We start from the raw sequence: 520398 nt of genomic DNA, 5'->3' as shown, positions 1-520398 counted from the left end.
TTTATTTTATTATTATTAGCCATATGGTGTGAGGTAGAGGCTTATTCTGCACCAGCCAAAACAAATTCCCAAGTTACCCTGAGAGAGAGAGAGAAAGGAATCACGAAGAAAGAGAAGAATGATATCCAGCTCAGGACCCTGGGTGTGCCAAACCCATTTGTAGATGAAGAAGCAACAGAACCATCAGTTTTAACCTGCAAGTGCTTATGGTGCACCTCAAAAATGTTTATTTGTGCAAAAATTCTTTGATTCATGGTTAAGAATTTAAACTTTCTTTACTTTACAAAATATACAAATTTGTATAGTTTTACGATATGAGTTACCGAAGTAAAATTTTATGGTTTTTGCAGAGTAATTGCACGAGTGTTTTCATGCAATTACTCTGAGGTGCAGAGCAGCGTTTTTGAAGTTTTGTTTTGTGGTCATGTTATACACAATGGATATTAATGTAAAAAAAAAAAAATATATATATATATTTTTTTTTTTTTTAATATTTATATGCATAATTTCGAAATACTTTTTTGCATGCTGAATAGTGTGCAAAATTTGAAATAAACATTAAAATAGAAATGATTAATAGTATCTAATATATAAAAGATGTTACCATAACATGTGGGTTGCACTTTCAGAATCAGTTCAGAACCTGAAAAAAAAAAATTAAAAATGTTTATATAAACATATGCCTGAAATTAGCATTAATAGAGGCATATGATGTGAGAAAGCAAGCTTATGCAGCATCAGCCAAAAACAAAAAAAAACTCCCATTTCACTCCTACATTCGTTCGAAATGCCTGTCCAGCTGAGCCTTAAATTTATTTAGGCTATCAACTTCCATAACAAGGGATGGAAGTCTGTTCCACCAACCAACTACCCACTAGCTAAAGGCAAATTTCCGCACATCTATCCTATATCTGTTTTTCCTCAATTTGAATTTATGCCCTCTCAGGTGATTATTCTGAGCAAGAGGAAGAATCCCATCAACATTTAGCATACTCAAACCATTCAAGGCTTTATACACCTCTATCAGATCACCTCGCCGGTGCCTAGTCTCCAGACACTAATTTGCAAAACTTAAGCCTTTCTTTGTAAGAGCAACCCTTTATTCCATTCACTAATCTTGTTGCCCTTCTCTGTACTTGTTCCAGCAGCTCTATTTCCTTCTTGAAATGAGGCCTCCAGACCTGTATACAGTACCCAAGGTGTGGCCTGACCATTGCCTTATACAAGAGAATAATCACCTCCTTATCCCTGCTAGAAAAATTCTTGTATATCATTGACGAGACACCATGAGCTACTCTTGCAACCCATCTGCACTGCTCAGAAAACTTCATATCTGCCTGCACAATTACCCCCAGGTCCTTTTCATTCTCTACCACTGTCAGTGTAGTACCACAGAGTTAATACGTTGCTCTGGGGTTACTGTTTCCCATATGTAGTACATTACATTTGTCAATGTTAAACTTCATTTGCCACCTCTCAGCACATCTGCTCAACCTTTCCAGATCCTGTTGCAGCAGAATAGCATCAGTAGTGTTCTTAACAACCCTGCCAACCTTTGTATCATCTGCAAACTTGGACATTAAGCTTGATATACCATCATCAATATCACTTATAAATACTGAAAACAACAATGGACCCAACACTGAACCCTGAGGGACTACACTAATAACATTAGTCCACAATGAGCAGTGTCCATTGATTACCACTCTCTGTCTCCTCCCCCTCAACCATCTCTTTATCCATAGCAGCAATTTGTTTCCAATGCCACACTGCTCCAATTTGTGTAGCAGTCTTCCAGTGCAACAGTATCTAAAGCCTTTCTAAAATCCAAATATATAATATCAAAGTTATTCCTTGCATCCAGTTCTTTTGTGACTGCATCATAGTATCCAATCAAATTGGTCAGGCAAGACTTTCCCTAAACAAAACCATGCTGTGTCCGAGCTATAACTGAAGTCTTGTCTAGATGATCCTGTAGTGCTTCTTTAACCAGTGCCTCCATTAATTTTCCTGGAACAGAAGTTCAAATCACAGGTCTATAACTACTTGAGTCAGCCTTTGATCCTCCTTTGTGAATTGGGGTCACATTTGCACATCTCCAGTCTATGGGTACCTCCCCTGAGTCCAAAGAAGTTCTCATAATTATGGCTAAGGGTTTGCTTACTTCCTTTGCTGCCTCCTTTAATATCACTGGATAGATCCCATCCACCCCCAGGTGCCTTTTTTATGTCTATCCTCAACAATTTCCTCTCAGTTATTACAAAATCATCTAGCTCACTCTCAGAGTTTACTTCACCTCTGGCATTCCCCTTCCTGAATAACTCCTCATGTGTGAATGTAGATGCAAAATACTTGTTTAGTTTGTTAGCCACCGGAGCAGGATCCTCAACTGTTGAACCATCAATATCCAGTGGACCAATCTGATTCATCCCTTTCCTTCTAGAGTTTACATAGGTAAAGAACTCTTTTCTGTTTTTCTTTGCATCGTTTGCCAAGGCTTTCTCATAATCTGCCTTTGCCTGCCTAATCTTCTTTGTGACTTGGTTACAGTCCAGCTTATATCTATCATAGGCTTCCATGTCACCCATTAATTTATATGTATCCCGTGCATTTTTATTCTCTGCCATATGTCTCATTAGTTCATCTGACATCCATTTAGGCCTAAACCTTGAACAATATTTCTTCGTCGGTATGTAAAGCCTAGTAGCTTCCAAGATAAGTTCTTTGAATGCTTCACATTTTGAATTTGCTGTTAGTAACATCATCAGTTGGTCCCACTGTACAGAATTTAAATACTGTCTCAGACCATCGTAGTCGCCTCTACGAAAGCAAAAACCCTTCCCTTTACCCCTGATGGTAGTTACCTCTTTGAGTAAATCCCATTTCAGCACACTGTGATCACTGCCACCTAGTGGTTCCTTTATCTGCAGATTCTTAATGCATGAAGAATCACTACTGATAATCAGATCAAGAGTATTACACCCTCTAATTGCCTCCCAAACATGCTGATGTTGAAAACAATCATCCAATAAAAATTACTTTGTTTCCAAGTTAGCCATTTTCATTCCAGATTTTATTCAGTAAAAACATTTGTTGGACTCTGGGTAGGCAAACCACATTACTATAGAATAGGCAATAGGTACAAAAGTTGGACTATTCTGGTGCATATCGTCTGTACATGGAAAGGTTTCCAACTTGTCGTCTGCCATGTGAGTCATTTCAGAGAATATAGGAGCATCCTAGAAATAGAGGATCATTCACAAGAAGATGGTGGTAGACCAATCAATATCAGAACTGTCAAGCTGGAGAAGGTGAAAACAGAATAATGAGGAGGATAAATATTGGATCTGCTTCATAACGCACCAATAATTTTGTGGATGTCTTGCACCAGCTACATACATTTTTGATTTGCTGTCAGACGTGGTGGAACCTACCTTGCAGAAACTTTTGATAAACCCAGTTCCCTTTCAAAACGTTTTGCACCCGTGAATATGAAATGCCTATAGCTTATACTATTTTTAACGATTGTTAACTGGTGGTGTGCCATCACTTTATTCAGGAACTACACAAATGTTTTCTTGGAAATTAGCCATAGTTGGTTGTCCAATGAGTGTACCCCACCTCCCATTTGAGTTCTGCTGCCCATTTTTAGTCCGTAACTATCCCATGCTTTTTCTTTTGTTCAATTAAACTCTTAACCTCTTTCGTCATCCATTTAGCATTATTCTTTTGTACAACTTCACTGGAATAAATGCATTGGTAGCTTCCAGGTTAAATACCTTGAATACTTCTCAAAGTGAACTCATATCCAGCAACTTATAGTGGTCTCTCCAGTTATTAGAGCCCAAGGAATACCTCAATTCATTACAGTCCCCTCTCTTGAAATTGAAGCCTTTCCCTTTACTGCAGAAATTCTTTTGGACACTACTCACTTTATGGCTGGGTGCAACTACCCACCATTTGTTCTATCCTTGACTTGGTGAGAACCAAGTCAAGAATAGTAGTAGAGATGCTTGTACTTTCCTTATTTCTTGGAATAATAAGAAATAAGTCATCCAGGTAGTGCCAAAATCTCTTTCCACATGGCATACTTGCTCATCCATGATTTCCAATCTATAAGAGGTACAGTGAAACTGCCCGTAATAAGGCAATCATTCAAGTTACCTATATTGATTTTTGGATTTTTGCCGTACTCCTCAGTCATTTGGTCTGTAACCTATATTGACTATCATTGTCCATTTATTGCATGTCCTTTATCTTAATTTGATATGACTCTGAATACAGTCTGATCCCCTTCAGAGAGCTCTTGATAAGAAACAAGACCCCTCCCAAACATGCTATACTCACCACAATATATTTCTTCATTCCCCTATCTCTGGATGGCACCATGTTTCTGTTATCCCTATTGATATAAAATTGAATAATCAATGGTGTTATTTCCAACCTGTGATCAAGAAGGTTTGTTGAAAACCCTAGTCAGCTTAAGGAAGGAAAATTGTTTTAATTTCAATTTATTTCATCGCCGTATTTTAATTTATTTTATCGCCATGATTAATTCTTTCATTTTAGTTAATTTTGACACAATGTTTTCTGTTCTGTCACTCAGTTTCGTGGGGGTGGTTTGATGTGTTTTGGGATTGGGTTGGGGTCCGATCCAAGGGTGTGTCGAATCATTCATGGGAGTGTAAGAATTCATTAAAATTATTTTATCCATTTACATTTGGAGAGCGTCATCCTAAAGTTATTCTACGGACCAGATAGAGGTAATCTCTTTTATTCTTTTAAAAATGTTATCCTTATTATATCAGCATTGACTGACTTAATAACTCAAATTCATTTAACTGATTTGCAATGCTTCTGGCATTACTACTAGGAATATTGTAAATAAATTAAATGACTACATTAAATAAATACATATTAAATTTTGTATCTTTTGGCATTTTACAACTTACATAATGCATCCCTTATAGTTGCTTAAACAATTTTTCTGGTAGTATGTGACTGCTGGTGGTTTTTTTCTGAACACGTTTCAATGCTTCTTTCACATAAAGTAATTATAGTGCACAAGTACACACATAGGGAGAGTGTGCAGGTGTGATACCAGCCTATATCACTAACTCGCATCTATTAAACTATTTAGTTTGTGTATTCTCATACCTTTTGTGGGAGAAAACACAGACTAATAGTTTAACAGATTTTCTAGTTCTCCTAACCCTTAACATAAACCAAGTGAAACAATTATGAAAGTGATATCATTTGCATAATTGTTTCACTCGGTTTTATAAATTGACAAAACATCTCCTTTCGCTCATAGTTATTTGTTGATGGTTTGGGATGGAGCTCCATGACTTCAATTCTGGATTTGTCAGATCATTAATATTTCTCTGGGTGCAAGAATTCATTTAAATTAGTTTTATATTCATATTAAATTTGGAGAGTGGTGCTTGAAAGCAGACAACATAGAGATAAATTTCTCTAATTTTATTACTAATTGACATGGAACGTAGAACTTATTTAGCCCTGCATCTGTCTATTACTTATTTACTTTCTGCATAATATATTTCACCTGACAAGAGAGTCACCAATAGCTACTTCCTCTGAGACCAGCACCTTTAGTAATCCTACCATGCTGCTGTTTTGAAATCGGAAAATGAGTTCCTGATTCTAAAACAGTCGCAATGGGGAATTAAACATGCTAACTAAAACAGGTACCATATACTGAAGAGGTCAAAGTATTGACGGGCTAAAGACTTTATTTTATTTTATTTATTTATTTTATTATTTTTTTTTTGTTAAGCTGTACCGGCTACCCAGCTCAGCACTAGTATATTCCAGTGTTGAGCTGGGTAGCTGATACAGCTTAACAAAAAAAATAAATAAATAAAATAAAAAAATAAAGGAAGTGTTAAGCTGTACCGGCTACCCAGCTCAGCACTAGTATATTCCAGTGTTGAGCTGGGTAGCTGATACAGCTTAACAAAAAAAATAAATAAATAAAATAAAAAAATAAAGGAAGTCTTTAGCCCATCAATACTCTGACCTCTTCAGTATATGGTACACATTTTATTATTATTAATAGCCATATGGTGCAAGGAAGCCTGGGGCTTATGCTGCACCAGGAAAAAAAAAGTTACCCTGAGAGAGAGTCAAAAGTAGAAGGGAATCACCAAGAAAGAGAAAAATGATGATATCCAGCTCGGGACCCTGGGTGTGCCAAGCCCATACTCACCAGATGTGAGTCCCCGGGGTTAATTAGTTAGCATGTTTAATCTCCCATTGTGACTGTTTTAGAATCAGGAACTCATTTTCCGATTTCAAAACAGCAGCATGAGGGGGAGGAACACTATTGCTAAGTAGAAAGCAAGAGGAGGGGCTAGGCCTGTTAATCGCTGCTGCTGGCAACAATCAATCAAAAGGGGTACCAGATTGTAAATATTAACCAAAAAAAAAAAAAAAATTACTTGCTCTACACTGAAAAGATGCACAACTTTCTTTATTTCTGGAAAAGTTTTTAGTTTTTTCAATCCTGCTTAGAACATACATATTTAACATTTTATTAATGGACTGAAATGTGTCATTGTGCATGTTATTTTCAATGAAACAAAACATAATTCTGCTGAGAAAAAGAAATGGATAAAACATAAACGTGAAACTATCATTCTTAACTATTTTAGTTTTCGAAACTGTTAATAAAAACTTATACAGCCTGTTTCTTCTCAGTCCAATGTATTATTGTATGGTTTCAATAATTCCAGGAAAGAGGGTTGCAGAAGCCTCAAAAAGCATGCTATAACATATGGCCAATTCCGTCTAAAAATGTTTTTATAGAAAGGGTGCAAGAATATTTGCTGATGCTATTGAGGCAGTGTTAGGTGGGTCAGAAAACTGCTAGCTTGGGGGGAGACAAGGACTAATAGATTAACAGTAGCCACTGGCAGAGGTGAAAGTGATTCTTGCACTGCTTCTATTGGAATGAGCAGAAGCCTGGAAAACAAGATGCAGGATGCAGGATATTTCAGAGACTGCTTGGAGTCATTGTGGTACAAGTAAACACACATGGGTTGTGTTAGGGTAGCTAAGAAAAAGAACAGGCGCATGTATATTGCGTGTACACCAATGCTAGGAGTTTGGTAAATAAATTTGATGAATTTGAGGTATTGCTCAAAGCATCAAAGGCAGATATTGTTGGGATATCAGAGACGTGATGTCACACAGATATAAGGAATGCAGAACTGGAATTTGGGGAGTACAATGTCTACAGAAAGGATAGGAAGGGAAGAGGGGTTATGCTATTAGTTAAGAAACACATAAAATCCAAGGAAGTGAAGCCAGTCGACATCGCTGGACAGTGCAGTGTCGAGTCAGTTTGGTGTGACATAAGCTTTTTTTTTTTTTTTTTTGTAGTTGTTGGCGCGTCGGCTTCTGTGGCCATAATGGACCTCCCAAGGTTTTTGCAGTACTTTGATTCGAACACGCGACCTTTGGGTTGCCAGGCAGGCACTTGACCCACCCAGCTAACCCGGTCGGTGTGACATAAGCATTGGGAGATCAAAATTGAGAATAGGAGTGTGCTATAGGCTTAATGACTTTGATGAGTATAATAAGAAACTGTACAGGGAAATAGAGTGGGCCAGTAAATCAGAGTCTTATAATGGGGGATTTTAATTTTCCAGATATTGACTGGAATTTGTGGGTTGGTCACTCACACACTAGCAAGGTTTTGTGGATTTATTGGATGATTGTTTTCTACATCAGCATGTTCGGGAGGCAACTAGAGGGAGTAATACTCTTGATTTGATTATCAGTAGTGATTCTTCATGCATTAAGAATCTGCAGATAGAGGAACCACTAGGTGGCAATGTGCTGAAGTGGGATTTACTCAAAGAGGTAACTACCATCAGGGGTAAAGGGAAGGGTTATTGCTTTCGTAAAGGTGACTACGATGGTCTGAGACAGTATTTAAATTCTATAGAGTGGGACCAACTGATGATGTTACCAACAGCAAATTCAAAATGGGAAGCATTCAAAGAACTTATCTTGGAAGCTACTAGGCTTTACATACCAACTAAGAAATATTGTTCAAAGTTTAGGCCTAAATGGATGTCAGATGAACTAATGAGACATATGGCAGAGAAGAAAAATGCATGGGATACATAAATTAACACGTTTCTGTGTCACGTGTTAATTTATATGCATGGGATACATATAAATTAACATGTGACACAGAAACCTATGATAGATATAAGTTGATCTGTAACCAAGTTACAAAGGAGGTTAGGCAGGCGAAGGCAGATTACAAGAAATCTTTGGCAAGGGATGCAAAGAAAAACAGCACAGAGTTCTTTACTTATGTAAACTCTAGAAGGAAGGGGATGAATCAGATTGGTCCACTTGATATCGATGGTTCAACTGTTGATGATCCTGCTCAAGTAGCTAACAAACTAAATTAATATTTTGCATCGAAATTCACACATGAGGAGTTATTCAGCAAGGGGAATGCCAGAGGTGTATTCAACTCTGGCAGTAAGCTAGATAATCTTGTAATAACTGAGAGTAAAGTGGAGGACAAATTGTTGAAGATAAACACAAGAAAGGCATGTGGGGTAGATGGGATCCATCCAGTTATATTAAAGGAGGCAGCAAAGGAAGTAAGCAAATCCTTAGCCATAATTAAGAGAGCTTCCTTGGACTCAGGGGAGGTACCCATGGACTGGAGATGTGCAAATGTGACCCCAATTAACAAAGGAGGATCAAAGGCTGACACAAGTAATTATAGACCTGTGAGTTTAACTTCTGTTCCAGGAAAATTAATGGAGGCACTGCAGGATCATCTAGACAAGACTTCAGTTATAGCTCGGGCACAGCATGGTTTTGTTAAGGGGAAGTCTTGCCTGACCAATTTGATTGGATACTATGATGCAGTCACAAAAGAACTTGATGCAGGGAATAACTTTGATATTATATACTTGGATCTTAGAAAAGCTTTTATTATAATTATTATTAGCCATATGGTGCAAGGAAGCCTGAGGCTTATGCTGTACCAGCCAAAAAATTTCTGAACTACCCCAAGAGAGAGAGAGAAAGGAATAAAAGGGAATCACCAAGGAAGAGAAGAATGATGACATCCAGCTTTTGATACTGTTGCACATGGAAGACTGCTGCACAAATTGGAGCAGTGTGGCATTGGAGGCAAATTGCTGCTATGGATAAAGGGGTGGAGAAGACAGAGAGTGGTAATCAATGGATACTGCTCATCGTGGACTAATATTATTAGTGGAGTCCCTCAGGGTTCAGTGTTGGGTCCATTATTGTTTTCTGTATTTATAAATAATATTGATGATGGTACATCAAGCTTAATGTCCACGTGTGCAGACGATACAAAGGTTGGCAGGGTTGTCAAGGACACTACTGATGCTATGCTGCTGCTGCAACAGGATCTGGAAAGGTTGAGCAGATGGGCTGAGAGGTAGCAAACGAAGTTTAACATTGACAAATGTAAAGTACTACATATGGGAAACAGCAACCCCAGAGCAACGTATGAACTCTGTGGTACGTTGACTGACAGTGACAGAGAATGAAAAGGACCGGGTAATTGTGCAGGCAGATATGAAGTTCTCTGAGCAGTGCAGATGGGCTGCAAGAGTAGCTCATGGTGTCTTATCAATGATATACAGGAATTTTTCTAGCAGGGATAAGGAGGTGATTATTTCCTTGTATAAGGCAATGGTCAGGCCACACCTTGAGTACTGTATGCAGGTCTGGAGGCCTCATTTCAAGAAGGATGTAGAGCTGCTGGAACGAGTACAAAGAATGGCAACAAGATTAGTGAATGGAACAAAGGGTTGCTCTTACGAAGAAAGGCTTAAGTTTTGCAAATTACAGTGTCTGGAGACTAGGCACTGGCGAGGTGATCTGATAGAGGTGTAATAATCACCTGCGAGGGCATAAATTCAAATTGAGGAAAGACAGATGTAGGATAGATGTGCGGAAATTTGCCTTTAGCCAGCGGGAAGTTGGTTGGTGGAACAGACTTCCATCCCTTGTTGTGGAAGTTGATAGCCTAAATAAATTTAAGGCTCAGCTGGACAGGTATTTCGAATGAACGGAGGGGTGAAGTGGAAGTTTTTTTTTTTTTTTTTTTGGCTGATGCTGTATAAACTTGCTTTCTTGCATCATATGCCTCTACTAATGCTAATGCTATATTACAACTTCAATTTCAACTTAACATTTTACTGCAATCTAAGTAGAGTAGCTTTTCTGTTTTCCACTATTCAGTTTATTTTCGAAATATTCGAGTATACTATACAGGGTTGCACATTTAAAATGTAACCTATATAAAAAATCCTATCTAGCAGTTAAAATAATGCATATTTAAAAATTTTAAATGACTTATTAATTTTGTATAAATTAATTGCAGTAAGTGTGGGAAATACACTTTGTGCATATACATACATTCTTCTGCTTGTTTATTATATTTCATGCCACTTCCCAACTGTCACAAGATCTGTGTTTTGGATACCAACTTCAATATTCTGTTTAGTTTCTTCAATTGATTGTGGATGATTGATACACACTTTTTCTTTTAATATTCTCCACAAAACATAATCCAGAGGTGACAAGTTGAGGGAGTATGATGGCCATAATATTTTTGAAATAATGCACTGAGCAAAATATCTTCCAACAGATTTATAGTCAAACTGTCCATATGGCAGGTGGCACCATCTTGTTGGAACCAACAATATCTTTCATCTTCTTCCATCAAAGAATAAAATGTCAGCAATTTCCTGGTATCATTCAGTATTTGCTGTTTCATTGAAAAACATTGCCCCCAAAACTATGCTTTTGCAACATAGGCTACCATTTTTACTGCAAACAATAGCAAAGAATTCTGGCTATTGTTCTTTGCCCTGTTAGCTGAGGCCACCAGAAGTCAGAGTAAAAATTTTATTAACCTGATAATATTGTTAACCAACATTTTTTTTCTGGTAAAGTACATTTTTTAATGCACCTTTCCTGAATTACAAAAATGACTTCAAAATATTGCTACCACATTAGATTTTTGAAAGATTTTTTTTACTTTATATTTAAAGCCAAATTTTATTATTAGTTTTATTATTATTAGGAATCGCAAAATGATGCAACAAAGCATGCTATTATAGCATCCATAAAAAAAAATTACTCATCTCATCTTCCCTCTAATAATATGTCTAATTTTTCCTGAAATTTATTCAAATATACTTACTTCCAAAAACACCAGATGGCAGTTTATTCCAACAATCAATTATTCTCTGGCTGAAAGCAAATTTGTACACTTCTGTCCTGCAGCCATCCTTTTTCAATTTAAGTTTTATGCCCTTCAATCAGGTCTTCTTGAGTGTGTAGTTTCCAAGAGCTGCAATTTGCAGAACCGGAAGTCTTTTGTGGTAAGAGTATCCCATTGTGTTCTTGACTAAGCTGGTTTCTTTTCTCAGCACCAATTCCAAGAGATCCATATTTTTAAAATGAGCCTTCCAGACCCATATGCAGTATTAAAGATACAGCCTAACTGTTGCTTTATACAATGGGATAATCACCTTGTTGTCCTGTTAGCAAAGTTCATGTATATCATTGACAGAACCACATATGCTGCAAAATAACACAAACTACATTAGATTCTATATGTGAAATGAATGATTTGTATTTAATATATAAATCAAAGCCAATAGTTTCTTTGTGCTTCTGTAATTCATTGTGCGTAAACAAAATATTAGAATTAGTAAATGATGCAAAAAAACAGGCTTATACAAAATCAGCCAAAAAAAAAAATTTACTACATCACCTGTAATCCCCTTTAATAGTTTGTCTAGTTCTTCCTTGAATTTATTCAGATTATCACTTAAACAACATGAGATGGAAGTCTGTTCCAATAATCAATGCCTACTGGTTGAAGGCAAACTTACAACTGTCTTCCTTCAGTTTGAATTTATGCCCTCTCATGAAGGATGAGAGGGCTCAATGCTGAAGGATGCCATCAGCATTGAGCTTACTCAATTTATTCAAAGCATTGAACACCTTGATCAGATCTCCTCACAGGTGTGTAGTCGCTAGATTCTAAAATTTGCAAAACTGAAGCCTTTCTTGGTAAGAGTACCCTCCTTTTGTTCTCCCTAATCTCATTGCTCTTCTCTACACCTGTTCCAAAAGATCCACATCCTAAAATGAGGTTTTCAAACCTGCATGCAGTACTCAGGATGTAGCCTAATTATCTTATCTTTGGTGGCAAAATTCCTGTATATAATTGACAAAACCCCCATGAATGTCCTGATTACTGTACCTCGCATTTGTCAATGTTAAACTTCAATTTCCACTTCTTAGTCCATCTGAATTTTTCTAGATTTTGGTCACTGATTATTGTCGTTAACCACTCTACTAGCCTTCGTATCATCTGCAATCTGATATGCATTCAATACCATTAATAAATATAGAAAACAGCACTGGGCTAGCTAGCACCAAACCTTGGGAAACTCCACTAAAGCAGTCCAAGAGGAGCAGTGCACATTGGTACACTCTGTGTCTTCTCCCACTCAACCATCCTTTTACCCCTAGCAGTAACCAGCCCCTAATGATATATAGGAATTTTTCTAGCAGGGATAAGGAGGTGATTATTCCCTTTTATAAGGCAATGGTCAGGCCACATCTAGAGTACTGTATACAGGTCTGGAGGTCTCATTTCAAGAAGGATGTAGAGATGCTGGAACGAGTATAGAGAAGGGCAACAAGATTGGTGAATGGAACAAAGGGGTGCTCTTACGAAGAAAGGCTTAAGTTTTGCAAATTACAGTGTCTGGAGACTAGGCACCAGCGAGATGATCTGATAGAGGTGTATAAAGCCTTGAATGGTTTGAGCATGCTCAATGCTGATGGGATTCTTCCTCTTGCTCAGAATAATCACCTGAGAGGGCATAAATTCAAATTGAGGAAAGACAGATGTAGGTTAGACGTGAGGAAATTTGCCTTTAGCCAGCGGGTGGTTGGTTGGTGGAACAGACTTCCATCCCTTGTCGTGGAGGTTGATAGCCTGAATAAGTTTAAGGCTCAGCTGGACAGGTATTTCGAACGAACAGAGGGGTGAAGTGGAAGTGGTTATTTTTTATTTATTTATTATCATTTTTTTAATTATTTTTTTTTTTTTTGGCTGATGCTGCATAAGCTTGCTTTCTTGCATCAAATGCCTCTATTAATGCTAATGCCATACTGCTCCTATTTCTGCAGCAGTGTTTTATGTGGAACAGTTTAAAAAATTTTCTGAAATCTTAGTATATGATAAAATTATTTTTTGCATCCAGTTCCTTTGTTACTGTCACAATATCCAATCGATGAGACATGATCAAGCTTAACAAATTCATGGTGTGACTGCAGTATGACTGCATTCCTGGCTAGATAGTCCTGTATTTCTTCTTTAATAGGCTAGATAGTCCTGTATTTCTTCTAGTTACTCCATTATTTAACCTGGAACAGAAGCAAAACCAACAAATCTGTAATTATTCATGTCACCCTTTGACCACCCCCTCTTTGTAAACTGTCAATACATTTGCACATCTCCAGTCCACAGAGACCTCCTCTGAATTGAAGGTTGCTCTCATAAATTTAGCTAAAGATCTGCTTATCTCTTTTGCTGCCTCACTTAATATAACTGGATAGACCCCAGGCACCTTTTTATACATTTAGTTTCAATTTCTCTTCCACCTTCCTCTCAATTATTACAAAATTATTTAGCTCCCTATTAGAATTTGATTCTCTCTTGGCATCGCCATCCTTAAAAATTCCCTGTTGTGTGACTGCAGATGCAAAATATCTATTCAGGTTGTTAGCAAACAGAATCATTTAAACCATTTATACCTAGTATAGCAATGTGACTCATCCTCTTCCTTCTAGGTCTACATAAGTAAAGATTTCTTTGCCATAGTCTTCTTGTAATCTCCTTTGGCTTGCCTAACCTCCTTTAACTTGATTGCAGAGTAGTTTATATCATTTGTAATCTTCTGGATCACTTGATAATTTTTATGTATTCCATGTATTTTATTTTTGTGCTACACGTCTCATCAGTTTATTGGACATCCATTTAAGTCTAAGCATTGAACAGTTATATAAAGACTAATAGCTTCTACAAATACTACCCTGAATGCTCCCCATTTAGAATTCACCGTTGGTACCATCATTAGTTGGTCCCACCAAATAGATTTTAAAACTGTCATATTTTAAACAAATAGCAATATGCTTATCCCTTTGGAGCAGTGCTTTCTATTTGAAGTGCACAGTGCAATACCAAGGTAACTTGTGGTGAAATGCTTCAAATGAAGCATGAAAATTTGGTGACAATCTGACTTTCCTTATCAAGTAATGCTAAAATATCCAAGCATACTTCCATTTACCTATAGGGATAACATGAAATCCCCCCACCAAAAAAAAAGAGGAGCAGAGGGGGAGAAAGAAATGGGCAAATTTTTCAAGAGGACCCAAAAGTAAAATTTCATGAAAATGTATCTTCTGGGAGTCAAGTTGTATATGTGAATGGATGGACGTGGTGAAGAATAAGTGCATTACATATTTGCCGACTGTTCCTAAAAAATCACTACTGCAACACACAATTATAGTACAGTAGGACTGCTTATTAGAATCAGCCATTTTATGGAAATATTTCTTAAAAAGATTCAAATTATCAATGAGCACCATATTTTCATCACTTACTGGAATCAAATTTTTCAGTTATAAGTACTATACTTAATTTTAATGTTGGGGCTTTCAGAGAGAGAGAGAGAGAGAGAGGCAATAAAAAAACACTGACATGTATCATATGGGCAAATTTCCAAAAGTAAACCTCTACCTGCCTGAGGGGAAAACTGGCTGTATTTGTCAGTGTGTATATTAAATTATAGAGTAAAATTTTTAAATGTGCATGGTATTCTTTTTTTACACTATGAATTAACAATTAGAAAATTTAGAATTTTTGAAATTGCTAACACCTTAACACACACAAAGCACAAAGATCTATTTTCTACACATTTGCCAACCATGGATTTCAGATAATGTGATTTTATATTTGTACACAAATTTTAAATTCCACACTTTTTTTTTTTTTCTTATGTATATGCATTTCAACTCAATCTTTTTAAACAAAAGATCATAAAAATTATTGTTCCTACTTTCAGTAGGTCATGGGGGAAAATCCACTGGACAGTGTAGAGGGAGAGGATTTCTTTACGCTCTACTCCAGTGGTTACCAAACTGCTGTTACTTTAGTCGTGCTTGGAGCTAAAAGATGATGTACTTGTAGAACACCTAAAGAGCAATTGCAACTGAGCTCAACAGGTTTTTTTTTTTTTTTTCCTACTGTTGCAACATACTTGAAGAAGGCCACTATACATAACAGTTTGGAACACACCCTAGTCGACCCTTTCAATTATACATTTGAGAGTAGGACATGTATGTTATTGCAATGTGGACACATTTTTGCTTTTCTATAGATTTTTGCGTTTAGACTACAAAATACATCCGGGGGAAAAACATTTATGTTTTACAAAAATACATCCGGGGGGAAAAACATTTATGTTTTTCCACCCGGATGTATTTTGTAGTCTAAAACATAAAAATATTTATGTTTTACCCCTGGTATTTTATGGTCTAAAACATAAAAACATTTATGTTTTACCCCTGGTATTTTATAGGAAAGTATGTATATCTTGTTTCGTTACCTTGTTCTCATCTTTTTTTACTTAGCGTATTGTCAACCACATCACTGTTTATGTATTATATAACTGGAAAACAAAGCTGTTTTTTTTTCACACATTTTATTGACATATTTATTGCATTTCTGCTAATTTTCTATGGAACTTTAGTAGTCTTGTCAACTGTAATACTTTTCACAAACATATCTCCTCCAGTTAGTGAAAGATTCCTGTATACATGAACTGACAACTTGCATTTTACTAAAATGATTTTAGTTAAGAGAAACCTGAATATTTAAACCTAACGGTAGTTAGGTTTAAATATTCAGGTTAAAACATTGAATGTGCAACAATCAAACTATTTCCAATAGGTCTTCTATAAAAAAAAATATATATATATATAAACAAAAGTAGGGGATATATCTAACCTCCCAAGAATAAATATGCCCATAATAGGCCTTGTTCTAATATAAATATTATTATTATTATTATTATTATTAATAGCCATATGGTGCAAGGAAGCCCGAGGCTTATACTGCACCAGCAAAAATATTCCCGAGTTACCCTGAAAGAGAGAGAGAGAAGTAGAAAGGAATCACCAAGAAAGAGAAGAATGATGATATCCAGCTCAGGACCCTGGGTGTGCCAAGCCCATACTCACCAGGTGTGAGCCCCTGAGGTAAAATATATTACTATTAATAAAAAAGTACAATATTCTACCACAATGCACACTGATGACAATAACCAGTCCCACGAATATGGGATTGCTTACTGTCAGCCTCCCTTGTATACTCATTGTACTGTGTTGTTTACAAAAAATTATCGCACACATTGGCAGGTGTGGATCTAACAGTACAGTTATATAATTTCATTCTCTTTTGTAAAATTAGAATTCTGTAATTACCTGTTTCATCTATTATTGCATCACATTTTTCAGAAAAATGAAATTAAGATAAAACTGAAAAATAAATAGGATTTATTTTTCAGTTTCATTATATTGCTTATTTATATTAATTATTTTCTGGTACATAATGCACTAATACAGAACATTAAAAAATTATATTGAATGTATTTTCTTTACACAGGTATAATTTCCAAAGAATGATATTAAAATGGTTTATGGACCAGGGACACTACTAAATATAGCAGAATCATAATGGAATATAGGTAAGTAGAATGTGACAAAGAGAGAGGGAACAAGCTAACAAAACTGCAAGTACCCACAGATCTTTCTGTAGTATCACCTTCCAGTTTTGTTAGCTTGTTCTCTCTCTCTACATCACATTCTGCTTACCTATACAGGGTGTTTCAAAAGTGATGGCCAATAATTTAAAGGTGAACTGTACAGACTACAATATGCAAAAAAAGCCTAGTAAACATGGGTCCTTAAGTGAATCGTTTTTGAGGTATTGCACATTTCTAGTTGGGATCCACCACTGAAAAGGTGAACTGTATAGAGTTGGGATCCACCACTGACTTGTTTGTTTAGGTTAGATTATGCTCATTCTCTCCGTTTCCCCTCTCTCAATGCTCTGAAACATAGCAGGCATACTAGTACTTGTCAAAGGATAGTCAACATAGAAAGAGGTTACAGCAACAAAGAGTATGTGAACATGCACTTCATGTATGGTAAAGCCAATGGCAGTGCACTCGAGACTGCACATTTCTACCAAGAAGCATTTCCCCGCCGAAGGCAGCCCAACTGACGCACATTCATCAGGGTACATCAACGCCTTAGAAAACATGGGCACTTCACACATGGAGTACGAGCAGGTAGGCCCAGAAGCATAATACCTGATGTTGAGGAAAGGGTGTTAGAACATCTGAAAAATCCTGTGGTGTTGAAATTAAAAATGTATTATTTTATGTTTAATAAACCACCCTTAGCAAAGGATTCACAGCTTTTTGCTACACTAGTGCTCCCATAGTCAGTGGCGGATCTTAACAGAAAATGTGCGTTATCTCAAAAACGGTTCATTTGCAGCCCAATGTTCACTGCGACTTTTTTGCTTATTTTAGTTTTTTTCACCTTTAAATTATTGACCATCATTTCTGAAACACCCTGTATGTATAGGGTGATTCAGGAGGAATAGTAAATATTTTGGGAGGTTATAGTATCGATTATTCTGAGTAAAAAATTTCATGTAAATGTGTCCAATTCTCAATGGATACGAAGATACAGCTGTTTGAAATTGGCACGCACAAAGCCATTATGAGAGGTATTAAAGAACAATAAATAATTTGTTTGTATTTATTGACTTTTTGATTGATATAAAAATTGTCTCTTGTATTCACCTTTTCTTTGTATACTGAGCTTTTTATCCATCCCCACAAACAAAAATCTATTGGAGTGAGGTCTGGAGGCCAATGAACAGGACCACCGTGGCTGATCCATCATTCAGGGAAAGTTTGATTTAGATATTGTATCACCAGATGGGTATAATGTGCAGGAGCTCCATCATGCTGAAAATACATACCAATCCTTGTAGCCAAGGGAACATCCTCCAATAGTAGTAGAAGTTCGTTTTGCAGAAATTCTAGTTAAATGGGCCCTTTAAGACAATTTTATAACACAACAGGCCCAATCAACTGACTGTCGATGATACAGCACCACACATTTACAGAGAAGCAATGTTGAAAATTTGTTTATACAGTGGCATGTCTGACCACCTATGAGAGTTACGGGTATTGTTGACTGTCACAGGTGAAAGTAGCTTCATCACTGAGCAGTATTAATGGAATTAATCAGCTATTAGCATTTATCCACCAACAAAATTCCAATTGTTGGGCATTGTCTCCTGGTCCTGGTTGAAGGTGTTGCACCCACTGTATGTGAAATGGATACAAGCCGTGCTCACATAATGTTCATCATACCCATCTGTGGAACATTGAAGTAGAAATTTTTCATGTGTTAATGACTACGTTCTACTGACTGAAGAATGTATTCTATTTCATCCACATTTTGTTCAGCTGCACACGTTCAAAAGAAATATTAGTGCTGGGAACTGTACCAGTCTCATGCAGTTTGGTTTAAACCCTCTTGAATCCGGTATTTGCAGTTAAGAAACCGTCAGCGGTATTCTCTACAAGCAGCAGTAGCACTTCCACCACCAAAACTGTAGACAAACACCATATTGGCATGTGAAGATGTGTGGCATCCTTAATAACACTTCTAATGCCAAAAAGCGTCAGGTTATAACTAATTCTTGGTCACATCTGATTCAGTGAGCTGTGTGTGCCAGTTTCAAACAGCTGTATCTCTGTATCCACCAAGAATTGGATGCATGTTTATATGAACTTTTTTACTCAGAATAATCGATACTATAACCCAGTGGTCTTCCAAGTGGGGTGCACGAGATGGGGTGTGAAAGATAATCCACAATAAATAAATATTTATTAATTATGAAAACTTTAGTTTTTTGAAATGTAATTAAAAATAAAAATTATTATAAGTGTTTTTTTTAATACTTCAGTATGTGGATTTGTTTGATCGCGTGGCTTTATTTGATCATGCATGTTCAAGTACATGCATTTTGTACTTGAAGTTAAATTTAATTTTGTTTTGTATTTTTTTATTTGTGATCTTTTAAAATTATATGTGATTTTAGATATAATGCCTTCAATGTAAATGATAAATAAATTTAAAAAATATATATCAAACTTATATACTTAATTTTTTATTCCAGGGTGTGCACTAGTCCTTTTAAGTAAAATAAGGGTGTGCAACCAAAAAAGTTTGGAGACCACTGCTATAACCTCCCAAAATATTTACTATTCCTCCTGAATCACCCTGTATATACAGAGGGTCCTCGATATATATCATTTTGCATACATCGTACGCATTCACACTTATGTCATTTGAACAAAAACGTACATGTATATTTCCTTTGAACCTTCTCTTTCACCTTCTGTATTTAAATTCATAATTATATACTGTATATAAAATGTAAAAATATATATACAGGATGTATCAAAACATAAGTACAATAATAAGTATGCATTAAATATTTAATACAATAAAATAAATTTTACAAAACTGTATATCCATTACTATACTATACAGTACTGTAAATTATAATTTGAGAGAATATATAATGAAATAAAAATGTAAATAATAAATAGTAAATTATAGAAAATAAATAGAACTTTCTAGAACAATGTGCAGTAGGTCTGTAATGTCACATGGCACCATTTGTGCACCCACAATGTCCAGTTCCACATTGTTTTGTGAGTAAAGAGGTGCTGTGAATATATATTCAAAAATATTTCACTAATCCTTCATCATGAATGGAAAATATCCTAGTGCAGTGAAAAAGCAATATAATGTGACTTTAGATGTTAAAATAGAGGTGATTAAGCAAAGTAGAAGTGGTGAATGAGCTGTTGATATTGCTCGGTGTCTTGACTTACCACCAACAACAGTGCGTACGACTATCAAAAATGCAGGGGAGATAATGAGCAAAGCACAGTATATAACACTCTACAATTAAAATTACCAGACAGAGGAGTAGCATTATGGAAAAAATGGAGAAGTTGCTTTCAACGTGGCTTGAAGGTTTGCACAAGCAAAATGCTCCAGTAAGTTTTGCTCTTATTTATGAGAGGGCCCTCAGCCTTTATGATTTTGTTAAAAGTGAGGGAGAGTGTTCATCTTCAGCAAGTGAAACTTTTAGTGAGAGTCATGGCTGGCTTCTTAGGGTTCAATCCTGTTATGGATTTAAAAATGTGAGACTGCAAACACTGAAGGTGCATCTGCACAGACTTTGTCTAGGATTGTAGAGGAAGAAGCAGCTCTAGACAAGTTTTTAATATGGATGAAACTGGCCTCTACTGGAAGAGAATGCCATCCAAAACATACATTTCAATCCATGAAAAAAGTGCTCCAGGGTTTAAGTCGTCCAAAGACTGCTTAACACTTTTGCTTGGGGTAAATGCAAATGGAGGAAAGAAGCTTAAGCTACTACTCATGTATCACAGTGAGAATCCTAGGGCCATGAAAAATTATGCAAAATCTCGCCTCCCTGTGATCTGGAAATCCCAGCGAAAGACTTGGATTACAAGGAAAATCTTCCATGACTGGTTTACAGAAAGTCTTGTTCTTGAACTAAAACTTTATTGCCAACACAAAAATTTGTCATTTAAGATTCTTCTGTTGTTGGATAATGCTCCAGCCCATGGCATCAACTCTGAAGCTTTGTGTCCAAACATCAAAGTTGTGTGTTATGCCACCACGAACTACTTCACTCATTCACCCTATGGACCAAGATGTCATAGCAAATTTTAAAGCTTATTATTTAAGAACATTTAGAAAGCTAATCCACGAGACTGATGGTGAAGGCAAACCAATTGTTCAGGAGTTTTGGAAGAGCTTTAACATCAGGGATGCAGCGTACATTACTGGTGAGGCATGGAATGAAGTGACAGTTAGGTGTATGAACAGTGTTTGGAAGAACATTTATCCTGAAGCTGTGCATGACTTCACTGGTTTTAAAACTTCTAAAGAAGTTCATGGGGAGCTGGTATCTTTGGCAAGGCAAGTTTTTGATAATGTTGAGGAGGAGGATGTTAAAGAACTGATTGAGTCACACTCACAGCCCTTAACTAATGAAGAATGGCTGAACTGAATAGGCAAGCATTTGATGAAGAGAGACCATGGAAGATGAAGACACAGGCCCAACAGATGTTGTTGTTTGGTTTTTAGGAGCATTAGCAACTAAGGCCATATTGCTCCGGGATATGCGGTGGTTATTCCCTGACCTTTCCGCATCCTCCGTATTTGGTGGTGACGGGCTCGAACCCCGGTCTACTCAAGAAGCATGTGCTACGCACTGCTGCTCCTTCCCACCTGGCTACGGAGGCGCCAGGCCCAACAGAAGAAAACAGCTTAACAACAAAGAATCTTAGACATATTTTTAACCTTGCTAATGAATCAACCCCCATTCTAATGAGTTGTGATCACCTGCCTGATCGTTCTGCTAAGGTAACATGACTCATAAATGATAGTTTGTCTTGCTATCGCAAGATTTATGATGGAAAGATTCATGGTGGCAAGTAGATGAAGCTAGACTCCTTCTTCAAGAAAAAAGTTGGAGAACCTCAAAGCTAGTCACAGAAGCAGCAGGAACTTTGGCTACAGTTGCAGCAACTTCAAGTGCTGAGGAAGAGCAATTGTAATAGGAAGAATAATAAAAAAAAAATTATTTTTATGTTTTATTAATAACACTGGTTTAAAGTGTATCTGGGTTTGAGTAAAAGTATGTGGCAGTTATTTATGCCACATACATGCATGTTTACTAATTACTAAACTGAAGTCCGTTTGTTTCTATCACGTAAAGATTTTTCACAATTCATTAACAAAATATTACCTAGGTATTATACGCAAATGTGTACATAACTATAGTTTCAGCAATGGTTTACAAGTTTTATACCCCTATATTCGTAATCAGCATCAAATATTTGCCTCAAATACAACAGATTGTGCATGTTTAACCTGTAACTACACACACTGCAAGGTAGCCGACCTCGACCTAGGAAGGTAGATGGTCCCCCACCCTGCTCTTCCGGCCCATCTGTGATTCCCAGAATTTTATTTTCCGAGTGGAGTGTGGGAGACTCCTGTGTGTAGTTACGGGTTAAACTTGTCTGAGCACGCACTCACTTGTTTGTACAGTCCACTCAACCACAGAGCCTATATAAGTGAAACATCCCTTATGCGGTCACAGTACTCCTGTAAAAACCATTGTGAGCTCTCATTATGTGTTAGTTTTCTTTTAGTATAGCAGCCAGAAAGTGTATAAACAGTCCCAACATATTTTGTTACATGTATGGTTGTTTTGTTCCTGTAAAACAGAGGCGAAATATTACCGATTTTGTAAAAAAAAAGATTGTATTATGCTTACTTTGACATAAAACTAGGTGACCAGGATAAATCGTGGGCACCACCAAGTATGCCATACACATGTTGAACATCTTAGAAAATAGAGTCAAGGAAAAAAGGTGTGCTTGCCATTTGCTATTCCTATGGTATGGCATGAGCCAGTAAGCCATGATGAATGTTACTTTTGTGTATGTGACGTTAAAGGTTACAATTCAAAAAATAAAAAGGACATCAAATATCCAGATCTACCGTCAGCCATAAGACTGGTTCCACATGGACCTGATCTGCCTGTAAAACTTCCACCAGAAACTCTGGAGTCCACATCTTCTTCCACTGAAGAAGCTAAAGAGGTTAGTGAAGAGGAATGTTATCAATCAGAAAATATTTTAGCACCACAGCAATTCACGCAAGTCGAACTAAACGATTTAGTAAGGGACTTAGGTTTTCCAAAGTATGCTGCTGAAATTCTGGAATCCAGACTGCAAGCGAAGAACTTACTTGCTCCAGGTACATCATTTTCCTGGTACAGAAATTGTGAAAGGGAGTTTATACAGTATTTTTCATAAGAAGGTCCTCTTGTATATTGCAGTGATATCACTGGTTTAATAAGTGCCTTAGGAGCTCCATCATATGTTCCTAGTGAATGGAGACTATTTATAGACTCTACTAAGACTAGTTTAAAAGGTGTTCTCTTGTATAATGGAGATAAGTACATATCTGTGCCAGTTGCTCATTCAGTCCACTTAAAAGAAACTTATGACAATCTAAAGTTGCTTCTGGAGAAAATTAAATATCAAGATCATGAATGGCAACTATGTGTAGACTTAAGTGTTATGTATGTTGTTGGGGCAACAGGGTGAGTACACTAAAATGCCATGCTTTATTTGTAAATGGTATAGCAGAGCTAAAGCGCTGCGTTGGACAAAGAAGCAATGGCCTCAGAGGCACAATCTTACACCGGGGTCAAAAAATATTGTGCACGAAAGTTTTGGTGAAGCCAGATAAAATACTTTTACCTCCACTGCATATCATGTTAGGCATAATGAAGCAATTTGTTAAAGCACTGAATAAGGATGGCAACTGCTTTAAGTACCTTTGCGGTAACTTTCCTGGTTTATCTGATGCAAAACTTAAGGAGGGTATCGTCATTGGTCCCCAAATTAGAAAATTGGTTTTAGATGGTCAGTTTGAAACTACTATGACTGACATTGAAAGGGAAGTCTGGATTGCTTTTAAAAGAGTAATTGAAAACTTTCTAGGAAATCATAAATCACAGGATTATGAGAAAATTGTTCAAAATATGCTCGAAAAGCTTTGCAATTGAGGTTGCAATATGAGCATCAAAATTCACTTTTTGCATGCCCATCTTGATTTTTTCCCCAAAAATTTTGCAGATGAACGAAGAACAAGGGGAGAGATTCCATCAGGACATAAAGGAAATGGAGCAGAGGTACCAGGGAAAGTTGGAATACAAGCATGATGGCCGACTACTGCTGGTGTTTAAAAAGAGAGAAACCTGGCACTGTACATAAAAGAAAAATGATTAAACGTTCTTTTCAAACAAAGAGACGAAGGTCTGATTAATGAAAGTTTCAGAATTTTGATTAATACTTGTTAGTATTTACGTATTTTTTGATATATGAAAATGTAATCCTATCAATTTGTCATTACTAAATACAATAAAGTTATATACGTTTGTAAAAAACAATACTTTATTTCTTAAATTGTGATGTATCTGGATGTGATAGAAAAAAAATCTAAGCCATATTTGAAATCACAGCAACATATTTCGGCAGTAGGACCTATTGAAATTCAAACCCCAGTGAACAAACTTAAATTTGTAAACTAGTGTAATTTCATAGTGTATTCTCTAATTATTATTAAGTATTACTGTATTACAGTTTAGTATTTCCTATTCATATCCTATACACTTCCATGATAAATTCGAATTTTTTAGTTGATCTGGAACATATCTCCCACATAATACATTAGTTCAGTGAGAAATCGAAGTCCGATATATGTTGCTTCGTTATAAGTTGTGCTTTTTAGGAACATAACTACAATGCATATTGAGGACCCCCTGTATATGTTAACATCTTTTTTCCATGTAAATTTGTCTTAAGTAGATGTGCACTATCTTTTTTTATTAGTGCCATTCATTTTTTTATGCAGATGAACTCTATCATTAAAATTTTTGATAAATGCCCCAGAGTGTAGACAATTTTCACCCAACCTTAAACGATGGTGGTGGCAGGGGAAATTAAAAATTCTGAGTAGATGTCTAAGGTATTCACAGAATGACCAGCAAAAGTTTCAGCACCTACTACATGGTTTACAGTACAAATATTCTAGTTCTGAAAATGCTGTATTCCACTAATATTTTATCACTTTTACAAATGTCAACCAGCTGTATAACACATTTTTACACAGCAGAAAAACAAAGTTGTAACAAAACTATTTACAGAATGTTCTTTGAGTAACTTTAGTTTTTTCACTCTCAGGGTCCTGAGCTGGATATCATCATCATTATTCTTCTCTTTCTTGGTGATTCCCTTCTACTTCTACTTCTCTCTCTCTCTCTCTCTCAGGGTAACTCGGGAATATTTTTTTTTTTGGCTAGTGCAGCATAAGTGCTAGTTTTTTTGCACCATATAGCTAATAATAATAACAAATGCCAGATATTATTGGGCTATCATTCATTTGCTGGGGTTATTATTCACTGTCATGTTTCCTCAACCTATGAGATTGTTTCATAACAAAATACTGTCAACAGTTGTCTGTACCAAGAATCCACTGATCTGTACCCTTGTCCAAATTTGAGCCGGTGCTTGGAAAGTTACAGACCATGATAAATGTAAAATAGTGAATTTGCAGTTCAATCTCACAAGTGCTAGATTAAAAATATAAAATATTAGTCACCAAACTGGATTTTTTTTAGTTTCAGCAATTACTTCATGCTTGGATTTGCTGAGCCCTTGATCAGATCAGAGCATTAACAATATTTGATTCACAATAAGCGCTATTTATCAGAATACAATTAAGGTAGCCTGTTGCAATTGTGTTATAAGATTTCATTATATATTAGCCCATGAGGCCAACACAACACTGCCCCTTTGTAGTGTTTTTAACATATTTAATGCTCTGTAAAGGAGTCTCATCATTATAAATGGTATAAGTCTAATACTATTAATATTTAAGCCACAAGCCTAGATGGGACAGGTGTTCAGCTCAATTATTTTTTCAAAAATGAGCTAACAAATGTTCCCATAAGAGGACTTATTTTTTTTAAAAATAATAAGTCCTCTTATAGGCAAAACAAAACAAGGAAAATAAATCTTTTCAAAGTCGCTCATTTCTCAAATTGTAAGGTTATATAATTAATTTATAGCAATAGCTTAATTATGAAAAAATAGACATTACTTTCAGTTCTAACTATAAAAATCTTCTGCCAATTGTAAAGTTACTGTTACATTATAAATAAGCAATACCTCAATAAAAAGAGAAGTATAATGATACTTATTTAAAATGTTATACCTCTCTTCCCAATGACAATGTAAGTGCTATTGGCCTCCACTTTTTCCCTTTTCATTTTGCTTATCTAAATAAATAGACATTAGTCCTCTTCTAAAAATATTTACCATTTATAGATATGCTACAAGCATTCGTTAGCTCATTTTTGAAATTCATTTTCACACTTTTTGTGGAAGCTCTGATCTTGTGAGTTAAATTGTCAGTGGGTTGTCAGGTGTAGCACTGAAGGAGTATCTTGTCTTCCATCAAGAAAGACAAGATACTCCAAGGTAAGATTATTCATCATAGTCTTACTTTTAGTGCTGCTTATTTGTAGTGTAGAGCTAAAACAACTTGTAGCAGTAGTCTTAATTTAAGATATCAATGCATCATGAAGGGACTTTCGTCTTTTCATTCATTATGTTTTATTCGTTTCATTCTTTATATGTTTCAGATTCATGTTTTACTTAAAAAAATGGACATGAATCCTTTTATAAAAATAATCATTCAGTGGGATACTGAAAATATCCAAACTGACATTACCAATAAATAATAAGAAACTATATAAACTGTACAAGTTATACAAAATAATATTAACTATATTTGCTTTAAATCATATTTAATAGTAATCCACAATAATAAAAAAGCATATATGTGTATCAGCAGCCAACCGGGCTAGCGGGGTGGGTAAAGTGCCTGCTTGGCAACCCAAAGATTGTGAGTTCGATTCCCGCCTCGGGCTTGGATCAAAGTACTGCAAAAACTTTGGGAGGTGCATTATGGCCACACAAGCCTATGCGCCAACAACTACCAAAAAAAATATATATGTATCAGCACCATATTATACAGCAAGAGTCAGAACTATGAAACCTAGAGTTTGTAATATATAAAACTTTATATTACAAGCACACTAGGGGCATGAATGCATTAATTCTTTGAGTTATTAATTTTTATGAGTTATAAGAATTTTTAATTTCTAATTTGACTGACATATGTCTCAGGTAAGATGAAACTGATTATGTATTTAATTTCATTAAGTCTATAAATATTTCATTTCTATAAGTTGAAGAAACCTTTAAATCCATTCATCAGAAAATTTGCGAGTTACATTTACTACATTAAATAACGTAAATGTTATAAAGAGAGAGAGGTTACTTATGAGATGGATTTAAGAATAATTTCGACATAGTTTATTTGAACTTGCAAAGCATTTGACTTGGTCCCCATGAAAATAAATCCATGAGAGGTTACTGTATAAGGATCTAAGATGGATTGCAGGATGGCTGCAGGCAGATGTTTGTGATTAATGGATATTGTTCAAATTAGTGTAACGTCAGGAGTGGAGTCGGTCCCTCAATGATCGGTTCTTGGACTACTGTTGTTTCTCATTTTCATAAATGACATTGATGAAGTGATAGAAGGCATGGTGTCAAAATTTGCAAACAACATAAAAGATTAGAAGAGTTGTTAATGATCAGTGCCAAGCAGAGATCCCTCAGGAGGTGAACAGACTTCAAAAATGGTCAGAGAAGTGGCAGCTATGTTTCAATGCTGCTAAATGCTTGGGAAATAGCAAAACACAAATAAATTATAAACTTGGTGGGGTTGAATTAAAAACAGTGGAGGAGGAGGAGAGGGATCTGGGAGTTACAATACGGGCAGATATGAAGTTTTCTGAACAGTGCAAACAAGCAGCCAGAAAAGCCCATTGTGTCCTATTGATGATTTACGAACACTATTCTTTAGAGATAAGGAGGTCACAAAAAGACCTCTGGGAGGGATTAATAAAATGAATGAAGGTGGAATCCTCACTGTTCTAAAGAATGCTGAATGATCATGAGTGGAAAAATTGCCTGTCCCACCCTGGATTGACTGCTGGGCAGATGGCCCATTTATGCCCCCTGCCCATCCAAGCAGACACCATGCCATGGCTACTTAGCTGGCGTGGTGTGGGATGTAGAAACTGGCCAGTGTAGGGATCTCTTTCCTTATGATACTTCACTCCTACCACCTGGAATGGTTGTTCTCTCACCCCCCCCCTTTTGCCTGGGGGGATAACCTCACTGCCATCTGTCAATTCCCACCTCCAGGACAGGATGGGCATCCGGTCCTGAAGTTGGGGGGGGGGGTCCCTCTGTTATTGTTATTTGTTTTTTTTTTTTTTTTTTAAGGAGCATTAGCAACTAAGGCCATATTGCTCTGGGATATGCGGTGGTCATTCCCTGACCTTTCCGCATCCTCCGTATTTGGTGGTGACGAGCTCGAACCCCGGTCTAAATCAAGAAGCATGTGTTATGCACTACTGCTCCTTCCCACCTGGCTACGGAGGCGCCCCCCCTCTGTTATGCCACCCCTTCAAGCAGGCCTTCACTACTGTCCCTCTTTTTCTCTACCACTTTAAAACCCTCCCACTTCCTATCTCTCCACTACTATCTTCTAATTTTAACTTTTTTTACTGGGCTTTCCCTATTTGCACCCTTGGCTACCACAGCGTTCACATTACCCGTGAGGGCAACAAGTTGCCCTCACGGGTAGTTGAGGCTGATAGTTTCAATAAATTGAAAAGGTCAACTGGACACTTACCTGTGTGAAGAGGGAAGCACATATTTTGTGTTTTCTTGTCTACTTATTTTTTTATTTTTTTTTTTTTTGCTAGTGCAGCAAAAGTACACAGGGGAAAAAAATACAAAGCATTTACCCTAATTTAAAAATATAGTTGCACAAGAGATTAGGTAGTATTCGTTAGCATCAGTAGCATAGCATAAAGGCCAATTGATGCAATGAAGCAGGCTCATCAGAAAAAATCTCCTGATTTCATCAAGGCAACTGTCCACTCCTGTCTTAAATTTACTTAAAAGATTATGCAGTAAGTAAAAAAAAAAAGAAAGAAAAAAAAAACACAACTCTGGTTTAATATAAGGAGTAAGAATTCCCTCATAAATTTTCTACTTTACGGCCCAAATCTGTTAATGTATTAACAGATTTGGGCCCTAAATTAGAATGGCATATGTTGTTTTTTTTATTTTATTTTATTAAAGCATGCTGGAGAATGTGAAACTTCCTTAATCTGAAGTTCATATTTTTCAATTAATGAAGTTTTGCTGTACTCATGTATTTTAATACTGTTTAGTCCAAAAGCAATCTAAATGGTTACAAATGATCATTACTGATTTTGTAATAACTTTTTCACTTTTGAACTAATAATCAATGGAAGTCTGATTAAACCAATAATTAATGTTAATTATGTTGTTGAATCCAATGGCCATGAGATATACAAGTGTATTCCATGGCCACTGTATTCAATAAAATATTATATTTATTAAAGCAATTAAAGAAACTTCAGAGAAAATATTTTATTATAATCCATTATGAAAGAAAACAAGCAAGCAGGAATATGATGACTGAACTGATGCTCATAAACTAGTACTTAAGCAAGCAATTGAAAAAATAATAATAAAATAAAAAACAATAATGATCTAGATATATTACACACATAGATCTTTAAGCTTTTTTTTTTTTCCCCCTTTCTTTTCAGTAATAGTATGGCTACAAATATAAACTTTATCCAAAACAATATATACAGGCAATTATAACTTCCTCCATAATTTTTGTGAAGCATTCCACTCATACATTTTAAATGATAAAAAACTGTTTAAGCACTAATGTGATATAAGTAGAACACACTGTTGTTGTATACAGGTTTAAAAAAAAAAAATCACTTTTAAAATGCAGTTCCAAAGTTGGAATTTTAGCATACCACATTTTATGATTGCCATTTTGAGGACTTCTTGAGTAGAAAGTTAATTACAATGTAAGTATATGATGTTAATAGTTGTGTGTAACATGGTACGAAGGAAAATTAAACAGCAAAGGAAGTTATTAATTGCAGTGTGTGAAGTTGATAACAAGATAACAATCTTGTTATCAACATAAGATAACTTGCCAAAAAAAAAAATTTGCCAGTTTTCTTTTTACAAAGAAATTTAAAACACAGTAAATCAGCACAGTACTATCGGTATGTATGATAATCATAGCATATAATTATTGAACAGACTATAGGTAATTCAACACTCTACTGAAGAAACCCCCAAAGATAGGAGTCTAACTTGAAGTATTCTAAAATTCCAACCCCTGTAAACTTCAAAAAAATTTTATGAAATGTTTCCATTTTATGCAGCAACTTGTATTTTAATAGTGATGTCAGTTGACTATTTTTCCTGTGAACCTTTATGAAACATGATATATCATAAACAATACAATATTCTAAACTGTCATGTACAATAGCAATTATATTTTACAATATATATGGAAAAAGCAAATGAAAACTATGCAGGAACAACTTCCCAAAGACTAGCTAAAGTGAAACCATCTTTTAATTTTTCTATTGCCAGGCCAAGTTCTTCAGAATATACAGGCTCTCTGTCCTTGCTATGGTTGTCATCTGCAAAATATGCCTAAAAAAGTAAAAATTTTTGGTTAATTATTACTAATTAATACACAGAAAACACATTTTTATTGGTACAAATGTGCAAGATATATACTAAGTGTTTAAAAGGTATATGCAAAATGCAATTGAGATTATAGCATGTGACAGCTGAAAATTGAGTTCTTGAAAATGGATACGTTTTTGGAAAATTTCAGTGTTTTTTTTTTTTTTTACTTATTTACTAAATTGCATACTGTTCAGTTTGAATGAAATTTAAATGGTTCCTAATGATCATTACTGATCTTATAAGAATTTAACTTTTGAATTAATAATCACTGGAAATGATTAGGACAATTAATATTATTTAATAAATAGATTTAATTTCCTAATCATATACATTAGCTAATTTTTTTGAATTTAACTAAGATTTAATAAGCTACAACTTAATATTCAAAGAAATTAAAGAGGGACCAATCAATGCTCGAGACCACACTCATGAATCACACGATACAATGAAATCCTTTACGGCAGAATGCACTTGTTCTGCAGAAAGTAGCTATGATGTTGTCAGAGAAAAGAGACATATTGTAAAAAGAATAGGTGAAACAGGACAAGAGTATGCATGCTAGAGAAAAAAGTTGACGACATACAGCAGCCATAATCCTTTAAAGGCAGAAAAGTTGATACTGTTGTACACATTGGTACTAATAGCATTAGGAGTAGATCAAGCATCTTACTTAACAAGCACAGGGCAATGTTAAGAAGAAGTTGTGAGTTAGGATTAAATTTGAAATTGGCTGCAATTCTGCCCAGACATGATATGAGGGAATACATGACAAGAGTCTTTTCAATCAATTTTGCCCAGGAGAGAGATTGCGCACGGTTCATGGGGTAGAAATTTTCTCAACACAATCTGCACTTGTAAATAGGAGAAACTGTTGTTTTCAGAGGGAAGGCGGATACACTTAAACAGAAGGGTTGCAAGCATATTTGTTGATGCCATTAAGGCAGTGCTAGGTGGGTCATGAAAGTGCTAGCTTAGGGAGGGAGATATACAAACTAATAAATTAACAGCAGTTGCAAGCAGATGTGAAAGTGATTCTTGCATTGCATCTACTGGGACATACAGTAGCTTGGAAAGAAAGGTGTTCACAGTTAGAAAGCCTTCTGGAGGGTCATGGAAAATGAAAATATATAGTGTATTTTTTGTTCCATATTAGAGAGACTAACAGTAAAAACTGGTGCATGTATACTTATGTGTATACCAATGCTAGGAATATAGTAAACAAATCTGATGAATTTGAAGTATGGGTTAATTAACCAAACGAGGACAGTGAAGTGACAGGATATCAGAGACATGCCATTCAGACATAATGGATACATAATCTGTATATGGTGAGTACAATGTATACAGAAAGGGCAAATAGAACAGGAGGTAAGGAGGAGTTATGCTCTTATTGCAGTGCACCCAATCAACAAGGGTGAACAGTGCAGTGCTGAGTCTTGAATGACCAATTATAGGCTAAATGACCATGATGAATGTATAAACAAATATACAGATAATAGTGGGCCAGTAAATGAGAATGCCTTATAAAGTGGATTTTAACTTTCTAGATAATGACTGGATACATGTTAGAGGCAACAATAGAAAGCAATACTCTTGTTCTGATTATCAGCAGTGATTCTTCATGCATTAAGAATCTGCAGAAAAAAGAACCAGGTTGCAGTGATTACAGGGCATTGATTGGGATTTACTTAAAAGTGTAATTACAAGCAAGGGTAAAGGAATGGAATTGCACTTTCATAAAGGTGACTAAAATGGTCTCAGACAGTTTTTCAATCTATCCAATGTGACAAACTGATGATATTACCAACAATGAATTCTAAATGGGAAGTAGTCAAGATAACAACTGTAAAAGCTAGCAGGCTTTTAAAACCAACTAAGAGATACTGCTTAGATCTAAATGGATGTCCACTGAACTGAGAAGACTTGTGGTAGAGAAGAAAAATACATGGAATGCATATAAATTATCAGGTGATACAGAAGCTTACAGCAAATATAAACTACTCTACAATCAAGTCACAAAGAATGCTAAGGCAGATTACAAGAAAACTGTGGAATGCAAAAAAAAAAAAAAAAAGGAAAGGAACGAATCACATTAGTCCACTAGATATGAATGTGGTGGTCCAGCTCAGATATGAAAATGGTGATAATCAGGATGATCCTGCTCAGCTTGCTGACTAACTGGATAGATATTTTGCATCCATATTCATGCATGAGGAATTTTTTAGGGATAGGGATGCCAGAAATATGACATATTCTAATGGAGAACTAAATGATTTTGTGATAACAACGTAAGGCAGCTAGGGTGGATGGGATATATCCATTCGGCAAAGGTAAAGAAAGTCTCCACGAGAAGCACACAAAAGTTCAATTCAATTTACCAGTAAAAGTACATTGCCGTAAAGGCATTTGTATTGTTGCTCGCTCGGTAAACAGACGGTGGGTGTTATTGGTCAGGAGTAGAAATTGAATCCCATGGGAGATTGAAACCCTCCCAAAGTGGAGGGGGTAACCTGACCTTTTTTCTTTAGAATCACTGGTGCACTAGTGGATAAATTGTTTATTAAGAAAAAAAAATAAAGGCAAAGGAAGCCCACACAAGAAGCACAGCAATTTTCGAAAAAGTTTACCGGTGAAACTATGTTACGAACATTTTTTTTACGATGCCAGAACTTCAATGACTCTGTTTGTGATTCAATTAGTGATTCTAAAGAAAAAAGGTTATGTTATCCCCCCTCCACACTTCTGGAGGGTTTCAAGCTCCCATGGGATTCAACTTCTACTCCAGACCGATAACACCCACCGTCTGTTTACCGAGCGAGCAACAATACAAATGCCATTACAGCAAAGTACTTTTACCAGTAAATTTCATCGAACTGCGTGCTGCTTCTCATGCAGGCTTTCTTTACCTTAGCTATCCATTCTATTAAGAAAGGCAGCAGAAAAGTAAGCAAACCTTTGCCATAATTATGAGAGCATTCTGGGATTCAGAGGAGGTCCCGATGAACTGGAGATATGCTAGTGGAGTTACAGATCTGTAAGCTTGACTTGTGTTCCAGGGAAAATGGAGTGATTGGTTGAAGAAGTAATATAGGACAATCTAGACAGGAGTGCAGTAATACTTCAGTCACAAAATTGGTTCATTTAGAGATCTTGTCTGACCAATTTGACTGAATATTATGACATAGTAGCTGAAACTGGATGCAAAACTAATTTTGAAATTACATACGTGAATTTCAGGAAATATTTTTGATACTGTTGCACATAAAAGACTTGTACATACTGGAGCAGTGTGGCATTAAGAGCAAGTTACTGCTATGGATACATGGACGGTTCAGTGGGAGAAGATAAAGTGGTTATCATGGGATTTGCTCTTCTTGAAGTAATATTTATTGGAGTTTCCCAGGGTTCAGTGCTGTGTCCACTGCTATTTTCAATATTTACTAGTGATATTCATGAATTCATATCAGGCTTAATGTGCAAGTTCACAGATGATACAAATTTTGACAGGGCAGCTAATGAGTAATCAGGTATGTTTCTGCAACAAAATCTAGAAAAATTAGAAAGATAAGCAATAGCAACTGAAGTTATAGCAGCAATCCCACAATAACATATGAACTGTGTAATACCATACTCAGGGTAGTGGAGACTGGAAAAGACTTAAAGCTAACTGTGCAGGCAGGCATGAAGTTCTTTGAACAGTGCTGACAGGTTGCTAACACAGCTCATGGAGTTTTGTAAATGGCATACAGAAATTTTTCCAGCAGGGAGAGGAGGTAATTATCCTATTGTATAAGACACTGGTTATGCCACATCTTGAGTACTGCATATAGTTCTGGAAGCCTCATTTTAGAAAATGATGTGGAGCTGCTGGAATGGGTGCAGAGAAGGGCAATGAGATTAGTGGGTACAAAAGGGTATTCTTATCAAGTAAAGCTTCAGTTCTGCAAATTGCAGCATCCAGAAACAAAGTATCTGCAAGAAGATCTGATTGAGTTGTTTAAGGCTTTGAATGGATTGAGTAAGCCAAATGCTGATAACATCTTTCCTTTGAAAGTGATGTTGTTTCCATAGAGTTATTCAGTGATATCCTGATAGACAAGACAATGCCTTTGGGCAACTGTGCTATTTTTTAGGCCTTTCACTTAATTCTGTTATTTTCAGCTTTACTGTAAACTAAGCAAACATGTTCTCACAGATTGCTGCTACAAAAGTTAAGCACACTTTGTTTTATATTTAATTATTATATAAAAAGATTTCTTGTCTAGATTATTATTTATCTATCTAACTATTTATTTAATTGACAAAACATATGCACATGCATTAAGTTGAATTTTTGAGTTTTAACAGCTTATAAACTTTAAAGTGGAAGTGAGTAATATTTTTATGTTTATATTTTGTGTACGTTTTTTCATTTTTCCACCAAAATTAATAAAGTTGTGTTGAAAATAACAAGTATGAAAAACACATTTTTAAATTTTTCATTAAAAATTTAAAAAATATATTTAAGAAGTATTGCGATTCAGTAGGAAAAGGTCATTCGTTGTTAATTCTGCAAGCAGAATTAAAAAAAAAAAAAACTGGTTAAGTCCCACACCACTATCTGTTACAGTCGAGGCCATACCACTGCCACTTAAGAAAAATTTGATTTCAAAATGAATGTGGTAATCCTTTACATGCATTCTCTCTCATCTCTTCCATCTCTAAGCATTCATTCAGCAATAATAATATTATTATTAGCTATATGGTGCAAGGAAGTCTGAGGCTTATGCTGCACCAGCCAAACAACAAAAAAAAAAAATTCCCGAGTTACCTCACCAAGAAAGAGAAGAATGATGATATCCAGCTCAGGATCCTGGGTGTGCCAAACCCATGCCCACCAGATGTGAGTTACTGGTTTAGTTTTACAGCAATGGCTTCATTTTCCAGTATTATGTACAGATATGCACCTCGTTCATGATTGTGATGCTGGAGGAAATTCAGTTGAAGTAAAGTGATTATATCACAAAAACTTGCACAACAGAAGATTGCTAAATTGTTGAATATGTGTTGCTATCAATAGCCATTTAAGGGAAAGCCTTTCTAGACAATGGTGATGAAATCCTTGATATGATATAAGATCTATAGACAAGTACCCAACAAACTGGTCCTGCTCAAAGGGTTCCCCCACACCTTGGTTTGTCACATTTTTCAAAGACAGCAGTTGTACCTCCCTTGCATCTGCAGAAAGTGCATTCACTGATCCCAGCAGTCTACCCTCAAATGACTACTCCATCATCATTGCCCAGGAACTCTTGGTTTTGCTAGTCATATACTATCTACTGATCCATTCAGCTTTGCATAGAATGGAATTATTAACTCCTACAACTTACACAAGTGGGTAGAAGAAAATCGGCATGCTGTAATGGTAAGAGACCTCATCAAAGTTTCTTGCAACGACCGACTAACTAGTTAAAATAGATTTATTAAAATAAAAATGATATATACATAAGATAAAACAGAAATAAAATAAGATAAAAGAGTTAAAATACATAGTAGCTTTCGAAGCGAAAGCTACTATGTATTCTTCATCAGCTAGTCTGTGAATGGTGTACTTCAGTGTATATTGATGGTTACAATAGCACAAGTCAGCTGGGCATGATCATGTATCATGAGTCTGGTGTCGGTAAAGCAGAATTACGTACACGTGATGATCGCACTGCAATACAGTACAGTACAGTACATTCTATAATAGGGTGTGAGTGTACTCCCCTCGTCTGATTCATAGTACTATTATTTGTGGCTTTAATACTTCAAGCTATGAGCGCTGGCAGTAATCATGTGAATATTCGATGATTTCAATATCCTGTTGGGGATCAAGATTGTGCCGCTCAACCCAATAATATTCGGCAACTGCGGAGCGTTCAAAATTAGCGGTCCACAGAGCCATCTCGTGCTCAGAAACCCGATCTTTCAATCTTCTACCAGACTCACCTACATAACACTCCCAACAATCCGGATACATAATACGGTATACGGAACCACTCCATAGGAAAGGAGGAACAGGTGTTTTCACCTTAGAAATAATGTAATTTCCTCCCCGGAATAGGTAAATTCAAGGAATAGGTAAGTTCAAGAAAATCTGACTCTCAAGTTCCTCCATGGCAATATTGGCCACGATAGGACTAACATTCTCCTATCACGCTCTGGTGTCGTTATGTTGATGATATTTTTGCAATTGGACCCCAGGGATCAGAATCTGGGCTGCTGCAATATCTCAATTCCCTGTCGCCTGTCATTCAGTTTACGATTGAACTAGAGGGGTTGATGATACCCTTCCTTTTTTGGATGTGTTAGTCCAACGCGTGGATTCGCGTTTAGTAACTTCGGTTTTTAGGAAGCCAATGTGTGCAGGCCAATTTACCAATTATGGCTCTGCGCACTCTCCTGGTCATTTACGTAGTACTGCTCGTACTTTATTCTCCCACTCTTGGATGCACTCTAGTTCGACTGGTGACAGGCAATTGGAGATTTCTAAAGTTAGGGCGGAGTGCTTTCAAACTGTGGTTATCCACCTCATGTTCTAGATAGATGTGAGCTTCAGGCTCACGAATTTGTTACAAAATCTAATCCACCTTACGTCAATCAATTTATCTCTACCGCTTACATCCCCTATTATCCGGGCATATTGGAATGTCTTGTCCAGATTTTGTCTCTCCATCATATACGATGTGTGCAACTTCCGGGGAGGAAATTACAATCTATTATTTCTAAGGTGAAAACACCCGTTCCTCCTTTCCTACAGAGTGGTTCCATGTACCGTATTACATGTCCAGATTGTGGGGGGTGTTATGTAGGCGAGTCTAGTAGAAGATTGAAAGATTGAGTTTCCTGAGCATGAGGTGGCTCTGCAAACCACTAATTTTGAATGCTCTGCAGTTGCTGAACATTATTGGTTGAGCAGCACAATCTTGATCCCCAACGGGATATTGAAACCGTTGACTATTCATGTGATTACTGCCAGTGCTCATGGCTTGAAGCACTACACATAGCCACAAATAATAGTACTATGAATCGGATGAGGGGAGTACACTTACACCCTATTATAGAATGTACTGTATTGCAGTGCGAGGAGCGCTGGCGATTATCATGTTACGTAATTCTGCTTTACCGACACCAGACTCGTGATACACGATTATGCCCAGCTGACTTGTGCTATTGTAACCATTAATATATACTGATGTACACCATTCAGAGACTAGCTGATGAAGAGGCATTTCACTTCGAAAGCTACTATGTATTTTAATGCTTTTATTATATATATTTTAGCCCTTTTATCTTATTGTATTTTAAAGCTTTTATCTTATTTTATTTCTGTTTTATCTTATGTATATATCATTTTTATTTTAATAAATTTATTTTAACCAGTTAGTCGGTCATTGCAAGAAACTTAGATGATATAATGCACAAGGCCTGTTTTCTAAGGTAAGAGACCTGTCAAGAGTCTCTTACCATTACCATGTTGTAAGGGTAAGAGACTAATAATTTAATAACACCACAAATTCTTCCACCCAGACTAACTGGCCAAGCTTATAAACACCAGAAGATATTTTTACCAGACTGCCTGAAGATTTTCCTCTCTGCACAAGATTCAATATGGGGGGTTCATGCACGATGACCCTCCTACCCATTCGGCAATAATATTTGAAAACTACTTGAGTACAATTTTTTTATATTTAGGAAGATAGTATGAATCAGAGCTGTACTACCCAATATGTTCTACGTTGATAATAATATTAGTAAAATAATAAGAGGAGTTTACCTCAATATAGTACGTAGAACACTTCAGTGATACCCTCCAGAAATTAAAACGAAAAAAACCGACAACTTATCGGTACATTAGAGTAAAATATAAATAATTAAATAATCAATTTAACACAATTCAAATCAATTTAAAACAATTAAAAATAAAAATTACCGAATTGGGTTAAACCTGATACTTAAATAGAGATTATTTGTCTTCGCACATGCGCGTAAAGGTCCACGCAACGGAGATCAAATATGGCCGCCAAACATTAACAGAATTCTCGTGTAATTTAATTTCAATGGTTTCTGCAATTAATAGTCGCGTTACATTGAACGTTAAGTATTTTGACCTTGTTAAATAAAAAAGTATGTTTTTTGTTGATGGCATGAAAGGCTAATTCTGACGCTGTTGAACGAGAAGCACGAACTGAGGCTTCATGTTGATTTACACGAATATTAAGAGAATATCGGGTCGAACCTTCCTGTCAAGGTTTCATTCCTGTGATCACGACATATGGTCGAAAAGCGTTGTCAGCTTCAGGAAGGAAAATCATTTTGAATATTTTCGTTAGATTCTTTTAATTGCGTTAATTTGATTTTTAATTGATTTGAATTGTGTTAAATTGATTATTTAATTACTTATATTTTACTCTAATGTACCGGTAAGTTGTCGATTTTTTCGTTTTTTCCGTTTTAATTTCTGGAGGGTATCATACGGAAGTGTTCTACGTACTATATTGAAGTAAACTCCTCTTATTATTTTACTAATATATTTAGGAAGGTAGATGGAGGAAGAGTAACTGATCTTTAACTGGTGATTAATGCACAAAAGATCTTTCACAGGTGGGTCCTGTTAGATCACATGCCACCAAGAAAGCCACAATATCAGAGAGATTCATGCTTCTGTTCTCTTGATCTTGGGTTAAGGAAGGAGTCAACTTCAAATGATTGTTGCAAATCATTTTCATGTGCAATAACTGAAATAAAATGTTTTTGGACACGTAAACACGTGTCCAAAAACATTTTATTTTTTACCTTTATTTTTTCTCTCTCTTTTTATTGAACCTAGAATCCATTCCAGAATTTTCTGCACATACTTTTGAAATAAACATCCTGTATAATTAAAAATATTATTTTCATCAATATTGCAATCTGTGAGAGGTTTAGGGGATATAATTACAATTTGGACCACAGCATCTCATTCATTAGTCAAAAGGCTCTAAGTTCTTTTTTTTATAATACTGGGGAATGAAATGGATAAATGCTAAAGTAGGTCAGCAATTTTCTGTTTCTAAAATTGTTTGTTTTAAATGAACTTGCAATTATACTTTTTTTATGCATAAAACTGAATGTATGAAATTGATTTTATTAGTTAAAATGTTAAATAAGCAAACTAATTATGTTCATTCTGATAGATGGAGAGTTCCAACTGCTTCAGTAAAAACTATTTCAAGAATATCATTATTCTAAATTACTGAAATATCCCTTACTGAATTCACTTTCATAACTTCTTTTTCTAATACTTCTATTCAGCTATCTAGTTTCTTTAATTTAGGCAATCTAATAGCCAAAAAAAGCAATATTTTAATAACCTAAAATTGCAAATTCTGTATTATAATTTCAAAAGTTGTCAAGCATGTAAAATGTATTAAAACTCTTCTATTAGCGTAGTTAAGGTAACCCTCATGAATATTCTGAGAATTCACAGAACTAGTCCTGAAACCAAACACAAGCTGGCCAGGTTGTTTCTATCTAGGGTTCTATGTCCATGGTTTGCTCGATATTTATTCCTGCCTATATTAAGCTGTTTATTTCTGTAAATTCTTTTTGTCAAAATATCGTGTAGGGATACAAATACAGTAATACCCCGAAGTTACGTGATAGGTGGGTCCGACGAAAATCGCTTAAGTCGGGGTACAACTTTGCATATAAATACATATAAATTTTGTTTAATTGGGACCAAGGACTAACAAAAACACTAGTTTAAAAGAAAAATATTTAATAAAATTGCAGTTATTTATACATATTAATACAAATTATGTATTAAAAAAATAAATGAGTTAACGTAAAAAAGTTATGTCGACGTCGATGGCTTCATAAAATCTAACAAATTCGTCTGACAACACAGCGCCTTCTTTTTTTCACGCAGAATTTCTTCGTAGTAAGCTAATAATTTTTTATTCCTTGCTTTGTAGCTATAACGCGTTCTTCGTTGGAGTCTGTTTTCTAAAATTTTTAAGCCCTTTTCAATTGCGCTGAGACCTTCTGTCAAGCTTGCAATTATCATGTGCTTTTCTGGTGGAACTGGGTCTGAAGTGTTGGATAATTCATTGACGTTTTGCTCACGCATCTCTATGAGCTCATTCATCGTCAGCTCCTCACTATGTGAATCCAACAGCCCATTGACATCATCACCATTGACTTCCAAATCTAATTGCCTGGCAAAATTAACAACTTCTTCTATCACATGAACGACATGATCAGTTTCTAGCGTTGTTTTCGTCTCGTTTTTGAAAAAAAATGGACAAAGTTTCTTCCAGACACCATTCAATGTTTTTTTTGTGAATTTCATCCCAAGATTCTTCAATGATTCTTACGGCATCTAAAACATTGAATTGTTTACAGTCTTTAACAGATATCTCACTCTTTTGTCTCATAGCTTCATTCAGAGGTGCAAACGAACACCTCGTGTAGTAGGCCTTGAATGTTTTGATGACTCCCTGGTCCATCAGTTGAAGCAAGCTGGTTGTGTTTGGAGGCAAAAACACAACTTTCACACGTCGGTCGAAATTAATTAGGGTGACCGGGTGCATTGTTAATAAGAAGGATCAATTTAAATGGAATCTGTTTAGACTTGCAATAGCGTTCGACTTCAGGTGTGAAGTGGTGACCAAACCAGTCCTCAAAAACGGAAGCTTTATGATTTGACTTCAAAATCACTGGTAAGCTAATTTTAGATATATTTTTTAAAACTCTTGGGTTTTCAGAGCAATAAATTAAGACAGTTTTTAACTTGCAGTCACCAGCTGCATTCCCACCGACCATCACTGTCAATCGGTCTTTGGAAACCTTAAAGCCTGGAAAGTTTTTTTATTCGGGAAAACGATGTAATTTCGGACAAAAGTTGAGCACGAATTCGAACGCACACATATAAATATATGACAGTTGGAATGCAAATTCTTGTATATGTGTGCAGCTCATGCAGCAGCAAAGTTGAATTTTGTTCATCTTTCGCTCTCACTCTCCGCCGTCACACCGTATATCGATAGCATGTGAAAAATGACCTTGAAGATAGTGGGCAGCAGTGTTGCCAAACGAAAAAATCAAGAACCGCGTAACTCAGAGTTCGCGTAAGTCAGGGTAGCGTAAGTCGGGGTATTACTTTATTCGTCCTCTTTTATCGCTCTATCTGTAAATGACATATCATACTTACAACCATAAAGATCAACTTCACAATCAGATAGCTGAATAGTTTGCTGAATGTTCTTTTGCAAATGTTTAAGGCTATGATTTTATTTGCATACACTGAATTTTTCCAAAAGTGCAAAAGGTAGGCATCTGGAAAATTAAAGTCTAGAGATCAAGCTGACCATAACCCTGCTCAAATAAAGTATCCAGGAAATTTTGATTATTGGTATGCCATAGCTATAATCAGTCCTATGTTATTTGTGAAATTGCTGAAACTTATATACAGTGGGGCCTCGTACGACAAATGCCCCATACAACGAACTTTTTGTACCACAAACCCGGGTTCGTGGGCCCGGGTTTTAACCTCTTCCCTTATTATTTTTCCCTATTTTCCTGTCAAAAAAATACTAATTTTTTAAATAACTATTTTTATTGCTTTTATGCCGTGTAATATATGGTGCTTGATTATGGAACAAATTGATTATGGAACAAATTGAAGTATTCAATGAGATATTTAATGTTGTATATTCCTAGAATTATTATCCCAATCAGAACTGCAATATTCTTCAGTCTTTATCCATAATTAATTCTTGAAAACGAAACAGTCAACCTCGTGCAGCACAGTGCTCAGGAAAGAACACCAGGTGACAACAATATGCAAGGTATCAGCAGGCGTCATCTGACACTTGTCTCAGATAAAAATATTCCAAGAAACATGTCCACTGGCGAATGGTCACAAGAGCCATATTGTGATGAATGCACTACTTTACCATGTGCCGACGGCTTCACTCGTGTGACCCTTCGCTGCTTCTGACGGCTTCACTCGTGTGACCCTTCGCTGCTTCTGACGGCTTCACTCGTGTGACCCTTCGCTGCTTCTGACAGCTTCACTCGTGTGACCCTTCGCTGCTTCGGACGGCTTCACTCTGGTAAGTATTGAAAGAACACAAATTTGTACACAACCACGAGATATCTTGGGATAATAATTTATGACTTAAAATGCTAACCCGAGTTAACTTGGGATAATCAGGGAAGTGGTTAATACAAACACAACACACATTCTGTTTTATTCATCATGTCTTTCTTTTGTTTAAGGAAAGTTCCTTTTGAAAAGAGTTTAAAAAAGATTTTGAAAAGATTCAAAAAATGGGTCCTAAGAAAAGTGTCAGCCCAAGAAAATACCCAAGAAAGACATCATTGCCAAGCATGAAAAAGGAGCTAGGGTAGTTGGTCTGGCAACTGAATATGGAGTAAACAAATCCACCATTGGAACCATCTTGAAGAACAAGGAGACCATCAAGAATGTTGAGGTTGCAAAGGGAGTGACCAGATTAAGTACCCTAAGAAACCCCATCATTGACCATCCACCAAAGGCAAATGGCAGGAAATACCATAAGCAAAGAAGTTAGCTGTCTGAAAGCCAAGCACATCTATGCTGACCTGAAGGAAAAAACTCCAGGGCCAAACTCTGAAGAATCTGAATTTAAGGCAAGCAGGGGGTGGTTTGAGAAGTTTAAGGGGAGGACTGGCATTCACAGTGTCATAAGCCATGGGGAGGCAGCAAGATAAAGAAGCCACTGATAAATTTGCCAAGAAATTTCAGAAGCTCATGAAAGATGAAGGATATCTACCACAACAGGTCTTCAACTGTGATGAAACTGGGCTTTCTGGAAAAAAATGCCCAGTAAAACCTACATCACAAAGGAAAAACAAGCTCTGCCAGGCCATAAGTCTATGAAGGCCAGGCTGACCCTCCTCTTTGCTGCCAATGCTAGTGGAGACCTGAAGATCAAGCCTCTCTTGGTGTATCATTCTGAAACACCAAGAGCATTTAAGAAGCACTCAACTGTCAAAGTTAAACTTGGAGTCTACTGGAAATGTAATCCAAAAGCTTGGGTTACTAAGCTTCTTTTGAAGGACTGGGTGCTTGAAGTCTTTGCACCTACAGTGAAGAAATACCTGGAGGAAAAGAACTTGCCACTGAAGGCTGTCCTCCCCATGGATAATGCACCTGGCCACCCGCTTGATTTAGAAGATGCCCTGGAAATGGAGTTCAGCTTCCTGAAGATTGTTTTCTTACCTCCCAACACTACACCTCTAATTCAGCCAATGGACCAGAATGTCATAGCACACTTCAAGAAGCTCTACACCAAAGCACTTTTCACCAGGTGCTTTGAAGTTTGCCATGCTTCCAGCTTCATGACATTGGGGAAATTTTGGAAGGAAGAATTTAACATTGTGCATGCCATTAGACTCATAGATAAAGCTTGGCATGAAGTGTCAGTCAGTAACCAAAACTCTGCCTGGAGAAACCTGTGGCCAGCCTGTGTTCAAGGAGAAGAACCTGATAATGGAGCCCAAGTCATGAAGGACATTGTGGCAGCAGCTAAGGACCTGGACTTGGAAGTGGAATAAGATGTGGAGGAGTTAATAGAGGAGCATGAAGTGCAGCTGACCATGGAAGAACTGAAGGAGCTGCATAAACATCAGGTTGGGGAAATGGAAAAAAATGTTTCCTCAGAGGAGGAGGAGAAAGAGGAAAACATCACCAAAGGTCCAATGCCTTCAGCTACTATCAAGGAGATTCTTCAGGACTGGAAGAAGCTTCACAACAGGGTGTTGGACCTCTACAATGACATAGTGCTTCACTACTTCAGGAGCCTCCTTAAAAAGAGAGAAAAGCAATCAACACTGGATAGATTCTTCAATGCTAAAAAGCAGAAACAGGCAGAAGAACTTGAAGCTTTTGAACATGAAGAAGAATAAATAGTGTATGTAAACGGTGGCCTTTTTTTTTTTTTTTTTGTGGAAGGCCCGGTACCAATTAATTTATTTCCTATAGGATACTATGGGAAATCGTGTTTTGTACAATGAACTTTTCATACCACGAATCGGTTCGTGGAATGAATTAAGTTCGTAGTATGAGGCCCCACTGTATAGTATATCAGGATTAGTTATTAACCACCCATGAATATTCTGCACATTTACATAATCAAATAACTTGTCCAGTTTGTCACTATCTTGTCTATGTCCATAATTTGCTTCTGCCTATATTACTTAATTGTTTAAACCAGTTTTGCTAACCTTTTTTTTTTTTGCAAATGAACCTGTATTAAAAACTTTCAAACAGGAGGTGCAGACTGTATAGAGCTTAAAAGCAGATAAAGATTTGCTGTAAATTTTAGTGCCACAGTAAGTAACACGTACATGGGCATTAGCTAAAAGTTAACATAAGATACACACAGATAGTGTTTGTACTGGGCTACATAAGGCAGGCAGTCCAATACCCAAGGATAGTGAGAGTGGACAATTTAATGAGATAATGGACAAACATTTGAGTGTGGTATGACAGTTAGCATCACACATGTCAGTACACTACCACTCTTCTGGAGGTGTTCATACACAACAGTGTCTCAAGTGTGCTGAATGGTCTAACAACCAGAAAACATCCAACCAACGGCAGTCTTGTGGCTGGAGACAGTTTGCTGATGTAAGAGGCTGACAGAAGGAGGTGGCATGAAAAAGAGATATCTAGGCATTCACAAAGTGTTGAATGGCCTCGATGGGCTCTGTTCTTGTTAGATAAAAACAAGAAGCTACATATGAAATGGCCACAGGCACCAAACCTGGGAAGTGGAAAAAGTTTGTCTGGTGTAATGAATCTCAATTTCAGTTACTCCAAGCTGACAGCAGACCCAGAGTAGGGTAACAGTGGCATGGATTACTGGGACACACATTGTGCAAGGTATCAACACTGCAGGCTAATGGTGTGAGGAGTGCTTTTGTGGCATACATAAATCTCACAATACCAGTGGATTAACATCTGAATGCCACAACCTACATTGAACATTGTTGCCAACCAGTTGCATCCCTTCATACTTACATTTTATTTAGCTGGAATATTAGCCATGAAAATAACCATAAATTATCCTACTGGTTATTTCCAGTAGGATTGTGATAGATTATTGGGAACCTATAAATTTCCAATCATGCATTATTTGAAAATGCATAGATCGCTGGGAATGATTTTAAAAGTATGAGGGTCAGTATGAAAGTACTATACTTCATTGGCCTGTTTAGATGAGGTGGAATAATCTGTTTGTGGCAGGGATATGCCACCATCTGATCTGAGAGAGAACTGCAGGACGTAATCTAAGTCTGCATGAGCCAGTATCCCTATGGAATGTTTATAACACCTCATGGAGTCCACTTCCTGACTACACAAAGCTGTTTCATGGGCTAAAGGTTTTAGGTTACTAAGTTATGCTTTTTCCTTTAGCTAATAATCACCTAGAAACAAGAGCCATTCAGTGTATATAAAATAATGTCTATAATATTAGACAAAGTAGTGCTGCTTACATTTGTTAAACACTGGATTGTAAATGACTGTTATAGTCATTTACATTTACAGTCAGAATTTATAATGTTGTATTATTTTATTTTAAAAAAAGTATATATATAACAAGTTTATAAGACAGAGGTTTTGACCTGTGAAAGTTTTGGAACTCAAATTTATCCACAGAATTATTCAGTGATTCATGAACACATCCCACAACATAATACAGAATATGCACAGATTCCAGGTCAATTTCTATTCTATCTGTTAAAGTAAAAACTACTGCTAAAAACAGGAGTATTATCATTCAAAGGGAAGCCTAGAGTTGTCCAGATTTATGTTCATATATAAATAAAACACAAAAGCTTAAATACAAAACAGCAAAGCATAGCCATCTGCAAAATAGATTACAAAAAATATTAGTGGTAATAATATATTTTTGGAGCTTGACCACAATCTAACCTGAAGACATCTGGATAATTGACTCAACACATGCAGTATTAAGAAAAGTGGAGAAGACTGTTTTACATAAAGTAAAACTACTTTAGTTATTAGCAGAGACATGGGACTATCAATCAATCTCAAAACTAGCAAAACCATTGTCAGTTAAATTTCAAAAGAAATCAAATATAGGAGTGGTACACACAAAAAAAGCAGTTTGCAGCTCTCTTGAAATATACCTAAAAAATCATCCTCTACTGAATGTACAAAGTAATGAATGATTACAATATGCTCTAAAGTTCTCCCACAGGTACTCATACAAGCACTTCAAAAATCCCATAAGAGAGTATATAACAGACACATAGTACCCAAAAATGCACACCTCAAAAACATTAAGTCAAGAACTGAGGATGATATGACGGTGGATATAACACTACATTTAGTACTACTGTTATATAATAGCAGTTACAATAAAACATTTTGTAATGGTTATTACTTTCAAAAAAGTAACAGCTACTTACAACAAAGGTGTCATATTGCTCTTGAGAATTAATAATCTCTACATCTTCTTCAACAGGTTCTACAATAAAATCTTCTTGTTGTTGTTGATTAACCTGTATTCCCTATAAAAAAAAATCAATACTTTATATGGAACGAAAAATATTAAATGGCAACCATTATCACAGAAATTTTAGTTTATTTTCCTATTTATTTATTTTTTTTCTTATCAAAAGGGAGGTAAAGGGTTTAACTGAGTAAAAGAGAAAAGTGTGGGATAATTACAGACTATCATGAGATACTGACTTACATGAGTATCATAAGTGCATATGTAACAAAACCACTGATAAGATGGCAAGTGAAAGCCCAGTATAAGGCAATGGTCAGGCTACATCTTGAGTACTGTATACAAGTCTGGAGGCCTCATTTTAGGAAGGATGTAAAGCTGATGGAGTGAGTGCAGAGAAGGGCAACAACGTTAGTGAATGGAAGAAAGGATTGATCTTACGAAAAAAGGCTTAAGTTTTGCAAATTACAGTGTCTGGAGACTAGGCACCTTCGAGGTGATCTGATTGAGGTGTATAAAGCCTTGAATGGTTTGAGCATGCTCAATGCTGATGGGATTCTTCCTCTTGCTCAGAATAATCACCTGAGAGGGCATAAATTCAAATTGAGGAAAAACAGTTTTAGGAAAAATGAGGAAAGACAGTTGTAGTAGGAAAGACAGTTTGGTCCTTGAGGTGGTCACAGACATTCTCTCAGATATGCCAGACAAGCTGTACTTGCTACCTGGGAGTCTAAAACGCTGATGGAACTGATATTCAGGTGACACTCAAGTCAAGTGGACCCAATTTCGGCGAAGTCCGGACGGTCTGTACCAGCCAAATCCTCTTCTTGCACCTTCACGATGGTGGGACTATTAGTAATCCTGGGTATAACCTCCATGCACAAGAACATGGTGGGTGACCATCCAGGTGAGAACCAATGTAAGCAGGGATCGAGGTATGGCGCCCACACTACATGGAGGAATGCTACCCCTCTATGTTACCAGGCAGTACTAGGTCGTAGATGACTCTCATCAACCGGTGCAATACCACCATTTTGCTTATTGGAAGCTTGAAGTGGTGGAACCCATGTTTAGTCTCTAGAACTAAGTTCGGGTCAACCCTTCCCCATCTCTTCCATCATGCAGTATGATTGATGACTTTTGAGGACATGATGAACATAGTGGCAAATCCAATATTCCTTACATTTTGAGGGTACAGCTCTAAAACGGTGTTCACAGGCCGGCCGCTAGTACACCGGACCGACCCTATAGGTAACTCTCTAGGAGGCTTCCGGATCAGCTAGTGTATAATCTTGCTACCTCTACTTTGCCAGATAGTGACTGGAGGGGGTCCGAGTAGTGTGTATGCAGGGGGGGGGGGCATTTTCGAGGCCATATCATGTCAAGGATCTGGGTATATTCTTACCATCTGTACGCCATATCCAATAATTTCATTTCTTCATACAGCATGTCCCACCCACTTTTTCTTACTATTGAATACACCATGAATTGTTAAACTAAAAGAACAAGCTTATCTGCGAAAAGATCTAAGCCTCCCAAACACTTCCTAATTCATTTCACAAATATATGTGGTCTCAATTCTAATCTCAACGTTGTCCATTTCCACTTGCAGTCTGCCAAACCCCATGTACTTTTTTTGACCAAATCTCAGTTATCGGTTGATTCAACTACTGCTCATCTCAGTTGCCCAGATTATTTGCTGTATGATTCCTTTCACCTCAAAGGTGGTACTTGTGCATATGACAGTTCTGATATTCCCTGTCAGAGATTTGGCAATTTGGAATCTCCTCTCTTTGATCTTCTCTGGCTTAAAATCTCTCTACCTCATTTTGTCAAATTCATCTGTTGTCTCTACCGTTCTCCCAATTCCACTAATCATTTGGAGCTCTTTAATTTCCTCTCTTTGCAATTTACTTTCTCCAGTCCAACTTTCCTAATAGTGAGGTAATTTTAATGTTCACAACTCCAGCTGGCTTCTATTTTCTAGTCACACTGATCCAGCTGGTCGAGATGCTGAAGCTTTTGCAATTACTAATGACCTTGCACAGATTGTTCATTTATCTACAAGAATACCGGACAATCCAAATCAAACAGCCAACATGCCGCCACAAACAACCCTTCTAAGTAACGATCGAAGTGAGAGGTTCTTTAGGCACTTCAGATCACAACTTGGTGATTGTCTCTACTCCAATGGAGCCTTTATCTCATGGCTATTCCCAACCTAGTGTTGTTTGGCATTACAAGAATGCAAAATGGGATGACCTGCAAGATTTCTTTTCTTTGGTCAGATTACTGTTTCAAAACTTCTGAGGTCAATGTTTGCTCAGATCGTGTCAGTGAAATTATTCTTGCAGGAATGGAATCCTTTATCCCACACTCCACTTTAAAATCTCGTCCTTTATCTAATCCTTGGTTTCCCAATAAATGTGCTAAGGCTGTTCATGATAAGAACATTGCGCATCATAATTGGCTTGTTTCTAATTCTTCAGTTTCATTTTCTGCCTACACCAAAGCTCGCAACAATTGTAAAGCAGTTATTAATCATTCCAAACTAGAGTTTGAACAGGCTAAGAGTAGAAAACTTGCTTCTTGCCCTAATGGTAGTCCGGCATTCTGGTCTCTTGCCAAAGCTATTGGCCGCAACTTTTTCCCATCTCTGCTCCCACCTCTGTCCAAACCAGATGGTTCTGTTGTCACTTCAGCAAAGGATAAAGCTGACCTGCTAGCATCCCATTTTTCTTCCAACTCATGTATTAATGATATTGGTAAAACACCTCCCACTATTCCCAACATGCTCCATTCAATGCCTCCTGTGGTCTTCAGTCAAAAGGATGTCAGGTTTTTGATAAATCTTGATGCTAAGAAAGCTCCAGGTCCCGATGGTATTTCTCCCGTTGTTCTGAAAACCTGCACTACTGAACTTACTCCTGTTCTTTGCAGCTTTTTTACACTTTCTTATTCTAAAGGTGTTTTTCCTTCTGCTTGGAAATTTGCTCATATCCAGCCAGTTCCTAAAAAGGGGGACAAATCCCTCCCATCCAATTATCGTCCCTTTGCAATTACTTCTACACTTTCTAAAGTAATGGAGAAATCAATTAACCGCTAACTCTTAAACTACCTAGAAACCTTCCGCGTGATCAACGATCGCCAGTATGGATTCTGTCAGTGTTGATCCACTGGTAATATTCTGGCTTATGTTACCCATTTATGGACTAATTCAATGGAAAGGTTCGGTGAAACACAAGTAGTTGGTCTTGAAATCTCAAAGGCTTTCGATCGTGTTTGGCATAAAGGTCTTCTAAACAAGCTTCCATCTTATGGTTTGCCAACTGTTTTTTGTAATTGGTTATCAAGTTTTCTCTCTGATCGCTCACGGAGGGTGATGGTAGATGGCTCTCTGTCTTCTAACTTCTCCACTAATACCGGTGTCCCCCAAGGTTCAGTTCTTTCCCCCACTCTTTTCCCCTTGCATATTAATGATCTTCTTCCATTGACTGGAAATCCTATCTATAGTTCTGCCGATAATAGCACATTGCGTTCCACTTTCCATTTTGAGAAACCTTGCCCTGCTCAATCAGCTTCAACTTCTCGAAAATCTGCTACCAATTCCTTAAATGCTGATCTTCAGGTAATTCTCCAGTGGGGCAAAGACAACTTAGTTGATTTCAATCCTTCTAAAACTCAGTTGATTTCAATCCTTTTAAAACTTGTCTTATATCTCACAAAAAGGATTCTTCTGCTCCTATGCTTGTCTTTGGTGACACTCCGATTTCTAGGCAAAATGATATATCTTTTAGGGATTACCCTGACTTCTAATCTCTCATGGCACAAGCACATTACAAATATTGCTTCCTCTGCATCTAAAAAACTTTTTCTCTTTCGCTCTCAGTGTTACTTTTCTTCCAAACAGCTGCTCACTCTGTATAAATCGCAAATCCGCCCTATCATGGAATATTGTTCCCACATATGGGGTGGGCCCCCAAAACCTCTCTCAGTCTTCTTGATTCCATTCAGAAGAGGGCAGTTAGGTTAATTAATGATTCATCTCTAACAGAGTCTCTCCATTCGCTGTCTCATGGACGTACTGTTTCTGCTGCATGCCTTTTCTACAGATACTTCCCCGGGCACTGTTCTTCTGAATTGGCTTCTATAATTCCCTCTCTCTCTTTCAAAACAGTCCGAACACGTGCAGCCACCACCCAACATCCATTTACTGTCCAACTTTTCATCTTACTCGTTTATTCATTCAACTGCCATTTTCTGGAACAACCTTCCTTCATACGTATTTCCCGAAAATTTCAGTCTACAGAAGTTCAAATACAATGTCAACAAATATCTTCTTTTGTCTTCTCAACTTCCAATCCAAGCACCATACTAAGTACTATAGGTTCTAATACCTCTCGTGTTTGGGGTTTAGATAAAAAAAAATAAAAGGATAGATGTGCAGACATTTGCCTTTAGCCATCGGGTGGTTGATTGCTGGAACAAAACTTTCATCTGTCGTTGTAGAAGAAGAAGAAGGTGAAATGAGAAGGGAGTGTGTTTTTTTTTGGCTGATGCTATATAAGCTTGCTTTCTTGCATCATGTGCCCTTGCTAATGCTAACTAATGAAAATTCACAAGCGACTTCAGTGAACTTCATCTGTCCAATGGAAGAGCAGTTCAACATATCACAGACACAGCCGAAGTCCCAAAACTTGACCGAGAGTGACTTCCTTTCAAATGATGAAAGTTCTGTATATATTGTCTTTTTTCTAATAAAAAATAATTATATATACAGAGTGATTCAAAATTCATGTAAACCAAAATATTAGTAATTAAAATTTATTAATTCTTGTACCATAGATTATGCAATCAAGTATTATAATAACTATAATGAAAATAAGTAGCTAATAATGAAACTGTTGATTTATTTGGTACTGGTGAATCAAGATTTTTTCTCTAAATTCGACTTTGAACAAAACTATTGTTCAACTATTAAACACATGTTCAGATATGGAATTAGTCACGATGGTTTCATCACTTACAGATCAGTATGGATGAGTTAGTGTAACTTAACAACCACTGTTCTGTATTGCAGAGGTTGTACCACATTGTCACTGATGAGAGAAATTAGCTCTTTCATTTTTGTGGTGCAAATTTTGAATCATCCTGCATATTTTTTAAATTGAACTTATATTATTTTTGTGTGTCAGAAAAACTCACATAAAAGTTGACTGTTACAAAGTGGGGAATAATACAAATTGTACTTACTCTCTCTTCAATATAATAGGCCACACCATATACAGGATTTGCACTGTGTACTTGGAAAAGGCTAGATATCTCTTTATACACCTCTTGAAGTCTTTCTAATGGATCAATCTTAAATCCAAGTATATAGCCCCCACTCTGTAAATAAAACTGATGTATGTAAAAACAGGTCCTAACTTATTTCATGGGATTTATTTAAAAATTAAGTATACTGAGTTAAATTCCATATATATCTCAATTTAACATAATTTTCAGATTGGAAAGGCTGGAAACTTATCTGCAGTGAAATTCTCATATGAGTAACCTTACGAGTGATATTAGTAATTTTAGGTTGGCTCATGAATAATATTTCTAAAATGAGCATGAGCCTAGGCTTATGCTACCACTGGAGGGAACAGGATATTCCCAAAACAGCAAGGAAGAAAAATACAACACAGAGAAGAATTTATTATGTACTTATTTCAATACCTATGCTGAAATATAAATCCAACTCCTTTACTAAAATCATATGCTTTATATTTATTTGTATTTCATTTAAATATTTATATGTATGTGCATTTTATTAAATTAAATACACATAAATACACTTATTTGAATTCTTCGCTTTATTTCTATTTAAAATATAATCTATATCATTTAGAGATATACAGGTAAATTTTCTTTTCACACTTAAAGATAACCAAGAGAATTTACTTGAATTGTAACTATAATCTGTTAACAGCATACTTGTTTGTGTGCCCACTTTGGCATATATGTAGATGAACTGTTCTGTGTGGCAGCAACAATACTAATCTCTTGGTTTTCAACTTTAAAATTTTTTTTTTCTATATTCTATTTTATCTCTGTATTTATTTACAGAGACAAAACAGAACAAAAGCAATTTAAATGACAAAAAAAGAAGAATAGCAGGGAAAAAAAAAAAAAATATATATATATATGCATTGGGAATATCAATAATATAGTATAGTACAATGATATTTTAGGGCCTTATGAACACTTAAAGCTTACTGGTTACCAAATTAATATTTAAATGTAAGTACACTCAAGTTTGAACCTGAAATAGTTCTCACCTGGAGTCATTATGAAGAAAGGCAAAATGATCTTTTGGGAAGTGATAGTTTATCTCTGGAGTTCAATATTAAGAAAAGTCCAAGAAATTTACCCAAAACCATAGCCTTTTTTTTAGCTTGAAAATAATGTAATGGCTTTTCATCCAGAAAACCATCATTAATGAATTAGAATAAGATGGCACATCAATAGGAAATATTTACCACATACATATTTCCTATTTATGGGCCAGTGTTTCACATAACTGTGATCACTTATGTATCTTAAAAAAAAAAAAAAAAAACCCACTGAGAATACACCCAATGTAAATAGAATAGAATATCTTATATAGCAGCATTTCCCAAAGGGTCTGCAAAATGGTGGTCGACCACACACATATATAGCCCAGGAAATTTATCCCGCAGATTTAACCATAGAACGCACCAACCTAGATAGCAACCTACAAGCTTGCTATCTCAACAGCGAAATCACCATCACCAATGACAATGTTTACACTCAACATTATGATAAGAGAGACCATTTTAGCTTCCCAGCTATAAAGCTTATCAACTGGGAGAGCAATTTGGCTAAGCATATCCATGGCAACACTATTAGAAATCAGACAAACAGGTTAATACACATCTGCAATAATCTAAATAACATAACGGAAGCAATAAAAAACTGATAGATATTCTCATCAAGAATAATATACCTGCCAATTACAGAAGACACCATATTAAAGCGGCCATACTTGCGAACCTCAACCTACACCACCCCAATGCCAATCCCAATACACTTATTGAAAATACACTGAACCAGTTTAGAACTATAACACCAATAAATGGCCCATAGCCCATCTTTACCTGTTTGTCTAAAAACCAGTGTCCATCACCAAACTAAGATAATGACTTCCCAATTTTGATTGGGAAGTCATTATCTTAGTTCCCAAAACAGACAATCTAATAAATGGTAATTTATCACTTGTATCAAACTTCCAACAAGAGAATAATCGTGCCTAAGGTATATTAAACACATAACGTTTATATCCCTTCATTTAAATACAAATACAATATAAAACCTAGAGACACAGGGTGAAAATTCACATTGAAGGAGGCTGTAAATATGTATATAGCTATCCCCCCCGGACATACATGGGTGGTTATGCCTTAGAAAAGCTATACCGGCCCTTGTCCAGGGATAGCATTTCCTATATATTTACATTAACATACTTCTTGTATTTAATCATACTAACACTTATTGTACTTATATAAATGAAATGATGTGTTAATACATGTTCCTTCTGCCATCAGAGGCAACCCCCACCTCCCCACTAACTCAAATATAAACCTTCTCAAGGCTATCAGAACATTTGCATTGACATAGGGCATATTGCCTACAGCAATTTCACCATCATGCCATAGTCAATGAAAAGCGCGGCTGCACAGTATCATTTAATCAACACATAAAACAACCAGAAGGTGGGAATTGATCCCTTTTCAGTCTGACCACCATAGAACAAGAAGGAAGTAAGAACCCATTCTCATTTAATCTGATACATGCCCGTTGGGCTTTGTGTCGCCTATTCTAGTTTGCTGATTCTGACACTATTTTTACAAAATTTAAATTCAACACAAATTTTACAAAATTTAAATTAAACACATTATCTTTTCTCATTTATTAGCACTTCCCATTTAATTTCTAATTTCTATTAATTTCAATACAATCACCTAGAAATTAAAAATCAGGCAAAACTGGAATGGGGACAACAGAAACGGGTAGGTATGAGACATTGTTTTAGTCTGGCTATCGGTCTGCTTAAAGCCCCCGAAGAAGTAGCAGACTGATAACCAAGTGAGAGAATGTTATTTACAATTTTCATTGTTTATTATCATTTTACAATTTCATTGTTTATTATCATTTTTACAATTTTATTGTTTATTATCATTTTTATTGTTATTTTCATTGTTCATCATCATTTTATTTTTATTTCCATTAATATAATTTTATATAGGCCTTCCAGGCTAAAGCTAGTTTACTTTTACTAACCGGCACCTCCGTAGCCAGGTGGGAAGGAGCAGCAGTGCGTAGCACACACTTCTTGATTAGACCGAGGTTCGAACCCGTCACCACCAAATGCGGACGATGCGGAAAGGTCAGGGAATGACCACCGCATATCCCGGAGCAATATGGCCTTAGTTGCTAATGCTCCTAAAAACCAAAATAACATAACATAACATAACTTTTACTAACTTGTTAGTTTGGTCCTTATACACCTAATTCCCTACAGATAGATACCATTAAATAAAATTGACTAATATATATATATATATATCTGCAAATTAGTCTGCAAACTTTGTTTGATTTTTGAAAGGGCCTGTAGATAACAGTAGTTTGGGAACCACTGTTATAGAGTTTTAAAATATCTATTAGAGTGATGAATGTGAATTTTAATACTCCTTCAGTACAGCTGTGGCTTTATATTTCAAGAGGTATGGACATAAAAATGAAAAATTAGTACTCTCACAGTTGGTGTATGCAGTACGGTAGAATTTCCCAAATTTGGCAATCCATTATCCAGCACCACTCATTTTCTGGCTATTTTTAGGAAGATGAGCGAATCCAGACTGGAAGTGATGGTGCATGGTAATTGTGCCTCAGAACCATAAAAGTTCAAAGACATTTGCTAGAAGATCATGAGACTGTTTACTCTATTCAGGAACAAGATTAGAAACTCAATGATAGAAATGGATTACTCAGAGTTTCATGCCATTAACATGAAGTATTAGACTTATGTAATTCATTCAGCAAACACTAAAAAAACCTTTTATACTGCAGAGTTTGCAAACAATATTGACATAAAAACTTGCAATAACTTGTATTTGTCTATATGTTACACAAAATAAAATTAAGTGAACAAAGGACTGTGATACTTCAAAACACAAACACAAATTATTTACTGTGAAAAAAGGACTTGCAATAACTTGACAATAACTTGCAGTACAGGAATATACAAGGTGGTCTGGTAAGAAACTCCCTATTTTTAAATTAGTGATTGATAACTTCCTTATTTTTTAACCAATTGTGATGAACCCAACATTAAACGATTCATTGTTCCTTGGTTTAGAAAGTTAATGTTAAAATCTTTTATAGGTGAATCATGCCTCCAATTCTGAGTGGCCAAGACAGAGAACACTATGAGATTTGAGATCTGCCTATAAGAGTTCAAAGGTGGAGGGCTGAACTCTGAATTCATGCAATACTGGACAAAAAAAACAATAAAAAACTGCCATCAGAAGTCAAGGACAACAGGCTATGTCACCAATAAGAAGAGAAGAGGAAGACCATCAACCTTACAGACTCCAAGTAATGTTGTGACAGTGACTCAAGAAGCTCACAGAAATCAGTGCATGAGGGAGCTCATGAAGGTGGACTCTCTCATGCAGTTGCAACTATCTTCGGGAAAGAACTGTCTTTCAAACCATGGATGCCACATTACATTCAGCAATTTTTTTTTTTGAAGACTGCAATAGAAGGAATGGAATTTTTGCCAAAATTATGTAAAGTGGAACAAATTATGGCTAGAGCTGTTTGATAACGCCGTTTGGAGTGATGAGGTTGTGTTTCACGGTGGCAGTTTTGTTACTCAACATAACTGTGATTATTGGGCAGCAGAAAATCTAAATGTGTTGAAAAGCCATGGGATAATCTAAAGGTAACAGTCTGGTATGGTATCATTCACAGGCATTAGACCTTTCATTCTGTGAGACCCAATGAATACCAAAAGATACCTCAAAACATTGTAAAATCATGTGTGGCCAGTAATTCACAGTGGTACAACACTGAAATTATGTAGGGAGTAATGCGGCCGAGTTTGAACAGTAGCATCTGGTTTTTCTTTTTTCCGTTTTGTTTATTATCTTTACCTAAATAATAATTTAGATTACTGGGGTCTTTTACTATTACTGCTTCTTGCATTTTGTTACAATTGAATCTCATTAATTTCCTGATCACTAGCAGAAGCATAGTGTTTGATAATAACAGCATAAAGTTTGAAGAGTAGGGAAGATGCCCTCAAAGGAATTAAAATGGGGAAGGGGGACATCAAGCTCTCAGCTTGCACAACTCAACACCAGGGCTTACACTTATGTATCAGACAACATAGCGGCAATTCCCACGGCAGAATGCATTGGTCTCACAGGAAGTAGTTATTGTTGATGACTCTATTGTCAGAGAAACTGGAAATATGTTGTCGGACAGATAGGTGGAATAGGACCAAGGTATGTCTGCCAGGGACAAAAGTAGATGTTGTAGAGCAGATATCATCTTTAAGGGACACAAAAAGTGATGTTGTAGATTTTGGCACTAATGATATTAACAGTAAAAGATCTGAATTTAACAAGTACAGGATACTGTTGGGAAAAAGTTGAGAGTTAGGATTCAATTTGAAAGTGTCTGCAATTCTGCACAGGCATGATAGGAGAGAGTACATGTTGAGAGACCTGTCAATCAGTTTGGCCCTGGAGAGATTATGCAAGGCTCATGGGGTACAATTTTTTCCAGCGTTATCTGTGCTTGTTAACAGGAGGGAATGCTTCTACAGGGATGGGATAAACTTAAATAGAAAGGATGCAAGAATCAAGGCAGTGATAGGTGTGCGGAAAACTGCTAGCTTTGGGGGATACATAGATTAATAGATTAACTAGAGCCACAGGCAGAGGTAAAAGTGATCCTTGCACTGCTTCTATTGGAACGTGTAGCTGCCTGGAAAGCAAAATGTTGGGGATTTCGACCCCTGATGTAGGTCATCACGGAAAAAGAAAAAAATACATGGGCATGTTAGGTTAACTAAGAGTAAGAACAGGTGCAGGATGATGTGACTTACATGTACACTAATGCTAGGAGCTGTAAATAAATTTTATGAATTTGAGGTACTGATTAAATCATCAAATGCAAACACTGTAGGGACAGTAGTGACATGGTGTCACCTAAACATAAGTGATGCTGAATGTGAATATGGGGAGTACAATGCATACAGGAAGAAGAGACTGAACAGGAGGAGTGGAGGAGTTATGCTCTTAGTTAAGAAGCATATTAAATCTTAAGGCAGTGCATCAAGTCAATGTGGTTGAACAGTGCAATGTTGACAGTTTGGCGTGGTATAAAGCAATGGGAAAGCAAAATTGAGAATAGGAGTGTGTTATAGGACTAATGACTGTGAAAGTATACCAAACAGCTATACAGAGAAAAAGAATGGGTCACTAAATCAGTGTCTTATAATGGGGGATTTTAACTTACCAGATGTGATTTGTGTGTTTGTCACTCAAACACTAGCAAGGCTTCTGTAGATTTACTGGATGACTGCTTTCTACAGCAGCCTGTTACAGAGGCAATAAGAAAAAGGAATTCTCTTGATTTGGTTATCAGCAGTGATTCTTCATGCAGTAAGAATCTGCAGATAAAGGACACACACACTGGGTTTCAGTAATCACAACATACTAATGCGGAATTTAAAGATATAACTACTGTCAAGGATAAAGGGAAAGGCTTTTGTAAGGGTGACTACAGTGTTCTCAAACAGTTTTTAAATTCTATGCAGTGAGACCAACTGATGATATTACCAACAGCAAATTCTAAATGGGAAGCATTCAGAGAAGTAATAATAGCAACTACTAGGCTTCCTACTAATGAAGAAATACTGTTCAAGGCTTAGATCTAAATGGATGTCAGACAAACTATTTAGACATGTGGAAGAGAAAAAAATGCATGGGATGCATATAAATTATCATATGATATAGAAGCCTATGGTATATATAAATTAGTCTGTACTCAAGCCACAAAGGAAGTTAGGCAGGCTAAGGCAGCTTATGATAAGGAGGTGATTATCCCCTTGTATCCAGGTATAGGACATCAGTACCAAAATATGAGAAACTGCATAAAAAACAAAAGACAAGAATCTGAAAAAATAATTAAGCATTAGACATTAACAACCTGAAATACATAGATAGCCATATAATTATATTTATAATTATTTATTATTAATTATACCATACATAATAATTATATATTATTAATTATACAGTAAACCCTCGATTTAACGGATCCTGATATAACAGATTTAATGGATCGGACAAATAATAATAATACAGTAATGTACATATTAATCTCGACCATATTATTTTTTTTTAGGTTATACAAAACTTTGTGTTATTATTAATTAAAAATTAATAATAATTACCTATTTCTATTATTGTTTTGATAATTACCGACTTTTACTTTTATAATCAAATTCAGGAAATTGTTTTTTATTCTTTCTGAAAACATGTTCAAATAGCTGTTTTCCCAGATTGCAGATAAGAGCAGGCGGTGACTTGCAAGCTGAATGTGACTCGGAACACTAAACTGCAGGTCTATCAACTCACTTTGTTTTAGTCTCAGTCTGCCTCAAACTATCAATCGGTTGTATACAGTGTTTCTGTGATTTCTGAATTGATCGCAAAATTATTTATTAAATAATTTTGCAATCCTTACAATTTAAATGGCATCAAGTGATAGAGGAGTTAAAAGAAACTGTGTGAACTTAAATGTGGCACAGAAATTAGAGCTAATTGAGAAATTAGAACAAGGCATCTCAGTAGCACGTGTTTGTGAAATTTACAGCATAAAAAAAAAAAACAGTTTTTGATATCTGTAAATCAAAGGCCAAATTGCAACATTTTTCTTTAAAATAGTGTTGATAGCTCTAAATGCGGGTTCTACAGAGGGGAGTAGAAAACACATGAAAGTTGCGCAAGATAAAAAAACTTATTATTATATTACATATGCTTTATTATAATTTAATAATTTTATATTGTACAGTACTGTATATTGTATTAAAGCTTTTTTTTTTACATTAAGAACAAAAAAAGGGCCCCCCCCCACGTTACATTCGATTTAGCAGACTTTCGGCATTAACAGACATCCCTTCTCCCTTATTATTCTGTTAAATCGAGGGTTTACTGTATTAATAATATTAATATGTTATTTATTATTAATCAGAATTATATTTATATAATTTTCCAAATTATAACTACCACAAGAGGACCTCTTCTTTCGTGATTCTTCCAGAGTTTCCCAACCAATCAGGAGTGAGCTCATCTGCTCTCATGATTTTTAAGTTATAACTACCACCAGTCCCCTCATATACATGTATGGCAATTAAAAATGAAGTGTGACTTTGAAAAGCATGGTTCACCTCTGCTTCTGGAGTTTCAATACTGATATCTTATCTGGAATGCATTTCAGAATAGATAATATCTTTTTAATAGTTTCCTGGTTTTCTTTATTCTTTTGTTTTTATTCTAATCTTTTCAAAAGGAGAACTTATTTATACAATTACACTGGTCGACAAAAAAAAAAATAATAATAAATAAAAAATTCCACTCCATGTTAAAATTTAGGGTGATTCTTGTAGATTTGACATTGCTGAATTAAAATACGGCAACTATATTACTGTTAACACCCAGCAATTTTAAGGGAGAAGGTATTAAAGTTAAAGTTTCTAGTAAAAAAGATTTCATATATTTCAAGAAAGTGATACATGCGGTATTAAATATTGACCAATGGTCTATTAACCTTATTCTATTTACAAGAATGTTTATCTGATAACAAAACACTCATTTTGTCATTTTTTCCCTTTTATAATAGTCCATTGGTGTCTCCCATATGCGATTCCAACAGCAATCTTCCAACATATTTGGACTCCATTTTCCCATTTCAGAAATATCTTGGTGAAACCTTTCATCATGTTCATTGGAGACTGCTTCCAAGTTTTCAGGGGAAAAGTCAAAATGGGAATGTAGGAAATGAAGCTTTAATGACAGGTCTTGGTTTTTGGTCATTAACCTATGATATTTGAAAACTGATGGTGATAAGAACTTTTTAAGCACATATCTGAGCTTCTGAACATATTTCCTATGAGAATCTGTTGAAATTATCTCAGGAAGGAAATTAATGCTGACCAGTGTTATCAGAAATAAGTTACTTAAAGGAGCTTTGTTGTTTGATCTTAATTAATAATAAGTGCAAACTGAAGCTTGAGATCCAATCAAATTTCATTAGTTTACCACGTGTATGAAGTCTTTCTGAACTCTAAAATGTCTAAAGAAGGAACTTACACTTTCACTGCTTTCTACAACTAGGGCCATTCCAAATTTAGATTCCCGCATTTTCAAGTTTACCTAAAAAGTCAACAAAAGAATAGGAATATTAGTTTTTTTTAATCAGCTGGCCAGTAACTGTTATTCAATTTACATTATTGGCCAAGACTAACACATTAAGAAAATAAAGGAACAAAGGATGCTATTTTAACAGGAAATGAGATCGTACCATCTCATTTCCTGTCAATATCATTAACTATGTATAACTGTAATGAACCAATGTATATAACGTAAAATAATGAACCAATGTATACTCCCCACCATGACTTAGGGAAGTGAAACTTGGGCACTCACCAAAAGAATGGAAGAGAAGCTGAGAACTACACAGCAAAGAATGGAATGAATTATATTGGGAATCAGACTGTTAGATAAGAATAGAAACACATGGATTAGGCAGCAAACTCAAGTAAAGGACATTCTTATCAAAACTAAAGAACTAAAATGGTCTTGGGCAGGACATCTAGCTCGAAGATATGATGACAGATGGACTAAGAAAATAACAGGATGGTACCCAAGAGGAGCTAGAAGAAAACCTGGAAGACAAAGGCGGAGATGGATAGATGAAATTCATGAGTTTGTGGGTAGTAAATGGATGGCCAGTGCTCAAAACAGAAGGAACTGGAAAGTTGCTGGAGAGGCCTTCATCCTGCTTGTTTTGTTTTGTTTGTTATTTGGTTTTTAGGAGCATTTGCAACTAAGGCCATATTGCTCCAGGATATGCGGTGGTCATTCCCTGACCTTTCTGCATCCTCCGTATTTGGTGGTGACGGGCTCGAACCCCGGTCTAATCAAGAAGCGTGTGCTACGCACTGCTGCTCCTTCCCACCTGGCTACGGAGGCGCTCCCTTCATCCTGCAGTGGATTGAAAATGGATGATGATGATGTATGATTGTAATACATTACAAGGGACTGGTATTGAGTCCCTTACTGTTTTTAATATTTATTAATGAAACTTATGTAAGTACTTCAAGTTTGATGTCCAAGTTTGCTAATGATACAAAGGCAGGCACAGTAGTTAATGACCGTAATCAAATATCCTACTTCAAGATCTAGATAAACTAAGCAGATGGCTGAAAAGTGTCAACTGAGATTTAACATTAATAAATGCAAGGTACTCAATGGGGGTAGCAATAATCCCAGTAGGTCTTTTTCCTAGCCCATTTGGGTAAGGAACAGGCTGCCAGAGCAGCCCATGGGGTTTCAGTGATATACAGTAACTTTACCAGCAGGGACAAAGAGCTGATTATCCCATTCTATAATGCAATGGTTGGGCAACATCTGGAATACTGCATACAGGTTTGGAAACCACATTTTAGGAAGAATACAGCTCTTTTGGAAAGGGTGTAGAGAAGGGCAACAACATAAGCTAGGGCACAAAGGGATGTTCTTACAAAGATCGAGTTCTCTAAAATCCCAAATGACACACACACACACGACAAACTTAAATTGAAACAGGCTGGTTGTAGATGTACAGAAATTTGCATTCAACGAAGCAAATAATAGGTCAGATAGGAGAGGCAGTGAAGATATCCAGCATATATCAAAATGCATATAGCAAACAACCAAGTTTTAACTTCCAGGGCAGATTAGTTTTTTGTGTTGGAAAACCTAGCATTAATGTGATTCTTTCTTATCAGTTTTGCTATAGCATTTCTTATCCCTGACAACATTAATCATACAGGATGATTAATGTTATCAAGCGTCTTCAAAAAGTAAAAGCAGTTAATATAATTTTATATAAGTAAAAGCAATCAAGGTTTATATATCATATTGTATAGGGCTGTTTAAAGGCTGTTTAAAAAGTAAAGGCAAAAGATGTTTTGTAAAAAGACTAATTAAAGACATTTAAAAAGCACATTATGCACAACTTTTAAATGTAGTCACCTATCATATTCAGGCATTTGTCCCACTATGCCGCGAGTGCTGCCTGTCTGTTGTAAAATCCAGGGATATTCTCATTCAGCCAGATTTCAATACATCATTTAACTTCATCAGCATTTGCTCTGGGGGTATGCGGTGGTCATTCCCTGACCTTTCCGCATCCTCCATATTTGGTGGTGACAGGCTCAAACCCCGGTCTAATCAAGAAGTGTGCGGTACGCACTGCTGCTCCTTCCCACCTGGCTACGGAGGCGCCTATGGAAGTCAGGAGAATTGGAAGTTGGAACTATGTAGTAAATGGAAAAGCACCCTCAGTCCGTAACATAGTAATTACTGTCATGTGAAGAGAGCAGTGTAGCCTTGCTTTATTTTGCCTTGTTTGAATTGATGACATCAAAAACAGCCTTGTTTCTTGGATATACCTTTTGGACCACACACTGATTGAGATCACTGATGAATTTTTTAAAAATTACTGGCTTGCCGAATCAGATAACTGCAAGCAATTTGTCTGTGTTTCAAGTAGGGCCACCATTTTTGCTTAGTCATCTAATGTCAACAAAGTTTTACAGAATTCTCTTAAAAAGAAAAAAGCAAGATCACCATTTATTATTGCAGAATGGCTCAATTTCCCCACTAAAACTGTTACCTTTCAAGAAGCTCTCTAATGAAAACGCAAAACTTATTTTTATAACCTGTATGTAATTTAATACTGCACAGCTTCACTAACAAAAGCAAAGGTAGTTATAACTTCAGGGCTATTGTAGAAAAAAAGAACATTATTATACTCCAAAACTAATATTATTATTATTAGCCATATGGTGCAAGGAAGTCTAAGCTTATGCTGCAACCGCCAAAAAAAATTTCCGAGTTACCCTGAGAGAGGTTATTGTTTGTTATTTGGTTTTTAGGAGCATTAGCAACTAAGGCCATATTGCTCCGTGAATATGCAGTGGTCATTCCTGACCTTTCCGCATCCTCCGTATTTGGTGGTGATGGGCTCGAACCCTGGTCTAATCAAGAAGCGTGTGCTACGCACTGCTGTTCCTTCCCACCTGGCTACGGAGGCGCCTCCCCTGAGAGAGGAATCACAATGAAGAGAAAAATGATGATATCCAGCTCAGAACTCTGGGTGTGCCAAGTCCATACTCACCAGATGTGAGCAACAATTAGAGTTATACTTGGAAAACAGATTCTGCTATCTATCAGATAACAGAATCACACAAGATACTTCAACAATGAAATAAAAAAAAATAATAATAAATTATAAAATAAAAAAACAAACAAAACAAAATTACAGTTGCCCCCCTTTATTTTATTTATTGTAGATATGAGACTGCCTTAAGTGGGTGTGAAGGTGCATCCCCTTGAACAGGGAGTCATGCATTTGCTACATCACTTTAGTTTGCTTTTTATTTTAATATAATCTGATGAGGTATCTTAGTACCAGAAAGTAGAATCATGCTTTTTCAAGTGTAACTAATTGTGCATTAATATACTGTGGTACAACAGTATTATTTTTTCTACAATAGTCTTGAATACTACATAAACTAAAGTAAATGGTAGAACATAAAATGCTCTACCATATTGATATATTTTATCTGTTTTATCATATAATTAGCAACAGAATACTTACAATTTGGATATACGGTATGCTAATATTGAACAATTCATTCATGTTGGCATGCCACACAATGCGTACATTAGTAATGAAAAAGGTTCCCAAGTTACCCTGAAATAAATGCACACATTCATTTTTTCATCCAACTTAATTAATTAAAAAAGAAAAAAAAAAGAGCTGCTACATATAACTGAATAACAAGACCAATTAACTGCATATAATTAACATAAATTTATTAAATTTTGAGACAAACACTTTATTGAATCTTTATATTTATTTAAAGAATCTTTATTAAAATTACCCTCCACAGCTATAAGGCCAGGGGTAAAACGTCAATTACTTGCTCATCAGATGGAGGTGTGAATTTTCAAATTTACTTTTGTTTTTCGAAATTACATTTTAATCCAAGGAGTCTCGAACTACAGAAGCTAATATGAGGGGGCATGTTCATTCCAACTAGACTAAAGAGATTTGATGTTTACCGATGTTTCTATGCAATTGTTAACAATGTTGTTTTGTAGTCCTCTTTCAATTGATGTAATGGCACAGCAAATGTCAATGTTTCTCATTATGAAATTTGCTTTCCCCACTTTACTGGCTCAATCATTGTGCTTTTATCTATTTGTATCTTATATAAACAATCTGAAAAACTAAATCTATGTTTATATTCAATTGTTTTTTGTCCTCTTCAAGTCCAAGTGCCTCATTGGCACAAATGTCAGAATTTCCATGCACGAAATTTGTTTTCCCAGTGTGCTGGCTTAACTATTGTACTGCCATTCATTTATACATCATATAAATAATTTGAAAAACAAAATCAGTTTATATTCAATTGTTAATGGCAGGCAGTGTTTTCTTTTCCCCTCCTCAGGTCCGATGTGAAAACCGGTGTTGGTGTCTCCAATTATAAATTTCATTTTCCCACAGTGCTGCCATCCATTTATACTTATTTGGAAAATTAAATGCACAGGGCATAATCCTTATGGGTTTTGATAATTAACTATACAGTATCGGTGTAAATACATCATAGTTAACCCATATATTTGAACTACGTATGTAGCGTAGAGGGCATCGTTTTAAATAAATAAATAAATATTTATTTCAAATAAATAAATAAATTAAAAAAAATAAATTAATTAATTAAAAAAATAATAAGTAAATAAATAAATAAACTTCAAATAAATAATGCTTCTCTACTAGAGAAGCGTTATTTATTTGAAGTAATGCGATAGTAGCTATCTCATTGTGAAGGCAACCACATTATGAGATACAATTAAAACGATGCCCTCTACGCTACCATACGTAGTTCAAATATATGGGTTAACTATGGTGTATTTACACCGATACTATATAATTTATACTTATATAAGCGATCTGAAAAACTAGGATGATATTTTATTTAATTATTAATGGCAAGCAGCACTGTGTTTTAAGTGTAGCAGTCATAAAGTAACTTATTCTGTTAGCATACAGTATTTAGACATGGCATCAAGATTTCATAAAAGCCTTTCTGATGGTGACATTGAGAAATTATTACACCTTTCTGAAGAAATTGAGAGAGAATAAGACTTTTACATATAAAATAATTTCTGATTGTTCCATATGGTGTGACTGGATTTTTGTTTCACTAAATGAACTAAAGGAGTTTTTTGGTATTACGAGGACCAGTATAAAAGTAATACAACCTAATTTTTTGCTTTCAAATGTGGCCAGAGATCATTTTGCATGTCATTGAGTGATCACTAGAGGTCTCTAGTTTCACCATACTGAGTGGCGCTCTGATCAGTCTCGTGAATGCAGCACATGGATAGTTCAAAATGGTGGTTGTTACAGATATACGTATCAAGCAAAGAGTGATGATTGATTTTCTTACCAAGGAAGAAGTGACGCCTATCAAAATCCATATGCGTCTCAAAAATGTTTATGGTTACAATACTGTAGATGTACAGTTAGATGTTGAGTAAGACACTTTAAGAGTGAGGAAAGTGACATTGCTGACAAGCCCCGAAGTGGCCAATAACGTTAGTGACAACAGACAACAAGAGTCGGATCAACACACTGATCAAAGAGGAACGCCGTATCACAACACATGAATTGTGTGTGTTGTAGGTATAGAGAAACTTGCTGTGATAACCATCATAAAGGAACTAGGCTATATCAAGGTTTGCACCTGGTGGGTCCTGAAAATGATGACACATAAGCACAAAGAAGGGTTTCTTTCACACGTAGTCACAGGTGATGAAACCTGGGTCCATCATTATAAAACAAACAGACAGTCGATGGAGTGGCACCATCTAAATTCACCATGCAAAATGAAGTTAAAAAGAAAGCCTTCTGTCAGTAAAGTCATGGCAACAGTGTTTCGGGACAAAGATGGGGTCTTGCTTGTAGTCTTCTTGGAGCATGGCACCAAAATCAACCTCAGATTGATATGTGGAAACGTTGAAAAAGTTGAAAGCCTGCATCCATAGAGGTTGATTGGACAAAAAAATCCCTAATGAGGTTCTTCTCCACAACAACAACACATGACTCCACACCAGTCTGCATATGATGGAGGCAATTGAAAAACTGTTATTCCTCACCTCTCTCATAGCCCGGATCCTGCACCTTCCAACTATCACCTCTTCGGCCCGCTGAAGGATGCACTCTGTGGAACCCATTTTGCGGACAACTACCAGCTCAAGAAGTGTTCACAAAGCCCTCCAGAGCAAGAGTAAGGACTTTTACAGGATTGGAATACAGCCTCTGACTCAGAGATGGCAGAAGTGAATAGAGAATGATGGTAACTTTGTGGAAAAATAATAGTGTGTTTATTAATGATTGAGGATTAATTGATGTAAAAGGCATAGTTGTAGATATTAATGATTGAGGATTAATTGATGTAAAAGGCATAGTTGTAGAAATTAAATTTTCAGAGGAAAAAAAATAGGAGGCATCACTTTTGTATTGCTCCTTGTATTATCAACATGGGACTAAATGAGAAAACTGAAACCAAGAAATCTTGGTCTGAACAATGGACACACAAAATTAAATTTTTCAAAAATTGTATTTATCAAGTAGAGATTTCTGCAGATATTTTGGATATTGCATCTCTGCTCTTCCAAAAAAAAAAAAAAAGGACAAACAAAAAGAATTCAAAAGTGGTTTTGATGATGACTACTGAAGCCATCATGGGTAGCACAGTTGATAAAATGGTGGAAAAGGTCTGAGTTCCAATCCTGTCGATGATGGGAGGAATTTTTATGAGTCTTTTTCACAGCATTCCTGAGTTAGTTGGGCTCAGGCAAAGGTACCATGGTTTTTTTTCCTCCTGGAAACTCGGGTTTTTCATCCGGCAAAACAGAAAATCAACCTCAGGACATGCACAATTTTTAGACAATATATGCAGAGCAACGTGGCTTTAGTCGCTGATGTTCCAAAAAAAAAAAATAAAAAAAGATATAATTACTGAAGATGTTCAAGAATTGTTAGTAAAAAAAGAGGCTGGCGAAGCGGATTTGGTGGAAATAACATTGGAGGTTGAACCAAATCAATTCAGAAGATTGATAGTGCAGATGAAAATTCTAAACTTCCAAATTTTACACTAAAAAGCATACAGGAAGGCATAAAGTTAGCTGAGCAATTAGAATCTTATTTTTTGAATGCAGAGTCTTGAATGAAAGGAGCCCAAAGTTCAAAAGGGAGCTTCAAAAATACTTAGTTCCATACGATGAAATTCACAAAGATTTATCAAGCAAAAGCAAACAAAACCAGATTATTGATTTTTTTTTTAAAGAGAGCAGAAGATACACAAAATCTAGAATGGTGTATTTTTGTTAGTTTTATTAATAGTGTATTTTTGTTAATTTGTTAACATGATAGTGTATTTTTGTTAATTTGTTAACATGATAGTGTATTTTTGTTAACTTTTGGAACATAACTCCCCTTTTTGTACTTTTTTTTAGTCCCAGTTTCGCATAACATGACATTTTATAGAAACCTAACTACCTTGTTATACGAGGGTTACCTGTACTTAAATACAGAAAAATACACACTGATGGGTTTTACTGAGAATGGAGAGTGATTCCCCCCCCCCAACAAACAATGGCAACTTTAGGATAAGAAACAAGTCAGATTAGCATTAGAAGGGCATATTATGCAAGAAAGCAAGCGTATATAGCATTAGCCAAAAAAAAAAAAAAAAAAAAAAAAAAAAACATGCCCTTTCCATTTCATCCATCTATTCACTCCAAATGTTTGTCTAATTTTGCCTTGAACTTATTTAAGTTGTGTACCTCCACTACGACAGATGGAATTTTGTTCCAACTATCAACCACCCGCTGGCTAACGGCAGATTTCTGCACATCTATTCTACAATTGTATTCTAAATTTGAATTTATGCCCCCTCAAGTGAGTAATCAGCAAAAGATAGAATCCCATTAGCGCTGAGCTTGCTGTTGTTTGTTATTTGGTTTTTATGAACATTAGCAACTAAGGCCATATTGCTCCGGGAATATGCGGTGGTCATTCCCTGACCTTTCCGCATCCTCCGTATTTGGTGGTGATGGGCTCGAACCCCGGTCTAATCAAGAAGCGTGTGCTATGCGCTGCTGCTCCTTCCCACCTGGCTACAGAGGCGCGCCACTGAGCTTGCTCAATCCATATACACCTCAATTAGAGACTGCAGGTGCCTAGTCTCCAGAAGCTGCAATTTGCAGAACTTAAGTCTTTCTTGGTAACACCAACTTTTTGTTCCACTCACCAATCTCGTTACCCTTCTCTGTACTCATTCCAGAAGCGCTACATCCTTCCTAAAATGAGGCCTACAGACCGGTATACAGTACTCAAGGTGTGGCCTGACCATTGCCTTATACAAGAGGACAACCATCCCCATATCCCTGCTAGGAAAATTCCTGCATATCAATGACAAGATACCATGAGCTGTTCAGAAGAAAACTTCATATCTGACAGCACAATTACCCCTAGATCCTTTTCATTCTCCACTACCCTGAGTGTAGCACCATCCAGTTGATACGTTACTCTGGGGTTACTGCAACTTATATGCAGTACTTTATATTTGTCAATGTTAAACTTCATTTGCCACCTCTCAGCCCATCTGCTTAACTTTTACAGATCCTGTTGCAGTAGCATACTGTCATTAACAACTCTGCCAATCTTCATATCATCTGCAAACTTAGACATTAACCCTGATTTACCTTCATCAATATCATTGATAAATACTGAAAACAACAATGGGTCCAACATCAAACCTTTGGGTCTCCACAAAGTGGAGTGTCCATTGATAACCACTCTGTCTTCTCCCACTCAACCATCCTCTTATCCACTGTATCAACTTCCCTTAATGCCATACGGCTCCAATTTGTACAGTAGCCTTCCACGTGCCACAGTATCAAAAGCTTTCCTAAAATCCAAGTATATGATATCAAAATTATTTTTTGCATCCAGTTGCTTTGTAACCACATTATAGTATCCAATCAAATTTGTCAGACAAGACTTCCCCTTAACAAACCCATGTTGTGTCTGAACTATAACTGCAGTCTTGTCTAGATGATCCTGCATCGCTTCCTTAACCAGCGACTCCATTATTTTCCCTGGAACAGAAGTCAAACTAACAGGTCTGTAATTACTTGTGTCACCCTTTGTTCCCCTTTGTGAATTGGGGACACAATTCTGAGTACAGCCACTCTCCGACTCATGTAAGGGTTGCGTTCAGCGGAACTCTACGTAAGTTGGAATTTCCCTAAATGCTTATGCAGCACTTGCAAATTTGATGGAAGCAAAAAAGAAATGTTCAATGAACATGTAAATAGAATTATTTTTCAATTTTTTTATCTCATGTGCAGGAAAAATTACAGAATTGTACAAAATTACAAAATTATAAAATTACAAAAAGAGAAGAGACAGGCTTAACGTCAGCAAGTTTTACCTTTCGAGCATCATTGTCAGAATTAACTCTCCAGCTGACAAGCATGCCGCTGCAGAAGTTGATGGCTGTGGAGATTTAGAAGGGATTTTTTCAAACACATCACAAAATTTCTCTGCAGCTGCAGAATCGGCACTGGCGACATCACCGCATACTTTAATGTTTTGGAAACCAGCTCGATGTTTGAACCTATTAAACCACCCGTTGCTTTCATGAACTTGGCTTGGGGTTCGCCGTACTTATCCTTAATATCTTCATAAATACTTCTTGCTTTTGCTTGAATAGCCACGGGTCTTAGGGGAATTTTCTTATTGCTTATGAATCTGATTTTCCATCTATATTATTAATAGCTTTTCCATCTTCGATATAGTACCTGAACGCTGTTTTGTGATCACTGTTGATCTTAAATGTGTTGATCCTTGAACATGTTCTTTTATACGCGCACTGTCCCTTAAAATAGTATACACTGTTGAAGCAGCAAGACCTAATTCCATGCAATAGATGACAAACTTTGTCCTGCTTCGTACTTCTTAAATTAATCATCTTCATTTCTAAATCAAGTTTCTTTCGTTTCCTAGCACTGCCAGCACTTGCACTTTCCTTTGGTCCCTTTCCCTTCACCACGCTGTAATAAGTAATAATAGATTGCACTAACAGAAAAGCCCTATAAACAGGACAGTGCAAATTGTTTTTATTGTTTTATGGTAGTGACCTCCAGAAATGCGTTTTAGAAAAATATCACAAAGGCGTTCAAAATTGATTCTTATAATGGAACATATGATAATAATGAAAGTGTAGCGCAATTTACATTATAAAAATGACCTTTCAGAGAGATAAATAGCTTAGTTATATAGCAAAAATTTAATTTCCAATGTCTTGGAATGAATTACCAAAAAAAAAAAAAAAAAAGACGTGTTGTTGCGTTCACATTACGATATTTTCAAGCTACTTCCATTTGTTCTTCCTAGGGGATGCAAAATATGTTTCCACGATTTTTTTTAAGTTTGCACCGGCCAGCAAAAACTTACATAAAGTCAAAAATCCGTAAGTCAAGTATTATGTAAGCCGGGGAGTGGCTGTATCCCCAAAACAGTATTATACTGTCTTGAACATCAGTGGGTTGAAATGGCAACCAGGAATGAAACTTTACTCAGCTATTTTTGGATAGCATTAATACAATACATGCTTGCCTGTTTCATTAAAAATATGGTATTCTATTAAAAAAGCCAAAAGTAACATATAGAGCCATAATAAAGAACCAGAGAAATGTTTTCTATGACTGTTCAATTAGTCATCAGGCAAACTTTGTTCTGTAGGTTTTTCCTTTTCAGCAATGCAATGCATACAATACAGCTCAGGGATGATATGTGCCTTCAATTTAGAAAGTAATAAAGGTTTAACATAAAGATATTAAAAACTAATATCAATAAACATTTATTTCTGCTCCTTTTGTTTCCAGAAAAAAAAAAAGTACAATTATGATTCAAAAATATCACAATATTTTTTTTTTTTTTTTTTGATAAGTGACTAATTTTATTTTAAATTTGTGGATTTTTTTTTTTTTTAAATTCTGATTTGACAATACAGAGTAAACCCTCGCTATTTGCGGGGGGTTACGTTCTTGAGAAATGCCGCGAATACCGAAAACGCAAATACTGAGTTATGGCTCCCATAGTAATAAAGGGGTTCCATTCCAAAGTATGAAATATATAAGAAAAACTAGTCTAAAATTTTGTCTATGTATGTATTATATGTACCGTCATAATATGACTATGTACATAGACAGCACAGTGAAATGCAAGCATATGACATCAAAATGAAAATAAGAAACAATTTAATATTAAATGTAATATTTATTAGAAATTTCAAACAAATCTTTCAAACCAGAGTCTTTGCTAGCTAAAAAACTTATCCCGCCAGTGCTATCACCAGTTTCTCTAAAGTGCTGATAAAGGTGTTTTGCCTTTTCATGAATAATGAGTGAACTTAACGGAATTTTATTTTGAGTTCAGTCTTCTAATCCACAGATTTAAAGCCTTTTCCATTTTTTCTAATTTAACATCACGAGTTACAGAGCAAATTTTTGAAGCAATTAGCGCATTTTCACAGACACTACGGCGGATTTTTTCTTCCGATTTTTTGATTGATCATACCGTTGACTCATTGATTTTATAATGTTTTGCCACTGAGGAGACACTTTCACCATTAGAAATTTTGTTTAATAACTCAATTTTATTCGCTAATGTCATCGCCTTCTTTGATCATTTCACATTTCCCTTGTTATTCGTAGCCATATTTTTGTACGGGTTAGAAAGAACTTGTCCACAATAAGTCACTTTCTTCCGTTAACACACTCGAAAAAGTATGTTTTACACTGCAAAACGGTATATTTATCACTTCTGTAAGCATATCAATTTATAAATTGATAAATTTATTCAATTTATAAGCATATAAATTAAAAGAAAACGACGAAACCTTCCATGACAAGCACATAACACATACTGAACAAGGATTAGCGAGAAACATCCACACTCACGATTTTGTCACCCCTCACCCCACACCCACTGAGCGCTGTTTTGACCGGGAAAGATAATTTTAGCCATGCCCACATTTTTTTATGGCGGAAAATGTTTACGATGCTTTAAAAATCACATTTTTTTTAGGTTTCATTTTATATTAAATCAGCAACCGCGAATACAGATATACTGCAAATAGCAGGGGTTTACTGTACTAATATCTCAATCTTTCTTAATGGATTGCAATACTTATCATGTGGAACTTTTTACTTATTTTTAATAAAAAATTAAATACTTAAAAATGCTATATTTTTTACATCTTTTATTTACAAATAAACAAAGAACAGGAAAATAAAACAAAAAATAAATTTCACAAAAATTATAAGAAAACAAATCCAAAAGAATCGCTTAATAATTATCATAACTTATGGAGAGACAAAAATTCTAGCACACAAATGTTACAATATATCACCTCTATAAAGCAAAACTGAGTGTTTCTGGAAGAAATGCACACTCGATTTCTTCTGGAAACACAATTGGAATTACCGTATTTCCCCATGTATAAGATGCACCTTAATTTTGGGGACCAAAATTTGAAAAAAAATGTATTACATAAAGTTATTGAACTCAAGTTTTATTCATCATAAAATTCATACAACTCCTCATCACTGTCAAAACTCCCATCCATTAGCTTGTCCTCATCTGTGTCTGATGACGAATCACGTCCTCAGTTCCACCTATGGCATTTGAAGTGCCACACTTCTTAAATGCCTTGACAACGATCTCAATCTTGATATTATCCCAGGATCTTTTCACCCAGGTACAAACTTTCCTATAGTTGGTTTCTTCACTCTTTCTGCTGGTGTCAAATTGTCTCCAGAAGACTTCATCCATTGGTTCCATTCGTCTCTCATGGCAGCTTTGAAGGGTTTGTTAATGCTGACATCAAGTGGTTGGAGCTGGGATGTCAAGCCTCCAGGTATGATGGCAAGTTTTGTTTTTTGCTCTGCAGCAATCTTCTTTGTGTTTTTTGTTATGTGTGCCCTGAACTGATCAAGCACCAATAGGGCAGGTTTGCGTAAGAGCCCACCTGGTCTCCTGCTCCAAACTTTCTCAAACCAGATCTTCATCCCATCCTGATAGATCCAACCCTTGTCATGAATGTGGACAATCACTCCTCGAGGAACGTCTTCTTTTGCGTTTGAAAATCAGCATAGGAGGCTGCTTGGTTCTGTCGGCACAACAAGCTAGAACAACTGTATAATGGCGCTTTTCATGTTCACTTGTCTTCACAGTTACAGTTCTCACCCCCTTCTTATCAACAGTTCTGTTACTTGGGACATCAAATTGAAGGGGGACTTCATCCATATTTGCAATCTGTCCCAACTCAAACTGATGTGTCTTCCGACATTGAATGACAAAACAATGAAATTCAAGGACCTTCTGCTCATAGCTTTCAGGCATCTTTTGGGCAAGTCTGGTGCATGTACATATGCATAGTCCATTCAGTTTCATGAACCTGAAGCACCAATTGTGTCCTCCTTCGAAATCAGTAACTTCTTTTTCATCAGCAATTCTTCTTGCCTCATGCTGAAACATCTTTGTGGACACAGGAATTCCAATTGCCCTTTGCTCTTCAATCCATATCTTCAATTCCCTCTCTAAATTAGGCCATTTTGCTGACTTGCCTCTCGTGGCCTTCTTCTGCCGTGGCGTTTTCAGTAGGGTTTCTTCTTCCCGTAGCCAGTCTCAGATTGTTTTCTCAGTTGGAGGAGGACCAAACTTACGTTCAGCAGCACGATTTCCATTCACTTTTGCAAACTGGATCACTTTTAACTTGAATTCAGCACTGTACGAAAATCTTTTCTGAGCCATTTCTGGGCAGAACGTGGCAAAACGTAACCTAATATACCGGTAACAAGTGCGAAACAATGAGCTCAAAGACAACAAGCGCGAAAAAGCGGGAAATGCAAGTAAAAAAAAAATATACAACCACTGTATAAGACGCACCCAGTTTTTAGACCCCAAATTTTTCGAAAAAGTGTGTGTCTTATATATGGGGAAATACGGTATATAAGCTTTCAAAAAAAACACCCCCACTGCCAAAACCCAGTAAATAAACTTATATGGTAAGGTGATTCACCCTTCACGATACAATTCCCATAGTATATCAGAAACATTATCCAAAATCACTGTTTGCGATCTAGTAGATTCTTTAAAATGTCTTACCAAACACTACTTGAAAGGGCCTGAAATTCCTGCCATTTTTTAGATAAAATGTGAGAAACCTTTAGAATTTGTCATTTTAAGCTTATTTAATACTTCACTGATAGAAGGAATTTAACTTTTACTATTAACATGTTTGAAAGCAGCATTCACCTGTCCCATTTACAAAAAAAAAACTCAACTGCAATAGAAAACTGTCATCCTATAGTTCTTTTAAATTCTTTAGCCAAATTATTTGATTCTATAATATTGCAAATGTACAGCATGATTTTAGACCTGGAGGTTTGGTGGTAACAAACCTGTGTTCCTCTTGACACGTTACCACTGCTGTCGATAGGGGAGAACAGATTGATGCTATTCGCACTGATCTGTCTAGGGCTTTTGATTCTGTAAATCACAGGCAACTCTCGTTAAAACTGCGCACTTATGGTATCTGGGACCCTCTACAGAGCTGGATAAAAACATTTATCATCACATGAATACAGAGTAATAATTTCTGGACAAAATCTTATCCATTTACATTCAATAATGAATGTTCCTCAAGGATCTAGTCTTGGCCCTCTACTTTTCAGCATTTATGGAAACAATGTACTAACTTTACTGAATCCATCATGATCAGTCATTTTAGGCTATGCAATAATTAATTTTACAATATCATCACCAGTACAGCAAACAAACTTACAGGAAAATTTAAACTCCTTTAAACAATAGGCCGACACAAATTACTTGAACATTAGTACTAGTAAATGTTTCATGATTTCCTATGCTGACTCTCGCAAAAACCTTCTCACATATGATTATACAATAAACTCCACTCCTCTACAAAGAAAATCAGAAATAAGAGAGCCAGGAATTATACTTTTGTCAAATTGCAAATTTAAAAGTAATATTAATAAATATCTAGAAAAGGTTATCAGATTTTAGGCCTTATTAAATGTTTTTTATACAGTCTAAAATCACATCACTTACTCAAACAATTTTTCTTGATGGGAACAAAATTTGAGAGTGGCAAACTGTGCCCAGTTATTATCTAGGCAAACCAGAATATCTAGGCAAACCAGAATAGGCACAAACTTGGCCAATTGCTATGTGCATGAGCCAACTGTGCAGTTGCTATGTAATGCAGCTTGGTTTGGTCTTAAATTCTGCAGCTCAGCTAGAAATAGCAAGCAGTACAGTTGTTCGTGAAAAACTTTGATCACTCTTTATTGAACAGCCTTCGTATATACCACAGTAAACCAAAAACATTAGTTTTACCTATTTATAAAATTCATATCTACTTTTTTTCCCCTACTTAGTGAGTTTTATTTTTGCACATATTCACTGATATAAAAACAAAAAAAACAACATAATGATTACCTGATCACTTGAGAGGTTCCACACTCCATTGACCTTGTTATATATCTGCTCTTGTGGAAGGACCTTCAGTTGTTTGTTTTGAACAACAGCTCCTCTCAGTTTCAACTCCCTGTACAATTTGCTGGAGTTGTATGCTCTGTTTAAGATCATGTATTTTTACTATAAGTGCATATAATCTCTACTTCATATTAAATTCTTTTTACTAAATCTGCATAATTAATACAAGGGTAGTCTGAAAAGTAAGGTAACTCAAGTGTTTAATCTTCTTCTAATGAAGGTAAACATTCCTTCATTAGAAGACTTTTAATCATATCATTATGAAATCACATGACAATTGAGGTACAAGTATGTGGTTCTGAAACCTGCAAAGAGATGGTGCTGCTCTTTGCTGTTTATGTACGGAAAGTAAAGCAAACTAACACTGCAACTAGAAATAAAGTCCAGTGTGGAAATGTACTTAGTAATTCAATTTATGCTTATAAAAGGAACTACATCAAATGAAATTCATCAAGGATTTGTGTCTGTCTTGGAGAGAATTAAATCTCACAAGAACAAGTCTTTTTATGGTGAAAGGAATTCTAGAAAGGGAACATGAACATTTCTGATGAGTAAAGAAGTAGCAGACCTTCAATAGTCAAACAGATGTCAACATCAGGAGCACTAAGCAGTGTGTTTTGTCAAACAGGCATATGAAAATTTGAACAACTGAGCAGGTTTGTTTGCCCAAGTCAAATGTGAATGAAATTACCAAACAGTATGAATTTTGTAAAATATGTGCATGATGGGTGACCGACATGAAATATGGTGGGGAAACTGCAGTTGTTGAATTTTTACAAAAATTATGGCAATTATGATGTTAATAAGCAAGGTGACTATGCTGAAAAACATTCCTTCATTGTCATGTAATTTCATATTGGTATGATTAAACGTCTTGTCACAAACATCTGTGTTACCTTACTTTTTTGGCCAGCCCACATACAAATAAAAAAATAAAAAAAATAAAAAATTGCCAAGGACAATTGGTGCTAATGAGTAAAATATTCAAAGGATAAAAAAAAAAAAAAGTGCAAACCACTTCAATCAGATCACCTGCGAGGTGATCTGACTGAGGTGTTTAAGGCTTTCAGTGGATTGAGCAAGCTCAATGCTGATGGGATGCTTCCTCTTGCTCAGACAATGCCCATTGGGGGGGAACAAATTCAAACTGAGGAAGGACAGTTGTAGAACAGATGTGCAGAAGTTGACAACTTAAATAAATTCAAGGAAGAACCAGATAAACTATTAGAGGGAATGGATAGGTGAAATGGTAATTTTTTCTTTCTTTTTTTTTGGCCACTGCTGTATAAGCTTGCTTTCTTGCATCATTTAACACTATAATGCAAAAGTTAATGCTAATAATCAATCCTCTTGCATAATGGTCACACAGATTTTATAGTAGTATAGTAGAGTAAATTTAAACTCCTAATTAGGAAAACTAATGCTGACAAAACAGAGTTACCAGTAATGTTGTGTAACCGAAATTGAGGATGATGAGTTTCACTATGGTGTGTAATGTATTCGGGAAGGATAGGGAAGACAGAAAGATCATGCTTCTAATCAAAAGCAGCCTGAGCATGACAAAAGACTTATCAGATTCAGAAATTACACATGTAAGCAAAGAATCCCCAAATAACTAATTCCCAAAAAATTGTCAAATAATTGAAGTTCTTATTTTTAAGTCAGTTCCCATATCCCAAGGGGTTTTGTGGCTTTCAAAAAAGTTTTTTTTTTTTTTTTTGATCTGAGTGAATAAACAGTGAAAACATACCGATATGTTTGTGGCCATACTTTCCAATTCTAACATAATCAATGATGCACACTGAAAGTCACAATCATATTGAAGGAATCTGTAATTCTCACTGACATCACTCAAGTAAATTTTTTTATTTTAATTTTTATAGAGCATTCTGTGCATCAAAATGCTTGATTATCATTTTTGCTTTAAATTTTTTTTTTTAAATCCAGAAACTGGCAGGCCCAGTTTGTAACAAACAAGGCTGTACAGTACCTGACAGGAGGCCAACTCTGTTTCTTGTTTTAGAATTCTGCTTGAAGTACTCTAATGTTTGTTCATTTACAAACTGATTGCAATACAATAGTAAATGCAAGTTTTTATTTTTTGAAAAATTGCAAAATTTAAACGTATGTTTTTTTTTACACACTATTACCCAAAACAATCTTTTATTAGTCCTGCAGGGAAAAAAAAACATTAGTGATACAAATAGTGATGAAATATAAACATAAAATTAATAGTCACTTCCATTTTCCATGGCAGAAAACATTTAAGGGGTGAAAATTCACAATTATTCATGTGCACGTATTAATTTTTGTCCAATAAATAGCAAAATAAAGAGATAAATAATAATCATAATCAAAACAAGAAATCAAATAAAATCGAAACATTTTTTTTTTTACTTTCCTTTATACTACGAAAGAAAAAAAAATTCAAAGGTTTATTGGTTAATTAATGGTTGATACACAACAGTTATTTTCAGAAAGGACCAGTCAGGTTCTGCATGACCAGAACCAAGTTAATTCTTCATTTATGGATAAATTAACTCCATCCTTACATGTATTCATTACATTATTATGTAACTTGACAATTTTCATATGTACACAATCATTAATTACCACAGTAAACTAATTAAAAGCTTCTTTACTATCCTTTTTCCTGAAGAGGTGAATGTTTTCTGCTTGCTGTCAGGTTTCCCTTGAAATGGCTGCTGTGAATGTTACATATTCTGGATTAATTACTGATGAAGAGAATTTCTAAACTAGCCATTTGGGTAATGGCATGCATTAGAAGTAAACAGCAATATAATTCTTCTTAGGAAGAAGTATGCTGACAGAAATGCAGCAATCAATACTGTGATTACTACATGACTACAAGGGTAATTCAAAAAATAAGTTACACTTGACCATTGTAGCCCAAGAGACATTTATTGAGGGATGTAACATTATGCAATAGAAACTACATACCTTGCACTACTTTTCCACATATTCACAGAATTAGTGTAAACACTTCTCAGAACGTGTGGAAAAGTAGGATTCCCGGATGATAGAAATTTACTCTTTGGTCATTCAGCCATTGTTGAACTGCTGTTTGCAAATCGTTGCCCCCCCCCCCCCCTAGATGTTCTTTCAGCTTGCCGAAGATGTGATAGTCACAAGGCGAAAGATCAGGACTGTACGGTAGATGTTGCCATACCTCCCATCCAAAACTTTGGAGCAAGTGTGGTGTTGTGCATGCAGTTGTGTCTCGTGGTGTTGTCCTGAATGAGAACACCTTTTCTTAACTTTCCAGGACTCTTTTTTTTCATGGCTGTTTGCAAAGACCATAATGTTTGGCAGTATGAGGCAGCATTAATTGTTGTGCTTTTTGCCATAAATTCTGTGGAAACAACTCCTTCACAGTCAAAAAACACAGTGAGCATGACTTTTCCTGCTGATGGTGCAACTTTGAATTTCTTCCGCACAGGCAATGATGTGTATCTCCATTCCATAGATGCTCCTTCGTTTCTGGGATGAAATGGTACACCCACCTTTCATCACCAGTGATGATGCGGCGTAAGAAGTCATGGTCTTCCACAGAATAATGTTGAAGGAAGGCTAGAGAAGACAAAAATACGTTGACCTTTCTGTTCGTCTGTTGGTGAATGAGGAACCCATCATGCACACAATTTGCAATAGTCAAGGTGTTCACGGATGATGGAACGAACACTGCCTATCGAAATATCCAACTCCTTTGCCATTTCTGCGACTGTCAGTCTTTGATTATTACGAATCATTTCATCAACCTGCATCACGTTCTCTGCAGTGGTTGACAGTGATGGCCTTCCTTTTCAATCAGCATCCGTCAATTCTGTGCGATCACTTTCAAACTGCTGGCACCACTTCATTATGGCTGGACGCAACATTGCATTTTCCCCAATACACCGTCGTTATTTCACAATGAATCTTGGAACAATTCAGATGTTTCGCCCACAAAAATTGTACTGTTCCACATACTGAGAACTTGGAGTAACATTCTAGCTGAATAAACACTTGCTCCTAAACAACTGTTACCGCTACGTCAATGAAACTCACCTACCGGGAGTGCACGGTATGAACTCCATTCCATGCAGGTGCCACATTTGTTGTGCAATTATACCAAGCGATGCCGGCAGCTGTAACTTATTTTTTGAATGCCCTTCGTACATTTCCATTAACATAATCTTGTATTAATTCATTAACCATAACTCCATTATTTTCCCAGGAATGGAAGTAAAGTTTACAGGTATGTAATTACTCACTTCTTTGCCCTTTTAACTTCCCTTGTGGAAAGGACATTTTTCATCCAAAATATGTAGGGACCTCCCCTGAATCCAAGGATGCTCTCATAATGGGCAGTTGTATTAAAGAAAAGCAAATATTAACTTTGGATAATAAGAATAATAATAATGTTGTCCAAAGACTTCATTGTGGACACTCTTTAAATTGCATTGCTAAAAGTATTTATATAACTGTAGTAGTAGTACTCATTTAAAGTTTGGGCTTTGTTTTTGTATGTCAAAAAATAGTTCGTAATTAGGTTATCTGCAAAAGTTGCAGTATCATTTACTGTGATTTATGTTCATTGATTAAAAATTTTTCGAAGTCATCAAGTGTATTAAAAATAATTGGAGATGTCCTTCCTGTAAAACAGCTAACAATGGAAGTTCGAATTTACAGTCTCCTTCTAGTCAACATAAGCTAAACTGTCAGAATACCCCAACAAATGCTGATCTCTAACAATCTTTCATCTCCTTCTGTCAATTTATTACCATCTCCGAAGCCCTCACATCATACAAGGAAGTCAAGCTTAGATGCCACCACACAAACTGAGGACATTTTTTCCCCGTTCCCCTTGACTACAATACCCCGAACAAAGATATCTCATTTGTTACCCTAGAACAAATGTTGGGAAAACAATTTAGAGAGAATGATGATATTAAACAGCATCTTTTCCAAATAGAAGATCAACAATGCAAATTCTAGCACATGCTTCTTGACCTAAGGCAATGGTTGAGAGCCCTCCAATACCTCGTCCTTCTTATGTTTATCAGGTTGCTGCAGATCCAGTCCTCAGTCCAGATGCTGAAGAATTTGTTCCAGAAAGAACAACAGTGCCATCTATCAAATCTAGTTCTATCTCTCATTCTCTCTGAGGGCAGAATCACGTATCCTCGCAACGTATTGTTGACACAAGCATGCAACTGATACCCACCACAATTAGAAATCAACAGAAACCTGGCAGTAGGTATGCACTGTAAAAATTATCCATATGATCTTAATCCTGAAGTGCCTACCCATAATAGCTTGTCTTCAAACTCAAGTTTCAAGGTTCCCTGCAGAAGAAACAAATATAGTAGCATAATAGGAACAAAAAATACACAGTCTTGTATTAAAATTAGAAATAGACCGATGTTTAGAAGTAATAATATTTTTGTTAGCAGATTAGATCCCAATACTACCTCCCAGCAGATGGAACAGCTACTATTGGAGCTGGAAATTCCGGGTAGTGCTTTCAAGATAAAAACCAAACATCCGACTTATGCATCCTTCAGAATTGAGCTAAAGGCTTGTGACCTTCAAACGTATCTAAATCCTGATATCTGGCCGAATGGTCTCCTCGTCATGCCATTTTATGGAACTGTTCTAGGTTCTGTCAACAACTCCAGTGAGAAGTTAACGTCTAATTCTCAATCTCTCGAACTGTCTGTGTAGCTAGAGAATACCAGTCCAGGTTCGCATCATAGTCCATCATTTATCCTTCCTCCTAATACTTGCAAACATCCTTCTAACACCTATGTTAATCTCAGAATTTTTCTTCAGAATGTAAGCGTAAAAAATAAACTGTCTACGCCTATAGCACTTTTGGTTAAAGAAACTCAGGACATATGTTTAGTTGAAACACGGATGCAGGAGCCTCTTCAGGATGTTTTTCTACTGCCGAAAAATCTCAACTACACTCCATACATGACATCTAGGATTAATCGAAGAGGTGGAAGGTCAGCAATTATTTTAAAATCCAACATTAAAGTTATTAACACCTACAACTCCTGTTCCTACAACTTTGAAGGAATTTCTCTTCTGATCCAAGTTAAAGTTTCACTACTTCAAATATATAATATTTATATTCTGCCTGGACCTACTGATGATATTATTAACAAAGTAATAACCTGGATCATCACTGTTCATAAGTCTCAATCTAACATAATTATAATGGGCGACTTTAATCTCCCCCTGCCCAAATATAATTTACAAATGAAGTTGCAGTCCGACTCCTTATTAGTTCTAGAAGCTAAAAATATCAACATCCCTGCTACAAGAGGTAATCAAGCTCTTGATCTTGTTTACTCTAATCTTCAACTTCAAGAAAAACGTAATAGCAACATTACATTTAGATCTGATCACAAAAGTATAGAACTGCAAGCAGCAATTTGCTGTGGGAATCCTTGCCCCCCCCCTTTAGAAATCACTAAAAGAATATCATCAATTAAATTCCTTCAGAAAGAAAAGTTTTTGCAGCTCTTAAAATACTATCCATGGGATTCTCTTAAAAATATACCTATTCAGGATGCCACATTTCTACTAATAAAATGGTTAAATCAATTAAAAACAGAGTCGGCATCCAAACTTGTAAGACTTTCTTTTCAATCCAAACCGTGGTTCAAATCTCATCTAAAACCATACTTTAAAAGGAAACAAAAATGCCACAGGCAGTGGAAGAAGTACAGCACTTCATCAACATACATAAAGTATAAAAAGAGCAGAGCATTATTTCAGCCCAAAAAAAATTCAGGCATACAAAAATTATTTAATGTTCAGGCTCAAGCATAATAAAAAGGCACTTTCTTCAAAAACAAGAGCTACCTTGCAGCATGACCAGACTTTAGAATGGATAAAATTCAATATGGAAACACGCAATTTTGATATCTGCAATGAAGATGTGCAAAACAGATTTAAAGAATTCAATTCTTATAAACACGCAAATAGCGTGCAACATGAAATGCTTCCTAGTCAAGTCCTGCTAATCAAACAACTTGTAAACAAGAATACAGTTCAGAAAATTATTAACCAATTACGAATTGATAGTAGTGAAGGCCCTGACAGCATCCCTAGTTTTATTATTAAAATGTCCAGTGCATTCATCATTGATTCTTTAGTTCACATCATTTCCAGGTGCATTTGCCAGCCATTCCTTCCAAGACTATGGAAGACTTTTAGAATTACCCCGATTCCAAAACAGGCTAGTAGTAATAACCATTTAAGCTATCGTCCAATTGTTGTATTGTCAATAATCGCTAAAATTATTGATAAGATCATGCTGCCATATCTTCAGGATGCGATCTTTGCTAATGCACCTGTCAACATGCATTTTGGTCCTACAGGGCGCTCCACAACAACAAGCCTAGCTGACACCATTGTGCACATCCAAACTACATTTCAGGATAAAGCACAATGCAATGTCTTTTACTTAGACATCAAAGGTGCTTTCGACAACATTGATCCCAAGAAAGCCATTAAAATACTGAAAAATCATTTCCTCATTGACACAATGGTTATATCCTATCTTCCCCACTAATACTGATAATATTCTCATCACAACAGGCATTCCTCAAGGAGGTGTTCTCTCCAGTGTTATATTTTCAGCATCTCTACAACCACTTCTACAAGAAAATCCAAATCTGCTGGCTTATGCTGATGATTTAAAGTTGTTTATTATTTCCAAATCCTCTGATGACATTTCCAAGGTTAGCCACGATGCGAATTTACAGATGTGCAGAATCATCAAGTATCTGAAGAATCTCAATCTGACTATAAATACAAACAAATCTGCTCAAATAACTTATTCCTTACAGAAACAACCAAACCACATAGAAATTAAAATTGCAAATGTTTCAATTCCTAACGTATATGCTCACAAAGACCTTTGAGTTGTTTTTGACAAAAATCTTTCATTTAATTCTCACTACGTATATGTTGCTAAAAAAATTCAAAAATCAAAATGGCTGATCAAGCAAGAAACAGCGGCGATTCAAGATAGAAAAACAGTCATAAACCATGTTCAGAGATGCATTTTTCCCATTCTGTCTTATGCCTCCGAAATCTCGTCTGGCACTCCTCAAGTTACCGTAAAAAAATTCCTTGCCCTAGAGTATTGGGTTCTTAGATGGCTGAACAGTAAACTACGTTTTCCCCATACAATATCCAGGCAACAGCTTTATAAAAACTTAAAAACAAAGCCTCTGCTACAGATGATCAACGAGTCTGGAGTCATGCTTCTTGCAAAGTTAATTACTTCTGCAACCAATTCACCAAACCTAGCCAACATAATAGCTCCCACCAACAAAGAAAACTCAAGAAACCAACAACAATTCAAATCCAAACTCTCCAGACTAAAACAAATGGACAGAATGTTTCCCAATGCATCCCTTCACCTCATAAATTATCACAACATTGATTGTAAGAGGTTGCTCAACTCTGAAGCCTACAGGAGTCTCATTTCCAAATAAATTGTGAGAAATACAAACAGCTGCCTGCCTGCAACCCAGTAACTACATCCGAGAACCAAATGTGATGTTCTGTAATATATATTTTTGATCATTATAATTCATATTCGTTGTTAATGTATATATAGAATATACTATGTATTTTTTTATATACAGGGTGTTTCAGTTAAACGTTTCACAACTTCTAAGAGGGGTAGGGTACATTCTGACAACACAAAATCATATAGCAATGTGGGGTCGGAAATGCTTTCCTGAAGCGGTGTTGTACACAGAAGCACCATAAAGAAAAGAGACCGTAAGTGAGAAATCGTTTTAATAATACATGAAAAGAAGCAAAAAGGTACATGGATTAAAGTAAGTGTTCGAAGTTTCTTCCACGGGCTACAATGCACGCCTCACATCTCCGACGCATGGACATCCGAACATTCTGGAATATTCCAGGCGAATTTCGAATTTCTTCGGCAGCTACTGCGATTCTTGCAACCAGCTCCTCAGCATTGTCAACAGGGGTGTCATAAACTAGCGATTTCATATGACCCCAGAAATAAAAATCAAGACATGATAGGTCGGGTGACCGAGCAGGCCAACGCACGGGACCACCACGTCCGATCCACTGTTGACCAAATGTGACATCCAGGTAGTTACGAACATCTCCGCTATAATGGGCAGGGGCTCCATCATGTTGGAACCACATTGTCTGTTGCGTCGATGCAGAAATCTGTTCATCTCTCAAAAGTTGTGGCAATACTTGCTGCAGAAAGATCAAGTAGATAGGTCCGGTTAGACGACACGGTAACAGGTAAGGTCCGATGAGGTGATCTCCCATAATACCGGCCCATACATTGACCGAAAATCGAATCTGTGCTGCACGACGTCGTATTGCATGCGGTTCTCGACCGCCCAGATATGGTCGTTATGCGTGTTGAAAATTCCTTCCCTTGTGAAGGATGCCTCATCGGAAAACAACACTTCAGCAGGAAAAAGGGGATTTGTAGCACATTTTCCAAGGTACCACTGTGCGAAAGCAATACGAGGTGCATAATCCTCCGGTTGCTGTGTCTGAACACGCTGCCTGGAGTATTCCAGAATGTTCGGATGTCCATGCGTCGGAGATGTGAGGCGTGCATTGTAGCCCGTGGAAGAAACTTCGAACACTTACTTTAATCCATGTACCTTTTGCTTCTTTTCATGTATTATTAAAACGATTTCTCACTTACGGTCTCTTTTCTTTATGGTGCTTCTGTGTACAACACCGCTTCAGGAAAGCATTTCCGACCCCACATTGCTATATGATTTCGAGTTGTCAGGATGTACCCTACCCCTCTTAGAAGTTCTGAAACGTTTAACTGAAACACCCTGTATATATTTGTTTCCTTTGTACTGAATTTATGCCCCTAGCCTAGTGCTGTGATGGGCTTGCTATAGTTGCAATAAATGAATATTTATTTATTTATAATAACAGCCAAAAATTTGCATACTTCCCTTGTTGCTTCTTTCAATGTAAATGGATAGATTCTATCAGCCAGAGATGCCTTCAATATTTCCCTTTTACTTTTCTCTCAGTTAGAATTAGATAAACTTCTGTTATCTCCATAGTTTTAACATAAGCAATGAAGTATTTTCTAGTTTTCTCTGCATTCTTAGCCAGAGACTTCTCATAATTCACCATCTAACACTACTCACTACCTTACAGTGTTCCTCTCATAGTATGCAGTGAGAATTACATAAAGTACCTAGTGGATGTACAAAAATAGACCCTGGCATGGCTCCACATGCCAAAAATGGAAACCAGGTGACTGCATATTCTGCACATCATCTGGACTAAGAGGTCAGTCACACAATATGAACAAAAAACATCAGCACAGTGATGTATATGTACACTAAGGTACATATACATCACTATGCTGACTGGCTTTATCTGGGCAATATCTTCACACTGTGCTTGGCAGAGTGGACATGGACATGTAACCCCAACACCTTGCATCCTATCCCTGTAAAAATGGTCTTTTCTGTTAATAAGTATGGACTATGCTGGGAAAAATTCTACCCAATGAGCCTTGCTCAACCCTGCTGGGCTAAGTTGACTGACAAAGCTCTAACCACATACTCTCTCCTACCATGTCTGGGACAACTGCAGATACTTTCAAATTAAATCCTCAGATCTATTATTAATATCATTAATACCAAACTGTACAACATTACCTTCTGCACTCTTAAAAAATGATTGTTGCTTTACAGCAGCATTAACTTTTGTTTCTGACAGATATAATCTAATCCTATTCCACCTATCCTTTTACATAATATATTTCCTGTTTCCCAAAACTAGCTACTTCCTGTGGGACCAGTGCTTTCAGCCATTGAGGATGTCATTGTGTTATCTGATGCATGAGTGTAGGCTATAGCATTGAGCTGGGTGAATGAGTGCATGACGGGATCCTTATTTTAATTCCTTTAAAGGCATCAACCCTATTCTTCAAGCTCTCATGTTGGCTTATCAGAAAGCTGAATTTGCTTCAAATTCCCTTCTACTCTTTGCATCAAATAGACATCTTTGGCTACATTACATCCCTCTGCAGATAATCAGCAAACCAGCGACATACTGTATAAAATCCCGACTTATAAAAGAAATGCCATCAGCAATTCTCCTGGGAGCCAAAGCATTCTTAGTAGTTGGATTGCTTTTTTTTTCTTTTTTTTTTTTATAAATACCAAATACAAAAGGAATAAGAACCTATAGAACCTAGTACCATGTATAGGTTGAAGTTTGAAAAGATGAAAGAAGATACTTGTTGACATTAGACGAATTTCTGTAAATTGTAATTTTTGGCAAATAAGTGTGAAGGGAGGTTGTTCCAGAAAACAGAAGTTGAAGGGATAAATAAGGAAGAAGAAAAGTTGGTTCTGTGCGTTTGAAGTTGGACAATAAAAAAATGTTGACTGATTGCAACACATATTCAGACTGGTTTGGAAGAGAGCAGGAATTATAGAAGTCAATTCAGAACAGTGCCCATGGAAATATCTATAGAGAAGGCAACCAGCAGAAACAGAAAGTCTCTATAAGTCTATGAGATGAGTTAGTTTAATGGCCCATCTCTATAAGAGATGGACCATTAACCTAACTGAGCTATTTTGAATGGAGTCTAGAAGCCTAAGAGAATTTATGGGGGCACCAGATGGCAGAACAATATTCCATGGTAGGGTGGATTTCAGATTTGTACAGAGCGAGTAACTGTTTAGAAGAAAAGTAATGCTGAGAGCAAAAAAGAAAACTCAGTTTTTTTAGGTGCAGAGGTAACAATATTTGTGATGTGCTTATGCCAAGAGAGAGAGATTAGTCAGGGTAATCCCTAAGAAGAGGTATGTGATCTTGTCTAGCAATCCAAGTGTCACTGAAAATAAGCACAGGAGCAGAAGAATCCTTTTTGCAAGATATAAGACAGAGCTTTGTTTTAGGATTGAAATTAACTAAGTTATCTTTGTCCCAACAGAGAATTACCTGGAGATCAGCATTTAAGGAACTGGGGGATATTCGAGAAGTTGAAGCTGTCTGTGCAAGGAAAGTTTCACAAACTAGAAGGCAGAGTGCATTGTGCTATCATCAGCAAAAATATGGATAGTATTTCCAGTCAATGGAAGAATGTCATTTTTGCTTTGCTACTCTAGTTTGAAACATGATTTTAGTTTAAATTTAATTTAAAAATAGTACATGAAACTAAAAGATATGGCATGATAACAATACACTATTCCAAGGTTATATGTACTATGCTATTTTAAGTTATGTAATGGACTATGATTGATTGATTGATTGATTGATTTGGTAGTTATTGGCGCATCGGCTTCTGTGGCCATATTGCACCTCCCAAGGTTTTTGCAGTACTTTGATCCAAGCCCGAGGCGGGAATCGAACCCGCGACCTTTGGGTTGCCGGGTAGGTACTTTACCCACTCGGCTAGCCCGGTCGGCTGTAATGGACTATGTGATACAATTAAGCTATAAAATCACATTTGTATGATTATAAATTTATAGCTTATAAACTTAATAAAAACACTTCTAATATTAATTATGCTCCTACAGAATTACATATAAGAATAGCATTTACATAAATTCAATGAACAATGGTGGCAGAATTCTCTCCTACTTTGACTTTCATTCTTTAAGCAATTACAAAAGATAAGAAAGAATTTTGCCTATTATATCAGATAAACACAAATAATAACCAAACTACTAATTTAAAATAGATAGACAACAAAACTGATAATTTTTAGGAAATAAAACTTTACTTGGCATCTTTCAAAATTTGATCCCACTTTTTGCTTATGCATGCAGGTTATAACATGGAAATTCATTATTTTATCAGAATACCTGAGTATGTTTAGCTGTAAGGAAAGAATCACTGAAAAAATTTAGTCTACCAAATCACAAAGAAAATGTTACCTAGCAAGAAACCTCTATATCTTACTTATGCACTCCAATCAGGGATGTCATAAGCCTTGAACTTGGTATCTAAATTAAAAAGGAGATTGTTGGACTATGTATAGACATTTATTTCTATTTATCAGATATTTTATAAAGAAAAATTTCAGGTTGTCTTGTAAAAAGAAAATAAAAATACACAAAAAAAAAAAAAAATATATATTAAAATATATTCACAGACAGTGGCTGATAACTGATAGCTATAAATTCACGTGCAGTATATACATACAGGGTGATTCACTACCAGTGCGACAAACTTGCAGGAGGTGTAAGGGACACAAAGACAAATTGGAATCAAATAGCATTGCAGGGTCCAAAATGCCTTCGTCATGCGGGTCACATGAACAAAGAAGCAAAGAAAAAGAACAGAAACAGCAACTCGTTAGTGTAACAGAAATCATTTTAATGACAAGTTTTGCATTGGCAAAAAGCCATGCTACAGAAAGTGTTCGAAAGTTCAACCAGAAACAGTCACACAGGCTTCACAGCGCCGCCGCATGGAATCCCTAACGTTCTGGAAGATTCCTGGCGTGTCTCGAATCTCCCCGGCAGCTACAGAGATGCGATGCGAACGACGAGGTCTTCAACTGAATCAGCGGGGGTCTCGTACACCAATGTCTTCATTTGATCCCAGCAGAAGAAGTCCAGGCATGATAGGTCCGGCGATCTAGCAGGCCAATGAACCGGACCACCATGACCTATCCAATGCTGTCCAAATGTAACGTTTAGGTGTTGGCGGACGTCATTGATGTAATGTGGGGGAGCCCCATCATGCTGGAACCACATTGAGCGGCACAACGACTGAGGAACATGTGCTTCTTCAATAAGTTCGGGCAGGACGCTGTAGAAAGATCAAGTATGCCCTACCGTGGGGGCAGAAGGTACGGTCCAATGAGGTGGTCTCCAACAATGCCAGCCCAAACACTGACAGAGAAACGGCATTTAGTTGCACGTGTTCGTGTACCATGGGGGTTCTCCAAAGCCCACAAACGGGTGTTATGTTGATTGAAGGTTCCCTCTCTTGTGAAACTTGCCTCATCCGTGAACAATACGGACGCAGCAAATGCACTGTCTGCCGCACTCTGTTGAAGAAACCAAGTAGCAAAAGGAGTGGATAATCCGCAGGCTCCAATGATTGGCCGCGTTGCAGATGGTGTGAACTCATTTGGTTTGTTGACAGTATCCTCCATACAGTGGATTGGGAAATACCCAATCGTTGGCCTATCGCTTGAGTACTCGTACTCTGATTGCCTTCTGCAAGATGTAGGACATTCTCCTCATTGTCTGGCGTCCTCGTCGTTCGCTCTCGATTCATGGTACCTCTCGTGAAACAATCAGTCTCACGTAACCTTCTGTGCACACATGCGAAAATCGTATGATGAGGAGCACGCCTGTGCGGGAAACATTTCTGGTACAAGCGCAGAGCGGCACACCTGTTACAGTCCGCAGCTCCATACGTGAAGTGCGTGTCGGCCAGTTCAACGTTTGAATACTCGTCCATCCTACTGCCTCGGGAAACGGTTCGCAAATGCTGACTTTCAGTGGGATCGCTGTTCACGCAACCTCCCATTCAACGTCCTCTACCGCATGACAAAGGCATTTCGGACCCTGCAATGCTATGTAATTCCGATTCGTCTTTGTGCCCCCTACACCTCTTGCAAGTTTGTCGCACTGGTAGTGAATCACCCTGTATGTGTGTGTATCATACATTAATCTGTTAAACTTAAATACTACACAGTATTTGATCAACATAACAAGACACACACCATACATATAGAAGGTATTTTAGTGATACATTGCATAACTTGAGATGATTTAGGAAGCAAGCAAATTTAGAGGAAAAAATTCCCTTTGAAGCTATGTTTTAGAGATAATACTGCTTAAAGTTTTACGATAGCACTTCCTATTTGTTGGAGTTGATCATATAAATTGTAGAGAAATAAAGATATTTGTAAATACTTGGAAAAAAAATTTAACATGAAGGTGATTATGTGACTGAATAGTAGTAGTGGCATGTGATGCAAGAAAGCAAGTGTATGAGTTTATGCAGCATCAGCCAAAAAAAAAAAACATCACACCATTCCCTCCAAATGTCTGTCCAGTTCCTCCTTAAATTTATTTAACCTATCAACTTCCACAACAACAGATGGAAGTTAGTTCCAGCAATTAACCACCCACTAGCTAAAGGCAAATTTCCGCACATCTATTCTACATCTGTCTTTTCTTAATTTGAATTTATGCCCCTTTAGGTTCGTAATATGAACAAGTGGAAGGATCCCATCAGAATTCAGTGTGCTCAACCCATTCATAGTTATAAAAAATTCTTTAATGCTTATGAGAGCTTCCTTGGACTCAGGGGAGGTACCCATTGACTGGAGATGTGCAAATGTGACCCCAATTCACAAAGGGGGATCAAAGGCTGACACAAGTAATTATAGACCTGTGAGTTTAACTTCTGTTCCCGGAAAATTAATGGAGGCACTGGTGAAAGAAGCACTGCAGGATCATCTAGACAAGACTTCAGTTATAGCTAGGACACAGCATGGTTTTGTTAAGGGGAAGTCTTGCCTGACCAATTTGATTGGATACTATGATGCAGTCACAAAAGAACTGGATGCAGGGAATAACTTTGATATTATATACTTGGATCTTAGAAAGGCTTTTGATACTGTTGCACATGGAAGACTGCTGCACAAATTGGAGCAGTGTGGCATTGGAGGCAAGTTGCTGCTATGGATAAAGGGGTGGTTGAGGGGGAGAAGACAGAGAGTGGTAATCAATGGACACTGCTCATCGTGGACTAATGTTATTAGTGGAGTCCCTCAGGGTTCAGTATTGGGGCCTTTATTGTTTTCTGTATTTATAAATGATATTGATGATGGTATATCAGGCTTAATGTCCAAGTTTGCAGACGATACGAAGGTTGGCAGGGTTGTCAAGGACACTACTGACACTATGCTGCTGCAACAGGATTTGGAAAGGTTGAGCAGATGGGCTTCGAGGTGGCAAATGAAGTTTAACATTGACAAATGTAAAGTACTACATATGGGAAACAGCAACCCCAGAGCAACGTATCAACTCTGTGGTACTACACTGACAGTGGTAGAGAATGAAAGGGACCTGGGGGTGGTGGTGCAGGCAGATATGAAGTTCTCTGAGCAGTGCAGACGAGCTGCAAGAGTAGCTCATGGTGTATTGTCAATGATATATAGGAATTTTTCTAGCAGGGATAAGGAGGTGATTATTCCCTTGTATAAGGCAATGGTCAGGCCACACCTAGAGTACTGTATACAGGCCTGGAGGCCTCATTTCAGGAAGGATGTAGAGCTGCTGGAACGAGTACAGAGAAGGGCAACTAGATTGGTGAATGGGACAAAGGGGTTCTCTTACGAAGAAAGGCTTAAGTTTTGCAAATTACAGTGTCTGGAAACTAGGCACCAGCGGGGTGATCTGATAGAGGTGTACAAAGCCTTGAATGGTTTGAGCATGCTCAATGCTGATGGGATTCTTCCTCTAGCTCAGAAAAATCACCTGAGAGGGCATAAATTCAAATTGAGGAAAGACAGATGTAGGATAGATGTGCGGAAATTTGCCTTTAGCCAGCGGGTGGTTGGTGGATGGAACAGACTTCCATCCCTTGTCGTGGAAGTTGATAGCCTAAATAAGTTTAAGGCTCAGCTGGACAGGTATTTCGAACGAACAGAGGGGTGAAGTGGAAGTGGTTATTTTTATTTATTTATGTTACTTTTTTTTTTTTTTTTTTTGGCTGATGCTGCATAAGCTTGCTTTCTTGCATCAAATGCCTCTACTAATGCTAATGCTAATGCTTTAAGTTTTTTTGGTATTAAATGCTGTAATTTTAATGCACATAAGGAATGATATTGCAAATAAGGAACTCTACACCATAATATAACAATATAATTAAGAATGTTCAAAGTAGCATCACTGAGTCTCAAAATATGCTCTGCAAATTTCAGAGCATGCTTTTAGGCTTAATCTTTCCTCTTCCATTCATTTTTACAGAGAATGGGCAGAAATTTTTCCTTGACACACTACTGGCTACAAATCATGTTATTGTTATTTGGTTTTTAGGAGCATTAGCAACTAAGGCCATATTGCTCCGGGATATACGGTGGTCATTCCATGACCTTTCCGCATTCTCCATATTTGGTGGTGACGGGCTCGAACCCCGGTCTAATCAAGAAGCGTGTGCTACGCACTGCTGCTCCTTCCCACCTGGCTACGGAGGCGCCTACAAATCATGTAGAGATCCTGTCCTGTATACTCATAATAAATATAAATTTTTATTGTGAAGAAGCTAGCTATGTACTGACAGACATTGCACTTAATGGAATTGGATTGCCATGAAGTTCAGCAGCAGCAGCTTTGAATGGAACCCATTAACTGGTCTTATGTTGGAATTTCTTCATATAAACTTTCTGCTTCATACACCGCAATACATAAAAATTCAATAGACTGTTGTTGTTGTTGGTTTTAAGTTACAACAGCAATTAAAACATATTGCATCACTCTGTGTTTTGATTGTACAAGTGTGTTCATAAGTGGTGCTGCCCAAAATCCTGACAGCCAGATTCCCGACAGCAGAAAATCCTGACATACCGATTGTATTTAAAAAAACAAAGTCAGAGTCTATATCTCAGAAACTGTTTTTGCAATAAAAAATGTTTTTTGTGTAATCAGAATGGCCACTAAAATCATTACAATTTTATTTGAACACATTGCATGTACACTGCAGTTATGCAAATAGTATATGATAATGTTAATGTTTTATGTCATATTAATGAATAAACAACACATATATATATACTAACAGTATAAAATCAGTTCACAAAAACCAGATTACTGACAGTATTCACAGTTTAATAATATCAAAATCACAAATTAAAATTTGCAAAAATTCATATAAATTATAATCAGACATTTAAGTGATATAATAATCTTAATAATAATATGTAAATAATCTTAATAATAATACGAGGGTGGTTCGGTTCAATAAAGAATCGCCCTGACCTAGCTGTAGAGGTGCTAGCCTGTTGATTCTTGGCACAGGTTTTAGTTCTCTACATAGCTACCGTGCTTGTTTGTTTGTTATTTGGTTTTTAGGAGCATTAGCAACTAAGGCCACATTGCTCCGGGGATATGCGGTGGTCATTCCCTGACCTTTCCGCATCCTCCGTATTTGGTGGGCACGGGCTCAAACCCTGGTCTAATCAAGAAGCGTGTGCTTCGTACTGCTGCTCCTGCCCACCCGGCTACAGAGGCACCTAGCCACCGTGCAGATTTACACAATTTTCCCATCGATGGATGAGGCTACGGATACTATTTTTGTAGAAGTGGTGATGTTGGTCTTTGAACCATGACTCTGTTACAGAAATGAGTGTCTCATCGTCAGGGAAGTGAGTTCCTCCCCCCCCCCAAGAAATGATTTGAGGGAAGGAAACAAGGAGAAGTCCAATAGTGCAAGATCGGGTGAGTAGGCTGGATGGGGCAGTATTTCATATCCACAAGTGGCCGCTTCTATTGTTGCATTCTCACACCTTTGGACAGCAGGCCGCACCTACATGTTTTGATTTTCTCCTGTAATTTTGTGAGTAAGTTGGCATAATAGGCACCTATAATTGTTCTACCTTTTGGCAGGTAATCAGTCATTATTACGCCTTTCTCATCCCAAAACACTGTCAGCAAGACCTTTCCTGATGATGCTTGGACCCTTGCTTTTTTTTTTTTTTTGGGGGGGGGGGGGGACCGTGATGTCGCCATTCCGTGGACTGATTTTTACTTTCAGGGTCGAAATGGTGAATCCAACTTTCATCCTGAGTGATTAGACGAGAGAAAAAGTCTCATTTTTTTGGCACAAGGCTAACTCTTATGATTTCTGTTGTCAATCAGCCTTCTGGAAACCAGTCAATAATTGGGGAATCCATCTTACACTCAATTTCCGTAAATGGAATTTGGTCATGAAGGACTGTTTCAACATAGCTCACACTCATGTTCACCTCCTGGGACAATTCACGCACAGATATCCAGCGTCTCCCATGATTAACGACTCCACTTTTCTGATTGTGCTGTCATCAATGGCTGAATGGGGACGACCTGGAATGGGCTCAGATTCTACCGATGTCCGACCACACCTAAACTGTCTATGCCAGTGCTTCACAATGCCATAGGATGGGGCTTCATCCTTATATACAGCAGTCATCTCCTTGTGGATTTCTTTAAGAGATTTCCCCTTCAAGAACAGATACCGGATTACAGCTCTGGCTTTGTCCATGATGCTATTTCGTCACACGTTCAGCTCTGTAAGAGAAAAACAAATAATCTTAAGTATTATAATAATAAGAAGAAAATGGGATATTTTTTTCCTGTTACCCCTTTCAAAATATCCTGCTGGCACCCATGGTCATGCCTAATGTACCTGTCAAAAAATTCATGAGAGTGCAGCTAATAACAAATGCCTGTATAATTATAGTTTTAGTTATGCTAATGATAACTATGAAGCAGCTTCCAAAATACATTATTCTAAATTTTCATATTCCGAAAGTATTCTTATTTCAAGTTTTTATCCGTAGCATTTCAATGCTATACTTATAATTATTGCTCAAACACCCTATACAAATACCAAAATTCGACTTGAAAAATTACCAATTAAATGCAATATAATGAAGTAAAATTAATACATCATTTTTATTTCCTGATCGTATTTTAAAACTGTTTGTTTCTGAAGAAAACATGATCTTCAAATTGAGAGAGGTATTTGTCGTTAAAATTTTTCTTATTTTTTATATTCTTTCTACAAAATTAATCCAATTTAATCTAATCCAGGCCATCGTAGCCTAGTGGTCAGGCGTGCGGGTGCCTAAGTACACGTGCCTTGAGTGACCGGGGTTCAAGCCTGTGACTACTGAATACGGTGCTGTTTCTTGTATTCAATCTATCATGCAAACTCCTCTGACCCTTTGGTCATCCCGGAGTATAAACGGAAAATTTATATTTTAATAAGGTAAATTTTTACTTACTAAAAAACTAATAAATACATAGAATTATATTTTTTTATAATATAGTAGATACTGTCGGGATTATGGTCATTGGGATTTTGAGCCAGACCCATTCACGAGAAGAACCCTATTCCCTCAGCCTGAAATCTGCTAAATATAGCCCTGATCGAAGAGGCCTATAAAAATTCCTTTACCCTACAGGGACTTGAACCCATATCTCTCCAAAGGCATAACTGGCTAAACCACTATATTGTCATGGAAGACTCGACAGCTGTGATACCTGTCCTGTAAATACTCATAATAAAGGGCAGTTCTCCTAAGAATCAGGATTATGTCATGTGTGTGTTACTTGTGCTCTTCTAGCAGGACATGATACAATCATAGGGGATACCTTTGTGTGTGTTCATTGCAAAGAGGATGAAGTGGTTAAGCACAACCTCAGCATCCAAATGAGATTATGTGATGGCTTGAAGAATAGGGCTGATGCCCTCGAAGGATTAAAAGAGAGGGGGGACCCCCATCAAGCACTCAGCTATCCAGCCCATGCTCACATCACACAACACAAAGACATCCTCTGCAGCAGAGATCCCTGGTGCCATAGAAGTTGGTGAATAATTTGTCAGGGAAGTGAGACAGATACTGTACAAAAAGGATAGTTGGAAAAGGACCAGGGTACATCTCCAAGGGATTAAAGTATATGACACTGTAGAGCAGCTATCATCTTCTAAGGGCATAAAAGGTGATATTATTGTACATGTTGGTACTAAATGCCATTAAGAGATCTGAGAATTAAATTAACAAGTACAGAGCAATGTTGAGAAAAAATCCACACTCCTACCCAGACATAACAGGAGGGAGTACACGATGAGAGCCATGTCAATCAATTCTGCTAAGAAGAGACCATGCAAGACTCATGGACTAGAATTTTTCTCAATGTGGTCTACTTGTTAACAGGAGAGAGAACATTTCTATAGGGAGGGGATAAATAGAAGGGATGCAAGAATATTTGCCGATGCTTTCAAGACAGTGTTAGGTGGGTTGGAAAACTGTTAGCCAGGGGAATACACCGACTAATAGATTAACAGTAGCTGCAGGATACTCTTAGTATATATATAATGGCAGACAAAAAAACTGCCGCCTCCGTAGCCAGGTGGACAGGAGCAGTAGTGCGTAGCATACGCTTCTTGATTAGACCGGGGTTCAAGCCCGTGATCCACCAAATACAGAGGATGCGGAAAGGTCGGGGAATGACCACCGCATATCCCCGGAGCAATATGGCCTTAGTTGCTAATGCTCTGAAAAACCAAATAATAACAATAACAAAAAAAACTGCAACACTTGGTGAATTTTGCAAATAATATATTTTGCCCTGCATTATAGGTTACAGAAATGTTCGAAATGCATTTGTCAGATATCTCTGTGAATGAAATCCAATAAAAAGATTCCACCTGATATACCTAATTGCCATAAATATCTTCCCAAAGGGTAAAATGCATAATTAATGGAAATATGAGAAATCACACAAATGGCAAACATGACAACCAAACATACATTTTATTGCATTTATGTGTAAAAACTGAAATGACAAGTTAACGTAATAGTATTATGTACTGTAAATCAGCAAAATACATCCTCAATATTTTGTTATTCCTCCTCGATCTGCAATTACAGACTTGCAACGATCTGGCATAGAGTTAATCAACTTCTAGATATATGGTTGTCCAATTTCATGGTACCACACCCTTACAATGCTCTCCTGCAGCTGAATCTTACTTGTTGGCTTCTTCTGAGCAATTTTAGACGACAGACATTATGTACTAGCAATTTTCAACAGAGTTCAAATCTGACTGTTGCCGGGCCAGTCCAACACTGTAATGCCAGCATTTCTGAAGTATGACTGCACCTTAAGGGAGAAAAAAAAAGGGAAAATATCAGTGTAAGTATGTTTAAAGCCTTGTGAGATAAGAAGACAAACTCATTAAATTTAAATAGCATAAAACTTACCAATTTTGCTGTGTGGCAAGGTGCTGAGTCCTGTTGAAAAATGCAGTTTTGGACGTCTGTGCGACGATCCCTAATAACAGGTTTCACACACTCTTCCATGATAGCAGTGTAGGTTTCTACATTCACTGTTCTATTAATAAACTTAATTTACCCCACCCCTTTGCTTGTTATGCATCTCCAGACCATCTGACTGGCAGGAAACTTTACAGTCAGTGTTATGCAGTCAGGATAGCATATGCCTCCGATTTTCGTCTTCCAACATATCGCTTCCCATCCGAGCCATGCAGGTTGAATTTTGATTTGTCAGAAAAGCTGGTCTCCCATTGCTCTTTTTTGTGGACAAAACTTCTTTTGTCCACAAAAAAGATAGGCATGCAGACCACATTCCAAAAGCCATCTTTGGATAGTTTGTGCACTTGTTTCAACACCAGAGGCCATCTCAAAGTCCAGTTTTAGATCAGGAGCACTAGCATGGTGATTATGAAGGCATAGCCATTTCAAATATCGATCTTGGGAAGATGTAGTCACTCTCTTACAGCCTGATCCAGGTCTTCTCTTCACATTACCGGTTTCACGCTCAGTCACTAACGTTGATTTGGTAGAGTAAGTAGCGGGTGCAAGCATAAAACTTTATATCATTCATAACTTTGGTTCTAGCTGTTAGATTTTAAAATGACTGATTTTCGTCAAAGATGTTTTCACAAAAAATATCTTTTGTGTGTACACGTGTTTTTTTTTTGCTGATACTTTATAAGCTTGCTTACTTGCATCATATGCCACTAATAATAATAATAAAAAAAAAATAATTTATTTTATCAGAATCCCACAATGAAGAAATGCATGAACAATAAAGTTGCATTTTTAACCATTGAGGATTTATAATAAGCAATTACAGACATCGCATTCTGAACACTATACAATCTTAATTACTATAAAAAAAAAACAACACTTTCTTAAATGTTTGCCATCAGCGTAATACTCAGTACCATATCAATCAACTTGTGTGATGTGCATTACATCTTTGTGTTTTGCACTAGTCTTTAATAATGATTAATAAGGAGGGCAGTGCTTTGGCTGTTTTTAGACTTCTAACTCAATTGGCAACTAAAGCTATGGGAGAACTACAAAGGGTTAGATAAGTTGCTATCCACAGATTTATTTTCTTTGAAAATAAATCTTTGTTGCTTTCTAAATCAATGAAAGGTTTATCCTCAGGTCATACATTCATGCAGCAATAGAAATGAAAACTCCCAAATCAAAGTCTGTTTGATGGATAACTAGCAATTGTGGAAATTTTTAATTAAAAAACTGCATGTGTACCTTTTACACAAGAAATATGCTTTATGTGAAAATATCTTTGATGAAAATCAGAACCGTTTTAAAATTGAACAGCTAGAAACGAAGTCATGAACGATGTAACATTTGATGCTCACACTCACTACTTACTCTACCAAATCAATGTTAGTAACATTAGTGTCATACTTCAGTCCAAAATATTTAGTGAACGATGTAAAGTTTTATGCACACGTATGCTACTTACTGTACCGAATCAACATTTGGAAGAGGTTAGGGAAATCCAAGCCAATAGCCTAATTACCCATTTGTTGAATAGTATGATTGTAACAATACAAGTATTTGTATTGTTGAAATCTGTATTTTCGTGACATTGCATTGTCAGATGCCACTTTAGATGTTTTCACATTAATAATTTTTTAAGCAGTGACTGAATGCCACACTGCTATAGCCATTGTGTTCAACAATGCCGAAGTCAAATGAAGAGAGTTGTTAAGAGTATCAAGCAAGCCAACCTAACAAAATAAAGATGGAAGTGGCAATGAGCGAGCAAAAAAAACAGACTATCAAGATTGCATAAAATACAAACAGAAAATCAAGTGCTGGATTTAGCAGTGCCTTCAACCAGCAATGCTGCTGCTCCATCTAATAATGTACCCTAAGTGAGTATTGATTATGTACAATGGAATATTTCTCCAATTGCAGAGCAGATGACTTTAAATGATCAAGCTCCTTTTCCTTTCTTACCAACTATTTACATAAGAATGTGCATTAAGAGTTTGAAAGGATATTTATGAAAAATGATCTGTTCTGTATGCTATATTTGCAATGTCTATGGTTTGAAAACGACACAGAGAAATTAGCTGCTAAAGATGCATCAGTGATATGGACTGCATTTCCCAATGTTGATGTCGACGGGATCATTGTGTGTAATTGCTGAAGAGGATCACTTAAGAACAACAACATTCCAGAGCTATCTAAGTCAAATGGCTTTGTCTACCCAGAAATTCCATCGCATTTACTGAAGTTGGATTTAGTGTCTGAGAGGCTTATTTCTCCTCACTTACCATTCGTGCAAATAAGGCGCCTGAGACACACATACGAACAATACGGAATTCTGGGCCAAGTGATCAATGTGCCTGTTTCAGTCAACACAATGGTCCATCGCTTGCCAAGGGAGATTGGTTTGGTTTTTTTTTTTAAGGAGTATTAGCAACTAAGGCTGTATTGCTCCAGGAATATGCGGTGGTCGTTCCCTGACCTTTCCGCATCCTCCGTATTTGGTGGTGACGGGCTCGAACCCCAGTCTAGTCAAGAAGCATGTGCTACGCACTGCTGCTCCTTCCTACCTGGCTATGGAGGTGCTGCCGAGGGAGATTAACCGAAACAGGCACATTGATCACTTGGCGAGAATCCTGTATTGTCCTTATGTGTCTCAGGTGCCTTATTTGTGCATATAAAATGCAAGAAAACACACGAGTCCAACTACGTGATCGGATTAGCAAGAAAGTGAGTGGTTAAAGTGTGGCTTCAATATTTGATTGATACACCTCTCTATTGATTGTATCAAATCACAATCGATCATTCTTTGATGACAGTCACATGGAAATTAATTTGGCTAAAGATGACATAAGTGAAGCAGTTCCGATTGAGGAAAGTCTCATCACCCAACAGCAAACGTTGTGGAGTGGCGATAAATATCTTGGAATTGCCCCAGGAGAAACTAACATATCACAGAGCTTACTGTTTGATGAGCATGCAGAGGAACTGTTCTTTCCCAGCATTTATCTTGGACAATTCAGAATGTTCAGAGAGAATTTATGCGCGACTTCGTTCATGATGGCAATGAACAAGCTCAGACAAATTCTGACCGACCTGGCATTACTCCATATCATCTCCTTTACATATCAATTTGATAGTATGAAGCAGAGCTATATAATGCTTAATACGTTCTTTCGTTTTAATTTCTGGAGAGTATCAACGTGGAAGTGTTCTACATATCATATTGAGGTAAACTTCTCTTATTCTTTTACAAATATTTACCTAGCAATGAAAATAATGAGGTTGAGAATAGGAGGCTCTTTGATGGTGGCGTTCAAATACATAGGTAAAGATACAAAACTGATCCACGAGTAAGTTCAATCCAAAGAATACATTAACAGCTGTATCAAAAACAATTTGCCCTCCCTAAGGACAATTCCAAACTACCTACTACTGGGCTCAACATAAGTGCAATCTATTTGCCATGATTAGACAGCTTGGTAAACCTACAATGTTCTTGACTTTGAGTGCCAATGAAATCGGTTGGCCATGCTTGCTTCAAAGTGATGCTAGTGAACAAATATGCTGTAATGTACGATATACTTCAAGAAGATTGTGGATGTAATTATGAACATATTGCAGTTGAAACGTTATAGTCTGTTTGGTCAACTGTTTCAAGCACATAGAATCTCAACATGACGACAGTCCACACGCACACATTTTACTGTGGCTAAATAATGCACCCAAAGATCCTTTAGGTGAGAACAAAGAAGACGCCATCACAGCAATTGACAAGTTATGTCTGTCTCAGCTAGTGAGGCTTAGGGAACATCAAGCTCACAAACATACATTCACGTGTTACAAAAAAATAACGCCGGTTAAACAACAGACGTGTCAATTTGAAGCACCATTCATGCTCGGTAATTGTCGCGTGAATGGTGCTTCAAATCAACAAAATCGTGCCTCCACATGATTTTGCGACGTGGAATTGACATGTCGCAAAATTGTCATCGACATTTCTTTTGTCCCTTTGGAATTCACTATTCTGTAACACATCATTTTCATGTCGCAAATGTTCATTTCTGGTTTGTCGATCAAATCGAAAAACCAGAAATGACGCCATTTCTGTGTTGCAAAATTGTGACAAACTGGTTTTACTTCAGTCCGAAATTTATTAGGCACCGCCAAAGATGTTTTCACATCAAAAAGTGTTTTAAAACCACACTCATTACTTTTTCCTTTTTTACTGTACACAGCATAGCTGTTTGACATACAACTTAAAAAATAAATCTGATAAACTACAGACTTTCTATCTATAGGTCTGCAGACTTTCTATTTCAAATTCATTTGTCAGAGCACAATATTTATTAAATAAATTTATTTAATAAATTAACTAAATAAATCTAGGTTTGGTGGTCAACTGACCTTTGCAAATTTTGCAAAAGTCAGTTGGCCACCAAACATAGATCCATAATGGAATAATGAGCACTACCAGCTGAGTTTTCAGTAGCATTAAGTTAAATGCTATTTAATTTATATATAATCATATTCAGAGGTTGAATTTATCAGTCTAATTGTTCTATCTGGAGAATGAGTTTTGTACCAAATTAAAATGAATCAGTTTTGTGAGGGGTGGGAATCAAACTTTAATTTTCAGTTTCTGGGATCCCTTCAGTTTTCTGGATGCCAAATAGGAAGTTTAATACCTGTATATGTTTTGAAAGTCATTTAAATAATGTGTCTGTTAATGTAAGAATTGCTCATTAGTGACTTGCTTTCCATCTCTTATCTCGTTTGCAACTGATACTGCAAGGATACTGCACAGTTTTAATAGATGGCAGCATTTGTCTAATTTGAGCCAGAAATTGAAGAAATACTCTGAATTCAGATCTATACATTGATGAAACTGGATCAAGGTATAACTATAAATGGAGAATATTAGTGCATCAAGAAAAAAAAAATTGTAATCAAAAGTTTATCATCATTTTTAATACTGATTTAACTTATAACAATTTCATCCTAAAGTTGGATAACAATATAAGAATAAATTAATATTTCAAAGTGTTAAGTACAGTTTTCATTTTTACAAAACTTCATAATTCCATGAATGAACTCACTCCACAGAGCCAACCCCTGAGGCCAAACATGTTTAGTGAACTTATTTGAAAGGTTTAATTATGCGGAAAATACTATAATACAGGAATTTAAATAGTAAAAAATACAATGCACCCTTCAGACAATATAATGACACCAACAAAAATTTAAATATCTTATCTAATATTTCAACAGCATAAATGTGTTAATAAAGCTTCACTGTATATGCTTACATCCATGCTCTCTCAAAATTATCATTTAAAGATACTTGTAAGGTTCCCCTGGTCCAGGCAAAGCAGTTCAACAAACGTTGCTGCATTTATATTTGATTTTATTTTGTTCATAGTAATTTCCAACTCTAGGTTAATTAAGGATGAGAAAGACAAGACATACATTTAAAAGAACAGAGTATTATATAAGGTGTGGTTAATAAATAATGAGACTGTTGCAATAAAATAATGAAATATTTTGTACCTTACAAGTTATCCCGTCAAAATAATTATCTTGGAATCTCGCCAGAGAATCCATATGATTCTCTGGCAAGTAGGTGCTTGTTCATACACAGGGATTTGTTTTATTTTTGGCCAGAAACTGGTGAATAGAGCCCATCATATGCTGGACCATTGTCTTGATGGAGCATCCAACCATCTTTCTACAATTCAGATCTCTTCCTTTGTATTTTTTCACACAGCCTTGTCAGAACTTCAATGTAATATGTTTGATTGATAGTCTGATTTGGTGGGATGTATTCAGCCATAATATTCCTTTAATAGCGAAGAAAACAAGAAGCATGGTTTTCATTTTGTTTTTGGCATTCTTGATTTTTTTTTTTTTTGTTCTGGGGAATCGTTTTGTCTTCCATTTTACTGACTGTCTTTTAGTTTCCGGGGTCATACTGGAACAGCCAACTTTTATTGCCAGTACTTAGAAAGTTTAGATCTTCAGTTTTTTTTTCAAAAAAACATTTTTACAAACACTTTTCTCATACTTAAATTTTCAGTTAAAATTTGTCTGTTTCTTTGTCCATATTGAGTTCTGATGCAACCATTCTAATTCTTACAAGATGATCAATTCTAATCAATGTCCTTACTTTGTCCACATTTTTATTAGTTTTCATGGATACCAGATGGCTGGGTTGTTCACTGTCTTCCACATTCTTTCTTCCTTCTAAAAATCTTTTAAGCCATTCAAACACTAGCTCGATATAATATCTTCCCCATAAACTTGATGCAACAGCACATAACTTTCAGCTGGTGTTTACTTTTCTATATAGTTTTGTTAAGAATTTGAGGTTGATTTGTTGTTAAAAATTCTTTTGTCTGTCATTTTTCTGGTAATGAAAACCTGCCTAACTGCAAAGTTCAATCACTTTGCAGTTAGGCAGGTTTTCATTACTTTTTCAATTGGTGAAATGTGAATTGGTAGACGACTAGGGAAAGGGTCAAATGCTGCACCTTTTTTCACAGCTGCCTCTTGGTGCATAGTGGCTGCACGTGCAGTCTCATTATTTAGTACCCACACCTTGTATATATTTTTTATAGACTGATAACATATAAATGCATCAGAACAATTAGAGAACATTGACAAAAAATCTTACGCTACAGATATTTACTAATTATTCCTTTCTTGTTTCAACAGTTGTACTAAAGTGTAGAACGGACCATTTTCCCTTGGCAGCCTTCAAATACATCAAATAACAGAACTTATTTTCATACATATTGTCTATCTGAGACATGGGACATTTCCTCTTTGTATTTCTGTTTCTTTGTGCATATAATGTATTTTTTTCTTTGTGCATAAACAAATTACACCTTTTGTTTTCAAATACAGGAAAAAGTTAAGTCATCATGAACATTGCATACAAGCAAAAGTTACTATACATACAATAAACCTAGCAATTATAACTGTATGTAATTCAAATCACTTCTCTTCATTTCACATTAACAACTGATTCTGTAAATTCTTACTAGTTTACGTATGTGTCTCTGATGCAAGTGATTTTGATACTCAGTGTTGTGTAACATAACTTATGTCCAAGATAACATAGTGGCAATTTCAGTTCATTACACCACTCAGCATTTAAATGAGGCAAAAAGAACAAATTATGCTCTAACAGAGATACTCACAAATAAAACATGTAAGTACATTTTATTTTAATAAGTAATCTTATTTTAGCCATATTCTAAATTGGTTTTGGTTTTACATCATTGATACCACTTATGAAAATACAACAGCAAGTTAGGTCCAAACTAAAAATACAGTTTTAAAAACAAAACATAATAGTACAACTTCTATTTAGAGAGTAATTAAAGGAAATAAATGTTTAAGTGACAGACTTGCATACTTATAATGCAATACAGTATAAAATACAATGGAAGAAAGAGGGAGATGAAGCTTAAATTAACTTACGAGGTTTGTAAATATGAATTCAAATCGAGTATTATTGTTCTTAGTCAAAATATACAAAGCCTCTGTTGTACCTCGTAATTTCTAAAAAACAAACAAAAATTAGGTATATTTTTATAACGGTATTAATAACACCAAAGTAAGATCATACAATACATTAACTTTGAAATCTTGATACAAATTTTTGAAGTAAAAATGTAAATATTTTGAAGTAAAAAAGGTAAAAATGTGAACAGCAGAAACAAATTTTTTCACCCCTAATATACAAGGCGAATCACATAAAATTAATAGGCAGTTTTCTCAAAATTAAGAGCTAGGTTTGTTTGGCTTACCAGACGATTTTAGAAAAAAATTGTCCGGTAAACTCTAAAAACTAGAAATGTTCTTTTGTATTGTGAGGTATAGAGTGCTATTTAAAAATTTTAACTAAAACAATGGGTAAACAATTACATGTTCTAAAAGCATTCATCAAATTGAGCATTTTTTTTTTTTTTTTTCCTTATCTCAAGCTACAACTGAATTTGTATTCAGAATTAGGACCACAGCTCTTCCAACTGAGCTACTCATTGAGAACTATCTCTATCACTGCAGAGTTATGGCACTAAAGATTTGAATTAAGCTAAAATAAAAAGTTCAAAAATGCAAAAGTGAATTAATCTTCCTCAATGAAAAAAAATGGTCAAAACGATGACCATTGCCTTCTAAAGTATTTGTTGATAATTTCATAGTACATTTAGTGAATGGTAGCTGATATTTTGCATACTAATGGATCATATATATTCAACCCCTCTAACAGACCCTGTTGAAGTGCTGGTAACAAGTGCAGTTGACAGGATATGATTTTTAAAAGAAGTCAGAGAAGTCAAGAAACAAGTTCAGTAGCCATCAAACAGATTCCCCACCTCATACAATTCTTTTATTAGGAGACAGCACTTTGGTTAACATACAGAAAACGTATGGTTAATTATATACTGAGGTATATTTTTAATTAGTATTAGCCATATAGTGTAAAGAAGACTTTTGCTGAACTGGGCAAACAAAATAAATAAATAAAATAAAAAAATAAATATAAATAAATAAAAGTTAAAATTACACCTCTATTCATCTTACTATCCCTTCTCATAGCTTTGGAGAACCCAATCAGGTCTCCCCTTTAAGGTGAACAGAACATGTTGAGAAAAATTCCCAGTTGTTAAGTCTTACAGCCCACAATTAAAAGTCTTTCCTCACATGGGTGTCTTTTAACAGATTTCACTAAGCAGGATGCCAATATCTGGACCTTTTTTCAAGAAACAATGTCTTTTTTTTTTTTTTTTTTTTTTTTTTTTTTTAGGTGTGGGTCCTCCATACTTGGATACAGTATTCCAGCGTGATGCTGCCATCATTGTAAGTTGGTCAGAAAGGTATGTAAAGATAATTCACCATTGATGTCAATTAGACAGTAAGGAACGGGGTCCTTTGCATGGTTGGCTGAGTGGCACTGGTTATTTTTTGAATGATCTGAAAATAATGCATACCATGGCTGGATTTAAAATTCACCAATCAACTACATTTCTAAATGCATAAAACCATCACTGCTGCTTATAATTAGACTTGAATTCTATTTTGTAAATCAACATTGTGTTAATCGTGGCTAAAACCTTTATCATTAAAATGTTTAAATGACTATTGGGAATATTTTAAAAAATAGAGGTTAAACAATGCTACTTTTCCTTTAATTGATAAACTTCACATACTTTTTTTTTTTTTTTTTAACAAATTACATGTACAGGTAACACAATGATTAAAATATTTGCTAATTAATATAATTTATAATGATTTGATTATTAATGTACATCAATAATCTTGAATTCTTCTAACAAATTCTTTGCAGATTATAATTTATATTATAATACTTAAAATGAACAAATAGGTTTAATAATAACTTTCACTTTGGCATTCTGCTTAAATAAATAAAATAAAAAGTGGCAATTATGTTTTAATGCAGCAAAATTGCTGCATAGCTGCTACTTTCCTGACCAACCAAACCTTACTTGCCTTTGGGCTCTCTCAAGTTTTTCTAATAAACAATCTGTAATTTCAATACTGCTAATTTCATACTGTTTAGCCTCACCCACATAGCCCCCCCCTCACTATGAAGGATCTTTCATCAATAAAGATAAATATGAAGTAACTGTTCAATTCAACAGCAGCTGGGTTATCTCAGCCATTTTCAAATACATTATTTAGTTAGTCTCAGTCTCTCTCTCTCTCTCACAGATGGAATTGTACATATGCATTCATGGCTTCTGTGACTATTGTTTCAGAGATATTTCATAGTTCTAATGTATTAACCCTCCCTCTGCAATTTGCTCAGATGCTAGAGGCCAGGTAATATCTTAAAATGGCACAGTCCCCTTTCCTTAAATTAAATCTCATGCCTTTATCTTTAACAACTGCAACTTCTTTCTTCATTTGCCAACTAATGACTGTGTGATCATTTCCTGCTACAGACCCCAAGATGACATCTGGTTCATGGATAACGATCAAGTCATTCTATATTCATACCCCTAGTATTTTCTTTAACATGCTGATGCAAATAAGTCACCTAGTTTATTTAAAAATCTCTTGTTCAAATAGTGAGTTTCCTTCCCACTTGCTCCAATCAATAAGTGTTAAAAAATAAGCAATAAATAAATAAAAAATCAGTAACTAAATAATAAAAAAAATAGCTTTTTCAAACTGAAATTTCTCATAATAAGAACACTTTCTCAACCATTCCATTCTGCATGTAGAAGCTCTCAACATACTCTTCATGATCTTCTGGTTGGTAGCAAACTCCCACTCTCATTTTATTATTGCATCCATCTACTTAACACCACAGATTCTATGCTGGTACACAAAGTTCTGCATCTGGCAAAGCTTCAAGTCATGCTCGACCTGTTCTTGATAGGCATTCCCCTTCCCCCTCCTTCTATTTTGTCTATCCTTCTAAATACATTGCACATACTATGGTGAAACTCAACAACCCCTATATCTGGTGACATCACATTTAATTAGCACTATTACATCAGCTTTAGTTTTGTTGTTTGTTATGTTATTTGGTTTTTAGGAGCATTAGCAACTAAGGCCATAATGCTCCGGTGATATGCAGTGGTCATTCCCTGACCTTTCTGCATCCTCCGTATTTGGTGGTCACGGACTCGAACCCCGGTCTAATCAAGAAGCGTGTGCTACGCACTGCTGCTCCTGCCCACCTGGCTATGGAGGCGCCAGCTTTAGTTCTACCAACCAGGAAGCTGAATTCACTTACTTTACTGATGATACTCCTGACATTAGTATTACCATTAGTAGATGCATATGGTGCAAGAATGCAAGCTTATACAACATCAGACAAAAAAAACAAAAAAAAAAACACCACACTTTCCATTTCACCTATCCATTCCCTCCAAAAGTCTGTGTAGTTCTTCATTGAATTTTTTTAAGCTATCAACTTCCAAAACAGATGGAAATTTATTCTAACAATCAACCACTTTCCAGCTAGAGGCAAATTTCTGTACATCTATTCTGCAATCACCTTTCCTCAATTTCAATTTATCTCCCCTCAAGTGCATAATCCAAGTGAGAGGAATAATCCTATTAGTACTGAGCTTGCTCAAACCATTCAAAGCCTTAAACATTTCAATCTTATCACCTTGCAAGTGACTAATCTCCAGATGCTGCAATTTGCAGAACTGAAGCAATTCTTGGTAAGAACACCTTCCTTTCCCCCCCCCACCAATTTAATTGCCCTTCTCTGTACTCATTCCAGCAGCTCTACATCCTTCCTAAAATGAAACCCTAGACCTGCATGCAGTATTCAGGATGTGGCCTGACCACTGCCTTATAAAAAAGGATAATCACTTCCTCATCCCTGCTAGCAAAATTCTGTACAGTAATACCTCACTTAATGAAGCAGATGTGTTCCAGTACTTTAGTTCATTATAAGAAACTTCATTATCAGAGGTAGAAATACCACAGCAAGAATATGGATATGTTCCTATACTTAAAAGACGTACAAATTGTTCAAAATAAATTTATTTGAAATGAGAAAATACATATTATATTATAAAATATTAAAGAAACCTCACAAGAGTGAAGTAAAACAGTAAACTTAAAATCTATTATGAAAAATAACACAAAACAAGACTAGTGTTCACTTGATGACTTTTTCAAAAATGCATCTAGGGTCGATTGTCTTGCTTTTTTCTTACGATCGCGTAGCATCTCGCTATAACAAGTTAAAGCATTTAAAATGGATCTCTTCACAATGCAGCTTCGTTGAAAATTGGGATCATTTTCTGATAAGACATCTAAGGCGCGAGTCACTTCATTTAAACAATTAGACAAGGTCTCTGTTGTTAATAGCCTCTCTGGGGGAACCTCTTCTTCGTTTTCTGAACTGTTTACTTGTTGCTCCATTAACTCTTGGAGTTCCTAATTTGTTAATGTCTCACCATGGCTACTTAATAAATCCTGAACATCAGCTACACTGACTTCTGCAAAGACTATTGCATATGTCATTCGAATAACTGCTGTGCTAATTACAGGAATTTCACATTCTTTCTACTTCATCACGTTCTGTAACAACATTGGGCAGTATTTGGGGCCAAACACCATTAAGACATTGATCTGTCACTTCATCCCAGGCTTCTTTGATATTGCCAATTGCTTTCATAATGTAATTTTTACAGAAATAATTGATCAACTTTTGTTTCATCATTAGCCTCAATCAGTTGACTAAAAGTGCGTCTCAGATAGTAGGCTTTAAAGGCTGCTACAACGCCCTGTTCCATTGGTTGTAGCAGCAAAGTTGTGTTTTTGGGAAGAAACAGCACTTCGGGAATGCATGTTTGAAGTAAGCCAAGATTTGGAGGATGACCTGGTGCATTGTCCAGTAGCAAAAGTGGCTTGGGTTTGAAATTATTTCGTTCACAATAATTGGACAGTAGGACAAAAATAGTCGACAAACCAATCAGTAAATGAGTCCACTGTCACCCAAGCCTTTCTATTCGATTTCCAAATTACTGGCAAATTAGTTTTGGAGAATCGTTTCATAACTCAAGGCATTTCAGAATGGTAAACAATGCATTTGTTTTAGCTTCATATCCCTAGATGCATTTGCACCCAACAACAGTGTTAATTGGTCCTTGGCTGCTTTACCCGGAAGCTATTTTCTCATCTCGGGAGATTAAAGTTTTGGAAGGCAAGCATTTTGAGAATAGCTTGCTTTCATCCACATTGAATACCAAATTCTGCAGGATATTCTGCTGCTGCCTGGATGTCGGCACTTGCAGGGTCGCCCGTCAGTTTAACACTATGAATTCTTGTTTTTTTGAATTTCTTAAACCTACCGCGAGAAGCCACAAAATTCTCAGTGGTTTCCTCAGCTTCCTGGGTCTTTAAATGGTTAATAAGTTTAATGCTTTGTGTTGAATTATCACCTGGGCGACTGGCATATGATACTGTGTCATATCATCTACCCAAAAAACATTTTTTCCATGTTTTCTATAATGCTACTATGTGTATGTGTTTATTTACATGCGGTAATATCACTACAATTTAGCACAGAATACTTAACTTTATCAGCTTGATTTAAAATTGTTTTTAAAGTCGATTGTGCTAACTCCATGATTGCACTACATGGCATTTCTTTTCTCCAGCTTCTATCCTCCTTATAATCTGCATTTTGGTCTCTAAAGACATTGTTTTACATTTTTGTAACATACTGGGAAATTATTATTTAATTATATATTTAATAAAATATATTAAAACCACAGTAGGTATGCATGATATCAATGACAATTAATCACTGTTCCGTGTATCATGAAGTGAGTTCTACATACATCAAAAATCCCTACTACAAAATTTCGCATGTGCCACATGGCATTTTTTGCAAACTCTTCGTTATAAAAGCTTCATTACCAGATGATTCATTAACAGAGGTATTACTGTATATCATTGACAAAAACCCGATGAGCTGCCTTGGCCGCCTGTCTGTCTCAGAGAACTTCATCTGACTACACAATTACCGCCAGGTATTTTTCATTCTCCACTATCATGAGTCTAGTACCACACAGAACATTACTCAGGGGTTACAGCTACCCATATACAGTACTTTGCATTTGTCAATGTTAAACTTCAGTTGCCACTTCTAGGCCAATCTGCCTAACTTCTCTAGTAGCATATTGTCATTACTGTAATTAACAACCCTGCCAACCTTTGTATCATCTGCAAACTTGGACATTAAGACTGATATACCTTTGTCAGTATCACTGATAAATATAGAAAACAGCAATGGCCTCAACACCGAACCTTGGGGGACTACACTAATAACATTAGTCCACGAAGAGCAGTGTCCATTGATTACCACTCTGTCTTCTCCCACTAAACCATCCCTTTATCCACAGCAGCAACTTGCCCTTAATGCCATACTGCTCCAATTTGCACAGTAGTCTTTTACACGCAACAGTATCAAAAGCTTTCCTAAAATCCATGTATATGATATCAAAATTATTTTTTGCAATATTTCTTTTCTAGCCACATCATAGTATCCAGTCAAATTGGTCAGACAAGATATTCCCTTAACAAACCCATGCTGCACCTGAACTATAACTGTAGTCTTGTCTAAACGATCCTGCATTACTTCTTTAAACAGTGACTCCATTATTTTCCCCAGAACAGAAGTTAAACTAACAGGTCTGTAATTACTCATATCACCCTTTGCCCGCCTTTGTGAATTGAGAATACATTTTCACTTCTCCATTGGGTGCAGATCTCCCCTGAATCCAAGAATACTCTCATAATTATGGCTTAGGATTTACTTACTTCCTTTGCTGCTTGCCTTAATATAATTAGATAGATCCCATCCACCCAAGGTGCCTTTCTTTTGTTTGACTTCGACAATTTGTCTTCCACTTATCCCCCTCAGTTGTTGTAAAATCATTTAATCTCTTTTAGAGTTTGCTAAACTTCTGTCCTCTATGTTTCTAGAGAATTCCTTACATGTGAATGTAGATGCAAAATACTATTCAGTTTGTCAGCTACCTGAGCAGGATCATCAACACTCAAACCACCGATGTCAAGTGGACTAATCTGATCCATCCCCTTCCTCCTAGAGTTTACATAAGTAAAGAAGTCTTTGCTGTTTTTCTTTGCATCTTTTGCCAAAGATTCCTTGTAATCTGCCTTTTCCTGACCTCCTTTGTAACTTAATTACTGACTAGCTTATATCTACCATAGGCTTCTGTGTCTCCTGATAATTTATATGCATCCCATGCATTTCTTCTCTGCCACAAGTCTAATTCATGTGACATCCATTTAGGCCTAAACCTTGAACAGTATTTCTTAGTTGGCATGAAAAGCCTAGTAGTTTCCAAGATTAATTCCTTGAATGCTTCCCATTTAGAATTTGCTGCTGGTAACATTAGTTGGTACCACTGTATAGAATTTAAAAACTGTCTGAGACCACTGTAGTCACCTCTACGAAAGCAAAAAACCCTTCCCTTTACCCCTGATGGCAGTCACACCTTTGAGTAAATCCCACATCAGTATGCTGTGATCACTGCCACCTAGTGGTTCCTTTATCTGTAAATTCTTAATGCATGAATAATCATTGCTGATAATCAGATAAAGAGTATTAACTCCCTCTGGCTGCCTCTCAAATGTGCTGCTATAGAAAACAATCATCCAATAAATCCATAAAAGCATTGCTATTGTGCGAGTGACCAAACTACAAGTTCCATTCAATATCTGGGAAGTTAAAATTTCCCAATATAAGAATTCTGATTTACTGGTCCACTAGGCACTGATTTACTGGTCTCTATGCAGTTGTTCGCTGTACTCATCAGAGCCATTAGGCCTATAACACACTCCTACCCTCACTTTTGCTTTCCCAGTGCTTACGTTACACTAAACTGACTGCACTGGCCACCCATGTTATCTGGATTCACTGCCCTTAGATTTTGTGTTTCTTAACTAACAGCATAACCTTTCCTCCCTTCCTATCCTGTCTGTCCTTTCTGCATCCCCCCCACTTGGACTGCAATGGAGAAAACCCATAGGGACCATTCTTGCTTGCTGATATCATGCATCGTCATTTTGAGGCACAGTGTGGGAACTGCTGACACTGGCCACAGCTGGTCTGGCCAGTGATAAATCATGGTTTCATTTGTGTTTCCACAGAGCAGATCCCCCCCCCCACCGCATTAAGGACTCACCCAATGACTTTCTTCCCCATCACACACCAACTTTTTGCTTAGTGTATCCTACTACCACAAACCTTTTACTTTTCCTTAACAGCTCCACCCCACTCCGTGTGAGAATGGGCTCATCCACAGGGGTGCCCCTATATCCCTTCAACTTCCTATTTCTAGGTAATGGCCTTCCTATTATCCACCTTAATCTCCATCTGTTCCATCCCTCTTCACTCTCTCTCTCTCTCTCTCTCTCTCTCTCTCTCTCTCTCTCTCTCTCTCCCCTTTCACATTTTCCTCTTCTAGTGTTTCCCCCCCCCTAGGGTTTCCCCTGGCAAACTCAAGTGCAGTCCAGGGTTTGCCCCTGCCAGAGAACGTTCTTACCTGTACTACTCCCAGCTGCCTCCCCAAGGCAAAGGTGGGCAACGTGGGGCCCCTGGCTAAATGCCAGAGGAATAACAGGCCAACACAACCCAACACTATATCTGGCATTTACAGAGATTGTAGCATCACAATGTAAATGGTTTATAGGTGAAACCAAGTTCCATTTGACAACACAATCAATATCCTTTCTGTACACACTGTACTCCCCATATTCAAATTCTGCATTCCTTATATCCATGTGATACCATGTCTCTGATGTCCCAACAATGTCTACATTTAATTTCTTGACCAGCACTTCATATTCATCAAATTTATTTACTGTGCTCCTAGCATTGATCTATGTGCAAGTATAAATACACCTGTTCTTACTCTTAGTTACCCTAACACAGTCCAAGTATTTACTTGTTCCATGATGACTCCCAGCAGTCCTTGAAATCGCTGTCACCTTGCTTAACAGATTGCTGCTCATTCCAATAGAAGCAGTGCAAGAATCACTTTTACCTCTGCCAGTGGCTGATCTATTAGTCTGTGAATCCTCCAAGCTAGCAGTTTTCCGACCCACCCAACACTTCATTGATAGCATCATGAAATATTCTTGCACCCTTTCTATTTCAGTGTATCCCATTCCTCTAGAAGCACTCTCTTGTTAACAAGCACAGACCATGTTGAGAAAAATTCTACCCTATGAGCCTTGTACAATCTCTTCAGGGCCAAACTGATTGACAAGGCTCTTATCATATACTCTCTCCTATCATGTCTGGGTAGAAGTGCAAACACTTTCAAATTTAACCCTAACTCAACTTTTTTTCAACAGTGACCTGTACTTGCTAAGTAAGGCCCATTAAAAGATATCTGCTCTACAACATCAACTTTTTCCCCCGGCAGGCAAACTCTGGCCCTATTCCACCTATCCATTTTGCACAACATATTTTCTGTTTCCCTCAAAATAGTGTCACCGACAACAATTAGCTCCTGTGGGACCAGTGCATTCTGCCTTGGGGTTGTTGCTGTGATGCCTAATGATTAAGTGCAAGCTCTGGTGCTGATGTGGGAAGCTGAGAGCTTGAGAGGCCCCCCAATTAAAATCCTTTGAGGGCATCCACCCTGTTCTTCAAGCTCTCATAAAGGCCCATAACAATGCTGAGTTTGTGAATGATATCCTAACACTCCTTACATTGAGCACACATGCACACGCACACAAATAGTCATTCTCCTTGGCAATATCATGTCCCATTCCTGATAGCACTGCAAACGTCAAACAAGCAGTACATTTCATAAGGCTGTGAGTCAGAGGACAGCTGCCCTTCAGTTCTATCCCAAGCCACAACACTTTCACTACCTTGAACCTTTTGCTTTTCTGCTCTGGTCTGATGCATTATTTCTGTTCAAATTCAATATAATTAAAAATATTTTCTAAACTTATATCCTAATAAAGTAATAATGCTATTCAATGGTTATGTTATGAAGTTTACATTATTGAACAAATATTCATATTGTAATGTTGAGTTTATGGTATATGTATTTTGCATCTCCTACCAAGTTTAAGTTATATGTATTACACTATACCATTACATTTGTAAATTCTAAGTAGTTATAATAACAGATAATAGACATAATTAGTTTACTATTATATCAGGATAGTTAACAGTTTACTATCCTGACATGACACACCCTGTGAAGTTATTTAATCTTGCAGCTTTCTATTCACTTGAAGCAGCACTACCCTTGGTATATATCTTGCTAATATCAGCTGTTGCAGCAAAAAAGCAAGAATTTCTGAGATGGTGCAAGTGTTACTATGCCCATGTCATCAGATAAACACATATATCGGTATTACCTCTATTCACCCCTCCCACCAAATAGCAATTTCCCTGAATCTTTATAACATATTCTCGATGATATTGGCAAAAACCCCTGCACCACATTTATTCAAATGTGTTTCGTCTCTACAAAATAAGCTCCTTCAACCTACAAGTGTGGGCCAAGCTGATAAAAATTTTACCACAAAAGCCTCGTAGAGGACCTTAAGTTTTGAGTTAATTCATAAAGCTTTCAGCATATAATCCCTTCTATAGTGCCTGGGCAGAATTGCAAACACAAACATTTTACCATGTGGCATTCAGCAAGATCCTATATTTATCCCACAAATTGTCAGTTCACGTGTATTTAATATTATTAGTACCCACATGAATATTAATGTCCCAGAATCTGATATCAATTGTTGCTCATGGCAGCAGGCACCCTGGTTTCTACAGTGATAGGCCCACTTATACAAATACCCATCTGAACAATGGAATCTGATAACGAAATCATCTTTAACCAGAGCAGTACGCCCTTGATTATTCTGCTTGGGTCAACTCAGGGGTGTTATTAACTGGGATTGACTAGCTTCTTGTAAAAATAGCAGTTGAGCCCTCTGGTTGTTGGCCAAAGCTATTAGCTACAACTTCTGCCCATCTATATTTCCACTTCTGTTACAACCTGATGGTACTAGTGCATCCTTACCTAAAGATAAAACTTGCTTATCACCATCCTACTTTTCTTTCAATTGTTATATCACTGATCTTGGTAAATTAACTCCTTCCATACTAAGCACATTCAACTCAATATCCCCCATAATCTTCTGACAGATATTTGTAAAAATTGACTATTTGGATGGCATTTTTCCACTTGTTCTCAAAAACCTGTGCTTCTGTTCATATCCAGCTGCTTCCTTAAAAGGGTAACAAATCTCTCCCTTTCAATCATCATTCCATTCTACTCTTTCCAAAGTAATGGAGAAATCTAGTCTGATTTCTCTGATCTTGCAAGGATTAATTTAGCAAAATGTCAACTTCTTATGAGTAACTGAAAGTATCTTAAGCACAAATCTTAAGTGAAAACAGAAAATGTTAATCTTAAGTACACTTAAGATTTTCTGTGTAACACTTTCACTGCTGGCTTTACTGATGATATTTTTGACCTAGGATTGAAAAACCACAATGAGTCAATTTTTGGCAGAAATATTTTTAGGCTTTCTTCTCAATATGACTGAATTTAGTCAGTCTCTGGCAATGGTTGCCTGACAAAAATATCCACTTTTTCCTTCTGTCAAATTAGATGTTCTAAAAGTAGAGTGGTTTTCCCTCTGAGTGGATTAAAAATCCAATGCCACGCATTTGCATAATGAAGCAGTGAATGTGTTAACATGGCATGATCAAACACCCATTCTCAAGCAAAATGGATGGAAATGTGATGAAAATTAATTAATTTGTTCATGAAAGCAGATGTCTCACCATTTCACTTATAACTTTAGGAAGAGAGAAAATTTGTTTCTGAGCTCGGCCACAATAGGTGATAAAACATGAGTTTAAATGAGTTTTTAGTATAAATCCAAAATTAATACACCCAAAGATGGCCAGACATGTTTGCTTGAATGTCAAGGAATCATGCACCACAAACTCATCACACAGGGATAAACCATAAATCAGCTTTTCTATAAGTATGTTGTTCTGTGCTATCTACAGGAAATGTTCTGAGAAATGGTGCACTGGAGATTTATTTCTCCAACAATGATGCAGTTGATCGATAGGCTTTGATTGTGGAAGAATTTCTGGCCAAAAGAAAAACTGGCTGTTGTTCCTTATCTTTAGTATTAACCCAGATCTAGCACCACATTGACTTTTCTAAAACTGAAGTTTTCAGCGAAAGGCAGAAGATTTTATATCAGTGCAATCTGAGAATGACTGTACACTGCACCTTCAAACTTTAAAAATGAGAACTTAAATAAATGCTACCAAGGATGGGAGAATACTGGACTCACTGTTTCTGGCTATATGGGAACTTCTTTTAAGGTGAAAAAAAATAGAACAACTGCTAAATGTAGCTATTATAAAGAAAAACATGGTCTGGAAACTTTCTGATCACACTTGTTACAAGAGCAGTTATCTCTGAGACATGTAAGTAATCAGATCACTCTGATTACTTAACAGTGTTATTATTAGTATTAAATGGTAGAATGATGTCAGGAAGTAAAACTTAGGTGGAATCTGCCATAAAAAATAGCCTACTCCCGCTTCCTAACATTATTTACCACATTATTTTAGATCATGGAAATATATCACAAAATTTAAACCTGCTCAACCCTTTAAGGCTTTAAACACCAATCAGATTCCTAGTGTCTGGTTTCAAGACTGCTGGCCAAGCAGTACTTGAAACATGTATAGACACATGAAATGGCATTATTCACTGCTTTTGTTTTGTATATGATGATGATATGTATGCTGTAATTAAAATTTTGGCTAAATATGTGTATATATAAATTTACCTTTCCTATAATCACAAATAAAACAAGAAATACATATTATTCAAAAATAATAAAATATATTTTTGTTTGTTTTGTAAGGAAAATGTCAATCAGCTTCTACCAAAGAATATGAATATTAGTCACTCAATGAACATAAAAATTACCTCCCGGACTAATCGTATAGAGGAGATCTCAACTAGACATCAAACTCACCACATTATGTGAATATATCCATATCCTCCAGAAAAACAGATGTTTTCATTTTTAATAAGTGAACCATGGTCCTTATTTAGGCTGATAAGTCTATCTGGCATTTTCGTCTACAATAATATAGCAATTAAAAGCTAGTATTGCATTCCTTATATGTCAAGGAAACTTGTTAATATTTTACTGTTGCAAAATCAATCATAAGCAGTGTCACTCAAAAACTAATGCAAGAAATTTTAATAACACAAACATCAGAAAATACTTACTGAATTAACAGTTCTAGTAGACATAGCTGTAACACAATTGAAACCAATTGCTGGAAAAAAAAAAAACGCAATTACAAATAATGGTACTAATTCAGTAAATATTTATTATTGACTAGGCCAAGTTCTGAATTTTCTCATTCATTCATACATACAGGGCACCCACATGTTTTTGAATAAGAATCTAGGTAAAAATGGACCACTTTCTGTTGAAAAAAAGAATCCCCCGCCCCACACAAAATACAGAATCCCTATGGGTGATTAAACAAAATTCTACTTTCTTAGCTTCATACCAAAAATATGACAGCATCAAAGGTGACAACAATTTATGTGAAAGCTGAATTTTGCCTGAATGGGATATGGTCATGACTTTTATACTAGAACTGCCAACTAACAAAAATACCTGAAACTCATGTTGCCAGTCATTTTGACCACTGTGCATAAAATAGACTTAAGTTTTTTAAGACTTAATAGAATTTTTTTTTTTTTTTTTTTTTTAAAGTGTTTTCAACATTTTATATTGTTGTTTGTTTGTTATTTGGTTTTTAGGAGCATTAGCAACGAAGGCCATATTGCTCCGGGGATATGCGGTGGTCATTCCCTGACCTTTCCGCATCCTCCGTATTTTGTGGTCACGGGCTCGAACCCCGGTCTAATCAAAGAGGTAGAGAATGGTAGAGACAATGGATGAATCTGACACAATGAGGTAGAGAGATTTTAAGCCAGAGAAGATCGAAAAGAGGAGATTCCAAATTACCAAGTCTTTGACAGGGAATATCAGAATGGACAATGCACAAATACCACCTTTGAGGCAAAAGGAATCATACAGCTAATGAGCAGTAGTTGAATCAACTGATACTGAAATTCGGTCAGAAAAAGTAAATGGGGTTTGGCAGACTGCAAGTGGAAATGGACATTGTTGAGATTAGAATTGAGACCACGTATATTTGTGAAATAAATTAGGAAGTGTTTGGGAGGTTTAGATCTATTTGCAGATAAGCTTGCTCTATTAGTTTGACAATTCATGGTGTATTCAATAGTAAGAAAAAGTGGACATGCAGTATGAAGTAATGAAATTTTTGGATATGGCGTTCACATGGTAAGAATATACCCAGATCCTTGACATGACATAGCCTAGCCTAGCCTCGAAAATGCCCCCTGCATACACACTACTCGGACTCTCTCCAGCCATTATCTGGCAGAGTTGAAGTAGCAAGATTATACACTAGCTGATCCGGAAGCCTCCTAGAGAGTTACCAATAGGTTCGGTTCGGTGTACTAACTAGCGGCCGGCCTGCGAACACCGTTTTAGAACTGTACCCTCGAAATGTAAGGAATATTGGATCTCGCCATGATGTTCATCATAACCTCAAAAGTCATCAATCGTACTGCATGATGGAAGAGATGACCAAAACTTAGCTCTGGAGACTAAACATGGGTTTCACCACTTCAAGCCTCCAATAAGCAAAGTGGTGGTATTGCACCAGTTGATGAGTCATCTACCACCTAGTACTGCCTGGTAACACAGAGGGGCGGCATTCCTCTATGTGGTGTGAGTCACCTTAACCCCTGTTTATGTTGGTTCACACCTGGGTGGTCACCCACCATGTACTTGTGCATGGAGGTTATACCCAGGATTACTAACAGTGCCACCATCATGAAGGTGCAAGCAGAGGATTTGGCTGTCACAGACAGTTCGGACTTTGCCGAAATTGGGTCCACTTGACTTGTAGAACAATTAGTTAATTTTATCAAAATTTTACAGTTAAATTGACTGCTTTGGCAGTTTTAGGTATAGAACTAAATAAAAAGAAAAACATGTGGAAAATTATTTGCAAATGTGCATGCTGTAAATTAATTGAAAATTAGGAAATGTCATGGATTCATAATTCTGTAGTTAAAAGGGCTGCAAAACAGGAACAATTTAAAATAGGCAAACAGTCAATTGACCATTGCAATTATTCTAGTGCTACAAATACAAAGCAGTTTAGTTACATACAGAAAATATACAACAAATAATTCTAATTCTTTACAAATATGGCTTTAAAAAGCAGTAATGCAATAGTTCTGCATATAGTAATTACACTATATTTATTTAGAAAAGAAGCACCAAACTGCATTTATTTTCTTCCTCTTGCTCAGATTAAGCACCTGAGGAGACAAAAATTCAAATTTAGGAAAGACAGTTGTAGAATAGATGTGTGGAAATTTGACTTTAGCCAGCAGGTGGTTGATTGCTGGAACAAATTTCCAGGTGGGAGGTGATCGTTTATGATACAGTTTTAAATTTCGTTAACAAATGTAAAATTATTTTCCATCCTTCCCAATATCAAAATTAAGAGATGCAACATGTCTTTAATATCAGCAATGTCATTAAGTAAAATCAAATTTAGAAGCATTTTTGTCTAGCTGATTTATGAAGTTTTCATCAATACCCTAAATTTCACAAATATTACATAGTTCTACATGACTAACTAATGTTTTCAAACTTATTATCTGGACAAATAACATCAACTACATCAAACTAAACATTATCATCAGTGAATAGTTTACATTTCTTAGCCAGTTTATACTAAATACTAGAGTTTTTCAATAACAAATCCTTGAACAAGAATCTGCAGATTCTAATCACTTTGAACACATTGAGCTGCTTCTTTGGTTGATTTTTTTTGCTTTAAATTTTCAATGTAAGTTGGAATATTTCAAAGCCTACTTACAAAAAACGCTTTTTTAACATAACATAGATTGTTTTAAAAACAATGTTTTCTAATTTTGCATATCTCATGATGGCTATACAATTTTACTCTGTGTATAAATACGAGGGATGCTCCAAAAATAAAATAGCATCAGGTAAAAATTTACACATTACTGCTCATATTCTGCTAGTTTCAACACTGCACACCAGGTAGCAGGGCTGTAGTAGTCTGAAATGGGAAGTGACATTGATGTGCATACAAAGCGGCACTATGATTATTAAGAATATGCATTTATGGCATAAACTGCAGTACACAAATCAGGCTTCTGCCAACTCATATATGCTAATGTTAGTATTAGAATGACTAAATAATACAAGGAAGCAAACTATGTATCTTCAGAAATTAATAAATAAAATAAAATAACTCAACTTTTTCCATTGCTAAAAAGTGACAACCTTCATAAGAAATTACCATGGTAGGCAATTCATTCCGTGATCTAGAAAATTCTGAGAAATATTTCTGTTTCTCAGGGAATTTTCTTTTACCAGTGAGACTATATATACTTTATTCGTTTTATTGATTACCTTCAGGACCATAAGGAGGGTGGGGGATTCTCCCCTTCCCAAGATGTGCAATTTCCAAGTTTTTCAGTACACACTTTCCTTCAAGCCATTCTTCACACAGACATGTATTAGTACTCCACCAATCTAATAGCACTTTTCTAAACTCTCTCCAGACGCTCTCATTTTTTAGGTGGTCTCCAGATCTAAATATAGTATAACAAATGTGGTCTCATCATCACTAGTGGCATATGATATGATGTACGCTTATACGGCATCAGCAAAAAAAAAAAAAAAAAACCCAACCTGTTCTCATTTCACTTATCCATTCCCTCCAAAAGTTTATCTAGTTCTACCTTGAATTTATTTAACCTATCAACTTCCACAAAAACAGATAGAAATTTGTTCAGGCAATCAACCACTCGCTGGCTAAATGCAATTTCCGCACTTCTATCCTGCAACCATCTTGCTCAAACCATTCAGAACCTTAAACACTTCAATCAGATCACCTCACAGGTGCCTAGTAATCTAAACCTCTCAAAAATTCATACAAATATACATGATGCCCATTTCACATTCACATTCTGCCAAGCCCCACTTACTTTTTCTGACAGAATCCCAATCATCAATTTCTTCAACCACTGCACATCTCAGCTGCCTTAATATTCATTCCATGAATCCTTTTGCTTCAAAGATGGTACTTGAACATATGTCAGATATCCTTGTTTGAGAACTTCCCAATCTAGAATTGTCCCATTTTGACCTCCTCTCACTTAATCTCTTTATCCTATTTAATCAAAGTAATCTCTTAGGTTAAGAAAATTCAATTACCTTCAATCCTTCTAAAACTCAGTTCTATCGTATCTCTCACAAAAGCTGCTCATCATTGATGATACTCACCATTTCTAGACAAGATACAATGATCATACAATACAATACATGACATACAATGATCACCAATCTTATACTAAGGCCAATAATATATTTTTTTCCTAATTGCAAAGGTTTTATAGGATACCACATGTCTTCCTATACAGCTGTGTACACTGCATGGTAATTTCCATTTACTTACAATACCTTACTTTACCTTTGGAATATTAAAACTTTAGTTGCCATTTGTCAGACCATATCTAGAAGTAATGCAAGCCAATTCGAAGCAACATGACCTGGTTCTTGTAATTAATCACCCATCCTATCTTCAAATCATCAGCAAACTTTGATGGCTGCACCAGTACTCTCTTGTCAAAATCAATAAGAAAGAGTAGAGGCTTTGTTCTTATTATCCAACAGAGTGTCAGATAAAGTAGTACACCATTTAACTATTTCTGACAATTTATCACAAAAAAAAAAAAGAAAAAAAAAAGAAGCTATATGGTATATAAAGTTTACCACATGCTTGCCCATGGAATTTTTTTTTTTTTTTTTGGTGCCTCCAGCAGAAAATTAAACAATGCATCTTTAACCAATAGCATGCACACACACACACACAGTGTGTGTGTACAAGAAATAAAACAAACAAAAGCTAAAACAGGAAATTAACTGATCTGAAAAGTGCCACAAACTCATTAGTGTAAGTTTAAATTATTTTGGCAAGTACACTCTTTTGGGAAATGAAAACTTGCTTGCCTGGTATGGGTATTTTATGCTTAACAGGCAGGACTAAATCAATAATGCAAATTTTATATTTTACTATTAAATATAGAAAAATATAAAGTTACAATTTAACATTAAGGAAAAATAGCCACAATAAAAAAAAAAAAAAAAATCCTAATGGTGAAAATTGTTTATAAATATGAGGGCTGTTCCAAAACCAATACCTCTGAATCTTTTTCCTGTTTGTGTGATATACAGAAAATATAATAGTGTCAGATTACTGCTCATATTCTGTTAGTTTCAACATGGCATGCCAGGTGGCAGGGCTATAGTAATCTGTGAAAATGGGAAGTGACATTGATGTTTGTACAAAGTAGCACTGTGTTACTGAATTCCTGAATGCAGAGAATGTTGCACCGCCCATTGAAATTCATTGACATCTCAGGAATTTTTATGGAAACATGACAACTGATGTGAACAGGTGTATCAGTGATGGTGGTATTGGTTTAATTAAATTATCATGCTATAATATTATTTGCACCACAGTAAGAATGAGTGGAAAATAAGGAGGGGAGCAGATAAACTGATTAAATGAAGGTCAATGCATTGAGATCTAGGAAATGCATGCAAGAGTGGGAATAGACTTTAATGCATTGAGCATGCCAGGAGGGTTCTACAAATGTTAATACCAATTTGCCAGGAGTATAGAGGACAGGTTGTGCTGATATTCTGAAGCAGGATGAAACCATAATGATGATTTTCTTGATAAGCATTGTCATCCAAAACGAGACCTGGGTACACCACTATACATGGTAATAAAGATTCACTTAAAAAAAAGAAATTCAAAGCTTAACCATCCTTTGGAAAAATCATTTGTTCTTTTTTGGGACAAGAAAGGGTGCTACCATTGCAGATTTCCTGGAACAGGGACAACTCTGCTTGCTATGTGAAGACACTGAAATAAGCTGAAGACATGAAATGCAAGCACGAAATCAGAGAAGAATAAAAATTTCTCCTTCAGCACAATTACAGACTCCACACTTACCTCTTGACAAGGGGAACCATTTCAGAATTTGGGTGGACTGTTCTGCCACATCCTTTTGCCATCAGACTTTGACCTGTTTGGCCTTATGAAAGCTTTTGTGAGAAACACCTTGCTGGTCACTCTGGATTCTCTTGCAGGCTGAACAACTTTTAAGCAACATGGATGCAAGCTCTGGTTCAGTGGTGGAGAATGTGTAAAAACAAATGTAATCACTTGAGTTAGATAACAGTTTAAATTGTCACATCTGCAGTGCACAACCCAACCATTTGTATAGTTTGACATCTTTCTCTCTCTTATTAATCTTACCCTTGTTATCTCAGGAAAAACCTTTAAAATCTTCTGAACACTTGTATTCGTATAAAAAAGAGCATTTTTATTATCCCTCTCTCGGACAGATGATTATTCCACTGACAGTAGTTTCTGCTGAATGCCTTCACTCCATGTATTCTCCCAAAATTACAATTTTCAGAAATTCAAAATTCCACATCAAACAGAATTATAGAATTTTACATGAAATATTACTTATACAAAATGAAAACATCTGTAATACTCACAGAGGCTTACGCGTGGTCTTGCATAAGACTGCCAAATTATTCTCAGATTTGTAGCATAGAGTTTTCCTAGAACAGAAATTAGGTTTTTTTAGATATTGGCTTATCATAATATATATAATCATATATTTCAGTACATCAATGCAAAATCTGTATACAGAAAAAGGAAATTACTTATCATAAAATGCTTGATAAGCAATTTCTAGTTTACTAATAGATAGAAGGTTGGTTGGTTGTTATTATAGTTTTGGATGTATCAGAAACTTTGGCCATTTTGCACTATATATAATGTCCACAAACTGCATGCATTCTGCAGTCAATTTACTGTTTGCTGAAAAACTAGTTTCCCAAGAGAAGAAAACCACTACCCTTTCCTGAGCTGGTTTACCGATAGATAAAAATGTAGTCTAATGTGTATGCATTTGCCATGGCAGAAAATCAGTATGCTGCTATTAAATTTTCCATGATATTTCAAGTTACAGGAAGCCTACAAAGAATCTGTGTTGCTCAATAGTACAGCTAGATGGTGGTTTAAACTATTTAAAGACTGATGCAAGTCAAAAACAAAGACTAGTGGTGGTGGTGGTGTTCAAGCACCTACAGTAACTGATCAAAACTTCAATTTCATTGCTGCTACACTGTTAAAGATTGCCATTGACTCTGAAGAGCCTTGCTGATATCAAGATCATGACTTTGGGTACTATTCATATTGTAGTAGACAACAAATCACACAAAAGAGCCATGTATATTCATAATGTGTCACAAAATTGCTGATGCCAAGAAAAATATGTGGGCATTGTAAAGATTATAATAGATAGGACATAAAATTATTATCTAGTCAGCAAACAGCAAAGTTCCATTTGTTAGTTTCCAATACCAAAGAAAGTAAAGGTGTGTACCACATTCTTTATACACATGACACCTTTTCCCGACATTAAAAAAAAAAAAAAAAAAGAGAGATTATTTATCTCTTCAGAATAGTGATAAAATAGTGGAGAAAGTTTGTTGGTCATGACAAGGAATGGATTCTGGAGAATGGCAACAATATTTGGGTATGTGCATTATATTAAATGGGAACTATTTCAAAAAATAGCCATCAACATTAGGACAGACACTAAGGTAAATAAATAATTTTAAAAAATTGTGATCATTCTTTTTTAACATCTCTCAGAAAATCTTAGCTTTCAAATCTGTGACTTTGTAACTCTTCATTCCTTGTATGGGTTTGGTATTAGAAATTTTCTATTTTTGCATTATTTATAGTTGCAAAAATGCATTATTTATACGGACACATGCAAATAGACTAAAAACTGAATTGCAAATAATAACTGGACTGGTTTCCCCTCACTGGTACAGGTGGCAAAACTATCTTGAGTGCAAAACTATCAAAACATCTCTCTTAAATGGACTAATACATGTATGTCCTTAGCAAATATGTTTATTTTCTGCTATATCACAATGACCATACTATATATATTTTTTAATAGCTTTTTTTTTTAAAACACTCCAAAAAAAAAAAAAAAAAACCTTGAAAATAATCTAAAATTTCAGTTATAAAGTAGTTTGTTGGTCATTCTTATTATGTAATTATAGCCTTACCTTTATCTCCACTGTTTCCTTTTGTGTCTTCTACGGCATCTAATTTGTCTATTATCCTTTCACCTGGACGGAGTGCTATTTCTCTGTAAGAAGTCACATTATTTGCATAAGCATGGTTATCTCATTCAATTAAGGCTTATTACATTATACAGCAAAACAAAAATATCCAAAGATAATTAAGCAGGGTATCAAATTTTGCTGAAATTTAATGCACAGTACCAGCCTGAAGTTTAATTTTGGTGTATGCAAGATGGAGTTTTAGAAAGCTGTTGGCTTTAAAAATATCGGATGTCAACATATTACCATCTAAGTGCCCCCTCCCCCCCATATGTTTGTGGTGCCTCTATGTGCTGCACTCTCAGCATATTACTTTGAGCACATGCTGCTAATGCACTTTAAATATGATAATCAATTGCCCTAAAAATTACAAATGAATATACTTTCTCTTATATTTTCTTCTAAAAGTACTTAAACAATTCAATGATTATTTCATAACTAAAATTTCTTGAATTTTTTTTCTTTTTTACTTTCTGAGCAATGTAATATGAGGACTGTTCAAAAAATGATTTTTATAAAATAGCTAACATGTATCCAGTGTTGCTATCAACCATTTCAAAGTACTTTCCTATAAATTAAACACACTTATTCCAATATCGCTTCCATAACAGGCTGTAAGCCATACTTGAACAAAATCGCTCAATGATTTTAAATTTACTTCAGCAACTCTGATAGCAGCATCAGGTCTCAAAGCATGTCCACAGAGCTTCCTCTTCATTGTTGGAAACAGTTACTCTAGGAATTTTTGGTACATTAACTACTCAGGTCATAGTGTAAGTTCATATGGTAATTAAATTTATATGGTTTGCCATGTGTTGTCTGTACAGGTGTGTGTATGTGTGTACTCAACAAGCTGATTTGAATACATCATTATCAAAAGCTTCTTACATCTTAACTTTCCATTATACTTAATTTTTTTTCAATCTTATGAAAAACTTAGAGCTCCATATCGTTGTGTTTACATCCATAAAGAATTTATTCGATGTCTGAATGTTATTCACATTTTTGGTACACTACCTAATATGATCAATATAGCATAGCTGCCAACCTTTGCCTTTCAAAAAGCAGGTGGTTTCATAATTTTTATCAGAAAAGAAGCAGGAGAAAATCAGATTTTTTTTTTTTTTTTTTCAAACCAAACTTTGTACTTGATAAAACATACTTGGATAAATATACTTTACCAGTATAGTAGGCATTCAAACATTATTGCAAGTAGGATTCTTCTGTCTGTGGATTTCTCTTTGGATTGTCCATTACACACCACCAACTGATTAATGCTGCTTCAAGACAGAAAGTTGTGGGCTTTTCCCTCTTCAGAAATGCTGAATCAAAGTTTTGCATATAATGGCCCTGTTGTCTAGACTTAGCAGTCAAGAGCATTTCCAAAGTTTCAACAGAAAGAGAAGATCTGAAGTGAGTTTTGTTTTTTTCTCCTGGCTGAATATCCTCTCACACTCAGCACTGCCATGAGGAATTCATAAAATGCAAAGAAACACTTGACATAATTTGTTATATTTCAAGTTTCTGCTAGCGCTTCCCAAACCAATTACCACTGTACATAAATTCCTGCTTTCATAATAGCTTCTAGTAAGTTCTCACACTAAAACAAACAGAACACCAATAGTGTAAACAGCTGATAGAGCAGGGGTTGCCAACCTTTATATTATCAAGTGCATATTGGAATTTCTGAACCTCATTGCAGGCCGATGAGTAAAAAGCACTCAAGTGTTACTTTTTACTTGGTCCTGGTCACCTCATTTTAATGGGGTTTTGAGGGCCCTTGAGATAAAAGAAAAAAAATGTATTATTTTTTCAACAGTATATGTGTTTGTAATTCAAGCAATATTTTGAAATTCATATATTACAAAAAAGTTATTCATAAATAATTTTACCATGAGTTAAATAATAATTTAACTTATGGTAAAAACTTAACTCCATAATCTGCACAAACTAAACTTTAATAACAGCAAGCAGAAAACCCTTAACCCACATGTTTTTTTTTTCCCCCCTCCCATTTTCTGATTCTTCTTATGAAGTTAAAACTAATGCCTGTGAAATGAATAATAAACATGTCTTACTAACTGAGACACAGAAGATGGGATTGGGATTTTACTCGCAATAACCTCCAAAATACAAACAAAAGGAAGCAGCATCAATGTCTCTTGTCTAAGTTACCAAAAAACTGAGGAGTTACCAGGATTGCCAATATGAATTCCTATCCCCATTTTTATCCCACTTCCAGCAATCTTATCTTACTGTACAGACAAACACATTGTTGCAACCAAGGTCACACAATTTTTTTCGGTTGTGCACACAATGCAGCAGATAGTTGTACAGAGGTGTGCCTTCAGCCAACGAATAGTTAATTGTTAGAACAAACTCCCATCTACTGTTGTGGAAGTGGGCAGTTGGAATAAATTCAGTGAACTGGTGATGTGGGTGTTTTTTTTTTTTTTGTTTTTTTTGACTGATGCTTTATAAGCTTGCTTTGTTGAATCATATGCCACTAATAATAATAAACTAAGACAAAGAAAATAATAATAAACAAATGACAAAGACATCACAAACCCGACAAAGTACAGAAAATCACCTGTCTCCCAACAATACACAGGATAGTGAATAGCTGAATAACTAAGATATCAAACCATTTGGAGAGCCAGAACATCATAACAAGCAACAGAAGGCATGCAGGCAGATAAGCAGGGGATGCAAAGAGCAAATGACAATTGATGTTGCAGTTACAGAGCAAGCCCATAAAAAGCACTACCTGTATATGGCCTACCTCGACTACCACAAGGACTTTGACTCTATGCTCCATAGCTCGCTGATAAAGACACTAAAGATCTACAAAGTCAACCCTATACTAACACGCTTCCTAGAAGCAACCATGGCAAAATGTAGGACAACCATCAAGGTCAAGAACATCATGACCAGACCAATACCAATCAGAAGAGGAATTTTCCAGGGAGATGCCCTGAGCCCACTACGGTTCTGTCTAGCACTCAATCCACTGTCCACCTTGCTCAATAACAGCAAGTACAGTCAGTCCTCATATAGCACGATAGATGTGTTCCTAGAAACTCTCGTGCAATGCAAAATCGTGCAATATAAACAACAGGCCCTATGGGAAAAATAGGGTTAGGTGCCGACCACCCAAGATTGAACACACATTTGTAACCAAAACATTACCAAACACAATAAATAATCTTAATACAATACATATTTTATTATGACTATTACGTAATAAAATATTGCTAATGCTTTTGCTTCTATCGTAAGCAAACTTGTTTTTTTTTGTTTGATTTTCTATCCAAACAGATGACAGCCGTTCCATGTCTTCCAATTCTTTGTCTCTTAATCTAATGGATTTTAACTACACTTTGAGTTATTCCTGCTATGAAAGTTTTTATTTTCTCTGCATTCTTTGTAATTCTCGGCGTTGCCTCATTTAGGCCTGTGGCACGTGCAATATCACATGGTCTTTCATTTTGCTCAAAGTGTTTCACAATTTCATATTTTTTTCTCTATCGACAGAGGCGGACTGGCCATAAGCCTTATCAGAGAAACCCCAGTGGGCCCGGGGTGATTTTGGCCATAAACGAAGTGTGAGGCCACTACAAATTTTCCCGGGTAAGAATTTTTGACCCAGTCCGCCTCTGTTTATCGATATTGCTTTTTTTTCTCTCTGAATCTGTAGTGTCTTCACCAGGACGCTTCCTTTTCACACCTCTTAAGTATTTTACTCATTTTTAGGGAATAAAACACAATTACAAAATGAGGAGGCACGCTTGATTCACATAAAGCTGTGCGCGTGTAGCAGCTGAATAAACAACACCGTAAAGGCAGAGACAACTCTATTAACACCTCACATTTTACTAAAGCACATTTCTGGGGGTTACTACCATAAAACAATAAAAACAATTTCCAGTTGCGTTCCTGAAAGTGGAATCTTGTTATAAATTGGTAGTAAACTCGATCTACTTGCATTTGTGATAATACTGATAGCTGGAATTTTACGTTATTATGGTGAAATGCATTTTCCCTTCACTGATATAAAAAAACAAATACATTTTCACAATCTTCTCTTCATTCCTATCGTGTTGCGTTCAGTTGGGGTGATTCCACGTCCGACTGCCATTTCTTGTAAACAAAAAGGCGAATCGTGCATAAGCAAATTTGGTTCGTGTTATATATGATATCGTTCCCCTATTTATAAATCGTGTATGATCGAATTAGTGTGTAGTGTAAACACGTGTTATACGAGGACTGACTGTACAGGTACACCATAAAGGAAGGGAGGAACAACCCTCTCTCACCTAACGTACCTGAAGGACATCAAACTATGCCACAACTGAGAATCAATTCCAACGTCTACTCCAGATCATCGAAGAGTTCAGCACTGAAATCAAGGTGAAATTTGGCCTAGATAAATGTGAGAGACCCACAAATTGCATCAAGGACATCCAGTAGTATAAAACTACCAGCTGAAGACTGGTGAAAAGATTGAAGCCATGACAGAGGGGGAGAGAGACAAATATCTGGCGATGATGCAGGCCTATCAGTTAGAACATAAGGAGATCAAAGCCCAAATGACACTGAGAAATAACAGAGGCTCAGAAGCCTGCTAAAATCAAAGCTGAATGACAGGAACATGGTAACAGCCATAAACACCTACAGAGTCCCAGTACTAACGTACTCCTTCAGAATCATAGGTTGGACCAACACTGAGCTGGAGAAGATTATGAGATTGACCAGGATAATAAATGGCCAAGAGCCGCCAATACTAGAAGTCCACCATCAAAAGGCTGACCATAGCCTGTAAAGAAGGAGAGAGGGAGTGGATTGACTGACCTCACTGAACAAGAGAAAGCAATGAAGAACTTGTGTGATTATTTCCACGAAAACAGTGCTAATCTATCAAGCATAAGAAAGATAGAGAAATGGCATACAACACTCAACCTCAACAAGGAGACAGAAGAAACAAAGATGGGTGAAGAACACTCTTCATGGCAGACACTACTATAATGACTTCCATTCAAGACTACATAGATGCCGACCAGGCTAGCCGGGTGGGTAAAGCGCCTGCCTGGCAACCCAAAGGTCACGGGTTTGAATCCCGCCTCGGGCTTGGATCAGAGAAAAATGCAAAAACTTTGGGAGGTGCAATATGGCCACAGAAGCCGATGCACCAACTACATAGATAAGATGGCTTCCAATGCTTGGCTCACAAATGGAAGACTCTTCCCCAAGAACGAAGGATTCATGCTTGCCATCCGAGACCAGGTAATCAACACTAGGAACTACGCGAAACGCTAAGGACCCCCGAATAATGAATGATACATGTGGACGATGCCACCTAGCTCTGGAAACAATCCAGCACATCGCAGGATGCAGGGTGATCACCCAGACAGATTACACTTACTGATATGACCAGGTGGCTAGCATAATACATCAGAAGCTAGTGCAAAAATACCAGCTGATCAAAGAAAGTTTACCATATTACAAGTATAAGCCTTAAACTGTACTAGAGATCTCTATTCACAGACTATACTGAGACCATGCCATAATGAGGACAAAGCAATCCTGCACAACAGACAAGACATAACCCTGATCAACAAGAAGGAAATGGCTACCAATCTGATCGACATAGTGGTGTCCAACACCAGCAACCTCCAGAAAACATATGAGGAAAAGATCAGGAAGTAATTAGACCTAAGACAGGAAGTCAAAAATATGTGGCATATGGAACTAATGATTATCCTGACCAAACGTGTCAACTGCCAGCATGGTGCCAAAGAGCTTCCATAAGAAACTAGCAAACAATAGACCTGCCAGCAAGCACTTAAATGGAACTCCAGAAAGCCACAATCCCAAACATCTGTAGGATAGTAAAAGAGTTTTTCTATCAATGGTAACAGTAACTGGACACAACCAACCACCCCATGCACTTGGTACCAATACTCGTCACAGGGCAGAAAAAAAAAAGGAGAAAAACTTTAATAATAATACCAAGTGCCTGCCAAAACACCACCCAAAGTCATCAGTCAAGAGACTGACCATAACTCGGAAAGAAGGAGCTTGCTGGACCTCATCAAGAAACAGAAGAAAGCGATTGAGAACCTGAAGGATTACTTTCGGAAAAACAGAGCTACTCTACCAGGCCATAAGGAGATACACAAGTGGTATAATCCACTCAACCTAAGCAAGGAGTCCCCTGCCACCCTGATGGAAGAAATTAAGATAAAAAGATGGGCAAAGAAGGCACTCCATGACAGACATTACAATGACTTCCAACAAGACCACATAGATAAAATGGCTTCCAATGCATGACCCATAAGAGGGATCCTCTTCCGCGAGACTAAATGATTCATGCTCGCCATCCAAGACAAGGTAATCAACACCAGAAAGTAAATACATTGCCAAGGAACCTGGATGACAAATGACACATATTGGCAATTCCACATGGCTTCAGAAACAATTCAACCAATTACTGCAGGACAGTCACCCAGATAGAGTACACTCATAGACCTGAACAGGCCATCAGGATAATACATCAGAAGCTAGTGAGTTTATACCAATCGATCAAAGAAAGTACCATTTTACAAGTATTAACCTCGGGCTTTACTAAAAAGCCCGAACCATGTGCTGTTCTGAACCACAATATAATAACAGACAAGGCAATCATGCACAACAGACCAGATATAAACCTCATTGGCAAGAAGAAAAAGGCTACTTATCTGATCGACATAGCAGTGCTCAACACTGGCAACATCCAGAAAACCTATGAGGAAAATATAAGGAAGTATAAGCGATGTGGCATAGGGAACAAGTTAACAACCATCCAGATCACCACGTCAACCTCCAGCATGGCCAAATACCCTACACATGAGCATAGCTGCAATAAGTCTTCCAGAGAACACCTACAAGAAACTCAAGAAAGTAGCAACCCTGAACACCTGACAGAGAGTTTCTTGACCAACAGTAATAGCCAGATATAACAACCACCCTTTGCACTTGGGTATTGGTACCCATCGCAGGGTGGAACCCCTCCCCACATCAGGGAGTTTGTTTGTTTGTTTGTTTGTTTTATGGCGCATTAGCATCTAAGGCTATAATGCGCCAAGTCAACCCCATCAGGGAGAAATAATAACATAATAATAATCTATTGCTTCACCTATTTTTCAATTTCCAACAATACTGAAAAGTTGTCTATAAAAAATTTCACGTATGAAAATCGAGTGCCAACTAATAAAATTTCTACTACCTTCGCATTTATAAGAACACGAGTTTTCAGTAGGAACTTTTGTACCATGTAGTTACATGCAGAAATAAAATAATTTCCTCACTGAACAAAATCTTCTCCTCTTGTTTTAGGCCCTCCATGACCTTGGTAGTAGAAATGCCAATAACTAAGTCAAATTCACCCTTCTAGTTTAGTCTGCTATGGTAACCAACTTCCAAATTGGAAGTATTAGTATTAGCAAAATGATGCAAGGAAGCAAGCTTGTTCAGAATCACTCAAAAGAAAAAAAAAAAAAAAAAAAAAAAAATTAAATAATAAATAAATGAAATAAACTGAAATTTCATCCACTTCATCTGCACATTCCTGCTATCTGCTAGTCCTACTTTAAAATTTATTCACACCACCCACTTCCACAACACTAGATGGGTGTCTATTACAATAACCATTTACTCTTGGCTGAAGGGAAATTTTTGCATATCTATTCTGTAACTATCCTTTCTCAATTTCAATTGTCTCCTTGTGTGTGCACATGATTGCATCTCAGAAAAAGTAAAGCTACCAGCACTGTTCTCTTAAATACGTCAACTAAGTCACCAAGCAAGTGTCCAGTTTCAAGGTGCCACAATTTACAAAATCCCAGTCTTTCTTGGTAAGAATATCCTTTTGTGCCCAAACTAACCTTGTTGCTCCTCAATGCACCTGTTCCAACATATTTTTTTCCTAAAATGAGGCTTCCAAACTTGCATGCTGTAATCTAGATGTAGCCCAACTAATGTTTTATATAACAGAAAAATCACTTCTTTTTCCCTGCTGGAAACATTGACAGAACCTCATGAGCTGTTCTGTTTGCCTGCACCATTAGATAACTTCGTGTCATACTGTATAATTAATGACTATGTATAATTGTACACAGGTAGTTTTAATTATCTGTGCATAATTTGTGTAGAATTTAAGGCTAAAAAGCCTAAGCAAAAAGAGTTTGCTGTCATAAGGTTAGTGCATTAGCATCATTTCTACACAAAGTAAACCAATTTAAGTTGTATATAGTGGCATCATTATATAACATCTCATATTGTGAATTCCTTCACGAGTTGTCTATCTTATTATACCTCAAACAACTAATGCTTCCCCAGTAGAGAAGACTACTGTTACTTATTCTCAGTGGACACCACCACCCAGTTGGCCATTTTGAGGATATTTGGCTCCTCATTCACAATGAGATGTTATGTAATGATGCAATTATATAACTTCAGTTGGTTTACTGTATATAGTAATGATGCTAAATGTGCTAACTTACGTGACAGTAAACTCTTTCTACAGTCGGGGCTTTTTTAGCCCTAAATTTTACATACACATATTTTGTACTATACACCACTTGGCACCTCTCATATTGTGAACTTAATTCACAACTCTGCTGTCAACTATTATATTATCAGGGTACCTACCCACTCACTGATGGGAGGACCAAATAGCCCCAAAATGGCCATCTCAGTGGTGCCCACTGAGAATAAGTCACAATAGTCTTCTCTACTGGAGAAGCATTACTTATTTGAGTATAATGAGATAGGAAACTCGTAAAGGAATTCATAATATGAGATGTTATGTAATGATGCTAATGCACTAACTTATATGACTGTACATAATTATAACTACTTATTGCGTAATTACAATTAAGGAGTTTTGTAAACTGAGTTTATTGAAATATTGAAACCTCTGTAAATTTCTGTTTATACTGAGAGAGAGAGAGAGAGAGAGAGAGAGAGAGAGAGAGAGAGAGAGAGAGAGAGAGAGAGAGAGAGAGAGAGAGAGAGAGAGCAAGAAACAGTACTGTATTTGGCAGTAATGGGCTTGAACTAGTCACTCATAGCACATGTACTCATGCAGCCTTGCACCTGACCAGGCGGCTTCCGTAGCCAGGTGGGAAGGAGCAGCAGTGCGTAGCACACGCTTCTTGATTAGACCGGGTTTCGAGCCTGTCACCACCAAATACGGAGTTTGCGGAAAGGTCAGGGAATGACCACCGCATATCCCCGGAGCAATATGGCCTTAGTTGCTAATGCTCCTAAAAACCAAAATAACAACATAACAACAGCACCTGACCATTCCATTATGGTGGCTTCTAAAACCTCTCTAAAGCATACCACTTGTCAGAAGAAACTGTACACTATAGAGATCAGTGAATTTCCAATAATTTAAAAAAAACAAAATTCACTTTAACTAGTAGTTTACTCATAGATTGTACATTTGTTTCAATTTGCTAACTTTTAGTAAATAACGTATTATTAAATTTTAATAAAATAACACAACTTATAGTAGTAGTAGCAGTGGAAAGTGATGCACAATGAAGAAAGCTTATACAGCATCACCAAATAAACACACACCCCTCACATTACTTGCCCATCCCCTCTAATAATTTGTCTAGTTCTACCTTAAGTTTATTCAAACTACCCAATTCCACACCAGATTGAAATTTGTTACAATCAACTACCTGCAGACTAAAGACAAATTTCCGCTAAATGTTGATGGCATTTAGTTAGCTAAATGCCATCAACATTTAGCTAACTAAACCCATTCAAAGCTTTAAACACCACAATCAGAGCTCCTCACAGGTGCTTAGTTTCCAGATGCTGCAATTTGCAGAACTGGTCTTTCTTAATAAGAATACCCTTTTGTTCCCTTTGCTATTCTGAATGTTCTTCCCTGTACCCGTTCCAACAGATCCATAGCTTTCTTAAAATGCGGCTTCCATACCTGTATGCAGTACTCAAAATGTGGCCTAACCATTGCCTTATACAGCTGAATAATTAACTCCTTATCCCAACTGGAAAAATTCCTGTATATTACTGAAAAAACTCCATGCGTTGTCCTAACAGTCTATCCACACTGCTCAGAGAACTTTGCATCTGAATGCACAACTATACTCAAGCCTTTTTCTTTCTCTGTTTTTTCTGAGTGTGGTACCATACAGCTGGTATTAACTTCCATGTTATAATGATATATTACAAGGAAAAATTTTAGTAGTAAATCTTAAATATAAGTTATTAGAGTATAATACAATAAGAGGGAAAAAAAGTAGGTGTACCTTTTTTTTTTTGCATAATTGAAGTAATGGCAATAGTCTAGCTATATAAAACAGCATAATAAAAAGAAAAGGTAGAAACCTTGTGTTGGTTTATTTAAGATAGAACCATCACCATTAAGGTTATAAACACAGAAAATAGGAAAATGGCTGAATTAAAAAAAAATTAATTTCTGATTTGGTCAGTCGCAGACACTGAAGCTTCTATTACAGATACGATGTTTGAATTCATTTAAAATGCGAGTCAATTGACATTAGCATTAGCAGAGGCATATGATGCAAGAAAGCAAGCTTATGCAGCATCAGCCAAAAAAAAAAAAAAAAACCGCTTCCACTTCACCCCTCCATTCGTTCGAAATACCTGTCCCGCTAAGCCTTAAATTTATTTAGGCTATCAACTTCCACAACAAGGGATGGAAGTCTGTTCCACCAACCAACCACCCGCTGGCTAAAGGCAAATTTCCGAACGTCTATCCTACATCTGTCTTTCCTCAATTTGAATTTATGCCATCTCAGGTGATTATTCTGAGCAAGAGGAAGTATCCCATCAGCATTGAGCATGCTAAAACCATTCAAGGCTTTATACACCTCTATCAGATCACCTCGCTGGTGCCTAGTCTCCAGACACTGTAATTTGCAAAACTTAAGCCTTTCTTCGTAAGAGCACCCCTTTGTTCCATTCACTAATCTTGTTGCCCTTCTCTGTACTCGTTCCAGCAGCTCTACATCCTTCTTGAAATGAGACCCCCAGACCTGTATACAAGGTGTGGCCTGACAACCATTGCCTTATACAAGGGAATAATCACCTCCTTATCCCTGGTAGAAAAATTCCTGTATATCACTGACAAGACACCGTGAGCTACTCTTCCAGCCCGTCTGCACTGCTCGGAGAACTTCATATCTGCCTGCACAATTATCCCCAGGTCCTTTTCATTCTCTACCACTGTCAGTATAATACCACAGAGTTGATACGTTGCTCTGGGGTTGCTTCCCATATGTAGTACTTTACATTCGTCAATGTTAAACTTCATTTGCCACCTCTCAGCCCATCTGCTCAACCTTTCCAGATCCTTGACAACCCTGCCAACCTTTGTATCATCTGCAAACTTGGACATTAAACTTGATTTACTATCATCAATATCATTTATAAATACAGAAAACAATAATGGACCCAACACTGAACCCTGAGGGACTCCACTAATAACACTAGTCATCGATGAGCAGTGTCCATTGATTACCATTCTGTCTTCTCCCCCTCAACCACCCCTTTATCTATAGCAGCAACTTGCCTCCAATGCCACACTGCTCCAATTTGTGCAGCAGTCTTCCATGTGCAACAGTATCAAAAGCCTTTCTAAGATCCAAGTATATAATATCAAAGTTATTCCCTGCATCCAGTTCTTTTGTGACTGCATTATAGAATCCAATCAAATTGGTCAGGCAGGACTTCCCCTTAACAAAACCGTGCTATGTCCGAGCTATAACTGAAGTCTTGTCTAGATGATCCTGCAGTGCTTCTTTAACCAGTGCCTCCATTAATTTTCCTGGAACAGAAGTTAAACTCACAGGTCTATAATTACTTGTGTCGGCCTTTAATCCTCCTTTGTGAATTGGGGTCAACATTTGACTTCCTTGGCTGCCTCCTCTAATATAACTGGATAGATCCCATCCACACCAGGTGCCTTTCTTGTATTTATCTTCAACAATTTCTCCTCCACTTTACTCTCAGTTATTACAAGATGCTCTAGCTTACTGCCAGAGTTGAATACACCTCTGGCATTCCCCTCGCTGAATAACTCCTCATGTGTGAATGTCGATGCAAAATATTCATTTAGTTTGTTAGCTACCTGAGCAGGATCATCAACAGTTGACCCATCGATATCAAATGGACCAATGTGATTCATCCCCTTCCTTCTAGAGTTTACATAAGAAAAGAACTTTGCTGTTTTTCTTTGCATCCCTTGCCAAAGATTTCTCATAATCTGCCTTTGCGTGCCTAACCTCCTTTGTAACTTGGTTACAGATCAACTTCTATCTATCATAGGCTTCTGTGTCATGTATTAATTTATACGTATCCCATGCATTTTTCTTCTCTAGTATATGTCTCATTAGTTCATCTGACATCCATTTAGGCCTAAACTTTGAACAATATTTCTTAGTTGGTATGTAAAGCCTAGTAGCTTCCAAGATAAGTTCTTTGAATGCTTCCCATTTTGAATTTGCTGTTGGTAGCATCTTCAGTTGGGCCCACTGTATAGAATTTAAATACTGTCTCAGACCATCGTGGTCACCTTTACGAAAGCAATAACCTTTCCCTTTACCCCTAATGGTAGTTACCTCTGAGTAAGTCCCACTTCAGCACACTGTCATCACTGCCACCTAGTGGTTCCTTTAAGTGCAGATTCTTAATGCATGAAGAATCACTACTGATAATCAACTCAAGAGTATTACTCCCTCTAGTTGCCTCCTGAACATGCTGATGTAGAAAACAATCATCCAATAAATCCACAAAAGCCTTGCTAGTGTGTGAGTGACCAACCCACAAATTCCAGTCAATATCTGGAAAATTAAAATCCCCCATTATAAGACTCTCTGATGTACTGGCCCACTCTATTTCTCTGTACAGTTTCTTATTATACTTATCAGTCATTAGGCCTATAGCACACTCCTACTCTCAATTTCTATCTCCCAATGCTAATGTCACACCAAACTGATTCTATACTGCACTGTCCAGCGATGTCGACTGGCTTCACTTCCTTGAATTTTATGTGTTTCTTAACTAATAGCATAACCCCCTCTCCCTTCCTATCCTGTCTATTCTTTCTGTAGACGTTGTACTCCCCAAATTCCAGTTCTGCATTCCTTATCTGTGTGACACCACGTCTCTGATGTCCCAACAATATCCGCCTTTGATCCTTTGAGCAATACTTCAAATTCATTTACCAAAATCTATGTACTCTGCTTTTCCTATAACAGCTATTTAGCTATAAGTAATAGATAAAAATTTCTGATGTGCACTTGGTTGTTATTAATTTCTGGAGATATTTTTTCAACCATGTTTTGCATCATCTGGTTTTCAATTTAACATTAGTAAAGGCACATTATTATTATTATCCTTATGGTGCAAGGATGCCAGAGGCTTTTGCTGCACCAGCCAAAAAAAAATTTGAGTTACCCCCGACAGGCAGAGAGAAATAGAAGGGAATCACCAAGAAAGAGAAGAATGATGATATCTGCTTAGGACCCTGGATGTGCCAAGCCCATACTCACCAGATGAGAGCCCCTGGGCCATGATGAAAGAAAGCATCAGCCAAAAAAAAAAAACACATATCTAATTTTACCCATCCACTAGCTCCAAATGTTTGTCTAGTTCTGCCTTGAATCTATTTAAGCTATCAACATTTATAACAACAGATGGAAGTTTGTTCCAGCAATCAACCACACTAGCTAAAGGCAAACTTCTGCACATCTATCCTGCAACTGGCTTTCCTAAATTTGAATTTATGCCCTCTTAGATGGTTATTCTGAGCAACAGGAAGAATCCCATTACCATTGAGCATGCTCAAACCATTCAAGGCTTTATACACCTCAATCACATCACCTCACAGGTGCCTAGTCTCCAGACACTTTAATTTGCAAAACTTAAGCCTTTCTTCATAAGACCAACCCTTTCTTCCATTCCATAATATTGTTGCCCTTCTCTGCACTTGCTCCATCAGCTTTACATCCTTCCTAAAATGAGGCCTTCAGACCTGTATACAGTACTCAAGGTGTAGCCTGACCATTGCCTTATACAAGGGAATAATCACCTACTTATCCCTACTAGAAAAATTCCTGTATATCATTGACAAGATACCATGAGCTACTCTTGCAGATCATCTGTAATGCTCAGAAAACTTCATATCTGCCTGCACAATTATCCCCAGATCCACTGTCAGTGGTACCACACAATTGGTACGTTACTCTGCAGTTAATGCTTCCCATATGCAGTACTTTAGATTTGTCGATGATAAACTTCAGTTGTCACCTCTCAGCCCATCTGTTCAACTTTTCTAGATCCTGTTGCAGCAGCGTACTGTCATTAACAACCCTGCCAACCTTCATATTATCGGCAAACTTGGACATTAAGCCTGATATACCATCATCAATATCATTAATAAATAGAGAAAACAACAATGGACCCAACACTGAACCCTGAGGGACTCCACTAATAACATTAGTGCACAAAGAACAGTGTCCATTGATTACCACTCTTTGTCTTCTCCCACTCAACCATCCCTTATCCATAGCAGCAATTTGCCTCCAATGCCACACTGCTCCAATTTGTGGAGCAGTCTTCCATGTGCAACAGTATCAAAAGACTTTCTAAGATCCAAATATACGATATCAAAGTTATTCTTTGCATCCAGTTCCTTTGTGACCACATCATAGTATCCAATAAAATTGGTCAGACAAGACTTCCCCTTAACAAAACCATGCTGTGCCCAAGCTATAGCTGAAGTCTTGTCTAGATGATCTTGCAGTGCTTCTTTAACAAGTGCCTCCATTAATTTCCCTGGAACAGAAGTTAAACTAACAGGTCTGTAATTACTTGTGTCGCCCTTTGTTCCTCCTTTGTGAATTGGGGTCACATTTGCACATCTCCAGTCCATGGGTACCCTGAGTCCAAAGAAGCTCTCATAATTATGGTAAGGGTTTGCTTACTTCCTTTGCTGGCTCCTTTAATATAACTGGATAGATCCCATTCACCCCAGGTGCCTTTGTTATGTTTATCTTCAACAATTTCTCCACTTTGCTTTCAGTTATTACAAAATCATCTACCTCACTGCCAGAGTTTAATTCACCTCTCGCATTGCCCTCCCTGAATAACTCCTCATGGGTGAATGTAGATGCAAAATACTCATTTAGTTTGTTAGCTATTGAGCAGGATCATCAACAGTTGAACCATCGATATCCAGTGGACCAATCTGATTCATCTCCTTCCTTCTAGAGTTTACATAAGTAAAGAAATCTTTGCCATTTTTCTTTGCATCCTTTGCCTGCATAACCTTCTTTGTGACTTGGTTACAGACCAGCTTATATCTATCATAGGCCTCCGTGTCACCCAGTGGTGGGATTCAAATAATTTAACAACCGGTTCGCTGCCCTAATGACCATTCTAGGTATAAAAAAACTATATATCGAAAGGTAATTTATTATTTCATGCAATTAATACTTAAATAAGAACAATAAAAAAGGTCCACAAAACTAGATTATGTTATAAGAAAGAGTTTTAAAATATTAATGAAAAAATATGAAATAATACCTGACAAAAAACAATGAAAATGTTATTGCTTCTTGACTGGCGTCCTCACTTGCAATTTCGCTTTTATCCGAGCTTCATCGGCTGAGTGATTTATCCTTAACCATCTTTTGACTGTAGGAGTAGGATCCCATTCCTTTAGAGGTAGGCCAATTAGACTAATAGTCATTGTGTTTGATTTATTAGAAACAGTTAGGTGACTTCTCTTCTCTGAACATATTATGTTCATCTTTGAAAATTTTCTTTCCGCTTCTGCTGAACTTACAGTAAATGTTCTGACAATATTTTTAGCTCTTTGAACACTTTCAGGAATTGCATAATTCTGGGAATTTTTTAAAACGTTTTCGAAGAAATCTCAATAATCATTAAAATCAATTTGGTAATTAAAAATGTCAATAAATACGAGCAATTGTTCTTCAGCTGCTTTCCACGGAACCAGTACTTCTTCAATATTCCAGTAATCTGTCTCCAAAAAATTGAGAAATTGTAATTTATTCCTATCTTGAAATTGGCTACAATTTGCTTTTAAATGTTCACAATCCATTAATCTTTTTTTCAAATTCGTTACGATGTTTTCTAAAAGTCTTTCCTGACAAATCGATGATTTTATACAAATTTTATATTTTTGAAGGTTTCTGAAGTAATTAATTCATCAGCTTTTTTTTCGAATGGACCCTTTTCCTTTCCGAGCATTTGAAATGCTTTAATAGATCTTATCACAAGTTTTTCAGCCTTTAGTATGCCTATGGTTCTTGCTTGCAGTGCATTTGAAAGAAGAGAAATTTCGTTTAAAATATCAATCATCAATGCCAAATCAGTTATAAAATATATATTTTCAAGACGGGCAGCCATACCTAAGTACTTTTTTATTTGAATAAAAATAGTGATGTAGCGCTGGATAAGCGCGCCACAGCTAGGGTTGACCTTAAACTACAGGCAGCCCATCTTGGTCCCAAAACTCTACTAATCTTTATAATTTAAATTCCGGATATTTTGGAAAGTTCAATTTGGTTCTTATTGGATTGATGAAAAATAGTATATATCTTATCAATAAATATTTTAAAATGATTTACTTGCTTTATTTCCTTTATCGAATCATCTAAAACAAGATGGAGGCGATGATTTAAACAGTGCCATATTATTATGTTTGGAAACTCTTTTGCAATCCTAGTGCTCACTCCAGATTTTCTCTCAAGCATAATGCTGGCACCATCGGAGCAAAATCCTATTAAATTTTTTTCTAAGTAGTTCTTAGTAAGCCCAACATCATTTAAACTTTCCATAACTGAAGAACATATTGTCTCTGCATCTTGTTTTTCCAATTCAACTAGTTCAACGAAAATTGTTGGTGATGTAACTGAATCCTCAACTTTTAAGAAAAGTATAATAACTGGTTTGCAGGATATCGTTGAAGCTTCGTCAATAATCAAACATATTTTCAGATTATTTTCAATAATTTTATTAAATATTTCTTTTTTAATTTCCTTTGCAATGAAATCAACTACTTTCACAGCAGTTTTACGAGAATGTGTTCCTATTCCCATATCTAATCCATTTTTAATTTGCACTTCTATCTCATTTTCTATGTCTGAAAACGGTTACATCTTTTTGCCAGCCTGTAAACTGTATTAAACACTCTACAAATAGCACTTAAATATTTTTCACTCATCGTATCTATTACTTTTGTTACTGATTCCTGCTCGCATTGTTTTAAGTTCGTTTTACAAATGTTATGAGCTTTTGATGAAAAATGTTCTTTCACATTTTTTCCTTAGAGAAGCCTGGTGTACCTCTTTATTTTTCCCTGATGCCATTCTTTTCCATTCTTTTGACACATGAACACTTTTCTCTTTTATAAAGTCATATTTTGCACAATACTCGCAACCTAACTTTTTGTTAAAAATTACCAGTCCATCATATTTTTCTTTAAAATTGTTATATTGTTGCACTGTCCAGCATTCGGGAAGATTATTTTCAATTTTGGAGTTGTTGTTTTTTTATTTCAATAATTGACGTGCCGCTTTCTTCAAGTTGGAGTGGTTGTGCTTGTGACTGTTCTGTACCATCCAAGGCCAATTCTGATTTTGGTTTCTTATTGTCTATATTTCTCTTGGTTCGTTGTGTCCTAGCTTCCTATTGTTTTTATTGATCGGGGAACACCAACACACTCATAATATCTCGTGTGAATTTAGGGTAACACAAAGCTGAAACAAATAACAGTGTGTCATCCCCCCTGGTTGTTTGGCACTTTTTCTCCCTACGTTATATATTCGTTTACTTAAGTTACAAACGCGAGGGAATAAAAATGTAGTATTTCATCAAAGGTATGATGAGTTTTATGAAATGAATAAATAAATATTACAAGCATAGTTCCATCTAATTTTTTTCACCTATGGACGGAATGAACATTACTACGGGCACTTGGAATACGCTGTTGCGTAGATGAACGTTAAAGAAGAGTAAGGAATGTAAATTTGATTTCCACATTGGGTGGCTGCCCAGGCGCCCATCTTAGAGAGAACCCTGATCACAAGTGCAATTTTAACAACCAGTTCGCCGAACTCAAAAAAAAAAAAAAATTAGATATCGGTTCTACCGAACCGGTGCGAACCGGCTGAATCCCACCACTGGTGTCACCCATTAATTTATATGTATCCCATGCATTTTTCTTCTCTGCCACATGTTTCATTAGTTCATTTGACATCCATTTAGGCCTAAACCTTTAACAATATTTCTTAGTTGGTATAAAAGGCTAGTAGTTTCCAAGATTAATTCTTTGAATGCTATTTTGAATTTGCTGTTGGCAACATCATCAGGTGGTCCCACTGTATAGAATTTAAATACTGTTTCAGACCTCCACAGTCGCCTTTACGAAAGCAAAAACCCTTCCCTTTACCCAGATGGTAGTTACCTCTTTGAGTAAATCCAACTTTAGCATACTGTGATCACTGCCACTTAGTGGTTCCTTTATTTGCAGATTCTTGATGCACGAAGAATCACTACTGATAATCACATCAAGAGTATTACTCCCTCTAGTTGCCTCCTGAACATGCAGCTGTAGAAAACAATCATCCAATAAATCCACAAAAGCCTTGCTAGTGTGTGAGTGACGAACCCACAAATTCCAGTCAATATCTGAGAAATTAAAATACCCCATTATAAGACTGATTTACTGGCCCACTATTTATCTGTACAGTTGTTTATTATACTCAGTCATTAGGCCTATAAACATTCCTACTCTCAATTTTGATTTCCCAGTGCTTATGTCACACCAAACTGACTCGACACTGCACACTGTCCAGCCATGTCGATTGGCTGTACTTCCTTGGATTTTATGCGTTTCTTAACTAATAGCATAACCCCTCCTACTTTCCTATCCTGTCTATTCTTCCTGTACACATACTCCCCAAATTCCATTTCTGCATTCCTTATCAAGGCATTCTCTGGTAGTAAAATATGTACTATGTGATTTGAGAAAATAAACCATATCAGCCTCCTCAACATTATCCAACATAGCCTTTTTTGCAGTCTCTACTGTTTCTTTGTATATATATCTTGCACTTACAAACATACCATAGTTTCCTGCAAGCTCTAGTTATATTTAAGATCTTAACTTGCTTCCACACTGCTCCTTTCATGAGCATTTTGGAATCATTCTAAAAGAAATTACTGAAGGGAAACCACTAAATGAACTAAGAAAGCACAGGTTAAGTAAAAATAGCATAGAAAGTACCTCTACTAAATGAAACTTCAGTTTGTTAGTAAATGTCACAACAATGGTTTTATTTTTTATCAGCTTGTAGAGATGCTATTTGCTGGTGCTCTTAATATTTCTAGAAATGGCGGCTCCGTAGCCAGGAGCAGCAGTGCGTGCACACGCTTCTTGATTAGACTAGGGTTCGAGCCCATAACCACCAAATACGGTGGATGCGGAAAGGTCAGTGGAATAACCACCATATATCTCCGGAGAAATATGGCCTTAGTTGCTAATGCTCCTAAAAAAAACCAAATAACAAACAACATAACATTTCTAGAAATTATTTTTAAGATGTCGTTATAACAAAGTGAGGGATATCACAAATCAAATACTGGTGGAAGTTACAAAAGTGTCATTATAATGAAATGTCATTAACTCTGTATTGGTCACACAAAAATGTGAAATTCCTTTCTGCCTGTGAAAATTTGAAAAATCAGTAGAAAACAATTAAAAATTGTTAATTTTTTTATGTAAGCTATAATTTAAATATTTTATGAACAACTGAAAATTCATGTTCTATATTAAAAACATTTTTAATTCATTTTTGAAAATTAAAAAAAAAAAAAAAAAAAAACTCACTTTAGACCTGTCAGGGAGTAAGTGCAAATTTAAAAATTGCACCCTTAAACCTATGCTTTGGTTCAAGGAGCATGCTTCACCAACAGCAGCACTCACTGTATGAAATGTTTGTTTGTTATTTGGTTTTTAGGAGTATTAGCAGCTAAGGCCATATTGCTCCGGGGATATGTGGTGGTCATTCCCTGACCTTTTCACATCCTCCATATTTGGTGGGAAAGGGGGGTCGAACCCCAGTCTAATCATGAAGCGTGTGCTATGCACTACTGTTCCGGCCCACCTGGCTACGGAGGTGCCTGTATGAAATGTGACATGAATGTAAACAGTATAATTCCAGTTGAAGCAACAATGTCATTAAGCTAGAGAGTGTTACCAATTGGAGGAAAACAAGTGGTAGTAAAGCAAAATCACTATCGATATTTATACATGACATGTAGCACATACATATAATTAACTTTAGCTCTCAATTTTTACTAATTTTTCATAGTTATGCAATAATTAACAAACATTTCTAGAAATTTCTGCAACCAATTAAAAAAAACAAAAAAAAAAAAAAAAAAAAAACATTTTCAACAATAGGTGCTAGTTGTTTCAGCTGTGTGGACAGAGTAGAAGCAGCCCAAATTGCCATTAGTTGCATAGGGTTGAATCAACCTCAATGACAAATATGGGGTTAAGTGAAATGTTATTAAAACAAGGTATATCTGTACTAATTAATATAAATCCATAGACCGGACCATGGAAGCGATACATCCAGACTGCCACCTTCCAAGAGTAGCAAAATGAATACACTGTTGGGTTTGAGATCTCTCATATACTTGGAGTGTGAGAGGTGGGGGAATGGATAGAGTATTATTGGGTTCTCTTCGTGTAGAGGAAAGGAAAAGGCACTTTAATGTCTGTATCTAGGTGCCAAAAGTCATGAATGGCTCTGCTAAATACCTCCTGCTCTATTAGAATATTTGATGATAATAAACACATTCCCTAATTCCCTTCCCCTTTTCTCCCCTTCAAGGAAACTTCCCTTTCATAGCTCTTTTTCTGAAAATTATGTAGTGTGAAATGGCTTTTGTATCTATGATTGTTTGGGAAGGTGGAAGTAGTGCCACAGCACATCATCTACTTTGATCATATTACTGCACAGGGCTCACATCTGGTGAGTATGGGCATGGCACACCCAAATCCAATCAGCACTGAGATTGTTAAATCCATTCAAAGTTCTAAACATCTAACATCTAGCAGGTGCCTAGTTTCCAGATACTGCAATTTGCAGAAGTGAAGCCTTTCTTGGTAAGAGCACCCATTTGTTCCCTTCACTAATCACATTGTCCTTCTCTGTACTTGTTCCAGCAGCTCTACACACTTCCTAAAATGAGGCCTCCAAACCTCTATGCACTACTCAAGATTTGCCCTCACCATTGCTTATAAAATTGGATAATCACCTCCTTAACATTGCTAACAAAATTCCTGAATATCAGTGACAAAATCCCATGAGCTGGTCTTGGCAGATTGGTTGCACTGCTCAGCGGTTACACATTTCAAGACAATAACGAAATATGGAAGGAAAAAAGTTTTGTAGTAATAAATTCATAATAAGTAAAAATATCATTGTGCGAAGTCTAATTAGCATTAGTTGAGGCATACAATGCAAGATAACAAGCTTCATCAGCATACAAGGCATACAATGCAAGACAACAAGCAAGACAACATGCAGCATCAGCCAAAAAAACCCCTCCCATTTCACCCATCCATTCACTCCAAATGCTTGTCTAGTTTAGCCTTAAATTTATTTAAGCTATCAACTTCAACAACAAAAGATGGAAGTCTGTTCAAGAAATCAACTACCCGCTGGCTAAAGGCAAATTTCCACACAACTATTCTACAACTATTCTATATTCAGGTTCGTAATCTGAGCAAGAGGAAGAATCCCATCAGCATCGAGCTTGCTCAATCTGTTCAAGGCCTTATACACCTCAACCAGATCATCTGGCAGGTGCTGTCTCCAGGCGCTGCAATTTGCAGAACTTGCACCTTTCTTCGTAAGAGCACCCCTTTGTTCCCCTCACAAATTTTGTTGCCCTTCTTTGTACTCATTCTAGCAACTCTACATCCTTCCTAAAATGAAGCCTCCAGACTTGTACACAGTACTCACGGTGTGGCCTGACTAATTGCTCTGTACAAGGGCAATTAGTGACCTCCTTGTCCCTGCTAGCAAAATTCCTATATATTATTGACAAGATTCCATGACTTGCTCTGACAGCCCATCTGCACTGCTCAGCAAACTTCATCTAACTGCAGTGGCATATCCAGGTATCACTGTAAGGGGATGGGAGGGCAAGGAGACCAGGCTTCTGAGTTTTTTTTTTTTAGAATGCCTCCTGCATTCTTTTCCTTTAATTTTAAATTTTTGGTTAAGGAGGCATATGCCCCTCTGCCCACCCCAGTCCAACTGCACAATTACATGGGACCAGGTCTTTCTCATTCTCCACTTCTTAGTGTAGTACCACACAGTTGGTATATTTCTCTTGGGTTACTGCTACCCACATACAGTACTTTGCATTTGTCAATGTTAAACTTTCAGTTGCCCCTTCTCAGCCCATTTGCCCAACTTATCTAGATCCTGTTGCACTAGCATACTGTCATTAACAACCATGCCGACCTTTATATCATCTGCAAACTTGGACATTAAGCCTGATATACCTTCATCAATATCACTGATGAATACAATGGGCCCAGCATGTCATTGACACTGCTCTTCGTGGACTAATAATATTAATCCAAAAAGAGCAGTGTCCATTGATTACCACCTCTCTGTCATCTCCCACTCAACCATCCCTTTATTCATTGTAGCAACTTGCCTTTAATGCCATACCACTCCAATTTGCACAGCAGTATTACATGTGCAACAGTATCAAAAGCTTTCCTGAAATCCAAGTCTATGATATCAAAATAATTTTTTGCATCCAGTACCTTTGTCACCACATCATAGTATCCAATCAAACTCTAAAAGTTTTTGCTCCACTCTGATCCAAGCCCGAGGTGGGATTCCAACCCACGACCTTTGGGTTGCCAGGCAGGTAATTTACCCACCCGGCTAGCCCGGTCGGCACCCATGCTGTGTCTTAACTATTACTGCAATCTTGTCTAGCTGATCCTGCAAATCTTCTGGCTTTTAGCCGTGAAGGGTATTGTGTACGGAATGTGCGTTTTGTATGCAATAAAGAGTTCTTCTTCTTCTTTAATCAGTGACTCCATTATTTTCCAGGAACACAAATTAAACTAACAAGTCTAATTAATGTCACCTTTTGAACCCCCTTTGTGAATTGGGGATACATTTTCACATCTCCAGTCCATGGGAACCTCCCGTGTCCAAGGAAGATCTCATAATTATGGCTAAGGGTTTGCTTATTTCCTTTGGTGCCTCCTTTAATATAACTGGATGGATCCCATCCATCCCAGGTGCCTTTCTCCTCTACCTCTACTTTGCTCTAAGTTATTACAAGGGCTGACGTAGCCGAGTGGTCAGGAGCGAGAGTACATAGCATATGTTCCTTGAGTGGACTGGGGTTCAAGCCTGTGACTACTAAATACGATAATAATTTGTATTGACGATTTATTGTAAACTCTACTAACTTGGTTGTTGTGCCGGAGTATAAAACAGAGAAAAAAAATCACTTAGCTCCCTGTTAGATTTTGATAAACTTCTGGCGTTCTCCTCATGTGTGAATGTAGATGCAAAATATACTCATTTTGCATCTACATTCAACTGAAACATTGTAAAGCAACTGTAACAATGCCAGTCCTGTTCATATTCCGTACAATTAGGTTCATGTTTTTCAGTCCCTATAACTTGCTCTGAAGAAATAATTTCCAGTATATTTCTAATAGGTATGTAACATTCAGATACTATATTTACTATATTATTTCATTGTTTATAAAATATAAATTTACTAACACATCCCACTAAAATAAAAGAAGCAAAGTATTATTTTATTATTTATATATTAGTAAAATAATAAGAGGAGTATACCTCAATTATTTATATATAAAAGCATCAGGTATGGGATATAGAACTTACTGAGGAGATATGTCAAATCTTATATCCCTATCCTGCCAAAATGTCTCATTTTTGGCTTTGTTAGCCATTATTTTTTTTTTAACAACGTCAACAGAACGGCGACAGTAACAAAAGTACTTATCTCACTCACTCCAGCACCATAACTTCAATCACAGAGTAGTAGCATACTATTATCTACTACTGTGACTTCAATAACAGCACAGTTTGAAATGCGTTGCCTGGTAGCGTGGTCGCTAACTGATCACAACGCCGATTCCCTATTCCGATTGGAGTATTCCCCAGAATTTAATTTAATTTTAACGTGATATCCACGTTAGGAAAAAACGAAGTTTTAAAACCAGGTCTCGGAATGGATTGGAGCACTTAGGAACCCCATTCTGGTGCGTCATTTTATTATTATTTTTTTTTTTATTTCGACCGCTGTTTAACTGTACTCAATAATATCTCAATTACGACTTAGAAAAATAAATTTTGGCACCTCAGTTTCGATTTACAAGCACTAAGCTCAATCTCACGAACTTTTTGCTCAACTTCAGTAACTCTACAAGATGTGGCCTTCTGAAAGCAACATACGTACTCGTAAATGAGAATGAAAAGCTTTCAATGATTGCATATTTAATATACGCTATATGCAGGCAGAAGAGGGTCAAAGGGATGGGGCACATTGAGCTAACTTTAGAGGCTGAATCCCCATCCCATTCACATAAACTGAAAAAGGTTTTTCAGTTTGAAGATAAACAATTTTTGATACTTTTACTGGTAATTCTCCAGAGAACGGTACAAAATGGCGTCGAGAAGTAGAGGGGGGGAAAGCAGTGACTCAGGTTCGTAACTCCGCCCACTCAGTGATTTTCCCCCTCTTCTTCTCGACGACTGCACGTGGTGGATATCACGTAACATAACAGTACGTCGGAGCTGAAAAATAACAAAATTAAGGCCAAAACGGCAATTTTTTGGGAGCAGCAAGCAACAGAAATGCAATTTATTCGGGGAAGAGAAAATGTCACGTAACATAACATCTCAGAGTTAAAATAAAGAAAAATTAACATGAAAACAGCAATTTTTTTTTTCAAAACAAGAAACAAAAAGTAATACCACGTAAAGCCAACGACCGGTTTTTGCTTAAATCCCTCCCGAAGTCGCTTAAAAACTTAACCTTTTTTTCACCAAACACAAATGAAAGTCAATTAAACACATTACCCCTCAATTTTTTTTTTCCAACGACCGGTTTTTGCTTGAATCCCTACCGAAGTCGCGTAAAAACTAACATTTTTTCACTAAATACAAATGAAAGTCGACTAACAAGTGCAATTAACAATAAAATTCCTCTTTGTATATGCACGTGGCAAGCCAATAGATTTTTTTTTTTTTTAAAGAACGTAAAAACTGACACAATACTAGGTTAATGAGATGGGAAAAGAAAACTCACCTTATCAGTCCTGGCATGCGGGCTCGCAACAGCAAAAAACAACGAAACAGTTTACCTGAAAGATGGAACAGGATACACGACAAACTCAGGACGACACGAACCACATGGCAAGCTAACAGCCTTGGCTCACCTTTTCTTCTTTCTCACTGTGCAGGATAGATAACCACACTCCCATTTTTTTTTTTTTTTTTTTTTTCTTATTCTCTCTCTGCTGGTACCCCGACTTACACTTCCTCTTCACTGTGGGATTAAAATTATTTATTTATTCTGTAATTATTATTTTTTTTTTCATTTACTTAGCTTCATTTTGTTTACTCGCGCTCTGTTCTGACACCTGGGATTTGGCTGTCATTGGTGCCAGACAGCTCTCTCTTTCTGTTTTTTTTTAATCACAGGGAATGTATTTATTTATTTTATTATTTTTATTTTTATTTTTATTTATTTAATATATTTTATTTTTCACCACGGGGAATTATTATAATTATTTATTTATTCATTATTATTTTTTTTAGTTATTATTATTATTATTTTATTTATTTTTTTTTCCCTCGCTGGAGTGGGCCCCCAGAGAAATCTGGCTCACCTTTTGGCAACATCAGGTGGTTCAGAGTCTCGTATCCAGACAGTACGTGCTCCATTGGGACTGGCCCACCTTCCCGTGGTGTGGACGAGTACCCAGAATCATCTGTCCAGGTGACTGATGCTTCCGGATAGTCAAGAGGCCAGAATAGAACAACAGAACACACACAAACCTACGTCACACACATCTGGCCCGTTTGTAGTGATACTGTTCTTCACAGAGATACGAGGCGGAGATGAACTCAAGTTCTAGGAGCCGCCCTTTACAAAAACACATGTCCACATAACCCAATATTAATTTTTTTAGCATTAGCAAGGGCACATGATGCAAGAAAGCAAGCTTATATAGCAAGCTCAAACCATTCAAGGCTTTAGATCACCTCGCAGGTGCCTAGCCTCCAGATACTGTAATTTGCAAAGTTTAAGCCTTTCTTCGTAAGAGTAACCCTTTGTTCCATTCACTAATCGTGTTGCCCTTCTCTGTACCTGTTCCAACAGCTCTACATCCTTCTTAAAATGAGGCCTCCAGACCTGTATACAGTACTCAAGATGTTAAAGGAAAAATATGAACAATTTATGAATATTTGCAAGTTTCACTTTTCTTTAACTCAGGACGACACGAGGTACCACGTAGCAAGCGAATATAAACAGCAAACCCAGCAAGCAAATACGACTAACAAACGATACGAATTTGCATTTATCGCTGCAATGGCGTCGTGTCACGTGACGACCGCCTGAAACAAAGAGGGGGGGATGCAGTGAGAGTGCGGAGTCACAACTTATCAATCACTGCTTTCCCCCGCTTCTCACAGCCATTTAGAAGGATGGGTGTACCGTTAACTGGATTTCAGCGCTTTTACTATTTATTCAATTCAATGCGTTTTATTAAAATCTTAAAATAAAAATATAATTTATTAGTTTAAATTTAAATAAACAAGTAGCATTAATTACTACACATTCATTAAATTTTCTGCTTCAAAGGTTAACTTTTTGGACCTTAACAGCTGTCAATCTTTCGATCATTTCATCCAGGTCTAAATCCTTGGTGACGGCATGTTCAACTGATAAGATTGCCAGCCCATCCAACCGAGCTTGTTTCGTTATGAAAGCTTAAGTGGATTTTGATTAACTTCATATTTTATAAAGCTTCCTTCAGAACTGGCTACTGATACCGGAAATTCTCGACAACAAGAAAAGATCTGCTAATAACGCCATCAAATTGTATGAACCCATGGAATGCAAGATTTTAGCGAGAATAACTTTCTTCGAAACGGTTTCACATATATTTTAATTCTTCGTACAAATCGACAAAGGAGATGACTTTCTGATCACTACCACACAAAGAATTTCTAAATCTACATTGGACCAGATCATCACGCTTTATAATCAACCCACACTTATCTTTCAATAACTTCCACAGATATAATAAAATAAGCTCAGATTGTTCAAACACTTGCGTGAAGGTATTTTACTCACTTTTCAGCACAGGTTTGACACAATAAACTCAAAAATAAACTGAGCTCACACTGATAAACACTGCTGATGCAGCTCTCAAGGTCAAGGAACAAACGACTGAAGGCAGTGTTGCCAACATGTGAAGATATAGTTTATAAATTTTCCGCATTTATTCCTAACTTAATACACTGCTCGATAAAATTAACAGAACAAAATGATTTTCGTTGATATTTTATCCTGAACAGTGCCAACGAAGGCGAACATTTGATATCATAGGCATCCTGGCATGCAAATTCCGAGTATCCAACGGGAATCGATCTACCACATTACAGAGCCGCACATTATGCAAATTATTTATGCCTCTAAAAACACGGGTTGCAACCACATCACTTCATTCCCGCTTTTTGGCTTGCTCAGCAGGATAGCCACATCTCCAGTATTCAGGATGGCAAGTCATCGTCGTTTAGATGATTCTTTGAGATGGCTGGCTGTTGGGCAACTGAAGCCGAGCAGTCGCAGGTGGAGGTGGCAAGTTGGCTTAACGTGCCACCTCCTTGTCAGGCAGTGCCGTCTCGGTACAATGGAAGCAGTTTCAGGAGACTGGAACCATTACAAGAAGAGCTGACCAAGGTCGCCCGAGGGCTACATCAACCAAAACAGGCCACTATCTGGATCTAACAAGACGGAACCTACGATGTCCTGTCATCAAATGTCTATTGAGGTTGCTGCGGTCACAGATGAAAACATTTCCAGCCGGACTGTGTTAAGAAGGCTCAATTCAAATGGACTCGGTGCAAGGAAGCAGCGGTATGTTATTAACCTCTCACCGCCACAGAGCTCGTTGTAACCAGTGCCATGAACATGCGACTTAGAGTCCTGGCAAATGGGGTACAATTCTGGTCTCTTATGAGTCCCGTTTTAGCCTAAAACAGATTATAACGTCATTTCATTTGGAGACAACGAGGAATGCAGTACCATCCCTCCAACATCAGAGAATGGGACACTTATGGTGGAAGCGGTGTTCTCGTGTTGGGCGGAATAATGATCAACGGCCGCAACCCTCTTTACTTTTTTTCATAGGGACACCGCGAACAAATCCTCGAACCCTAAGTGTGACTTTTTAGGGGTGCGATTAGCCCAGATTTTCTTTTCATTCACGGCGACAACGCATGGCACATAGAGCTCAAGTGATGGAAGAACATCTTGAAACTGAACATATCCAATGACTGCCTAACTCCTCGGTCACTTGGTAAGCAAAGTCTGCGCTAGTGGAAGAATTCCAGTAGCGCAGACTTTGCTGCCATAGAATCTCATAGTATTTGCCATAGAATCTCATAGCTACACTTATATCGTGCGTGGTTCACCCTGGCAGGTCTGTTTAGCCGTTGGGGGGGGGGGATCATATGCCGTACTGATGTCATGTGATCATATTTTCTAGCAATTTGTATAGACTTCTGTAATGTGACCATTTTGGCAATTCTTATACAGCCCCCTATAAATTTCCCTTATACCAGTCCGAAGTTTCTTGCTGTCTTCTCATTTCATTGTTATTCTATGGTACACCACCATACCAAATTTTGTTCTGCTACATCGCAAGCTGCACGAGTCACACCGCGTTTTCTCATGTTCTGCTAATTTTGATGAGCAGTGTCTACTCAAATATTACACCTCGTGAAATAACTTAAGTGATTTGTGAAAAAAGTACATGATGGAGAAAAAATAACATTTTTGAAATCAGCGTAAGAAAACTGTTATTAGTTGATAACAGCTATTAGTTTTCAAACATCGAAAACCATGCAGAGTGGTGATTTTAATCAACGCTAAGTGATTACGAATGAACAGCATCAGTTTGTGTGACAAACTAACAGTAACTACAGTGGACATAGGGAAAAAAATCCAAGTCAGTCAGATGTTTATAAAACACATTAAAAAAAAAAATATATATATATATATATATATATATATATATATATATATATAGAATGGCAATGGTCACAAAAGCTTTTTGGAAATTGTTTTTCTGAACGATAAACTAGATTTCCAAAAGAAAAGCCATTCCACTACTCGCCCGAGACCAACGACCTCAGCCATGCTCTGAAATTAGCCTGCATCATTGAACAGATTCAAATCGCTGTGCTAGAGCATAGACAGAAATAAATTTTACTAATTGACTATAACTCAAGACCATTTAAGTGATTTACTAATTTCCATTTCATTCAACATTGTTACTTCTGAGGACATCAAATAAATCCAAGAGATTTTGCTGAAGTAAAGTACAGAAAAAATATATACTCTATACAGTACTGTGCAATTTCGAATATACAGCACGCTGACTCATATCTACTGAAAAATAGAGACGGCTTGAGTTCAATTGAATAATCTATATTTATCCCCAGTGAACCTTATATTAGATATATATATTTTGTTTCTGTGGTAGCATAATAAAATGTCAAACAGGAGATTGACCCTTTGAGCTTGTAATGTCAGTTATTATACAGGACTTTCAACAATAACAGAATTTTAGCTCTCGTGGGTAGCACAGTTGTTGAATTACCGTCATCCCCGGACCGATGGAAAAGACATGAGTTCGGATCTCGTCGATGACGTGAGGAAATTTTTTGGGCCTTTTTTTACAACGTTGCTGAGTTAGTTGGCCTCAGGCGAGGGTTGCATAATTTATTTTCCCGGAAAATCAGATTTTTCAACCAGCAAACAAATGTTGTAGGATTACAGGAGCATCAGTGACTAAGGCCATATTTCTTCTTCTATATTGTCTGTAAATTGCGTGTGTATTGAGGTAAATTGCGTGTGTATTTTCTGTTTGCTGGCCCCTCGTGGGTAGTACAGTTAGTAGAATCGTCATCCTCTCCACACCGGGAGGAAAAGACCTGAGTTCGAGTACGGTCGATGGCGACAGGAATTTTTACTGGTATTTTTCACAACATGGCTGAGTTATCGGTCTCAGGGGAGGGTAGCATGGCTTTTTCTCCAGGAAACTCGAGTTTTTCGTCCAGCAAACAGAAAATCGAACACAGAACACACGCAATTTACGCAATCTTTTTTTTTGTGGGACTCTCTTAGATGCCTAGGCTACCCCAGGATTCAACCTGCCAGAGCTTTCTTCTACTAATACTTCACAAAACACACACCCTGGCATTATGCAGAGTATTGTATTCTACACAGAGTAAAAACGCGGAGTTGGGGGAGACCCCCGGTGCCGCCAGACAAAAAAAAAAAAAAAAACAATATGTCACTGTGATCGACATCTAATCAGGAAATGACCTATGTAATTATTTACCTGTGCATTTGTAGTTCGCAGCATTTTCAAGGTCGAACAAATATCACTATGTAATTATTTCCTACGTTTACATAGGTCACTTAGAAAAGGCCTTTTGCTTCGGGTTTCATAATGCACGAGGAACATTGTTGCATCCGAAAGAGCAAGACTAAAATATTTCACTGAAATATTTACAAAGTATACAAATATTTACAAAATACTAAACTTCAGTATTTACAACCACTGTATACAATATTAATTAATATACAAAAAACGTTAAAATGGAACATCAAATGTTAGACTGGGAAGCACGTGCACGTTATGGAGGCAGTTGTCAATAATTAATTGCATTTGTAGTGACATAACTGCCTCGCCCTCTTCTCCCATTGGCTCGAATAAATATCACTAGGAGGAAAACTTTTTTATTGTATAGAGAGATATGTAATAATTTAGGGCAGGAAGCCTGAAGATACGGAAAATATATATGACTATTCTACAGTAGCACATAGCATCATTTTTGTACTTAGATATACAGATCTACATATAAAATAAATTTTCTGTTTATACTCCGGGACGCCTAAATAGTCAGAGGAGTTAACAAGATAGACAATACAAGAAACAGCACCGTATTCAGCCGTCACAGGTTTGAACCCCGGTTACTCAAGGTAAGTGTACTTATGCACCCGTGCGCCTGACCACTAGGCTACGGCGGCTGTGAATCACTTTACGAGTTGCTCTGCTCTTAGACTTCAAATAAATAACACCTTTTCAAAGAGAAGTATATTGTTACTTATTCTTAGTGTGGTGCTATCACCGAGACGTTCATTCATATAAGTTTCTCTCGTTAAGGGGGAGAAGGGGTCAAACCCAGGCCATTTCCACACGGTGTGGAAAAGACGAAATCTGTATATCTGTAATAATACTACGCTGATGTTTCATTTAGAGTTTGATCATATTACTTCCCATATTACTAAACCACAAAGCATTTGTGCAGAGAACTTCTGATAATTTCTCTCCATCAGATGAACTCAAACAAATCACTGCTTCAAAGAGCACTTTAGCATTAGCATTAGCATTAGTAGAGGCATTTGATGCAAGAAAGTAAGCTTATGCAGCATCAGCCAAAAAAAAAAAAAAAACCACTTCCACTTCACCCCTCTGTTCGTTCAAAATACCTGTCCAGCTGAGCCTTAAACTTATTTAGGCTATCAACCTCCACGACAAGGGATGGAAGTCTGTTCCACCAACCAACCACCCGCTGGCTAAAGGCAAATTTCCGCACGTCTATCCTACATCTGTCTTTCCTCAATTTGAATTTATGCCCTCTCAGGTGATTATTATGAGCTAGAGGAAGAATCCCATCAGCATTGAGCATGCTCAAACCATTCAAGGCTTTATACACCTCTATCAGATCACCTCGCTGGTGCCTAGTCTCCAGACTCTGTAATTTGCAAAACTTAAGCCTTTCTTCGTAAGAGCACCCCTTTGTTCCATTCACTAATCTTGTTGCCCTTCTCTATACTCGTTCCAGCAGCTCTACATCCTTCTTGAAATGAGGCCTCCACACCTGTATACAGTACTCTAGGTGTGGCCTGACCATTGCCTTATACAAGGGAATAATCACCTCCTTATCCCTGCTGGAAAAATTCCTGTATATCATTGACAATACTCCATGAGCTGCTTTTGCAGCCCGTCTGCACTGCTCAGAGAACTTCATATCTGCCTGCACAACCACCCCCAAGTCCCTTTCATTCTCTGCCACTGTCAGTGTAGTACCACAGAGTTGATAGGTTGCTCTGGGGTTGCTGTTTCCCATGTGTAGTACTTTACATTTGTCAATGTTAAACTTCATTTGCCACCTCCCAGCCCACCTGCTCAACCTTTCCAGATCCTGTTGCAGCAGCATAGCGTCAGTAGTGTCCTTGACAACCCTGCCAACCTTTGTATCGTCTGCAAACTTGGACATTAAGCTTGACTTGATATACCATCATCAATATCATTTATAAATACAGAAAACAATAATGGATCCAACACTGAGCCCTGAGGGACTCCACTAATAACATTAGTCCACGATGAGCAGTGTCCATTGATTACCACTCTCTGTCTTCTCCCCCTCAACCACCCCTTTATCCATAGCAGCAATTTGCCTCCAATGCCACACTGCTCCAATTTGTGCAGCAGTCTTCCATGTGCAACAGTATCAAAAGCCTTTCTAAGATCCAATTATATAATATCAAAGCTATTCCCTGCATCCAGTTCTTTTGTGACTGCATCATAGTATCCAATCAAATTGGTCAGGCAAGACTTCCCCTTAACAAAACCATGCTGTGTCCGAGCTATAAATCTGTATATCTGTAATAATACTACGCTGATGTTTCATTTAGAGTTTGATCATATTACTTCCCATATTACTAAACCACAAAACATTTGTGCAGAGAACTTCTGATAATTTCTCTCCATCAGATGAACTCAAACAAATCACTGCTTCAAAGAGCACTTCCATTGAGATCGGCTGTTTTTCTACAACCTATCACTCAAATAAAGGCTACAGGTACTAACATCACACAACACACACACACAATGTAGGTTCATTTACCCCCTCCAACGGGGAGCAATGGAAACACGAGCTTTGTTGCTCATTGTAACATACATTCCCTTGCTATATCAAACAATGCAATACAAGAAATGGTGCAATTCGAACGTCTTTGTTATATTCGCATCCTAGAGAAATCCTAACAATTTTGTTGGTAATTTCCTGCTCCTCAACCTCATCCTCACTACTTCGAAAATTTAAGTAGATATTTTAGTTAAGGGAAGCTTGAAACTGAAATTAGAAAGCTAGATATTTTAAGACAACCTTATCATATAAAATATTGAGCAAAGGATTTACATAATTCAAAAGAGCTTTCAGTAGATACACTTCATATCGCTATGGTTGGCAGGAAAAATTACTTAGTTTTTTTGCAGTCTTAAAGACAGTAATCAAAGTACTATTGCCATACCTATATGGCAGAGCTACTGCTATACCTATATGGCAATACTGGTTGCTATCTCGGTGTGGAAGAAGAGTGATCTGATCGGCTGCTAGAGCATGTTAACTCTGGTAACTCACTGTCATCTATGCAGAGCAATTGTTGAGCTATGTCTGGTGATTTAATTCATCAAACACGCTGCATATATGCGCGAAAAATGTGATAATACCGTGAAAGTTTCTGCGAATCATGATTCTGCATGTACGACATGTTTTGCATTCAATAATAATGCAAAACTAACATTAAAAACTAATTAAAAGTTCAGGTCAGTTACAGCAGTTGATTGAATTCAAGTTCCTACACTCACCCCCCCCCCCCCACAATGATCGTTTTATGCTTTAACAGGACCTAGAAAAACTAATCGGATAGGCTGAAAATTGACATTGAAGTACATCATTCAAGCTGCAGTTCTTGAAAAATTCAAGGTATACGACATTTGGGTAACACTAATCCTGCAATGACTTGCTATTTGGTAGCGAAAATTCAAGATAGTTGAAAATGAAAAAGACGTAGTGGATAATTGTAGTACGAAAGCTCTCCGAGCAGTAAAGACAAACTGCTTGGACAGCTCATAGGAGTCTGTCAATGACATACAAGAAGTTTCCTAGCTGTTTGTTTGTTATAGGATTTTAGTCGCATCAGAGATCATCATCATCTTCAGCCATTGTCAATCACCTGCAGGATGAATGCCTCCTCAACACGTTCACAGCAACTGTGGTCTTGTGCTTTCTGTTGTCAGGGTACACCAGCAAATTCCACAATTTCATCGATTCATCTCATCTTTGGTCTTTTTTTTAGGCGTTTAGAGTCAAGCGGCATCCATTCCAAAATTCGTTTCGCCAATCGCCAGAGCTTATTGATATGCGACCTGCCCATTTCTATTTTAAGCGCTTTGCTCTTTCAATAATATCACAAACTTTGGTTTCTTGGCGAATCCATGCACATGTTTTTCGGTCTCTTTTGGTTATGTACAAAATTCGGCACTCCATACTTCTCCGTGTGACCCTGTCTTTGTAAAGCTTTAGCATTCAATGCCCATGCTTCACAACCATATGTTAGGATAGGAAGGATATACTGATCATAGTGTTTAGGGTAAGGCGCCACCTGTGGTCTCCCACAACTGCACGGCTATACTGATCAAAAAACGTTTCCTTTGAGACAGAGTGGCAAGTTTGTCTTAAAGACTATATTAAGCTTTCCAAATGTTTGCCATCCAAATTTTATGCGCCGTTCAATTTCCATCTGTTAAAATTTCTTGTCAAAGGTAAACATACCTTTCCACTTCTTTTAGTTCTTGTCCATCGACCATAATTTTCTTTGGTCTGGTAAATTTATTGTACATAATCTGTTATTTTTTTTATTATTATTATTTTTTTGATATTCGTTTTCAAACCGTAATTCTTACTTTCAAGCTGCAGTTCCTGAAATTTGAATCAATGTTTTGCTGCAATTTTTCCAGATCATTGGCAAAGAGAATGATAAAAAATTATCCGCACTGTTTGTCCAGGTTAGGGGTAAGGCACACATGGATGGAACACATATCACTCCTCCATGCTGATATGCCCAACCGAATTTTTACAAGCCGGCTGGCCAGGCCTGGCGCCCTTGGTTTAATTTTGGTGTTGTCTTCACCCAACGTCAATCGTATCACGGGCTTGAACCCCCCGGTCCACTCAAAGAGCGCATGGCACTGCACTCTCGCTCCTGACCACTCGGCTACGTCGTAGCCCCGGCAAAGAGAATGATATCATTTGCAAATCGTAAGTGATTCAAGTAATCTCCATTTATCTTGAGTCCTTTATTATCCCAATTTAGCTTGCAAATTATTTCTTCTAAACAGGCTGCTGTTGTTGGGTTTTAGGAGCATCGTCCACTAAGGTCATGTTGCTCCATGTATATTGTTGATTTTTTCTGGACGAAAAACCCGAGTTTCAAAGAGGGAAAACTATGCTACCCTCGCCTGAGACCGACTAACTCAGTCACATTGTGAAAAATACCCATAAAATTCCTCGTGTCATCGACAGGTTTCGAACTCAGGTCTTTTCCACTCGGTGAGGGAAGGACGGTGATCTTACCAACTGTGCTACCCACGAGTCTTCTAAACAGGCAGAAAATATTTTCGGAGAGATTATATCTCCTCGTCGGGCGCCTTTTGCTATGTTGATCTCAGCTTTATGATTGTTGATCTGTATTGATGCAGTCGCATTTGATATATTAATTGAAGAATATTGGAGTGAGCCCTGTCTACATCTTGGTTGATTATTGCTTGTTTTGTGACTGAGTCGAATGATTTTTCACAGTCGATGAAGGCTATACATAATGGAAGGTTTTATTCATTGCGTCGCTCTATAACTTGCCGCGCACTGTTTGGATGTGGCCCATTATACTAAAGCCGCTTCCGAAACCTGCTTGTCCTTCGGATTGTGCCGGATCAAGTATTGTGCCTATTCTTCTTGAAAGTAACTTTGTGAAAATCTTGCAGACAACTGGGAATTTAAGCTTATTGGTCAATACTTTTTTAAATCTGCCTCGTCACCATTTTTTGTGCAGCAGAATGGCTTCTTCATTTTTTCATGCTACCGATACTTTGTTAAGTAAACGGCATTTTGGAAATAGCTTGGCTAGAGCTTTACAAACTGGCTGGAATCCAGCTTTCAACATTTCAACAGTGACTTTATCGGATTCTACTGCTTTACTGTTTTTCATTGATTTTATAGCATCTTCTACTTCTGCTACCAAAATTTCTGGTACAGCTTCGGCATCTGGTGTTGGATCCAGTTGTTGTACATTATCCTTATAAAGATTTGAATAAAATTCTTCAACTCGCTTAAGTATTTGTTTTTGGCTTCTTGTTGCCGTGCCAACCTCAAGCTTTAACGCTGACATTTGACACTTGCGTGTAACCATTTTTTTTTTTTTTTTTTTGCTTTCTTTAGCCCTTTCTGACGAGATCAAGTCTTTAGTTGATCTTGTCAGAAAAACACTAAAATAATTGATTTTCTTTTAGTGTTTTTCTGAAAATATCCAGGTTGAACTTACGTGTTTCTTCTTTTATGAACTTTCTTATAACCTTGCACATTTCTACATATTCTAACATGTTTTGTATGTTACCACTTTGTTTCATTTCACGTCGATTTTTCAACATTGCAATTGTTTGTTTTGATATTCTGGTTGGTTTGTCTCGTTTTAAAGTAACTGCAAGGGCATAGGCAGTGTCTATGCCCTTGCAATAGTCTCAATGACTTTGTCACTATCGGCTGTGTCAGCAAGGCCTTGCAACACGCGAAAAAGATTGGACAGTTCTAGTTCCAAGTTTTGACGATTTTTCAAGTTGGTCAGCGTCGATCTTCTTTACCTTAATTAACTAGATCAATTTCTTTCGTTCTTTCTTGCAATCAATTTTGATTTTTGTTCTCAGTAACGATGATCACTTTCAACATTAAAATGATTCAAGACTGAGCAGTCAGTGAATATCGTTTTATTGTTTATCAGTATGAAGTCAATTTCACTAGTATTTCCAAGAGAGCTCTTCCATTTGCTTTCCCCAGATCTTTCCTCATTTTCGTCGAGCCTTTTTCTTGAAGAATAAGTTCATGATGAACAAATTTTGTTCCTCCGCAAATTCAATTAGTAGACTGTCTCTATCATCTCTTTTTTCTAGTTCCATATGGCCGACAGATCTTTCCCCATTTTGGATCTTACCAATTCTCGCATTGAAATCGCCAATTACAATTTTATAGTGGTAGTCTTCCTGTTTGTTAAGGTTATTTTGTTACTTTTTTTTTTTTTTTTTTTTTTTTAGGAGCATTAGCAACTAAGGCTATATTGCTCCAGGGATATGCGGTGGTCATTCCCTGTTCTTTAAAGCGTGTGCTATACACTACTGCTGCTCCTGCCCACCGTTTGTAAAGGTGCAATACATCTTCATAAAATTCTTCAACTTTATCATCACTCTGGCTACTTGTAGGCCTTTGCTTGAATAAGGCATAAGCTTGAATAATTTAAAGAGAATGGCGACTGTTAACCTAATAGCACGGAAAGCAAGTCCTTCGGTAATACGTTCTTCTTTTATGGTAGAATCTGTTAGTCTTTTGGTGATCAGGAACCCAATTCCATCACACCGCCCATTATTTGTTCCTTACAGACAATGTCCATCTGTTTGACCAAATCTTCACCTTTTCTTCGAATTTTCACAAAAACCGCTGATGTCCCAATTGATATTTTTCAGCCCTTGTAATAGTTCTAGGCGTGAGTTTGGTCTGTACTCATAGACCGAATGTTAAGCGTCCCAATGTCTAAAGGCAGTCTGATCCAGCCCAGTGATTCTTGGCATCCTCTGCCATTGAGTTGGTCTTCACATGCAGTAGGTAGTAGCTCTCAGGCTTCCGGGGAATCAGAGACCATATTGCGCTGTATATATTATGCCTGTAAATTGCGTATGTGTTATGGTCGATTTGCTGTTTTCTGGGAAAAAAACCCAACTTTCCGGAAGGCAAAACCATGCTACCCTTGCCTGAGCCCGATTAACTCAGCCACGTTGTGAAAAAGACCCAGAAAAATACCTCACTTCATTGACGGGATTCGAATTCAGGTCTTTCCCACCCGGTGTGGGGAAAGACCTGAGTTCGAATCCACGAACGCGCGAAGGCACTTTTCTAGCCGAGATAAAGAAGTGACTGTTGCACTGTATAAAGAAATGGTTGGGTCACATCCAGGGCTGTAGTCAGTATACTGCCTGGAAAAGATCATCTCACCTGAAAAAATCTGCAACTACCCTAACACCAAAATATAGTGGCACACTGTTTGGGTGGGGGGTGTCTCCAGTGGTTTCCCACATCTGCACTCTTTACTCTGTATGGTGATGCAGTACTCTGTAAAAGCCAGAGGTGTGAGTTGTGTGTTGTTTTGTGAAGTGTAGTGTTAGGATGTGTTGCACATCTGGCTTTTCACCGCGGGCCCCCTGATTGGGTCCACACGTTGCCCGCCACTAACCTCTGGGAGGTAGCCAGGCAGTCCCAAATCTTTGGCAGGTCCTGCCGCCTAATCGCCTCAGCTTTCAGCAGCAAGGACCTATATATAAAAAAAAAGCTAGAGGAAAAGGGGTTTAGAGTGAAGAAAGGGGGGGCGATAGAAGTATGGAGATGATAGTGAAGATATCCTCAAGAACGATGGAGTGATCTCTATCAGGCAGAAAATGGGGGGAGGGGAAGTGGGTTTGAAGTAACTGGGCAAGGGAGCCCAGCTGATCACCGATAGGCACATTGTCATGTTATCTTAGGAGTCCAGTCGTGTGAGGGGACAAACAGAAGAGTTTATCCAGATGCCGAATTCGCTTCTAGAGTTTGAATAGTCGAGTTGATCTGTGAGAGTAAACCTTATTCCTACAGTTTTACAGGTCCAGTGCTACCTCGTCCAGTTATTGTCGATTTTTGTTTAGATGCTGGGGCCCCTGTTATTGTTGCTGGAAAGTTGAGTAGGCCAAATTCCTTCAGTTTTGCATTTGTTATGCTGCCTCGTTCAGTTATTGTCGATTTTGGTTTAGGTGCTGGAGTCCCTGTTGTTGTTGCTGGGCGATATAAAGAAATAAATTTTCTGTTTATACTTCGGGAAGATTACACGGTCAGAGGTCACAAGATACAGAGAATACGAGAAACAGCACCGTATTTAGTAGTCACGGGCTTGAACTGCGCTTGAACTGCGCCTTGCGAAGAGGTCTTTCGCGAAGCGTGTGAAGGCCAGGTATTCTTTCGGTGATCAAGACGTTGCGGAAATCCTCATAGAGCCGATAGTCGTAGGTGCTGTCAACTCTCAAGTCCGCCGCACCAAAATATATTGGCAACTCACCACTGTATCGCCTAAGCCAGAGGTGGGCAACCTTTATAAATGGCGTGCCAAATAAAATGTCTATGAGGTACACGCGGGCCAAATTTTTTTTAGCTTTCCACGACTTTTAGGATTATTAAAATTATGTATAATAAAAAAATTGTCATAAATAGTTTTATGTTATTTATTGTAATAGTTATACATACACATACATATAATTAATTTTAATAATTAGACAAACGAAATACAAATTCAAGATAAAATTACAAAAATATAATTATAGTAACAAAATACAAATACAATTCCAGTAACAAAAACTGCTACTACTGTTAATTGCTACTATATAAAATGTAGTAGCAATTAACCTACAGAATTCGGGCCGGAAGTGATGGACCCTGCCAAATTAGGACCTAAACAACTGTGCAATATATCTGGACACAAATTGCGCCTGGATACATAAGGATTAGAATGATATAAAACACAGTGTTTCCTTATGCTTTGAAATAATTCAGAAATCAAGGTTGGGGGGGTGCGGAAACAAATATTTTTGACTCCGCGCGCAACATTTAACACTTTCCGTTATTATTATTAATGTGTTGAAAGTGATAAGAAACAAAATATATATTCAGTAGTGACGGTACCATAAGTCCTGCATACAGAAGTCAATCACAGTTTTTTTTTTTTTTTTTTTTATTCTTTGCAAATCGTAGTTTAAATCTGGTGGATGTTGTGTGGCAGATAAGGAGTGTTAATTACACAGTACATTAAGTACACTCGGAGTAAAGTGCTTTCAAATGAAGATAAGAAGAAACTGATAATAAGGAGAAAGAAGTGTGCTGATGCAGTAATAACCTTTCATGAACTGCGATGCAGAATTAACCGTGCTTAAATCGCTTCGTTCTTGTTCAAGATCATTAGTCTGCTATACAGATGAGCACACTTTTTCCATACAAAGGGATTTAAGGGTTCTATCAAAAAAAAAAAGAATAAAAAAGGGCATAATAGAAATCTTTGAGTAGGCGAGGAAATGAAGCGAACAAGATACAGGGCAGTAAGCAGCTTAAATAATAAAAACGTTAAAATGATTAATTATTTTAGGAGATTATTAGTAATTTAAAAAAAAAATTTTGTTTTACTCTTGTATGCTTGGATGATTTGCCACTGCAAAAATTTAAAAAGAAATGGAAAAATAATAACGAAAGCACAAAATACTGTGACGTTCATATGTACCTTGCTCGTTACTTGCCCCTTCCCTCAAGCACGGCTACTTACTTGCAGTTTACTATGGACAAAAAAAAAAAAAAAAACATGAGCAACAATTAAGATAATTCTTCAAAATAAATGAGGTTCTTTCATACTTTGACTCATATATAGAATGTTAAAGACAGTTAAATTGGATGATTATTCTTTACCGACGTATAAGCGTGCGCGCGCGCGTGTGTGTGTGTTGTATGTGTGTTCACACATATCCTTTATTTTTTGTAACATGGCAAAATAAAACAAACTTTATCTAAGCAAAGACAGTATATATGGAAGAGAGAACAAAACTGTTAAATTAAATACTTCTAACCATAAATAATGCACACGGAGAGCCTCTCTCTCTCTCTAAGAGTATTCTATTCTATTCTTCGCTCCTGTTCTATCCCCCCCTTTCCCCCTGTGGTTATCGCTTCTGACAATGCTCCCGAGTTGTAAAAAAAAAAAAAAAGTTGAGTTCGAAAAGGTTTGAGTTAATCGGTTTCGGCCGGATTTTCCCCTGGAAACTTGGGTTTTCGTCTAGCAAAACAGTAAAGCGACTTACGAATGCATGCAATTACATATAATGTCTCATAGTCTTAGTTTATTTGTCGCTTAACACACACATCACAAAAGTTACAAATGTGTTGGGTGGCAGATCTGTGAACGTGCAGGCCGAGGAAGCATGTCCCGCTCACGGAGGTACTGTCGCTATATGAGAACTGTATATGAGCGGACGCTGTCTTGCTGGAAAATCTAGCAGCACTACTCCCCTTCCTCCAAAGCATGACTCTCATTTGAGGGTTGGAATTAAACGTAGAAAGGGCACAAATGCACTGGTCTTAGAATGATTCCAACATAACGTCTTGCCCTCAACGTGCCATCCATAACGACCAGAGGTGAATGGCTATTGTTCCTGATGGCTAGATTCGCCTGTGGTTGTCGTTCACTGTAGACACGTGCTAAATGTGTCCGCTTGATTGTAAATGGCGGTAGTTTCCAAGTTTGGGAATCCCTACGTTTGAAGACGGCCTCCGTAGCCGAGTGGGCAGGAGCGGGAGTGCAGTAGCACACGCTCTTTGAGTAGACCGGGGTTCAAGCCCCTGACTGCTGAATACGGTCGATCTGCCAACCCGCACTGGACCAGCGTGGCAGATTATGGTCCATTTCCCTCAACATGAATTGTTGAGGAGGCTTCCATCCTGCAGTGGGTTGATAATGGCTGCACTTTACTTTTTTTTTTTTTTACGTTTGAAGACTGCACTTGCTGTATACAGCGTCTTTCATCCAACCAAGTCAAAAATAGTCGATTGTTACTGAGTGTTTTCTGATTGAAATATGGATTTGCAAGGCCTCCTAGATGATACAAGGTAAGTTTAGTGAGGTAAGTACTGTTATTTATTTATTTATTTATTCAGGTGTTACTGAGACATTGTTGTTGTAGTAGGGTTTTAGGAGCATCAACGACTAAGGTTGCATTGCTCCGTGTGTTTATTATCTGTAAATTGCATGTGTTCTGTGGTCGATTTTCTGTTTTCTAGATGAAAAACCAGTTTCCGGGAGAAAAACCATGCTACCCTCGCCTGAGACCGACTAACTTATCCACGTTGTGAAAGAAGCCCATAAAAATTCCTCCCACCATCGACGGGACTAGGACTCAGGTCTTTTCCACCCGGTGTAGGGAGGATGGCGATCCTACCAACTGTGCTACCCACGATGGCTGTTACTATCTGGGCTTTCCCAGCCTTTAAGGGGCAATAATGGTACCGTAATTTTTCAGCGCCATTGTTGCTTTATGCGGATTACCTGTTTTGTTGCAGGCGTTCATTGTCATGAACGCCTGCACCTTTAGGCCTGACTTCAGTATAGAAGTTGATGTAGTAAAATATTAAGATTGAAAATTTTGGTTGTCAGGAATACAAATCTTACTCTCATTTTGCTATGTTTGATGGCCCCTCCGTAGCCAGGTGGGCAGGAGCAGCAGTGCGTAACACACGCTTCTTGATTAGACCGGGGTTCGAGCCCGTGACACCAAATACGGAGGATGCAGAAAGGTCAGGGAATGACTACTGCATATCCCCGGAGAAATATGGCCTTAGTTGCTAATGCTCCTAAAAACCAAATAACAAACAAACAAACAACAAGCTATATTTGATAGCGTTATATATACAGTAATGATATTTCGGCTGGAAATAGGATCCCACTACCTTGCAAGTAAACATCAAGGAAAGTAGCTATTTTGTTAAAGAGGTATATGCTGAATTAATTCAGCCAACCCTTGAATCTTTCAAGGGTTGGCTTAAATCTCTCAACCTACTAAGACAAAAACGCAGAAGGGCAGGATATAAACACCCAAAATACAGAAAAGTGATCTCAGATTGTGAGTGAAGCTAAGACGCTGCAACCATCGATACGCTTGACTAGAACTATAACAGATAATGATGTTCCCACTTCATCTGATGATGAAAGTAAACCAGGACCTGCTGCTACTAAGACTAAGGGAAAGCACCTATGATTGCCTTCTCTTTTAGGGAAGAAGGCAATCATAGGTGCTTTCCTTTGTTGCAATCAAACAGCCTTTGTTGGCCGTTTGAAGGCAGTCAAACAGCCAACAAAGAGAAGCAGTAAAAATCAGAGAGAATCCAATGGTGTCTGAGATAGGGCTGAAAGTTGACAGACCCAAAACTAGAGGGCCTAACATTATCATATTTGATTTAGACAGACAAAACCAAGAAAGAAATACTAACAGAGGTAAAAGCTAAAACTTTCAAGAATTTATGACAGTGGATGAACTAGAAGATGAGTTCCAACTGAAATGTGACACCAGAACAAGAACTAAGTAAAGTTGCAAATGGATTGTGGAATTATCCACAAGAATATGGCAAATCATTTCCAAACAACAGAGAATTTACATTGGATGGGGGTAGGCTTAAGTACAGGGAGCACTTCCCAGTACCTGAATGCTACAGGTGCCTGAGGTTGGGGCATACCTCTGAGACCTGTTCTAAAAAGAGCAAACCTGTGGTCATTGCGCCGTTAAGGCCACGACTACAAAGAATGTAGAAAAAAGCAGGAGGCAATTGTTCAAACAGCAAAACTGCTGGGCTTTCCTACAACCACTCTGTTAGAGACCCAACATGTCCTATTTTAATCAGAATAGTTACCAGGCATTGAATTCCTACAGCTCAATGCCCAGAGAGCTCGTGCAGTTGCAGACCAACTCAAATTATAAAACTAAACGACTCAATCAGCAGGAGAAAAGAAGAGAAATGACCAGGCCACGATCTCCTAGAACCTGAAATGATAAAAAAAAAAAAAAAAAACCTTAGCTAACAGTCACCACTTGCTTCAGGTATATGACAACTTGCCCGAGTTCGAATCCCGTTGATGAGGCCAGGAACTTTAATGGGCTTTTTTCACTCTGTGGATGAGTTAGTCGGTCACAAGCGTTGATAGCAAGGTTTTGTCCCCCAGAAACTGTTTTTTTTTACGGGTTTACGTAAGAAATTACTGGGTGATCCTATTATAATAGTTTGGCTTTGTCTAAACAATGGAGTATTTCTTAGCTCATGGAAATTAGCTGATCTCAGATTAATTCTCAAGAATCCGGAAAACCTCCCAACGGACCGAAATCATAGAGAACAATAGCCTTGTTGCCAGTACAAGTATGGAAAAGTATTTGGAAAGGCACTTTCCAATACTTTGGACAGTGCCTTTCCAAAGTATTGAAAAGACTGATATTCTTCCGCTTAGAAACATACAAACAGTCGGACAAGCAGTTTGGATTCGGACCTGGATGTTCTACTGAGGATTCAATGAATAAATTAATGACAGCAGCGCAAACCGTACAAGAAAATTAAATGCTGCTGGCTCTTTCAATCGATTTTGCTGATGTCTTTGATATCTTATGGTGGCCCAACATTCTCAGGAGAGTACGCCATGCTGGAGTTCCACAGAATTTATACAACTGTATTAAGGATTAGCTCAATAATAGGAAAATTGCATGACAAAAAAAAAAAATAATAATAAATAAATAAAAGATATTAGGATCACCCGTAAATGATTACATCTCGAACATCTAAAGTTCCTGGCGTCATCAACGGGATTCGAATCCGGGCCTTTTCCAAGCGGTGTGGGTGACGATACCACTGTGCTACACGCGCAGACAAATTGCAGTGACAACCACATATCAATGCATACAAAGTAATGTAACCAAGGATGCCCGCAGGGTTCAGATCACAGGTTAAAATAGCATAGTTTATCCCTCTGGAAACTTCTTTTTTGTCCAGAAAAAGAGGAAGACCGACCAGGGAATACACCAATTTACAGACATGCTTGTAGATGAAGTAATATAATTTTTTGACTTGCTGTAGATCCCCACAATATGAAGCTTTTTCTAGCAAACATAGTTTGATAATACCGTATATGTGCAGTATTAGCAAAATACTGCAAAATAAGAAAAATTATACATTCGTATTACTTCTTTTTTTAAAGCTATTTAAATTCAAAAATGCTTCTTAGCCATAAACAATTAAGGCGAAAAAGTAGAAAAGGGCATAATGACCGAGGCACGGGTGGTGCGATGGCGTCGTGGGCACAATTCCAGCAAGCACTGCTGGAATTGTGCCCACGCAAAGTAACAGAATCCGTCGGACAGATTTTAGTCAAGAAATGTTTGTAGTATTCCAATCCTCTTATTCACCAAATCTTGTTCCATGTGACTTATTCTTGCTTCCCAAGATGAAATGGGAGCTGAAAGGAAGAAGATTTTAGGATATCTTGAAGATTTAGCAAAAATTACAGAAGATACTTGATAGTACGTAAAAGAAGAATTTCAGATATGCTTATGATGGCGGAGTAGCTGGGCTCAGCGTAGTATTCCCACGTTATGCAAAAACAGGCAGTTAAATGCTACCATTCTTTTTAAATACACTGTAAATTTTCGGTAACATATGATGCAATTAGTATTAATGTTATTATTAACAGTAGGTTATCCGTATTCTTATTTATTCTGAATATTTGTCATTCCAGTTTTTTTTTTTTTTTTTTTTTGCACGGTGGTACGTCCAGATTTCATTTATTTATTATTCTATGGTAGGGCTGCCTGTTTTTCTGGATGAAAACCCAGCTTTTTTTTTTGGAGTGGAAAAGCCACACAGACTTCACCCGAGATCACTCAACTAGTCCATGGTGTGAAAAGGCACATGAAAGCTCTTCTTGTAGTAAAGTCATATAGTCTTTTAGAATTCAAAATTCAGTTTGACACAGCCTGTTTTTTAGCACACAAAAGTTCCGTTATTTTTGATAGTTTCTAAAATGATATACAGTTGTTTCCAGTGGTGTAAGTATACAGTTAATTTTCCTGTATGTATTATTTCTCGTATAATTATTTGCTTTTAATTGGATCTATTCGAGAATAATAATAAGTTTGCTGATGATAATATATTTTTGCTTATAGCAGTACATGATAATGATAATAAATTCTCACTTTAAGTTGGAAAATCAGCTCACAACAGAAATAAGGATAGTATGGACTCTGAGAAGAGTATATAGATAGTCAACTATTCAGCAACATTTGAAAATCTTTAGGTTATTGTTTGATCTACATAATAGATCCCCTCCTACTTAACTTCAATAGGATTCTCGCGTCTGCAACTATACCTTAAATCTGGAAGCAATATATCGCAAAGCCCATACCAAAAAACAATGGGAGGAGGAAATCCAATAAGAAATGCAGATCAATCTCCATAGAATGCAATATACTAAACATCTTTGAGAAAGCCATCCTCAGACACATATATGAGCATTTTGGCCACAGACTCAGCTATCTACACTCCGCTATAAAGAACAGATCAATAACTACAAACCTCCTCGAGACTTTCTGTAGGATCCAAAATTCCCTTAACAATATAAGTACAAATGGGTATAGTTTTCCTCGATATCAAAGCAGCATAGGACAGACTTCCCATAAATTCTCTACTTATAAACTTCCAAAACTACTTCAGAATTACAGATCCCATACTCGATATTTTCAGACAGCAACTCACTGGAAGACAAATCCTTGTGATGAATAATAACAATAGATTCAAGTAGACCACAAACAGAAGCGTACCTTAAGGGGGTGTTCTGTCTGATCCGTTTTTGCGGCAGCCTTCGACCTCTTCATGTCGCTGCACAAAAACTTTATTTCGCATACAGACGACCTCACGATGTTCTCCTCACAAGAGAGCCAAGACACTGTACATATCTCACAGGCTGAAACACGCCAGATTTCGGACCTAATAGCTTACCTCAAAGCTACTGGCTTAGAATTAAATCCCAGCAAGTCCATCAAGATCACTTTTTCAAACAAAAAGAATAAAAATACATCACAGTCTTCCTAGATGGCCTCCCTATCAACAGAATTACGGATCACACAGATTTAGGAATCAGTTGGGATGAACAACTCCTTCTCGCAGCACTTCGTCAACAACAAGAAAAAACCTTTGCGGCCATCTTGAGAGCAAAGCAAGAACTTACTGGACTTTACCGTCCTAGCCTCAATATGTCTAGAGGTGTGTTTCCCGGTTGCATTCTACACATCTGTTATTTGGCACTCTGCATCGTCTACTCGACTCAAGAGCTTCCTTAGCATAGAACACTGGATATTAAGGTGACTAAACAGGACACTCAGTAAACCTTTCACAATCTCAAGAAGCATCCTATACACCAGCTTTACTGGACCCCTGGACATTCTAGATGCACCAAACCTTTCGGAAATTATTTATCTTCCTCGTAGTTAATGGATAGCACACCGAAGTGAGGCGATGCTTCTGCGCTACAACTATGAAAAGCTCAGAAGCCTACAACAAATGTTTTCGTCTAATGTTTCCAGTAAATCTAGTGAACCGGCTGGCATAGATATAGAGCATCTGTGTGACAATAAAATTTACATTTTATAAGAAATGCATTTTTCACCAAACTTACCGGCTGATGGGATCCAGCTGATGAAGGACCTCTCGGCAGCTTCATGTGCCACAGCTCCAGAAATATTCTTTTTTTTTTTTTTTTTTTTTTAATATTTATTGTACATCTTGTACTATTATGTTATTTTTGTATTTATATTGTACTGTACTTATTTATTGCATACAGTTCACTCTGCTGTGTACCTGTTATTCAGATTTGTACTCATTTTATCCACCCCACTAGCATATACTGCCGTACTGGGGTCAAATGTATACTTCAAATAGAGTAAGTAAATAGTGTCTGTGATTTTACTATTTCTTCTAGACCAGTTAAAAAAAAAACAGTTCAACAGCTGGTGTGTCTGTGTTATTTTCTCACTGTTCAACTCCGAATTTAATTACTAACCTTTCTTCCTCTTCTTCATTTATTCTACTCTTCCAGGCTTCGGAACAAAGTTCTTTGTTATGTATTTTCTGAAAAATACAAAAAAAAAAAAAAAAAAAAACTCAATCTAATTTCTTTCTGCTTTCCGACTCTCAATCAATCCATAGATTTCAACAACCTTTCGTGCTTGTATACTATTAAACAGAATTATCCATTTCATAAGTTCAAGGAATATTGCCCCATCCATGTTGCATTTCTATTGTTCTTTCTCTACATTTTTCTTTTTTCAGAATGTATTAGTTTCTAAAGGAAAGTTTTATACAGGCAGTTTTAAAGCCTTCCATGCTAACGCCAAACAATATCAGACTTTTACTTATGGATCAGTTGCATTTCAAAAGTAAAACCATAAAAATTGTTTCATGCCGATGCAAAACACAACACGTAAGCGAACACTTTATCTCACCGGCTGAAAGATATGGTTCAGGTTCAATAGATGCAAGTTAATCCGGAAGAGTCGCTTTTTCCAGGATACAGTATGCCGCATTTGTCAATTACATGAATACAGGCAAATGTATTGTGTCTGGTGCATGCCCGAGTTGTGACGTCACAGGTTCTTCGATACTGTAACATCTGGTGTCGTCGTTTCGTACGCTATTGATTTATCCAGTGCCACAAGGTGGAGAGATGCAGGGGGATGACAAGAAAACGTGGATGTCTTTGGGTTGAATTTGCTGATTCTTCTGTTTTCAGAAAAACGAGAAGGCCACAGCTTTGTTATAAGCATCCAACTTTTGCGCTTTTTTAATCAAATTATAGTTTTTGCCGTTTTCTTCTTACTCTGTGATATATGTTCACACACACAGCTATTAGAAATAATATCATTCCAAATGTTTATTTCATATTACAGGAAGTTATAAATAGCGATGCATTTACTATACAGTAAAAGAAAGCTTCACTATAAGAAAAGAAATGGCTCTAAATGTGAAGGAAATATCTAGTTGAATAACTGCATCCCAAAAATTATCATATAAAATAAAATAAAGTGAAGCTGAAATGTCGAAAAATGTGATTGATTGGCTCTCCTAAGTCAAATTCCCAAGAAACAGTATATATAAAAGAAACTGTTGTCGAGCTATTCCTTTTCTTTTGAACCTTTCCAACATTTTCAAATTGCGTGAGATTAGCATGTATGTGTGCGTGTCTGTGTGTTGCTTTTAGAGCAAGACATTGGAACTGAACGAAGGTGTAATAAAAATAAGGTGGTGGTAAAAATAAAAACAACTAGTGAGAAAATATTGCTTACCAATGCTTGGAGATGTATACTACCATATCGTGATATTGCTGTTTTCTCTCGTACTTTGTAGTTTATTATCCTTGGAGTTCTCTGCACTAATTGTTGCCGAAAATTGAGTGGTTATTGCCTTCTACCCTCTCATAAACGTCTAACGTGCCTGTAGACACAAAAAGTTGGGAACCACGAGTCTGCGGCATAGAAGACTGTACACTGGTGTACAGTATACTGTATGCGAATAGTCTTCTATATTTTACAGTATAAAAGCTGTAGTCAGGAGCAGCCTGCCAAATCTTTCCAGAATAGGTCTGATAACAGGATTCAATAAGGAATTCAGAAACGTCGCTAGTCATTAATTAGTTCAATTGTATGGGAGTTTTAACTTGGTTTTTTACACAGTCAAATTCCCTTAACCACAAATTTATACAGTTACAACAAATCATGTGTTTTAATTGGTGTTATTCATATTTAATTAATTAATTATGACGAACAACGACGTTTACGTCCTTCTCTCGACGCATTTTGTAATTTACTTAAATATCTAAATGTACGATAGGAAGGGGTTGTCAAAAATTTACCTTTTAAGAAACACAGGACAATGAATAGCTTAGCTTGTCATTTATTATTCGTTTAGAGAGGTTCCGAGTATGTATTCCACCAAAAACAGGAGGAATTCTTAAATACTTCTTCAAATGGGGTTAGCCGATCTCAGAGAGAGAGAGAGTAAGTAGAGGTGTACAGACAACCTACGCATGATAAATATCACAAGAAGAATCAAATGAATTCGGTGCATTATATGAACAAACGCTCCAGGAAATTCTGCTACAAAGAACCTTATTTTTGAAATTGGTAAAACGGCTAACATAAGCGAATTATCATTGCCTCCTTATATAAAGGATCTCTGTAACAATTATTTATTCGAAAACGAGTATTAAGAGTATGCGTCTTAAAGTAATTGGAATAAGCAAACAGCTTGCGAAAATCAGAAAAGAATTTACTTTTCATTCATAAGATTATTTTCAATAAGTTAATTTTTCTCACAGCATTAACAAAAGAAAAAGTATTCTTATCTGCAATATAATCAAAAATTCATACAAAAAGATAATAAAATTATGGGGAATGTTTTTTATGTAAAAATTCCAAATTTGAATTTCTTTGTGGGATACAGAACTTCCCAGAGGAAGGCCAAGGCCTGACGTAGCTAAGTGGTAAACTCGGGAATGCAGCAGTACACCTGTTTCAGTTGACCATGGTTCGAATAAAAAAAAATAAAAAAAATAAAAAACAGTATAAAAAGAAACAATGGAGTATCCAGGTCGTAAGTGGGGGAGAGGGGACTTGGCGACCAGGCTTTTGAGTTGTTTTTTAGAATGCCTTCTGCGTTCTTTTTCTTTACTTTCAAACTTTTGGTTAAGGGGAGGATATATGGCCCCTCTGCCCATGTCAAGAAGATTAGCCTGAGAATAATAGGCAGCCTGGCTACCTCCTTGCGGTGTGTGCGGGCAACGTGGGGTCCCCCCCTTCAAGGGCCCCTGCGGCCAAATGCCAGGACACCCAACAGAATACTACGTATTCAACATAGAACACTTTTCTGGCATTTACAGTAGTTCTGTATTTCTTCACAGAGTACATATGATGCAGATGTGGGAAACCACAGGCGGCACCTGACCTTAATACTATTCACACTATGCCCCCTCTGCCCACTCCTAAAAAGAAATAACACCTGGCGATTTTGCTGCTCGTTGAGAATTAAGCAGAATAGGCAATCTTCACTCTCCATCACTAAATCATCACACATAAAGTTTCTGTGGTGGTCCATCTTTAGTAGAAATGATGCTAAATGCACCGCTGACCACAAAGGAGAGAATTACACCCGGTGCATATTTGTCAGGAATAACTTCGTGACGCGTGACCCAAATTCTCGTGAACGCTGCGCTGTGACTTATTGATTGTTAGGGGCAGTTCAGAGCAATGCACAGCTTTGTCGTCAGCTTGCTACATTGGCAGGCCATGAATGCGGTCCACAGCGCGTGACGATACAGTAAAATCCTTTGGCACGCGACATTACTTATGCTTTTTCATTACATACCTTTGCGCCACCTTTAGAGCATATTTAGAACCTACTAATATTTACAACAAATACTAATCTTGTATTAAGAATCACAAATCTCAAGAATTTACATATTTTCCAATGTTCTTTTGTTCAAGAAAATTTATGCTCTACTTTTAAGCAAACAATATGGAGCTCCCAAATTATTGTTGGATATTGTTTTTTTTTTATTATTATTTTAATTAAAAATAATATATATGTAAGAGTGAAACTAATTACAGTGTATATTTAACAAAACACAATACATTTTCATATTTCTAAAACTCTTTTTAAAAATGAAAGACAGCTTACCGGAAGGAATAAAAAATTAAATTAAAAAAATAAGTAAACAATTAATATTATAAGGAATAAATAAACCAATGCAACTAGATGTGGGTGTCGGTTACAAAGACAATTCTGTTAGAAGTGGCATATTGAGTAATAGAGAGATATTATATTTTGAATGTTTTTTGAAGGCACATGGAAGTTTACTTTATGAAGAACTTCAGGGGATTCATATACTCCTAATAATAGGTTTTGCCAGAAGTTTAATGTCAGCTATTGTCCTTCTGATGCAGTGAAGGTTCAGACTAAAGCAGTTGCAGAGTTGCGGGTAGTAAATCGTGTGGTTGAGCAGTTGGTTCCTAAAGGTTAGACAGCGAACATAGTGAAGTTTATAGAGCGATTGTGAATTTTATAGAGTACCCTTTTATAAACCAAGAAGCCTCGGTGACAGTTAGTGGCGACACTTGTTTGGAGAGCGTGGGAGACAGAAGGAATTCTTCAACCTCTCACGCTCGATTGAAGAGGTCTTTAAAACATCTTCAATCAAGGCTGCAGTTATCCGATGTTAGCCAGAAGGAAAAGGGTTATTCCCCGTGAGTCATTCCGGGATTTTTTGGCAGCGAAACACGTGCAAATCAGTCCATGAAGCCAACTTGAAAAGACAAAATATTTATTTCTATATTATGTATATGGTAATGTACTAATATAATTAGACACCCTACTAATCGGCCACCAGAATTATTTTTAAAAACGTACATCAAAATTACAGAGCCAAGGAAAAATTGATAAGCGCAACAACATATGATTTTTGCCTCCGAAATTACTACACACTTATAACAAGATATATTACAAAGACAACCAAATATAAACATACAAGAAATTGTCAAAGTAGCATTATTTCAGAGTATCACACTTTTCCCAAAATGATTGAGCCACATAACAGACCAGGTAAGAAGAAGAAGAAGATAAAACAGTGATTAGAAGAAGATAAAACAGTAATATCCAATAAAAGCACAATAAATACTCTGTTTTTAGATTCAATGCATTTCTGACGTTGATTACATGTAATCACTCTATTCATGAGAAATGGCCCTTTTCAGCGTGTTCACATTGCTGAACGGTTACTGAACTCGACGAACTTAAAACTCCGCGAAGGACTGTGGGAACTGGGTCTTTCTTTTATCTTATTTAATTATTTAACTATATAAATATATCTTTCTAATACCCCTATTTACTTTGGAACCACTATGGTAGTTGTTATTAAGTTTCAATTTAAACAATTGGAATCCTCACTTCCAAGGCCCACACGCTATCTGACTGCAATAATATCCTTTCTCAGAAGATTCTGGGCAATGAAGATTTTCTTATTTTCTCCATTCCAGGATAAGCTTCAGTGGTTTTCTATAGGGCTGTGTGTATTTCTCTTGAATGATGAGACGTTTTCATTATCAACATAACAAAGTTTTATTGCAACTGTTAAAAATCAAATGAGAAATACAAAGTACTAAATTTACAAGAATACACAATCATCCAATTCTTTCTCCTCCACAGTAATACGTATTTATAACCTCTCATGTACTCTCTACTTTCCCATACAAATATAATTATCTTATACTAGCAGTACCCCTTGCGAAAATTTTGCAATTGGTAGCAGAGTTTTATTATTATTATTATGTTGTTCTTTTTTTCTCGGAACAAAGCATAGGATTGTGCGAACGTGCAAATTGTTAATCAGTTAAATAGTTAAAGTGCAAATTGTTAATCAGAAAAAAATGCTTTATCAACTTAGGCAACTGTTTGTTTAACGGTTAACATCTTCCTGCGACTCAATCTATGAAGTGAAAGTTTAACTATTCTCGTTTGTAGTACAAAACTGGCCCGTTATGTAAAATAAAGCTATTCAGAATTTTTTAAAATTTAACATCTTTCTGCGCACCTAGGAAGAAATATCTTCAATTTGAGACCACTTCCATGCCCGATCGGTTAAGGCTATCGTTCACACTGACTGTCGAAAGAAAACGGCTTCCGTATTAAATATATAGATATTTTTCTATCCCTTTATCAACATACGTATGACTATAAGGGTATATTGTATTCCCCTTTTACTAACCTCTCAATATTGATTCACTATCAAACACATATATATATATATATATTTACATAATTCCATTTCCACTCTCCTTTAGTACATATAAACTCCTAAATAGGGCATATAGCCTTCTTTGGCCCACAGATCTCTCAGTGGTTTATAAACAAATTGATTGCTCCACTCAGAACACTTACTTTCTTTATTAATGACAATAACATCTAATTCATAACTCCACATATGCTTCTATATCGCAGATAGATAACTCACTCTTTCTCTCTTCCTATCTACCACTGTTTCCTTTCTACAGTGTGTATAATAAAGTAAACAGCTCGACCTATCAGTCCTATCTACTGCCCATCAGTTTAACAGAATCAAAATTCCAGAGGACTTACTTTTGATTCCCACTGCCTCAATAGGGGTTCCCAGTTCCTGATCTCCTTCAGCGGTCGTCTCCTTTACTGGCCTCCACATAACACCGGCTTGGTCTTCATGCTCATAATGTAGCAATCACAAAGGGGCTCGACGCTACGTGTAGCTTCTGCTTCTTGCACATTTGGACGATTCTTGATGCTCCTCGTTGTTTCATACTCCTCTACGCATTCTTTTACCCACCAAGACCTTCTTAAATCTCCCATAAACTAATTCCACTTTCCACACTCCTTTTCCAAAACTACCGCAGTTTACATAACTTTTATCTCTTCGCCCTTTAAACACCTTCAATTCTGACCCTCCGGACTTGACCAGGACTTTTTTTTTTTTCAACCTTCTCAATTTTTTTTCCACGTCCCTCTCTCCTCGAGTCTCCTCTCTTTGTTCCAATTGTCCTCCTTTTTCTCGACCAATCCGTCCTCTTTTCTCTTCCAGTATATTCATTCTAATTCGCTCTATTCTCTCTTTTTGTCCTGGAAACATTATGGTTGGTTGGGCTCCTCTATCCATAGCGGCGAACACTTAGTTGTTCAGAAGGTTTTAGAACAACTTCTGCTAACGATCTTTGTCCTCTTACCTCTTTCGTTACGCTTTACAGAAGTAACCGCATCTGAAATTTTTAGAAGCGCACTTTGGGGTCGGCCTCTTTATTCCTTACCTAAAAATTCTATTCCTGGCCTGTACTAGAGTTCCAGACTTTTCTTCTTTGAAGCTCTAGTATTTGGTTGCTGGAGAATGTCTTTTGGCGTCCATTACTTACCGATCTTCCACTCTCTACAAGCAATGACCGCACTACATCTCTTAAGCCCTTACGTTGTCGGTCGCTTTAATTACTGCCCCCAGTCTTATTCTGCCATTACCTGAGTACAGTGGCCGCTCAATTTCGGGTAAACCACCCTGTCTTCCACAGTTACCCTTCTATTGTTTATATTTTCTCCTGTGCCGGTTCCCCACTACAAATGAAGATATACAGAGTGTCTTTCGATATGCTCTCTCTTCGCCCAAACACAGTTTTATAGAATTTATTCACAAACAAAAATATTTAAATTCCGACAGAAAATAATTAAAATTAAAACTTGTAAGATAGGTATCTTACAGAATATGGGGTTTAAGCCACACTAGCAAGATGGTCATCACACAAACCAACACTACGCACAAACTGGGCGTCTGGAATAAACAAATACATTTAACCGGCCTTGGCATCTTGCCTCATCACAGGTGACTCAGCGGCAAATGGGAACGACCCCGGGGTTGGTCCGCACAAACCTTAACACATTATTTATATTTATTATTTATTTAAGCTTGAAATACGGGGCTACAAATGGAAGTGATGAGGGACCCAGCAATGCTTTCAATTTTTTTTTTTTACATTAATAGATGCCATCATGCTGACATGAAATATTATTTTGCTAAATCTATGATTTAGCAAAACGCAGCACTAAACTCTTAAATGCATGGGAACAATCCTCAAAATATTGTGCCATTTTGGTTTCACAGTAATTACAACATCTGCTGTCCCTCCTTATGTGTGTGTGGGTAAAGCTCTGGATTTGAGTCCCGTCTAAACGTAGGATCATTTATGGGCTTTTTACCTACCATGGCTGAGCGAGTAGGTCTCGAATCAAGTTGCCTGATTTCTGATAACCGAAACTCGCGTTTTTCATCGCACAAAATGGCAGAAGACAGGCAATTTACAGACACAGGAGTAAAAATTACAAATCATTAGAGCGAATATGAATATATAAACTAACTAAAATAACAGATATTCCGTTCTTGTTTTAGAACATGCTAAGCAAATAGAGGTTTACATAAGACTAAACATTTTTTCTTAAATTTTAAATATAATGGGTTTCACTTCCCTAAAAAAAAGTACACTCTACTTGAAAAAATGTATCAAAATTTTTGAGTCCAAACCACGAGAAGCATCCCCGCACCATAATCCGAGCTCCTCCGAACCCTATAGTGGGCACAATGCACTGCAGTAGATGATGATCTCAAGTATGCTCCTCAGTCATACTCAACCTGGTGATGTGAAGACCGTGTAACGCGCCTCGTGGCTTCATAGTATCTATTTCCACTATTTCCAAGTTCAAGGACGACGGGCCAGTCACCACTGCAAACGAAGTCTGGAGTTAACTGGTCTGATGTGACTTGTAAGGCAGTTCTGCCTTGAAAACCCATGTCATGCAGCTCCGTGGGTGAATTTACAGACACTCCTGCAGAATTCTAGAGTTCCCACATATGGATGATTTAGGTTCGCTTTCTCCGCTTTCTTCAGAGATATTCCTTATCAGTCAGCGGTTTCAGTTTACGTCATCACCCACGTACACTTAGATCGCTTCTAATCTTCCATCTAGTCACTGAATCTGCTACAACTGTCCTTACGAGGCTGAAATCTGCGGCTATTACAAGCAATGACAAATTACTGATATGGCATCCGGCAATAAAGGTTCTTCGAAAGTGCAGAAAAGCATTGCTACGACTCATTCCGCTTGTTTGTGATGTTCCTGCTACTAACCCTCCAAAACCTTTAAACCTGTTATAGCATATCTTTATACACACATTGATGTACCCTGATTACCAGGGTAGTGTACATTATTTGTAATAAAGTCCACCACTCTTTAAACTTATTTTAACTGTGTTGTATTCTTATCGTCAGATGGTGGATATACACCCAAAAGTACAGCAGACGTGAAAAAGTGAAGACTGTTCAGAGAATTTGGCATTTCTCCTAGATCAGATTTGAAGTTGGAGAAATACCAAATTGTAGCTAAGGGCACTTTAAAATAAAACATTTTAAGAAGTTTCAGAAAATGATAGATTACCGCCTCAAGTTAAAAAAAAGCATTTTTATTTAAGCAACTTTGCTATCTTAGCCCATTATGAAACAAGGGAGGATGTAGCAGTAACGAATGGCCTGTTCCTTAAAGTAAATTACTGAACAGGTATTCTGTTACTTCGCTCGGAGTAAAGACCATTGCTGGGTTTGGGCCGTGAGCTGCGGCATCTTCTACATCCTGCAATAGTTAAGCTTTATTGGTCAAGCATTGGTATTTTACTTAGTATAAACTTACAAGCAGGCATAAAGCATCTTAATGATACAAAATGAGAGAGGTATTTTCGGTAAATTGTAAAGTTTCAAACAAAGAGCGATCTTTATTTTCAAATGTTTTCTCGGGATTGAAGTCTTCATTACGTTTCGATTCGTGTAGAAATACTTTAGGGTATTGATATAGCTAAACGAACTGAAATTATTCTAAAATTGAACTTTATCAAGGTGAAATGTGAGTTTAATTATTTCTGCAGAGAAATTCCCATAAGATTAATCCCATAAATAAGCCCTTGAGCGACTAGTTTCATCACTGAAGTCTGGCAACCTAATCAAAACAAAGCAAGTCGGGAAAAGATCAACAGGTGATGCACATCAATGATATATTAGGGACTACAGGACCATATATACAGTAGTATATTTTTTTCCTGTAGTTTCAGTGCAAATGTCACTCTCAACTGTCTTCTGTCACACATTTTGTTGAGGCATATTCATAGAACAGTCTAGTTGCAGATTTTGCAACCATTTTAACAGTGCATGAGTTTTTAGGCAGGGTTTTTTCTGCAAGATTTTTCTTTAAGTGCTTCATGTACATGTATATACCTTTGTGTATTGCCCACCACAGAACTAGTATATACTCTATATATTTGGATATTCATTGATCTGTAGCATACTTTAGTGTCACGTTTTAACTATAATCTGTCAGTGACACACGTTTTTAGGTTACTCCATAACCTTATCAAGCCCCTGGCCACCTGGCTGTGGAGGGCACATATTGTATAATTGCTATATATGACGATCTATGTAACGTGGTTACCATTTACGCAATATGTGTAGTACAATAAAGATTTCTTCTCATATGCTTACTGTGATGTAACGTAGGATGTTGTTACAAAGGCCCTTATATATAGGCAAAACAGCAAATGAATTTCAAATTTATGATTCTGTTTACCTATTAATTCTATTAGAAATCATAAACTGAACAATAATAGGTAGAGGCAAGCTTTCTAAAGAGGAGCCAAATTCTAATTCATAGAGTTTTGCATTCTAAAATGAAATGCAGCTCGTGGGGCAAAGATGCGAATTTGTGGTATCTTTGCTCACTCCACCACTAGTATATACAGTACAGCCGACATGTACTGTTGTTACTGTTATTTTGCTTTTGATTTGAAATTAGGCAACCAAGGCCACGAGGAGTAACATAATTATGTCTATAAACTATATGGAGAGTGTGGTTGATTTCTACGATGAAAACCCCGCATTCCCAGGAGGGAAAAAAATATGCAGCCCACGCCCAACCAATTCGGCTGTGGTGTAAAAGAAGCTCATAAACGTTCCTATCGACCAAATGGAACTCGGACCAAAGTTTTTCCGTACTTTGCGAGAGGACAGCGATTGTAACCATGTGCAACTCGTGAGAATGAGGGCTTGTTTGTGAAAGTTGTTTGGCTCTTGGAGAGATCAAACTTCTTGTTAAACGTCTAAATTATCTAACAATAATTTAGTAATTTTTAATCTAATAATCTAACGGCTAAGGAAAATTTGTTATAAATTTTCAATTCACAATAAATTATATGAATAACTTAAATAATTTTAGCTGAATACGTGCTGCTTATCTGAATAAGTCAAACTTGACACATAGTAATATATATAAAATACTATCTTTATTTTGCTTTCTATAATTCAAATGAATAAAGGCAAAATGATAGTTCACAACCTTAGAGACGAGGGATTTAACAGAAAGGTTTTATAATCAAGACGTGGAATTTAATCAAAAGATACTTTAAGCATTAAATTGCATTCAGCGTATAAATTATAAAGTGCTATAATTACGAGTTGAATAGATAAAAGTAAGATACAAAATTTCCATTTTACAGTTTTTATAAAAACACGATTTTCACAGTACGCCAAGAAACATCTGGATGGAATAACATGCCGATCTTTGAGGCAGTTTTAGAACTCTGTCGTACCAAACTATATGAATCTCTATAACATGTAGCATTTGGCAGAAAAGTTATTCTGGGAAGAGTCTGAGGCTAGCTTGTGGTCCACCGCGCTGAATCACTTTTCAACCCTGGATTAAAGTGGAAACAGATCCAAGATTCGATCTGCAATTTGACAGCTGTAAGTTGCCCATGTGATGAAATTTTGAAGATTAAATTCTTGTACTTCCAAGAGACGTAACATGGGATGTACCTAAGTAGGTATGAATTTATCACTAAGCTTTAGCTACTTCAGTCTCTATTTAAGAATTGACGCTGCTCGTAAGGCATGCACAGAATGCAAAGGTCGTCGAAGTTTAGGGAGTAAATTACATCTATCAGAAATTCAGTGGTTACAGTACACATTGATCTGGAAGAAAAAATTAATAAAGCTCGAGAGGTGCTTAGGTATTCACAGATTGTAGGTCTGTGTAGACGACTGTCACTTCTTGTTAATCCGGAAGATTAACACTCTAAAGTCGAATGACTTTAGAGTGAATTAGGTCATCGCCAGTAAATCGTTAACCGCTATATTTTGTTAACTGTTATCCGTTATATTTTGAATAAACGCATTAACGGAAGTGTATTTTGAAAAATATGTTTAATGAGCTTGGATTTTAATATAAGGAATTAGCATAGAAACACTGTTGTATATGAAGTTTCTTGTGAGAAAATGTTGTGAGAATCTTGTGAGAATTTCTGTTGAAAATCTTGTGAGATACTTATTGAATCTGTGTATAATTTTTTATCTGAAAGAATTTTCAGCTTTTTTGTGTTTTTAAAGAATACAAGATTTGTAAATATTTCATTCTCCTATTTCTGTAGGCAGTGATGGTGAAAATATGTTTGATACTGGTTAAATTTAATTTGTTGACAAGAATTAATGCGAATTACTCCTTAACAGTTTTTATATTATGTACACTTTATGTTTATTTATTTTTTAAAAATGCATGACCGTACACTATAATAAATAGATAAATAAATAAATTTTGTTTATAATCCCAGACGATTACATAAGATCAGAGGAGTTCACAAGATAGAAAGAATACAATCGCATTATACAGTATTTAGTAGTCACATGAGCTTGACGCACGGAGACCCTCGTGCTTGACCACTCGGCTATGGAGGCCTTTATTGAGCATCACTGCTTGCAAAGACTAGACATGTTCAATGTTAAGTAAGCAAATTAAACTTATATTTGTATTTATTTTACCATAAACACAGCCTACCTCTAACTTCGTAAATTATGATTTACTTTTCTTTGGTTAACTCGGTTAATTATTATGCTGTTAACATTTGTTCCAATAAGAAAAAGTCTGATTTAAAAGTCTGAATTCAGTTATTAAATTCGCTAACACGTTTGATTAAACTCATGCTGGGGAATTAAATTTGTTGTAATTTGAAAAAAAAAAGAAAAAAGAGAGTTGAAAAATAAATCTAATTGCAGATAACAGAGAAGCAATTAAATGAGATATTGAGTAGCATATACCGGTCCTGGCTGTTCAGATCTTAAGCCAATCTAAAAAATAGATTTCTTAATTTAAGACATCGGATTTAAGACTTTAAATAAATATGGGACTATACATCCGTAAGTGGTGATCGATAATAATGCTGTATTTTACATATAGGACTAATTATTCTGTGCCTGAATTGTATGGTTCAGAAAGTTTTTAAAATAATTATAACACAAGATAATATCTAATGGAATTATAGTTCCCGATATGTACATGGAATCGTAGTTCTATTTATTTAATTATTTGTTTTCTTGCATTCTTAACATTTTTTTCCTAAGAGAAGATAGAGGAAATTAATGCACTTTTTGTCATATATTCAATACATTGCTATTTTGTAAAAAATGAGAATCGTTGACAAAAATAGTTTGTGTTTACTAACAAAAGTGTATTGCATTTTATTATTATTATTATTATTTTGTAAATAAACAGTTGCTTTGTCATTTCCGCTGTCTGTCATGTTTCATTTGGATTTTCATTCTTGAAGTCACTACGTACCTTTTCGCGGTCGTTTTAGTATTTAAAGCATTTTTCTGTTTTGCACCATTCCAGCCCATGTTATGACTGCACGGTGACCTTCTGGCCTTCCGCCTAGAGAAGACGGTGTCATCGCCATCTCAGAGGATCAATACAGCCGACACCGGGTGACAGGAAGTGATTGATGATTCAGATCTCATCTTTGTTTCCGCTTCTCTGCTGCGCGCGACTAGACCATTTAAATCGGCGCTTGATTAAAGACATCACTTGAGAACGCTGACAGGGACTGTGAAAATGGGACTTTGCTAGCGTTACCGTCGAATATTTCAGATTGAAGTTCTAGCTCCCTTCTTCATGTTTTGGATACGAAACAATTGTAATAAATATAAACAGTAGCATTTCGGGAACCAAATATGAAGAAATTGCTGTTTTTTTTTTTTCTTTTGCACATCATTTTTTCTAAACTATGTTTTCATTTTTTCTAAACTACGTGCAACGAATACAATTAAGGCACATATTAGGTACAAAGGCACAAAACGTATAAGATACAAAGAAGATGCATTTTTTTTTCTGAAGCGCCATTTTTACCAATGCTGCAGTAGAAAAAGTGGATAGTAATACAGATGTCATTACACCAAGCGGGAATAGTGTGTGTTTTTATTCCCATCGAGGCAGCCGAGTTTATCGGTTTTGGCAGAGAGGTTGCATGACACCAACTCCACCAATAACTAGTTTATCGTACAACAGGAGTTGCTGTAAAATATCGACATTAGAATACATTTTCAGGGGTTGTCAATGAAGCCAACTGTGGTATGAGTGTAAGGGAGGCGGAGGGGCCCTCCCTTACCCTTGCACAATTACATCCCACAGATATATCCAACAATTTGAATCCTACAGATAGATCATAGGTTCTTAACATTTAGGATGGGTTGCCGTGATCCTCTTTAATAAATTAAAATTTCTCTCTACACAATCATTTTGCATTTAGTGTGATGGACTGAAGCATACTGATTCACCACTGCTAATTTAATCTTGAATGAATAGAGGATTGTGAGGTTGGGTGAATAGAAAACGTTTTTGGTAGCAAACAACTCGCATGAATATTCGAGTTTTCTGCTGCCAGAACTATTATTTTGCAAAAACACTACCAACTAATAAACTAATTATTAACCATATTTTAATATTATTATTTTTTCAACTACACAGTTTTCTAAGCTTAAACTATATTTTTATAACAATGACACAATTTATAAACAGTATAGAAATGAAAGGAAATACATTATTAATTCAAAGCTGAACAGTGGCCCACGAACCTTAGACAACGTACCATTGTAATCTGACTCCCAAACTTAATCTGGCTCCCAGCCGAAAAAGGTTAAGAACCCCTAAAAATAGATGTTCAAAAGATGACATTGTGCAAGATATAATGTTGCCTCCCCCCTTTACTTTATTTTGCCTTACAATTTGATACCAGTACGAACGTATATTCAAAAATCGGAAAGGAGATAGCAAAAGATTAAAAAATATCTTGTCTAAAATTATTTTAAAAACATAGTACTGAATAATTTATATATTCAAGCCAGAATTGTTAAATGTCGAACGTAATATCACAAAAAAAAACTCTACTACCGGCCAGTAGATACTTTAAAAAGGGTTTCTACAGTACGGGTACGCAAGTCGAAATGACAAGCGGAGCCATTTAAAGACGTCTGCAATTCTTTAAATAAAAACATTAAATAATCATTGTAATGCCACATATTGGGATGTAACTTCAAGTGATATCAAGCAGTTCACATCAAGCATGCAAACTGTTCACCTTCAAACATTTAACCTCTTAGCAACACTTTGGGCATTGCTGCTTCCAAGCGAACCTTGCATTGCACCTCTACTGTCGAAACATTTGGCAACAACTGTGCTATCAGGAGATATGGATTGTCTAGATGTTGGGGAGGCGGGGTGAAGACCCAAATGATGGTCCTCCTCCCCAGAACCCAATTAAGCACTAAGGTAATATACCCAGCACTAGTTAATATACTTCAGCAGTCAAAGAATATTTTTTGTCTGCGAGTTGTGTGTATTCTATGGTCGGTTCATCTGGTTGAGGAATAAAAACCCGAGTTTCAGAGGAAAACAAAGCAACTTTATCCCAAAACAGAACAACTCAATCACGGGGTGAAAGCAACCCATAAATGTTCTTCCCACCTCAGGAGGAACTCATCGCGAAAAGTCAACGAACTCGTGGCTTAAATTTGGAAACAATATTTCTAATAATGTTAATGAAAACTAGTTTTCGAAGTAGTGAGATCATGCATCAATGTCCTAACTGCACTGATCCGGTTTTGATAAAAGAACTTCAGAGAAAGCATATTATCTTTCAGTGGCAAACTCATCCTTTAAGCCAGGGGTACTTAGTATTTTTGTACAGTTACCAACCTTCCAATTTTTAAATGAAATACATGATCATAAAAATTCAAATTTTAATGCCTTGTTACTTAAGGTCACGTTCTGCGTATTATAATTTGAAAATGATAAACAGATAAAAAAAAAAAAAAAAAAAAAGGCCAAAGCGTAAACAATTTTTGGCGTATTTCGGGAGGCTTTCGCACCTTTCCTGAACTCCTGTCTACCTCTACCTCTCTGGTTAAGACCCTTTCCAACTGATATGGTATAAAAACTAATATAGTTCGGAAAGTCTATTATGTGGTGGTTCTTAGGCAATACTTAAACAATATTTAAGGACCACACCATGGGCGAACTGGCACCGGAATCGACGAAAAGACTTTTTGTAAAAAGGCACCTTTATTTGGATTCCCCTACAAGCGGTACACTTTTTCAGATACCCCCACACTGCGCTTTGTACTAGTCTTAAGATAGACATCAGTAAGAATATTTAAAATATAATTGAATAAACTTACTGTAACTATACTCTCTATTCCATAAACGTTCCATATTATCTGAATCGCGTAAATAGTTGTTTCTTCACATACACTGTCCTACTAAAAGTCACGGGACTGCATTATTTAATTGCAGGAGATTATGTGACTACGAAATATACACATACAGTATTTTGGCCATTAAGGTGATCAGAAATTAGCTCAAAATTCATTCTATGAACAAATGGAAAGACTTAAGAGTTTAGTGGGGATTGACAGTTGGGAATCATGTCGGGAAAATGCCTGTGCATGAGGACTGGTGATTCTGCGACTTTCAAGTCTCCGTGACATGCAACTTTGCATAATAACTTCTCTTTCTTTTGTTATAGAACATCTTTTAGAGAGTTATTTTTTAAAGAACATGCAATGAGATCGACGGTTTGAAAATTTCAAAAAACTTTAATAATTTTTTCTGTAGCTAAAACTTTTCAAGGTGAATTCTACAGTTAAAACGTTCCAAGGTGAATTTAAATACTACCTAGAACAGAAGTCGATTAGCTTGATGATGACAGATATAGTTCGCGGTAGTTTTAATTGTCGTGCACAATTATACTCAATCATGTATGTGAAGTTGTTTAGTGAAGATGGATAGAACGTGCTATGAAAATTTTATAAGCGATTCAAAAGAACAAAGAATATGTATCAAATTTTGTTCTAGCTTGGTAAAACAGCTTCAAAGCATAAAATATTACGAATGGCCTTTAGAGAAGATGCTTTATCAAAAGCATAAACGTTCAGGTGGTGTTTATCAAACGCACCACCTGTCTGTCAGACAGTTTAAGTAAATAAATGTTCTTTATTGATCTAACATAAAGAAAGAATAAAGAAACAACACTCAGGTGTATAAGCCATGGCTTAGATTTAAATGGCTTATGAAAAAAGAAGGTAAACGTCAAAAAAAAGAGATGCACAGTAGCAATAAGTGACACTGGAACAACAAGATTAAAATAACAAATTTAATGAAACAAGAACTAAATGACTGTAATCTCTCAACCACGTTACTCTTCAAACCTCAGTCCTTGTGACTTCTTGTTTCCAAAGACGTAACTGAAGCATAAAGGAGGAGACTTGCTTCCAATTATCGCAAGATAGTCGGTCTTGTTGTATTATGTTGCAGTTTTTTAAAGAGAAATCATGCAAAATAAGTTAAAACAAATCTTTGTAACTAAATACATCATCATCACCAGTGAAAGTAATAAATTTATGGAAATAAAATGTCAATTCACAAGGATTACAATGGCTGAGTTATAATTATAGTATACATATAAGCGATCAATTAGAGTATTATGTATCCTCAATGCAAATAGCGAGGTCTGACGACAATTCGATCGAATTGTCGTCAGACCTAAAATGATTTTTTAACCCTCAAACTAGGGTTTTCTACCAACAAACAAAAAAAAATAATAAAAAAAATTTTGTGGCATATATCTATATGATGCATATTTGTCTGTAAAAGGGGCCGATTTTCATGTTGTGCAACTGAAGAATTCAGAATAGCTCATGGAGAAAAACCAACTTCCTCCATCTGCAATCGGCTATCTATAGCGCTGATTGAAGAAGACTAAAAATTCCTCTTGTCATTCACGAAAATCGAACCCAAAGTTCTCCAACGGAGTAGAAAGAAATTCATTAATGTTTGCTTGACGATGTGTCGAGCCAATTGATCAAAAAAACAGGTTTCACAGATACAATATAAGACGCTTAATGGTCTGAGTTGCCCTGATGATACACGCCAACGAGAGAATTGCATACTTTTTTTTTTATCCAGGAAACTAAGTGGTTTCATCCTACAAAGCAGGTGAAACAACTCAAAAATACCCAATTTACACGCAGAAATACACGTAATTTACAAACAAAATATACTGAGGCCTCATCGGTTTAACTGATTATGCACTTCTAAGCAAACAAAAAGTATTATGTGTTTGAATTTCTATGTAATAATACTGCAATTTTACAAATCATGTGATCACTTAAAACTGTAATTATGTATATAATGATCATAATACAGCGTATAATAACTAACAGTAACCTGATTTATTAAATAATTTATTGGCAATTAGTAGCCACTTTCGACTTAACAGTCAAACAACTTTATCAAAATAAATAAATATAATATACAAATCAATTCATTTGTAGAGCTGATTCAAAGATTCACGGGGCTTAAGCCTTAACTTATTAATTATATATATATATATATTATTATTTTTTTAATTTACATATATTCACGAAATAAATTAATAACATATGGAAAAATCATAAGTGGCTTTAAATACAGTCGAAATCCTTCTGGGGATATTTTGAACTAATTTACAAATAATATTTCGCTCCATCCCTTTAGCAATCACCAATTTAAGTAAAAGAAGCGCGTGTCGGTCATGTTCTCAAATAATACTGCAACACTGTTTCCTAAAAATTAGAATCTAGAAAAACCACAAATTTGGTTTACTCTGTGGCTCGAAATGGTGTAAAAGTTGTAGCTGCAAGCAAACATTTTCGAATTTAGCTTACTCAAACCAAAGCCCAATACACCCATTTATGTCTGCAAATTGCGTATAGTCTTTAGTTGGTTTGCCTGTTTTATAGACGAAAAAGCTGGTATTCCGGGAAGAAACACCACGCCTAATCACGGCCGTGTGGTGTAAAACAAGAGTCCATAAAGGTGCCAATGTCGTTGAAGAGATTCCAACTTAGGCCTTTTTACAAACGGTGTGGAAGGTCGGTGATTATAACTCCTCTGCTAACAGCAAGTTACTGGTGGATGCAAATTTAAATTAAAATTACATTGGCCAACATTATTTTTGCCTCCACTTTATTATTTTTTATTCACAGATTTCTTTATTCACAGAACATTATTTTTATTCACAGATTTCTAAAATAATCCTTAAAATTTCATACCAAGTCACAATTTCTACATATTCAGGTTTCTGTGTTTACTCATATGTATATCTTACTACAAATTAAGGAAGTAGCTGGGACACTGATCTGTTGTTATCACCTGCAAATAATAATATTTGCATATGCTCAAAGACGTAATATGGGGGAGGGTTAATATGTTCAATCTTGTTTGTTCGCCTCCACACCTTTCTCTTTCAGAAATGGAATGACAGTTGTAGCGCAAGTACGTGAACTAAGATAAGAGATAAGATAATGCAGATAAGAGAACTTTATCTGCATATCCATTGCATATTGTTTATTTAATATGTGTTTTGTTTAGCTTTGTATTGGTAAAATGATTAAGCAGAAGCAAATGGAAGTGTTCGAATCATGCTGACAACTTCTGCTACGTGTGTGCACAACAAAAACTCAGGTTTACAAGAAAAACTCTGAAGAAAATCTACAATATTACCAAACGTGCATATTCTTTGTACTTTCGTTACAAGATTGGCGATTAGTGTACTACACCACAAATCTGAGATATGGATAACTTCGAAAATTAAAAGTAGCCCTTTTTCGTTCCTATGGTGTGGCAAGAACCACGCAACCGCACTGATGATTGCTGTTTCTGCATGACAAAAATATCAGGGATGTTCAGAAATCGCAAGCACAGCATCATATATCTTAACATATCACTACAATAAGACCTGTTCCATTATGAAGACCTGCTGATACCAAAATCACGTGATAGTGTAAAGTGTGTTAGCTCTCTGACGGCACCATGTGGACATGTGTATATATGTGTAGACCGCAATCTAGAACGTTTGGTCAACTCCGCCTCGTATCTCTGTGAAGAATAGTATTACTACAAATGGGCCAGATATGTGTGTGACGTAGGTTTGTGCGTATTATATGTGTTCTGCTGTGTTCTGGCCTCTTGGCTACCCAGAAGCATCAGTCACCTGGACAGATGATTCTGGGTACTCGTCCATACCACGAGAAAGGTGGGCCAGTCATAGAAAAACATGTACCGTCTCAAAAGAGACTCTGACCCACTTGGTGTTGCCAGCAGGTGGGCCAGGATCATCTGGGAGCTCATTCCAGAGGGAAGAGAGAAGAGGAGAAAAAGGGGGAAAAAAAAACGTGGTGTCGGTTGCAAAAAAAAAAAAAAGTGCAGGTAAAAAAAAATTATAAAATAAAATAATTAATTAAATTAAAAAAAATAATAATAATGAAAAAGCTAGTGGTGCAAGTAAAAGTAAAATACAAATAATATAAAAATAATAAGTATGGAAAATTTAGCAAAAAAAAAAATAATAATAAATAAAAATAATAAAATAAACAAATAAATAAATATTAAGGAAAAAAAAGGAGGTTCTTTTTTCTTTTCTTTTTAATTTAGCCTTTCTTTTCACCAGTGAAATCTAGGCTGTAGAATCACTTGTCTCGTTTTTGGTTTTCATTGGCATACAAGGTCATCCGCCGGGAAAAAATGCCAGATGCAAAGGCCTGCAGGGAAGAAAGATTGTCTGGAGTCTGGATTAGTTGATCCACCTGGTTTGAGGAGAAATTCGGAATTCCTCTCCGAAGTTGATTTCTGAGATCCTCATACAAGTTGCAATCAAAAAGAAGATAGTACCCGTTTACTTTGGCTCCACAAAAGCATAGGTCAGTAGCTAGAAGCCCCAGCTGGTAAAGCTTTTTTTTCAGGTAGCCGTGGCCAGTCACCAAGAAGGACGTCTCAAAGCTGAGAGAGATTTTTTTCACGCTTTCGTGTTTTTTCACGCTTTATATCTGCAAGGCGCCTCCGTAGCCAGGTGGGAAGGAGCAGTAGTGCGTAGCACACGCTTCTTGATTAAACCGGGGTTTGAGCCCGTCACCACCAAATACGGAGGATGCGGAAAGGTCAGAAAATGACCACCGCATATCCCCGGAGCAATATGGCCTTAGTTGCTAATGCTCCTAAAAAAAACCAAATAACAATAACAATTTATATCTGCAGTGAGATTAAGCTCAATATCCAGAATACTGGTTGATATTTTCTTTTCGATTCTGAAGCAGAGCCTGCGGTAACACAAGACATTACAACCATCCTGTGTACTTGATAGCAGTACCCGTCACGGAGTGGAATCCCCCAATCAAGGAGAAATAATATAAGAGTAATAATAATAATAATAATAATAATAATAATAAGGAAGGATTTGAAGGATTACTTCCAGAAACACACAGCAGCACTCCAGCAGACCATAAGATAGATAGACAAGCGGTATATCCCAATCAACCTAAGCGAGGAATCCCCCCCCAAACCAGGCAGCACAAACGAAGCTAGAAAGATGGGCAGAGAAGACACTCCATGGCAGACATTACAATGATCTCTATCAAGATCATATAGATAAAATTGCTTACAATGCATGGCTCACGAGCGGGACGCTCTTCCCCGAGACTGAATGATTAAATTTTCTGTTCATACTTCGGCACGACAACCAAGTCAACAGAGTTTACAATAAATCGTCAATACAAATATTTATCGTACTTAGTAGTCACAGGCTTAAACCCCGGTCCATTCAAGGCAACGCGTGCTATGCACTCTCGCTCCTGACCATTGCGTCAGGCCCAAATTCATGCTCGCCATCCAAGACCAGGTAATCAACACCAGGAACTATAGAAAATACATCGCCAAGGAGCCCGGAGTGTTCGATGACACATGTCGACGATGCCACCTGGCCTCAGAAACGATCCAACACATCACCGCGGGATGCAAGGTGATCACACAGACTGAGTACACTCGTAGACACGACCAGGTAGCCAGGATAATACATCAGAAGCTAGCAAGAAAATACCAGTTGATCGAAGGAACTGTACCGTACTACAAGAACGAATCCCAGGCAGTACTAGAGACCCCAACCCACAAGTTGTACTGTGACCGCGCCATAATAACAGATAGGGCAATCCTGCACAACAGACCGGACATAACCCTTGTGGACAAGAAGGAAAAGGCTACCTATCTGTTTGACATAGCAGTACTCAACACTGGCAACACTGCAGAAAACCCATGGGGAAAAATCAGGAAGTACACGAACCTAAGACAGGAGATCAAAGAGATGTGGCGTATGCAACAAGTAACGACCATCCCGATAATCGTGTCAACCACAGGCATGTGGTTGAAACGATGATCGGGATGGTCGTTACTTGTCGTTACTTGATGGTCGTTACAAAGACCCTACATAATAGCCTAGCAGCAATAGGTCTCCCAGCGAACACCTACAAGGAACTCTAGAAAGTCGCAATCTTGAACACCTGTAGGATAGTTAGAAAGTTCCTCAACCAACAGTAACACCAGACATAACAACAACCACCCTGTATACTTGGTAGCAATACCCGTCACGAGGTGGAATCTCCAGCCATGGAGAAATAATAATAATAACATAGCGGTATCTAACACTGGCAACCTGCAGAAAACCCATGGGGTAAAAATTAGGAAGTACACGAACTTAAGACAGAGATCAAAGGGATGTGGCATATGCAACAAGTAACGACCATACCGATCATCGTGTCAACCACAAGTATGGTGCCAAAAACCGTACATAGCAGCCTAGCAGCAGTATATCTCCCAGCGAACACCTACAAGGAACTCCAGAAGGTCGCAATCCTGAACACCTGCAGGATAGTCAGAGAGTTCCTCGACTAACAGTAACACCAGACATAACAAACAACCCCCCTGTGTACTTGGTAGTAATACCCGTCACGAGGCGGAACCCCCAATCAGGGAGAAATAATAATAATAATAATAATAATAATAATAATAATGGCGTATGCAAAGCGAACATTCATTGATTCTAAAAATTAAGCTTAAAAGCAGTTTTGATGTGCAATGGAAATGCATTTCCAAACACAATACATATACACAGACGCAATACACAATCCACAATAATTTAGAGACACAATACATACATATAGACACAGTAAATATACAGTATATCACAACATGGCCTTACATACTAATGTGATATGTATATGCTTAGTGATCACTGAATTCTGACAACCTAAGTAATACCGTCTTAAGCCACCGTTCACACGGATAGCAGCCGCTATTCGCCTAAGCATTGACCCCACTAGGTGTCTGAAGACGTCCGTAAGAATCTGTAGCCATGTTGCCTACAAGGCTTTCCAAAGTGTCGGAACAGATTACATTTGCGTATCCATGAGCCTCACTTCCCGTCTTAAAACATCCCATAAATGTTCATTTTGACTGGGTTAGGAGAATTTGGAGGAAAATCAAGGTGGATGATATATTCACTATGTTCTCGAACTATTCGTGAACAGTGCGGACCCAATGGCACGGCGCATTAAAGTCTAGGAAAATCCAGTTTCTGTTCGGGGAAAAAATGCAACGTGCAGGGTGCACATGGTCTCCTAAGAGCTGCCGGTAGACCTCTGTTTTTTTTTTTTTGTTTTTTTTTGCTGGTACTCAGGTGTGAGCGACCTGGGTACGGGATTTCTGGCATCTACTGGTATGGCACACCCACTGGTGGATGCGGGATTTGGTACTTTACAGCACAGACTACACATTCTTGACTTGTAGCCATGAAGAAACTCATACGACCATATTTGTTGACATCAAGTATACAAAAAAAAAATAATAATAAAATAAAAATAATTCTTCACCTTCTATTTTTACTGCGCGGACGAATTAGTTGGATTGCATGGTTCTCTACACTGGAATCTTGGATTTTTATTATAGAAAAAAGCAAACCGGCTGTATAATACAAGGTGTACGACCAATCGGGAGTTGCACAATAATCTCACTTGTGGTTTAACTGTAGGAGCCTACCGCAGCAGCTAACGAACCAACCAGCCAAGGTTTGGTCTGTTGGCCAGCCTGGGAATAGGTACTTGTGGGAATATGGGAACATGCATTTATAATAGGAACAGGAATTTATTTATTGGTTTAGAGTTATAACCAGGCTACCTATGCACCTATCGGGAGGTAGGACAGCAGAGACATTAACGGTTTCAGAAGCCCAGCATATCTCAGCTCAGAGTGATCCAGTTTCTTACTGCAGAGGGCTCCTACTGGCAGAAATTCATCGACATATGGGAAAAGGCGTACGTGGACAACTGCAAGTCACGCGGACTGTATGAGTGAGAAAATCGATAACGAAAAAAAATCAATAATTTCGAAATTTCTGAGATCATGCACATGGTGTTCTTCGATTCGCAGGGCCAAGCGCTGTCCGATTTCATATTTAAGGTGAAACTACATGTACATCACTTCGGTAAACAAACATCCACTAAGATGGTATGTTGTACTATCAAACAAGAAGTCCAGCAGTTCGATTGAGAGTCATCTCATTTCGCTGACGACTGAGCGAAATATGAGCCGACAAGTAAAACATGCATGTCTCGGGATAACAACCCATTATACTGGAGGCAACACACCATGATCCGTATAGTCTGAGTTTGTCGCCTTGAAACTTCCGTGTTTCGGAAGCTAAAAATCGATCGTCTGGGAATAAGTCAGTTCCAGACGAACGTTGACGTAAAAGAGAGAGTCCTACAATTGTTCCTGCTACTGATGGAACAATTGTAGGACTCTCTGTAATTGTTCCAGCAGTAGCAGATTTACTCCACCTTCATCACTCAAGGAGTTTTTTTGGTTGGTACTCAAGGTAGTTTTCTCCTACCTTGGTTGTACTGTAAAAAGAATTTTACAACCAAGGTAGAAAAAAAAAACCCTGGAGGATAAAAACGCCACAGGTGCTTAAACATTTATGAAAACCACTTTGAGAAATAATATATCTCCAGCCTGTTAGCAAATAAATTGAATTCCCATTTGGTACACCGCGGCACAATTATCGCTCGATCCACTGTACTACACAAAAAAAAATAATAATAAAAATAAGAAGAAGAAGAAGAAAATGGTTATGCAGAAAGCGAATCAAATGATTAATACTGTCTAATATTGAAATTCCTTATTTGAGGTTTCGTCGTTTTTTTAAGATGATTGTAATGCCTCGTGAGAGAAACCTAAGACGCAAAGCTATAGCAGTAATCCGAGAAGAAATGATCTGAAACATCTGCCAGGAAACGAGGGAATAATTAATTATCTTGATTTTTAATAAGTTCTTAACTCAAGAGAAATGCTCACAAGTTGATTACACTTATAAAGAACGTGCCGGAAGATAACACCAACTGCTAACAACGTTTTATAGTAATTTGGATACTTCTTAACACATCTGTTATCAGTTATGCTCTCTCTCTCTCTCTCTCTGTCTTCCCCCTACGATTAATTCCCAACTTTTCCTGAAACAAAGATTTATTTATTTTTTCTTTAAATGAGTTTATTACGCAAGTTAACTTTACTTGCCTCTTTTTTATAGTTTTACAATTTCTTCTTTAAATTTTGTTTACATTATTCCATAGACATAAAGAAATTCATAAAAAAAACTTAAAGAAATTCAATGACAGAGTCATTCTGCAAAATAAAATCAATGACTATTCATTTCTCTTTACCTCTCCTCGATAAATTTTCCAGGTCTAATCACCAGGTGAGAAGATGGAGGGGACGGCGACTGGAGGGGCGGAAGAAAGGTCTTCTGAAATAATTATTATTCAGCAAGCTCAGGTAACGTAATGAGGTGAAAATACCCCTGTTTACCACGCCTGTAAAGTTAATTTAATATAATACCAACTTCTCAAAGCAGCCGATATCAATGAACCTCACGCCATACTGGACGGTCCGCGGATAATTAAACGTTGTGAAAATTAAATATTTTTAATTAACTTTTATCTGTGTTAAATTAATTATAAATGATATCTTTATTACGGCGTACCGAAGCAAGAGAAACTGAACAAGCACAAGAGATGATAAATTGCAATAACCTCCGGAGTTACAAATACCCGCCTTACAATAACCGTGCATATGAAAAGGTCCATAAGATAGTGAAAAAAGGTACATAAGATAGTGAAAAAGGTCCATAGGATAGTGAAAAAAGGTCCATAAGATAGTATAGTGTTTTCACGAACGAAAAGTCTTCCAATATTCATTCATTTTTCCCTGATCAGTGAAAAGTTTTCTGTATTCTTGAAAAATAAACTATAGCACGCTCTCCAGGCAACCTTGAGTTTCCGTTGTATTCTAACAAAAGCCAGATATGATCAATTGGACTATCATTCTTCGTCAGGTTCTTCCAATAAATATTTATTTATTTATGTGTTTATTACAAATCATCCCAGCATAGCCATAAGAACTTAAGAGGATGGATCATAAATGAGCGCAATTTTTTTAATACAATTTTATACTTTAGAATAATTTGCTAATAAATTAATATGTTTACAATTTTCTCTTTCAATACTTGTTTACAAAAGACACACTTACAGTCTACTCCTTTTCTTCTACATTACAGTTCTTTTTACAGTCCTGGTATTACCACTGTTTACTTTTGCAATTTTTACGTTTTCCCGTAATTCCTTTATTTTTAAATGAATTAATTTACTCTTATGCTTAAAATTTAAAGCAAAAAACGTTAAAACTTAACGCATAAAATTTTTTAACACAGATTTAATACATAAATTATTGTTTTCTTTCCTTAGCTAAGGAAAGAATTTCCTTAGCTAATGTAATAATTATATTAGTCTGGTCCACCTTACCACCTTGTTGTAACTTCATAACCCCTTCCTGAGGTCGCATCCTCCTGATGTTCATCCACGATACTTCAGTCTTGCAAATTTCATTGTTGTTGGGTTTTAGGAGCAGCAACTAAGGTCATGTTGCTCCGTGTATATCGTCTGTAAATTGCGTGTGTTCAGAGATCGATTTTCTGTTTTCTGGACGAATCACGAGTTTCCGGGGGAAAAACCATGCTACCCTCGCCTGAGACCGACTATCTCAACCACGTTGTGAAAAAGATCCATAAAAATTCCTCCTGCCATCGACGGGATTCGAACTCAGGTCTTTTCCACCCGGTGTGGGGAGGATGGCGATCTTACCAACTGTGCAACCCACGAGGGCAACAAATTTCATTGCATAACTTTGCATGTTTCTTTAAGTAAGAGCTGTAGCACACAAAATAAGCTTCGCAGCACGCAATGCACAACGTCAAATTAGCTTGGTGCACAACCCATCATAAAAGATTTTCAAACTTAATCGTCGTGTTTTAGTCTGGCGGATGCCTGGAGAAAGTTATTTAGCAGAGTGTGTCTGTACTATGAATTTTTGCGGAAGTGCAGTCACGTCTAGGGTTGTTCTTTGTGATTTGGGATTGTCTGCGCGGTAGCACATGGTATCATCGCTGTCCTCCCCACACGAGTGGAAAAGGCCCGGGTTCGAATCCCGTCGATGACGCGAGGAACTTTGAAAATGGGCTCTTTTCCCTCCGTGGCTGAGTTAGTCGGTAGATAGAAAGGTTTTTTTTCCCCCGGAAACTCGAGTTTTTCGTCCACCAAAACGAGCAAATCGACCATAGAACACACACAATTTACAGACATAATACACAATGCACGACAGATGAATTTAATTATTTGGGTAGCCAAAAAATAATAGTTTGGTTTTGGTTGGTTGGTGGTTTGAGATTGGGCTATTGGTTGTCATCGTTGGAATAAAGACAGTCATGAGATATATAGATATTTTGGACAATTTAGCTCTTCAGACAGTGTACCAGCAGTATGGCGAGAGCCATTTTTTACAGTATGATATGTTTTTTTTTCTGTTTATACTCCGGCACGACAACCAAGTCAGTAGAGTTTACAATAAATCGTCAATACAAATATTTATCGTATTTAGTAATCACGGGTTTGAACCCCGGTCCACTCAAGGAACTCGTGCGATGCACTCTCGCTCCTGACCACTGGGCTACGTCAGGCCTTTGTATGGTACATGATAATACACCATGTCCTACTGAAGTGCTTGTAGAAACTTAGTTTGAAGACACGCTAGTCTGCCCAAAGCTGCAACGTTAATTCTACTGAACACTTTTGGTATGAGCCGCAATGTCAGATTTAGGCCAGGCCAACACGACACAATCATTAGTTGAATTTACTGCTGAGAGAAGAATGGACCAGAGTACCGCCTTCCTGTTATCAAAAATTAATTCCGAGTTTGCTGACGAGGAGACGGGTAGCTAAGAGCAAATATGGGCAAGCATGTTATTAATTATTGTATCGATAAAAGTATCTTGTAACATGAAAGTTTCCAATTACATTTGACAATATAGTGTACATATATATTTTTCTTCAAAAAATTCTTTCGCTAGAGCTGTTTCCACTTCAGGGTCCTTGCTTTGGCACATTATAGCCTTAGACGCTAATGAGCCATAACACCATTAAACAACCAACCAACTTCAGCGTCCACAATGAAGAGACGTTATTTTAATGTTTATTTTTTTATTATTATTAGTTTTTTTATAATGAACGAAACCAACGCGCAAAGGATGTTTGAGTACCTCCCAGCGTATTCCTCGAACCAAAGGCAGAATCCAGTTGGCAAGAGGGTGGGCATGAGTTATCATGAAACATTCCTTCTGTCACTTGTCTCTGTCGCTTACGATTGATAGTGATATGCAGGCGATTCAAAGTTTCAGGATAACGTTCCACGTTAACGTTTGCGTCGGAGTCTTTTTCACCCTTGAAGACTGATCACGGTTCTATGGCATACTATCATGGACGCCGGCAGAATATTTTTTAAGGTGGTGCATGTGGAAATATAATTTTGGTTCAGCAAAATAATACAGTACAAATTTATTTATCATTTGAATTTGCTTACAATACAAGAACTCATTAAGAAAAGTAAATTTCTTGACAACAAGTTGCAATTCATCAGTTAAATCAGTTTTGGCATACAAAATTGTTAGCTAACAGAAAAGACAATGAAGTCATTACACATAGTCTATTCCACTCTGTAAACAGAGGTAGTGATTGATCCGCATTGAAAATCTATTCTACTGTATCATTGAATATCAAAAATTTTCTTACTAGGAATTTTAATTTGGAAATTGAATAACCTCTCCTGAGCTTGAAATCAACGCTTGCCAACAAGTTATGTAATATGTTCATTGTATGCCTATCTCCAAATCTATTTAGTACCGTAGGGTGAGGCAAAACAACTGCTTTTGGATTCCTTAAGTTGTGTGAAACATTCCTTTGAAGATTCAACTCTTCATAAATAGCGTTAAGATTTTTCAAGAATAAATTTAACTTCAGTTTTTGAATTGGATATAGTATTTTAACAAAAATTTCCTTCTCTTATTCAGATCATTCCAAGAGTTTGTCCCCATTAACAGTTTCAGAATCCTGTTTAGTAAATTGTTTATAACCCTTATTTCAGTTATATTTGCTCTTGCGCACACATTTACTAAATAATTGAGTTGGGAGTCCACTAATGCATAATATAAGGTGACTTTTGTTCTTTGATTCAATTTATTTTTAATATAATAAAAGAAGTACACATAAAATCTCATTTTTTTGTACAAATTTGTTATTTGCATTGCCCAACTTAGATTATAGTCTATCCATAACCCAAGGTAACAGTGATTTGAAACTTCTTCAACTGTTAGACGATTGCAATTCCGGAAGTTCTGTTCATGTAGGCATTCATGTTTATGTAATTTAATAGAGGGATGAGTGTCCAGGTTTTGGTTAGGGGGTCAAATTATCAAGAATTTGGTTTTTTCATTTTTCATTTTTTTTTCATTTTTTCATTTTTTTTCATTTTTTTCATTTTTCAATAATAATAATAATAATCTTTATTGTGACAAAAGGATGTATACAATGCATCCTTCACAGCAAGAATGCCAGAGGCTTCAGGCTGGTGAACAAAGGACTTGAGCACGGGGCCCACATCGAGATTCGGGTTCATCCCCCAGGGCCAACAATATAATAAGTTTCAGTTAAATTATTCACAATATATTCATAAAGATATACAGTACTTTTGACATTATATACAATATTATACAGACATACTTTTTTTTTTTTAAATTTATTATACTGCCCACATTGAATATCAAAGTATAGTGTGCAGTTTATCTGGTTGAGTTTAGCCATCAAGGATCTGTCTCCGGTATTTGCGATCCTTGTGAATTTGTAGAGATCGCCGTCGATTGCTTGGACTGTGATGAACATTTGCATGGGGAGAAATCGGTCGACAAGGGCTATTCTATTAGGGTTGGCTATAAGTGTGGGAACTGACCTCAGTCTGGGTTGAGGGATTCTCCAGCTGCACAGTTCCCATATATTTGGCTCTGAGATTATTCCAGTGGTAATTTTGGTAGTTAGGATGAGGCGTCTTCCATTATAAGATTTGGCAGTCGAGCAAAGTTTAATGCGGTTGCCATCGCAGTTGTTCTTTGATGGGGTGGACGATGATGTTTATGTGCGATCCAACGAAGGAGCCAGTATTTGGAGGAGTACACGGGCTTGATATTCGTGGGGGCTGCAAATGTCCATATTTCTGAGGCGCAAAACACGACGGAGTATACAGAGATGGATGCGTACCGCTGAGTCACGTCCAGATCCTTAACGTGGGGTAGTTGTTGTTTGGTAGTCTAGCGTATTTTGCAAAATTTTGTTATGAGCTTGTCAATGCGGAGGTTGAAGGTCGGTTGCAATCGAAGACGACTCCCAAGTCTGTATGTATATTTACCACTGGAAGGAGAATGCCATCTAGAGAAGCTTGGACTTCAGTGGGTTGCTGCTTCAAAGAAAAGACAATTTGGGCTGATTTTGCAGGATTAATAAGTAGTCCAAATTGATGGAGATAGGATCCAAAGTCGTGTAACTTTCGATAGATCTTCTCATTGATGTTTGAGATATGTTCGCCGGGATTAATCTGGGTGTGAACACAGTTGATCAAGTTATTAGTATTATTATTATTAATAATATCTTAGTATTAATAATAATAATATTAGTATATTAGTAGCTTAATATCGTCAGCACAGCAGATTATGTCTTCTCTTTGTTGCACAAACGGAATAATGACTGCAGTAAATAATGCTCCGGAGAGGACTCCGCCTTGGGCAACTCCCGCATTGATTTTTCTTGAGATTATATCTTGATCCGCTGTAAGAAGAATGATTCTGTCAGAAAGCAGGGTTGTAATAAACCACAACATGTCACCTTTTATATGAAAGTAATTTTCTAAGAGGTGAACGAGCGAGGGAATGCTGATTGAGTCGAAGGTAGCTTCCAGGGCGACGTACGAGACGGCAAGTTTTGCTTTAGCTTCTAGTGCTCTGAGAATGGTGCTGGTTATGGATATTAAATTGGTGACTGTGGATCTTCTGGGAATGGCATAGTGAATTTGGGGGAGTTTGTGAGGCATGATTTGACTGGTGATGGTTGAAAGTAATGTCTTCTCCAAAACTTTCAAGAGAATGGAAGAGCGAGAGATTGGCCGCTGAACTGTTTAATGAGGGATGCAGATTGGCATTTAGGATGCGGCCTCACAGCACATCTGTTCCAGAGAGGGGGAAAGTAGTGCTGCGTTAAGACACGGTTAAAATTTGAGAGTAGTGGATCGATGATAAACGTGCTGAGACACTTGATCATGAATTGTGGCACAAGGTCGGGGCCTGCGGTTGCGGTGGGTGGCAATCCATTTATAGCAGTTAAGCTGCTTCCTGGTGATGCGAACGGTGGCGAGCATATCCGTTGGGACGTTGTTGACAGGTAAGTTGCCTGGATAAGTCGGGGCCACATTGTTCGAGAACCGTGCAATGTGATCCATCCACAATGCACAATCCATAGGAAAGACAGAGGATCTCGTGGAGGCGGAGTAGCTATTATACATTCAAACCGTATGCTCTGTGAAACTGCATCAAATTTCGCAAATATTGAATCACTAACTGCTTCCTCCACCTTGGCAACTTAAAAGTTTTATTAGTATTACTTTATAATCTTCCTCCTTCATCTAATATTCATCTTCAGCATTTAGAAAACCCACTGGAATCTATCCTTCGACTTATTCAATCTGATAACATGGCAATGGTTTTGGGTGATTACAACTGTCAACTCGTCAATTTAGTATCTTCATCTCCATCACTAGAGACCACGGGCCTCTTTAATATACGTCACAATTACGATCTTGAAAAAGTTCGCAAATTTTTAACTAAGGATAATAATGCCTAACTTTATTTTATATTCATTCTTCTCTACTCAGATAGAAATTCTATATTCCACTCGAATCATTCACCAATCACTTTAATATCATTTTGACTTATTTTAACTTCAAATACAGCTCACGTTCTCCACGGTTCAATTTCAGATGGCTGACTGGCAGCTACTCAACCTAGCTGTCAGCAATATGGACATGAAGTTCTTCGATTCTGTTGACGGCATCGATGTTCTCACTAATAACTTGATCAACTGTGTTCATTCAATTATCTCCGACCTTGTTCCTTAATCCGATCTGAAAGCACGCTCTACCTACTCACATTGGTATAACAGCTAGTTAATTCATAAAATTTAATCTCAAGGCTTCTATAGGAATGTGTATAAGCAATCATGTGAGAAATGATACTATGAAAAATATCCAGTCAACTCCACTAAAAGAAGCAAAAACGCTCATATCAAAAAGGCTTACAATAAGTACATCGAGTCAGTTCAGGTCAGTTTAGTAACCCGCACAAATATAAAATCATTCTGGAATTTCACGAAATATCTTCTAGTACGTTTCAGCTCCATACTTCGGATGGAATTCTTTTATCTGATGAATTCTATATTACTCAAGAGTTTGCCAAACATTTTTCTAGAATTCAAAACCAATGATACAAAGAGATCTGCCACATTTCCTGATTTCACACCAGTTAAAGATGATATTCTCAACAACCTCTTGATCATAGGTGATGATTTAAACTCAGCATTAAAGAATATGAAAAATGATTACACTAAAGGTCCCGACAACAGGCCAGCTTTATTTTAGAAACAGACTGTTACTATTCTTAAACATACAAGCCTTATTTGGGAAACAGACTGTCACTACTCTTAAGCCAATCATACTTCGTATTTTCAACTTGTATCTCAACTCGTATCTCATCTAATTATCCGCAGCACTTCAAGCAGATTAACATACTCCCAGTATTCAAAAAGGTGACAAGTATGATGTATCTGATTACAGACCCATATCCTTGCAAAACAGTCTTGCTAAAGTTTTTGACACAGTAATACACAAACATCTATTAGAATTCGTCAACATGGTTTCCACCATAAAAAATCTATGATCACCAATTTGCTTCTTTTCTGGCAATATACCTTTAAAACTTTTGGTAATCATCTTTATGTAGATGTCCCTCATAAACATCTAATTGAAAAACTCAAGATACTGTATGCGGTAACTGTGAGCCATTGCTCTAATGGCTAAGGACCTTATGCAACGTTCCCTGGGCGTTATTATCAACCAAGTGACCTCTAACCCTTTTATCTCGCTAAATTCTAAGTAAGTCTCCAAATGGAGTATCTCAAGGTTCAACCTCAGTTCTCTGCTTTTCATAGCTTTCATTAATGATCTTCCTTCTTTCATCAACACCATTCAAATTACTCTCTACGCAGATGATTTCAAGATCTATTCAGCAGTGAAGGAGATAACCGATTATCAGAAACTTCAATGTGCCCTCAATAATCTCTCTCTCTCTCTCTCTCTCTCTCTCTCTCTCTCTCTCTCTCTCTCTCTCTCTCTCTCTCTCTCTCTCTGTGTTTCTATCACTGAATGGCTTGTCTGCTAACACCCTCGAACGATCCTACCAACTGTGGGTAGCACAGTTGGTAGGATCGCCCTCCTTTCCACACAGGGTGGAAAAGACCTGAGTTCGAGTCCCATTAATGACGTGAAAAATTTTTATGGGCCATTTTTCACAATGGCTGAGTTAGTTAGTCGGTCTCAGTAGAAGGTAACATAGTTTATTTTTTCTCCCTGGAGCAATATGGCCTTAGTCGCTGACGCTCCTAAAATTCTATTACTACTACTACAACAACAGCTACCTGGAAGTTTAAAGTAAACTTCGAGTAATTTCTTTCCCATCCTGCAGAGCTTCGAAAACTAATAAATATGAAATACACTATTAACTCTGTGGCTATAGAAAGGTATAACCAAATCAACTTGGGGGGGGGGGTACTCTTCTATAGTGGTGTTCAATTTGATGCCCATGTTCTTAAAATCACTAGCAAAGCATTCAAAACACTGGAATTTATCAAAAAGAACACCTATAAATTCAATTAAAAAACTATAGATATGCTGTTTTCTTATATAAACCCTTATATAAAACTATCCTTGCCAATCATTCAGTTCACCCATCTGGAATCCTCATACCAAGAGTTTACTTAAAAAACAGAAGTCCAAAAAAAATTTCGTGTGCTAGCTCACGTTCCGTAACCCTCTATTTCATCACTCAGTATACTATGAATCGCTGGGCAATTACTTTCACCTGGCACCTATAAGACCAGAATAATTATTGCTGACATCACCCTTCTTGCTAAATTAATCGCTGGAACATACGAAGCAACTGATATCCTAAGCAAAATCAACTTCCATGCTCCTCCTAGACAAGTCAGGAATCGCATCTTGTCTCGCCTTGGCTCTGCCAACACGGCTTTAAGAATTTCGGCCCACTAAACAGAATTACCATATTAGAAATGACTCTCCTCATTGGCTTTTTTTTTTTTTAACAGAATTACCATATCAGAAATAACTCTTCTCATTGACTTTTTTTTTTTTTTTTTTTTGACAATTTTCAGTCTGATAAACTCCGGCCACAAGTATGCCACATCTCTTGGACTACAAAGCAACTAGTTCCCATTTAATCTTTGTGGTTTATTTTATTTATTTATTTTTAATTTTTTTGTGCATTTCTTTTCTTTTCTTCCTTTTTATTAAACATACTGTACACTTCTTACAGTAGAGGTGATTTTAATATCTGAACCTATTTTAATGGTTTACTAGGGGGTCCGGTCCCTGCTCGCTTTGTTCGCCAACTCCCGCGCAAGCTTTTATACGTAATATGTAGGGGTATAAGGGCAGCATTCCCAGCTGAAGTGAAGTCAAATCTTTTCTACGTAAAAGACACACCTGCTGAAACACACTGATCGATATCTAATCTAATATATAAAAGAAAATAGAAAGAGTAATAAAAAAACTATAAAAAGTAAAATTGTGCGAATGTTGAGTGAATAAAAGTTATTATTAATTGCATGTTCCATCTCAGCCTCTTCATCGGACAGACTAATGCCCTTTGGGACCTCATAGTTATCCAACTGACACCATGCTGTAGCTTTTCCTAGCTGGCATGGTGTGGGATGTTGACACTGGCCATTAGGGTAACCTAATGGCCAGTGCGGGACAGAGCTGCAAAAAGCACGCTCCACCATAGGAATCTCTTTCCCTATGTTCTTTTATTCCTACTACCTGGAGTGGTTGAGTTTCCTTCCCACAATTCCCCTCCCCCATCCTGTGTGGCTCCTACCCCCTTTTGCCTGATGGCTCATCCCACCACGCTCTGGACCAGGATGGGTGTCCTGTATCCTTACTCTCTCCCCCCCTTTTAAATCAGGGGGAGTGCCTCAACACTGTCCCCTCTGTTCTCTACCCCTTTTATCCCACCATCTTGCTATCTCTCCATTATCTCCTTTCCAATAAAATTTTTTTGGGCTCTCCTTGGACGCCAAGGCTACCTCAGGATTCACCCCGCCTGAGCTTTCTTCTCTCCTAATGTGTTCTGGCCCGCCTCCCCGTGGCGGTGACGGAAACTGGGTGTTAATGGCTCTCCAAGCCCCCACAGGCTAAGTGGCCAGAGGAATAACACAATCCACACTAATACATACCCTGGACTTATGCAGAGTATTGTATTCTACACAAAGTAAAAACGCGGAGTTTGGGGGAAAACCACGGTGCCGCCAGACAAAAAAACACTATGTCACTGTGATCGACATCTAATCAGGAAATGACCTATGTAATTATTTACTTGTGAATTTGTAGTGCGCGGCATTTTCAAGGTCGAATAAATATCACTATGTAGCTATTTACCTGCGTTCACATAGGTCACTTAGGAAAGGCCCTTTTGCTTCAGGTTCCCATAATGCATGAGGAATATTGTTGCATCCGTAAGAGCAGGACTAAAATATTTACAAACTATACAAATATTTAAAATATTTACAAATGACTCAACTATTTACAAATATACAATACTCATTAATATAAAAAAAAACACGTTACAATGGAACATCAAATGCTAGACAGTGAAGCACGTGCACGAGGTTGGTGAACGTTATGGAGGCAGTTGTCAATATTTAATTGCATTTGCAGTGACGTAAATGCCTCGCTCTCTTCTCCCGTTGGCTCAAATAATTATCACTATGAGGAAAACTTTTTTAATGTATATAGAGATTTTACCGTTCGATTAATTCTGTTCATTGTTCTATTTTCAGATAAATTATTAACGGTTATCTATTGTACACCTCGTTATCAACAAAATAAAACAGGAAATAAAATTTTTTCTAGTGAATTTTCGGGAGAACTATAATTAAAATAAACATAATAACATTGTAGTATGAACGACCCTTTAAGGAAACAGCTTATTCGAGTTATATTAATTGTTGTAGATTGTATACAGTAGAATCAAGTCCAAATAGTATGTAAACTTATAGTTTTGGACTGCCTTAGGCTTTTGGCCACCGGTGTTCTTTGATCAATATGAACAAGTGCCAAGTGTTACCTTGTAAGCTGAGTTGTGTTTGCATTAGCAACACCCCCCTTGTGTAAGAATCGACTGGTCTGTGACGCTAGTGAAAACTCAAAGTCAGGAACGATTGATTAAGATTGTAGTTTGTACACGTGGCGATCAGTTTTTTAGGATTGCGAGGAAGAATGGGTTAACGTCGTGGGTTAAAATGGGTTAAAACCCATGAGGAGAAAATCAGGAAGTACACGAATCTAAGACTGGAAATTAAAGATATGTGGCATATGCAACAAGTAACGACCATCCCGATCATTGTGTCATCTACCGGTATGGTGCCAAAGATTCTACATAACAACCTAGCAGCAACAGGTCTACCAGAGAACAACTACAAGGAATTCCAGAAAGTCGCCTCACCTGAACATCTGTAGAATAGTCAGAGTTCCTTGACCAACAGTAACATCAGACATAACAACCATTCTGTGTACTTGGTAACAATACCCGTCACGAGGTGGAACCCCCAATTAGGAAAAAAATAAAATAAAATAATAATGGTGTTGCTTGAAGTATTGTACTGCTTTCTTGAAAAAAAGTTGACCTTGCATTTGAAATAGAAATGGCCACCTAAGAAATTCATATAATATATTTTTATATAATTGAGGAATAACGAAACTAGGTCCCCCAGGTGCATTTATATCCCTTTTCCTCCTCCTCTTCCTGTTGTTGCTACACGGAAGGGCATTAATGACTACTTTAACAAAGATATTTTAGGAGAAAATGTAGCAGCGATATGTGGTCCAAACATTGCTACTATGTCCAATAACAAATCTGAAGTCGATATTAGATTTACATTAACGTCTGATGAACAGGGCAGAACGAAAACTGAGATAATTGAGCTTTCCAGTTGTGCACGAGTGTAATTGATCCACAGGAGATAGCTGATAGTTATCTCCCAGCAGTATTAACGGGAACAACACGCTGCAGTATACGGTAATTGGATATATGATATTTATCTTCATTCTTCTAAACGCAGTTGTCCGTTCTACGGGCTGACAGCTGTGTTAGAGAGTGGAAACAGATTAACCTAAATGTGCCAGCCTTCAAACTGCATGATATTTCCATTTATTCGTAGCTAATTTAAAGTACTCGCATGTACTGTTCCCAAAACATTATCAATTCCTGTAGCAGGGATTCTATTGTGAGGAAATGCGCAGTATGCCAATGATAATGATGGTAGTTACGGTTACCATTTAATTGTGGAAATAACAATATTGTTACTTTTCTTCCCACAACAAAATCATGAGTAAGGAAATACAGTGACCGAACGAAAGCTCCATGATTAGAACAGTCCATAACTTTTGAACCGATGCATATTTACATTAACTGTTTTCACAAATACAAATAACAGTTCAAAAAGTTTTTATGTATATCAATAAATTTCATTGTGAGCCCCTCTAGTAGATGTGAGGATGTCAAATCTGTACTCGACCTTCTGCCATAGACTGCTTAGCATTTCAAGTGAAACCGAAGAAACCGTTTCAATTATTCTTGTCTTTAATGTTGGAAAATCAAGAACTGTTGTTGCAAATACCTTATATTTAACATAATCCACAAAAAAAAAAAATCAATAGCGTTGAGTTATATCAATTTGGGGCGGACTTTTGTCCATTCAATCGGTCCGCCACGACCAATCCAGCGATTTGGAAAAAGGGCATACATAGTGTTACGTACAGCGGAATACCAATGAGGTAGGTCTCCATCCAGTTTGGGGGGGGGGGGGATTTGGCTTATATTTCTCCAGTTTTGGAAGGATATAATTCTTTAAAAGGTCAAAACAGACTTTTATTAATTGAATTTTCAGTGGAAAAAAAAAAACTGGACCAATAATCTGATCATGGCGGAGTCCACACCACACATTGACCTTCGGACTATCGAGGATTTTTTAACGCACTGCATGTGGGTTCTGAATTTGCCCATATGCGAACATTGTGCCAATTTACATGTCCTAAAACATGAAAAATTGTTTCATCAGAAAAGCAACTTTATGTAAGAAACTGTTGTCTTCAATTAACTGCAGAATTGTGGTTAACTGAAGTGATGGCAAATAATTCACCTGCCTGTTGATAGTAACAGCTGCTATACTTGAACTTTATCGGCAAATAATCGAAGCCTTTTATGAACGACATCGCGTACTCTTCTTTCGGAATATGAAGTTCCCATGAGGCACGTCGAATTAACTTTCTTGGGCCTCAATGTAATGCATTATGAATGTTCTCTTGAATTTCGACAGATGTTCGAAGGCATCCGTGACTTTATTGTGCAGTAAAGTTCCAGTTTTCTTGAAAGTTCTTATTCCCTGCATAAAAGGTTGGAACACTTGGTGGATCCTACCTAAACATCCGACGATAATTAGGTTGAACCCGAATCAGTGAAATCGTTGCAATAAACTACAAAATACCGAGAGCTCTTTCATGGGTAGAAACTATTGTTTTACGCCTAGTGTGGTGCCACCATCCAACTAATGATCGATGATGAATTGCATGGAAAATAAACTTTTTGAGTTATTTTTTGTAATAATGAAAAATATAACTATTATTTCACATCAAAACAAATGTTATGGACTTTTCTAATAATAAAGGTTTTTTTTTTTTTTTTTTTTTCGGTTTTTTTTCTTTTAGCTGAACCAAACTTAATTTATTTTTTAATAACTAGTATATCAAATATGTTTGTTTGGTGCTCAACGAAAAAGCAATTATGCGGTTTTCAAAACTTACGAAAATCATAAAATACAACTGTGGAAATATTCGGTTGCAAATTCGCAGATGGATAGTCTTTAACTATTACTACGAGATATTGATAATAGAAAACTATAATTAATTTCATCAACGACATTCATTAATGGCAAAATGACAATGAATGCACATGCAAAAATCTTAGGGATCACAAACTGGTCAATAGGAGGTACGACCCTCCAACTGATTGCATATAGGGCTCACAGCGATGCCTAAAGCTGTTGAGAAGGCAACAAAACTTCAAGCAGTAATTTATCTACATGATACTGCAGGCATGGTAGTTCAGTCCTCGTTGCTAGCGCAATGATTAAATTACTGTAGTTTCAGACAGTGTGGAAAACGCTTAACTTTGAATCTCGTCTTGACCAGTGAAATTTTTATGAACTTTTTTCGCCAGGTAACGGGATCAATCCCGGAAATTTGGTTTTTATCAATTGTTGTTGTTGTTTTTGTTGTTTTAATAGGGTTTGAGGAGTATCAGAAACTAAAGCCATATTGCTTCGTATATATTGAGCGTGTGTTCTGTGGCCGATTTTGTGTTTGCTAGACGAAAAACTCGAGAAAAACCATGCTACTCTCGCCTCAGATGGACTAAGCCACGTTGTGAATTCATTAACGGGACTCGAACTCAGGTCTTTTTTTCCACCCATATATATATATACGTGTGTGTGTGTCCACAATCTGTCCTTTATCAAAGTCCGATAAATCCTTCCTTTTACCCATCACGCTCGGAATTTTACTACCTACTGAACAACTAACACCTTATCTATGCTATGTAGGTCGACCAACTCCGCACTCTCGTACCTCACGTGGTCAACGGGTCGCATTCAGTTTTCATAGGGGTGGTCATATTTCAGTGATCACTCAGTGTATATATACTGTATATCGATTGAAATTGCATTTCCAGGGCATGTAATCCTTGTTGTTGTTGTTTGATTTAAGGAGCATCGGGACTACGGCCATGTTGCTCCGTGTATATTGTCTGTAAAAGTGCGTGCGTGCGTTCTGAGGCGATTTTCTGTTTGCTGGACGAAAAATCTGAGTTTCCACGAGAAAAGCCATGCTACCCTCGACTGAGACCGACTAACTCGGCCACGTTGTGAAAAAGACCCATAAAAATTCCTCCCGTCATTGATGGGATTCGAACTTAAGTCTTTTCAACGCGGTTTTGGGAGGACGGCGATCCACCAATTGTGCTACCCACGATTCTTTCTGCCATGATCAAGTTATAGGCTTCTCTTAGTAAGTAACTGCATTTCATTTCATATATATTAATAATTTATAATTTATATTGGCGATGTTAATCGCCATATTGGCGATTAACATCGCCAATATGGCTGCCGTTGTGAACAGACGTGTGTTTCATCGCTCCGCGAAATTTCAGTTTAAAAAATGTGTTTTACTTCCGTCAGTGCCATGAAATGTATCCTCACTTGAAGACAAACTGGACTGGATTCCACTGGTGAGAAACTTTTGCCTATATATTGGGAATTTGGTCAGGTTGAAGCGTTATTTATCTGTATCCTTTGTTGCCAGACCGCATGGTCACCATGTCGCTGACAACAGGGCTATAGAGAGGCTGCCGATATAACACGGCGGCCGCGTTTCCACCTGACACCTTGACTGGGGAGGTGCCCCAACTAGTGCAAACTGAGCAGTTGTTGTGCTCTATCAATCTGTGCCTTTACCGAATAATATCACCAAAGAAATATGACTTTAATGTGATCCCCCCCACCATAAACTCCCCATGGAGAAAGAGAGAGGCTATCTTCGCACCTGTGCTTCTACCAGAAATCTGAATGCCATGAGCGTCTTCGCCGCTACTAGATATCCCGCTGGGAAGGTAGTCCCGTCCTTTTAGGAGCATTTCTATATCCGGCGTCCCCCCCCTTCCAAGTGCTGTGGAGAGACCCCAAAACTTCCACAGTCCACTGTGTGCCTCCAAATACACCCACGAACTTGTGGTTGGCATCAATCGCCATCATTTTTAACAAACCATCTAACCCCAACATTGTGAACCCGATTAACCGAACAGTCCCGGTAATCCGGAATCCACGGATATGGAGGGGAAAGACAAGCACAAACACCCACTGACAGAGACACAAAATGATGACCCCATCATTATTGATAAACTGGAGGATATAGAGGACACCCGACCTGAGACCCCCCCCCCCAACCAAGCGGAAAACCCGCAAGCGAGTGGTTCCCGAACCGGAACGCGAAACACGATCTCGGGTTGAAACAAAAGAACAGCCAGAAGCCAATGCATCGCAAAAAGAAAGAAATGATGAAAAACAACAAGAACTATGTCTGGACCATACCATACCAGAGGGCTCCGTATACGAGAAAACTCTCTTTCTGAAAACGGCCCTCGAAACCATTTTTAAGGAGAATCCCAGTAGGATATCGTCTGGCCTGAGATCACAGATTGTCACCATCTTTCACAAGATGGAGACAATTCTGCATGACACACATGTAGAAAATGAGAGAGCCATCACACGGCTACACGCCTACATCGAATGCGGGGCAAGACAAATGCCACAGCGCGCCCCGACATATTCTGAAGCGCTGAGGACCAAACCTGCCACTACTACTGTCAACACCACCAAACCGGCACCCAGGAAGACACTGCTCCCTACTCCACACCTCGTGATTCTCAAACCTACAACCACCGACACTCTTAAAACTAGCGAAGAAGTCAAGAAAAAGGTCATTGACTCCCTAACTCAAGAGTTTAGAACGGCTAAAATCAGAGCCATTAGGAAGACCCGAAACACAGGGGTGATTATTGAGACTGAAACCAAAAGTGATGCAGATCTCATTATCAATAACTCCAAGATTCCGACGCTTGGACTCTCTGCTGAGCTGCCCAGAGAAAAAGGCCCCTCCATTGTCATATTTGATATCGACAAAGACCTGACTCCTACTGCCATATGTGAGGAGATATATATACGCAACCTCCAGCAAGACTTACCCGATAGAGACCATACTACCCTACTAATGCCCAAGCACCAAACCAAGAGTAGGGATGACAACCGGACAAACTGGGTGGTCGGACTGGCCCCTGATGCATGGAAACTCATAAACAAAACAAGAGAGACTATACATCAAATGGCCTCACATCGCTTCAGGGAGCACATTGCCGTGCCAAAGTGCTTCCGGTGTTGCCGATTCGGCCACACCACTCACACATGTGCTCAACGGGAGGCAACCTGTGGACACTGTGCTGAGAAAGGGCACAACTTTGGAAATTGCCCCAACAGAGAAAATGATCCAGTCTGTACAAATTGCAAGTGGCAAAAGCTTCCCCACGCACATTCAACCAGAGATAACAAATGCCCTGTCTATATTAAAGCAAGAAGTGCCCAACAACTAAGAATCCATTATGGGGACTCTGCCTAAAAGACATAACACCAGTTGCATGAAATTCCTCCAACTTAACGCACACCGAGCAATTGCTGTAGCTGGACAGATCAGACAGAAGGCTGAGGAGGAAAACCTCGACATCCTCCTGCTACAGGAACCCTACACCTGTGCAGGCGCTGTCCGGGGATATCCACCTAACTACAAGATCGTCCAGGTGGATGGCACAACCCCCTGGGCTGCGGTGGTGGTCAGGAATCCGGATATAACGGTCACTAAGATCTCGCACCTGTGCTCTGAGTGGGCCTCCTGTGCACACATCGTCTCCTCCCTAGGGGAACTCTATGCGATCTCACTATACTGCCATCCAGGGGAGGATATCCTTCCAGCAATTCAGTACTTACAACAAGTCCAAACTGAACTCCCAGGAGCAAAAATTCTTGTCTCTGCTGACCTCAACTGCCGCTCGCCCCTGTGGCATAGCGAGACTCCGGAGCGCAGAGGCTCTAGAAACGGCCAGCATATGGAGGAGTTCCTGGCAAACAGCAGCTTTGTTGTCATTAATCGTCCTAACAACCTTCCCACATTCAGCTCAACCCTATGGGAGGCCACCATCGATGCCACCATGACTACCAGAACCCTTGCCGGCCACTTGACAGACTGGACGGTGCAGGAGGACTGGACCAGCTCTGACCACAGGGCCATCACCTTCACCATGCAAAGATCACTGTACCGAGCTCCAATAAACAGCTTCAAACAGAACAGGTACGCAGTTAACAAAGCCAACTGGGATGCGTTCAAAGTCGCCATCATCAACAATGTATACAATCTGACAACCGACCAACTACAGAACCAAACCCTGGATCAACACCAACGTGCTGTCACCAATGCCATTGTGAGTGCAGCTAATCAAACAATCAAGAAGAGGATCCCGATGCCCGGCGCTGTCCCATGGTGGTCGCGGGAACTCGACATACTCAGGAGAACCACGAATCAGAAGAGGCACGCCTTCCAAAGAGCCAGACGAACTTGGCCCCCACCATGAGGTAGAGTTCCTCAGGCAACAGTACAGGGAAGCCAGAAACACATACACTGCAATGATCAGGCAACGGAAAAAGCTGTCCTGGGAGCATCTGGTCTCCACTGTGGGCAACTCGAGCCCATGGAGCATCATTTACCGAATAACTACAAATAAGCTGCCCAGGGGAGAGGTGATACCCTCCACCATCACCCCCCAAGGCACCATGACCAACAACTGGCAGGACACCATCAATAATATATTAAATGCCAATTTCAAACCAGTAGAAGGAGACAACACCCATGAACAACAACAGATATGCCAGGCCAATGAGGCCTACCAGTCGCCCCAGGTAGAGGATCCCTTTACTCACCTAGAACTCCAAATTGCCATAAACAAAATTAGAAACAAAAGAACCCCTGGACTCGACATGCTTGAGCCAGAACTGGTCAAGAAGGTGGCCGAATTTACCCCGGACCTGCTCTTGGAACTGTACAACCACTGTCTTCACTCTGGCGCATTCCCCTCAGATTGGAAAGTTGCTAGCATGAAACTAATTTTCAAAAATCCAACTAAACAGCCACATTTACCAGAATCCTACCGACCAATTGCACTCCTCTCTGTGCTCAGTAAAGTGCTAGAACAACTGCTCAAACAGAGAATCGAAATACACTACTCTACAGCAAATCTTCCTGCCAACGGACAATATGGCTTCAAGTCAGGAAAATCCACCCTGGACCCACTGGAGCGCATCCTGAACATGGCGGAAAACTGTTCACAGAAATATCTACTTCTCATCTCTATCGACTTTGCGGGGGCGTTCGATGCCCTTTGGTGGCCGAGCGTCCTCGCAAGACTCAGGGCAGCTCATCTGCCGATAAATCTGTACAGCTGCATAAAAAGCTACCTGAGCGGAAGAAGGGTCTTAGTTCAGGCGCCATACTGCAGGGTCGAGCGCCAAGTACACCGGGGATGCCCGCAGGGCTCTGTATTGGGTCCCCTCCTGTGGAACTTTGTCTTGGACGAGTTTCTCCACCTCGACCTAGGGGACGTACAAGCACTGGCGTATGCCGATGACCTTTCCCTGGTGCTAGCCGCAGACTCAAGAGCCCAAATGGAAATTCTTGCAAACACAGCGCTAACCAAACTCCGAGAATGGACGGAAAGGCATCGTCTCACAATCTCGCCCGCCAAAACTCAATCCATCCTACTGAAGGGTTACCTAACCCCAACCAGACCACCACAGATTAGAATACAAGACAGAACTATCAAGCTAGTTACTGAACTGAAATACTTGGGAGTTATCCTGGATAGGAACCGGTCGTTCACTCCACACCTAAAGTATGTGCAGAAAAAGATAAAAAATTATGCAGCCATGCTCGCCAGAGTTACACGCCGAGACTGGGGGCTGAAAAGGCGTACTCTGGCGACCCTCTATAAAGCAGCAATCATCCCGGCAATCACATATGCCTCTGGCGCATGGTACCACAAGGCCTCAACCGCGGTAAATCGCCGACGGCTTGAAATTATACATAGACCGATCTTATTGACCCTCACCCGTGCATACAAAACAGTGTCGACCCACGCACTGCAAGTGATTACAGGGGCTCTGCCCCTCGACCTCGAGGCTACCCGAACAGGCATGCTGCAGCAGCTTGGACGGGGAAAGGCTACAACATATCTGGACCATACAACAGATCCTACAAGCAACTGGAAAGCCGAGAAGAACAAGCTTCAAATCTACCTCCGATCAATCTGGCAAAAGCGCTGGACAGACTCTGATAAGGGAGAAGTCACGCGAAAGTTCCTTCAAAATCTGGAGCAAGTGTACCCTATATTTCCGACATGGTTTTGCCCCGGACTGCATGTCACCTACCTCCTTACAGGACACGGAGCAATCCGTCACAAGCTTCATCTCCTTGGAATCGCAAACAATCCTGCATGTGCCTGTGGCTCCCCCGAGACCTGGGATCACCAGATGCATGAGTGTGAACTGTATGATGATCTACGTGCCCAGCTGATCACACAAGTGCGCTGCAACCCCAAAGACCAGGAGCACCACCTGCTGGAGGATGGGACAACCTACAAAGCCTTAACTGAATTTGCTCAGAGCCTATACACTAGACGACTAACCCTTCCACTGCCTCCAAATCACGAACAACAAGGACAAATGTAGTACTCTACGCACTCCAAATCTGAAAGCTCCATGATCAAGTGGAAACTTTTATAATTCCATCCATACCAGATTACTGGGGTAGGACCATTAAATATCCCAACTCATCACCAACTATAACCAAACGGAACACGTGTCACAGGAGGAGTATGGGGGGAGAACCTCCCAATTCTACCCCAGTGGATAACGCTGGACATCATGGCAGAACTGAAACTCACCTCAACCATACTCACTTCCTTTTCTCTGCAAATTGACTGACCGACGGGACATGGCTCCCAAGGGCAACCTCCAAACAAAAGAGCAAGCGCAGCCTCCGTGCACAATATACGACCCGGACTTGCATTTTGGTTGACAGATCCATTCTCCCAAACAACAACGGAATCCGCCCTAATGGACAATAAATCCTACTCTTCCAAATATCCATGGACGGGACATGGGTCCCTTGAGCGACTACTCAACAAATGCTGCATTAACTGCACTGAATTGCCAGACTTATTGAACCTACATCTCCAACATCAAATGGACCAGGATTTGCTTCTTGAATACTCAATCTTGACCTACAGACGGAGTATACACCAAAAGCGGCGAGCAGCCCTCTACGCATTATCCTATGGATGCTAAAATCTGATTTAACTGGACGGGTCCCATTTCCAAAGAGCGACCTCCAAATAGGCGACCAAACTTGGCTCACACGGACATCAGAGAAGAGGAGTTAAATCCTACAAGTGGCTCAATCCTACTAGTCTATACCAAATGCCACATGAACAAATCGCAGTCTCTGCATGCACGCCGTATTGGCGACCTGAGCCAGCTCCCTTGCCTGTCTCAACTATTCCACCCCTCCCCGGTGGGTGGGGGAGGTGACGGTTCCACCGTATCCCCCCACGCGCCACCCCCATTCTTACTCTCTGGTGGGGCATGGGCTTGCCCCACTGTAAACTGGAACTGTCTTCTCTATCGGCTCCATGTCTCTGCCTTTCCCCCCCAGTCTTCAATCTACTCCCCACTCTACCTGCACGCAATGCCTCACACAATCTAAAATCACCTTCGCCCACTACTCTCGGCCTCCCATTCCTAGCGCCTCCCTGCCACGCAAGCGCATAGAGGGTGTGTATATGTGTATATATGTTTGTGTGTGGCATGTATATATATATATATACACACCTGTGTATGTTTTATGTGTATGTATGTATATATATATTTATATGTGTATATATTAATAAATACATATAACTAATATGTATTTATTAGTTAATTATCCTTGAGAAGGTCTTAGCAATTTCATGGCTTCTAATTCATATTATAAATTATTAACATTTAGTATAATTTTCCATAAAATTCATCTAAGCAAGTTTTGCCATTAAAATTCTAATTTCTTAATTAAACCTTTGTGTCTCTATATATTTGTTAAAGTTCAAGTAAAATTTTCTCCAGTGTTATACATGTATATTATACTACCGTACAGTAAGTATCGATACTTCCTGTCCAGTGTTTAGTGGCCAGATATGGTTGGTGAAGTAATGACAATTACTTCACCAACGGCATATAAGCCAAATGTCATCAACCGCGATCAGCGGTCTCGCCTTCTATAGTGCAACTAAAGCAATAATTGGTCCACTGAGCAGTGGAATCGGTTCTGGGGAGTGACAAATCTCGCTACATAGCCTATTTCGATCAGTGTATTGTGTCAACAATAAAGTTCGGAGGAAGTGAGGTTATGGTGTGGCAATTTTACATATCGTATGGCCTGGGCTAATTGGTGGTTGTGCGAGGAACCACGAATGTCGACACCTTACCGTAATATTTTTAATAATTCCACGTTCCTTGAGATGTGGGAGTTCATTGCTAGAGGTCCATGTTTGTTTCAACGAGATAATGCTCCATACCTACTCACAATGCTGTTTGAGAATGTTCATGAATATGAATACAGAAAGGTTAAAATAGTCTGTGTACAGTTCCGATTTGAATTCTATGGGCTGTCTATGGAACATGTCGGTCACAGTTTGAAAGAGGAACGGAGGACTTTACCAGCTGCTAAATCTATCGTTAGTTGGTGGAAAACCTGAACCTAGTAGAGTGGAGTGTGTCGTGGCAGCCAAAGAGGAATAAACACTTTATTGAGGCGAGTGGCAGTGACGTAAATGTGAAACAGACATTGTGTGCGGATACTTTTTGGAGGGTATCACACCAAAATTGTTTTTTTGGTCACTACTTTACATAATTCGTCTTCTCTTGTTATGTAACATGATACATAATGGTATCTGCTTAAAAGGATATTAAACTTCCGCAGAATCTTGAAATTATGTTTTGTGTTAACAGAGTAGTTAGCGCAGATAGCATCACATATAGTTTTTTATTACCTTGCTGCTGCCACCTTGATGACGTAAGCACTTTCGGCCGTACCAACTTAGAGCAGTTCTACTTTATTACCTCTCTATAAATACCGAAGTAAAGAAGACAGATCTTTGTTCTGAAGCTGAGAGAGTTTGCCGTTCGATATCCTCTTATCTTTAATCTTTTCGGGAAATGCCTAGCGATTTTTCTAAAAACGTATGAATCAAGAAGCCTTTAAAGCAATCTTTTTTAATCTTACAAATGGAAAATATTTTTCTGTGAGCAAGAGAAAAAGAAGTGCGTGCACAGTCAATGTTTAGAAATACCAAATAGAAGAATTTTGAAATCCTGTATATGTAAAAAGATGCAATCAATATATAGATAGCAAGTAATAAATTTTGTGTTTGGTAGGTAGGCAAGATTTTATTTGTTCTCCACTATACTAAATCAAAGTTTCACACAAAATGTAGCCGAGTGGTCAGGGGCGAGAGTGCATAGCACTCGTTCCTTGAGTGGACCGGGGTTCAAGCCCGTGCCTACTCAATACGATAAATATTTGTATTCACGATTTATTGTAAACTCTACTGACTTGGTTGTCGTGCCGGAGTATAAACAGAATATTTATTTTATTTAAAAGCACAACATTTTCTTTGTAAACAAGGAACCTAGTCCCGGCAACACTGTGTCTGCGTAATCTCATACCTCTATTTCATATTGTGCTGCTGACTCGTCATGTTAGAGCCACAGCAATCACCTGATCGAGCAAAGGCTGGTTGTTTAGTAGCTCTTACATAGATATGCTTAGAAATGGATGATTAATAGTATTTAACACGATCTGGGAGTAAACAGGCTTATATAGAATCTGCTGTAAAACTAACATCACATCTTGAAGTAATGTTTTTTTGCCGAAAAATGAGAGGGTTTTTTCCCTAAAACGATTCATTCCAGAATTAAAAAGAATAGTTCAGGCAGTAATTTTGGTGTATTAGATTTGAACCTGTGGGGTAATACGCTGTGCAGGAAAAGTTTTGGGAGGGGAGGCAGAAGACTGGGGGGGAAGTACTCTGTTTACTCCTCCCAGTCTTTTCCTTCTGGTGTGGCATGGGCATGCCACACCAGAAGGAAATGACTCAGTTAATGCCATCCTGGATTGCTTGCTTCCAGTGGATGATATCTCTACAGAAACTCCAGAACAACTATCTATTAGGAATAGTAACTCAACCTACCACTCCTCATATGAAACGGATCTCTTCACTCTTCCCGAGCTAAAGTTGGCCCTAAACAAAATAAATGTCCAGGTTTAGATCTTGTGGAAAATGCTGTAATTATCAAATTTGCCGAAATCTTTACAGAAACACTTCTATGTAAAACAAATGTCTTACTGAAGGGATTTTCCTAATCTCTGGAAGGTAGCTTTGATCAAAATTATTCACAAGCCTGAAAAATAAATTTTATCCCAAAGCATACAGACCCATCTCTCTTTTGACAAATCTTGGCAAACTATTTGAAAGATTGTTAGCACCCAGAGTAGCAGATTTAATTGAGGGTCAAAACTTAATGTCTCCATCCCAATTTGGCCCCAAGAAGGGAAAATCCTGTGAAGACACCTTGGTCTCTTTAGTTAACCACATATCAGCTTCGAGGGCTAAATATGAATTAGCCATATTCATTGACTTCGAGGAAGCTTTTGATTCCCTCTGGTGGTAGAGCGCTCTCAATTGTCTTATCAAAGCCAAGTGCTCTCAGCAACTATTCCAAGTTATTAGAACCTACTTCCAAAATAGACTCATACAAGTAATCTCGAAACAGTAGTCTCTCTCAAGGATCATCTCAAGAGGATGCCCCCAGGGATCAGTTCTGGAACCCCTCTTCTGGAACATAGTTTGGACAGCTGATTCTTGCAAAAACCTGACAATATCTCTGCTTTCGCCTACGCCGCTAATTTGGTTCTTATAATTCCAGGTCGATCCCGTCTTCAACTAGAACAATCAGCCAATATAACTGTTTCTGAGCTAATCAAGTGGTCAATTACAAATAAACTGCGAATATCTGCCACAAAAACAAAACTGATGGTTTTTAAGGGCAAGTTAGATTACAGAAGACTTCCTAATATAAAGCTAGACGGTAAGCAAATCCCTTTTGTAACTGAATTAAAACATATTGGCATAATTTTGGATGACAGGTTAACCTTCTCCTCTCATATTAATCACCTTGCCTCGAAGATTAAGAAGTTCACTGCAGCAATTATCAGAATTTCCAAATCGGACTGAGGACTAAATAAGAGGACTCTCTTACTATATTACACAGCAGTATTCGTACTAATAACAACATATGCTTCGGGAGTCTGGTTTCTTAGAGCCGTTAATGTTAAACTCCGTTCCAAGCTCATCTCCATTCAACGGATTATGCTGCTTGCCATGCTCCGGGCCTGCAGGACAGTGTCCTCTGCTGCTCCGCAGGTCCTTGCTAGTCTTACCACTAGATCTGCATGTCACCTTCAAAGGACTATGCTATCGTCTAGAGAACAGAGTTCCTGGCGAGATTCTCGGCATCTCATGCAACCTAACTGCTAACATCAAAGACGAGAAACGAAGAATCTGGAATGAACTTATCAGTGTGTGGCAATCACGATGGGATTCCAGTACTACTGATCGTCACCCGCTCTTTTGTTCCTGCAGTTACCTTCCCTCTCAACAAGAACGTCAGCCAATGGTTTTCTCCCAGCTTAACAACATCGTATATACTTACTGGGCACGACTCCATCAACTCCAAACTATTTCAATTTGGCTTGTCTCACACCAATCTCTGCTTGTGTGGAGCTGAGGAAACCTGGACGCACATTCTGTATCGCTGCAGCCTGTACCACGAGGACAGATCTATACTACAAGCTGCTGTCAGCAACTTCTCTAAAGGAAATGAAGTGGCACTGACTGAAAATTCTCAATCATTCTCAGCTCTACAACAATTCTGCTGTTCTGTTTTCACCAAAAGAAAGCAGCTCTTCTGAAGTCTATCAACATATCAACAACAAGGAACCAACCCAACACCTGCAATGTCTATCTATATCTCTTAAAACTGATATCACCTGCAATCTACTTTTTTTTTTTTTTTTTTTAGCTGGTACCCCAGTTTGGACAGCTGTGGATACAGGATTAGCTAGCACCCACTGGTATAGCACTACCTCTAGTGGGTGCGGTTTTCGTTCTTCCTAGGAGAGAAAAAGACTGCTATCTTGTGGTTCCTGTGCCACAATTTATACTTTTGATTAGTTGCGTGATGTGATTTGCTGTGTGGACATGTTACATGTTCATTTCACTCATGACATTGTAATTAATATGATTCTATGTATATCATTGTATATAATATGTATGTATGTACATAGCGGATTTGCCAGTTTCTGGCTAGGAACCGCTTGTTGTTTTGTTAATAAAGAATAGATATGGAAGAACCCGATGCACGGCTCCCACAGTCATACCCTTTTGAAACTCTGTGATAACTTTACTACGTCCATAACTGCTACTTTATGAATTTTAACTTGCACGATCAGATGCAAATTACGACTGGCCAAGCGTACGAAGCTATTCGGCTTTTCATACTATGAGCTTTGCAGTACAGTTCATTACGAATAGGGTAATCATAATTCAGGGATCACTGAGCATAGCTATAACAACAAAGGATGTATAAGGCTGGTTTTTTTTAACGTTAATCGATTCTGAATGTTATTTTAACCATAGTAATACATATATTAACAGTAATAGTATTCACCATATAGTGCAAGAAAGTCACAGGATTTTCCTGCACTAACAAAAAATAATAATAAAAGAAACACAGCGGGTGTACCCTGTACGTACGAAAGATCTTTTATTTTATGTGAAAACTTGCTTAGGAACGTACACTTGAGATTGAATTAAATCCGTTAAATTTTTAAAATCGAACAGCTAGAACCGAAGTTATGAACGATGTAACGTTTTATGCTCACGCCCGCTACTTACTCTTCCGAATCAACCCTAGTGACTGAATTACCTTCAGCATCATCTAGAAGTGACGTAATTTTCGTCATTTCCGTCTTTCATTTTCGTTACTAATCGGTTTTACTTTAGTCTGAAAAATTTAGTAGGTGCTGCCAAATGTTTTAACATAAAAAAAAAAAAGTAGTAAAGAAAATACAAACTACAGTATATCTTCCCTCCTCACACAGGTAACTATCCAGTTGACCTTTGAATTTATTCAAACTGCCAGCCTCAACTACCTGAGAGGGCAACTTGTTACAGCAATCAACGACATGCTGGCTAAAAGAAACCTTCCTACAATCTAATGTAAAGCTGTAATTTGAATTTATCAGCCCTAGTTCTGGAATTTTATAACAGTGTGAATTCGAAATCTATTAATTTTACTGATCCCTCTCAGAGACTTATAAACCTCAGTCAGATCACCTCTGCGGTACCTAGTTGCTAAGCTCTGTAGCCCACATGAGGAGAGACAGATGTAGAATAGATGTGCGGAAATCTGCCTTTAGCCAGCGGGTGGTTAATTGCTGGAACAAACTTCCATCTGTCGTTGTGGAAGTTGGTAGGTTAAATAAATTTAAGGAGGAACTGGACAAACATTTAGAAGGATTTGTTTTGTAAATTTTTTTTTTTTTTTTGGCTGATGCTGCATAAGCTCATACACTTGCTTTCTTGCATCACATGCCACTACTACTACTACATAATCGGAATCTTTGCTCATACGTGTCGTCCTTCTGCCGATCTCACCATTCCAGCTGCCCTTCTTTGGACTCTATCAAGAAGAATTTTTTCAGGTGAAGTCTCCATACCTGAATAGAGTATTCCAAATCTTCCCTTACAATTGCCTTATACAGTGCGATTATGATCTCCTTTTCTCTACAGGATAACGTTCGAAAAATCATCGACAGGACACCATGGGCTTTCTTGGCTGCCAGTTTACACTGTTCATAAAACTTTATATATGCCCGAATTGTAACTCCCAGATCCTTTTCTTTCTCCACTGCTTTTAATTGAACCCCACTAAGTGCATACTTTATTTGGGGACTGCTATTCCCCAAAAAAGACCTTGCATTTAGTAGCATTAAAACATAGCTGCCACTTCTCTGATAACAAGTCATCCTGAAGGCGCACTGCTTGACACGATCATTAATGACTGCCAATCTTTACGTCACCTGCAAATTTTGACATCACGCCTTCTATCCCTTCGTGGAAGTCATTTATGAAAATGAGAAACAACGGTGGTCCAAGAACTGCTCCTTGAGGGACCCCGATAGTATCTATTCTAATAATTCGTCCAATTCGTCTTTAAATTTATTCAAAACCTTACATTGCAAAATGTTAGGAGAAGTTTATCTCAGAAATTGTTACATATCTATTCTGAAACCACCATTTTTCAACTTAATAACACAGTCAAGGGGACATAAACATGCCCCAGTTGTGTGCTACTTGAGAAAGAGTAAAGACATCATCAGATTTACTCAACCCTTGTAAAGCCTTAAAACACCTCAAAGGTGTCCAGGTGCCCAGTTTTCAGACCTTGCAATTTGCAGAATTTAAATTTTTCTTGGTAAGGGTACCCTCTTGTACCCACTAACTAATCTTGTCTCTCTTCCACGCTCTTTCCATCGGATCTCTGCTCTTTCTAAAGTCATTGTTGGAAGCAATAGGATAATCACCGCTTCATCTCTGTTTCAAAGTTCTCTTATATCATATACTAAACCTCAAGGGCTATTCTAGCAGCTTGTCTGCACTGTTCAGAGAATTTTGTGTCACAAGATCAGACTACAATTACTCCCCGTTTTATTATTATTATTATTTAAACTCTTGAATTTCGTGGTGCACGAATGCGTGATGTCGTGAGATTACTGTTACACAAATGTACGTATGTTATCCTGGGATTATTGCTCTCCAAATATGCGACTCAAGGCATTGCTCTGAACTCACTGACGTAGCTACCATAATTAATGCCATTAACCACTCTGGCCACATTTATATCATCAGCAAATTTAGACATTAAACTATTTATTAATGAAAATTGGTGAATATCGTCACCAATTTTCATTAATAAATATTAGACATAATAAGCGAACAAGCAGCGAACTTTGTGGAATCCATTCCTAACATTAGTGCATGAAGAGCAGAGGCCAAATTTATGTATGGTATCGCATATTCCCTCTTTCTGAAGTGTTCCTCGCATGAAACAAAGAAAATTGCGTACCGCTGAATTTAAGATGAATTTAAAGATAACGAAAAAAAATGGAGTGTTGATTAATTAGAAAATTCTGGGTGGGCTGTCGGGTTCTATTTTGGCACGTACGTGGTGTGTCAGCGACAAAAAAAAAGTTTGGATGTTACACAAACTGAAGTGAAATAATATGCGAAAATCTGTGCTAAAAATCTCCGGATCACGATTCAACCTCCTTTAACTTCTGTTTGTATAATAAATAACCTTAAACTAGGGCAAATCTTTTCAACAATTCTCTTACAACTTTCGCAGTTTCACAAAAGTGAACGTTTAGAATAGCGTGCTTTCTTCATATATCGATTTAGATCTCAGAACGTGTTTAGTTTACAAAGTGCATTTTTAGCACGCGAATACTAGCAGCCATCGAAACTTTAAAACCACAAAGAAAAACAACAACAGTGACTTTTCAACTAGCTTTACATTTTGTGCCAACTAGGCATTCACATAAATCTAGACAGATCAGGGGGGATCTTAACATGACCGTAAAGCCTGTCTTGAGGCGGAATTGCCGATACACAGATATAAAACGGCCCGAGTAGCAGACGTCTTTTCGTTACAGCAATTTATCGAATAATTCGCCAACTGGTATGGCATCATCGATAAGCGTCACATGAGGTCTGTTTTGCAGAAGCAGCAGCACCAGTGAGAGGACCTTGCCCTATTTTGACTGCACTTAATTAGAGGGAAGACATCGAAAAGTCAGTGCGTTCACATGAAAGAGCCAACCAATTACTGGCCTGTTGTATTGAAAGGGATGATCATGTGACATGAAGCGCCAGCTGACGTCACGGCGAGTGCGTCCATTCCTTACTGCCTCCACGCTTCAGAGCAACGCCACTAGCGTCCCAGCCGCAAGGAGTACCACCAAGGGTACGACGTTATCACCGTACAGCGAGGTGGCCTTTGTGTTGCGCTGCGGTGAAGAACGGCATAACTTTCCGCTAAGCCTAGGGCTTCGCGGTGTTCAGTGATGCCACGTAGCCTTAACTCATCCCTGATGAAGCCACTCGTAGTACTCGCCCTCCCTGGCATGTACCTTGTGTACAAAATCAACGAGTTCAAGAGGCACCAGCAGGAACAGAATAAGAAGAAGGTCACCGAGAAAGAACTGGCACATCTCAACCACAAAATTGTAAGTACCCTTTTTTACTCTGTTTCTCGAGATCAATCACCATTTCTATAATGCTGATTAACAACTATTTTTGATTTACTAATGAAAATTTTTAAAGGTACATCTATGAAACTGTATCTTACGACCACAACTAGCTAAGCGTTGCTGGAAATTTTTGTCTTCATCTGCAAACTTCGTTTCTTCAGGGAATGAATCCACCTCCTATTTAGAAAACATCGGCTAAATAGTATCTGTCATAGCAGTATTACCACTTGAACAGTATCAGTACTGCATACGCTGTCTGGAAACAAAGATACCTCATGCGGGACACTGGGTGAAATATCTTTACAACATCTTCTTCGATACAGTATCCATTACAAATCAATGGGTACAGAGGACTGCAAAGTGCAATCGTACCTTAATGTAATGAAACCTTGGAAAATATACATTTCCTGCAGAAACTGAAATAACTGAAAAACATTCTGACAAATATAGTTATTTCTTCATCAGGGTTTTAAGGATATTTAAATCTTTTCTTATGCTGCCAGAAACTTGAAACAAATGAAGTAGAAAAGGTGTTAAATGTTTCTAGTTTTAAACATATAATGACGATTTATAACTACAGTATTAATGGGAAGATATCAAGAGAAGTGCTGCATTTATTTGACCAGTTTATAACGTCAATCTAATAAATAAACTTGATCGAAATCATTCAATCATTAAAATAATTCTTTGAACTCAAGTAAATTTAGAGCAAAGTTCAAACACGCGAGTGCTATAAAACGTTATTGTTCAGTTTTGTAGGTAACCAGAGCAAACAGTTTGTTACAAAATGCATCGTTCTCATATTGCGACGCACCAGAGCTTAAAATAAAAAGCATTACTTCCAATAAACAGAAATTTACTTGTCCTTAGGAAATAGTGCTTTTTACGTGTAATTCTGGTGTAATACCGAGGCAACTCGATGCGTTTTGTAACAAAATAAATTTGCTCTTGATTTTGCCAACAGACGTAGAGAAATAATTATACAAAATAATGAGTTATAATTAATTATGCAGATTTTTTTTTTTTCTGTTTTTTGAGACTGGAAATTACTTGAAGGAAATATTATAATCAATATCGCTAAAATGGCATTTAACGATTTTGATTAAGAATGTGGTATGCAGTAAAAAAAATTCTATTTTTTACTGCATTTGTATTTTTTTACAAAACAAACGTTTTGTAATCGTTCTTTGTAATAAGTATGGCTCCTGTTTAAAGTAACAGAATCGTTTTGAAATAATGCTTAAATAAATAGGTGTCAGACTAAGCAAAAGATGAAAGCAGTTTTACTGCAGTGCATTCATGAAATGTGGTAACCAACCTAGACACGTTTAATTCTAGTTTAACCGCTTCATGAATGCAGTAACAACACTTTGATAATTAAATTACTGTTTGTTGATGAACAGCTTTGTTAATTCCCTTTCATTAGGGTTGGATGTACCAAGAAATTCATTAAATTATCATTTCTTAATAAGAAGTTTGTTGTTCTGTACAAGTATGGCATTATTGTTGCTTGGGTTATTGAAAATTATTAGTGTTGAAGCAGAACGGTGTAGAAGTTAATGGAGACAAATGAGTTTCTTGCATACACATCCTGAAACAATGTTGCAAAGTTTAATTAGGCCTATATTTATAATCGTCATTCCATTTGTTACATCCCTTTATTTGCATAATTTTATTTATTTTTACTTATTTCTTTAATTACCATTCAATCATTAAAATAATTCCAACAGAGTCAATTCCACTAAGCATTATATATCATTTGTTTATAAATCAGATAAAAGTACAACAAAATTACAAAAATTAATATTATGAATCGGCCAATCAATGATTATAAAAAAGGATTAAATAAGTCCGTTGTTATTGCACATTTCTATATTTTTTTAAAATTAAATATACTTTTACAATTTTGATCAAGGGAAAGCTGCAATTTTTGACCCAGTACGATCACTTAAGAAATTAGATTGCCTGTTTCGCTGCTAAAGCAAGAAACTATATACGTTTCGAATATAAACGCACCCTTCTTCCAGAATTTTTAAAATGTTTGGTCACGAAACACTACAGTCCAAATTAAAGTTATGTTCAAAGGAATAAGGGCAAATAATTATAAAATTATTTGGTATTTTATCTGGTGGAAAAACTATTTATAATTTAAAACACGAATCATGCAGAAATTCTCGAACATGTAGCTTTGTCTCTGATTACATGATCACACTTTCCTTATATTAAAAAAGCTATAGGGTGAGTGTCTTTCACTTGAACATTTTTTTCCTACTAAATATTTTTTTGAACTGAACTCTAGTTTTTCACTACTTCAAATGAAGACAAACATATTTTTTGGTCACTCAAAACTAAATTAAAAAAAAAATGGAAATTTTTCAGTTGATATCAGCCCTATAAATCGGGACATTAAATAAATTAGCACCACTACTGTATTTAGTTTGGCTCGGTAAAAATGAATTTTGTCCAGGCTATTTCGGGTTTTATTTTTGTGTCTCACAAGCGTTAATGCATAGCTTCGTATTGAACACAGTTCGAATTAGGTTTCTTGATTTTTCAAGAGTAATCGTAAAAAATATTTTTGATATATGATTTCAATACGGGAATAGTTAATTTTGTTCACTTTGTTAGTAGCATTTCTAGTTTTTGCAAGAGAGTAGGCATTATCACAATGTCAGTGAGCAGCGTACATTGAAAGGACAGAATTCATGGGATACCTGGTTCCTGGGTAACGCGACGCTGTCACCCCTCTCGCTAATAGACGAATCCACCTCTTCGCAGGTATATAGGTACATTGCATCACTGCATTCACGTAAAAGGTAATTCTATGTCAGTATGGATAAACATCGTGAGTTAACCGACTTTGAAAGAGGGACGATAGTGGGTACCCGAAGAATGGGTCACTCTATCGCGGAGGTGGTACAGAAATTGCACTATCTCCGTTCGACAGTATCAAGAGTGTATCGGGAATAACATCTCATCGTGGACGGTGCTGTGGAAGGAGAAAGGTGGTGGATGAATGTGGAAGTCGACGTCTGTCTCGCATTGTTTCAGCAACTGGAGAACGACAATGGTACATATCACCGCCGGCTATGGGAGGGAGATGCCAGAAACACCTCCACCAAGACCATCAGGCGATCATTAGCTGCAATAGGTTATGGGAGCCGCCGACCCAATAGAGTCCCATTGCTAACGCCACGACACAGGACTCTACGCCTCAACTGGGCTAAAGAACATCGGCACTGGACCTTGGATGACTGGAAACGGGTCTCCTGGTCCGATTAGTCAAATTTACAGTTATTTCAAGTGGACGAGAGGGTGCGTATCTGGCGGAAACCGCACGAAGCTATGCACTCGTCATGTTAACAAGGAACTGTTCAGGCAGGTGGACGGTCGGTAATGGTCTAGGGCGTGTTCAACTGGCACACTTTGAGACCTCTGGTACGTCTAGACTCACCTCTGAACGGTCCAGGTTACGTGTCCATCCTTGCAGACCATCTGCATCCCTTCATGATCATCGAGCACCCACAGGGCAATGGACTCGTCTAGCAGGACAATGCGCCTCCCCACAGAACCATGGTGACTAGAACATGGTTCGAAGAGTATTCCGCAGATTTTACCACCATGGAATGGCCTCCCCATTCATCGGACATGAACCCTGTGGAGCATCTTTGGGATGATGTGGAGAGGTCCGTTCGAGCTTTGGATCCTCCACCCAGGAATGCGACGGAATTATGGACAGCAGCGGAGAAAGCATGGATGGAAATACTTGTGGAACGCTTTATTGAACTAGTGGACTCAATGCCTCGCCGTGTCCGGGAGAAAGGTGGGTCTATCCGTTCCTAGGTAGGTATCCCACGATTTCTGTCCAGTCAGTGTAAAATAATGATCAGTGTTGTTAAACAATACTCTTCGAGTTTATAGGTGCTCCAGGAATTAATTTCCCATGCTTTCATTTTCAAAGAATGACATATAACAAAATTACAAAAATGAGCATTTATGAAATGTAAATATGGATTGGGCTTCTCTGAGATTGAACAGTGTGATATTAGCACATTTAGCTCAAAGTAAACATATACTGCTATTAATTCAAGGTTGCACAAATCAAACCTTGAATTAACCCAAGATAATAAGACCACTGTTATATCTAATGGTGAAAATTCCTCTACAGTTATTCCTTTACTTCGAAAAAAATTTTTAAGGTAAATTATAAAAAAAAAAGAAAAAAATGGCAAATAAAAGTGGACAACACGAGAGAGAGAGAGAGAGAGAGAGAGAGAGAGAGAGAGAGAGAATATATGAACTTAACCAAAGAATAATAAGTACGCATGCTCAGAAAGAAGGAATACCTTCTGCTAGAAAAATAAGTTTGCAAAAGTGATTCAATTGATCCTGTGTCCAGAAATAGACACAAAGGAATAGACAGAAAAAATGGAAGTGGGCGGGAGGGAATGCAGTATTAACTTGGCTGCAATTCTTTAAAAAAAAGAGAGAATCGAACTTTCTTTCTGTAAAGTTTCATTAAATACCGGAAGCAGAGCAAAAGTATCAATAATACACATAAAACCTGACATTTTCTATTACTCGATCCGTCTTCAGAAGCAAGTGCAAGATCGATTTTTCTCTTGACATTGATCACCGTTCTGGAGACGAGAGAGGACCATAGTTTGGATGCAAGCCAAAGGAAATAGAGCTGGAAGTGAAATCTGGATGAACAGAATACAAAGGGGGCGCATTCCATTTCGAGTTATCGAAAATTCAATTTATGGAAAATCTTTTCCTCAGATAACCTTCTAATAGCAATCTGCTTGCAGTAAAAAACATGTAACTAACGTCTTACCTGCATCTATTCATTTGTTTTAAAAGTGTTCCTATTTATAACGTAACACATGTTACAGCCGATTACTGCACACACTGACAATTTCTAGTTACAAATGTGTTCGCCTTAGTGACAGTAAGTTTAGAAAACACAGCAATGCATGTAATCTATTGCTTAGATATACACAAACGAATTTAGAAGAAAATAAACTGTTTATTGGTAGCAATAGACGAATTGTTAGAAGCAATTCGTCTTCTATCGAGTGGAAAATAACACTGATTTAGTTCTATAATTCAGTGTTTTGTTTGGATTGTTCGGAAAAATATGGAAATTGCTGATATAAATTCTATGAATGAGTGAACAGAAAGAACAACAAATACTTCAGTTATCTCTTATTCAAACTGTTCACTGGGTTAAAATTAAAAAGCACTAATTCTTATTAAGATATCAATAAAAGTAAATACAAATGTGATAGTTTGCAATAATCTTTAAACCAGAGGGTCCCGAAAGTTTTTATTCGTGACATAAAGTGCAATATAAGATTTTATCTTCACCTAGATGGCAATTACAGAAAATGTTAAACTAACTTTAGCTAATTTTGGTAACTGTTTTAAATTATCACGATTCCTTTGAGTTTAGAGCTTCCCCCCAAAGTATGGAAACTCTGCTCTATGTTCACCTATATCCTTAAGAGAAGTAATAAACACAAAATTTCAGTAATTTGGGGAAATGTGAAATAGCGTAATTTTGAAGTTATTATCCTTTTTATACCATTTTAAAGTTACTATTCAACGTACACATCCTAACTGATTACTAAAAACCGATGACCTTAATAACAGAAAATAGTAATAAAAATATAAATAAAAAGACCTAAAAGAGAAACTATAAATTATAAGATTACTCGGAATACTAAAGCAAATATAAATTAATCTGAAATAAGTCTTATCAAGGAGATGCGAAGGGCGTCAAGGCACGGGAAGCAAATAGCAAGGCGAACAAAAACAGTTATTTGTTCTCATCTATTCCCATTCATTTTTATGAGCTAGATGTGAGGCCAAACATTTTAGAACAGAAAGCAAAATCATCTGGCTAAAAGTTAAATAAAGATATTTATCCAAGTCTTATCTAATGCAACGGTTAGACATTCTATGGCAAGCTCGGAGGAGAATTTGGCAAAGAGGCCCACCAAGAACAGTGGCAAAGAATTCTATGGATATAGGAGCAAAACAAAGGGACAGCGAGCGGGACTAAAGGATAGCAGTATTACATCATTAATAATAACCATAAATCATGCCTGATAAGTTGAATAAATTTTTACATCGATGTTCACATGAGAAATTTTTAAACTTCAGGATAGCGGCCAAGATAAAACTAGAAATTTAGAGATCGAAAATCAATAAAAAGGGAATAAAATAGAAATCATCATGCTTGCGGAGCGATATGGCCTTAGTTGCTAATGCTCCTAAAAAACACCAAATAACAAATAGCAACGTCCCCTTGAGTAGGAATAGGTTAGTCTGTAACGCTGGTGAAGGTTCAAAGTCAGGAACGGCTGATATAAGATTGTAGTTCGCACACGTAGCGATCAGTTTCTGAGTGATTGCGAAGAAGAATATATCAGCATCGAGATCTTTTCGACTTGGAACGTGGAATGATTTTGGGGCAAGGCGTACTGGTGCCATTATCTCCACAACAGCCAGCTTGGTTATGTGCTCCTGTTCTGTGCTGTCACGAGTCTACCGTGACTGGCTCAACAGCGGTAGAACAACCATCCAAAGGTCATACGTGGGACAGCCAAGTGTGGTCGACGCCCGTAGTGAGCGTCGTGTGTTTCGTCTCGTAACATAGAAGCGACGCAGCACAGTGATTCAGCACAACATAGGAATAGCAATACAAATAGTTACATCGACTATTCGCCAGACATTAGTTCGTATAGGCTATGGCAGCCGACAGCCGTCACGAGTACCTATGCTCACTGCGAGACACAAAAAAACAGCGCCTTGCATGAGCACATTAGCATTAACACTGGAGCACCGACAGTGTAGAAATCTGTCGCTGGTCTGATGAATTCCCTTTATGACTCTATCATGCTGATGGGAGTATTAGCATTTGTAGAAAGCAACGTGAGTCCATGGCACCTGAATTCACTGTTGGTGTTCGGCAGGCTGGAAGTGGTGGTATTATCGTTTGGAGAATGTTTTCGTGGCATGCACTGGGTCGTCTGGTCACCGTTAATCAATGGCTACAGGAACGCCCACCTTTCTATCGTCTCCGGCCAAGTACACCATTTCATAACGACGGTGTATCCAGATAACTCGGTTGCCTATCGACAAGACAATGCGTCATGCCACAAGGCCCAGTAGGTTGCTAACTAGTTTCAGGAACGTGACAATTCTTCTTCTTCCCATGGCCAACTCACCTGATCTCAACCTAATTACGAGCACGTTTGGAACCTACTGGAAAAGGATTCGATGCTACGACCATTCGCCTGACAATGGTCGGCGATGATAAGAATTACTACGTACATCTTGCAACGCCTTGTGGAGTTAATTCCAAGACAACTACGGGCTGTATTAAGCTCAAAAGGTGGCTCCACGAGGTATAGGTAGGTGTTGCTAATGCAAAGCCAACTCAGTGTATAAGTTAATTATATTAATCCCTGGCATTATTTGCAGTGATGTGGAATTTCTAATTTCCTGTACATGTATTATACGATAAATTTAGACTTACAAACAATTTTTATTTATCTATAACAATGGGAACGTTCTGTATTCAGGAGACGTTGCTATAAAATAGATAAAAGTAAATATCATTCAGATTCATAGCAGTTAATAAAGGATGAAAGTGATAATACAGAATTTCAACGTTTAATTACATTGTAGATTAATGGACTAATTTTTCCTAGTATACGAACTAGGAAAAATTAGACTGTCGTTAAGCATTTATAAGAAAATGGGCTGAAGAAGAAAAGAATTACGAGGAAATCACATACATAAGGGAATCAGCATACAGTTTCCTTAAAGAGAAATTGTGTTTTACCAATCATCTGTTAAGCTGTTATGAGATAGTCACAGAAGTGCGGTAAGAGAGAGTTGTTGTAATGGGATTTAGTAGTATCAAGAACTAAGGCCATATTGCTACTGTCTGTAAATTGTGTGTTCTGTGATCTATTTTTTGTTTGCTGGACAAAAAACCCGAGTTTTCGGGAATAAAAACCATGCTACCCTCACCTGAGACCGACTACCTCAGCCACGTTGTGAAAAAGGTCCATAAAAATTCCTCACAAGAGAGCGACATTTTTCAGGTCATTTAAGATTGTCAATTTATTATCTAAAATAATGTGATCAGACAACACAAATATTTGTGAGTATAAATATTACAAAATTTGACAAACATATGTCAAACTGTGAGTTTTGATCGAGAGCAACCATCAATAAATAAAACAAGAACATAATAGACAACGTATTCTAACATCATTTTGCTCGTCCATAGTTGGTAGAGTGTTTTGCCTGTGAGGGACCGGTCCAACTTGATATTTGAATTAAAAACGAGTGTAACCTATGTGACAGACAGCTGGTGAGTCACTAATCAGCCGTTCTCTTTCTGGTCAATAATTCTAAATTAAGGACAATAAAATGTATCTTTTTTTGAATCTAAGACAGGTGGTTGGATCACCGAGCGCCATAAAGTACGACTCATGCATACAGTAGTTATAATCACCATCCTCCCACACCGGGTGGAATAAAGTTTCTGTTTATACTCGAGGACTACTACATAAAGTTTGAGGAGCTCATATAATAAAGAAAATACAAGAACATCCCCATATTGAGCAGTCATGGCAGCTTGAACCACCTTTCTGTCAATGAAGCAATTCGAACTTGGGCCTTTTACGGGCTATTTTCACAATGAAGCAGAATTAGTTGGTCCCAGGCGAGTGTTGCATGGTTTTTTGATACTGGAAAGAAAACAGCAGACCGACAGAAGAACACACGCAATTAAAGACACAATATACTAATACTTCATAGCCTTATTTGCTTTAGTGTTTAATAAACATCTAATGTATACAGTGATAGGAATTGTTTAATTTTTATTTTATGGCCTACTTACCTTTCTAGCTCCGTATCAACGAAGTCTCTCATAAACGGATTTGTATAATCTACTAGAATTCATGACAAATGAGGACCGATATTTATTTTCTGAAGGATCTTAAATAAATAACAAACGGATACGCTTGGGGGGAACTCTAAAAGATACCATAAACAGCATCGATAAAGTGTCCAGTAAATGTACTTATCAGCAGTAAACTGGGAGAATGATTTGACTGAATTTACGATTGACATGATGAAGCATAATTTTTATAACCAGACTTTATTATCGCTTTACCTGTTTGCTTCATCTGTCATTACGTCCCACGCCATCCAGAAGCTTGGTTTTCATATCAGAGATAACTGCGTTAACGATCCCTCACTATATATTTCAGATATCTGTGTAACGGCCTGCTGCACGCACTAATGACTTCACCCTGAAAGGCCGTTGGAGTGCTGTTATTACACGTTTAATTATAACAAAGCGACCGGGGTCGACTTTCACAATTTCCGTGAGGAGCAAGTTTTAAAACTATCCTCTTACAGCAGTGGGATTTCTTCCAGAGACTTAGCAACATATCGTAATACAACTGGTGCTCCCTTTGTCATGAAGTTTAATAACGATATGGCGTTAGTTTCTTCATGCTAGATTAAATTTACTATTTATTTCTGCTTACGCCTTATTTCTTATTGAGTAAAGGAGAAAGAAATTGGTTAAAGGTCAGCTTAAAATGTGGAAGATAATATGGGCAACAACTATAGGACTTCGATAATGGAAAGAGCATACAATTTCTTTATTAATTTCTCTATGCATTCTTTGAAGAATTTTGAAGATTTTTACACTCTTTTGAAGAAGCAGAAGTACGATTATTTCGCCCCCTGCTGATGATTTAAAATGTAAAATAAAGTGCATTCAGTATATGGGTAGAAATTAAACTTTTCGGGAATTCTGCTTTTTTCATTCCGAAGCTTTTGAAAATTCGGTGAAGCACCATAACCAAATTAAAAAAAAAAAAAGGTTTGCAGCAGCTTCTCCAAGCGGAAAGTTTCTCTTGAAAGTAAAATGAAGATTCTTACATGTTCGTTAGGTTTGAAGATTGCTATAGTTTGTTTTCCGTAGTGGACAAGTCAGTCGGCGCCTCCGTAGCCAGGTGGGCAGGAGCACACGCTTCTTGATTAAACCGGGGTTCGAGCCCGTGACAACCAAATATGGAGGATGCGGAAAGGTCAAGGAATGACCACCGCATATCCCCGGAGCAATATGGCCTAACAACAGCCAAGTCAGTCGGATTCGAGTGAAAGTAGTATGGTTTTTCTTCAAGTAACTCAGGTTTTTATCTAGCTGTTTTTGCTGTTGTGGGGTTTTAAGTGCATCAGCGAATTAGACCATACTGTGTCATTGTGTACTATGTCTGTAAAAGTGTATGTTTATGGATTTGCATGTTTTGCGGGCTAAAAAACCCGGAATAACTCGAAGGGAAAACCCTGTTCCTCCAACGGCCTCAGATCGGCTGGCTACACCCTCGACTGTAGAGGCCTTGAGAAATTCTTCCAGTCATCGACAGGACTAAAATCCATACCTCTCCAAACGTGTGACAAGAGTTGAAACCACTGTAGTACATTTTTACTCAGAAAAACTTACAAACGTGCCAAAGAATATATGCGATTTACTAAGGAGAAATGTTGATCCTCGTGGCCAATCATCTTTAATCATCTTCATCCAATCGTCTTCAATCGTTAATCATCTCGGGGTAAATTAAAAACGATCCCCAAACAACATTGCTGCTATATACAAGTAATTAGCAATAAAAGATAAAAACTAAACAAGTAAAAGAAATACACAGTGTTTAGTCAAAAATATATAAAATAATTGAGTGATATATCCAATTATTTGTTAAAAAGCGAGTGACTTCGTTTGTTACCAATTATATCGCGTAAGAATAATAAACAAATAAATAAATACAGTACAGTACGGTAAATTTATACAACACTCATGTGAACAGAACAAGCCCAATCTAAAAACAATTTAGCCTCTTTAAAAATAATAATTTAAGGTTAATAAAGTAAATAGTTTAAGATGACTACCAACAAGCCTTTTGACTATTTAAACAATGCAGTAGAAGTGGGCTAAGTGAACACATTCAGGTTTGAAAGGCAAAAGTTATTTGTAGGTCTACAAACTTAGTGCAGCTCTCACAATAAATTTGTAGCAACGACCAAACCATTAACAAGTAGTTAAGAAACTACTTGTTAATGGTTAGTATGGAGAAAGATGAGATTTAATATTCTTCCACAATTTTGGAAAGTTACAGTGGAAACGCCAAAATAAACTGGGAACGCAAAAAAATTTAAGATGGCGCAATACCAAGTCTTGGTTCTCCTCAGTACAAGATGTAGGTAATAGCTTTACAACAGTTTGACAACAAAGCCTCTTCAAAAAATCATCATAAACGAATCTCGAGTGATAATCTTGAAAAGCTGATAACTTCTACAAATGATTCATCAATATAATAACAACAGCTCCAACAGAGAGAAATTCATGGAGGTAAAGGTAGTCGTGTTGTGTATGTTAAGTGCCAAAGCAATTGAGGACTGTAACTTTTTTCTAGAAGAAAAACCCATGCTACCATTGACCTAGACAGACTAATTGAACCATGCTGTGAAAAAAGCCCATAAAAATTCCTCATATCGCTGACGGAATTCGAATTCGGGCCTTCTCTACCCGGTGTGGAAGAACAGTGTTTATAACTACTATGCTACCCGCGAAGGCAAAATTCATAGAACCAGTAAAAGTTCATCACTAGCCTTCCCACACTCAAACAAATGGACACGGTGCTTCCGAATGCCGTTTCATCTTATATATCTGCACAAGACTGGTTCTCGAAAATTTGTACACTCTCAATATTACGAAATTCATATGTAGAATCAGATGCAAAGCAGCCCAGGCTTCAGCAGCAGCAGTAGTAGTTAGTTTAGTAATGTGGTTCTACAGAATTTCCAGAATCTATAAACGAATAACAGAAGAACAGTTAATTTGCCTTCAAACAAGTTAACTATAATTCTATGCTTGCAGTGGATATACAACTGAAAAATCATGTTTCGTAATTTGTGAAAACTTAAGTATTAATTCATATTCCTTGATTAACTTGCCAAACCGATGCTATGTATTTTTAGTTAAACTATTCTGTTTATACTCTGACACGACCACTAGATCAGAGAAGTTCACAATTAATCACTTTGACAAGATTACAATTCTTAACTGCATTTAGCAATCATAAAAGTTCGAACCACGATCAACTAAAATGCGTGTGCTACCGCAGTCGTGTCCTGACACTCGACTAAGTCAGACTTTTATGCTATAACGCTTAATTTCAGTTCATGAGTATATTACATATCTATCCCAGTCTTTTATTGTACAGAACGTACTAAAAAAAACTGCTACAAATGATTATTTATTTATTACTGGAAATAACAAGGCAAGAGCCTCAGTTGTGTAGATAGCGACAGGATAACCAAGTTTCCAACAAAATATATCAATCTAATATTATGATGCAAGTCACCAAGTGTTGGCTGGGCTCCATATGAACTTCAAATAAAATTAACTTCACCATAAGGAATACATACTAATTCTTATGGAGTAGTAAACATTACGCAAATGTTGAATTTTGATTAAAACATTACGCAAATGTTTTAATCAAGATACTAAAAGTCCAACCCATCAAAGACCAATTAGAAAAAAGTTACAATAATTTTAAAATTTGTTGCCATCTGAAAGAAGACAAGACTGGTTAAAAACGCGATGCACTACAACCCTTCCTCTATTAAACGATTACAGAATCAAAACGGGAAGAATGAAAAGTCAATTTGATTGGAATGAAGTTGACTGAATCTACAAAGTACGCAACATTATCGGAAATTTAGTGCATAAATTTCAAAAATTATTTCATCGCGTAAAAACTCAAATTTCGTTCTTTGTAACCACAAAAGGCATTCTCTAGTTATAAAGTTTCTGCGATCGTGAAGACAGTTTCCGCAATTATAACAAAACAGAATCTCTTTCCTATTCTCCATAACACCTGGGGTTTTCCTATACACTTTATCACGGCTGAGTAGACTTGTTAATTGCCACCATTTTAGAAAGTTTCTGGATCGAATCTAGTCGATGATGAAAACTTATAGCGGTGTTTACAAACGGTTGAGCTATCTGCTCTCAGGCAAGAGTGCAGTTTCACCTAAGATTTTTCAAGGAATTTTTGACGTCATCACAAAAAGTTAAAAGCATTTAATTAGCAGAATCGATACAAGAAGCCTTATGACTTCCGTTGTCCTGATGCTAATTCTAAGAATCCAACACTTCTTAAATTACTTTTCTGCACGTCTTTGATCGTAATTACATCAGCTAATATTTCAATAAGGTGCCGACATCCTTTGTAAATGAACTTTGTATTTGTAAGGAGCTAAGTTAATCTAATTTGAATCTAGTGTTTTCATTCTTAAGCAGAATTAAAAGGAAGTACACCGTTAGTTCCCACCAACTTTGCAAAGCCTTTCGGAGGCGATTTTTGAAAGAAAAGTTAGGGAAAGTACTCGATAAAGCAATTATTTAAAAATAATCATCCTTCTACTTTTTAGTTGCAGTCAGGTTTATACTTGCCAATTGAAGCCGATTATAGTTTGATACTTTGATGTGCAAATTCGCATTAACCAGAAGTTTAGAATAAATCGATGTAAATTGAAACATTTCTGATAGCTCTTTGTACAACGTTTGATTTGCACATTAAGGAAACAATTTAACAAACTGCTCCTTCTTAGCTAATTGCCGTTAAAAAGAATACAAAAACCTCAGAGATATTTCTCTAGAATTTATCAGGTTAGCATTGCTATTAAAGAAAATTATATAATTTTCTAAACTGGAGTTTCCTTTTTAAATTTTAAATTTCAAGCAGCAGCATCATTTTTTGTGCAAAAATCGAAATTTGCTTCTTGAAGCCATTGATAATCTTAACTTAACTTAATGGAAACCATTACTTACTTATAAAATTATTTTAGCTTAAAATATTTCTGCAAGATAATTCAGGAACGCATCGATATGCAAATATTCGATATATAAAGGCATATAACGAACTTTGGTTTATTACTATGATTTCATACAGAAACTAAGTTTCAGTAATTTCTTGAACAGATATGAGTATCTCTGAAGAAACTTATTTTCTTAGTTAACAAATTGAATTAAATTTATAATCGTGGGATTATAACTATACAGTATTTCTATAGCTTGGTTCTAAAAGGGCCAATGCCAATTTTTATTTTTATATCTCTAATTTAAAATTTTATTTCTCTACTGTCCCCATACTTTGGACCTTCGTGGGTAGTCTTGCTGGCGTAATTACCCAGTAGTGCTAATTACCGTAATTACCGTCGTGGGTAGCCTAGCTGGCTTAATTTATCCACACCAAGGGTAAAAGATCCGAGTTTGAATGCCGTCAATGACGCGAGGAATTTTTATGGGTCTTTTTCACAAAGTGGCTGAGTTAGTCGGTGTCAGACGAGGATAGCATGGTTTTTCTCCCAGAAATTCGAGAATTTATCAGGTTAATCGACCAAACAGTAACTCGACCACAGAACGAAATCTACAGACATAATATATATACAGCGCAATACAGCCTAAGTTTATGATGCACCTAAACCCTTACAATTACTACTACCATATTTTGGGAGCAGCAGTAGATGCTCAGATCACCAACGAACACTGTTGTGTCAACTCCTTGGCAGTTTTTCGGGTATGAGGTTTATTATGGTTATGAACTGGATAGTACTCAGTACCGACCTCTAAAGAACACCTTTTTGGAGAAAAACTTAGAATGGTGCCATTTTAACGCGTACTTGGAATGTGCGGGATTGCTGAAAGTTTTGAAGAAAGATGAGCAGGCGCTCACGGAAATTGTGGCGGATATATCTGGTGTTCTGATTGAACTAAAATAGCTCTTACTGAATATTTCAATTTTACTAAAATATCTAGTATAGTTTTGCTCCGTCTGATCTAGTTCTGAGCTGTGTGTAGGAGGCTTTAATTTTCTAGATACCACGTAAGTCTTTGGTTAATCATTTTCTCCAAAATCTTGAGCAAGTGGCTGAAACAAAGGGTCTAATTGAGTCGGGCTGTTGGGCTTCAGAATGAAGAATGTAATGAGTAATGAACATGGTCCGCTTCCACAGTGCTGTGTCCAGATAATGGCAGCACTCTTAATTCACGTATCATGAGATGTTGATTTTATCTTTCGTCCCCGTTTCGACAGAAAATTTATTTTGTGCTTTTCTATTTCTGCCTTCCGTCTTCGAAAATTTTGGGAAAAGATGCTACTGCTGAGACCTTCACAGAAGTCTCTCTAAGCAATTTTTCAATTTGTAGAAGTTATGCAATATTCTGACACTGCCAATTTAATAATTGACAGAGTGTTGTCGTGATATCTGCCACTTATTTTCCTGATAGCTTTCCAGATTTTGGGGAAGTGAGAGTGGCATTTTATTTACTTCTGAGGCAAAGCGTACCCCGGAGGCTATTTTGCTGACTCTTCTGGTGTACCTGGCTCTCGTTCTGCTCGTTTATATTGAATAGGGTTGGCTGTAGTCGGGTTGCATCGGCAATTTTTCCAGGTTATATTTTGTTCTCTTTTGGATACAAGGCAATCACCGTTCTAGCATGTTTTTGGGGTGTATCAGTAACTTCGTAACGAAATAGATATGGCATTAATCGCAGGATCTAGCAATTTCTTTGTGACATATGTGCTTGCTTCATCGGATGAGGATTGTTGAATTGTCTGCTGTATATTTTGTTTGCTTTCTCAAGTTTCCATTTTGGATTTCTATTAAGGAGAGAAAGAATTTCGCCTAGTAGTATGATTATAATTGTAAAATGGTCACTGTGGACAAGATCAGTATATGTGTTCCCCTTAAGAAAAGGGAACATACTTCATTTGCAATATTAGTACCTGACGGGAGGTAGAATGTAGGAGATCCGTAATTAAGAAAACCTGCAACTCGTGCAATATGTTTTCTCCTGCAGTCTCTAAAGTCGTTTCTCCATAGCGTGTGATGACAATTAAGGTCTCCTGTGATCAGGTTTTGTGAAGAAAATTGCGATATTAGACTGTTAAGCTCATTACACTGCACCTATGGATAATGGTATGACTATTGCTTAGCTTAAAGAGGAGTGTTGTGATAACTGTTTCGGGAGAATATGCAGTTTGGAAAGAACTGCTACCCCTTCATGCGTGGTATGTGCTGGATCTTGTCTTTTCTGAAAACGATCCGGCAACTTTGGATATGTTTCTAAAAACAGACAAGGGTGGTGTGTACTGCATAATAAGATCAGGTAAGCCATTTATAATGACACAGAAACCACGAAAGTACCACTGAATGAATCTTTCCATTATTTATTTCTTGATACTTTCGGATTCTCCCGAAGGACTAAAGATTTGCGTTTATTTTGGTTTGACCGTAATCCATATTCTTCTCTTTAAGGAATAGGTGTAGTACCTCATTTTCTTGTGATCTGTTCTTGTGAACATCGTAAGGGTTTAGATGAGCGATGATTCTCTTTCCGATACCTTTCTAATTGGAGCGAGGAAGGTTTCCGAGCCGGACTATGCGAATATGTTGGTTATCCAGTGCTATTTAGTAATAAGTATTGGTAGCATGATGCAAGGGAACAAAACTAATTTAAAATTAGCCAAAAAAAAAAACACTTTTCCCTATTCTTTTCAATATTTTGTCCAAACCTTCCTCACGTTTATTCAAACTCCCCACCCACACAAAATAAGAGGAAGTTTATTCCAACAATTGATTATTGTTTATCTGAATGTGAATTTCAGCACATCCATTCTGCAACAACCCCCTTCCAATTTAAATTTATGCCGTCTTGTGTGTGTTTCGTGTGAGAAATGGTAAAAATGAAATCAGCATTTAGTTTACTTAATAATTTCAAAAAGTGTGTACAGGTGTGTGCAAGTGTTAAACGCTAAAGCAACCAAGACTATGAGGCGCTGGTGTATTGTGTCTGTAAATTATACGCACTCTATGATCGATTTGTCTGTTTGCTAGACAAAAAATCTGAGCTTCCGAGAGATAAAACCATGCAACCTAGTCTGAGATCGATTAATTTAGGCACGTTGTAAAAAAACGAGTTTAAGGACTTTCAAAAAAACAGGCTCCTAAAAATTCCTCACGTCACCAAAGGGTTAGAACCAAGGCGTTTATCTCCATTTGGTGTAGGGAAAACTGGTATTATACCACTGTGCTAGCTGCGATAGCCGCGTTTATAAAGCCTTGTACACTGGTGTGCAAAACTTAAGGACCAACACTATTTCTAAAGGTTACAACCACAAAATCTTAAGATACTCTTTACTGATAAGAGTAGATTCAGTCTCAGCAGCGATTCTGGACGTCAGCTAATCTGGCGAGAGATTGGCACATGGTATCACCCCGCAAACATCACTGAAAGGGATCGATATGGCGGTCGAGGTGTTCTCCTATGGGGAGGCGTTATCTTGGATGGATGTACACAACTCCAGATACTGTAAGGCGGTACTGTAACCGGTGCACGCACGCTACTGTACTGAGGTAACCCTGGCCCATGTGCGTCTGTTTCGAAGTGCCATTGGCCCCGAGTTCGTATTTATGGATGATAACGTTACACCCCATCGCACTGCCGCTGTTAATATGCTTTTGAAAAGTGACGACATTGTTCGTATGGATTGGCTTGCCCGTTTCCACAGATATAAATCCCATCGAACACATATGGGACGTTCTGGGGAGACGCCTAGCGGCACGTCCACACCCACCAGAAAATGTTCACCAGCTGAAGATGTCACTGACAGAGGAATGGATGATGTTACCGCACGAACTCATCAACAACATTGTTCTAAGTATGGACAGGCGGTGCAAAGCCTGCATCGACATTAGGAGTGGCCATATCTCCTACTGAAGCCCACCTCTTCCCTTTGTTCCGTCTTTGGCAGTGATGCATCTGTACCATGGCAGCCAGTGCTACGTTGCCATTTTTGAATAAAGTCCCTCTGTACCGTTTTGTTTCCGTTATTGTGTCGGTGTTGTTTCCTTCATCATTTCTGTACCTCACGAAGTTCCTTTGGTATGATTTTCCCATATCCAGGCCACTCCTATGAGAAGCTACAGGTGAAAATCTGACTGGTCCTTAAATTTTGCACACCAGTGTACATTCAATTACGTCACTACGCAGATTTCTAGTTTCCAAGGACTTCAATTTACAGAACCACACTCTTTTATGATAAGAATATCTTTTTTTGTTCTTAACCACCAATCTTCTTTGCACCCATTCCAACATATCTATATCCTTCCTAAAATAACGTTTCCAAATCTGTGTGAAGAATTCCAGATGTAGCCTAACTATTGCTTTATACAATGGATAATAACTTCTTTATCCCTCTTTTAAAAGTTCCTGTATATAACTGACAGAACACCATGGGCTGTTTTAGCAGACCATGGTGTTCTAGTTGTTGATCGTATTGCTCAGAGATTTTCATGTCGGACTGTACAATTATCCCTAGATGCTTTTCATATTCCGCGACATGCCATGCTATTCTGGGATTACGACTATAAAAATGCAGTACCTTGCATTTATTACTGCTAAGCTCAATTGTAATTTTCAAGCCAATTTGCTGAGTTCATATAAATCCTCTTGCAGTAGTACTGATTAGTGTCATCGACGACTACGTAAACCTTTAAAATAATTTTTCTGTTTATACTCCCGGACGGCCACACGGTCAGAGGAGTTCACAAGGTAGAGATCATACAAGAAACAGCACCGTATTTAGCGGTCACAGGCTTGAACCCGGGTCACTTAAGGCACGTGTACGTCGTATGCACCCGTCCGCTTGACCACTCGGCTACGGCGGTTTTGTATAATCAGAAAACTTATAAATAAAACTTGAAGTACTTATATCTGTCATAACAGTGCAACGTCAATACCGACGTCAGTATTATCGTTGCACTGTTATGACAGATTTAAATTCAGCGTACCACAACACACACTGCGCTTTCTGTTGCACGGTAGCCATTTTACTGACACTGACAGGCGGTGCGCGTAACTTCGATAAGAATGTTACCCAATATTAGTGGCCTGATAGTCTTTAGGAAACCAGCTATGCCTTGAAGTTGTTTTTTAATCCTGAAAAGCAACAGTTTGCTAACAGGGTATTCACTGGTAGGATTCATGGTTAAGAAAGCTGGATCCGTGTATTATTACGTCGGTTATGCCTTCTGGTTGTCCTATTAACGTTGTGATTATCCTTCTTATCATCTGTGCTGCGTCTACCAGTCCAGAGGGACTACTGGTACTCAATGTTGGCACCTTCCCTGGGGGTTTAGCTTTACCACCCAGGCTTGCAGCCACGCCACGTGGAGGCAATAGCGGTGCATCTAGTGACCAAGTGTAGATGGGAAGGTTAGTAATAGGTCAGTGTGAAAGGTAACTTTCTTTTCAGTGTTAAAAAGGTGACTTTCCTTTTGGTGTTAATTAACACACTCATTAAGTGCTAATTATTGCAGATAAGTATAAGTTGAATTTACTAAAATAATATTGCCACAATCGACAACTGATAAATATAAAATGTTTACTAAAGTAAAATATATAATTAAAAGTGAAACAAAATAGACTGTATAAAAATTAAAACTAATTAAAAATTAAAAACAATAAAAACAAAGTTAAATTAAAAACTATAAAATCAAGCAGACACAGCAAGTAGCTTTCGAGGCGAAAACAGCAGTCAAGTAGGCGCAGCAAGTAGCTTTAGAGGTCTCTTTGTCAACGTACAGAGAAGCCTACAATACAGGTCAACTATAATACAGAGAAGTAGCCTTACGCATGCGTATGGATACCCAGCTGCGTACCGCTGGCGAAAGAAAGAATGAAAGAAAGAAAGGAAAGAAGAGAGAGAAGTAGCCGAAGAGGATATTAACTATCAGACTCAGCGTTGTTGTTGCGACGCATACTAGGCAAATTATTAGGTCGCCACCTCTCATCACGTTGAAAAATAACGGCCTCCATAACAGGGTGTAGAGTGTGTTTAGTGTCAAACGGCACCAATGGGTGTGAAACAAAACATTGTCAATGCCAGAAGTTTAAAAGTGTATGGATTTTGTATGCGGGATTCAGAATTGCGATTGATGGTGGAACAATCAATCTATATGGAAGGCCTGTAACCACGAGGATGGCGAGAATTATTAGCCAGATCTATTATTTCAATGTTCGGTTGGGGATTATAGTTGAAATGCTGTGTACACCAGTAATGTTCTGAGACGGCTGAGTTGGCAAAATCAGCACGACGAATGGCTCCCTCATGCTCATTAATACGATCGCCTAATCTGCGTTCGGTCTGATCGATATAACACTCACAATCCGGGAAATCAATGCGATATACACCATCCGCGCTATGCAAAAGTGAAATAGCCGTTTAATCCTGGATAAAAACCGATTGCAGTTACCTGCCAGGGAGCTGCACACAACCAATACGGTATCGGCGCAACACCTTGGCGATGCGTGCGGACACGCCCGGAAGCCCGGATAGTAGAGAATGTAGGTAGTGGCAACCAGATCGTTACCCCGATTAACCCGGAAAACACATCCATTGTCAAATATCTGGAAAATCTGTCGAGAACACGAGGAGGATAAGTACATTTAGATAAGTCATTCCTGATTCTGACAAACTCAGCCTCCTTTCCCATAGCGTTGCTACAGTGCGATCGTGCACGATTAAATAAAGTCCTCGCCATACTGTATAAATACCCTTGGACATTTGCAAATTTAAAATTTGTATACTGTCTCCTGCACATAGGTTTTTGTAAACTGAAGTTACCAAATGGAATTAAGTACGGCGAATCAAAATGCTTAAAACCGGAAGGGCCTCATTCATCTCCGTTTCCATGGTGAATGTAATAAATGGCCACAAAGAATTAATATACTCGAGGAGCAGCTCCTCCGACCCCTGAGGAATAATCGCAAAAACATCATCGACGTATCACCTCCAGAGTCTAGCGGTTAGATGTCGGGGTCAGAGGAGCTGTTCCTCCAATATATTAATTCTTTGTCGCCATTTATTACATTCACAATGGAAACGGAGGTGAATGGTGCCTTCCGTTTTTAGACATTTTAGACCGCCGTACTTGTTCTCATTTGGTAACTTTAGTTTACAAAAAATTTATGAATATAAACATCTTAGTCAAAGTTTAACGAACTAAACTGAGATTTGCAAAATGCTGAAGCAAAAGTTTCACCAAACATACGTTTTCTCATGTCTACAGGTGTCTCATACTTATCATTTCATTGGGCGAATATTCACTAAAATAAATTTATATCCCATTGTGTCATTCAATTTTTTTCTTAGTAAAGGAATCCCGAACAAGAAAACTGTATTAACAAAACTGGTTCAGGTTCGGCTGGAGAGCTTCAAAATCTATGCAGGGAAGGTTTACTCCAGCCAGCTGTCTATCGTGACAGTCTCCTAGATCGAGCCGTCCAAGGTTCACGTGTGCCATGTGAAAGGCAAAACCCTTTGCGAGGATCCGGTAGATGTTGAGAGCTGCTAGAATCTCAGCAGATTAGGATCCTTTCTTTCGTGTGTGTGTCTGTCCGGTTCAATTTTAATGTGTTTCCACTTGATCCAGAAGTTTAAATTTTTACATGTCGGAACTTTTCCGATATTCATCGAAAAAAAAAGTTCGGAAAACTGAAGTTCGTAAATTTTAAATTTAAATCCAAAAAAAAAAATTAATTTTAAAGCCTCATATGATTTTAGCGGATTATACAAGGGCAGAGATTTTATATCATGAGTCCCTGCAATTCTGACGAATACCCTTTGAATTACAGTATCTCTTCAATTTCTGACAATGATTTGTTTTACAATCTTCGTTACTTATATCCAGTCAATCTCCTTCTTCTTTTGCCATTAAGCATTCGCTGCTCGTTGGATCAGGATAGATTATCCTCTCATCTTCTTCTTGGCTTTGCCCTACTCCGTTTGCCCATGTGTCTGCAGTTCTTCACTATATGTCAATTTCTCATTATCCTTCCTATCTCATGGACTACACCTTATCGAGATGAGGAAATTTGAATACCCCAAATGATCCGGAGAGCCATGCTGGGAGAAACTTAAGTTCCTGGTAGGGCCACCCAAACCAGACAAGTCGAAAAATATGGGTGAGATAATGTACAGTCGCCATTGTAAGTAACGGCTAGCAACGCACCCTTTAGATGTAAAATTAAAATGCTCAAATAAAATTACAGGATAGAATCCCAAGGTCAATCGCTGAACGTTACTGGTATTTATTAAAGTGCATATTGCTTTTAGTTAGTTTTACGTTGCATTCAAAAGTCAGTAACCAAAATAATTCATATATATTCTTTCTCAAGTGGCAGGATCAGCAATGTATTTTATAAAGAACCCATTGTAAAAGTTTGTGTAGTACTGTATATATTTTTATCATTTTTGATAATTAAATAACAATAGCAAACATCATCATCATCATCATCATCGTCATCAGCCATTATCAATTCACTACAGGATGAAGGCCTCTCCAGAAACTTTCCAGTTCCTTCTGTTTTGTGCAATGACCATCCATTTACTACCCACAAACTCGTGAATTTCATCTGTCCATCTCAGTTGTTGTCCCAGGTTTTCTTCAAGCTCCTCTTGGGTACCATTGTGTTATTCTCTTAGTCCATCTGTCATCATGTCTTCGAGCTAGGTGTCCTGCCGAAGACCATTTTAGTTCTTTAGTTTTGATAAGAATGTCCTTTACTTGAGTTTGCTGCCTAATCCATGTGTTTCTCTTCTCTTCTAACAGTCTGATTCCCAATATAATTCGTTCCATTCTTCGCTGTGTCGTTCTCAGCTTCTCTTCCATTCTTTTGGTGAGTGCCCAAGTTTCACTTCCGTAAGTCATGGTGGTTAGTATACATTGGTACATTATTTTATGTTTCAGACAAATTGGGATATTGTTCCTCAGTATGTGACTATAATTTCTGAATGCTATCCATCCAAAATTCATTCTTCTCTTGACTTCCATCCATTTATCATTATTACAGCTGATGACTTGTCCCAGAGAAGTATATAAATCCTCTTTTTCAATTACTGCTCCTTCAATCATTATATCCCTTTGTATGGCATACTTGTTCATCATTACTTTTGTTTCGGCCATATTCATCTTTAGACCAAAATCCTTACTAACTCTGCATAACTGATTAAGATTTTCCTCTAATTCTTTGGGATCGTGGCTTATGACCACAATGTCAACTGCAAATCGTAAATGGTTTAGGTACTCTCCATTCACATTGACTCCTTTCTGCGACCAGTATAATTTTCTAAAAGTTTCCTCAAGGGCAGCAGTAAACAACTTTGGAGATATTGTGTCTTCTTATCGAACTCCTTTCTCAATTTTAAATTTTCTACTGTCTTTATCTAGAGTCCAATAAAGGAGGTAGCGTTATCATATATTTTCTTCAAAATCATAATATATGGGGTATCTATGCCTTGTCTTTCCAGTGCCCGAAACATTGCCTCATGCTGTATGGAGTCAAATGCCATTTCATAATCCACAAATTCCAGGCATAATGGCGTTTTATATTCATTTTCTTTCTCCATTAGCTGTGATATCACGTGAAGGTGATCCATAGTTGAGAATCGGCGCCTCCGTAGCCAGGTGGACAGGAGCAACAGTGTGTAGCACACGCTTCTTGATTCCCACCGCATATCCCCGGAGCAATATGGCCTTAGTTGCTAATGCTCCTAAAAACCAAATAACAACAAACAGTTGAGAATCCTGTCATAAAGCCAGCTTGCTCTTTTGGTTAATTCTCATCAAGTATTCTTTTCTAATATGTTAGTAATGACCCTTGTGAACAACTTATAGATGTGGGATAACAAGCTAACTGGTCTATAATTTCCGATTTCTGAGTTATCTCCTTTCTTATGCAGCAAAACTATGGTTACATTATTCCACTCCTTAGGCATCACACCTTTTCTAATGCATTTTGTGAAGTCTTGCCAGTTTTTGTGCCACGTTTCTTCCTCCCAATTTTAACAACTCTACAGTAACTTCATCTTTCCCTGGGCTTTCTGATTCTTCATTTTCTTCAACGCATGTTCTACCTCATCAGGAAGGATATCGGGTATGTCATATATGTTACTAATTTGCGATCCATCTTCCCCACTGCTAGCATCATTCCTTCGCTCCTTGTATAATTCTCTATAGCAGTCTTCTGCTATTTGAATTATGCCTTCTCTGCTATTTATAAGTACACCATCGCTATTCTTCAGTTTCAGTATCATTTATCTTTCTGTATTACTGCTCATGGCTGCTGATTAAGCCCTTTGTTTTCCCTTAATGCTTGTTCTGATTTTCTTGTGTTAAATCTTCTTATGCCTTCTCTGAGCCTCTTTCTAATTGCTTTGCATAACTCAGTATACTGAATTTTCTCCTTGTCAGTGTTTATCTTGCTCTTCATTTGTCGTCTTCGGTTCATCATGACAAATGTTTCTTGACTAATTTTTTTCTTCTTTGGATTTATTTTTACCTATAGGTTTCTTGGGCTTTATCACTTTCACAAAGTTGTAATATTCCTTGGTCCTAAGCCGTCTGCAGAAGCTCAAACTTGTTCTTAAGTTCGAGTATGTACTCGAACTTAAGAACAAGTTTCTCCTCTCTGCTTTTTCTCCTCTTCTGTTATCTCAAAGATCTTCGTATTATTTACTCGAGTCAGTTTTTTCCTTTCTTTTCTTACATCTATATCAAGTGTGCATCTTACCATTCTGTGATCACTTCCAACATTTACTTGTTGAGCACGGTAACATTATTCACAATATATCTTCTATTAGTGAGGATGAAGTCAATTTCATTAATTGTTAATACATTTGGGCTCTTACACGTCCACTTTCTGTTCACCCTTTTCTTGAAAAAAGTGTTCATTACTGACAATCCCCGAGATTCCGCAAATTCCACAAGTCTTTCACCTCTTTCATTTCTTTCACTTATTCCAAATTTTCCTATAGTTCCCCTTTCTGTGCTGTTTTTTCTCTTTCCAACCTTAGCATTTAAGTCCGCCATAATGATAGTGTAGTGGGTTTTCTGCGCATCTAGAAGACTCTCAATTTCGGTATACATTTCCTCAACCTCTTCATCATCATGGCTCGATGTTTGTGCCATGATTTACTTTAGAGCAAAGCTGAATGTAGCATATTGCTAATATTTTTTTAATTCAACTTTTCTTCTTTTCCTGATAGCTCTTAATTATTTAATTTATAACTGTAGGCGATAGGATTTTAAATTTTGATGTCGAGCTGTAATAATCAATGGAGGTACAGCTAAAGCATGGTAAGCTCCATAGATATGTGTGGCAGACGTAGCTGCACCAAGCTTCACACAATCGTATCTATTCCTTCCATGAATTCGCTTCGCATATTTTTATTAGTTCTACTGCTAGATATCTTTATCTTCTTTAGGTTAAATTATAGAAAAATTTCAGAATATATCATTCAACAATTTATAAGCGAGTGAGATCAAACAGATGAGGAACCGCTTAAATATGGCTGCACTGGGCCTTGCGGGACATAGTTCCCGGTGTACCAAAACGACCGTGGGCGAATGATTTTTTGGGGAGAAGAGGACAACGGTAAGATTAAACAAATGCGACACATTTCACGAAGAACTCTCTATTACAGAAATGATTTTATAAAATGTAACTAAAAACGCATAATCTTCTCAACAAATTACTAATTACCAATGATAATAATAATCTTTATTTGTATTATCTACAAAAAAAAGTAATTCTCGAAAAAAAGTAAATGGAATTCATTATGCTCTACTGAACTCACATTATTATCTCACACTGAACCGTTACTGAAATATGAATAATCATGTTACTGTGAACCATCGCAGCAGGATAGAGGGCTTTTCCGATATGATATAAATTGATAAAAGTTACAATTCGAATCGGAATTGCAAAGATTGTTTCAAGCAGAACTCAGTTAGTCTGGATGAGGACTAACTCAGTTCCGCTTTTTCCCAACGTACGATAAGGTAAATCACAGTGCGCCAAGTAAGCAAATTAAGTTTTTGTTGAAGGGTTTTAGGTGCATCAGCGACTTAGACCGTATTATATTATGTCTGTAAATTACGTGTGTACTGGGGTCGATTTTCTGTTTGCTGGACGAAAAACTAGAGTTTTCGGAGAAAAACAATGCTACCTTGGCCTAAGACAGGCTAACTCAGCCGCGTTATGAAAAATACCCGGAAAAATTCCCCACGTCATCGACGAGATTCGAACTCAGGTCCTTTCCACCCGGTGTGGGGAGGACGGCGATTCACCAACTGTGCTACCCAAGAGGGGGGTTAGCAAGTCATGGACGAAAGTATAGAGTTATTCCAAGGTACAGACTGATCTTAGAACAAAGAAACAAATATTTTAGATTTTAGGGCTACCCGAACGGACGCTCATACATTCATGTGTGTCATATCTATAAACTGCGCGTATCATCTAGTCGGTTAGCATGTTTGATGGAACAAAAAAACTGAGATTTCAGAGGGAAACATGCTAACTAAACTAACTAACCCGGCTAAGAAGTGAAAAAAAGTCTGAAATTTACTGGGGCGATTGACGGGGTTCGAAACTAGGCCGTTTCCACACGGTAGGGAAGGGAATGATTATAATTAATGTACTGTCCGTGAGGTCTCTGATCTTAGAAACACAAAACTGGCAGAAACGAAACCATTCAAAATCTGAAGTTTTGACTGGTTTAGTTATTGTGCAGTTTTCTGTATTCTACTTAATGCCCTCCGTCGCAGCGTTGTCGGCACGATACATCGCCGTTCGTTAAGTAGAATCCTGACCTTTCATTTGGAGATGTAGGTTCGATTCCCATCGATGACTGGAGGAATTTCTGAAGACCTCTTCAACTGAGGATGTAGTTAGCCATCTCCAGCGAAGGAAGATGGGTTTTAACTTGAATAATTCCCAATTTTTAAGCCCGCACAACATACACAAAGTTCCACAAAGAAATACATGAGCGACAAGCGCTAAAGCCGTTAAAATGATAATTAGAATTTGAAAATGTGATGTTGATTAATATGTATGGAAAATGTCTTCTTCCAGTTGAAATATTCAAAAGAAATATATTAGACTAGTAATTCCTATCGATTTCTTCAATTTTGTGTTTGTAGATTAAAATTGCCTGTACTGAGTCTGTTTTATACAGTCGAGGTGTAATCATGTCTGCTCCGATTCCAATTGCGCCGTTACTGAATAACGTGTTGGGATGAGATTTTTGTGGTCAGAAAGGATCAAATCCTTCCAGATTCATAAAATACAAATGGGTGGAAAGATTTAGAGGTGGCAGAAAAAGTGTGACTGACGAATACCGTTCAGGTTGTCAGAAAACTTCAACGGTAAACGAAGCTGATCAAACCTTTCTACGCGTTCGTATACCTTTCTTTGACTAACACAAGTTTTTTCCATATTGTGCCAACAGTCTTTTGTGAATATATAGAGAAATGATGTTTTCTGTATAAAAGGGACGTCTTCGATTCCTCCTGACCACAGCACGTTGTTCAAACGAAGCCGACATGATTATACTCCGACTGCATAGAATATACTGAGTGCAGATAACTTGCGACACCTGTAAATTTTAACTGTGTGTGTGTGTGTTAAACACCAATGAGTTTAATATACAAATACATAACTGAAAGCCAAATGTCCTGTTCTGCAATTTTTTTTAAATTCATAACTGTTCTGCAATTTTTAAATTCATAACTGTTCTGCAATTTTTAAATTCATAACTGTTCTGCAATTTTTAAATTCATAACTGTTCTGCAATTTTTAAATTCATAACTAAAATTCCTAGGCATTGTTAATATCTATATAAAATCTGCTATGTACATATACTCGATTATTTTATGTCATTCCCCTTGTACTTTTACCTGCCCCTAGCCATGTGCTGTGATGGGCTTGCTGTATTTGCAATAAATGAATATTTATTTATTTATTTATTTATTTATATATGAGCCGTCGGTATACTGTCTGTAATTGCATGTCGGTTCGTTTGTTTTGCCGGACGAAAACCCTGAGTTCCTGAGACAGAAAAAAAAAAACAGTCGCCTGTGACCGACTAAATCAGCCACGTTGTGAAAAAGCTCATGTGGACATGTGTTTATGTAAGGGGTAGCTTCTAGAACGTCAGTTCAACTCCGCCTCGTATCTCTGTGAAGAACAGTATCACTACAAATGAGCCAGATATGTGTGTGACATAGGTTTTGGGTATTGTGTGTGTGTGTGTGTGTGTGTGTGTGTGTGTGTGTGTGTGTGTGTGTGTGTGTGTGTGTGTGTGTGTGTGTGTGTGTTCTGTTCTTATGTTCTGGCCATTTGGCTACCCAGAAGCATCAGTCACCTGGACAGATGATTCTGGGTACTCGTCCACACCACGGGAAGGTGGGCCAGTTCCAGTAGATGGGACACCTATGGTCTCAGAGTATGAGGCAACAAAAAAAAATAATAAAAAAATAAAAAAATTCCTTCTCTTGGGCCCACTCCAGAGGAAAGGGGGAAATAAATCCAAAAACCGAAAGGGGAAAATCCGAAGGGGGGAAGAGAGAGAGAGAGGGAGATAAAAAACAGAAGAGTAGATCTTTCAGTTGTGCAACCATTAAGAGCGGCACCATAAAAACACTTCGATGCCTCAAACCAGATGGATTTGATCAACCTCGTATCACTGGAATCATACTTTTCCTTAGCAAATAATAGACTACAGTCTCTTAAAAATATAGCTTCTTCTCCTGGATAGGAGAAGAAGAATTTCAAGAATTTCACGTATCGCTGTCCTGACATTGTCATATATTCGACAATCATATAGTATGTGCTGCCAGCCTTCCCTGGCCCCGCAAAAACAAAGGTTGTGTTACTTAGTCCTAATGCATATAATTTCTCATTCATTGACCCGTGCCCTGTTAATAAAAATGACGACTGTAAACTAAGTGTAAACCAAATGCGAACTTTTTTATCATTCAGAAAAGTCACGTTCGGGATAAACAAGTTGGTCACTCTTCAGTAAGTATGGTATCCCATCTTGTCTGCCATAAATTGATTATTTCATTCATACATCTTTTCTTTTCGCCTCTACAGTCAGAGCGAATATTTATCTCTATACCAAAAAGTTCTGTAGGAATTTCCCTCTTAATACGGTAGCAAAAACCACGATACAACAAATGTAGATCCAAGGGTAGCGCTCCGGCCAACACCTGCAGCGCGGCAGTGGACACCGTTCTGCACACTCTTACAATACCAAGAAGCATGTTGCGTTGTATGGAATTTAGTTTAGCCCGAAACGTAGCTATTTTAACTCTATGGAACCAGGCTCCTGCAGCGTACGTAGTTATAGGAAGGAATACTGCCTTGTAATACAGAAACAGTGTTTTATGTGATAGGCCCCAGTCAGACTTTGAAATTCTAATGATAGCACCAGAAAATTTCCTGATTTTATTGCTTAAATATAATATGTGCTGGTGAAATTATAACTTACTGTCCACAGTAATTCCCAGGTATTTGGTATCAAGGACCATAGGTAACTGTACACCATTCAACTTGATCTGAGGAGGTCGATTTATATCTAAAGCTGTTTTAAATAACATCATTTTAGTTTTGTAAGGACTAATAACAAGCTTATAGCTTTCAGCCCAAAAACTTAAGTCTGTCAGCACACTACTAGCTGTCTGAGAGCGAGATCGTCATGCAATTATAATTGTCAGATCATCTGCAAATACCAGCACCTTACAATTAGGGAATGTGCGAACCAACCAATTCTGTAAGACTAGGTTCCAAATAAGGGGTCCCAAGACGGAGCCTTGAGGAAACCCTCTCACAACCTGTTTTCGTAGCTCAAAGTGCTTGGACTTCACTAGCACATATCTATTTGAAAAGTAACTGTTGAAAAGCTCATAAAAATCCCTCGAGATTAAAGAGATTCAAACCCAGGCCTTTCCCGGTGTTGGGGAGGACAGTGATTATATTCACTGTGCTACCCGCCAGGGTTTTCACTACAGAAAGTCACCACTGTTCTTTCTACGTGCACTACTAAAATTACTGGGTTAGAAAATTAATGAAAAGGTGCACTCAAAGCAAGAGGGGACTTGATACTGCTTGACTTATAATCAATTATTTATTTTCATGAAAAATTCTTAACACTGAATACAGACTACGAAAACTTATTTCCTTGCATAAAATCGATATTCTAGAACTCTCGGGATGTCTTGGATCATTTATAAGTTAGTCATTTCCTTGACATCCAAATCCGGATGACGAATGGAGTTATGTCCGCACCGAATCTGCTGCCATACTCCAAATGGTTACAATTCCACTATTTTTAGGAGACGAGGCATTTCTTTCTATTTTATTATGACATTTTTACACAAAACTAGAATAATGCTTCCCAGGTAAAATGCAGCCTACTATATATATAAAGCGAATAATGATATTATTATAAGAAAAATCCAACGACGTTCTACACTTAAAATAATATAATTACAATAATTAAAAAAACATAATTAATACCATGCCAATAATAATATAGCAAACGTCATTCAACATCACTTACAAGGGGTGACCAAGAAATAGAAGTGACGTGGATGTTATTACAAAAACGAGCTTTATTTACAAGTATTTGATGATTACATTTTGTCGAAGTAACCATCAATCTCTGTAAAACTCAATCCAAAACACGATGAAGGCATGTGATATCATCACTACCATGGTTATATTGAAGAAACAGATCTATTAGTCGTTGCATATCTTGTGTTGTCCGAAAGTGTTGATCTGAGTGGTTCCTTCAATTTATGGAACAAATCGAAGTTACAAGAATTTATGTCCGAAGAATGAAGAAGAATGCTCAAGAATTTTTTTAATTTCCACTGGTGAAATAACACCTTCACGGAACTAGCCAAAAAAAAAAAAAAAAAAAAAAGAGAGAGAGAGATGGTTTGAGCTGCCTCCATGAAATGGCTGCACTTTCGTCGTATTATGAGAGCAGCTAGGATAATGCATTATACAGCATCTCCTGCACATCACGGAAAAAAAAAAATATATATATATATATATATATATATTTCGTTTCGCCTCGTGCAATTTCACTCTTTATCCAAGAGCTTTCAACCTGCATTGCAAACATAGGCCAGATCGCCTGCAACACGTGCTTACACTTGACTGCTCAACGAAACAAATTTCCTGTTCATGTATACTTACGAAAACTGCTGTTTGTTTAAATTCTTTTACACTGTCTGTGTTGAAAAATGATGCAAGCTTATACAGTATCCAGCATTCGCCATTAACAAAACAAAAACACTATCCACTTCCCATTCTTTCACTACTCATCCTTTCTAATAATTTTTTTAAATCCTCATTTAAATGTATTCAAACTACCCACATCAACAACACCCAAATGAATATCTGTTACCAAATAACTTTCTGGCTGGAAGAAAATTTTAACACATCCATCCTACATCTATTATAGCCCATGATACAGGATTTCTGCACATGTATACGAGTGTTGCTACTATTTTTTTGGACAACCCTTGTACTTAAAACAATATATATAAAATGAAATTCAAGTTTGAAATTCCGTAACGACCCAAATTTTTTTTCTATGATATAGTGAATTGAATTTATTATTTATTTTATACTGATAAAGTCCAGTAGACAAAACCATCCAGGCAGAATTTTGATATAATCGGTCGCAAATAGGTAACAGACCGATATTAAAGTTTTACGACAATATTCAGATAAAAAAGTAAATCCTCCTCTTTCTACTCCTGATTGCTAAAAGAAAGAAAATATTACTTTTTCTCGGCAATACAGGTGTTGTTGCAATCAGATGGAAATATAAATACGAGTAGATACATTCGATTTATCTGTACGTACGTACGTCTGGACTTCCAACTTTTGCTAATATTACTAAGCTACCAATGACTTGTACTACAGAAGCAGCAGCACTGATAGCTGGCGGCACACGCTTAAGCTGATTTACCTACAATCTCATTTGCTAATCTGGAGGAAACCCTTCATTTTCAACTTGAACTTTGTCGGCTTCATTACTGATACCAACAGGCCACGAGACACCCACTTTCGCTTGTTTTCAGGAGTTGTATCACACTGTCAGGAAATAGCAAAGAAAAACTACGTGCTTGTTATGTTGTGTATAGCATGAAATGTTCCTACATATGCATATGATATTCGACAATGTGAATCCTTCGCTACTTTGTGGCTGAGAACTCATAATCGCCCAGCACACTAACTGACTGCTTCATTAACGCATTTTCCTCTAAAGTTTAGAGTCTAAACTTTAGACTATTGATATAGTCATATTACATTCTTGGGGACCAAACAGGAAATAAAGGGTGAAAAGTCAATGCAGGCGGTATTTCTCTGTATGTTGACTTAAAATTTGACACTTTTAAATACGATTATCCGTTAACTCGAAGAAATACATACAGTATAACTGCCGAAGTTATGAAAACTTGTTATGAAAAATAACAAGAATTTTATAAAATGCTTGTTATTTTTCACTTATCAGTTGTGTGGAGTAGAAGAGCTTGAAATTTTCAAGCTTCTTATATTCAGTTTATCATACAACTTCAATCAACTTCAACACAACTTACATTTATCAGAAATACTCAAATTTACACGTTTTCTTTTCTTCTCATCACTCTTCGAAGACGCTATCATGAAAAAGAAAATGGAGATGTTAAGTTTCAAACTACAGCGCTTGATGGAAATTACAGAATAGTACTACGAGTATAATGAGAAAACTTTACACCACACTTCTTGTTGACAATACTGAATGGATTACAGCTTTGTAATTCGTTCAATATTGTCAAGTTCACACACGAGAAAAATTTCTCATCTCCTGCACGAAAACCGCACTAAACTGCACCCTTTCCCGAGGGATATGAATTTGGGCTTGTTTATGGTTTCTTCGTAATAGCTGGAGCTATAAACACGACTCAGGTATTTCAACAAGTTACTTCAATGGTAATAAAAGAGAATAAAAATTCTTCATACAATATTTCGGTTTTTTTATCTGATTATTGGATACTGTATTTATTAAACGAAAACAAGACTGTCCATCTCATTACAGCAAGTTAAATTTGTTTTATTTTAAAAATATTTTAAGTTTTTGTAAATATCATCCGAATGAAGCTGTTACGTAAATGGTATACAGTACAAATGAAGTGATGGTTCAGTGGACGCTGTTCGTTATTTCCGAATTACGTTAAATCGAGAGTTTATTGTTTTTAATTTTAAGTTTAGAAAACTTTGTCAGAACACTACATTTAAATTATCAACTGATAGTTATATTTAATCTAGAGCGGCGGTTCCCAAACTTTTGTACAGTTACCACCTGTACAATTTTGCTCTGCCACCTCAAATTCCTTTATTTTAGTTTCAAAATTTGTAAATGAAATACATGGTTAGAAAATTAAATTCTGAAAAGAACTTGTTGTTTAAAGCGACATACTGCTCACTATAACAACATAAAACATGTACAGCAAAAAAGAAAAAAAACAATATTGTAGTATTTTTGGAGACTTTGCCCTTACCCTTACCACAACTTCCCTAGGGAGGCCCTTATCTAAAGTGTGGCCATTGCATTGTCTTGATTCTTCATAACCTCTTCAGCAGTTACTACTACGAGTTATGTTGTAGTGCAATGCACAGACACCGTGGATTCGTTTGAATCCACGGTGTCTGTGCATTGAATCACGGTAAAAGAATACCAAATGACGTTAGCCTTAGGTCCATTTCAACAAGAATTTATGGTTGACTGACTTGAGTATAAATAAATAACTTTTACTCCTAAAAGACATTCAAGTTGTTAAAACTATGAAAGTTTAAGTCAAATTTAAAATAACAAGCATTTCTTTCTCCAAATATTGATATTGTGAATCCTGGGTCCTCCCTACAAGACAGGGTAATCTCGAAAGCATAGTTCACCAACTGTCCCATTCTAGAAACACTGCAAAACACAGATAGAAAGTTTGAAAGTTTTAAATGTCTATTTTATGCTCATCTAAATTAGAATAAACTGATAATATAAAAATTATTAAAATTAATAATATCAACGTTGAGCTCACTAAACATTAAGGAAATATGTTTCAAATGAACATGTGTTAAGCTAAAATTACGTTAACACCCATTTTTATGTCAATCTATATTTCACAGAATTTTTTAGAATGAACAAAAGTAGGAAATATTAATTTTAATTAATAGCGGTAGGGCCATAAATGCATACGGTTTGAAAACAATGAACTGACTGATAAACTGAATTTCTGGGGCTGCCATTATACATAAGTAGACATAAATGACGATGACTACTTGGCGAATTGGGAGCTAAACAGTGAATAGCTGTGGCTAGCTAGACGTGTTTGGATTGGTTTCGAAAAAGAGGTAAACGCTAAACTTTTTTTAAACGAATAAAATTAAAGTGACAAGGGGAAAGATCTGTATAAAATGCATGTCGCAGAAACAACAGAACGCCTGTACTATAGGGAATATAGTTAGTTTAGAAGAGATACATCAGAATGACTGTCCTTTCTGGATAAAATTAAAGCGCATTAGAATGGTTTTAAGAGCCTTGATAGAGAGTGTTTGTTATTTGTAACGAGTTAATGGCTGCTCAAAGGGAAAAAATGCAAAGGATGGAAGAGAAGGCTTAATTTTTTCCTGCAGAAGAAGCAATATTTATGATATATATGCATTATGCCAATAAAGGTCAGAATTTCGGATTAATCCAAATAAATAGAAGAAACTTAAGTGAGTTTTAATATACGAGCGACCACTTTATGCTAACGTAACGAGTAAATCCCTTCCCCATCTCGTTAGACCTGAAATTAGCCCGGATTATTAGTCGTTGTATGGACTCAACGACGACCAAAAAGTGGAGTGCCACGCGGTTGTTAATTCATATTGACCCTTGCTTCCCAAAGTTGCAAATTAGATGTTTGCTATCTTCACTCCGAAGAGCTCGTTCCATCTTATCCCACAAGTACTCAAATGGATTCGGATTTGGTAACTGGGAAGGCCAACGCAATAGGCTAAATTTACTCGCATGTTCCAGGAGCCATTTTTGTACAATTCTAGCCTTATGACATATATTGCGCATTATCCTGATGGAAGACCCTATTCACAGATAGATACACGCTGCAGACAAGAAGGAATACGCCGGGTTGGAAACAATTTCTAAATAACTTGTGGAAACCGAATGTTGATCCACTGGTATTGTCCAATGTGCAACACGAAAACACTCCCGTATATATATACCATTATACTACTACCACCACCCTGCATTGCTAACACTTCGCAGAATAGGCTCATGGACTCATGCTGTTTTTGCCATATTCTGGTCCTCCCCATCAGCGTGAAACAGGAGGAACCAAGATTCGTTAGACCCTATCGTTGTCCGGAACAATCCGCCACCAATAGGGTACATCAGCATTAGGTATTAGGTATTAGGTATGTTCGGGGTCTGACGGCACCTGGGATTTTTCCCATCTCCGCGTATGTTCTCTGTATCGGACAAGCCAGAGATTTAAAAGTGTGTGGGATATGTACTGTGTAGTTTGTTGTGCCCATTGTTCATCCGGCCTGTTAGCCGCCGGGCCCCTAGTGAGACCCGACGTTACCAATACCCGCCACAGGGAAGCCGGCCGGGTGTTACCAATATTTGTACTCTGGCTGGTCTTGCCACTTACTTTCCTGGGATTTCAGTGGCTAGGACCAAAAAAAAAAAAATAAATAAATAAATAAAATAAAAAAAAAAAATAAATAATAATAATTATAATAAATAAATAAATCGAGGTTGATATTAGTGATACTTAGCAAGTTAGTATTAATAGTACGCGACGTGGGGCTGTGCCGTGAAAGTGAGTTTTAAAAACCAAATAGGTTCGGGCAAGAATTTTGATGTTCTCTTTTGATTTTGAAATGTAGGGCTAAACGCTGTGCAAGACAAAAGTTTGGGGGAAGGATGAAGACTGGGGGGAAGAAGTTGGAAATAAGGGGCCGACAGAGTAGATAGCCCCTGCAGGTAGTGAGGCATGCCCATGCACCACCAGAGTGAGAAAATTGGGGAGGCAAGGAGTTTGGAAAGAAAGATCCGCTCAAGAGAGTGCGGATTTGGGTCGCCAATAGGCTGTTCCGGCGGGAGAGTGCCACCGTATGTCGTCTCCATCAGTTTGCAGGCCCTAAAAAGCTGGCCGTTGAGTCTCATCTAGGTGGGACACTAATAGGGGGTTAAATTTGGGATGTCATCCTTCCAGACTGCATGTGGTCTGGGTCCTATTTTCTGGTCATTATCTTGGGGTCATAATCAAGTCTACTGGCTGTCATTATGGGGTTTTATCCCTTCCGTGATGTTTGATAGTCCTCACACTACCTTTTGTCATTATATAGTGGGTCTATGCTGCAAGGTCTGGGGGCAGTGTCCCTTTGTTCTGATGTCACAACTATTTAAAGGTGTTTTTTTTTTTTTTTTTCGCTTCCATTGGCGGTAATCATGATTCTTGTGGTTAGACAATATATTGTCACTTGTCTTTTCCCAGTTCATTTTGTACTCAGTCCAAGGTCTGTATAGTCGGCTCCTCTGTGTCATCTCGCTGCTATTTGCAGGTTTGTTTTGTCTCATTCCTTTAAGGTCTTCTGTATATGGCGGTTAGTGTTTGGCGCCTGGTAAATAATCCCTGGGCAAAATCAGTTAAGGCTAAATATTCCTCTTGTGTATCTAGTAGATGTGACTCAAGATCCCTCGGTAGATAGTGAACTCTAGTTATTAGTCTGCATCTAAGGTCTTCGTATTGGGCACACTCAAACATAATGTGCACTAGCTTTCTTGTTCCCCGCAAGTACAACGCGGATCCTCCACTATTCCCAATGCTGTAAGCTTTGCATTGAAAGCCCCGTGACCCGTAAGGAGGTAGGTTGTGTAAAGTCCGGGTTGCAGCCAGGTTGGAAGAATGGGGTAAACTCTGTCTACGTCCGGGATGAACTTTTTGGTGATGTTTCCTTTTGTTGTGCTTGTCCAGCGGTATTGCCAGGTTTCTTTTAAGTATTTCTGCAGCCTGTTCTTTTCAGCCTTGTGGGTTGCACTGTTATCCACTGTGTAGTCTAGGTGGGTGCAAGGCATTCCTATCAGCATTATGGGATGAACTCTTGTAATCTCCAAATGTTCAGTTACATCCTCCAGGAGACAAGGCCTCCATACTAACGAGAGGTCCTGTATCGCAACACGGAAACAGTTCCCACACAAAAAACCTATCACCACCAGTGGCCTGCACAGAAGGCATGATGCATTATGGATCCAGAGAGTCATGTATCTTCTTCCACACCTTCATGTCCATCAGTGCTAAATAATGTGAAACGTGATTCATCTTAATCACATTACATGCTTACAGCGCCTGACAGACCAATGTCGCCATTCCGGAAACTATTGAAAATGAATTTGCCTGTTTCGCTCACACTCTAGAGGACTTCTTACTGTCTGGGTAAATACGTATACCCATTTTCCTGAGCTCTCTGTATACTCTACGGCACTCAATTCCAGAGGAAATGAGTTTCTGCTATCCGGTCTTGAAGGTTTCGGTCATTGTTTGTAATGCTGCCTTAATAATTTTGGTGGCGGTCAGACATCTATGGTCTCGGTCATGAAGTATTTTCCAGCCATATTTATTCTTCCCGTTACTGCTTTTGTCCCACAGTAGCCACTGATGGAAGTCCCCCAGACTCTTGTGTATGTCTCCATAAATGTGCTGCTGCTGCTGCTACAGGAGCACCTATGATTATCACTGAGGTCGTTAATGTCGCTGCTTTCCCCATACCACTCGTTTAACAACTCGATCGAGACACTTCCGCTCTTACTGGTGCGTCGCGTAGCGCGACATGCCGCTGATTTACATGACGTGCCGAGAGAGATGCAGATATGTACATAACTTTGAATTCTCATAACTCTGGAGAGCGAGCTACATCTTCGTATAATATTTTCGACTCAAAGTTAAGCGATTTTGAGTCGAAAATGTTATACGAAGAGATGCAGCTCACTTTCCTGAGTTAAGAGAATTCAAAGTTATGCACATAGCTATTGCTGAAAATGTAGTTAAAATAAATCACAGAAATTCCGAAAAAGCCTGAGACAAGAGAAAACAGACTTTTTTGCCTCAAGAATATTGTCAACATTTTCCTGTTTGTAAAAACGGAAAAATGTTGACAATATTCTTAAGGCAACAAAATCTGTTTGAAAATACACACACAGAAAAATGTTGGAAGTCATCTTAAGCACTGTTTAATTTAACTGGAATGTGACATCTTTGTGCTATTTATTTAACAGTTACAGTACTTTGATTATACTTGATTATATATATATATATATATCTTTTATTTATCCACGTCTCATCAACAACAAACACATAATGATCTATACGGCTCTAGCTCAGAACAGATCTTCAAATAATATTTTCGACTCAAATTAACAACATCCTGAAGTCTGGTAATCGTTTTGCAGAATCCCCTCTATATCAGAAAATGGAGACCACCAAAATCCAAAGAGGTTTGCAGTATTTTGGCTCTCTCAGGCCTCTTAAAAATGTTGGAAGATCATTTTTTATTTATTGTTATACATTTGCATGTAGGCCTGTTAAAAGAATGAAAGAATGTTGGAAGATCATTTTTAAAGTGAAACTGGTAGGCGCGTTCCAGGCATCCCCCCACCATAAATATTCGTATCAGGCACGAGCGACGCATGACCCAATTAGTACCCCTACTGATTTTATTTTTATTTTTATTTTTTATTTTATTAATAACAAGATACACAACAGGTAACCATTAACAGTGTATCCTGAGATCAGATCAATAAACATAATAACAATAATGTGACATCCTACAGGACGATAAACATTGATATAGATTCAAACAATAAAAGCATATGTACAAACGAGGATTGTATTAAGTTAAGTTACCGGTAAAACAAGTAATAATTAATCCGTTAGAGAATGGAAAAATAATATAACTAATAAAAAGCTACAATAATTAGATCTGAGCTAGTCACTTTGCAGTTTAAGTGAAGAGGCAAACTTGTGGATGGAGTTCATCAGTGATTGGGAGTTGTCAAAGAAGTCAATGCGAGAGTCATTTGCTGATTTGCTGATTCTGTTCAGTGGACTGAACTTCATTAAGTCCGTGTTGGCAGAGTCAAGGCGAAACGGTGTAAGGTTCCTGACTTGTCTACAAGGAGCATTGAAGTTTATTTTACTCAGGATATCAGATGCTTCGTAAATTCCAGTGATTACTTTGGCTAGAAGAGCGATGTCAGCAGTAACTCTTCTAGCGTACAGAGGCCTCAGATGAAAGTAATCACACAGCGATTCATAATACACTGAGTGATAGAATAGAGGATTGCGGTACGTAAGGTAACGGATAAAGTTTTTTTGGACTGCTTCAATTTTGTTAGTTAAAGTCTTTGTGTGAGGATTCCAGATGGGTGAACTGAATTCAAGGATTGGCAGAACAATAGTTTTATAAAGGATAACCGCATATCTGTAGTTTTTGAACTTGTATGTGTTCCGTTTGATGAATCCCAGTGTTTTGAATGCTTTGCTGGTGATTTTAAGGACATGGGCATCGAATTTAGCACTGCTGGAAAAGAGAATCCCTAAGTCGTTAACTTGGTCACACCTTTCGATGATCACAGAGTTAATACTATGCTCCGTATTCATTAGTTGTGGAGATCTGCAAGATGAGAAAGAGATAACTTTGCACTTCGAGGGGTTAGCAGACAAGCCATTCAGAGATAGCCACAGAGAGAATTTATTGAGAGCACATTGAAGTTGTTGAGAATCGGTAGTCTCCTTCACTGCTGAGTAGATCTTAAGATCATCTGCGTAGAGAGCAACTTGAACATTGGAGGTGTAGATGAAAGAAGGAAGATCATTTACGAAAACAATGAAGAGAAGAGGACCTAAGGGAGAGCCTTGTGGTACTCCGCTTAGTGGTATAAAACAGTCTGAGTTCACTTGATCGATGATAACGCTCAAGGAACGATGCGTAATATAGCTGCGTATCCATGAGAGCAAAGGGTCACGGATACCATATAGCTTAAGTTTTTCCAGAAGTTGTTCGTGCGGGACTTTATCAAATGCCTTAGATATGTCTGTGTAGACTGCATCAACTTGTAGGTGGTTATCAAGAGCTTCAGAGGTGTATTGCCAGAAAGGAAGTAAATTTGTGACTACTGACTTGCCACTGCAGAAACCATGTTGATTCTGATCGATAAAAGGCTTGAAGAATTCGAAGAGATGTTTGTGCACTGCTGTGTCGAAGAGTTCAACCAGGCTGTTTTGCAAGGTTATGGGTCTGTAATCGCATACGTCATTTTTATCACCTTTTTTGAAAATAGGAACTATATTGACCTGCTTAAAGTGCTTAGGATACTTCCCCAGCCTGAGAGAAAGGTTGAAGATCCACAGTATGAGGGGTTTCAATGTAGTGACAGTCCTTTTCCAAAATAAGCCTGGAATGTCATCTGGGCCTCTAGTATAGTCATTTTTCATGCTTTTTTAATGCCGAATTTAAATCTTCATCAGTGATAAAGAGATTAATGAGGATATCATCTTTAACAGGTGTAAAGTCAGGAAATGAGGCAGGTCTCAATGTATCATTTGTGTGAATTCTAGAAAAGTGTTTGGCAAACTCTTGAGCAATACTGAATTCGTCAGATAAGAGAATTCCATCTGCGTTACGGAGTTGTAACTTTCTACTGGTTATGTTCTTATGCTTCATGAAATTCCAGAATGGTTTGATATCTCTGTGAGTAAGCAGACTATCCTGAACTGACTCTGTATACATGTTGTAGGAGTTTAATATGAGAGTTTTCACTTCTTTGCGGAGTTGGCTGAATATTTCATAGTATTGACTGTCACCTGTTTGCTTATACTTGTTTCTGTAGAATTCTTTGGATTTAATTTTACGTATTAGTTCACTATTATACCAGTGTGGGTAGGTAGAGCGTGCGGTAAGATGGGATTGAGGAACAATGTCAGATATAACTGAATGGACACAGTTAATCAGGTTGTTGGTGAGCACATCAATGTCATCCATAGCGTCAGCGAGCTGCTTGTCTACGTTTCTTAGAGCTAGTTTGAGCAGAGGCTAGTCAGCCTTTCTGAAATTGAATCGAGGAGTACGGGAGCTGCATTTGAAGTTATGAGAAGTCACTGTGATGTCACTGTGATTTCGCCACTTTCCACCGTATTTAATAAAAAAACGGAGAAAAAATTCATACTATCAATGCGGGATCCTCGTTCAAGTGATAAACGTTTGCCTAAAGAAGTTTCGTTTAATTTCAGCTATGCGTGCTCGGCATATACACATCTTTTTATTATTTATTGTACTAGACGGCAGTCCCAGCCAATATCATACAATATTATGCAACAATGTTCGAAGTCCACCCGGCTGGTTCAACGTTTAAATAGCAAAAAATAATGTATTGAACTACTCCTCTTCAAAGCCTGGAAACCATGGTGATACACAATTAGTTCTACTCAGATTCGGGGATGCTATTCTCAGTTCAAGACTATAATCACTACTGCGAGCTGCGGAATATAAATTCTATGACTTTTCAGTCACTCTCAACCTAGGAAACACAAATCTCAACACAGAAACTTGGTTTTTGCCAATTTAGAGTGGTAAAGCCAGGTTCAGTCTAAATTTATAGATTCATAATGCGCCAAGACGCTGCAGCGACAACGAGACTTTCTTGTCGGAAGACTGAACCGTGTAATTAGTTTTACGGCTTCTACCTACAATGGAAGTTGGGTAATATAAAACTTTGTCGTTGGGAGTTGAAATTGGGACCTCATTTTGATGTTGTGTGTTCAGTTCTATTCTTGTGCGATCTGATGGAAGATCGGATAAAAACTGCATTCATATAAGACAAGTCCAACAACCGACTACCATCCTCAAATCATCAATAAGTATCATGAATATACCAAAGTCCTAGTACAAAAGTTGAAAACAAATTGATTATATAGGCCTATGGAAGAATTACTTTTAAACCTAAACCTGAGAGTTAATGGTTTATAAAGGAAATTTACTGAATTTCCCAAAAACATGCTAATAGACTATGCGTCATCTAGTCATTTAAATTCTATACCCAAATATCAACAGTTTTAATTCAAGACGATCTGTGATAATTAAAATATTTTTCAACTTGGTGTGACGTCTATACTGCATTCCTAATAAGTTATGCAGGATAACAGCCTTTACAGGAGAAGTCTCATACACCAGACGAGAATTCAAATGAAGGTATAAACAACTTGTGCAATAACTTATATTACAGCAAAACAATAGGAATTATATCTTTAAATAACAATAAGAAAAAGATTAATAGTATAGCTAATACGGTGTTCTCTATATTTTTCCTATAATTTGATATTATAATTTATATTTTAAAATAGTATAGGTCTCAATTCTATCTGTGCAATAAAAGCATGCAAAACTATTATTCAGTAGTGTCCAACAGGAAAAACGCTAAACTTAAAATATACTTATTTCATTTTAATTACTATTAAAATAGAAATAATATTTAATTTAGAAAAAGATATAATTTCATATGAAACAAACGGATGCAAATATATCCATTTTATGTAGCAGTTTATTATGAATGTCCAGAAATATACAAATTCTTCAGAATTTATTAATCAATGAGCATGAGCCAAATAAAAGCCAACTAGAAACTGTTGTTAATGCTGAACAAGGATGCCGATTAATAGTGTGCGCTTACGTTTATGGAATATTCTGGAAAGACATTGGCCTAAAGCAGAGTTGCTCTCAACCTTTTCGGTCGCCTAACACATTTTGCAAACTCAATCTTTCAAATTTAAAAAAATGTTGGTACTCCAATTATATATTTTAAAACAATAATCTAAAAGTGTACAAATTCAATTAAAAATCACTAATAATAATTATGAGTGATTTTCATTAAAAATCTGAACAATCACCGAGATTTCTTTCTTGCCGACCGGCAAGCTGGAGTCTGTCAGCAGCATGGTCTGATGATGGGTATCAGTAAGATGCCTGAAATGTCACCTTAAATGCATAGTGGTTTGGGCGATAAGCTTAATAAACTATATTATTAATTTCACGTGGCGTGGTATGAGAGTGGTTATTAAATATAGCAATTAATCTTCATGAGATTTCTTTGCTAAAACAAGGATTGCGCGGAAAACTGGTTGAAAACCACTGATTGAGAACTACAAACCTAAAATTCCAGAGAACCCTAATACCGTATCTTTAAAACATAATAATTAACAATAAATCAGAAAAAAGTAATGCTTGTGTACAAACTAAATAAAAATATTAATGATGAAACGTTAAACAGAACATCTGCAGAACCGAATGTTCCGCGGAATACACTTTGGAAACACAGGAAATCCTACGTGGAGGCTGAACTACTCTGTTATACCTCCGTACTCTAGATTTCACTGCTCTGGACATTTCTGAATATTTGATATTTCTTAATCAGTATTAAATACAATATATATCTCAAAAACCTTATCTCAAACTTTTCTTTGCTATTTATCCATTTTCTTTTAGAAAAACAAACAAAAAAACATAACATAGGTCGTTCACGATCACCTGTCTCTTATTAAAAATACCACAGAACCCATACAAGCTCTCACGGAAAAAAACAATACTTCCTCCGCAGAATCCAGTTTGAAAACCTATATTTTATGGGATTAACATGTAAAGAAACCCTACAGACAATTCACACATCTTGGGATTCAAGGCTGGGACATTTGCAGGCCAATCTAATGTATTATATGCTCAAGCCGAGGTTTCGCTGCGAATTACCAAATTTCCACTGATGAAGTACCAAGGACGCTTCGAAAAAATTTTTAAATAAATAACGCTATATATTTTTTGATCATTTTAACTGAAAGATGTTACATATTTTATGCTTACATGCTTTTAGTTTAACTGCTTTTCTAGAACATATTCGTTTTTAAACATCACAGTATGTAATACGAGTACTGTACTTGGATGCAGTACAAATATCGTACACTCTCCGCCTGAGATCGGCTATAATCATAAAGAAGTGGAAAGTGTTTTCAACTACTGATAGCGATGCCTATCCAAGCTACGCCACTGCTATATATCCTGTTCTATAATGTCATACGGGCTATAGCGACTTCCCTGTTCTCTTCAGATGAACGACCTTCCACAATTATAGAACGACCTTCCACAATCCCATTATATAAGGCTTATGTTAGACCACACTTGGAATACTGTGTTCAAGTATGGAGACCGCACCTGAAGAAAGACATCGAGCTTCTTGAAAGGGTGCAAAGAAGGGTAACTCGCCTGGTGAGATCGGCAAAAGGGCGTCCGTACGAAGAAAGACTTCGAATATGTGGGTTGCAGAGTTTGGAAACTAGACACCTTAGAGGAGATTTGATTGAGGTGTTTAAGGCTCTGAGAGGCATCAGTAAAATGAATGAGGACAAAATTTTCAAGATTATAAATGATGCTAGAACTAGGGGACATAAATTCAAGTTACGGGGGGAAATGTTTAGATTGGATTGCAGGAAGTTCTATTTTAGCCAGCGAGTTATAAATTACTGGAATAAGTTGCCTTCATGGGTGGTAGAGGCCGACAGTTTGGGGAAATTCAAAGGTCATCTGGATAATACTTTCGGGTAAGGGAAGCACATAGGATGATAGGTTTAATTTCCTTTTTATTTATTTTTTATTTTATTAATTATTATTATTTAGTTATTTATTTTTATTTTTTTGTTTTTATCATTGTTTTGTTCGGATTTATTTTTTTTAATTTTATTTTATTTTTTTATTTATTTTTTTTTTTTTTTGGCTGGTGCAGCATAAGCCATAGGCTTTCTTGCACCATGCGGCCGTTACTAATACTAATACTAATACTAATTACTAGGTCGAATCTGTGACAATCATGACTCAATCTTTTGTTAACCAGGTCAAATGTTATTAACTCTAGCATTCATGAACACTCCCTTTGATCTCTTCTAGGATTAAAGAGATATACAGAACAAGGCAGTTTTTTGATTCTCCTCTCAAGGGTCAGCTTTTACCAAATGGTTCCTTTGTCAGCAATACGTTCCAATCTTTCTAGATGCACAGTAAATTCTTCATGAGATCCATTATTTATTCATTCATTTATTTACAAACTTCTCACCCACAGGGAATGCAGACACTAGATAATGGTGAGAACGCAGAGACAGAATCAATACAAAGCAGTCACTAGCATTAAAATATATACAAAAATTTGAATTAACAAAACAGAGTAAAGAGCAATTTCTTATACACAGATGTTTAAGTGTAAAATCAATATTGTGATTATTCAATACAGTTTATGATATTATAGACAAAAATAGATCTAAGTCGTAGTCATCTGGAGTGAAGAGGAACGATTCTGAAGCAATAACAAAAAAAAACTCCGCAGTTTCTTTCCGGTGAAAGGCAAGGTGATTTTGAAAGCACAAGAATTGAATGAATTTAATTTGAATTCTCTCTCTCTCTCTCAAGTCTGTGAAAAAATATTCCTGTTGCGGGGACCAAATAATATCACAATAATTAAAATAGGAAGTATAATCTGCTTGCAGAGAAGAATTATAACTTTGTCACTCTTTAAAATCGAGGAAGAACGCTTAGATAAGCCAAGGAGTTAGAAAGTCTGAGATATTGTGATCAACATGGTAAGAGGGATGTAAGTCAGATCGGAATAGGACCTAAGTCCTTGAATGTATCAGTACTGGCAATTAGAGAGTTTCATAATATAATATAATATAATATAATAATCATTAAAGACGGACGGTCTAACTGCACGATTCGAACGAAAGCATCATAATTTACATTTTAATGGGTTAGAACAAGTTATTTTTATTGAGTCAGAGTGAGAGGGGAATCAAGACAGGACTGGAGTTTATCATTGTCAGTTAAAGAATAGATAACTTTGTAAAGTGTAAAGTTTAATGTCATCTGCATAGAGTTTGTATTCAGCATTAACGGACTGAAATAAAATTGACAGATCATTAAAATAAACAATAAAGAAAAGTGGACCCAAGGGTGAGTCTTGTGGAATACCTTACGAAACAATAAACGGAGTTGATGAAGTAACATCGATTATTACGGATAGCTTACGATTTCTAATCAGTGAATCAAGCAAATCCAGTAAAGGGGAGGGGGGGTCGTAGACCATTAGATGAAAGCTTGAAGAGCAGAAGGTCAATGTGAGCAGAGCTAAATGGACGTGAAATATCAAGGAAAAGCGAATCAATTTGACTTCCTTTGTCCAAATTAGTTTATAGGAAATGAAAGAAGAAGGTCAGATTTGAAACAGTTGATTTCCTGGGAAGAAAAGCATACTGATGATTATTGATAAAAGTGTGGAGAAGCTATTTTGAAGCTATAGCAAAACATCTTTGTGGCATCTTTTCTGTTACTTGTAAATGCTTCCATAACCTGCTTATTACAATGTAATCAAGCATCTTCTCAGCTGACGCCAATGTACGAGCGACATTCAAAGAGTGACGTCTCTTTGCTATTTTCTTGTGTTTAGAAGACTAAAAAATGATCTGGCAGGAAATCAGTTCCACACGGACGATGAAATGAAAGAAATCAAACAATGGCGCCAAGAGAAACCAAAAGGCTTTTTAAAAGCAGGATATAAAAATCTGATGCATCTAATGCATAAGTGACTGTGGTGGAGAGCTTTTAGAAAAATAAAGTACCAGTAAAACTATGACTTTCTTTCACATGACTCACTCTCGTATATATATTCCCTCTTCGAAAATGCGTTAAGCTACTGACGGAATCATTCTTCAATGGCTGTTTTGACTTCAGCGTCCGAAATGATATGGTATCCTTTTAAAACCTTTTCTCATGATGTCTGACTGCCTCCTAGGACTCTTTTCAAACTAGACAAGAATCGGATAGCTAGCGTATGGGAATGCGTTATCACTGAGCAACATGATTTCAGAAGTTCTATTAGCTGTCCCAGTGTTTGTAAGTATAACAGTAAAAAGCCACTGCAGCCGAAGAAAACGGTTACCATAACTTTCCCCCAGAAATCTGGGATCGATATTTTTAATCTCTTGGAGACTGAAGATGCTTTCACTAAATACAGGAAAGTTTATACTCCGGTTCAAAATGATGGCACCAAGTGTCATCGCCTGCCACAATCTTATTAAAAATTCACAGTCTTCTTGACACGGTTACAAGTACTTAAAAGAATCCCATTCACAAGTACTGTTTTCTTTCGTTAATCTTGAATTCCAATGGCTATGACCTTACGGTAACCAAGATCATGAATAATGAAGACAAACTTCCTATGTTGATGTTCAGCAGTTGTGGTAATTCTCTGTTAAGCGTGTTATTGCGTCGTGCAATTTTCAAAAGATTAACGTTCTCAGTGGATTTGGAGTGACGGAGCTGAGCGCCAAAATCGTGTGTTCTTTGTTTTCCTGACAGCAGTTTTTGAGAAAAGCCTTCTCCATTCACAACCAATGAATGAACGAGTTTCATGTGGTGCTTACCATTCAGCATTTAAAAGTGTAATTAATGAACGACGATCCGTATACTGGAGGCACCATCTGAATGCTATACCAAAAATGATACATAAAATGTAGAGAAAGCAGGTCTTTTTTGTGAACTAGAATGTCAGCGCGCGGATTTAAGAGTAACCCCAACCGTTTCCCCCCAAAGTTACTAAGAATTGTCATGTATCAAACGTGTTATTATTAATAATAATAAAATTCTTTAATAACTGTAACCGTCGGGGGATTCTCTTTTTCTGCCTATAACGGCATAAGGTACACTTTTTAAAAGTTAATTATGAATAAATTACTAAACAGTTTCTTTATTATAAAAAAGACAGTGAAAGCCGTTCATTTAAATAATTATTCCTCGCATCAAGAGTAGTTATTTTAAGGAACTGTGGAATAGTTATAAATAATATTTTGTGACGAATAGATTTAATTAAGTACGCTAATTAAGCATACTTTTCTTTCAACTATGAAAGCAGAAAAATAATTTTGGCATAGTTACGCCAGGATAATTTAAAATTTTAAATCTACAGATCCTATGAGTATCTCATTAAAATTCGTAGGTGAGAGATTCAACTTCATCGATGATTGATAATGGAGCTTAATCGACTCGAAATTAGTTCACTCCATAAGCTGAACATGAGGAAATTTAACGCCGTCAAGATACATCCGGTTTACCATGGAATAATTATGCAACGTTTTTATCATATTTTTCTTGAAGGCACTGATTAATAACAGCGATTAAATGTTTCATCAGAATTCAAAATAATGGATGGTTCTAAATTAAAAACAAGTTGGAAGACTGAAGTTAAATTGTAAAAGGTGTTCAAAGGAAAACACAATATTTTATTTACTTTGTAATGCAAAACCACATACAAAAATTATTACATGATCTATACACATTTGTTACCGAGCTGCACAAGTAAATGAACTTTATTGAAGTGGAATTCAGGAGACTGCTCTTGTTACTTTACTTATCAAGTAAACATCCATGCGAAAAGGCTGACAACTCAAAGATTTTTACAAAGAACCCAAGACAGGCACACGCTGAGGTCTGGTCTGTAGAAAGAACGTTTAAACGCTTCCCATCAAAAACTGCATATACATTCTTCTTAACTTCAGTATGTGGGGAGAAAATTTGCCATGCAGTAACAGAGCAAACAGCAATAAAGGAGACTGCTTTAAGTGCTTAAATATATTTTAACTTTTTTTAAAAATTTAAAATTTATTTAGAAGTTCATTTTAATGATAAAACGGAATGATTTTGCGCAAAGGTCTGAAACGCGCAATCTTTCAGTGCATATTCTGAAGTTCTCTCAGTAATTTTATTATAATTTTTAAATATGGCAGTTCAATTTAGCAATCCAAGATTCATAAAATTTAAATTCATGAATCCACTTAGAAAATATATCATTCAGGAGCACTACAACTAGCGACCAATTTCAGTGCTTTTGAATGATATCTTCATTCCTATATCTCTTCATTTTCCTGTTGAGAAGTGAACTAATCATCATCATCATCATCCGTCATCATCCCGCTATTCCACGGGTCGACGTATGAAGCCTCGCCACCATGCCCTGTCCATGTACTCTCTCCGTCGTTGATTTCATTCCAGTTTCCTCCTCTCTTCATGACATCGGTCTTTATCATGTCTTGCCATCTCATTCTTGGTCTGTATCCACCTTGGTCTTTTGTCTCTTAATTATAAATCAAATATTCTTCTTGGCAAACGCCTCTCGTTCATCCTCTTGACATATGCAAATCGTTCAAACGGGACGATCTTTCAATCCTATTCTGGAGTTTTTCAACCTAAATTCTCTCCCTAATCACACCATTCCTGATTTTATCGCGTCTTGTCTTTCCGGCTATGCTCTCCCACAAATCCCATTTCTGCCCCCTGAATTCTGTTTTCATCAATCATTTTTCCTCATAGTCCAAGTTTCAGATGCATACGTCAGAAGTGGTACCTAATAGGCCTGATATATTTAGGCCTGACGTAGCCGTGTGGTCAGGAGCGAGAGTGTATAACACGCGCTCCTTGAGTGGACCGGGGTTCAAGCCCGTGACTACTAAATACGATAAATATTTGTATTGACGATTTATCGTAAACTCTACTGACTTGGTTGTTATGCCGGAGTATAAACAGAAAATTTATTTATATATAGCCTTCTTACACTTCAGTGGTATGTTCCTGTTCCAGATCAGATCTCTTGTCTGCCTATAAAAATTCCCGCTCGCTTGTATCTTTCTACTTATTTCTTCGTCTATCACTCCAGTCTTTATAATGGTGCTGCTTAGATACATGAAGTTGTTAACCATTTCTAGCTCTTTCCCTAACATTGTAATGTATCCGTCAAGCTCGCCATTCCTCTTTAGAACCATTACTTCACTCTTATCCTGACTGAAAACCAGTCCAAATTCATTGGCCATACCAGCCCATATATCAACTTGCCGTTGCACTTGTTCCCTGCTCTCTCCCCATATACAGAGGTCATCTACGAAGAGCATGACTTTCATCTGGTCCTGTCCAAGTTGTTCCACTACTCTACATTGCACATCATTCATGACAGCTATGAATAGTAGTGGTGCCAGGACGCCTCCTTGCCTCAAACCTGATGTTATTTTGAAACTCTCCGTCAACCCCATCACTGTTCTTACTTATTGTGCACATATTCTCAATTCTCTCCACAAGATGTTCCTCTATCCCCAAGTTTCTCAAAACCTCCCACACTTTCTCTCACTTTAGGGCATCAAACGCTTTCTTTATATCCAAAAATGCCATTCATAATTATTTATTGCGTTCATAACACTTTTCCATCAGTTGCCTGATGGAAAAACAGCTTACTCAAATGTTATGTCAGTGGGATGCCTCTATAATTGGAACACTTTTTCCTGTTCCCCTTCTTGAACAATGGAATGATCAAACCGTCTTTCCAGTCCTTCGGCACCTGTCTCTCATCCCAGATCTTACAGAACAGTCTGTATGTCCTCGCTATCCCTGCTTCGCCTGTAGTCTACAGCATCTCTCCATTTATCTCATCCATACCAGCAGACTTACCTGTCTTGTTGTATTTCCATGCCTGCACTAATCATTCCACGTCAAGTCTGTCTGCTCTCTCTCCGTACCTCCTCTTCCATCCACTCTTCTATGATCAACCTGCCTTTGTCCCTTTTTCTGGCTGTCCTGCACGTTCAACAGATTTTCAAAATACTTCTTCCATGTTTCTCTTATCTCTTCATCCTTGGTTATTAGAGTCTCATTCTCATCCATCAAGTATTTGCTCTGTTCACCATCTCTTCTTCTATTCCTCACCATGCCACACAGCGTCTTTTTATTACCGTCGATATCTTGTCGTAGAGTTTCACTCCATTCTTCCAACCACAGTCTTCTCTCCTCGTTAACTATTCTCTTAGCCTCCTTCTTCACGTCTCTCTCTTTCACATCTCTCTTTATTCTCATCATTTCTGTTCTGAAAATAGGTCCTGAATGCATTATTCCTGATTTTCACAGCCTCTCTCGTCCTATCATTCCGCCATGGGGTTTCTTTCCATCTCCTTCTATTGCTTGTCCTTCCACAAACCTGCTCTGTCAGTCCTACTATACAGTCTTTGAATGCTTTCCATTCTGATTCCACGCTGTTCACCACTGTCTTAAGTACAAACTTCCTGAACTCTTCTCTGAACATCGCCCCTTTTTCCTCTTCTTTCAACTTCCACACTCTTAGTTTTCTCTCTCTTGTTATTTTGATCCTCTTAAATTTAGGGAATCTTAAAATTCCAACAACTAACCTGTGATCACTACCCAAGGAGACACTAGGAATGATCTTGAGCTTGTGACTGACTGGTCTGAGGACATGAGCGTCAAAACGTTGGACTGGCCAGACCAGAGCCCTGACCTCAAACATATAGAGAACCTCTGAGATGAACTGGATCGTGGGGTGCCTGCGAGCAGAGACTGACCAAAAATCAGAAGGGCTGAACTGAACTAACTCCTGTTTTACATAATTATTTCAGCTGGTATTTGGTATTTTTCACATTCCCTATTCTTTCAAATGTAATTTATCGAATGATAATTTTAATTTATATCACTCCAATGAAAAAGTACAAAACTCTTTCACTGACGCGGGATTTTAAAATAACAGGCAATGGTTTTAAAGATCACTTTTATATTATTCACACGCACAAATCATTTCTCTGGTTTTCCTGATATCAGACATTTTTATTAGTCCCAATTTCTCAAGACGTAAGAAACTACATAAACCGCAAATTAAATCATCTCGCTCTCTCATTGAGACAAAAAAAAACCTCCGACATTCTTGGCAGACCTCCAGATAAACGTCAAGAACTTAAAGAAGCTATGTCGTAAAGTATTTGTTCTTATATTTCTTCACTTAAAACTAAAATAAAACTTGAATGGAATAAATTCAAAAAATTAATATTTAAATGGTTACGAATAATGCGATTAAAATATTTTAATTACAGATAAAGCTAGTATCTAATGCGATCTCTTCGCAAAAATACCGTTATAAAGTAGGCCAACTGCTTTAAAAGTAAAAGTTGCACCATGTCCTGCCAGCAGATATTATTTTCTCTTCTGGGATTTCTGTTCCTTTTATATGAAACTATCATTACAGTTTTTCTTTAAAATAACTTATTAAAGTTACACATTTAAGGTGGAAAACATTTTACATATAAACGTACTGTGACCTTCTTTATAAATAACTGTATAATTTTATTTACTTATATTGATTCAAAATGGTTATGAAATTTTGACCTGTACTATTTCCAAGAAGGGAATCGAAGGAGAGAATCTAACACACTCTTTAAAAACTTTTATCAATACGCTACCTTTATGGAAAAAGTGTCCATGATAAAATCAGAATCAATATTAAGTAGAGTTTTTTTATTATTTATTAAAGCAGGCGGTCCTAGCCAGTCTTTCCTGGCAACCCCACCATCTATTGAAATGCTGTACAGGTAATTTCTCGCATAACATATACTACCACTAGTTGGTTATCATTCCTGGCACATGGAGAAGGCCAGTGATCGTCTGCCGGCGTACGGATGATATCCAATACAGCATCAATCGTCTGCCAGTGTATTGATAACATCATAGAGAGCATCAATATAATACCCCCAGTTCGGAGGGTATGTCAGTTTATTAGTTCTTGTGTCAATGAAACAGCTATTTCGCAATAAAGTTGATCATGAATATGCCGGTCATGATTAGAAAATAAGTCTTTCTCACGAGGAAATCAGTTTCACCTCAGCAAGTTTCAGATTAGAAAGTCAACTTTGAATTCACTATATAAAATCAGAGTCAAGTTTAAGTCGGAATATATCTCAACCCAAAAGAAATCGCAAATCAGTGGATTTGTATGACCATGCCATGATCCTTGTCAGAACCCCCCCCCCGTAATTCCTAATTCCCATCATGCAATTTTGGGAATAATGAAAGATGGGGAGAAATATAGAAAGATGCATAATTTTGCAATGATACATAAATACACTTTCAGTAACTTTTTTTTTTTTTTTTTTTTTTTTTTTTTTGCGCCTCCGTAGCCAGGTGGGAAGGAGCCGCAGTGCGTAGCACACGCTTCTTGATTAGACCGGGGTTCGAGCCCGTCACCACCAAATACGGAAGATACGGAAAGGTCAGGGAATGACCACCGCATATCCCGGAGCAATATGGCCTTAGTTGCTAATGCTCCTAAAACACCAAATAACAACAACAACAACAACTTTTTTTTTTTTCATATCTGTTCCTCAGTTTCTAGGAATCGAACGCTAGAAAATCTATGTATATAATTTGCAGTTTCTGACTGGTCAGTTACAGTCCCACCATGTTTTGTGATGGTGTTTATTGTTGATTCTGTATTCCTTGTTTACTAAATAATGGACTGCTAACAATAATGCAAGCGACAGGCTGCATCATGTATTCACTGTGAATGCAATATGTCTGCGCGAGTAGCACAGTGGTATCGTCATCGTCCTCCCCACACCGGTTAGAAAAGGCTCAGGTTCGGATCCCGAGGAACTTTAATGGGCTTTTAGAAACTGGGTTTTTTTTTTTCGTCCAGCAAAGCAGGCAAATAGACCAGAAAACGCACACAATTTACAGACATAATACACATGGGTATATGTAATAAATTACCGGGTGACCCTAATTTTGTTAATATAATATATATATAAATGACATAAAATGTACCAATAGACCAAATAATGGTTATCGATATACATATAATATTTGTATAAATAATAGATACAAATACTGAATGCAATACAGCGACCGTTGATTTTCATGAACGGATCCTAGGACTACAAAGGCTGTTACTTCCGTCGTACACTGTCTCCTCTGTCTCTTTGATTTATCAGAGAAAAATCCATTTCTTATTCAATCCTCGGTGATTTTAATATGATAATAGTTAAATTCATAATTACATACTTTTCGTCAAAAATAGTTTAACACTTTAAATATTTAAGAACTAAAAATTTCTATTAGTTTTATTTAAGAATAAACCCCATCAACTTCTTGAAGTTTAACATCATCTCATGAAAAGTTATCGAAGTGGCATTCAAAATGTCCTTAGGCAACTTTATATTGCTTCATGTTTTCCTCTAAACCTAACTCGAGAAAGAAGTTTAACGTCATTAAATCGCGTAGGAGTGGATTAAGTAGCCAGCTTTCTAGTCACCGCGATTAACTAAAGTAAGCTAGAAACATTTATCAGTAGTATGGTTCGACAGTGAAGGATTGCCCTTCTTGTTGGTGATCAATAGGGATGCCGAGACCAGCATTGCTGACCAATCAATTACCTTAAGTACCTCTTTCTGGTGGAGAAATCTGCCCCTGTATTCTGAGCAAAGAACGTTTCCTGAAAACAGTGGCATCAGAGGACGCAGCCAATTACTTCATGCACCCATCAAACGATTCAATTTTGGTGACTACAGTGGCTTTCCTTTATCGTTATAAATGTAGAGAGGAGGGATGAAGTAAGTATTTCTAAATTCAAGGTCAACTTAGGAAAAGCTTTAGTATCGCATCGTTAATCGAATTCTCACGGTATCAGCATAAGCTTAATTCTTACAGTTCCAAATTTCCAGTATCCTAGTATAAAGGTCCTCTTGTAACTATAGTTTGCATTCACAAAGTTAAGAATGACCAGCAAAACTGATCTCATTTTACCTAATTTATTTTAAGACTAGGTTTAATCTTTCAAAAGAAGAAGTGTGATATGGGTTCATATACAACGTTATGAACATCTGCTTCAGTAACCCGAATTGAAATAGTTATTATTCATTCACTTCTACGAACATGTAATGGCATTCGCATTCATCTGGATTAGAATCCTATTGGAGACTGGAGGACTTCGTAAAAAGCTCCCCCTTCAATTGGGGCTACAGTTAGCTGATTTCGGTGGGAGGGAGTAAAGTTTCCCCACACGAGCACACATATGTATGGAAATAATACAACAGCAAAATATGACCTGAAATGTTAATGCGCTATACAAATAACAACAATCAAAACAAAAGAAAAAACAGCTACTGAGGCTGAAAGAAACAAAATCAAATCCGCTGTCTTAATGTTTTTTCCTGCTAATAGACAAGAGTAAAATTTAAATTCCCATAAGTAATATTCAATTAAGAAAAACTAAACTAATGTAGTCTGAATTACCAATGGAATGAGAAGAGGCATATACTCGTACATCACGAACGTTCATATTCTACGTTCAATATGTAAAGAAAAAAAAAAAAGTTATTCAGATGTTGGACGCAAGCGCCAACAAAATTTTCCACTGCATCCGTGTACGGAAGTACCAAGCTTGCGTGCATTCGTGCATATCCGTGTCAGTCTGAAAAGTCAGGTGTTGAATGTGTTATCGTGGCTCATTCATCAGGTCGGTTCTGGGGCGAAGATAGAAACTCAAGAGGGTGATGAATGAATCAGTCTCTCTGAGAAGATAACGCCACTAAACACACCGAGAAGCTAAGATTTATGAAAAATTGCTTGATGTACAAGAAAGCTATTACATTGACCGAAGTCTTTTAGAAGTAAGCTGGTAATAGATAAAAGAGGCTTTATTTTGGAATGACTGAAAAGCTTCCAACAATCTTAACTTCTAACAATAATGCTAACGCCCACTAAATGCAAACCTCTAATATTATATTTCGCTGCGTTCAGCTGAAGTTTTATTTTTTCAGTGTAAGTAATCTCAAGCCTTCTAAAATGAGTTCGAAAACACTACCATTATTAAAACAGCCGCTTACAATGAGCCACAATAATATACTAAATTTTTTTCATATCGAATTACCTAATTACATTTCTGAACCAGTGATGATTAAGGTAAATTTTATGGAATCGCAATGATTATTTCCTTCAAACATTTTGCTAAGAAATTGCTGATTATTACTGGTACTTTCAAGAACAGTCTGTTTAAATATTTTACTGAAAATGGATAAGAAATTTCACTAAAATCAGCACTAAATGCAATGCACTGTATAAAGTCTGTTCCAACAAACTTACAAAGTATTTGTGTGCTGCTGTAGCGTTTTTAGATCTCTGTGAAAAATTTTAAATGAACGGACGTCTGCCAGTAATGTAACCCTTATGTACAGTAGTTATAATTACTGTACTCCCACACCGGGTGGAAAAGGCCCGAGTTCGAATGCCGTAAATGACACTAGGAATTCTTATGGGTTATTTCAAAACTTGAAAATAGTCAAATATTGCTTGGTTTTTATCCTAAAAACTGAGGTTCTTAGTCCGGCAACCAGCAAACCGACCGAACAATAAACGCATTTACAGACAATATTCTGACGCCTCACAGCCTTAGTTGCTTTGGGGTTAAAAAACTTGAACACAGCCTAAATATTTTCACTAAAGAGCCATTCCAAGGCTTGTGAGTGGTCAGTATTTATCATATATAGCCAAATGATTCATTATTGGTTGTTGGGTCGTCTATATACAAGAGCACGACGGATTTCTGAAAAGGGTCCAAGAGTCAGCGATTGGTATAAGAAAATCTGAAACCTTGAATGAACTGATAACATCTATTACTGGTGAAGATGGTGTTTAACACCATCTTGATTACTTTCATAGCTGCATAAGACACATTTCGCATATCATTCTAAAGCAAGAAAACGCTACGTTCTAGATTAGTTAATTCTATTCTAGCGAATCGAGAGGACAATATACAGATAGAATGAATTTAAGTCTTGGCATTGTGTGCACATGTGGTGTCCGTTTTTTTTTTTTTTTTTTTTTTGAGCCAACAAGTAAAGAAAAGTTTGTTATCTGGGAAGTGCAAGGTAAAACTGTATAATTAGGCATTTATGGGCTTTATTTTTCACTTAAAACATAAAACAGATTTAGAATTTATAAACACATTATGCATTTTTCTTTAGGTTTCGGGGGAGAAATTACTCAGTACCCATGCTGCGGATGGGCATTTTATTCTGTCTTCATTTATGTTGTAATGACTCTGAAATGGCCTAGCTGCACACATCTTTAATTCTGTTAATAAAAAATCTCTCATTAACGTCTTAATAGTCAAACATTATTGGCTGCTATTAAGGCAAGAAAGCTAATCCCCTTCAAAGTTTATCTCTAAACTTTTAAGACTTCTTTCTTTTAAAGTAATGGGCATTTCTTAACGATCAGCGGTTAGCGTTCTACCGGGAGGTAGCCGTTAAACATTTGTTTTTTGTTTTAAATTGAAGTCTGCCTTAGTTTGCCACAAGCCAGCCGGTAGTTCTTTCTCTACTTTATTTACCGATCCCTAGATTAGTGAAGCAAAACTAAAATAACATTATGTATTACCTCGTTAGTGAAAGTTAAACCCACCAACTCTCTTGTGATTCGTTCAGTTCAGATGACTGTCTCATGACACCAGACTTTGCCTCAAAGTAGAGTGTCATTGATGAAGGGATCGCTACTAATTACGTTAACATCTTAACAGAGTCAGTAAAACAGCATGATAAAGCCGAAGGAAAATATGTGAGGAATTTAATTTCTTCCAGTCGTGTCTCATGTTAAGAATCTACAACTAATTCAATCAGATTTGTTCTTAGATACGTTCATCTTCAACCATCCTGATGTGGATATTTTGACACATCTAAGTAACATATGCTGATTGTACATCTAAGTAACATATGCCGATATAAAAAGGAAGCTGAAAATACAAATACTATATGGTGATATTTAGAAAGGAAAAATGAGAGAAAGATGACCGGGCGAAGGGTAAAAAACAAGAAGGAAGGACTAGAAAGAATCAATTCTTAAAAAATTTCTAAAATGGCTTTAGCCATTACACACACTATCAATTAATTTCTAAGCATAATTAATTTTCTTCCAATCATCTTGGTTAAATAAACATCCGAAGAAAATAAAAATTTATTTTAGAGATTAAAATGAATAGTCGTAATATTTCTACTGACGGTAAAATAATAAATGCCACTGAGACTGTGAAAATATAAAACTTCACAGAAAGGAAAAAGAAAAAGAAAATGAAAATCTCAATACTTCAGTATAATGCAATATCCTTGCTTTACGTTTGTTGAAAAACGGCAACTGCAGAATCGGCTCAGCATGAACCTATACAGGCTGATCATTTAATTCGGGAATGTCAGCGCCACCGTACAACCAGTGAATTTTCGTCAAACTCCCGGTAGATGACAGGGGATTGCACATCTAAGAAAAAACTGACTTAGTTTAAGTTCTGACGAGCCTAGTAGTGGCAAAGTGGCTTTAAGTTAGTACTGTTAGGGTGAACCGTTTTGACAGCTACATAACGATTTGAAGAGTGAGCAACGTTTTTTATTCGCTGTTGTGTTCGACGTGTTAAGAGTATCAAAAAAAAAACTGTGAGAGAAATGCAGAGGTTTACGGAGACAAGTTTTTGAAGAAAACTGCAACGTTCAAGTACAACAGGAGCATTTAAGAAGGTCGATAATTTGTAGCTACAACGACTCTCAAAGATCTATCAAGAAACTGCTTCCAAGAGCGCTTCTACGAGTGAGTTCATCTATGGCGCAAGTGTATACAATTCATGCATTCATTCATACACGAGATATGTTGGAAAGGGTAGTTCAGCTTCGCAGCAGTTCTCTACCGACAATAGAGATTACTATCAGCTCAGCAGATGATAGTAATCTCTATTGTATATCATAATTCAAATAATGTTATATATATAATTCAAATAATATACATATATATATATATAACGGTCCACCTGCTTATTTGTTACATTCTGTTTGCTGATATTTAAAGCCATTCTTAACTCTTCAGCATGCCACCTAAGGAAGCGGTTTCATGCAATGCATGTCAAAAAACAGTACGGAACTGGGTTATCTGCAAGGAAATTTGCAGTATGGTATTTTGTGATGCGTGTTCATTAATAAAGAACTTTTCTAAATCAAGTTATTTAAAAAACAAAATCAGATGCCTTTCATGCAAAAGTGCTAACAAGGGAAGTGCAAATTTAGTCTCCTAGTCAACATCAGCTGAATTTCCAGGATACCCCACCCCAACAGATACTGATCTCCTGCGCAACGCTGACCATCCTTCATCTCCCTCCGTCAATATACTACAGTCTCCTAAGCCCTCAGATCATACAAGGAAGTGAACTAAAGATGACTCCGCCCAAATATATTACTCTTCCTATCCGTCCCCACTGCCTTCAACATCCCCAAACAATGATTGCTCATTTGAAGCAAATGAGCAATCATTGTTCGGGGAAACAATTTAGAGAAAATGAAGACATTAAACAGCATCTTTTTCGAATAGAAAATCATCAATGTAAATTCTATCACTTGCTTCTCGAACTAAAGGCTATGATCGATAGCCCTCCGGTGCCTCACCCTTCTGTTCATCAGTTCCAGTCCTTAGTCCAGATGCTGAAGAATTTGTTCCAGAATAAAACAGCTGCGTGATCCCAAAAATCTCTCTCTCTCTCTCTCTCTCTCTCTCTCTCTCTCTCTCTCTCTCTCTCTTATTTGTATGTGCACTGTCAAAATGATCGCTCTGAGCATTATCCTGAAATGCCTTCCCATAATAGCTTGCCTACAAACTCCCCAAGTTTTAAGTTTCCCCGCAGAAACAACAGATATACAAGCATAATAGGAACAAGAAATATGCAACCTTGTATTAAAATTAGAAACAGAAATAGTTCGACGCTTATAAGTAGTAACATTTTTGTTAGCAGGCTAGACCCCAATACTACCTCCCAGCAGATGGACCAGCTACCATTAGAGCTATAAATTCCAGGTAGAGCTTTCAAAACAAAAACCAAAAATCCGATATATGCATCATTTAGAATTGAGCTAAAGAATTGTGACCTACAACAATATCTAAATCCTGATATCTGCCCAAATGGTCTACTTGTCATGCCATTTTATGGAGCTATCGGAGGATCGGTCAACAACTCTAGTGAAACGTTACCAACTAATTCTCAATCTGCTGAACTCTCTGCATAGCTAGAGAAAACATTCCTGATTCTCATCCTAATACATCTGTTTGGAAACATCCTTCCAACACATATTTCCATCTCAGCATTTTTATTCAAAATGTAAGAAGCATAAAAAATAAATTGTCTACGCTTATTTCATTAATGGTTGAAGAATCTCATGACATCATATGTTTAGTTGAAACGAGGATGCAGGAATCTTGGCAGGATGTTTTCCTACTGCCGAAGAATCTCAGCTACACGCCATGCATGACATCAAGAATTAATCGTAGAGGTGGTGGGACAGCAATAATTTTAAAATCCAATTTTAAAATTTTGAACACCTACAACTCCTTCAACTTTGAGGGAATTTCCCTACTAATCCAAGTTAAGGATTCCCTGCTTCAAATTTATATTTATATTTCGCCTGGACCTACTGATGACATCATTAATGAAGTAAGTAATAACTTGGATCACTACTGTTCTTAAGCCTCAAACTAACATCATTATAATGGGCGACTTTAACCTTCCCCTGTCCAAATATAATTTACAAATGAAGTTGCTGTCCGACTCATTTTTAGTTCTAGGAGCTAAAAAAACCAATGTCCTGTTACAAGAGGTAATCAAGCGCTTGATCTTGTATACTCTAATTTTCCACTGCAAGGAAAACTTAACAGCAACATTACATTTAAATCTGACCACAAATGTATAAAACTGCAAGCAACAATTTGCAGCGGGAATCCTCGCCCCACTCTGGAAATCACCAAAAGAATATCATCAATTAAATTCCTTCAGAAAGAAAAGTTTCTGCAGCTCTTCAAATACTACCCATGGGATTCTTTCAAAAATATTCCTACACAGGACGCCACCTTTCTTCTTATAAAATGGCTCAATTAACTGAAAACAGAATCAGCATCCCAACTTGTTAGAATATCTTCTCACTCCAAACCCTGGCTCAAATTCCACCTGAAACCATATTTTAAAAGTAAGCAAAAATACCACAGACAGTGGAAGAAATACGCCACTTCATCAGCACACATAAACTATAAAAAGAGCAGAGCATTATTTCAACTCAAAAAAATTCAGTCATACAAACATTATGGTATGTCCACGCTAAAGCACAATAAAAGAGCACTTTCTACAAAAACAACAGCTACCTTACAGCACGATCTAGTTTTTGAATGGATAAGATGCAATATGAAAACAAGCAATTCTGACATTTGCACTGAAGGTATACAAAACAGATTTATAGCATTTAATTCTTATGAACAAGCAGACAACGTGCAACATGATATGTGTCCGGGTCAAGCCCTGCTAATTAACCAACTTGTGAACAAGAATACAGTTCAGCGTGCAGTTAACCAATTACGCCCGAATAGTACAGAAGGTCCTGATAGCATCCCTGGTTTTTTTATTAGATTGTCCAGCGTATAAATTTTTGATTCGTTAGTGCATATCATTTCCAGGTGCATTTCCCAGCAAGGACGGCGATAGATGGGTTGAAAAAAACCAAGATCAAATTGTGTTCGATGCGTGCAGCAACATTACATTTAAATTTTGCGTTTGGAATTCTCTCAGTTTTTGGTTCGACGAATTTCAACGGGCAAATATTTTCGAACATGAAAATATTTCGAACTATATTAAAAATAAATCAAGAAACCGTCTGGACAATGCGAGTCTCTCAGCATCTTTAAAGATGAAAATTACGGCATACTCGCCTGATGTTGAGAGACTCGCTCAAGAAGTTCAGCAGCAAAAGTCACATTAATCAAAAATATTATTAATAAATAATATTTCAGAAAATATATATTTTTAATAAAACACCTTCCCACTCTATTCCATTTCTTAAAAAACTACTTTCAGCTGAAGTGCGGCTCTTCTGATTCTCTTTTTTTTTTATTAGATCAAAAATGGCTCTTCACTCAAAAAGGTTGCCGCCCCCTGCCCTACAACAACAACAACTATTAAATTCCGCCAAATGTACATATGTGTAATTTCGTTATGTATGAGTGAAGCGCCTGTTGAAGACAATAGGCGCTTCACGCGTATATGCTAAGGTGCCTAAGACTAAATGGTTTGGCCTAAGCTTGTTTTGATACCGCCCTCACGTCTTTATCTTTTCTTTTCTTTTCTTTTTTTCTCTCGTCGTTTCTTGAATGATGTGTTATTAAAAAGCCATGGCCAACTTACGTGCGTACGTTGATTTTAGTGGAATTAAATTGCGTCCATGTGTTCCTTCTAGATTCAGATCACTTTAAAGTGTTCCTTTTTTTAAATATTTTTCTTCGTTCCTTTTAATTTACTTTTAATTACGTTACATGATAAATCATGGAGGTTGTGTTTTATTTCCCTACAGAAAAAAAAAAAAACAAAGAACTTTTAATTATGTAGCATGAATTTTTATATGTAGAAATATGTAGAAATTTTAATTATGTAACATGAATTTTTCTTCAACACTAGAAAGCTACTGTGCTCTTGAGATTATGACAGGTATGTGCACATCAATGCAATCTTTAATTTTATAAATTCCCTTTGCTTACTAACATTATCCAGGGAGATGTACCGTCTGAACTGAAGTATCGTTGCATACGCGATAACTGAATCATAATAAATTATTATTATTGCGTACCTAAAATTATAGGAAAAATTATAATTTCAAAATTCTTTTATTTTGAATTCAAAAATTTCAAGGTTAAATTCTAGGTTTTTATTATTAAAATTATTGGCAAAATAATTAAGTAGTTGAATTTGAAAGGCGTACAGAAGTTTCGCAAGAAATGGGATGAACAATAGTTAGTGTTATATGTAGGTCATTAATTATAATCCACACGAACCAATGTCAGCGGAAAATAATCGTCGCCGAAGAAAACTCATTTATCCAAACGCGAAAGTCTGATTTCGTTCCGCAAGTGAAAATGATTTCCTGAACTCATTATAGCGTTTGACGTATGAAAAGGGCCCGCGGCAACGTTCTTCTCTAAAAGAATATAAAGCCTAAAGGCGCTCCTATCTGATACTCGAAAGCTCGCCGGAGCTTACTTTACGAAGCTATACGGGAGAAATAGATGCCCTCATATAGAGATGAAATGTTCTTAACATTTTCTGATGACCTTGATTAGGATACCAGTAACGTTAATAGAAGAAATTTAGAAGCCTGAGGTAGCGTTTGAAGTGTTTGGAAAAGTCACCATCCAAGCATCTGCATCAGACTAACGATCACTGAAATTCGAATTTTTTTCCTTTTTGAGCCGATGAATTATTTATTAAAAAAACTAATGGATAATTCTAATAAAAAACTGAGAATTATACATAAGATCAACGAACTATCTATACTGTACTTTAAGCGAAAAGTACTTTTGTGTAATACGTAACTTCTCTGGAGGGTCACAAACCAGTTACAGAAACATTTGCAATGCTAATGCAATAAAAGTGGAATTAGGAATCTTAATGAGTTCATGCTGTCTTAACGAAGTAGAAGTCGCAATTCTGGAATTTCAAATAAATATAAAAGTGTGAATTATTATCGGTGGTGAGACTTAATTTAATGAAGAATATTACCGAGTACATTTAGAAGGCGGTTTGTACACGTATTAACATAATTAAATTATGTTAATACGTGCGTGTACAAATATCAACATTATTTAGGCATACAAATAAATCTAAAACAAGATAAATTTGCCTCAATTTATTAAACACATTATATTTATTTAAAAACTATGTACTCAATACGGTTTTCAGAAATAATAATGTAGAATTCTTTTTGAGTGTCTCTGTGGTATCATGAGGAACTCAGTTAGGCAATTTCAGCCAAGGACTGCGTTACGAAAGTTGCCTACAGGATACCTCAACTGATAAATGAACATGCGCACATTGGCTGCTAGTCGTCAGGTAAGTGGTTCCAAATTAAACGCAATGCAACTTTCGGAATCATCGTCAGAATTTGCAGTGCATGCTAATTTGACCCGTTATGCAGCATAGATCGTTCAGAGAAACACATAAATATACAAACATCCATTGCTAAGTCCATTCAGAATTGCTGCATTTTTCGTTGGTATTGAGCACCTTACAAACTTCAGCTTAAGACCTTAATTTATAGCCAATCTAAAAAAAAATAATGAACAAAAAAGATAGAAAGAATGAATTATAAAAGATGAAGGTGAGCTACAAGTAGAGTTGCGACGATAAAATACATGAGACAACCGCCTTAATACAAAATTGTTATTATTATTTCTTTATTACTCGTTTCATGAGCAAGGCAGCTCTAAATTAAGAATTTAATATTTAAAAAGTTAAGTTAAAAATGCGGAAATATGTTCTTAGTTACATCAAAAAGTATGTACCTCGTCCGTGCCTTGATAGATATTTACATAGTTTTGTATTTAAAAATTTTAAATTTACAAAATAACACTGTATTTTACATTGTATTTTACTGTCGTATGTCGAATAGTCGTTATAATTACCCTTCTTCTCCACACCGAGTGGAAAAGGGCTATGTTCGAAATCGTCAATAACATGATTTTTATGGGCTTTGTTTCACAGCGTGACTGAGTTAGTCGATCTCAGGCGAGGATTACATACTTTTTTTCTCTCCCGGAAACTCCGTTTTTCATCCGGTAAACAGGCAAATCAGCAACGGAATACTCATAATTTACATCTATAATATACTGACGCCTCATGGACTTAACGCTTAACATACACCACCTAACTTACATGTATGGATAAGGTAGTCACTGCTAGCTTGTAATTGCTATCTTAGAAAAACTGAGTCTGTTTAGGTCTTTATTTTAGAGACAAGCAAGCAGGACTTTATGCCTATAATGAGCTGCACAAACCTTTAAAAATTTGTCTTCTGAATGTAGTAGGAGCTGAACAATGTTTCTCTGAGACTATTACTAGAAATTGAAGGTTTCAATAGTAGCGGCTGAAAGAGAATCTATTTAAGCAATCAAGTTTGTTTAGAGACCTTCTTATTAATGGACTGCTTGTGCTTCGGTGTTCATTAGTCTGCAGGTTGACACCAGTGAGTCCGCTATAACATTAATTTTACTTCACTTTATTCATTGCTCCTTGATCATAAAAATAGCACAAAGAAATTAATCTATATTCAGTCTTGATGACTAAGCCCGCAGCAGTCCAACCGCGGGAACAGATCAGTTCTTGTTGTTGTTTTGGTTTTTAGGAGCATTAGCAACTAAGGCCATATTGCTCCGGGATATGCGGTGGTCATTCCCTGACCTTTCCGCATCTTCCGTATTTGGTGGTGACGGGCTCGAACCCCGGTCTAATCAAGAAGCATGTGATACGCACTACTGCTCCTTCCCACCTGGCTACGGAGGGGCCCGAACAGATCAGAACGAAGATCGGACTTCCTACAGATTACAATTAAAAAAAAAAAATTCAATATTTGGTTTGCCCGATAAGAAATACTCATCCAACAATGTGCGTCATCTCCGTAAATTGTGTTTTATCTGGCCGGTTTTTGTTCTATTTGCTGGACTAAAAAAATAAACAGAGATTCCGAGAGAACAAAACCTTACTACCCTTGCCTAAGATTGACTAATTCCACCATGGTGTGGGAGGACGGTGATTATAAACACTGCTACCCGCGAGAAATTCCTATTGAGAACAACTGTAAATCCACGGATTGTTTTTTTTTCTGGGTGCAGGAAAAAACAACAGCATCTCCAGAGAAAACGTTGCCATTCATGTCCAAGGTCAACAATCCGAGGATGCCACGGCCAAAAGAGACTGCCTCAACAGGTCATAGAAACATTGGAGATTACACTTCCTGGGGAGTGTTAATCTCCTTCCCAACCCTGTCAATGAAAACCTGAAAATCGCGCGATTACAGCACTCAATCTTTCCTTCTAATGCAGCGAGCAAATGCAAAGCCGGAGAAGGAGTATTCTACTCGAAGGAAGCCTTCAATAAAAGTCTGCTACTGAGTTGTGCGTTGCATTCACGCACAACTCAGTAGCACAACTCACCCATGTCCTGTATGGAACAGACAGGTAACATCACGGCAAGTTTCTCTCAATTCTACAGCGTCCAATCCAGGGAGGGAGGGGGAAGAGTTGTATAAGCGTTCTCTTTGCGATGAAGTTTGGTTCCGGCAAGCAATGACTCACAGTATTCGCTCTATCCAGCGGAACTGTGTCGCAGATTTCGCTCTGTCCAGCAGGACAAGGTGGAAGAAGTTCCACCAACTATGTCATACATACACACACACCACACAACTTTATTCCTGGGCAGAGGAAAATGCATTCCAGGAGATCAAGTTTTCTCACTTTATAGACGAAGGCTCACTCAATCGCTGTACATTTAAAGCGCTCCTCTCTTACTCAATTTATACAATTAGCGCAGATGAGTACATCAAGTAAGAGAAGAGAAGAGATTTTATGCTTAAATGGAAGGTACATGTGAGTCCAAGGGCTCAAGAAGCACAATATATTTGTGTTTTAGCAACTTCACTATTCTAATATCTCCTAGCTAGGCAGAATATAAGTAAGTGAGACAAAGATTAAACTTGCCAGCTACCTTATGCTGAATTCATTTACGCGATACTAAAGCGGATCCGCCAATACTTAATCCTTCAACGAATAAAACTAAAGATCCTTCACATCTCTTAAATTTTACTGGTTGGTTGGGGAAGGGTATTAAACACTAGTGGATCAGCTTCCGTATCGCATGTGTCAACGCAGTCTTACAGTTAGTCGCCGACAAGTCACTTGTAAATTAATACGAATCATTTGGAAACCGCCTTAAGAGAGTCATAGTTGCACTCACCAGTCTATTCTATCAACGAGCTCTTAAGAGATTGTGACAAGGTTCTTTGTTACATTCCCTGTAGCTCCGCGGGGCGAGAGAGATAATTTCTAAGTTAGAGAGAAGAATTGGCCTTGAGATGGTGAAGGAGTTCTGTGCACTTCTGTTAAGCCATCTTAAGAGTCAACATTTTACCTATAAAAAAAATTTGATTTTTTGGCAGGAGATGAGGAACATATTGGAAACGTTAACAGAAATATGGAAGGTACATTTCAAAAGGTAGTTCATAACAAGTTTTGAGTTCTAATACTTTGTAGCCCACAGAGATGTGTAGGTTTTCGTTTTGTTTATACAAAGCAATGTAAAAATATAGAGCAATCCTCCCAAAGTTAATTACAAGAATTATGGGAGAAATTATAATAATCATTTCCCATATTCCTCTGGTATAAATCTGAAACAATGATGTAAAGATTTCAGTATATTTGGATTCATATAACCGCAACCCGATCATTCTCTATATTCTGCTGATAAAAAAATAACATATTTATACTGACCATAAGTATCAACAGGATTACACTTATCCTAGATATTGTAAGTAATGTTTAATAACTACATTTAATAATTGTGAAGTTAACCAACCCAAAATAGGCGAATCTAGGTATATTTTTGCTTGGAGCAGTCAGCTCTTTCGTTTTCCATAATTACCATAGTTATCACAGTTATGCTTATACCACCAAAACAAACGTATTGTCAAACAGATCATATTCCTGACGCAATACCGTTCCTAGCGTTACCTTCAGCTGTCAAATGAGCGCATATAACTTTACTAGCAATACAGTAATGCCATTAACTGTTCTCTCGTTTTAATTCAGTAATGCCTACTTTTCTTACGAAAAGAATAACCCCACTTCAGGAAATTTTCGAATTTTATTTATTTATTTTTAAAATTAGATATTCAGACGTCTCTGAAGATGTCACAGTAAGCCTCAGTACATCTTCAAAATACAGACGTGCCTGCAATGCTCAGGGCAATGCACTCACCTTTGTGTCTGTCTAGAATTTCAAATCGACAGCCTGTCTACGGTTTGCATTACGTTGGTCTTTTCACTGTCATTCATTCGTTCTGATTTTGTTGCATCTGCAATCTTCGTATATCTCCTTTCTTGACTACTGGAATTCCGTAACTTGTGTATGCCCTACCAGTCTTCCAATATTCTTCATTTTATTGTTTTATGTTTGCCTCTGCCTTTCGTATAAGCCATCGAAAACAATCTAAAAACTAGTCATCCGAAAACTAATATTAACAGCTCTGTTACTCACGTATTGAAGAAAATAACAAATTTCTTATCAACTTAATTTCGGAATGCAGGAAATCCCAGGTTATTCGACACGAGTTGCACCATTATTACGCGTTGAATAACAAATTATCGGATAACGAAACGCCGTTTACCACAGAAACATCATTATAAATTAAGATTAAGATTACTTATCCAAGGGCCAGATATCCTATATATTAAGATATAATCAGTTAATATAATGTTTTGCATTATATTAACTGATTATATCTTAATGTAATTTGGATTTGGGTTGATAAATATAGTACAGTATTCTTATTTATCAATCAAAACTACAAACATCTTTAACACAAAAAACAATATCTTTATGATTATTATCAATATTAAACAAACAAAAAAGTAATCAGAAAACTTCCTTACGCAGTTATAAAGCATTTATAAACATAACGACATTTCAAACATATGCGCATATAATTTAAACACATTTAAACTACTTTATTAAGTTAGAATACGCTTTTCCTTCAAAGTATCAGCGCATCAATTCTTGAATAAGCATACAAAGATGTCTTAATAACCTCATGTGTCATCCCAATGAATGAAAATTATTTCAATTCACTTGTTATTTCCAGCCATTTCTCCTTATAGTTGGAGCAATTATAATTCTTCAAGCAGCACGGCAGTTTGTAGCAACCGTTAGAGTAAAGTAAACCTATTTCGATCATGATTTCAACTTAGATTGCTGAGTAGTTGCAAAGCTAATGGTTCCTCTTCAGAGTTTTCAAACATTATAACTCCGTAAGAGGGCCCTAGGTACACCAACGATCCCATTTACTTTATTGTTCTTGTCCAATTCATCGTTTCCGTTTTATTACGGGTTTTATTACGAATGGCAGGGACATCTAACTATGCGTAGCATAATGTGAACAAGCACGTGTGAATAACTATACAAAGTACTAGCGTTTGCACTTAAACGGACGAAACGAGGGACTCGCATAAAAACTCATCCATTTAAGCACCGACCACAAATAGAACCTGTAACGTGATTGTAGAAAAATAAATAAATAAGACTTCCTTTGTATTGATTGTTAGTACAAAACAATTCTTCAGTCAGCTTATAATTTGGTGTTACCATGGTGACGGATACAATCGTTATGGATTTAAGGATCACCAGTCTCCATGCATTCTGGCTGGCAGTATTTGTAATAACTGGTCCTCCTGAGTGAATGTCAGTCGTCGTCTTCTTCTTCTTGTTCAATTTGTTTCAGGATTGCTGAGTGCCAAAGCAGAAAATACTGCCCTTATGAATTATAGTTTTTCAATATAGCAGATCAATGAGCTATTACTTGTATCAAAAAAACTTAAGCATATTTATAAATGTCTTTTTTAAACTTTTTTATTTTTGATTATATTACAAAGAAAGAATAATATGAGGAAATGCACAAATCAGTTTCCTTGCACAAATTGCAGTATATTTATTTTTTTTTAAATAAAGCTGATTACAATCTGTCAATCACTTATATAAATTTCGAAAGCTGTTCAGGAATACTTTACTTAACACTCCAAATCGCTGTCAGATGACAGCGATTTTATCATGTTTATTAATCTTCGAGTCGTCTTAAGCAAGCTGATTCCGTGTTCATACAAAGCGACATGACTATATTGCTATATATGACTGTATTATGCATATATTACTGGCTGCGAGGCATCAGTATACTGTGTTTTTACGTTACGTGTATTTTGTTGTAAATCTGTCTGTTTTGCGGGATGAAAAGTCAGAATTACTGGAAGGGAAAAATCACTCTATTTGCAAGCAACTCCAATGTGCAATAAAAACCAGAAGGTGTTTCTCACGTCTATATGGGACTCAATATCAGGCCTTTTCTGCAAAGCCAGAGATCATAACCACTGTGATTTCCACGAGAGGTCGGAAATCACAGTGGTTCTCGAAATTACACCAAGAAGAAATTAATTCAGAGAGAGAGAGATGACGCAAGTTGACTGACTTTATGGATAACTACTATTTTAATGGCAACGGTTTGACATTTCGGAAATCAGAAGAATATTTTTTTTGACAAAGACTCTAGATTTAAAGAAACTAAATGAAGGAGGCTATTTTTTAAAAAATTGTTAAACCTACTGGCATGCTAATATAATGATTGGGTTGAAGGTTGGAGAGCCAGAATTAACTTGAATAACCAGGAATCGGACGAAGAAAAAGACACAGAAAATATATGAAAAAAGTTATGTAGAATTCTTACAGGCATCAACCAGCTGCTGCAGGAATATTTATAGTTCCAAAAACAAATACACTTGCTAAAAGTAATAAAAATAAATTAATAAAATTAATAAATTAATTAATAAATTAATAAATTAATAAAATATACTATTGCAAAATTAAAATTAATAAAAATATATAAAGGACAACAATTTGGAGCTAACGATGAGCCCACTGTTAAGTAAACACGGATTTCATAATCATTTTATCCTCAAAATAAAATTGGAAATGAGCAAGCATAAAGATGCTTACTCAGTTATAACCGTACATTTAGTTCTAGTATTCAAAGTACTGCCCAAATGTTGTAATTTAATGAATTATTTATGCAATCTACTGCATAAGTGACTAGGATGTAAGCACATAGTGAAATCATGTCGTAGACCATGATATAATTATCCTTTATACCTTGACATTTCAGAAGTCAGAAGAACCTTGTAAACTTTGAATAAAATCTCTCTTCTAAATTCCTTGTTTGGCTTTTGTGCTTCCACACTGAAAAAAAAATCGGTTTCCATTGGTAGTATTACTCATGAGGGACGCGAGGAACACTGTCGGTGTCCCTGTTTTCCTCTTTTGTTCCTCGGTTATTCATTCTACGAATTTATTTTACTACTCATGTCAATAATCTTCAAGTCAAGGGTTCTTCAAACACTTTGTGTCTGTGAATCATTGACCTACACTTTGCGATTATCGACATGGGAAATAAAACAACCCCTAATTTGATAAATATATTTGTATGACCTCCCCAATATATTAAATGGGGCAAAGAAATAAATGTACCATTTATTTTTAATTAAAAATTCGATTATAATCTATATATCAACCAAAACAATGATAGCTCCTTGCAACCTTATAAAGTAAAACTGTTTCATTATCAGTAAATAAACAAAAAAAAACCAAACAATATTTAAAACCTCAGGCAACGTTTAAAAATGGTGTGAATTATTTCTCTTATCTTTGGGGAAGGCGGGGGGAGATTATTCTGCTAACAATCGCCTTCTCTGGAAGCAACCAAAAATGGAAATGTGATTATTTCCAAAAACATTTTCTGTCTTTAGAGTTCTCCGTTAATATCAAAAAATAATAATAATAAATAAATAAATAAAAAAATACACCTTTCCACATTACAGTTACTAAAAACAATCTTGTTTTCATTTTCTCTCCTCCATAAGGATTACCAATTCTCTTCTCCTTTGTCAATTCTCCTTACCTTCATTCACAGAAATCGTGGCATCTTTTTCTTTAAGGGAAAAAAATACCTTTAAAGTTTTCCTCTCAGAAACGCGTATTAAAAGACAAAATCTTTTTTACATGTAATCATCACTGATGTCATTTTAAAATTTATAACGCTCTTTATCTTTTTTGCTATTCTATATGGGTTAAAGATCTGGTTAGGACATGAAATCTCAAAATTGCCTTAAATCTACGAAGCTAAATATCATTCTTTTTAATTGGGTCAATTTAAAATTTGGAAATGAATATACCATACTATCTTCAACACTCACCGGAATTTACATGCACACCAATTTGGGCAATCCAGATTTAAAACATATATCATCCAGGTAGTATTTCTCTTTCCCACTGCTCCTTTCTTAATTATATAATAAAATTTTGGTCTCCCTATTTTTTCGGTCTTAGATAAGACGGCGTATTCCTCAAAAGAATACCTACCTTAACCATAAGGAAAAATAGAGTAAAGTCGATTGAAAAATTTTCCCTAGTGACACTTTTACTTTAATTAAACACCAAAATCTTGAACTTGTTTTATATCTTATCGATACATAATATAAATTGAAAATAAAATATTAATTAAATTTAGCCATGGCTGAATCAACTCTGTTTAAAGAACCCTGCTACTGTATAAATAATGCAAAAAGGGTTTCCTGTTTCTATATAGATAATGTCGAAAAAGAGTACCTGCCTATGTGTATACAATGTTGTTAAAATAACTGAAGAATATTAATTGAATAACTATTCACTTCATTCGAAATATCTTAATCACCTTTCTTAATAACTGTATATATATTAGTCTTCAGCATAAATAACGATTTTTGTTGTTGTCTCTATATGTAATCTCTGTGTCTTGCTTTTTTTGTGGAGCCTCTAGCCACTGTTCTGTATTAGCATATGTAAGCCTGAATAATAGTATCTAGTTTATATTTAAGTAGTAGTGGCATGTGATGTAGGAAAGCATGTAGCGTCAACTAGCCAAAAAAAAAAAAAAAACATATCACACATCCATTCCCTCTAAAAGTTTGTCCAGTTCCTCCTTGAATTGATTTAAGCTATAAACTTCCACAACGACAGATGGAAGTTTGTTCCAGCAATTAACCACCAGCTGGCTAAAGGCAAATTTCCGCACATCTATTCTACAACTGTATTTCCTCAATTTGAACTTATGTCCCCCTCAGGTTCGTAATCTGGGCAAGAGGAAGAATCCATTCAGAATTGAACCTGCTCAACCCATTCAAGGTCTTATACACCTCAATCACATCGCCTCGCAGGTGCCAAGTATATCACTTAGTAACAAACAGATATTTATGTAAATAAGTGTTTATGAATCATTCCAAGAGTCCTTTTGTGGGCCATAAAGGAATATGAATTGGGCCCGAAAAGTTTTTAAGTTATTTAAATTATTTTTAATATATATTTTAATGATTTAAAATGTTAAAATTTTAATATACACAAACGAAGGTGAATCAAATGAGAGCAATGTTTATTTTGGATTACTTAATTTTTGTTATTATTTTGTATTATTTTATATACTTTATTTAAAAAAAAAATCTCCACCATGGTTTAGGCACTTATCCCATCTGTACATCACTTTTTTATAACCTTCCCTTAAAAATCTTTTGGTTGCTGTTGGCATCATCGTTTTATAACTTCCTTTACATTATTTTCGTGTGTAATAGACATCCTGTCAGATCATTTTTCAATCTTCCAAAGACATGAAAATCCTGAATAATGGTGAAAGCAGATCTATGACTGATATCCAGCTCCCGGACATCATTAATCGTTGGGAAAAGGTCCGCTCAGATGACGGGGTATACGAAGATAACACTTTCTGTTGTGACAATTGTGTGATATCGATCTGAGATAAGGTCATGTACCAGAGTTTTCCCTCCCTTCGTGATGGTAATGATTTGCCTGTTCATACACTTGTAACTGAACAAACAATCGTCGATGTATACCTGTGAATTTCTACTGGAGAGGTGCCCTTTGCTTTAAGAAACTAATTAACACTGCGTTGTGGTAGATTAAAATCCCACTTTACACACGCGGTAGGAGAACTCCATTTTGTCTCTGCAGCTATACATCACACACTATGAAGGACAACTAATGTGCAGTATTGTTCAGTATAACTATTAGTACCAATCGCTAAATTTACACCCATGGCGACATGTAATTAAATTTAGACAATCGAAATCTCGTTTTAATGTGACTCGCCCTGCATATACAAGATGGTTGTACTAAAAAACTTTTAAGTGCTATGAAGTCTCAATTTATGAAGAAATTCAGACAATGCTACGGTTGTGAAAATGTATCCTTAATATATATGATTGAATTTCAAAACAAACAGGTTAGATATAAGGCACCATTTTATAACATTTCATATTGTGAAACTCTATAGTTATTCTATATGTTAATTCTCTGTGTGTAACCTTGATAGTTATAATTAGGGGGTCACTTGTCTCCCCCCCCCCTGTAGGCGACACACCATAATGTTCCAGAAATGAAATTTGAAACTGATAGTGTCTAGTTCATGAGGAAAGGAGTAAAAAAAAACTTTAAAAAAAATTTCGCTGGAGCATTTTAGATCGTATTAAGCCACATAGCTGACACACATCGCAATTTACTTGATAACTTTACAGCATATATGAGCAAACTACAGGCTGTGAAGATAAAACTGCTCGATGAAAATACCATTTGTACTACAAATGGTATTTTCATCGAGCTACAAATGTGCTAGAAGCGCAGTAGTATATGGTAAATTGTTGGCTGAAGCATCTTATGTGGAATTCTGGCAACGTGCCTTGCGAGGCTTTAGTTTAGGTCAGCCAGAAACTGAAAATTGCCTTGAAAAATCCGTGCCCTTGAGATATCCGCATGATCACAATTCACAAAAATTATAGTTCGGAGAGCAAGTGATCGTCAAATGCGGCAGGAAGCAACTGTTTACCGATCGTGGAATGTATGGTGCGGCTCCATCCTCCATAACAACGAGTGTTCAAACATCCACCCCCCATCTCTCTCTCTCTTTTCAGGAGCATAGAACATATAGTGCCAGAGAAGATCGCAGTAACGTTCACACAATAATGGTACACATTTCGGAACCATGTGCCCGAACCTCCCCGAAGAAGAATGATCCAATGTTGAAGGTTGCCGTGAGATTTAGAGAACTTCGACAACAACGTGCGAAGGCACTTTTCCTCATACCCATACATTACAATTATGGATTTTCACTTCGCCACTTAGCCAGTTTGAGCCTCGTCGGTCCGTAAGATGTTCCTGAGATACATGTCATCCATCTTTATCCTAACCAGAAACTGTAGAGTGAAGCTAGTTTGCTGTTGCCTATAATATTGCTGCTAAGTACTTGTACCGTACTTAGCAGCAATAAAGAAATATGGCGTTGACCGAGAAAAACGAGTACCATGTAAGGAAGCTACGTATTTCAGGAGGGATCGAAGCACTCTGTGGAACACTACTCGTGAAACGTCTATTCTAAACACTGCTGTGGTACGAGTGCATGCACGAAATGCACACAAATCACCCAAAACAAAAAAGATTTCGTTGTTTTGGATGATCAACAACAACAACAACAACTATCGCAAATGGGCGGAATTCTCTACTGAGATGTAGGTACATCAAGATGATATTTTCGTAAAAGAGTCATATCAACAAAGGACAATCTTTCCTGTGCATTACCATGTTACTTTACTTGCTAATGTGGAAACTCACACGTCTTTCATGCTTTTATCGCATTAAAGACATGCGATAAGAGTCACTAGACATGGCTTGAGATTTACTTTGCATACTAAGTACATGCAGTACCAAATTTACCCTCTGTCGCTTTTCGTAACTATTTTATCTTTCGTTTTCGCATGGTCCAGATAATGTGTTCCACAATTTATCTCAGGACGATTCTTAGTTTGCCACATACAGGCACCCAAAGTGATTCACTTTAATTATAACTGCCCTGCACATATTACTGATTAAAGTTTAATTAAAAATTTTAAAAATATATGACATAGTTAGTCCGTAATAAATTTCTTGTTAGGAGACAGACTGTGTTGAGAAACACAGATGTAAATTATTTGCCATATATTCTTAATTATTACTGAGATATGCCTAGTGGGTACGCAGTGAAATGATCATAATTTGGATTTTGTTAGACACACGGATACATCCAGAAAGATAAGAAATAACATGTAAAACTTTATTCTATAAATGCCCTTATAAAGGGCATCACTTTTCAAAACTATGAACAGATCTTTGGTTAGGATTCGCCAGACACGGACTAATGTGCTTAGATCTTCAAAAAAATGCCGGGGTCCCCATGTGCTCAGTACACTTACAGATTCGAAGAACAATACTTTTATTTTCTCGAGAACCTTTTTCTTTTCATTCTGATAGGGCCTTGGACAACTGCTATAAAAATAGACAGAGAGAGAGAGAATTAACATACCCTCTCTTCACAGAAGGTAACTAAAATTTCAAGACAAAAGTCCTGAAACGTACTGCTGGGGTCTCTTTGCATCTCATCTCTTCTATGCTATATAACAATAATATATGCTGCTTTCTTCAGTATTATCGTATCCCCCTTTTCTACCACCACTAGAAAGGAAAGCTTCGTTTAATGTCGTGTTTCTTAAGGTCTGGTCGGCGAGGACTTAACTCGTGTCCGATGCCTTGATCAAAATTGAGCAAATTGATTAAAAAAAATAGAAGACCAATTTTATTTATTTTTATAGAAAGACATCTCCATCATCAATATCTATTGAATCCATGCTAATAATACCTTCATAACGATAAAAATTTTATTATTTTATTGAAACCAAAGGTGTAAAAGACGCTGATAGTCGGTGCAAAATGTTCAAGTGACATGTGGTAGCGTCAGACACATTAAGATCGTTGGTTTATAAAGATTAGGATAACATGGTTTGATTTTATCTTAACTACTACTTTCTGTTATCCTTGCAGAAATTGATCTAGTTTCATTTGTTAGAAATTTATATTTTTGTAATAAGCGTGCTATATTACTACCAAGCTAATAATAAACATGATAAACTGCCACTAATGAAAATCCTCATCCATATCATAACAAATCTGCACCTCCTCATCATCATCATGTACATCATAAATAGAACTGTGAATTACAGTGGCGTCATTTGGCACCAAAACCAAACAGGGAAATGAAGAACCCAATAAGCATTAAAAATTCTTATTATTTATTTATCTATCTCTCTATACATTAAAAAAAGTTTTTCTCCTAGTGATATTTATTAGAGCCAATGGGAGAAGAGGGAGAGGCAATTACGTCACTAAAATGCGCAGGTAAATAATTACATTGTTGTCTCCATTGAAAGACAACTGCCTCCATAACGTTCACCAAACTCGTGCACGTGCTTCAGTGTCTAATACATGACCACGCCAAGCATAATTTGATGTTCCATTGTAATGTTAGCTGATGAAGGGATCCGATATATAGTTTCTATATTTGTAAATAGTTTAGTATTTTGTAAATATTTTAGTCCTGCTTTTTCGGGTGCAACAATATTCCTCATGTATTATGGAATCCGAAGCAAAAGGCCTTTTCCTACGTGACCTATGTAAACGCAGGTAAATAATTACATAGTGATATTTATTCCACCTTGAGAATGCCGCGTAGTGGGGAGTGGGATAGCCAATGGGAAAAGAGGAATGTGGATCACTTGGTACAAGTAGGCGGGGAAATTACTTCACTACAAATACACAGGTAAATAATTACATGGGCCATTTCCTGATTAGGTATCGATCAGTGCGTTTTGACAGGTGTGTCTTTTACATAGAAAAGATTTGACTTACTCCGCCATACCTCTACATTTTATGTAGAAAAGCGTGCGTGGGGGTTGGCGAGCAAAGCGAGCAAGGGGCGAAGCCTCCTAGTTTATTATTATTTATTTTTTGGTATTTTGGGATGATATTCTTTTCACCATATATCCTACCAATATATGAGAAAAACAAATTTAATCATGCCTATGTCATGTATTGGATTATTCTGTCGCTACATATCAGTGTATTTGAAAATATCCTTAAACATTTCATTTAAAAATAAACCAAATGTAACAGGACATAGATTTAAAATGACAGTAAACACGCATTCCTTATAGAAGACTTTTCTAAACTTTATACAGTTAGGGATTGTATTTTCACTACAACCCAAAAATAAAAGCGCATATAAAACCACTGAAACAAAAAGTAGGTAATGTATGCAGTGCGTTGCATTTCGAACGCGTTCGATTTCTTAAATTAATCGTAAATTTTCTTTTCTGTTATTACGAGAAGTGTAAAGAACTAATTATCTTTTCACCAATTAATCATTAAATAATTAACTACGGTCAACAGAAATTGTTTTCGCTTCACTGAAAATACCTCACAACCTAAAATATTCGCTCAACATTTTGTAATATTTTGTAATCACAAAGAGTGAAATGCAATAAACCGAATGTAAGAGGACACAGATTTAAAATGACAGTAAACACATATCCCTTATAGAATACTTTCCTTAAACTTTATTTTAACTACAGAAAATAAAAGCGCATATAAAACCAATGAAGCACAAATTAGGTAATGTACGTATTTCATCGAAGTGCCTGAAATTTACGCATTTTACGCACTTCAACGTAATAAATTAAACTGATGGAAGTATGCTAATGCTACAATTTCGTAATGCACTTTATTTATTTCTTCTTGCATTTTAATAACAATTGAAATATACAATATGCATTTCATGTTTCTGCTGTGGTTAATAGAAATAAGCAAATAGCAATACTTCGTAATATTATTTAGTAAACTGATAACAAAATAATCAACTTCTCAAAGAGCAAATTTTATGATTGAGAACCGAGAACATTTCGTTTCTTTGCATCGTTTCGTTATAGGGGAATAGGGGAACAGAACAAACAAATACTTAGAACGATAGGTAAATGAATTAACTAAAGATGAAAAAACAAACAAACTTTTTTGTTTATTTGTTTGTTTTTAACTAATGCGGCAGCATAAGTTTGTCAACTTTAATCACTCTGCCAATTCTAATACTGATACATATGCGATACACATAGGCACAGAAATTAGTTGTTAACTACTCTCTTATCTCTTTGATAATAGTAGACACCGTAAATCAAAACTAAACTACAATAATATTGGATTCTGGTCAGTGAATGTTTTCAATGCGGACACCAAAGAGCTTATCGATTATTTTCAAGACGATGGTACAGCGTGAGCTCTTTTACTGCAATGTTCCGCCATGGGGCAATTCAGGACTCACTGTCAGTATATGTCGCCACTACCTACGCTTTGTTGGATTATTTCTGAGAGCGAGTGGATGAAGTTCTATAATTAGATTTGTTCAAGATCATTACTGTCTCAGAAAAAGTATTATTTGGGGATTCGTTTAAGACTGGGGGAGGGGAATAATAGCACAATGTAATTGAAGTCAATTTAAGGAATGGATAAAGTAGACTAAGAAAAATTCCATATAATGACCGTTGTTTGCATGTACAGGATACATAAAAGGAATTTACTGACCGAAAACTATAACATCATGAAGTTTAAATTACTAAAGAAATGCTCCCGTGCACATGTATATACAACTTTTTGCTTCACTAATCAGTATTACTGCTAGTTTAAAAAGAGATTCCCTTTATTTAAAAACGTGCTCTATAAAAATTTCCCCATCCACTTTCAAAAGGAGGCATCTGGCCGACAGAAGTAACAAATGGTCTGCTATGATCATGTCGAAATGTTAAAAAGTCTTTTACGCAATAAAAATTCAATTTGTCGAAACTTAGGAATTATTTCTCTTCTTATTCATAGGGGGACCGAATTTGTTGCAAATGTTTCGTTTATTAAGATTTTCTAAATGAATCTTGATCGATTTTGTCATCTACTGTTCATCCGTCAGTTCCTTGTGACATCGCTTATACATAGAGAATTTTAAGGTGCGTTATTCTTTCAAGGAATACTTTGGAAAATCATACTAATTCGGTGAAGTGATACATTCGATAAGCCAAAGGCTGAAAAAATAAACTAATGTCTTCTAAATAAAGCTCTATTTGCCAATATCTCCATGAATAAATTCATAGTGAAACTTAATTTGGCAATAAATCAACTGCTTTGGTATTCATGAGTCATATACAGTACTGTATTTACTCAATGCTGACCTATTCTTTAAGTTAAAGTGTACCAAATTATGGTTAAATTTTCAGATTGTCTAATGTGAAATCAATTATTGTTTTTGAGTCTTTATTTAGCTCATTAAATCAGCTAAAATTATTTCATATACTTAGTTTTAAATATCTTGTAGATCTTACTTCATTTATTGTGTTACCATTTATAATTTATACTAAGAACAGATAGGTTATGGAAGGGAGTTGCTCTTGGTCAAGAAGTACATAGAATCTAAGGCAGTTCACCCAGATGCCGTGGGTGGCCAATGCAGTGTTAGTCAGTGGGTGTGACATAAGTAATAGGAAAACAAATATGAGAGTAGGAATATGTTATATGGGAAAATGACAATGTGTACGAGTATCCTGTAACAGAAACTATCACATTCACATACCACATCCACCCTCTACCTCACATATCCCTCATTCAAAGTAATAATGCTTGGATTTACTGAATCCAATTATTTTAATTAAATGAACAGCAACCTTTCACTGGCTGAACTATATTAAAAAAAGGCCATTCATATTATACATTTGAAATAATCACTTGACTTTTCAATTTATTGACCAGTTACCTGAAAACAAAATACATAGTTGCCGAAAATTTCACAGAGTAAAATGAGTAAGTGAGAAAAAAAAATATCACAGAAAGTTATATTTGCATGTGCAAATATAAAGAGAGGAAAAAGCACTTTGTGCATTTTCCTCTCTTTTAGTAGTACGGTTATGTAGAAAAAGGTTTTCTAGCTATCCACTGCACTCCACCACATCCCTGCACAATCATCTACCTGTCCATGCCATTTTTAGTAGCATGATCGATGACTACATCATCGATAAGATTGTGACTCTTAGCTCCCAGTACGGCAAGTTATCAGATGAAGTGGCTTAGAGGCGGTCTGTATTATACTGCTTCTTTGCTGTCCATTAGAGGAAAGGCGAGAGGAAACAAATCACATGACATCTCCATCATAAAATGCAAACAAAAACAGCATAGCCAGCCCAAAATACATACTGAATTTTTATTTTCTTTTTTGAACCTTGGAAACACATTTCAAGCAGCCCTATCTCTTTGATTACATAGGGGCTTCGTGCAGTAAGATGACCTTGGTATATCCATACATTATACGTGCGCAATTCACGTTCACTTCCATCTTACTCAGATTTGTATTTGTGCGTGGGTTCTAAGGATAAATAATAATGCTGCGCATTGTTTTTTGAGCATTAAAACTACCATTATAAAAATGCCATATTGGTACCATTTTGTCCGTTTATTCATCTGTCATTTACTTTTTTGGCTGTTGTTGTCTATGTTAACAACGGTTTCCTTCGCCTTTATTACACACAAGTTTCACTACCAGCCTAAAGATATGCATGTATTCAGTAAGATCTCTCTCTCTCTCTCTCTCTCTCTCTCTCTCTCTCTCTCACACACACACACACACACACACACACACACACACACACACACACACACACACACACACACACACACACACACTATATGTTAGATGGGGTCAAAAGTTTCCAAACTACCGCTTAAGGCGCGAAACTGCTAGCATGGAATCGAGAGTGTTTTAATAGCATATATTGAGCCAAATTATATACGAGTATTATCAGCCACATCTTTCTAGCTTGGTTCATCATAAAATTATGTGTTCAGCACTTGCCGAAACACAAAATTTAATAAAATGATAGACTTAAAATAACAGCAGCAAGAACACCGAGTTCTGTTAAAAACTAGGCAAAGCAACGTTTGGAGCTCATGAAACTTTAAAAAACAGTGTTCAGATAATGCAATGGGCAGAAGGCAAAAATTTTAATGTTTTAAAATTCACAACCGGGCTGACCCTCTGTTCAAAATTCCCAAAGTTCAGGAAAGCCATCCAATAGCAGAATAGGCGGAAAAGTTGCACGAACCAGCGAGCTGATACACTAAATCAAGCATCTCATTATCAGCGAGTCGACTGATGAAATAGGAATTTGTTTAGATGATATCAAAACATTTTAACTCAAATGCTGAACATTCGAGGGACAAATTTGTACATGCTTACGAAAGAAAATAATATAATCAAAATCGTGTCACTGAGTGTTGGGATCTACTGAAATCAGTTCAGAATGCACCGTATTTCCTCTTCAAGGAAATATGAAAGTTGCAAACGATGAAAGTTGGGTTTACTCATTTAATTTCATTACTCCTTGCTCATTTCAGGCAAGATCCCGAAACAGCTGTCGAAATGGTTGGAAAGACTAAGGGATTCACCCGAATGTCATGAGTAAAGTACATCTTTACTGACATTTTCTATCAATTTTCCCGTAGAATTGCTACTAGTTCTCTTCTTGAACTAGGACGCCTTGTTCCAAAACACCCCAAAGGTGTTCGATTTACATCAGCGATCACTGAATTATGGCCACGTACCTCGTGTTGGGCCACCGTTCGCACGGATAACAGGAGCTATTTACCTAAGCACTGATTCCTCTAGATGTCTGAAGACATCCGTAGAGATCTGCAGCTATGCTACCGCCGTAGCCGAGTGGCCAAGCGCGCGGGTGCATAAGTATACGTGCCTTGAGTGACCGGAGTTCAAGCCCGTGACCGCTGAATACGGTGCTGTTTCTTGTATTCTGTCCATCTTATGAACTCCTCTGACCGTTTGGTCGTCCCGGCGTATAAACAGAAAATTTATTTTATTTTACCTGCAAGGCTTTCCACAGTGTCGGAACAGATGCCGGTTCCTTGTCCATACGCCTGGCCTCCCTGAATCGTTTGTTTATTATGAGTTCTGCACAAATCTATTTTCATTCCCCAGACGGTTCGCAAGATTTTGGAGTACCGAGCTTGGATTTTTTTTATAGGTGAGGTTCGCATCAAGGATTACTTCTAGGAATTTGACACTTCCAGTGGGAGCCAGAACCTTTCCTGCTAATTCCGGAAATAAGGTATCAGCGGACGTCATCCGACTTGAAGAAAATATTAGATAGCTTGACTTCTCTGGATTAACTGACAGGCCAAAAAATTTGGCATACTCGGAATGTATTAAGGTAGTTGTTTACAGTTCCTGAGGCGGTTTGTCTTGCCTGTGGATCAACGACCTGGCGCTGGCATGGCAAGTAACACACAATATCATCAGCATATGATAAGAAAGCTGGAACTTGATCCATAAGTGGCACGAATATTCCAGCGAATAGCAGATGAAGCATTCTCCTAGATAGCAGACTTTTGAGGAGTGCGAATATATTGCCAAATATTCCGTAGAATCTATTAAGTAAGGCAAGGAGGGGTGTGATTTGGACTGAGTCGAATGCAGATTTCATGTTCAGAAATATGGTGTGGTGATCTTCATTGTCATTCCAGGCACGAATTATTTTCTGCGATAAGGACTGTGGACAGGTAATAGTAGATCTATTTGGCATGGCATAATGAGTATGATCGGCCTATCTATGCGCAAAGATTGCGAGTGCAACATCGTTATAGATGCACTTCTCGAGGAATTTCAGGAAGGGAGCGATTGATATTGGCCTGAAGTCCGCAAATGTTTTCGCATGAGACTTTTTAATAACTAGCACAATACTGCACTGGCCAGAAGCAAAGATATTTGACTTCCCAGTGCTTGATCTCCGGAAGTTAGCCATTTTTTTTTCCTTAACAAAATAGCCAACAATACCTATTTAGTCATGAATAACTGACGGAGAAACTGGGCTCCAAATATTCTAAATATGCTTCGCAAACTTTCACTGAGAACTTTAGAACCGACTAGCACTGAAAGAAAGCGAAGTTCGGCACAAATTTCATTAATGGGCTCAAAAAGATGCTGATATATCTATTTATGAAGATTTTGTTCCGTTGTTAAAACACAGATACTTCTGAATTGGATTAAGTAGACATGGCCATGTACACTTTATTACTTATATCTACCCTTTTCATGAAATGGAGAGCTGCTTTAGTATGAGCACCACGTGTTTGTTACCATGTGATATAAAGCAAGTGGGCGGACACTAAAGGATGGTGTATGTGTGCAATTCAGTGGGAGAATGGGCAAGACAAAAGATTTAAGTGACTTTGAAAACAGGACGGTAGCTGGCACCAGACGTGCTGGTAGGAATGTCTCGGAAACTGCAATCCTGCTGAGGTTTTACTTACGATTATATTTCGGGGTATACTGAGATTGGTCCAATAACCAAATAACATCCAGCCAACAAAAATCCTCTCAAGTGAGGCGGGTAGTCTCGCCTTAGACCGATTAAGCCACGTTGTGAAAAAGACCCATAAAAATTCCTCGAGTTATTGACGGGATTTGAACTCGTCTTCTTTTTTTTTTTTTTTTATACCCGGTGTGGGGAGGACTGTGATTATACCAATTGTACTACCCAGGAGGGCTCCGACAAGCGATCAGGGAGATTTTCGTCGAAGTTCACATCCTTCAATTTTCCCATTTAGGCATCGTTAAGAACGACGTTTATCGGCCACAATTATAGGAAATTTATAGGAACTTGTAACCCACCGTCAGTCATTTAAAACCTGGACTAGTTTAGCTTTATAAACTCTGAACGTCTATCACTTCCTCTAACAACAGGCAGTCGCACTTCAACTAGGTCTATCAAGAAAGGAGTACATCAAGATGGCGTTCTATCGGGTATCCTATTTAAATGACCCTCTTTCATTCATAATTTTAACAATATCATAGCGTACATTTTATTATAAACATCATTTCTAACTCCTAACAAAGATTGGGTTCAATAACTAGCCTCGGGAAATCAGGAATTCAAATAACAAAGTCTCACAGAAATTGGAAACTGCAGTACCTCTCGCTCTTCAGCCTGCGAATCAATCCCTGAACAACCTGTGTCTATGTTCTTCTCTTTAAAAGCCACCCATGCAACTATGAGGCATGAGGGGAAACAGATATCCTAATTGTTCAGAAAGACAACAGAAATCTTGGAGTAGTGTTTTATCCAAAGCTCTGATTCCAACATCTCGACAAACTTCAAGTGCGAATGACCAGGAAGAGATGGCTTGTAATACAGAATCTATTACATAAAGCACCCCAACACAGCATGGCAGTAAATACAACTCATAATTTACAGCGGGATCACCTATGCTGTGGAAATTACCGCGCACAATACATTAAATCCACTCTATACAGCATACCTTTAGGTTTATAAAGTAAACAAAATTTCTAGTGACTGATCCTTGATGGTGTCTGGTTGTGCGCTATACTGCCTTAGTGATCTGTACGAGAAATAGCGGAGATATCAAAGATTGACTGGCACCGCCTAAAGACAATAAATGTAAATATAAATACAATGCTTATACTCAGGAAAGCCTACATAAGATCAGACAAGTTTAGAAAATACAGTACAAGACGACTACATTGTTTTCTGGAATAACGTGGGTACCTGCACCTGACCACCCAGCTACAGTCATCGAAGTGGGCGACTTGGAAGTATCACCACATCCCTCCCTCCCCAGCTGTGCACATTGCTATATGAAGGATCTTGTCTGACGCGGTTGCATTAATATGGAGAAAGAGAAAATAGACAATCTGCAATGCAAAAATGATGGTAGAAGATACTTGTTCCCAGAATTTTGGAATGAGGCTCATTTCAAAATGCTGGGAGAATCGCTGGGGTCCTCCAAACGTTCATGCCTTATAGTCTTGGCATGAAAAAGTTCATGCCAAGGCTACAAGGCATGAACTGAGCTCTTTTCAACTCCATGTGGGAACAGAACGATTATAACCACTGTTCTAAAAGTGAGGGTACAACAAGGCTGATACAAAGTGTTCGTGAAGAAGTGATGAATTAATATTTAACTTGAAATAGAATGTTTATTTGTGCTCATTTACCAAAGATAATTATTACCATTACTCGTCCCTATTATGACGAATGCAAAACATCTGAAATATGTAAAATAAATTGAAATATACAATAAACAAAAATAAATTTAAATATGCAATAAACAAAAATAAATGTTACATTGTAATGAAAAAAAAAACCGAAAGAGTTATTTTTGTTACTTCTAATGTTAAAGATATTTTAAAACGAGAATGATCCACTAGTTTGATACTAATTGCTATTTTATAACAACCACTAACAATTGCTTTAACAGCGCTTGCGATAAAATAACTGCTCTTTACTGACCAAATCCTTTAATTAGATCAGATCTTAGATTATCTGCGCTAGTTCTATAAATACGAATGACTAATGAAAGGTATGTACATGTTCAAAATCAATTTACAAAGTTAGTAAAATGGATGAACAAAGACGAGTGTAACATGCAATATAATTCTGCATTATTGTTCTAAACTAAACGACCTCATAACAGGTACAGAGAACAAGAGAGTTACTCGATCGTATAAAATCGATATCAAATTGAAATCCTATTTCGCAAGAATCTTGATTAAAGGAAGTCTCTCTCTCTCTGAACTAAATTTAAAAATCCATCCTTAAATAGAGTATCGGTCACATGATAAGATCACTCCCTCACCCAAGATCCCAGTTCTGTCCTTGTTGTGTCCTTAGTTGCGTCACAGTTGGATTCTTAGAAGAACGTCTGCCGGGATGTGAGCAACTCCCGGAAGACGATAATGAGAATGCGGCTAGGTTATTGGAAAGCTCCTTGGAAGCCACCGACTTAAAGACTTCTCCAGGCTGCTAACAATCATTCGTCGTTCGTCATCAATTGCTTCCCATATATCGACCGAATTTCTCCTTCTCACTCACCCCGCGTCCTTGTGTGATCAAAGCCTCCGTGGAGCGCTCTGCTTTTAACGTTGACTTCAAACATAGATCGCTAGGATGCAGCGAAGCGAGAATGTGTGCAGCCGACAGTGGTGGTGGTCGACAAAAGGATGTTCGCCGTTAAGAGATGAGCACAAGTTTAAAATAAAAATTAGTTAAAGAAAATTGTTCGGTCCCATTTCTTCATGTAGGCACAATATATTCTGAACATATATATATATGAACCTTATGCTTTTTCGTTCTTAGGTTTATATTATTTGCTTTAGGATGGTTTATATATATATAAAATTTTATATTTTTATTTAAAAAATATTTGGCCAATATTCTCATGATCGTAAAATGTCTAATGTAACCATTTTTTGGCAATCTTTTTAAAAAAAAGTTTGAATTTCATTTAAATATAGCAACTATTATTACAGGCAATACCCTCAACATAATTAAATCAATCCTGGGCTCTAGATATCTCATAATCTCACATCGCAGCTTACGGAGAACATGCATTACTAACAGGGGTGTTCCACGTGGGGAAGTTCTATCCTCGACCCTAATTGCCGCAGCTCTAAAGCCCTTCCTGGCATCTCAAACTGACTTTCAGTCATACGCTCATGACCTGAACTTTACGTCACATCTTCTGACTAAAATCAGGTTCATAGCACTACTTTCCAGGTAAATAAAAAGATACATCAACTTGAACAATATCTGGCCTGAATTGGATTACATATTAACCAAGCAAATGTCTTTCACTTGGAAGACGTCACACAATGATATCAATGTATTACCATCAATGGATTACCTATTTGAAAAAGTTAAAACGCACAAGGATCTGGGGTTAGTATGGGATGAGGGACTGACATTCCAGGCTCACATCCCGAACACAAAAACAAAAATGTATTCTGCTATTTGGGCGATCAGCCAGGGACTGAGGGGGATTCACAATGCTGAATTGGTCAAGACAAACGTCCTCCAATGTCTCTATACAGTCTCCTGAAATGGCTCAACCGGTGGACTGGCAACAATACACAATTTCTAAACCCCAACTCTACATAAATCTCGAAGTCAGCTCATAGAAACGACAGATTGTGGCAGCTAACCTTCTTGCACTGACTTGACTAATCACAGGATGCTTCGAAGCCCCTGATGTCACAGACCTTAAAACTTCTTGAATTGCTGGAAGAAGTCAAGTAGACCCTAGTCTCCCGCTCAGAATCAGTTTCAACAACCTCAAAGACCTGAGAAGCATGTTTCCAGGAAACATGGTAGATTTTATTAACAATCTGGCCATCGATCTTGATAAATTGCCAGCAGAATGATATATAGAAACCAGAAACTAATGGACACATACACAAGTCTACCGCTATGACTTTCAAGAACACCAAAGGAAGGAAAACGATATGCCACGACAATGCTTCCCATGATAGGATAAATATAAAATGAAATCGTTACTGATCTCCTCCGTTGGAATCTATTACACTAAAAGACGCCTGGCAGTAAATGCTGAGATGCAGTACTCGCAGGAAAGAAGAGATATCACGGACCACAGACTGTGATGAACTGCCTCAACCAAAGAAACCATATTTATTATTGCATATATATATTTTTTTTTTTGTACAGCACATTTTGATAAAATTATATCTTTCTTAATTTGGGATACATCGGTATCCCACAAAATGGAATTTCATGTATGTAAATATAAACTCTGTAAATACTGTACCTTTCAGGCTAAGCATACATGTTGCTCCATTTAACCCTGGACACGTCCCTGCCTTAATTTTTGAATGTAAATATCCCTCCCCCCACTAACTTACTGCTGTCCAGCAGGTGGCTTCTGAGCAGAGAAATAAACAGTAATAATAATCTATTATAAACAGTGATTATTTTTTGGGAGACGCTAAGGCAAATGTACACTGCTAGACAATATTAACAGAATAAAATGTTTTTAATGAATATTTTATTGTGAATAGTGTCGCCGAAGGCAAATATTAGATATAATAGGCATCCTGGCATACAAATTCAGAATACAATAGAATAGAAACTTTAATTGCAGCATGACATACATGCAATTAGTCCCGTCACGGCATAGTGGGGCCAGGGGTTTACAATACATATTTACAAAAGAGATAAACACGAAAAAAACATATATGTTACATGATATACATCGAGATTATTGGAAGGAAAAAGAACAGTTTTACATTTTCCGTTTGACGAGGATTCCCTTGCATTTTTTGTTGTTAACCACTTCTTGGAGGTTACAGTCGATCGCTTGCAGTGAGGGCAACATTTGCATTGGAAGGAATCTGTCGGTAAGCACTAATCGGTTATGATCTGCTAGTAGCTGTGCTGAAGACCGGGGATAAGGGGTGGGGGAATGAGTCAACAGCAGTGAACCCAGAAGTTCGGCTCTGTAATTTTGAATTCTGAATATCTAATAGAAATCAATCTACAACCTTACAGAGCTGCACATTGTGCAAATTGTTCAAGACTATAAAAATACGGATTGCGACCATATCACTCCATTCCGGTTTTTTGGCTTGCTCAGTGGGATAGCCACATCTCCAATACTGACGACGGCAAATCATCATCATCGTTTAGATGATTCTTTGAAATGGCTGGCCGTTGAAAAACTTGAAGCGGGGCAGTCGCAAACGGAGGTGGCACGTTGGCTTAATGTGGCACGCAATGTTGTCTCGGCACTATGGAAGCAGTTTCAGGAGACAGGAACCATTACAAGAAGAGCTGGCCAAGGTCGCCCGAGAGCTATGTCAAACAGAACAGACCGCTATCTAGCTGTAACAACAAGACGGAACCCTACGATGTCCTATCATTAACTTGAGGATGCTGCGGCCACAGATGAAAACATTTCCAACCTGCCTGTGTTTAAGAAGGTTCAACTCAAATGGACTCTACGCAAGGAAGCCAGTGGTTTGTAACCCATTAAACCAAGACCACCGCAGAGCTCGTCGAAACTGGTGCCATGAACATGTGACTTGAACCTCTGACAAATGGGGTGCGGTTCTCTTTTCTGATGGGTCCCGTTTCAGCCTCCAGATTCTATCTAGACGTTATTTCATCCTAACTTTTTCATAACTTGAATACACAACGTTGTCAATAAATATCCATATTCATATCCATCTTTATATATTCAATTTTTATCAATAACAACTTTTAACCCTTAAAGGCATCTATCTTGGCAGGGTGTGGCACCTTTATTTCATCTGGAGAGAACGAGGAATGCGATACCATCCCTCCAATGTTAGAGAAAGGGACATTTACGGTGGAAGCGGTGTTCTCGTGTGGGGCGGAATAATGTTCAACGGCTGCGCCTCTCTTCATGTTTTTGATAGGGATACCGAAACTGCACAGATGTACCGAGAGCAGATCTTCGAAGGGCGCGCAGTTGGCCCAGATTTTCTTTTCATGCACGACAACGCCGCCGCACATAGAGCTGAAGTGGTGAGAAATGTCTTGAAACTGAAATATCCACGACTGCCGTGACCAGCACGATCACTAGACTTAAATCCGATAGAACGTGTGTGGGACGTCCTTGGGCGTCGCATTGCACGCCGACAGTCAATTCCTCAGTTACTTGGTATGCTAAGGTCTGCGCTGGTGGAAGAATGGGATTTATTACCACAGAACCTTATAGACACCCTTATATAGAGCATGGTTCACTGCTGTCAGGCCTGTTTAGCTGTTGGAGAGATCATATGCCGTACTGATGTCATGTGACCGCGTTTTCGAGCATATTGTATCGACTTTTGTAAAGCTATCTTTTTTTTTGGTAATTCTTATACAACCCCTATAAATGCTCCTTATACTTGTCCGAACAAAGGGCTGCACAAAAAACTTAGGGAAGTGCGTATTATTATTCTATCGTAAACCACCACACAAAATTTGGTCCCGCTTCATCACAAGCTGCACGAGTTACATCACGTTTTTATGTTCTGTTAATTTTGTCGAGCAATGTAGATCCATATAAATTCAATAGTGAAACTAAACAAGTTAGATAATTTTGGTGTAGGTTTTTATGCGCATCAGCAACTTAAACTATATTGCTCCATATATAATATATCTGCAAATTGTTGCGTGTGTTCTGTGATCGATTTGCCGTTTTCTGAACGAAAAACCCGGGTTTCCGGGAGAAAAATCCATGTTGTCCTCGCCCGACTAGCTCAGCTACGTTGTGAAAAAGCCCATAAAAATTCCTCGTATCATTGACGGGATTCGAACTCAGGTAATTTCCATCCAGTATGGGAAGGACAGTGATCATATCGCCGAGTGGGCTAGCCAGGTGGGGTGCCTGCATGGCAACCCAAAGATCGCGGGTTCAATCCTGCCTCGGGCTTGGATTAGAGTAAAATTCAAAAACTTAGGGAAATGCATTATGGCCACAGAAGAAGATGCGCCAACAACTAACAAAAAAAAAAAAAAAAAAAAAGTGATCATATCAACTGTGCTGCCCTTGAAGGGGTTAGGTAATGTACACAGTGCGTATTTAGCAATATAACTTGCTCTGTATTGATATCTTATGGTGTTTACGGTATCTTCATCAGTACTTAACAATATTATGATACATGTCCTACATGTACAATTAATAAGTACAAATAATGATATCAAATTGCCAGAGTACTGTTTGATTACACCGTGTGGAACTATATATTTATCAGAACAGTATAAAACCCATTTAGCTGCTAAGTTTGATGCAAAATTCTATGCATGCAATAATTATTATATTTCATATAATGTAATATACATTATAAAAGCCATTTTGAATAGCTGTTTATCCAAATCTTACGTTTATATGTTTATTCATGACCATTAATAGTAACTATCAATTTTAACAATCAATACATTAGTAGCTTTAGTAATGTATTGATTGTTAACAATCAATACATTACTAGCTTTAGTTATTTATTTTCTCCCGGTACCTGATCGTGAAATAATAAATCATACGGGCTAATCAACAAACATAATCTTCCGCCACACCACATTAACAACTTCTATGAAACCATGTGGTTGACTCGTAATTAATGAGGACCCTACCAGAGGAGCCAACAGACTTGACCTAATGCTAACATCAGGTACAATCTATATTAGATACAAATCTAAATGCTAATACTATCACGCACCCTATTTAAAATTTCAACATCTAATACAAATGTAAAAAAAGAGCTAATAGTCTTGCCATTTTTTTCTCAACCCTGACAGGACTCTTCTCTGCTAGAAGCATCGCGTGGTTCTTCAGACCTGTGACCACCGTCTTAGTAGTTGATCTTCTAACCAGCTGGTGGGTCAACTAAGTTGCTAGATTTTCTTAGGCTAGAGTCGTTTCAACAGAGCTGAGATCCAAGGCATGGTGGACACCCAACTTATCAATATCGTTTCAACAGAAGCAGATTCTGCACGAACAGGACGATAGAATCAACTACTCTAGAGCCAGAAAATCATTCAATAAAGAGATATCCAACGCATCAAAAAACTTACAGAAAGGGCATTAAAAGCGGAAAAGTTCCGCATATAACAACTATCTAGTTAATAAACTTTGCCCTAGAATTTGATTAAATTATCAGATCGTTATTAACCTTAATGCTCTGTAAAAGATGCTGAATGGTCTCTGTTGCAGCAGCAAAATGAGTTTAACTCTCAGTTACTATAAATAAAAAACGATTAATTGATGCAATTAACTCCCTGCGGCCATCAAAGACTGTAAGATGGACAATATCCCTGGCCTCATTATTAACTCCCTTCTTTGATATATAATTGATCCTCTGCTGTCAATCTATTAAACTTTCCTAGCAATATCTCCCCTAGTAACTGGAAAAAATATGCTGTTGCACTTTTGCCAAATATTCTCAATCCCATACTGTCAAGTCACTACAAGCCCATTTCTATTGCTTCAACACTACTAGAAATAATGGAAAAATGCTCTTCAACCCTAACTTACTAAAACATCACTTAGGACATAGTCCTGAACAACTACACTTCCCGATTAATAATTGATCAATGCTCACTTCTGTGTTAATTATCTTCTATTTTCTTAAATTTATAAGTTTTGTCGATTTTCTTATAAAAAGAGCACCACCAACTGTAATTTTAAAGAATTAAATAAATTAAAAACAAGTAAAATGCTTTTCCTGTTCCCAATCTGTGGAAACCCTCACTTGATACAAAAACGAAATATAAATTTTGAATTTGGCGTAGAAAACACGGAAGGGAAAGCAACGTATAAGAATACAAACGCCACTTTACAAGTTTCACTTAGAGGCTTGTGTATTTAAAACCAATTTAAATCTAACGACGCAGATTTCCATAAAGCATGATTACAAAACGACAGGTATTTAACGATGTGCGTATAATTTACGAATATCCGAAGCTAAATACCATGTTACCTATCCTCGCACACGTTTCTTTTAATAATGCTGCAATCAGTTAAAGAATGTCACATCATAATGAAGCCAAATGATCACTAAAAGTTTGCTATCGCACTCTTTAATTTTCTCATAAACTACTGTTCATCTGTCAAGTACTTTTTTGTCAGATATTTATTAAAATAAATAAAAACGTTAACGGTTCCAGCGTATATCGTCATCGGTAGCCACTAAGCTGCTGAACTGGAAGTGCACGTAAGTAGCCTCATTTATGATCTGAACATCGGTCTTGCCTTTCCAGTACATTAAACACGGTAACCTGAATGGCGTTGGCTATTTAAGACTAAAAATACCATAATATGCACCACATACTATTCAACGTTACAGTTTCCGTTTAACATTAACCTTTAAATATGCAGCGAAATGTTCAACTTTTCTCTCGTTGGGACTTTTAACGAACGTTCGGACTTTTTTATTTACAAACTGCGTTTATGATGTGCGTTGTATTCAAGCTAATCTTTCACAGTTTAATGGACACTTACCTTGAGAGATGTCTTAGGGTGAATTTAAATGTCAAAATCAACATGAGTCATATCGCATGCACAAAAGTTTAACAATTTCATGCAACTGCACATGAAGTACACTGATTTCTTAAACTTAATAAACATATCCACTTTGTAACATATTTTCGACATAATGGTGTAAACCTTCAATTAAAGGATCATTATACGTGGGGTAATCAAAAATGACTGAAAAAAATTTAAAAGAAAAGTTAAAATACAAATGCTTTTTAAACTTCTGATAATTATTCTTTTCGACATAATTCTCATCTAGTTCAACACACTTTCCCATCTCTCCAATCATTTTCTAAATTCTTCAGAAAAGCCGTTGTTTAAGATACCCTGAATGGTGTTTGTTAGCTCAGCATCTGTTGGAAAATGACCTTTTAATTCACCAATGAGCAATGGAAATATAAAGTCACAGGGAGAAAGGAACTGTTTTAATGCTTAACTCATGCGCAATCTTGCATTACTGTGATGTGGTAGCCATCCGGACGTTTTTAAATCAGGCTTATTTCTGGCCTATTTTTGATTCAATTTCTTCAGAACTTCACTGTAACGTTCGTCAGTAGTAGCAGTAGTAGGGTTTTAAGAGCATCAGCGACTAAGACCATATTGCTCCGTGTGTGTGTGTGTGTGTGTGTGTGTGTGTGTGTGTGTGTGTGTGTGTGTGTGTGTGTGTGTGTGTGTGTGTGTGTGTGTGTGTGTGAGAGAGAGAGAGAGAGAGAGAGAGAGAGAGAGAGAGAGAGAGAGAGAGAGAGAGAATCCCCGATGTGGAAAACTCCAAGATCCAGTAAGGATCAGCTGGGTATGTCGGGTTTTGGAAGTTTCATTGTATATAACTAGCACACTAACCCACGACCATTTATTTACACTTGAGAAGTATTTCTTTCTTCCAACCACCTCCGAAAATTTTTCAGCTCCTTATAAGTGTCCAGTGAGCATCACTGCCACTTTGGCTTCTTGATAGTCTCATCAGCAGCATTCAGCAATCCTGTTAGCTTAATACTGCAGTCAAATGAGTGGAGGTGATATACTATTCCCCCCTCCCCTCATTACTGACTCCAAGACTCACTTCAACCGAAGCTATGAGGCCTCGGATCCTTGTACATTTGGAATTTGCTGTTTATGGTATGAAAACCCAACTTTCGGGCATAATAGACATGCAACATTCGCCCGAGACTGACTTACTAGACCACGTGTTAAAAAAAAGGAAAGGAAAATAAGTCTATAAAGGTTCTTTCTCAAATCCAGACATTTTCCACACGATGTGGAAGGACAGTGATTAACCCAATTATAGGACTCAGTGTTAGATGCATTTCGGATGTTCCAAAGTTCCCATGGACTAGCGCATAGAACATCCTAGGAAGTCAAAGAAGAAATATGAGAAAGGTAAATCAAACAAAATCGTCACTACAGCTGAAGCAAAATCATTCAGGCGGGCGACTGCCACACCAGCCTAGCCGTGTGATTACCGTACGCAGAGAATTGCATCGAAATCGTTTTCAAAGACTTGTGGACCAGCTGCGGCGCACAAATCCATGATCACACAAGTCAGTACTCAGCAACAGTTAAAATGGTGCCACCACCATAACAACCAGACACTGGAAGAGTGGTGTCTGGTTGAATCACGGTATTCGCCATTTGCGATGGTGAACATCCAGAAAAGGCTTTCATTTCATATGAAAGCCTTTTCTGGATGTGGACCGTTAATATTTATAGATGCTCTAGTGAATTTATTATCCTATCTTGATATTCTAGAATATGCGTTGGGAAGGTTAAGAAGAAGTGCCACAGATGTTTCAACAGGATATTACTCCCAGCCATAAAGTGCAAAGTGTGATGCCTGGCTTGAAGAGAACAATGAACTGTCCCTAGAAAGGCAGGCTCAGGGCTTTGAGAGTTTAGCATCAGTAAATGCCAGAATATGCAAGGATGTTAGGCTTTTGCTACACTAGCCATAACAGATAAACACTTTGTCTATACGAACTGTATCCTTCTTATCATACTCTTCCCATTGTCAGAAGGTACAGAACCAGTTGCACCTTAAATTACCTCACCAGACCGTGACCCAATGTCAATTTTAATCTTCATCTCACAAATACTGTATTCTGCATCAATGGAATGAAATGAAAAGGCAATGTGTGAAACTGACCACTGAGGTAGAATTCACAAGGTTAAAAGATTTCCTGCATGAGAATAAACATTCACATCGCATTACATCCCAAAAACAGGCAAAGGAGGAGGAGGAAAAGGGCACAAAATAATACACACAATTTACAGAAACAATAGAATGAGGCCTCACAGACTTAATTGCTTTGCTCAAAAACCACAGAATACCGCATTAATATTTAAACCAATTTGCGTGGTATGGTGCCATCTAGTGACGCAAAAGCGAAATAATTCGAAAATTTTAACTGTATTAAAAAAAAAAAAAAAAAAGAGCTGATCGGTTGTTGACGGTCGAGCCATACTTTATACTTCTCAACAAGCTTAAAGTTAGGCCTGAATATAAATTATGAATATATCATAATCATAATTTCATGGGATAGACTGCTGAAAATATGGGCACGGGTCGTTTTGATGCAGTGCAGGTTTGAACATGTGATATGCATCTTAAAAATTATCAGGTATATGGACATCCTTCTGAATGCAGGATATTATGTGCGAATGCGACATATGCAAATATCTTAGCATAAAAAGGTGATTAGCGGTTAACCCAGAATTCATTTTAAACATCTAAGGTTAAGGATGATGCACACGGAAAGAGATAGCAGAATTTCAGAAGAAAATAACAGTCGGACATCTTATGCCTGCGCGTGTGGCACACCGGGTGGAAAAGGCATGGGTTCGAATCGCGCCAATTATGCGAGGAACTTTCTTGGGCTTTTTCACTCCGTAGCTGAGTTAGTCGGCCTCAGGCGTGGACAGCAAGCCCCCCCCCCAGGAAACTCGGATCTTTTTTCAAGCAGAGTAAGCAAATCAACGACAAGAACGCATGCAATTTATGGACATAATACACAGGGGTTTATAATTTCGATGGCCCTAATATGACAGGTTCGGCTGGATTTCATATGGGGCTGATGTGCATTCCTTGCTATTGTTAGGAAATTAAACATTTCGAAGTCAACAGCTGGTAACGCATTATAAAAAAAAAAAAAAAAAACAGAAGGGCTAGAAATAACCCTAATGACTAGGAGTAAAATACCGACTGATAGGTGCAATGAGACGACTAATTACCTCATCTCTCCATCAGCCAACAGAGAATCTGAGTTTTCACTTTGGGGCCTGCAGCCTATAAGCCTTTGATAACAAAATATGCACTCTGTCGATTTGCATGATCAAATCACACCGAAGCAGGACTATGGACCAATGGAAATAGGTCCTCTTAAGCGACTATTCGCTTAAATGGTGTGGGGGGGGGAATGTTTCTCGTGGTATGGAATAGATCTTCTGGTCGCAGTACATGAAACCATGAATGGTGTAGCATTCTTCACTGATATTCAAGACAACTATGTATACTCTACACTGTAAATTTTATGGTCCTTACACTTTCTAACATGTCACAAAGCAAGGACTGCGAACACGTGATTTAAGAGGTTTTTAACACTGAAATACTGCTGTGGTTAACCCAGATTTCGGATCTCAACTCAATTATATATCTTTAGGATGAACTGGAATGAACAATTATAACAAGACCAAGATGGCCATCCTCGTTAGTTCAGCTCAGTAATGCTTCATAACAGTGTTGCGCAGTCTTTTTCGATCCCAGATTCTTTTTGATTTACTGGCGAACCCCCAAAATAAAATATAATTTTATTTTATTGTTTTTAATAACAAAAACGCTGTGACTGACAAACAAAAAAAAAAATTCTAATCTTCCTTAAAAGTATGCCTTTCCACGTTTCAAGATATGAGATTTAAACAAAAAAAAAAAAAAAAACTAACCGTCTTGTTTGTTTGTCTGTATACAGTCCGCTCGATACGTTATAACTTCCAGAAATACTAGAGGGAAAACAGTGGTTAACCTCTAGCAACTCATCTCTCATAAATTAATGTGATGGGCAAGATTGTATCTTTTTTTTTTTTTTTTTTGCTACGCATTCATTTGTAGAGCATGTAATGAGCAGAACGTTCACCTTCTCGAGGACCACAGTTTGCATGCCACTTCTCCAAAACAGTATAAAAGCATTAGACCATTAGGGAAGTCATGATGACCAGAGGAGTAGCACACTAGTTAATAGTGTAAATACACGTTTTAATTCATAAATACAAGTGAGGATAGATGTATGTTCCAAGAGAAAAGTAACACTTTTATTTTGGAAAATCTTCACAAAAAAAAAAAAAACTACATAGAATGAGTATAGATATCCTCTGTTTTTCCCCTATATCTGCTCAGATACTATTCTCAACACTATTAAAGCGCCTTCTCTCACACTCGAAGGGACTTTGTGCATCAACCATAATTTCATAGCAGAAATTTGCCGATTTTAATTTAACTGTCGAAAACGCTGTCCTGGTGAATACCTTTTCAGTTATTTGGTTTTCAGGAGCATTAGCAACTAAGGCCATATTTCTGAGAAGATATGCGGTGGTCATTCCCTGACCTTTCCGCATCCTCCATATTTGGTGGTTACAGGCTCGAACTCCGGTCTAATCAAGAAGCGTGTGCACTGCTGCTCCTGCCCACCTGGCTATGGAGGCGCTTGCCTTTTCAGAGGACATCGAGTATACGAAATTCGAAAGTATGCACCATGTGGTGGATGTTCCAGTATCTTCAACTTGCATCGTTGAACACCATGCTCGTGTATGAGTTGAGCATAGAGATATTGCGTTCTCATGAAGTAACAGCACACTTGCTGTCAGCAGTTCACCTCGCTTCTTCCTTTTCCTTTTGCCCTTAATTCATCAAGCATACCGCAGTATCGGTTGGAAGTGATGGTGAATCCTGTGCAGAGAATATCAACAAATAGGAGAGTGTGATTGTCGAAAACGATAGCTGTCATAACATAACTTTTGCCTGATGGAACAGTCTTGAATTTCTTGCAAGCTAGAGTTACAAGCTGCTTCAATATCATCGTATCTCCTTTTATTTCAGGATTTTTATTCATGATTCGACCATGTTTTATCGACTGTCACAATTCTGTTTAAAGGGTCCTCATCCTCTTAAATGTACAGCTGTAAGTGCTAGAGGATAGTTTTCATATGTATGCATTTGCGCCTTTTAGTGAATTGCTTAAGGACCTAAATGCACACAGAGGCCCACGCGGGTAGTACGGTGAACACAATCATCATGTTCTCCACAAACGTGGAAAAGGCGTGAATTAGAATCCGGTCGATGACAAGAGGAATTTTTATAGGCTTTTTTTTTTTTTTTTTTTTGTTCACGACATGTCTGAGTTAGGTTTCCGGGGATGGTTACGTGGCTTACCTCCCAAACGCTCAGGTTTTTCGTTCAGTAAACAGACAAATCGATCACAGAATAAACGCAATTTACAAGCACAATAATCTGAGGCCTCATAGCCTCAGTTGCTTTAGTGCTTAACCTACACACAACCTGGAACGATTTGAAAAATGAGATTAATTACACACACACACACATACCTTTTTTATGGGGTGTCACGCACAAGATACAGTTACAACAACGGTGTTATATTAAGGTTGTTATCGCCATGTCTAGTTTACTCGCCAATGTTCCGATTTCCATTTTCAGTCTCCAAGGATGTTTTCCAACTGCGAAACGATCACTTCTGTCTGCACTGCTGGGGATTTCATCTTCATCATCGGTTCTGACTCACGTGAACTACTTACGCAAAAATAAATATCTGATTTTCAGGTATAAGAATTGAACCAAACACTACAATCAGTGTCCTCGTAGGTAGCACAGTACGATGGATCGCCGTTCTCTCCACAGGTGGAAAGACCTGAGTTCGAATTCCATCGATAAGGCGAGGAATTTTTATGGGCCTTTTTCACAACGTGGCTGAGTTAGTCGGTTTCAGGCGAGGTTAGCACGGTTTTTTCTCCCGGCAACTGAAGTTTGTCGTCGACCTCAGAACATACGCAATTTACAGACGGTATACACAGAGCAACATGTCCTTAAGTTGCCGATGCTTAAAACCCAACAACTAAAACCGGCGTGCTCGTGATAGGCACAGTGGGTACGATCGCCATCCTTCCCACACCGGGTGGAAAAACTAGAGTTCGAGTCCCGTCATCGACGGGAGAAATTTTTATGGGCCTTTTTCACAACGTGGTTGAGTTACTTGATCTCAGGTGAGGTAGCATGGTTTTTTCTCCCGGAAACTCGGGTTTTTCGTCCAACAAACAGAAAATCGACCACAGAACACACGAAATTTACGCAGTAACATGGCCTTAGTCGCTGATGGTCCTAAAAGTCAGATAGTACAATCAGCTATCTCTGGATTTCGAATAGGAGATGTCCCATTAGGAAAATAATTACACATCACACTTCTGAAAGATGTTCAGACACAACATGTGTTTCTTTTTTGTAACAGCCTCTTACTTATTTCGGATCTAATATTTTTTCCTATTATCTTTTCGCCCATAAAATGTACACATTAATTACAAAAATTCAATAATCAAAATACTAATGGAAAACACGCCAAATAACACACATACAAAATAAGATGAATTAAAACAATTAAACCGTAAAAAAGAGGGTGTTACAAGCCGTAAATAACAAAACAGGGAGATTGATGGTAAATTATTTCCATTATTTTTATGTATACAGTGATGAATGATTCAAATAAAAAGTAAAGCGAATGATATGTTTACTTGGTTGAGCAATCGGTTAAAATGCTCTCTCTGATAAATGACTGTCGTCTATAGCAATTTCTTGAAGATTATTACACAGCAAACGAAAGTAGAAGAAAAAACTAAAAAATTCAGATCTATCGATTTAAAATCATCGCTAGCTTGCATCATAAACAAATTAATGAGCTTTTCGAAATTCATATATGTGTAAGAGCAGAGGACAAAAATTTCTCTCTTTTTTTTCTCCTAACTGGAACTATGTTACTCTGGCAACCTGCCAGAATGTGCAACTGCAAAAACATTGTTCCAGAGTATAAACAGAATTTGCACACAATATTATAATATATATTATATTCGACGCCCTTTTTACTCAGCTTAAAAATAATTAAAAATAATAAATAATAATTAATTTATAAAAAATATTATACCATCTCTACAAAAACAACGTTCAAAAACAAAACAAAACTCAAAAGCCCGGTCGCCATGCCCCACCCCTTAAGATGATACCTGGATCTGCTCGCCATGCCTCCCTTACAATGATACCTGGATACGCCACTGCCTCTGATGACATCTGAATCGTTAGTAATGATGAGGTCAAGAATATTCTCACTAGTACTTTCTCTTTCTCTAACATGCTGGTAAAATAATAATCATCTAGTTTATTTTAAAAAGTTTTTCCCCATCGTGAGTTTCCCTCCCACTTATTCCAATCAATCTCGGGAAGATTAAAGTCACCCATAATAAGACATTCACACTTGCTTGCCCATTCCATCTGCATGTAAAGACTCATTTTCTTCACAATTTTCTGATCTGTAGATTACTCCTACTCTCACTGTTCCTTTTCTTCCGACTAACTCACACCTCAGAGATCCTATGCTGGCAGACGTAACTTCAGATTCACCAAAAGCTCTTTTCGCGCTCAGGCTGCTTTTGTCATCCTCCAACCTTTTATCTTCCCTATCTTTTCTAAATACATTATACAAACCATATTTGGGATTCGTCATTACCAATTTCCGGGTGGCACCACGTTTCTGTTAGTCCTATTATATCAGCATTAGTTGTCCCAACCAGGAATTCAAATTCAGCTATTTCATTGACAACATTCCTGACATTATTGTAGACACGGTTCAGACTAAGTAATCTTCTGTAGTTTACTACCCTGGCACATCCCTTGAAGTTATTTAAGTTTGTATCCCAAGCTATATCTTCCTTCTCATTTGAATCATTTCTACCCTCAGAACATCTTATCAATATCGGCTGTTGCGGCAACAAACAAGCATTCATGAGGCAAGCGCATTACTTGGACCCATATCTCAGATAAAAGAGGATCAAAAATTACCCTTCTTCCCTTAACTAGAAGTTTCCCTGAACCCTTAGGATATCCTCAATGATACTGTCAAAAATCCTTGCAACACTTTTGTTCAACTGAATACCATCTCTACAAAATAGATTCCTACTGCCTACAAATGCGGGCCACACTGATAAAAATTTTCTCCCTAGAGTCTTACAGATTCCTTCAAGTTTCGAGTTAATCCACAAGGCTTTCAGCATATAGGCCCTCCTATCGTGTCTGGGCAGAATTACAGACACATACACATTTTGACCTAACTAGCGGATTTTTTCAGCATAGTCCTATATTTCTCCAACAGATGGAGAAGTAGTGTACGTTTAATACTTTAGTCCCCACATGAATAATAATTCTCTCTTTACCTCCCTTAAAATATGACAATTGATGATGCTGTAGTGTGCTGTTTTTCTTTATTAAACCTTACACTGTCATAGCTAATTCCAAAAAAAAAAAAAAAAAAAAAAAAAATCTGTTGTCATACGCTGTGATTCCAAACTTTTAGGCGGGAGTATATATACTCATTTTGTGTACATGATGTGTGTTCACAGGCAACAGTATAGCAGTTTAGCTAACAGGAGGCGAAATTAGATAAGGAATTAGGATAGAAATAGACACGCCCACCAGTGTATAAACTAATTCCCCTGAGTGTGGAAAAAAATGTTGGGAGAAAGTGAACAGTGTATGAACGAAGAATATAAAATTCTTCGTTCATACACTGGTTATCCGGGAGCGCAATTTCCCGTCCTTGGCAGTAATGGACCTGGACATCTGTCTTTGCAGTAAGTCGCAAGATAAGCCAGTAGATACACTCCAATAACAAAACCCACATATATAATAGAAAAACTCATAAATAGCATATGCGAGTATATATGTATATAGTGTGTTTAACTAGAACAACTCCCAAATGAGTCTTTTCTAGAGACACGTTTTTATGACTGTTTTTTACTTGTTTTGGTTCGTAGAGCTTCCTGTAATTTTCTTCGTGTAATTTAGAAATACCTTGTAGATATTTTTTTAAGAACAGTGCTTCATTAACTTAGCTTTCTTGCATTATTTGCCTATTCTAATATCTACTACTACTAATTCAAAATTCAGTTTTTAAGACACTTATTGTCTGTTGATGGGAAAAATATCTTCAAACAAATGTAGTCAGTTATAAAATTTTCTTAAAAAAACTGTCATGTTAAAACTCTTATTACTTATATCTGTTATTATAATAAACCCATTTAAAAAAATCACAAGCACAGCGATTTAGGTGCGAAGTACCCCTTACTTTCCAACTTTTTTATATTCTGATATGTGGAGCTAATCGTGGAAGCACAGATGTCATTAGCGAAAGAAAAAAAAAATTGTGGCTAGTGAGTGGATGCCGTTGCCTTTTTTATATTTTCCGAACTTAACTATCAAAGACAGCCAGACTTTTTTTTTTTTTTCTTTAATACTGGGCGAGTGGCTGCGTCTGACGTCTTTCTTGCGTCACATATCGTTACCACAACTAATTGAGAAAAGCAGTAGTAGAGACAAAGTACAAATGCTATGAAAGTTACGTCCAACTTCAGAAAATTTCAAGCAAAACGTATTAAACAAGTGAAAGTGTTAAAAATAGTGGACGATCACATAAGCGAGGCATTTACAGACAACTAAAGACAGGAAAGTACTTGAGGAGTTTTGTATAAGTCTATACAGTGTACTCCAGGATGTACTGAGACACATCACTCCTGGGAAGTTAATTCCAGATGTCACATGACAAATAGACGACAGTACCAATTAAACGTAGAATATACAAGGTACGCCCACTAAATGACAGTGAGGTGGAACGAATGGGACCGACCAGAAAAAACCTAGATCCCCTCCTAAGAGGAGGTTGTTGCAGAAATTTAGGCATACAGTATTAGCAACTTAGACCGTATTGTGCCATATACATCATATTGTGCCAATGTGTATATTATATCTGTAAATTCTGCGTGTGTTCTGTTGTCGATTTACTGTTTGCTGGCCGAAAAACCCAAATTTTGAGGGAGCAAAACAAAGAAGACCAACTAACTCAGCCACGTTATGAAAAAGGTCCATAAAAATTCCTCGGGTCATTGAAAAGATTTATACTCCAGAAGGAACCATATAGAGTCAGAAGAGGTCACAAGATAGAGAGAATACAAGGGCATTATATTGCACGGGAATCTATTCATCGTTGGAAACATCGCACGGAAGTGATATTTTCAATGGTGAATGGACATCTCCACAGCAGGGGCAGAACATGCTGCGGTATGCCTGGTGCGGCATCCAAAAAGCGATTTAAATGAGATTGTTATTGTACCAACAATGAAGATAAGTCATTGGTGGTAGTGTGATGATTGATCTATTTTACGCGGTCTGGACTAGGTCTACTGGTTGTCATCGATGAAACCATGAAAGCAAGCAGTAGTCTCTTCTGGCATTCTGAACAATGCTTTAACAAATATCGAAATTCTTTTGAGAAGAGCTACATTTGTAGCAGCATGACAATGTTCCCTGTCAAAAAGCATGATGAATTCAGTAGTAGTTTGGAACAGTGTTGTGAACCTGCTATTTCCAGCCCAGAGTTAAATCTATCTAACTATGTTCATTGGTATGTCCTGGAGTAAGAACAGAGCCAGAACAAGGCGTTCTATTCAAGAAGAGGGACAGCCGTAGACTTATGGGAAAAGTGTAGCAAGTCCCAGTCTTCATATATGCCAAAAACTTGTAGAAAGTGTTTCCCCAGAGGGCTACTAACGTCATTAAAGCCGATGTGGGTTATACTCAATATTAAAAAAATATTTTTTTCTAACCTGACGTTTTTTCGTTTAGTATACTACTACATGTTGGAGGACATTTTAAGTTTCTGTACAATCAATTCTTAGCAATAACTAGTTTACTTTGGATAACAATACTTTAAAGGGCTAAATATGGAATAAAACTCTGGAAAAAAAAATAAACGTGCAAAACTGAAACTCAGCTAGAAGAGTCAGGGCAAACTAGCGTTTTGTACTTCGTTTAATCACATCGCCATGTTAGTGCTGCTGTTGTCTGTGGTAATGAAAATTGTCTCACTTTTAGAGTCCGTGTAAAAAGCATTTGCCATATTCACAATTATTTATTACAATTACATACTATATTAAAATATAGCGAGTCTAACGTAGCAAACCATAGCAAATATAAATATGAGATATTCCACCGCACTACTTTTTTAATTTTGAAGGGATTTATCTTTTCGCTGGTGCTTTCCTTCGCCAAATCCTTTAGAAATTGCCTTTCGAAACGTTAACATTTACTAAATTGTCATTGCAATCTACGGATCTAAACATGATTGTACTGTGCGCTTGAGTTATATCGGCATCGTTCATTCTTAATTATTTCTTGGAATTTCATTCTTAATTATTTCTTGGAATTTCATTCTTAATTATTTCTTGGAATACCGGTAAATATAAAAATAAAAACAGAGATTAATATTGAAGAACCGGCAGAACCAATTTATCTTACGTTTTCTTGATTTCAAGAAGATTTTTATATCAAAGCGCCCACTAAGCCCTTTACTTTAAAAATGTCAAGAATGCTGTGCATTTTACTTCATGTTCTAGGCTACAATTTTTGATAAATTTTCATTTCGTTGAGTATTCTTCTTTATAAATGCATTTACTTAGACATTTCGCCAATTAAGGAGACAAATTTTTACTGCTCCTATAGCCACTGCAGTGTCACTAAACTCCAACAGTGGGCGTACATTTACAATTGACCCCTCCCCCCATTTTGCACAACAGTATGGGACAAAAAAAAAAAAAAAAAACCAGGCACCTCAAGGTCACTTGCCCTTTCTTCCATATCGTTAGTATGGAGCAGGAAACCAAGTGGGCCTTGAGGCGCCTTTCTTTCTGCTTTAATATAACATGTTACTACTTATACTGATTCGCCAATTTATTAGGTACATCTACCGTTTCCATGAAATGGGGCGCTACTACTACTATCATCACGTGTTCGTACCATGTGACATCTATTTAAGTTATTTTAGCAGAATAATAAGAAAAAGACGACCTAGTTCAAGCAGAGAACTAGTCTCAGTGTTTTGGAAAGCATGGTGCATGATTTCAGTCGCCGCATACCAAACCTAGTAGAGAATCTCTCAGACTTTTACTCTTAACGTTAACGGCTATGGCACGCTACACATGATTAAAAAAATTCATTTTTTCCTAACCTGATGTTTTTTTTTAATTTATACCATCCCACGATAGGTGGTAGATGACTTTCATCAACCGGTGAAATACCACCACTTTGCTTATTGGAGGCTTGAAGTGGCGAAACCCATGTTTAGTCTCTAGAGCAAAGTTTCCGGCATCCCCCTCTCCCCATACTTCTCCTTCAACCCATGTACGGTACTAAGTACTATAGGTTTTGATACCTTTCGTGTTTGGGGTTCTCATAAAAAAAAAAAAAAAAAAAAAAAAGCATGAACACGCTTATAAACATGGATATGCTTATAAACATGAATATCTACGTGAAGGGTTTTTCACATTTATGAGGTTTTCTTTCATTTTATTCTCAACCAACCCGCATAATCGGGAATCTACTGTAATTCATTACATCAGTTTATGAAAATTGTATATATGTACCAGCGTGTGGGTATTCCTAATTAATAAGCTGGTTGACCAAGTGACCAACCTGGTTGGTTAGTCGACGCAGCTTGATGTGCCAGATATAACATGGAAAAGAGTGATTAAAAGTCACTTGAAAACACAAAACACTAGAGAAATAAAATTAATATAATACAATCTGTCATACCATTTATAACTGTTTCGATCATGGATAATCTTTAATCACCAACGTAACATGAAGGCATTTTAGAAATATACAATTTGTATATACTGTATATAATTTATATATATAATTTGTATATATATAATTAATACAAAATATATAATTTGTATAGTACATTAATGGTCACGACTTATTATTGTCAGATATAATATCATTTGATATCTTTAAAAAAATAGTAACCGTGGTTTTTTACACAGAGCATTGTCATGCAAATAATATACGGACCTCTCACAGAACTGCCGCAATGTAGATAAGTAATGTAGACAAGCAATGTATATAAGTTGGATTACGTATTTACAATGTCATAATTGACAGCTGCATTCATTGTTCATAGATGAAAATCAGTGGAACAAGTCAAAACCATGTAAAACAGGCCATTCATTACGTTATCGTTACTGAACTTCATATTCAATACGAATACAATTTTATTCGTTGGCCATACACCACACTAAATTGTATTCGTTGGGCAAACACCACACTCAGGGGCGTTCCATTGATGCTCGGATTGTGTAGCGTGATTCGTTACTTATCACCACGTCCTGCCACTATTACAATGTCTAAAGCTTCCGTTCTCTGCACGAAACCGTGGTCGAGCGGCTGCGTGACCATAATGACGTGTAGAGTAACTTCTCTCAACTGCCTCTCTAGTTGGATCATTAAGACTGCCTTTGTGATTTCCTCTTATAATCCGTTTAAACTTTCTGTGGGAGTTTATTACTAGCTTATTACGACCATACATGGAATGAATGGTCGCGTTACCTTCTGTCTTCTGTTCGCGTATGATGTTTCTAATAGTTGATTTTTGCTGCCTCACTCTTTCTACTTTCTGGAGACTGGGCCTCTATAAGCAAATCGACTAATACATTATTTGTGAAAGGACAGAGGCCCAACTCAACCGTGAAGGTTGAGTGAATTGAGTGATTGACAGTTAATTTATAATATAAAATCATAAATTATTTAAAATGCTTATAAGAATTATTTCATTGCTTAAAGTTCCGATTCGAGTACGGCATTACCTAGGAGGGTAAGTAAGGTTCAAAGAAATCCAGTTTTGTTCAATAAGGGAGGATAACTGCTTGAAGAGGTAAAGCGGCGCTAAGAATATTTCTCACTTTGCAGCGAAAGCGAATTTGTATAAAGTTGTCTCAGTCCGCACAACAGAAGCATAACACAGAGTTTCGCAGTCATTTCAGTTCCAGTTCAAAAATGCCACCAGTACTTCCCATAATCTAAAACTCGTAAAAACAGTATGAAGTCCAAATGATGTGTAACGATTTCGTCGCAGCTAAAGTTATAGTAGTTATTATTTGAGAATTAGATACTCCAGCTGATGTTGCAGATGAACTCAACAGTTACTTTGCATCGATATTTACAGAAGAAAAATCAAGTTATGTCAATGAGAAATTATGGTAGTGAAGTTGAAAAACATGTAATTAATGATACTGAAATTTCGCATGATTATTTAATGAAAAAACTTTCGAGCCTACAGGCAAGTAAGGCTCCTGTGGTTGATGGCACATACCCTATAATTTTAAGGGGGCGGAAAGTGAGTGCATTGAAACATTAAGGCTAATCACGAGAACATCGCTGGACTCAGGAGTGACTCTGACTGTTGGATGGAAAAGTGCCAATGTATCGCCAGTACATCAAGGAGGTTCTAAGAGTGTAGTGCGAAATTACCGACCAGTCAGTCTAACTTCAGTAGGGAAATCATGGAGGGAATGATCAAAGGATAAATTCAGGGTCATTTAGATAGAAATGGAATTCTGAAGGCTACACAACATGGTTTTGTAAAGGGAAAATCATATTTAACAAATCTGGTTAGCTATTTTGATAGGGTCACTCATGAGCTGGATTTAAGGAATAATTTCGACATTGTTTATTTAGATTTCAGCAAAACATATGACTCAGTCCCACATGAGCGATTACTTTATAAGCTGGAACAGAATAAGTTGGAATCACAGGGAAAATCCTTCGATGGATAGCAGGATGGCTTCAGAGAAGGAGGCAGAGGGTTGTGATGAATAGTTATTCCTCAGATTGGGTTGATGTAGAAGTGGGGCTCCCAAAGGATCAGTATTGGGACCACTGTTGTTGATTTTCTTAAATGACATCGATGAAGGGATAGAGGGGCTTGATGTCTAAATTTAAAGATGATATAAAGATCGGTACAGTAGTTAATAATCACTCTCAAGCAGAGCTTCTTCAGAGTGACCTAGATAGACTTCAGGAATGGTCAGAAAAGTGGCAGCTATGCTTTAATTCAGTAAAATACAAGGTCTTACACCTAGGGAACAGTAACCTCAAAATAACTTATACACTTGGTGGAGTTGAACTAAAGTCAGTACTGGAAGAAAGGGACTTGACAGTTACGATACGATCAGACATGAAGTTCTCCGAGCACTGTAGACAGGTTGCAAGGAAGGCCCGTGGTGTCCTATTGATAATTTATCGAAAATTTGCTAGTAAAGATAAGTACGTATTACAATATATCAGGTGCTATTGTTAGACCACAACTGGAATACTGTGTTCAAGTATGGAGATCGCACCTAAAAAAAAAAAAAAAAAAAAAAAGACACCCAGCTTCTTGAAAGGGTCCAAAGACGGGTAACTCGCCTGGTGAGATCGGCAAAAAGGCGTCCATATGAGGAAAGACTTCGAATATGTGGGTTGCAGAGCTTGAAAACTAGGCACTTTAGAAGAGACTTGATTGAAGTGTTTAATGCTCTGAGAGGCAAAAGTAAAATGAATAAGGACGAAATTTTTGTGGTTATAAATGATTCTAGAACTAGGAGGCATAAATTCAAGTTACGGAGGGGAGTTTAGACTAGATTGCAGGAAGTTTTATTTTAGCCAGCAAGGTATAAATTACTGGAATAAGTTACCTACATGGGTGGTTGAGGCTGACAGTTTGGAGAAATTCAAAGGTCAGCTGGATAGCTACCTACGGGAGGACGGAAATTCATAGGTTGTCTAAGTCCGTTTCTCTTATTGATTGTTTATTTATTTTATTTTATCATTATTTCCCCTCTTTTGCTTTTTCTTTTATTTTATTTATTTATTATTATTATTATTTTGTTTTGTTTTTGGGCTGGTGCAGCATAAGCTTTAGGATTCCTTGCACCATATGGCCATTACTAAACTAATACCGCATTGCCGAGGATCCATAGGAAAGGGGGGAAACTTTTAACTTAAACATTAAAATAATCTGTTAAGACCTGCTTTCTTGTGCTCACCAAAAACTGACCATGAACGGTTAGAGTTGCTCTAAATCATCGAGGATACTGGTGTGACTGCACCCACACAGGTTAAGCTCGTGAGAAGAAGTTAAGTGTGCAGCCTCGTCAAAGCATGGTAATGACTAAACGTGAGGGCAAAAGCCAGTCGATCAGGCCACCACTTAGTGTCACATTCTTGAGAGGAAAAGAGCACACATGATTTCGGGAGAACTCCCGTTTCCACGACTGACATGAATATAAATCTTTTTTCTATAATCTTTGTACTCGTGCCGAATAGTGAAGTAGTAAACCAGTCCAAACAGCCAGAGAACATACTCTTGTATCCCATAATAAAATATAAAACAATAACTTTATAAACATCTAATCAGCTTTAATTAATCGCAATGTCCGGACTTACTCTGAATCAGCATATTTCTTCTACCGAGAAAGTGCGATTTTTAACAGGCAAAACACACAAACCGATTTTTATAATAGACACAGATTGGGGATACAAAAGCGACATGCCCTCAATTGTTTTTCAGAAAAACAAAGTTATATATTATACAGGATCCTTGTTATGCATTACACTACAATTCAGGAGCGTTCGATTATCGAATATCACAAGGGTTAAAAACCTACACTGTACCCAAGTGTTTACCAAAATTTTGCCACATGAGGTTTTGGTAAACACTTCTTGCGATGAGTAGCCATGAGGTGGAATTTGCATAGCATTTATTTATTATATTTCTCTTTCTCTTTTGCATGGCCATGCATGGAATCCCAATTGTAGAGCGTAACCAAAACTAGATAATGTAATTGACAGCGAGCTAGCTAATCTAGCGATAGTCCGAAGGGTATGTGTTTTGAGGGCCGCCTTATCAAGAAAGTATGCATTTCATTTTAATGTTTTTCAAAGAACTTAATAAGAAATCATGTTTTTATAAAAAAAAAACTATGCCTGTCTGAACTCCTTGGTCCAATCTTCTGTTCATGGATGTACCCATGAATGAAATCGCTGAGATATAATTATTATTATAAATAGTAATAATTATTAGAAATAATTATAAATAATAATAAATAAATAATAACCTTATTGGAAATTTAAAAAAAAACGCATACGCGTCAACACATTTAAGTACTCTTTACAAATGAAGTTACAAATATTAATTACAAAAAATAAGGGGTGCCCTCAAAGGTTGGGATAAAGAGGACCTGCTTTAAGGGAGAGAAGGTGGCACAGAAGAAACTGATCAAGATGTAGACATGAAATGTGATATATTTGTTCTTCCATTTCCTCAAATTATGAAATAAGATCGGATCTGCTGTTCCAGATTTATAGCAACGTTTCTGTAAGCGAAAACACTGGAGATACTGAATCAAAATTGAACGTAAAAACCATCGTTTCGATCTTACAATGTTGCATAATGTTGCAAACATATTTTCATTTATATATATATATATATATATATGTGGGGATTGAACTGGAGGGGGATACTGAACTGAATTTGGACTTAAAAGCTTCCATGAACCAACGAGAATATTTGTTGAAAATTTGGATAGAGTAATGCCCGAATAACCAACACTATATATAATTTTTGTAGGGAGGGAACTGCTATGGAATCGAAATTCATTCTAAAACCTTCTCGGGGAAAAACAGAACAAGTGTCAATCCCACTTTTTTTTTACTGAATAATGCTAAAACATTCGAACCAGCTTTAATTTATAAAACAGATTGCCCAAAATTTTATCAAAAAATGTACCAATTTAAATGTCCATCCGTCTGCATGAATTACATGCAGACGGATGGACATGGTGTAAGCAATAGGCACTTTAAGACTAGGAAACAATATCTGCTGTGAACGGGATTATGTCATGATATACTTTCCACATAGTCTACTTTATTTCTAATCAAACTGGAAAAATCCCCAAAAATAGGGAGTGCCGTGTCGAAAAAAATGTAATCGATAATAAAATTAAAAATTTAGGGGAAACTTTCAGTTATTCAGATATCCAGGATTATTAAACGAATTACTATGTATTAAAACGACACCACTATAATTACCTGATAAATCCTCTCTTAACATACAACTGAAAACACGACTATGAAGAGTATAACATGGTTCGGGTATACGAAATTTTTTAAGAGCTCTGATTAGCAACGCAAATTTCTAAATTAAAATATTTTCGATTTTCATAATTTGGCGCTAAATACTCTATTGCTAATCTTATATGCTAATCTGGCTGTTTAAGTTGATGTTTATCTTTTGTTCTACGGCGTAAAGTTCCGCTTGTTTCTTCTAAACACTGAGCAGAATACATGTAGCGGGCACTTCATCGACGTTTTAATGATAGCATACAATGTGTTAAAAAGAAACAAGTTCTCAAGTTTGTGTACATCATATATCTGCTAAAATGTTACAGAGGGAAAATGAACGAACGTAGCTACAGAGAATGGGAAACGCTGTTGCAAGACAAAAGAAAAAAAAATTATCAAAAGCAAGAACAATAGAGAATAATTATATAGATTATGAGGTGCGAGCACATAAATATTTTTCAAAGTAGAGTCGTAAACTTCAGTTCATCATAATTACTACAAAAATGAATATCTCGTTAAATAATGTATTTTAAAATATCATTTATTTTTTAAACTAAGCCACATCAAAATGAGGTAGTAAGCACTATCCTATCTTTCATGGTCCCCCCTTCTCCTGTAACCGGTATTCCATTATCATGAGGTACTTGGTGTAAGAATATTATCGGCACCTTTATAGTTAACAAAAAATATTCAATGAAACAATGTCACTATAGTAATTATGATGGAAATCAGATATAATCCCATTCTATTTTGTAGATGTAAAAAACAAGCAACCAGTTCTTTCAACAAATTCTTACTTTAAGCGTAATTTTGATCGTTCAGAATGGAAATAGTAACTTTACCTACTGAGCTACAAAAAGCTCAAAGAACTGCAGGTTACCTTATCTATTTATCAAGAAGAATTTAATTCTCGTTCCAGTAGTATAAATGGGAAAATTAATTAATAGACTATTATCACGAATAGTTAAAAATGTGTAATCTTGAAAAGCACTTAAAAGCTAATTTTATAAAACTTATTTGAATTTACAACCTTTTATTATCGCGAGCCGAACAATAATTTTTTGCGTTCAACAGTCACACTGAAAAAACTCCACAGGCAAGGAGGTCCCTCACTTTTGCTATACAGGCCAAAAGAAATAATAATAATAAAACACAAAAAAGAATAAATTACTTGTGTGTTTCACTCACTCCTCACGTAATTATCCAGTTGACCTCTGAATTTAAGCCGACAACTTACACTTAGGTAACTTACTATAGTAATTAACAACTCGCTTGCTAGAAAACTGTCTACAATCCTATCTAACCCTCTTCTAATTTGAATTTATGGCTAGTAGTTCTGAAACCATTAAAACAGCGAAAGTTTCGACAAAATCCATTTTACTATCCCCTTTTCAGACTCTTACAGACCTCAGTCAGGTACCTTCTAAGATGCCTGGTTTCCAAGCTCCATAGCCCATATATTCAGTCTTTCTTCATATTGGTGCCCCTTTGGCAGATCTCACTAAGCGAGCTGTCTGTTTCAAACTTTCAAAAAGCTTAATGTCCTTTCTTGGGAGCAGTGTCCATAATTGGATAGCATCTCATCGGTGGGGGTATAAGATAGTTTGTCGCAAAACAGTTAGGTGTATGAGCCAATTCGATGCGCATATCATTTCACTATATGTGACAATTTGGTAAAAGCCAATTGGTGGTTACGATGGTGTGGTGTATCACATACAGAAAATTAAGACAATTAAGAAAAGCTATATTCATAGCAGCGGTTCCAAACTGTGCGCCGCGGCGTCCTAGGACGCCACAGCGAACTCACAGGGGCGCTGCGGGATATTTAAATTTTCGAGGAAAACACAGCGATACTCGACATCTGTCGGACAACTCGCGAACTACTAGCTCGAGGTAGTTCACAGTTTCAACATTACTTATTAAATTATTTGGACCTAACTGAGACACTAAGGGCGCCGTGAACCGAGAAGATTTGGGAACCTCTGGAATATAGTAAAAGTTTTGGGAAACCAAGAGAAATTTTTTCCGCATAGACAGGAGTAAGGCAGAAAGTTAGAAAATAATAAATAATAATAATAAATAAATAAATAATAATATCTTTTAATCAATTTATTTTGTGTAAAAGGTATTCAACTCCATCTTACTCATACGCAGAATGCAAGTGGGCATACGCTTATTATCTTCAGTATGACTGTCAGTAGACATTGTGGCGCCTCCGTAGCCAGGTGGGCAGGAGCAGCAGTGCGTAGCACATGCTTCTTGATTAGACCGGGGTTCGAGCCCGTGCCCACCAAATACGGAGGATGCGGAAAAGTCAGGGAATGACCACCGCATATCCCCCCGAGCAATATGGCCTTAGTTGCTAATGCTCCTAAAAAACAAATAACAGTAGACATTGTAACAACTTTACAATATGTTCTTGTTTATACCCCGCTGTTTATGTTCTTGTTTAAACTCCATAAAAATGTTAATCGTATTTAGCAGTCAAGGGCTTGAACCCCGGTCCACTCAAAGAGCGCGTGCTACTGAACTCAAGTTCCTGAACACTCGGTACGTCCTGTAAAAGATAATGGGCGATACTCATTCAATCAATGCTGCTATTCCAGGATCGCACAATAGTATTTGGGGAGGGGGGCCCAGGTACATGGTTGGTTTTGAGGAGGGGCACTTTCTTTGGCAAATCTTTCTAAAAGATACAAATATAAAACTTCTTGAAAATCCATCTGGAAGTCGCCTCAGTACATTTGGACGGACGGACAAGAAATTGTCGAATTTATATTGCTCCAATTTTAATTAAAAATGGCAGTGCGACAAAATTTTCTGAAAAAGCAAATCTAAACTTTTATAAAAACCCATTCAGTAGGAGCCGAGTTATTACATGCAGGCGGACGGTCATAGTAAAGACAACAGGCACTTTACGTATATATGCTTACGAGCCTGAAAAAGAAGGCGGTTATTGCACTCTATCAAAAATATGAACTGTTCCGTAGCCAGGTGAATTAACCATTTATATCATGCCATGTTAAAAAGTTTTCATTTTCGATCTTGCTTTGTCATGCACCAAATTCTAGCATAGAATTAACCGAATTGTCGTATTCACCAAATTGTCCTAGTCACCAACTGTCTTTCACGCAATTGTCACACGCGAGATTACCACACACATACAGCGAAATGTCATGCACGAAGTTGTCAAAAAAAAAAAAAAAAAAAAAAAAAAGTTGTCACATACACCGAACTGTCATGAGCCAAATTGTCTCGTACACCCAGTGCCGGATTATCCTATAAGCACACTAAGCACGTGCTTAGGGCACCAGACCAAAGGAGGCACCAGAAAAAATATATGACCATTTCGTTCTGCATGTACGAGCATTCTGATTTAGAATGATGGCAACACTGGCATTTTCTCACCTTTTTTTAGCTGTTCAGCAGCATATGCCACATTATTATGTGGTTTGTTTAAGATCGTTTAATGTTTGTTGTTGAACTTTTTGAATTAGTTACAAGTTAAACATAAATAAAGCAATATCTGAAACCTATGACCTTTGAAGCCTCCTTCCACTAATTAAAAAAAAAATATATATATATATATATATATATATATATAAAATATATATTTAATAAAAGACCCTGGACTGTGGCTTGATTTCAGAGCTGATGTTGTTTCCTACTGGACTGATCATAAGACAAAAGACTGCCAACACTACTCAGGGCCATTTGGTTCATCATGTCGAACATATGAAAATGGTAAAAATATCAGATATTCTTCACAAACTATTCTTTCGGCACGAAATCAAAGCCAACAACAAAATTTGTGTATTGCTCTGTTTGTAAACTGTTTTATTAAAAATCCTCATCAACCCGATTTGCAGCAGATGGATTCAGTGAGTGGCGAAATACATATGTAATTGAACAACATGAAAACAGCACAATTCACACAGATTCGATGTTGACGTATTTAAGTCGAAGACAGGGTTTTGGTTTGACACAAAACCTGGAGGAACAAATAAGACAAGAACATTCACGTTCTTGTCTGATTTGTTCCTCCGGGTTTTGTAGTATTTTGCAGTGTGCTGTAGCTGTGATTGGAACTTTAGCTGAACATGGTCTGCCCTTCCGAGGATCCAACGAGATATTTGTATCATTACAAAATGGAAAATTTTTGAACTGTTAAACCTTGTGGCTCAGTTTGATCCATTTTTAGCAGGCATATCTCAAAATATGGGAACGCTGACAAAGGTAACCCATCATATCTATCTATCTAAGACAATATGTGATGTACTAATTGATTTAATGAGTGACAAAATTTATTCAGTTATTGTGAACGAAATAAATTCTACAGGATATTTCAGTTTATCCGTTGATTCTACTCCTGATCTTTCACACAATGATCAAATGAGTAATATAATAAGATATGCGTCACCCACAGATGGAAAACCAATGGAAAGATTTCTAACGTTCCTCAAATTGGAAAGCCACAAAGGAGAATAAACGGCAAATCAAGCGTTGAATTAGCTGTGGAAAGTTTGTAAAATAGATTTTTCAAAGTGCAGCGGACAGTCGTATGACAATGTAAAAACATATTTAAATCCGAGAGACAACATGGCAGGGCGTTATAAAGGAATGCAACAGAAGATTTTAGAACGTAACAATCATTCCATATTCATACCATGTGCTGCACACTCTATAGATCTTGTTGGCAGCAGTGCTGTTGACTGCTGTCCGATGGCAGTAAATTTTTTCTCAACAGTGCAGTTACTTTATACATTCTTTTTCTCTCTCAAGATGGGCAGTTCTTAAAACATATTTCGGAAATGAGGATGTACTGAAACCTCTCTGTGATACTCACTGGGAAGCATATGCAATGGCAACAAGCGCAATTGTGGAATCATATTCAAAGATTGTAGATGCCTTAGACAGCATAGCTGAAGACCAGTCACAAAAAGGAGAAACCAAACAAGAGGCAGAAAAAAAACATTGCAAACAAAATGCAAGAGCTACAGTTTATATATATTTTGATTTTTCGGAACGAAATTTTACAAAAGCTCTACAAGAAGAATTGGATTTTTAAAAAAAAATGTGCAAATCTCTACCAGTCATTAACAGATTACTTGCACACACTGAGGAATGAGTTCCAAAGATTTGAAGGCAAATCAAAAAATATCTTGCTTGATATTGACTTTTAAACAAGCCATATACCGCAAGGAAATCAGAAAAAAACAGGGGGAAATTTCTGGAAAAGGGCTAGAACCATATTTAAATCCAAGCGACAAGTTTTACATATCTATTTTCAATGTTATAATTGATACGCTGGAAACACATATGAAAAGAAGATGTGAAGTGTGTCAAGTAGATTTTCCTGTCTAACCGATATGAACATGTGTGATGAACAGTATTTACAAGATTCCCAAAATCTTGTTGAAAAAGAAATTAAGTCACACTGATCTTCATAAATTAATATTGAAAGATATAATACAATGTGTATTTCCAAATTTATAGATTGCTCTACGTATTTTCTTAACGTTGATGATTACTAACGACTCTGCAGAATGTTCTCTTTCTCAAGTAAAAAGAATGAAGAACCCTCACAGAACAATATATCAGGACACACTTGTTCCGCTTGCTATACTTTGTATTTAAACGTACATGTTTCGTCGAATAACTTTTGATGACCTAGTCAAGAATTTCTAAATCAGAAAATCGAGAAAGAAGCTATTTTAAATCAAACATTTAATGTAATTGTTATCTCAAATAATAAAAACATATATTTTCTGTGTTAATATATATATATTTTTTTTTTAGGTTCACATTTTGTAGTAAGGGAGGAACACCATAATATTTACAGTTCTTAAGGTCCTGGAAGGCATTAATCCGACTCTGCGTACACCAAACTGTCATTTACCGAATTTTCACAAACAGCAAATAGTCACGCCGAACCGTACAACTACTTGCCTTAAATCTATACCAACGTGGACCGGCTTGGACAATATTCCAACTATAGTCTTACAATTGCCTTAAACAGTGGCATTATGACCTCCCTATCTTTAAAAGCAAATGTTCGATAAACCTTCGATAGCATACCATAGGCTCTTATTGCCGCTTGTCTGCACTGCTAGGAGAAATTCATATCTGCCGTATCATAACACACGAATCCCTTTCCTCCTCTTCTGTTTTAATTCACCACTCCAAGTGTAAGTTATTAAGGACTACTATTTCTCAAATCTAAGAAATGTGTTTTACTGCATTAAAGGATAGTTACCGCATTTCTGCTGCTTAAAGCCTATCCAAGTCACCCCGAAGGAGCACTGCTTAAAGCTGTTCATTAATCACTTTCCCAATATTTTTTATATCATCTGAAAGTTTTGTATCCCATCTGTATCCCAGCATCGATATCATTTAAGAAAATTAGAAACAGCGGTCCTAGCACCTATCCTTGAGGGACCCCACTTCTAACATTAGTCCAATCTGAAGAGTAACCATTTTTTACAAAGCAAAATTGAATTTTTGTTTGTAGAAAGTGCATGGGGTGGTTGGTTGTATCCGGTTACTATTATTATCGTTATTATTGGAACAGTATACTGATATATGCAATAATTAATTCAATATAATTAAAAAATAGTTGGGAGATTATACGCTACTTACAAAAATTAGATGTGTAAGGTAGTTACATCATAAAGTTTTGCCTGTGCTTGTTCTCGTTTCTTTGAAAGTTAATCGCTAACAGTGAACTTTATTTTCGATTAATCAGATTAACATATTTTAGAAAAAAACTATCCTCAAGCGGATATGTTACATCGAATTATTTCACAGAAATTTAACAAAATACATAGAAAAACTTTCAAAAAAAAAAAAAAAAACATTATCGAGATAAGCATAAGGAAGCAACAGGCTTTTGCTGTACTGCTGAAAAAAAACAGTAGATAAGAAAATGCAAATTATTTGCTTCCTTCCTCACATAGGTAACTATCCAGCTCACCGGCGAATTTATTGAAACTGTCAGCCTCAACTCCTGTGAAGGTAACCTATTCCAACATTCAACAACTCTCTAAAAGAAAACTTCTAAAAAAGAAGTTTTCTTTTAGAGAGTTGTTGAATAATAATACTCCCTTTAAGGAAGTATTATTATTCAATGTCAGATTTTAAGAGGGATAAAGGGAGTAAACATGAATAATAATACTCCCTTTACCCCTCTTAAAATCTGACAATCTGTTGGTCACATCATCAATTTTTGCTCCCGGCAAACACACCTTGGTTCCGGTCCATCTGCCTTTATTACAAAAAATACTACCCCTTACCCTGACAATAGTCTCCAAATAAAACTAAATCACCTTCCCTTCAACTAGAGTAGTATGCACTTGACTGTTCTTTTCTGCAACCCAAATAGGAGGTGCATCACTTGACAGCTCATGAGGTACTTGACTTCCTGACGAGCTCCCAGTTATATTTGTTCCTGAGCAAGTACCTTTCTTCAGTGACTCAAATTCTTTGTGTAATGCGCAAAGTTCTAATTTGAGATCAGTACACTCCTTACATCGAATGCAAAGAAAAGAACTATCAATTGAGCTAGGTTTCTCTTGTAGACCAACCTTAAAATACATGCCACAGGCTATACAACTAATGACTACGACCGGCCATGCCCGCAGGTATATTTCTGTTTGGGTCAATATCCTTCGATTTTGTATTATAAGTGGATATTGTAGCAACTAGTATTAAGGTAAAATTTGAACTTCCGAAAGATTACAAAATTACAATGTATTACGGAATTTAAATTACCAAAATATTAATTTACAATGTATTACAGAATTTAAATTACCAAAATATTAATTTACAATGTATTACAGAATTTAAATTACCAAAATATTAATTTACAATGTATTACAGAATTTAAATTACCAAAATATTACAGAAATGAAGCTGTTAACAAAACTTCGACCACTACCAGTGGCGGATTCAGGACAGAGGCACTGGAACACGTGCCCCCTGTTGTTTTCGGAAAATATACACCAATCGTTTAAATTCCCTTTAGCTACAAAAAAGTTTTTTTTTGTTTGTTTGTTTTTTGTAATGCATAAGTTATGCATTACAAAACTGTCATTTATGGAATTTGATCTAATGAACCAATTTTAACTAAACAACATATGACTTGACAATTTATGTTTAATCTTTTTTATGAACACAAATTCTTTACACTATTAAACCTATTTCATACTCAGCAATATGCTTAGTACACTACGCAACAAATTCTGCATGAAGCGTATAATTCATGAATAAAAACATTTGTATTGAATGTTTCTACGTAAATGATGCCTATGCTTATTATAAGAAGTATTTGTCGCATAAAGAAAATTACTTGATGATATACTTAAGACATTTACGTTTCCAGAGAGACGCAATTTCTACTTTTAATACATTTTAGTTCTGATATTACTAAAACATTTTCTATAAGGCCTGAACTGCACAGAGGTAGGATCTCTACTTCAACCATAATGCTGCTTTATATTAAAAAGAAAGAAGAGATCAAGGTGATCTTACACTTTCTAACAGTCTATATTCAATTAATTATTATTGTGTAGTTATTCCTAGAATTAGGTTCATTTCCGAAATCTATCTCACTTTGAAAAATAATTCCCGGGATTTTTTTTTTATTAAACTTCAAAAAAACGTCAGCTTGACGTTAAAAAAAAAAAAAAAACAGACCTTACAAAAAACAATAAATAGCCGGCTTGATAAAGCGAAAAAAATTCGGTAATGTTATTTATACCTCAGAATCGAAAGTCGAGCAAAACACATTGCAAAGAAACGAATACAGATTAATAATGTTTTGAATATTCAGGAGTACCTCTGCATCAGAAGACGTCAACGAAAGCTACGTTTCCACTCCATGAATTATAATACACATGTTTGCAAAGTACAGTAAAAAAGCTAATATTTTTTAATGTAACGTAAATCATGAATTTTATGTTAATAAGAATATGGGACAGGAACTATAAAAAAGCAACTTGCACCCACCACCTGTTTAGAAAATACCAGTCGAGCATCCAAGACATAAATCGCATTAGTTCTATCACATTTGCGTTTCGAAAAGCTGTGATCTTTCTAGTTTCAACAAGCGTGGACTTGGATTCATCTGAAACACATTAAGTCTCGATTTAATATTAATGCTATTTCAAAAACTGTCCAAAGCGCAAGATAATTTGCATGAAAAAGTCCAAAATAAGAAGCGCTATCAGTTAAAGTAATGCAAAAAAAAAACAAGAAAACAACTGTCTGCCTGCGACGATCTGCTATTGTAATAACAATGACATATGATGTATAAAATTAGAGAATTTCATACGTAAGACATCTGAGTTTCTGAGGAGACATATTTTGACGGTGTTCAAATTATTTATCATGGCGTTAAAGTATTTTCGGCGTTCTTATGAAGAAAATAAGCAAACTGCGCAACCTTAGAATTTGGTTTTTATTTCATCTCGTTACAGATTCTCATGGACGTGGATCATTATTCATATTCCGAAATGGTGGATAAGCATTTAATGTGCAGCAGTTCAGATGGAACGGCAAGTCAGGCATCTGTCTCTACCGGGAAGCATTTGCCTATGAATGCTGACCGAAGGTAGGGGGGAGGGCGCCTGAGCACTTGAGCTACACGAATGGGTTTCTGAACCAGATTGAAAGAATCGTGGAAATGGCACAAATTTAGCGGCATTGATCAATTTTCACAGGCAACAGTATGGAAGATTTTATACGAGCAACATCTACATCACATTTATCTGCAACGAGTACCGGTCTTCAACCAAAGATATTTTCTAGTACGGTACGCGTTCATTTCTGCCAGTGATATCGCCAATTTTCATAGTTAACACGAGTATATGCAGAGGAAGATCCTCATGGGACCGTCAGCAACAGTCCATAATCAACGCCTGAGTCGGCATCACTGCGAAAGCCTTGTACAATTCGGAACACAGAATTCGGACAATTGTGCCAATTCACACAATTCAGCACAGTGCAGTAAATTTTAGTGCTCATCAATTTTGGAAGCATTCGATTATAATCGAGGATCTTCAATTATAAGACGCCTCCGTAGCCAGGTGGGAAGGAGCAGCAGTGCGTAGCACACGCTTCTTGATTAGACCAGGGTTCGAGCCCGTCACCACCAAATACGGAGGATGCGGAAAGGTCAGGGAATGACCACCGCATATTCCCGGAGCAATATGACCTTAGTTGCTAATGCTCCAAATAACAAACAAACAACTTCAATTATAATCAAAGACCTTAAGATCAATCAAAGACGTTCTTCGATTATAATGGATGGATGAAACGGGAAGTTTTTATTTATTTATTATTATTTTTTTTATTTGACTGATGACTTGCCGCTCTCCACCACCCCTTGCCGTCCACTTCTGCTGAAGATCCAGATTATCCAGGGAATCTCATTTTTCAATTTGAAATCTCCCAAATTAAGTATTGTTAGAATTTCCAAATAAAAATTCTGATAGATCCACTGAGAGTAAATAAATAATAATAAATTTTTTAATACCAATTGTTGATACAATACTGATTAATATAAGAGATGGCCAAAGAAACCTTACAAAGGAAATTTTCAAAACAAAAAAGCAGCTACGAATATTGCAAGGGCCATTATTAAAAGACCGCTGTCTAATAATTTTTTTCTGTTCACCTCAATTCTTATTTATATTAAGTTCCCGTATTCTTCGAATAATATTTTCAGTGCGTTTGCCAACATACAATACCTGTTGTATTATCTACTGTAAAAATGAAATTATAAAACTCATCTTGCCTGGTGATTGTTTTGAAGTATAAAAAAGTGGGTATCTTTGAATTAGCTCAGGAAATAGTAGTGACGTCCTTTCGCCATTGAATACAATTGTACCTGACAAACGCGGAATGGAACTGATGACTGCGAGTTACAGGTGATCAGGAATAGCAATAATGCACAAGTAGTCTACAGTTTTATATTTTAAACAGACTTAGATTTTCACACAGACGAACACACATTTTAAAGTTTTATGATAATCGCTACGACGTAGATACTCTAGCACCCTACTTGAAATAACCATAAAACGCTCAAGTAGTAAAAAATAATCTCCAAAAAGTCGCCATGAAATTGTTTCAAGGCGATAAAACAGAATTATTCACACTTTATCGTTTGGAAAATTGCAGGTATTGTTGTTAAGAACCAAACGAGTAAGTTTTAATTTCAGGAGTAATAATTAACGGTTGAAACAGGAGCGTACTCGTCATAAATGTTACGCAAAATAAAGTAATTTTGAGGTTTGAAGACATAAGGAGGTAATAAGTACCAAGCTCGCCAAATCCACAAGAGTAATGGCTGAATCCAAAATACTCTCAAGGCAAATGAAACATTTATAATTTTACTGGACAATAAAATAATCCAGTTATGTAAGGGTATATGTAGTTCATAAGGGAAAAAAATGTTTTACGATCTTTCGTTATCATGCTTATGCCATTTATCAGTATCGCAGATAATAGTTGGATTTGAACTCGATCTTAAAATGGGGAGTGACGTACAGTCACCATTCAGGCTTTCTTATAAACTAGAATAATAAAACATCAGAATAAAAAACAGTGTCTTAAATGATTAAAAATGCATTGTCTGCGTATTTTGATAAATCGTGAGCACGAAATACAAGGAAAAATTTTCTTGCAAGTTGTTATTACTGGCCTGTTTTCTTAAGGACAGTACAAACTGCGCTCTTTTCGACTGCGTTACGATAAAATAACGTTATTAAAACACCTTTGTGTTGCCAAAAATTATAACTTATAGGCCTCTTCCGATACTGATTAGGTTTCTACAAAACTAGGTATAAAAATCTCCAAGTATCGCTTATACCAGTACTATAAAATGCCGGGAAAATTCGGACGTTTTTCTTGATACAACACAATAGTGACAGAAGTCGATTCTGATTTCTTAAGCGATTATAATGACCAAGTAATGAATAATTTCTCTTAAAATCAGAGAACCACAAATAATAACTACACTACTAATTTAAAATCAAAAGTTATAAAAAATAATAATTTTTAAGCAACAAAGAAAGTCCCGCTTAGCTGCTCCCGAAAAAGCTGCGCGTCCAATGGCCTCCATTATGTCTATAATTGCTAATCATTCGAATCATCATTGATATGAGTATAATCGAGTGAGTCGAATGTTTTATCATAATCGAATGAGTCGAATGATTTATCATAATCGAATGAGTCAAATTGTTGTAATCGATTTGTCATAATCGAATTAATCGATTATATTACGCTCATTAGTAGTTACTAACTACTTATCATTCGAATGATATGAGTATGGTCGAATGAATGGGTTATAACCTCATGATCCGCATTAACATTAGAAGTGGAAAGTGATGCAAGAAAGAAATCTTATACAGAAATAGCCAAAAAAAAAAAAAAAAAACGCACCTCCCATTTCACCCATTCATTCCTTCCAATAGTTTGTCTAGTTCTGCCCTCACTGCTGATAACATGTCGGTATCAAGCTCATCAAGGATACATAAGATCATCAAGGATCTAATGTATTTAATTAATAAAAGTATATGATGCAAGAAAGCAAACTTATACAGCATCAGTAAAAAAAAATTCCATTTCATCCATTAATCCGCTTCAAAATTTGTTCAGTTCTTCCTAGAATTTATTTCAGTTATCAACTTCCATAACGACTGATGGAAGTTTGTTCCAGCAACCAACCACCCACTGGCCAAAGGCATATTTCCACACATCTGTTCTGCAATTGTCTTTCCTCAATTTTAATTTACGCCCCTCAGGTGTGTAAGCTGAGCAAGAGGAAGAATCCCATCAGCATTGAGTTTGCTCTAACTATTCAAGGTCTTATACATATTATTTAGATCACCTCGCAGGTGCCTAGTCTCCAGACGCTGCAATTTGCAAAATTAAAGCCCTCTTGGTAAGGGCAACCCTTTGTTCCCCCTCACCAATCTCTTTGCCCTTCTCTTTTCTCGTTCCAGTAGCTCTACATCCTTCCTTAAATGAGGCCTCCAGACCTGTATGCAGTACTCAAAGTTTGGCTTGATCATTGCCTTATACAAAGAGATAATCACCTCCTCATCCCTGCTAGCAAAATTCCTGTATATCATTGACAACACACCCTCTGATCAGTGCAGACAGGCTGCTCTGGCATCCTGTCTGCACTGATCAGAAAACTTCATATGTGACTCACAATTACCCCTAGAGCTTTTTCATTCTCCACTACCCTGAGTGTAGTACCGCACAGTTGGTATGTTAGTCTGGGGTTACTGCTACTCATATGCAGTATTTTGCATTTGTCACTGTTGAACTTCAGTTGCCACCTCTCAGCTCATCTGCCTAACTTCTCTAAATCCTGTTGCAGTATCGTACTGTCATTACTGTCATTAACAATCCTGCCAACCTTCGTATCGTCTGCAAACTTAGACTTAATATACCTTCATCAATATCATTGATAAATATAGAAAATAACGATGGTCCCAACACCGAACCCTGGTGGACTCCACTAATAACATTAGTCCACGAAGAGCAATGTCCATTGATTACCACTCTCTGTCTTTTCCCACTCAACCATCCCTTTATCCATAGTGGCAACTTTCCCTTAATTCCATACTGCTCCAATTTGTACAGTAGTCTTCCATGTGCAACAGTATCAAAAGCTTTCCTGAAATCCTAGTATATGATATCAAAATTATTTTTCTGCATCTTCATTATTTTCTTCACTTCCTTTGTGATCACATCATACTATATAATAAAATTGGCCAGACAAGACTACTTCTTAAAAACCCATGCTGTGTCTGAATTATAACTGCCATATTGTATAGATGATCCTACAATACTTCTTTAACCAGTGACTCCATTATTTTACCCGGAACAGAAGTTAAACTAACAGGTCTGTATTTATTAGTGTCACCCTTTGATCCCCCTTTGCGATTTGGGAATACATTTTCCCATCTCCAATCCATGGGGACTTCCGCTGAATCCAAGGATGCTCTCATAATTATGGCTAAGGATTTGCTTACTTCCTTTGCGGCCTCCTTTAATATAACTGGATGGATCCCATCCACTCCATAATTCATCCTCTCGTAATTGAATAGATCCTGGATAACTGGATAGATCCCATCCACCCATAACTCATCCATCTCATAATTATGGCCAAGGATTTGCTTACTTCCTTTGCTGCCTCCTTTAATTTAGCTGGATAGATCCCACCACCCCAGGTACCTTTCTTATGTTTAACTTCAACAATTTCTTCTCCCCTTTGCTGCCAGTTATTATAAAATCATTTAACTCCCTGTTAGAGTTTGAAAAGCTTCTGGAATCCCCACCCTAAGGAATGCCTCGTGTGAATATGAATGCAAAATACTCATTCAGTTTGTCAGCTACTTGAGCACGATCAACAGTCGAATCAAAGAGATCAAGTGGACCAATCAGATTCATCCCCTTCCTTCTAAAGTTTACATAAGTAAAGAAATCTTTGCTATTTTTATTTGCGTCCTTTGCCAAAGATTTCTCATAATCTGCCTTCGCTTGCCTAACCTCCTTTGTGACTTGATTACAGGGTAGATTTCGCTTGAAAGCGAAAATGGACATTAATATTTTATGCAGAGGTACTTTGTAGCCACTCTTGTGTTGTTGTTAAAATTTATCATTGTATATGTCCTAATTATTTTCCAGTAAGTCACTTGGTTTCTGTACTATATTTAATTCAGCTGAAGTAATTATTGCTCTTTCCAGAGAATTCTTTTTCTATTCTATCATAAATGAGTAGCGGTTCTTTTATTGAACTGTTTATCATCAATAATTGGTGGTTCTTTTCTAATGCTGAAATATCTTCTAAAGTAATCGAGGATAAAATATGCTGCAAAAGCCACTAAAAATAGTCGAAGAATACAGAAATTTAACGTAAATATGAATTTTAGATGAGAGAATTATTCAGGTGAACAGAAGAAAAGAGCTCAGTGGTATTAAATGGTCAATTAGTAAAAATAATATAACATGAATAAGCCTGATGGAAAGGGAAGTAAGATTAATTGCAACGGAAATGAGATTTTTTCATGAACGCCAGATATTAAATTAGTATAAAAAATAAGAAATAGGAAAATTAAGATAATTGATCTTACAATGTATTAGGCATGACTGTAAACGTGTAGTAAAGAAATTCCACCGCTCTCACTTCTTCAATAAATTAAGATAGAGTTAGTGATTATTTATTAAAGCGGCAAACGAAAGCCATGGTGAAAGATGTGAGCAACATAGGTAATACTACAATCTAACATCGACATGAAAGACGAAAATATTAGGTGGCCGGTATAATTTAGTATACCAATTGGTATAATTCTTAGAATTAATGGATGTGGCAGAGAGGAAATAATTGTTGCTAAATGTTCCCTTACATTTTTTTTTCAAGAAAGAAATATTGCTGAAGATATAACCATTTAGGCTATCTGCTTTTATACTAGTTTCAAGTTTCCTGCATGCAGTTCTTGTGGGTTTATTACTCTTGTATATATAATTCTGGAGAACTACAGACCGTTTTCCTTCTAAATAAAGTTATTAAAATAACTTAAACTTTAACCGATTTATTTTCAGTTATTAAAAGATCTCTTTTAAAGGAGGTTATTTTAACAACCGACGGCCTCCTTAGCCGAGTGGTTAGAAGAGGGGGTGCACTAGCACACGCTCTTTGAGTAGACCGGGATTCAACCCCCTGACTGTTAAATACGGTCGCTCTGCCAACCAGCACTGAACCAGCGTGGATTATGGTCCATTTTCCTCAACACGAATTGTTGAGGAAAATGGCCCATGCTGCAGTGGGTTGATAATAGCTGGTTTCTTTGGGTTTTATTGGCGCATTAGCAACTGAGGCTATAATTTGCCAAAATGTACACATTTGACAATGGCTACAGTTTACCTTTTTTTTTTTAATTTTAATAACCGATGAATTAGTATTGTAGAACAATACACCGATAAATTAGCTATGTATTGTTTTTTCTGTGAAATTCTGTAGCGTGTCTGATGCACGAGGGCCATTCAATTAAAACACGATCGACACATGATGATCCATAGGTGGGTGAGGAATAAGGATTCAACATTGTTTGCTTTAATGCCTTTAAATAATCGGGATTAGCGTAGCGTTATTCTTTTCGATCTTTTCGTTTCGTGTGTTGTTTTTGAATTAAATTTAGAATAACATCATCCCTCAGACTAGAGCAGCAAAGCAAATTGGCTCAAAGTAGCGGGAATGCTTTAGTTCGGGGGGCAACTTCCGAAGGTAGCTCTACGAATGATATGTTAAGGAAGAGCAGCAAAGCAAATTACTTGTGATCTTTTTGAGAATCTACCTCTAGCAGGCCATGACACAACCACGGGAGATGGCTTTGTGTATGGTCGTTACAAAGAGAATGAGGACGCTAAGCGCAAACTCAACGTTCTAATTGGATTATATGAGGTCTTGAAGAATAGGTTTGATTCCCTCGAAGAATAAAAAGAGAGTGATCCATCAAGCACTCAGCAGCAGCCCAATCCAATACTTGAGCACATACTCCAGCATCAGAAAACACAAAGACATCCTCCTCAGCAGATATCATTGGTCCCACAGTAAGCAGCTATAGTTGATGATTCGATTGTCAGGGAAGTGGGAAATATATTGTGCAAAAAGGACAAGTGGAATAGGACTAGGGTATGTCTGCCAGGGGCTAAAGTAGACGATGTTGTAGAGCACCTATCTTCTTTTATGGGCACAAAAGGTGATAATTGTTGCAAACGTTGGCACTGATGATATTAAGAGTAGGAGATCCGAGCATTTCATTAATATGTGAAAAAACAGCATTGAGAAAAAGTCCTGAGTTAGGATTGAAATTGCAAGTGTCTGCAGTTCTGCCAAAATAATAAGTATAATCTGCACAGAATGAACAGGACGGAGGATTATGCTCTTAGTTAAGAAGCACATAAAATCAAAGACAGTGCATCCAGTAGCCATCAGCTAATGCAATGTTGAGTCATTTTTGTTCACATAATAACTGGAAAACAAAAATGAGAGCAGGAGTGTGTTATAGGCCATATATATAGTGTTATATATATATATATATATATATATATATATATATATATATATATATATATATATATGTTATAGTGACTGTAATGAGTATAACGAACAACTGCACTGACATACTGAGTGGGCCAGTAAACCAGAATGTCATACCTTGAGGGATGATCACTTACACAATAGCAAGACTTATGTGGATTTATTGGATGATTTTTTTCCTACACTAGTATGTTAGAGTGGCAAAAAAGAGAAGGAATGTCTCAGGCAGTTTTTAAATTCATGCAATGCGACCAAATGATGACGTTACCAACAGCAAATTCTAATCGGGAAGCTTTTAGAGATGATGCTACCTTAGAAGCTGCTAGGAACTAGAAGCTTTATACCAACTAAGAGTTACAGTTCAAGGTCTATACCTTGAACTGTAACTTAATGGATCTAAGATTAACTGATAAGGCCATTGGCAAAGAAAAAATGAATGGAATGCATTTATATTAACAAGTGATACAGATGTCAACAGTATATATATAAATTGGTCTGCAATCAAATCATAAAGAAGGTTAGGCAAGCTAAGGCAGATTACGAGAAGTCTCTGGAAAAGAATGCAGGGAAAAGCAGTGAAAACTTTTTTTATTTATGTAAACAATAGAAGGAACGGGTTGAACGGGGTGGTGGATCTATCCAGTTATATTAAAGGAGGCCACAAAAAAGGTAAACAAACCTTTAGCCATAATTGTGAGAGCATCTCTAGATTCAGGAAATGTCCCTATGGGCTGGAGATGTGCAATTGTATCCCCAATTCATGAAGGGGAATAAAAGGTTGACACGAGTAATGACAAACCTGATGGCTTGACTTCTGTTCAGGGGAAAATAATGGAGTCAGTTTAAAGAAGTAATGCAGGACTTTCTAGACATGAATGCAGTTATACTACAGACACATCATGGATTTGTTAAGGAAAGATATTGTCTGACCAAGCTGATTAAATACTATGAGGCAGTTAAAGGAACTGGATGCAAAAAAATAATTTTGACATTATATACTTATATTTCAAAAGCTTTTGATATTGTTGCACATAAATGACAATAGAAGGAAAGAGCTTTTGATACTGTTTCTATATAAATTGGAGCAGTGTGGCAGGTTGCTGCTATGAATAAAGGGGTGGCTGACTAGAAGAAGATGATTATAAATGGGCACGGCTCTTCTTGGGCTAATGTTATTAGCGGAGTCCCGAGGATTTAGTGCTGGGCCCGTTGTTGCTTTCTATATTTATCAGACTAAAAAAATCAGACCTAAACATCCTAAACATCCACAGAAAGCAACAAAACATGTGATGAAAACTTTTGTCTGTTCGAGTAATGACCGAAACACATTCATTCATTTATATAAATTTCTATGGAGGACTGGATATATAGAAGATAACCTAGGAAGGATCTTCTAAACTGCAAGAGCTCATTCCTTGAGCAATTTTAAGGGGAAAAAAATGTTCTTATCGACATGCGTCGATATGTACAATTATGATTATGAGCGTCTGGTTCTGACTAATTATGAAGGCGGTTTAAATTTTAAAAATGGTACGTAGTTTTGAATTGTAAAAAATAATTAAAAAAATAAAATAAACAAATAAGCATATCTAGCATGAATAAACAATTTGCTAGGTTAGTATGGACTAATATCCGGTCAAAATGCGGGTTATACTGTACATATCCATTTCTGTTTTCCATATTCCAATTACATCCATAAGAAAAGATTTGAATATCTGTCTAATGGACATAGAATACGTTGATATAGGATATTGATATGAATGGACTTAGTATAATGTCTGTCTAATGTACATATTTGTATTGATATTACTCATAACTCATAATATGAGTAATCTAATATTATACATATTAGATTACTCATATTATGAGTTATGAGTAATAAATAGGAAAGGTAATAGGAAACTTAAGTATTTAACTGGTATAGAAACCACTACAATATATAAACGTAAATAATTAAAACTATTCTTATATTTCTTACTTTACACTGTTAACCACCAATATGCTAGAGCAAAAAGAAATGAGGTAGGCGTAATTGGGTTATACGATGGCATTAATCTTGTTATTCCCTTTACCTTCTGTAAATATGCATTTGTATATTATTCTCTCTAAATGTCATTATATCTAATCTTATAAGATTTTGTATATTTCTGGAACCGACGTCTTTTTTAAGCAGCGGTTTTCGACGAATTTCGTAAAGATATTGGAGATATCTATTAACCGCCAACTCTTAAACTATCTAGAAACTTTCAATCAGACCAAGGATCACCAAATCCAGGAATGCTGTCGATCTACCGGTGATATATTAACTTATGGTATTTGTCACTGTCGCTCCGCCGGTGATATATATATATATTAGCTTATGGTATTCATCTTTGAACAAATTCAATGGAAAATGTGATGAAACTAAAGCAGTTGCTCTTGACATTTCAAAGGCTTTTGACGACGTTTGGCATAAAAGTCTTGTAAATAAGCTTCCGTCTTATGTTTGCCAACTGCGTTTTGTAATTGGGTATCCAGTTTTTCTCTCTAACCTCTCACTACGGGTGATGGTAGATGACTTTCTTCTAACTTCTCCACTAATGCAGGTGTTCCCCAAGGTTCCTCCTCAAAGTTCTCCCACTCTTTTCCTCTTATATATTAATGACCTTCTTCCATTGACCGGAAATCCTATATATAGTTTTTCTAATGATAACACATTGCACTCCATCTTCCAGTTTGAGAAATCTTTCTCTGCACAAACTGCTTAAACTTCTGGAATAATCACTACCAGTTCCTTATATGCTGATCTCCAGGTAATTCTTCAGTGGGGCAAAGATAACTTTGTTGATTGTAAAAAGCTTGTAAAATTTAGTCCTGTCTTATATTTCGCAAAAAGGATTCTTCTGCTCCTATGCTAATCTTTGATGACACTCTAATTTCTAGACAAGACCACATATCTTTATTGGGGATTACCCTAACTTCTAATCTCTCTTGGTAAGAGCATTATAAAAATATTGCTTCCTCTGTATCTAAAAAACTGGGTTTTCTCTTTTGCTCTCGGCGTTACTTTTCTTCTGAACGCTATTCACTCTGTACAAATTGCAAATCAGCCTTACCAAGGAATATTGTTCCTACTTCTGGAGCGGTGCCCCAAAACCTCTCTAAGGTTTCCAGATTCCATTCAAAAGAGGGCAGTTATGTTAATTAATGACTCTTCACTAATAGAGTCTCTCCACTCTCTATCTCACAGACGTTATGTTTCGGCGGCATGCCTTTTCTATTGACACTTCTGCGGACATTGTTCTTCTGAATTGGCTTCTGTAATTTCCACTCTCTCTTCCAAACCAGTCCGAACACATTCTGCAACCAGCCAGCATTACTTTGCTGTCCGACGTCAAACTGACAGAACCAACTTTTCTTCTTCCTCATGTATTCCTTCAACTTCCGTTTTCTGGGACAGCCTCCCTTCATACATATTTCCTGAAAATTACAATCTATAGAAATGCAAGTCCAATGTCAACAAGTATCTTCTTTCATCTTCTCAACGTTCAACCCATGCACAGTACTAAGTACTATAGGTTACAATACCTCACGTGGCTGGAGTTTGCATAAAAAATACATGAGAAGTGTATAAATGTTGTGTGACGACATTGAAAAACAAATTATACTCTCTTCTTTTTTCCTTGCCGTACGATTCTTTCTCGCAAAATCAATTACTGTAGCTTTTTTTTAATGAAAATCCCAAACACGAGAGGTATAAGAACCTAATAGTACTTAGTACCGTGCGTGGGTTGGACGTTGAGAAGACGAAAGAATATATTTGTTGACATTAGACTTGAACTTCTGTAGACCGTAATTTTCAGGAAATACGTATGAAGGAAGGTCGTTCCAGAAAACGGCAGTTGAATGAATAAACGAGGAAGATGAAAAGTTGGTGCTGTGAGTTTGAAGTTGGACAGTAAATGGATGTTGGCTGGTTGCGGCACGTGTTCGGACTGTTTTGAAAGAGAGAGCAGGAATTATAGAAGCCAGTTCAGAAGAACAGTGCCCATGAGAGTATATGTAGAAAATGCATGCAGCAGAAACAGTACGTCTATGAGACAGCGAGTTGAGAGACTCTGTTAGAGATGAGTCATTAATTAACCTAACTGCCCTCTTCTGAATGGAATCAAGAAGCCTGAGAGAGGTTTTGGGGGCACCGCCCCAGATGTGCGTACAATATTCCATGGTATGGCGGATTTGAGATTAGTACAGAGTGAACAGCTGTTTGGAAGAAAAATAACGCCGAGAATGAAAGAGAAAACCAAGTTTTTTAGATGCAGAAGAAGCAATATTTGTAATGTGCTTGTGCCAAGAGAGAGATTAGAAGTCAGGGTAATCCCCAAAATAGATATATCATTTTGCCTAAAACTCGGAGTGTCACCAAAGATAAGCATAGGAGCAGAACAATTCTTTTTGCGAGAAATAAGACAAGACTGAGTTTTAGAAGGACTGAAATCGAGTTGTCTTTGCCCCACTGGAGAATTAAGGAATTGGAAGCGGATATTCAAGAAATCGAAGCTGATTGAGCAGGACAAGGTTTCTCAAAACGGAAGGTGGAATGCAATGTGCTATCATCGGCAAAACTTTATTCCAGTCAATGGAAGAAGGTCATTAATATACAGAGGAAAAGAGTGGGGGAAAGAACTGAACCTTGGGGGAACACCAGCATTAGTGGAATAGCTAGAAGACAGACAACCATCTACCATCGCCCTCAGTGAGCGATCAGAGAGAAAACTGGATAACCAATTACAAAAAACATTTTTTTTTTTTTTTTTTTTTTTTTTTGATTTGGTAGTTGTTGGCGCATCGGCTTCTGTGGCCATATTGCACCTCCCAAGGTTTTTGCAGTACTTTTGATCCAAGCCCGAGGCGGGAATCGAACCCGCGACCTTTGGGTTGCCGGGTAGGTACTTTACCCACTCGGCTAGCCCGGTCGGCTAATAAAAAAAAAAAAAAAAAAAAAAAAAAAAAACATTTGGCGAACCATAAGATGGAAGCTTGTTTAGAATTTTTGACCTTTATAGCAAACACGATCGAAAGCCTTGAGATGTCAAGATCAATTGCATGTGTTTCACCGAACTTTTCCATTGAATTTGTCCATAAACGGGTAGCATAAGCCAGAGTATCACCAGTGGATCGACACTGACGGAATCCATACTGTCGATTGTTGATCAGACAGAAGGTTTCTAAGAGTTGACGGTTAATTGATTTCTCCATTACTTTAGAAAGAGTAGAAGTAATTGCAATGGGACGATAATTAGATGGGAGGGACACCCTTTTTAGGAACTGACTGGATATGAGCAAATTTTCAAGCAGAAGGAAAAAACACCTTTGGAATAAGAAAGTGAAAAAAGCTGGCAAAGAACAAAAATAAGTTCAGGAGCACAGGTTTTGAGAACAAGTGGAGAAATACCATCAGGACCTGAAGCGTTCTTAGGATCAAGATTCGTCAAAATCCTTCTGATATCCTTTTGACCGAAGACCACAGGAGACATTGAATGGAGCGTGTTGAGAATGGTGGGAGGTGTTTTACCAAGATCATTAATACGTGAGTTGGAAGAAAATTGGGATGCTAGCAAGTCAGTTTTATCCTTGGCTGAAGTGACAACAGAACCGTCTGGTTTTGAAAGAGGTGGGAGCAGAGATGGGCAAAAGTTGCGGCCAATAGCTTTGGCAAGAGACCAGAATGATCGGCTACCATTAGGGCAGGAAGCAAGTTTCCTATTCTTAGCTTGTTCAAAATCTAGTTTGGACTGATTAATAACTGCTTTACAATTGTTGCGAGCTTTGGTGTAGGTAGCAAATGAAACTGAAGAATTGGAAACAAGCCAATTACGATATGCAACGTTCTTCCCTTGAATAGCCTTAGCACATTTATAGGAAAACCACAGTTTAGATAAAGGACGAGATTTTAATGTGGAGTGTGGAATAAAGGATTCCATTCCTACAAGAATAATTTCTCTGGCGCGATCTGGGCAAACTTTGAGATCAGAAGTTTTGAAACAGTAATCCAACCAAGGAAAAGAAGAAAAGAAATCGCGCAAGTCATCCCATTTTGCATTCTTGTAATGCCAAACAACACGAGGTTTGGAATAGCCATGAGATAAAGGCTCCATTGGAGAAGAGACAATCACCAAGTTGTGATCTGAGGTGCCTAAAGGACCACTCACTTCGACCGTGTACTTAGAAGAGTTGTTTATGAGAAAAAGATCAAGCGTGTTGGCTGTATGTTTAGGATTGTCCGGTATTCTTGTAGGTAAATGAACAATCTGTGCAAGGTCATTAGTAATTGCAAAAGCCTCAGCATCTCGACTAGCTGGGTCGGTGTGACTAGAAAATGGAAGCCAGCTGGAGTTGTGAACATTAAAATCACAAAGGAAAATTATCTCACTGTTAGGAAAGTTGGACTGGAGAAAGTCAAGTTGCAAAGAGAGGAAGTCAAAGAGCTCCAAGTAATTAGTGGAGTTGGGAGAACGGTAGAGACAACAGATAAATTTTACACAATGAGGTAGAGAGATTTTAAGCCAGAGAAGATCAAAGAGAGGAGATTCCAAATTGCCAAGTCTCTGACAGGGAATATCAGAACGGACATATGCACAAGTACCACCTTTGAGGCGAAAGGAATCATACAGCGAATAATTTGGGCAACTGAGATAGTAGTTGAATCAACCGATAACTGAGATTCTGTCAGAAAAAGTACATGGGGTTTGGCAGACTGCAGGTGGAAATGGACATCATTGAGATTAGAACTGAGACCACGTATATTTGTGAAATGAACTAGGATGTGTTTGGGAGGTTTAGATCTTTTCGTAGATAAACGGGATCCGAACCCGCTACCTTTGGGTTGCTAGGCAGTCCCTTTTACCCACCCGGCTAGCCTGGTCGCCCTATTAGTTTGACAATTCATGGTGTATTCAATAGTAAAAAAAAGTGGGGGAAGGGGGACATGCTGTATGAAGTAATGAAATTTTTGGATATGGCGTACACGTGGTAAGAATATACCCAGATCCTTGACATAACGTAGCCTCGAAAATACTCCCCGCATACACACTACTTGGACTCCCTCCAATCACTATCTGGCAGAGTAGAGGTAGAAAAATTATACACTAGCTGATCCGGAAGCCTACTAAAGAGTTACCAATAGATTCGGACCGAATCATTATACCTGCCCATTATAGCGTTATATACCTGCCCATTATAGCGTTGTACCAACTAGCGACCGACCTGTGAACACAGGTTTAGAGCTGTACCCTCGAAATGTAAGGAAGATTGGATCTCGCCATGATATTCATCATGTTCATCATAGCTGATGATACAAATTTTAAATCCAGATTTATTTGCATATATAATTTTATATGGAATTATATATATATTCTGCATTCAAATACAAATTCAAGTGCAGAAAGTAATATGAGAGACAAGACTAATGAGAACATATTCCCGTTTAAAAATTAATCTGCTGATCACGTAAGAATTAATATAAAGTAATATAAAAGCACGTATATATAGTATTTCGCAGTGTGTTCATTGCGAAAAATTAGACAAATTACCTTGCTGAAGTCTTCTATTCCATCCAGTTTTTAATTTGTTATGACATATTTATCGCTATGAATACCGTTTATGAAACTTCCGAAATGATTCTGTTTAGAACTTTCACAATTTAAATGTAGAGAGATATTCAAAAAAATTTTCCGAACCCATACTACAGCACTGTCATTTGTTAAAGAAGCAGACAGAGTGTGACAATGATCACACTCTGTCTGGTCTAAGATTGTGACAGTTTGATAGTCTATATATATTAAGAGTGGAGCATGGCGACAGATATTCTGAATATCTATTTCTGTTTCCTGAATTTCAGACTGCAAAACTGTCCTGTATTTTAGCAAGGGGTTAAAAATCATTTTGTTTTCTGTACTGGTTTGAAGAAGGGTTTATATAAGGCAGGCAAACTTTTCTTGAATATTTCACCGTGGCTCTGTTTTACTCAAAGAATACAGCACAGCTCTGTTTGGAAGGCACTAAAAGGTGGAAGTCAGCCAACTAAAACTATTTGTTAGAATCTTTCGAGGTTATTCATTTTTTTCTGTCTTTCATTCTTTAACAATTCAACCTTCAAGTAACAACTAAAGGATATTTTCAATAGCTAGCTCCTTTTCCTTAAAAGGAAACGTACCTAACGTTGTTTCACGAGACCCAACCCAAAACCTTTATTCTTCATATAGATAATAAAAAAATATTTATTTCTTTATAAAGAATAAAGTGTAGAATCAATGGCCCTTTTTTAAGCGTGAATACATCATGCTTTTAAAGGTTCTGAAGTTGACTGCTTAAAACTTATCCAGTTTTTTTTTTTTTTATGTTCATATCCCTGCATCTGAATCTTGAATTTCGAATAGTTTTCGCTGGGAAGTAGAGACTAGTGTTTTTCGTAGTGTTATGTATCGAAAGTATTTATTTAATTTATAACTTTTCTTATCCGCTTTATTATAAAATATAGTGTTCAGTTTTATGAGGCCTCCTTTGAAGACATGAAACCGGTTCTGTAACACGTTTCCGCATTACACTGAACTATGTAATTGATAAACTTCATTAATCTGTACATTGTATTCTTTAGCGAGTCGGGTAAAATGAAACCATACTATAAAATATAAGCATATGCGAATCAAATACAGTATACTTCTCAAACGTTAGATATAAAACAAATTGCATCAAGGTTTTACATATTATCTGTTTTCTAGAACAATCACTTAAATTACTTAGATCACTTACCTTCACTAGAGTGTGAAAAATACTCTCTGCTAACAGCATAAAAATCAAATCTGTAAGCATCCCCCAGTGGACTTTTAGTTACTAACGAGACGTAACAAAATTAATCTCTACGTCGTAAAATTAATCTTATCATGATTAAAGGAAAGACAAAAAGATTTTGACATTTTGGGATCACACTGATGTACAAGTTAGTGCAATTGCATAATTTCAGTACATAGCCAACTATTTAAGTAGTTATAAATTGGCATCATTAAGTATATCTCATATTGTGAATACCTTTATAACGAGTTGCCATGATATTGCACTACCTCGAATAAGTAAAGCTTCACCATAGAAGAAGACTATTGACACTTATTCTCAGCGGATACCATCACCCATACGGCACCGTTTCGGAGCTTATTGGCTCCTCATCAGTGGCTCCTCATTAATGATGCCAATTTATAATTACTTAAGTAGTTGGCTATGTACTGAAATGATGCAATTGCACTAGATTGCAATTCGTTAGTTAAACTCGATTCGTTAGTTAAACTCTTTACATAACCTGAAGCTTTAGCCCTAAACTATACCGGATCACACTGATGTATTTAGTAAATTACCAATAAATTTAAGAAATACAGTGATTTTATTTAGACAGTGAAATTAATTGGAAATTAAAACGATATGTAGTGGTACATTTTGCGATTTTCCGCTGATGTCGTTTACATACAACTAAAAATAATGGAGAGAAAAGAGAGAGATCTTAATAGAAATGCATATACAATACGAGACACATGGTTCCACCATGGACCGAAATCAATGAATTACGTCATGGATGACTTAATTCTTTAACTTTCTCATAATAGAAAGATTAAATATAATAAAAGTTACAATAACTAACTAGGAAGCTGGAATATTTTAGATTCTCGTCTTGAGATTTCATTGTTAAAGTATAAATTTATGAATTTATAAACATTTATGTCTACAGATTGTATAAATTATGTTTACACATATTGTGTAGTGATGTAAATACCATGTCTACTTATCGGTCTCTTCGAACCTCCCTCAAGAATATCCATTATATTGTATATGCACATACTTATAAGAATACTGTATAGCCTTAACGTTTGCCTTACGACTTTTAAAATGTCCTCTGCGGAATATTCAGACATCGATCGACATTTCCAACATTGCAAATATCTAAATTTGATAGGGCAATAAGTGCGTCTCTCTCTCTCTCTCTCTCTCTCTCTCTCTCTCTCTCTCTCTCTCTCTCTCTCTCTCGTGATTGGTATTTACCAGTCACGTGAGCTCGAACCAGTCAATTCAAACACATGTGCTACTGTATTACCACTTAGCTACGCCACGTCACTAAATGTTTCACAAGCCATGAATTAATATTAATGGAGTTAGCGACTAGGAAGAAAAAAAACATATTCTGTATCAAATACATTTTTTTTTCCATTTATTTGAACACACAGTTATTTACAAATTATATACAAAAACTTACAAAGAAGATATATATATATACAGTTTTATATTCATTAGCATTCTCATTATACATATATAAAATTCTATATTATATATGAACACGTGTGTGTATGTGTGTGTGTTTTACCTGTATCTAGGGTGGCTCCTAGGCCTAAGCCCATCTCCACCTTGCACGTCTATGTTGGTGCAGAAACTCTGCAAAGCTTTTTATTGCTTGGTTACGTCCACCTTGCCACCAGGGAGCAGCCAACACCTAGGCAGCCGCTGCCACCCCCCAGGCATGCCTGGGTCTACTGTCACCTTTAGTGCCTTGTGCACAAATCCCGCACCCACCGGAGATAGTGCAATACCGGTGGGTGCCAGCAATCCCGTCCCCAGGTTGCCCAAACTCGGAAACCAGCAACAAAAAAAAAAAAAAAAAAAAAAAAAAAGAAGGAAGAATATCCAAGCCTCAGCAGCAGCAGCAGATACAAGTCAATTTGGAAAACTCCAATAAACTTAGCGAATAAACTTATTTACATTTGTACAAGATAATAGAATTTTAACTCTAAATCCTAGCAATACAATTAAATTTACATATCTTACAAGTCATTCTATTTATATATAATGGGATACAAACATATATATTAACTTCTCAGCTGTCAGATTTATATTCGATTTTGGATTTGAGTTCTTAGTTCAAGTCTTTTCTTAAAGACCGATTCTTAAGGGCAAAGGTCTGGAAAGTCTCAAAGTTTGTTTTGTTCTCAACTAGTATTTTTACATTGCCCTTAGAACCTGATTAAGTAGCAATACTCGATGGTCTGTATATTGCGGACAAAACAGTAAAACATGGATCCAGTCGTCCATTTCACCACAGGTGCAAAAAGGATCCGGCTCCAAAACTCTGTCGAAAAGTTTGGCCCTCAAAGATCCATGGTCTGTTAATAAATACGTCGTAAACATGCTTGGTGCAAACCATGAAACAGAAGGGTGAGTAGAAGCAAACTCAACATTTTCAATATACTTCTTTGTGACTTCATCATGCACAGACTCATTCCATCTACTTTGCCAAATACTAACCACTTCGCTCCATAATCTTTTCCGTTCTGTCTTCAAGTTACTAACTGGGTCTGTTGTAATTCCCATAATAGATACCTGCAGTACTTTTTTATGTTTATAAATCATGCCACGGTATAGGATAAATAAATCTAAAGTCAGTTCTCCTGCAAGGATTTGGAGGGCATTGTTTTATACTGTATGAGGGGCATTATTTAGTGCCAGAAGCACTGTTCTTTGAACTGATAGTAGCTTATTTTTGATTTTCACCTTAACGATGTTCTGGTGCCAAATACCTGCTCCGTATGAAACTATAGGCAGAAATATTGCTTTATAATATAGTTTCATGGTCTTTTTATTCAAACCCCAGTCTTTGATACAAATATTTGTATCAAATACAAATATTTTTAGTAAAACTCCATCTCTGTGAATGCATTCAGCTTTAGCCATGTCAATCTTCTGGAGAAGTATAAGTTTGAATACCGCCAGAGACTGAGGAGAATTCTGAAGGGCCTCTTCAATCGGGGCTGTAGGACGTAGGCGTGCATTAATATTTCAGGCCATATTGAGCCAACTGTGTCTATACATAATTGGCGAAATTTGGCCTAAGATATTGATGCGCCATAAAACTACATCAACAACACCACATCATCAATAAGAAGTTATTTTATTATAGTCTTATGAGCGTTCTTATACATACATAACAGGATTTGGTTTTTATGCTATCCATTCATACACGTGGTATACCGTATAATTGGGAAATGGAATGAAACGATTAGTTTAAATATTCAGGAGTTGAAGTTGAGTTTAAAGCAATAGATTAGATATTTAATCAGGTTAATCAGACAAATCAATTGTTCGATATGGTTATACGAACTTCACAACAAAATAGAAAACATAAATAAATAAAATAAAACACATTCCTGCTAAATTCAAGCACAAATCTTTCAATGGATAAGTACCTACGTACTTGGAAATCAGAGACCCTTTTTCAATTAAATGATTATCGACATCCTTGTATGGGCAACCGTGAGCTTACCTTCTGGTATTGCAACTACGAAGGAAAAATATATATTACTCGAAAGGTCTTGGCCAGAACAGTGTTGATAATATTAATCAGAATTAAATTAATTAATTTTTAATTACGAAAAAGTGTTTAAGTGAATAATCGCCTTTGTCGTCAAATTGGTGGCGTGTACGATAATGTCAATAAAGATGTTAAGAGGCTGAGCAAACAGCATCGTAGTATAAACATAAACTGGTGGGTGAGTTTAGTGCCTTTTTGTCGTTTCTTAGTACATGCAAAGTAATCCGACAATAACGTGGAGTGTCCCCATCCCAATTTTGATTCTTTTCACAAATAAAGTGATATAAATGAGAAAGCTTATCACCAAGACCAGTTTAAGGATTAAATAAATTAACCGCTGAGTCCTATAACCTACCTCCTGAACAGAATGGCAGAAATACATTTTCACCTTACACCCGGGATGACCACATCAAGTCAGAAGAATCTGACTTGGCATTTGGAGGGAATGGTGTGATTTTTTTTTTTTTTTTTTGGCTGATGCTGCATAAGCTCATACACTTGCTTTCTTGCATCACATGCCACTACTACTAATCTGCTCTGATCTATCTGCATTTATACACAGAAGCGGAGCGGATTAAGGTCGACTGATGCCCCGGGCGCAGAAGAAAATATTGGGCCCCTTAAAAAAAAGAGAGAGACAGGGAAAATAAAAATACATGTTAACCATTTTTTTAAATAAATATTATGTACTATTAATGTTTTATTTCCAATAAAAATTGAATATACTATGTATATTATATTCGCGTCTTTTTTTAATTTGTCTTTTTTCAGCCCCTGATAGATGTCGTTTCATTTTTCTAGCTACCATTGGTAGCCTACCAATGAAAAGAAAAATATAAAATTTAATAGTCCGAATGATTAGAATACTAGAGAAGAGATTTTTCGTTACAGTGCACAGGTAAACCTGATTTTCCTACTTCTGTAGGAACTCATATAAATACTCCTCTGGGAGTGGGACTGGCATTTGACATCAAATGCAATCTGACTTTGTGGGTCACTTGACCTCACAATCTTTTCTCTTCTTCCTGAGGTAGGGTGGGCTCCCCCTGTTTTGGGGGGGAGCCCACCCTACCTCGCTGTCTTTCTTCTGCTTACCTTCTTTCTTCACCTCAATCTCTCACCCCTTCTCCTATTTCAAAAAGAAAGAGAAGATGAAGTCCTGTGCTTCTTGTTTTTCTTATTGCTTTAATTCTAGTAGTCCTCAAGTCATCTTTCATCTCTTTCATAAATTTAACCTTTAGTTCTTCGCTGGATTGGACATTTTCAGTGTTTTCCAGGGTTGTCGGTCTGAGAACCACCAAGTTTGGTGTTTTCAAGAGTGGTGGCCTTTTTTTCTTGTTACCCTTCTTCGTTCGGTTGTAACTGGTTTGAGCCATTCCTCAGCGCCTGGGGAACGCTAAGGGGGCACGCTGTTGCATATGATTTGCCCCACATTGTTCGTAGATTTGTATCTTCACGTTTGCCTTTTCATTTTCTAGGAAGGTCTCTATGAGCATGGCTTCCATCTTACTGAAAATGTTTGCAATCTGCGATCTAAATACCTGTTGTAATTCTGTTTGATGGTTCTTTGAAAATATTCTCTATGCCGTCTTCGTTCGGTTGTAACTGGTTTGAGCCATTCCTCAGCGCCTGGGGAACGCTCACCTTCAAGGCTAGAGATTTTTCATACACTGTGCCTTCAGGCAAGGTTCCTACTTTGCCTGAAGGTATCCAAGGGAACTTCTGGTGGCTTCTCTTCCCCGGTGTCCTTTGTAGATGGCATACTCAATGGTTGGTCCCTTGCTTCAGTTTGGGAACACGTTCCCAAACTGAATGTAGGTGTCACCTATTACATGACGAGGCACTGGGCCCTATGTAGGCTGAATGAAAGGGTAACGTCACCTATTAGATGACGAGACACTTGGTCCCTATGTAGGCGTCACCTATTAGATGACGAGGCACTGGGCCCAAAATCAAATAGAGGAGGGGTGCCAAGAATATTTTCAGTAAACTTTTAGTGTCAAATTATTGATTCTGCTGAATGAAAGGGTAACGTTAGAACGATTCTAAGTTTTATAAAAATTCTAGGAAAAATATCGTTACTTGTAATAGTATCTTTCTTGTACGCATCTTACGCAATCAATTTCTTGTGTCAAATTTCTTCCAATTCCTTGACATACAGCTCTCTAAATCGCCACAATCTTCTTATCACACTGCTTCATGTCTACTTCCCCACCCACGTTTTATAACACGTTCCTATTCCGTTTGCTTTCCTCCCCAAGTGTTCCGCTGTAGAGCAATGTTCTATATTATTAAAGCCGCCGCCTGTATTACCCATTTTTCATGTAATATTGACTGTTACTTCATATGTGTATTGTGTAGTAGGACTTTCATTATGTAAGGGGCTGTCTCCCTCCCCAAAAAACTTGGGTTGCTACAACAACAAGGCAACTATTGCTGTTCACCCAGGAAACAAATTGTAACAAAAAATTTTAAACGTTTGCTTTTTACAAAGAGTTAATTACTTGACCTTAATCCGCTTCTGTTAGTTAATGACTAACAGAAGCGGATTAAGGTCGGCTGAGGCCCCGGGCGCAGAAGAAAATATTGGGCCCCTTAAAAAAAGAGAGAGACAGGGAAAATAAAAATACATGTTAACCATTTTTTTAAATAAATAAAAAATATTATGTACTATTAATGTTTTATTACCAATAAAAATTGATTATATAATATGTATTATATTATATTCGCGTCTTTTTTTAATTTGTCTTTTTTTAGCCCCTGATAGATGTCGTTTCATTTTTCTAGCTACCATTGGTAGCCTACCAATGAAAAGAAAAATATAAAATTTAATAGTCTGATGATCAGAATACTAGAGAAGAGATTTTTCGTTATAGTGCAATAAATTAATGATTAATTAAAATTCAAAAATTATTCATAAACTACGAAAATCCAGGCGCTGATGCAACAACAGGAATTAATTTTATCTTAATATAATTTCAACAATATACGATATACGCGTATTTGCGTATATCGTAAGTCTGCACTGCAGGAGAACCTTTGTAAGTACAAAGGACCAAATACGATTCTATTCCTCTGATGAGCGGTAGCGCAGCCGCGCGGGGCCTATGCAGCGTAGTATGTGCATAGTATGCAGCGTAGTATGTGCATAGTATGCAGCGTAGTAATGAAATTATGAAAATAAGCAAATATAAACATACTATCAGGTTTTACCGCCGATTGTAAACTTGTACGTAATTAAAATTGCACATATGAAACCAAACTCGGTGTCATTAGAACAAAGTGTAAAGTTGGAGTTTTGAGGGGGCCCTTCAGAAGTCGGGGCCCAGGGCGCGCGCCCGGTGCGCCCGCCGTTAAATCCGCCTCTGTTTATACATATATATCTTTCCGCATAATATAATTTTAATTGTATGAGCCTTGATACTAAGGAATTACTATCTTTATAATGCCTTTAATTTAATACTCCATTTGTTTTCTAAACATTGCGAAATATTGACATAAATAAAGTGGCTAATGAAAGATCGCTTCACGTCCCAAAGTGCCCTATTCAAAATTCCCTTTACAGTAAACGAGCAAAATGTGTTTTTATTCCATGGGTAATTCACCAGAAATATGCTGTTAAAATATTTTTTTATGAACTAAATCCAAGCGTACCTTAGCACTAAAATATCACAGCTGCTAACTCTCGTTAAAATCCATATCGGGATTGTTTACACAGCGTTCAACAACAGGAGCGTTCATCTTTCTCATAAATATTAATCTACTGGGTAATCTGATTTTCAAAATGACTTCTCGCCTTGCTCAGTACTTTCATACCTTGGGGTGTTCTTCAACATGCAGGCTGCTACTAGACCGTAATATTTCTGTTGTGTCATAGAATAAATAGTTGCAGAGCCAGAAGAAGGCAGGCCGGTAAGGTACAATGTGTTGGCACGTGGCCAGAATGTTCTGCTGTTCCTCACCGAAGACAATTTAGTATTCGCTGCCTGGGATGAGTAAAACGAGAATTTACATTTTATTGCCCGATCCGAACTTTGCATATCCGTAGGGGGGGTCAAAAGGACACACAGGATTTCTCGTTTCTTGGTGAAAGCATATTTTTAATGCATGCGTCTTCTCTAATTTTAACCTTGGCCAGCAGCTTCGTACACACAGAAACACCATCTGTTGATAGCCACTTAAGGCCAAAGAATAATTTCAAATTTAAGATAAAAGTTACAGTTTATCTGCAGAAAGTACAAGGGACGACAAATTTCAGTGTCAAGTCGGAGGGAAATCATGTTATGGCTATTTTACTCACTGCAAACTTTCGTATTGTACCTTTCGGAAAAATGAATATATGATGCGCAATTTTGTTGCCGATTGGTATTAGAAGAGCTTAAGAAGTACTATACGTACTAATGAATAAAAGAAAACATAAGTTAGGTTAAATGTGTGTTAAACGCCGAAACAATTTAGACTATGGAGAGTCAGTATCCCTTTGCGAGTTGGTCGGTTCGCTGTTTGCTAGATGAAAAAACGAGTTTCCAGGATGGATTCAAAACCATGCAACTCTCGACTGAGACCGACTAACTCAACAGCTTTGTGAACAAAAAAGAGAAAAAAAAAAAAAAGTCCAAAAAAATTTCTCGCGTCGTGGATGGGATTCGAACTGAGGCATTTTAAACTCAGGATACGAGGCCCATGATTGTAACCACTGTACTACCGAGAGAGAACCTCGCGACTAGCACAGCGGTTGCGATCATTGCTTTCCTACGCCATACGGAAAACGCCTGAATTCGAATTCGTGGTGACTGTGGAGAGAATTTTTGTGCACTTTTTTTTTTTTAGCACTGTTGTCGAGTTAGTCCAGAGCGGAGGCGTGAAGCATCAGTGTACACAATACGCTGATGCTGCACAATCTTAGTAGCTTTGCACAGAAACAAAACAACAGCTAATAAAACGTTTAAAAAGTTTGTAAAAGAAATGAACAGCTCTGTATCATGTGATGTATTGTTGTTTATTATTTGTGCTGAGGCGATAAGGCCATGAGGTGTCAGATTACTATGTCTGCAGATAGCACGTATTAAATAGTTTACGTGTTCGCTGGATGAAAAAACTAAGAGCAAAAAACCTACTTAGACGACATCGGGCGAAGATGCCTTTCGTTTGTACAAGCTCAAATGTAGCTATAAAGGATAGCGTATTTGATAAACATGACTGAGATAGATCAAGAGAAATTTTTATTTTGCGTCCGCAGCAACACATCTGCCGCAAGTAGATCTCTCCCTCACTCTAACACAAAATTAAAGGAAAAAGTTTTCAGTTACCTCACTACATCCACTAGAACGTTTTAGGTGTAGCTGCTATACAGAAACTGAGATTGTGTGTTGGTTGTACAGCCATCGTCCCAGTAATTTAGGTTTTTCAACTCACTGAATTGCAGAATTAACACTGTATGTGAAAATTATGATACAGTGGTGCATCACTGGCCTTAGGTGCCCGTTTAAATTCTTAACATGGCAGTTACGGCGCTTGTTTAGAATAAACGCTTAGTCAACTTAAATCGCCAGAAGCCAATACACCTTGCTTAACACAGTCTGTATACGACTGTATGCGACAGTATAGTGGTTTCGTTACTTTTCATTCTTTAGAGAGGTCTTAGTTCCATTCTGGTCAACGACTGTAGGAATCTCTATAAAGTCCTCTTCAATGGAAGCTGTAGTCAGCCGATCTCAGGCGAAGGGAGTAAGGTCCCTTGAATTATTACCGTTTTTCAGTTCGCAGGACATGAAAATCGGTCCATGAACACATACTTCTATAGACATAATACGCTTAAACAGATATACATTACGCTTGGAGCCGTTAGCATAATAATTATATAATCAGCAAATCAGTTTTGTGAGATGAAATACGCGAACGGAAGAGAGGTACTACGCAACCCTCGCTCGGAACCGATTAACTCAGCAACGATGCGAAAAAAAATATTCCTCCCTTAGAAGAAGAATTAATTTGAATCCAGGCCTTTTCCGCATAGTGCTGAACCGCAAACTTAGTGACTGTGATTGTTGCAAGAGCTGCATAAACAAGTAATGGTAGAGTGGGTTACTCTACTATCACTTCTGAAAGAAAATGACAAACTCTGGACAAATTATGGATGGCCATTCGCAGCAACTGCTAAGAAGGGGCGGAATACTGCTTTGGGTTCAGCACGATAGTCATTATAACGTTATGGATGGGAGGCGCTTACCTTGTTGTTGTGGTGTTTTCTGGCGCAAGAGCTACTTAGGCCATATTGCGCCTCTTTCATCTGGATCTGAAGCCCCTAGTTGCAGACTAGTCGGAAAGATACGTCGCTATTTGTCACTGGTCGTGAGTCATGTAGAGATCTGAGTTCAATTCCTCTCAACGATTGGAGGAGTTTCTCAAGTCCTCTACATTCGAGGCTGTAATTAGCAGAGCTCAGGCGGAGGATATAGGGTTTCCGCCTGAGTTATCGCGGTTTTTCAGCCCACACAACATGCAACTCAGCTATTAACACACATCTAGAAACATAATACACTTATGGTTATGGAACACGCTGGGAAGCCGTTAATACCAATATTTATTTTTGTTCAGTTCTGAAAATATATTTTCAGGGAACCAATTCACTAACGGTGATGAACCATAGTTTAATAAGAGTGCCCCTGAATTTTACGACGGAGGTATGATTGCACTCGTGACACAGTAGGACAACTGTCGTAAATGTGGTGGCTGACTATGCAGAAAAGTAATGCACTAATGAGTTCATTTATGAGTCGTTTCATTTTTCTGTAGTTAAATGTCTTTTCGCAAAACCACCTGTTACCTCGCATTTCAAACAGCACAAGTAATTTAAATTTAAAAACCATAAACATTAAATGTTAAAACTTTAACTTTATTCTCTCCCCCAATCCACTTTGCCGTTTCTTAGCCTATCTGAGAGAGACAGCTTATTTTGAGAGAAATATGCAGTATGAGGTCTAAACCAGGGCTGTCAAACTCTGAAGTTCTCGGGGGGGGGGGGGATAGTGGGCCCAACAAACGATTCTCGAGGAGACTCACCGGCCATACTGCTGTACACACAGCACATCAAAGGGAAATATTTAAAATAATTTCACGTTTTCCCTTTGTGCAAATATACATGACTCACGACCATCAATATTTATGACGGCTTATATAAGTTATGAATTTTCTTTAAATCTTATGCTTGTCTATCTCCTCTAAGTATTACCATTTATCATTATGTTCATAGAGGTTTAATACGGTTACTCAATGAAAGCTGGCAACACATGAGGAGGCGTATTCGTTGAAACGTGAAACTGGCGGCTCGTGGCTAGTTTGACATGTTTGAACGAATTTCACTTAAACTTTTAATAAATATAATAAATATTTATTATTACGCAACAACAAACACAGGAAGACAAATCTCCACATATTAACATCTGAAGTCGAACATGCCATCCGAATAACAAAGCCAGGCAAGGCCTGTGGACCTGATCAGATTCATGTGGAACTGCTGAAACAACTAGACTACAGCAACATCCAACAACTAACGAAATGGTTCAATCAAATCTACAACAACAACGACATTCCATCCGAATGGCTCCAATCCATCTTTGTGGCCCTACCAAAAAAGGCTACCAGCCGGAAATGCGAAGACTTCAGGCTGATCAGTCTAATGAGCCAGGTGCTAAAAGTCTTCCTCAAGGTGATTCAGCAAAGGATAAGATGTAAGTGCGAAAGTGCACTAGGAAACACACAGTTCGGATTCTGCAGGGGACTAGGCACCAGAGAAGCAATTTTCTGTTTACAAATATTGCTACAAAGGTGCTATGAACATCAAAAAGACGTGTATATATGTTTTATTGACTACGAGAAAGCCTTCGATTCAGTAGACCACGACCGCCTAATTGACCGACTGAGAAAACTTGGGCTTGAAAACAATGATATCAACTTTATTACAACTCTCTACTGGAATCAAACAGCCCGGCTTCGCTATGACAACGACCTGACAGACCCAATTCCAATAAAAAAAAAGGCGTCCGGCAAGGCTGTCCATTATCTCCCATTCTTTTTAACATCTATTCGGAAATGATCTTCGACCAAACACTGGCTGACAAGAACATCGGCATAAAAGTTAACGGACACTACATCAATAACTTAAGATATGCCGATGACACAGCACTAATAGCGGATTCAGAACAAGATTTACAGACCATCTTGAACGAAGTGGACATAGAAAGCCAAGCATGGGGGCTACGAATCAACAAAAAGAAAACAAAGGTGATGAAGGTCAGCAGGACTGCAAGCAAAATCACGATCAAACTAAACAACGAAAAATTAGAGCAAATACACCGCTTCAAGTATCTCGGAGTACTCATTGATGACCAGCTGAACCATGAGGCCGAAATCAAAAGCAGAATTGAACAAGCCAGGCAGGCATTCACCAAATGGAGAACCCTCCTCACCGACAGAAGCTTGAACATCATGCTCAAATTACGCACATTGAAATGCTACATCTGGCCAATACTGCTCTACGGTGTAGAAACCTGGACTCTAACATCAGCCACTACAAAAAAGCTCCAGGCCTTAGAAATGTGGCTCTACCGAAGAATGCTGAAAATTCCGTGGACAGCCAAGATAACCAACGCACAGGTCCTGCAGGACATGCACACGGAACGGGACCTGCTCAAAATCATCATCAGCAGGAAATGCAAATACCTAGGTCACATCGCTAGGAACCAACAAAAATATCACCTACTACCACTCATCCTGGAGGGAAAGATCGAAGGCAAGAAACGCCCAGGCAGACCGAAAATGGCATGGCTAGATAACATCAACACCTGGCTTCACATGACAACAGCACAAATTCTACACGCAGCGCTAGACAGAGAACAATATCAAAACGAAGTCGCAAACGCCATTCGGCAGCATTAAAGAAGAAGAATAAATATTTTAGAAATTTTATATAACGAAACTAAATTCAACTTCCAGGTGGAAATTTCTTTCCCCAAAATTTAAAGCATCCCTCAGCTTGCTTTTTCCCTGTACAAACAGTAAGAATAGTGAATTAAATTCTGCTTATATAATTCCACACTACATCCTTAACTGATCGCGATGCAAAGTGCAAAATATTACATTAAAATGCTGAATCCATCGGAATGCAAAAGGCTATTTAATATTTTGAATAATGTATCGAATATTTTGTTAATAGTACTTTAAAAAATAATAGCGCAATTAACTTTATTACAAAATTTACATTTCGGGATTGAATGTTTAGCATATTACTGTTACGCATTTATTTATCACATGTATAAGAAAATAATAATCAAATAATAATTATTATTATTTTACGTTATTTTCTTTTATGATTCAATTTGAAATTATTCCGACCAGAATCAAAATCTGGAACCATTTTCACTGCAAATTAAGTCCTGTTTTGTTTTATATACATCACCTAAGATAAATACGAATCTGAAATTGGACGTGCACATTAATGAAATAAGTTGGTAGGCTAAATAATTTGTAAATTGTTCTTATTAAAAGTTAATTTTCGGAAATAATTCAGGAATTTCTGGTTTATTAAATTTTAACATTCTGTAAACTTTTTGATAATGACGAAAAATCAAAAATTTTCAGTTTTGAAAGCTTTTCGGACAGTGATCGGATACAATACATACTATATTAAAAAGTTTCACCTCTCACTGGATACAGTTTTGTTGAAATTTTACATAGATCCTGACTACTATCTGCAAAATTTTAAAATAATTTTAATGCAGTTATAATACATGCTCATATCAATCATATCTAGTATCAATTGATACTCATTGAATCAATTGATGATTGATAATTTAGTATCAATTGATGACACTACCATAATTGGAAATTTCTATTTTTGGCTTAGAGGGAATCCATAACAGAGAGTAGGTTGCATTGCACAGTTTAGTCATATCACAAGGTACACGAGCATAACCTACTAAGGACGATACTGTCATATCAGAAGGTGTACATGGTAATATCTGAAATATGACACGCATTATGTCCAACATCTCAAATTAGAGACAAACGCGTTTACGTCTTCTTAATACACGCGACACCGCCTGCATCTCCGCATTCCAAATGACACCGTCTCTGCAAAGGACGTATTAACAAGGCACAGGCTACGTATTACCAATATTGATTGCGACCTACTCAGACAACAGCACGAAGTTCATTCGCTGGATGAATAATAATGTAATCAGAGTACTACTTAGATGACATTTTTTTCTCTCACTTTCTAATCGATGACGTGTTAAATATATAAAAGTTTAATTAGTTGGCTTACAATTTTCTCATGGATTATTTTTCTTGTTAATGCAATTTATTGAAATATTCCATCTGCCTAACAGTTATTCTAGAAATAGTTTTGGAAAGAAAGCAAGAGAGACATTGTTAAATTCTAAAAACCTGAAACGACGTGTTTTGCTTTAAAATTCTGCTCCAGGTCTATATTATTATAATATTTGCAAAGTGTTTATATGGGTAGTTCAAGTACCGTCCAGGATATTTTCAAACTTCAAAATTTTGAAGTTTGAAAATATCCTGGACGGTACTACATGAGGTTTTTGTTGGTATCGGACTCAAAATGTGTTGGAATTGCTGCAAATTCGTGCGTACGGCATCTTTCAACAATGGCAGAGATGTCAGATTACCTATGCATATACGATATTTTACGTAGCCCCAAAACCTAAAACTGGCTTAAATAAAGTATGAGGGCCAGGGAGGGAGGAGATTGGATTCATGTGGACAATAACTACCAACCTGTCTACGTCAAAAGCTGACATGAGAAATTGTGTTAGTTGAAGCGCAATAAAGGGCTAGTGCATCACGACGGATGAATGTTAAGGCATCGGCCGCGCTTCTTTCCTGAAGGATGGGTACGACGGTGAACCGTAAAGAGTTGCTATATGAGCATGCACCAGTGGCATAACGTTCCTCGAAGCAAAAATCCCTATAGTGAACTATGCGGTAAACCAAACCATAATGATAACTTTGATGGAAGCATGAATACAGCCTGTTGTGTGAACACCGACAACCACCAAATGTGGCGGTTGTGGACTTTAACTTCCCCATTTAGCATAAAACTGACTTGGTCAGTTCAAAACACGTTGAAAAATCAGTTCTCTCACTTTGCTCAATGTTCGCAAAAGCATACCAGCGAATGTCTCTCGCTCCGGTAAATACTGTAGTAGCAATTGCAACATATGCTGAATTTTAGAGCAATAACTAGTATTTCGGCAGATGGCGCAGAAAAAAATTGCGTCCCCTGCCACTCAATAAATATAAATTATAAATTGACAATGAATAAATAAACAACGAAATAATATAAAATGCTTGTGTCGCACTTATTCATTTTTTGGTATTTCAAAAGCAAAAAAAGTAACAATAAACGAGTAATGTTGTACTCTATGACATGACAAGATTATAACTGCAACTAGCATTCGCGTATAATACAGTGGATATAATCACCGTCCTCTCCGCACACCATGTACGGTATGAGTTGTCCTGTCCGGGATTTTTTTTTTCCATAACGTGGCTGAGTTAGTCAGTCTCAGGCGATGGGTAGTATTTTTTTTTTACGCCCGGAAACTCGGAATTTTCATTCAACAAACAGGCAAGTGGAAAACAGAATACACGCAATTTACAAACATAATATACTGACGCCTCATAGCCTTAGTTGCTTTAGAGCTTAACACACACACCTCATAGCTTTGATTGCTTTAGGGCTTAACACACACACACACACACACACACACACCTCCTCATAGCTTTGGTTGCATTGAGGAGGTGTACGTATGTGTGTGTGCGTTAACATACAACCGCAACTGTGAGTAGGGTAGCGATTCTGCTACCTTTCGCAGTCATCTCTCACTTTACTCCATCCCACCTTGCGAGGACTTCTGGTTAGGATCACTTCTTCCTAATCGATCAGAAGAGCCATACTGCACTTTGGCCGTTCGCCCAAGAAGCATTTACCAGATACAAGAATACTCTGAGATATCTCACCAACTTGTCCAATAAGTCAAGAAATGATCAGATACAGCTATCAAGGACTTGACCTATTCACTTTTACTCGGATGCTACTTACTGACAATTTGCTCGCTAATGTGGGATTGCTAATGAGTGCCCGCCCAGCGGAGGATGCCATATGGCGATCACATAGTCCACTCTGAGCCTGTCTTTTGCTTTTGGCTCCCCCTTTTGCTTTTGGCTCCCCCTTTTCTTACTCTTTGGGCACATGCCACATCTTGCTGGCGGCTGCCTCCCCTACAGAAGTCTCTCTTTTTCCAACTTTACTCTTACCTCAGACTATCCCCTGTGCCCATTTCTAACAAAAAAAAAAATAATAAATAAATAAAAAAAATAAAACTGTCTGGCCTACCGCCAAGTGGTGATGGACGGGCAACGTGGAGTCCCAATAGGAGCTTTGCGGCTAAATGGCCAGAACAGCACAACAATGCAACCCGATACTACACTTCCACAAACCATACTATACAATCGTTCTGGACTCTACAGAGTACCATATTATTCAGAGAGAAACAAGCGCAGAGTTGTGGGTAACCACCGGTGCCGATTGTCAAACACTATACTCTTCACCCCATCCCATATTAATTCACCAGTTTGGGTTCACCGTTAATTTGTACGATGCGCGGGCAGAAAAACAGAAAAACACGGGCGGAAAAACGGTGAATAACTAGTGCAAACTCGGCTGAGATTGGCTAATTCTTTAGGCCGCTTCAGCCCCGACTGAAGCGGCCTAAAGAATTCCTCCTGTCACAGACAGGACTCGAACCCAAACCTCTGGTCTGTGATTGAAATAATTCTTAATATATATATATATATATATATATATATATATATATATATATATATATATATAAGCGTCCCTGATCTAAAGTGCCCCATCCTAATTACGGCTCTGCTCAATTTTACAAGGATGCCGCTGACATATTCCTTAGTGCTCGCTATGCCTTGTATTTGGAACGCTTTGTGGGGGGGGGGGGTTTAATGTGTGTGTTTATATTATTTATATTATTTTAATTTATTCCCCTATTTAGACAACTCCCCTTTATAATATCTCCCCACTTGCGCATCTGACTATTCAACTTCACAGAAGACTTCAGGTTTTGGGGGGGGGGGGAACTTCTAGATGTATTTTATTCCCTTCGGATGGGCTTGTGTCCAGTACAACAAATAACTACACAAATGTTATACAAAAAAAACAAGTTTATTATGCATATTTACAGTTAAATCATAACAAAATCTCATTAAGAATAAAATTTCACTGTTTCAACACCAAGGTACTTAAAACATATCCAGTCTCTTCCTATCTAACAGGCTCCTTTACAGACTTGACCCCTTTTTTTTTATCTCACCTTTCTCATTACACATACACAGGTTAAATAGTTACACTCTTTATATGCTCACCTTATTTCTGCTCCTATTACAACACAATCAGATCATACCTCATAGGTGTCAATAACATTTTTTTCATTAAAGTTAAACATATCATTGATCATATTACTTTTATGTATCATCATAACTACCAATTTATTCTTTAATTCCCTATTCCTCTTTCTTATATATTTCTTTAACCATTGTCAGTTACAGAACTTGATCACCAAAATACAATATTACATTCAAACACACCTTTAAGGGTTGGCAATATACATAAATTTTATCTCCACACATTTAATATTTCTATTTTTACTACAATTCCTTCCGTTCACTTTCTCATCTACATTACTATCCTCCTTATTCCAAATTACTGCCTAAATCAACCATAATTGCCTTAGAGTAGATTTTTACTCCTATTTGGTTCACCCATCTAATCTTATCTTTATCATTAAATTCCCCAATATCGTATTACAGTCCTTTCACTAGTATTTAACTTACCGTATTTTCAAAATAACTTTCTCTTATCATTGAATTTCCCACATATCGCACTACAGTCCTTTCTCTAACAGTTAACTTACAGTATTCTCAAATTAACTTTCACTTACTTAATTTCTGTGAACCGGTGTCTTCATAAGGGCCTTCTATCCTATCCTTATCCAGGGCAACATCTTACAGCTTCCAGGGCAACATCTTACAGCTTCCAGGGCAACATCTTACAGCTTCCAGGGCATTATCATACGGCATTCGCAACTACTACTCCGCTTTCAGGATCTGCTACTTTTTCCTGTCAGGACGGCTACCTTTGCCTTTCAAGACTATATCAGGATAATATCGCCTTCCTCGGTGGACTGGTGTTCTAAGGGAATCTTCTTCTCTCATTCTCACTGTTTGCAGAACTTCCTTTTACTACCCCTTTTCAGTTCATCTCCTAATTTCTCACTCACTGCATTACTGATAACCCCACTTCGACTTTTTTCGTCGGCTATTTCTTCATCATCTTTCAAGCAACTCTACCCGACTCACCCTTTCACTAGCACCGCTCAAAAAGTTCACCCCCCTCCTTCTCTTTCTCCAGGAGTTTTCCACGCCTTCCCACAGTGTTTTCTTCCAATCACTCTTTCTTTTTCATTTTTTTTTTCTTTTCATTTGTTGGAAGGCTTAGTTCAGCCTGCCCCGTAGCACTAGCACGTGATTCTCTATACCCCTTTCTTTACAACCTGTTGACATCCGTCGGCCGAATACTTCAAAACAACTCTTTCTGTCTCATAACAGCTTGTCTCTATAGCACTCAAAAAAATCCACAAATTGTGACACTGGATACATAGCTTCTATTTTTAGAGACTAGTGTGTGTTGTTCAGAATACGTTTCCGGTGTGTGACCCCTCATAAACCTTAAGTTGTTTTTGTAGCGCCGGACCCCCTGGTGGGTTTGCCATAGTGTCAGTTCCCTGTCTTAACGGAAGTAAAGCTAATGGCTCTGTTTTCGTTCCTACTACTCTTTTAATTTTTATACCTCTTACCAGAATAATTCTTATTTCTGAAACTGCAGATATTACCCTTTTATCCTATTAACGGCAAGAATCAAAAGAAAACTAACTTTCAAAGTCTTAATAAAAAATATTTTATTTTTGTAAGATTTTCAAATCTTACAGCTTCACTGACTTGCCAGTTCTCGTTTCCCAATTCATCAATGTACTCATTCATTAATGGCCTCCCAGATAGAAGAAGAGCTGTCGGGTGTCCTGCTTCTCGAATTTCTTAACTAATCAAGATAATCCGGACAATGATATCGGTCTAGTTCCATCTTTCACGTGTCTTTACAAATAAGCTTCCCATACAGCAAGCCGGCGCCTCCGTAGCCAGGTGGGAAGGAGCAGCAGTGCACAACACATGCTTCTTGATTAGACCGGGGTTCGAGCCCATCACCACCAAATACGGAGGATGCGGAAAGGTCAGGGAATGACCACCGCATATCCCGGAGCAATATGGCCTTAGTTGCTAATGCTCCTAAAATCCAAATAACAAATAAACAAACAAACCATACAGCAATAGTCACGGGCTCGGAATTCTTGTAATACTTTTTAATCGGCAGAGTTTGGTCGGGCAAAGATAACTTCACGATTAATGAGAAAATGAATGGTTAATATGTCATTTGATGTAATTAACCTGTGCATCCAACCCTTGACGTTACGTTTTGTGCAAGAGTTCCCCATTTCAGTGATACTGGGAACTAAATAGAGTTTAAATTCTTAAAAGTGCCATAACTTGTATACAGTATTATTGTAAAAACCATTTATCTGTGACTGATAGTTCTCCAGTAGTTGACGTTAAATTCTTGCCAGACTATTGAAATATCGTGCATCAACAGTATTGATCTATAAATCGTTCCAAAAATCTAGCTAAAATTTCTTTAATATGTGAAAATTGAGATATGCCCTGTATTCGATGAAAATAAAAACACTCGGTAATCGAGTCCAACTGTATAGATTTTAATGAACTATTATAATTATAGCGAATGTTAAAAAACCTACTGCTTCGTAATTCGAAGTATTAAGTTTGAATGGTTTGTTTTGGTTGTTTGTTTGCTTAAGGGTTTTATGGCGCATCAGCATCTGTGGCTATAATGCGCTAAGTCAATTTGCAACAGGCGAGTTACATTACGTGTATATTGAAAATACAATAAATAAAAGATACAGGCAGTTTATATTACGAATAGGATCGGATGGGTACAAATGTAAACTAAATGTGGATATAGCATTCAGAAAACAATGAAAAAGCTGATCTTGAAATTGAAGAAGAAGAAGTAGAAGAACTCTTCTTCTTCTTCAATTGATAGTTAAAACAATATTTTGTAAATTAAAATCACCAAAACCTGCAAAGCAGATTGACAGTAATCAGCTCTAAAGTCTTCAAGAGAATCTTGCTTATGTAATTTCTCAGCCGCGAAAGAACTAAAGATATAAGATAATTCAAAAAAGTATCTGAGCCATGCAATAATACATTCTATATCAATGGATAAAAGAGGATTTCCTGAGTATGAATTATTAGATTTTACGCTTGTAAAAGCTCACAGTAGTGCGTCTAAGTAATTATCATTAATTGCTGTTTGTACAATTTTTTATCTAAAAAAATTTAAAATTATCCTCAAATATATGAATCAAGTAGTAGTAGTGGCATGTGATGCAAGAAAGCAAGTGTATGAGCTTATGCAGCATCAGCCAAAAAAAAAAAAAAAAAAATCACACCATTCCCCCCAAATGCCTGTCCAGTTCCACCTTAAATTTATTCAACCTATCAACTTCCACAACGACAGATGGAAGTTTGTTCCAGCAATTAACCACCCGCTGGCTAAAGGAAAATTTCCGCACATCTATTCTACATATGTATTTCTTAATTTGAATTTATGCCCCCTTAGGTTCGTAATCTGAACAAGTGGAAGGATCTCATCAAAATTCAGCGTGCTCAACCCATTCAAGACCTCAATCACCGCAATCAGATCACTGCGCAGGTGCCTAGTCTCCAGCCACTGCAATTTGCAGAACTTAAGCCTCTCTTGTAAGAGGATCCCTTCATTCCCCCACCAATCTTGTTGCCCTTCTCTGTACACACTCAAGCAACTCTACATCCTTCCTAAAATTAGGCCTCCAGACCTGTACGCAGTACTCAAGCCGTGGCCTGACCATTGCCTTATACAGAGGGACAATCACCTCCTTTTTCCTGCTAGCAAAATTCCTATATATCATTGACAAAACTCCATGACCTGCCCTGGCAGCCTGTCTGCATTGCTCAGAAAACTTCATATCTGACTGCACAATTACTCCCAGATCTTTTTCATTTTCTACCACCTTAAGTGTAGTACCACACAGTTGGTACGTTTCTCTGGGGTTACTTCTACCCATATGCAGTACTTTGCATTTGTCAAGGTTAAACTTCAGTTGCCACTTCTTAGCCCATCTGCCCAAATTTTCTAAATCCTGTTGCAGTAGCACACTGTCATTAACAACCCTGCCAACCTTTGTATCATCTGAAAACTTCGATACTAAGCCTGATATACCTTCATCAATATCATTGATAAATATACAAAACAACAGTGGACCCAAAAACGAACCCTGTGGGACTCCACTAATAACATTAGTCCACGAAGAGCAGCACCCATTGATTACCACCCTCTGTCTTCTCCCAGTCAACAATCCTTTTATCCATTGTAGCAACTTAACCTTAATACCATTCTGCTCCAATTTGTACAATAGTCTTCCATGCAAAACTTTAATAACTAAAGTTTTCAACATTAGTTATTAAATGCACGTCCTTACTATTATACAATAAACAGGAAGCATAATGTCTCACTAAATCTTAGCACTGTATCATATTTCATATCAGTTAAGAGTTTCAAAAGATTTTGTATTCGAATAAAATTTTAATAAACAAAAAAGCTCTTATTCAACGTATATCTTATTATTATTCAACTTGTGTCCTAAATCCAGGGGTGAATAGCAAGATTTTAAAATTTTACATCTGCATCATACGACTGTAGCTTAGTGGCATTTTAAAGTCACTACACAGCTCACACCTTGGAAAGGTATATACGAAAAACCAACCCGCCCAGGTTTATAAATGACTTTTTCCATGACAAGCATGTGCACTATATCAGCTGGCTAAATAGTTGGAAAAAAACTTAACGGAAGCAAAATGCCTCGCATCTTAATGATTCTGCCATTCTGAGTCAGTTCTGCATGAAACTTATTGGTTCTATTCGTAGCAGTTAGAAGTTACCGTTTCAGGTAAATTCCATACTTAATGAGCTAGCAATACATTCACTTATATTTTTCCCTCATAATAATGGGTATATGAAGAAAGCAAAAGACGTTAGTTTAAAGGATTTTAAATCACTCGCTTTATCAGCAACTTAATAGAATGACTTAATTCTGCAACTGAGCCTAGTATTTTCTGCGCAGTCTAAATTATTATGCCTGGAAATTATGTAAATCAGACAGAAAATCACGTTCCAACGGCGAATAAAAGTTCTATTCCAAGTTAACTAGATATTTTCACATTTACTCTGAACATAGTAAAGAACAGAATTTTATGGTGATTATAAGCGCCTCTGCCTTTTGAGCAGAATTATTTTGAGATACCAAAGAATGTTAAGGGAGTACATAATAATGTCTGTTATTTTTTCTTTTATCTGATACGAGATTGAAAAATATTTATGAGTGTGTTATCTTTTCATGCAAGACCCAGCAAATGCAAGCTATTTATATATTCGGAGATTAATTAAAAAACTATTTTACTAAATGCCAACTATTATTAATCTTAACAGTTGTATCCAAATTTTTGCGAACGCAACTCAGTATAGATTAAAACTATTTCTGCTTCTTTCAATTTTAAATATTAGGAGGACAAATAAGCATTTACGAGTAACATATCACCTCTCACTATTAACTAAAAAAAAAGCAAGGACCTAGTACATTTTTGAAATGATATTCATCAAGTTCACACGCGTCATGTTAACTATAACATGATATTTTTACGTTAGCTATAGTCATCTGATTATAGCTAAAGTAAAATATTCTGAAACTGATTCACTTTTTAAAACTGTACTAATTGGCATCCATAGTAAAATGAAAAAACATAAGGGGTGGTTCAAATATGAATGATACTTTTTTTGGTTACAAGCTTTTTAAGAAACTTTGGGATGTGAAGAAACTATGGCGATATTTATAAAGCGTGAAACTAGTCCAAATTTTCAGGCCGATGAATTTTCGAAATGCTCAGTATGGCGATCACATAAGTGTATAAGTGATACAAAGCCTTCAATGAAAATTCTTAGATTTACAATGAAGGCTTTTCTCCATACTCAGCAACCGAAAACATATGTGAATTCTGGGATGCAAAAGGCATCATCCTCATCGAATTTTTATGGAGCGGAAGGCTATTATTAATGAGGAATACTAATGTATGTTGTAAAAGATAAGATAAAGCCGGAAAGATTGTGAAAATGTAAAATTAGTCAAAAGCTATTTTCACCAAGACATTGTTGGGTCTCATACAGCTACAGTAATAACGAATATCACGAAGGATCTGAAATGGATGGTGCATCCTCATTCCTCCATAGTCAGGACTTAGTACCTTCTGGGTATCACATTTCTTACCAGTAAAAGAGTTTTTAGGCAGTAAAACTTTTCAAAATACCAAAGAGATCATGGAAATTGTGCAATTCTGGTTCCGAAAACAACCACAAGGATTCTTCGAAAATGGCATTCGGAACTTTCTGAGATGGCACAAATGTTTACCCGAAGAGGAAGACTATCTCAAGAAGTTACAGTGCACTACCGCCAACTCGTGTTTATTGTCCATTAGAAATGAAATATATAGTATAGCAGAGGGGATCTAAGCGTATCCTGATGAAGGTTAATTTAATTTCGATAAGATGAGTAACCTGGAAATACAATTAACACAGGTTAAAATTTGCACTGTTTTGAAAGAAGTAGAAAGCAGGCTCCAAAGCGCTACTTAAAAGTTTTTATGGCATAGGCATTTCAGATACTGTATATAAATTTCGAAGAAACTTTACAGAATTTGTTAATGATGCAATCTGCTCCCAATTTTTCCTTAGCAATGCAGTATTATAACTGATGAATAAAAACTGAGTAATAACTGATGAATAAAAAAATGTAATACAAAATAAAATTTTTTGCCACAGTAACATTTCTTCGAAATAAGAAAGATAGGACTTTAATTTCAGAAGCAGGTTAGTGTCTATGGAAAATCAGCTTCCAATCTCATTGATGATGCGAGGAATTTCTTGAGACCATTTCCAGCGAGACTGCAATGGTCGGCTCCGGGAGGAAGTTAGTTTTCTTATACGAGTTTCCCAGTTTTTTTTTCTTTTATTCCGTAGTTTTATTTACACTACGAGTAAGGAAAAACAGGAACTTCAGATTGCTCTTTTTATTATGAAACCTTCTAACAGTTTCTTTCATTATATATAGTTTTATTTATAACTATATTAACAATTATATACAGTACCGTACAATGTAATTAGCGTATATGTATAAGCTAATTACATTGTAAGGTATATCTGATATTGTTAGGTTATAAATTTCATCTGAGGAATGTGTTATGTTTCTTTCACAGGACAAGCTACTAACGAAATTAGAAGAGCATGAATCGGAATTAGCCTCCAGTAGAGAGGAAGAGGTAAGTCTCTTGTTATTACAAAAACGTAGCCTATTAAAAATAATGTTAAGAAATTTACTTAAAGCACACAGTGCGTTACATTTGAAGCGGGTTAGCAATTTTCAGGTATGTAAGCAAATAGTAATAATACATGATTTATATAAAATAAGTCAACCCATCGACAAGAAAATTTGTTACAAAGATTCCTAAAACATTCTAAGTAAGAAATGAAAAAATTTTGAAGTGGATCAGAGCTCCTGTTTCAAATTTATAATAATATTTCTGTGGGCGGAAACTGAGGAGGAAATACTATAAAAGTATACTATATATACTATATGGGAGCTCGTCTAGCTCCCACAATCTGTCCTTTATCAAAGTCCGATAAATCCTTCCGAATTGAACTTAGAACCATTCCAGGGGCCAACAGAATATACAGTAAATACACATATATTTTCGTAGCAATTGGCTTTATGAAAACATGCTTTCATATATGCCGATTTTTGTATTAACGAGGGCTGTGAAATCGTAATTGGACCTGAACTTTTCTCAAGAACCAACAAACAGAAATAGGTTGAAAATATGGCCGTCATCCGAAATATAATAAGCGAAATATACTTTCATTTATATCAACAGATTTCTGTGATTGTGTGGGGGGAAAGGGGAAGGTAAGTCCATGGTTGATCTTAAAACATTTCCAGGTACCAAAGAAATATACTCCAAAAATGTGATATCGATTGAACGTTTTCATAATAAGTATATATATTTTTATACTCTTTATACTTAATATACGTTTTCATACTATCCGATAACATCAGTACTTTCCAAATGGTGTGCCGCGATCCTTTTCAAGTATGTTGCGAAATTAGGAAAAACTCCATTGAATTCAATGGCAATCAATATTGAGGTGTGCCACGAATATGCGTCTTTTAACGTAAATTGCGACTTGAGTGACAGAAGACTGGGAACCACTGGATAATACTTCCATTACAAGTTACATGATGTATGCAGTGAATTACATTTCAGGCGCATTCTATTTTTTTCCTTAAAAGTAATTGATATTTTTTTTTTTTTGTGATTAAGTGAAGTGAAAAGTAAATATAGTTATCTTCTTATCAATTAATTACTAAGATTATAACTTTGTAGGACGTTTAATAAAACTCTGTACTTTGACTTTTCCTAAACTTAGTCGTTCAGTTTAATTACAACTGTATAATATTTATTACTATCCTCCTGTATACTCTTTTTTTAAGTCTCTTTTTTCTATATATATATATATATATACACTGAGTGATCACTGAATTATGACCACCTACCTAATACTTCGTAGGTCCTCCTTTTGCCCTCAGTACAGCAGCTATCCGACGTAGCACTGATTCAACAAGATGTCGGAAGCGTTCGGGAGGTATAGTCAACCAAGCTGTGTGCAATGCGGTCAGCAATGCAGGTATGGAGGTGATTGGTGTATCCAGACGCCTGATATGCCTTTCCATAGTGTCCCACAAGTTCTATATGGGATTGATATCGAGGGAGTTCGGAGGCCAATCGATATGCTGGAAGTCAGAACAGTGTTCCTCAAACCATTCCTGCACAACAACTGCCCGATGGCTCGGCGCATTATCATCTTGGAAGACACCATCGCCATTCGAGTAAAAGTGTAACATAGCGGGTGTACACAGTCAGCAAGCAGTTGACGATAGCGGAGACCACTGATACATTGTTCCACATGCACCAGGGGTCCAAGTTCCTGCCAGTGAAACATGCCCCAAACCATACAACCGACTCCTCCGGCCTGCACTTTTGATACCATGCATGATGGATGAAGAGCCTCATGTTGTTGACGCCAATTCCGTACACGTCCATCCACGGTGTGGAGTAAATAACGTGACTCATCCGACCAGTACACCTTCTTCCAGGCTCACCGGGTCCGACAACTCGGACAACCCTTTTTTCCATACGAATTGTATGGAAAAAAGAAATATTTTCCGAATTTCTGTTTCTCCAATACTGATGAAATTAAGGATGGCTCTACAAATATTTCTGTACGAACCAAATATAAAATATGAAAATCTGTCCAGTAGAAGATGAGTTGTTACATGCGGACCGACGAATAGACAGACAGACGGACGGACATGGTGAAGACAAAGGGGCCATTATTCACATACTCGTATACTAACGCGCCTAAAATGGCTAATGTCTATTGCGTAAGTGGGCTGCCATGTGAATGGGAAATTCACTAAAGAAGATAAAATTAATGAACTGTTTTATAGGCTTTTAAAATTTGGTATTACTATGCTATCTTAACGGGTTGCTCTTGTGTCGTCCCTAAAAATAAAGAGCATTTTTGAAATAAGAAGCATAATGCTAATTTATTCGTAATATGTTTTGCCATCATACTGAAGGCCATCGGAGAGAGAGAGAGAGAGAGAGAGAGAGAGAGAGAGAGAGAGAGATCAGGAAACCCATCGGCGCAGAATTTGAATCAAATGACAATGTAAATCGCAGGTTAGAGTAGCCAAATGATGTAATAACCCAAACTTAGAAATAAATACAGTAATTAGTACCAGCTGTACTCGTCTTATCGGCATTAGCAGGCAGTAGGCAGAGGTTTCCTCTAAGTATAGAAATTACAGTTGGTTACAATAATAGGAACAGGGTTGGTCTTTAGGAGATTTTGTTTTTAATTTTCTTATTTATCGTTGTTATTTCTGTTTTTTCAATGAAAAACCCGAGAATGCGAGAGAAAAAAAAAAACAACTTTTCAGACCGGCTATTTCGGACATGGTATGGAAAAAAAAAGTTCAAAAAGGTCCTCCCAAAATACTTGAAAGGCAAGGATTTCACTTCTGTAAAGTTCAGCATTTATTTATTACTAACAGAGTCTAAAAATTATACGTTTCGCTGATATGTTCTTCTCCACTTCTTCAATGATTGTTATTTTGCTATTACACAGTTACAAAAGAGCCAGACCAAATTGATGGTCAGTTTGACTTTTCTGTTTTTTATGGTGATGGTGTAACAGCAACATAGTAATCACTGGAAAAACATCTGCGAAACATATCATTGTTAGACTCAAATAGTAATAAACAGATTCCAAATTTTACACAGTTAACAGCCGACCGGGCTAGCCGGGTGGGTAAAGTGCCTGCCTGGCAACCCAAAGGGCGCGGGTTCGATTCCCGCCTCGGGCTTGGCTCAAAGTACTGCAAAAACTTTGGGAGGTGCATCATGGCCACAGAAGCTGATGCGCCAACAACTACAAAAAAAAAAAAAAAAAACACAGTTAATACTTAATATGTTTCCTGTGCAACAGAAAATTCATAAGCAACAAGATTATTCAAAAGCGCAAATACCTGAGCCTTTAAAGGCATAAGGTACTTCTGCTTGAGGCCTTTAAAGGTACCTATGTGAAGAGGACAACACATTGAGTAGGTTTTTCTGCTATTTTTTTTTTTCAATTTAGCTTCCCACCTTAACAGGAATTTCTCAACATCTTATCGAGATAGCAAGAACTCTTCCTGCCGAGGATGGGAATTAAAACATTTTTCACGGTATGAGAGAATAACGATGTTATCCATGCATTACATGTAAGATTTGGTCAAATCGAGCGGTGTTCGAGTTTGATGTAATCATTTAAATTAATTTTAAAACATTATTTTTCTCCTTAATATATTTTCGTAGTAAAATTGCTGTTACTTTTTTAAAATACTCTTGTATATAAAAACATAATTGAGGAAGACACTCAAATCCAGGACCACGTTTATCTTACAGGAAAATCTAAATCATTTGACGATGGGCCAACTCTTACTGCTTTAGCTTGGTCCGATTCAAAGATATAAGAAAAAACGTGTCCTTAAATCATTCAGCATCTTACTGAAAAACGCACATTATGCAGTAGCTTCTGCGTCATGGCATAAACATTTAAATAATAATTTATATTTAAGTTCTCTCTTTATAAATGCACCAATTAGAAATGAGCTGTACTGCTCATTAAGAATTCCGGGGAAATTACTAATCTTCTATCTCAATGAAAGGATGATAGATAAATTACAGAATGGCAATGTTATAAGATATCAAACATTTTTCGGGCCACTGTCTGTTTAGGTATTAATACAAATCCTTCCATAAAATTCGTAGTATTATAAAGATTTCCACAATCTAAACTCTTGTGACTGGTGAAGGTTTTTGCATTCTGGAGTCGTAAAATTTTCTTGCACTCGCAAGCTACCTTTACATCTAAATACATGTAGCAGAACCTGTATTAGATACAAGTCAAAATATATCAGCATATGCAAATTGTATGCAGTGCTACTGATTATACTCTGTTAAGTTTAGTGTTAGTTCAATATTAATGGTGTATGATCTGTATCATACTGAAGATTCAATGCATTCGGTACTCTATATAGTGCTTCTAAGATTATATACAAGAACACAAGGTATTAAATTACCTTGTGTTCTCGTATTTAAGAATTATTTTAATTTAAAATATTAGAACATTGGATCAGGATAATAAACATTCTAAAAATCCTAAAATTAACTTTAAATTAATTACATGACTACGCTACAATAAAACTTTTATCGTGGTTTATGAGTTTTATCCTGGCTTCTTCAAGTAATTAATTTAAAGTTAGTTCTTAATGGAAATAACCTACGAAAAACAAAAAATATCTCATTAAGAAAACACGATACTTGCCGATACGGACAGAAATTATGAAAAAAAAAAAAAGCGAAAAGAGCAATAAGTAAATAACAAAACAGCAATGGAAGGAAATTATAAAAATTATAAAACACTTAATACCTATCATTAGGGAGTTTAATTCTTAACATTTTAATGGATATTAGTCCTAAATGCCGTATTAATCCTTTCATCTGTTATGCACAGTTTCCGGTTAATTAAGCAAAAAAATAAAATAATAATAATAATAAATAAATAAAATAACATATGCAAGCACACCAAACTTCGAACAGTGTGATTATCAGTAATTTCAGTAAAATAGATTCAAACAGATTTGACAAATAGAAAAAAGATAATCTACTGAAATACTCGTAATAGTAGCACTGTATACTTCTGTGACAAAGTATAGCGAAATCTCCATTCTAATGAATTTTCTTCATTCTTCTTGGACAGTTCATTGAGTTACTGCTCCAATGTTTCATTGTTATCTACCTCTTTTCTTATAATATATTTTTCTTGGCATCCTTCTTATTCCCGAATTATCACAATTGCCTTACTGTTAAAAACACATCACATCATTCATTTTGTTTTAGACGTTGGTGATATCTTCCACTTCCTCTGAGTCTACTTGAGAGCTCTCAGCATTTTGATGACCAACACATACTATGCAGTGTTGTTAATAAACAAAATACATAATGCATAACAGTTTAAACGGAAGAAGTTCATATATAGTATAAATCTTCAGCAAGCCTTAGTAATGACTTCAAGCTCCTGAACGGAAATATTTCACTATAAGAAATCGCGATATCTCTGTCTTGTCAAAGGTTTCCAGTTCTAAGCCCACGATACCGATTAGCTCTAGTTCACCAATCCATTTTCAAAGCAAAGTGACAGCTCCGGAAATTAGCTGTCGTTTTCCTGTCAGCAGTAGCCGGCGGTGCTTATTTTTGTTCCAAAACAACGAGACTTATAACTGATACAAGTCTTTCGTGTGAAAACAATGGTCTCTCTCTCTATCAATTACTCCAAAAATTTATACAATTATTTCTAAACATTATTAAGAATTTTAATTAATTTTTAGTTATTTTCTAATTATAATACAATAATTTGAATAACTTTGGTGGTGAGGGGCATAACTCCTATTCATTATTTTTTTACTTTTCTTATTCATAGCCGGCACAATACATAGCAATATATTATAATATGCTGTGGTGGCTGCCACTAATTACTTACATATTTAAACTGGCATATTCAGTGATGACGGCGCATTGAAGTTGGCTAAAAGAGGGTTTTTACATTTTCATTCTGTGCTGATTTCTTCATGCGAGGGTTGTTTGAAAAGTAAACAGATGTTTTAGGGGTGAAACTGCCCTCCCAGTAGACAAACATCGAATAAATAAAGGCACATGCAACGTTATTTCCTGCTTGCAGGACACTGCAGAACCTTTGATTAACAACAGGTGAGAACCAAATTAGCTGCTCTACTTGAAATGTGGAAAAATGAAGAATTAAGCGTATTTATCCGATTTCTGCACGCAAAACGGACCAAACCCTCAAACTCCATTAGCAATTGCAAGTTGTGTGCGATCTAGTCAAGTACAAGAAACAAGTGGAGAGATGCTTTTGTTGTATGACACTACAACACCCCACACTAATCTCAACACACGACAGTGGTTATGACGTGACGAATGGGAGGTGCGTGTCCATCCACACGCAGTCATGATCTTATTCCTCCTGACTTTCACCTGTTTAGACCTTTGAAAAAAAAACAACTGTAAGTGATCAATTGGTAATGACGATGAAGTTAAAACGGTGCGATGAAACCTTGTTGAATGGAAATGACCCACCCTGAATTTTTATGAGGGATGTAGGGCTGCACTCTTGACAAAATGGGATTAACTGGTTGATTGCGATAGTGGCTATCGAACATTATTGCATGAATGCGTCTTCATTTAAGTGTGGTTTACTATTTTTTGGCTAAATATCTTTTCATAAAAACATCTGTTAACTTGCTTTAGTCCTTAATGCACAACAGTGAATTGGACGTACATTGATAATTGTGCAGTTCACCACCATGGAGGAGACAGCAGTGGTTTCACACCTAGATATAATTAATATTAGGCAATAGTTATAATATACACTACACGTTCAAAACAGTACTGATTATTAATATTTTATACGTTAAACAAACAACAGAACAGGCGGAATCACATCAATGTGGCCAATAGAGCTAGGCGGTCAGATCTTCACAACAACTAGAACGTGCATTTCATTTCATTGAATATTTTATTAGATGGCAGATCTGCAGTTTTGCGGAAGTCTATAGGATATCAAACGACACGCCATTCTACACAGTTAAATCTTGGATCAAGAAGAGGATTTTCGATTTTGAACAGGTTTATAGATTTTGTATTTATAAAGGGTGGGTGAAAATTTGTGGATTGCTTGTACAATCCACAAATTAATATAAAATAATTTCAAATGTTTGAATGTTTGACATTTTACGGTTAGACATTACAGTCGGTGTACGCCTCCACGAAGGTAGCGTCACTAGCATGGTCCCAGAGGTTTTGCGACTATATAGCTCCAGCATACATCTCTGCTCTCATTATAATCTGCATCCCTTGAATAATTTTGTGAAGTTTATGGGTTTGTGATTTTGTTTGCCATTTAAATCGTTCGTTACTGAGAAGGATGGTACTTCTAAGTAGTCCATTTAAGGAATCAATATTCTGTGGGATGTTCTTCAAGTGGTGGGCTGAAATGTATAGACATCTGCTACAAAAGACCTTGCTGGATAGATTGTTTTTATGTATTTCTTAATGGTGTTGCAGCCATGAACGTACGTGAGGTGTTGCTGAGAATTTTATCAAATAATACTACTCATCTTTTTGCTATAACATGTCTGTGTTTATTGGAGTTTCGGACAGCCCGCGTACATTGTGCTTCAACCTTCATTTTAGATATATCTTTCAAATCTAATAGAATAAATCCTCGATTTTATCGAGGATTTACTACCCATATAATTGAAAAATTAAACAGTTACTATGTATATGTATATATTAGAAACACCACTTAAATTAAGTTAAACAATTAAAAGCATGCGTTTATTTACCTTGACTTTAATAGTTGTTACACAGTACATAGTAAAAGATAAATTACTGTGACCGTGATACAGCCAAATTTTTTCGCCCGTTATATCCGAATTCCGTTAAATCGTGGGTTTCCTGTGCTTAAAAATTAGAAGTAACATACAGTTTAAATTGGCATACTTGCAATGGCATCCAAGAAAAAAAATTTATAGGCATTAGTTTCAGAGCGACCCTCCTATATTATTTTCGTATTTGCTAATAGTGTACTATTGCTGTTATATTATATAAACCAAAATAACATAATGCTATTGTTGTTGTTTACAATCAGTATACTTTTACTATGCTTATGAATAGTGGTCTGACTTTAATTTTATTTTTTGTTTTTAATGAAATTATTGTGGTATGAAGTAAAGGTGATAAAAATGGCGTGAGCCAATGCAGCGAGAATAGCATAACTGAAATGAAAGGGGAGAATTTTGAGGATTCCTCTTGGTAAGTCGTAGACTTGGTGCTTGCACTGACTGTGGCACATGTAGAAACGCTACCCAAAAGTTTCCCTTTGCCGTGGCAACAAAGATAATGATATTCAGTTCTGTAGCTAATGCTGATAGTGTATACTATAAGCACCTTGGAAAAAACCCCATTCGCCTAATTTTCTTCAGTGTTATTTTACGTGCCTCTAAGTAAAATCGTTTTGAGTACTTTATGATTTCTGTAATTTTACTAGAATGACAAAACATCATATGTTTTTTTTTTTTTTTTTGTTAGCGCATCAGCTTCTATGGCCATATTGCACCTCCTCCCAAAATTTTTGAATTTACTGTGATCCAAGCCCGAGGCGGGAATCGAACCCGCGACCTTTGGGTTGCTAGGCAGGCACTTTACCTAACTGGCTAGCCCGGTCGGCCTATAAGTTTAGTGTCGCATGGCCCCATTTTAATAAGTAATAATGACAGACACAATTCGATCACATCGTCATGTGTCCCTTTCCCTATCCATCTCCTTCATTCCCAGATACTCTTAAGAATCGATCAATTGTATCCCTCTCTTTCTCAGCAAAACATAAGCAGAAAATGCGACTTTTTCTTGTCGAGTAACCTCCAAAAACCGAGGCATCGTTTTCTGGCTTTTTGTTCTTAAGTAATATCCGAACATTCGAAACAGGTTTATTTTGTATAGGATTATTTAGTGGGCGAACTAGAAGGAGAGGAGGGGACGTTTATGAAATCGGAATTGGATTTACAACCTTCCCAGGGACTAAAAGAAGATACGCTGAAGACGAAATTCTCGTTGTGGTGATAGAAGATGGAGACTTACTCGACAGACTGACCTGTTCTTCCGGATTCCCCACAAGCATTGACGCATTATTCGGCGACAGCAAACATACCCTTGAGAGAAAGTGTAATCACTGGCCATAGCAGAAACTACCCTCAACAACAACCTCTCAAAGACTCCCTCGCCAGCGTGCGAAATATTCTTGTTTTCTTAGTCGTATACGCAATGTTTATTGATAAAGCACGCCTTATGTGCGATGGAATTAACTCGCACAACTTGCACAACTGGGTGGGAAAAAAATTGCATGATTAATGGTAAGGGGCCTATCAAGAGCAATTCTCTATTAACATACAGTGCAGTACTATGTGATCAGTTAATCGTGCCATATGCTCTTCCACGACGACTGGCCGACCAAGCTTACTAATACTTTTGGAACATGTTTTGTCGAGAAGCTTGAATATGTTACTCTCCGAACAACGCGTACCACGTAGTTCATGAACGATGGCGCCCCGCCTATTCCTGTTGACAAGCGAGGGCCCACCTCGATGGATTGGTGGAGAAGGTCTTATAGCTAAATCAGTAGAGTTATCCGACGTGAAACCCCTTTGACTGCTTCCTATGGGGTCATTTAAAGAGCCTAGTATATGAAACGGAACTTCCGGACGAAATACCGCAGCGACGAATAGAATGTGAAACAATTCGCAAGATTGCATATTCGAGAGTGTTCGGCAGTCACTGATTCGAAGAGTCCAGGTCTTTGTACATATGCAAAGGCATTGCTTCGAACAATTATCGTAAAATCAGTATGTGAACCTAAAAAAATGTTGCTTGTATGCCTTGTTGAAAGTTTAATTAAGTTGTCCGATTTCTATTTGTTCGATTTTAATAATATTTTTGATGGCTCGACAGAATTTTTCTAAGTCCCAAATATGAAAACCATCTACTAGGAGTGAGTTTCTACATTCAGATGGGCGCACATTATGAATACAATAAACGCTTAAGCCATTTGTGAAGAGACCTAAAAGCTTCTCAAAGCTGAAAAATTTAATTACAGGCAATGGTAGCAAGCATACAAGAAAGAAGTTGAAAAGTATTTACATCCATACAGAATTAATGTACAAAATTAAAAGTTGGAAGAAGCGAAATTACGTTGAGTGTAAAGTTTCTTAAATTCGTGTTGCAGAGATATTTGAAAGCATCTTTTACACCTTTCGGAAATTCCGGAATAGGCTTTTAAGCCTGTATTAACAGGCTTAAAAGTCACAAATTATTGTGACATTTTTATTCCTTTTGGTTATCTGAGCATGAACGTAACATTATTGTAATGATCATTATTTTAAGTACCACTTTGCAAGAAAGGAAGCTTTTACGAACCGATGTTGTTTACTGTAGTATATTTTCAGCTGTTTTAGCGACGTCTGTCTTATAAACCAATTTAGCATATCTTTTCAATTCGGAAATCTTTGTATGAAATTTTTTTTCAATAACCATTAAGAGTTCCTCTAAATGTGTTTTCATTCGTACCGCGCTATTACCGGTAAGCTGTTAAATCACGCTAATATTTTTTGACTGATCTGATTAGGAGTGAAGCCTTGAATAACTTTCTAATCTCACGAGAATGCAATTTTTTTCAATCTCTATTTAGTGATGTAATTTCGGTTTCAGCCGTTTCTTAACCTTTCATTTTATGCTTTCATATTTTATTTTTTTTCTTACCCTTTCACTTTTTTAATCAATATGCGCAGTATACTGAATAAAAAATAATAACCGCATGCTCTTCTACTCTGTTCGAAATCAGATTGTAGTAAACAAGTGTTCATAATCGTTTTAACGTATTATTGTAGAAATTGTAGGAAAGATTATTGTAGAAACTCCACTATTGTAGAAAAGATTATATTTTATTGAAGGTCTACCACTCCATAGTTATAATATTGCTATCTCGTGCTTATTTCATTGTACGATTATTACAATGTACGAGATGTACCGAGAGATGTTCCTAACCTTTCTCCACTAGAGAGAACAATAATAAATTAGTACACCACTCAGTTTAAATGGAAATCGGCTTTGCATAAACTTGCAAGTGCGGTTTTAAGACTTGGTAAATTGAAGATTATAATTCATAGTAAGTGTATCATTTATATTTTCGAACAGATACCTAAACCGAATAGGTAATATACAATTTTGAATATTTACGTAATAAATTATTTTAAAACGCTGAACTTAATTAAAACAAAAGGCGGCATTAGTATTCCTGCATAATACGAAATGATGACACGCTGTGCAGAGAGATATGTGAAAATATCATCCTTATGAACCTAATAAGTTGGTTAAAATTACAAGATTCTAATTTATTTAACAGAAATTATATATGATAGATGCAATAAATTCAAATTATTTTTCAATACAGCCCCCAAGAGGAACCACATTAGTCTATCTTTATCTGATGCGTTTAGCCTGGAGCCAAATCTTGGCATCATATCAGCAGTTTTATCCCGATTTCCTTTCAACCTACATGCTGAAATAATTGATTAAAATACGGTTATTGATTAATACATTAAAATTTACACATTTCTTAACGTGCTTCATACTGGGAGGTCGGTGAGCTTTGGACGCGTTCTTTCTCTTTAAAAGCTAATAGCTTAACATTTCGAGCTAGTGGATTTCAAATAACCTAGTTTATGCTTGCTCCTAGTAAGGTACATCTTTCCTCTCTTACTATTGTTTACATGTTTTGCCCCGAAACAAAGGAACTTGTGTACCGTTGATTTACTATCAACTTAACGATAAAGAACAAAAAGAGCGAAGTACCGAATACCAAAACGCTGGGTGTAGTGTCAAATTATTTTTGACACATACATACTGTATCAGCATCAAGAAAGTTTAATTGCCTTTAAATGACATCATGCTGCTCATTAACTTGAAAATGTCCTGCCCTGCTCAAAGGAAGTTCTTCATCGTTGAATGAATCAGAAATAACTTGGTGCAAAGACCCGTGAGTATGAAGAATGTGAAATAAGCTCAATTCTGTTTTCCCTAAAAAAAGTATACACTTGAGCAGCGCAATGGGAAAGAAATTGTTGTAATGGAAGCAAAGATTATATGAAATATCGGCATTTTTTCGGCAAATATGGGAGGAAGTTCCTGTTCAAAACTGCTAAATAGATGTTTCCCATAATTTCAGTGCCCCCAGGAATATACTCTCTCTGTGTGTGTGTGTGTGTGTGTGTGTGTGTGTGTGTGTGTGTGTGTGTGTGTGTGTGTGTGTGTGTGTGTGTGTGTGTGTGTGTGTGTGTGTGTGTGTGTGTGTGTGTGTGTGTGTGTGTGTGTGTGTGACTGCACTTCTAACGACACGAACGCTCTTCAGCGGTAGTGAATTTCAGTGTGCTTACATTGGACAGACTGGCACCTAGTCTCCAGATCGAACAGCAGGATCCATGTGCCATCCACGATGACAGTTATGGAGAAGAAAGAACCATTCATTGCAGCAGCAGCATCTCGTGTAAGAATCACTTGGCACGTGTTGACACTATTGCTTTCTGTTCCTGGGTAAGCATCCTTGGTATACATTTGGCTAAAAACTTTGCTGAATTGCATTAGAATTAGCAAAGGCACATGATGCAAGAAAGCAAGCTAATATAGCATCAGCAAAAAAAAAACCCCTTATTTCATAAATACACTCGCTCCAAATGTTTGTCAAGTTCTGCCTTGAATCTATTTAAGCTATCAACTTCTACAACGACAGATGGAAGTTTGTTCCAGCAATCAACCACCTGCTGACTAAAGGCAAACTTCCGCACATCTATCCAACAACCGCCTTTCCCCAATTTGAATTTATGCCTTTTCAGGTGATTATTCTGAGCAAGAGGAAGAATCCCATCAGCATTGAGCACGCTCAAACCATTCAAGGCTTTATACACCTCATCAGATCATATCGCAGGTGCCTAGTCTCCAGACACTGTAATTTGCAAAACTTAAGCCTTTCTTCGTAAGAGCAACCCTTTGTTCCATACACTAATCTTGTTGCCCTTCTCTGCACTCGTTCCAACAGCTCTACATCCTTCTTAAAATGAGGCCTACAGATCTGTATACAGTACTTAAAGTGTGGCCTGACCATTGCTTTATACAAAGGGATAATCACTTTCTTATCCCTGCTAGAAAAATTCCTGTATATCATTGAGAAGACACCATGAGCTATCCTTGCAGACAGTCTGCACTGGAAGTATTCAAGCAAATTGGAAGTATTCATGCAAAATCGTACGCACAGAGCCAACCGATATACCTAATGATGTTGCAAGTTTATTCACTATTTGATCTCTATAAACTTTGCCTCCACACGGGCAATGCTGTGCACAGAGCAATTGGGTCACGGTCTTAGTTGATGTACTGTATTTCATTCTTACAGGATTCTCGCTCTTCATGGAACTTACACACGAAACTTCGTATATTGTTCACATCTGTCAGAGCTTTAGAAAACTTCCGACATTTTCTGGTGTATATCGATAAAACATTCCCAGCTCAGACGCAAAAAAACTTGATAACATGCTTGCACGTATTAAGAAAATTACGCCATTTTTAATATGTTACAAACACTCCAAAATGGAGTGCTAAGAACAACTGTGTGCACGGTGCTGCCATCTGATGGGAGGAACCTCAAATAACCAATAGAAGTTGCATGTTGTGTCTTATGTAGGACAACTCCTAAACGTTAATTCAACTCCGCAATAGAAGTTGTACAGGCGATGTACAAGCGATGACATTCCAATTCATTAGTACAGTGCACCGCTATTTCCAATATTTAGTTAAAAGTAATCGACAATTTTTGTGGGTGTGAAATGCTACAAACAAGGAATTAATTTATTATTGAAGTATTTAAAAAGGAAAATAGTAAGGAAGCCTGAAAACTCAAACGTCAGTGAAAGGTAATAAAGAAATGTCTGGGTGACGAAGTTATATAAATAGTAATAATAACTAGTACTGAAGGTCAGAAAATTAGTCAGAATTAGTCGTGTGTAGCACGACTAATTCTGACTAATTTTCATAAAAAGAAGAAACACAAAATAGAAAGATAAAAAAAAAATTAGTATTACCGCTAAATTTCAATTAATTAGCAGTTTCTAAAATGTATTTTGGTATTGTACATTTCGGCCTTACTAAAATATTTTAGGAGCGTTCCTTCTGCAATAGTATTTCTCTTCACCCCCCCCCCCACCACTTTGCTTTGTTTTATTATGTGTGGTTAATTTATATTTTCGCTCTACTGGTTTGCCATACTACTGGCATGTATTTTATTTGTTTTAATCTTGCTTATTATAAAACAGCATGTAGTGGAATGTACATCAATGCATTAGTGTCATTGAAATGTTTAGCAAAAATCACAACCTGATCACCAGAATATTTGTATAGCAAGCTTGATTCATCCTGTGGTTGAATCCCGCTTGCTATATTGATAATACATCAATATAGCGGATCTCAGACGAGGATAGCATGGTTTTCTCTCCCGAAAACTCAAGTCGTTCATCCAGCAAATAGAGCACGGGCATTATATACGGTGCAATATGGCGTTGGTTGCTGATGCTCCTAATATCCTACGATAATCAACCAGGTCGCTATGGGCATATGAAAAGAGCACACGGGTTACCGATCTCTGAACTAAAGAATAATACTCCAAAACGGAAAGAAAAATAAAAATATCCCTGCATTTGCCTCTGGAGAATAATTCTCAATGAATAGAGAACTCTAGATGGGGAAGTCGGTGCTCGAAACAGGCTGCAATAAAGAACGACTAGAATTTACATCCGTTGACATTGCAGGAACAGAAGTGATGCTAACAATGTCATCATTATCCATAATCGTGCTGTGCGCTTCTTGTTTTTTGCTACTGTTAAAGCAATATGCTCGTTTCCAGCTCATTCTAATGCCAGCTGAAATATTTTTATTTTTGTATCAGATTCCGAGACGTACACAGCACGGCAAATATCTCGACATGAGGCACAAATAATAAATTGTAAGCCAAATTGGGGCTGGCTGAAAGTAACCACTTATACTAGACGCATAACGATAAAAAACAATAATCAGAAGTCTAAGCAGAGTAGTAGAAATTGCGGCATAAATTGTTATAAAAAGATCGTTTTACTTACAAAGGAATTAATGGTCATAACATTAATGTGCTTCATTAAATCCTCTCCAAATTTTGGATCAAAACATTTAAATGAGCATGAATATTACAATTAAAAACACACTACCTTATACCCTAGTGATAGCACAATGGTTGCGATGCTTGTCCTTTCATACCATCTCGAAAAGGGTTGTATTCTGTCTCAACGGTAACTACTCTACTTTTATCGGCTTTCTTTTCTTTTTTTCTCTTTTTTTTTTTTTGACAACATAGCCGTGTTAGTCGGTCTTGGGTGAAGGTTACATAATTTTATTTAATGCTGTCTCCACACTTGAATACAATATTCCAAATGTGGTCTAACTCGTCTTGTATAGGAGGATAACGTCCTTCTCTCTACTAGTAAAGGTCCTATGAATCACGGAAGTGACACCATGTGCCTTACTAGACACTTATTTACACTACATGAAACATTTCATCTAAGACTATCTATTAACACCTAAGTCTTTTTCGTCTTGAATTACCTTTATTCCTCTCTCCCTCGCTTATACAGTACTTGACTCCAAGATTTCTGTTATCCAAAACCATAACCGCCATTTTTAAGGCTACATGTGCAACCGATTCAAGTCTATAAAAACAAAAAAAAAACTATTATATTAGGCCACCTGAATAATTAAATTCATATGTAGTGCTGTGTGTCTTATGTCTGTAAATTGCGTGTGTTATATGGTCGATGTGACTGTTTTGCTGGATGAAAACCCCCGTTCGGGGGGGGGAAACCTTGCTATCTACTCCTGAGACCGACTAACTCAGCCACGGAGTAAAAAAAAAAAGCCCATTAAAATTCCTCGCGTCATCGACGGGATTCGAGCCGGGGCCTTTTCCACCCAATGCTGGGAAGACGGTGATGACACCACTACGCTACCAGCGCAGACAAGTCTTTTTAAAGCATTGCGGCCTGTCTCGAATTTTTACCTACCCTTTCCACTTTCAAATCATCAGGAATCTTTGAAAACTTCCCTTGAATACCATCGTCAATATCATTTGTAATAATTAGAAATAGGAGAAGACCCAACACCAGTCTCCTACCTTTTAGCCAGCCTACGATCCAACATAGGCTCTTACCAGTATCTCTTAACATCTTCCACTTTATATAGCAGCCTTCCATGAGGAACTGTATCATAGACTTAACTAAAGTCTGATATAATTTAATGACTATACCAGAGTAATTTACACACTGGTCAGACCTGACCTCCCCTTAAAGAACCCATGCTGTAATCTATTCAAGATGGTCGGTTCTGAATTGCATCCTTAACAACAGACTCCATGATCTTCTCCACCACAAAAGTCTAACTCATTAACCTATAGTTATCCCATCTTATCTTTAGCATCATCTTTGTGGACTGGGAACTAGTAGTTGTCTAGTCAAAGGAAACCTTACCGGAGTCTAATGACATTCTCATTACCATTCTGAACGGTTTTATGCACTCACGTGCAGTATTTTTAATTACAGTTGATTACATATATATATATATATATATATATATATATATATATATATATATATATATATATATATATAATCCTTCCCTGGAATCTTACTTTTATTTAACCTTAGTACTCGTACATTTTCTAACAAGCACTTCACTGAGATCATTATATCACTCATTTTACGGCAATCCTTCTCCTTAACATTCCCCAGAGATTCGATTTGTGTTCAACTAGAAAGCAAGTAGAATCTCTTTTGTTGGAATTTCTATGGACAGCGACGAATTAGGGGACCTATCTCATTTATTCTCTTCTTTTGTATTCCTATATGAAAGAACTCCTTATCCCCGTTATTAGCCCTCTTTGAAAGTGCCTTCCCGTGTAATGTGACTTTTTTGGTAATTCTTATACAACCCCTATAAATGTCCCTTATACCTGTCCGAAGTTTCTTGCTGTCTCTCATTTCATCATTATTCTATGGTACACCACCATACTAAATTTTGTACCGCTACTCCACGTTTTTTACGTGTTCTATTAATTTTGTCAAGCAGTGTATTTCCTAGTTTCTGTTATTTTAGATTGCTCTTTCTCCAGCTTTACTATAAGCTTTGTGTAATTTTATTATTTTTCTCTATCACTGTAGCCCTTTTTCTAATATTTAAAAATAGAATCTGATGGTTTCCGGCATGTACAAGGAATATCGTATGTGCTGCCATCTGTTAGAATTATATTTAAATTTCCATTTATTAGCAGAAAAAGGTTGGACTGGCAAATTCAGAAGGGTTACTTTTAAGAAGATGACTGCCTGACTTGCGGTTATATTTTCATAGTGGATAATGTGTTTATAATTAACAGTATTGTGTTTGCCGGTTGATTCTGTCCACTTGTCCCTTCCTTCCGAAAAAGGTCTCTCTCATATATATTTTTTTTCTTACGCGAATTATAATAGGCTGGCTCCAGGCGGAGGGGTAGAGGTTTTTCCTCGTGAACTCAGAATTTTTCTGTAGTGTACACTATAAATTAACCTAGTCCCCCCAACCACCATTCGGGGTCTTTCGTCTATCAAAAAAGCAGCCGGTCATAAGTGCATTTACGAACACAATACACTAACACAAAAAAAAAAAAAAAAATCAGTAGCTATCTAACTGGCTACTTTGGCTCCATAGAATACACGCAATTTGCAGACAATTCTATAATTATGTGTCACAGGTTTAGCTACTTTGACGTAAACACGAAAATCCAAAACGACATCTAACTGGTATCGTTTTGATTCTAAACAGAAAACGTTCAGTTTCCTAATGAAAATAAAGCTGTCAGCTATTTCAGACTGAGTCAGTCACCCATGCTTGAAAAAAAAAAAAAAAAAAAGGCTGCTCAATTCCCCGTCAAAAGCATATGCTTCGAAGTTATTTAAAAAAATTATATTCTTTACAGTTACAAAGGGATGTCGTAAATATTATCCATTTAATTAAAATAAACGAAATTACATATCACATCAAACACTAGTTGGTAAAAGTAGTGCAAGTAGTTGACCAAATATTTTCAAGAGCTTGACACTAAATAAATACACGCCTCTTAGATGTCAATAACATATGTCAAATACTGTACTCTGTTGCTGAACTTGCTTAATCATAATTGTAGCTATCTTGGTTGAAAGAGTTATCACTGTGACTTAGCTTAATTAAGGATGAAAAATGGCTAACAACCAACGTATGCAGATCCCACGAAACAAGAATTAAAAATTCGATAATTAATCATTTTTCTAATTTGAAATCAGTGACGCAAAGAAAATGTGAGATGTTGAAATTTACATACACACAGCAAGGAGCATAGAGATACGTCTCATCAAACTGAATCCTCAGCATCCAATTAGAATGGCTTTTCAAACGATCGAGGAAAAGCCAAACATTATATATAGAAATAATGTGCATCATTAAGCAAAAAACGAATGAGCTGTGAACAGGTGGCTGGGAAATATTTCCTTTCCGTACACAAAATCTAATTTACGATGGAATTACAAGCATTTCTTCGTACTTCCAGAACTGCACTTGTAAAAGCATTGCGACATTGATAAAGTAAACAAAGGTGGTAGATTAATCATGCTACGAGGCAAGGGTAGTTTAAAATTATGTATGAAGATATCTATCATATATCAAGAGGAAGAGACAAATATGCCAGGCGTTAGTGTATTGTGAAATTTTTCAGTAAGAATTTAAACAATATAAAATGGAACCTTGGTTATCCGTATGACAACTTTATATATACTTATATTTTATTTTTATACTTTATTTTTTCTTCGAAGCTAGTGGACAGCTAGCTAAATGTAGGCTTGTCTTAAAGGGCAAAACAAAAGCAATTATAGCATTTATCTGTACAGTATTTATAAAATAAATGTACTACGAACTTCAAAATGCGTGGGTTCTCGGGCATTGACTACTCTGCGTTGACATTGCGATGTCAACTGTCACACTGCGACCTGCCATTGAGTCCATACAATGCGCTGCACCCTTCTCTCACTACGAACCTTGGGTAATCCTTTACAGTTCTGTCAGCGTGAGGTGGTTTTACTCATTCGACACCATTCTTTGTACACCTTAACCACAGTGAGCGGTGAAAAACCGACAAGAAGTGCTGTTTCCAACATAGAAGCACCCGACGCATGAGCGCCCACAAACATGCCCTTCTGAAACTCCGTGATATCTTTACTATGTCCCATAACCGATACTTTATCACCTTTGACTTACAGGACCAGATTCAAATTACAGCTACTCTAGCGTACAAGCTGTTCGTCTTTTTATACTGCGAGCTATGCGGCATAGTCCATTAAGGATGGGGGTGGTCCTAATTCAGTGAACACTGAGTATATATATGTACATATATGTATTCAACAGATAGATAAGCTAATTTTTGTCCTTTTCTGTTTTCATTATCCTATTACGGAAAAATATGTTATTTTTCTCGTTACTGATTTCCCTACTGAAAAGCATAAATATTAACTTGAACTCGTTAAAGAGAAAGCCGTAAAAGAAGAAAGAAAACTGAGCTTTGCCATGAGGATTGCCATTTTTAGAGATGCATTTAGATAAGTTAATAAAAGAATCGAAGACTCCGAGTGCACACAGATTCCAGTTCTCATGAGAATTAAGGCAGAGTGGAACCGCTACAAAGGACACAAGTTAAGTATTGATAGTTGCAGCGAAATGTCAAAAGTGACAGTTTATGTGAATAGTTCTAACGAGAGAGCCGGCCTTCCGATTCCAAAAGGGAACAACAAAATGAGAAAAATACAAATACGTAGTGAGGCATTTCTCCCTCTTGCTCTTAGCAGACTCTGATTGAAAGGAGTGTCTTATTTCAGCACCGTACTGGAAATTCACGCTACAGGACATGGCGATGTCCGTATTTCAGAAATCGATTCATTATCAAAGCTGAAAAATCAATATCGGACGATTCGGCTGCATTATTCGAGCAGTGAAATAAGGAAACAGCAAGACTTTTACTTCATTAGTGCTCATTGCAATATAAACATGATTGACCTAGTAAGAATTTTTTTTCGCACTGCTCTGTGATATTCAAATCTGATTTCCCTGTGGATATAAAAACGGAAAGAAAAAGAAAAACTTTAAACCATAAGAAAAACTCATTTTTTTTCCAGCTGAGTAAATGCACACTACCGTTAATATTTTTGCTTATGCTATCTTATGATGTTTCTTAATGATAATTATTCATGACAGGCATTACCACTAAAAGTAATTTTTTTTTTTATGAAAACCCGAAATACGAAATGGGTTAGCACTTAGTACTGTTCAGGGTATAAAGATTAAGAAGACTGAAATTAGTTTTTGACATTTTACTTGAATTTTTGTAGATTAAAATTTCTGGAAAATACATGTGAAAAAAGATTATTCCAAAGAACTGAAACAGAAAGGAGTTGGACAGCGAATGGATGTTGACTGTTCAAGGCACGTGAACTAGTCTTGAAAAGAGCGGAGGAATTACAGATGCCAACTCAAAACAAGGCCCATGGAAATATTTGCAGAAAAGGCATGCAGCTGAACCCAAACGTCTTTGAGATATACAGTGAAGAGACTTCATAAGAGGCAGGTCATTAATTAATCTGCCTCTTATGCTGACTGCCCCATTTTGAATAGCCAAAGACCTTGGCTATTCAAAGACCTTGAGAGAGGTTTTGGGAGCATCACCCCGGATGTGGGAATGGTATTTCATTTATACAGTCAGTAGCTGCTTAGAAGAAAAGTGCTACCGACAGCAAAAATGAAAATCCAGTTTTTTTTTTATGAAGAGGAAGCAATGTTTTGTGATATTTTTATGCCGAGAGATTAAAAGTCATCGCAATTACTAATAAAAATATTTGATCTTATCTAGAAATTTGAGTATCATCAAAGATGAATATAGATGCAGAAGATTCATTTTGCGAAAAACAAGATAGAACTGAGTTCTGAAGGATTGAAGTTAACTAAGTTTTCTTCGCCTGATTGGGGAATTACAGGAAGTCGTCAGTTCAAGATTTGGTGGAGAGGGTGGAGTTTTTTTTTGTAGTGCAAAGTTTCTCAAATTGTAAGATGAAATGTAGTGTGCTTTATCAGCAAAACTATGAATAGGATATCCAGTCAGTAGAAAGGAAAAAAAACTATTATATTAGGGTGACCTGGAAAGTTACTTTCCAGGTCACCCTAATGTAATTTCCATATATTATTCAATTATCCATACGTATTGTTTTCCAACCGAACTATGCAGCGGGAGTTGAAGAATCTAGGAATCGATAATTGTGTGCTGTGGGGGGTGGAATACATGATTATTATTTTTATTTTATTTATATTAATTATTTTGTTTTTATTTTATTCCCTTATATGAGTTGTTGTCCACCTTATTTTAATTTCCCCACTTACACATCTGACCTTACTTTACAGGAGAATTCCAAATTCAATGGAACTTCTTAATTTAATTCCCTTCGAACAGGCTGAGTGTTCAAAATGACTAAACAAAGACTTCGTTTAAAATATACACAAGATTTTATTACATATATTTACATAAATGAAATTGTTCAATGATCCAGTACATATTATAATTAGTATTGTTTTATTACAGTACAAGCATAAAATCATTGGTTAAGTTTAGTTATATTCTTGTACAACTTCCTCCATTATATCACAAGGCTAACAACATCTTTCTTATGCGACTCCTTTTATACATTACTTAGTAAAACATTCTCTGAATAAATCACTTTTTATTCTAATAGATCAGGCTTGTCTCTCACATTCCAATCTTCCCTTTTTAACAATAAGATTTCTCTGTTTGCAACATTAAGGGTAATTTCTTTCTAATTAGATTATTTATCTTTTCTAATACATTAGCATTCATCTCTTAAATCAAATATTTATCTCAATCCCTAAGTTATGCTAACAACCTCTTTTGACTAGTCAACTTGTGACAGTTCAGTGTATCACATATATAATACTCTTTCTATAAGCCCTCTGAATTATCCCACATCCAAAACTGTTACCTTACTTTATGTTACTCAAGAAAATTTTCCACATCTATGAATCTCCATCTCCTTACCTTTATCTAGAGATCCTTATCTTAATTACACATTTTTAAGTACATATCTCTTATTATATATGTTATAATGTCCCTCTTATAATTCCTAACCCTTGTTTAGAGTCCTATAATTTACAAGCGAATACTCATGTTAATTAAACACTTACTTCTGATACTGAACAGGATCTTTTTGTAGGGCCTTTCGTTCCTCAATGGGCTGGTCTACGTCTTGATAGGGCATCACTGTGTCTTTTAGGAATTTATGGGCTCGTCCTCGATATTGCTACTTAACTTCGGTTCAGCTATTCTGGCGGACTAGGAATTACAATTCTATCTTCACAGCTCATTTATCTGCGCCTTGTCTTTATCACTGCCTTCAGATGATCGCCTAGGTTTATTTTTCTCCTTACATTACTTATTTTCACGCTGGCCACTTTCACTACTTTCCTATAACGGACAGGTTTATTTCTTCACACACTTCAGTCGTTTGCATACTTGCCTTCCGATAACGGGCTATTCGACTGTCCTTTTCTATTATGAACTCCACTAACTTTTCTTAACTTACGACTGCACTAGACTTATCTAACCTTTCACTATTCCATCTTAACTTCTTAACTTTTTTTCTTCAGATCTCATCTTCACCAAAACCAACAAAAACTCCTCCGAAGCTCACAGCATGGCACAGCACAGCACAGCACAGGACAGGACAGGACAGTACAGTACAGCACAGCACAGGACAGTTTTCATCAGTTATTCCTTTTTTGTCCATCTCAAATACGCACCGCCCCCTTCTTCTAGCTTTTAACCAATCTTTTCCTTAATATTCACTTTCATTATCTCCTATTCGTGCATTTTAACTTTTCTTCAGCTGTACCTTCAGAGCTCATTTTAATAAATTTGCAAAATTTCCCAGGCTGCCACTGCTTTGGAGTTCGCCGTCACTTTGTTAGTGCTTTTAACAGATTTGTTTACACTCTCTTCTAACCTGCGATCGCCGACAGTCAAACGCCAAGGTGATTGCTAACCCAAGCAAAATACTACCTGACCGATGTCACCAGGTGTCCCCGGATCAAAAGGAATGTCCGACAATGTTCAGTCTACATCCCTTTGTTCTTTACCATGGTGCGAAGTGAAATGTACCTCTAATTGCTAACAGCTTACCGCTCCCTTCTCTAATTCAACCTTGTCTAATTTTTAATCCTTGTGAGTGACCCAGAATAATATTTGTGACCAGTAATGTTTACTGTCCTATTTTGCTATTTCCTGAACTTTAATTTAAATAAATCTCACTCATTTCTAATATATTAACATGTAAGATTTTTCATCTTACAGTGCGTATATGAAAGCCACTAATTCTGTAAAAATTCGACTGGAGTGCCAGCAACGCTAAGGCTAGACTATAGAACAGTGGAAGAAGATCATCTGGTCTGACAAGCCTCGATTTGCAATTTTTTGCACGAATGGTAGGATGAATGTGTGGCGAGAACCTCATGAAGCCATGCATCCAGACTGTCTTATGTCCACCACTCAAGTAGCTGAAGGTGGTATCATGGCATGGGGTATGTTCTGTAGGTACGGAGTGGGTTCTGTCATGCCGTTAAAAGGTGGTTCTACATCCAGTGAATATATTTTTATTTCGTATCGGCAAAACTTTACCTTGCAATGCTTTTTATCCTGATTTTTGAATTTTTTTTTTTTTTTTTTGTTAGCGCATCGCCTTCTGTGGCCATAATGCACCTCCCAAGGTTTTTGCAATACTCTGATCCAAGCCCGAGGCGGGATTCGAACTCGCGACCTTTGGGTTGCCAAGCAGGCACTTTACCCACCCGGCTAGCCCGGTCGGCTTTTATCCTGATTGCGATGGATTCCTTCAAGATGACAACGCAACTATCCACCGTCCAAAACTTGTATCCGAATTGTTTGAGAAACATCTCCAAGATTTCCAACATCCACCCAATATTCTAGATCTGAATCCAACTGAGAATATCCAATCGGATACGTTGGTAAGGGCAGTTCTCTACCGACACCAAAATACAGCAGCTGACACGAATATCTTGATGGAAGAATGGTCAAATCTTTTTTTTTTTTTTTTATGTGAACCCCAAACACGAGAGGTATTAGAATCTATAGTACTTAGTACCGTGCTTGGGTTGGAGGTTGAGAAGGCGAAAGAAGATATTTGTTGACATTGGACTTGAACTTCTGTAGATTGTAATTTTCAGGAAATATGTATGAAAGAAGGTTGTTCCAGAAAACGGCAGTTGAATGAATAAATGAGGAAGATGAAAAGTTGGTTCTGTGGGTTTGAAGTTGGACAGTAAATGGATGTTGGCTGGTGGCGGCACGTGTTCGGACTGTTTTGAAAGAGAGAGCGGGAATTATAGAAGCCAATTCAGAAGAATAGTGCCCATGGAAGTATCTGTAGAAGAGGCATGCAGCAGAAACAGTGCGTCTATGAGAAAGCGAGTGGAGAGCCTCTGTTAGAGATGAATCATTAATTAACCTAACTGCCCTCTTCTGAATGGAATCAAGAAGCCTGAGAGAGGTTTTGGGGGCACCACACCAGATGTGTGAACAATATTCCATGGCAGGGCGGATTTGCGATTTATACAAAGTGAGCAGCTGTTTGGAAGAAAAGTAACGCCGAGAGCGAAAGAGAAAACCAAGTTTTTTAGATGCAGAGGAAGCAATATTTGTAATGTGCTTGTGCCAAGAGAGATTAGAAGTCAGAGTAATCCTCAAAAGAGATATATCATTTTGCCTAGAAATCGGATGTCATTAAAGATAAGCATAGGAGCAGAAGAATCCTTTTTGCGAGATATAAGACAAGATTGAGTTTTAGAAGGGTTGAAATTAACTAAGTTGTCTTTGCCCCACTGGAGAATTACCTGAAGATCGACATTTAAGGAATTGGTAGCAGATTTTCGAGAAGTTGAAGCTGATTGAGCAGGACAAGGTTTCTCAAAATGGAAACTTGAATGCAATGTGCTATCATCGGCAAAACTATGGATAGGATTTCCAGTCAATGGAAGAAGGTCATTAATATACAAGAGGAAAAGAGTGGGGGAAAGAACTGAACCTTGGAGGACACCGGCATAAGTGGAGAAGTTAGAATACAGAGAGCCATCTACCATCCCCCTCAGTGAGCGATCACAGAGAAAACTGGATAACCAATTACTAAAAACAGTTGGCAAACCATAAGATGGAAGCTTGTTTAGAAGACCTTTATGCCAAACACGATCAAAAGCCTTTGAGATGTCAAGAGCAACTACAGTACTTGTGTTTCACCGAACCTTTCCATTGAATTAGTCCATAAATGGGTAATATAAGCCAGAATATCACCAGTGGATCAACACTGACGGAATCCATACTGGCGATCGTTGATCAGACGGAAGGTTTCTAGGTAGTTTAAGAGTTGTCGGTTAATTGATTTCTCCATTACTTTAGAAAGAGTAGAAGTAATTGCAATGGGACGATAATTGGATGGGAGGGATTTGTCACCCTTTTTAGGAACTGAAATCTCCCTCAGATACCTAGTAGAATCCATGCCACGACGTATACAGACTGTAATTCGAGCAAAATGTTACGTACTAGATAACGAATAAAGGTTTTTAATTTTTAGCCTGTGAGTGTGGAAGAAAAGTATGATGCTAATAACTCAACTTTATCTTTAGCTGAGGATGCAATAATACTATCAGGTTGTAATTGAGGTGGAAACAGAAGTTGGGGTCAATAACTTTTGGCAAGAGACCACACAGCTTGATTACCACCTAGCCAAGAAAAAAACGAGTTTTCTACTCTTAATGTGTTCAAAATCGAGTTTGAATTGATTAATAGTTGTTTTTGCATTTGTTGTAAGCTTATGTGTAAAAAATGAAACTGGAAATGTGCAGATAAGCCAACTACAGTATGCTACAATTATACGTTGAACAACCTTAGCATATTTATTAGAAAACCAAGGTTTAGATAAAGGAAGAGATTTTAGAGTGGAATGCTGAAAAAAGGATTTTATTCATTCCATGTAAGAATAATTTCAATACAACTTGATCATGAACAAATGTTAGAAACAAAAGATCTAAAATAATAATTAAGCCAAGGAAAAGAAGAATAGAAATCATGCAGATCATCCCATTTTGCATCTTTGTGATACTAAACGACTAAGACTGGTAATATCACGAGCGAGAGGCTACATTAAAGAAAAGACCGTCACTAAGTTGTGATCTAAGGTACTTAGAAGACCCCCCCCCCAACACCAACACTAACTGTGTACATGGTGGATTGTTGATGAGAAAAATATCAAGGCTATTGTGTGTGAGGTTAAGTTTTTCTGGTAGGTAAACGCACAGACTGAGGTTACTGGTTGTCGCAAAAGCTTCGGCACCTTAACCAGGTAGGTCAGTGTAACTAGTCAGCTGAAATTAAAAATAACAATTATCTCAGGTGATTTTAATGTTTACATTAAAATCTCCAAGGAAAATTATTTCACTGTTAGGAAAGTTATACTGGAGAAAGCAGAGTTTCAAAGAAAGAAGTTAAAACGTTCTGAATGATTTGTAGATTTTGGAGAATGACTGAGAAACAAATGAATTTGAGAGAATGAAGCAAAGGTATTTTAAGCCAGAGGAGATCAAAAGATAAAATTGCAGATTAGAAGTCTCTTACAAGGAATATCAGAATTAGCATATGCACAAGAACCATCTTTAAAGCGAATAATTAGGGCAACTGAAATGAACGGTTGTTGAGATAATCCATAGCGCTTGAAAGATTGTCGGTGGAAACAGACATCACCGAGATTTGAACTGACACCACGTATATTTTTGAAAAGAATGAGGAAGATTTTGGGAGGTTTAGATCTTTTCGCAGATAAGTTTGTTCTGTTTTTTGACTACCCATGATGCATTGAGTACTTTAAATAAAAGTAGAGGGGAGGAACATGTATGAATTAATTAAATTTTTGATGCCTTCCGTATGCACTCTAATGAGGCTCCCTCCAGTCTCTAGCTTACAGAGTAAAGTGCAGGCAGCGAGATTATATACTAGCTATTCGGGATGCCACCTAGAGTGTTATCAATAGTAATAGGTGTAGTGAACTGCCCAGCGGCGGGCTGCAAAAACTGTTTTAAAGCTGTTAGCTGTTCCCTTGAAATGTAAGGAATATTGGACCTCTCCATGGTGCCTATCATAACCTCAAAAGACAATTATGGAGACCAAACGTAAGTTTCACCACTTCAAGCCGCCAGTAAGCAGAGTAGTGATATTGCACAGAAGATGGAATTCTGCCATTTTGAGATGTCATCTATCACAATATTTCCTGATGACACAGAAGTGGCCATTCTTCTGTGTAGGTGCGGCACACCTCGAACCCTGCTTACGTTGATTCACATGTGATTATTACAGAACGACCGAACTTTGTCGAAATTCGGTCCGTTTTATTCACAAGTGAAACCTGAATACCAATCAAAAGGCGTTTTAAACTCCTAGGTAGGAGCACTAGCTGTTATGCCTGGAAGAATGTTTGTAACAAGCCAAGGGGACCACAAGTATAAAGATACTGTTTGTAGAGGAATAAACGAAATTTACCTCAATATGATACGTAGAACACTTCCGTATGACACTCGCTAAAAATCGTAACTCTGTTTTATACTAAAGACATACTGTGTATACATAAATATAAATTATACAGGGTGTCTCAAAAATATTGGTACAAACGTTTAGGGGAGGTAGGTAACATCTAAAGGAATGTGAATCGCATAGGAACCCATAACTGGAAACGTCACCGTAAGTCAACAGACGGCGCTGTTCATCAATTCGCGAGAGGGCAAATTTCTGGTTTATTCATTCAAGCAGTAGTCGCCGCACGAAGAGCATGCATCGATATACGAACTGTGAGCTGGCAGACATGCACCTAGTGTATGGATTAGCAGAGGGCAATGGACGAGCCGCTCAACGAATTTATGGAGAACGCTTCCCAGACAGACATGTACCGGATCACCGTTTGTTTGCGCGTGTGCATCAAAATTTGTGCGATTATGGGTCATTTAGAGGTAACAGGAGTAGTGCGGGCGGACCAAGTTCGATGCGAACTCCCGCCATGGAAGAAAGTGTGTTGAATGCCGTCCAGAATAATTTTACTACCAGCACACGTGCCGTTGCCTCTGCCTTAGGAGTGTCTCGTTGCAGTGTACAGCGTGTCTGGCACGACGATTCCTTACACCCCTTTCATCTCCAAAGGGTTCAGTTACTGCTCCCCTAAGATCATGCTGGACGTGTGACTTTTGCACAGTGGTTTCTCCAAGAAAGTGTTCAAGAATTGAATTTTCCAGCCTATGTTTTGTTCACGGATGAGGCTTATTCAATCAGCACAATGCTCATATGTGGGCTCACGACAACCCACACGTTGTGCGTCCCCATGCGGCACAACATCGCTTCGCAATAAATGTTTGGGCAGGTATGGTCGGTGACTGCTTAGTCGGCCCATACCTCTTACCATTCCGCATGAACTCTGCTAAATATCGGATCTTTCTTGAACAAGTTCTACCAGGGTTACTTGATGATGTTCCAGCAAATGTGAGACGCAACATTTGGTTTCAGCATGACGGGGCGCCTGTCCATTATGGAAGGTGTGTTCGTGACCATTTGAACAGGCCTTTTGGGCGTCGATGGATTGGCCGTGGTGGACCCGTTGCCTGGCCCCCACGCTCACCTGATTTATCGAGCCTTGATTTCTTTCTGTGGGGGACCCCCTCAAATCTATCGTGTATGAATCGCCTGTGGAGACGGAAATGGATCTCGTGGCGAGACAAGTCTGCGCTGCTGGTACTGTCAAAGAAACTCCAGGTGTGTTCGACCATGTCCGCCAATCCATGCTGCATCGGTGTCACGCATGCATCGCGTCTCATGGTGGAACCTTCGAGCATCTGTTGTAACATCATGAAATGGATCCATCTCGTACTCCATTGTTAATATTATGTGAAATAAATGTTTGCCACTAATTACTGTCTTGTGTCATTTCTGCTTCTTGTGCCTCTGCTACTACTTTCCCGTGACGTTTCCGGTTATGGGTTCCTATGCGATTCACATTCCTTTAGATGTTATCTACCTCCCCTAAACGTCTGTACCAATATTTTTGAGACACCCTGTAGATATCACACACTTATAGATTTATGTCATAAATCTATACATTTCTTCGACATAAATATAAAGACATCTAGACATTTAGTGTCACATATGTCAGATTACTTCAGTATAAACTATTCGACCTTATTTACTGGGATAACAATAAAGTGCCTGGTCCAGATCGCAATAAGACACTTAATGAACATGAAGTGGCAATCGTACAGCAATGTTTTTGTTTATCAAAAGTTAAATTAGCAAGACTGTTACTTTATCTTCCCCACTTCGCTTATGAACTGCTGTAATTTTAACCCATAGTATAAATAAACCTGATGTGATACACGAACGATGTCTAAATTAATACACTTTTATGCCACGTATAAAAATTTCCGCTAAATGCAACAGGAAATACTTGAGGAGTGTTAATTTCTACATGTGACGAGCGACAAGCAATTAAATTAACAAAGGAAAGTATAAAACTGCAAATTAAAAATAAAACCATATAAACAAGCAAGGGCCTGCATTCACTCAGATGGCATGGGATGCAACAACGTAAAGTGCAACTGCCGCTAGAAACCAGATGCGCGGGAATTTGCTACGTGAAACCCAAAGTTCGCATTCTTGTCACTGCCTGCTATTAGCAAAGTGACAACTGATATCAGATGCGAGCAACGAAGACAGAATTAACTAAAACACATGCCTGACTAACGTTGACATCCAGTAACCAGGAAACAACTTAAGCAAGCAAAAGCACAACCTAAATTTTACTGTTGATGATAATCAATCGACGGACCAAAACGTGCATATATGAAGAATAAAAAAAAGGAAAGATAGAAATTAAAAAAGAGATTGTTATTATTAGCCATGTGGTGCAAGGAAGCCTGAGGCTTTTGCTGCACCAGCCAAAAACAAAACAAAATTCTGAGTTTCCATATGTGTGTGTGTGTGTGTGTGTGTGTGTGTGTGTGTGTGTGTGTGTGTGTGTGTGTGTGTGTGTGTGTGTGTGTGTGTGAGAGAGAGAGAGAGAGAGAGAAGAGAGAGAGAGAGAGAGAGAGTCAGAAGAAGGGAATTACTAAGAAAGACAAAAATGATGATATCCAGCTACCCTGGGTGTGCCAAGCCCATACTCACCAGATGTGATTATGAGCCCCTGCGGTTATGCGGTTATAAAACTGCCGGCATGGCTTCTCAGAAAGTCCACAAACTGACAACGATCAATCCAAATCCTCCAAACCCAGCGACTCTTAAGAGACAATACACTACAAGAACCAGAGGAGAGAACAAGAAAAAAATGGAAAAGAAAGGAAAAGGGAAAGAATAAAGTAGAAGGAAAGAAGTAAGAGAGAAATGCTTTGAAGGAAAGAAAGAAAAACATTGACTGCGACAACCAAACCTGAACGGGATTCTGTCCCATACCTCAACATCCTGGTGGAGCTTAATTTGAGTGCAGAAATACCCCCCTGCACTACCTGTAGCCACGATCCCACAGCACCTTGCTGCCAACACTCCACCTGGCGATCTGGACCAGGCACCTTGCGTGGCCACTTTCATTCCCTCTCCCCGGCAGGGTGGGGGAGGGGAAGGGTTTTTCCTTCTCCTCTCGTCCTCGCCGCCCTCCTTTTTCCCCTCCTAGTGAGGCATGGGCTGCCCCATGCCTCACCAAGAGCATTAGCAGCTAAGGCCATATTGCTCCGGGATATGCGGTGGTCATTCCCTGACCTTTCCGCATTCTCCGTATTTGGTGGTGACGGGCTCGAACCCCGGTCTAATCAAGAAGCGTGTGCTACGCACTGCTGCTCCTTCCCACCTGGCTACGGAGGCGCCAACTTCCTTGAGGATGCCTTCTCTATTGCCCCCATATTTCTCTTTTTCTCTCCAGTCTAGTGACCCGACTAGTATTCAAACAGCTCACGAGTAACGGATCTCATGAACGAAAGGATATCTTAATGCAAGCGAATGCCCCACACACCTAAATTTACATACGTTCAAATTAACTCTCGCCCATATACTAGGCCTTTCCTATTCAAGCAACATCACCCTTTGCAATTGAAATAAAACTAATTAAATGAATTTTTTGTTGTTGTTTTTTTTTATGTCCTAGCCACTGAAATCTCAGAAAATTAGGTGGCAGGACCTGCCAGAATAAATAATTATAATACTGGTGTACCTGGTCTGCCTCCATGGGCGAAAGTGGGGCAACGTTGGGCCTCAGCAGGGGTCCAGCGGGTGACAACACAACACCACACATGTACAATATCCATACACTTTTAAATCTTCGGGTGTGCCAGTTTTCTGGCATTTCCAGCAAACTGGCGTACCCATCAAAGTGCAAGCAACACGGAGATGGGGGAAACCTCTGGTGCCGCTTGACACCAAACACACTTTACACTCACATCATGAGAAGAATACACTACGGAAGTAGGAGACCTTCACGAAATCCACTGATCTCGGATACCAACAGGAAAATACCGCTGCATTGGTGCCAAGAACTCAAAGGATGGACGTTGCTGTACTGAATACTAACAGTACAGACTTCTGCAGGAGTTCTAATGGTATAGAGCATGTTTTCGTGGCATATTCTTGATTCCCTGATCTGGTCCCAGTGAAGGGCGTGAACTTCTGAGCATATCTCTGAATTGAGGATAAGGTGCACTCAGCAGTGTTGCATGAATACTTTCAAGGCCTCTCAAATGCATGAATATTGGCATGAGAAACAAGAGGAAGACAGACTTCAAGTGTTTCCCTTAGACTTTGGATCTTAATCCCAATGAGATCCCGATTCCAGGGCAAACACTAAGAAGTGTTTGCCCTGGAAATCAGAAATCAGAGACAGGTAAAGCGTACGAATTTTGACTTGATTTCTGCTACTTTGTTGAAATATCTCTAAAATTCCATAGTACAACCCTCGTTTTGCTAATTCCCTCACAACCTCTAACGAAAAACCGTCGATAATTTCAAATAGCAAAAGTTTTTAAAAAAAATAAAAAATAGAAAGCGTTTTATTTTAAGCAGATATCTTTTCCTGCGAAAACAAGTTTCGAAACCTACAGAATCTTATAGTATGAATGATTCTGGAATTTTGATTAGACTGTTGATGTGATTTCGTTCTTTCTTCTTTCTTGTGTTTCACTTCCATAAAATTTGTTGTTCAATATTTCTTCGAAGATATCACTGGTCACTTATGACTCTTCGTAGTCGTTTTCCAAAGTCACCTCTAGAATTTCCAATTTCTCAGCGTATCCCATTTTGTCTATAATGGAAAAGTTACTTGAGGTACTTTTATTATTCTCCATGAGCGTCACGTATCAAACTTTGTTCATATTATTTATTTTTACTGGCTCTATTTGCTATTATTTTCTTTTGTAAATTCTGTGAAGTTCAAGAAAATCCACTGCAAGTTAAATGTAACCTTACCTTAAAAAAAAAAAAAAACTATCTGTCATTTTTCTATCGAACAGATCTAAAATTTCAGGATTTGAGTGCTGCCTACAGTACTCCATTTTTTAGTACAATTCTCTCACTACTTCAAAGAGTGTTGTAAGAGAAAATACTTTATATGAGGGCAACTTCTCATCTAGCCAAGTTGAATTATTTTATGCTTATTTGCTGAACTTCTCCAGCATTTTCAGTTTAAGTCAAAAGACTATACAGGGTGTTTCAGTTAAACGTTTCAAAACTTCTAAGAGGGGTAGGGTACATCCTGACAACTCGAAATCATATAGCAATGTGGGGTCGGAAATGCTTTCCTGAAGCGGTGTTGTACACAGAAGCACCATAAAGAAAAGAGACCGTAAGTGAGAAATCGTTTTAATAATACATGAAAAGAAGCAAAAGGTACATGGATTAAAGTAAGTGTTCGAAGTTTCTTCCACGGGCTACAATGCACGCCTCACATCTCCGACGCATGGACATCCGAACATTTTGGAATACTCCAGGCGAATTTCGTTTCTTCGGCAACTACTGCGATTCTTGCAACCAGCTCCTCAGCATTGTCAACAGGGGTGTCATAAACTAGCGATTTTCATATGACCGTGAAAATTCCATCACAAGGGAAGGAATTTTCAACACGCATAACGATCTGAGCGGTCGAGAACCCGCATGCAATACGACGTCGTGCAGCACAGATTCGATTTTCGGTCAATGTATGGGCCGGTATTATGGGAGATCACCTCATCGGACCTTACCTGTTACCGTGTCGTCTAACCGGACCTATCTACTTGGTCTTTCTGCAGCAAGTATTGCCACAACTTTTGAGAGATGAACAGATTTCTGCATCGACGCAACAGACAATGTGGTTCCAACACGATGGAGCCCCTGCCCATTATAGCGGAGATGTTCGTAACTACCTGGATGTCACATTTGGTCAACAGTGGATCGGACGTGGTGGTCCCGTGCGTTGGCCTGCTCGGTCACCCGACCTATCATGTCTTGATTTTTATTTCTGGGGTCATATGAAATCGCTAGTTTATGACACCCCTGTTGACAATGCTGAGGAGCTGGTTGCAAGAATCGCAGTAGCTGCCGAAGAAATTCGAAATTCGCCTGGAGTATTCCAGAATGTTCGGATGTCCATGCGTCGGAGATGTGAGGTGCATTGTAGCCTGTGGAAGAAACTTCGAACACTTACTTTAATCCATGTACCTTTTGCTTCTTTTCATGTATTATTAAAACGATTTCTCACTTACGGTCTCTTTTCTTTATGGTGCTTCTGTGTACAACACCGCTTCAGGAAAGCATTTCCGACCCCACATTGCTATATGATTTCGAGTTGTCAGGATGTACCCTACCCCTCTTAGAAGTTCTGAAACGTTTAACTGAAACACCCTGTATACAGCACTCTATGCAATGGGAATGTATGCCAGACACGTTTTTTCACCTAATGTAAAAGCATTCCTTTATCAGCACGTGGTCGCTAAACATGAGTAGAACTACAACACGCCAGCTTGTAAGCACATATCGTTAAGTTGGTAGGTTCGAAACAAAAAAAAAAAAAAACATCTCTGCGTACTTGAAAATTAACGCATAACTGAACGCATAAAGAAAATTAAACTTATCAGAAAGCCGGAAAACTTAAGACTGAGTTGAGAAGAGTTGGCAGGTATGTATTATGTATATGATTATCTTCTCCTCAAGCTTATCTGAACAAGTTTCTCTCATTTAGAGTATTGGTTCCTCAGGTAACTGAACAACATCGCAAAGAACCAATTCACAATATCTAGATCAGTCTTGTGCACCAACCTGAATACCAATACTTGGTGCCAGTTAATATAGTAATATTATACATACATTGCGACAGTTATTCATAAAAATAGCTGACTCTCTCTTGATATTTCTAACATGGTTGGACGCCGACGCTACACGGATACTAACTGTGATAACCAGCACACAACCTACTGCGATGCAAACTAAAAATCATGACTCCGAGTTCCATGTTCCTATAGAATACCACACACATCTCCCACGGTAATGTACTCAAGATTGATATAGTGAAAAGTCATGGGAGAAACAAATTTATCAGATCCAGATCCTTGGCCGTAACCAAAACATTACTCATCTACAGTTCTAAACACAAATAATGCTACAATTTCAAATCTTTATTACTGAAGTCGTATGATACGTCGATCAAACAGCCATGTTTTTAAATTCTATTTGCATTATATCTAATGTATAAGACCCTATGTTCTTCTGGAAATAAACGGCACTTCTATAAACAGAAATAAATTGCTAAATATTTTCATTGAAGTACTTTACCACTGACTGTGTTCCTTGGTTATTACAACGTTGTCAGTGGGAGGCTAGACATCCCTAAAGCACCTGACTGGAATGTAAAGATCGCAGTTTGTCATGAATGCTAAATGGTGTATAAAAAACTGTCAAATTAGAGCCACCCAAGACCAAATTTATGAGCCCGTTTGTACACTGTATTATGTTCATAAAATGAGTGCGTTCCCTTCCTTTTCATTTATTTATTTATTTTTATTTTATTTATCCCCCTTCGCCAGGCTCGATGCGCATATTGTCGTATATGCGGTTGTAACTTCTGAGGTAAAGTGTTGTTACACTTTAACAATATCATTAACAATTTAACACTAAAGTGTTGTTACACTTTACCCCAGAAGTTACAACCGGATTATAATTACCCCTTCTGGGGGATAAGAATGGCTGTTGTTACTTCAATCTAGGTTGGAAAAGAGGCCCATACACCTGGAAAGCGTCCTTTTATGTTGGGATAAAAGCGTCCTTTTATAGCTTTTATTCTATTTGCTGTTTCGCGTATATTTATTCTCATCGCTTTTAATTGCTGTACCGCGTATTTTATTTCTTTTATTTATATCTTTTATGTTCGTAAATAGTACTGCTTCTTTTATTTTCATGCCTATGTATTTTTATTTTTTAAATCAAATTATTTAACGTTTAAGTCAGTGGTTGCAATCTTTTTATCAATATCAACCCGGTATTCCGTAGATTAACTTCTTCAACAAACAAAAAAGATTTTTCAGCAAACACGCGCGCACCCACCCCCATTCATATTATTTTCTGACTCAATAATAATATAACTTCCTAACAAATTCACGAGAGGGCTTTTACAGCCAACGTCTAAATATGCACAGGTCTCTGTGCCATAACACTGTTTGCTGGAATAAATGGAGCACAGATCAAGAACATAAATCTTCTTCGTATTCCTCCATGAGAGAGATGAAGTAGCGAAATGTCTTCTTGAATTAATTATCTCTGCAATTCAAACACTTATTCTCGAGAAAAGCGTTAATTCCAGTTACTATGTTTGTTGATTTGGTTACCAAGCAGTATATCTCAACAAGGAGTAAAAAAAAAATATATATATATATATATATATATATATCAACAAGGAAAAAAAACTGCAAACCTTTCCTGGGGTAGGATCCTCCAGAACTGCCCCTGAATACTTAATGCGGGACAGGGCTTTGGCACCCCTGCTGACTACCAAACGGCGATTCATTTCACAGGCCCCTAGTCTGGATTCTTTCTCTTTCCATGGGTTTGGTGGGCATCCCAACCTAGGAGTTTTTTTTTTTTTTTTTTTTTTATGAAAACCCCAAACACAAAAGGTATCAAAACCTATAGTACTTAGTACCGTGCATGGGTTGAAGGAGAAGTATGGGGAGGGGGGATGCTGGAAACTTTGCTCTAGAGACTAAACATGCGTTTCACCACTTCAAGCCTCCAATAAGCAAGGTGGTGGTATTTCACCGATTGATGAAAGCCATCTACCACCTACTCCTGGGTACTGATTATTCACCCCTTCTCCCTCTAGTGGAGAAAGGGTGAATAATTTATTCTTCATATAAATATTTGAAGTTTTCTTCATCATTCTTTCCCCTACTGTTATTCCCACTCTACTCCTATCTCCTCCACGCTTTTTTTTTTCCTTGGTCGCCTGAGTCGCCTGAGCTTCCTGACAGAGGCCAGCCAGGGAACTATTGACTGTCTGGTTTACCTCCTAGTGGTGGTGGTGGCGGGCAACGTAGAGTCACATTAATGGCCCTGCGGCCAAAAGCCATAAGAACAAAACCCAACACTACTCTAACACAAAACAACACACGACACACACACTTATAGCATTCACAGACTTCTGTTTACTTCATACCAGAAATGATGACGCAGTTATAGAAACCACTGGTGGCGCCCCAAACTAAAACACTATGCCACTATGAACAGTAGGGGTTGTTGGTGATTCCCATGGATGTTATTTTGTGGTTTACTGAACGGTGTCTGGTAATGAGGTAGGTTGGATAAAGACTGGGAGAGAACTAATTTGGAGACTTGGGAAATATGGCATTTACATCAGGTATAAATTTCTTCGTGATGGGGCCCTTGTCTGTAGCGCCTGTTCTGCCAATTCTGACGTAACAGGGTGACAATTTGTTTCTTTTCCTGTCTGATTTCGTTCAGGTTATTGATGGAGTGCTCGAATATACTTGCTGATATGCCTGTTGAGGGACAGTAGTACGGACGAATAACATCCAGATCGAGCGGAAGGACGACCGCAAGAACCTGAAGGGCAGGGGTATTGACCGTGAAGCAGGCCCTAGTAATAGTAAGAATGATGGTTCGCTGGATGGTTCCCAGTTTAATTTGGTTGTTGCAGAGAGCGAAACCAGACCCCAGATCCATACATTATGACGGGAAGGGAGATGGACTTATGCAGAAGTTGAAGGGTGCGTCGGTTCAGTCCCCAATCACGACGACTCACCCGTGCAATGAGAGCAGTGTAGATTCTCACTTTCGTGTGGAGGTGCAAGATGTGACGATAGTGAGCTTAGAGTCAAGTATTATTCCCACTCGTTTTAACGAGGCAACTAGCTTGATGGTTTGACCTTGTATTTTGATGGTGGGGGGTTTAGTAAGCTGTAGTGATCCCGTCGAAAATATAGGCTGTATCTTCTGGGGAGAAACTCTTAGCTTGTGTACGGCTGTCCAATCCTGTAGAATTTGAATTGCTTGGTTTCCTCTGACCTCCAGAGAAGCTCCGGTGTCAGCCTCAATTCAAATGGTGACATTATCGTCAAACGCTTATATAGCTATCGAACCCAGGTCCAGTCCAAGGACAATCCAGAACAATGTTCCACAGAAAAGGATCAAGGACCGATCCCTGGGGACAACCTCTGCAGATAGACCTGGTGGTTCTTCGGTACGTTGAGGAGATGACAATTTTCATAGTACTGTATGGTGCTAAGCACAAACTTAATAAAGGCCATCTGAAATCGACTATGTCAGTTACTGGCTTTCAAAAAGAATGAAGTCAGAGCAAACTGGCCGCAGAACATGAAGAGATATGAAAATTAAATGTATTAAATTTTCAATGTATTACTGAATAATTGCATTTTAATCAATCAATTACGTCCATATATTACGCAATTACGCAAAAACAATACCATATGATGCTAAAATTTGGCGATGCCCTTTGGGACTCAACGTGACGCCCATTTTGGTAAGCTCTCAGTTAGATGCGTAGGTCAGAGAGTAAAGTAAATAAGTGAAGAATTGTGAGAATAAAAAGTGTTCCGTGTGTGTGTGTGTGTGTGTGTGTGTGTGTGTGTGTGTGTGTGTGTGTGTGTGTGTGTGTGTGTGTGTGTGTGTGTGTGTGTGTGTGTCTTTCTACTGTAACATGAATACGTAGACCTAAAATTTCTTCCAAATTGAGTCAATCACTTGTTTATAAGCCTGAAACCGCACCACGTCAAAGGAGAACGACATAATGGAACAGGGGCATATGTTGTCCATATCAGGAAAGGAGTAATTTTTCTGTGAAGAAAAAAACAGCAACAACAGGTCAAACATTTTACTTGTGATTGAGTTCAAGACCTCAATTTGCGATGAAAGATGAAATGTTGTACCTCTCCTATCACGACTCCACTGTATCTGTACCGAACACTAGTGAAGCCCTTTCATTTTGATGTATTCACTTCACTCTCCTATTTCATCAGAGAAGTTGCTGATAAAATTAAATAATTTTTTATCTAATTTTTCTATCTGTCCTGTTATTATTATGTACTAATTGCATTGTACTGTTTATACTATGTTGTATTATTTTTTCTTAGTATGCTTACTCACTGTATATACAGGGTGATTCACTACCAGTGCGACAAACTTGCAGGAGGTGTAGGGGGCACAAAGACGAATCGGAATCACATAGCATTGCAGGGTCCGAAATGCCTTCGTCATGCGGTAGAGGACGTTGAACGGGAGGTCGCGTGAACAGCGATCCTGCTGGAAGTCAGCATTTGCGAACCGGTTCCCGAGGCAGTAGGATGGATGAGTATTCAAACGTTGAACTGGCCGACATGCACCTCGCATATGGAGCTGTGGACTGTAATGGGCGCGCCGCTCTGCGCTTGTACCAGGAACGTTTCCTGCACAGGCGTGCTCCTCATCATACGATTTTAATCGAATGATGAGAAGGTTATGTGAGACTGGTTGTTTCACGAGAGGTACCATGAATCGATTTCTGTTGAAGTTTCTGTTGAAGAAACCAAGTAGCAAAAGTCCTCGGAGTGGATAATCCGCAGGCTCCAATGATTGGACGCGTTGCAGATGGTATGAACTCATTTGGTTTGTTGACAGTATCCTCCATACTGTGGATTGGGAAATACCCAATCGTTGGCCTACCGCTCGAGTACTCGTATTTAGATTGCCTTTTGCAAGACGTAGGACATTCTCCTCATTGTCTGGCGTCCTCGTCGTTCGCTCTCGATTCATGGTACCTCTCATGAAACAACCAGTCTCACGTAACCTTCTGTGCACACGTGCGAAAATCGTATGATGAGGAGCACGCCTGTGCGTGAAACGTTCCTGGTACAAGCGCAGAGCGGCGCGCCCGTTACAGTCCGCAGCTCCATACGCGAGGTGCATGTCGGCCAGTTCAACGTTTGAATACTCGTCCATCCTACTGCCTCGGGAACCGGTTCGCAAATGCTGACTTCCAGCAGGATCGCTGTTCACGCGACCTCCCGTTCAACGTCCTCTACCGCATGACGAAGGCATTTTGGACCCTGCAATGCTATGTGATTCCGATTCGTCTTTGTGCCCCCTACAACTCCTGCAAGTTTGTCGCACTGGTAGTGAATCACCTTGTATATTGTATCCTGCTTCGTATGCATCGTAATTTAGGGTATACCTGTAATGACCACTCAATAAAGACAGATGACGCGGTCGAAGAAGCGAGCCAGGTCATTGTGATCATGGTAATCTTCGATGGGCCCCTGTTGCGCACAAATAGGACTTCTTGGCTATAGAGTCAATCCAACAAGATGAAAGAAAAACAAAAACATTACTCCTGGTAGAATTAACCTTCACACTATTATGGTTGTACGTAGCGTTTTTTAATGTTTCCGCAGATTTTCTGATTAGTGACGAAGTTCACATTAGAAAGCAGAAATACCACACTAAGTTCATTCAAATGATAAATAACACAGCTTAAAGGCAAACTCTGATGCAATCTGGAATTCATTTGGAAAAGCGAAAGGGAGGCTCATCATTAACTGACGCCATCCTATTACACAAACAGGATCTAACATAATCTTGATAGTTGGATTTCAGACTGCATGAAAATCATTTCAAAATAGCAAATGCAATAGGGCCGCTATTGGGCCTCACATAGAGCACAATAATGCTCCCTGGTACTTTAAAACCATGATGCTCTTTAATAGACAGCATTATGGTTTTTAGAGCGATCACATGGAGAGAAAAAAGACAAAGGAATGAAAACTGAGCGCGTCAACTCAATATAAGATTTGCTCTTACTATCAAATAAAATTCCAAATAAAAACAAATATGTATTTATATTTCAAATTGCAGTTCCAAATAAAATTTTCAAATTGACTATCTGATTTCGACTATTGCGTCGAAATCCCCCTCTTCCCCGCAATAATATATTTGTTGTAATCTTTACTATACAGATAAATATGGTTTATTAAATTTTTAAAACTTATTTTAATTCCATTTCAGTAATTATTTGTAAGCCGTACCATTTAAAAGAACACGTACCACTTAAATTAAAATTTAAAAAAAAAAGTAAAAAAAGTTTATACTCCGGACTGGCGAGGCCAGAATGACCATTGATGTCTGATTAGATTACATATCCATACTTTAAAGTTAAACATTATTTGGCACCTCGGATATCATACCAGTATATAACTACAGAACACATAATCATGATGCTTTGTGGAAATTTTATACTGTCCTTTCTTCTCAATTAGTCTGATGAAATTACAGCATAAAAGGAATAAAAAAGGGGACAGGCACACGATGGCAAATGGACAGCAAAAATTTCCCAACGGCCATATGATTGTAGGTTTTTCTATTGTTATAGGCTTGTTTGGCTTCGAAGATATCAATTAAATCCATCACAAGGAATACGACTATACTCCCGCGTTTGACTACTCAGACGCAGACGAATGGTCAGAGTCGAGGGTACAGTCGCGCACGTGTTTGAGGTAACCGTGGTCCATACACATATGGCTACTAAATACGGTATTGTTCGTTTTTTCCTCTATCGGAGTATAAATAGAAAATATATTCAATTTATATTTATATTTGTAGAAAGGCCTTTCTACAAAATATGCACATTCAAATTAAACCTAATTCAGACTATTTTTATGTGTAGAGGACTGCTAAAAATGTAGCCATACTTTGTGCAGAACATGTAATAGCAGTTTCAGCATTAATAGAGGCACATGATGCAAGAAAGAGAGCTTACAGCATCAGCCAAAAAAAAAAAATTTTTAAAAATCCCATTTCACCCATCCATTCACTCCAAAAGTTTTTCCAGTTCCTCTATGAAATTATTTAAGCTATCAACTTCCACAACAACAACAAATGGAAGTTTGTTGCAGCAATTAACCACCCACTAGCAAAAGGCGTATTTCCACACATCTGTTCTGCAATTGCCTTTCCTCAATTTCAATTTATGCCCGCTTAGGTGCGTAAGCTGAGCAAGAGAAAGAATCCCATCAGCATTCAGCTTGCTCAAACCATTCAAGGCCTTATACAACTCAATAATATCACATCGCAGGTGCTTAGTCTCTAGACGCTTCAATTCGTAGAACTTAAGCCTTTCTTGGTAAGAGGAACCCTTTGTTCCCCGCACTAATCTCGTTGTCCTTCTTTGTACTCGTTCCAGCAGCTCTACATCCTTCCTAAAATGAGGCCTCCAGACTTGTATGCACTATTCAAGGTGTGGCCTGATCATTGCCTTATACAAAGAAATAATCACCTCTTTATCCCTGCTAGAAAAATTCGTGTATATCACTGACAAGACCCCATGAGCTACTCTGGTAACCTGTCTGCACTGCTCAGAAAAATTCATATCTGACTGCACAATTACTCCCCCTGGTCGTTTTCATTCTCCACTATCCCGAGTGCTGTACCGTTGGTCCGTCTTTCTGGGGTTACTGCTACCCATATGCAGTACTTTACATTTGCCAATGTTAAATTTCAGTTGCCACCTTTCATTGATAAATATAGAAAATAACAATGGGCCCAACACCGAACCCTGGAGGATCCCACTAATAACATTACTCCACGAAGAGCCGTGTACATTGATTACCACTCTCTGTCTTCTCCCACTCAACCAACCACTCAAATATGGACTGCTGAAATGAGAACTACTCAACTGGAGGCAACGAGAAACTGTTTTACTTTTATCATGGTACAATTATCATTACAATTTTTATTACAATTATCATTACAATTTTTATTACAATTATCATTACAATTATTATTACAATTATCATTACAATTATGATGACAATTATCATTGCAATTATGATGACAAATATGATTACAATTATGATGACAATTATGATTACAATTATCATGCTAACACGCAACAACCTTTTCTGAAGGGAGTAACACATCGATAATCGAAGCATGTGGGAAGACAATTACCCCTTGTTTGACGCTTCAGACCCTGGTCGTACCATCTACACACTACAAACAGACATATGCCAAGGTAGTACAGTGCATCCCGAGAAGCAGGACTGGTCAACCTCAGAGTCGTAATTAAACCTCCCTCCTCTCTTGTCAGGCAGTTAACCCTCAACCAGGCAATGTGGGTCAGTTAATGAACCCAGACATCAAGGGTCATCACGCAAATCAATATTCACCTAACACCAGATTATCGAATCCCCGTAGAGATCAACACTCACAACGCCTATCTTTAATTTATAACATTACGGCTGTCTCAACTCGAGAAAAAATTTTTGTCTCAAGATTGATCCCAGCTACAACGGGGACGAACATCAAGATGATGTTGGCTACTGAGTTCGCAGCACAGGTAGAAGTGAAACCCATCAAGACAGGGCACCATACTTATGCCTCTTTTGTCATCTTCTGTCCTCCAGATAAACAACGTGTGATTCTAGATCATAATATCTGGCCGCCAGGAACCCTGGTTAAACAATTCATTAATAGGGATCATAGAGGAAATTCCTTCACCAACAAAATCAACCGTTCGGCGTAGCAACCAACAGACCAGGAACATAAGAACCCCAAACGAATCCAACTCAGTTGCTTCATCCAAAATGTCAGAAGTCTCACCAAGAAACTAAATACACTGCATTCACTGCTCCTCAAGGAAGAATATGAAATCATATGTATCACAGAAACCTGGTTACCGAAGAGCAATCGTCTAGATACACTCACGCAGCCGACAAGGTATAACTCTGGAGAATTCCAGAGATGCCAGAAGAGGAAGAGGAGTCGCTCTGGTCTTCAGAGAACCTTATCAACCAACTAAAACTAAAATCGGCGAAACACACAACTTTGAAGCTCTATCAACAATGTTATCTAAAAAGGACACCCATATACAAGTCTGTGTAATATATTTTCCCCCAGATCATACAGAAGAATCAACGGCAGAACTACACAACTGGATAACCACAAACTTGGAAACAGGCCTCAAAACCATAGTGACAGGCGATTTTAACATGCCTACACCACGCCATGAAGAAACCAGGAAATAACTTGATGCCATATTTGCTTCCCTATGCCTCGCTCAAATTATTACTAGCCCAATCAGAGGTAATAGTACACTTGATCTGCTGTTCCACAATCTTGACAGCATCTCTGTGATCACCTCTTCCTTTAAATTTTGCTCTGACCACAATCTAATTACATGTGAAATCGCCTTACAAGAAAATCACAATCTCCATTTGCCAAGAACTGGAAACCAACCTGAGAAAGAACTGATCTTTCTCACTAAATTCCTGAAACCAGGAATGAAATATCCTCAGACGACTCAGAGCATTCAACTGGACGTGCCTTTTCAGTGTCCCTCCGGACGTAGCCCAATAGCCGAAGAGCTCTATGTAATAGCCAAAGAGCTCTTTGGCTATATAATAATATCTTTGCATCACCTCCAGAACCTCTGCGTGGTTTAATCGGACAATGAAAGAAACGTTCCTCCAAAAGCAGAAGGCCTACCGAAGACGGAGAAAATGTACAGAGGCAAAAGATTTTAGCCCCTACAAGGGCTCTCTTCTTCAGACAGAAAAGACTAGCCTGCAACCAACTTGCCCTGAACAAGATGAAAAAATCTAAAAGACTCCAAAAACAGAGCCACAAGAAAATCACTATGAAAGAAGAAATATTTAAAGGGTGGACAGAGCTCACTTTTCAACAGACTGACCAACTGCATTCACAGCTCCCTGTAACACTTTCTGGCCTTCCATGCAAACTGCCAATATCACTCCTAACCATAACCCGAAGCTATGTGATGGAGAGTGTCGAAAAACTCTCACTGAAAGCCGTAGTCGACCCTGACCGATTTTCTCTGTTTCTAACAAAAATCTGTAGTACTTATATTATAGACCCCCTGGTACATATTTTTAATAAAATCATTGAAAGTGGAACGATCCCAAAGAGTTTGTCCGTCCAGTCCCTAAAAACCGAGACCCCAAGCGGCCACAAGATTTCAGGCCTATTGCCATCAGCTCTGGGTTCCTTAAGATATTTGAAAAAGCATTTCAGTCTTCCATTGCAGACCATTGTTTCAATCAAAAGCCCCTGTATCTCCATACGGTGATTAAGGGGAGATCTACAAAAAGCAACCTCATGGACACCCTTACCAAAACCCAGAAAGCCCTCAATGACAGGAGACAGCTTGATGTTATTTTTTTTTCTATTTTTTTTTTTTTTTTTTTTTGCATATATTAAAGCGACCTGTTATTGTTGTTATTTAGGAGCATTAGCAACTAAGGCCATATTGCTCCGGAGATATGCGGTGGTCATTCCCTGACCTTTCCGCATCCTCCGTATTTGGTGGTCACGGGCTCGAATCCCAATCTAATCAAGAAGCATGTACTACGCACTGCTGCTCCTACCCACCTGGCTACGGAAGCTCATAACAGCTCTAATCACCATTCTCCAGCATTACTTCAACATTACAGGAAATACTCTCAGCATAATTAAATCAATCCTGGAGCATAGACATCTCATCATCTGACATCGTAGCTTCCGGACAACATGCACTATTAATAGGGGTATCCCACAAGGGGGGAGTCCTATCATCAACCCTATTTTCCGCAGTGCTAGAGCCCTTCCTGGCATCCCCAACTAATTTCCAGTCATATGCTGATGACCTGAAATTTTACATTACGTCTTCTAACAAAAAGCAGGTTCTTACCTCTCCTCTGCAGGCAAATAAAAAAATCCATCAACTTGAACAATTTCTGGCCTCAATTCGTTTACAGATTAACCAAGTAAAGACAGCCCAAATGTCATTTACCTGGAAGAAGTCACACAATAATATCAACGTTACCATCAATGGATCACCCATTAAAAAAGTTAAAACACAAAAGGATCTGGGGTTAGTATTGGGATGAGAGTCTGACGTTCCAGGCACATCTCCTGAACATGAAAACAAAAATGTATTCTTCTATGTGGGCAATCTGCCAGGAACTAACGGGGATACACCATGCTGAATTGGTCAAGAAATATGTCTTTCGATGTCTCTACCCCATCCCTCTTTATGCAGCAACTATTTGGTCGTCGGCCCCTACAACACACTTTAATAAGTTCCTCGGCCTGGAATACTACCTCCTGAAATGGCTCAACTAGCAGACTAGCAACCAGTACACTATTTCTAGGGTCCAACTCTACATCAATCTCAAAGTCACACCATGGAAACAACGAATTGTGGCAGCTAACCTTCTTGCACTAGCCAGACTAATTACAGGACGATTTGACGTCCTTGATATCAGTGACCTAATAAAAACTCCCCGTATTGCCGGCCGGAAGAAGTCAAGTGGGCACAATGCTCCCGCTGAGCATAAGCTTCAGCAACATCAAAGGCCTGAGACGTATGCTCCCAGGAAACACGGTTGGTTTGATAAACAGTCTAACCATCGACCTGGATAAATTCTGCCAGCAGCAGACCTAGAGACGCCAGAAGCTAATGGACACATACGCAAATCTACCGTTATGACTCACAGGAACACCACCACACCAGAAGGAAAATATGGACTGCCTCAACCAAGCAAATACCTTTTGTACAAATATTTCACGTTTTTTCCAGCACTTTTGATCAAATATTATCTTGCTTAGTTTGGGATACTATGGTGTTCCACAATTTTCAAGTACTGTATGTAATTAAAGAATTCTGTAAATACTGTTCCCGGACACATGTCCCTGCCTTAACCTTTGAATGTAATAATCACTCCCTAACTTATTGCTGTCCAGGGGGTGGCTCTATAGCAGAGCAATAAACAGATATTAATAATAATAATAATAATAATAATAATTACTTCCAGTTGATTTAAACGAATTTTCTGCTAAAAAAGCAATTAAATGCAAATTATTGAACACTATAAAGTAAGGATAATTACTGCTCAAAGACAGAGATATACGGCATAAATTATGCTTTCTTATTTCATGACCCTATTAAATCCAATTTTTCTACTTCGTGGAATTTAAACTATGAATATAAAATTTCCTTTCAAAAGTATCCGGCATGGATTTATTTAGAACTTGAGGGTAAAGGAAAAGGCTTTTGTTTTCGGAAAACAGATCTTGCAACATTTATTTCCTGCACAAAAAATTAAATACTTATACACCTCAATATAAAATATTAAATACTTATACACGTCACTTACCACATTAACAAATATCTCATTCTGTACCGATTGGCCAATTGTGAATTAGAAGGAATGATTAATGAAATAATTATGACTAGCAGAAAAGCTACCAGCATCTAACATCTAAGTTAGGGTTATTGACACTACACTTTGATCTTAGCCAAAAGGCCGAGAAGCAATAGGGTTATTGACACTATTGTCAATGGTGGAAATGGATGTTACGTAGTTCCAGGCTGATTTTCTTAAAATATTTCCCGAAAACTGTTAATGAATTGTGTACGCCACACAGAACAAGTCACAGTACTAAGCTAATATACGTACTAATAAATAAATGCTGAAATAAAACTTTTAACAGCATTTTTTTGTCTATAGAGATATTTATTTATTTATTCACATGCAAATTTCATACACCCGCCTGGTACGAAATACAGATCCTAATAAAGAGGCACAGGAACATATTGATAACATATAACTAATAATAATTAAAAAACACAATAATAAAAATAATTCATAAAGTCATTTCTTAAATAAGGTGTACAGAATTAAATCAGTAAGGTATTTATTTAGAGCCTGCAAAAAGCTAGCTGTTAAATAATTCATGGGAGAATAGGTATAAAGAGAGGATGGTATTGATGCCAAGCATTAATATGCGGTACTACGAAAGGGCTTTGCTCAAGAAGTACAGAAATAGTATGTTGGAATTTATTGCACATTAGAAGCAAAAAGGATACAAAGGAGAAAATCTGAAATTATGACAGAGAAAGAGAGAGAGATTCACAGTTGTATCTATGGTAGATGTCACAATTGAGAAATATAAAAATCTAAAAGCTTTCGATTTGAATGCATTCCCGATTGTGTAAGCTACTATTGTAATGGCGACCGATCACATCGCAATAGTCAAAACAGGAACTTCTGTAATACTTGCTTGCATAGGATGATAACCATTTTATCTATCTGAAAGACAGATGAAAAAGTCGAAAGCTGCCTAGAAGCATGGAGGTCTGAAAAACAGAATTAGTACAGTACTAAGAAGGATGAAAGTGGGAATGAAAGACAACGCCTAATCCCTTAATAATATTTCTGGTCTCGATAGAAGAACTACAGAAATTGGAAACTTATGGCAAAAAAGCGAACATAATTTACATTTAGATGAATTCTGAAAGAATGTTATTAATATTATTATTTATTCGATTTAGTCTATTACGATTATGAGGTTAAATACTCAAAATATATATAATGGGAGTTTTAGGTTGAATTTATAAAAATTTGAGAAATAAAAATATAAAAATAAAATAAACAACAATAAGAGAAAATAAAGATAACATATAAAAAATAAACAGAGGAGACATTGCGATCAGCACGTACCATTGTATTTCTAGTCTGCTTCGAATATCACTGCAGGAAGTTACCATGGCAAATCCATGGGAGTAAATAGTTCATGCAAAAGCGGTCTTGTCAGCTGAAGACATGGGGCTTCTCTCGTTTGTGCAGAGCAACTAGGTCAGTTTCTGATGCATCCTACTGTGTTAGAATTTAATTGTGGAGAAGGCTTCAGCAAAGTGCATTCTGTAGTTGTTTTAAAAACATATTTTGTTTATGTCTATTTCTAGAGTATTTCTAAAGTGGGTTGAGTTGGGGAGGGGGGAAACATGTATGAGAAAATTATCACGTTCTGAAGTGCACTTCTGTAAATTATCGATTTCAAACTGTGGTCCCTTCTCTTCCTGTCGCTTTCTCTCAGGTAACACAGAGTCCTCCACACACCGGATGGAAAAGGCCTGGTTTTGAATTCCGTCAATGACACAAGGAACTTGAATGAGTTTTTTACTCTGTGGCTAAGTTAGTCGAGCTCGGATAGCAAGATATTTTCTCCCAGGAACTCAGGTTTTTCGTCCAGATAAACAGGAGAACCGACAAGAAAACACACACAATTTATGGACATAATACAGACGGGTGGATGAGGTTGCTTGTCTGGAGGTATACCTAATATAACAGTTATAACCCCCCCTCTTCCTGTTGCATATAGTGACTTTATGAACATCGGGAGAGTCCAAAGTGTATAAACAGCTAGCTAAGGGTTATGACATTCTGCGTAACGATGTGGTGTTCTCCACTGTGTGATGTTCAGATTCGAGAAGAGATCTTTAAGGACTTCATGTACCAGCATTCTAATCCAAGATGACGTTTAACATGCGAGGGCGGAGCATTTGGCCAAATGACCGATGCTTACGTGATGATTGGAACAATATATCGCTGAACATATGCATGATCAGACTCAGATTATAAAAAAAAAACAAAAAAGCCGGGTCCTGCATAATAGCCCACATAGCATCGAAGTATTAGTTTCCAGAGTTCTTGAAGTGGTGAGAAGCAAGTGTGTGCATGGAGAGGCTCTGGGCCCAGAAATCTTTGTAGTGAGAATCCTCCTCAATTTCGGAACCACTGATGATGACAGGAATGTGTTAAATAAATCCTTTAGATATACTATTACCAGAAAGAAGGCTAAAAGAGAACGTTGTAGAAGTATGATACAGAAAAAGGAACTGAAACCTCGCCGTCAATGCAAATAATAAATGATAATTACTAAGTAGCTAATCAAGCAGATTCGGTAAAAGATTAGTACGTAATCTTGATAATTAAATTTAATTGTGAATAAATTAATAAACACGAAATTAGAGAGAGAGTCCATTTTTAGAAAGGAGAATAAGTCACTATCGCTAAAAATGGACGTAAGTAAACTTCGAAACACTTGAAAATTAACATTTCGAAGATTGTGTCAACAGTGTTAAGTAAAGTGACGGGACTGTTTAAATTACGCATGCCTGCTTAAAAGCGAGAGGACAAAAACCAATGAAATAAGAAAAACAATAAGAAAGGACAAATTGGGTATCCACATTGGTCCGAAATAAATGACACAATCGTTCACAGCAAGTTCAAATTGATAGTGAGAATATAAACAAGCCTGAGCAGGGGTGTAAAATTCCGAAAACGCATCACCAAAAATATTGGCTTTTTGAAGAGATGAACTAACCGAAGTAACGTACTCGTCAAAAAGCAATGGAATCCTACAGATAATTAATTTCTGAAAACAGTTCCAAAATGGTTTAGAAATATGATTTTGAATTGGCTCAGCCATGGCAGAACGAATAGGATGTATTATATATGAGTAATTCTATTCACTTTATGTCTTAGAAAGTAAAAGATGCATATATCCACTAAGTGGACAGAAATCATGGGATACCTACCTAGTAACGGGTAGGCCCACATTTCGCCAGGATAACGCAGTCACACGCCGAGGCATTGAGTCCACTAGTTTACGAAAGCGTTCCACAGGTATTTCCATCCATGCTTGCTGACCCGCTGTCCATAATTCCGTCGCATTGCTGGGCGGAGGATCCAAAGCTCGAACGGACCTTTTCACAGCATCCCAAAGATTCCACAGGGTTCATGTCCGGTGAACGGGGAGGCCATTTCACGGTAAGAAAATCTGCGGAATGCTCTTTGTACCAGAGTCACCACGGCTCTGTGGGGAGGCGCATTGTCCTGCTGGAAGAGTCCATTGCCCTGTGGGTGTACGATGACTATGAAGGGATGCAGATGGTATGCAAGGATGGACCGTAACCTGTACCGTTTAGATTAGAGATGCGTCTAGGTACCAGAGGTCCCAAACCAGCATTCAAATACCTGTACCGTTTAGATTAGAGACGCGTCTAGGTACCAGAGGTCCCAACGTGTGCCAGTTGAACACGCCCCAGACCATTACCGACCGTCCACCTGTTTGAACAGTTCCTTGTTGACATGATGAATGCACAACTTCGTGCGGTTTCCGCCAGATACGCACCCTCTCATCGGCTCGAACTAACTGGAAACGGGACTCATCGGACCAGGAGAACCGTCTCCAATCATCCAAGGTCCGGTGCCGATGTTCTTTCGCTCAGTTGAGGAGTAGAGTCCTGTTCGTGGTGTTAGCAATGGGACTCTGGTGGGTCGGCGGTTCCCATAACCTATTGCGGCTAATGATCGCCTGATGGTCTTGGTGGAGATATTTCTGCCATCTCCCTCGTTAAAGTCGGCAGCGATTTGTGCCAACATCGCTCTCCAGTTGGCTGAAACAATTCAAGATAGACGTCGACGCCCACGTTCATCCACCACCTTTCTCCGCCCATAGCGTTGTCAACGATGAGATGTTATTGCGGAATGGCGTATTCCCGATACGCTCTTAATCTTAGTCACAGTCAACCATGACTAAGATTAAATGTCAGGGGGGGAAGAAAAAATAATAAATAAAAAAATTGTACCTCAAGTCCTTTACACAGACAATAATAACATAGATATCTGTCATCTTTTCTTAAAAACTACCCTTGCAAAGTCCTGCAAAGCATCATACCTCTTTCTATTTAAAAGGCATACATGTTCATTACCATTTATCAAATTTGGTATAACATTCTTTAAAGTTATTCTAAATTGCTCATATATTAAACAGTCATGCAGAATGTGGCACCAAGACTCTTCACATGAACAAAAGCACAGTGGACTATCCACCAATCCAAAATAACACAGCTTAAAATTAAATGAGCCATGACCTGTAAGCAAATAAGTTGTCTCCATTCGGGAAAAATCATTTCTTAATCTTATTACCTGAAACAAAAGAAATTTTAGGTATGAAGAGTCTTATCACCAATCCTGTATCACTACAACCCCATGTATTCTTCCAAACATTTATCAGATAACTCATAATTTTCTTTTTCTCTTTATTACGGTCTACAATTATGTCAGATATATAACCCATGAAATTAAGTGAAATACTTTTACGTGAAAAATAACAGAATGCCCTGTACACCACAAATAGATCAAGTGGCATGAAGCTCGACAGAACCTGCAAGGCATTGGTGGAAACAGTTCTGCAAATTCGAAACAATGCAAGAATCATTTTCCTTTGAATTGACCATATTTTTTCTTAAATTTAACATTAATAACTTGAATTACCAAACATTTGCACCATATGCAACAATCGGAAGACAGATTTCTTTGTAATATAATACCAAAGCCTTCTTCGGCAAGCCCCATTCTGTTCTTGTTATTCGAATAATAGCAGAAGAATTTTTTTTTCACTTTTTCTCCTATATATTCTAAATGAGGTAGAAAAGTCAATCTATTGTCTATAATCAAGCCCAGGTGATTAGTACTACTGACCATCGGGACCCGATATCCTCAATAAAAACTACTGGGGGTCTTCCAATGTCAAGTTTACCTTTAAATAGCATCATAACAGTTTTCTTACTGGATATCCGTAATTTATGTTTGCATGCCCATTGAAATCAGCTATTCATAACAGTGTTAGCATTATCTTCTATTTCTTGCCTGGAACCTCCAAGAACACACACAATCAGCTCATCAGCATATGCTACTCTCTGACACTTGGCATTGATTCACTGAGCCACAAATTTAAAACAAGATCCCAGAACATGGGACCCAGGACAGAGCCCTGGGAACACCCACAAGTTACAGATTTAGAGTACTCCATATGCTGTGACCTGATCACAATCTTTCTGCCAATAAAATAACTGACCATTGCTTTATACATTAGATCAGGACAATTGACCTAATGCATAAAATGGCACTGTCAAAGGCTCCCTCAAAGTCAATGTATAGCACCAAAACATACTTACTAACATTGGTTAATATAGTCTACGAAATTCTACATAGCATCCTCTTCTGAACACGGATTTTCAAAACTATGCTGAAATTGTAACCCTATATTTGCCAACCATTCCGATAACCTTAATACCAGTAGTCTTTCATACAATTTGGCTAAATTTGGAAGTAGAAAAATTGCCTGTATGCCCTTGGATAAGTGCTATACTTACCTGTCTTAAAAAGTAACTTTATCAAAGCAACCTTCCAAATGCCAGGGAAAACACCTTCAAGATAGCACTTATTGGAAAGGTTTAGTACAATTTGTGGGTGAATTTCTATCAATTTTAAAATTGTATTATTTTCCATTAAGTGGAAATTGATATGTGAGGCTATTAAGAAGCCTCACATATCAATTTCAATTAAGTTCGGTAAACAAGTTATTATCAGCACTCCCTACATATATTTGATTTAAAAACCTTATATCTGCTTGCTCTTCTGTATCTCTTTCAACCATATCCTATGTTTTTTTTATTTAATTTAATTTAACTTTTTTTTAAATTTATACTTTTATTTTTTTTATTTATATATATATTTTTAAATTTTTTATTATTATAATTTTTGTTGTTTTATTTTTTATTATTTTTATTTATTTATTTATATTTTTAATTTTTTTATTATTATCATTTTTGTTGTTTTATTTTTTATTATTTTTATTTATTTATTTATATTTTTAATTTTTTTAAAAATTTTTATTATTATCATTTTTTATTTTATTTATTTTATATATATATATTTTTTTACTATTATTTGTTTTATTTATTTATATTTTTTATTTATTTATTTATATTTTTTATTTATTTATTTATATTTTTTATTTATTTATTTTTATTTTAATTTTAATTTAATTTTATTTATATTTTTTATTTATTTATATTTTTTATTTTTATTTTATTTTATTTATATATTTATTTTTATTTATTTATTTATTTTATTTTATTTTTTTTTTTTTTTTTTGCTGGCTTTCAGGTCTAGGCAGCCTGGATTATAGTGCAAAATGCAGTGCAGTAGACCCAGGCCCGGCTCCATATGCCTAGGGATGAGTGCCGGGTGGCAGACACCCAGCTAGTGCCTGATACCTGGTGACCATCCCTGGGCTACTTGGTGCTACTTGTTTTTTTTTTGTTTTTTTTTTTTTGTTACAACACATTACACATGCACGTACATACATGTAATACAGATTATACAGCTGGAGATGGACATAAGTCCATTCAAGAATTTATTGCGAAATACTTCACACTCATTAAATGTATATGTATATATGTCTATTTAATGAGTGTGGAGTATTTCGCAATAAATTCTTGAATGGAAAACATCGAGTGTGCAAGGGCGCTATTATGATGAAAGCACCAGTTACGAAACCCAGTTTTCTGCACATTTTCTTCTAGCAGTGAATCGCCGTTGAACTGCTTTATGGTATTTTTTTGTTCAGTGTTGGACTATGCGGGCAAATTCATAACGAACACCGTCCTGTGAATCAAAAAATTGATCGAGAATGTCTTTCTTCTCTGGCCGTGGAGAAGGCGCAACCTTCCTCTGAGAGGACTGGGCTTTTGTTTTTGGGTCATAGCTACTCGTATATACCCATGATTCGTCACCAGTAGTGATGGTAGAAAACAGCAGCAGCAGCAGCAAGACGTTGACGAAGATCACAACGTGCGAGAACTCGATGTTCTCTGTGATCTAATGTGAGAATGCGAGGCACAAACTTGGATGAAATGCATCTAACTCCCAAATCTTGTGTTAAAATTGATTGTCATGTCCAAAGAAATGCAAATTTCACTAACAACTTCAAGGATAGTTAAACATCGATCACTCCTGATCAGATCACGTATACTAAAAGCAACTGAAGTATTAGAGCTTGAAGCTGAAGGGCAGCCAGACGAGTATCATCTTCGACGGAGAAGAAAAGCCCTGTTTAATCTTCGTGAACAACTGCAGGGCCTGAGAATGACAAATAATGTCCTCCACGAAAGCTGTTTAACGTTTCGTAAGTTTCTGTTGCACTTTTCTCTAATTTGAAACAAAATGTGATGCAAATTGGCTGTTCAGTAAAATCATTCATTTGAATACAACGAAACACATGAAACACCTTCTATTCAACGCACATTAATTCAAACTGACGCACTAGGTCTGGATAAGTCATCGAAAATATTAAAACAATTCACAAATCACTATGTAGCTGGATATTTTTTTAAGCGAAAAGTTCTTGCGACCAATTAAAAAACTAACTCGTCGGACATCCAACGAGAGCTTCTGCTGTGAGATTATAACAGACACATAAGAAAAAATTGTAGAACGAAATATTTCATAGATAGATTTGATGTAATGATCAATTTAGAAAACATTCTGAATTGCAATCCAATTAAAGATGGAAAGAAACTTCATAAAAGCGCAATCGGCATGGCTGAAACTGAAAAATTAATTGTCAGCAGACGATTCAGCACAAGGTTTGACGATATCCAAAATAATGAGGATGCGATCAGAAAGAAATAAAGCTACCGCCATTAAAGTAACAAGTAGAATAGTTTCGTAAGTGAAAGTAAGATGGAGGAATGAAGAAAACCTGGTGGTAAGTCTCCTGATCTGAGGTCGTATTACTAAGCCAGATGCTGCGAAACAAACTCGCTGAAGAGTTGTATGAAAGGCAGTCGGTGGCTAAAATTTAATAAAATATACCACAAATTCAAGCCTACAAAGCGGAGTCTCCCAAGGATCTTCACTCAACGATCCACTGACGTTCACATTATTTATTAATGATCTTGACAACATCGATATTTACAATGTGAAAATCTAATTTTCATATTTAAGTGATTTAACTGAAAAAGCAAAACTGGGGGATGCCATTGAGGAACTTGTTACCTGGGTAACAAAAGCCATATTTATAAAATCAAAGAACATTCCATTAATAGTCTTCTAAACTAAGGATCTCAGAGTCACCTTCACAAGAAATTGCAGCTCCGCGAAACATCTCAAACATCGTCAATCGTGCTTCTAAACAGACAGGATTCATCAAAATATGGAAACCGTATATGCATCTTAAAAACCGGCTCAAAATGGTACAATGGAGGTTCATTCGTTAACTGACTTCTCGGAGGCAGATGTTTACCACAGAGAGTACTAAAGCCGCTTTTGTTACTATTTAAAATCAAAACTTCTAGAAGCAAGGAGGAGAATCATGGATCTCAAGCTTCTGCACAAGCTTACTACTGGCAATATCAGTTCCAAAGCTTCTAAATCAAATCTTCCGTCATATACCGAGAACTTTAACTTACCTTTGAAATGAAGAAATAAAATCTGGACTTTGCACACATAAATTTATCAACAGGGCATCAACTAGTGCGAACAGCCTTGAATTTGATCTTTCTCTGTATTTCTCTTTCTCTCAAATCAGCTAAAAAAAAACTAAACAGCTTATTCCATATCACCGGAAAAATTTGAAATTTGGGCTTAACAGCTTCGGACGCTAATTGTTCTACTGGCTTTGAACATTGAGAGCATACATTATTATTATTATTATTATTATTATTATTATTATTGATACAATGGAGTTTCAGATCAGCTGTGGTAAATTTTATGTACATACAATATACATGGACATGTTAGGCACTTCCTTAAAGAAAAATAACTCATTGTTTATAGGAGGAGGGAAAGTCGGATGATGATCACGCCTACATTGTACTTTATCAGTCTTAACCTAAAGAAAAACAACAAAACATTAATGATGAACAAATTGAGACTATCATTGAAGGTAAATATTCATTTGAAACAAGAGCATGGTAATTTAACTGTCTGAAATGTGTTTCTTTACTGTCGTATTTACGTTTACTGTTTGAAAAGAGAACAAAAATAAACGGAATACGAACAGGAAACCACTGATTTATACTAGAAAAAAAATATTCACAGACCTCCAGAAAACTACTCAGGCATTTTCGGGTACCATCGGAGCTAAAAATGGCACAGATAAAGTGGGAAAGCTAGTGTACTGTAAATTCCCAATGGACATATAGGGAGTCTACAACCTCAACTTTAAGCGACAAGGAGCCGTTCCCTTGACATTTTTGAAAGAAATGTCACGCTCACAAGATTGTAAACGTTGGCGTCATACGAGTGAAAATAGTTGTCATTTACAGTTTAGATAGTGACTGCAAAAAACAGCAGCATATGTTGATTCTTCGAACATTTAATTTCTGGAAAAGGCAAAGATGTAATCAATGTTAGTTGATTTTTTAGTAAAAAAATTATTACATCTACCCATATATGTATTATGTCTAAATTGCGTGTGTTCTCTGGTCGATCTGCCTGCTTTGCTGGACGAAAAAAAACCAGTTTCTGGGGAGCAAAACCTATCTATGCCTGAGACGGATTTCTTAGTAAGGAATCGGTGAAAGAATTCAAGGAAAATGGCAAGATTTTTCAAGAAAAATGGCAAGATATTTCAAGGAAAATGGCAAGATATTTCAAGGAAAATGGCCAGAGTTTTCAAGGAAAATGGGAAAACAAGGGTGACGCCTTATTCAAATCAGCTACATTCGCAAGAATCCCAACATTATAAGATAAAAACAAGAAGCATTAATAAAGATTAACCACAGTAAACTCTTTTTCTTATTCACTTAGCCGCCACATTTATTCTTCAAGTCCAACAAAATGCACAAAATTCGATTATTATTGCATTATTCAAGTAAATAATGATTTCTTTCTATAGTAAGATTACTAAATCTAATAAGCAGATTTATCATATTTTCCTCGTTTAAAAAAGAGGAAAACTTTAAAAAATCCTTTATAGTATATTAATTTGGTATGTGTACCTTTGCCTGTTACAAGGAAGTGATTTAAACAAGCATAAATTATTAACATTACCTAAACCTACCCCTACCTATCTCTATCTCTATCTATCTCTCTCTCTCTCTCTCTCTCTCTCTCTCTCTCTCTCTCTCTCACTAATATATATATGCATATATATATATATATATATATATATATATATATATATATATATATTTTATTTTACGCCACTGCCAAAACAACATGTTAGGCATTTTAGACAACTTTCCTCTTTCGCAAATCTTTTACAACTTTGGAGGTAGTCTTTTGATAGAGGTATTAACAACACCACGCAGAACTTCGCTTGTGATTCAGGTATCCTACAACAATGATAATACTCGACAACAAATTTGAAATTTTTGTCCTGCCTTAAGATAAAAATAGGTAATTTCTAATAAATTTCAATGAACTAAATCAAATCTGAGATTAATAGTATCACCCATCACTTTGTGAAGAAGTGAAATTAGACTACGTGAGGTCATACAAATATGATATTTTAATTATCGTTTAAAAACATTTATTTGGTGTTGCCTACTACTAACATTCAGAATAAATATCTCTGATTAAAAATCAGCAATATTTCGCCAGCATAACGGGGTTCTTCCTTCTCGAGGACCATTTTGTAGTCGGAAATACAAACATACAAGTGATTCAAAAGTCTCCATATATAGGGAAAATGGTCACTTTTTGTAAAACAAACTGTCACTTTATTCACAAAACATGCTTACATGGTTGCTATTCTTCAAAAACACATACGAATGTGTCTCTCCCACTCATGTTGAACTCGCGTTAACACATCTGGTGTTAAGCGCGTAATTGCATTTCGAATGCGCTTCTTTAGATGATTCATGTTTCGTATCCTTCCTTGGTACACTATGGCCTTCAAGTGCCCCCACAAGTAAAAATCGAGTGGAAAAAGTCTGGGAACCACGGAGGCCACTCCACGGGAACATGGCGACCAATCCAGGAACCCTGAAACTGCTGATCTAACCATCGGCAACATCGTTCCCTATATATGGAGACTTTTTAATCACACTGTATTCATTCATGCTTCGTCGCTGATGGTACATAAATTAAAAAGAAAACAATTACTGATGTGAGTGTGTAACAGATCTTGAGTGAATGTGAACTCCTCTGACACTATGTGATGGTCTGGAGTATAAACAAAAAATTTATTTTTATAACTTTTTACTTTAACATTGCTTAAGGAATTAGAACGAACTACAAGTAGAAGCTAATTTCTTAAGCTCTAAATGTTTTTCAATACTATTTAAAATGCAATTCAATTACTATCCTCCAGAACTGTTCACAAATTACTGAGTCAATAAAAATTCCCTCATCACTAAACTTGGGAATATGTCCCTTAAATAAAGAAATCCCTCGCCATCTTCATTCATATAGCACAGACGGAAGTTTTCATGAAGTTCAGTTTAAAGTATTGCAAAAACAAAGGAATCTTTTATAGGTTGACAAAGACTAATGAAAAACACTTTTCTGCCCTGACACTAAACTTTGTCTATACCATTCTTCAACCAAATAACGGAGGTCTTTAACTGGGATGCTCCTACTCGCATAAAAAAAAAAAAATATATATATATATATATATATACACATTTCGTAAAGCTGAGCTACATGCCCAGAAGTGCTATGATATTTAGGTTGCTCAAATGTTCCGTCTGCATTCATCATAGTTTTTATGCTCTTGAGAAGAACAGCCGTATTCGTATAGGATTCCTTCATGTGGGCGGAACGGCAACGAAGGCAATAATGCGTCAAGTGGACTTGACTCATTATTGCCTTCGTTGCCATTGTGTTAATCCCAAAGCAATCAATCAATAAGATATCCGTGTGGATAACAGGTGCTAGGAACAGATGGATATGTATTTCCAATACATAGAAGAGTCGCATCCAAACTATTTTTGCATGAATCTATAAATTCATGCGGATTATGTTTTCTTGCAGATAGTACTGTGAAGGAAAGACAATAAAAGCTGATGTTATAATTAGAGGTGATATGAAAAGATACATGAAGAAAATGGCCGACTTGTTAGAATTACAGAGGGCAAATTGTTGATGCACGTTTAGCAGGAGCATCGATGACTAAAATTGCTAATTTGTTTAATGTATCCAGAGCAACTGTATCAAAATGTATGAAAACAATGTCAAGCGGCACCGGGGGTCTCCCCAAACCCCGCTTAGTAACTCTGAGATGCATTCAGTTCACTGTAAAGGCCAGAATGTGTATGTGTAAGCGTAGAGTTTATGAAGTGTAGTGTTTGGCTGTGTTGTTCTTCTGGCTGTTTAGCCGCGGAGCCCTATTGGGACCCCATAGCCCGTTACTCACAATGTTAAGGTAGGCTACGCAATAGAGGAGAGCCAATGATACTCTGGCAGGGCCCGCTACAAAGTTTGCCTAAGCTTTTTTAGGCGACTTTACAAAGTCGCCTAAAATATATATAAATATAAAAATAAACTATTATATTAGGGTCATCTGGAAACTAACTTTCAACTACCCATGTATATTGTGTCTGTAAATTGCATATGTTCTCTAGTCGATTTGCCTGCTTTGCTGAACGAAAAACCTCATTTTTTCATGGAAAAAAAACCTTGCTATCTACGCCTGAGACCGACTAATTCAGCCACGGAGTGAAAAAAAAGTCCGGTCCTTTTCTGGGGGAAGGATGGTAAGGATATCACTGTGCTACCGCACAGACAACTGTATCTAAAAAGTAAACTATTAAACTAAGGTTACCCGGTAAGTTATTACATATATTCATGTGTATTGTGTTTGTAAATTGCGTGTGTTCTCTGGTCGATCTGCCTGTTTTGCTGGACGAAAAACCCCAATTTCTGGGGGAACTATATCGAAAGAGATGTTTACATTCACCATTCACAAAGTATGGAAAAACAAAATCTGACAAAAAAAAAACAAAAAAAACGAAATGAGGCAGAAAATCGAAGTTGACTGAAAGAGACCGCCGAATGCCGAAAAGGACTGTTGCCCAAAAACAAAACTACTGCCTCAAACATAACTGTAGGACTCAATGTGAATCTCAGCAATCCAGTTTATAGCAAAACAGTTCGGCAAGAACTTCATAAAGCTGCAACTAATGATTGAGCCGCTATTAACAAGCCTTTCTTTGCCCCTGGTGATGCTAGAAAGAGGATGCAGTAGTGCATGGAGCATAAAAACTGAACACTTGATGATTGGAAACGTCATATTTTCAGATAAATCATCATTCATACAATCTCCAACATTAGGGAAAAGTTGAGGTCTGGCGGATGCCACACATCATCCTGATTGTCATATGCCAACTGTCAAGCAAGGAGAAAGATCAACAATCATTTAGGCAATAACTTTCAAACTGCACTGGGTGGTCGAACTTTCCCCCAGAGCATGGAAGGTTATTAGCCAACATGAGAGGATCTACATCGGCTGGGGAAGCCACCGATTCAAGGAATACGTTCCAGTTCCCAAATGTTTCAGTTGTCTGCAATTTGGACACACAACGCATACCTGCAACCAACGGTTTTCAACGTGTGGTCACTGTACCCAGCAGGACATGATTTTAAAGATTGCTCCAAAAGAGAGGAACCAGTGTTTGTGCAAACTACAAACGTTCTAAAATACCCCACCTGCACTTCACCAGGGACACAAACAGCCCTGTATATATAAAATTTAAGGGAATATTCCAAGCTAGAACCAATTATGGATAGACGGTTCACCCAACCACCAACACAGAAGAAGCTGAATTTCTTGCAGATTAATGCACAGCGTACCAGAGCGGTGGCTGAACAAATTAAATTAAAAAAGGAAGAGAATATTGACATAATTATGTTCCAGGAGCCTTATGCCTACAAGGGTAAGGTCGCAGGTAATCCAGCTTCATACAAAATCATTCAAGGTACTACAGATGCACCACGGGCCGCAATTCTAGTCAGTAACATTGAAATCTATGTTGCTAAAGTAGCTCCACTTTGTGCATCCCTTAGCGTCTGTGTGCTCAAGTTCTTACTGCCATGGGATCCTTACATCTACTTTCACTCTATAGCAGACCTGGTGAAAACATCTCAATTGCAATCACCATAATACAAACAGCACTCGATCTTCTCCCAGGGGGTAAGCTACTCATAGCCATGGACGCGAATGCTCCCCCTTGTGGCATAGTGAAACACCTGATCGAACGGCCACTCGAAACGGGGAGGAGCATGAAAGCTTCATCCTTGCCTCCAGACTACAAGTTCTCAACCAGCCTGGAAATCTCCCCACGTACAGTAGCACCCTCTGGGGAAAGTACCATCGACATCACCCTGACCACACCGACTATTCTGGGAAGTTCAACAAATGGAAGGTTAATAAAGCATGGATCACTTCTGACCACAGAGCGATGACCACTTCTGACCTATTCTCTTGACCGCTCTGTGGATCGCGTCCCCCAATACCAAGGGATGTAGTGCGATTCTGCACAAAAAAGCTGACTGGCTTTTCACGCCGAACTAGTAAGAAGACTTCACGAGGACTCTTCACAACTGAAACACGTCACCTCTGAGGACTGTGCAGTATCCCTCTCCAAGACCACCAAAGAGGCCTATGCTGGCAATCCCCAAGAGAAAGCCGTTCAAAAACGCTGTCCCTTGGTGGAATACTGAACTACAAGACATGAGGAAGACTTTTCCTGGAAGAGAGTCCAAGAAGCTCGTAAAACTTTTCAGAGAGCCCATGCTCATCTCCCACCCTTGGAAGACGAAGCCGCAAGAGACACCGATTATTAAGAAACAGTTACACAACCATGATTAGACGTTGCAAGAAAGCCTCCTGGCAGAATTTGGTCTCGATAACAGGAAACAATAACATAACCCCCGGGGAGTTGTCTATCGCATCGTTGTGAACAAACTCGCTAGAGGCGAAATCATCAGTACAACTGTAAAGGCTGATGGTTCTTCCACCTTCACTTGGGAAAACTCTATCCACAACATGCTGAATGCCCTCTTTTCAACAGATGATGCACAGCTTACTGAAGAACAACTACAGATTGTTACAGCTAACGATTCTTACACAACAGAAAATACTGAAGAACCTTTCACAAATGACGATCTAAAAGCTGCACTGGACAAAACTAAAGAAAATAAAACTCCTGGCAATGACCTCCTTGATGTGGATGTTATCAAGAAATTTGCAACCTACTTCCCTAACACCCTGCTCACCACTTTCAACAGATGCCTAATGGAAGGCCACTTTCCTGCTATCTGGAAGGAGGCATGCCTCAAACTCATCTTGAAGAACCCAGACAAACCACCTGAAGAGCCAAAACCTTACAGGCCAATTCTACTCAACAGGTCAAAATTCCACCCTAAAGAAAACCTCGTTCTCCACTTCAGTATGGTTTCAAAGTTGGTTGCAGCACTGAAAATGCTCTTTGTAAATTAATATCTACTCCCTCAAGCACTCAAGCCAAGTATGGCTAGCCATCACAGTTGACTTTGCTGGGGAATTTGATCAGCTGTGGTGACCAAGAATTCTCAGAAGACACTGTCAAGCCAAAGCACCACCTAACCTTTACTGCTGTGTCAAGGAGTACCTGAGACACCACACTGTCCATGTTAGTACCAGGTACAAATCTGTCACTAGCCAGGTCTCCTGGGGCTGCCCCCAGGGTTCAATCAGTCCTGGGATCTTTCTTTTGGTCTATCTTCCTGGACGAGTTCCTTGGGATAGATTTGGGGATAACTCAACCCCTTGCGTTTGCTGACGATTTGGTTCTGGTGATACATGGTGACTCAAGAGCTGATCTAGAAGAGCATGCAAATTGCATGCTAACTCAATTCTAGGATTGGGCGGCCATTCACCGACTAGAGATCTCGGGAGAGAAAATAAAATCTATATTGCTCAAGGGAACACTTAAACTACAAAGACCACCGGTTATCAAAATTGACAACACCCCCATAAGATTATACCCAGAAATCAAGTATTTAGGATAGATATGAAGCTTAATTTCCATTCTCACTTGAAATATATGTCAGAGAAAATAAAAAATACTCGGCCATGATCATCCGTATAAGCCGCGCAGACGGGCCTTAAGCGCCGGGCTCTGGCCCTCATTTATAATGCCATATTTGTCCCAATAGTTTGCTATGGAGCCTCATCATGGTGTACTAGCGCCTCTCTCGACCGAAATCGCCATAAACTGGACTACATAAAGCTTTATATGCTCCTTGCTGTAACTAGGACATGCCGTACAGTTAGCACCCCAGCTCTACAGGTGCTAGCTGGATTGTATACCCCTACACCTAGAGGTAATAAGAAAAGGATTGTATCAACGGTTGAAGAAGAGTATTTCCACCGAAACAGCAGGCATCACTCTTAGCCTTGATAACAACCCCAAACAGGAAAGGAAGAGAATCACTGAAATTATGTACAGGACTATTATAGATTAATAACCAAAAAAGTTCATTCTCTCTGTGAACCTCATCAGTTCAAAGCCTCCTCCCTGGTACTCACCAGGTCTCCATGCTACATTTCTATTGACAGGCCACGGACCCTTTAAATGGAAGCTAACATTCCTAGGCATAGAAGCTGACACTGTGTCTCCGTGGAGCTGAAGAAACGTGGGATCACGTAATGTACGACTGCCATGAATATGATGCGTTCCAGCTAAGGTTTGCCGCTAAAATCCAAAATAATCCCCAGTATTGTGAGCACCTGATTATAATGGATGAGCAGCACTACACCGCCTTTACTGAGTTTTCGCAGTCTGTCTTCACTGCTAGACGGGTTAGGCACTCAAACACCACCCATTGAAGATCAAAATAAGAAACTTCCGGGAGAAGACACCTCTCAGAGAGAGAGAGAGGGGGGAGAGAGAGAATGGGGGGGAGAGAGAGATAGAGAGAGAGAGAGGAAAAAACTCCTTCCTTAGTTCGTCCCAGGAGTGACAGAACCACCAGCACGGCTCAGCTGCTGCCATTAAGCCTTCCTAGCCACGCTCCCTTGCGTAGTCCTTTGCCTCCACTCCCCAGGCAGGAGGGAGAGGTGACGTCTGATCTCCTTCCCCCTCGCCGCCCCTCTTTTCCCTCTGGTGGGCATGAACCTGCTCCACTGATTTGGGGATCATCTTCTCTATGGACCCCGTATCTCTGTCTTTTTCTCCCAGTCTTCAGTCTCCCGCCCCTTCTCTAACTTACAACTAGCATCCGAATCATGTCTAAATTGCTTGAGCCCTAAACCCAAAAACTTAATAACATCAAATCGCATAATACTCCTTTTGGCTGACCCCTATCTATAGGTTTTTTTTCTTTTTTAAGTCCTTGCCACTGAAATCTCAGGAAATTAGGTGGCAGGATCTGCCACCTAATTTCCTGATATTTATACAATAAATAAATAATTATAATACTGGTGTACCTGGTCTTCCTCCACAGGGCGAAGTGGGGCAACATTGGGTTCCATTAGAGGCCCAGCGGCTAAATGACCAGAGGAATAACAGTACACGACACTACACATGAGTACAAAATCCATACACCATTAAACCTCTGGCATTGACGGTGTTCTGTTTCACACCCACAATGTATACTATGCGGAGATCGAGAAAACCCCTTATGCCGTTTGACACTAAACACTCTACAGTCTACACTCTATGCCAAGTCATATAATAATATCTAATACTCATATCTAATACTGGTGTACCTGACCTGTCTCCCAGAGGCACAGTGTGGAAAATGGTGGGCCCAAAGGCTAAAAGGCCAGATGAACAACGGTACACCACACAACACAACACTCTACAATATCCATACACTTTTAAATCTCTGGCCTCTACAGTGTTCTGTATCTGTATCACACGACAATGTATGCTATGCGGAGATGGGCGAAACCCCTGGTACCGTTAGACCCTAAACACACTATGCCAAATCATACGGGGTCCCATTTCTTCCCAGTTATCTACCATGAATATTCGTTAGCAGGTTTAAGTACAGTAATCAAATCCAGATATCTCCAAATATGTCAAGAGTGACAAAATCATTATAATATCACGTACGTCCTGAGTATTAAATTTAGCAGTGAAAAAATTTTATATACTGCTACAGAGAAAAATCAAAGGCAAATCATATAAATCGGATGACCATTAAGTAAAAGAGATGTCACATAATCTTAAAATATTAAGAGCAACCGTACAATTCAATTCATTGCAATTCGTTCCTTCGGAAGGAAGGTTAATCTTTGTAATTAATTTATTCTCATGCTTTAGTTTCCAAAGTAAATTCAGACGTGAAACAGTGATGATTCGTGAATTATAACACAAAAAAAAAAAAAAAAAAAAAAAAAAAAAAAACACACAAGCAAAAATCAACGACTTTTACACGAAAAACCGAGAACATTTCGGTTTTGCGCGTCCGCCATCTGCCCATTCATTTCTTAAATCAGTGCACAGCAACAAACATATATCCAGTGTTTCGGCCATAATACATAAGTTGCTTATGTGATATGTATGAAAAAAAAAATAAATAAATAATTACCGAATTTCTATTGATTTGATTTTAAATGAAAATTGGGAAGACTAAAAAACTTTCTAAAAGAGCCAAATATAATTTTTTATGAAAAGTCATCCACTGGGAATAGAGTTAATACATGCAGACGTAAGTACGAACGGACGGACAGGTGAGAACAATAGGTGCTTTAGGCATATATGCTAACGGCAACTAAAAGAAAAAGTTTCTTTCTTGTTATCAATAAACTATCTAAAAAAGTTCTGTCAGGTGATGATCCAAGAGATATAAAACAGAAAAAGTGCTCTTCTCAAACATAAGCAATCTTATCATGGTTTATTTTGTTTCAGCACCTAGGAAGAAGTTCCTAGGTGCAGAATGGATTAAAAAATATATATCTAATACGCTTATCAAATGGCTGAAAGAAAACTTAACTTTACAAGAATCAAGAAAGATAGTCACTCAGATAGTGATAAATTCAGGATGTTCGAACCGAATTGGAGCAGGTTATAATGAGATGGCACACTTTCTCCTCCCGTGATTTAAGAACTAACGTTCACTCGGTGTCAGCAGAATAAACACGGAGTTCAAAACTTTTATGATTCGCCCATCGATTTTCCCAACTATTTGGCAGACTTCGCCATGACATTCGTACAACCACGATCGAAGTGAGGTGAGCAAAAAATAAATAAATAATACCGAAACGAGATAAGAAAAAAAAAGGAAAAAAAAAAAAAAAACACGAATAAACAAAGTTTCATCACAGAAAGGAGATAAGGAAAAAAAAAAAAAAAAACACGAATAAACAGAGTTTCATCGAAGTCACTTATGCACCCCTTTCTTGTAAATAATACCTGCACGGCTTATCTATACACTAAATATTATTGTAAATATGTAGTAAATTATATATAATATTGTAATATCGTTATATTTTCTTCCGTCTGTACCTGTCCCCTACTTCCATCTCGTCAAGAGCCAGAAAACGTTGGTGAACGAAATGGAAGGAGGGGACAGGTACAGACAAAATCCCAACAGAAATTCCAAAATCGAAACGAATAGCATTTTAATGACACCGAACCCTGCCACTTGGCTAAATTGAGGCGCTAAGAAGATTTAATACTTTTAGTTTCGTTTCATTTTAAGGGAATGTCTTTACTAACTTGCTGGTGAGAAACTTGTAAAATTAGAGGATATACACACTTTTAGAAATGGCAACTCACCACCTGTGGAAATTTCAATAAAATTTTGTGTAGACATATAAAATAACTCTTTACCCCCACCAAAAACACAGTGATGCATGTTATGAAAGAATAATCATCTCAGGAATACAAGACAAATTTAATTCTATAAATAAAAGGTTGCATAACGGGGTTAACAGGAAGTGCGACAACCCCTCACTCCTGCAAAACTTACACTGAGCCTTGCATGCTGCTAGTATAGTTATTCAGGAGATCAAAAGACAATAAATCCTATTTCTGTTTAAGGGCAGATTTTATTTTTATTTTTATTATTTTTTTCGTGAAACCCCCCAACATGAAAGGTACTAGAACTTATAGTACTTAATACGATGGACAAGTTAAAGGAACACTCACGGTTAGCACAGCTGATATACAACTTAGTTGGCTTTCCATTGGCAGCACCTACCTAATACCTCGTGGGTCCACTCGTTGGCATAGACTCCAAAAGGTGTTGGAGGGTGTCGTGTGATAATTCATTGCACTATGCGCCCAGTAATGTCCGAATATTGTCAAGTGGATTGTCGTAGCATCGAATGTCCTTTTCCAGTAGATCTCAAAAGTGGTCAATTGGATTGAGATCGATTTGGGAGAAGGGAGAATTCATTGTCATGTTCCTGAAGCCAGTTATCAAGCTGCCGTGACATGGCACCTTGTCTTGTTGATAGACACAGGAATTGTCTGGATACACTGTCATCATAAGAGATGTACTTGTTTGGCAACAACAGTAAGATAAAAAACAGTCATATCAGGGCCACCCATGTATATTATGTCCATCGAACCCTGGGCTTTTCCACCCGGTGTGGGAAGAATGTTGATTATAACCACTACACGAGCAGACCAATAGAAAGGTAGGCATTCCTATCAAACCGTTGATTAACAGTGATCAGAGGACCCAGGAAATACCACGAAAGCAGTTCTCAAACCATAACACCAAAACCCCCAGCCTGCCAAACATCAACAGTGCATCTATGTGCCAGGGCCTCATGTTGCTTTCTCCAGATGCCAGTACACCCGCACCTGGATACCCAATTGCAGCATGATAGAGTTGGAAACCGGATTCGTCAGAGCATGCGAATTGCCTGCTCCATATTTTCACCGACATATGGAAAGCTGTCGCTTTCCATATGTCGGTGGTCCAGTAATGGTGCTGACCTGTCCATCAAGTTTCGTGTGTCTCGCAGTGAGCAAGGTACTCGTGACGACCGTCGACGCCCATAGCTTAAGATAAAGTCTAACGCATAGTCAATGTGGATATTTATCTTGCTATATCCACATTGTACTGGGTGTTTAGGGGAAACACTGTGCTCCATAACTGCTGTATTACAAGACGAGACACACGACCCTGGCCACGAGCGTCGACCACACGTGACTGTACCACGTGTGACCTTTGGCTTGTTATTCGACTGCCGTTGAACCAGTCATGGTAGACTGGTAAGACCACAGAATCTTAAAATATGTTGGCTGTTGAAGCACTGAACGCTGTTCACTGTAGTCCTGATACTGGACTACACTTAAGAGAGTCATGGTCTCACTATATAAGGCAATTTTAAGACCATAATTGGAACACTGTGTTCAAGTATGGAGACCTCATCTGAAAAGAAGACATTGAACTTCTTGAAAGGGTAAAATACGGACAACTAGCATGGTGAGATTGGCAAAAGGGCGACCATACGAGGAAAGACTCCGATTATGTTGTTGTTGTTGTTGTAGTACTGTTTAAGGAGCATCAGCGACTCAGGTCATATTGCTCCGTATTGTCTGTGATAAATGGCTATTCCTCAGATTGGGTTGATGTAAGAAGTGGGGTTCCCCAAGGATCAGTATTAGGACCACTGTTGTTTTTAATTTTCATAAACGACATTGATGAAGGGATAGAGGGCGTGATGTCTAAATTTGCAGATGATGTTAAAATTGATAGAGTAGTTAATGATCACCGTCAAGCTGAGCTTCTTCAGAGAGACCTAGATAGACTTCAAGAATGGTCAGAAAAATGGCAGCTGTGCTTTAATCCAACAAAGTGTAAGGTATTACACCTGGGAAACAGTAATCCCAAAATAACTTATTCACTTGGTGGAGTTCAACTAAACCCAGTACTGGAGGAAAGGGGCTTGGGTGTTACGATACGGTCAGACATGAAATTCTCTGAGCATTGTAAACAGGTTGCAAGGAAGGCCCATGGTGTCCTATCGATGATCTATCGAACTTTTGCAAGTAGAGATAGGGACGTGATAATCCCATTATATAAGGCCTATGTTAGACCACACTTGGAATACTGTGTTCAAGTATGGAGACCGCACCTAAAGAAAGACATCGAGCTTCTTGAAAGGGTGCAAAGAAGGGTAACTCGCCTGGTGAGATCGGCAAAAGGGCGTCCTTATGAAGAAAGACTTCGAATATGTGGGTTGCAGAGTTTGGAAACTAGACACCTTAGAGGAGATTTGATTGAGGTGTTTAAGGCTCTGAGAGGCATCAGTAAAATGAATGAGGACAAAATTTTCAAGATTATAAATGATGCTAGAACTAGGGGACATAAATTCAAGTTACGCGGGGAAATGTTTAGATTGGACTGCAGGAAGTTTTATTTTAGCCAGCGAGTTATAAATTACTGGAATAAGTTGCCTTCATGGGTGGTAGAGGCCGACAGTTTGGGGAAATTCAAAGGTCATCTGGATAGTACTTTCAGGTAAGGGAAGCGCATAGGATGATAGGATTAATTTCCTTTTTATTTAATTTTTAATTTCATTTTATTATTTTTATTTATTTATTAATTATTATTATTTATTTATTTATTTAATTTTTGTTTTTATCATTGTTTTGTTCGGATTTTTTTTTTTTTTTTTTTTTTTTTGGCTGGTGCAGCATAAGCCATAGGCTTTCTTGCACCATACGGCCGTTACTAATACTAATACTAATACTAAATCACATGCGTTCTAAGATCGATTTTCTGATTGCCGGACGAAAAACCCAAGTTTCCGGGAGTAAAAACCATGCTACCCTCGCGTAGGACCGACTAATTCAAGCACGTTGTGAAAAAGGGCCATAAAAATTCTCTCGCCATCGATGGGACTCGAATTCAGGTCTTTTCTACCCGGTGTGGGAAGGACAGCGATCCTATCCACGAGGGCTACTCCGATTATATCGGCTACAGAGCTTGGCAACCAGGCACCTCATAGCCATAGGTGACCTGATTAAGGTTTATAGTCTGCGCGTGTAGCACAGTCACCGTCCTCCCCACATCGGGTAGAAAAGGCCGGGTTCGAATCCCGTCGATGCCGTGAAGAACTTTAATGTTTTTTTTTTTTTCACTCCGTGGCTAAGTTAGTCGGTCTCAGGCGTAGGGAGCAAGGGTTTACCCCCAGAAACTGAGGTTTTTCGTCTAGCAAAACAGACAAATCGACCATAGAACACGAGCAATTAACAGACATAACACACACAGCACGGCAGGTGAATTGGGGTGACCTAAAAATAATACGTAGTGTGTCTGATTGAGGTTTATAAGGATCAGAGAGGGGTAAGTAAAATGAATGAAGGTAGAATTTTTGCTGTTATAGAGAATAATAGTGAAACAACCCCACCTTCTTCCTCGTTTTGATTCAACTCCACCGAGTGGGATTGAATCAAAAACAGAAGAGGAAGAAGGGGATATGGGAATTACGATATGGGCAGATATCAAGTTTTCTGAACAGTGTAAACAGACAGCGAGGAAAGTCCACTGTGTGCTATCGCGGTAATTTATCGAACATTACCCTGTAGAGATATGGAGGTCATAGTTCCACTAAATAAGACAATTGTAAGACCGCATTTGGAACACTGTGTCTAAATATAGAGACCTCATTTGAAAATAAAGACATTGAACTTCTTGAAAGCGTCCAAAGACGGGCTTTGGTGAGATCGACAAAAGGGCGACCTTATGAGGAATGACTCCGATTATGTCCGGCTACAGACGTTGACAACCAGACACCTCACAGGCGACCTGACTGAGGTTTATAAGGCTCTGAGAGGTTTTAGTATAATGAATGAAGAGTGGATTTTCACTGTTATAAAGAATTCCAGAACTAAGGACCATAAATTCAAATTACAGGGGAAGACGTTTACACTAGATTGTAGGAAGTTTTCTTTTAGCCAGCGAGTTGACAATTTCTGGAACAAGTTGCTGTTGCTGAGGCAACTTGTTCCAGAAAACGCTTTAAGTAGCTAAGGCTGACAGTATGAAAAAATTCAAAGGTCAGCTGAATAATTACCTTAATGAGGAGGGAAGTGTGTAACTTATTGTTTATTTTATTTTTTATTGTATTATTATTTATTATTATTTTTTTGGCTAGTTCACCAAAAGCCTGTGGCTTCCTTACACTATTTGGCCAATACCAATACTATATACAGTATACCGTACTACAAACCACTGTGATTATAACCACCAGCGAAGAGCGTAAATACACTCTAAGCATTTCTTTTGGCGGAGAATCGTGAATGTAATAAATACATTTTCTGTTTATACTCCGGGACGACCACACGGTCAGAGGAGTTCACAAGGTAGTAAGAATAAAAGAAACAGCACCGTATTCAGCAGTCACGGGCTTGAACCCGGGTCACTCAAGGCACGTGTACTTATGCACCCGCGCGCTTGACCACTCGGCTGTAAAGGGGTTCAAGACCCTGACTGCTGAATACGGTCGATCTGCCAACCCGCACTGGAACAGCGTGGCAGATTATGGTCCATTTCCCTCAACATGAATTGTTGAGAAGGCTTCCATCCTGCAGTGGGTTGATAATGGCTGCCCTTTACCTTTATGTAAAACCCCTAGCCAACGACTGTGATGGGCCAAATTTTTGTATAAAACGCAACTCAGCATATGAAGGTTTCTTAACGATGATAACATAAACAAAGTGCTTGCCAGTACTTTCACCTTTAAGCGAACTTATTCATGGCAGCTGAAGAGATCCACTACTTCTTAGAAAAATCATAATTAGTTTTCTGACACATTTTGGTACCTTATAACCAGTACTTGGCTATCTTTTGTCTATTTCCAAAGGCTAAGTAGCTATTGAACGCTCGTCGATTTGTGGATGCTGAAATTATCACCATTGCTTCAGTTCTACACCGCTTCAAGTGTAGAACTGACACCAAAGGATGGGGCTGTAGAAGCATAATAGTTCGAGTAGAAATTGACTGGTAATGATTGTGGAAGACAATAGCGTAGGCTCAGCCAACCCATAGTTCACTATAATGTTTCCCGAGAGGTATTTTATGTTTTCCTCCTAGGAACTCAACTCCCGGATTATTCAATAAGTAAATGTAAAATTAAATTGCTGTGTATTGATTGGCGCTGAATGGGAGTAAAAGTAACTGCAGCGAGAGAGTTTCCATTTCCTCTTTAAAATAAGAGGATAATCAAAAAGTAAAAACAATTTGTGTGTAAAACTATCATCCCATGTCAGAACACGCTTCCGAGGTCATTATATCTACTACGTTGTAAAACAAATCCACATGTGTACATGTGCCTGTACTCAAGTCTGTTTTATACAGTCGAGCTGTAATCATGTCTGCGTTGCTTTCCAATTGCACCGTTAGTGAACAATGCTGTGATCAGAATTTTGTGGTCAAAAGGAGTTCTCAGATTCGAAGAATGTTAGCACAATAACGAGAAAAGTGTATTAATTAAAAGAAAGATATACGAATAGGTGCATCACTACGAGCTCGAAAGCAAGCAACAAAGCATGGAATCGAAACACACGTGGCCCGCAACAACCAAAAATTTCAAAAGTGCCTCTTCTTCCAACAAAAATCATGTTTACGTTGTTTTGGGATTTGAACAGACCTATTTTGGATCATGCAAAGACCGTGAATAGTGCAAAGAACAGTGCAAGATATTAGCATTAGTAGAGGCATACGATGCAAGAAAGCAAGCTTATGCAGCATCAGCCAAAAAAAAAAAAAAAAACCACTCCCATTTCACCCCTCCGTTCGTTCAAAATACCTGTCCAGCTGAGCCTTAAATTTATTTAGGCTATCAACTTCCACAACAAGGGAAGGAAGTCTGTTCCACCAACCAACTACCCGTTCGCTAAAGGCAAATTTCCGCACATCTATCCTATATCTATCTTTCCTCAATTTGAATTTATGCCTTCTCAGGTGATTATTCTGAGCAAGAGGAGGAATCCCATCGGCATTGAGCATGCTCAAACCATTCAATGTTTTATACACCTCTATCAGATCACCTCGCCGGTGCCTAGTCTCCAGACACTGTAATTTGCAAAACTTAAGCCTTTCTTCGTAAGAGCAACCCTTTGTTCCATACACTAATCTTGTTGCCCTTCTCTGTACTCGTTCCGGCAGCTCTACATCCTTCTTGAAATGTGGCCTCCAGACCTGTATACAGTATTCAAGGTGTGGCCTGACCATTGCCTTATACAAGGGAATAATCACCTCCTTATCCCTGCTAGAAAAATTTCTGTATATCATCGACAATACACCATGAGCTACTCTTGCAGCCTGTCTGCACTGCTCAGAAAACTTCATATCTGCCTGCACAACCACTCCCAGGTCCCTTTCATTCTCTACCACTGTCAGTGTAGTACAACAGAGTTGATACGCTGCTCTGGGGTTGCTGTTTCCCATATGTAGTACTTTACATTTGTCAATGTTCAACTTCATTTGCCACCTCTCAGCCCATCTGCTCAACCTTTTCAGATACTGTTGCAGCAGCAGCATAACATCAGTAGTGTCCTTAACAACCCTGCCAACCTTTGTATCGTCTGCAAACTTGGACATTAAGCTTGATATACCATCATCAATATCATTTACAAATACAGAAAACAATAATGGACCCAACACTGAACCCTGAGGGACTCCACTAATGTCATTAGTCCACGATAAGCAGTGTCCATTTATTACCACTCTCTGTCTTCTCCCCCTCAACCATCCCTTTATCCATAGCAGCAATTTGCCTCCAATGCCACACTGCTCCAATTTGTGCAGCAGTCTTCCATGTGCAACAGTATCTAAAGCCTTTCTAAGATCCAAATATATAATATTAAAGTTATTCCCTGCATCCAGTTCTTTTTTGACTGCATCATAGTATCCAATCAAATTAGTCAGGCAAGACTTTCCCTTAACAAAACCAAGCTATAACTGAAGCCTTGTCTAGATGATCCTGCAGTGCTTCTTTAAACAGTGCCTCCATTAATTTTCCTGGAACAGAAGTTAAACTCACAGGTCTATAATTACTTGTGTCAGCCTTTGATCCCCTTTGTGAATTGGGGTCACATTTGCACATCTCCAGTCTATGGGTACCTCCCCTGAGTCCAAAGAAGCTCTCATAATTATGGCTAAGGGTTTGCTTACTTCCTTTGCTGCCTCCTTTAATATAACTGAATAGATCCCATCCACCCCGGGTGCCTTTTTATGTTTATCCTCGACAATGTCTCCTCCACTTTCCTCTCAGTTATTACAAAATCATCTAGCTCACTGCCAGAGTTTACTTCACTTCTGGCATTCCCCTTCCTGAATAACTCCTCATGTGTGAATGTAGATGCAAAATACTCGTTTAGTTTGTTAGCCACCTGAGCAGGATCCTCAACTGTTGAACCATCAATATCCAGTGGACCAATCTGATTCATCCCTTTCCTTCTAGAGTTTACATAAGTAAAGAACTCTTTTCTGTTTTTCTTTACATCCTTTGCCAAGGATTTCTCATAATCCCTTTGCCTGCCTAATCCCCTTTGTGACTTGGTTATAGACCAGCTTATATCTATCAGAGGCTTCCATGTCACCAATTAATTTATATGTATCCCATGCATTTTTCTTCTCTGCCATATGTCTCATTAGTTCATCTGACATTCATTTAGGCCTAAACCTTGAACAATATTTCTTAGTTGGTATGTAAAGCCTAGTAGCTTCCAAGGTAAGTTCTTTGAATGCTTCCCATTTTGAATTTGCTGTTGGTAACATCATCAGTTGGTCCCACTGTATAGAATTTAAATACTGTCTCCGACCATCGTAGTCGCCTTTACGAAAGCAAAAACCCTTCCCTTTACCCCTGATGGTAATTACCTCTTTGAGTAAATCCCACTTCAGCACACTGTGATCACTGCCACATAGTGGTTCATTTACCTGCAGATTCGTAATGCATGAATAATCACTACTGATAATCAAATCAAGAGTATTACTCCCTCTAGTTGCCTCCCGAACATGCTGATGTAGAAAACAATCATCCAATAAATCCACAAAAGCTTTGCTAGTGTGTGAGTGACCAGCCCCCAAATTCCAGTCAATATCTGGGAAATTAAAATCCCCCATTATAAGACTCTCTGATTTACTGGCCCACTCTATTTCCCTGTACAATTTCTTATTAATTTTTATATTGTGCCATGTTGAAATGAGAAACTTAAACCGGCGATTCATAAACGTAGTGGTTTGCCGTCAAACGGAGTTCTGCTGCAGTACAACAATACTCGACCTCAATCAGTCGCTATAACTGTTGAAATTATTCAAAAACTTCCTTTTGCCTTTCTCTCTCTTACCCACCATATACTTCGAACTTCGTCGCTTCAGCCTATCATCTTTTTGACACTCTGTTAAAAACATTACTTGATTCGATTTTAAAATAATTACCAAGTCAAAGATGCGTGCACAAGTGGCTTCACGAACAACCAAAAACCTTTTTCTTAGAAGGCATTAAGAAGATTGTGGACCTATAGGAGAAGGGCTACATGGAAAAATAATACTATATATTTGCATAATTTCCTTTTCTTGAAATTGAATAAAAAATAAAACTGACCTTACTTTTTAATTTGCCCTCGTAGGCAGCTCACGTTTTGATGACATGGACTTTTTATTTTCAATACTGGTTTATATTTTTTTTTTTATGAAAACCACAAACACGAAAGGTATCGAAACCTATAGTACTTATTACCGTGCATGAGTTGAATGAGATAGCCTTAACATTGAAATAACAGTAAATCTTTTACTTCTATTATTTTACACCGGAAATAATAAGGATAACAGTCACAGAGAAAAAAAAACTGAGGTGAGGCTGCAGTCGAAACAAATTATATTTACACAGAGCTTTCCGGAAATCACTCTGAAGAAAGCAGAGAGTAATTTCCGGAAAGCTCCTATACACATAAGTTATTTCGGTTGCAGAGGAAGCATACAAGTTTTTCCTGAAGTTGTCATTCTCAACTAGAAATAACCTTGCTGTCGGCAAGGTTTATGGAAACGCAGGGGCAATTTTATTTCTGAAAATACAACATACGTAGTTCTGCATAATTAAGCATTATAACAAATCACAAAACTGTGACTTTCAGTAAAAATGAATAATGATGAAAAATGTAAATAGGATTTTTATATCCTTTCACTATTTTTAATCTGACTATAATACATACTGTACACATAAGAAATATTACATTTTTCATTTTTCTCTCACTGGCTATCCCCCTGTGACAAACTGCATACATGTACCGACAATAACTCGATTAGTCGACAGGCCAGGGGGTCATAGCTCCTGTTCTTTTTTTTTTTTTTTTTTTTATTATTATTATTATCTAACTGAGATTTAGAAAAAAGAGGGTTATACTCACTTTTTGAAATTCTATGAATACTTGTATATTATCTGTTCTTTATCAATTTGTGCGTGTGTATTAATTTTATTTATTTTAAAATAGCATATTATTTGAATCATATGTGTGTTTTACAATAAAATTTAGTACTAATATGTTTGTTTTCTCTAGTGTGTCATCTGCATCAATGCTAAAGCTACAATGCAAACGTTCCCGTGCGGTCACAAGGTCGTGTGTCGGAAATGCTTCGTTAAAACCATCCAGATGGCCGTTTCCCAGAGAATGTTACCACTTCGCTGTGTGGTATGTCGAGCAAAGATACTTCGCTTAAAGCAGACAGGTCATGGAAAATGTCCTCCACTGGGCACGGTGCATTGCAGCCCGTGTCGTCCAAACATAAATGAATCACCACATACGCGCAGTGCTCCTTGCAGCCCATCAATGGCTGCTGTTCTGAAAGGGAAAAGCCGGAATCCATTAAACCTTGAGTCTTTTGCTCATGACATCAACTGTGTTCTCCATAAACATAAAAAACCAAAAGTCAGCGAAAGGCCTTCTCCTTCTCCGGAACGTCCGCAACTAAGTATGACTTCGCGTAAAAGTGCTTGCGGTGGCCGTAATAATAATAATAATAATCATAATAATAGTGGTGGTAGCAGTAGTAGTAGTAGTAGTAGCAGCAGTAGCAGTAGTGGTAGTAGTAGCAGTAGTAGTAGTAGTATTACTATTAGTGGTAGTAGCTGCAGCAGTAATAGCAGTAGCAACAACAGCGGTAACAGTGGAGGCAGCAGCAACAACAGCAATAGTCACCAGGTGCTTCTACATTCTCCTGACTTTCATACCCATCGACCCACTCCCCATCGAAGCCGTCGATCTGGAAAGTACCGCCGCGGGTATGCTCGACGTCCTTCTAATCTTTTACCAATACCTGAGAAAGAGGAATTCGAAATGTTAGAAACAGCGGCGTCTTTCAAGAACGTGGCGTCCAATATCCTTGCAGAAGGAAGCAAAATAACTCGATATCCTGGAAGCCCAACGAAAGTTGCTCCGTCTACGCCGGTCAATCAGCCACGCAGTTCACCTCGTGGGAAGTCATTATCAGCATTTTCAAATTTTCAACAGCAATTTCGATCTCCTCTTAAAGCACTGAGGGCAAAATACAAATAGAAACTCTTAGACTGCATTCTCACTGTTATACGATCACGTGGTTATCATAATATTCACGTGGTTACTGCAATTTATTTATTTATAAATCGATAACGAAAATGTATATAACATCAAATGTCAAGTACTCAGGAGCGTTCAGGTCGCTAGTGTTTTCATTCTAAAACGTATCACTTTCTGTCAATCATCGACAGATTTACTATCTAGCTCAAACGAGATGGTGAAAGCTGGGCGACTACTACCACAAACAAAAGTTATATATTAATTTATATTTTTGTGATATTTACAAATAACGAAACAGAAACAAATAATTTAATATAAAATAAATCTCTGCCGATTCAACAGTTTCACTAATAGAAAGAAGCCATACTATGAAACAAGCACTATCGTTAAAAAAAATAAAAATACAGTATATACATGTATGTATAAATCACTTTCCAAAGGCAAATAATTTTTGGAAACATATACATAGTAGCCTATTTGCTCAACCAAATTGGACGCTCACCTATTCAAAGATATGAAGCCTATCATTAACCCGATGGGATTCTTCAATTGGGTTGGTTATACGTGAATTAAAGCATTGTTTCATGAACCGAGTGAGCGAGAAGTGGGTCTGTTTTAAAGAACGATGTCAATTATTATAGTGTTTTTTTTTTAAATCTCTGTAGATATGAAAGGCCGATTACCATGACACATAAAACTATTGATACGCTTTCATAAAATTACAATACAGTATCTATAGTTTCTTTTCAACTTAATTAAAAACGAGAGTTTGATTCAAAATCTCATAGTCACAACCATAAATCACGCGATTTCAGGACACATCTGTGGAGATGAGAAGTGAAAATTTGCAAAATCCAAAGTTACATTTCTGAAGAAAAAAACATTTTCTCACTTTTCAGACATTTCAAATAGCAGATATATAACAAAAGCAACCTCACTTAAATAAATGTGGAACGACTTCCATATACTGTAATTGTATTCATATCAAAAATAAACATTAACCTAGTATTTAATTATTCCGACACAACCTCTCGAACTATTATATACCTTTCAAATCCGAATATAACTGAAAATATACTTAAATATAAATGGCAATCGCCTGCACAGAATTCGGAATTTTACTATCTTTCTCTTACTTCCTTTGGGAGTTCTTGGTGCATTGAATACTTTTGTTATAGTGCGCCGGTTCATATTGTAAGCTTTTTCACATGTTGTTTATACTGTATCATGCTCGTAGAAGTGCAAGGACAAATCCAGTCTTCATTTGGGAAGGGGAGGGGGACAAGAATACAAAGGAGATCCGATCTTGCTTGAACAGCATGTGAAAACTGTTCTGTTTACGGATAATGCAGAAATATAACGTGAAATAACATGCTTTTAGAATAATCTTAGGGGAACAATCATCCTAATCACTCCCCTGGATCCGCCCTTATATAAGTGCATGTGTGTTATTAAGGTACCGAATATAATTACAGATATTAAGCGGACACAAATACGCACACAGATTGGGTCCGCATGCTTCTACAAAAAGTACCCAGCCCATTCACAGCTGTGACTGTAATAAGAGTATATATCTTAGCTACCAAAAAAGATTATAGTGAAGCTGTAATCTTCCATTAGCCACCATGGGGCTCCATCGGAGTATAAATTAAAAAAATAAAAATAGACAAATAGACTTACAGACACAAACATATCCATCTTACGAGAGATGATATGTTTGTGTCTGTAAGTTCCTTGTATTCTGTGTAGGTTTTCTCTCTTTTCGGGATGAAAAATCGAGTTTTAAGCCACGTGCAAAAAAAACCCATAAAAAGTCTTTCGGCCTCGATGACTTTCCCATCTAGAGATTTCCACACAGTGTGAAAGAACAACGATTATAGCCACCGAGCTACCGTAGTTTGCGAGGGATTGTTCTTGAGACAGTACTGCGTCTGACATGTTGATTTTGACCATGTAAAAATATATACAGTAAACTCTTCGCCTAAATGGTGAACAAAGGAGAGAGAAAAGTGTTTAATGATTAACAAGATCTGATGTACGAGTTTATCATTGGAGGATATTTTCGTCTGATTAATCCACTAATAGTCTCAATGAATATTTCTATTACGGGGAGTATTTGAAGAACACGAGCTGTTTAATACTTTCAGTTGACATAATAGTTTTCTCGAAAGAAATATTTCTTAGTAAGAAGGAGAAAGCGAATCGATAAGGGAAAATGATTTTCTCAGTACTTCGACAAACACTAATTTTGTACGTTCAACTTGGATAATAAGAAAGTACTTGCTAACAAAATAAAATAATCCGACTAAAACAAGCCCGGAAACACTGTAGGTAGCATGTGATATAATACATGAGGAATAACTTAATAATTCATATCACACGAATAATAGCAACTGAGCGGGAAATCTTTTACCTAATTAAAAAATTTAAGAGTGCTATTTTGTAGCTATGATTCGAACATTCTATTATGAATTGAATTGAAATGAGTGTTAAATCCAAACTTTTTTTGCTTAGGGAGATTTATAACGGCAAAAATTCCATATGAGAGCCATTATTTGAATGAAAATTAAAAGCAATAATACAGTTTTAAAATATAAAATTGCGATCAATAAAAATAAAAATATATAAAGTTAACGTATCAACATAACATTCTAGAGATAAAAGTCAACGTAAGCTAAGTTCTTTTATAATATAAAATAAATAATATTTTCTTCCAAAAATCTTTATAATCTTCGTATTCAAAATGAATATTTACTTAATACAAATTGTCAATACATGATGACTAGATATAAGTAAAAATGCAAAAAATAATAATAAATTAAAAAAAAAAAAAGCTAACAACACAGATAACAAAAGCAATTGGGGGTGATAGGTAGTCTCAAATTTGATTTTGTCTGTGACCCATCACTACCCTCCTGACTTTCCGCACAAATTACAGAACCTAAGCAAGTGTCTTTGATACGCTCTTTTTTTTTTTTTTTTTTTTTTTAGAGCATCGGCTTCTGTGGCCATATTGCACCTCCCAAGGTTTTTGCATTTTCTACTCGGATTCGAACCCGCAATCTTCCGGTTACCAGGCAGGCACTTTACCCACACGGCTAGCCCGATCGGCAAGATACTCTGTTTCTTGGGGAGGAAACCGAACATGCAATGTTTTATCTTAATAGGTAGATTTTTATGTTTTGTGTTAATAACTTCCAAGAGAGGATAATAACGCCCTGGAAAGACGACCACCATCCCCCGAACGATATTCAATTCTGATAAGAGTATCTGCTAAATTTAGAATTTGCCCTTTTTAATGATACCGAACTACTGAGTGTTAAAATATAGAAAAATCCCCTTATAAACTAATTTCCCATTTCGAAAACGATTAGTTAAATTCCAAAATCCTCATGCAGTTGTATATAACTTACAATATAGATAGGAAGAAATATATGTAAACTGTAAACTATAGGAAAAATATATAGCGTATACAGACTCGCTCAACGTTGCAGAGACCTGCATCGCTAGAATATAAACATAAAATGAAAAAAAAAATTATTGCCAATAACTGTAACGTTAAAAATAATCTAAAACTGAACTACAGAAATCATGAAATAATAAAAGTTCTAGTTTATTCTTCTTCTGTTGTCCTTTAATGTTATATTTTAGTTATATTCTCGGCTTACTTGGATATTTTGTAGTCCCGGCATCTCTGTGGTCGGCGAAATCCTTTATATATATATATATATATATATATATATATATATATATATATATATATATATATATATATATATATATATATATATATAGTATGTATAAAATGTAAGAAAAAGAAAAGAGAAAAAGAAACAGTAAGTGTACCTGAATGTGCAAGGCAGCAAAACAGGATATAAAAATATAAAGATAAGAATTAAAAATAATTGATAGAAAAAATTAATAGAAAATACTAAAAGATGGAGAAGTTATTAACACAAGGTGCCAGGCCTAATAGAAGAAAAAAGAGAAAAAGAATATTATGAACCTAAAAAAAAAAAAATGTAGAATTAAGTAGAATTAATGGCTGAATTAACAGGTCAACATGGGTTTGTATAGAAACGCGGTGTTTTGGTACATGATCAGGTGTAGTCCCCTGATGAAATACCTGATCTATGTACCAATTTTATCTTGTTTATTTTTATCTAGTTTGCATCAAAAAAAATTTTTTTCACCCTCATTTTGATGCTCACTACATTTATTATTTTACATTTATTAATTTCTACTTCCCTTTCAGCTTTTATACATATGATTGGCCTGTTAATTTAGCCGTTAATTCTACTTAATTCTACATAACCCTACATTTTTTTTGTTTTTAGGTTCTTAATATTCTTTTTCTCTTTTTCTTCTATTAGGCCTGGCACCTTGTGTTAATAACTTCTCCATCTTTTAGTATTTTCTATTAATTTTTTCTATCAATTATTTTTAATTCTTATATATATATTCTACTTGCTATATATTGGATATATAACTTGTCTTTCCAGTGGCCTCTAAATTTATCCTTTCATTATTATTTCACGGTTTCCACACTTCTTTTTTTAGATTATTTCCACCATTACAGTTATTGATAATAGTTTTTTCCTATTATATCTTTATATATATATATATATATATATAGAAAAGAAAAAGTGTATTTAATGAGGTATACTTGACCGCAAAAATAGAAAAAATGAATGTTAAGATAAGTTAGAGAATTACATTTTCAAACCACAATGCTACTTTAGGAAGAATATAATATAAAGACCTGATTAAAAATCGATGAAATATGAAAATCGACAGGGAGGTAAAGTGGTCAATGTATAGATTGTCAGTCCTAACGAGAAGTATAGGATATTAAAATAAGAAAAGTATTAAAAGTTAAAAGAATGTGAAAAACTGAGTACATTTAAACATTATACACTTAAAACGAACATAAAATGCAAACATTAATCACGAAAGAAAATAGATTAGCAATAAATTAGAAATCAATTATAGATATTATTAATGATTCCAAGGGGATGGCTATTAAATTTAAATTTAAAAGTAAAAAGTAGTTAGAGAAGAATGAGAGATAATACAGACACTGATATCAACAAAAATTAAGAAGACTATGTACAGAAATGATGCAAATGCACTAACTTGTACAGAAGACACATTATTATTGTCAAAATATTCAGAAGACTAAATGCATAATAATCTACCTAGGTCAATACTGCGTTTCGAAACTCCACAATGACTAATAATCGTCCAAATAAATGAATGGTAACTAGCAATTTGCTAGTAGTACAGTTTGAGTTACAAACAGCAGTAGTATCGAGAGTAAGCGCAACACTAAGAAAGTAACTGTAATTTTTTTTATTTGAATTTTATTTAAAATTATAATTCAAATTATAATTTAAATCATATTATTGATATGTCCTCCTTATTATTGGATAGGGGCGGAAAAAATACCTTGGCGTTGTATGAACACCAAGATATGGAGAAGCAAGGTAATGGCAGATTTTGTATAACAATTAAGATAGAAAGGAGTTCTCTGCTAATAAAAACAAGCGCTCGGGCATACTGAGAGTGTAAAACTGAGGCCCTCTATTTAGAGTGCCTCAGTGCCAAGGCCCTCTAAATAGAGGACCTTGGCACTGGAGGATATAAATAGAACAGAGGTGGATAATGGTGTCAAAATGATAAGGTAGGGGGATTGCGCCATGCCATAATAAATTATATGTACTGTATATATATGTTATATAAATTATAATATATAATTTATATGATATATATTATATAAAATATATATCACGTAAAGCTGAGATTTCATTTCTATTCAATTTAGGAAGTCGCCTGCCTTTTCTGTTTCACCACTTGGTTAACTTGTTGAATATATAAATATTTTTGTGGAACAGTACGAAGTCCAAATTCAATATCTATTACAAACTGTTTTTAGGTAGCTTGAGAGGTTGTAAATTATAATTCAATCCTTTGGATAAAAGTGAAATCGGGTCCTGCAATAGCGTATACGAGGAATATATATATATATATTATTTAACTCTTTTTTTTTTCTTTTTTGGCTGGTGCAGCATAACAAATAACAACGAGGTTATAGTTTCCAAGTATAATGCTTTACATATATGAGTTAAGTTTTTAAAAAAATAACAACCAGACACTCAATTTAATTTGTTATTTAAAAGATTGAACGAGTAACTAACAAAGAGGGCCATAATAGAAAACATTAGCATTAGCAAGGCACATGATGCAAGAAAGCAAGCTTATATAGCATCAGTCAAAAAAACATGACCTTATCTTGTGATTCTTTCTTAATTTCCTTTCATTTAATTTAATGAATTAAATTCAGACTAAATAAAACTTATACTCAGTTTACGAATCAATGCTAAATATTTCTTTCCTTGATAAAGCAGTAATGCAAAAGAAATAAACGTTGAACTTAAATAAATTTTACAAAGTATATTTTTTTCCTGCAAACTATAAGTCGCCTTGAAGATTTATGGACTGTATATATATCACACATTTATAAACTGTTGAAATATCATGAAATGAAAAAAAAAAAAAAAAAAAAAAGAAGCCATATATATATATATGCCATAATATGTGTGTGGTTTCCTCCAACACATTTAAGGATGATTAAACAATTTAATAATTCCGCTCATTATTTTTGTCGCTTTAAGCCGTTCATGTATCCTATTATAACAGTTCAGTAACGTATATTTATAATATATGGCCAGAGGCTGCAATAGGAGGTACATTTTGGCTGAAACCTTTATTTTGATAAAACACAGTGCAAAAATTTGGAGTGCTCTAAACTAAAACAAAACTCTACCTGAAGTCCGAAAAATTCCAATACGGCGGTTAGCAATCGCCATACTGGTTTTTTGTAGACTTGAGGTATGCACTTTCTGCTATCTCAGATATGGGATATGCAATTTCTGTTTTCTACTATCTCAGAAAGTGCGTACCTAAGTAATCTAAATTGGCACTGTTCATCTCCCTCGACAAGATACTCCTGAGATTTCGAATGTTCACCATGTGTTACTAAATTAAACTTTGCCTGGACTGAACCCAGTTTCCGAAAAGATGGACAACTATTTTTCCCTGCTGGTATGTTTAATGCACTAGGTCAGCTATTAGAGCCCCTATTTTCTAATTATTTAATTATCTGTTATTTGAATTATTCGTTCAAATTTTCTGTTGACATTACTATTTATGATATCACTAAGGGGCTGTGACCTCAACATCAAAACCACTGCGTTTCGTGCTTATTGACTCTTTTCTATTCCCCCCCCCCCCCCTAGAAATTTTCTGTCCTGGAGTGAGACCACGGTCTCGATCTCAATAAATAAAATGTTCCCTAAAAGAAGTTAAACTTCGATATCTGAAGATGGAAATGTTTCTTTTTTTTGTGTAGTAATACACTTTGTCCAACATCGCAATAAACTTTTAATGAAATAATATTAACCAAGTCAGTGTTTAAAGTATAACTAATAGCGATTTGTGGTGACAAATGGGCCTGGAGTACTGGGGTCCATAGTTTAACAGATATTTATTTAAAGTATACCCAGTAAAATAAAATAAAATAAAATATTTCCAGAAGCTTTCGGAACTCGTGTCCCTTTCTCAACTGACAGAATTTTTTAAATACATTACAAGCAAACGTGCCACAGTTTGCTTGTAATGTATTTAAAAAATTCTGTCAGTTGAGAAAGGGACACGAGTTCCGAAAGCTTCTGGAAATATTTTATTTTATTTTATTTTACTGGGTATACTTTAAATAAATATCTGTTAATAGCGATTTCTGTTGTACAGAATTTAATAAGTGCGCGCGCGCGCGCGTGTGTGTGTGTGTGTGTGTGTGTGTGTGTGTGTGTGTGTGTGTGTGTGTGTGTGTGTGTGTGTGTGTGTGTTCAGGGAAGGGGAACCGCTCATTAACAAAAATAGATTTTGAAGTTCGACCTTGAAGTAAGCAGATTACGATTTCATAAAGCGAAATACAAACTGAGATTAAACAGAACTTCTATCATTCGCGATTTTTAACGATTAGGGAAGGCGTACTGAAGTAAAGATAAGCATTGGTAGTGAAAAAATTCACTTTTGTAGTATTCATGAAAGAGTTTGTTTATAAACTTTCCTTCAGCTACAGGTATGGTACTATCAATTTTTATCAGCGAACTTCTTAAAGTTTATCACTGACAGCTCTTTTATCAGTCACAGAAATAACAAAACGTTTTCTTGACAAGTTTTACTCGACGTTGACATTCTTGTAATGGTTATATGTACATAGCATACAACAGAAGGTCATATTCTGTGCAGATGTTTGAAAAGTAATTCCAAGGTGTTCCTTATCTTTAATTTTCAATGAGAAGGATATTTTTTGCACATATAATTGATTAACCGTATTCCTGCGGTGTTAATCACTTTTACAAATGACTCAGTAAAAGGATGCTACATTCGTGCCTTTTCCTTTTAGATTGTCAAATATACACAGAACGTTTAATGACTAGTGAAGTCATGTAAAATCAGAAACGAGAAATAGAGACGATGTTTACAGTTATAACATGCTCCTTGTATAATAGCAAATGAAGCAAAACAAGTTCAAAGTAATTTTTTCGGGTTTTAAAGACAAATATGAAGCCTCCACTTCAATTTAGAATGCTCCAAATGCAAGTTAAATTTTTGAAAGGATAAAAGACACTCGCATACGACGTTATTACTGAATGGAAAGAGAAATAAAATGCTACTGAAAATACCCCAAAGGGATAACGGTAGTTCTCTGCCTAAATATGTTTAACGCCAGTGCCTTAAAACCGCGAGGTAATGAGAAAATAAGTGATTCACTAGTCAGGCCGCAAGCTGCCTTGCTTCGTAAACTAAACAACATTTTTAATCCGAAAGCAACATATGGTAATTCCTTGTTGACATATGATGACTAATTACAGGTATATAGAAATAAGATGAAATCAGCCCTTTGGCAAACGGATCTTCCAATCATCTTGAAGCTGCCTCAAATAACCAATTACCACTTTATGCCAAATCTAATGCAGCAATAAAACAGATAGATAGGGTCAGAGTCTCAATAGTTGCTCTCAAACCTTATCAATCTAGAGTTTATAACTAACTTTTCTAATCGTTTAGTAGACATTTATTTAATTTCTTAGATAGTAGACAAGAGTTAAAGCTGTTTTCTTGTTAGGCCTAACGGTCAAATGCTCATTCGCAAATGTCATTGTGCCAAATTCCATAGCATGTAGGGAAAGTAGTCACATAATAGATGTCTACTATGCAGTCTTCCGGTGGAGTGAGCTAATGTAAAATGTTGTAGTTAAAGAATATAGATAGCAACTATAGCAACAGTAATTTTACTGTAGACAGTAGGTGGCAGTAGATGATGTCACCATAAATGTTGTTTGCCAATATTTATCTGAAATCATGTTATAAGAAGAGAAGTGAATGGACACTAAAACATTGTTCTGTATTCTAGTTGAAAGAGTTATAAAAGAGTGCCTTAGGCCCCAGTTAATGCACGGCATGTGTGGGTTTATTGACCTATTATCTTATCCGAGGGCAGTCCGTGATGCCGTGGAGTGTTGTAGTATCCATATGTAAAATTTGTTGAAAAGTGAAAAAAAAACATAAAATAAAATTGTTGTATCTGAAATAGTTGTGTTTTTATTTTCTAATATATAATACCAAATCAATTTCTAATACTCAATATTTATATGAATATTCATTTGATATTCTGTACAAAACAAGTTTTCACGAGGTCACACCATACCACTTAACACGAAAAAATTGATATTCAGAAAAAGAAATACCTATGAAAAAAATATATATACTGTATACAGTAATACCCCGAAGTTATGCGATAGGTGGGTCCGACGAAAATCGCGTAAGTCGAATTCGCGTAAGTCGGGGTACAACTTTGCATATAAATACATATAAACTTTGCTTAATTGGGACCAAAGACTAACAAAAACACTAGTTTAGAAGAAAAATATTAATAAAATTGCAGTTCTTTATACATATTAATACAAAATATGTATTAAAAAAACAAATGACTTACGTAAAAAAGTTATTTCGATGTCGATGGCTTCATAAAATCTAACAAATTCGTCTGACGACATAGCGCCTTCTTTTTTTCACGCAGAATTTCGTCGTAGCAAGCTAATAATTTTTTTATTCCTTGCTTTGTAGCTATAACGCGTTCTTCGTTGGAGTCTATGTTTTCTAAAATTTTTAAGCCCTTTACAATTGAGCCCTTTTCAATTTTCAACCTGTCAAGTTTGCAATTGTCATGTGCTTTTCGCCGTTGCTTCATTTAGGCCTGTAGCACGTGCAATATCACATGGTCTTTCATTTCGCTCAAAGCGTTTCACAATTTCATATTTTTTCTCTATCGACAGAGGCGGACTGGCCATAAGCCTTACCGGGGAAACCCCGTTGGGCCAGTGTGATTTTGGCCATAAACCATAGTATGAGGCCACTATAAATTTTCCCGGGTAAGAATTTTTGATCCAGTCCGCCTCTGTTTATCGATAATTGCTTTTCTTTTTCTCTCTGAATCTGCAGTGTCTTCACCAGGACGCTTCCTTTTCACACCTTTTAATTAAGTATTTTACTCATTTTTAGGGAATAAAGCACAATTACAAAACGAGGAGGCACGCTTGATACGCATAAACAAAGCTGCGCGCATGTAGCAACTGAATAAACAACACCATAAAGGCAGAGATACACTATTAACACCTCACATTTCTAGGGGTTACTACCATAAAACAATAAAAATCCAGTTGCGTTTCTGCTAGTGAAATCTGTTATAAACTGGTAGTAAACTCGATCTAATTGCATTTGCGATTATACCGATAGCTGGAATTGTGTTGGTTTTTACGTTATTATGGTGAAATGTGTTTCCCCTTCACTGATATAAAAAACATAAAAGCAGCAAAGTTGAATTTTGTTCATCTTTCGCTCTCATTCTCCGCCGTCGCACTGTATATCGATAACATATGAACATATGAAAAACGACCTTGAAGATAGTGGGCGGCAGCGTTGCCAAACGAAAAAATCAAGAACCGCGTAACTCCGAGTTCGCGTAAGTCGGGGTAGCGTAAGTCGGGGTATTACTATATACATTTTCCAAAGCTTACCATTTGTAGTATTCCACTATTAAAAGCCTGAAAACCTCCTGCGACGAACTGCAAATGATAATAGGCTTATACAAAGTCTCAACTGTTGGTGATATATTGAAGTCATAGCTACTGTGAAAGCTATAATACTAAAGAATAAAAATAAAAGATTAACAGTTTTTACTATTACCGCAGGTGTAAGCAATATACAAACAGTCTTAATATAGAACTTGAATACAGTGTGGCATAAAACCTAGTAAACAGCTTTATTGTTGTTGTTGTTGAGTTCTAGACGCATCAGAAACTTAGGCCATATTGCGCTGCATATGATTTGCTGATTCTATCCAAGCAATGATAGGTAGGTTGAAAAACTGCTATCCTGGGTGGGGGAGAGAATACACAGACTAATAAATTAACCAGAGCCGCAGGCAGAGGTGAAATTGATTCTTGCACTACTACTGTTGGAAAATGCAGCAGGCTTTAGAAAGCAGGGTGTCGAAGATTGGTTATCAATGGGCACTGCTCTTCGTGGACTACTGTTATCAGTGGAGTGCTCCAGAGTTCAGTGCTAGGCACACTGTTGTTTTCAATATTTATTAATGATATTGATGAAGGTATATAAGGCTTAATATCAAAGTTTTCAGATGATACAAAGGCTGGCAGGGTTGTTAACGATAGTTATCAGGGCGAGCTACTGTAACAAGATCTAAGAAAATTGAGTCAGTGGGCTGAGAAATAGCCGTTGAACTTTAACATTGACATTTGCAAGGTACTGAGAATATGCATAGGAGTAATCTCAGACTAACTTACCATGGCAAAATCCACAACTGGTAGTGGATTTTGCCATGGTAACCAGAAGGGGGTTGATTTTCCCTTTTTACAAAACCATTGTTAGGCTGCATCTTGAGTACTGCATACAGGTCTAGAGGTCTCACTTTAGGAAGGATGCAGATCTGCTGGAACGGGGTCAGAGAAGGGTAACCAGATTGGTGAAGAGAACAAAAAGGTGCTCTTACCTAGAAAGGCTTCAGTTCTGCAAATTACAGTGTTTGGAAACTAGGACCTACGTGATGATCTGATTGAGTTATTTAAGGCCATGAATGGATTCAGTAAGATGAATGTGAATGGCATTCTTCCTCTTACTGAGATTACACACATGAGGGGCATAAAATTTAAGTTGAGGAAGGATGGTTGTGCATAAGTTTTACTTGATCGATTTGCTGCTTGCTGGATGAAAAATCTGAGTTTCAGGGATAAAAATCATGCTACCCTAATCTGAGACAGGCTAACTCAACAACGTCGTGAAAAATACCAGTAAAAATTCCTGGTATCACTGACGGAATTCAAACTCAGATCTTTTTCCACGCGTTGTGGGGAAGACGGTGATTGTACCTACTGCACTACGGAATTGGACTTAACTATTTTAATGAAATACTATGAAAATCCTTCGTCATAACAGCATGAATTGGCTTACAGAGTATGAGGAAAGGCTCCAAATTTCATCTATACGTCAGTGACGAAGGGGCGATCTCCCTCCGTCTAGATGCTGAGTGTATGGGAACAAATACAGTGTTTTATGATACCAATTCAATAACTGTCAATTAAATATATCACCATATCCCAAAAGTCTCATTCTTCCTCATATGCACTGCATAATATCTCGAGCAACCTTGTTTGTTTATGGCCTCTGTAAAGCGCAACACAACTGAAAAAACACTAGACATCGAAGGGATGTACATGCGATCCTACCTAGATCTTCGGAGAATAAAATCTAAAAATTTTCGGTTTTGAGAATAATATTGATATTTGAGGCTATGGGCTATCGGTCCCGCACATCCAATCCACTTACCAAAAAATTATATTCAGTATGCACAGACTACTCTGCGCAAATGCATCTCTGCTCAGTTTTGCTGGAAAAGCATAGTTTAACTGGAACATTAGATATTTCTGTGGCGTGTCTCAGCACACCACCCACCCACAATTTGTTCCCCAAAACAGAGGATCCACAAGTCGCTCGGCAACTCATAGCACAAAGAAGCAGTGGCCTTTGGACTGTCGCCGTTTCTACGTCTGGACTGTCGCAGTTTCTGCGTTACTCTGGGGTTTCTGCTAGCCATATGCAGTTTAACATTTATCAATATTAAACTTCAATTGCTATTTCTCAGTCCATTTGCCTAACTTTTCTGGATTCTGCTGCAGTATCATTCCTGGTCTAAGGTACTCAAATGAAATACAGCTTCATCACTGAAAAACCATTTGTGATTATTGTTATAATCACTTTCTTTTCCTAATCATATTTTTCCGTTCCGCGATGAGTACTGGTACCAGGTGCGTGGTTGTTTGTTATGACCAGCTACTACAGCATTAGGATTAGCCATGGCAAATGGCTTAAGAAAGAAAGCTCATACATCAGTCAAAAAAAAAAAAAAAAAAAAAGAAAAGACACCTCCTATCTCACCTATTAATTCCCTCCAAATAGTTTGTTCAGTTCTTATTTCAATTAAGCTATCAACTTCTGCAACAACAACAACAACAACAACAGATGGAAGTTTATTCCAACAAACAACGACCCGCTGGCTCTAATCAAACTTCGACACATCTCTTCTGCAATCATCCTTCCTCAATTTGAGTTTCCGCCCTCTCATGTGTGTGTTATCTGAGCAACAGCACGAATCCTATCAGTATTGAGCTTGCTCAATCCATTCAAAGCCTTAATCACCTCGCAGGTGCCTAGTCTCCAGGCATTGCAATTTGCAGAACTGAAGCTTTTCTAGGTATGAACGCCCTTTTGTTCCCTTCCCCAATCTCGTTGCCCTTTTTTGTACTCGTTCCAGCAGCTCTACATCCTCCCTAAATTGAGGCCTCTGAACCTGTATGCAGTACTCAAGATAGCCTAACCGTTTTCTTAAACAATGGGGCAATCACCTCCATGTTCCTGCTAACAAAATTCCTATATGTCATTGACAAAATCCCATGAGCTGTCCTGACAGCCTGTCTGCATTGCTCAGAGAACTTCATCTGACTGCATAATTACCTCCAGGTCTTTTTCATACTCCACTACCCTGAGTGTAGTACCACACAGATTCGACGTTACTCTGGGGTTACTGCTAACCATATGCAGTACTTTGCATTTATCAATGTTAAACTTCAATTGCTATTTCTCAGTCCATTTGCCTAACTTTTCTAGATCCTGTTGCAGTAGCAAGCATTCCTGTCATTAAAGGTTGGCAGGGTGTATTAAACACTCTGCCAACCTTTGTATCATCGGCAAACTTGGGCAGTAAGCCGGATGTGCCTTCAGTATCATTGATAAATACTGTGTAGAAAATATACAATGGGCCCAACACTGAACTCTGGGGGAATCCACTAATAGCATTAGTCCACAGAGAGTGGTAATCAATGGACATTAATTACCACTCTCTGTCTTATTCCACTCAACCAGCCCATTCGTAGCAGCAACTCGCCCTTAATGCCACAATTTGTACAGCAGTTTTTATGTGTAACAGTATCAAAAGCGATCCTGATATCCAAGTAAATGATACCAATATTATTTTATGCATTCAGTTCCTTTGCGACCACATCGTAGTAAACAATCAAATTGGTCACGTGATTTCCTCTTAGCGAAGCTATGCTGTGCCTGAAGTATAACTGCTGTGCCTGAAGTATAATTGCTGCGCCTGATCGTCCGCGCGGTATCGTCACTCCCCACAGCGGATGGAAAAGGGCCCGGTTCTAATGACGGGAGGAACTTTTAAGGGCATTTTTCGCTCCGTGGCTGAGTTGGTTGGTTTCAGGGGTAGACAGCAAAGTCCTCTCCCCCGAACCTATGGTTTTTCGTCTAGCAAAGCAGGCAAACGGACCATAGAACACATGCAATTTACAGAAAAAATAGACATGAGTAGATGATATAACTTTCCAGGTGACCCCAATAAATAGTTTTTTTTTTTTTATGTAGATGATCCTGCATTACTTCTTTTACCAGTGACTCCATTATTTTCCTTACAACAGAAGTTAAACTAAGAGGTCTGTAATTACTCATGTCATCCATTGATCCTCCATTTGTGAATTGGGGACACCAAACCAAACTATTATATTAGGGCCACCCGGTAAGTTATTTCACCTAGCCAAGTGTCTGTAAATTGCGTGTTTTCTGTGGTCATTTGTCTGTTTTTCTGGAAGAAAAACTACAGTTTCTGGGAGAAAAATATTGCTCTATATGCCTGGGACTTACTAACTCAGCCACAGACTGAAAAATCCCATAAAAGTTCCTTTGGTCAATCGGATTCGAACCCGGTCCTTTTCCACCCGGTGTGAGGAGGACGGTGACGATACCACTGTACTACCGCGCAAAGGAATTGGAGATACATTTGCACATCTCTAGTTCGCGACCTACCCTGAATCCAAAGACGCATGCATAATTATAACTAAGGATTTGCGTACTTCGTTCGCTGCCTCTCTTAACATTAGTGGATAGATCCCATCCACCCGAGGAGCCTTTTTTATGTTCATCTTGAACAATTCCTCTTTCACTTTCCTTTCAGTTATCACAGTCATTTAGCTCTCTTTTTGAGTTAAACGGCTGGCGCCCTTCTGGATAGTACAGTTGGTAGCATCGTCGTACTATCCACACCGGGCGGAAAAGAACCGAGTTCGAGTCCCGTTGATGACGTGAAGAATTTTAATGTTTTTTTTTTTTTTTTCACAACGTGGCTGGAATAGTCGTTTTTAGGCAATGGTGGCATGGGATTTTCTCCCGGAAACTCGGGTTTTACGTCTGGCAAACAGAAAATCGACGACAAAGAACACACAAAATTTACAGACAGTATATGGAGCACTATGTTCTTAATCGCTGATGCTCTTAAAACCCTACAAAAGCAACAATAAACTTCTGACATCCCCTCCTATAAATAATTTCTCATGTGTGAATGTAGATACAAAATACCTATTCAATTTGTCAGCAATCCGAGCAGGGTAATCAACAGTTAGCCCATTGACATCAAGTGCCCAATGTGATTCAGTCCTTTCCTTCTATTGTTAATATAAGCATAGAAGCCTTTGCTGCTTTTCTTTCCATTCTTTGCCAGAGACTTCTCGCAATCTGCCTTAGCTTGCCTAATCTTCTTTGTGAATTGATTAGACTAATTTTTATCTACCATTGGTTTCTGAATCACCTGACAATTTATAGGCATCCAATGCGATTTTCTTCTCTGCCACTTGTCTCGATAGTTCATCTGACATCCATTTAGATCTGAACCTTGAAGAGTATTTCTCAGTTGGTATGAAATGGCTAGTAGCTTCTACGATTGGTTCCTTGTACACTTAAAATTTAGAATTTTCTGATGGTAACATCATCAGTTTGTCCCGCTGTATAGAATTTAAAAACTGTCTGACACCACTGTAGTCACATTTACAAAAACAAAAATCCCTCCCTTTAACCTTGATGGTAGTTTCATCTTTAAGTAATTCCCAAATCATTACACTGTGATCACTGACACCTGGTGGTTCTTTTATCTGCAGATTCTTAATGCATGAATAATCACTGCTGATAATGAGATCAAGAGTTTTATTCCCTCTAGAGTATTATTGGTCGAGGAACTCTGACAGTGCTAAAGGAGTTCAGGATTGCAGCTATCTGGAGTCCCATGTAATTGTTCTCTGGGAGGCTCTTTTGCATCATGCTGGTGCTTGATACTATGACTGGGATGGTAATTACTTGTTCCATATGCTCCATTTCTTTGACTTCCTGCCTTATGTCTGTGTACTTATGTTATTAGTAGAGTTCCCCTGGGGTTCGGTGTTGGGCCCATTGTTGTTTTTTATATTTATCAGTGATATTGATGAAGGTATATCAGGCTTAATGTTGAAGTTTGCTGAAGGTATATCAGGCTTAATGTTGATACAAAGGTTGGCAGGATTGTTAATAACAGTAACGGCAGTGTGCTACTGCAACAGGATCTAGAAAAGTTGGGCAGATGGGCTGAGAAGTGGAAAATGAAATTTAAGATTCACAAATGCAAAGTACTGCATATGGGTAGAAGTAACCCCAGAGAAACGTGCCAACTGTGTGGTACTACACTTAGGATGGTAGAAAATGAAAATGACCTGGGAGTAATTGTGCAGCCAGATATGAAATTTTCTGAGCAGTGCAGACAGGCTGTCAGAGCAGGTCATGGGGTATTGTCAATGATATACAGGAATTTTGCTAGAAGGGAAAAGGAAGTGGTTATCCCCTTTGTATAAGGCAATTGTGAAGCCACACCTTGAGTACTGAGTTCAGGTCTGGAGACATCATTTTAGGGAGGATGTAGGGTTCCTTGAGTGAGCATAGAGAAGGCAACAAGATTGATGAGGGGAACGAAGGGCTGAGAAGTGGAAAATGAAATTTTAGGATCATTTTAGACATTATTTTAGGGAGGATGTAGGGTTCCTTGAGTGAGCATAGAGAAGGCAACAAGATTGGTGAGGGGAACGAAGGGATGGCTTACCAAGAAAGGCTTAAGTTCTGGAAATTGCAACATCTGGAGACTAGGCACCTGTGAGGTAATCTGATTGAGGTATATATGGCCTTGAATGGGTTGAACAGGCTCAATTCTGATGGGATTCTTCCCCTTGCTCAGATTACAATCCTAAGGGGACATAAATTCAAATTGGGGAAAGACAGTTATAGAATAGATGTGCGGAAAGTTGCCTTTAGCCAGCGGGTAGTTGATTGCTAGAACAAACTTCCATCTGTTGTGGAAGTTGATAGCTTAAATAAATTCAAGGAGGAACTGTTTGTTTGTTATTTGGTTTTTTGGAGCATTAGCAACTTAGGCCATATTGCTCCAGGGATATGCGGTGGTCATTCCCTGACCTTTCCACATCCTCCGTATTTGGTGGGCACGGGCTCAAACCTCAGTCTAATCAAGAAGCGTGTGCTACGCACTGCAGCTCCTGCCCACCTGGCTTCGGAGGCACCAAGGAGGAACTGGACAAATATTTGGAGGGAACGGATGTGTGAAATGGATGTTTTTTTTTTTTGGCTGATGCTACATAAGCTTGCTTTCTTACATCACATGCTTCTATTACTACTACTACTACTTCTTGATCTTTTTTTCATAGGTTTTATGGAAGTTGCTTGTGTTGGGCACTGCTATGTCCATCAGGTTGGTAGCCATTTCCTTTTTGTTGATGTGGTGTGTTGTTCGGGATCGTCTTCTCCCTCATTATGGCTCAGTCTCAGTATAGTTTATGAGCAAGGGTCCCTAGTATGGCCTAAAGTTCATATTTGTAATACAGTACACTTTGATCAACTAGTATTTTTGCACTAGCTTCTGATGTATTATCCTGGCTATCTGACTGTGTCTATGAGTATACTATTTATCCAACTTATCTGTGGTGATATGCTAGATTGTTTCTGAGGCCAGGTGGCATTGCTGACTTGTGTCATCTGTTACTTCGGAATCCTTGACAATGTATTTTCTGTAGTTCTTGGTGGTGATTACCTGGTCTTGGATGGTGATCATGAATCCTTTTCAGTCTCGGGGAGGATCCTCCCACTCATGAGCCATACTGTTGTTCTTGTAGGATTTTAGGAGCATCGGCAACTAAGGCCATATTGCCCCATTTATATTAGCAGCAAATTGCATGTGTTCTGCGTCAGTTTTCTGTTTGCTGGACGAAAAAACAATGTACCCTCGCCTGAGACCTACTAACTCAGCCACGTTGTGAAAAAGGCCCATAAAAATTCCTCCCGTCATTAACAGGATTCGAATTCAGGTCTTTTCTGCCTGGTGTGGGGAGAATGGTGGGTCTACCAACTGTGCTACCTATGAGGGCCATGAGCCATGCATTGGAAGCTATCTTATCCATGTAATTTTAATGGAGGTCATTGTAGTGTCTGCAGAAAGTTCTTCCCCAAGACCAAAGGATTCATATTCACCATCCAAGAACAGGTATTCACCACTAGGAACTAGAGGAAATACATCACCATGGACCACAGGTGACAAATGACACATGTTGACGATCCACCTAACCTCAGAAACAACCCAGCACAACACCACAGGATGCAGGGTTATTCTGTGGTGTTGTGCATCACCAGAAAACCACTAGAAATTACAGGTGGTCCTAAATTATTATAAAAAATTCAAATTGTTATATTAGGCCCACCCGTAATTTCTTACATATAACCGTGTGTGTAATGTGTCTCTAAATTGCATGTGTTCTCTGGTCAATTTGCCCGGGCCTTTTGCACCCAGTGTGCGGACGATGGTGACGATACCACTGTGCTACCCATACAGACCATAGATATGACCAGGTCATCATCATAATACATCAGCAGCTAGTACAAAAATACCAGTTGATTAAAGAAAGTGTACTGTATTACATGTACAAACCCGGGCCTTTTGCACTCGGTGTGGGGAGGACGGTGACGATACCACTGTGCTACCCATACAGACAATATATATGACCAGTTCATTATCATAATACATCAGCAGCTAATACAAAAATACCAGTTGATTAAAGAAAGAGTGCTTTATTACATGTACAAACCCCAAGCTGTACTAGAGAACCTACTCAAAACTATACCAGGACCGCACCATAATAACGGACAACACGATCCTACAGAATAGACTAGATATAACCCTCATCAACAAGAAAGTAATGAGTATCTAACTGATCAACATAGCAGTGCCCATTAACAGCAAATCCATCACCAGAAAACCTATGAATGTAGCATATGGAACAAGTAATGCCTATCCCAATCACCATCAGCCACTGGCATGGTGCCAAAAAGCCTACAAAAGAAAACCTAGCAGCATAGGCCTCCCAGAGAATACTTACATGGAACTCTAGAAAGTTGTGATCTTGAACACCTATAGGTTAGTCAGAGAGCTCCTCAACCATTAATGCTAATTAGGCCTTAAAATCACCCTCACACATGGTACCAATATCTGTCATGGGATTGGGAAAACCACTGGCTGAAGAAGAAGAAAGAGAAAATAATAATAATACAATACAATGCAAATCTTTAATGCTTCTAAAAGATACACAGTAATAACTCAGTAAGGAAATAAGATTCCTTATACACAAGTTATACTTAGGTTTTTCTATGGATGCTCAGACATATATTAATCAAATAATAGAAATTAGTTAATCCCCCTCTAATTTTATTAGAGAAATTTCTATTTAAATTATAATACATTTTAAAGGAGGAAACAGAAAAATGATACGAAAAGAGGAAAAATACATCTGAGTATCATTCTTTTGCCAACCAGTGACAGTGCATGTTACTTCAGTTAAAATAATTCAGTTTCTGATATGGAAGAAAAATCTTATATCTGAATAACAAGGTTTCCTTTTCGAAACATTATTCCAAATTTCACAGCCAAAAATTGATTTAAATAACCTTATTATCAAATTATTAATTAGCTTTAATTCAAAAGGATTAGTCCTGGTTCAGATATCAAAAACATAATTAATAACAGAGTTTATTAAATTAAAACAGACTTAAGCTTTAGTCTGGATACTAAAAATGTTTCTCAGATAATAAAACAAATAAAGAAAGAACATAAGCTTAGATAATAGATAAGTAATGTGAGTAGACCAGCTAAAAGAATAGTCAATCCAAAGATCAAGGTGTTGATACTTAGATGCAGTATCATTATGAGCATATTTGAAAATACCCAAACTGAATGGTTGTAGTCATTAACGAGTGTGAAATTTAATTTTTGGAAAAAATTGAGTAATTTTATATGCCATCAAACTAATGCTAATCACACCCTCTGTGAGGGTCTGATTAGCATTAGTTTTTTTTTTTTTTTTTTTCATAATTGAAAAGCAACTGATTGTCATGAGCCCATAACTGCAAATGTAATAAATTTTGCTGAATTAATGAGCCCAATGTGTAAAGATCTTTTCCAATAATATAAAGTAAAATACCATCAGAATTTACTTTAATAAAAACATCTTATAACATGAAACAGATCATTCATAAAAAAGTTAGTGGGAGGTAGGACCTGAATGAGTACCCTGTTGGACATTTTTTTTTACTTTGAATGTTTTATCAAGTATATTGACAGTGATCTTTCTATTGCTAAGACAGTAATTTATTAGATTATATAAGTTATCCATAATTCCATATTGATATATCTTTTTAATAAAAGTTCACAGTTCACAAGATCAAATGCCTTATTTGGGTCAAAGAATGAGAGTAGTATGTAATTATTACTGTTCACATGAAGGTTAAATTCTGTCATTAACTCAACAAGCAGAGTTTGAGTACTCCAATTCTTAGGGGCTCACATCTGGTGAGTATGGGCTTGGCACACCCAGGGTCCTGAGCTGGATATCATCATTCTTCTCTTACTTGATGATTTCCTTCTCTCTCTCTCTCTCTCTCTCTCTCTCTCTCTCTCAGGGTAACTCAGAATTTTTTTTTTTTTTTTTTTGGCAGGGTGCGGCAAAAGCCTCAGGCTTCCTTGCACCACATGGCTAATAATGATAATGATATGTTAGGATTAATTAACTAAGTTATATTTATTGAAATAATCTGATATTTGAGATAGTAATAAATTAGATTAAATTCTTCAATTAACTCAAAAAGTAGAGTTTGAGTGCTTCTATTCTTCTGTTATATGTAAGGATTAATTAACTTGTATTTAGTGAAATAATCTGATATTTGAGACAGCAATAAATTTTCAATAATTTTATTCAAGACAGATTGCATACTGATGTGTCTGTACTTCATGAGCTCTGTATAAGGACCCTTTATATACAGGAATAATTTTAAAAATAAGAAATGAGGTAGGAATTTGTCTGATTAATCACATCTTGACAATCAGATGAACAATTAATTTTGCAAAAATTTGTATATTCATTTTGACATCATATACAGATATTCCATCTAATTCCAGAGATTTCTTATGCTTAAGGTCTCTTATATATTTAAAGACATCATTCAAGTTAGGTAGCATTAAAGAACAGGAGTTTATAGTACTGAAGTTATTAAAATTGCTAATTAGTTGTTGAGAACAAAACTTCTCATTCAAATGTGAGGCCTCATTAAATGAGAAGTTTTGTTCTCAACAACTAATTAGCAATTTTGAATTATATCCTCCTTTGTGAATTATATTATTAATCTTGTTCCATTTCTGGTTCTGTGATGTTGATTTATTACCAAATACAGTAGTTTAATAGAAGTTCTTCTGTTTAACAGTTAATGAGTTTATTGTATTTCTTAATATCTTATAATTAGCACATTGAGTCAAGTTGGAGGGGCAATTTCTAAAGTGCTTGAAAAATCTGGCTCTTCGATTCATTAATTGTTTTATTTCCAAAGTTATCCATGGTTTGTCTAATAACAATAATAATAATAAATTATGCAGTTAATGTATGTCTAAAGCCAACACTTCAGATTAAAATATCATCAATAATTTCCTATTAAAAATTCTAAAACAAGTATCAGGTAATTAAATTTGGAATGATGAAAAAAAGAGAGATGTTTTCTCCAAAAATCTCTCTTTTGTTATTATGATTATTATTGTTGCTCTTATATTATTTCTCCCTGATTGGGGATACCACCTCATGACGGGTATTGCTACCAAGTACACAGGGTGGTTGTTGTTATGTCTGGTGTTACCGTTGGTCGAGGAACTCTGACTATCCTACAGGTGTTCAGTATTGCGACTTTCTGGAGTTTCTTGTAGGTGTTTGCTGGGATACCTATTGCTGCTAGGCTGTTATATAGAGTCTTTGGCACCATACCAGTGGTTGACACAATGATTGGGATGGTTGTTACTTGTTGCATATGCCACATCTCTTTGATCTCCTTTAGGTTCATGTACTTCCTGATTTTTTCCTAATGGGTTTTCTGGAGGTTGCTTATTATTATTATTGCTCTTATATATTATTCCTCCCTGATTGGGGGTTCCACCTCATGACAGATATTGCTACCAAGCACACAGGGTGGTTGTTGTTGTTATGTCTGGTGTTACTGTTGGTCAAGGAACTCTGACTATCGTACAGGTGTTCGGGATTGTGACTCTCGAGAGTTCCTTGTAGGTGTTCACTGGGAGACATTGCTGCTAGGCTGTTATGTAGGGTCTTTGGCACCATGGCATCATGTCAACCAACATAGTTGACCTGATGATCAGGATGGTCGTAACTTGTTGCATATGCCACATCTCTTTGATCTCCTGTCTTAGATTCGTGTACTTCCTGTTTTTTTTCCAACTGGGTTTTCTGCAGGTTGCCAGTGTTGGGTACCGCTATGTCAATCGTTATGTTAGATTATTATTATTATTTTTCCCTGATTGGAGGTTTCACATCATGACGGATATTGCTACCAAGTACACAGAGTGGGTGTTGTTGTTGTAGCTGGTGTTACTGTTGGTCAAGGAACTCTCTGACTATCCTACATGTGTTCAGGATTACGACTTTCTGGAGTGCCTTGTAGGTGTTCTCTGGGAGACCTATTGCTGCTAGGCTGTTGTGTAGGGTCTTTGGCACCATACCGGTGGTTGACATGATGAACAGGATGGTCGTTACTTCCTGCATATGCCACATCTCCTTGACCTCATGTCTCAGGTTTGTGTACTTCCTGATTTTCTCCTCATGGGTTTCCTGGAATTTGCCAGTGTTGGGTACCGCTATGTCAATCAGATAGGTAGCCTTTTCCTTCTTGTCCACAAGGGTTATGTCCAGTCTGTTGTGTGGGATTGTCTTATCCGTTATGGCGCCTCCGTAGCCAGGTGGGAAGGCTACGGAGGCGCCATAGCACACGCTTCTTGATTAAAAAACCGGGGTTCGAGCCCGTCACCACCAAATATGGAGGATGCGGAAAGGTCAGGGAATGACCACCGCATATCCCGGAGCAATATGGCCTTAGTTGCTAATGCTCCTAAAAACCAAACAACAAACAACAACTTATCCGTTATTATGGCGTGGTCCCAGTACAGCTTGTGGGTTGGGGTCTCTAGTACTGCCTGGGGTTTGTAGTTGTAGTATGGTACACTTTGTTTGATCAACCCCAGGGGCTCACATCTGGTGAGTATGGGCTTGGCACACCCAGGGTCTTGAGCTGGATATCATCATTCTTCTCTTTCTTGGTGATTTCCTTTTACTTCTCTCTCTCTCTCTCTCTCTCTCTCTCTCTCTCTCTCTGGGTCACAGGGTAAATCAATTTTTTTTTTTCTTTGCTGGTGCAGTATAAGCCTCAGGTTTCCTTGCACCTTATGGCTAATAATAATAATAATAATAATAACTGGTACCAGTACCCATTGCAGAAATCGGGGAAAACCCACAAGAAGAAGAAATAAGATAATAATACAATCTTTATTTCTAATAAAAACAAATTAACATAACTTCTAATAATAATTATTATTATTATTAGAAATTATTATTATTGGTTATTAAGACAAACTAACTTTCACAATATAGCTGAGTTAATCGGTCTCATGTTCCCCCCCCCCCCCAAGAAACTCAGGTTTTTCATCCAACAAACAGAAAATCGACCATTAAACACATGCAATTTACAGATAGTATATATGGGGCAATATGGCTTTAGTTGCTGATGCTCCTAAAATTTTGCCACAACAACAACAAACTAACAAGTATGATTTCTTAGGAATATAAATATGAAGTGCAAGCCTAAAGTTTCCAAAGTGGCTACGTGGGGCACTAACTCATGTATTGTGTGCCACTGGATAACGTTGACCTAATTCATAGTGAGTCAGCATGGCAAGTTATGCGCCAATAACACACTGTGCTTTTCAGCTCTTGTGTTATTGGGTTTTTGGGAGCATCGCCAACTAAGGCCATGTTACTCCATGTATATTGTCTGTAAATTTCATGCAGTGTCAGCCACTAACACATTCAACCGGCTCTGTTGAACAGAGCCTCCAAGCTCTGTTCAATAATATCATCCACATCTTTTCTGCATTTCTATCAATGAGCCCACTCCGTTTTAATGTCTAGTTACCCGCATTATCATCGTCACTCCAAGAGCTGTAAAATTCGAAAAAATAAAAATTAAAAAATTGCTATTACAAAAATACCCTGTATTTATTTTTTCACAGAACCCTGCAAGTAATTCTGGAACAGCCCCCCACAAATTTTTGGGTGTGTTCTGATTGCATGGTTCTGAGGTCCATTTTCTGTTTGTTGGATGAAAGACCCAAGTTTCCGGCAGAGAAAAAAAATTATACCCTCGCCTGAGACCGACTATCTCAGCCACCTTGTGAAAAATACCCATAAAAATTCCTCATGTCATTGACGGGATTCGAATTCAGGTCTTTACCACCCATTGTGGGGAGGACAGTGATCTTACCGATGAGGGTGTGCTTTTGGGCAATTGGTGTTTAAGTGTGTTTCTGTGGAATGTGTTGTCTGATTTTTAGCAGCCGAGTAAGACGACAGACATTAAGGAACAGTGAACTTGCATCAAATTTTGTCACAAACTTTGGGAAATGGCTTCGGAGATTTACGAAATGTTTAAACAAGCGTTTGTCGATGATGCTATGGGTAGAACAGAAACTTTTCAATGGTATTTGCGCTTCCAAGGCAGTAAAACTTCAATTGAGAATTTTGAGCGCTCAGGTCACTCATGGTTAAATCAGACTGATAAAAATTCCAAAAGGTGCACCAAATCATCCATAAAGGCACGCAGCCTACGATTAACGTTATTTGTAACATTCTAGGCCAGCCTATTGTATGGTACGCCGACACATTTTAGCTGAAACTTTAAACAGGGGACAGATTACTGAAAAATTGGTGCCCTGTTTGCTGAGTGACGAACAGAAACAGGCTAGAAACGATATTAACTTCCTTTACAAACAGGGTATGAATGCTGGGTTTTCGGTTATAGCCTAGAAAAAAAACAGCAGTCCTCCCAGTATAAATGTACATCATCTTCACATCCAAAAAAGGCAAAACAGATCAGATCAAACTTCAAAAGCATGCTGCTTGTTTTCTTCGGCAACGGAGGAATTGTTCAGCAGTACCTTTCACCAATTCAAACTGAAAATCACCAGTTCTATAACAAGGTCCCAAGGCGTTTAAGAGAAGTGTCAGGAGAAAATTCCCCGACAAATGGAGCACTCAAGATTGCATCACGACAATGCTTCAGTGCCACGCGACTTAGTCGGTTCACCAGTTTCTAACCAAGAACTAAAAAGCGAAATGGCTGCAGATCATCAGCCACTCATAGGACAACCAAATCACGTCGATTAGAATGGTGATGATGTTGTTGTTGTAGCAGTAATAGTTTCAGGAGCATCAGCGACTAATGCCATATTGCCCCATGTCTATTGTCTGTAAATTGCGTGTGTTCTTTGGTCGATTTTCTGTTTGCAGTGAAAAGCCTAAGTTTCCGGGAGGAAAACAACTATGATATCCTCGCATGAGACCGACTAACTCAGGCACGTTGTGAAAAAAGCCCATAAAAATTACTCTCGTTATCGACGGGACTCGAACTCAGGTCTTTTCCACCCGGTTTGGGGAGGGCAACGATCCTGCCAACTGTGCTACCCACGAGAGCCAATTAGAATAATGTAATACAAATGGAACCTCGAATGTAGGCAAATAAAAATCGGTCTTGTACTGGGACACAATACACACAATACAAATACCCTGGAAAGTCATGTAGTAAGTATACATTCAACACATGCAGCCCGATGGACGCATTTCGTATGGAGGCTTGAAGACCGCTTCCGATCTGAATGTGTTGTCCCAATTGCGAAGTTGGAGGAGGAGGATGTCCCATAGTTTTGGGATGTTTCACGGTATTGATTAGCGATCTACTAGTGGCAGTGAATGGAACGATGTGAATGCTGCGTCCATGTATGATATTCTGGACAATTCTAAATGCTCTAACAGGCCTTAGCGGGTAGCAATGGATATAATTACCGTTCTCCCAATCCCAGAAGAAGAGAAGGCCTGAGTTAGTAGGTTTCAGACAAGGGTTGGTTATTTTATTTTCTCCAGGAACTCAGGAGAAAAAAAAAATGAAAAAATTGGGAAAATCTCAGGGTTTTTCTCAAGCTAACAAAAAACTGTTCTCGTGTTCAGCTACAGACACAATATACTGACATCTCACATCCTTAATCATTTTGATGCTTAACGCGTCCCTAAGTGTGCCCTTCATTGTGGGGATTTTATGAAAGCGAATTTATGTTTTCCAACACTGCAGCAACCACTGCACCATATTTCAAAGCAAGGGATGTGAATGCGTGGTATGAAAAGAATGATATTGAAGCATTGTAGTGCTCACCACAAAGCTCCAAAGTGATCCCAAATGAACATCTTTAGGATCAAGGGAACGCATAATTAGGTAGGACAAGGCCAAGACGGCCTTGAATCGGAAATAAATCGTTCTGAAAGAAAAGAATTTTGGATGGTTCGACAAATCATTCTAATACAATCAAATGTAATTTTTTTTTGCGAATCCATCCACTGGGAGTCGAGTTATTACATGCAGGCGGAATGGACAGACAGACAGACATCGCAATTATATACATACATATATAATGCTTTTAACATATTAATTTGTCCTCTTTCCCATCCTCTACTAAAACAAGTTAGTTAACGTTTGCAGTGTGTTACATTATTATTATTGTTATTATAATTATTATTATTGTTATTATTAGCCATATGGTGGAATGAAGCCTGAGGCTTTTGCTGCACCAGCCAAAAAAAATTTTCTGAGTTACCCTGAGAGAGAGAGAGAGAGAGAGAGAGAGAGAGAGAGAGAGAAGTAGAAACGAATCACCAAGAAAGAGAAAAATGATGATATCCAGCTCAGAACCCTGGGTGTGCCAAGCCCATACTCACCAGTGTGAGCCCCTGGGGGGATGATTACAGGCTCTTTTGATTATTTAATAATTAAAGAAATAACTGATTTTTTTTTTTTTTTCCCTGTGATTAACAAATGGTAAAAGAAAATGACTAATTATCTTGTTATAAATTAATTATTAATTGATTAAATGTTAATGTATAAAATTGTTTTCACTTCACTGCCCATAAATCCCATAGTAAAACTTTATAATCAACAGCAAGTGAAATGCGACATGTATTTCAGACTCTGTAATTTAATAAATCAAATAGTACACAGTCAACGCTTTCAAATGCAGTTTGTAATTATTTCTTCCTGCACTTTAATAACAATTGAAATATAAACATTTAACGTTTCTGTTGTGATTTATATAACAAGCAAATAGTAATAATTAATATAATCTTTGAATAGTATGTTGCACTGTCAATCTTGATCCAAATCCTGAAATAATAACACTTCACCTGTGTAAAGTTTAGAATATATTTAATATTAATAGAAACTAACAATCATACGTTTCATGGATGTTTTCTCCTCCACTTCTTCAATGATTGTGATCTTACTGTTACACCAAAGACTAAAGTAATAACTGTTGTCAATTTGATGTTTTGGCATTTATTGACTGTGAAACAATAAGATCACTGAAGAAACGAGAGAGAAAACAGCGAAACGTATGATCATTATTTTCTATATACACCGATTAGCCAAAACATTATGACCACCTACCAAATATGACGTTGGTCTTCCACGTTCAGCCAAAACAGCTCGTACCTGGTGAGGCATGGATGCTACAAGATTTCTAAATGTGTCTTGTGGTATCTAGTACCAACACGTAACCAGCAGATCCTTAAACTCCTGTAAGGTCCGTGGTTGAGACGCCATAGATCGGCGTTGCACAAACACAAATCACAAACGACGGATGCTCGATGGGATTGATGTGTGGGGAATTTGGAGGCCAGGGCAATACCTGGAAGTCTTCCTCGTGTTCCGCGAATCAGTTCGAACAATCCGGGGGTGTGGCATGGCACATTATCCTGCTGAGAGACAGCACCACCAGATGGGAAGACCGTTGCCATAAAAGGGTGTACCTGGTCAGCAATGACGTTTAGGTAGGTGGTAGATGTCAGAGTACCCGGCACATGGATCACTGGACCCAGGGTATCCCAGCAAAACATCACCCAAAGCATGACACCACGGCCACCAGCTTGTTTTTGTCCCATGGTGCATCCAGGTGCCATCACTTCCCCAGATAAACGACGCACATACCCGGCCGTCCACATGGTGCAACAGGAAACGTGATTCATCGGACCAGTCGACCTTCTTCCAATCACTCAAGGTCCAGCTGCGATGCTCGCAGGTCCATTGAAGGCGCTATCGCCGGTGAACCGTGGTTAGCATGGGCACTCGGGGCAGCCTGCGGCTACGCAGTCCCTTTTGCATCAGGGTACGATGTATTATGTGATATGACATATTACTCCCGTCACCAGCTTTCCAATTAACGGCGAATTGCGCCACAGTTGCCTTTTGTTGCTACGTATCATCCGGGAGCGCCTTCGCTCACTCCGAGCATCGATGAGCTGTGGTCATCCAACACCTCGTCGGCGGTTCGTGGGTTTCCGCTCCTCGGGCCACTTTCGGTAGATATTAACCACAGCTGACCGCAACCATTCCACCAGCCGTGTCGTTTCGGAAATGCTCTGACCCAGTCATCTGGCCATTACAATTCGTCCTTTGTCAAATTCGCTTAAGTCCGCTGCCTTTCCCATCTGAAGAACAAAAGTAACACTAATTAACGAAGCTCAGTAGCAGGTGTTTTTTATACCGTATCCCGACCGGCGCACGCGCCGTAGTTCACCTGCAGTTGCTTTGATTTGCATTACGACTCACTGATCATAATGTTTTGGCTCATCAGTGTATATACAGCAATGGGCCGTCAATTTGGTAATTAGTTTTATTTCGATTTTGGTTGTGCCATGAAAGTACCACGAATATGTATTTCGTTTTATTTGTTCACGTGTGCGTGACTACTCTGCGGTTATCGCTAGTGGTCATACCTGAGTATAGCATTTTTTTTTTTTTTCTGTGATAATGTAATGTCATATATAAATAGAAGTTGCTTCTAATAAATACCTGTTTCTTATTTCTGATATGCTTATCGTAACACAAGTTCAATAACCAAAACCCTCTTTTAATGCAGCCTCGCAGCTAAAGAGTTTAATAATAAACTTTTTTCTAGCGAGGCCACATTTAAGCGGTCTAACAAAACACCGTGTAAATTTTTTTATTGTTTACAAAAATTTATAGCAAATACTCACCAATTTCCATAGCTTTTCGGAGGGTTCTTCTTTTACCGTTAATAATGAAACTGCCTAAGATTTCAAATAAAATATAAATAAATGTAATCAAACAAAAACACTCATCAAACATTTGGGCGGACAATACGCAATTTAAGGCGCCCTCACCCTTCAGTTCTGTGGAACTATTCTATTGGCATAATAAAATCAGAATTATGATAGAAAACTTTCTAAATGCATTTAAAATTGGAAATAACATATTCATACATGATAATTATATCAATTCAATCAGGCGACTAGCCATTACTTTAGACTATTCAGGATTACTACTTATGTGGCAATCAAATAGTGATGACAATTATAAATAACCAGGAAAAACATATAAAAACAATGCACTAAGAATAATCAATAAAATAAGCTAACGCAAATGGTTGATAAAAAGATGGTGGAAGGGTTTTGGATGCATCAACGACTAAAGCCATATTGTGCCGTGCCGTATGTATTGTCTTTAAAGTGTGTGTGTTCTATGGTTGATTTTCTGTTTGCTGGACGAAAAACCGGTGCTTCCGGGAGAAAAACTATGCTACTACTGCCTGCGACCGATTAATTCAGCCATGTTATAAAAAGTCCCATAAAAATTCCTTAAATCATCGATGGGATTTGAACTCAGGCCTTTTTCCACCCCGTGTGGGGAGGACGGCGATTCTATCAACAGTGCTACCGCTAGGGCTTTAATGAAAAGAAGCATCACAATTATCGCAACAAAAGCTAAAAAGATATTGATCTTTAATCTTAAATAATAATTAATCTTACTAGATTAATATATGCCAACTATTAACAAGGCAGCGCAGTAATTCATGATGCTATGGGGAAAAAAAAGAGGCACGGTTTTACTTTCTGACACTCAAGGGTGCTAAACCTTGATTTTCAGAAACTGCTTAATAAAGTGATGTAGCAGTATGCGTGAAAAGACATAATTAGGAAAAGCAGAAGCGTTAATAAACCTTATATGAATTCGTCTGGTGCTGTTGATGTCAGGAATACCCGACTGAATACTGGAGAGATCATGTCGCAATAGTGCAAGATTGTCAAAATCAACTGTTTTTATAAAGAAATGATCCCTGAATTATTGCTTATCATGGACGAGAAGCGCACATAATATCTAAACTTGTACAGAGTTATGCACGTTTTTACTATTATTATTATTATTATTATTATTATTATTATTATTATTATTATTATTAATAGCCATATGGTGCAAGGAAGCCTGAGCTTATGCTGCACCAGGAAAAAAAAAATTCCTCAGTTACTCTGAGAGAGAGAGAGAGAGAGAGAGAGAGAGAGAGAGAGAGAGAGAGATTCAAAAGTAGAAGGGATTCACCAAGAAAGAGAAGAATGATGATATCCAGCTCGGGACCCTGGGTGTGCCAAGCCCATACTCACCAGATGTGAGCCCCCGGGGTTAAATCTAAATGAAATATTGATATTTTTGTTATGGTCAGTGATTTCGATGACCATATTGTTAAGATAATATTCATGACTATAAAATATTTAAGGACAAAGGCCTCATGCTACGAGGTAGAATGACTAACATATAGGTCAGTGCAAAAGCATCATTTTAACGTAGCTATCAAACAAAGTAGTTAATTTAATTACTTTGGTAGATAGCTACCTAAATTTAGCCATAAATATGAGAGCTTCCTTGGACTCAGGGAAGGTCCCTGGAGATGTGCAAATGTGACCTAATTCACAAAGGAGGATCACAGAGCAACACAAGTAATTACAGATGTGTGTTAGTTTATCTTAAGTTTAATGGAAATTAATGGAGGCACTGGGTAAAGAAGCACTGCAGGATAATCTAGACAAGACTTCAGTTATAGCTCGGACACAGCACGGGTTTGGTAAGAAGAAGTCTTATCTGACCAATTTGATTGGATACTATGTGGTCACAAAGGAACTGGATGCAAAGAATAATTTTGATATATTTGATCTTAGAAGGGCTTTTGATACTGTTGCACATGAAAGACTATTGCACAAATAGGAGAAGTATGGCATTGGAGACAAATTGCTGCTGTGGATAAAGGGCTGGTTGAGTGAGAGAAGACAGAGCGTGGTAATCAATGGACACTGCTCTTCGTTGACTAATGTTATTAGTGGGATCCCCCAGGGTTCAGCGTTGGGTCCACTGTTGTTTTCTGTATTTATTAATGATATTGATGATGGTATATCAGGCTTAAGGTCCAAGTTTGCAGATGATACAAAGGCGGGCAGGGTTGTTAATGACACTAATGACGTAACGCTGCTGCAACACAATCGAGAAAAGTTGAGCAGATGGGCTGAGAGGTGAAAACTGAAGTTCAACATTGACAAATGTAAAGTACTACATATGGGAAGCAGCAACCCCAGAGTGACGTATGAACTCTATGGTACTACACTGACAGTGGTAGAGAACGAAAAGGACCTGGAGGTAATTGTGCAGGCAGATATGAACTTTTCTGAGCAGTGCAGACGGTCTGCAAGGGTAGCTCATGGTATCTTGTCAAAGATATACAGGAATTTTTCTAACAGGGATAAAGAGGTGATTATCCCCTTGTATAAGGCAATGGTCAGGCCTTATACAAGGGGATACCACCTTGAGTACTATGTACAGGTCTGGAAGCCTCATTTTAAGAAGGATGCAGAGCTGCCGAAACGAGTACAGAGAAGGGCAACAAGATTAGTGAATGGAACAAAGGTTGCTCACTTACGAAGAAAGGCTTAAGTTTTGCAAATTACAGTGTCTGAAGACTAGGCACCTGTGAGGTAATCTGATTTTGGTGTATAAAGCCTTGAATAGTTTTGAGTATGCTCAATGCTGATGGGATTCTCCTCTTGCTCAAAATAATCGCCTGAAAGGGCATAAATTCAAATTGAGGGAAGACAGTTGTAAGATAGATGTGCGGAAGTTTGCCTTTAGCCAGCGTGTGGTTGATTGCTGGAACAAACTTCCATCTGTCGTTGTAGAAGTTGATAGCCTAAATGGATTAAAGGCAGAACTAGACAAACATTCGTACCGAGTGGATGGGTGAAATGAGAAGGTTTTTTTTTTTTTTTGATGATGCTGTATTAGCTTGCTCTTTTGCATCGTGTGCCTATACTAATGCTAATGCTAATGTGGTAATTTCCAAGTTTCAAGATCACGAACCATCATCTACCAGGTTATTTTATACAGAAAAATATACGAAAAATCAGTGTAAGACTTGAGGCTGGTCAGCCTCAACCAGATATAAATCAGTGATGACAAGAATTTCTCTCTACATACTTTCTATAAGAGTTTCAAGTTCTCAAAGACTGTTACAGAAAATAAGCATAGCATAATCATAAATAGAATTTTTGTTTATGATCTTAGGTTCACAACTTCATTATATCTATTAATTATAATATTGCGATCCATACATCAGCGCAACAGTTAACGATCGGCTGAGCATGTTTTGTGGAAGCATACGTGATCCATCTCTCAATATGCCTGCCCCTGTCCACATGCCATTTCATAGGAAGCCACAGCCAGCCTACCACCTCTGAAATAAACAAAACGAAAAACTATCTTATATTTCTTATATTTATATGCATATTTCGGTTAGCCTTTCAATCTGGTACCCCTTCCGATTGATCGTTGCGAGTAGCAGTGATTGATATGTCTAGCCCGCTAAGGTATAAAATCGGAAAACAACTTCCCTGAAGAAGCGAAAGAGAAAACAGCGAAACGTAGGATAGCGGCAAGGTGGGGATAAACATCCTAACTAAGACTAATCGTAGCGGGCTAGGCTGCCAATCATTCTACTCGTAACGATCAATCGGAAGGGTACTAGACTGTAAAGACTGACCCATATTTCAATAAAGTGAATGAACTAAAGCATGAACATGAAGAAGATAATCAAGTGAATAATTAAAGTCGAAAGTCATTTCCTGTTTTGCAACGTTTGCATGCATATGTCATCCAATATACACCTATTTACGAAATTCAATTGAATATTTTCTGGGTTTTTGCAATATGTTCCCTTTTGTCAGTGCTCTGCGTCAAATAAATGCAACTAACGGACATGGCAAAGACATGATAAGGGTTACAACGTTAGCAATATAGTGCTAAATGCTATATTGAGAGCTCATGTTACCCACTAGGTCATGAAAGCGATTTCCAAGGGCGGTAATATGCGCTGCTATCACAAACTTAAATAAAATTAATTAATATGAGTAAAAATAAGAAAACTTAACGATCGGGTATTGTTGGTGACAATTATGTTTTAAAAAAATACGCTTTGTTGAAGGATTCTTTTATCGAAACATTTTTCTCTCATCAACTTATCAAAACTTACTAGGAGTAGATCGAAAGGCTCACCTAGAGCGCCAATTTTCCTTGCGTCGAACCTGACTATGCTATTATAATAAAGAGGGTCTATTGGAGAAATAACAAAAAGGACACTTTTTGTTGGGATTTTAGATGCATCAGTAACTTTGGCTATATTGGTAGTATATATTATGTCTCTAAATTGCAAGTGTTCTGTGATCGATATGCCTGTTTGCTGGACGAAATCCCAAGTTTCTGTGAAGAAAAACCTTGCTACCCTCGCATGAGACAACTAACTTAGCCACGTTGGGAAAAAAAAACAAAAAAAAAAAAAAAATTGAAAATTCCTGACGAGATTCGAACTCAAGTCTTTTCTACGCTGTGAGTGGAGTATGAAATTCTACCAACTGTGCTACACACGATAACTCAAAACTGCAGTACAGTTTCAACATAGCTTCTACCTTGTTTGCTATCAATTTACAACACATTACTATGCTGAAATACGCCGATGACCTTGTCCTTTTGGTCGGAGGCACACCAAAGGCACCCTTGAGAGGCAGACAAACTCTCAGAATAGACTACCATCCACAAGCTAACACCCTCAGCCAGCAAGACAAAAATGTTGCTTATCAAAGGCACTATTCACTCGAACAGGCCCCCTGTTATAGAACTAGAGATAAAATTCCTAAAATGTCCAGCCTTTTTGAAATATCTGGGAATAATTCTTAACCAAAAGTGGTCCTTTCTCATGAAGAATACAACAGTAAAAGTCAAGATTACACCATTATGTTTGCCAGGATCACCAGACCTGACTGGGACCCGAAGGGGAGTGTTATCCATCTAATGTACAGAGTTGTCTTTCTCCGTATTGTGGTCTTTGGGTCGTTGGTTCAGACATACAAACAAAATCACTGTTATCAAGAAATTGAATCAGTCTACCAACCTCAATCCCGGAATGCACAACCTAAACTCCAGCACCGCAAGTAATATCGGGCCGACCGGGCTAGCCAGGTGGGTAAAGTGCCTGCCTGGCAACCCAAAGATCGCGGGTTCGAATCCCGCCTCGGGCTTGGATCAAAGTACTGCAAAAACCTTGGGAGGTGCATTATGGCCACAGAAACCGATGCGCCAACAACTACCAAAAAAAAAAAAAAAAAGTAATATCGGGATGCATCCGACTTGATTTATACGTAATCTCTCAAGGGCTGTCCCATTATGTCAGGAAAAACTAACAAACAGAATTTCTAGGAATTGCTACAAGAATAGAACAAGACATAAAGTTGGCAAGGAAGTAGAACTACACAAGCCTTGGGAAACCAGATGGATCTAAGAATTCACAAGAATGTGTAACAAGAAATTCTTTTCAGGCATCAGACACTTTTCTGAACTGGTTCACATCCAACCTTGAAACTGCATACCATATCACCTGCCATGGATCCATCAACGCCAAACTCAAGGAACTAGGCTTGACTAGCGACAACAAATGCCTTTGCGGAGACACTGACGACGGGACTCATCTCATGTGCAACTACTCAATATACCTAAACCTACATCAACAGCTCCTCATATCCAGCAATCTGTAATCAACAGTCTACTCATCTCTTGGTAAGCAATAAAGAAACTTTTACTGCCCTACTGAACTATACTACCAGCGTATTCCAGCAACATTAGATGTCTTCTTGCAGCTGCAGCTGCACCTCCTCTTCACACTCGGACTAGTCACTCATAGATGCAACATAAGAACCATTTCTACATTAAAAATACCACGAATCTGACCTCTTGCTGGGCTATACTTACGTGAGATAAAATTGGTTAAACTGGATCAAACTGGGTTTCATTCCTCTGCTAACCCCACTTAAAGGAAGGGTCAGCAGAGGAGTGAAACGCAGATTCTATCCCCTTAGGTGTTGAATTGTGCAGAAGAGGGCCATTTTGGCAGCTCTCACCTTTCCCTTATCTGTCTGCTTTATTCTGTTATATATTCTTAGCCCCACCTTTTTCCTGGGTTCCCCCACTAGTGGTTTCCTTGTTACTGATCGCCTGGCAGACATCCATGTCTAAAGTCCCCTCCCCCTGTCTTTTTCTCTTTCTCCAACTTTCTTTACTCATACTCAATTTCCTGGGCTCCCCTTTCTTACATGACGATTGCTCAATTCATTATTCCTATGAGCTTTTTTTAATGTATTTATTATGTAAATTTATTACTTTTATTTAATTATTTAATTTAATTAATTTATTTTTTGACAATTTGATTTTATTTGCTTACAATCACTGCTTTTTTAATTATATACACCGATGAGCCAAAACATTATGACCAGCAAGTCGTTATGCAAATAGAAGCAACTGTAGGTGAACAACGGCGTGTGTGCGGGTCGGGACAAGGTATAAAAAACACCTGATACTAAGCTCTGTTAATCAGTGTTACTCTTGTTCTTCAGATGGAAAGGCAGCGCACTTAAGTGAGTTTGACAAAGGCCAAATTACAAGTTAAAACTGCCCAAGCTGTCTTGGTGTCATTCTAGACAGAAATTTATCCTTCATTCCCCATATAAACTACCTCCGGAACAAAATTAGAAATTTCTCCTCTCTCTTTGCAAAAATCACCCGTAAGGAATGGGGTCTGAGGAAAAAGACCCTCTTCCACAAAACTGTTATTCTGCTAGTCATCCTGAATGCGTCGGGAGTCTGGTTTAAAAAAGCGACAACCGCAACAAACAGAAGAAAGCTTGAAACCGTACAGGGATCACCCTACTCACTATCTCCCGAGCCTGCAACACAGTCAGCACTCATGCGCTCCAGGTCCTTATGTGAGTTCTCCCCCTGGACCTCGAGATAGTTCTCTGTTGCCTCCTCTACAACCTTTCCAAAGGCAATGCCTCTACCTGTCAAGATTTCACACTAGACTTAACCAATAACTCCAAAATAGAGAACAGGAGACTCGCCTTACATCTTCAAGAAATCTGGCAAACACACTGGGAGAACTCATCAAAAAGGACAATTTACATGGAAATTCGTGCCAATAATACAAGCTGTCTCCTTGGAATATCCGCACTGGTTCACCCCAGGACTGCTGGTTACGTAACTGCTTACCGGTCAAGGTGCATCAGACATAAACTATCAAACTTTGGGCTCAGTGACACCCCCCCCCCCGATGCTATTGTTGAATGATAGAAACATGGGAGGGTTTTATGCACCACTGTCATTTATACGACGACCTTCGATGCCGCCTTATCATTGAAATCCAATATGTGTTACAGAACTAAGAGGACCGTATATGGAGGAGGAGGGTAGTTACACGGCACTAGCAAAATATGCAAGGACCTCTTCGACAGAAGACTAACCTTCCCCGTTCCACAGTCCCAGTAACCACAACCAACATAAACCCTGGCTAACTCTCTTAATGAAACTACCAATGATCATTGGATTCTACCAAACCTGACCTGGCCATGTAAACAACTACACAATTTCCATGGACAGACACCCAGCCGACTGAACAAAACTACTTAGGATGGGACCACATCCCATGAAAGATAAACACTGATTGGGCCAAAGCAAATCCTGGTTGTGACAACCACAGACAATCCCCATAGACTCGACCCAAAGAACTGCCCAAAAGCAGACATATTGCTATTACATGACAATCACGGACTGGACCAAACACCTCGATGTGATAACCACGGATTTGCCCCAAGGACTCAACCCAAGGATTTGACCAAATAACAAGCATATTGCCATCGAGCCTTATTGGAGATCTATGCCAGCTCCCTTTCCTGGTCCACTTTACCCTCCCTGGTGGGGGAAGTTGATGGTCCTCCTGTCCCCTCCTCACCACCCCTCTGGTGGGGCGTGGACATTCCCAACTGACATCTGATTGGGGTCGTTTTCACTATTAACCCATCCTTCTGTCTTTCTCCCCCAAGTCTTCAGTCTCCATCCCCACTCTATCTTCATGCCAGTGTATGCCCCACATGTCAAAATCTAACTTTGTCCAACCTATTTTCGCTCACATTTTGGCCTCTCAGACTTCAAGCGCTGTCCCTAAGCAATCGATCAATTATTAAATAATCATTATATATATATATATTATTATTATTTATTTATTTATTATTATTATTATTATTTATTTTTAATTATTATTATTATTTATTTATTTTTATTATTATTATTATTTATTTTTAATTATTATTATTATTTATTTTTTAAATTATTTTTTTAAAGGTCCTAGCCACTGAAATCTCAGGAAATTAGGTGGCAGGACCTGCCAGAGTAAATTCAAACTATTAAGTACCTTGTCTGCCTCCACGAGGCGAAGTGCAGGCAATGTCGGGCCTCAGCAGAGGTCTGGCAGCTAAATGGCCAAAGGAAAACAGTACATGACACCACACATTCCAAGATCCACACACTTTTAAATCTCTGGCCTTGACAGCGAACTGTTTCACACCACAATGTAAACTACGCGGAGATGGGGGAAAACCCCTGGTGCCATCTGACCCTAAATACACTTTACACTTTACCCAAACATCATTGCTGACCAGGTACACCCTTTCATGGCAACGGTCTTCCCCTCTGGCAGTGCTGTCTTTCAGTAGGATAATGCACCATGCCACACCGCCCGGATTGTTCGCGTCTGGTTCGCGGAACATGAGGAAGACGTCCAGATATTGCCCTGGCCTACAAATTCCCCAGACATCAATCCCATCGGGCATCTGTGGTTTGTGTTGGAACAGCAAGTGCGATCTGCGGCATCTCAACCACGACCTTACAGGAGTTAAAGGATCTGCTGGTTACATGTTGGTACCAGATACCACAGGACACATTTAAAAATCTTGTAGTGCCCATGCTTCACTGGTATGAGCTGTTTGGGCTGCATGTGGAGGACCAACATAATATTAGGTAGGTGTCATAATCTTTTGTCTTATCGGTGTATACATATATATATATATATATTTTTTTTTTTATTTATTTATTTATTTTACTTATTTTTTTTGCTTATTTATTTTTTATTTCATTTTATTATTATTATTTATTTTATTTTTATTTTATTTATTTTACTTATTTATTTTTTATTTTATTATTATTTTTATTTTATTTTTGTTTTATTTATTTATATTCTTTTTTATTTTATTTATTTTACTTATTTATTTTTTATTTTATTTATTTTACTTATTTATTTTTTATTTTATTTTATTATTATTATTTTTTTATTTTATTTATTTATATCCTTTTTTATTTTATTTATTTTACTTATTTATTTTTTATTTTATTTTATTATTATTTTTATTTTTATTTTTATTTTATTTATTTATATCCTTTTTTATTTTATTTATTTTACTTATTTATTTTATTTTATTATTATTATTTTTTTTTTTTTTTATTTATATTCTTTTTTATTTTATTTATTTTACTTATTTATTTTTTATTTTATTTTATTATTATTTTTATTTTTATTTTTATTTTATTTATTTTACTTATTTATTTTTTATTTTATTTTATTATTATTTTTATTTTTATTTTTATTTTATTTATTTATATTCTTTTTTATTTTATTTATTTATATTCTTTTTTTTTTTAATTTTCTGGTACCACCGGTTTGGGCTCCCAGTGGTACGGGATTTTTCGGCATCCACTGGAATTGATTTTTCCTACAATAGATGCAGGATTGTTACCTTGTCACTTTCGTTTGACAGTACGCGTATTGTTGTGGCCCGCCTCCTCGTGGCGTGGACAGGTACTAGGGATAGCCATCCTGGTGATCGCTGCTCCCTAGTAGCTAAGTGGCCAGACACAAGAAAGCAACAGAACAAGATACACACAATACACACAATGGCGGAGTTGAACTAACGTTTAGGTGCCGCCGTACATAAGACACAACACATGTCCACATTATTATTATTTATCTGCAGTCTGCGCGGTAGCACAGTGATATCGTCACCCTCCTCCCCACACCGGGTGGAAAAGGCCCAGTTTCGAATCCCGTCGATGACGCGAGGAACTTTAATGGGTTTTTTTTACTCCGTGGCTGAGTTAATCGGTCTCAGGAGTAAATAGTCAGGTTTTTTTTACCCAGAAACTGGGGTTTTTCCCTCCAGTAAGCAGACAAATCGACCAGAGAACACGAAATTTACAGACATAATAAATAAACGGGTATATGTAAGAAATTACGGGTGACCCTAAAACAGTAATTTGAATTCGAATTTTTTATTTGCTCTGCAAGACGTGGGATCCGCGACAGGTGTCTCTCGACTGACCTGACCCGGCTCCTCATGCTTTGGATGGATGCTGGAATGCTCAATTCATGGTGAGAGAGTCTTCCAGTAGCTAACTGGACAGATGAAGAACACAAACAACACTCCAACACTTAATTCCAGATACTCAACACAACCCACACTCATCTGTCTTTGTAGTCGCATCTTCGTTGTGCCAATAAGTGCGGTTTTGTGTGAAACCACTGGCACTGTTTGACAATTACATCTTGTCCACTGTGTCCTTGAACAAAATCAAGCCATAAATGTTAAAATTATGTATTATTGATTGGCGCAATGTGGTCTACGTCGCTAATGAGCCTAAAACCCAATAATAATAACAACAGCAGCTTTATTAATTAATTAGTTAATCGTATTTTCCAATATGCGCATGCCTAGCAGCTTAAACAAATGAATAGTCCGTCGTGTAGTGTGTTGCATGGCACATTTGACCTATAAGATGAGTTGTAATGCCTCTGTCAAATCATTAATCATAGGCAAGACACAGCATTGGAAATTTTGCAAGAACTATGGTCATCGGTGCTTATGCACCTAACATTGGTTAACTTAATACATAAAGTATCAAGGTAATCAATCAGTCAAGTAGTGTTAGGAGGGGAAAAAAAATAAAAACCAGTAATCAGAAAAACAATACCGGCTGGTGAAAGGTTTCTCTATTACTGGAATCACAGATGTCTGGCCAGTTAAGTGTAAAAAAACATTGCAGATAATCATAAGAACCTTCAACATCGGATGGAGGAACTCATTTCCAGGAGCACAACATCAAGGGAACACAATACAGTGGGTCTATGCAGCTATATGAGACCCACAAATTGTGGTAACGAATTCATTAGCAATCGTGTCCATACAAAAATGGTCGATGGAGCACTGGAAGCATGGAATGTATTCAGACGAATCACATTTCGCATTGTTTAGCACTGATTATTAAGTGAGCAATGGAACCTAAATAGATCTTGTTCTCTGTGAAGGCTTCTGTTGCTAGTTTGGTAGGATACGGGACATCTCGTTCTGGAAGCCCTTCATCTAGTTTTTTAGAGAATGAAGAGAATGTATCTGAGCTTTCTTTAGTCATGCTTCAACTCCTAATGCTGTTATTGAATCCCAAAATAGAAAATAAAACATGTGTAGGCGTTTTCTTTTTCTCTCTCGCTGAAGCCTATTGCTAAAAATTTAGCGAGCTAAAGCCAATATTTCCTACTTTAATCAGTGTTTGATTTAAGGCCTCTGACTGCTAATGGAAGTTCCAAATCCGGTTAGAAAACTCAGTAGGGTGACACAACTCACTCTAGACACTAGTAATGGTCAAGGAATTTAATAAAACATTCATTACACAATTTACACTAATGGTGTTTTCACAATATCAAATTCAATGAAGTATTATTTCTATAATGCTAATCATACTAAAATTATACAAGCAATTATTCATAGTAAATCCAAGCTACTATTCATCACCGAACAAAATTACTATTCATTTATGGTCTAGGGACCGCCCTTACAATCACCATAGAGTACCTTTCTTCTTAGATTCAGACTCATTCCATTTTTAATTACTATCTTGTACAAAGTCAAGAGTTTTTTAGGAACACCGATTGCCTCTTAAGGGGTTCTTTTTAGCAAATTATTATTATTCCGCAGAACAATAGTTAGAAGAACGTCCCTTATAAAAATTTCTAGTTACAGTTCCCTTTTTTGTTTGCCAGGACGGACTAGTCTGCTAAGCGCGGTATTTCTTCCATTTCGAAACTTCTTGAGCCTCTTATGCTTTTCCCCTTCTTATCTACAGATCTCGAACCCTTTCTCTTATTCCTGAAGCTTCCAAAATGTTCCTCATAACTTCATGAAAACTTTCTTTGAACCCGACGTTCACTCACATTTAGAAAGTTGATCCTGTCTTTCCCCTCTAACTTAACTTTAACTTACGCCGCTAGCTAAGACCACTGCTCTAAAATTCTCCGCGGCTGCTCCTACACTTCTCCATATCCCATTCGGCTTCCACAACCCCCCCCCTAAAAAGACCACCCCAAATTCACCTAAAACTGGGCTATTTTCCCGCTTCTTCGTCGCTTATATCTCGAAAATGTTCTCTCATTTCCCCTTCCCTTTTTCTTGTTTAACTTCTTTAATCCAATCCTTGACTATCTAAAACCCTTTCTGTTCGTTTCGCCGTATAATTCCTGGCTTGGCCATTTCCAGGAAAACGGTCTTTTCGAGGAAACGATCCTTGACCTTTTAAAACCCTTCTTAAAACATTTATCGCCCGTTTCTATTTTATTCGAATAAATAATTGCTAAATTTAGCTAACCTATTTTTTTTTTTTTGGAATAATATCCTAGAATTTTTATTATAAGTATAATACATTTTTTTTTCTTCATTATTGGTAAGCCAAGGCTTGCACATGTCATATAAGGTCAACCCGAGAACGAACTCATCTGCGCTTCCGTAACATGTTCATAATTTGTGTGTGCTCTCTGGTCGATTTGTCTGTTTTACTTGAAGTAAAACACCGCGTTACCCGCGGGGGGGGGGGGTCCTTGCGGTCAACTACAGAAATTGACTAACTCAGCCAGGGAATGAAAATGCCCATGGAAGTTCCTTGCTTCATTGACTGGATTCGAAACTGGACCTTTTTCACCTGACATGGCGAGAACGGTGATTATAACCATTGTACTACCGCACAGACTCCCAAAATAGTTAGGCATTATGAAAACAACAAGACCATAACTCCAGGGCACAAGTTGTGCAGGAATGGTTTCCAGAAAACTAAGACAGTGTGTAAAAACCTAGCAAGGTTCTAGACGGTCGTGTGAAGAGTGGGAATTGGGTTGCGTGTTTTAGGTCACTATTCACAATACATAACGTAGTAACCAGATATCCCTGATTTGGCAGGTCTTGATCTCTAGACTTATAACTTACGATCACTCATCGGTGAAGACAGGATATTAGAGCTGGAAAAGGAATTAGAAAATGTGAATTGGAATATCATCGGTTTGGCTGAAACAAGAAGAAGAAATGAATCACTTATAAGTTTATCAAGTGGAAATCTGCTGTACACCAATGGAAACAGTGAAAGGAGTGAAGGTGGAGTTGGGTTTCTGATCCATAAAGATTTTAAAAACAACATTTTGGAATTCAAAAGTACATCACCAAGGGTGTCAAGACTAATACTCAAGATTTCTAAGAGGTACAAGCTAAAGATTATAATGATTTATGCATCAACATCGAGCCATGATGATGAAGAGGTTGAAGAAATGTACACTGAAATTGAGAGTCTTCTAGATGAGCAGAAAACCCACTACACTATTATTATGGGGGACTTCAATGCTAAGGTTGGAAAAAGGCAAAACAGCGCAGAAAGAGGAACTATAGGAAATTTTGGAATTGGTGAAAGAAATAAAAGAGGTGAAAGACTTGTGGAATTTGCAGAATCTCAAGGAATGTCAGTAATGAACACTTTTTTCAAGAAAAGGGTGAACAGAAAGTGGACATGGAAGAGTCCAAATGGATTAACAACTAATGAAATCGACTTCATCCTCACTAACAGAAGATATATTGTGAATGATGTTACCGTCCTGAATAAGGTAAATGTTGGAAGTGATCACAGAATGGTAAGATGTACTCTTGATATAGATGTAGGAAAGGAAAGGAAAAAACTGACTCGAGTAAATAATACAAAGGTCTTTGAAATAACAGAGGAGGAGAAAAAGCAGTATGTACTGGAACTTAAGAACAAGTTTGAGCTTCTGCAGACTGCTCAGGACCAAGATATCGACGAGGAATATTACAACTTTCTGAAAGTGATAAAGCCCAAGAAACCTATAGGGAAACAGAAATCCAAAGAAGAAAAAATTAGTCAAGAAACACTTGTCATGATGAACCAAAGACGACAAATGAAGAGCAAGAAAAACACTGACAGGAAGAAAATTGAGTATACTGAGTTATGCAAAGCCATTAGAAAGAGGCTCAGAGAGGACATAAGAAGATTTAACACAAGAAAAGTAGAACAAGCATTAAGGGAAAACAAAGGATTTAAATCAGCAGCCATGAGCAGTAATACAGAAAGACAAATGATACTGAAACTGAAGAATAGCGATGGTGTACTTATAAACAGCAGAGAAGGCATAATTCAAATAGCAGAAGACTATAGAGAATTATATATAAATAGACTTGTATAGAGAATTATACAAGGAGCGAGGGAATGATACCAGCAGTGGGGAAGATGGATTGCAAAGTAGCAACACATACGACATACCCGGTATTCTTCCTGATGAGGTAGAACATGCATTGAAGAAAATGAAGAATCGGAAAGCCCCGGGGGAAGATGAAGTTACTGTAGAGTTGTTAAAATTGGGAGGAAGAGACATAAAACAAAAACTGGCAAGGCTCTTCACAAAGTGCATTAGAAAAGGTGTGATGCCTATGCAGTTGAATAATGCAATCATAGTTTTGCTGCATAAGAAAGGAGATAAATCAGAAATTGGAAATTATAGACCAATTAGCTTGTTATCCCATATCTACAAGTTGTTCACAAAGGTCATTACTAACAGATTAGAAAGAATACTTGATGAGAATCAACCGAAAGAGCAAGCTGGCTTTAGGACAGGATTCTCAACTATGGATCACCTTCACGTAATATCACAGCTAATGGAGAAAGCAAATGAATATAAAACACCATTATGCCTGGCATTTGTGGATTATGAAAAGGCATTTGACTCCGTACAGCATAAGGCAATGTTTCGGGCACTGGAAAGACAAGGCATAGATACTCCATATATTATGATTTTGAAGAAAATATATGAGAGTGCTACATCAGTTATTAGACTAGACAAAGACAGTAGCAAATTTAAAATCGAGAAAGGAGTTCGACAAGGAGACACAATATCTCCGAAGCTGTTTACTGCTGCCCTTGAGGAAGCTTTCAGAAGATTAGACTGGTCGCAGAAAGGAGTCAATGTGAACGGAGAGTACCTAAACCATTTACGATTTGCAGATGGCATTGTGGTCATAAGCCACGATCCCAAAGAATTAGAGGAAAATCTTAATCAGTTATGCACAGTTAGTAAGGATTTTGGACTAAAGATGAATATGGCTAAAACAAAAGTAATGATGAACAAGTATGCCACGGAAAGGGAAATAATGATTGAAGGAGCAGTAATTGAAAAGGTGGAGTCATATACTTATCTGGGACAAGTTATTAGCTGTAATAATGATAAATGGCTAGAAATCAAGAGAAGAATAAATTTTGGATGGATAGCATTCAGGAAATACAGTCACATACTGAAGAACAATATCCCAGTTTGTCTGAAACGTAAAATAATGAATCAATGTATATTGCCCACCATGACTTATGGAAGTGAAACTTGGGCACTCACCAAAAGAATGGAAGAGAAGCTAAGAACTACACAGCGAAGAATGGAACGAATTATATTGGGAATCAGACTGTTAGATAAGAAGAGAAACACATGGATTAGGCAGCAAACTCAAGTAAAGGACATTCTTATCAAAACTAAAGAACTAAAATGGTCTTGGGCAGGACACATAGCTCGAAGACATGATGACAGATGGACTAAGAAAATAACAGAATGGTACCCAAGAGGAGCTAGAAGAAAACCTGGAAGACAAAGGCGGAGATGGATAGATGAAATTCATGAGTTTTTGAGTAGTAAATGGATGGCCAGTGCTCAAAACAGAAGGAACTGGAAAGTTGCTGGAGAGGCCTTCATCCTGCAGTGGATTGAAAATGGCTGATGATGATGATGATGATGATCTCTAGACATACACAAAGTCTATTTAGCTAGAAACCTTGATAAGTTAGTCAATAGTAATAGTAGTAATAGTAATAGAGGCATGTGATGCAAGAAAGCAAGCGTATGAGCTTATGTAGTATCACCCCAAAAAAAAAAGAAAGAAATTCGCACAACCATTCCCTCTAAAAGTCGAGTTCCTCCTTGAATTTATTTAAGCTATCAACTTCCACAACAACAGATAGAAGTTTGTTCCAGCAATTAACCACCCGCTGGCTACATGCAAATTTTCGCACATCTATTCTGTAACTGTCTTTCCTCAATTTGAATTTATGCCCCCTTAGGTTCGTAATGTGAGCAAGTGGAAGAATCCCATCAGTATTCAGCGTGCTCAACCCATTCAAGGCCTAATACACCTCAATCAGATCACCTCGCAGGTGCCTAGTCTCTAGCCGCTGCAATTTGCAGAACTTAAGCCTCTCTTGGTAAGGGGATCCCTTCATTCCCCTCACCAATCTTGTTGCCCTTCTCTGTACACGCGCAAGTAAATCTACATCCTTCCTAAAATGAGGCCTCCAGAACTGTACGCAGTACTCAAGGCGTGGCCTGACCATTGCCTTATACAGAGGGACAATCACCTCCTTTTCCCTACTAGCAAAATTCCTATATATGATTGACAAAACCCCATGACCTGCCCTGGCAGCCTGCCTGCATTGCTCAGAAAACTTACACAGTTGATACATTCCTCTGGGGTTACTTCTATCCATATGCAGTACATTTTCAAAGTTAAACTTCAGTTGCCACTTCCCAGCCCATCTGCCCAAATTTTCTAGAACCTGTTGCAGTAACACACTGCCATTACTGTCATTAACGACCCTGCCATCCTTTGTATCACCTGCAAACTTCGACACTAAGCCTGACATACCTTCATCAATATCACTGATAAATAAACAAAACATCATTGGGCCCGACACCAAACTCTGCGGGACTCCACTAATAACATTAGTCCACGAAGAGCATCACCCATTGATTACCACCCTCTGTCTTCTCCCACTTAAGCATCCTTTTATCCATTGTAGCAACTTACCCTTAATACCATTCTGCTCCAATTTGTACAATAGTCTTCCATGCGCAACAGTGTCAAAAGCTTCCTGAAATCCTTTTACTACTCCTTTTATAGCAACCAGGGTAGTATTTTGTTATTAATGAGCTTCATGTTTGTTGGATGGCGTACTTCGTGTTCAAGTCTGTTCTATATTAGATTTGAACAATGAGCAATGGTAGTGTGAGATATTAGAGCTGCTAGCATCTGTTCTTTCAAGACAATTTGGTGGGTTTGCCACTTGTTTGAAAAATTCTGAGTTCGAATCCTCTTGGAGACTGGAGACATCCTTCGTTACAGTACTTAGCTGTCTCGGGCAGAGGTAGTAGGGCTTCTCCCGTGAGTAATTCAGCCTTTTTAGGTATGCACGAAATGCAATTCGGTAACAAACACGGTAAAACTCCAGATTAGGGTCCCCGTACAACACAGCGGCTACAAAACAGTGGGAAAGCAGTGATTGACAAGTTGTGACTCCACCCACTGTCCTCCTAGGTTGATATGCCCATCCCCCCACACTTGCCGCTGTTTTTAGTTCGAGAACTCATTTTCCAATTCAATAACAGCTAAGCACCCCCCCCCCCTCCCCGACGAAGCAAAATAATCAGAAAGAAACCGCCTCTACAATAATCACCCAATCACAACACTGAGTGGGAGTGCCTTCACCTGACAATCACCGCCGTCTTGCCCTCTTTCATTGGTGAACCCTATACTGAATTTCAGGCACAAACACCTTTAAAGACATAACAGACAGAAACAGTATGATGCAGATGTTCCTCCTCCTCCCCACTTAAAAAAACAACAACAACAAAAAAAAAAAAAAACACTAGTCGGCGCAATTTAAACTTGCATTCTTTTTTTTTTTTTTTTTTTTGATT

The 520398-nt window shown here is 37.3% G+C and overlaps 2 protein-coding genes across 4 annotated transcripts; one reads left to right on the top strand and one right to left on the bottom strand.

Annotated features, from left to right (window-relative positions):
• Positions 1–30416: 30416 nt before the first annotated feature.
• BBS5 (Bardet-Biedl syndrome 5 protein) lies at positions 30417–152414 on the bottom strand. Of its 3 annotated transcripts, none has more exons than XM_090380759.1 (12): positions 152240–152414; positions 128148–128230; positions 126552–126617; positions 120107–120156; positions 106755–106835; positions 90164–90207; positions 77132–77267; positions 65123–65218; positions 61567–61629; positions 52370–52504; positions 47073–47174; positions 30417–30545 (listed from the first exon to the last, which is right to left on the bottom strand). In XM_090380759.1, exons 1-12 carry the CDS (start codon positions 152305–152307, stop codon positions 30417–30419), a joined length of 1053 nt encoding a protein of 350 aa, XP_090236885.1. In that variant the 5' UTR covers positions 152308–152414. The 3 variants fall into 3 exon arrangements, with proteins under 3 accessions (XP_090236885.1, XP_090236888.1, XP_090236892.1); XM_090380762.1 differs by having other exon boundaries at positions 77132–77252; XM_090380766.1 differs by lacking the exon at positions 106755–106835.
• A 79446-nt stretch (positions 152415–231860) lies between these two features.
• Positions 231861–472194, top strand: LOC150090944 (uncharacterized). Its single transcript, XM_090380748.1, has 3 exons — positions 231861–232126; positions 393943–394005; positions 470874–472194. Exons 1-3 carry the CDS (start codon positions 231965–231967, stop codon positions 471867–471869), a joined length of 1221 nt encoding a protein of 406 aa, XP_090236874.1. The 5' UTR covers positions 231861–231964; the 3' UTR covers positions 471870–472194.
• The last annotated feature ends 48204 nt before the right edge of the window (positions 472195–520398 follow it).

This window comes from Mastigoproctus giganteus, chromosome 1 (genome assembly GCF_048544385.1).
Source record: "Mastigoproctus giganteus isolate SK-2022 chromosome 1, ASM4854438v1, whole genome shotgun sequence".
Taxonomy (NCBI): Eukaryota; Metazoa; Arthropoda; class Arachnida; order Uropygi; family Thelyphonidae; genus Mastigoproctus; species Mastigoproctus giganteus.
This window is presented reverse-complemented; position numbering and strand designations above follow the sequence as displayed.

Bases quoted from the DNA above. Each gene is read 5' to 3' on its own strand.
- BBS5 (XM_090380759.1), bottom strand. From the start codon at position 152,307: ATGGCTAACAAAGCCAAAAATGAGACATTTTGGCAGGATAGGGATATA. The intron at 106,836-120,106 runs GTAAGTATTTTC...TTTGTTTTTTAG, and splicing joins CTACTAGAACTGTTAATTCA to AAATTACGAGGTACAACAGA. The intron at 65,219-77,131 runs GTAATCATTATG...CATTTATTTCAG, and splicing joins GGAACCTCTCAAGTGATCAG to GGTAACTTGGGAACCTTTTT.
- LOC150090944 (XM_090380748.1), top strand. From the start codon at position 231,965: ATGCCACGTAGCCTTAACTCATCCCTGATGAAGCCACTCGTAGTACTC. The intron at 232,127-393,942 runs GTAAGTACCCTT...TTTCTTTCACAG, and splicing joins CACATCTCAACCACAAAATT to GACAAGCTACTAACGAAATT. The intron at 394,006-470,873 runs GTAAGTCTCTTG...TGTTTTCTCTAG, and splicing joins CCTCCAGTAGAGAGGAAGAG to TGTGTCATCTGCATCAATGC.